At 38.7% G+C, this 576,716-nt stretch overlaps 3 protein-coding genes across 7 annotated transcripts; all 3 read right to left on the bottom strand.

The window, feature by feature from the left end:
* Positions 1 to 8,012: 8,012 nt before the first annotated feature.
* On the bottom strand, positions 8,013 to 19,698 carry CTXN3 (cortexin 3). Of its 4 annotated transcripts, none has more exons than XM_060177526.1 (4): positions 19,155 to 19,688; positions 15,310 to 15,465; positions 9,765 to 9,890; positions 8,013 to 8,698 (listed from the first exon to the last, which is right to left on the bottom strand). In XM_060177526.1, exon 4 carries the CDS (start codon positions 8,597 to 8,599, stop codon positions 8,354 to 8,356), a length of 246 nt encoding a protein of 81 aa, XP_060033509.1. In that variant the 5' UTR covers positions 8,600 to 8,698; positions 9,765 to 9,890; positions 15,310 to 15,465; positions 19,155 to 19,688; the 3' UTR covers positions 8,013 to 8,353. The 4 variants fall into 4 exon arrangements, 3 of the variants coding, with proteins under 3 accessions (XP_060033509.1, XP_016045735.1, XP_016045738.1); XR_009545860.1 differs by having other exon boundaries at positions 8,607 to 8,698; positions 15,310 to 15,402; positions 19,155 to 19,698; XM_016190249.2 differs by lacking the exon at positions 15,310 to 15,465.
* A 130,144-nt stretch (positions 19,699 to 149,842) lies between these two features.
* Positions 149,843 to 485,003, bottom strand: PRRC1 (proline rich coiled-coil 1). 2 transcript variants are annotated; one of them, XM_060177528.1, is made up of 10 exons: positions 484,993 to 485,003; positions 182,576 to 182,650; positions 181,162 to 181,284; positions 180,128 to 180,505; positions 178,098 to 178,258; positions 174,250 to 174,352; positions 172,800 to 172,963; positions 164,594 to 164,697; positions 160,605 to 160,707; positions 149,843 to 153,093 (listed from the first exon to the last, which is right to left on the bottom strand). In XM_060177528.1, exons 3-10 carry the CDS (start codon positions 181,265 to 181,267, stop codon positions 152,884 to 152,886), a joined length of 1,329 nt encoding a protein of 442 aa, XP_060033511.1. In that variant the 5' UTR covers positions 181,268 to 181,284; positions 182,576 to 182,650; positions 484,993 to 485,003; the 3' UTR covers positions 149,843 to 152,883. The 2 variants fall into 2 exon arrangements, with proteins under 2 accessions (XP_060033511.1, XP_007527891.2); XM_007527829.3 differs by lacking the exon at positions 484,993 to 485,003 and adding an exon at positions 186,975 to 187,039 and having other exon boundaries at positions 182,576 to 182,647.
* MEGF10 (multiple EGF like domains 10) lies at positions 243,292 to 441,288 on the bottom strand. Its single transcript, XM_007527819.3, has 25 exons — positions 440,430 to 441,288; positions 395,633 to 395,767; positions 388,891 to 388,992; positions 387,017 to 387,117; positions 361,018 to 361,110; positions 326,653 to 326,899; positions 324,471 to 324,591; positions 318,956 to 319,092; positions 310,154 to 310,366; positions 304,759 to 304,933; positions 303,007 to 303,127; positions 302,311 to 302,474; positions 290,697 to 290,799; positions 273,288 to 273,434; positions 272,217 to 272,351; positions 271,564 to 271,692; positions 269,785 to 269,913; positions 264,739 to 264,867; positions 261,105 to 261,233; positions 257,352 to 257,588; positions 255,033 to 255,160; positions 253,341 to 253,464; positions 247,142 to 247,186; positions 246,112 to 246,318; positions 243,292 to 244,832 (listed from the first exon to the last, which is right to left on the bottom strand). Exons 2-25 carry the CDS (start codon positions 395,746 to 395,748, stop codon positions 244,645 to 244,647), a joined length of 3,420 nt encoding a protein of 1,139 aa, XP_007527881.1. The 5' UTR covers positions 395,749 to 395,767; positions 440,430 to 441,288; the 3' UTR covers positions 243,292 to 244,644.
* Positions 485,004 to 576,716: the final 91,713 nt, after the last annotated feature.

Here is a 576,716-nt window from a genome sequence, read left to right as displayed (position 1 = left end):
ATTTTTTGTTCCCTTTTTTTCTACTAATTCTTAACCCAAATTTAGTTATAGTCACCTCCTTGGTGTTACTGCTAGGACCCCTTATTGACTGGCCTACTAAAGGCAGAAAATCCTACCATTTCCAGAAGATGTGGTCAGAGCTCAAGCCACTAGCAGCTTCTCAGTCCGCCATCTTCCAGGAACCTCCCTCCCAGTATCTCTTCTTTAAAGAACCATCTATTCATATCGTCTGCCCACTTTTTTTATTACACCTTTCTTTTCCTTTTCATTGAGCTGTATGAGTTCTTTATAGATGTTTGATATTAACCGTGAGTCTGAAGTACCGTGTGCAATTATCTTTTCCTATTTGCTGGGCTTCCTGTTTGTCTTTATGGGATTTTCTTTTGATGTGTGGAAGGTTTTTAATTTGACATAATCCTACTTGTTCATTTTTTGTTTTGTTTCACTAGCCCATGGGGCAGAGTCTTCAAATACATCTTTAATGTTAAGGTCCTGAAATGCTTCACTATGTATTCTTCTATGTATTTTATAGTTTCAGGTCTAACATCCAGATCTTTGATACATTTTGAGTTAATTTTAGTGCATAGTGTTAGTTAGTGGCCTAGTTTCATTTTTCTGCATGTGGGTGTCCAATTCATCCAATACCATTTGTTAAAGATACTATCTTTGGGCAGTTTTGGCCCTTTTACTGTATATAATGTGCTTATTCATGTGTGGGTTTAGTTCTGGGCTCTCTATTTTGTTCCATTTGTCCATATATCCATGTTTGTTCCAAACTCCACAATGTTTTAACCACTACTGCTTTGTAATATAAACTGAAAAGAAAAAAAAAAGATAATGGCTTTACCTGGAAAGATATAGAATGAATCCAGATCTTTTAACCATGTCCTTTTGTTCAATGTTCACCAGGACTTTTTTTTTTTTCTTTTTAAAATTTTCACCAATGAGTATGCAATAACCTGCTATGGCCATTCCTGGCATGATTTGGTTTGATCCCAGACTGCATATACATAGAAGTATTCCCCTACTTTTTATTTTTGCTTTAATGACAACAGACAGAAAACAAATACTTATCAGTAGTATTTTCTTTGTGGCAGCCATGCAGAGGCAGTGGCACAGATACCATAAGAGATGTCCCACCAGGCTCTTTTTCAAGGAAAAACACTTGATGTCTAAGATTTCTCACCCCATCAAATGGATCAGTATATGTATAGTATAAAAGCTTAAGTGTTTCAGTAAAAGACTGTGATTCTTGAGCATGTGAAACTTCTTACTTTATAAATCTTTCTTTTTTTCCCTTTCTTTTTAAATTTATTTTTTATTTAAGAAAGGATAAATTAACAAAACCATAGGGTAGGAGGGGTACAATTTCACACAATTCCTACCACCCAATCTCCATATCCCATTCCCTCCCCAATAGCTTTTCCGTTCTCTATCCCTCTGGGAGCATGGACCCAGGGTCATTGTGGGTTGCAGAAGGTAGAAGGTCTGGCTTCTGTAATTGCTTTCCTGCTGAACATGGACTTTGATTGGTCGGTCCATACTCCCAGTCTGCCTCTTTCTTTCCCTAGTAGGGTGAGTCTCTGGGGACACGAAGCTCCAGGATACATTAGTGGGGTCTTCAGTCCAGGGAAGCCTGGCCAGCATCCCAATGGCATCTGGAACCTGGTGGCTGAAAAGAGAGTTAACATACAAAGCCAAACAAATTGTTGAGCAATCATGGACCCAAAGGTTGGAATCATGGAGAGGAAGTGTTGGGGGGGGTGCTCACTGCAAACTCTAGTGTACTTCTGCTTTCAGGTATATATTTTGCACTTGTTTATGGATACGTGTGAACATATGCTCTCTCTCACAGAACCTGGTGTATATCTAGGTTTTGGGACTTTGTTAGAAAGTGATCCACCTGGGATGGAATTAGAGAATACTATGAAAGGAAAGGTCTCACCCAAGTAATGAAGCTGAAGGGCTGTCATTCCACACCTGAAGTCTCTGGACACAGTCTGAGCTGAAGCATGTTGAGGTGGCAATCGTTGCGTTACTTTATAAGTCTTTCAAACCAGTAAGCATTAGTATTCAGTTAACCATAGTTGGTATCATTTCTACAAAACCTTTTACCATCTCTGCTGTGATTACATATCCAAGAACTATAAATTTTAACCTAAATATCTGATAATTGTGAATAGTTTTCAGACTTAGGCTGTACACAGTCCTACTATTGTATTTTATAAGATACTCGATAATGTTCCATTTCTACTTATAGTTTAAAAACTTTATTTTTTAAAACAACTTTATTTTAAATCTTTTAAATATTCTTTCCTAATTATCCATCAAACATGTTGCCCTTTTTTATTTATAAAAAGGAGACATTGACAAAACCATAGGTTAAGAGGGGTACAACTCCACACAATTCCCACCACCAGCTCTCCCATATTTCCCTTATTATAGTGTCAGATAATTGAATAGCTACAAAAAGACTGTGCAATTAATCCTCTAAGAAGGAATTAAAAAATATGTATTTTTCCTGCATACATAAGCATCTGAACTAACGTCTGCCTCCTAAAAATGTTGCTTATTTTGTCTTAGCTTTAACCCTTAAACTAAAGAATGATCTGACTTGGAATGTTCATTAGTTTAACAGTAGGAGTCAACTTAAATCTCCTTACACTCCGTGTTAAATTTACTTTAGTCATGTTTTGGATTTTTTTTTTTTTAAGTTCTATTGGAGAGAGTAATGTTGATCTTGAACTTAGGGTGTTCTGGGGGCATGAGCCATCAGATTGTGCTTTAGAACTTGGACTGAGAATGTTTGCCACATTTTATTTTCCCTGAATCAAAGTCAGCTCTATCCTATAGTGACCTTGAGAAAGTAATTTTTCTTTCATTCTGGGATGCAGATATACATGATAAAGAGCAGCTGCATTTGTTATAAATATCGTGTAATGTAGGCAAAATGCTGCATTGTAATTCCTGTAGCCAGAAGCCTGGTGAGAGGGTTTGTGTGACCTTTAGAGATGTGCTGTTCACCCCAAGGAGCCCTGAGTAACTAAAACAGAGAGTTAGCACTTCTCATGGGAGGGATCAATTTACTCTGACTAGCCCAAAGCTCTTTATCACTTGTTATGGTACTGTTGCTCTAGATAAGGGGGGTGGGGGGTGAAGGAAGGGGAGATCCAGTGAGGGGAGACTGAATAAGGCACAGTAATATGAGAAGGAGAAATAAAAATAGAGTGGGGAATAAAGGGAAGAAAGGAAGAGCAGGCTTTGGGAAGCTGTGTGGCACTTACTGGCAATCCTGTACTCAAAGGTCTGGTAGAGGATAGAACTCTATTTCAGTCTGTCACCATTGTAAGAGATCACAGTGTTACCCTGAGGAAAGGTGCAGACAACCACTCTTCGTGTCCTTTTCTTTCTCATAAATCTACAGTGACTCCCACATTTTACTGGCATTTAGGACTGACATACTGGTATTTAAGTCCACTGTTATCCTTCCCATGTGAATCCCCACTGCCCAGATGAGTCCATGCCTCCTTTTCTTACCTTATGGGTCTCTCTTTTTCCTTTAGTATTTATCTAAAATACTTCCATATTTTTAAGTCAATATCTAATTTACTTCATAATAGTAAATACATTTTTATAAATCTGTGTAGCAAGCACTTGAACATGTACATATTTTATACCTGAGTTGTCTCGTGGAATACTTTCTTGATTATTCTAGCCCACATCTAGAAAGAAATTTGTATGAGTAAGATACAAAAAAAAATTATGCAAGTCATTGGACTACAGGATGACCACAGATTAGCATCAGTGATTTATTTTAGATCTAGAAGATTTATGAGAGGATCAATACATTTATAGTGTATAGAACCTACTAGGTAGTTCATACTTTTTAATCTGATTCATTCCTAAAGTACGTGTAATTATAAATGTATAACTAAAGAAGAAATTTTAGTAGCTGGAAGGAGCTAAGAATAGAATCAGTGCTCTCATACATTGTAAGTGGGAATGTAAAGTGATGCAACTACTTAGGGAAGGAGCCTCAGTCTTTCAAAAAAAGTTAAATGAAACAGTAACATATAATTCAGCATTTTTTAAATTGACTAGGTAGAGGCAGAGAGAAATCAAGAGGGAAGAGTGAAATACAGAGGGAGAGAGAAAGAGAGAGAACCCATCAAATTCATTCTATGAAATATACCCATGATGATTAGCTGTTACACCTAAGTGATAAGTGAAAATGCTTTCATTTCTTTTTTAATATTTATTTATTTATTCCCTTTTGTTGCCCTTGTTATTTATTTATTTATTTTTAAAAAGGGAACACTGACAAAACCATAGGATAAGAGGGGTACAACTTCATACAATTCCCACCACCAGAACTCCATATCCTATCCCTCCCCTGAGAGCTTTACTGCTTTTTATCCCTCTGGGAGTATGGACCCAGGGTCATTATGGGGTGCAGAAGGTGGAAGGTCTGACTTCTGTAATTGCTTTCCCGCTGAACATGGGCATTGACAGGTCGATCCACACTTGCCTCTCTCTTTCCCTAATGGGGTGGGATTCTGGGGAATCAGAGCTCCAGGACACATTGGTGTGGTCATCTGTCCCGGGATATCTGGTTGGCATCATGCTAACATCTGGAACCTAGTGGATGAAAAGGGAATTAACATATAAAGCCAAATAAGTTGTTGCCAGATCATGAACCTAAAGGCTGAAATAGTTCAGATGAAGAGTTCGGGGGTCTCCATTCTGTAGATAGCCAGTAGGCATATTTTAGTTATATTCCAAAGGGTATGTGGCTATACTGGTTTTTGCTTGCTTGTTTGTTTTTCCCTTGAGCCTGAAGTCTGATATGCAGGTGGATCCTACTTATTGTCCAGGGAGATGATGTCATGGCTGGAAAAAGGTTCAGAAAGCTGGATTAGGAAAGAGAGTAGCTCCCAAATATGGGAAAGGTGTATAAATATTGTTGACTGTAACCCCATCTATCTGATCTGATCTGAGCAATTTCTTTTTTTTTTTTTTCTTGAAAAGCTAAGCTAGTGCCTGGCTTGAATAGGTAAAATGTAAGCATATATTGAATGAAGTTAACAAATAGTGAATTGATTAAAATAAGAAAAAAAAAAAAACTGCCTTCTCCATGCCTAAGAAATTGCTTCTGAGAACAGGATTAACACTTGAGCCATGTCTGTAGTTTACAAAATGGCCAGGGACTGGTACTAGTACACCTGGTAGAACATGTTACCTTGCACAAGGATCCCGGTTCAAGCACCCAGTCCCCACCTGAGGAGGTAAAGTTTCATGAGCAGTAAAGCAGTGCTGCAGGTATTTCTCTCTTTCTCTCTCCCCTTTCTCTCTCTCTCTCTTCCTCCCCTCTAAATTTCTCAATTTATCTCTCTATCTAATGAATAAATACCAATCAATAAAAAATGTTAATGCAAAAAACCACATATTCATACAAAAACTTGTGTGTAAATGTTCATAAAGCATTCTTCATGATAGCCAATAAGCACAATGTAATCTAAACAGAAAAGGAATACAATAGGAATGAAGTGTTGATCATGCTATCTGTGTATGATGAATCTATTGAAAACAAGCTAAATGAAAGACATTAGATACAAAAGGTCACATAGTCTGTGATTCATTTATATGAAATATCCATAACTGAAAAATCTTTAGGGACCAAAGTAAACTAGATATTGTAAGGAAAGGGAGACTGAGTGCTATTAGGTCTAGAATCTTGGAATTAGAGAATAGTAATGATCACACAGTTCTGTGTACGATCTGCTACCGTTCAGTTATACCATTCTACTTATTTTTAGTTGTTCCACATACCTTTCTTCTTCTTCTTCTTCTTATTATTATTATTATTTCATTTATAAAAAGGAAACATTGACTAAACCATAGGATAAGAGGGGTACAACTCCATACAATTCCCACACCCAGAACTCCGTATCTCATCCGCTCCCCTGATAGCTTTTCTATTCTTTAACCCTCTGGGAGTATGGACCCAAGGCCATTGTAGGATGCAGAAGGTGGAAGGTCTGGCTTCTGTAATTGCTTCCCCACTGAACATGGCCATTGTCAATCCATACTTCCAGCCTATCTTTCCCTAGTGGGGTGGGGCACTGGGGAAGCGAGCTCCAGGACACATTGGTGGGGTTGTCTGTCCAGGGAAGTCTGGTTGGCATCATGCTAGCATCTGGAACCTGGTGGCTGAAAAGAGAATTAACATACAAAGCAAAACAAATTGTTGATTAATCATGAACCTAAAGGCTGGAATAGTGCAGATGAAGAGTTGGGTTTTTATCTTTTAAAGTACAGGAAAAGATCAAGGCAGGCTATGGAGGGAATGATTTGGGTAGGAGGTCCTTAAATAATAATTTTAATATAAGACACAAAAAAATGTTTTTTACCTAAGGAGTACTTTTTAAAGGCATAGTTGGATTGTTAAATTATTTAAATAAAAAAATTATAACTGAGAAAAAAGTAGAAGAGAATAGCTATAAATATAGCCTAAGGAATTTAGAGACAATTTTTATTTATGACATGAATTGAAATAAGATGTTTTCATAAATGACTTTTCATTAACTCTAAGTAGTGCTTAAAACAGATTGTATGGGTCACCTGCATTTTAGATGTCAGGCTCAGGCAAAAACTAATAGAGTCATAGGCCCCTAGGAATATACCTAAAATAGTCTTACTAACTTTTCAAAAATGGAGACTCCAAATCTTCATCTGCAATATTCCAGCCTTTAGATTCATGAGTAGTCAATAAATTGTTTGACTTTATAGCTTAACTCTTTTGCAGCCACCAGGTTCCAGATGCTACCATGGTGCTGACCAGACTTCCCTGAGCAAATGACCCACCATTGTGCCCTGGAACTCCACCTCCCCAGAGCTCTACCCCAGTAGGAAAAGAGAGAGACAAGCTGGGAGTATGTATTGACCCGTCAACACCCATGTTCAGTGGGGAAGTAATTATAGAATCCAGACCTTCCACCTCCTACACCCTATAATGACCCTGGGTCCATGCTCCCAGAAGGCTAAAGAATAGGGAAGCTATAAGGAAAGGGTAGGGGATAGTAAGTTCTGGTGGTGGGAATTGTGTCGAATTGTGTCCCTCATATCCTATGGTCTTGTCAGTGTTTACATTTTATAAATGAAAATTAAAAAAAAAAGAAAATGAAAAAATTTCACAGGATTATCATGTGACATAGAATGGAGTAAAATATAAAGTTTTTAACAGCCATAATAAATAGAATAGCAAAGGAATAACCTAATGACTTTTAAAACTCATCAGAAGAAGAAAATCTATGAATTAAAAAAATAGATTATACGTGTACAGGACAGTTATGGGTGCTTTCCTTAAACTGGAAAGAGTTTAATTAGATAGATTTCCATAGTCTTTGCTTATATTCTCTCAACATTGGTAACCCTGACCCTAGGTATAATGCTCTGCCCCTGATACATTTAGCTCAGTGAAATAAGAGAGCAGAGAAGAGACATTTTTGGTTTTTGAAAAGTTTTATTCGGTTGCTATATTCAGTCATACACGCATTCCTCTGAAGGTCATAAAAGTCTTCTCCTCTAAATAATTAACATTTATTTCAGAAACAAACAGACTTGAAGCTGCACTTGCAACCTATTATTTCAATCATTTTTGCAAATAAAGTAAATTCTGCGTATGCAGAGTTATTTCTATACATGTTATTAGTATGACTAGGTAGAATGTATATGGACTGGTAAATATTTTTACTAAACGTCCTTTAGTTTTATTTGAAAATTAAAATTATTCTATCCTCACTCACACTTTCCAAGGATAGACCACTCCTTTGTAAGTCCTTCTTTTGCTTCCTAGTATGTTTTACTGTAGGAGAAATCAAGGTCTTCCTTTGTGTCCACTCAGTGTGATCTTCCTAATTCTTTTCCCAGGCCTGAGATACAGTGAAAATAAAATAAACAGAGACACAATTAATGTGAGAAAACCTCTTCACGGCCCTGTTACCAGACTCATATCAGGTCCAGTCTGACCTTTTATTCTCAGCTCACATAGTCCTTTGTACGGCAAAGTTTATGTTGATATCAGTGCTTTTGGTTCTACTATCACATGCAATGAACAGTATTTATTCACTGAGTAAACATAAAATGTATTCCTTCATTTTAAGTAATATACCACGTACACATACAATTTCAATATCCTTAAATGTCTTTAACACAATGGCATGCTACTGAAAATAGATTGTGATGCTAGGGTAAGATAGTGTTAAAACTTAATTTGTTAAGATTATTGTGTAAGAGAATTTCATGCTCAGACAGAAAGCACTTCTCCTCAGGAGAGAAGCCTAGGCCCTCCATACTAAGCAAGGGCATGGTCAAACTGCCCTTTCTCTAGGCCTTCAAGTCCATCTGCCCAGGTTGAGGTTGGCATGCTCCTATATGGGTCCAGAAGAATCCGGAAGCACCTGACAATGAGGATGCCCAAGAAAATAAACAACAGAATCACAAAAACAAATGTTATTTTCTGCTCCATAGACATGCTAGAGTCTGATGATGTATTCCCAAGGGGCACTAAGAGTGATGGGACAGGTTGCCCCCCATCCATGATCCAGAGAAGCTGGAGCACAAGATCTGCCAGTTTCCTGTTCTTCCATCATTGGCCTGCTGCAATCATGATGGCCGTGCCTTGGAAAGGCTGAGTTACCTGTCAAGAAAGAAAAGGGAAAGAGGGAAATAACCACTAAGTAGCAACCTTTTCTTTTTTAAAAAAAATTTATTTAGCATAACTTAATTAATCTTTTTAATTGATTTAGTAATGATCAACAAGAACATAGGATAAGAGGGGTACAATTCCAGACTATTCCCACAACCAGAGTTCCATATCCCATATCCCCTCCTTGCTATTCTTTATCCCTCTGGGAGCATGGACCCAGGCTCATTATGGGGTGCAGAAGGTGGAAGGTCTGGCTTCTGTAATTGCTTCCCTGCTGAACATGGGCATTGGCAGGTCAGTCCATACTCCCAGCCTGTTTCTACCTTTCCCTAGTTGGGGAGGGCTCTGGAGAGGTAAGGTTCCAGGGTACATTGGTGAGGTCATCTCTCTAGGTAAGTCAAGTTGGCATCATGGAAGCATCTGCAACTTGGTAGCTGAAAAAGCATTAATAATTAAAGCAGAACAAACTGCTTAACTGTTTAACAGTCAGGAATCTAAAGGTAAGACATTTTGGAAAAAGTTAGTAGGTCAACTTTAGGAATATTCTATGGGGCCGATGACCTTACTAATTTTTGCCTGAGTCTGACAGCTAACATAAAGGTGGACTAAAGGTATTGTCTGGGAAGATGCTGTCAGAGTTGGAAATAGGACTAGAAAGCTGCATCTGCTCAGAAAGTAGCTCCCAAATATTGGAAAAACATATAACTGTTGTTAACTATAAACCCCATCAATTTGATCTGGGGCCCATATTCAGCACAGAAGCCTGTGTAGCCTCTGTATCCCTGCCAGTCTGAGCTTGCATTCTGCAGTCATAGCTAGGAATATTTTAGGCTGACAACCTTTCATTTTCTAGTTCACAGTCATGTTTTTAAGAAAGGAGAGGTCTCTGTACTTTTTCAACATCGATACTTAATTTTGTATAGTTATGGTAAAAAATATTTCACTTTTTCATGGAATTGACAAATTGTTCTGAAGAGCAGCTACTTGGAACCAGAAAGGATGAGCAGAGAATGCCACCAGAATACAGAAGATGAAAAATATTCAAGAGAGTATTGACCTCAGGGTCTGTTGCCAACTTGACATCCAAAGCCAGCCTTTCTTGCCAAGTCTTTTCCAGCTTCCTTCCAATAAGATAGCTCAGATTCTTACAATAGTGTCATGAATGAACAATTATATGCCAGGGCTGTAGGTAAACACAACATATATAATGGTTATTTTACTACAAACTGCATGAAAATAGAGAGCCCTTTGGTCCCAGTGCAAGAAAACGGACTGGAAAAGGTGTTTAATGTAGAAACTCTTGGGAATCATTCAGCTCTGTGTTTTAGTGCCTAGCTTCCACTTTACTCCTCAATGAGTATGGAATTTTGAGAGGTCACTAAGCTCTAAAACTGATGGGAAAATGCCTGGCCATCTCACAGTACACTAACAATAGCAGATGTTTGTGGAAGTCATTTGAACAATATATTCGGTGGCAGGGGGGAGCAGTTTCTTTTCACATAAAATATGGATAAGGGAACAAGGATGCTTCTTTTGGCTTTCTCTTACTGGACCAAGGAAGAATGGAGGTGTCTCAGACTCCCAACACAGCTAGCTACTGCTGCTTATTCTTTTATCTTCAGAAAACAAAGATCAGATTCAATATTTGACCTGCCTTGAGACCTGTGCTATGGGAAAAAATAAATTGATTGGCTGTATAAAAATAATTCTTATTTAAGACCATTTGATGGAGATGGTGAAATGGAGAAAGATGAAATATAATTATTTCCATATACTGGTCGAAAATTAAGGTGTTTATTTCCTTTTTTTTTTTCCTTTTTACTTGATAGAACAGAAAGAAATTGAGTGGGGAAAGGGAGAGAGAGGGAGTAACCAGCAGTCCTGCTTTACCAGTGGGGGTTTGAACCCAGGTTATTGCATATGGTAGCATGTGTGCACTCAACCAGCTGTGCCTGACCCCCTAAACTAAATTTTATAAAGGAAAATATCTACATAAAGCATTAACAGATAAAAAATCATACGGCATACTGATTTATGAGTCAGTAAGAAATATTATATGGCAGAGTGTTTGGTTATCCAAATTAACATGAGTTCAAGAGAAAACATGCTTAGTGAAAAAAGCAATTAAGTAAAAATAGAAATTATGACACTGTTTCTCCAGTTAACTTATTGTCATTGCCTTGAAGTATGGCATTAACAGCCTTAGTAATAGTTTCCATAAATGACAACACTTTGAAGTTTAAAAAGTAGTTTATAAAGAGAATTATTTCCAGACTCTGGGAGTAAAGAGTCACCAGTTTGGAGAGGGGGGTGTATTTTGGTAGCCCCGTGACTCTGGAAATTTTTGAGGACTTGAATAGTTGCAACAGATTAATTTATGATTCATGTTTATTTTGAATTAATACAGGGAATAAGTTTATACTTTTTAGAAATAATAACCTTGAGGATATTAGTCAATTGGGCTTCCTTTTGTGTATGTGTATGTGCTTGTTAGTTTTAATTTTTTCTTGGTTATTTAATAATAATTAACAAGATTGTAAGATAACAAGGGTGCAATTCCATACAGTTCCCACAACCAGAGTTCTGTGTCCTATCCCCTCCACTCTTGCTTGTTTTCAAATAGCCTTAGTCTTGGGCATTGATTCTCCTCAATATATAACTGGGGGTGATTGGGGAGGGAAAGTGTAGCCAGAACTTCCAAGACTACTTTCTAATTGGGCTCCTATGTACCCACCCCCAAATATTCAAAATGGACTCAAACACTTAAAATTTCCCAATGGTTGGGTCAAAAGAAAGCAATGGTTGACATTCAGGTATAGATGACCAAGGCATCTTGCTATGCTTTCTTGTGTTTTCATGATCTGCTAAGGAATCTCTCACTTTAAAACCTTCCCTACACACTGGTTTGCTAAAATCCAACACCACATCTGTTTTCCCCAGCTGAATTTAAGCTACAGTCTTAGTATCTTCAGAAATTTCTTTATGAAAATATGACATAATCCAAAAAGAAAATATAAGAAAATTAAAATCATTAACTGTGCAGATTGACAACATGAAGATCTCTGAATTTGTAAAATTCAATGAGAACCACAAAGAGCTACATATAGAACTTTTTAAACCTGTGGTAATGGCCCCCTACACTGACTGACTAGAATAGAAATATATTGTTTATTCCTTCCCTTCCTGCTGCTAGTCCACACTTGACTGTTATCTTGACACCCAGGAATAGTCTTCCTCGGCCTTCTCCATCATATAAGGCAAAACATAAAATCATTTTCTCTTAGGTCAACACTTCATGTTTCCTAAACTTCTCCTATAATTTGGGTTTTATAACCAAAACATCATTTATTCCAAGAAACTCCGGCAATTAATCTGGCCATCCAAATTTTGGTTATCAATCACATGGTCCTGCTCAATCTTCCAGTCTGGGACCTGGCTTCTCAGAGAGAAATCAAGTATTACAGTGATTTAAAGATCAATTTTAAAGTAAGACACAGGGCCAGACAGTGGTACACCCAGTTAAGTTCACATAGTAGGAAGTGTAAGGACCCATGCAAGGATCTGGGTTTGAGCCCTTGGCTCCCCACCTGCAGGAGGGTTGCTTCATAAGCGGTGAAGCACATCTGCAGGTGTTTATCTTTCTCTTCCCCCTCTCTGTCTTCCCCTCCCATTTCAATTTCTCTCTGTCCTATCCAATAAAAGAAAAAAATGGGAAAAAATGGCCATCAGGAGCAGTGAATTCGTAGTGCAGGCAGTGAGCCCCAGCAATAACCTTGGAGTTGAAAATAAAATAAACTAATACTCTGAAAAATGTGGTGGTCCTGGAGGCAACCCAGGTATCCAACAACAGATGAATGGCTAAGTAAGTTGTGTTATATATACACAATGGAATACTACTCAGCTATTAAAAATGGCGATTTCTTCACCCCATCTTGGATGGAGCTTGAAGAAATCATGTTAAGTGAGATAAGTCAGAAACAGAAGGATGGGGGCCAGGTGGTAGTACAGCAGGGTAAGCACACATGGCACAGAGTGCAAGGACCCGCATAAGAATCCAGTTCGAACTTAGCTCCTCACTTGTGTGTGTGGGGGGGGTGTTTCACAAGCGGTAAAGCATATCTGTAGGTCTCGCTTATCTTTCTCTCCCACTTTCTGTCTTCCCCTCCTCTCTTGATTTAACTCTATCTTATACAACAACAGCAATAACAACAACAGTAATAATGATAAACAACAAGGGCAACAAAAAGAAAAAAATAGCCTCCAGGAGTAGTGAATTCGTAGTACAGGCACCAAACCCCAGTGATAATCCTGGAGACAAAATAAATAAATATCATTTAAAAAATAGAAGAAAGAAAGAAACAGATGGATGAATGTGGGATGATCTCACTCATAGGCAGAAGTTGAAAAAAAGATAAGAAGGGAAAACACAAAGCAGAACTTGGACTGGAGTTGGTGTATTGCCCCAAAGTAAAGACTCTAGGATGTGGAGAGGGTTCAGGTTCTGGAACATGATGGCAGAGGGGGACCTCCCGGGGGTTGTATTGTTATGTGGACAACTGGGAAATGTTATGCATGTACAAACTATTGTATTTTACTGTCTACTGTAAATCACTAATCCCCCAATAAAGATTTTTTTTTTTTAATGTGGTGGTTCAGAGAGAGAATGGGAAAGAACAAATGGGATAGATAGAGGAATCTCTTTGGTGTCACAATACTGGAATTTTGCTGGTGGTGGGTGTAATCTTATATACATATAGCTGCAAAACTATAAACCCACTCAGTTGTTTTCAGCTTCTCTCTCTCTCTTTTATTAGTGATTTGATAATTGATAGATAAGACTGTGAGATGAGAGAGATACAATTCACACAACTCCCACTATCAGCATGCCATATCCCCTCCCCTCCAGTGGAAGCTTCCTCATTCTTCATCCTTCTGGGAGTATGGACCAAAGGTCTCTCTGTGGAGCAGAAGGTTGGAAGTCTGGCTTCTGTAATTGCTTCTCCACTAGTCATGGGTGTTTAAGGGTCAATCCATACCCCCAGCCTGTTTCTATATTTTCCTGCAATTCACTCAAATTTTATACTACTATGAACTTGGGTTTAAATCAATAAATTAGAAATACATCTACATAAACATAGTCAGTTTTGAATTGTAATTATACCACTCTAAGCTGATAAAAGATAAGATGCAAGGATATGGTTAACCTTCTTTGCAGCCTGATTACTTGTTTTGAGAAGCTTATCAAAATAAAAATACATATTCTTTACCCCCTTCACCACTAACCCTTTACAAATATACCAAATCGGGGGCCAGGCAGTAGCACTGCGGGTTAAGTGCACATGATGTGAAGCGCAAGGGCCAGCTTAAGGATCTAGGTTCGAGCCCCCGGTTCCCCACCTGCAGAGGCATACCTTCACAAGCAGTGAAGCAGGTCATCAGGTGTCTATCTTTCTCTCCCCCCTCTGTCTTCCCCTCCTCACTCCATTTCTCTCTGTCCTGTCCAACAACAATAATAATAACAACAACTATATAACAACAAGGGCAACTAAAGGGAAAAAATGGCATCCAGGAGCAGTGGATTAGCAATGTAGGTACCAAGTCCCAGTGATAACCCTGGAGGCAAAAAATAAAAACAAAAATAAAAATAAAATAAAATTGATGAGAAAATAGAAATAATAATAATAACAGATAAAATAATAGATACCTCTTATAAAGTTATCTCCTCTTTCAGTATACTGTGCTGCCCAAGTCTCTATTAAAGTATTGCTCTGTGTGAAATCAGCAATATAGTTCATGTTAAATTGCAACATTTCAACAAGAAAAGTAGTACATTAAGACACTGGTACAAATTTGTCCTTGTAAATTTTTTCCACTTGAAGAGGTGGAAACTTGAAAGATAGGAAGAAAACTGATGGAAGGTCTTACTGGAAATTAAAAGATATTAGGACCTTTGGGAGGGAGTGGGCAAGCATATGGTACAATGATCAGATATCCCAGCCAGATAGTCCTGGGGAGAGTTAGGGATGCTGAATAGAGATGAGAAAAATCAGGAGATGGTTAAAAATAGATATGGGAATGCAGAAATTCAGAAATAAATTTTGCCAAGAGTTGACAGAAATTCGTGGAGGAGCCTGCTTAATTTTAAGCTTACAATCAACTAATCAATAATGTACAAATTTGGAAAGTTCAACAGCATGTTTAAGTTAAAAGAAGCACCAGAGTTAATGAGATGCAGAAAAATAAATACACTTGACTACCACAGTACTAAAATACTCAAAGACATGAATTCTTTTTTCCTTTTGGGGAATTAGTGGTTTACAGTAAATACAGTAGTTTGTACATGTATAACATTTCCACATAACAATACAACCCCCACTAGGTCCTTCTCTGCCATCAAGACATGAAAACAATTTTAAAGTCTGTTGGAATAGAATGCCCCCTTTTGGTAAATGAAATTATTTTTTCAGAATAATGAAATATTTTATTTAGATGAGTAGTAAAATTTGGGTAAAATCTTTCAAAAATGGTTTTACAGATTCATCATCAATATTAACAATGAAAAAATGCAGTTACTTTAAATATTAAAAAGCATAGTTACTCACTGCAGTATTTTCATACTGACTGGATTCTCCCATCAGCAGCTCATCTTCACCAGGTCTGTCTGTAAGTGCTCAGGTAACAAGGTCTAAGGAAACCTTCATTAAAGGATATTGTTTTCTGAAAATCAGTTCTTTTTCTCGAGTCTAGGTCTGGAGACTCTGTGACAGTCAAAGTGTGAATACCCTTGAATTACTTGTGAAGCCCCATGGGAGCTGCTCATCTTAACCACAGTCATCTCACTATTAGCCACTTGTTTTTGTCTCAGTGATTTTCAAAGAGGCCCTCTCCATTTCTCCCTACACTTCTTACTGTAGCTAGACACGTGGTTCCAACCTCCTCTCTCCTTTGTATTCTAGTGTCCAAAGCCCTAGTCCATATACAAACCCCGTTACGGGTCTTACAACCTCCCTATTCTGGGTCACCAACCAGAAGATACTCCAGCAACGGGTTTTTTCTAAAATTCTGATTTAAGTTCACAGCAAGTTTAAATTCTTTTTTTTTAAAGCATCAGTTCTTATTTTGTTTTGTGCAAAGTGACCAGTACCTCAGGGACTGAGTCTGAGACATCTGAGGAGAGCCCCTCACTTTATCTGCTCTGAGGCACTGTTCTTTGAACATCTACAACTCCCCACCTCTAAATTTTTAGTTGTAATCCTCTCTGCCTGAGGCCCTCCTCCTCACCCTATTTCCACCTGTAGACTTTGTTCTTTCCCTCAGGGTCCACCTCAAGTCTACCTCCCCAATGAGGTCTAGAGCAATCTTTTCACGAAAGGAATGGGAGGTTTGCCTCCTATTCATTCATTCTCTGGGAACACTTCCCTGGAATTCTGCAGCGGACTTGGATTCTCTGAGTCCTATTACAAGACAAGTCTCAGTGGGGTTTTTCTTCTCCTTATAAAACAAGCTCCTCAAGGAAATCCTTGCTGCTTTAGGATCATTGCCACTTGAACAGAGGTTGAATTAAATATCAGGCTGCTTACAGTTCAGGGAACTAAATTCAAAGAGCCAGCTGATACAGAGATGGGAAAGAAAAACATGCATCGAGCCAGACTGGAATGTCAGACCATTGTGTTTGAAATAGACCTTGTTTCAAAGAATCACAGAAAGTCCAAGTCACAATGACACTTTAGTAGTCACAGATCTTGTGATTTGAAAACCTGTTATTTAGTGCTTTTAAATTTGTCTGGGTCTCAAAGCTGAAGGTGAAGTTCAAAACATAAAAATCAGTTAGGGTTAAGCAGTTGGTCTTCAGTTTAAGGTGTCAAGCCTTTCTTACAGTATCTGCTTTTTTTGGTTGGGAAGAATAGCAATTCAAAATATCCTGAATCTAAATGTCTTACAGGAAATTACAAATGCATATCTGTACTCTTCTTCACTGGGATCTTTCAGACATTTTACTTAATTAGCTTCCCTTCATATGCTTTCACAAAAAATGAACCTATTTTATCTGAAGGAAATGTAAAGAAATGGCACATTTCTCTTTTTTTTTTTTCTTTATTTTAAAATCTCAGTAACAGAAGTAGTTTAAGTACATCAGGCACTTTGTTTTATGGAACCCCACACAGACATCTGATTCCACTATTTCACTTTCATGGTCATTATTCCAGGATCCTGCCTCCTGGAATGGGCTGTGCTGGTAATAGTTGCAGTAAATTAGTAGCCCTGCCTGGAACATGGTCAGCATTCAATAAAAGGTGATCATTGAATGTTTTCTCTTTATACCAGTTTTGTGAAAAATAATTTTTTTTCTAATCCTTTTATGCAGACAAGCACACAGAAGAATAAAGATTACCGCTAAAGAGCTCCTAACTTAAAATCCAGATAAGAAAAAAGAAGCATCCCCCCCCAAAGATTGCTAGCCAGAAAGTATCTCCCTGGCATGCTGGAATAAAAAGAAAGTTGTCATGCATGTTGCAGTTAAGCAATGTTATCTGTATTTTAAGTGTTCCTGAACCACACAATTACAATATACATTTTTTTAAACTTCTAGGTCAGACACCTAATTATGTGACTTGACATATTCTCAGAAGTAGATGTGAAACACAGTTTGTCCATTGTGAAAGAACACTGACAGCCTTGTCCAGTTTATAGACACAGTGTCCTGCAAAGCTATCCTGTGTACCTTATTTATCTGACAGAATAGTGGATCAGTCTGTAGGTGGTAGTAGGAGGGAATCAACAAGGTTGGCAGAACTGAATTTGTAGTGACAGGACCAAATAAACTTACTCAATGTGCCAAATTATTCTGGAACAGTTCTGAAACTGACTTTTGAAATATAAACATGGCATTAATAATCAATGCAATACTTGTCTGAACTGAAGTTAAGTAGAATCACACTCTACTTTTTGAGCTAAAGGAAGCCTCCGCCGCATTGCTGCTTGCAGAGATCTCCTTCTAAGCTACTCTCAACTCAGATATGAAAACATCCTACTTAATCCTGTTACAGATCTCCCCAAGTTATAAGCACACTGCATAAACTTGACCTGCCTAGTTATCAAATTACTACATTGACAAAAGTCATTTGCCTATGAATCCTGTGTTAAGTGTTGTGTATGAGCCCAGTCGACAGTTGTATTCCAGGACAAACATACAAAATGTTTCCTATAAATTGCAAGAATTCATCTCTCTTTTGGTGACCACCCAAGAACTTCAGCAAGAGTTTCAGGTTCTTTCTAGGTATTTCATACATTTCAATGCCTACCCTTGTTTTGGTGGTAAACTTCCCCAAACATGGCAACTTCCATATTCTTTTCCAAACACAGCTCACCTGTTATGATACAACAGCCCTAATGCCTCATAAGTCAAAGGACAGCTAAATGTAAATATTATTTTATGCAATAAAAACAGAGTAAAATAACCAACAAAAATGATTTTAAAGATATATGAAAGTGGTTGCCTACAAATAGATGTGAACAGACAGTTCAAAACTGTTGCAAGACCCCACTGCTGCCCAGGGAGGGGGCGGTGAGGGGTGGCATTTTGTTCATGTGGCCATCACTGCAAAGGCAGCCTGCGGATACACCTGCTTAGCCTGGGAGTGGACCCTGTCATTCCTGTTCACCATGCTTCCCCGTTCTGTTAGCAATCCTTTCCCTTCTGCCTTGATTCCTGACCACAGCTTTACTTCTTCCCTATCTTCTTCTTTCTCCTAACATCTACTTGAAGACTTTTGAGAGACTGCAGGGAGAAACTGCAGCCTCACTGAGAACATGACAGAAACACATGTGCATGCCCAGTCACTACCAGAGAGTATCAAAAGGCATCACTGGCAAACTGAACTTTCAACTTCAAGCAAGCAAGAAAAGGAAAAGGAAAAAAAAACTTGTAAATTCCACCCATTTTTCTGTCTTTCCTTGTCTATTTTATAGTGGCAAAGCCTGCTGGCTGATACCTGAAAAGACCAGGGCTGTTTTGCTCATCACTTGGGGACTCCAGGGATGGTTAGCAGTGCTGTCATCATGAGTTGTTGAACTGTAATCCTTTATAAACAAATTAAAACAACCCTGTTACATTTGGAAAGTTGAATATTTTAAATGAACAGGGAAAGTGTAGTAATGAGCAAACCATTTTCAAGAATAATTTACTGCAGCTTAGCAAAGAAAAAAGCCCGTTTGAGTCCTCCTTTATCTAATATCAGTAGAATTATAAACCTTAAGTGGGCACCATTACCATTTTATGCTCTGATATTTATTTTACCTAGCAATTGCTTAATTAGAGTTTATCTGACAGCAAGATTTAAATTCAGAACTTGGATTTAAAAGACATCTATCCGATTATTGCCCATGCATACATTGCAAAGTTAAAGAGAAAGCATTTAATTAGTCCATCATAATGTTCATTAAGTACCTGGATCTGGCTGAACAAACACTTGATCCATTTCCTGGTTGAACGGTTACAGGTAGTTACAAGCCTCTTTAGTTTCCATTCTTCTCCACCAAGCTGTGTTAAAGCAGTAGACAGAGGTAGCTGCAGGCAGCTGGTGGCACACCCCAGTTCTGAAGCTTGTTGTTTCAGGCTTAGAAACTTCCCATTAAAACCCCTGAGTTAAAGGAGCATCGTCTTCTTGTGTGAGGCATCATTAGCCAATACGGCTGCTTCTGTAAGGCGAGCCATGATTTCAGTTCTGCCTCAGCAACTCTTCAGAGGATTCTGCTTCAGTGAGTAGAGGCAGTATCCTAGCAGTGTGTCTGAAATCATCTTCAAGAAAGCATTAACATTCAAAAGGAGTACTACGGGAAAAAAATCACAGGGCATTCCCATACCGTTTCAAAATCAATGCCATAAATCTACCAGTGCTCTGCTCTTCTTTATTGATTGTTGACACTGCTCCTCTGTTAAGGGTGTCAGTCAGCACCTTGAAACACCTGATGTTCATGTTGATTATGGCTTCTGACCTTCAGGCCAACTTAATTAATGGGAAGACTTCTGGGGAATGGCACCAACAACTTAACATTTGGGAGATGGAAGAAAGATGCTTTTTCCTAAGGAAAATGAAATTGACCTTTCAGGAAAGCAGTTACTATGGGAGACAAAGAGCTAAGACAATTTTAAAAAGAACAGAATCATATTGTAACAACCTGTTTGCACATTTCATGGACTGTAGGATGTTGGCTTCACAGTCTATTTTAGCCCATCTGACCCTGTGTGGCCCTGGCAGGCATGAAACTGTACTTAAAATTATTTTTCTTGGATAAAATGCCTAAAAAATTTTGGAAAAAATATTTTAGGATAAAATTCATTTTTTTTTAAAAAAAGTGTTCCTCTGGAAAGAATTCAGTTAAATCCCTAAGATGGAACATCCTTTTTTTTTTTTTTTTGGCAACTCACTAATTTCTTTGTTGAAAAGGAAGCACAGTGAGCAACAACACCCACCCACCAAATGATGGGGTCCATGATATTTAAAGCAAAGTCTGACTGTGCCTGTCAGCTATGTTATCTTTTCAGCCTTTGTGAGATACCAGCCATTACCAAGTAGCTATAGGAGACAGAACAAAGCTCATTTTATAAAGAAAGCCCTGGCAACAGGAAATAATCCTGGCTAGACCTCAGAACTAAGAATTTCCAAATTTTAAATGTTAGAGCTAACGTGTTAGAGTTAAAACCTAACCCCAAGAGGACATAAACATTCTTTTTCCATATGTTTTCCTAATTTTCCTTTCCAATAAGATTTATTTTATTTACACACACACACACACACACACACACACACACACACACACACACACACACGCTAACAGACAAGTATGATTTAATACTAAATATGCTTTTACTCGTTGACACTAGTAGACAGGACTCCCTGTATCAGTAATGAAATGGAGTGTGGCTCTGGAAACATTCTGATCCCACTACACTTATATACTTATCATTCCTTGTGGTACTCTAGTTAGAAAGGAACCAGGCTTAATGCTGGATTGCCCTATAAAAGCACCTCCTTGGATACTGTTTTAGCTTGTAGACTCATAGATGTGGAAGGGAATTTGAGAGCACTGTGGCTATCTGCTAGCTGCTCTGGCAGGCTCAAACCATCCTGGATTAATGAGCGCCTACCCTATTTTTAAAACTCTCCAGAGAAGTAGATCCTACAATCCCGTCTAACATCTTATGTTTAAACTACCTTATCCACAGTATTTTAGTCTACATATGACCATGTCTCTTCATTTGTTCTAACTGCAAAAAAGTCAGTGACCTCCCCCAACATAGTTTTGTTAGAATCCTTTTCCCCCAAGAAAGTTGAACTAGGTACACTTAAGAGCATTAGGTATACAGGTGCTGCAAAGATCCTGAAGCCACACTCAATTATTTCTTTTGTAAGATAATTATAATTGGAATTATTGGAATCAGTCCTTCTTTCTTTTTTTAATTTTTTTAATTATTTTTTTTATTTTATTTAAGAAAGGATTAATTAATAAAACCATAAGGTAGGAGGGGTATAACTCCACACAATTCCCACCACCCAATCTCCATAACCCACCCCCTCCCCTGATAGCTTTCCCATTCTCTATGGTTATATTATGCAAAGTATCATAAATTCTGAAATAATGAATAAGAATTTATGAAAAGCTGAGTTCTTAAAAATTTTATAGCAGGTCTTACTTAAATTTTAAATATTGTACTTATTTATTTATGAGACCAGAATACAATTCAATTTCTGTATATACACAATTGAAAATCAAATCTGCGACCTCATACATACAAGTCAAGGTCCTGTTTATTTAGCTTTCAATAATCTTTATAGATCTTTCCTGGATCCTCTCCTAAATTTCTCTATTCTGTTTAAATTTCTCCACACTTAAATAGGGAGCCTATAATCCTACACAGCGATGCATAAGTATTCTAGTACCATTGAATCATGATTAAATTGGATGATTTCATAGGTTATATATACTGTGCTTCTTTTTATGGATTCTGATCCTGGGGTTTCTCTTGGGTTAACTCATCATACAACATCTTGAAATCTACTTTGTTAAGAAATATTTTATCTTAACTTTCCATACATTTCAATTTCATGTCTTAACTTTGTTTTTTTTTTTTTGTTTATTTATTTATTTATTTATTTTCCCTTTTGTTGCGCTTTTTGTTGTTGTAGTTACTATTGTTGTTGTTATTGATGTCATTGTTGGTGGATAGGACAGAGAGAAATGGAGAGAGGAGGGGAAGACAGAGAGGGGAAGAGAAAGACAGATACCTGCAGACCTGCTCCAGCGCCTGTGAAGTGACCCCCACCCCTGCAGGTGGGAAGCCAGGGCCTCGAACTGGGATCCTTATGCCGGTCCTTGTGCTTTGCGCCAGCTGCGCTTAACCGCTGTGTTACCGCCTGACTCCCAACTCTAGTTTTTTTTAAGTTTACATTTTTTCCCAAAATATTCAGGGCTTCACTTTTCTATAAACAAATAAACAATGAATATGAATAAGACTTCATAAGCCATAACATTTTATGTCAATCAAGGGTCTGTTGTTATTGACATCATTGTGCTTCTTACTGACTCTATCTAAATCTAAAAATAAATAAAATTGGGTTGATTACTGATTTAATCTTCAAAATATGAATATAGTATTCTTCACCTTTTCATCACTGTTTTCTTTGTAAAGATATTGTCTCCTTTGCACGTGGTTTTTCTTTCATGTATTCAAGAAACACTTGTGACGTTCATTCGTTAGATATCAGATGTGTTCTGTGTTAGGTGCTGCAAAGAATAAAATCACGTGGGTACTAAATCCCTTCTTAAATTTGTTCAGATGGTGCCTTATGCAACTTAAGGAGGTTCCTTGGCAAGAACCTCAAGAATCTCAGCTTCTAGCAACGGTTCTTCAACTTCTTGACATATCAGCCCACCTCTGCTATTTTCCACTCCCTTACTTTACTCCACTGCTTCTACAGTAAGCTAATGAATTGTGCCCTCACTTCTCTAAAAGACCGTCGATGCCTTCTAATCACCTCAAGTGAAAAATAAAAGCTTATTTTCACATTTATCTTTTTTGCTCTTACATTCTCTTCAATGGAAGTTAAAAAATAATAATATGAAGAGTAAGGTGTAGCAACAGCAACTATTAGCTCTGGGAACCCCTCCCTCTCAGTGCCCTGTAGGTACCTTCTTCCTTGATGATTTTCCTTTTGTTTCCTATAGCAATTACATACAACCCATGCATCTATACGAAATTGAGTTGGAAAAAAGGGAAGTCCAGAATATAAGTTAATGATAACCCTTTTAACTGTAAAAATTAAATGAAAGTTGGTTTATTTTTTTGTATTCCCAGCTTGAAACAAATCAATATGTTATGTGATATGATTTTTTAAATTGCCACCAGCATTATTGCTGGGGATACACCATTTCCAGTAGCCATTCTTTCTTTTCTCTCTTTTTCTTCCTTTCTTTTTTTTTTTTTTTTAATATAGGACAGATCTAGACAGAGAAAAAGAGATGCCTGCAAATCTGCTTCATCACTCATGAAGCATCCTCCCTGCAGGTAGCAAGCATGCAGAGGGTCAAACCTGGGTCCTCACACATGGTACTATGTACACTCAACGCGGTGTACCACCTAGTGTAATGTGTTGTTTTTTTTTTAAGTCAGGATTAATTAGTCGTGTTTTCAATAGGTCTCTGATTTTCCATGTCTAACTTTAAGTTTACATATCCACTCAGCTATTTTCATAGATCAATGAATATTCAAAGAGCAAGAGAGCAGTGGGCAAGGTTCTATATATTCACACAAAAGCTATAAATTAGGATCTACATTCAAACATTATTGAAAACTACCTGACTAAAGTTCAACTACAAATTTTCAACCTCCTGGTTATAATCTTTCCGTAAGTAAATTTTGTACATGTAGTATTTCTGCTATATTAAATGCTCAATTAGTAGCTGACTAATCTGGTACAATTAAGTATTTTGAGTGAAAATGGTGAGCAAACAGAGCTATAGAAATGTATTTGAAAGAAAGAAAACACCCAAAGAATTTGATGCTTGAAGGACTACATTTTTACCCTAAAAAAATTATAAGTTTGCTAATTCTTTTCTTTATAAGTCAAAAGTAATAGGGTGTACAGGAAAAGACTGTAACATGCTCACAAAAAAAGTTGATGTCCTTCTATAGAAAGAACTAGCTTCAGTGGCCAGGTGCACACACATTTTTTTTTCGTTTTTTCAATTTCTTTATTGGGGAATTAATGTTTTACATTTGACAGTAAATACAATAGTTTGTACATGCATAACATTTCTCAGTTTTCAACACAACAATACAACTTCCACTAGATCCTCTGTCATCCTTTTTGGACCTGTACTCTCCCCCTCCACCCCAAAGTCTTTTACTTTGGTGCAATACACCAATTCCAGTTCAAGTTCTACCTGTGTTTTCTCTTCTGATCTTGTTTTTCAACTTCTGCCTGAGAGTGAGATCATTCCATATTCATACTTCTGTTTCTGACTTCTTTCACTTAACATGATTTCTTCAAGCTGTATCCAAGATCGTCTGAAAACGGTGAAGTCACCATTTCTTACAGCTGAGTAGTATTCCATTGTGTATATATACCACAACTTGCTCAGCCACTCATCTGTTGTTGGACACCTGGGTTACTTCCAGGTTTTGGCTATTACAAACTGAAGCACACACATTATAATGCACAAGAACCTGGGTTCAAGCTCCAGGTCCCCACCTGCAGAGGGAAAACTACACAAGTGATGAAGCCGGGCTGCAGGTGTCTCTCTGACTCCCTTCCTATCTCTCACATCCCCCTAAATTTCTTTCTGTCCTATCAAATAAAATAAATTCTAGAAAGTTTTAAAAAATTTAAAAGTCAAGAAAAAAGAACTAGCTTCATAGCATAGCCTACAATAGTTCTACTTTAAAATAATTCTTGTAAAATTTTGATCATTGATTCTAATTATAGTGTGAAAGTATAAACATATCATTGTGGATTACTAGTGTTAAAAGGAAATTTATACTGAGGAGTTAACTGCTTGGTGAGAAAATTAATTTTTTCAAATGACTTTGTACAATAATAATTTTCTTAATGACTTTGAAATATATAACCCCTTCAAAATATAAAAGTACCAACTGAAGTTTTAGATGAACTATCCTCTCAATTTTATGCTGTCATTTGGCACTATTCTTTCTGTGCAACAACTGCATTTTGAAAGGGAAACAAAATATATTGCATGGGCAGTTTGAGGATTGAATAGCTTAGTACCTTAAGTTGATTTAGAGTGTGAAATCGACAGAACCTGAGAATTATTGACATGTTAGCATTGCTTTTATACCTGACAAAATTCTGAAACAAAAAAATGTTTCCTAAGAAAAATCAATTTGAAAAACTTTCTTCCTCAAGAAAAAAAATCATATAGAGGAGTTAAAATTTACTTGTCAAATATAATATGAAACCAGTCTCAATTTCTGATATAGAAATATTTGGAAATGAAGAGAAAGAAAGAATCTCTGGAAATGGTTATAAGTGAAAAGTGTGGCCACTAAAATTCAAATAATTTGACATAATATTGCATCTCATAGAGGATGCAATCAATTTCTCCTTAAAAATATGCAGAGGGTGTACAGCTGCTGGTAGGTGGTAAAAATATATATATTGCCTGGTGTACAGAAAAACTTTGGTCAGAAATGAGAAGTAGAGTGGGGGAACCTGGAGACAGATGAATGTCTGGAGTCAGCCTTCCAAGGTTGAAAGGGTAACTTGTGAATGGAGAACCTTATGGTAACTAATGGAAGCTGTGGCAATGAAGACTGAGCCAACTTATCACATAAAGACTGGTACAGATTAGGGAATATTAGTATTGTTAAAATAGTTTAGAGTGATGCCAGCCTACTAATAAGAAAGTTATGAAAGCAGGTAGCTGAAAAGAATAAGGGTTAAAATTTCATTCTCCAAGTGTTAGGTCTAAGAGATGAGAACAATGTACAAATTTGCTACTTTTCATTATAAGCCCTTCTATGTAATTTAGCTGTGTTGTGTATATATTAAACAATGTGTAGTTTCACTTCACAAATATTATTGATGTAGTATGAGCAAGCCATAAACAAACAAACAAACAAAACCTTGTCTGAACCCTTGGCAATGAGTTCTGAATAGCATCCTAGGTGTGAGTAATAGATGAGTGGAAAATTCGTTGATACTAGAGCTCCCAAACATTCTCAACATCTGTACCCCCTTTCCCTCCCCCAGCACTATGATTTCTTCTGCATAGATGTAAAATGAGTCATTTGCTGTTCTCCTCAAACATCTTCTGTGCACTTAAAATGTGATTTCTTGTAAGAATATACTGCATAATAAAAGCTAAACAATTGCCCTGCTTTGCTTGCATCATGAAGACATCTATTTTTTACACTGTTGTCTATTTACTTCAATAGCCAACTTCTATTTACTTATTTATTTTTTTTCATTTATTTATGTATGTATTCCATTAGATTTCAGAGATGTTTAGAGAAAGTTATAAATAAATTTTATGTCATTAGAGGTAGTAGAATATCATATTTCCACATATTAAATGGAATATTACCTTTGCTTATCTAAAACCATAAGCTGGATAGACTTGTCTGCAAAATCTGAAGAGTAAAATCTTTTTAGAATGGTTGTCTGACTGATACACTAGGTGCCATATTGAATCTTAAAAAATAAAATAAAATAAAAATTATTTTGTAAATTTGTTCTGCAGTGTACTAACAAATATAGTGGCGTATATTTTAGTATTTCAGTATATATTAATGCAAGCACAAAGATTAAAGTGCTGCATAATAAATATATAGAGAATAACTAAATTTCAGGAGACATTATCAAGGAGTTTGTGAAAAAGGCAGCTTCTCATTTGAAATGCTCAAGAACTACATCTGTAAAATAAGCCGAGACAGACCAGATAGTAATAAATATTCCATTTTCTTGCATCCTCATAACAGTGCCCTTCAGCATTGCACTCAGGCAGGGTCCTTAATTTTGTTCTCAACATTTTTCTTAATTCAAAAGTAAATGTTAGGTCAACTGAGAAAAATGAACATTTAGTATTGCCAATAGTCCTGTAATTGGTGTTGTATATCATGAATATGGGTAGGAGCTTGGGTCAAAACACCAATATGATATTCAGTGAACTATGGATTACTGAAGTATAAGCCAAGAAGTTGTGTTTTCAAGTGGGAAAGGGATGAAAAAGAAATCTAGCAATCAGACCCTGCACATTCCTATGCTTCTAGACTAAGTCAAGATGGCAGAAAGGTCATTCATCATTCACAGCCATCCTTTCCCTGGCCTTGCCTTTGAGAATTACTCTCAGTGATATGAGCCATGCTCTCTCTGACTCCCAGGGCTCTTCCCTTCTTTTGCTGTAGGGTTGGATATCATGCCTTGTCTGTCTACCTGATTACAGTTCTTTATATCTTTTCCCCCCTCAAAGCCTCTCTCATGTTCAGCCCCATCACCCCAACACAAAATCCTTTCCCATTCTCTTCCTTCTGATTATCTAAAATAATATATTATCTGTTTCCTTCAAGTTGTGTTCACTCAAAGACTATCAGGCCCATGAAACTAAATTTGACAAATAGGAACAATGGGACAGTTTTTGCAACTCCAGTCAACAATTGTTTTGTTGCTTGCTAATATCTATCACCACAAAAGTAATAGTAGAACAATGGCAATGATGGTAAGTAGAGTAACACCAGAAGAACAAAAATCAGCAAACTTCTACCTTGGCTCTCCTGAGATTTTGAATTCTCATGATGGCAATAACTGAGCCTTTTTATATATTATGTAGCCAGTGAAAGTAGCATGTGTATAATGTGTGTGTGTGTTTATTCCAACTTTTTTTATTAGATTGTAAGAGACTTGAGTGTAAAGGCAGTTGGACCTCTTATTAATTTCTCACCTAATTAATTGATACTATCAGAAATAATAAATTTACCCACAGACATCATTCTCTGTGACAAATTCTCTTATGTAAACACTGTAGTCCTTTTTTTTTAGTTGTTTTCTCTTGAAACACCATTGTGGCACTTTGCCAGTCATATTAAAATAAATCTAACCAAGCATAACCATTAATTACATGCTTCCAACTAGTAATTTTCATTTGTACCAGTCAAGATAGGCTAGATAATTCTTTGATTTAAAAAACACTTTTTTTTCAGTGGGAGAAAATAGCAAAACTATATATCTCCATGCATTAGCATTTAGGGTCATCTGGGGACTCTGCTCCAATGTTACCATTATCCTCACGATAAGATCTGACGAAAGACCCACAAAGAGTGGGGTCTGAGATAGAAGCAATGGAAATAGAAAACATAGCAAAGCATGTGCTGGTTCTTAAGGCCTTACTATGTGACTTAATTTTTTTTTTTTTTGGACAAAGGAAAATTCATGACTACAGCTAAATTTAACAGGCTTGGAAGTTTACTCCTTCCCAAGGAAGACATATGAAATACTAGCATAGTAATATGCTTGCTATACCACTGTATCAAACTCAAGTTTTACCCTTTTCTGAGTGTCTCCCTATACATCATACCCTCACAGTAACCATTCTTTGGCAAACACTGTGCTCCATCTCCACATCACTGAGTTTCATCCTAAACTCTCAATGTCTCCAATTCACTCCTTGGTACATTTTTTCAGCTGCTCTTTAAAAAAAAAAAAATTATTTATTTATTTATTTATTCCCTTTTGTTGCCCTTATTGTTTTATTTTTGTAGTTATTGTTGCTGATGTTGTGGATATTGGATAGGACAGAGACAAATGGAGAGAGGAGGGGAAGACAGAGAGGGGGAAAGAAAGATAAACACCTGCAGACCTGCTTCACTGCCTATGAAGTGACACCCCCCCCCGCAGGTGGGGAGCAGGGGGCTCAAACTGGGATCCTTATGCCAGTTGCACTTTGGGCCGTGTGCACTTAACCCACTGCACTACCGCCGGACTCCCTTCACCTGCTCTTAACCAGAGAAGGTGGTACCTTGGGCCTCCCCTTAGCTTCTCATTTCAGTTTGCATTTTGATGTTTGAGAACACTCAGTTTCTTTAGCTCTTAATCTGTTGGGTCATCTTTTGGATACTGTTTTATTTCTTTTTTATTGGGTTGTAAGAAAAGCCATGATGCATTTTTTGCATAGAAAAAAAGGGAAAAAAATATAGCAGGACTATTCCAACAATCCAATTTCTCAGCACAATAAGATGGACTATTTATCATGTTTTTTGTGATCCTAGAACACTTTGAACATCTTATAATGGGAAAATCACAACCTGATATTTCCAAATATATTCCCACATCCTTGTTCCAACTTTGATTCCACTAGGTATCAAACCTAAGGATCATGCCATTCTAGAAGATAGAATATTATAATTCTTAGCCCTGGATATGATTTTGGGGATATAATATGATTTTATTTAGGAACAAGAGATCATATTCCTTGTAACATGTCTTACTTTGCCAGCCTCTCTCCTGGATGCATGTAGAATCAGAATTTTAAAAGAATAGCAAAGTATGTATTAAACTAGATATGTTCATTCAAACCACCAGAGACTTCACAAGGCACAGATTTTATTTAATATTGTTTCTTCTTCATTGTACTCTGAGAATGTTTCTTCTTCATTGTACCCTGAGTGTAGAGATGAGTATCATGACAGCAATAAAAAAACTGAAACAAAATATTTTCATACCTAAAGTCAGAGTTCGTGGTAGGGCTAACCCACTCACTCTCCTGTATAGATTTAAAATTTTTGGCCAGTGGCACAAACAGTTGAGCGCATGTTACCATGTGTAAGGACTCAGGTTCCATCCCCTTCTTTCCACCTGCAAGGGGAACTCTTCACCAGTGGTGATGAGCAATGAAGCAGGTATCTCTCTTTCTCTTCCTCTCCCCTCTCAATTTCTCTGTCCTGTCAAATAAAATAGAATAAAATAAAACTGGATATCTAATGCCAGTACTGAGTCCCAACAATACCCCTGGTGGCAATAAAATAAATAGATAAATAAATATGTAAATAGTCTTTGGTGTTGAAATGTGTCTTAATGTAGTAACTGTATGGCAAAACTACTCACCTGGCTGAAAATGAATTCCTTCTACCTTTTGTTTCCAGTTTCTATCACTGGGAATTAATACAGTTAAATTTTCTCTTGAGTTAAAAGATTGTTTTAGCTTGGGTCCACCTGCATGTTAGCTTTCAGACTCAGGCAAAAACTATTAAAGTCATGGGCCCATTGGAATATACCTAAGATAGACCTACTAGCTTTTTCCAAAATGGAGACCCCATATCTTCATCTGAAATATTCTTGCCTTTAGGTTCATGATTAGTCAGCACCTTGTTCTGCTTTATACTCTTTTTCAGCCACCAGGTTCTAGGTGCTACCATGATGCCAGCCATGCTTCCCTGGGAAGATGACCCCACCAATATGTCCTGGAACCCTGCCCAACTAGGAAAAGAGAGAGACAGGCTGGGAGTATGGATCAACCTGCCAATGCCCTGTTCAGCAGGGAAGCAATTACAGAAGCCAGACCTTCCACCTTCTACACCCCATAATGATCTTGAGTCCATGCTTCCAAAAGGATAAAGAATAGGAAAGCTTTCAAGGGAGAGGATGGAATATGCAGTTGTAGTGGTAGGAATTATGTGGAATTGTTCCCCTCTTATCCTATCTGGTTTTGTTAATATTTCCATTTTATAAATATAAAAGAAAAGAAAGGTTGCTTTACAGGTGGTTCCAACCTGAGTGTTTCTATTCTCCTAGTTTGCTTAGGAGAACAGATTATCTAGTTTGTAAATCCATAGAGATTATTACAATGTGATTTAAATATGAAATTTTCATAATAATTTGTCATGTCTATGTGTCATACTGAAAAATTGTTTCTCGAAAATATACTCTAATTAGCTTAGAATGGAAAAAAGTTTCATGATTTATCTCAGGAATATTTCACTGTAGATAGTATCAATAAATTAGGCCATGATGTGATGCTACTTTAAGGATATTGAATTCCTTTGTTTCAGAGAGAATTTATTTTAATCTCAACTATATAATAAACATGAAAACCAGCTATGTTTTGGAACGACTCTTCACAGCTTCGGACATGATATTCATTTAGAGCTGTGTAACCACACAGCTCCTACTAAAAACATAAAAAATTGAAAGTTACCTACAGACTGAGACCTTTAGGTCTTGACTTGTGGCAGCAAGGACCCTAGACATCTGAATTTTTACAGGGGCAGTGAGACAAAACTAAACTATCCTAAGCAAGCCAACTGTTGGGCTGCCAGGCTAGTGTTGCAGGAGAGAGAGAGACGAGGAATTTGTGGCAGAGTGGTAATACAATTCTTTGTTGGTGCAGGGCCACAGGGTTAGGCCATGTGGCGCCAAACCACAATGGCCGACTCCCGTTGTGTGCACGCCAGCCCTTCTCCAGGTCAGGACATGGGATAGAAAAGAGAAGAGAGCAAGGAAGAGAGAAAGAGAGAGAAACCAGAAACAGAAGTGGCTTTACAGTGGCAAGTCCGGAATGGAGATGGCTAGGAAAGGGGGTGGAGAGAGGAAAAAGGCATGCTGGAAAGGTGGAAGCATTAGCAACTATTGCAATGGTTTTAACTGGTGGAATTAATTAACACCCTGCAGGCAGGACAGGTCTCGAGGTAGAAAGAAGACAGATCAGGCAAAACAATGACTATGTAAATAGGCCATAGTGTCAACAATAGAGCAGGGGGGCTGGCTACCCAACATTGGGCTTCCATTTCTGCTGCCTCTAAATTAAAAAGGAATGTAATTAAACCTAAAATTGTGAGTCTTTTTCAGATATACACACAAAAAAATCACCACTATCTTCCTATGCTGGATAAACATACCTCTGCTTACCAGAACATGTGCCATCTCTGTCAGTATAATTGGAGGAAGTACACACTCTTTAAGAGTTTTTCATGGTAAAATGGTTCCACCAGCACTTCAGGAGGGAAATTAGAAGGAAATTTTCATCTAGAAGATGAGAATTTTGTGAGCTATTTTAGAGAAAAAAATGTTTGCAATATTGCCTTGCTTTCAAAAACAGGCACTACTGCATTAATATTTGCCTTAAGTCTTCCACTGCAAAGTCCAAAGTTAGTTACTGACATCTGAAAGGCAAGGCCTCTGAAGCATGCTGAGATGTATTCTATTCCTCTTGCAGGAACTTCACCCAGGTCTAATACATGTGCTGGGCACTCTTTGGCAGTTGAAGATAAAACCAGGTCTGCTGTAGAAAGAACACAATAATAACTTCCATACATTATCTTACCTTTTAAATGGAAAATATAGTCATTTTCAACCATGATATAATTTCAAAATTATTTCTACTGCTAGTAGTTATTATTTGTGTTGGCTTCCCATGTGCACTACCCCATCTCTCAATGACCTCCAGAAATTACTCCTGTACTAAAGCCCATTCCTCGATCAGCTAGACCTTGTTCTCAACACAGTGAGTGAAATCACAGTATAAATAATTCATAGTTAAATGTTTGCTTAAAATTAAACTAATATGTTATATATATTTAAGAATGAAATTTAACAAAAAGCATAAAGCAATTAAATTATTCTGTCATTGTTCTTTGAACTTCTCTGTGCCTGCCTTCTTAAATATGGGAATAATATAGTATTACTATACGATAGCAAAATTATAAGCATTAAGTAAGTTACACTTATTTAAAAAAGCTTTTAATAGTTTCTGGCGCATAGGAGTATATGCTGTTACATACATATTATATAACCATAAATATTATTTTTATCTTTTTTTCCTGATTGTACCAATGATAATAGCTCATCTTTCCATAACAAAGCACATTATACTTTTTTTATTTTGGTACAAATCTCACACACATTCAAATGCAAGTATAATTTTAAAATCTGTGCTCAAGTTAAAAATCTGTGTTCAAATTGAATTTAAAACTCTAAAGGAATATTAAGCTTTATTCTATATGCTTAGTATATATGGTATAGAATTTTCATATTTGAAACCAACTTTACATGTATTGATTTACTTAACACTTAAAATTAGGTATTCTATCCTGATTTTATAGCCAAGGCACAGACTGGTTGCTGGATTTACCCAATTTTATACAGGTAGAAAACGATAAGTAAGAAATTCAAGCAGAGGCAAGTGTATTCATTCTGTAAACCACTTGATTAACTTCTGTGCTGTTTGTGGTTATACAAGGAAATTTTATTTCAATTCCTAAGATAACAGATACAATTATACAATTATGAACAGATCAGTATTAAACTATCATTTCTAATGAAGCAGAATTGCCCAAGCTTGTTCCTTTTTTATTTCATTCCAGGTTTTCTACAAGGGGCAAAAATTTTGGCCAATGAGTAAACTATTCAACTGTTAATGTCCTATCTTCTGAGTTATACATCTACATGGAGAGACTTATGTACACCCTGAAATACAATAAACCTTAGTGATTATAGCAGACTTTCTACAATTATATGGATTTACGAGACACTTTCCCATCTAATTGTAAGCATAAAAGAATTCAGTTTGAATAAGGGATTTTTCCACTTCAGATTTTAGACTGATTTCCCCTCTTGGTACATCTTATTCCATTTATTTGATTGGTCAAGTTAGCACTGAATTAACTGAATCAGTCTGCTTGAGAAGACTTTGTCTTCACCCTTCTAAGTCATCTCTCTCTATCTTACTTTTTTATAAAGGTTATCACTTAGTTTTTGCTATAAGTTTGGGGTATCTCAGGTGAAGCATAGATAAGAGCTGAAGTTATCAGATACAGGGCTACAAGATCTCCCAAGATACCCTGGATTCTGCAACTTAAGTTACAACAAGGGTTCAGGGTAACAGTGCTGCTAAGATAATGTATGTCAACCATTTCCAACAGAGACTGTTCCATCTAGATATGTATGGCTTGTAATAGAAGGAGCCCAAGATTTCCACTTAATAGCATAAATTTCTATTCTTCCACTATCCAGATTCTATAAACTTGGATAATATACCATTTTTTAGCCTAATTTTTCTCAGATGTGAATGACAGTAGGTATGATAATTCCTATGAGTTAATTACTCCATATGAGTATATTACTTATTTTTATTTAGTTTCAGGTAACACTTTTTTTCTAAAAGTGTACTTATTCATGAGAGAAATAGACATGGGGTGAGAGAGGGAACAAGAAAAAAAAAGAGAAGCAGAACATCACTCTGGCATATGTGGTACCAGGTATCAAACTCAAGAGCTTATGTTTAGAAGTCTAGTGCTGGGCGGAGGGTAGATAGCATAATGATTATGCAAACAGACTCTCATGCCTGAGGCTCCAAAGTCCCAGGTTCAATCCCCCACACCACCATAAGCCAACGCTGAACAGTGCTCTGGTTAAAAAAAAAAAAAAAAAGTCTAGTGCTTGACTCAATGCTTATCAAGTGTACTATTCCCCAAGCCACTCCGGGAAACATAATAACCGAGTGTGCTTTTTGATTCATCACTGGGGCACACCACTCTAGGACAATTATTTTTCAGATAGAGAAAGAGGAAAAGACATTATAGTACCAGAAACTCCTCCAATGAAGTAGGAGCCAGGTTCAAACCTGGCTCACATATGTGACAAAGCAGATGCCCTCTCAGGAGAGCTATCTAGCTGACTCAAGGATGCTTTGTTCTATTTTTGTTATCTCAACTTTAGTATCACTTTATTGAAAGAATCTTGATTTATAAGATTGTTGTTGTCACAAGGGTACATTTTCACATTTTCCCAAGATAAATGTCAGTATGTCTCATCTTCCACCAAATTATTACCCTGTTACATTCTAGGGACCTAGATCTCATTCACAGCTGAAATCAAATAAATGAAAGTAAGAGAAGTTGGGGATCTAAGTCCCTGTAGTGGGACACATGTCCATTCTAAGGGATTTTATGAGGAGATAAAGAATTCTGATCATTATTTTTGAAAGCTAGTTCTGTCTTCCCTTTCTTCTCCATTTTTTTCCTCTAGATATTAACCAGTAGTCCTGATACACAGAAACTTCACAGAGGAGTGGAGCATTGAAAAATGCCCATCAAAAAGCATGCACCTGGGTAAGTGATGATCAGTTTGGTCCAATTGGCACAACATACAATGGTATTAACCTCAACATTAAGTCATGGTTGAAAACATAATATCTGAGAAGGAAGAGATGCCTATATTAGAGGGAGTTTTTATTTGTTTTTCTGAGCCTGACATCTGATATGCAGGTGGACCCAAGTTATTGTCTGAAGAGATGATGTCATTGGCTGGAAAAAGGACCAGAAAGCTGGATCAGGGAAGAGAGTAACTCCCTAACATGGGAAAGGGGTATAAATATTGTTGACTGTAAACCCCATTGATTTGATCTGATCTGGGGCCCATATTCAGCTTAGGAGTCTATGTGACCTCTGCATCCCTGTAGATCTGATCTCATATTCTGTGGTCATGAGTAAGAACATTCTAAGCTGCCCCAATTTCAGAACCCATCTTCCTCAGGTGGAAGATAGAGTATGTTGTCCATCCTTCCTTCGGAGGATGGAACATTCTCTACTGTTGTTGATCCATGTTGAGGGCAAGGTCCTATGGGGGCCCACAGAGAGGTCTATTATGTTGTTCCAAATAAAATACTAATATAGTCATGGGCCCTTTGGAATATAACTAAAATAGACCTACTAACTATTTACAGAACAGAGACTCCCCAATCTTCATCTGCACTATTCCAGCCTTTAGGTTCATGATTAGTTGTCAATTTGTTTGGCTTTATATGTTAACTCTTCTTTCAGCCACCTAGTTCCAGATGCTACCAGATGCCAACCAGACTTCCTTGGGCAGACGACCCCACCAATTTCCCCCACTAGGGAATGAGAGAGACAGGTTGGGAATATGGATTGACCTGACAACACCCATGTTCAGTGGGGAAGCAATTACAGAAGCCAGACCTTCAACCTTCTGCACCCCATAATGTCCCTTGGTCCATGCTCCCTGAGGGATAAAGAACAGGAAAATTATCAGGGGAGGGGATGGGATACAGAGTTCTAGTGATGGGAATTGTGTGGAGTTATACCCCTCTTATCCTATGTTTTTTGTCAGTGTTTCCTTTTTATAAGTAAAAATTACATATAAAAAAGAAAGCATTTCATATTAAAAGAAAAAACAAAAAAAAATAAAGAAGAGATGCAAAGAGTGAAGATTTATTTATTTATTTTCTTTAATTTTTTATTGGGGATTAATGGTTTACCATTGACAGTAAAATACAATAGTTTGTACATACATAAAATTTCCACATACAACCCCCACTATGTCCTCCTCTACCATCATGTTCCAGGAAATGAACCTTCCTCCCAACTCCAGAATTTAAAAAAAAATTTTTTTATTGTGGGAAAAATGCTTTACAGTCAAAAGTAAATACAATAATTTATACATGCATAACATTTCCCAGTTTTCCATATAACAATACAACCCCCTACTGGGTCCTCTGTAACCATGTTCCAGGAACTGAACCCTTCCCACTACCCCCCAGAGTCTTTTTTTTTTTTTTTGGAAATTTAAGTCAGCATTATGGAAGAGTCTTGAGAACTCCACTTTAAATTCCTTTTTACCATCATTCTCTCATATAGAAAACGCTACCCTATTAAAAAAAAAAACAAAAAACTACCAGATAGTTCCCCTCATATGTGGGATATAAATAATTAAAACACATGAACTTGCAAAAAAAAAAAAAGTAGCTAAACCACAAGCTTTTTCTAAGACTGTGAGAATAGTGATGCTTATTAGTGGGGGAAGAATGGGGACACAAAACTTTGTGACTATAACATTGAATTATACCCCTGAAATTTTAAAATCTTGTATCCCACTATTAAACCACTAATATAAAACAAGAAAACAAAAATTGCCTCTAAAGACTTCTTTACCCACCTACTAGGAATCTTCTCTAATTTTATTATTTTATTTTTTATTATGTTGCCACCAGGGTTATTGTGTGGGCTTAACAAATTCACCACTCATTACAGCCCTTTCTTTCTTTCTTTCTTTCTTTCTTTCTTTCTTTCTTTCTTTCTTTCTTTCTGTCTGTCTGTCTGTCTGTCTATCTATCTATCTTTCTTTCTTTCTTTCTTTCTTTCTTTCTTTTGAAGACAGAAAGAAAATGAACTTGAGAGAGAAAGAGGAGATGGGGACAGAGAAGGTGGGAAGAGGGAGTACTGTTTCATAGCTATGAAACTCCCCAACCTGTGGTGGGAGACAAGGAGCTTGAATTCAGATCTTTACACATGGTAAAATGTGAGCTATGTAGTCTGAAATTTTATGATCAATGCATTTGTATTTGTTGAGATTTAGATTTTACAACTTATAGAGCATTTTACAGTTTTCCTCTCCTATGAATTTCTTTTTCTTTAAACCTCACTCACAGTTGGATGAATCATTTCCTTTTGACTTGCCATACTTGTATGATCACATTAGCTTGCATTAGTTGTAATGGTTGAATACTGTTAATAAAAAAAGACTCCACAAATAAGAGATGTCTTCAAAATATTAAGAACTAATAATTGATTCTAGTTAATATTTTTGGTTCTGTAGACTTAAGATCAATGAACTATTTTAATTAATTATTTTGTAACCTGAAAACAACATTAAATAATATGTAAAGAGGACTGGGAGAAAGCACAGCAGAAGTGCACCAGATTTGCATGCCAAAGGTCTTAGAGGTCCCAGGTTCAACCTCCACCACCACCATATATTAGAGCTGAGCAGTGTTCTTTGTATCTATCTATCTATCTATCTATCTATCTATCTATCTATCTACCTACCTACCTATCTATCTGTCTATCATCTATCTTCTATTGCTTATCTTTCTACTGCATGTACACACATCTTTATTATTTTTAAAATTTTTAAATATTTATTTATTTATTCCCTTTTGCTGCCCTTATTGTTTTATTGTTGTAGTTATTGTTGTTGTTGTTGTTGTTGATGTTGTCATTGTTGGGTAGAACAGAGAGAAATGGAGAAAGGAGGGGAATACAGAGAGGGGGAGAGAAAGATAGACACCTGCAGACCTGCTTCACTGCTTGTGAAGTGATTCCCCTGCAGGTGGGGAGCCAGGGCCTCCAACCGGATCCTTAAGCTGGGCCCTTGTGCTTTGTGCCATGTGTGCTGAACCCGCTGTGCTATCACCTGACTCCTTTAAAAAATAATGCACAAATGCCCATGTCTGCTCATATCAAAGTATAATATAACTTTGTTATACTTTATGTTTTTATTATGCTACACAAACTATTTTTTCTTTTTATTTGTCCTTCAATCATTTAAAAGTAAACCCACCTACAGCGTATGGGACATAAAAAACAGATGTTAGGATAAATATGACTCATGAACCTCTACTCCCGTTTTAATTTATTCATCAGCACATTGAGAGGAAAAATCATATTTAAGAAAAATAAGTGATATTTATATATTGTTAACATCATCACTGAATATAAATATTAAGGCCCACAGAAAATACAAACTAGTACAAGGAAGGAGTAAGGAGAGAAGAATAAGAAAATTAATAACTGGAGTGTCACATTTTAAGAGTTGCTGAATAAAACTGTACTAAACTAACGTTTCTTGACAGGTTATTTGAAAGCATTGTTTTAATTTTTATATTTTTAGAATTCGGGTCGCAGTTGAACATGGATTGCTCAGCATTGCTCCTAGAGGCTGCAAGATTTTTCCATAATTAGCATGAGCACCAAAAAGATGGGATATGAGCCATGATTGCTAATGCAAGCAAAAACTTCATCCCATTCTCATGCTAAATAGTAATAAAGAAAACAAATACAAATAGAAGGAAAGAGATCTCAAGCTTGTTTATGTCTTTTTTATATTAGTTTTATTTTTATTTTCAGAATAATTCACACATCTATATCTTTCTGAACTTAGGAAAAAACTCTTGAGATGAAAAATTTTCAGAAGTACATGCTACTTCTGTATATCAATTGGGCATCTTTAACAACAGTCAACTCTGTGGATAAATTGGTGATATGAATTTTTCTGGTGCCCAGAGAAATAATGGGCTCACTGCCAATTCAAAAAGTTTCCCACTTATGTGTCCATCCTGACCATCTTGGGTAGACACATTATTTCCAAATAAATAGCATGATTCTTAAGAGAGTTAATACAAGGGATAAATCATTTCCAGATCTGCATACTTAAAAAAATATACAGGACTACAGTTAGAAATTGTTTCCTGCAAGACAGAGACTACTTTTCTAAGGACCACTAAATTTGGTCAATACTCAAGAGATAGAAACACTAAAAAAACTTCCATTCTGTATAGTAAGGAATATCTTAGAACTACCAGGTACCCTAACTAACAGTGCTTCACATTAACCATAAAAATGCTTAAGTTACTTCAGATGGAAGACACCCAAAATACCTCCCACATACACCAGGTCTTCTGCCCTAATATTTATAACCTTCCCGACACCAAATAAGGTTCTTAAACCTAATGTGTGTCTTGGGAGGCAATTCATCTGCTAGGCTTGTTTTCCTAAAACTTTACTGATGAGCATGCCAGTTCATAATCCCAATAGCTGAAGAAAGATCTGTGAAAATTTGATGAATTTATAAAACTTGTGTAAAGTACCTCTCTCCTCTGCTTCAGTGATTAACAAAGACTTAGGAAATTACTCTGAAGGAAAGTGACAAATATTACTCATAGGAATATTTCTTTGGGGACCAGGAGGTGGTGTACCTAGTTAAGCACACGCATTGCAGTGTGCAGAGACCTAGGTTCAAGCCCCTGGTCCCCACCTGCAGAGGGAAAGCTTCACAAGTGGTGAAGCAAGGATGCAGGTGTCTGTCTGTCTCTCTGCCTCTCTGCCACCCCTTCCATTCCCAATTTCTCTCTCTATCTATCCAATAATAAATAAATAAAATGTTTTTTAAAAAGGAATATTTCTTTGATTTTGAGTCACTCCTATACAATTGAAGTAAAAAAAAATTAATATAGCATTTTTGGTGTCATTCAGTAGCAACCAATTCTGTGTTTGCAGTTTTTTTTGTCTGGTACCATATAAGCTATACCATCTCACAAATGAAGCTCTTCTTTTTACCCTCCCTAAGTGAAGCACTGCTGTCTCCACTCTTAAACTATTCGTCCAGTGGTAGACTTGCCTACTACCTCTGAAAAATTGTGGGACAGTTTCCTCAAATCTGCCTGATCAAAATATTGATCTCCATGATTCGTAGCTTTCTAGAGTAGATATGTCACTCACTTTAATAATATTATGTGAATACCTATTTATTCAGTGTAATGTTTAATGCTTAAGATCTCTACACAAATTTTAGATCTTAAATTAAAATATAGATAGTAGAGGTATTGGGTTTAGTTTATATTGTATCCCAAAACATTTGTCCTATCATTTTCAGTGTACATGTCTAATCAAGAAAAGCTTTCTACATTTTCCTGCCAAACCCATAGCTAATTTATCTTTTTTATTACAATTTGCTGCCAACCAGTTGCCAGAAAATAGTTGTGATAAGTATATTATTAGTAGATATTCGTGACTTAGCATATCACATTCTCTTGAATATTATACTTTAATCAGAACTACATCAGAGAGAATTACAAGGTTAAAAAGACTTTCTATCAGAGTTGGAATTACAAACCAAAGAAGGAGACTTTTTTATAGCCTCAGGATTATCGCAGTGTTCTTATAAATAAGGAGACAGACACCTGACCCTGTCACCAAAGAGAACTTAAATGCCCCAGAGAAGCACTTACTACACAATCTGGTAGAAATGATGATACTTTCAAATTACAAATGAAACTATGTAAAGCAAATAATATACTACAATTTTAAGATTATACAGAGCATAGTAATTATAAATAATAAGAAACCTCTAATTATATGAAATTTACTTAAATAATATTAAACAATAATATAATATGTCAACATCATATTGACCATTTGCTTAAATATACATTTATAAACCTGATGAGTCAATTTGTAAATTTCAACCAATTACAATATCAAAACTTAATTAATTTTTGTCTGGTTTAGCTGACTAGATCATAAATCATAGTTGGAATGAGGAATTTATAAAAGTCTTCATACTTCAAGTACTTCTGATTTCAACAAGGCTTGGTTAATATTTTTCTGAACATGGACTGTAATAAAGACATAAGCAACAAAATGTTATTGCCATGAGGTTTATTTCTGGGGCTAGGTGCCTGCATAACATATTTATTACAGGTGGCCACCTTCCCCCTCACCTTTTTATTCCTTCTCTTTATTTGATATGCTAGAGAGAAATTGAGGAGGGAGGAGAAGCTAGAGAGGGGGAGAGAGACTGAGAGTCACCTGCAGACCTGCAGACTGGTCAAGTGTAGCTTCCCACGGGGGAGCAGAGCGTGAACATGCGGCACTTGCACGTGGTAATGTGCAAGCTTAACTAGGTGCACCACCCCCATGCCGGCAATGTATATATTTTGCAGGTAAGGACAAACTAGTTATTGATTACTGTATCAGGAAAAAGTATCTAGAAAATTTAGAAATCAGTGTTCAATATATATATATTTAGGGATTAAAAGTGCAACGTTCAAGTTAAATGAAACCGATTGTCTTTTACAAGTGTAAATATTTGCAAGTATTACCTAAAGTGGAATCACTGTTACTAAATTTCTGTGAGTATTCAGTTTTTTCTTTTTTTGGTTGTAGTTATTATTGTTGTTGTTACTGATATCATTGTTAGATAGGACAGAAAGAAATGGAGAGAGGAAGAGATGACAGAGAGGGGAAGAGAAAGACACCTGCAGACATGCTTCACCGCTTGTGAAGCGACGCCCCTGCAGGTAGGGAGCGGGGCTCAGGGCTCCAACCCTAATCCTTATGCTGGTCCTTGAGTCTGGCGCCATGTGTTCTTAACCTGCTGAGCGCCTGACTCCCGAGTATTCAGTTTTCTTAATTTGTGTATTTTATGAGAGGGGGACAGAGAGAAATTATCATTCTGCTCTGACAAATGTGGGGTCCTACCCAGGTCCCCCCCACACAGGTAAGGGCTGCACTCTGCCTGCTGAGCAACCTTCCAGCAGAACACAGCATTTAGTGCAGGCAGAATGTATTACCTTAAACAAACAAATCATTAGTAATCACTTAATGGATCCCAAGTCATAGATGTACTTTATTTTTCCTAGGTGCAAAGACCAGTAAGAATTCATTTTTTTTAACATGGCATAAACATATGTATACCTAAGCTTTCTGAAAGAATTTAGGAGTGTCTTTAGTAACAACTGGCATCATTGCTATAAATACATTTCATATATATCCAAATTAAGGAATGATCCCTCACATTTTTAAATTGTTGCCATTGATGTTTCTGATTAGAGAAGCTATTTCTACAGAAATTCATTATTTGTTGCTTACAATGTCTCATTTATTCTAATAGATTTAATTAGAAAGCAATTATTTTGATAGTAACTATAGCTTTTGATAAAGCACTTTGTGTATTAAAACTAGTAGGACATACAAGTCTCTTTGATTAAAAAGGCAAAACTATTTGCAGAGTAAAGAAGAAAATTTGAGCTCCTGCATTGCAAAGTAATGATGGAGTTTGCTAGGAAGCACTACTTTGTACTTTCTTAATCCTTAAAATCCTTGTATCCATTCAGGCTTGTTTACTGTCAATTGATGCATACAAGGGTCATATGGTTTGGAAATATCCAAAAGAGAAAACAACTGGAACTTCAACATAGAGTCTTGTGTTTCAGGATTCCTCCCACAACACAGTAGCCAGTGGATTTGGTGATGGGGCCAGAGATAAGAAATTATTGTTTATAGTATCCAGACCCCTGCAGGGTCATGGGCACATGGGTAACAACTGAATAGGAACATCCTTTAACTAAGATTTATTCTCGGTCCTAGAATATAAGAACACACCCCCAATAATATATCAACTAATTCCTAGAGAAGCCTTGCCACCTAGTTTCTGTTATCAGTCTAAATGTACTAACAAGGTTGGAGAGATCAGGTACAACATTAAAATGCCAAAATTCACTTAGTAATTACAAATGAACTCGAAGTTTTGATGCTGGTTATTAGAAAAAATAATGATAACCTTTTGGGCGGTAGCATAGTGGGTTAAGCGCACATGGCACGAAGCTCAGGGACCAGAGCAAGGATCCAGGTTTGAGCCCTTGGCTCCCCACCTGCAGAGGATCATTTCACAAGTGGTGAAGCAGGTCTGCAAGCAGGTGTCTATCTTTCTCTCCCCCTCTCTGTCTTCCCCTCCTCTCTCGGTTTCTGTCCTATCCAACAACAACAACAATGATAAACAACAAGGGAAAAAAAAGGGAAAAAAAATAGCCTCCAGGAGCAGTGGATTCGTAGTACAGGCACTGAGCCCCAGCAATAACCCTGGAGGCCTAAATAAATAAATAAATAAATAAATCCTTTTATAGTAATGTTATTTTCCCTTCCAGGAAGGAATAAATGACATTTTGGGAAAAGAAAAGAATATGCTTATTTATTTCTGAAGAATTTAGGTTCTAAGAGAGAAGATAGGGGGCAGTTTGATCTTTGAAAGTACTATCAAGGCAAAATAGTATTTCTAGTGTCCCCTTTTCTGTTGTGTGAAGGCTGGCAAGAAAACCTCATATTCTGAGGTACTGGATTGTGGGACAGAATGTTTCACTTCTTTTTTACTTACCATTTTATTGAGGAAATCTTGATGCTGGGCAGGCTGCACTTAGTTTAGAAGATAAGGCTTCATTTTGACAGAGAATTTTTCACTGCTGCTGGCTGACTACATCCTTGCAATGTGTTGATGTTATCTGTGCTTTCATTGCCTTCTTAGCCCCCTTTTCTGCATTGGTGTTCACACTCAAATACAGAAAGCTACAAAACACTCAACTTTAAGGCTCTACAGAGCCCCAGAAGACTAAAGGTCTGAGGAGAAACGGTATGTAAGGGACAAGGGAAGGGGGAAGGGAGGAAATGTGACATTCATAACAGCTTCTATCAGAAATACTCCTGGGTTGAGTGGGTGAATTTTCTAAGTGTGAATGAGAAATTGGGAATCCTGTAACACTTCCTTTATGGTTTTCACAGCTCTGCAATGAGAAGTGCAATGATTATTCATGGGAATCTCACAACAGTTTTCTTATAGATTGTGTTCCAAGAATTTATTTCACTTTAACATCTTGAATAATGGTGGGAATGTTAGAATAGATAGCACTGATTGCTTTGTGCACATGCATGTTATAGACACACACATGCACACACAGACATGTAATATGTAATAGATATAGAAATGTATATACACCAAACATTTATTTGTACAATTATCAAAGTTCCCTTGTTTTAAAATGATGGGGGAAGTGTTCATCTCTCTCAGAAATTCCTTTCCTTCAGTTATGACCCTAGAACTGTCAACTAAAAGATCAAAAGCAGTTGAAATCTCAACTACTTTACATACTTTTGGGACTTTAAAATTAAGCTTAAATATTTTTTCAAATATATGCCATTTCATAAAATCATTTTATAATCCAATCCAAAGTGTCTCTCCTAAGATTACCAATCATACATTAAGTAGGCATTCTTTAGTCCTGCAGTGTGCTCTCTCTTTCTCTCTCTCTCTGTCTCTCTCTCTCAATTAATGCAATACAATCATGCCTTTCTACATCACAAGTCAAAATACTTCTCTCAATCCCACCACAGAACTCAGCCCAGAGAAAGAACGAAAAGAAAGAATAGGGTGCAAACTCTTGATCTGACTTAGTATTTCCTAAAGAATGAAAATAGTTCTGCAAGAAAGACAGATTGCTAAAAGTAACAAGAAGGAAACTTTTCACTGTTAGGCAGAATGAAAACCAGAAGTCATTCTTTTCTGAGTTCCAAATTTAAAAATAAAGATGCAATTATTTTGAGCACCTCAGGTTTAGTTACATAACCAACTACTTGATTTTTATTTCATTTACAATTTAAGATTCAAAGTTAACCTTCAGAAACTCTGGGTACCAAGCGGTACTCAAATGCCACATAAAATAATTTTTCTGCGTTAGTGCAAAATAGATTACATAAAAATTCTTACACCTTCTGGCCAGGCAGTGGCACACTTGGTTGACTGCATGTGTTATAATGCTCAAGGACCCAGGCTCAAGCCTCTGGTCTCCATCTGCAGAGGGAAAGTTTCATGAGTGGTGAAGCAGGGCTGCAGGTGTCTCTCTGTCTCTCTCCCTCTCAATTATCTCTCTTATCCATTTTTCTCCATTTATGGCTGTCTCTATCCAATAAGTAAATACATATAATAAAATATAAAAATAAAATTTAAAAAATCATCCTTACACCTTTAAAACAAAATTTCAATATCTATTTTAATTCACATATCTGTAAAAACTACTGTCAGATCGCATCGCAGTGTCCTTACAGTTTATCTTCAAGTAAACTAAAGGATTATAAGATATGTCTTCTAGACTAACCAGAGAACATATAGAACCATTCATGAAAAAATGCTGTTTTCTTGAGGATAGACTACAAAAGATACGAGTTAGGAAATACGTCTTTTAAATCTGATGCTAGGATTTGGGACTTACAACAAACAGACATTACTTTGTAATATGAGAAAATGGAAGTTCTCTACTTAAACAGTCTACTTAGATAAAATGCAATGGAAATATTTCCAATGTTTTCCAGTTGTGTGAAAATAGAATTTCTGTACAACAAAGCAAGAAATAATTTGTAACTTATTTAGTAGCTATTATAGACAGAAGTAAAGAAATTCTTTGGGGGCAAGTTAGTACCACACCTGGTTAAGTACACACATTAAGTGCACAAGAACTCAGGTTCAAGCCCATGTTCCTTACCTATAGAGGGAAAACTTCACACATGTCTCTGTCTCTTTCCCTCTCTATCTCCCCCTCCCTTCTCAATTTCTCTGTCTCTATCCAATAATAAATAATAAATATAAAAAATAAAGTTGGGGGCTGGGTGGTGGCATACCTGGTTAAGCACACATGTTACAGTGCGCAAGGGCCCCAGTTTGAACCCCTGTCCCCACCTGCAGAGGGAAAGCTTCACAAGTGATAAAGCAAGGCTACAGGTGTTTCTCTCCCTATTTCTCCATTCCTCTCAGTTTCTGGCTGTCTCTAGCCAATCAAAATAAAGATAATAAATTAAAAATAAATAAGTTGATGTTTAAAATCCCTTTTAATAGTTCTCACTAATTATCAATATTTTATCTTTTAGATTCTAATACAAAAATTACAGAGGAAAATCATTATCAGTTTAATAGATTATTTTTGACAGCAATCTGCAAATTATCTGAGGGAGGGCATGGATCAAAATCAACTGAGAAGAGAATATATGCACACCAGTATGGAGCCATGTTCTGCTTATTGATTCATTACTGATGAGGTCATGGCATGTCCCATGTCCTTCTGATGTGTTAAACAGAAGGAAAAAAAAGAACAACAGATCAGCTATGAAATTCTCTGAGACGTTCTCCAATATTTGTATTGTTCTAAAAACATAAACAACTGAGCACAGTTAATCCTAGTTGCATTAATTTAACCAAAACTCTACACTATCTGCATATATTTCTTCTATAAAATCACTAAAATTCCAGATCTTGTAATTTACAGATGTGGGGACATTCTTTTTCATGTGAGAAATGACTCTCAGCCACACAGACTTCAAGAACTGAACTAAGAGTCACAAACTATTCAAGAACCTCAGTTGCTGCAGTATTAAACAAAGGTCCTATATTCCTTAGTATGACTCACCACAAAGATTTGGTGATTTTTTTTTTATTCTTTACTCTCTCCCCTTCTTATTTATTTGTATAGTTATATGTATTTGTTAAGAAAGAGAGAAAAATTGAGGTGGAAGGGGAGATGGGGAAGGAGAGAGGGAGACAACTATAGCACTGCTTCATCACTCATGAAGCTCCCCTCCTGCAAATGGGAACTGGAAGCTGGAACCTGATTCCTTGCAAAAGGTCCTGTGTGTGTCCAACCAAGTGCATCACTGTTTGGCCCCTTAAAATAATTTCTAAATTATTTTCATTTGTCTTGTATTTTTGCTTCATTAAATTATCTTTAAGTAATAATTTTGTTTATATTGTAAAGGAATTCACTGCTTTTCTAGCTTACAGAATGCATCTGATTTTTAGTATTATATATAGAACTCTTTTTATCTGGAAGCCGAGAATCTTTCCTGTGCCTGGGTGTGCAATTTCACAGTCACGTGTCCTATATAGACTTATTTTCACTCACTACATAGACATCCTATGAGTCCTTTTAATTTGGAAATTTATGGCCTTTAGTCCTGAAGAAATTTCTTCAATTGTTCTCTTGATGATTTTCTCCCTTCAATTTTCTCTGTCCTTGCTCTTTTTGAACTCCTATTACTGTATATTAGATTCTAGGCTGTTTTATCAATTTATATCTCCTCACTATTTGTTCCCTTTTTTCCACTTAGCAATTTTCCAACTTTTTGTTCAACTTTCTCTGTTATTTCATTCTGTTATTTCATCTCTTACTTCATTTTCTGTCATAGTTTTAAATCTCCAAAATTTTTATTGTTGCTTCCTGAATGTCTTCTTCATTCTCTTTCTCTCTCTCTCTCTCTCTCTCTCCCTCTCCCTCTCTCTCTCTCTCTCCCTCTCCCTCTCCCTCTCCCTCTCCCTCTCCCTCTCCTCTTTCCTAGATATGACAGAGAATAATTGAGAAGGAGGAGGAGATAGAGAGGAAAAGAGAGACACCTTCAGATCTACTTCATCACTCTTAAAAGTGTCCCCCTTGCAGGTAGGGGGCAGGGGCTTGAACCCAGTTCCTTGCTTGTGGTAACATGTGCACTGACCTGGTTCATCACCACTGGGCCACTAAATGCCTTCTTTTCTAGCATCTTGCTCTCAGTTCAAGATACAATAACATTTCTTAAGTGCCCTGGACTATTCAATATATATGACTATGTAAAAGCTTGGTAGATATTAGGGAAGCTCTCCCATCCTTGGATGGAGGTCTGGAAAGACACCTCACTTGTTAGCCTCTCTCCTTATAGAGCTGAGCCAAGAGGGAAAAGTCTCCCAGACTCAGTTTCTCCTTGTTAGTCTCTCAAGCTCACAGAAAGCCTACAAGCCTCTCACACTTAGTTTTCCCTGCTAGCACCAGGCCAAATGGCTGCCTGCTTTAGGGTTCACTCAAAGTTCACACATCCACTTCACCTTTTGATCACAAAGGAGAACACATTCTATCATACACCCCACAACAGCAGACAGTGAAAAACCCTGACTTCTATTTCCTTGTGCCCTTTGATATCTGTGATTTACATCAATCTTTGTTTTTCCTTTTCTCTACCTCACCTTACTGGTTTAACCCCTTAATGCTTCTCTCAAATGCCTTTGGATAATTAAACTGCCTGCATTATGGAGACTAATCGTTTTGAGCTTTATGTATCGCATCAATTCTTGTCATACCAGCCCCCTACCAGAGGGGCAAGCTTACTTTAAAGAAACCTATAATTTCTGATATATTTGAAAAATGTTCTTTGTTTAACTCTATATATAAACCTGTACCCATCTCCAAATAAATGAGTGTTTGTACCAGAATACTCCCCAAGTCCTCCTTTCTGAATCACGTGGTCCCTAAGAGCCAGTGAGGGTTTCGCCTCCCCTATTTATACCTTCTATCAAGGAAGTCTTCACTGGTTGGAAGATGTGAACGTAATAGGAGGATTACTGACTTTGAGTTTCATTAGTATGTGAACGAGGTAGATCTACATATCAGAAAACTATGAAGTCTGTGGTAGTAGGTCTTTTATATTATGATGCTCACATTCCCTTTCCCTAAAAGAGAAACTTCCTGTTTCTTGTCCCAGTATTGGCATCTTAGCACCAGGATACAGATGTGTGAATTTACAAACCCTTTGGTTTTCATGATGATGAGTTTATTTTCCAGGTAGAGTCTCATAGACTTGCACTGCCTACTGCCTAGTGTCTTTATTGGGGAATCCATTTGAAATTTGTTTCCTTTAAGTATTTTTAAAAATTTTTATTTATAAAAAGGAAACACTGACAAAAACACAGAATAAGAGGGGTACAACTCCACACAATTTCCACCACCATATCCCATACCCTCCCCTAATAGTTTTACTATTTTTTATCCCTCTGAGAGTATGTACCCAGGGACATTATGGGGTACAGAAGGTGGAAGGTCTAACCTCTTTAATTGCTTCCCTGCTGAACATGACCAATGGCAAGTCAATCTATACTCTCAGCCTGCCTCTCTCTTTCCCTAGTGGGTCAGGGTTCCAGGACACATGATGGGGTCATCTGCCCAGGGAGGTCTGGCTGGCATCATGGTAGTGTCTGGAACCTGGTGGCTGAAAAAAGATTTAGGATATAACGCCAAACTGTTGACTAATCATGAACATAAAAGCTGAAATCTTGCAGATGAAGATTTGGAGTCTCTGTTTTGAAGATAGCTAGTAGGCCTGTTTTAGTTATATTCCAAAGGGCCCATTCCTATATTAGTTTTTTTCCTGAGCCTGACCTCTGAAATGCAGGAGGATCCAAGATATTGTCTGAGGACATGATTTCATGGCTGGATCAGGAAGAGAGTAGCTCCCAAATATGGGAAAGATTTATAAATATTTTTACTGTAAACCCCGTCAATTTGATCTGATTTGGGGCCCACATTCAGCTTAGGACCCTATGTAACTTATGCAGCCCTGTGGGTCTGAGCTCACATTCTGTAGTCATGAATAGGAACATCCCAAGCTGCTCCAATTTCATGACCCATCTTCCTCAGGTGGTAGATAGAGTATGTTATTCAGACTTCCTTCAGAGGATGGACCATTCCCTACCATTGTTGATCCACGTTGAGGCCAATGCCCTATGGGAGTCCACAAAGGGGTCCATTGTGTTGTTCCTGATGAAGATGACCAGTGACAATGGAGAGAGGGATCTATTCAAGGTCTAGGCCCTTCATGTCTGTGTGGGAATCCCAGGACTCCCTGACTAAGGCCTCAGCTGATGGGGTGGCCTGATAGTAACTAAAGAGTCATAATTAAAATGCCAGCCTCTTGCCCTTATTCAGCTTTTGTAGTCCTTACTTTGTCTGACAAGGTTAGCTTTGGAGTGGGTGAGGGAAGTGTAATAGAAAGTAGTTGAGGGGGGTCGGGCGGTGGCGCAGTGGGTTAAGCGCATGTGGTGCAAAGTGCAAGGACCAGTGGAAGGATCCTGGTTCGAGACCCCAGCTCCCCACCTGCAGGGGAGTCGCTTCACAAGTGGTGAAGCAGGTCTGCAGGTGTCTATCTTTCTCTCCCCCTCTCTGTATTCCCCTCCTCTCTCCATTTCTCTCTGTCCTATCCAACAACGAACAACATCAACAATGGCAATAATAATAACCACAGTGAGGCTACAACAACAAGGGCAACAAAAGGGGGGGAAAATGGCCTCCAGGAGCGGTGGATTCATGGTGCAGGCACCGAGCCCAGCAATAACCCTGGAGGAAAAAAAAAAAAAAAAGAAAGTAGTTGAGGAGAGTATCTAGGTCTAAGTAAAAACTATTTCATTAGGAACTTTATGGTGTCTTTTAAGGTCTTTCTACTTGCTTGCTTCATTTATTGACTCACTGTAGACTATTGTGCACTTTTTCTTTCAGGTATATATTTGCCCTAATAAAAATGCATATGCCTTATTCCTGGGACATGGTCTATATCTAGGTTTTGTGACATTAAGTAGCAATTAGAATGAGTCTACTTACATTTCATTAGCCATATCTATAGTCATTGACTCATTTTTTGGGGGGGAAGAATGCTTAATATGACTTCTATATGCAGATGGAGAGACTATTTCTCTAATGGCAGAGGGTCTTCCAGTCAATAGGGAACCTTGATAATTAATTTATTTATCAGTATATAGCCTTTTTTAAAAAATTCAAATGGAAAAGACATAGAGCCAGCAACATAAAATTGATCTGTGAGCTAGGCGGTGGCACACCCAGGAGGGCACATATATTACCATGCACAAGGACCAGAAAAGTGCCTAGTCCCCACCTGCATGGGGGAAGCTTCATGAGCATTGAAATAGTGCTACAGGTGCCTCTCTTTCTCTCTATCTCAGCCTTCCCTCTCAGTTTCATTTTGTCTCTCTCCCAAGAGAAAGGAAATAAAAATGGACACCCAGAGCATTGTATTTTTGATGCAGGCACAAAATCCCATCAATAAACCTTGGCATCAACAAAATAAATAAATAAACATGAAACTAAACCAGTGACTATAATCATCAAGCACAAAAGACTCACGGTAAAATTTTAATGTACTAAAAGTTATTCAACTTCTTTTTAGTACTTTTGTTCCTTCATAATGTATACACTAATTTTTTCACATAATTTCCTATATAGCAGCCCTCCCCTGGCCTACATATATTTTTATTTGTTATAATTTATCCTTCCTATTTGGCATTTTATAGTAGTGCTTTTCAATTTTCTTTTTTATGTTACTTTTCACACTTTTCTTTTTTTTTTCATTTTTTTAATATTTATTTTATTTATTTATTCCCTTTTGTTGGCCTTGTTGTTTTATTGTTGTAGTTATTGTTGTTGTTGGATAAGACAGAGAGAAATGGAGAGAGGGAGGGGAAGACAGAGAGGAGGAGAGAAAGATAGACACCTGCAGACCTGCTTCACCGCCTGTGAAGCCACTCCCCTGCAGGTGGGGAGCCGGGGTTCGAACCGGGATCCTTATGCCGGTCCTTGTGCTTTGCGCCACCTGCGCTTAACCCGCTGCGCTACAGCCCGACTCCCCACACTTTTCATTCTATGAAAGTTTTTCTCCCTTTTAAATAGTGCACTTATGATCAGTCATGGCTATCAACAGTGGAAATCTAAAATCACTAAAAAGAAAACCAGTAAACTGATCTTCTGAGTAAATTGTGTGTGCGTGTGTGTGAGAGAGACAGAGACAGAGAGATACAGAGAGAGCTGGATATCAGAGGATGACTAGACTCAGAAAATAAAGCAGGAGAGATAAGAAAAGTCACCTTCACATAGTTTATGATTGCAAGATTATTTTCATGCAAGCCAACGAAGCTAAGAATTTTTAAAATAACATTAAACATGAAAGAAAAAACATGCAAAAATGTGTCTCTGATTTCAGTTTCCTCAAGCTGCAGCTTTGTCCAACACTGACATTGTTCAGGATGATTAACATTCCACAACGCCCAAGTTCACAGTATCAGTGGGCTGTGTGTGAACTTGTCTAGATGAATAGCGAATCACTCTGATCCTTTTAATATCATTAACAGAAACTAACATGTAAGTAGAACAGACGTACTTTTAATACTGAAAGCTGCTTAGTAATAGCTGACATTTATTGAGCACTTGCTGCAAGTCATGCAGTGTACAGAGGACATGCATTATCATATCCCATCCCCCTAAACCTCTGTGAGGTAATTGTGTCTATTCTACATATTGTATATCTGGGAAAGTGAATCTGAGATTCATAAATTAAGTACCCAAGGCTACAGAACTAGGAAATGTACAATGTAGTTTTCACGATGATAGGGCCCCTGCTTTTGACTACAACTGATTTGTTGTCACCAGTATTAGATAGAATATATTTTAAGTAATTAGTCCACTAAAAAATCATAGAACTAATAGTTATATGAATTTCTGTGTGCTATTTTATCTTTTAAAAGATTATAAAAGATAAAAACAAAGAAGTTATCCAAGGCTGTGAATTCTGTAGCATTCTTTGTTCCACAAAACTGAGTAATAATTAGACTTAATACCTTAAATAAGAATGTGTTAGTTGTACATTGTTGCTGGGCAAAACAACAAAAGACATTCCTGTGGTTATTGTACTCTGTAACATTTCTGATACTAGATATATGAGTTACTCACACCAAGTAATACTGACACCAATTGCTTAGACTCAGTCCCCACAGAGTATGTATGTTTCTTGTTAAGAAACCATTTTTTATTGTCTCTTGCATAGCAACTTATTCTCAAACTTAGTGATTTAAAATCATAATCATTTCATCTCACAGTGTTTGTGAGATGTAGTGAGATGTACAGAAGTAGTGTCCTGGGGTATTTCTGGGTCTGGGCCTCCAGTCAGCTACAATCAAGGGTCAATCATACGTACAGTCACATGTACCTTATTTGAGACTTGAAATCTGCTTCAAGATTTACATTATTGACCTTGCAGGTGCCAGTTGCTGGCAGGAGAACTCAGTTCCTCTCTACTTGGGTACTGCACAAAGCTGCCTAAGCATCCTTGAGACATCCTTTTCCCAGAAGTGATCCAGGAGACTAAGCTGAAAGTTATGGTGACTTCCATGATCTACCTTCAGGTGCCACATGCTGTCACTTCTATCATATTCTCTTGGTTAGATAGGGTAATTATGGTTCATAGTTGGTGGAATATACACAGAGTATATCTGGAGGCAAGAAACATTGAGGACCATCTTGGGGCTACTTACCATAAAACAAAAAAAGTCTGGTTTGATGAACCCTTGATACCTCACTGTATTTAGAAGGTGAAGCTCCTAAGAATTTGGCAATGATAATCAGTGGTAGAAAAGCTCTTCTGGGAAATGAAGTTTACTATTTCTAAGGCTATTGCTTCTCTGAGTGTGATGTGCTTTAATACAAATACCACTGAAGTGATAGCACTATTACTGCAGCAAACGGAGAGGTTGGGGAGAGAGCAGAGAGAGTAGAAAGATGATGCAGCCAGGAAAACACCGATAAAGTTCTTAATATTTAACTGACAATTTTACTGGATTGGATAATGTCATTTTTCCAATATCATCCTACTAAGGTTTTTACAAATCTTTTTAAAATTTTATTTTTTACTTGATAGGTTGGAGAGATGTTTAGAGGGAAGGGGAGATAAGGAAAAAGATAGACACCTGCAATACTGCCTCACTGCTCATGAAGATTTCTCCTCTGCAGGTTCAGATCAGAAATTTAAAACCTGGGTCCTTCCGACCAGTCAACGCCCATGTTCAGCGGGGAAGCAATTACAGAAGCCAGACCTTCTACCTTCTGCAACCCTCAACGACCCTGGGTCCATGCTCCCAGAGGGCTAGAGAATGGAAAAGCTATCATGGGAGGGGGTGGGTTATGGAGATTGGGTGGTGGGAATTGTGTGGAGTTGTACCCCTCCTACCTTATGTTTTTGTTCATTAATCCTTTCTTAAATAAAAAATTAAAAAAAACAAAAACCTGGGTCCTTGTGCATGATAATCTACCTAATCTTGTTATCAAGGCTAGCTAGATGCCTCAGTAGTGACAGCACAAGACCTGTTTGCATGCACAGAGCTATGATTTTATCCCCAGTACCTCATATGTCTAGTGATTCTCTGATCTCTGTCACTAAGTAAACAAGTAAATAAATATTTCTTTTTAAAAATCTTCTCATTGGGGGCAGTAAAATTGCTCACTTTGATAGCATGCTGCTTTGCCACTTGCAGGACCCAGATTCAAGTTCAGCCACCACTGCACTGAAGGAAGATTTTCTGCTATAGCCTCTTTCTCTCTTTCTGACTTCCTGTCTTTAATAATGATAACATACTAGGGAATGTTCTTTGGGATGTATGGAAAAAAATGTATCATGTTTCAAAGTGAACATAAACTGAAACAAGACAGCTTACCCAGATCCCTCCACTTTTGGAAAACATAATTCTGTCAGCCTCACTCTAAAAACGGAGAGAAGTGCTATTCTCTGTAGAAACTAACATAATTTATTTGTAATGGATTATATAATTATTGTTTTCACTATGTAATCAGATTTTAATGAATCATTAAAAAAGATATCAGATATAGGATACTTAAAAGGGTTGATTTTGAAGGTCATGCAATCTCTCTCATTAGAACTTTTCTTGCAATTAGTTTAATTTTTTTTAATAAAGAAGTGTTTATCGCAACATCTTTCACTCCCACTTTCACTTCTCTCTATTGATTAGTGATTTCAATTGTGTTGTTCTATACTCTCAGAGGAACAGGAGCAGGTCACCTTGAGATTTATGTTGACTTTATATCCCTCTGCTTCTCTCACAAGGAAAAATGAATAGAGAAATATCAAAATCAGTGTGCAGGAAACTATAATAATTGTAATTATTTCTCTTCCAAGGATGACATATGCATGATAAAATTCCCATATATAGATATTGACTCATAATGAGAATTTTTCTTCTGTTCTTGTCCAAGTTTTTATGTCCAATGTTTCCATAACATCCAGAAACTATTTTCAAGTTTTTCTGAAGTTTTTATCCTTCAAGTAAGAAGGTTATCTCTGCGTGATCATACATTCACTTGCTCTCAGTTGTTTTCCTTGTGTTCATAAACTCTGGGTGAAGTCTGGAACCTCCATTGCAGAAGCCTTGACAGTACCTTTGAGATTTTTCAGGTGTGGTTACTACCAAGTGATGACAGATCCCTGGAAATTTTTTCAAATTAATTTTGTGTTGTTTAATTATTCATACATTTCAGGTTTTATCCATCAGCATAAATGTGCAAATCTGCAACATAATATGTTATTGTGGGAATTAAGGAAATCGTCTCTGGAAAATAAATTTGAAAAAAAACAAGACCTCTGATATATATACTGTGTGTGTGTGTGTGTGTGTGTGTGTGTGTGTGTGTGTGTGTGTGTGTGTACTCAAGGTTAATATATAGCAAAGTGCACCTCAACCCCAATTTCTGAATTTTTCATTGGATAAAAACAGAGAAATTGAGAGGTAAAAGGGAGTTAGAGAGAGAAAGGGACAAAGTGACACCTGTAGAAATGCTTGGAGCTGGTTTCAACCCATGTCCTTGCACACTGTAAAATGTGGACTTAACCAGCTGCACTACAACTAGGCATCTTTTCTGTATTTTCATCTAACACCCTTTTCCAAAGGTAAAGAGAAACTTTTGCCGTAGAAAATAATTCAAAGGGTTTTGCAACTAGCTATAAGATTTCAAAATCATGAGTGAGATTTTTCAGTCAATATTTCATACAAAGCTTACCACTTCTTAGAAGTTATTAAAGTGAAATTCTTCTCTGTGACAAGCTTACAGTTATCCAAGCTTTTGAATAAAAAACTGGAGCTGGTATCATGGCAATTGTTTAATTTTATTTTATTATTTTTTTATTTATAAAAAGGAAACATTAACAAAACCATAGGATAAGTGGGGTACAACTCCACACAATTCCTACCACCAGAACTCTGTATCCCATTCCCTCCCTTGATAGCTTTCCTATTCTTTAACCCTCTGGGAGTATGGAACCAAAGTCATAGTGGGTTGCAGAAGGTGGAAGGTCTGGCTTCTGTAATTGCTTCCCCACTGAGCATGGACATTGACAGGTTGATCCATACTCCCAGCCTGCCTCTCTTTTTCCCTTTGGGGAAGGGTTCTGGGGAATTGGAGCTCCAGGACAGACTGGTCGGGTTGTCTGTCCAGGGAAGTCTAGTTGGCATCATGCTAGCATCTGGAACCTGGTGGCTAAAAAGAGAGTTAACATACAAAGCCAAACAAATTGTTGACTAATCATGAACCTAAAGGCTGGAATAGTGCAGATGAAGAGTTGGGGGGGGGGACTCTGTTTTGTAGATAGCTAGTAGGCATATTTTAGTTATATTCCAAAGGGCCTGTGGGTATACTAATTTTTTTTTATTTGTTTGTTTGTTTGATTTTCCCCCTGAGCCTGAAATTTGATATGCAGGTGGACCCAAGTTATTATCTGGGGAGATGATGTCATGGATGGAAAAAGGACCAGAAAGCTGGATCAGGAAATAGAGTAGCTCCCAAATATGGAAAAGGCATATAAATATTGTTGACTGTAAACCCCATCGATTTGATCTGATCTGATCTGTAAACCCCATCGATTTCGATCTGATCTGATTTTGATCTGATCTGATCTGTAAACCCCATCGATTTGATCTGAATATGGGGCCCATATTCAGCTTATCCTTGCATCCTTGTAGATCTGAGCTCACATTCTGTGGTTATGAGTAGAAATGTTCCAAGCTGCCCCATTATCAGGACCCATCTTCCTCAGGTGAAGCAAAAGGCAATTATATTTTATTTATTAACTTAAAAATGAAACCTGTTAACTTCATAGAATTTTAAATGTATTAATTATACTTTAATTGATTGCCTCCACTACAAAAATTTAGCCTAAGAAATGAGATTGCCAGACAAAAGCAACACGATGAGTTTAACATTTCAGATAAACACTTGAAGTATACATCTTAATATACTTACATTCATGGAAACTAGATCACCCCATAAGATTGCACTGACTGATCCTGGCCCTGGTCTATTCCTTGAGTGATCTATACCTCTTACTTTTACTTAGAAATCACAGTATTTGGGAATTAAAGTATCATTTTCATACTTAACAACTATGAAATAAATTTTCAGATTGGTAGAAAATTGTTACCACTTCACCACATACTTAAATTCTCAACTGGGACAGCAATTAAATAGCACCTTGATAGTCACTGTGTTTTGTTTTGTTTTGTTTTGTTTGCTTTGTTTTGTTTTTCACGTCAAGGGTTATCACTGAGTCTCAGTGCCTGCACTATGAATGCACTGCTCCTGGAAGCCATTTTTCCCGTTTTTGTTGTTGGATAGGACAGAGAGAAATCGAGAGAGGAGGGGAAGACAGACATCTACAGACCTGCTTCACCGCTTGTGAAGCAACCCCCCTACAGGTGGGGAGCCTGAGCTCAAACCAGTATACACTGGTCCTTGTGCTTTGCACTGTGTGTGCTTAAACATGTGTTCAAGACCCTGGTCCCTACCTGCAGAGGGCAAGCTTCATGGTGAGTGAAGGGGTCTCTCTGGATCTCTCCATCTCTCTCCCCCTTCCCATTTAAATTTCTTTCTGTCTTTATCCAATAGTAAATTTTTTTTAAAAAAAAAAGATAGTTCAAATACTACACAGTAAAAAGTATTCAGAACTGGTGGTCTTGGCATAAAAAATAAATATGTAAGAATAGAAGCATAGTTTGAGTGGAGAAATCTGATAGTCTTATGGGTTATCCCCTGTATGTGACAATAACTTGGATGAACCTGCATATCAGAATTCAGGCTCAGGGAAAAGAGAAAAAAAAAAAAACTAGTATGGCCACAGGCCCTTTGGAATATAACTAAAATATGCCTACTAGCTATCTACAAAACAGACACCCCCCCAACTCTTCATCTGCACTATTCCAGCCTTTAGGTTCATGATTAGTCAACAATTTGTTTGGCTTTATATGTTAACTCTCTTTTTAGCCACCAGATTCCAGATGCTAGCATGATGCCAACTAGACTTCCCTGGACAGACAACCTGACCAGTGTGTCCTGGAGCTCCAATTCCCCAGAGCCCTTTCCCAGAGGGAAAGAGAGAGGCAGGCTAGGAATAAGAAATGACCTGTCAATGCCCATGCTCAGTGGGGAAGCCATTACAGAAGCCAGACCTTCCACCTTCTGCACCCACAATGACATTGGGTCCATAATCTCAGAGGGTTAAAGAATAGGAAAGCTATCAAGGGAGGGGATGGGATATGGAGTTCTGATGGTGGGAATTATGTGGATTTGTACCCCTCTTATCCTATGGTTTTGTCAGTGTTTCCTTTTTACATAAAAAAGTAATAGGATCATAAAAGAAATAAAAATGACAAGAAAAAAAAAAGAAAATGTGAGGCTTCCTAATTAATCATCTGAAATGTCTACAAATGTAGGCACAGTTGGCATAGTTAAATAAATTAACTGTGGACTGTACGGAAGCAGAAACACTATGAGAATGAGCCCAAACGTTTACATTATGGTTGTGCTTATCTAGACTATCCTAAGAATAGGGTACTTGCTTCTAGGGACAGGATTTTCTAACTAAAATACATTGTTGAAAGGACTACAAGTCCTAGTTATGCTAAGTTTAATCACACTCTGTTTTGATTTCCAATTGCCTCCCAACTATGGACTTTCAATACAGGGAAAGAGGCATTCAAATTATTGGGTACAATATTACAAAAACACTATAACAGTCATGAACATTTTCACAGTTAGTAATGTTACTTGTACACAAACAAAAAGTTTTTATATATTCAAAGGGAAATTCAAAATCATACTGGGAGAATTTTAGATTACTTTCCTTAAAACAATCTAAGATCCATTCCAGGAGGTTCACTTCCTAACAAAATCCCAAAGCCTAGATATAGACCAGGTTCCATAAGATAGAGCATATGTTCACATATATCCATAAAATTAGGGCAAAATATATACCTGAGCAAAAATACACAATAGTCTGTAGTGAATCAGTATAAAGTTCATAATGAAATAGTGTCCACTTAGACTTAGATACCCTCCTCACCTACTTCCTATTACAGTTCTTTCACTCATTCCCAAGCTAACCTCATCAAAGCAAGGACTGCAAAAGCTGAATAAGGGCAAGAGACTGGCATACTTTAATGATGGCTCTCTAGTCACTATCAGGCCACCCCATCAGCTGGGTCCTTTTCGGGGAGTCCTGAGATTCCCAAACAGACATGATGGACCTAGACCTCAAATAAATCCCTCTCTCCATTGTTTCCAGTCATTCCTAGAGGGAACCACACAATAGACCCCTTTGTGGGCACCCATAGGACCTTGCCCTCAACTTGAATCAACAATGGTAGAGAATGTTCCATCTTCCGAAGGGAAGCTGGACAACATACTCTATGCTACACCTGAGGAAGATGGGTTCTGATATTGGGGCAGCTTGGAAAGTTCCTACTTATGACCACAGAATGTGAGCTAGCTCAGATCTATAGGGTTGTAGAGGTCACATAGGCTCCTAAGCTGAATATGGGCCCCAGATCACATCAAATCAATGGGGTTTATAGTCAACAATATTTATACACCTTTCCCACATTGGGAGTTACTCTATTCCCTGATCCAGCCTTCTGGTCCTTCTGCCAGCCGTGACATCACTTCCCCAAACAATAATTAGGATCCATCTGCATATCAGATTTCAGGCTCATGGAAAAAAAAAACCTAGCATAGCCACAGGCTCTTTGGAATATAACTAAAATATGCCACTAGCTATCTACAAAAGGGAACCCCCACCAACAACAACCCTTCATCTGCACTATTCCAGCCTTTAGGCTCATGATTAGTCAACAATTTGTTTGGCTTTGTATGTTAACTCTCTTTTTAGCCACCAGGTTCCAGATGCTAGCATGATGCCAACCAGACTTCCCTGGACAGACAAACCCACCAATGTGTCCTGGAGCTCCACTTCCCCAGAGCCCCCACCCTACTAGGGAAAGAGAGAGGCAGTCTGGGAGTATGGATTGACCTGTCAATGCTCATGCTCAGCTGGGAAGCAATTACAGAAGCCAGATCTTCTATCTTCTGCATCCCACAGTGACCTTGGGTCCATACTCCCAGAGGGATAAAGAATAGGAAAGCTATCAAGGGAGGGGATGGGATATGGAGTTCTGGTGGTGGGAATTGTGTGGAGTTGTACCCCTCTTACCCTATGGTTTTGTCAATGTTTCCTTTCTATAAATAAATTTTTTTTTAAAGAAAAAGGTTTCTCATTTTAAAAAAAGATATGAAGTTAAAAGGAAAAGACAGTATACGTATGTATAATCAAAGGTAAGGAGAATGCACATATTTTGAAAAACCTATGAACACTCTTTACAAAAGTACATATAAATTAGGCTAAAATAATCCTCCATTATCAATTTTTTTATTGACATTGTACAGACTGGTCTTGTTCCTAGATGCAGTAAGTACATAGGATGGTAAAATATGAAAGCCATGAAACTGAAATTAAAAATAAAGTTTCTCAATGACTCAAGTTAAAGAACTAAGATAAAAACTGAAAAGAAGAAGATATTGCCCTCAAACTAAATTGTGATATTCCAGAAATTAAAGAAATAAAGTAGACACATGGGCCAGGTGGTGGCCCACCTGGTTGAGAGCACATGTTACAATGTGTAAGGACCCAAGTTCGAGCCCCCAGTCCCTCCTGCAGGGTGAAAGCTTCATGAGTGGTGAAACAGGTTTGCATGAGTCTCTCTGCCTTTCCCCTTCCCTTTCAATTTATGGCTGTTTCTATTGAATAAACATATAAAGATAATTAAGATAAATCAAAAGTAAAGTAGACCCAAGGAGTAGAGCAGAGTCCAGACTAAACTACAGGTAATTTTTAGAACTGGAGATTTGTGAGGTTAAGTAGTGACAAGTCCCCAGTTCCTACCTGCAGTGTGGTAAGCCTAACAAGTGCTGCATATCTCTATCTCTCTCTCCCCAGGACCTTCACTCTCCTTTCCTATCTCCATACCAGTCTTTATCAGTAAAATTGACCCCTGGAACAGGGGTGGTGTATGCACCCCCCAAGGCCCAGTGATAACCTTAGATTAAGAAAAATGTATGTGTTAAATATTGGGATTTTAAATCCATGGAGAAGAATATATAATACCAAATGTCTACATTTGGAAAATACTCCAGAGGTGGAGAAATGTTAAGTGAAGATGACCAGAGAGCTCTGAACTCCAATTCCATTAGGACCTGGAGAGAGAAGAGGAAAAAAGAAGGACATTCGGGGGCTGGGTGGTCAGGCTATAGCACAGTGGGTTAAGTGCACATGGGACGAAACTCGAGGACCAGCATAAGGACCCCTGTTCGAGCCCCCGGCTCCCCACCTGCAGGGGGATTGCTTCACAAGCAGTGAAGCAGGTCTGCAGGTATTTTTCTCTCCCCATCTCTGTCTTCCCCTCCTTTCTCCATTTCTTTCTGTCCTATCTGGCATCAACAACATCAATAACAACAGTAATAATAACCACAACAATGATGAAAACAAGGGCAACAAAAAAGGAAAATAATAAAATATTTAAAAAAGAAAAAGGAACATTCAGAAGTGGCAGTGATTGTAGGTTTGACTTAGTGGGGAGGAAAGGGCAGGACCATGGATAAAATGGGCAAATATATATATAAAGATAGTTATAGAAATAATAGTTGACTGACATCTATGACCTAAGGAAAGCTAGTACAACTTCCAAAGGAGGGAATGGGAACTGGTGGTGGGAACGGTGTGGAATTATACTCCTGTTGTCTCATATTTTGTAAATCAATATGAAATCACTAATAAAAAATAGCTTAAATCCTCAGTTTCACTAAACAGCTTCCTTTAAACAGCTTCTTTCAAACTTCACTTAAATAGCTTAAAACACGCACTTCCTTTTGCCATTTCACCTTCTTCTTCTTCTTCTAGCATTTGCCCTTCTTCTGTAGCCAGTCAACAGCGTCAGGAGCTGCTTGTTGCTGGCTTTGAAAGTGACTGGGATCCATGTGGATTCAGTTGGCTAGGAAGGATCGTCAGTTTCCCCAATGAATGGGTACTCACGGGATGCACCACGAGAAGGTCGATCCAATGCATCCCGCCATTTCACCTAATGTAAAGCAATAAGCCAAGATCATCAGTACCTATCTTAAATACAAGATAGCCATTGGAGGACTAGTTGTAGAGCCAGGTGCAGCTCTATTTAATCTGTGTTTAATATTTCTTGTTTGCTTGGGTATGTTTTCCAAATGTGCCAATAATAATACTCTCTAAAAGAGAGCTAGTCTACTCAGGTAAGATAAAACACCTGGAAACCCACAGCCCCAATGGACTTTTCCTCAAAATAAGGTAACAAGACAGGAAGTAGAGAGAGGCCCACAAGAGATAGGGACAGTTGCTACATAAAAAGCCAGTTACTACATAAAGCTTTTCATTTGAAACATGGGCCACATCAGTAGTGATGAATCCACAACAGTGAGGGTGATGTTTCCTATGAGCTGCTTTTAAATAATCAGTATCTGCCAGGATTCTAGGAGATCTAGACAAGCCCAGGCCACTTCTGTTTTTTAGAAAAAAGAAGTGCCTAGACAGGATGCAGTTTGTATCAACATTTATTATTCCAGGCTGCCTGTGTACCACTGTGATTTCCTAAATAACCAGGAAGTGATGTTTATGAACAAAGTCTAGGCCCAGTGTGAGGAGAGATCCAATTATTCGTTCAAGGATGAGGGCCTAAACAATTATAGTTATAGGTTTTCCCTAATTAGCTCAAGTTAATTTACATTTTCTTATTTGTAGAGAAAAATTATCTTTAATTAACTGATAGCATACTGGTGAAATCAACATTTACAATAAAAAATTGTATACAAAAAGTATAAGTAAAAAGTAATTTTTGTATACAAATTTATACGAAAAGTATAAATTTTTTTGGTTTCATTTTGAAGTGTCTATTATCCACAGTTGATGATAATTTCTAAGTTCTCTTTATCCAAATACTAATTCTGTCTGACTTAGCCTCTACAAAAACTTGCACTTAAAAAAGTTCTGTTCAAAGCTCTTAACTAAAATCCAAGTTGCTTCAATTTTTACTTCAGTTTATAACCTTCAAGCAATTTTACTTTACTGAACAGAAATGCTGGATAACATATTCTTATTCTAAAAAAAAGTACTTATCACAGATGTCAGTGACAATGTTACTAGGAAGTGACTATAAATTCTTGGAAGGCATACCCAAAGTAATTTGTCTCATAAACTCTAGATGAGTTTCAGTTAGTAATTTATGAAGATGTTTCCCTGCACCAGGACATTGCAGACTAGTGAATAATAACCAAGTAGCAAAAATATTAAATATGGATTATAAAATAGTACAGAACTTACTTCTAGGAATGTTTCAAAGGAAGGTGACTCAGTAAACTTATGGAATCATCCCAATAATGCCCATATAATTTTATTTTTCTCATTTTTAGTTCACTTAAAATATGCAAATACTTAGTGATTTCATAGTAATTATTATTTATGGCTTGAATTTTGATTTACATAAGTAGCTAAATACTAAATCCTAAAGAAGAAATTTTCTTGGCTTCCTTTCAAAGTAAAATATATTGATACAACTTAGAATTTTTCCTACCTGGCCGATGGTTGTGATTTATGTTAATCCACAATTATTGGTGGTCAAATAATTTCTATTCTGAGATAAATATTGGTTCAAATGTTAGATTATATTCACATTCCTGTCCTCTGTTACAAGCAAGATTCAGACTTGCTGCCCAAATTATCATAAGCTTTTTCTGGACCTCAAGTTTCCTAAAAAGGACAAGGCCTTTTCCCTGGGAACAAATCTGACTGTGGATTTATATTAGATATCAGTCATGTTTGTATTTTTTTATATAGAAATCCTCCAAATAAAAGAGAGATACTGACTCCCAACATCAAAGTAATCATCATGTTAACTGCTTTATGAAATGATATAGTCTTGGGAGATAGGTCATACAGTAAAGCATGCACTTGACTACATGAGGTCCCAGGTTTGAGTCCCCAGCCACCATGAGAGTACCTACATAACTGGTGTCTTTTTTTTTTCTTGAAAGGGTTGTGGGTGGTTAAGACACGGATATTAGGTTACAGAGGAAAGATACTCTGAATAGACAGAGAGGAGATGACCATCTACAAGTAAATGAGAAAAATCTCAAGTGAAACCAACTCTATCAGCATCTTGACCTTGGAATTCTAGTCTGCAAAACCGAAAGAAATTGATTTCCACTGTTTATGTTTCCCAGTGTTATTATGGAAAAATGAACTTGGAAGTATACGAGGCTTTATAATGGCAACCCTAGTAGAATAATTCACAGTTCAATACTACATTTTACTTGAACAATGGTTTAGCTCTCAAAATATTAGTAGTTTTTAATCCTGAAAATGGACGTAGTAATATCTTTTTTAAAATTATATATTATATTATATTTATTTGTTGGATAGAGATAGTCAGAAACTGAGAGGGTAGGGGAGATAAAGAGGGAGAGAGACATAGAGACACCTGGAACACTGCTTCACCACTTGCGAAGGCTCCCCCCTGCAGATGGGGACCAGGAGGTCAAACCTGGGTCCTTGCACAATGTAACATTAGTGCTCAACTAGGTGCTGCATTACACCAGCCCCAGAGATAGTAATTTCATCAGAAAATCTCCAAGGATTACATGGTTGCAAATTCTTTTTCTGAGGACCAGGGAGCACAGCAAAAGCAAAAAAAAGATTTGCATACCTGAAGACACAGAGGTCCCTGGTTCAATCTCCAGTACCACCCTCTACCAAAACTGAGCTATACTCATACCTCTGTGTCTCTCTTGAAAATAGATATATTTTAAAATAAATTCTCTGTATGGCCAATATCCCTTATATTCAAAGCACTTTTAAAGTGTTGTATCCTTAGGATTGAGAAGAAAATTCTATAGAAAAGACACATGAACAGATGATTTGCGAAAGCAATCTAAAAATGTCTCTTAAACTTATGGAAAACATATATCACTTCATAATACATAGTGTGCAAATTAAATTACACTGAGATGTTTCTAACTCCTCAGACTGACAAACATTCCAAAGCTCAACAATACAATCTCCTGGTGAATCTGTCAGGAAACAGGAACCCATATACATATATATATATATATATATATATATATATATATATATATATAGTCATGCATCACTTAACGTGCCCCCGCACATCAGGGAAACTTTCTGTGAAATTCATTGTTAGCCAATTTCATCATGGTGAGAATGTCATAGAGTATGATTACACAAATCTAGGTGTTATAACTTACTGCACAGCTAAGCTATATGCTGCAGCGTCTTCGAACCACCTTCAGGTATGCAGTAACTGCTGTAGATCCAAGCATCATTGAGCAGCACATGATTGGATGACCTCACTGAGAATGAAAATGTCAATAATGCCACCCTGTAAAGAGGGAAATTTGGCATGAACTGACAAAGGTATATATACTGACTCACAGTTGGTTGATTCAGCAATCTCATTTCCAGGAATTTATCCTAAAGATACATACTAATAAAATAAAAAATAAATTTGCACACAACTTACTCATTTGGGGTATTACTTTTAAATGCACAACACTGAAAGTTTCCTAAATGTTCAAGAAAAGGAGTTGCTTTTTTTTTTTTTTAGATAAACTACTGTACTGCACATAGTAAAGTAGTATACATGAGCAAAAAGTAAGAAAACTTCTATAGACTAGGGGGCCAGTGATGGTGCACCTGGCTGAGCACACACATTACAATGCTCCAGGACCTAGGTGAAAATCACTGGTGTGCCCCTGCAAGGGGAAAACTTCACAAATGGGGAAGCAATGCTGTAGGTGTCTCTCTCCCTCTTTATCACCCCCTTCTTCTTCGATTTCTCTCTATTTCAACCCTAAATAAACAAATGACTAATCTAAAAAAAATGTTTATAGACAGATGCAAACTAATTCCAGACCATATTAAGCATAAGTAACAGGCTGGGAAGACAGTATAATGCTTATGCAAATGATTTTCATCCCTGAAACTCTGAAGTTCCAGATTCAATCCCCAGCACCATCATAAGCCAGAACTGAGCAGTGCTAAACAGGGCTATGGTGAAAGGAAATTAGGGAATGAGGGGAAATAAAGGAAGGTAAAGGGGCCAGGTGGTGGCACACCTAGTTAAGCCCTCACATTACAGTGAGGCAAGGCTGCGGTGATAGCCTGAGGGTGCTTCTTCCTGAGCACGTGCTCTCTGGGTTGGAGAGAACTCAACTGGAGCCAGCCTAGGCTGCTGCATGGGAGAGGGATCAGGAACTCGGGTCGGGCTAGCGTTGCAGGAGAGAGACTCTGGGACTCACGGAGCAGGAAGGCAATCAAAAATGTGTTTAATCAGAAAAGAAGATTCTTTTATACATGCCAAGAAGGAAGTGGTAGGGTGTGACTAGGAGAGGGGGCGGAGTGGAAAAAGAGTGCAAACCACTGGGGATTAAACCAATGCAGGTCTCAAACAAAACAATGACTATGTAAATAGACCACAGCATTAAGCAGTGGAGCAGGGGGAGCTGGCATACTGCCAAACACAAGGCCCCTTTCAAGCCCCTCATCCCCACCTACAGGAGGAAAGCTTCACGAGTGGTGAAGCAGGGCTGCAAGTGTCTGTCTCACTCCCTCTCTATCTCCCCCTCCTCTCTCAATTTCTCTCTCTGTCTCTATCCAATAATAAAAAACAAATAATTTTAAATCTATTTAAAAAAATAAAAGTAAAGGGGGCCAGACGATGGCACACATCCTTAAGCACTCATATTACAGTGTGCAAGGACATGGGTTCGAGCCCCTGGTCCCCACCTGCAGGAGAAAAGCTTCACAAGTGGTGAAGCAGGGCTGCAGGTATCTCTCTGTCTCTCTTCCTCTCTGTCTCCCCCTCTCACCTCCATTTCTCTCTGTCTCTATCCAATAATAAATAAATATCTTTGAAAAAAATTTTAAAAAGAACAAAAAAGAGTAAAAAATATCCTACAATTCTAAATATTTAGATAGTTCAATTTGCATAATTAAAATACTGTTATCATTACAAGAGAAATAAAACAAAAGAAGACACATAAGAAAAACAAACCTAGAAAATAATGAAGCTGGTGGCTACAAATTAGTGGTGGTAGAAGGAAGAGACTATGGGGTAATCTTTCCCTGGGTATATCATTTCATATGATTTTGAATTTTGAAAAAAAAATAAAGCAATAAGGACAGAAAAGTAAAATTGACACCAAAATATAACAAATTACTTGTGTTTCAAATGACTATAACCACACAGAAAGAAAAGGAGGAAAAAGGTGGTTAAAACTGAATTTCAGGGACAGGAGAGAGATGGCATAGTGGTTCTGCTAAACTAATTTTATGCTTGAGGCTCTTAGGGTCTCTGGTTAAATCCTCAGCACCACCAGAAGCCAGAGCTGAACAGTTCATATCTCTCTCTCTCTCTCTCTCTCTCTCTCTCTCTCACCGGTATCTCTCTCATTGAATTTTATATTAATAGAATGTTTTATATTATGTGTTCCATGGAATACACCACCACCTCCCCACCTTATCTCTTTGGTCTCTCTTATGTGGCTTTTTTTTTCTTCTTGTGACTAAACCTGCTTATTAACAGGTCTCTTTTTCTTATCTCTTTACTCACTCGTGACTCAGCTCCAGACACAGACACAGCTTCCCTGCTGTTCCTCTTGGACATGGTAAACAACTCCCACTGAAAGCCTTTACATAAGCTTACAGGCCTCTTGACCATCACTGTCTTGAGGATTCTGACAAAGGTCAGCATAATTGAGATATCTCATCTACCCACCACTCTTTTTCTCATTACTTTGATATATTTTTGTTTACCCAAACACATATTAGAAAATACATGTATGCCTATATAAAGTATGTGTATGCATGCACATGGCATATAGGAAAGACTTCATTTTATTTTTTAATAATTTGTTCATTTTGTTTTAAAGAGAGAGGGAGAGAGATGGTGAGAGAGAGACCTCAGAGCACTGCTCAGCTCTGGCGTATGGTGGTGTTGGGGACTGAATTTAGGACCTCAAAGCCTGAAGCATATGAGAGACTTGTGTATTCATTATGCTGTCTCCTAAGCCCTCTACTGATTTTAAAAAGTAACAATATCTTTTAGCATACAGAGCAAATACTCAACAAAAATCAGAATTCCCCTTTTTGCATGAAAATCCTAGAACCTAAAAATCAGTCAAGAAATTTAAAAAGAAAAAAAAAAGATTTAAAAAGAGTACAAAGTGAGGAACTTTGTCGTTTTTTAAAGAACTAATCAACTCCATTTCAAGGGCTTTTGACTATAGCTCTTCTATTTAAAATGGTAATCTCAGGTCTCATTTTATATTTTCTCCTAGCCAAAAAAGTGAAGGTCACCCATTTAGTAAACTCTTGTTCAGTTCATGCAAAATGCATGTAGAAGCAGCAGCTATAGCAATATAAAAGTAAGATGAATTGAAGTTATTTAAATTCAGAAAAAAATGTGATGGAGGAGTAAGGTAAGAAAAATGTGTTTCTCTAGCAGGAACACTTTACGAATGGATAAGGAATACCCAGGAGTGATCTACCACCAACTGCCAATATGACCTCACTTCTCCCCAAAAGTGGCTAGGCTAGGCAACTGACAGATAAAAAAGAATCAGAATATCCCAAGGGCACTTCCAAAATAGAGACACAAAGGAGTCTGACAAAAAAAAAACAAACTTGCAACTAATGCATGTATCAGTGGCATCAAAGTGATTACCAATGGGGAAATAGGAATTCAATTGGCTGATTATGTTTACTGTGTAGATTAGATGTGTCTTAAACTTTATTTATCAAACAGAGAAGTATCTTAATCTTTCCTGGGCTTCAACTTCTAAAAGTGACTACTTAGGTCTCTTCAAGATGACCATTCTGCTCTTTTGCAAATGTAAACTCCATTGATCCAAACTTATCTTTCTCAGGAAAAGCTTCTCCTCTTAATCCAATGAAGAGTCTTTTAGGACATGATATTTGAAATAGTCTTGATATTATCCTAAAGTAAAAATACTCAATCCCTGTCATTTATTTATTTATTTATTTATTTATTTATTTATTGCTTCCAGGTTTATTGCTGGGGCTGGATACCTGCACTACCAATTCACTGCTCCTGGAGGCCATTTTTTCACCTTTTGTTGCCATTGTTGTTTTTTTATTGTTGTAGTTATTGTTGTTGTTATTCATGTCGTTGTTAGATAAAACAGAGAGAAATGGAGGGAGGAGGGGAAGATAGAGAGGGAAAGAAAAAGATAGACACCTGCAGACCTGCTTCACTGTTTATGAAGCAACCCCCCCTTGCAGATGTGCTGGGTGGGTAAGGCAGAGGGTTAAGAGCACATGGCCCTAAGCAAAAGGCCCAGTATAAGGATCCCTGTCATTTCTTTTTAAGGTGGGGAGGAAAAAAAGTCACATGTGGCAAAGAAAAAAGTGATAATGCTTGATTGCATTTAATACTTGCATTTAACTTATTTGACACCCTTGATGTAATTCCTCATGTGCTGGGATGTAATCATGGTTGTATATAAGCAATATCATAAACTCCATGGTGTTTGCATCAGCAGTGGAGGACTAACCTACCTTGCAGCTTTTCTGAAAGCATTTTATTTTTCTTCATAGTCTGACTTGCTCAGTGTCATTGTTCCAAATGTTGATATAAATCTAACAAAAATAAGTTTAACAACTTTGACTATAATCCTCATGACTCAAGGGTTTAACTTTTAATCTTTTTATAATAGAATATGTTCAGGCAATTAATTTTAATTGCCCCAGTTCAGATTTTGTCGGGCCTTAAAGCCAGCCCCCCTGCTCTGCTCCATTGCTGACACTATGGTCTATTTACATAATCATTGTTTTGCCTGAAAGATCCCCACCACGTTATCTCCTCAGGGTATTGCTAATTCAGTTAAAACCATCTCAACAGTTGCTAAGGATGCTTCCATCTTCCCAGCATGCCTTTTGCCTCTCTCCACCCCCTTTCCTAGCCATTTACGTTTCTGACTTGCCACTTCCGGTTTTTACCCTATGAAGCCCACTGCTGTTCCGGTTTCACTCTCTTTCTTTTCCATGTCCCGACCTGGAGAAGGGCTGGCATGCATAACGGTAGGGGCCATTTTGCTAGCTCCACATGGCCTAAACCCACTGTGCTCACACCCAACTCTGGAGAGTCTGTAAAGAATTGTATTACCACGCCGCCATGAGTTCCTCATCTCTCTTCGGCGAAGCTAGCCAGCAAGCTTTTCTACTTTGAACTCAAAATAAAATTGGTTTTTCAATCACTTAAAAACAGTGTTTTCCATACTGTTTTTATTTCATTGGTTTAATGTATCATCCCAAGCAGTTTCTTAGTGAAACAGAGTAAAATAGAAGATACCAGCAGCAGAAATGAAAATTATTCATGAAACTTTTATTTCAAAAATATGGAAATGTGTATATATAGCATTATTTATACCTACTAGACTTCACTATGAAATCTACATCTAATTGTGGACCCTAATAAAAAATGCAGAGACTATAGATTTATTATTTGCACTTCCATTAGTTGTTAGATGATACCCTTTATAACAAAAAAAATCTAATTCTAAGATTAACTGATAACATTACCTATGAACAAGTTTATAGAAAAGCATTTAACATATTAATATTAATTAATTAAGCATTAACTTTACTATAAATAAACTATTTCTGACATCTTAAAAAAACCCGAGGTTAAGGGGCCAGGAGGTGGCACATCTGGTTAAGCACACACATAACAGTGCACAAAGACCCAGGTTCAAGCCCCTGGTCCCTACCTACAGGGGGAAAGCTTCATGAGTGGTGAAGCAGGGTTTCAGGTGTCCCTACCTACAGGGGGAAAGCTTCATGAGTGGTGAAGCAGGGTTGCAGGTGTCTGTCTCTTTCCCTCTCTGTCTCCCTTTCCCCCTCTCAATTTCTCTCTGTCTCTGTCCAATAATAAATAAATAAATTGTTTAAAAATTTTTTTTATTAAAAAAACCCTAGGTTATTTTATTTTTAATCAAAGGATTAAAAAATCTTATTTACCTTAAATAAGATTTTAAACCAGAATTTATGCTGGCTCCATTTTGCTAGCATTTTGATGATAAATTTGAAATTCTTTTATAATAAGATGGAACCTGATGTTTTTTCTGTTTTTTCAGGTCTTCATAGTGACAAAACCTATAATCACCCTAAAGAAAGGGAATAAGTAAATAAGTATTAAAAAAAGAAAGGCATATTTGGCATCTTAACTAGTTATGTCAAAGATGGGTACTTGATGGATGTTGCTTTGACCTTTCCCCTTGTCTGAAACTTTCTGCAGTTGACTGTGTTTTCATTCCACTGTTATCAGATCAGAGTGAGAGCAGTTCAGGCAGCTTGTTTATGATTCCAGCTTAGAGGCTTCTCCAGGACCTAATGAAAAATCCTAAGAAGCTACATGTGTAGATTTACCCTGGAATTTCTGAGAGCAGTGGCAGCTGATTTTTTTCTTGACAACTACCAGTCTTCTGAAACAACTTCCTGTATTGGAGATGGTTACTGGATAGCTTAACTCTGAGTTATTCCATGGAATTAGAATAATATTTTCCAGATATAGATTTTTAAAGACTAGAGGATCCAGGAGGCATGGCCATGGAGTAACAGTAACCAAATCAGACTCTTCTCCAAAACTACAATTATCTACAACCATGGAGCTTAATAAAATTCACCAACTGCAGTTGAGACATTTGCAGAAACCACAGCCTGAGATGGGTGCTCAAAAACATGGGTGGGACGAGAAAGGAAGTAGGACTGAAGTCACATACAAAGAACTCAGAACTCCGGCAGTACATGGGGCCATTTTCCCTCTACATGCAGCAGTAGTCAAGGCGACACACAGTGCTGGCAGTGAGAGAAGGGAATTTATGACCTTTTAATCAAGACCTCAGAGAATTAGCCTATTGAATTATAGGCAAAGACACACCAGAAAGGCATTTGTGACCAAAAAAAGTCTAATCTGTAGCCAAAACAAAAAGGTAATTTGCAGCAGCTGACAACAGCTAACCGGTAAAGTTAGTCCTGCTTCTAAGAACACAACTGCAGCCCAGCAGCAAACCCCTGAGGCTTGGGTTGAAATCATAAGATAAGCCATATACACACACCACATAAAACTACTCAAGGAAACAACAACAAAACTAACCCCAACCCCCACCTCTCTGCCATGCAAGTCATGGGCCCCTAGGAACATAACTAAAATAGACTTTCTCACTCCTTCCACCCTAAAATTCCTTTTCTCATCTGCTGTATTCCTACTTTTTGGTTCCTGTTTATTGAACACTTTGTCCTGCTTTGTATCTTACCACCTTTCATCCACCATGTTTCTGATGCTACTGTGACTTCATCCTGCCTTCCCATGTCAGACAGCCTTACCAGTGTGTCCCAGAACCTCACCTCTCCACAGGGCTCTGAACTCCAACTCCATCATGACCTGGAGAGAGGAGCCAAAAAAAAAAACAAAGGAAAGAAAGACATTCAGAAGTGGTAACAGGTATAGGTGTCTGAGAAAGGAATAGAAGGCAAGACCATGGGGGGGGGGCAAATATATATATTTATAGAATTAATAATCAATCCCTATCTGTGACCTTGGGAGAACTATTAGTTTCCAGTGAAGGGAAGGGGGACACAGAACTTTGGTGGTAGGGACAGTTATCTTATGAATTTCTAAATCAACATTAAGTCACTAATAAAATTAAAAAATAAGTAAAAGGTTTATTAGAAAGATAGATGGAAGAGAAAGTGGCAGTTGGTGTTCCTTTAGTTATGAACCTCCCTTTGCTTCTTTGTGAGATGGGTTCATATGGGATTAGGATCAGTGTAATTTTCTTTGAATTTCTCTTCCAGCCCCTGCCTCCACTGTATCCCCAACATTAGCACAGACAAGTTATATAGGATATAAAAAAAAGTGTATTAGAGGCTGAGGACACTTTGTTCTTCTGGCTGTGCAGTACATATGTAGTCCCCTTGATCTTGTGCTGGAGAAATCCTGAAAACAGAATTTTTATCTTCACTAATTGTTTTTCACCTGGATGTTCCTGTGGCTTCTGGCAGACTTTTTAGTGAGGGGAAGGGGCAGATAAAGTTGGTGAGAGTCCTTAAAGGACCATTCCAATGGCTTTGGCTATTGGCTCTTACAAATATGTTTTCTTCCATATATTCAATAGCACCACCCACCTCTGGCCCCCACTTTCATCTAGCTGATTTGCCTTCGGATCTTTACCTTTGCTGGTCTGGATTATGAGAACTCTCATTGACCACTGTTTTATTTTGACTTCTGCTCCCAGTCTATAAAAATTGCTTGCTATTTTGTGGTAGCAGTTTTGGAACTCACTTATTCCTCTTATTTTATTATTTTATTACATGCCCAGTAGAAAGTGAATGGAAAGTATGGTACCTGGTAAGAACTGAACGGTTGACAAAAGTACTTATATCTTGATTTAAGACTTTTGGAAAAGGCATTTGGTATGAAAATTAATCTAGTCTATCAATAAGAATATTTGAAACTCATTTACTAGTTTCTAAATGCCTTGACAAGTCAGTTTCAAAAATGGTACCTACCATAAATGGAAAATGTTGCTTTTTCTGGGAAGAAGTCCAAAGGGGAGAAATAAAAAATTAAAGCACTCCTACAATTTATTTCACAGCATCTAGATATTCCTGCTCAACCTCTCTTTTAAACAGTGGTATAAGTTATAAGTTAAAAGCTAGATTCCTAAACTCAAGCTCCATAAATAAACCTTCACTAGAGACCCTTGTGAGACAAGATGGTGTAAATATTAGAATTATGACCATAGTTTCAGTTTAAAATTGTTTATACCTCTCCTCAGATATGGAAATAAAGCCTGCTAACTCAAATTAACTCTAGGTGTTCTAGTGTCTGAAGGAAAGAAAGCCCAGCTAAGAAAGTGTTATGGGTAGTAGAACATTTGTTTATTATGATATGCAGAACAATGGCCTCAAATTGTCCACATCCTAATCTCTAGAACCTGTCAATATGTAACTATGTAACATCAGATAGCAAAGTAGACTTTGGGGGCCATGTGGTGGCACTTCTGCTTGAGTGCCCATGTTACAATGCTCAAGGACCCAGGTTGGAGACCCCAGTCCCCACCTCAGGAGGGAAGCTTTGCAGGTGGTGAAGCAATGCTGCAGATGTCTCTCTTTATCTCTTCCTTTCTATCTCCCCCATCCTCTCGATTTTTGGCTGTCTCTATCCAATAAATAAAGATAATGAAAAATTAAAAGAAAATACTTGCAAAGTAGACTTTGTAGAAATAATTAAGGACCTTATAATGGGGAGATAATCCTGTCTGTTTAGGTCTATATAATCACAAATGTTCTTATGAGGGGGAATACAGAAGAGAGACAAGATCAGAGGATGAAGATCTAAGTATCACAGGAGGTGTCAGAAGAGAGAGACGTTACCTTGCTGACTCTGAAGATGGAGGAAAGGGGGGCTATTGGCCAAGAAATACAGACACCACATAGAACTGAAAAAGGCAAGGAAAAGGATTTTCCTCCTGATAGAGTCTCTAGAAGAAAGCAACTTGGTCAGTGTTTAGCCCAGTGGGATTGACTTCTGAGCTCTGGATGGAATCACTCTAATTGCATTGCAGTCCAGATTGGTCATATTTTAGCACATAATGGAATGTAGTTACTGTAAATCAAAACCTGATAAAAATATATTCTCCATCATTAAAATTTCAAAAATGAGTTCATACTGTCTAAAGGAATTTTTTCCCCTTAAACTATCTTCCCTAATTTTAAAATGTACCACTAGATAATTTCTTCTAAATCTCTTACCCACTTAGATAAGAGATGCTTTAAACTAGGGAGGGTATTACATGGTTTTGATCATCTATTAAAATTGGACTTTTATGACACAAAAAACATCGTATCTCTGGAGAAAGGAAATGCCGATTTCTCTAGGGTTTAGTATTATTGCAACAGTCTCCATGAAGCAGCTTATTCAGGTTCACTAAAAGTGAACAAAATATAATGAGAAATCCTGAAAAGTCAAATTTGCATAAGCTTTGAAATATGAAAGTCCAAATTATAGAATCAAGAGATTTCAGGGAAACCTAGGAGGTTATTATTTCATCTTCTCCTGACTATAAGTTTCTCTTTTGCAAGTGCGAATTGGTCCCAGTGTGAAATACAGCCTGAGGTGCCAACCAAGAGTTCACACAAGAAAGTATTCACCCTAAAAACTTGTAAATGAAAAAGAGCTATGCAGCAAGCTGGCAGTGAAATGAGAAACAACCTCTCAGAAAGGTCAAGAGATAATGTGGAGTGAACAATCTCCAGGCAACTGTCACTTTCTGAAATAGAAAAAATGACAAGAGTGACAAATCTCAGAGAACTTGAGAACAAAGGACATAGGTTGAAAAACAGAACAGCACCACCTCCTTTCTGCCTTTGAGAAACAAGTCAAGGTCATTTCTCTGGAATCTCTGAGACTTCCTTCCCCAAGGAAAATACAAAATTTTCTTACCCCAGATCATTGCTAACCAGGGTTCCCTTCAGTATCACTAATAAAAATGCATAGAAGTGTTAGGCCACCCTAGCCTACTCTGATCTCAAGAGTAATCATGACTACCCTTAAAATGCCTTAGAGATGGGAGTCAGAAGGTAGCTCAGCAGGTTAAGTGCATGTGCCACGAGGCTCAAGGACCAGTGTAAGGATGCCGGTTCCAGCCCCCTGCTCCCCACCTGTAGGGGAGTCACTTCACAAGCAGTGAAGCAGGTTTATAGGTGTCTAGCTTTCTCTCCCCCTCTCTGTCTTACCCTCCTCTTTCCATTTCTCTCTGTCCTAGCCAACAATGAGGACATCAATAACTACAACATTACAATAATAATAATAATAATAATAACAAGAATCCCGGTTCCAGCCCCCAGCTCCCCACCTACAGGGGGGTCGCTTCACAAGCAATGAAGCAAGTCTGCGGGTGTTTTTCTCTCTCCCTGTTTTCCTTTCCACTCTCGATTTCTCTGAACTATTCATTAGCAACAATAATAATAACAACAACCATGATAAACAACAAGGGCAACAAAAGGGAAAAATGGCCTCCAGGAGCAGTGGATTCAAACGCAAACACCCAGCCCCAGCAATAACCCTGGAGATAAAAAAAAAAAGTCTCTTTGTTATAGTGGCAATGAAATTTTGGTGGGTTGTATTGTGGTGAATATATATGTATGTATGTATATATATATATATATAATATATATATATATATGAAAATGTACTGCTAAAATCTGATAATATTATAAGCCAGTGTCAAATTGATAAAAATTTAAATAATAATCAAACTTATATATTTATACACACAGATAGAGCCTAGTAAACTACTTCCCAGTTGGTGGCAACTTGCCATATTCTTATAAAAATATTTAACTCTTCCCAGATTTGAGAACAACTGAGACCTTTGCTTCTGTGACACAGCCCAGGAGTCCACAACCTCTTGGGTTCAACCTCTACTTTGGCAGCAATGAATAATGTGAGACATAGAGTTTAATTAAAATTTTGAGCACCTACATAAAGAGAAGTCAATTAAAAATATTAGCACATTTTAACCCCATATAACCAAAATATCACTTCAAACATATAACCAATATAATAATTATTGTGATAGTAAATACTCAAAATTTTATGTATATTTCACACTTGACACTACATCACAATTAAGCTAGTGACATTTCGAGCATCTTACAGACTCACGTCACAAATGCCTAGAGTCACAAATGATAAAGTATTAAGTGGGACTGTTTGAGTCCTTTAAATGCACGCACCAGGCTTACTTATTATCTGTTGTGGAATTCTCAATGTGTTGAAATGTAATTCTTGTTGTTTTTGTGCAGTACAACAAACTCCAGTGTGACTGTATCACAGTGCAGAGCTAAACCACCTCAGCATCTATTTTAGGAAAAATAAATGCATTTTATTCACAGTCTGGCTATCTGTGACTCATGGAGCTAATGGCTTCAGTATTGGACAGCCCAGCAGTACGAGGTGAAGAATCTCTTAAAATTTGGAGGAGACAGGGAAAAGCTCGAGTGTAGTTTAGATGAGCTCTCCAATGGCCATGAGCAGTGACTGCAGAGCAAAGGTATTGCCAGAAGCTTAACTGGAGGCTGTTTCATCATGGTGAAAGTGAGGACAGTTTGCTAGATGGTGAGGCAGGAAAGCTGTATAGTTAGAACAGAGGGAGAATGGTGGCATAGCTAGGTGATCCATTGCCCAGCCCCCAGAAATATCTACTTTAAAAATTATTTGGGGGTGGCTAGGTGATGGTGTGCCTGGTTGAGCACTCAAATTACAATGTAAAAGGATCTAGATTCAAGTTCCCAGTCCCCAGCTGCAAGAGGGAAAGCTTCTTAAATGATTAAACTGTGCTGCAGGTATCTATCTATCTACCTATCTATCTATTTATCTGCAGGTCTCTATCGATCTATCTATCTCCCTCCTCCTTCCCAACCCTTCTCTGTCTCTATCCTAACTTAAATATATATATATATGTATATATATATATATATATATATATATATATATATATATAATAAGTATCACCTAAGTTCTTCAAATTTCTACCCCTGATAGAATTTCAAAAGCTTTCAAGGTGACATTCCTGAAAGAGTCTAGACACTGTTGATTGCTTTACTTGGATTGAGTTGTTTACAATGTTTTTTTCAAGGTGATTAAATAGAGTAAAGGAAACACTTTAGGATGATTCCCAGTTAGTGTGAGCATTCTAGCTATTCTGAGAAAGTCTATAATAATATTTGTGGAAACAAGAGATGAAACCCTGAAGATGAGACTAGATAAGGACAGCATGAAGTAAGCATCAGGGGATAATTTTGTTTTGAACGTCTTGACCTTAAGTTTTCTGTGTAGCATCCAAATACATATACTCAGCAAGCTGTCAGATTTACAGATCTGAACCTCAGGAGAAATGTTGGGTCTGGAGAACTTGGTATATAAACACTAAGTTTATTTGACCTGAAAGAGTCATGAAGATGGAGGGAGAGAAGTTAATAAAAAGATGACTTCCAGAGGCAGGGCTATGGAGCAGCAACAGCTGTGTTCTCCTCTCCTCTCCTCTCCTCTCCTCTCCTCTCCTCTCCTCTCCTCTCCTGTCCCGGGTGAACTAGTATTACCAAAGGAGACCACCTGTGACCACAACAAGACAGGACTAGAATAAGTTCAGGAACCCACCAAATCATGGGTGAGTGCAAACACGTATGGCTCATGAACAGAAAGGAACCTAGGGAGAGATTAAGTAACTGGTAACAGTCCAGAAACTTACCAGTTAAGGCACCACCTCCAGTCTCTTTCACCAACAAAAAGATGGCTGAAGGGAGGAGAGGACTCCCCTGAGACTCACCAAATGCAACTGTGAGTCTCCATTGCCACTGCCCTCAGAATCTGGAGCAGTGGTGGGGAGGCCCTGTGCTGAAACCAGGGGACATCAAACTAACAAGGAAACTCAGGAGAAGACTTATACCTCGGTGGCCTAGCAGTGGGGCTGTAGGGGGTATCTTTGCATAATCTCTGCCACATCCTGCTTTATCTCTTTGTTAGGAGTCAGTGATTAAGCAAAGATGCCTACTTATAGTTTAAAAGACCTCAGGCTCCCATAGCCTACAGGGAAGAAAAAGCACAAAAGAGGATTTTAAGCCACTGAGCTCCAGCTCAGGGATTAAAATAATATTAAAACAACTGTCAACTTCCACAACTGTGAACCCTTTAATTACCTTACTTAGACTTAAGTCAGTCTAGGCAAGAGTGATCAGTAATTTGAAAAGTACTGAGACAGGGACCTCATAACATAATATATAAAATGCTTAAACCAATAAGAAGAAATATTGGAGAAATGAACCAGAACAAGATTTCAGCTAAAAGCCTCCCAAAGGTTGAAGCACAAAATAATGAGGTCAACATCCAAACACTAGTTAAGGAAATAATCAGAAGAGTTTGAAAGAATTGTCATCAGAAATGCAGAAACAACAAATGAGACTCTGGAAGAAAACACTAATTATCTCAAGGGTATTCAAGAACTAAAAGCTGAAATAGCTGAGCTAAGAATACAATTAGCTGAACAAGCTAAATCAGTATCAGAACAGGGAAACAAAATGGATAAATTCCAGAAAAGAGTAGAGGAGAGAGAGATTAGAATCAATGAGGCTGAAGACAGAATTAGCAAGATCGAGGGCAAACTAGAAACAACTAAAAAAGAAGTAAGAGATCTCAAAAAGAGATTAAGAGATACTGAAAACAACAACAGAGACCTATGGGATGACTTACTTCAAAAGAAATAATATAAATATTATTGGCTTACAAGAGGAAGAAAGAGAGGGAAGGGAAGAAAGCATTCTGCAGGACATAATAGCTGAGAACTTCTCTAGTCTAGACATCATAAAAGACATAAAGGTTCAAGAATCCCAGAAGGCCCCAAACAGAATTAACCCAGACTTAAAGATATCAAGACACATCATATTTAGAATGGAAAGGAATCCCATAAGATTAACAACAGATCTCTCCACACAAACACTACAGGCCAGAAGAGAATGACAAGATATTTATCTAGTGCTCAATGAGAAAGGCTTTCAACCTAGACTACTGTATCCTGCTAGACTGTCATTCAGACTAGATGAGGCATGAAAACCTTCTCAGACAAGCAACAATTGAAAGAATCATCTACCACCAAGCCTGCCCTGAAAGAAGTTCTGAAAGCTCTCCTATAAACAGGCAGACCACCATAAATATTCTCTATATCAGAGCACTCTAAAAATCTACAAGAATGGAGTTAAAATAAATTCAATCTTTGATGTCAATAAATGCTAGTGGCTTTAATTCACCTATTAAAAGGCACAGAGTAGGAACATGGATCAGAAAACACAATCCAACAATATGCTGTATACAGGAAACCCACCTAATTCAGCAAGACAAACACAGACTCAAAGTGAAAGGATGGAAAACTATCATACAATCCAATGGCCCACAAAAAAGGGTAGGAATAGCTATTCTCATATCTGAGATGATACACTTTAAAATAAATAAAATTTATAAAGATAGGGATGGGCACTACTTAATGCTCAGGGCATCAGTCAATCAAGAGAACTTAAAAATTATTAACATCTTTGCACCCAATGGGAAGCCATATAAATACATCAAACATCTACTGAAAGAGCTATAGCAATATATTAACAGCAACACAGTCATAGTAGGGGACTTGCACACCCCACTGTCTCAACTTGAAGATCATACAGGCAGAAAATCAATAACGACATGAGGGAGCTAAATTAGGAGATAGATAAACTAGAACTATTGGACGTTTTCAGAGTCATGCATCCCAAGAAACTGGAATACACAGTCTACTCAAGTCTACATAGGTCATTCTCAAGGATAGATCATATGTTAGACCACAAAGACAGCATCAACAACTTCAAGAGCATTGAAATCATCCCAAGCATCTTCTCAGACCACAGTGGAATTAAACTAACACTTAACAATCAACAAAAGATTAGTAATAGTCCCAAAATTTGGAAGCTAAACAATACACTATTTAACAACTACTGGATCCAAGAGGAAATGAAGGAAGAAATCAAAAAGTTTTGAGAGTTCAATGATAATGAAGACACAAGCTATCAAAATATTTGGGACACAGCTAAGGCAGTACTGAAAGGGAAGTTCATAGCCATACAAGCACACATTAGGAAACAAGAAAAATCACAAATAAACAGTCTGATTTCACATCTTAAAGACCTAGAAGAAAAAGGACAAAGGAACCCTAAAGCAACCAGAAGGACAAAAATAACAAAAGTTAAGGAAGAAATAAATAACAATGAAAATAAGAAAAACATACAAAAGATCAATGAAAGTAAATGTTGGCTCTTTAAAAGAGTAAACAAAATCAACAAACCTTTACCCAGACTCATAAAAAAAAGGGAGAAGACCCAAATAAATTAGATCATAAATGGAAGAGGAGATATCACAACAGAGACCGCAGAAATTCAGCGTATCATACAAGACTTCTATGAACAACTATATGCCACCAAGCTATGATTTCCTAGATACCTACAAATTTCCAAAATTAAATAAACAGGAAATAGATAATATGAACAGGCCCATCATAGCTAGTGAAATTGAAACAGTTATCAAAAACATTCCCAAGAATAAAAGTCCTGGACCAGATGGTTTTACAAATGAATTCTATAAAACCTTCAAAGAAGAACTAATACCTCTACTTTTAAAAGTCTTCCAGAAGATTGAAGACACTGGAATATTCCCTTCCAGCTTCTATGAAGCCAGCACCACTTTGATACCAAAAGCAGACAGGGACACAACCAAAAAAGAAAACTATAGACCAATATCTCTGATGGACATAGATGCTAAAATATTGAACAAAATCCTAGCCAACCGTATACAGCAGTATATTAAAAAGATTGTTCATCGTGACCAAGTGGGGTTTATCCCAGGGATGCAAGGTTGGTTTATATATGATCCACATGATCAACATGATCCATATGATCAACATGATCCACCACATCTATAAAAGTGAGACCAAAAACCACATGGTCATCAGTAGATGTAGAGAAAGCCTTTGATAAAATCCAATATCCCTTTATGATCAAAACACTACAAAAAATGGGAATAGATGGAAAATTCCTGAAGATAGTGGAGTCTATATATAGCAAACCTACAGCCAACATCATACTCAATTGTGAATAATTGGAAGCATTTCCCCTCAGATCAGGTACTAGATAGGGCTTATCACTATCATCATTACTATTCAACATAGTGTTGGAAATTCTTGCCATAGCAATCAGGCAGAAACAAGGAATTAAATGCATACAGATTAGAGGAGAAGAAGTCAAACTCTCCCTATTTGAAGATAACATGATAGTATACAAAGAAAAACCTAAGGAATTCAGCAAGAAGCTTTTGGAAATCACCAGGAAATACAGTAAGGTGTCAGGCTACAAAATTCACATTCAAAAGTCAGTGGCATTCCTCAATGCAAACACTAAGTTAGAACAAGTTGAAATCCAGAAATCAATTCCTTTTACTATAGCAACAAAAACAATAAAATATCTAGGAATAAACCTAACCAAAGAAGTGAAAGACTTGTATACTGAAAATTATGAGACACTGCTCAAGGAAATTGAAAAACACAAAGAAGTGGAAAGATATTCCATGTTCATGGGTTAGAAAAATTATCATAAAAATGAATATACTACCCAGAGCCATCTACAAATTTAATGCTATCCCCATCAAGGATCCCAACCACATTCTTTAGGAGAATAGAACAAATACTACAAATGTTTTTTCTGTAACCAGCAAAGGCCTAGAATTGCAAAAACAATCTTGAGAAGAAAGAACAGGACTAGAGGCATCACACTCCCAGATCTCAAATTGTATTATAGGGCCATTGTCTTTAGAACTGCTTGGTTGTATACATCTATGTTCATAGCAGCACAATTCATAATAGCTAAAACCTGGAAGGAACCCTGGTGCCCAACAGCAGATGAGTGGCTGAGAAAGCTGTGGTACATATACACAATGGAATACTATGCAGCTATTAATAACAATGAATCCACCTTATCTGACCCATCTTGGACAGAGCTAGAAGGAATTATGTTAAGTCAGCTAAGTCAGAAAGATAAAGATGAGTATGGGATATCCCCACTCATCAACAGAAGTTAAGAAAGAAGAACAGAAAGGGAAACTAAAAGCAGGATCTGATTAAATTGAGAGAAGGGCACCAATGTAAAAACCCTGTGGTGAAGGGAGGGTGGCCATTGGGCTTCCAGGTGTGGCTGGGGTGGGGTTGGGGGTGGGGATGAGACACAATCTTTTGGTGGTGGGAATGGTGTTTATGTACATTCCTATTAAAGTGTAAACATATAAACCACTATTTAATTAATATGAGAGAGAAAAAATGATCATATGTCTAGAACTTCTTAAAACACAGACTGAGTCTTTTTAATACATAGGCTGTCTTTGATATGTTGACTCTCTCAAAAGCCTAGACCATGGAGAACAGAAGCAACTGGTAGCACAGCTATATACAAGATGCTGGGTATTATACCCCAAACCCTAACAAAGGGACCCTGGACCTATACTCCCAGAGAGATAGAGAATGGGAGGCTATCAGGGGAGTGGATGGGATATGGAGACCGGGTTGTGGGAATTTTGCTATTCTATGGATTTGTTAATGTCTCCTTTCTTAAATAAAGAAAAAGAAAGAAAGAAGAACATTCAAGGAGATTTTTTATTTTGTTAAATGTGGCAATATTATTCAAATGATGTTGAATTAAAGTAATAAATGCAAATTCTGGGCAAAGAAATTGAGAAATAAAGATGGATATATAATAATAATAATAATAATAATAATAATAATAATAATAATAATAATGAACTGCTTGGTACTGGAACGTGAACAGACATACCTGACCAGTGTGATAGAATTGAGAGCCCAGTAGTAAGCCCCCACACATATGGACCTCTAATCTTTGGCAAAGGTGCCCAGACTATTAAATGGGAAAAGCAGAGTCTCTTCAACAAATGGTGTTGGAAAAAATGGGTTGAAAGGAAGGTAGGTAAGCAATGAGAATAATTTTTGTTTGTTTTCAAAGGATGGCAAAAATTATGATTAAAGAGCCTCAAATTTTTTGTTTCCTGTTTAGGCTTTAATTTTTTTTTAATTTTTTATTTATAAAAAGGAAACATTGACAAAAGCCATAGCATAAGAGGGGTACAACTCCACACATTTCCCACCACCAGAACTCCCTATCCCATCCCCTCCCCTGATAAATGTCCTATTCTTCTAACCAGTTACTCTAGCTCAGAGATAGATTGAAAAGCTTCTTCTTGGAGCGTAAAATATGTAATATGTGTCCAATAATCAAATTTCTCTACTTTTAGTACCTCCAAATATTGGACATAGCATAGAATCTATAGATGTCCATCACTTAACTATATTTGAATAACTGTTTCTTTGGAGTTTTAATCAGTTCTTTTGATAATTACTTTAAAAAATAATCACACAAAAAAAAACATTCAAATACAATGTCATTCTCCGACTGCAGATTTCCTTCAAGTTGTGAAAATACTGATTGTACTGACTGCCAAACTCTGCTAAAAAGTGTTCTGCATCATAAAAGTATTTGGAGCCTCACTTATTATAATATAAAGTGTATGCTATACATTCGTTAGGAACACATTGTAAACTGAATAGCCCTTCCAATCGAGGTCAATAGATATTATAATAAAACATTTTGAAAGTTCTTTAGAAAACATGATTTGATGGATTCCTAATCTAAATCTGAAACAAACCAGTCTTTTTGTTCTCTCAAAATGAATGTTGACCCTGTTTCTGCCTCCACGCTATCTCATAATCCCAGTCACATAGAAGACAAAGTCCTGGGAGGAAAATATAAGGATGTGTAAGTATCTAAATCCTCTGTCACCACAGACTGAGACATTCTGACTGCATCTCTTTCACTGTTATCTCCACCCACAAGTCATCAAATAGAAGTGTTCTGTGGTTTTTTTGTTTGTTTTATTTTGTTTTGTTTTTCTAGTAAGTCTCAAATAAACTTTAGAAATACAAACCTATGGATCAAGTGGTCTGGAAGTTTATCCTACTTTGACCTAACACAATTTATCAGACATCAAAATTTATACCTCTTTGACAAAGTTGCCCAGAATATTAAATGGGGAAAGCTGAGTCTCCTCAACAAATGTTGTTGGAAAAAAATGAGTTGAAACATGCAGAAGAATGAAACCGAACCACTATATTTCACCAAACACAAAAGTAAATTCCAAGTGGATCAAGGACTTCCATGCTAGACTAGAAACTATCAGATACCTAAAGGAAAATATTGGCAGAACTCTTTTCCGCATACATTTTAAAGACATCTTCAATGAAACAAATCCAATTACAAAGAAGACTAAGGCAAGCATAAACATATGGGACTACATCAAACGAAAAAGCTTCTGCACAGCAAAAGAAACCACTACCCAAACCAAGAGACCCCTCACAGAATGGGAGAAGATCTTTACATGCCATACATCAGACAAGACACTAATAACCAAAATATATAAAGAACTTGCCAAACTCAACAACAAGAAAACAAATGACCCCATCCAAAAATGGGGAGACAATGGGAGGACATGGACAGAATATTCACCACAAAAGGCTGAGAAATACATGAAAAAATGCTCCAAGTCTTATAACTTGTGCACCAAAGACTGGTGAGATTTGAGGATGCCCAGCTCCATTTTTTTTTTATTTCTGGTAGGAGATATTTTCTTTTCCTGCTCATTATTTTATCTCTCAGTTCATCCACCAGTTGTCTTCCAGAAGTGACTCATTATTTTACAAGGTCTCTGTAAAGAAAGACTACATTCCAAAAAATCATTGCTAGAGGCTTGTAAAGTGGGGACAGTCCACAGATTTAAACCACAGGACACTCATTTCTTTTTAAAACCAGGTCCTATCTTCTACTTCAGGCATTTCATAATTAATGTATGAAGACAAGCTTCCAGCTTGTTTTCTCCTGGTCTCTCCTATGTTTACAGGCTTTTCTATAACTTTACATAAGCACAAGCTCCTGTTAGGTTCAGTAATCCAAGAAACTCACCAAGAGAGACCAGAGTGATGTAAAAACAAAGAGCCTTTATTTCTAGCCTGGGCATGGGGCTAGGACCGAGACCTCACAGCTATTCTAGGTGCTCGACCACAAACCCCAGCACAGGAGGAGATATATAGGGTATGGATTACATAGCATAAATGACAAGCTTAGCCTTGTGGTTATCTTCTTTACACATCTGGGGGAAATGTGGGGAAATGTTCAACAGTCTCCATCTCTCTGGAGATGCCTTGGAAATGCTTAATGGCCTCTATCTCTCCGGAGATGCCTTTCTTAATGCTCAGCTTATCTTTGTTCCTCTGACTCAGGGCCATGGGTTCAATTTCTAGTAATGGTCCTGTATTCCAGGACCTGTTCTTCTGAAACTGGGGCCTATCTCATTTCTGCAGTTTTTGGAGCCTGTCATGGAGTCACCGCAGTCTGCACCCTTCACTCCTAGAGAGAGCTACACATTTCTCACATGATTCAAAGTTCTCCAGAGGCCATTGAATCTGCAGAGGATAGTCAATCGTTGAATAGGGAAATATACTTATTGATTTTCCAATAATCTACACAATTGTTCAGACCTACTTTACTAGCTTGGGGTAAAAAAGGTATCATTCTTCCCAATAGCCTAATAAATTACTCTAATCCTCCATGCTTCCTAAGAGAGTATTCCTTTCATCCGAAATCTCCCTACCCAAAAGAAATCCCACCCTCAGAGATGTTTATTTGATCAAATGAGTCAATTTTGATGACCCCAGTTCAGAGACAGAAAAACTGCATACCCTCCCTTTTCAGATTCTCATTTCATTTGGGCTCCTATAATGAAAATACCAGAGACTGCATGGATTAAGTAACAAATAGTTCTTTGACACCATTCTTGAATCTGGGAAATCAAAGATCATCCCCCAGAGGGATAAAGAATAGGAAATCTATCAAGGGAGGGGATGGGATATGGAGATCTGCTGGTGGGAATTGTGTGGAGTTGTTTCCTCTTATCCTATGGTGTTGTCAATGTTTCCTTTTTAGAGAGAGAGAGAGAAAGAAACAGGATGGGGGTACGGATCAACCTATCAATGCCCATGTCCAGTGGAGAAGCAATTACAGAAGCCAGACCTTCCACTTTCTGCACCCCAGAAAGATCTTTGGTCTATACTTTCAGTGGGATAAAGAACAGGGAATCTTCCAAAGGAAGGGATGGGATGTGAATCCCTGGTGGTGGGAATTGTATGGGATTTTACTCCTCTTATCCCACAATATTGTTGATCATTATTAAATCACTAGTAAAATAAAAATAAACTGGGAACACAAAGACAAAAAATATTCTCATGTTTGGTTTCTGAAAGTTAAAAAAAAGAAAGAGAGAAAGAGAGAAAGAAAAAAGAAAGAAAGAAAGAAAGAAAGAGAGAAAGAAAGAAATCAAAGATCAAGATATTCTTACATGGTGGAAGGATCTGTTGAGCTTTAGGGAGTGGTCACTTTTATAAAAACACTAATCCACTCATGTAGGCCCCACCTTCACAATCTAACTACCTTCTACCGAAAGTTTGACCTCAAAATGTCATCTCTTGGAGGTTACAGTTTCTGAATACAAATTTTGAAGGGATACAAACACCCAGCTTCCAGTAGTCAATCAAGTAGGTATTGCTCTTCAGATGTGATGGTTATTGTAACCATTCCAACGCAGCCCTTGTAACCAAGCAAGACCACAGCACACCTTCCTTTGCTGACCCAACAGGACTTTCTCCCACTTCTGGTGTCTTGTTCAGCTACTATTGCTCCCAACCTTTGTTGGAGACACACCAACTCATTTACCATCCTATGACCATTCTTAATGCTCACATAGTTATATCAAAGTGTGCCATCATCCTACACACATTCTACCCAGAGTTGCATCCACCTTTCCAAATGCCACTTAACTACCATTGTAAGACACTCTCCTTGAAAAATGAGGCCCAACACAGATCTCTACTAGTGACACTGGAATAGGCCAAAATCCACAAATTAGTGCTGCTTCTGACATAGGCCAGACTGCAAGGGAAATTCAGCAACCTCACTTACTTTCCCTATTTTTCAGCTGCAGGGCCTACTGATTTTCTGGCCTAACATGACTCTCTGTGTTTCAAATGTTTCATCTCATAGACAACCATCAACAATCAAAATATATATTTACTATTGCAATACATATAGGTTGATTTCCCTTAACTCATCATCCAGAGATAGCAGGAATCTTAAATTAATACTACATGGGATTTTTCTGACTCAGCTCCACTAAGCCTGAGGGAACGCTAGCACTTTTCCATTTGATACGTCTGAGAATTCACAGGGGTGAATTCTGTATATGTTCCATAAGTCATCTCTCTCTGTATGTACAATTTTTCTTCTATTTCCATAAGTGTCACTGCTATTGACTGTGCATACCTCTTGCTATAACTGTCCCCAAGACATTTCTTTCTACTGTAATCCATCATGAGATATGTCTTGACATTGTCCACTAGAGGCATGTCACTCTGGGCTAACAGTGTTCTCATAACTCACACATGACAATATCACCAGTGGTTCACATCATGATAGGCAAATGTTATACATGCTAGGGAGACACATTATGTCCCATTAACACCTACTTAGCGGCTTGGCTTTCAGTCACCTTCCCTAAAAGAGTTCTGTAGCTTTGCCCCTCTCTCCTGGGCACAGCTCAACTCTTCTGGAGGCAGTCATAGACCCTTCCTTGCTCCCTGTGAACTAACCTGGTGCAATAGGGTTATAGAGAGAAACAGCCTGGCAGGACCTCTAGACATGTTTGCACAAGCCTGAACACTGTGGCGAACATAGTTCAGCCTCCCACTGCAGCTTCTGCTGCCAGCATGAGGTCACATTTACTTTATGGATTAGAGATGAGTGATAGTTGTGGGCTTAGAACTCCAGCAGGCAAGTCCAAGATCAAGGACTGTGGAGGTTCCTACAGGAGGACCAGACATGCCCAAAGGCTCATTATAATGAGATAGGAGGTCACCAGCATTCTTCCTGAAGAAGAGGGGAAAAATTCAGGGACTGCAGTTCTATTATAGAATTTTCATTTCTCCCCTGCTTTGTCACCAAGTATTCCTTTATTTATGCTAATTTAAGACCTACATTCCTTCCCCCCAAGTGTTAACAACATTGTGGCATGAAGAGAAAGAGAGAGAGAAACTAAGAGAGACAGTCTCCTCTGTAGGCCCAGGGGTTTAGAGAACTTTTAAGTTTCTTGGAGGAAAAATATTTCAACTTTACAAAACCTATGAAACAGAAAGTGTCAGCTCTATTTCTAAGGAGTGAACTAATTACAGTTAAGTCCCCACAAACACTGCTGAATGCCAGCCCCAGATTAAAGGATGTGGACATGCATTATGCTTTGACCTCTTGTCTCTGGTTGAGTACCTGGCAGATTTGTGGAAAGCAGTGTGTGTGCTGATCCAACAGAAATGGGTATTAACTCACAAGGAAGGAAGAAAAAAGTTCAAGGGCAATCTCAAACATTTAATGTTTGGGAAATTTTCATTTGTAACTCTCTTCTTTGCCAGATCTCTCTCTCTCTCTCTCTCTCTCTTAATTTATTTTTTATTTAAGAAAGGATAAATTAAAAAACCATAGGGTAGGAGGGGTACAACTCCACACAATTCCCAGCACTCAATCTCGATATCCCATCCCCACCCTTGATAGTGTTCCCATTCTCTATCCTTCTGGGAGCATGGACCCAGGGTCATTGTGGGTTACAGAAGGTGGAAGGTCTGGCTTCTGTAATTGCTTCCCCGCTGAACATGGAAGCATGTTGAGGTGGCAATCGTTGCTTTGATTAGGTTGCGATCGGCAGATGCAATATTATTTTATATGGATTGGGAGAAGCATGTGGCAAAGTGGGCCCTATCCTAAGGTTCCAGGATGATAACATTAACTATCTGTTGGGAACATGTGTAAGCCTGATAGAGCTTAGGGAGAACCACCCCCATCTTTGGATGGAGGTCTGAGAAGATAACCTCTTGGTAAGTCTCTCTCAACCGAGGTGAGCATAAGGGGGGAAACTCAGACTTTGTTCTTTCCTTCTTGACTCTCAGGGCCACAGATACCACAGTACTTCACTCCATTAACTGCAGGCCACATGGCCGCAGATTCACTCATTCAAAGTCACCTTCTGATCACAGAAGAACACACCTTATCACACACCTCAGACCCCAGACAAGAGAAATTCCAAACTATATGGCCTTTTGATATTCATCTTCTTTCTGTCTCACCCTACGGGTTTAACCCCTATGCTTCTCTCAGATACCTTTGGATAATTAAGTTGTTTGTGTCATGGAAAATAACTGTTTTGTATCTCATCAATTCCTGTCATACCAGCCCCCTACCTTGGGGGCATGCTGACTGTTAAGAAACCTGTAATTTCTGTCATATTTCAACAATAATTACCTCCATTGCTTTTCTATTTAACTCTTGTCAATTTTGCTAATAAACGGACTCTAGGATTCTGGGACTCAAGGACTCAGATTCTAGATTCACGCTAAGAGTCCCCTGGTGTCTTTTACTTCGTGTCACCCCTGTCGTGAGCGAGAAAGAACCAGTCCGTTACCTTTCCCCTGGAGGACACCCTGCCGGAGAAGGAGAGAGACACCCCGAAAACTATCCATTGTCTTTTTGAACCCTAAGACAGCAGGAACCTCACATCTCCACTATAGAGCCTATATTTTCCCCAGTCCTGGAGTCCCTCTCTCTCTCTCTCTCTCTCTCTCTCTCTCTGTCATCCCCACACATTTACTATTTGAACTGTATCAGTGCTATTTTTCCCTGGAGGTGTGTCTGGAGTAAATGACAACAGGATTTCTTCTCTGCTTTATCTCCCAAATTCCTCTGTTGAAAGGTATTCTCCGGTCTAGGCAGTAAGCATTCATTTCTACCTTTTAAAAGTATTTGTTTACTAGGCTACTTCCCATATTGGTAAACAGAGCAAAGATAGAAAAGTAAAAGTTGGGTTTTCATAGTGGAGTTTTAAGAATTAAAATTAAAACACAATTCAGTGAGCTAGGAAGGAAGTAACAAACCTGATTAAAGGAGATTTTAATCCCCCTAAAGTATCATGTGGGTGGCAGGCAGGGCAGGATATAAAACAAGAGAGGGCCACTTAGAGAGAGCAGCAATATTTGTTCCATCTCTGACTAGAAAGCCAAGATTGCAAGTCAGGATGGACCAGTCCCTCTACCATGGAATCTCCAATGAATCTGAGCCAGAGTTTTCATCACTATCCCAGGGAAGCTACCCACTAGGGAGCGTGGTAGCTGTGTCACACTCTTTAGACTGGGGAGAGATGGTTTCAAATGGTTTTTGTTTTTGTTTTGCCACCATGGTTGTGACTGAAACTCCAAGCCTGCATGATTCTTGCATGATTCTTGCTTGTTCTGTTCCTAAAGAACTCATTTTTTCCTCTCTAGAAAGATAGACAGGGAAAAAGAGATACCATAGCACTGATGTTTTCACTAATGAAAACTTACAGATGTTTCATGGAGTACCCAGGGGTTCAAACCAAGGTCTTCAGACATAGTAAAGTATGTACTCTATAGAGCAATCTATCTTTCACGCCCTCAGTGTTCTGCCTAAGGAGACCTGGAGCTGTCCACACATCTTTTTTTTTTTTTAATTTATAAAAAGGAAACACTGTCAAAAACCATGCAATAAGAGGGGTACAACTCCACATAATTCCCACCACCAGAACTCCATATCCCATCCCCTCCCCTGATACCTTTCCTACTATTTATCCCTCTGGGAGTATGGACCCAGGGTCATTATCGGGTGCAGAAGGTGGAAGGTCTGGCTTCTGTAATTGCTTCCCCACTGAATATGAGCATTGGAAGGTTGATCCATACTCCCAGCCTGTCTCTCTCTTCCCTAGTGGGTGGGGCTCTGGGGAAACAGGGCTCCAGGACTCATTGGTGGGGTCGTCTGTCCAGGAAAGTCTGGTTGGCATCATGTTAGCATCTGGAACCTGGTGGCTAAAAAAAGAGTTGGCATATAGAGCCAAACAAATTGTTAACTAATCATGAACCTAAATGCTGGAATATTGCAGATGAAATATTGGGTGTCTCCATTTTATAGATAGTTAATAGGCCTATTTTAGTTATATTCCAAAGGACCTGTGGCTATACTAGTTGTTTTTTTTTCCCTGAGCCTGAAATCTGATATGCAAGAGGATCCAAGTTATTGTCTGGGGAGATGATGTAATGGCTGGAAAAAAGGACCAGAAAGCTGGATCAGGAGAGAGTAGCTCCCAAATATGGGAAATGTTTATAAATATTTTTTACTATAAACCCCATCAAATTGATTTGTTCTGGGGCCAATATTCAACTACATCTTAATGTATTTGTGGAGAGTTACTGATATTCTAGTTGAATATGTCTGAAATCAGATGCTTTGTAATAATAAAACAGATACCATAATACTACTGCTTAGTAAGGCTTTCAAGATGCCAGACACTGAGCTAAACTCTTTCAGACATTGTTTCAGAAAGCATGCAAGTTAAGCAAATACTATCACTATCTGATAGAATCCAACATTTTCCCTGAAAACCAAAAGTCACACAATTTCAGTGTGTGCTCCATTCACGGAACTAATTCCTTAAAAATAATTTGTGGTGGTCCAGGAGGTGGCACAGTGGATAAGGCATTGGACTCTCAAGCTTGAGGTTCTGACTTCAATCAATGGCAGCACATGTACCAGAGGAATATCTGGTCCTTTCTCTCCTTCTATCTTTCTCATAAATAAATAAAATATTTTAAAGAAGTCTTTGGCATGTTTGAATACTATCAAATATGTTCCTTCATTTGGTATTAGGTTCTTAGGCTTTCTGCTACCCACATTTGAGCCCCCCCACTTTAAAAATATTTTATGTATTTATTTATTTTATAGTGACAGAGAGAAATCAAGAAGGAAAGGGGGGAAGAGAGGAAGTGGGGAAGAGAGACACTTGCAGCACTGCCTCACAGTTCATGAAGCTTTACTTCTGCAAGTGGGACTAGGGGCTTGAAACCAGGTCACTGTACATTGTAACATGTACACTCTAATATGGATGTCATTGCTAAGTTGTAGAATTTATTTCTTAATTGATGTAGAAACTGACTTCACTTTCTGTTTCTCTATTCAGCTTCTTCCCCTGTTCTCTCCTGACCCTGGTATGAAATCTTAGGGATGTCTCTTCTAATAATACTTATATATGTTTTGTCATCAGACACAAACATGATTAAGTCCAAACCAGTTGAAAATGACTGAGCTCTGTCTATTCTAGTAGGGCCGCAAAACTCTAAGGTCATTTAAAGTTCAGCTTTTCCTCTCTCTCCATCACTGCATTCAGATTTGTTCCATCATTGAATTCTTCCATGAAAAAGAGGAAGAGAAACTTTCCTCTTGTCATTGCCTGTCAACTCAAACCAGAGTGTTTTTGAGTCTCTGTGACTAAACCTCGCAGGGAGGGTCCAGAAAGAAAAGGTTCAGGAACAAATTGATATCAGTGCTCTTTGAGCACATGGGAAGTCTGAGATTGACTTTTATTCTAGTGGATCCCATTGGAAACTTCCTCAGAGAACCTGATTAGAAACTATTCACAATTCCCCCAAAAAGATGAAATTTCCTTTCACTTGAGATGTCCTTGGCTTGTGTGTTCATCCAGTGGGCATTAAAAGGAAGGAAGATAGTGTTCAAGCACAAATGGAAACATTTAAAGTTAAACCCTCAAACTGGGGAAATAGCTGGGTCCCCAGGCCAAGCATGCACCAACATGGTACTCCTCTTCTTTCTCTCATATGAGGCACTGTCTCACCTCATGTAAAACAAATTAAATCTTTAAAAAAATGTTAAGCCCCCCTTCCAAACTGTCCGCAAGGATGTTCTGATCCATATAAAACATTCATCTTAAGCACAAGGACCGGCATAAGGATCCCGGTTTGAACCCCGGCTCCCCACCTATAGGGGAGTCGCTTCACAGGCGGTGAAGCAGGTCTGCAGGTGTCTGTCTTTCTCTCCTCCTCTCTGTCTTCCCCTCCCTCTCTCCATTTCTCTCTGTCCTATCCAACAATGACAACAACAATAATAACTACAACAATAAAACAACAAGGGCAACAAAAGGGAATAAATAAATAAAATAAATATTTTTTTAAAAATTCAAAAAAAAAATTATCTTAAAACATTCATCTTTAGGGGTTAAGCTCACACAGTAGAAAGCACAAGGACGCACACTCAAGGATCCAAGTTCAAACCTCCACTCCCCACCTGCAGGGTGGACACTTTATGAGAGGTGAAGCAGGTCCATAGGTGTTTATCCTTCTCTCTCCCTCCCTCCCTTCCTCTCTTTTTAATTTTTTTTTTAAAAATTGTATTATCTTTATTTATTAGATAGAGACAGCCAGAATTCAAGAGGGAAGGGGGTGATAAAGAGAGAGAGAGAGAGCTTCAGCACTGCTTCACCACTCGCAAAGCTTTCCTCTTACAGGTGGGGACTAAGGGCTTAAACACAGGCCCTTGCACATTGTAATAGATGCACTCAACCATGTGTGCCCCTCTCTCTCCCTCTCTATTTCCCTTTCTCTCAATTTTTCTCTGTCCTATCCAATAAAGTAGAGGTGAAAATGGTTTCCGGGAATGGTGTGTTTTAGTGCCCAGCACTGAGCCCCATCAATAATCCTGGAGGCAAATAAATAAACAAAACATTCATCTATGCTTTATTATCTTATTTTCTTCATTCTCCCCCTAAAAAAAGAGCTCTGACTTTGCTATATCAACTCCAGGTTCACCTAAAGACAGAAGAAAACCTAGGAATGTGTGACAGACACAAGGTCAAACTCTGATCCAGGTTTTAGCTATTATGAATTATGCTGCTATAAAAATAGCTGTACACATATCTTTTTGGTTGGGCATTATGGAATCCTTGGTGTATATCCCCAGGAGAGGAATTACTGGGTCATATGGAAGGTCTATGTCTACCCTTGTGAGAGTTCTCCAGACAGCTCTCCACAGAGGCTGGACCAATTTACATTCCCACCAGCAGTGCAAAAGGGTTCCTCTGTCCCCACAGCCTCTCTAGCATTTGTTGCTGCTGTCTTTTTTGATGTATGCCATTCTCACAGGACTGAGGTGATACCTAAATGTTGTCTTTATTTACATTTTTCTCTGATAATCAGCAACCTGGAACAATTTTTCATATGTTTATTAGCCTTTTGGATCTCCTCTGAAGTGAATGTTTTATTCATATACTCTGCCCATTTTTGGATGGGGTCATTTGCTTTTTTGGTGCTAAGTTTGCTGAGCTCTTTGTATATTTTGGTTATTCGTCTCTTGTCTGATATATGGAATGTGAAGTTCTTCTCCCATTCTGTGAGGGGTCTCTTTGTTTGTTTAATAGTTTCTTTGGCTGTGCAGAAGCTTTTCAATTTGATGTAGTCCCGTTGGTATGTTTCTGCTTTAGTCTTCCTAGCAGTTGGTTTTGTTTCATCAAATATGTCGTTGAGGTTTAGGTGGGAAAGTGTTCCACCAATGTTTTCCTCTAAATACTTGATAGTTTCTGGTCTACCATGCAGGTCCTTGATCCATTTGGAGTTGATTTTTGTTTCTGGTGAGATAAGGTGGTTCAGGTTAATTCTTCTGCATATTTCAACCCATTTTTCCCAGCACCATTTATTGAAGAGAGCCTCTTTCCTCCATTTAATACTTTGGGCCCCCTTATCAAAGATTAGATGCCCATAGGTGTGGGGGTTTAGTTCTGGGCTTTCAATTCTGTTCTACTAGTCTTTGTGCCTATTTTTGTTCCAGTACTAGGCTGTTCGATGATAATAGCTTTATAATATAGTTTGAGATCTGGGAGTGTGATGCATCCATTTCTGTTTCTTTTCCTCAAGATTGTTTTGGCAATTCTTGGTGTTCTCTTGTTCCAGATAAATGACTTCAATCTTGTGGAAAAGAATTAGAAGTACAGATATTAACTGTTTCCTGAAAGTTTCGTAGAATTTGTTTATGAAGCCATCCGGTCTAGGACTTTTGTTGTTGGGGAAATTCTTAATAACTGTTTTGATTTCTTTGTCTGTGATTGGTGCATTTAGGTTTTGTAGTGATTCTTGCTTAAGTTTTGGAAGGGAATATGTTTCTAGAAATTCTTCCATTTCTTACAGATTCTTTAGCTTGGTAGCATATTGTTCTTCATAGAAGTTTCATATGATTTTCTGGATTTCTGTGGTGTCAGTTGTGATATCTCCTCTATTATTTACAATTATATTAATTTGAGTATTCTACCCTTTTTTTATTGAGTCTGGCTAGTGGTTTGTCAATCATGTTTAATTTTTCAAAGAACCAGCATCTGACTTCATTGATCTTTTGTATGTTTCTCTTATTTTAGATGTTGTTTATTTCTGCTCTGATTTTAGTGATTTCTGTCCTTCTGTTTGCTTTAGGGTTCCTTTGTTCCTCTTTCTCTAAGTCCTTAAGATGTGCAGTAAGGTCATTTATTTGAGATTTTTCTTGTTCTTTAATATGTGATTGTATGGCTATGAGTTCCCTCTCAATACTGCTTTAGCTATGTCCCAAATATTTTGATAACTTGTGTCTTCATTTTCATTTGTTTCCAGGAACATTTGAATTTCTTGCTTGAGTTGCCTGGCTTGCATGAGGGTGTTTCTTCCCAGGTACGTGCACTCTGGGTTGGAGAGAACTCAAATGGAGCCAACCTGGGCTGCTGATTACTCAGCGACATGGGAAGGAGACCAGGAACTCATGGCAGAGCAGGATCGCATTGTGTCTTTATTGATCAGAGACAACACTTTTATCTATTAGAACCGGAAGTGGCAAGTCAGTAGAGGGAATGGCTAGGAAAGGGGGTGGAGAAAAGAAAAGAGCGAGCTAAGGTAGAAACTCCCTTAGCAACTGTTGCAAAAATTTTACCAGGTAGGATTAATTAATACCCTACAGGTAGGGCAGGTCTTGAGGTAGAGAAGATAGATCAAAGGTGGGGATCTTTCAGGCAAAACAATGATTATGTAAATAGGCCATAGTATCAGCAATGGAGCATGGGGTGGGAGGCAGCTTAAGGCCCAACATTGAGTGTCTCTCTGACCCAGTGCTTCTTAAGCAGTATGTTGTTTAGTTTCCAAATTCTGTATCTTAGTAATTTTCTGTTTGTTGTTAAATGTTAGCTTTACTCCACTGTGGTCTGAGAAGATACTTGGGGTGATTTCAATGCTCTTGAATTTGTTGATGCTATCTTTGTGGCCTGACATGTGGTCTCTCCTTGAGTATGTGTTGTGTGGATTTGAAAAGAATGTGTATTCCAGTTTTTTGGCGTGAAGACCTCTGAAAATGTCGAGGAGATCTAGTCTGTCCATGTCTTCATTTAAGTCTCTTGTTTCTTTGTTGATTCTATGCTTTGTTTATTTGTCTAAGTATGAGAGTGAGGTGTTAAAGTGTCCCACTGTTACTGTATTACTATTGATATATTTTTGTAGTTCTTTCAGTAGGTGTTTGATGTATTTAGATGATCCCTCATTGGATGCATATATCTTAATAATTATTAAGTCTTTTTGGTTGATTAATCCTCTAGTCATTATATAATGGCCTTGTCTATCTTTTATTACTTTATTTAATTTAAAATCTATTGTGTCAGAGATGAGAATGGCTGTTTTTCCTTTTTCTTTTTTTTTTTTTTTTGTGGTCCATTAGCCCGTATCATAGTTTTCCATCCTTTTACTTTAAGTATGTGCTTGTCTTGTTGAGTCAGGTGAGATTCCTGCAAGAAGCATATTGTTGGGTTATGTTTTCTGATCCATCCTCCCACTCTGTGCCTTCAATGGGTGAGTTTAAGCCATTGAAATTTATTGATATTATGGATTTAATGTATTACAGTGCCATTATTCAACAATTTTTTTATTTGCTCTGATATATGGCAAATATTATGGTGAAGTTATTGTTTATAAGAGGGTTTTTAGAACCTCTTTCAGGGCAGGCTTGGTGATGGTTGCCTCCTTTAACTTTTGTCTGTATGAGAAGGTTTTGATCCCTCCATCTAGTTTGAATGAAAGTCTAGTAGGATATATTATCCTTGGTTGAAACCCTTTTTTGTTCAGAGCTCGATAGATATCTTGCCCTTCTCTTCTGGCTTTTAGAGTTTGAGTAGAGAAGTCTGCTGATAGTCTTATGGGTTTTCCCACCAACCTCAGAAATTACAGTACTAACAGAAGCAAAGATTAATGCAGTTCATCCAATATCAGTTTGTTAAACAATGCTTCCAGTCTAAGAAAAGGTAGTGACCAAATCCTAATGAAAAATAAAGATAAAGGAATAAAGGGAAAGCAGGAATAGACAATTATGCAAATCTACTGTCCACTGTAAATTCTAGGGGTAGCAAGAAAAGAAAGGGAAGTAGAGAAGAGACACATACACAAAGAGTCCACTCTGAGTCAGATTTATTCCCCAAAATAATTCAAATGAGTATAAGTGAATTCAGAAAGCAGAAGAATGAAGAAAGAAGAAAAGAAGACAAGAATGATAAAAAAGAAAAAGAAAAAAAAGAGCACTGAAAGGAAAGGTTTTTTCTTTTTCTTTTTTTTAATTTTTTTTTTAATATTTATTTTATTTATTGATTCCCTTTTGTTGGTCTTGTTGTTTTATTGTTGTAGTTATTATTGTTGTTGTCGTTGTTGGATAGGACAGAGAGAAATGGAGAGAGGGAGGGCAAGACAGAGAGGAGGAGAGAAAGATAGACACCTGCAGACCTGCTTCACCGCCTGTGAAGCGACTCCCCTGCAGGTGGGGAGCCGGGGTTCGAACAGGGATCCTTATGCTGGTCCTTGTGCTTTGCACCACCTGCGCTTAACCCTCTGCGCTACAGCCCGACTCCCCAGGTTTTTTCTTTTTTAATTAGTTAGGAGGAGGGAGAAGGGGAGAGTGGATAGAGAAGGTGGAGTGAAACAAGTTCCTCTCACAATGGATAGGACACCCAGACACCTAGCAATGGAAAAAACAATAACAGTTAATTTTGGTCAACCTGATGGAGGGGGGGGAAGGGACATGCATATATATAATAGTAACAATAAAATAAAACAGAGTAAAAAAAAAAAAACCCTAACAGTCAGTCTGAAGATTGGACAGCTCCTGATTGGCTCAGGCTGCCTGAGCAAAGACAGGCAATTGTAAAAAAAAAAACACAAAAACAAACTAACAAAAAAAAACCCTCCAGGTAGTCTTTCCCAGGCAGGGGTGAGGCTCTTATTGGTCAGATATTTTGTCACACAAATAGAGCTAGAGCCACTTAGAAAGGAAAAAAAAAAAAAAAAGAGGGAAGGAAATCAAAAAGGGAAAGGATTGGAATCACATCCCTGGTGAGTGAGGAATCTTGGTAAAGAAAAAATCTCAGTGGGGAGCCTGCTAGTAGCAGCTCTCCAGCCCCTGGGGTCTGGTTATGGAGTGGGGTGGAGGGCTGTGCTTCAGAAATAATCAAAAGATTTCCTTTCTTTTTTTCTCTGTTTTCTAACCCAAGTTGAGCTATAGTCACCTCCTTGGTGTCTCACTTAGGACCCCTTATTCACTGTCCTGCTGACAGCCCAGTATCCTACCCTATGCAGCAGTTGTTGTGGGAGCTCATGCCAGCAACTGCTTCCAAGTCATCATCTTGGCTCTGCCCCCTCTCAGTTCCATTTTTTTTTTTTTTTTGAGAGTTAGAGAGAGACTCACAGTGCTGAAACTTTCTCCATTGTAGTGGAAACCAATCTCTAACTTGGTTTATATTCATTACAAAGCAGATACACTGTTTAGGTGAGCTATCTTGCTAGTGCTTAGACATAGTATTTTTAACAAAACACGTTTTCCTACTATTGTCAACACTAAATATTCATTAATCCATCTCATATTATAGTGACTCAAATGATCAGAGGCTAAAGAATAATGAGAAAGTTGTAGCTTGATTTTTTCCACCCTCAATCCCAATATATTTAACTACATTTTATCTTAAAAAGAAAAAAAAATGTTTGCCTGTCATTATTTAATCATAAAAATTCCATTGGCTCTCCTCTTTTATTCTAATAATCAATTTACTTAACCAGTCTTTAAGTCAATAGTGTGACTATAACACCTTGCCTTTTTTTGACAATGTAAGCATAATAAACACAAATCAATGTAAAAATAAGAGAGTAAGCCAGAAACCAGGAGATGGATCAACAGGTAAAGTACTTATTTCATCATGTGTGAAGTCCTTGTTTCTATCCTTGGCATCACAGGAGAGCACCAAGAACAGCACTAAGGGAAGTCCAAGAATGGTGGAGTAATACATATTATCTACAGCATATCTTCCTCTCTTTCTCAACAAGTGTACAAAATAAAAATTGGGTCAGTACCTTACATATGCAAGGTCATGCATTCATCCAATGGCATCATATAAAAAGTATATACAGCTAGGGTTAGGCAATGGTGCACCCAGGAGAGCACAAAAATTACCATGTACAAGACATTAGCTGGGTTCAAGCCAGCCCCTGGTCCTCATCTGCATAAGGGGTAGCTTGACAAACAGTGGAGAAGTGCTGCAGCTGTTTCTCCTACACTTTCCTTTTCTAATTATTTTTTTAACCCTCTCTATTTCTGTCTCTATCAAAAAAACAAAGAAGGAGAAGAAAAGAAAAAAGTGGCTACCAGGAATGGTAGAATCACTATGTAGACACCAAGTCAACGCCCTGGACATGTTGGCTAGGAATTCTTTTTAGAAGAAAACAGTATTTTGATCAGAATCCCCTAAAGTTGAATTAGCTGTCTCCCTTGCTTCTTCATGGTTATCTCAGAGCTGTTGTCAATGTTCTGGATGTGGCCTTTGTGACTCAGAAGTAGTTCATTAAACTGATACTTCCTGTTGGGCAGGGAATAGATGCTGCTTAAATTTCTTTTTAAAAGTTCCTAAAACATAATGTTTAGTTACAGAATAGCACTTGGGGCTGGGTGGTGGTGCACCTGTTTGAGTGCCCATGTTATAATTCATAAGGACCCAGGTTCAATTCTCCAGTCCCCAAATGTAGGAGGAAAGCTTCATGAGTAGTGACTACAGGACTACAGGTCTCACACTCTGTCTCCTCATTTCCTCTCAATTTATGACTGTCTCTATTCAATAAATAAATAAATATAATAATTAAAAAATTAAAATAATTTTATGTTTGGTTTGTTTTTAGTGGTTTGCCTTTATTTTTATTTGCTTCTTAGTGTCCATAGTAGTGGATGGGTGCTTCACCACTCTAGGTCAACATATTCAAGTGGAAAGAAAGAGACAGAGAAGAGAGATACCACAACACTGAAGCTTCCTCCAGTGCTGGAGGGCTGAGACCTGGGCCATATGTGTTGTAAAGCAGAAGCCCTCCGCTTGAGCTATCACACTGGCCACTTACAGGAGTTTTCTTGAGAGGTGGTTTGCACTTTGCACACTGAAATTTGCACCAACTTGACAGAGCTAGCACTTGTAACCTCAGAATCTATATGATCTTTTCAGTAACCCTCTCTATCTAATACATCCCCCTATGGTACTGTCAAAGGATTTACCACTGTTTTAAATATTCTTGTTCTTTTCTTATTTGCACATTGATTTACTGCTTGTTCAGACTTTCCCTCCCAACTGTAAACTCCAAGAAGGCAGGGACTTAGAGCTTGTTTATAACTGTGTTCCTAGGATCTAGAATAGCATCTGGCATACATTAGACACCCAATGCTAGAAGGTTCATCTACTGCCCAGAGGAACCATGAGCAGGACATTCCACTACCCTTGACCTCAATCTTTATCCTCAGAATCAGCAACTGCCCGACACAATTTTTAAATCTCTTTCTGACTGTAATGTGAATATTCTTATATAATATACTATTTTCATGAATTTGGATCACTGGTGAAAACAGAAAAGGGCCATGTACTTATAAATAAAATCACATTCTTAACTTTTACTTGTATCTCCTCAATCTAATCTTACTGGTACCTGATAATAATTTTAATGTATAATTAATACTGCCTCATTAAGTGATTCTTGTTCCTTAAACATTTTATCATGAACAGAAATGCTTTTTTGTAGTTTTTCATTTACTAGCCTGGCATTCTTCTGTCCTAAACAGAGCCCTGAAGGAAGAAAGCTGAAGAAAAACTCCACAGTAGAGAAGATGCCACACATGTAGATAGGAGTAGATAATTGTGGGAGGGACACTGAGAAGTGTAAATGAGAATAGTTGCTAAACCCCAAAGAACAACAGAAGAAAAAGTCCAACTATGCCTGGAAATCCAAGAAACGGTCATAGGCATTATCAGAAGTGAAACTCACACCTCAGTGTTGGTATGCTTCTAATTCTGCTTCTAAAAACCCCTTCTGTTTCATTTGGTTTAATCCCCCCTGCTTAACACTGTATTCTATTTACATAACCATTGTTAATTAAGCATCACCCTCCTTCCAGGGCATTGGTGGTTCTGTGGTAGAATTCTCGCCTGCTCTGACCCCTCTCCTTGTCACACACCCTGATTTTCACCAGTCACTTTTCTCTCCACCCTCTCTACATCACGTCCTGTTTACACCCTACTTGGCAAGTATATATAAGGACAGCATTGTGAGTTTTACTTTACTTTAGTTTAGCTTGGCGTAGATTGTGCTGCGTTCTGCATGAATAAAGAGATACTGTGTACCACCCAGCCATGAGTCCCAGGTTGTCTGTCTCCGCTTGTGAAGCTAGTCCGACACCTCAGGACCTTCTGTCGTCACTAACACAGGGATCTAGACCACACCCCTGGTAGAGGTTGACTTCGGTTTGGTGACAGTTCAATATGTGAGAATGAAGCAAATCATCACCTCATCCCTCAGTTGCCAATCGAAGTTTCTGAAATGTTTTGATTACAATTTGGTCTTGCTCATCTTTCAGGAAGCCTTGATTTTCATTTTGTAGACCAGTATTTCTAAACAATTGCTTATAAAAAATACCAACAAGGGAGACAACTAATTTGAAATCAGTTTTCTTTGGGTATACAACAACTTAAGAGTCCACTAACTAACTGTAATCAGCTTTACACTTTCCAAAAATCATCTTTGCTGAAGTTAATCTGTAGATAATCCAGAATAGATATTCCAGTCTAATAAAATATGGATCACTCCACCTGTTTTTGTGTCAGGTACAATAGGACGAGAGTGTAGCTATTTGCCATCTTTTACCTTCCTTAGCTTTCTAAGGAAAACTCTATCTGAACTGCTATTATTTTAGCTCAGTTTCATGGAGAGGGTAATGGATAAAGTGAAGAGAAATACCTAGAGACATGACTTTTACTTACTTTTTAAATTTCTACCAGTGTTACTGTACCTGCATGATGAATACCCTGCTCCCAGTGGCCATTTTTTTCATTTTTGTTGTTGTTTCTTTTGTATTTGATAGCACAGATAGAAACTAAGAGTAGAGGGAAAGATAGAGAGGGAGAGAGAAAGAGAGACATCTGCATAACGGCTTTACCACTTGTGAAACTTCCCTCCTGCAGGTGGGAACCAGAGGCTCAAACCCTAGGTCTTATGTGCTCCACTGGATGTACCACCACAGGCTTCAGAAACACTATTATTATTGATTTGATATTGATTTATAAAATTACAAGTTAATATTGCTTTATAAAACTACAAGATAGTAGGGGTACAACTCCACACCATTCCTATGACCAGAGTTCTATATCCCCATCTCCTCCATTGTAAGCTACAACAGTTCTTCTAAGGTTACAGATAAGGATTAACTATTATTTCTACAACTGTCTATATTTGTATATATTTGCCCATTTTGTCCCCATGGTCCCATCTTCTTTTCCTTTCCAAGTCACACATACACCTATTACTACATCCAAATGTTCCCTTTTCCTCTTCTCTCTTTGGGTCCTAATAGAGTTGGAGTTCAGAGCCCTCTGGTCATCTTCCCCTATCATTTCTCCCCCACTGAGAGTATGGGCCGAAATTCTTTATGAGGTGCAGAAGGTGGGAGTTCTGGCTTCTGTAATTGCTTCTCTGCTGAACTTAGATGTTGGAAGGTCGATCCATACTCCCAGCTTGAGAAACACTGTTATTTACATGAAAAAACATTAACTATGTCAGCAGCAAAACTTCCACAGCAAGAAAGAGAGGAAGAAGCAAACCTGAGACTTAAGAACCAAGAAGAGAACATCAGCTGGTCACAGAGATTTTGGAGAGGCAACTACTGAGCAAAGGAGGGTTCAGAGGGTATAATATATGCAGTTTTCAGTGAAGTCTAGTTCTGTTTTAGATGATGTAAGCCCCTGTCTAAAGATTTCACTAAGGAATTACATTATGGCTCAAGACTGTGGAGAACTCAAGTGTTTCTCTTGAATATGTTATTGACTGGTATTGGATCTAAGAGCACAGGTTGATGGGCACAGTTTGAGTGGCATGAGAAAGGGTCACATAATGAAATAATGGCATATGAGGTTTTCCCCTTCAGAATGAAAAGTTACTATGGACAACACCAACACTGTAGATAGTGGATCAGTTTCTCTCTTTCTCTCTCTCTCTCTCCCCCTACTTTCTCTAGAATAAAAATTGTATCAGTGAAGCAATTCAATAGTATGTCACATATAATATCCTAGATTCATTTCCCAGCATCACATTAAAAATTATACATTCAAATTATACACCAAAATTATTTAGAAGTTTTTCTTTGGAATATACATATATATTCAATAAAGACATTCAGTGATAAAAAAATTCAGTAAATACTGAATTAAGTATACCACTTTCTCTAGCATTTTTCAGTCTCACCATGTTTATACTAAGAATTCCCTGAGTAGGCTATGCAAATTGTTATTTTTCTTTTTAGATTTTTTTTTTTAATCAGAGGACTACTCAGCTATGGCTTACGGTGGTGCAGGGCATTGACCGAGATACTGTTATTTTTCAAAGTTGCTGAGGTGTGTGTTCCAAGGAACTCATTCTCCTCAGCACTGTGAGGTTCTGGCATTCCTCTCACATATTAGGACCTTGCTTAACTTTCAGCAAGGGGTGGTTCAAGGAATTGTTTATCTTCTGTTCTTGACTTCCTCTGCATTTTGCTTCCTGATTCTTTGTAGGCCCTCTTCCTTCCTTCCTTTCTCTCTCAAAATCTCTCTTTCAAAATCTCTCTCTCTTCCTCTCTCTCTCTTCTTCTCTCTCTCTTCCTCTCTCTCTCTTCCTCTCTCTGTCTCTCTGTGTGTGTGTCTCTCTGTCTCTCTCTCACACACACACACATACTTTTCTTCCTGAGCCATATTGCAAACCTTCTGTCATTCTTGGCATCTTCATGGTTTGCTCAGCTTGATTTTAAGCTCAGAGAGGCAGCCTTGTATACTAACTCTATGGGCTCATAAAAGCCATAGCCTGGCTTTCAGTGACAGTAGTACTGTGTACCCACCATGTAATTGGAGACAGATCTTAAACTCGTGGTACTTTATTTATGCAACTATAGAATGCATTTCATAATATTCTTTTTTAAAAAGAGCAACATGCACAAAGTGTTTATGTAGAATCTGGCCTCCTGTATGTGCTCTTGGTATACACTTACAGTACAAATCTCACTTAAGTGGTTTTGCTAGCAGTATTATAGTTACTATTAGCTATTGTCAGGATGTATGTAAATTCTAAAACAGCAGGAAGTCTAGAACATGGATTTTGGAAGCTGCTTACTGTACTTTCCTGAGAAAAATCTTCCTTCTGTGCTACAGTAAGAAAAGATAAAAGAAATGCAGCAAGAATGAATTTACTCCAGTTGGTGAGAACAGCTTCAAGACTGCATGTAACTGAGAAGAGTTATTATTCTCTCTTACTCTACTTCAAGGGTCAACAATGTTTTTGTTGTTGTGTGCTTGGTTTGTTTGTTTTCTATCAGGAGTCAGATAGTCAATATTTTAAATTTTGCATGATGTAAAGTTTCTGCTATAATGACTCCTCCTTTATAATGTGAAGGCAACCGTAATCAATATGTAGTGAATGAATGTAAATTTTTCATTTATAAAATCAGGAAGCTATCTGGATTCTACTCACATGATTTGCTTTTTGACTTCTGCACTACTGTGAACAACCTTGAATTTCCCAACAAATTTCCCAAAGTGATATTTGAATAGCACTACCAGGCTGGGTCTGTCTATCAAATACAAGAAAGGAAGTCAGACTTGTCGGGCTGAGCTTCAGTGACGGGAGACACTGGGTTGTATGCAGTATCTCTTTATTCATGTAGCACAATCTAAGCCAAGCTAAGCTAAACCTAAACTAAACTGAAAACTCACAAACCTGTCCTTATATATACAGTCAAGTAGAGTGTAAACAGGATGTGATGTAGAGAGGGTGGAAAGAAAAGTGACTGGTGAAAGTCAGGGTGTGACAAGGAGAGGGGGCGGAGCAGGTGAGAATTCTACCACTGAACCACCAATGCCCTGGAGGGAGGGTGGTGCTTAGTTAGTGATTTATGTAAATAGACCGCAGCTTTGAGTGGGATCAAACCAATGCCATGCAGGCATGCCGGTACTTAGTTAAGCAGGATTAGAAACAGAAGCCGGGGGAGCTGGCATACTACCCAACACAGGCTCTCTGGAAATTAATAGAGGTAAGATAAGCCAGTCTATGGGAAAAACTAACTTTACAGAGTTGCAAGAACTTCAGAGAACAATAAATATCACAGTTCTGGTTATATTGTGAACTTTGGATTAACTTTGCCTGCCCTACCTCAGGACTTTTTATAGTTACATCAGCTAGTAAAACCCCAATACTGTTTAAGCCAAGTAGATTCAGGGTTTCTTGTCACATTGCAAATAAAAGTCTGCAGATCCAACATAATTATAGTTATATTAAATACATCAATGAAGACTTTATGGTAGATATTCTTGGTGTTCAATTTAGATTTTATGTCTAGTAAAAAACTTTTGCTGACTTATTCAAAAAACAAAATTTAACAACCAAAGTTCATTCAAACACAAACTCAGAGTCACTCATCTAAATTTTTCTAGGACACTTTCATCATTTCTAAAGTGCTTGGGGACATTATCTTTCGACTATCTATTATTCCTGGTTTATTTCTAAAGCGCTCTTGTATTTTAGTTATATTGCTTCTGGCGCTTCTGTTGCTTTACATAATAAAAAAGGGGAAATTCACCCATCAATTTCTCATCCCTCAAAAGTCTGACTCTAGTTGAGAAGGACTCTAAGTGAAAAAACAAGAGAGGCTTTTTCACTGCCTTCCTAAATCAAACTTGTCCTCCCAACTCTCACTGCTTCTCAGTCAGTCCTGAACATGAAGCTCCAGGATGTTTTCTTATTTGTTTAGTGCAGAGGAGTCAGTGCAAAACACTCAGAAAAACTACCTAGAGGTGTCGTCTAAGGTCGCCTGGAGATTCTGCATATTGAACACAAGTAAAGGGGGAACGGCAGAGGGTGGCACACCTGGTTAAGTGCACACATTACAGAGAACTAGGATCCAGGCTCAAGCTTCTGGTTCCCACCAGCAGAAGGAAATGTTCATGAATGGTGAAGCAATGCTACAAGTGTCTCATTGACTCCCCGCCTCTGTATCCCCCCCCCACTCCGGCCTCAATGTGTCTGTCTTTATCCAATAATAGATAAATTAAAATATTCTAAAAATAAATAAATAAATACAGTAGAAGTCATAAAACATATACAAATAGGTAATGGCCTTGCTGATAGTGATCGCGCCCAGGTAGGGAGCACCCCAAGGTAAGTTCCCTGAGTGTATGACACGAGTGTTTGCTACACATCAGACACTGCTACTGTTGACTTGCATACATTTTGTGCTCACCAACCCTAGAAACATTCAGAACTGGTTATCAATTTCTTTCATATTACTAGTGGGTTTTCTATACTAGTCTTAACAAATCACCATAAACTGTGTAGACTAGAAACAACACAACTTTTGTATCTTACAGTTCTGTAAGTAGTAGTCTAGAATGGATGTCTCTGGACTAAAATGGAAATATCAGGGGCTGGGTGATGTTATGATATGTGAAGACCCAGGTTCAAGTGCCTCACCCCTAGCCCCTACCCTCAGCTGCAAGGGAGAAGCCTCACAAGCAGTGTGGCAGTGCTACAGGTGTCTCTCCCTCCTTCTCTGCCTCTCATCATCTATCAAAATGAAAAATGACCACTGGGGACAGTGAAGTTGTCCAAGCACTGAGCCCTAGAAATAACTTTGGTAGTGATAAATAAATAAATAAATCTGAAATGTCATCCTTTTCAGCTTCTAGCATGCAAATAGTAATTGGTCCACAACCCCTTTCTTCTACAACCAGAGAGCTACTGAGTCATTCTTACATTTAATTATTTAGATTTATTTTCTGTCACCTTATTCCCCTTTTAAATGCCCTTGTGATAAAAACTGCAGCAAAGGTGGGCGCGAGGAACAACATCATTGCAAGACTGGCTAGCTCCTCATGGGGCGCGAGCGCTTCCACACTACGATCATCATCTCTGGCATTATGCTATTCCACTGCAGAATACTGTGCCCCAGTATGGTTCCGTAGCCCCCATGTCCATTTGGTCGATTCCAAATTGTATTCCTCCATGAGGATAATTTCTGGAACCATCCATTCCACCCTGGTTCCATGGTTGCCAGTTCTTAGCAACATCGCCCCGCCAGATATTTGTCGGGATGCGGCATCATCTAAGTTCATTTCCCACGTCTACGCTGGACCGGACCTGCCAATATACGCGGATATCTTCGCCCACCCTGTCCAATACTTGACGTCTCGTCATCCAATCTGGTCTCCTACGCCTACACTGAACTTCTCTGTTCCAGACTCTTGGAAACAGAGTTGGCAGTCAGCTGAGGTAAAGAACAAACACCTCATGGGCTGGGGAGACAGCATAATGGTTATGCAAAAACCTTTCAAGCCTGAGGCTCTGAGGTCCCAGGTTCAATCCTCAGTACCACCATAAGCCAGAACTGAGCAGTGTTATGGTCTCTTCCTCTCTCATGGTATCTTTCCCTCTGTATCTACTCTTTCTCATTAAAATAAATAAAAAACTATTAAAAAAAAAGAAGAAGAAGAAGAACAAACACCTCATCACAGACCCCATGCAAGCGTCAACCTGGCTTTGACCTAGCACGTTATGATTGGGCCCTCCTCAATTGCTATCGAACAGGCCATGGCCGGTGCGCCGCTATGTTCCATCGCTGGGGAGCCAGAGACGACCCAAACTGCCCCTGCGGCTACAGACAGACTATGACCCACATAGTCAACGACTGCCACCTCTCCAGATTCAAAGGAGGTCTCGAAACTTGACATCAGGCTTAACCTGACGCTGTTAACTGGCTACGGAAGAAGGGCAAATGCTAGAAGAAGAAGAAGGGGCCATCTGAATAAAGATCTCCAGTAGATAAGTAATCATGAAGCTGTCTTAGGAAGGGAAGTTATGCAGCTCACACCGGTGAGGTAAGGAGGGAAAGAGAGAGGACATCAAGGGCAGAGACAAATGTGGGCAACAGCAGACTGTGGGATATTGAAAACGATATTGGATTTTATTTAGCACAAAGTTGAAGTGGACGTTTTTCAGTATAGTTAGAGGCATTTTATTTGGAAATAGTTTTAGATTTATAGAATTGGTATAAAACCCAATAAAGTCCCCATATACTTTTCACCCAACTTCCCCTCATGTTAATGCTGTACAAAACTGTGTCACATTTATCAAAACCAAGTAATTATCAGACTAATAGATAAACTACTGGGCTGCTTAAAAAAATGTCTCATTGCAGTTCTTTTCTTTTTAAAATTTATTTATAAAATAAAAAATTCACAAGAGCATAGGATAAGAAGGGTACACTTCCACACAATTCCCACCACCACAGTTCCACATCCCATCCCTCCACTGGAAGCTTTCCTGTTCTTTATCCTCCTGAGATCAAGGATCCAGGATCATTATGGAGTGCAGAAGGTGAAAGGTATGGCTTCTGTAATTGCTTCTCCACTGAACATGGGAGTTGGCAGGTTGACACTCTCAGCCTGTCTCTCTTTTTCCCTAGTGGGGTAGGGGACCAGAGAAGTAGAGTTCCAGGACATATTGGTGGGGTTGTCTACCAAGGGCAGTCAGGTTGGCATCATGGTAGCATCTGCAACTCAGTGTCTGAAAAAGCACTAAGATATAAAGCAGAACAAATAGTTTAATAATCAGGAACTTAAAGGCAAGAATAGCAGATGAGATATGGGGTCTCCATTTTGGAAGAAGTTAGTAAGTCAATTTTAAGTATATTCCAAGGGGCCCATGACTTCACTAGTTTTTGCCTGAGTCTGATAGCTAACATGTAGGTGGACCAAAGATACTGTCTGGGGAGATGCTATCTGTGTTGGAAATAGGCTAGAAAGCTGAATCAGGGCAAAGAGTAGCCCCAATATGGGAAAAATATATAAATATTGTTGACTGTAAACCTTATCAATTTGATCTGGGTCCCATATTCTGTGCAGAAGCCTGTGTAACCTCTGCATCCCTGTAGGTCTGAGCTCAAATTCTGTGGTCATAGCTAAGAACAATGTTGGCTGCACCCACTGCTGGACCCATCTTCCTCGAGTGGTAGAGGATTTTGGTCCAAGCTCCCTTCAGAGAATGGGGCTGACCATACCATTGTTAATCACATTGAGGGCAATATCCTGTAGGGTCACACAAAAGGGTCCATTGTGTTGTTCCTAATGTAGACGACCAGTGACAGTGGAAAGAGGGATCTATTAGAGGTCTAGACCCATTATGTCTGTGTGGGAATCCCAGGACTCCCCAACTAGGACTGTGGGAGATGAGGTGGCTTAGTAGTAATCAAAAGAGCCATCATTAAAGTATGTTGGTCTCTTGCCCTTATCCAGTTTTTGTAGTTCTTATTTTGTCTGACAAGGTTAGCCTTGGAGTGAATGGGGGGAGTGAAATAGGAAGTAGGTGAAGAGAATATCTAGGTCTAAGTAGAAAGTACTTGATTAGGTACTTCATGTTGTCTTTAAGTTCTTTGTACTTGCTTTCTGTACTTATTGGGCCACTGAAAAGTATTGTGTACTTTTGCCTTAAGATATATATTTTCCCCTAACTTAGAAATACATGTGCACATGTGCTTTGTCTCTTGGGCCCTGGTCCATATCTAGGTGCTTTGGCTTGGTTAGGAAGTGCACCACCCAAAATGGAGTTAAGGAGTGCAATGACCTAGGAACAGTCTCACCAGAGTACTGGAGCTGAAGGATTGACATTGTAGGCTTGTCATCTATGGACACAGTGTCTGAAGTGAAACATGTCAGTGTAGTACTGGCTGCACTGACTAAGCTGAGAGCAGTAGATGCAGTATCAGTTGGTATGTGTCAAGAGAAGACTGATAAAAATGGAGCCCCACCATTGAGGTTCTAGGACTGGGAGAAATACAGGTTTTTATAGAGAATGGGGAGGGTTCCTGTTATCTTAGGGTTTAAGAAAGCAATAGATATGTATTATTATAACAAAGTTATTTGGAAATTGGGTTGACTTTGAGAATCCCATTGTGAGAATTTTCTGTATCATGATGTCTTCTTCACCATGATTTATGTCATTTAATGCTACTTACATATAGCTGTAGCTAATATAGTGGCACAGCCAGTTGCTTCTGATCTCCCTGGTCCAAGGTGATTTAATATTTCAAAGAAAAAGTCATTATTAGAAATGTATTAACAATTTAAGTCCAATGTTAAAATTCATTCAAGTTACCAATTTGAAACCTTAAGTGTTTAGGTTAAAGGAATATTATATACTCAGAACTGGGACTTATGCATCAAAAAGTTGGAGACATTCAATCTCTTTTCCCCTCTAATATTGACTAGTCATTTATAAAACAATAGGTTACTATAGGAGTGTATATTCACACCCACCACCGAAAGTCTGTGTCCCTGCTCCCATCCCCCTATAGTGAAACTGAAAATCTACCCTTACCCTCCACCCAGAGACTTTTTACTTTAGCACCATACTCCAAATTCTTCTTTAAGCTTCTCTTTCTGTCCTTCTTTCTCAGCTTCTGTTTATGAGTGGGATCATCCGATACTCATCTTTGTCTTTCTAACTTTTTAAAATTATTTATTTATTTATTTATTTATTTATTGGTTAGTGACAAAGAGAAATTGAGGGGAGGGAAGATAGAAATGGAGAGAGACAGAGAGCCACCTGCAGCCCTGCTTCACCACTTGTGAAGTTTTCCCCCTGCAGGTGAGGACCAGGGACTTGAACCCGGGTCCTTATGCACTGTAGTGTGTGCACTTAACCAGGTGCTCCACCACCTGGCCCCCTTGTCTTTCTAAGTTATCTCACTTAACATAATTCATTCTAGCTCCATTCAAGATGGGTTCGTTATTTTTAATAGCTGAGTAGTATTCCATGATGTATTTATACTTCAATTTTCTCAATCTCCAGGGATACAGGAGCTGAGGAAGAGGGTATTTGGCTACAAAGGGAAAAAAAAATCCATTGGTTTTTCTACTAATGCCCTTTTCCCTCAGGATTCAATCTAGAACACTATGTTAGACTAAGTTTTCAGATCTCCTCTGTTCTTGGCTTATGATCTTGATATATTCAAAAAATACAGATAAGATATTTGTAAAAAGTTATTTTTTAACTTGGGCTTATCGGATGGTTTTCTATGGCTTGAGGGAAGAATACCAGTAGGTGAGTTATTATTATAACATACTACTCATGTAAACTTTGATTATCTAATATTCTTTTTTTCACTTTTATCTTTTAAAATATTTTCACCATTATCTTTACTTATTTATTGGATACAGACGATTAGAAATCAAGAGGAACGGAGAGAGAGATAGATGGGCACTGGGTACTTGAACCCTGGTCCTTGTGAATTGTAACACATGTGCTCAAGCAGGTGAACCACTGCCTGGCCCCTACAGCTTAATTCAATTCTTTCTCCTCCTGTTAAGTATGGACTAGAGTTAAGTATTTATAAATGACTAGAGTACAGAAAAGTTGAAGCAGTGGTTTTACAATTGAGAAGCCGATAAAGGAGATGGGAAGATCATAAAATAAACATGGTAAATAGTAAAGAGAAGAGGGGACCAGGTAGTGGCACACTTCGTTGAGCACACATGTTACAATGTGCAAGGACGTGGGTTCAAACCCCAGGTCCCTACCTGTGGTGGGAAAGTTTTGCAAGTGGTGAGGTAGTGCTGCAGATGATTTTCTTTCTTCCTTACTAACTACCCCTTCCCTTTCAATTTCTCTCTGTCTCTATCCAATAAATAAATAAAACCTAAAAAGAAAAGAATTAAGTTCCACTCCTGGAGTGATTGTGTACAAAATAATTTGTGGATATGATAAAAAAAAAAGTACATCCTGGGATGTGACATGGTAGACTTTCAAGCATGAGGCCCTGTGTTTGATCACTGGTATCCTGTGTGCCAAAGTGATACTATGTTCTTAACTAAATATCTCTCTCTCTCTGTCTCTCTCTCTCTCTCTCTCTTTCTCTCTTTCCCTCTCTCCTCCCTGCCTCCCTCTCTTTGTATTTATATTTCTCCTATATAAATATTTCTGAAAAGCCACTACACTGAATGAAAGCTTTTGGATAAGATGCTTTGAAGACATGAATATATCCTGCTCCCCAAAGATTTATTATTATTATTATCTTTATTGGATAGAGACAGTCAGAAACCAAGTGGGAAGGAGGAAAGGGAGGGGGAGAGAGACAGAGAGACACCTGCAGTACTACTTCATCACTTGTGAAGATTTCCCCCTACAGGTGGGGACTAGGGGCTCAAACCCAGGTCTTTGTGCTCAACCTGGTACGTTGCAGCCTGGCCCCTCCTGCTCCCAAAGTTTTACACACTGATAATCATATCATCAAAGAACTTGAATGCAGTAAGTTGTGTTGTAATGGTGAGTTACTATTCCTTCATTTCTCTTACATTTAGAACTTGAAATTTTTCTGTAAACAAAATTTTCCTCTCCTTTTCTATTTATATGTGTATATTTTTTATTTTATTTATTTATGTATGTATGTATTTATATATATTAGAGACAGAGAGGAATTGAGAAGGGAAGTGGAGATGATGAAAGACAGAGAGAGAGATACACCTCTACTTCACCACTTGTGAAGATTTCCTCCTGCAAGTGGGGACCAGGGGCTTGAACCCAGGTCCTTGTGCACTATAATGTGTGCACTTAACCAGGTGTGCCACCTCCTGGCCACTTTATATATGTATTTGTATGCTATAGACTCATGGATGCTTATTTTTTCTTTAGAATGTAATCCAATATGATTTTATTTTCTCTATTTGTTCCGGAGCTGGACAAAGAGAGCTCTGGAAAATTTACTCCTGTGTCCATTTCTTATTCCCTGTTTCTTACTTTGTGTTCAGCAGATTCTCTAGCATTCCATAATGTCCCAGTCCCCTCTTACATTCTCCATCTCTCTTCCTACATTCTTCCTATAATCAGTCATTTCTCTAAGGAGTGCTGATTCCTTCTACTAGAGTCTGAGTATCAAGAAACCAAGATCTAGTACAGCTGACTCATTGGAGATATTTTGCAAGGAGAGAGATAAGTTCTAAATACATTTTCAAAGGATCACTCTTATTCCTGAGTTGAAAATAACTGTATGGGGGCAATTATTGCAATAAACCAGACACCTTGGCTATAATCCAGAAATACTGTATTAAGTAAGACAGTTATTATTCTTAAGTAAGACAATTATAACAAAAGCTCTCAGGTATGTCTCACAAATCACCATTATTCTTCATTCAGATTTTTCTTGAGCTCTGCTGCCTCCCAGACACTTGCTGTCTGCAGATTGTGTAGCTACAAAGAAGGGGGTCCTTTCTGCCAGCAGTAGTCACAGTCTACTTCAGGTAAGGTGCCTTCAGATAAGCAGGGAATAAACATGTGCAACGAGTGCTATTAGTACAAAAGAGGGGAGAACACTGTACTGGAGTCAAGGGAAGCAAAACACCAGGTTAAGAGTGCAGTTCTAGAGTCAGATTCACAGTGTTGGAATCAGGTTCTATCATGAAGCAGCTGATAATTCCGAATATTTGGGTCTTAGTTCCTTTCCCTGGAGGAAGTGGTAGCACCCACTTGTGGGACAGACTGTGCTACATCCACCAGATTCATTTTCATCCTACATCTCCTTGTTCCCCCACAACTAGGAGAGACCATATATCAGTCAGCGGCCTGTAGGATATGGGAGCAGAATGAGAAGCCACCCAGAGGCCTGGCCCTAAAACAGTCTCCAGATCCTCCTTGTAGCATCTCCCTTCTACACTAAAGGCCCCAGGATAACTGAAGCTCACCAGGAAAGGAGTCTGGAAGTTCCAGACTCCATAGACGCTAGCCCCAGCGTCAAGCAGCGGTGCACTGGGTTAAGCGCACATAGTGCGTATTGCAAGAGCCCGTGTAAGGATCCTGCTTCTAGTTCCTCCCTCCCCCTCCACGCTCCCCACTTTCAGGGGCATTGCTCCACAAACAGAATGAAGTAGATCTACAGGTGCTTATCTTTCTCCTTCCTTCTCTGTCTTCATCTCCCTTCTCAAGTCTCTCTATCCTATCCCCCCAAAAAATGGCCGCAGCAGCAATGGATAGGTTCATAGCGCAGACACCAAGCCCCAGAGATAACCCTGGAGGCAAAAAAAAGTAAAAATAAAATAATAATGAAAATATAAAAATAAATGCTAGCTTGCACCCCATCCCCAAGAGGTCTACCCAGTCAGCCTCACAGCAATTCTGGCCATTGTCATGCTTGTTGCAATCTCAGAGAATGCTGGGACACTTGTGTGAGATTATAAGTATATGAGAAACTCTCAATAACAAATGACCATTATGGTTTCTTGATGAACAGAGAGACACACTGTAGAGTGGGGACTTCAGGAGATTTGATAGGGAGATAAAAATGAAAGGAGTTAAGAGTTTTAAACTTGGGATTCTGAGGATGGAGAGGTTGGAAGGAGTAAATAATAACATGCCAGGGTTCTGACAAGGACCCTACTTCTCAATCTGACCAAGCCGGCTGACCCGCTCTGTTGTGCACCAGAGGAGAGGGTTGAAGAGGTCAAATCAAGGGCAAGGGCAGCAGGGGTAAAAGTTGGGGGTCTTTCCCTGCAGATCATGGCGAGAGATGAAGCCAAGGATCACTCCAAGACTATTTCCTTATGAATAGTGCATTTACTATATGGCAAGCAAGGGTTTTTATAGTTTGGGGTAGGGGGAAGAACAGGGTAGCTATGGCCTAGCCTTATATGGTCAGGAATGTTAAGGGATACCTTATGTGGTCAAGACAGCAGGGGATAGAGGAATGGTGAGTGTCTTCCCATTAACACTTGGGTAAGTGATCAAGCTAGTTTGGAGAATGAGGAAGTGAAACTACCAGCTAGCACAGAGGGGATGTGGACCCCTGCATGAAGGAGACCTATAGGGGGTCTGGGACCCATTCAGCAGGTCCCCTCTTGCTCAACCCATAGAGGCAAAACCCCCCTGGGGAGACTGACAGAAGGCCTTTACCTCCCAGGCATCCAGGGGTCCCCCCCCTCCATGGCCTATGCTACACTGGACCTTGGCTTATGCAAGACCCCACAATAACAGACAATAATAAATCTTGGAATAAAGGAAAAGTTTACAAAGTGTGGGAGCAAAAGAGGAAGACAGATATGGGGAAATGGGAGCAAGAGCTCTCCAAATCATGGGCAGAGCAGTCCTCCTGGGCATGTCCTTAACTCCCTAAATCTAAGCAGCCTGCACTGCTGACAGCTGCTCAGAGCCCCGCTGATACTTCTCCCTTAGCAGTTCCAGATCCAGATGGAGAAACCAGAAGCCTTGTCATTTGTTTTAATCTGCTGGCAAGATTCTTCCTGGACTCTTGTTTTACTATTTGAAGTGTGTTTCTTTTATTACCTTCCGGTCCCAGGAATAGTCTTAATGGAGTGTAGGATACAGAAGGGAGCAGAAAGTTCCACAAAGGAGAGGACAAGCTAATAAAGGACAGAGGCAGTCTTTGTCTCACTAGGTTGTAAGGGAACAATGAACAAAAGTGTAGAGCAGAGCTGGAAAAAATTGCAAAGGATGTTTTTTCCTTAATGCCCACAGAGAACCACATTCATATTATCTGAACTTAGGGACTCAGCATGTGACCACATTACAGTTTTTTTCACTGTGCAAAGGTAGCCCACTGGGGGCCGGATGTTGGTGCACTGGATTGAGTGTACGTGCTGCAATGCACAAAGACCTGGGTTCAAGCCCCTGGTCCCCTCCTGCGGGGGGGGTGGGGGGAAGCTTTGCAAATGGTGAAGCAGTATTGCAGGTGTCTTTCTATCTCATAAGTAGAAGTCTCCTTTTCTATCACCCCATTCCTTCTCCATTTCTGGCTATTACTATCCAATAAATAAATATAATGATTTTTACAGTTAATCCACTGATCTGGAAATTGAAGCAACTGTGAGCTTTTTAGCACTATCCACAAACTGGGTGTGTGACCTCCTAGTAGAGAAAAATTCTGGTTCTTGAAAAACTCGCCTTACTTATTTTCTTGCTAAACTTACTAAAGTTTACCTCACCAAAAAGGAATTTTTCTAGAGCCTCTGTAAAAATTCTGGTGAGCTTTGGGGATAGTTAAATTATGACTTCTACTTATGAGATGAAAATTAAACACATACATAATTTCAAGATTTATACCCAGCCAACTGACTGGGCCAAATCAACCTTATTTATTATAGAAATCTTATCTGACAGAAAATGATCATATGTAAGGGAAAACATAGTAGCTGGTATTTATTGGCAGAGACCATCCAGCTCTGAAAAGCAGGAAATAACTGAAAGAAGGAAAGCCATATCCAGAGAAATAAAATGTGGATGCATGTGAAATTTATGCAGTCTTAGCCATGGAACAACCATGTTCACACCCCCCACATTCTTCAGTCTGGACCTTTCTCGATCACATCCTTGTCTTGACATGTTTTCAGATTTCCTGTCTAGAAGTGAACTTTAGGAAGCACTTCATCCTGCTCTGAGACCAACTTTCCTCGGGGTTTCAAACTACAAAGGAAGCCTCTCCAAGAGCCTTACGTGTGCCTATAAATGAAAGCACATTATTTTAGCGTCCCCTTTTCCTGGAAAGGAAACCAAGTCTACTTATGTATATCTGTAAATCAAAACCGACTTGTCTATGGCATTCTTGCAGACATGCCAAAACAAAACCCAGGCCAACTTGGTTTGGAAGAGAGTTGAACACACAAAGAGATCTATTCATTCCTTTGGACTTCAAGAAAATCATATGGTCAAACCAAGGTCAACAAATTGGTCATAGCCCAATCTCAAAGATTGGTTTTTAAAGGTACAGTTCAGCACTGCTGCTACTCCCCCCATCCGGGCAGCCTTGAACAAAGACAAGAAAGAAACATCTAAGGAAAGATCAAATCTGATTGGTGATCATCTTTCTGGAGATACATAGTCTATGTTAGTACAAAAATTTGCTTTAAAATCAGATTTTTTTCACTGGAGTTTCACCACTCCAGAGCATCTTTTTCAGACAGAAAGACAGATTGCAGCACCTAAGCTTCTCCCATTATGGTGGGAGTCAGGCTCCAACCTGGGTGTTGCACATGGCAAAATAGATGTCCCCCTAGAAGAGCTATCTTGCTAATTCGAAAATCATATTAAAAATATGTTCTATACAGTGAGATTCCATTCAGAACTTGTTGCAAAAAAAAGTGTCTGAAGTGTTCACAAGTATCAATATTTAAACACACAAACTTCTTCCATGTATTAGTTGATATAGTCTTTGGGTTTTTTTTTTTCCTTTCTTTAGCTTGCCTTCTCCCCTCCTTTCTTTTCTCTCCTTTTTATATATCTTTATTAATCAAAGAAATGGGAAAAAAATAAAGATACTATTGATTGAGCACCTACTTTGATGACAGTTTCCCAGTATTATTCTATCTCCATAAGAATGTCTTCCCTGGGCTCTATCTGAAAAAAATCCAAGCTTCCAGTGAATTAGTCTTTAACAGAGATTTATTTTTTAAATGGCAACATCAATTTGTTACACGTGTTGTTTGAAGATTATCAGACTCCTCTGTATGTTTATATGTCTAACCACATCTTAAAAAAAAATAACCCAGGAGTCAGGCGGTAGTGCAGTGGGTTAAGCACAGGCAGTGCAAAGCTTAAGGACTGAAATAAGGATTCCAGTTTGAGCCCCCAGCTCCCCACCTGCAGGGGAGTCACTTTGCAAGCAGTGAAGCAGGTCTGCAGATGTCTGTCTTTCTCTCCCTCTCTCTGTCTTCCCCTCCTCTCTCCATTTCTCTCTGTCCTATCCAACAACAATGATATCAACAACAAGAATAATAACTACAACAATAAAACAACAAGGGGCAACTAAAGGGAATAGATAAATAAATATTTAAAAAATATAATCCAACTATGTGAATTGCAGAGCATGCATTTTCTGGCTGTGACATAAAAAAACAAAACAAACAAACAAACGAGAAAAACCATACAAACGTGTGCACATAAATGCCTGTTTTTCCTCCTACCCTTTTCTCAGAACTTGATTAGCCTCCAGGAATAAAATGCTGATTAAATAATTCTGAGAGACAGAATTTAGCCTTTTCAATACCATTCTCTGGCCTTTCCCAACTCATTCTTCTGCTACCCAGTACTCTGACTCACTATTGCACTCAAAGTCCACAAATGTCTGTGCTCCATCTCAACTGAAGCAGGAGTGGAGGAAGGGAACCTGGTCCAAGGAGGGGAGGAAGAAGTCCATAATTGCTCTGTATTTTCCTAAAAGAATTCCTTCAGGTTAAACATTTATGGAATAAGACAAATTACCAGAAAAAGCAGGTTAAGTTTATTTAAATAATTGATAAAGCAGGTTAAATTTATTTAAATAATTAAGTGGAGTCATGTTATATGATTCCATGTCATATATATATATATATATATATATATATATATATATATATATATATATATGCCCATTTACTTCTTAAATTCCCCCTTCTCTTTTCAGCCAGCCTGTGGCCTTCCAGAAGATGAGATCTGATGACCCTTCACAGACTTGCTGCTGTGGAGGGGAGGGGGAGCCCTGCATTCTTATGCAGAGATCTTTTGGGGTTTTTTTTTCGTTTTCTCCATGTTTTCCCATTTCAGTCAATTCCTTCCTCTATTGCTTCATCACACTTCCTTTCAAAAAAGAAGTAAGATTATCCTGAAGGATGGGTTGGGACCTGGTGAAGCAGATAAGGTGCTGGATTCTCAAGCATGAGGTACTGAGTTCAATCCCCAGCATTGCACATGGTGTAGTGATGCTCTGGTTCTCTTTCCCACTCTTTCATAGATGGATGGATAGATAGATAGATAGATAGATAGATAGATAGATAGATAGATAGACAAATAAATAAATGCACAATTTAAATAGTGTGCATAGACTACCCTGCATAAAATAATGGAACCCCTGCTTTGGCCATCCCAGCAAGGTTGCAGAGACTTTAGAATAGGAATAATCAATGTGGGGAAAAACAGAATAAAAAACTTTGCAAGGCAGCATTAAAGTAATGTTACAGAGCTCATCTATATATGCATAAAAAACAGAACTTGCAATCCCTGGTCTGACTGACTGAACATGGTATCTTTCACCTCTTGTATACCACCATAGACAAGATTTATCTCCAGAAAATATTTATTTCCTGTTTTCAGAGAGATAATTAGAAAAAGGAAATCCTTGGATCACCTGTCTCTTAATTTCTTCCAATTCAAAATTATGAGTATGTCACCAGGAATTTGCTGGGATGCCTGGTCTTTGACCCCACCAGAGAAATTATTTCTCTATTATTCATTCCTTGAAAATAGGACTTTTCTTGCCCTCTCTTCCTCGTCTATTAATTCGTTTTCTATTAGCCCGTGCAGCAGATTCTTCAGGTGTTTACAGCTCCCTGGACAATTCTGACAAGCAAGACCCTTCTGACAAACAAGAAAAAAAAATTTCTGAACATTGTTCCCCAGTCCCCAATCCACCAAGGCAGGGGTGAGATCCCTGTGTGCTCTGATAGCTCACTTCAGGGGTACGGCCTGAACTTGTCTTCAGAGTGTAGGTAGGGTAGGTATGCTGATCTCTTCACAGAACCTCCTCTACATTCCAAAGGAAACTCCTGAGAAAGTCATTCATTGTCACTGCCACTGCCACTACTGTGGATGCTGCTATTTTATACACCAAGGTGACACATAGCCAAATCAACTTTATTATTATTTTTTTACATTTTTTATTTATAAAATGGAAATATTGACAAGACTATAGAATAAGAGGGTACATTTCCACAAATTCCCACCCTCAGAACTCCATATCCCATCCCCTCCCCTGATAGCTTCCCTGTTCTTTATCCCTCTGGAAATATGGGTCCAGCATCATTGTGGGTTTCAGAAGGTGGAAGGTCTGGCTTCTGTAACTGCTTCTCCACTGAACATGGGCATTGACAGGTTGATCCATACTCCCAGCCTATCTCTCTCTTTCCCTAGTGGGGCAAGAATCTGTGGAGGTGGGGCTCCAGGACACATGATGGAGTTTGTCTGCCCAAGGAAGTCTAGTTGGCATCATGGTAGCATCTGGAACCTGGTAGTTGAAAAAGAGTTAAGATATAATGCAGAACAAGTTGTTGACTAATCATGAACCTAAAGGCAAGAATATTGCAAATGAAGATTTGGCGTCTCCATTTTGGAAAAAGCCAGTAGGTCTGTTATAGGTATATTCTAGAAGATCCATGACTTTACTAGTTCTTGCCTGTGCCTGACATGTAATATGCAAGTTATTGCCTGAGGGAATGGTGTCATGATTGGAAAAAGGACCAGAAAACTGGATCAGGGAAGAGAGTTGCTCCCAAATATGGGGAAAGTATATAAATATTGTTAACTGTAAACCCCACCAGCTTATATTATTTATTTTTTAAAGATTTATTTTATTTGCTTCATATGAGATATAGAAAGTTTCATGAGAGAGAAAAGAGACACAGAGAGATAGAAAGAGAGAGAGAGAGGTCACAGCACCACTCTGGTACATGTGGCACCAGAGATAGAACCAGAAACATGAATGTTTGAATGCAGCTCCACCAGCTTAACCATATTCCTGAGCACTGGCCAAATAAATGCCAAAGAAAGCTTAGGGCTGAGAGGTGGCTCAACTGTGGATGTAGCACCTGCTTTACATGCTGGAGACCATGGCACTAGGTGTGAACAACAAAGACAAAACAGTGGAACTTTTCGGATGGTGGAGTGGGGTGTGTGTGTGTGTGTGTTTCTTTTAAATGGAAACAAAGAGGCAGCAAGGCAGAGGGGGAAAGAGGAGGCAGTAAAGGCTTGAGGAATGGTGGCTTTTAGCTTGTGTTCACTCATAAAAATAAATAGAATGGTATACAGCTGTAGGAATGATGAAATCATCTCATTTGCTATAATTGAATGGAGATGAAAAGAAATGTTAGGTAAAATAAGACAGAAGGAGAAAGATAAATACCAGATGATCACACCCATAGGTGGAGCTTAAAAAAAACAAAGAAGGGAGTTGGGCGGTGGTGCAGCGGGTTAAGCGCACGTGGCACAAATCGCAAGGACCTGCATAAGGATCCCAGTTCGAGCCCCCGGCTCCCCACCTGCAGGGGAATCGCTTCACAAGCAGTGAAGCAGGTCTGCAGGTGTCTGTCTTTCTCTCCTCCTCTCTGTCTTCCCCTCCTCTCTCCATTTCTCCCTGTCCTATCCAACAACAATGACATTAATAATCACAACAATGCTAAACAACAAGGGCAACAAAAGGGAAAATAAATAAATAAATATTTATGGGAGTCGGGCTGTAGCAAAGCGGGTTAAGCGCAGGTGGCGCAAAGCACAAGGACCGCCATAAGGATCCCGGTTCGAACCCCGACTCCCCACCTGCAGGGGAGTAGCTTCACAGGTGGTGAAGCAGGTCTGCAGGTGTCTATCTTTCTCTCCTCCTCTCTGTCTTCCCCTCCTCTCTCCATTTCTCTCTGTCCTATCCAACAATGACAACAACAATAATAACTACAACAATAAAACAACAAGGGCAACAAAAGGGAATAAGTAAATTAAATAAATATTTTTTAAAAAAACAAAGAAAGTGAAAATTAACTAGATTTGGTCTATTCCAGCAAATTCAAGGATTATAGAGGAGGGAATGAGAGGGAGCTGATGGTACCCTATAGTGGAGGAAGAGGACAAGTTGTTGGAGTGTTCAGTGTGCTGACTCCTCTCATGGAGAGATGAGACTTTGTAAACTTTGGGGAGATGTGATATTGTATACTTGTGACAACAACAGTTTTATACATCAATATTTCCCTAATGAAGTGATCTTGGTTTTTTTTTTTGTTCTTTAATTGTGTGGCTAAACCCACTTACAGAGAGGAAGCTTCAGGAATGGTGAAGCAATTCCGCAGGCATCTCTTCTCTCTCTCTCTCTCTCTCTCTCTCTCTCTCTCAGGAATGGTGAAGCAATTCTGCAGGCATCTCTCCTCTCTCTCTCTCTCTCTCTCTCTCTCTCTCAAAAAATGGCCACTGAGAGCAGTTGAGTAGTTATGCAGGCACCAAGCACAAACAATAATGCTGTTGGGAAAAAAACATTTGGGTGCCTGGGGAAATTGGAAATAACACAGCTGGTGTACTTGCACATTTTAGGGCCCTTATTCAATCCTTAGTGCCATATGTACCACAGCAGTCTGGTTTCTTTCTGTTTTACATGAAAACTACCTCATATGAAGTGAATAAAATGAATATTTTAAAAACTGGGGGCCAGGAAAGCAACTCAGTGGCAGGGTGCCTGCTTGAGGCCCAATGTCTTCATTACTATATAAAAACTACCCCCTCTCACTTTTAAATTTAAATTTAAATCTACCAGACTGACTTCTAAGAGGTGTTTGGAAAAATTCATTTTCTACTGGGTGATGCCACATGCTTGAATTCAACAGGTGTTCCTTCCCGACCTTCTAATGACAATGATAACTTAATCCTGCCGAACTATTTACTCCCTTAATCCTAAGGAAAATAAGAGGAAGGGACTATTTTATCCTCATCTGTTAAGAGGCAAGTTAAAGCACGGAGAGGTTACTGTCGCCCATACATGTCTGGTTGAAAATCCTTCTTAATCTAAGCTGACTTCCATTGGTTTTCTGGAAGGTGGGAGAAGGGGCTGCAGGTGTGTGTCTTACAGGTGGAGACCATGGATGCGGTAACAGTTTCTGTTTACATAGAACCTGTTCTTGGGCTGCTGCAGTGCTCACTCACTTCTCCCATGAGGAGGCTGAGGCATCAAAGCTTCCTGCAAATCAAAGTGGCTGTCCTTGATGAAGTTTCTTTACTCTAGGATCCTTGCAGTCTTTCATATGGTAAGGTGATGATTGTAAGAAAAATTCCTAGGACATTTAACTAGTGTGTGTGTGTGTGTGTGTGTGTGTGTGTGTGTGTGTGTGTGTATGTGTAGGGGTGTCCTATGTGCAGCCAGACACCTGAGAGCAACAGATTTTGGTAATTATAGTTTTTGAAATATGTATTTATTTATATGAGAGAAACAGACCAGAGTACTGGCTGGCTCTGGCCATATAATTATGCTGGGGATTGAGCCTGGTAGCTCTGAGGTATCAGCCTTGAAAGCCTGGTGTGCTTCCTCTGCACAATCTCTCCCAGGCCCTGCTATTTGACTTTAACATAATTTTTCTAGGGTATGTGTATGAATTCAATAACTTCTTTTTTCCAGAATGAAGCAAATACTCTGGGGACTCTAGCAGTGCCTGAAGGATCACAACAAGGCTGAATGAGGACAGTGGAGGTTGGGGTGTACTTGGGTACGTGACTTTGGCTCTGGCATCTACAGAATGCATGTGGTAGTTTCCCTGATGGGTTTGAGGCTCAGAGAGGAGGATGGGGTTTGGCTTGGGAGTGGGTGGGTGAGTGTTTGTATGACCTATGAGGACTGATGTTTATTATTTTGTTACCTAATAACAGTGAGCAGCATGACTGTAGGCAAGGTTTTCAAATCAATGGAGTCCTTTCTGTATAAAACAGGAGTAGATGTGCCTTGTTATAAGATTATTAGTGTGATAAATAATCTGGACTGGTGCCTGGTACTCAGTGACTTCTCCAAATGTGATGTTAACATGCTGTCCTCCACACTGGGAACAACCCCCTCCACTCACTGGCCTGGACGTCAGAGAAAATGACCTGGGCTTTTAGGGCATGAAAACCTCACACTTCTGAATCCTTCATTTGCCTCCTGTTTGGGCTAATTCTGTTTTTCTAGGTTCACTTGATGGATGTGAACCATCAAGCCGTTCACAGTTGGGTGAGGAGCTTGTGGTTTCATTTCCATTTTCAGAGTAAACTGTACAAAGCACACCCTGATCGAAGAACATGGCTGACGCCACTCAGAAATGCGTTCAGTCCCACACCCTGAGTGGTGACCTCTCCCCAGGTGCCAATTAAAACTGACCTGAAATTGAGTGTGTCTGTAGGAGGTAGAGTAGAGTCCCTGTGATTCTATTCTGTGCAGAGTACCTGTCAAAACTCAGCAGAATCAAAAAGTTTCATGGTGATTGCTCTTTTTTTTTCTTCCTTTCTTTTTTTTTTCAGTGTGCTAGGCTGAGTTAGGGGAAACATCACAGATAAGAAACAATGAAGCCAGTTTTACTTGTTTAAACTCAGGTCAGGTCTTGGCACAGGGGTTAGCCCCCTGAGGCAAATCCAGTGGAAATTTGAGTGCTGACTTTGTGCAAAGTTGCAGAAACTGAACACCAAGCAGTTTATCTTTCTAGATTCACAGTAGAATAACTTAAGTTTTAGGTTAGAGCACTTAATTTTTATTTCAGTTTGGTTTTCCAGAGAAGACATTCAGCTCAAACAAGTCATTTTCATTTGTTGCAGGATCTAAAATAAAACAATATGCAAATGTCACATAATGTCTCATATATTATCTTCCACATCTCTTAAGAACCAGATAAATAGGGGCTGGGTGGTGGCACACCTGGTTGAGTGCACACATTACAGTGAACAAGGACCCGGGTTCAAGCCCCCAGTCCCCACCTGCAAGGGGACAGCTTCACGAGTGGTGAAGCAGTGTTGCAGGGGTCTCTCTGTCTCTCTCCCTCTCTATCACCTCTTTCCCTCTCAATTTCTGACTGTCTTTAGCCAATAAATAAAGATAATAAAAAATGTTTTTAAAAAAAAGAACCAGATAAATAGCAAAAATAATGTCTTCATGTAATAATGTAAAAAGCAGGATCTTCTTCCTTGGTCCATGCTCCCAAAGAGATAAAGAATAGGAAAGAGGTTTTTTAAATTTTTTTCATATATTAACTTTATTTTACCTCTTGTTGCCATTGTTTTTATTGTTGTTGTAGTTATTATTGATGATGTTGTTAGATATCACAGAGAAATGGAGAGAGGAGGGGAAGACAAAGAGGGGGAGAGAAACATAGACACCTGTAGACCTGCTGCACTACCATCTGACTCTCCAAGAATAGGAGAGCTTTCAAGAAAGGAGATGGGATACAGAATTCTGGTGATGGAAATTGTGTAGAATTTTACTTTTCTTATCCTATAGATACATTTTCATTTTATAAATAAATTTTTTCAAAAGCAATCAGAAAAAAAACAGAATCCTATCTTAGTAGGCTTCTAAATTAGAATAAATTTCTGAGAACAATGTAAAGTCAAAGTTATCATAATCCTTTCATGAGAATCAGAAATAGAGCTAATAAGGATGAAGTAGCCAGAAAGTTACTTTAACTGCCTGTCCATGTGAAATTTTGATGTATTTGAATGCTCAAGTTTGATGCCACTGTATTTTATATGCACCTGTCGCCCTCTAGTGATGGGAGCAATCTCCAGCTACTTGTCTGGTTTCCAAAGCTGAGTATGAATAGACAAGGGCCCCAGGTTAGATACATGGAATGTACAGTTTATATACTTTATAGACTTTTAAAATATACTTTCCCCATACTTGACAGCTACTCTCTGCCCTGATATAGATTTCTAGTCCTACTCCCAACTCTGACACCGTCGCCCCAGTGAATATGTTTAGCCCACTGCATGTTAGCTGTTGGGCTCAGTGAAAAACTAGTAAAGTCATGGGCCCCTTGGAATATACCTTAAATAGACTTCCTAGCTTCTTCCATCATGAAGACCCCAAATCTCACTGCTATATTTTTACCTTTAGGTTCCTGATTATTAAACAATTTCTTCTTCTTTATATCTTAATGCTTTTTAGCCACCAAGTTGCAGATGCTACCATGATGCCAACCTGACTTTCCTAGGCAGACAACCTCACCAATGTGTCCTGGAACCCTACCTCCCCAGACCCTGCCCCACTAGGGAAAGATAGAAATAGGCTGAGGGTATGGATCAACCTGCCAAAGCCCATGTCCAGCAGAGAAGCAATTACAGAAGTCAGACCTTCCACTTCTGCTCCCCATAATGATCTTTAGTCCATACTCCAAAGGAATAAAGAATAGGGAAGCTTCCAGGGAGGGGATGGGATACAAAAATCTGGTGGTGGGAATTGTACCTCTCTTATCCCACAATCTTGTCAATAATTATTAAATCACTAATAAAAATAAATTATAAAGTTAATAGGCATTTTTCCCTAACTTACCATACCCTAGATTTACAATGAAGGAAAAGAGAGTAGAGCAGCTAGAAGGCAGATAGGTGCCCTGGAGTGTCCTTTGGTAATTGGTAAACTTAAGTGTATATCTACCATTGGGTTTGCAAGCTAGGATTCAGAAATGGCTTTGAGGTTTAATTATTTAATTAATTATTTAATTAATTAATTAATTAATTTAATTAATTTAATTAATATGAGAGGGGAAAAATTGATCATATGTCTAGAACTTCTTAAAACACAGACTGAGTCTTTCTAATACATAGGCTGTCTTTGATATGTTGACTCTCTCAAAAGCCTAGACCAGGGAGAACAGAAGCAACTGGTAGCACAGCTATATACAAGATGCTGGGTATTATACAGCAAACCCTAACAAAGGGACTTTTCAAAGTTAACCCAATCACCAAATAATGTGATGATAACAATAACTATCCATTGTCTTCTTGAACCCTAAGACAACAGGAACCTCACATTTCCACTATAGAGCCTATATTTCCCCCAGTCCTGGAACCTTAGGGTGGGGCCCACTTTCCTGCATGCTTCTCTCAATCCAAATCAAATAATATTGCATCTGCAGATCGCAACCCAATCAACGCAATGAGTGCTAACCCAACATGCTTCACTTCAGACTGTGTCCAGAGACTTCAGGTGTGGAATGACAACCCTTCAGCTTCATCAATCGGGTGAGACCTTTCCTTTCATAGTATTCTCTAATTCCATTCCAGGTGGTCCACTCCCCAATAAAGTCCCCAAACCTAGATATAGTCCAGGTCCCCTGAGATAGAGCATATGTTCACAGGTGCCCATAAGCTAGGGAAAAATATATATCTGAAAGCTGAAGTACACAAGAGCCTGCAGGGAAACACTTCAACCTTCTGCACTATTCCAGTCTTTAGGTCCATGATTGTTCAACAATTTGTTTGGATTTGTATGTTAACTCTCTTTTCAGCCACCAGGTTTCAGATGCCAGCACAATGCCAACCAGACTTCCCTGGACAGACAACACCACCAATGTTTACTGGAGCTCCACTTCCCCAAAGACCCACCCTACTAGGGAAAGAGAGAGGCAGGCTGGGAGTATGGATCGACCAGTCAATGTCCATGTTCAGTGGGGAAGCAATTACAGAAGCCAGACCGTCCACCTTCTGCAACCCTCAGCGACCCTGGGTCCATACTCCCAGAGAGATAGTGAATGGGAAAGCTATCAGGGGAGAGGATGGGATATGGATATTGGGTGGTGGGAATTGTGTGGAACTGTACCCCTCTTATCCTATGGTTTTGTTAATGTCTCCTTTCTTAAATAAAATAATAATAATAATAATTCTTTTTTTGCCTGGCCAACTCATATAATTCAGATATGCTCCAAAAACCACACAAGTCTCTCAGCTCTGAGACTATAGAATAATGAACATAGCTTATACATTCCAGGTCCCAAAGATACGACCCATCTAAGTACCTCACTTCAAATATCTGCTTTCCAAAGCCTCTCTCCCCATCAAGACAGCTCCTTGTCTTAGAGGACCACTTTGGCTGGTGGCACCCCCTCCCCTCTCCAGGACAAAGACCACACTTTACTCTGAGCTGTCATCATCATTGAGCTATGGGATATCTTCTGTTCATCAACCCTACATACCACTGCCTTAAGCCAAATGAAAATGTGTTTATTTATTATTGGATAGAGACAGAGAAATTAAGAGGGGAGGAGCAGACACAGAGAGGGAAAAAGGCAGAGAGACATCTGCAGCCCTACTTTACCATTCATGAAGCTTTATCCCTGCATGTGGAGACCAGGAGCTAGACCCTAGGCCCTTGTGCACTGTCATGTGATCAATTAACCAGGTGCATCACCTCTTTGCCCCTCCCATTAATTTCTTTCTTTCTTTTTCTTTTCTTCTTTCTTTCTTTCTTTCTTTCTTTTTTTTTTTTTTTTGTTGCCTCCAGTGTTATCACTGAGGCTGTACTATGAATCCACTTCTGTGGCCATTTATTTTATTTTATTTTATTTTATTTTATTTGGATGAGACAGAGAAAAATTGAGATGGGAGGGGAAGATAGAGGGGGGAGAAAAAGACACCTGACACCTGCAAACCTGCTTCACCACTTGCAGTCACCTGCACATGGGGAGCTGGGATCTTAAACCAAGATCCTTATGGGTCGTTTTATACTATGTGCTTAACCCAGTGCACCACTACCTGGTCCATTCCTCCCATGAGTTTCTTATAGTCCAAGATGGATTCCTCCCTCCCCCCACCATCATACATCAGTTCATCTTTGTATATTGCTAAACCCCCACTACAATATATATATATATATGGTGATTTCTTTGTGGGGAAGTATATTAGCACGAGGTGGCCCTGTCCTCTCTTTCCTCCAGATACAGAACATGTTTCCCTGAACTGAGCTAGTGATTACATATGTTGAGACCTCTCTGTGGAATGTGGCATGCCCTTGGCCATCCTTCATGACTGTAAGTGCCCTCTTTAGGCACTGTCCCCAGCATCCTGATGACTCCCAGCTCGTCTCACATCTGTTTGGCAAAGGTATTTACCACAGTTGACACACTTGTCTCTGCTGTGACTCCCTCTAGAGCAAAATTAGACGTATTCTGGTGCTGCTCTTCCCTGATCCAGCTCTCTGGTCCTTTTTCCAGCCATGACATCATCTCCCCAGACAATAATTAGGATCCACCTGCATATCAGATTTCAGGCTCAGGCAAAAAAGAAAAAAAAAAAAAACCTAGTATAGCTACAGGCCCTTTGAAATATAACTAAAATATGCCTACTAGCTGTCTACAAAATGGAGGACCCCCAACACTTCATCTGCACTATTCCAGCCTTTAGGTCCACGACTGTTCAACAATTTGTTTGGCTTTGTATGATAACTCTCTTTTCAGCCACCAGGTTCCAGATGCTAGCAGGACACGACCAGACTTCCCTGGACAGACAACACCATCAAAATGTACCTTGGAGCTCCTCCTCCCCAGATCCCTTCCCCACTAGGGAAAGAGAGAGAAAGGCTGGGAGTATGGATCAACCTGTCAATCAATGCCCATGTTCAGCAGGAAAGCAGTTACAGAAGCCAGACTTTCAACCTTCTGCATCCCACAATATTTCCTTTTTATAAATAAATTTTTTTTTTAAATTAGACTTATTATTCCATGTGCTTTGCAGTTACCTAGCACATAGCAGCAGACCAACAAGAGAACACACAGTCCACACAAGTTTGAAGGCCAGCTTCATTATATCTACCAGTCAACGTTCATTTTGGACACACATTATGGAAAGAATTTGAAATTCAGCATCTGGTAGAACTGGGTTTGAGTCTTCCTGTCATCTCATAACAGGTCAAGTAATTAACTGTTTCAAGCTTCAGCCTTTTCATTGTAGAATGGAGATAGTTAATATATTCCTTTCCAAAGGAAGATGAATATAAAGAACCCAGGAGTATCTGGAACTAGTTGCTAAATCTATCTAAGGTTTAATCCACTTTATTATACATCTGTGTGTATTGACTCTTCTTGTAGCAAGAGTGGAACCCAAGAAAAAATCTAGTTTATTCTCTCTGGTTTCATTTTTTCCAGGTTTATTTCCTGTACTCAACACTCACACTTAGCATAGACTCACTTTTTTTTTTAACAACACACCTATTGAAGGGGCAATTATTACTTCATAGAAATATTTGTCAGCCATTCCTTAATATCATACTAAGAAACCAGGGGGAAAGTATGTGTTTGCTAGCAGAGAATTTCATCATTTATTCATCCTCTCATCTACTATATTATCCAATGGGTCTAAGTTAGCTGAAAAACTACTAAAATTGCATAAGCCGACCTCTATTCCATTATCTTGTCTCAGACTCATGTTTACAACATCCATTTCATGTATCGAAAGTGGTGTGTTCTGAAAAAGACAGATGGACCCTGGCTCCCCCTAATTTACTGTCCTCCTCTTCAAACCAGATTCATAAAACATTTCCCGAGTTGCTGGCTGTCTCCCCGTCTTGAAGCGGAAACAAGGCACAGGGGGCCCAGGAAGGCAGTATGAGTTGCCAAGTCCCTGCTGACAAGAATACTTGCCGACACCCTTTAAAAGTATTTAACATGGGCAAAGAAGCAGGGGAAAAAGAGCCAGCCTGCCAGCAAACCATTACGCAAATCTAAAAATGGGGTATTAAGTTTTGCTCCGAGTGTTCTTTCCATGACAACCCTGTTAATTGATGCTTCAGCTTCTGAGTTATTTCAGTTTTTTTTTTTTTCTTTATGTTACAGAAAGGACTTAAGAATCTGTGTTTTTTTTTTAATTTTTGTTTTCCTCTATCTATTGCTTTCATGTTCAAGTCATGATAGAGTAAGACTAGAGGAATATATATATGCTTTATCACTGTGTATTTTTTATTTTGATAGGATGGAGAAACGGGGAAGGAGAGGTAGAGATGGAGGGAGAAAGAGAGACACTTACAGCCGTGCATCACAGCGTAAGAAGCTTCACCCCTTCTCCCCGTGCAGGTGGGGGTTAGGGGCTTAAACTCTGCTCCATGAGCCCAGTAACATGTGTGCTCAACCTGATGTGCCACTACCTGGGCCCAAGGCTAAAGGAGTGTTAAGGCCAACGGTTGGCATGATATGAGATGACTCCTGCTTATACCAACTCTGTAAATGCAGAAGGAGAATCTTCGCACAATTTGTGGAAAAGTGTAGATGAAATGCCCCTGTAAGAGACAAACAGAAGAGAGTAATGGGTATGTATGTCAACTGGATTTTGTTTTGTTCTGTTTATTGTTTGTTTTACCAGAGCACAGCTCAGCTCTGGCTTATGGCGGTTTGGAGAATTGAACCTGAGACCTTGGGTCCTCAGGCATGAGAATCTGTTTACATAAACATTATGCTATCTCCCCCAGCCCTGAACTATTATTATTATTATCATTATTATTATTATTATGCCTCCAGGGTTATCTCTGGGGCTTGGTGCTGGCACTATGAATCCACTGCTCCTGGCAGCCATTTTTTCCATTTTATTGGTTAGGACAGAGAGAAATTGAGAGGGGAGGAATAGACAGAGAGAGAAAGGGAGACCTGCAGGCTTGCTTTACTGCTTGTGAAGCATCCTCCCACCCCACCCCCCAGTAGCTGGGAAGACAGGGGCTGAAACCCAGATCCTTGCACAGGTCCTTGTGCTTAATACTATGTGCACTTAACTGGGTGCACCAATTCCCTGGACCATTGAATTTTTCTTCTTCTTTTTTTTTTTAACTGAAATCTCAGAATCTCAGTTCTTTAAGCATCCAGGCCAACTGAGTAAGAGCCAGGTCTGAGTCACTTGGTAGAAACCCACACTTGGTGGCCACATCATATGTAGCCATCATAAGCTATCCTCATGTCCAACTCTCTATGGAATTGTACAATCGAAAACATTCCATTAGGTCCCAGTGAAGTGCTCAAAGGCTGGATCCCAACACTATACCTTGTCTTATTTTGGTCAGGCTTTTAATAATTGGGAAAATTTTATACAAAAACGCAGGAATCTGGGTTCTCTAATCTCACCACACCAAGGCCCTCCAGTAGTAATCGGCCGAAATAGAGAGTGTTCCTAAGACTCATTATGCCTTCTCAGCCTTCCATGTTCTAACTCTCTATGGCCTTCCAGATCCCTGCAGGCATTTGACCTTGACTATAGTGTCAAGGCCTCTTCATATAAAGTGGTGGTTTCTGTATTCATTTGCTAGAGCTATCATTACAAAGTACCACTGAATGAGTCACTTAAGTACCAGGAATTTATTGTATCACTTTTTTGAGGGTAGAAATGTCAGCTTCAAGCAGCTGGCAGGACTGATTTCTTCTCCGACCTTATCCTTGACTTGCAAACAGCCCATCTTCTCCCGTTGTCTTCTCCACTAAGGACACCTGTCACTCCCATATCTAAAACACTGGGGGAGGGGGCTGGGTGGTGGCACACCTGGTGAGCACACAGGTTACAGTGTGCAAGGGCCCAGGTTTGAGTCCCTGGTTTCCCTCTTGCAGGGGGAAATCATCACAAGTGGTGAAGCAGGGCTGTAGGTGTCTCTCTGTCTCTCTCCCACTCTTATCACACCCTTCCCTCTCAATTTTTCTAGCTGTCTCTATCCAACAAATAAAGATTTTTTTAAAAAAGTGCCCTGTGAACATCTCTTCAAAAAAAAAAAAAAAGCAAGACCATGGTGGTTATCACTGAGTGTGGGGACACTGAACATTGTGTGTGGTATGGAACTATAACCTTATTATCATTTAATTTTGTAAATCCCTATTAAATAACTAACAAAAATGTAAAAATAATAAAAAGACGTCTGTCATTGCAGTGACAGTGGCACCTCATGTGTCCTAATGGCCTCCTTTCACTTCACCTTTTTTGAAGAGCTTCTTTCCAAACACAGTCATATTCTGAGGCACAGACATCAAGACTTCAATGTATGAGTCTGAGGTAAGTTGGACCCAATTCTATCTATAACAGTTTATAAAAATTATGACTTAGATAAATAGCAAGTTCAGGTGATTGCAGTTTATTCTGCTCCTGCTGAGCACTATTAGCAAATAGCTAAAATAAATCGGTATATTGTGTATTTAGTCTAGAAGAATTCTTTCATGGAAATAAGTAACAGCATCTAAATGCAAACTCAAAGGAGGACAGGAAGCTATTATCTCCTTATCTCTATCATTATTTTCTAGTTTTCCCTTTTCTCAATAATTCTTTGTTATATATAACCCTCTTTATTAAGCTACCTTCACCATTTTTATTAATATATAATCATTTCTTGTACATACTATTTATATTACAAAGTGATCAGCATAACATCTAGTTAGTTAATATCCATTACAATACATAGTTAAATTTTTGTTGTGATGAAGAATTTTAAACCCACTCTTTTAATGTTTAAATATTCATCGTAGTATTATTAGCCTGAGTCACTGTGCTCAGATTATCTTTATTTGCATTTCTCTGATAGTCACTGACTTTGAGCATTTTTTCATATATCTGTTAGCACTTTGGATATCTTCTTTGGTGAGCATTCTGTCTGTAATACCCTTTCCCATTTTTGGACATGTTCTTTTTTTGTTGTTGTTGTTGCTAAGTTTGGTGAGATCCTGCTTTAAATTCTTTTTCAAATTTGAATATTTTGTATTAATTATGACATGTTAATAAAATAATTAACTTGAAGTTTTATGGGGGGATTAATGGTTTCTAGTAGATAAAGTTGTTGGTATATGTGTAAAAGCCCTGTTTTATATTTTAATTTTACTTTATTTTATTTATTTATTTTTTTTAGAGCACTGCTCAGATCTGGTTTATGGTGGTACCAGGAACTGAACCTAGAATTTTGGAACCTCTTTGCATAACCATTATGCTATCTATCCCTGCCTTAAAGTTCTCAGTTTTATGCAAAACACCCTCATCCCCAACCTATGTCCTCTACCATTATGCAACAAGACCATAAGCCCCTACCCCCCCAAGCCTTTTATTTTGGTTCAATATACCAAACCCAGTCCAGGTTGTATTTTGTGTGTCTCCTTTCTGTTCTTATTTATCAACTACTGGTCATAGGTGAGATCACTCCATATTCATCTTTTTCTTTCTGGATTATCTCTTAGTATGATTTCTTCAAGCTTCATGCAAGCTGAGGTGAAGAAGGTGAATTTATCATCTTAATATCTGACTACTCTTGTTTGGTGGCAAATAGTTGTTCATCGAAGCCTCACACGGTGCTTATATAGATATACATATAGATAGTCCACTAGTGGCAAAACCGTTGTTAAGTAACAAATGATTGAGTAACAATACCACAACTTCTTTATCCATCCATTTACTAATGACACTCATGTTGTTGCCATGTCTAGTGTATTTACACCTGGTATAAATAATGCTTCTATGAGAATAAGGATGCAGGTATGTTTTTTAGTTACTGTTTTTGCTTCCTTCAGATAAAATCATAAATGAAATTATTGACACATATGGTAGTTCTATTTTTCATTTTTCTTTTGTGGCATGAGGAATTGGGTCTAGAAGGTCTCAAAATGGACATGATACATTGAGTGTTCTCCCAGTTCCAAATTGTATTCTGTATTTTTCTTTTTTATATATATTTATTTTCCCTTTTGTTGCCCTTGTTGTTTTTATATTCTATATTTTTCAAAGAAAAAAATATCAAGGCACTTCTCCACCATTCATGGTGCTATTTGTGGTGCTCCCAGGAGGTTCTGGGGATCACATTCAGGGACTCACACAGGACGAGTCATACACTTTTACCTGCCTTCTGTTTCTAATTCTTAAAGAAACTCTGTACTGTTTTCCATTGTGCAGCACCAGTTTTCACTACCACAGTCCCCTGTACTCTACAACCCACCAACACTTCTTGTCTTTTTAGTCCTTCTACAGTAGTTTGAGGTGATGTCTCATGGTTTTGCTTTGTATGTCCCTGAAGATTAGTGATGTCAAACACCTTTCCATGTACCTGTTGGTTGACTGTATGTCATCTTTAGAAAAATGACATTCAGACCTTCTGCCCAATTTTCCAGGCTCTATAAGGACATTTCACTGTGCATTTTTATTTCCTGGGAGACTTTTTTTTTTTATATAATCAAGAACAAAAGAGAAAGAGAAGGAGAAAGAGAAAGAAGAAAAGACACCAAAGTACTACTCTACTCAGCAAGCTTCCCCTGGGCATTTTGCTCCCACATGGGTGGGTAGGTGGGTGGTAATTTGAGTCTTCCACATGGCAAAATGCATGCTCTACTGAATTAGCTGTGTCTCAGCCCCCCACCCCAGCCCATTTTTCAATTGAACCATTTGGCTGTTTTGCATTAAATTATTTCTGTATTTTAGATATTATCTCCTTATCAGATACATGATTTATAAACATTTTCCCCATTTAGTAGCTTTCTTTTTCACATGTAGATGAATTATTTTTATAGTGTACATGTTTGGGGCTGGATATAGTCCCCATTTGCTTATTATTACTTCCTTTTTTTTTTAAATCTTGCTTTTGCTGTCAAATCTAAAAAAATTACGAAGACTAATGTCAAAGAGATTGCTACTCACATTTTCTTTTAGTTGTGTTATGGTTTCAGAGCTAACATTTAAATCTTTAATTCACTTCAAGCTGTCTTTTGAGTCTAGTATGTGATAGTTGGAGAGTTTCATGTGATTATCCAATTTTCCCATTATCGTTTACTGATAAGTAATTGAGTGATGTGACAGCCCCTCACACATACAATTCTCTGTTATATACTTTTCACTACTTTGTTATAACTGATAATATGCCTGGGTGTAACTCTGGGCTCTTTTTTCTGCTTCATTGGTCTAATTTTTAAGATAAAGATAAAGAGGCAGAAATAATGAATGAGCCCATGGCACCAAAGCTTCCTTCCGTGATGGGGTGGGCAGGCTTGAGCCTGGGTTGCACACATGGCAAAGCAGCAAACACACTATCCACATAAGATATTCCATCAGCCCATACCATTGGTCTTATTTATTTATTTTGTTGGTCTGCTTCTAAATTCTGCTTTTAAGACCCCTTCTGTTTCATTGGGTTAGTCCCCCCTGCTTAACACTGTATTCTATTTACATAACCACTGTTAACTAAGCACCACCCTACCTCCAGGGCATTGGTTTAGTCCTCATTGTTTTGCATGCTTTTTCCTTCTCCCCACCCCCTATCCTACTTACATCCTCTTCCGACCTGACAGTTCCACCTCAGGATATATAAAGACAGGATTGTGATTAGAGATAGCTTAGATTGCACTGCGTTCTACATGAATAAAACTGAACTGCGTATCACTCAGCCATGAATCCCTGGTCGTCTTTCTCTCCCGCCCGCCAAGCTAGACCGGCAAATGGCGCCTGAACAGGGACTGGCATTTATTTATTTATTTATTTATTTATTTATTTATTTATTTATTTAATGCAATGTCATAGTGTTTAGCTTATGGTAACTATGTAAAGTAATTTGAAATTAGGAAGTATGATGAGTTAGGCTTTGCAGACCACAGCACCAAATTTTCCTCCAACATAGTTGGTGCCAGGCTTGAATCTGAATCTTTGGTTTTCTGAAGATTCACTTTGATTTTCCTGGATCTCTTATGACTCCACATAAATTTTAAGATTTTTTTTTCCTTTTCCTGTGAAAAGCACTATGGGAAATTGATGTGAATTACTCTAAATCTACACATTGCTTTGGGTAGGGGACTTCTTTGACAGTATTGCTCTCACTCACTAGCATAGATTATTTTCTCATTTATTTATGTCTTTAATTTTTTTCCCACTGATGTAGTATAGCTTTCACTGTACTTATACGTTACCTTCTTGGTTAAATTTATCCCCATTCATTTATTCATTTTCATCCTGTTATAAGTGGGATTGTTTTTATTACTTTCTGGTAACTCATTATAAAATGTAGACATGCAACATTCTTTTAGATATTAAATGTGTGTCCTGCACCTAATTTGATAAGTTTTTGTGGAATCTTTATAGTTTTCTGTGCACAAAATTATGTCATTTGCAAATAGTGTAAATTTTATTTCTTCCTGTCCAATGTGAATGGCTTTTTTTTCTTCATTGCCTAATAGTTACAGTTAGAACACCCCAAAACTATGTTGAATGACAGTGGTGAGACTGGGCATCCTTGTTCTCTTCTGAATCTTAGAGTAAAGGTTGTTTTTTTTTTTTAATTTTTATTTATAAAAAGGGAACACTGAAAAAACCATAGGATAAGAGGGGTACAACTCCACATAATTCCCACCACCAGCACTCCATATCCCATCCCTCCCCTGAGGGCTTTCCTGCTCTTTATCCCTCTGGGAATATGGACCCAGGGTCATTATGGGGTGCAGAAGGTGGAAGGACTGGCATCTGTAATTGCTTCCCCACTGAATATGGGTGTTGACAGTCAATCCATACTCCCAGTCTGTCTCTCTCTTTCCCTAGTTGGGTAGAACTCTGGGGAAGTGGGGCTCCAGAACACACTGGTGGGTTTGTCTGACCAGGGAAGTCCGGTTGGCATCATGTTAGGATCTGGAACCTGGTGATTGAAAAAAGAGTTAACATATAGAGCCAAACAAATTGTTGACTAATTATGAACCTAAAGGCTGCAATATTGCAGATGAAGATTTGGGGGGTCTTCATTTTATAGATAGTTAGTAGTCCTATTTAAGTTATGTTCCAAAGAGCCCTTGACTATACTAGTCTTTTTTTTTTTTTCCTGAACCTGACATCTGATATGCAGGTGGATCCAAGTTACTGTCTGGGGAGATGATGTCATGGCTGAAAAAAGGACCAGAAAACTGGATTAGGGAAGAGAGTAGCTCCCAAATATAGAAAAGGTGTATAAAGATTGTTGACTGTAAACCCCATCAATTTGATCTGATCTGGGGCCTATGTGACCTCTGCATCCCTGTAGATCTGAGATCACATTCTGTGGTCATGAGTAGGAATGTTCCAACCTACCCCAATTTCAGGACCCATCTTCCTCAGGTGGAACATAGAGTATGTTGTCCAGTCTCCCTTCGGAGAGTTTGAGTTTGAGAAGAATAAATATTCTTCTGTGGACGTTTGGTGGGATACGCCAGTAAAACCATGTGGTCCTGGGGTTTTGTTTTGCAAAAGTTATTGATAATTGTTTCAGTTTTCTTCAAATTGACTCATTAAATTTTCTTTTCCTGATTTAGTCTTTGAATGATGTGTATTTCTAAGATCTTGTATATTTCTGGTTCTTCAATTTTTTTCTATTAAGTTCATAATGTTTTATGATTCTATAAATTTCATAGTGTTAAAAAATTCAGTGTTGTGTGGGGGTAGATAGCATAATGGTTATGCAAAGAGACTCTCATGTCTGAGATCCCAACTCATAGGTTTAATCCTCCACACCACCATAAACCAGTGTTGAGAAGTACTCTGGTAAAAAAAAAAAAAAAAAAAAAAAAAAAAAAAAAACACAGTATTGTAAAGGGGAAAGATCTAGATGTCTTCTCTGATTCTTCATGATGTTCCAAAAAGAATTGAGAAAGGGAGGAGTGTCGACTTTCTGGCAGGGTGATCTCCAGGAGAAAGGTAACGGACCAGTTCTTTCTCGCTTGCACAAGGGACGACACGAAGTAAAGACACCGGGGATACCTGCAGCGTGCTCAGATCTCAGATCTCAGGTCTCAGGTCTCAGGTCTCGTTTATTAGCAGGTAGGCAAAGGTTTAAATAGAAAACCAAACAAAGAACATATTTCAAACATGCCAGAAATTACAGGTTTCTTAAAGGTTAGCTTGCCCCTATGGTAGGGGGCTGGTATGACAAGAATTGATGCAGATACATAAAGGTCAAGATAATTAGTCTCCTGATGCAGGCATTTAATTACCCAAAGGCATTTGAGGGGATGAGAGGGGTTGAACCAGTTAAGGCAAGATAGAAGATAAGCAAATTAAGGACATCAAAGGGCACTGCTAGGAGTGTGTGATAAGGTGTGTTCTCCTCTGTGAACTTTGAGTAAGTGAATCTTAAAGTAGGTGGCCATGTGGCCTGCAGTAATGAAGAGAAGTATTGAGGTCTCTGTGGGCTTGAGAGACTAAGAAGGCAAGCTTAGTCTGAGAGACTTTTTCCCTCTTGGCTCACCTCTATGATGAGAGAGACTTACAAGCAGGGTGTCTATCCAGACCTCCATCCAAGGATGGGAGAGCTCCCCTATGCTCTACCAAGCTATCACATAGTCCCACAGAGGAAGCATGACCAGACATTGCATACTTTAGGAAAATGAAAACATGTCTACAAACACATGCAGATCACTCAGACAAAACGGCAACTAGTTGACAAAGCTATGGGCTCTTTTATCCTGATCAGTCCACTTGGAATGAAGTTATTGGCCTGTTAAAATGATCTGACTTTCCTATTGAACCTGTCGTCCAGGTGAAACTTTTTAAGGCCCATGCCTTCTTCCTTTCTAAGCCATACCTGTTGGTATCCCATAGTAATCACTACCACTTCAGTTGCTTTCCAATTCTATTCTTTCTCTGTGGGGAAACAAACAGCATGTTTTCCCCATCACATGCACTCCAGTTCTCTTCCATGTCTGTGGGAGAAACATGAGTGAAACTTTGAACTACTTTTCACTGGGCTATATATTTTTATTTTGTTGAGTTATACTAGTCCTTTATAGATATTTGCTATCAGTGGCTTGTTAGACATGTGATATGTAAATATCTCCTTCCATTTACTGGATTGCCTGGATATCCTTCTGTAGTTTGATTTCGATGTGTAGAAGTTCTTTAGTTTGATGTAGCCTTATTTATTCTTATTTTCATTTGTCATTCCCAAGGGGTTGAGTCTCTAAATACATTTTTTATAATGAAGATCCTGCAGTTTCACTAATGTTTTCTTCTATAAAATGTAGTTTCTGGTTTAATATCTAGATCTTTAGTCCTTTTTGATTTGATTTTGATGTACAATATTAAGTGGTGGTCTGGTTTCAGTTTTCTACATGTGGCTATCCAATTTTTCCAGCTCATTTATTAAAGAAACCATCTTTATCCTACTGAATAATTTTGGCCCTTTTGTCATGTATATGTGTGTGAGCTTATTTCTGGGCTGTGGATTCTACTTCATTGATCCAAGTGTCCATTTTTATTCCAGCACAACACTATTTTACTATTGTTTTATAGTATAGATGAAGTTGGGAAGCATTATACTTCATTTTTTCCCCCTTTTCTCCTCAGAAGTGCTTTGGCTATTCGTGCCTTTTTGTGATCTACAGAAGTTTTTGGATAAGTTGTTCAATTTCCTTGAGGAATAGCACTAGGATCTTGATAGAGATTACATTGAAACTGTAGATTTCTTTTGATAGAATGACCATTTTAATAATATTTGTTCTTACAATCTAGGAATAAGGAATGTTTTGCCATTTCTATGTGTCATTTTCTATTTCTTTTAAAAATGTTCTATAGTTTCCCCAGTAAAGGAACTTCAGGAGGTTCACATCCCAAGGCATTTTATCTTTTACGGGGCTTGATTGAAAATGAGATTGAAGCTTTTTATTTATTTATTTTTCTTCCCCTTTCCTCTGACTTGTTGTTTGTATCCAGAAATGGCACAGATCTGTTTTGATCTTGTAACCTGCTCCTTTACTGCTTTTACTAGGATTTTTGGTGGAGACTTTGAGGTGCTCTAGATACAGGATCATGTCATCAGTAGGCAATTATAGTTTGTCATCTTCCTTTCCAGTATTTATACCTTTGGTATCTCTTTGTCTTATCGCAATGGCAAGGACCTGGAGGACCATGTTGAATAACAGTGGTGACAGTGTGTATCCTTCTCTGGTTTCTGAGTTTAGGAGGAAAATTTCAGCTTTTCCCCAGTGAGAATGATGTCAGCTGTGGGATTGTCATATATAGCCTTTATTACATTGAGAAATTGTCCTTCTATTCCTAATTTCTGGACAGTCATTATGATAAATGGATATTAGACAGTGTCAAATGCCTTTTCAGCACCACTTGATATGACCATGGGATATTTAGCTTTCTTTTTGTTTATAATGGTGGATTACATTGATGCTTTGTGAATGCTGAACCATCCTTTTTCTCCAGGGATGAATGCCACTTGGTTTTGGTGAATAATTCTCTTATTTGTTGTTAGATTTGATTTTGCCAAGATTTTGTTCAGGGTCTTTGCAAAAATGTTCCTCAAAGGCATAAGCCTATAATTTTCCTTCTTGGTAGAGTACTTTTATGTTTGGAGATTAAGGTGATGCTACTCTCATAGAACATGTTTGAGAATGATCTGCCCTTTTCAGTTTTCTGGAACTTTGTCATAAAGCCATTTAGACCTTGACTTTCATTCTCAGGAAGATTTTTGAGTACTGATCAACTTCTGAATAGTGATTGGCCTGTTCAAGTTATCTACTTCCTCTTGGATTAAGCTTGTTCAGTAGTATGATTTTAGGATTGCATGTATTTTATTTAGTTTCTCTAATTTATTTGCATAGAGATCTTCCATTATATTCACTTATAATTCTTTGTATCTCCCTGTCTTCAGTTTTAATTTTATGTCTCTCCTGTTTTTTATCGTAGTTGTTTTTTACCATAGTCCCCCTTCCCCATCACACCTCCCCGCCCCGTCTCTCTCTCTCTCTCTCTCTGTCTAGCTAGTAGCTTATCTATTTTATCTATCCTCTCAGAAGAATCAGTTCTTGGTTTCATTAATCTTTAGAATTTTCTATTTCATTAATTTCTGCTCTGATTTTGACTATTTCTTCTCTCCTGTTCTATTTTGGGTCTCTTTGTTGCTCTTTTTCTACTTGAATCAATTATGATGTTATATAACTTGCTGAGATCTTCACTGTTTGTTAATGTGGGCTTTTATTGCTGTAAGTGTCCCTCTTAGGACGACTTCTGCTGTATTACACAGTCTGGTAGTTGGTATCTTCATTTTCATTGTTCTTTAGGCAATTTTTAAGTCCTCTTTTGATTTCTTCAGTGGTTCACATGCTATTCAGAAGCATATTTTTATCTCTGTATATTGGGTATGTTTATTTTAGTCTTTTTATATATAGTGATGGGAGGGAAAATTCTATAACACACCATGGGTTAGTTTAGTGCCTGTGATGTCAACTTAGGGTCTTGCTACCATGTTTACAACCTCTGAAAAGTAACAGCGTAAGACAATTGATTCTCTTGAGTGCTCAAAAAATAAGCAGGATTTATTTATTTATTTATTCATTTATTTTTACAAGAGCACTGGTCAGCTCTGGCTTATGGTGTTGCAGGGAAATGAACCTGGGACCTTGGAGTCTCAGGCATGAGAATCTCTTTGCATAACCATTATGCTATCTACTTCCCAGGATTTATATTTCTAAGTGGCTGCTGGGGCCAGAGCATCCCACAAGGCTTTAATTTTCAGCCAGTTTTTCCTTAAATGCTGGTAAGTTCTTGTGGGCAGTTTAATGTCCTGATGCCCCTGAGTTCAAAGGATCAGCACCCAGAAATCCCCTGTATTCCTGTCACTGACAATGTGCTCAGCTGAGTAGCTATCAAGGTGATGACAGCTGACACTGTTTACAAAAAAAGTGGGGGTCTTTTTTAGACTTTCTACCTTCTGTACCCATAGAATTTTGGTTCATACTACCAGAGGGGTAAATATTAAGGGAAGATGACAAGAGGGTTCTACAATCCAATTCCATCAGAACCCTGAGAGAGAAGGGGGGACACTCAGAAGTAGTAGGTGTGGGGAGTCGGGCAGCAGTGCAGCAGGTAAAGTGCAGGTGGTGCAAAGTGCAAGGACCCGCATAAGGATCCCAGTTGAGCCCCGGCTCCCCACATGCAGAGGAGTGGCTTCACAGGCAGTGAAGCAGGTCTGCAGGTGTCTTTCTCTCACCTTCTCTGTCTTCCCTTCCCCTCTCCATTCCTCTCTGTCATAACGACAGCAATAGTAACAACAATAACTACAACAATAATAAAAAGGGCAAAAAAAGGAAATATATATACACACACACACACACACACACACACACATATATATATATATATACATATACATATATTAGAATCACTAATGAAAAGTTTTTTAAAGGCTTAATGTTGGTATGCTTCTAGTTCTGTTTCTGGGATCCCTTCTGTTACATTGCTTGACATTGTGGTCTATTTACATGGTCATTCTGTTACATTGGTTTGGTCTCACTCCCCCTGCCTCCGGGAGATTTTGGTTTAGTCTTTGTCTTTTCGCGTTTCTTTCTTCTCCCCTCCCCCTATCCTACATACTTCCTTGGTTCCAGACGCTGCAGCTGGAGGAGAGAGATGGAGGAGCCCATTGTGTGGTGATTAGGTTGTTCGACTGCACTCATGAATAAAGATTAAACTGCGTTCTCAGCTCAGCCATGAGTTTCTGGTCCTCTCTGTCTCCCGCCTGTGAAGCCAGCCTGGCGAAAACAACAGCTTAAGTCCTCTGAATCTCTCCCTCATGCCCTTTCCATCCACTGACCACACACTGTACCTACCTGTGTCTAAAGAAATCCCAGTTGTAACATAGCAGACACTTTTCTGGGCCTCTAAGGACCTTGCCCTAAATGTGGGTCAACATTGAAAGGGACTGCCCCATTCTCTGAAGGGTGGTTGGATCAACATACTCTGCCACTCTTGGGAGACAAGTCCTACAATGAGTGCAGCCTAGAATGTCAACTATGACCACAGAATGCAAGCTCAGATGTACTGGTTGCAAAGGTTAGTTACACTGGCTCCTGCACAGAATATGGGCCCCCAGATCAAATTGATGGGCTTTACAGTTAAAGATACTTTTCCCATATTTGGGAGCTACTCTATGCCTTGATCCAGCTTTTTAGTCCTGTTTCCAACTCTGACACCATCTCCCCAGTCAGTACTCCTAACCCACCTGCATGTTAGCTGTCAGGCTTAGGCAACAATTAGTAAAGTCATAGGCCCCTTGGAATATACCTAAAATGGACCTACTAGCTCCTTCCAACATGAAGACCCTCAAAGCTCATGTGTTATATTCTTACCTTTAGGTTCCTGATTATTAAACAAATTGTTCAGCTTTATATCTTAATGCTTTTTCAGCCACCAAGTTGCAGATGCTACAATGATGCCAATCTGACTTCCCTGGGTTGTTCAACAATGAACCCCACCTCCCCAGAGTTCTCCCTCACTAAAGAAAGATAGAAACAGGCTGAAGGTATGGGTCAACCTGTCAACAACCATGTCCAGTGGAGAAGCAATTACAGAAGCCAGATCTTCCGCCTTCTGTACCTCATAATGATCTTGGGTCCATACTCCCAGAGGGATAAAGAACAAGAAAGCTGGTGGTCAGGTGGTAGCACAGCGGGTTAAGTGCACGTGGTATGAAGCACAAGAACCAGCATAAGGATCTTGGTTTGAGACCCCAGCTCCCCACTTGCAGAAGGGTTGCTTCACAAGAGATGAAGCAATTTTGATTTCTCTCTGTCCTATCCAACAGCAGCAGCAGCAATAATAACAACAATAAGGGCAATAAAAATGGGAAGTGATGGCCTTCAGGAGCAGTGGATTCATGGTACAGGCACCACACCGGAGACAAAAAAAAAAGGGAAACTTTAATGGAAGGGTTGGAATACAGAACTCTGGTGGTGGTAACTGTGTGGAATTGTACCCCTCTTATCCTATGACTTGTTATTATTAAATCAGTAACAACAAAAGAAATCCCAGCTGTAATTCTGCAAGGTGTCAGGTAATTATTCACTGCTGTAACCTGAAGAACTCCCCCAAATTAAGTCTTTCTTATTAACCTTTTTTTTTTTTATTATATTTTCCCTTTTGTTGCTCTTGTTTTTATCGTTGCTGTTGTTATTGATGTCATTGTTGTTGGATAAGACAGAGAGAAATGGAGAGAGGAGGGGAAGAAAGAGAGGGGGAGAGAAAGACACACCTGCAGACCTGCTTCACCACTTGTGAAGCGACTCCCCTGCAGGTGGGGAGCCCGGGGCTCCACAACTTGTCTTTCTATACCACAGTGCAGGGGTTCCCTAGTGCTTTGTCAACACACCCTCCACCCTGAGTCTTGGATGAGTGGTGGCAAACTGCTTCAGCTTTGGCCCAGACATTGCTTTATTTCTCCATCATATGAGACTTACAGACTGTAATATTCTTGTTGGCATTTTTTCCCTATTTTGAATATGCCATTCCACTCTCTCAGGACCTATAGTTTCTGCTAAGAAGTATGATGAAAACTTAATGGGAATACATTGGTAATCTACCTGTTTTCTTGTGCCCTGGCCTCTTTTAATGCTCTTGCTGTCTTAAACTTTTGAACACTATGTATCTTGATGTAGTTCTCTTTGCATTTAGATAATCAGATGTTGTTAGCTTCATGCCCAAGAACATTCAGTTCTGTCTCGTGTTATTTTCTGCTTAATTTTGAATAATGACACTCTTCTCTCTCTGTACTCTCATTACTATCATTGTTTTTCTTAGAGGGACTGGATATTTCTCCTAGGGTTTCTTCATTTATTCCCATATCTGTCACTTTAGTCACATTTCGGTTTCTATCTCCAAGTAGACTGTTTTGTTATTCTAAGTTCATTGTTTCTAGTGTTTTATAGCACTCTCAAATTTGAGATTAAAAAAGTTTTAGTATGCAATTTTCATTATTGGCATTTTGTCTTAGAGATTCAATCACTACATACATGTATACAAATCAGTTTTCTTATGATTTTGTGCAATGCATATCTCTACATAATAAACTGGGTTATCATTAGCATAATGTGATTACATAATATTCATCTTTTAAAAAAATAATCTGGTGAATTTACTAAATACAACCATTAGAACCAATTTCAGAACTTTCATCATCCCCCAAAGAAATTTCATACCCATTAGCAGTTACTCCTTGATTTTCTGAGTTACTGATAGCTACTTGAATTTTCTGATACTCTTAGGCCCATGAAATAACTCACTTGGATAGTTTAATGCTTTGCAGTGTGTGACCCACGTTTGAGCCTGGAGCCCATTGCACTGAAGGAACTTTGGTGCTGTGGTCTCTTTCACCGTCTCAATCTCAAAAAACCAACCAAGCAAAAAAGATAAACTCTTTTTTAGTTTTATTTTGCAACTGGTATTATCACTGGAGCTTGGTGCCAGCATGACTCCACTGCTCCCGTTTCTTTTAGATTGAGGGCGCAAGACAGAAGCAGAGAAAAAAATATCACAGTACCACTTCACTATTTCAGAAACTTTGTCACTGAAAGGTGCTCCCATAATGTGACTGGGGGTGTGGAGGGGGTGGGGAAGAGGGGCTCAAACCCTGGTTTGTACCTGGTAACGTGTGCTCTCCCAGTTCCTCTTTTTGAGTTTGAATTCTGTGGTGGTGTTGTTCTTTTTGTGATGACATAGTACCTTGAGGTCTCACGTGAACTTGAGTAATATTTTTAGCTTATTCACTGAGAATCCCGATTGGCAATTTAGAACTGAGCTGCTTACCTTTTACTTACCCAGTAAATCATTTTAATGACTTTAGTGTCCATTTTGGGGGCTGTAGGTATGTAAACCCAGACAAGACAAGTTGTTCTATCAGTGTGGTGGTGGTGGTGGGGACATGTAAAGGAGACGAAGGGGTCAACTACTATGGACATGCCAGTGGGGGTGTGGTTGGTATGTGTGGTACCACTGTCAGCCCCCTCTCTGGGGTTCCAGATCTAAGACCTAGCAGCATATTGGTTATTGGTTCACTTCTCTGCCACAGTACAGGCCTTAGGTGTGAGTTGGTATAGTCTAGTGCACTTTTCTCAGATGTACTTTCTTGATTGTTACTGGGCTGCACGGCTTCCAGCAGATCAGGATTCAGGACAGCTGAAAAAAATAAGTATGTATATATATATTTTTTCCCTTTTCCTTTATTTCTTTATTGGGAGTTTTAAGACCTGAAGCAGGCTGTACTGTATTCAAAGTTCCCAGGTCAAGTTGCACCACTGACTTGGTCCTGTACAGGAGGAAGTCACTGGGATAATACTGCTCGGGCTCTGCAGCTAGGAACTTGATCTGCCTTTTCTCCATCAATGTCCACTTCCCAGTGGTTAGGCTCTGCAGATTCTCCCACAATGCCCGTAAAGTGAACTTCCTGTTGGCTACCAAGAAATAACTCGACAGTGTGGAAGATGGATGTTCATCATTGTGCCGCGCCCCCCACCCCGACCCCAGCATCAAGGCTTTCTATTTCACTGCTTCTGGACCACTCCTTTTCATTTTTATTTCAGATGGAGAAGGAAAGCTTGACATCCTTCTAAAGTACTTTTGTATATACAGGGTAAAGATTTATATTATAGCAATGAATCAACATGTGGACACACATCACGTTATTTTTAAAATAGTCTAAAATGGACATTGCCAGAACCTTGCTGGAAGATTAATAACATTTCTAGAAAAACAAACAACAAACACCTTTTCAGGAGTAGACCTGCTAGGTAAGACTCCTCAAATTTGGGGGCAAAGCATTCATTTGACACAAATACATTTTCATATCAACAGCAAAGTCCTGAAAACTTCACGCTAAAATACACTATATGGATTAAAAGTTTTCCTTAAATATATTATAAAATTTAAAGAATCCTAGCGCAAGTCTTCATGCCATTATTTAAAGTTGCTTGAATTTGATATATATTTCAGGGCAGAAAGAGGAGAAACACCACAGCACTGCTGCTTTTAATGTCTGTGGAGCTTCCCCTGGATATGGTGAATTAGTGAATGATGAGCGAGCTGTCTCCTGGCCTCTGTTAATGTCTTAAGTTCTAAACATTTTGAGTTCACCTTAAGGACAATTTTTCAAAGATTTCTTTCATCTGTAATATTTTTTACCTTGATATTTGCTTATTGATTTTTCACCTTGATTTTCTGACAAAAGGTTTTGTTATTCTAAGATCTACTTATTTATTTATTTGTTTTATGAGGGAGAGACAAGGTCAGAGCACAACTCAGTTTCAGCATATTTAGTGCTTGAATCAAACCTAACGTCTCAAAAATGCAAATTTTGTGCTCTACTGAGCTATCTACCTGACCTGGCAAAACTTTTTTCCTCCTAGAATTGATTCTGGAACAAAGTATAAATTTGATGGCTGGTGGTGGGAGAGAATAATAATGTTTTGTAATCTATTAGAAACATTCTTCTCTACAGGCAAACAAGCCCTCAAATCAGTATTCTGTGGTCTTTTGGCAAGTGTCCCCTCTTACAGCAAATGAAACTCAAAGGCTTAGAATAGCATAATGTTTATGCAAAAAGACTCTCATGTCTGAGGCTCCAGACTTTCAGGCTCAATCCCCTGCAACACCATAAGCCAGAGCTGAGCAATGCTTTGGCAAAAAGAAAAAAAAAAAGAATAACAAATATATCAATGAATAAAATGAGTAGAGTAGGGGCCGGTGGTGGTGCACCAGGTTGAACGCACATGATACAATGCACAAGGATTCAGGTTCAAGCCCCTGGTCCCCACCTGCAGGGGGAAAGCTTTGCAAGTGGTGAAGCAGTGTTGCAGGTGTCTCTCTCCCTCTCTCTCTCATCCCCTCCTCTCTTGTATTCTGGCTGTCTCTATCAAACAAATAAAGATAATTAAAAAAATGAGTACAGTAAAAACAACAAACCACTTGTGGAAGTCAAAGGTAAATTCAGCACTACAAAGACTGATAGCTTCACAAACACAGGCTTTAATATCCCACGTACTAACTCTACATCTGATGTGTGTTCTAAGTATTCTGAGTTCTTGGACTCTGACGTTAAAATTAAACTCCACTTTAAATGTGGTGTTTGAGACTATTGTTCCATGAGACCCTGTTGACAGCCAGTACAGAGCTGAGACAGAAAAGGAAAACTTGTCCTTTTATTATTGTATTAGTTTGAGTTGCTACTTTAAAAAGCCACTATAAACTTTTAGAAAATAAGTTGAGGTATTATTTATTTATGACATATTTACATACTTACAAAATTGGTTTTATTCAATACATCACCCTGCAGGGTATTTTTAAAATGAGCATTACACTGTAAGAGCAAAAAGCAAAGTTTCTGAATTCATACATAACCCAACATCATTTAGTATGCAGATCGCCAATTTGGCTTCATAGGGCACAAATTCTGAAGTAGAACATTTCTCCAGCTAAGCAAGTAAATTTAACTTAAAGAATTTAGTTGACCCTGAGTATATTACAAATTTGCACATTTTCCAATAGATGTGTATAAGAAAATTTGATCAGTACCTTACCTATTATTTATACTTTCACACCACTATTTTGTCTACATTCATCTCAGTGTTCTACCTCACTAATCCTTGGGAAAAAGAGGAACAAAGAATGGGAAATAATAATAAGAGACACAGAAGAGCCAGCATTGCCTAAGGCTTTCCAAACCCAAACCTAGCCATCCAGGGTGCAGCTCCAGGCCCAGGGTTCGTTGATAACCTTAACAGGAAAAGCTTAGACTAAATATCTTGAGTAAGCTGCTCTCGACACAGGTTGATGTTATTCTCCCTGTTCGTATACATTTTTGATTTAAAATGAAAAAAATAATTGTACAATCTTGTAAAAAAACCCCAATATGTGGATTTCAAAGGGGGGGTGGGGTGGGAGGGGAATCACAAACAGTCAAAACAACCATGTTAATTTTTTTTTTTTTAAAGCAATGCTAAAAGACAAGTTTACCTGAGATGCTTGAAGGAGAAAAATAGCACATAGGCCCTGTGTGGCTCACCTTAAAATAATGCTAGTGTGGAAGTTATAAGGAAATGAGCAGCAAGAGAAAAGAGCAAGGGGCAGCCAGAGGGTGGGTAACGGGGATGACAGCCCTGAACTGAGCCAAAATAAAAACACAAAAGATTGCCTGGCTAGAGCTGCCCGAGTTACTTTTCTTACCCCTTCTGTAACAGGAAAATCCAAGGATGAAAAAAATAAACAAAAGGTTGGAAAAGCTGAACATGTGGAGTCAGTCACGCTCTGATGCTTCTCAAAGATAAGTGGCCTAAAAAAAGAATCAGAGGACTAAACTAGATCATGTATTTATCTTTTCCATCTGTCCTTCCCTGATCCTCACCCACTCTATGTTCCGAAGAGCTGAAAGCCTACCAAACAGCCAGGTGCAGGCGAAGGGTCTGACTGCAACTAAGCCAGAGAAGAACTCTGCATTTGTTATTTTATAGATTCTGATTAATGAGCTGTCAGTGTTTGTGATTCTGTAAAAACACCTTCTGGGAACATCAGATATTTGAGACTGGGCAATAATAACATTAAAACTCAGATATTTTAAGGATAATAGAAAATGTCCCTACTATAGAAAGGAGCAGAATATTTGAATAGGAACACCCCTTTTCTCAGGCTCCTAATTTGTGCTGAATCATCAGGCTAGTGGCACAGCAGAATATTGTTAGGAAAAGCCAGCCTTTTAGATTAAGGACAGAAGCAAATGGTAGAGGGGCTTTTCTTTCTTTTCAAGAATGGAGAAAGGACAGATGTAGTGCTCCACAAGTGCCAATAAAGGAAAAAACAAAAACATTTTGTTTTTATAAAGTGACAGCAACCGTCATCTTTTTTCTCTCTTATTACTTTTAATGACACAGAAGTCAGAGTTCACTGATCAAGCATCACACATTGCCTGAAAAGTAACACAGACCACAGTTGTGAAGTTAGCTTACTCCTTTCCTCTTTGGATAAAAAAAGAAGAAAAAAAAGCACTTGAAATAATATTGCTAAAAAGAAAATTTGCATGTAGTGACTAAGCAGAATAAGAGTCAACATCTTTTATAAAGCTGCCAGAGGACTGTGCTGATGGTTTTACATATAAAGAATTATATAGAAGAGTAAATAAAAATTAAATAACATTTTATATAAGAAACTATTTAAAAAAGTTATTTGAACTTGCATATATAATAGTTCAATAGTATAATACAAACTATTTAATTTTTATTTATACAAATCAAAAAAGTGGCAAAATATATTATTTGGGGAGGAAAAAGAAGCTTTCACTAAATATAAACAGAATGGACTAAGTAAACTGATTTGAATACAAAATAACACCTTTGAAAATTTCATAAAAAGTAAAGGTATAATAGTAAAAAGTTGGAAAAGTAATGTTCATGGCAAACTAAATAGATTTAATGAAAACAAAAAAGCATAAAATCTCATATACAACAAATAATTCTTTTCCCAAAAGTTCTCTATTACAACTGTGAGAATATAAGCGGAAACAGAAGCATGATTATTGTTAAGTTTCTTGGAAATACAGAAGTGTATTATACAAAAATAACACAAGTGTTTCTGTTTTAAAACATCTGAATCATTTTCCACTTAGTCACACACCTGGCCATGAAAAAAATAAAATATCCGAATGTTCATAGTATAAATTTATGAGATGCCAAAGCTAACTTATGAGAAAAAGAGTAGAATTTTTCAGACTGTATGAAAGTAATGACCAAAAAGGAAAATGATTCAATTCCATTACTTGGCTCATGTGAAAATATGCACAGACACAAGGTTTCTTAAGGTCAGTAATTGAGCACACACTCGAGTAAGACCTGAGATCAAGTGCATACACACAAACCTTCAAAGGTTGGCAGGGAAGAAATTAACCATGAATTATAAGAGAGAAAAAAATGCTTTTAAAGATTATTCAGTAAACATATTTAACTGTCTTAACAAAACAAGTACACAGGCCATGAAGTGTGTACCTTATAAATTTGGAATATTGTCCTACAAAAATAGTTATATATTTTCCTTTTTTGAGAACTACGGTATGTGAAATTGTACTAGCATAAAAAAGGTTTCTTTTCATCTACCATGCTTTTCTAGGAAAAAACAAAACAAAACTTCAGCATAGAAGGGAGCTATCAAAACTGCTGGATTCATTAACATTATCCAATGCATGAAAATATGTATGCTGGTTTCTTTACCACCAAGCTCAGGAGGAAGAAGTCTTGGTGTTGGAGGCCCTTCTCTCACATGGTCCTGGGCGGCAAGCGCTGCTTATACATGCCTGCTATTGCTTTGGCTGCGCTGTAGATCATCTGCCGACGGGACATGCCAGTAAAAGCCATGTGCCAGTCAGTCCGGCTGACATTTACAAGACTCTTTTCCAGGACTTCACCCACTGTCACCAAAAGGCCAGACCACCTCAGACTGTAGTCCTGGGGAGTTAGATTTTGAGCCTATAGGAAAATGAAATGAGTAATTTTATTTAAGATTTATTTTAAAATATCATCGGAACTAGCTATGTTCTAAGTGACATTTCAACGTATCAAGTTACTTTTACTAGATTATGACAAACCTTGATAAACAGAGTTATGCTGCCATCTGTCTGGAGTTAAAAAGTTATGTGAAGTTCCAGATATGATATACATCTATTTGTTTTCAGTGTTCACATTAAGTTCATTTTGTTGTTCAAATACAATCTAAGCCTTAAAAATAATTAAACAAAGCTCAGTGTTAGAGGGCTTAGGTACTAGTTCTATATTCGCTGTCACTTGAGTTAAGATCAGTACTAAAAGAAAAATATTTTAGTCTTTAATCATAACATTCCTACCAGAGTGAAACTGCACATTAAAGTTTCTGCTCATTCAGAAAAAAAAAAAAAAAAAAACTATTAAAGTTGTAAAGAGTTGTCCCTAGAAACTTAATTCCCATATGAACAAGTTATATATCAAAAAAAGAAATCCAGGACTGTATCACCCATTGCTACACCACTCACAATTGACCTAATCTATCTATGCTTCCACTCAATCACTTATTCAGCCACACAGGTGTGAGACAAAGTAAACTCACTTCTTAATGCCCAGGAATGAAGTGGGCTTTCTGTTTCAGAATGAAGGTGTACCTTCCAGATACAGAAGGATCTACAAGTGACCCCTAAATATGCTATCATTATAAATTACTTAAGATGCTTTTTCTGAAAAAACTAGTTTTCATGCCCCATTTAAGACCACTAAATTGGAACTCCAGTGTTGGTTTCAAGAGCGAGTATATTCACAAAATTGCAGCAAATTTACATGGAACAGCCCAGCAGGTGAAAGCCTTCTCTCGGAATCTTCCAGTGTATACCGCACTACCGTGATTTTCACTTTTTCAAAGTGAACAGCAGGTAAGTCACCAAGATTCTCAGACACTCTAATAGAACTGTTGCTCCCATGTGTGACATGCACAGGAAGCATTTGAGGACCTCATGGAAGTGACAACTTAGCTCTGGAGTAGGATCCAAAGTCTGAATTTGTAGCAAGTTTCCAAGTGATGGTCGCACAGCTCAGTCTAGGATGGTAGTTTTGACGAATAGGCTGTACAGTGCAACACAAATCCAGGGTAGCTGGATTCTAAGTGTACGCAAGATGATAGATCACTTATATTTAAATCTGGCAAGTATGAATTATGTGAAAATTTATTCTTCATTTTCACTAGTATACATTAGTAAAACAGCATATGACCAAATAATATAAATAAGAGATTTTTAATTTCCTTAAATCAGAAAATTAAACGAGAGAAACATCCCAAGAGAGATTATAAGAAACAGGAAGAACTTTTTAAAACATTATTTATTTATTTATTCCCTTCTGTTGCCCTTGTTTTATTGTTGTAGTTATTGTTGTTGTTGGATAGAAGAGAGAGAAATGGAGAGAGGGGAGAAGACAGAGAGAGGGAGAGAAAGACAGACACCTACAGACCTGTTTCACCGCTTGTGAAGCGACTCCCCTGCAGGTGGGGAGCCGGGGGCTTGAACCAGGGCCTTTATGCCTGTCCTTGCACTTTGCGCCACCTGTGCTACTGGCCAACTCCCGAAGAAAAATTTTTGATGCTTTGTTCTTTGAGTATTTTGTTTCCTTTCAATATAAATGCTCAAAAATAAAAACATCTTGTGAAATAGTCTAACATATACCACTAACAATCTTTAGGAAAATGCTAGATAGTAAATAATTTAGACTCTGTAAACACTGCATTTCAATTTACAAAAATTAGTAGCCAACCATATTTGGCTACAGACTAATTGTTCTGCTGCCCACTGGTTAATCTGGTTAATATTAAAGTGTAGCTTTATAGCTGAAACATAGATATACTTGAAAATATTAGTGCCCCTATAATCTTAAATAGTTAAGAATTATCAGCTGGTTATATCTAGCAACTGTCAATACTATGAGATTCTTTACTCTGCAAGTATTGGATTACAAAAACTCACTTATGTATTGTTTGAAACTTTGTCATTTCTGGGACAAATTCTTAGCCAAGATATAATGTATACTGTGATCTACAATAAGAAGTGTGGATAATTTGGTTTTCATTCCCCCTCCCTAGCCCCCTGACACACACATACACAAACACACGGTTTTCATAAATTGTGGATAATTTGGTCTTCACTCCCCCTCAGCCTCCCTCACACACACACACACACACACACACACACACACACACACACACACACACACACGGTTTCCTTAAATTGTAAGAGACAGAAAAGTCTTATGATAATGGAGTGATTTCAAGAAAGGAAGCCGGCTTTTAGGATATGATCTGAAGATTGGAACTTGGAGCCCTCTCTCTCCTCCAGCCTTCACGGAAGGGCAAGGGACTGAAGGCTGCGCCAGTATAATGAAGCTGTCATAAAGAACAGGCCTAGTGAACTTCCATGGTAAACTGGCAGGTATTTGTGCAGAGGGTATACACTGTGGCGTAGAGGTTCCCTCTACACTGTCTGAGCCAGGTCTTCCAGCTGGCATTTCTTGTTACTATTATTACATACTTATTTGCTACTATTATTTATTATAAGATTTATTTTATTTATTAAGTGTGACAGTCAGAGCTGAACCTTGTGTACAGTAACATGGAGCTTCCCTATATACTTTATTACTATTATTGATTGACTGACTGATTGATTGCCTCCAAGGTTATCACTGGAGCTCAGTGCTGGCGCTAAGAATACACTGCTCCTGTTGGCCTTTTTTTTTTTTCCCCTACTTTATTGGATAGAACAGAGAGAGAAGGAAGAGATAGGGAGGGAGAGAGAAAGATATATACCTGTAGACCTGCTTTACCATGTATGAAACGTACCCTTTGCAGTTGGGATCCTTGTGCTTTGTACTATGTGTATTGGAATGGGTGTGCCACCACCTGGTCCGCATTAGTCTTATTTATAAGATTCACTGTATTTATTACATGTGCCAGTAAGAGCTGTATTTGAGCTAGAGAAGTCAGGGCATCACTATTGTACATGTAGCCCTGGCGATTAAGTTGGGGGCCTCAGGCATACAAATCCAGTTATTTTTCTGGCTGACTGATACACTTGGTGGCCATAAGTAAATGGATTTCCTGAGGGAGGGGGTTGGCTGGTCAGATGTATAGTCCCTGGACTTAAGCATTGCATCTACAGTAGGAACATGGGGCTGTCTTATTGCACCAAGTCCTTAACCTGTGGACTTTGATCCTGTCTCAGAGTAGAAAGTATCGGAATTGAACTGTGTGCCATCTAGTTGGCATCCTAGAACTGTTTGCTGTGTGGAATGACAACCCTTCAGCTTCATTGCTCGGGTGAGACCTTTCCTTTTATAGTACACTCTAATTTCATCTCGGGTGGTTCACTTTCTAACAAAGTCCCATAGCCTAGACGTACACCAGTTTCTGTGAGAGAGAGCGTATGCGCACACGTGTCCATAAACTACTGCAGAATATATACCTGAAAGCAGGATTACACTGGAGTTTGCAGTGAGTACCTCCCCAACACTTCCTCTCCACTATTCCAATCTTGGGATCCATGTTTGCTCAACAAATTGTTTGGCTTTGTATGTTAACTCTCTTTTCAATCACCAGGTTCCAGATGCCACCAGGATGCTGGCTAGGCTTCCCTGGATTGAAGACCCCACCAATGTGTCCTGGAGCTCAGCTTCCCCAGAGACACACCTTACTAGGGAAAGAGAGAGGCAGACTGGGAGTATGGACCGACCAGTCAACGCCCATGTTCAGCGGGGAAGCAATTACAGAAGCCAGACCCTCTACCTTCTGCAACCCTCAACGACCCTGGGTCCATGCTCCCAGAGGGCTAGAGAATGGGAAGGCTATCATGGGAGAGGGTGGGTTATGGGGATTGGGTGGTGGGAATTGTGTGGAGTTGTACCCCTCCTACCTTATGCTTTTGTTCACTAATCCTTTCTTAAATTAAAAATTTAAATAAAAAAAAAAAATAAAATAAAAAAAAAAAAAAAAAAAAAAAAAAAAAAAAGAAAACTCCCTCCTACACACTGCAGTTGGGGCCTAAACCAAAATAGTTACCATCCAAGTGGCAGAGAGAGAGTCTGGGATGTAAAGGGACAGGATGAGGTACCACTGAGTGGCCACCTGGCTGCCAGTGGACTAGAGCAACAGCTGGACTGCCCTCAGGCACTAGAGGATTATGGCTGGAATTTGTAAATGAACAGCATTCCTGGAGAACTGGTGCAATGAATGCAAAAGCAAGTGTGAACTTGGGACTGGCTGGTAGTGGACCTAGTAGAGCACATATGTCACTATACATGAGGCCCTGGGTTCAAGCCCACCCCCATCATCTGCAGGGGGGAAGCTTCCTGAGTGGTACAGCAATGTTCCAGGTGTGGACACAGAACAGAAGCCTTCCATTCCAGGTTTGGAAGGTGATTATATCAAGTAGAAATGACTGAGGTGGCTGCTTAAATCACTGAACTGAGTGAATATGGAGACACTGCAGCAATACAAAGATGGGCTGAATCTAGATATACTGCAAATAAGAACTATAGCTTGTTAATAAGAGAAGACTGTGAGTGGCTCTGTGGCAGAGTTTCTGGTGGGAAAGGCTATGAACAAGCTAGTAGGTAAAAGTGATGCTAACGGCATTGCAGGGAGAAAGCAACTGGGTCCTGTCTGGGTTACTCATAACCAGTGGCAGATGCAAATGCTCAGAGGGCTTGACAAGAGAATTAGGTGATATTGCACCAAATCAGGGGCTGAGATCACTTCTTGAGACAGGGATATTCTTCATAATTAATGGAAATCAGAGGCAGAGAAAGATCCTTTTCAGCATACAAAATTGAGAGGATTAGAATGGGCAACTGAAACATTATTCGGAGGGTGGGGGGAATGCCTCATATGCCTTCACAAATTTATATCCACACTCAACACAACTGGAACTAAAGGAATGTCCCCACTGGAGAAAGCAGGTCAGAGAGGATGCTGGATATGACTCTTAATTCTTGCCAAGGGAAGAGGACACTGGTATACAGGTGCTAATGTAAGTGCCAGAACAAGGATAATTCTATGCAAGAAATGGTGATGTTTGTAACTGCTGTTAGAATTCCTAAGGACTTGTGGGGTAGGATATACTTTCACCCTATCTGGAAAAATGGGCTCGAGGCAGATGAAGCTGTATTTCCTGGTGGTAAAGACTGGCCGCTAGTCCCGAGTCTCTTTAGTCTTTCTGAAGTAGAGTGGGTCGAAAAGGAGGCACTAGCTAGACCAGAATCACTGCCTATAACCTAGTGTCCTTTCCAAAAGTAGAAAAGATTAAGTAAAGTTTGAAACACAATCCACGGAGAATTAGAGAACATGAGGGGACAAAAGAGAACCGGAGAGGAGACTGAAAGAGCTCATGTACTCAATCATACGTGGTGCAGTGGATTTAACTCGGGACCTATACATCTAAGTACTGCACTCTACCGGCTGTGTCACCTCCATGGCTGCTATTCAAGGTATTCTTGAATCAACTGTAACATTCTTGGTCCAGAGATATAGCTCACCAGGTAGGGTGTGTAGCTTGACATGCACATGACCCAGAGCTCCAAACACTATATGGGAAATAAGTCATAGGAGGGGGTTCTGGTATCGTTTCTTGTCTTTCTAGTTGAATGAAAAAGTAGCTTACACACACACACACACGGTTGTCGGGAAAGTCAGGATATTTTTCTATCCAGAAATGAGTCATGCCTTCTCCAACAACCCAGTGTTTGCATGCATACACACACATACTCTTACTTTACTGGTACAACAGACTGCACAGTTATGTGCTTATGACACTTTAATCACCATATTAGAGTAAGTTTAATGGTGATATCTATAACTTTTTATAAAAAGTAATAGTAGACACAAATTTCAAAAATTCCAAGAATACATTTTTTACCCGCCCCCTAAACTCTAAGAGAGTCACAGGTTGTACTCAAGAGTTTCTATGAACACACAGACCTATTTTATATATAAGCACAGATATTAATCTATTGGGAGAAAGCCCCCAATGGTTTATCAGATTCTCACATGAGAACTAGACTAAGAAAAAACAAACAAGGAGAACCAGAAAGAACTAAAGAGAATAAGCCAGGGAGGTCAGGAGAGAATTAGAAAGAATGGAAGTGGGGCTCAGGTCCTTCTGGGGACTCTATGAAAACATAAGCCAAAATTCCATGTCTTAGGAGAAAGCCCAATGGTACTACCATGTCCATATATGCCTAATGTCCTAAATAATGTTGCAGGCTCCATCGTCACCTTGGGTTCAAACCTGGGTCTCTATACATGGTAACCAATATGTGTACTGCACAAGGTCAATCACGTCCCAACTTTGAAGTAACATTTAGCAAGGAACAAAGCATACAAAAGTGAAGAAAATTTTATGAAGTGGAGAACAGAATATACTACTCAGAAGTGTGGCAATTCCACTATATATGTTTATATATGTTTATATCAGAAAACTATATGGATGGTCAGATATTAATTACACTTTTCAGATTTTTCTATTTGTTACTACTGATGAACAAACTTATAAGAAAGATTGTTCAACAAATTGTTTGGCTTCGTATGTTAACTCTCTTTTCAATCACCAGGTTCCAGATGCCACCAGGATGCTGGCCAGGCTTCCCTGGATTGAAGACCCCACCAATGTGTCCTGGAGCTCCGCTTCCCCAGAGACACACCTTACTAGGGAAAGAGAGAGGCAGACTGGGAGTATGGACCGACCAGTCAACGCCCATGTTCAGCGGGGAAGCAATTACAGAAGCCAGACCTTCTACCTTCTGCAACCCTCAACGACCCTGGGTCCATGCTCCCAGAGGGCTAGAGAATGGGAAAGCTACCATGGGAAGGGGTGGGTTATGGAGATTGGGTGGTGGGAATTGTGTGGAGTTGTACCCCTCCTACCTTATGGTTTTGTTCATTAATCCTTTCTTAAATAAAAAATTAAAAAATAAAAAAAAAAAAAGAAAAACCAATTCAAAGAAAGGAAATTTTGGTGATGGGGAATAACATGCTAAAATTTGAAATAAGGGGGAAAATGAATGAAAAGTTTAAAAAATGGCCCTTTTGCTGGTTTTTTCTTAAAGGGATTTGTAGATAAAAAAGGAAATTTTCCCTTTTTTAAAGGGAAATAAAAATAAAAGAAAAGGAAAGTGGTCCAGGAGGTGGAGCAGTGGATACGACATTGGACTCTCAAGAATGAGGTCCTGAGTTCAATCCCTGGCAGCACATGTACCAGAGTGATGTCTGGTCCTCTCCTCCTATCCCTCTTATTAATAAATAAAATATTTAAAAAAAGAAAGTCTTGTGTAAGTAACCATGCAATGTATTACCTTTGTCAAGTCAGAAAAGAAGGGAAAAGGTAGCAAAATCAAGAATGACTTATTTCTAGCAATAAATCTAACACAAATTTTAACTTTGAAAATAATTATCTGGGAACAAAATGAGAAAAACTAACCTGCTGTACAAATTCCAAAGGCACTGGTGTAGCTTGTGTGAACGCTTCTAGATGAATACCATGGGCAGGATCTTCAATTATCAGACAACCTATGTCAAACCATCTGTAATCAAACACAGGACTGTCAAATTCATATGCAATATGTATAAAAGCTATAACACATAAGGTTCAGTCCTTTAAATAAAACATCAGATTTCAGATAAAACATAAGATTTCAGATAACATATTTTTGAATTTTCAAGAGAACAAGTCATAGTAACAATATATAAAATTATGACTGGTTTATAACAAAAGGAGAAAAAAAATCAAGGAAAATAATAAATGAAAAGTTTCTTTTCTTGCTAAGATGGGAGAGAAGTATGAAAATGGTACTCAACTATGCAAGAGGTAAATTCATTCATTTAAATATGCAAACAGTTTATCATGAGTAATTTTAAAATGTCACTATATAGAGAATTTTCCATTACCATTTCTCTTTATGATAGTGGCATCTTCCCAAGTTATTAGTAAATTAAAATGTCATCTTGTAGGAAAACCCTCTTTCATTCCTAATAACCCCCCCCAAACATTTTCTGAGCTATACACAATGATTCAATCTTTGAAAACAGCTTCATGAAAAACCTTCTTGCCCTTTAAAGACACTTATAAATGTTGATACACCAGCATTTTAGCTAGCTAGAATTAAAAACTATAAAATATAAAATCATATATTGAAACAGGGTAAGAAAAGTGTTCAAATATCCACTTTCATTTAATAACCAATGAATACAAAATGAGTAAGATTTTGATTTAAATATTGTACAGAAAACAAGTAACTACTGACAGTCTGTATTATCTCTAACAGATCCTAAAACTTCCAAGAATATTCAATGTGTTACATACTAATCAACATTTTATTTTCCATGATTTGTGTCTAAAGCAGATGACAGAGAAAAACTGTAGTGACTAAGATATTAGGCACAGAATTTCTGAAAAGGAGAGTCAAGGAAGGTAAAGTAAAGCCTCTGCTATGGTGCCAGTAAGGAAAGAACCTCCAAGTGCCATGTGCTCTCTAAAATATGGTCATGTACAGCTTAACAAACATAAGCCTCAGATAAGATGTCCTTAACCAATCTCTTTTATTTCTTTCACTACAATTTTTGGCTGGGGGAGCTTGCAGGTCTTTTATCCTTTTTCCACACCACATCTTTTTCTCCATCCCCGGGACAAGAGTAGAAATCTTTACTGTTCACATTCAAAAACAGTCCTGAGGGTTTTTCTCCTGCTCTAGCTGGTTCCTTACTAGAAACAAGCATCAACAAACATCCGAATACCATTTACTATCCCTCATCTACCCTAAATTCTAGAAGAAGAAGAAGAAAAAAAAAGTATTTCGCAAGGCAAGGTACCACATCAAGGCACAATGGGACAATCTACAAAAGGCCAATGTTCTCAATGAAAAACAGGATGAATGACAACACACCTTTCTTTTTTTTTTTTAATATTTTATTTTATTTATTTATTCCCTTTTTGTTGCCCTTGTTTTTTTATTGTTGTAGTTATTATTGTTGTTGTCGTTGTTGGATAGGACAGAGAGAAATGGAGAGAGGAGGGGAAGACAGAGAGGAGGAGAGAAAGATAGACACCTGCAGATCTGCTTCACCGCCTGTGAAGCGACTCCCCTGCAGGTGGGGAGTCGGGGTTCGAACCGGGATCCTTATGCCAGTCCTTGTGCTTTGCACCACCTGCGCTTAACCCGCTGCACTACAGCCCGACTCCCGACAACACACCTTTCAATGGAGAGCAAAAGACCTTCAGTTGATGCAAGTATTCCAGAGACAACATACTCTTGCCTCTGGATATTTAGTACACTTAAAGCCAAAGAAAATACTTTATTTCTACAGTAACAATTTATGACAGCTAGTTTTTTTGCTTGTTTTTTGTGTTTTTAACAAAAATGGCATGGGTTAGAGAAATAATTCATTTGCCATGTACCCAGCCCTCACCACATTGAAGGAAGCTTCTGTAATATGGTCTCTTTCTCTCTGCCTTTACCTGAAAATAAATAAATAAAGGAAAATCATATACTGACAACCTTAATGTACACAATTGCCAACCTGACTTCTATATCCAGGGAAAAAATAAAGCCCTGAAATTTGTAGTTAAAACCCTCCATCACAATGTTGTACTAAAGTCCTTTAGGCAGATCTGACAGAAAAAAAAAAAATGCAGGAGAATTCCTAGGGAAATTAACATATATGCAGAATTTAGATATCTGACCACAATAAACCTAAAAGAGGAGGTATTTCAAAGGTAGCCACTAAGAGAGTAGTAAAATTGTAACAGGAGGGATGACAAAATTATTTTCAGATGGTTCCTCAGTATTTATTTACACAGCTGTTCAAATTTCAGTCCTGTATTCAATACTCTACACACTCTGTCCCTAAATTCTGTCAGCATAATGTCCTACCTGTTCTTTTACTTATCTCTATGTTACCTATCTGAAATCTAGTTGTATTCCTAATCACTCAGAAATCTCCCCTATTAAAAAAAGTCACCATGACACCATCCTAACTTCCCTGGGCAGACAACCTCCCCCAATGTTAACCTGGAACTCCACCTACCCAGAGCCTTGCCCCACTAGGGAAAGACAGGAACAAGCTGGGGTTATGTATCAACCTGACCACAACCATGCTCAGTGGAGAAGCAGTTACAGAAGCCAGACCTTCCACCTTCTGCTCCCCATAAAGAATTTTGGTCCACACTCCTCAAGTGATATAGAGTAGGGAATCTTCCAATGAAGGAGATGGGATACGGAACTTTGGTGGGTGGAATTATATAGAATTGTACCCCTCTTATCCTACAATCTTGTTAATCATTATTAAATCACCATGAAAAAAAAAAAAAAAAAAACTATTAGCAGTATGTGCTCCAGACTAAACTGAGATGATGTTTAGTAGTGACTGCCACTGAGTTCTCTTGCCCAAGTCATGCATAGTGGCTGATTATAACTAAATTTAAACATCACTGTATCATCTTACCTTTACTACTACTAAATGATCTATTCACAATCGTGAAATGCATGCATTACTATCTGGATTTTAAATGGTGGGCAAGGTGGTGATGCTTGGTGGCTGAGTGCCCATGTTACCAGGCACACAGACTCAGGTTCCAGCACTTACTGCCCACTTCCCCTCCGGGTGGGGGGCGAGGCTTCGTAAGTGGTAAAGCTGGTCTGGTCTGTAGGTGTTTAGCTTCTGCTTCCCCCTTCCTTCGCCCTCTCAATTTCTCTCTGTCTAAAGGGAAGGGGAGGGGAGGGGAGGGGAGGGGAGGGGAGGGGAGGGGAGGGGAGGGGAGGGGAGGGGAAGGGGGAAGGGAAGGGAAAGGGGAAGGGGAAGGGGAAGGGAGGAGAAGGGGAGGAGAAGGGGAGGAGAAGGGGGGAAGGGAAGAGGAAGGGGAAGGGGAAGGGGAAGGGGAAGGGGAAGGGGAAGGGGAAGAGGAGAGGAGAGGAGAGGAGAGGAGAGGAGAGGAGAGGAGAGGAGAGGAGAGGAGAGGAGAGGAGAGGAGAGGAGAAGAGAGTAAGAGCTTCTGCTTCCCCCTCCCTATCCCTCTCAATTTCTGTCAGAAAAGAAAGAGAAGAGGAAAAGAAAAGAGATAGAGAAAGAAAGAAAGAAAGAAAGAAAGAAAGAAAGAAAGAAAGAAAGAAAGAAAGGAAGAAAGGAAGAAAGAGAGGGAGGGAGGGAGGGAGGGAGGGAGGAAGACTGGCTGCTGGGAATGGTAATGGTGCATTTGTAGTGTGGGCATGGAGCCCCAGTGATAACCCTGGTAGCAATAAAGAAACTAATAACTTAAAAAGGAAGCTAGAACTGTGAGCTAGTTTAGTTACACAGCTAGGTCACAATGCACACTTCTCTCTGGTACTAACTCAAAGCACTCTTTTTGCTAGGTATTAACTGTGAATCCCTAAGATCTATAAAGTCTGCTCCTATAAGAAAGAATACACCTCTTACTTGTCAGGTAACAATTCTGCAATGAAGTTTTCTACTGACACAGCAGTCTGTTTTTCATGGATCACTCCAGTTCGACGTAAGCTATCTATTCGTTCCTGGGCGCCCTGAAAAAGTGTAGATTAGAAATCAGTTAAAAATTTTCAGTACTAAGTATCCTGATTTGTGATTACATAAGCAATTCACAGATACACATATATTTGTTGTAAAGTATAATGAATAAAAATAAAGTTCAGTCGTGTTCCCTTCACTACTGACAGTTTGGAATGTGAATCCAAATTCTTCCTACATGTACCATTATTTTGGTTGATACTGTGAAATTCAATATTTCATATGTCCTGATTGATTATCACTAACGTAATGAATACTGTGATTTATAATGTTAATTTAGCAAAAAAAAAAAAAAGCCAACTTACTAAATGGAAGTCTTCCACTAGTCTTAGTAGTACACAGTATCACCAAAAAATATACACTGAATGAGGCACCTATTAAATCTAAAAGAAAATTTAATAGAAAGATGAACTTCATTTTTTAAATATTATTTCTTTATTGGGGATTAATGGTTTACAATCAACATAGTCTGTACATGCGTAACTTTTCCACATAACTATACAACCCCCCTAGGTCCTCCTCTGTCATCATGCTCCAGGACCTGAACCCCCACTCTAACCCCCAGAGTCTTTTACTTTGGTGCAATACACCAAATGAACTTAATTTTTTATACTGAATCTTATATATTTGCCTAATTCATTTATCCCAAGTGGATTAGTTAAGGTTGAATTTCGATTAAAGTTTAAATAGTCTTTCGGTAAAAACTATTAGGGGATTAAATGAGAGCCTCACCCAACCAGGGGAAGAGAGAGGCTAGGAGTATGGATCGACCTGTCAACACCCATGTTCAGTGGGGAAGCAATTACAGAAACCAGACTTTCCACCTTCTGCAACCCATAATGATACTGCGTCCATACTCCCAGAGAGGTAAAGAATAGGAAAACTATCAGGGGAATGGATGGGATACGGAGTTCTGGTGGTAAGAATTGTGTAGAGTTGCACCATTCTTATCCTATGGTTTTTGTCAGTATTTCCTTTTTATAAATAAAAATTATTTTAAAAAAAATAAATGGGATGTTTAGGAATTCATCCATAACTCTGTGTCATTTCAGCTGTGCACAACACAATATTCCTATGCTGTAGGCTGTCCAGGAGTAGAGACTTAAAATGGTTTTTCATTTTCTTCACTGTCCTATAACAAAGGGCTTTATACTTCCTAGAGCTAATGCTAATAAGCACCTGTAAGAGATTATTTAGGCAAGTTGACAAGTTTAATTCTTTATTTAATGGAATCCAGAAGAGAATATGACAGGATTATATTAGTCTCTGTTATACTCTATCCAAAATACTACTTAAATATTAAGAGTCATCTGCTGGAGTCCTAAACATAGACACTTTCATATGTGGGCTAGAGAGAGAGGGGGAGAGAGGGAAGGAGGGAATGGGAGAGAGAGAGAGAGAGAGTGTGTGTGTTTAAGGTGGGGGGCTTGGACATGCAAGATTTCACTGCTCTCAGACAACCTTTTCATTCAGAGACAGGGCCACTTCCCACAGTGCCATGGCATCTCCTGTGTGCTACTGGGGCTCATAAAGCCCTGGTGAGCTATCTCTCCAGCAGTCTCAATGTTTTAATAATGGAATTTTATTATTTTTTCAACATTGGTAGAGAGAGCAAGAATAGGTAATTTAGCAATTAATGATATCAGAGTACAATAAAGGCAGGCTCCTAGAATTTACACCAAGAGCTTATTCTCTAGGCCTAGGGAATGCATGGCTTGCATGAATGAGGGGCTGTTTTTGACCACTGGTAACATGTGAGAGCACAACAAATAAAAAGAGGTTCCATGGCTGGTATTTTTCAACTCTTTCACCTGGCCAGGGAGGTGGCTCAGTAGTAATGTGTAAGCAAACAGGTCCGAGATTGATAGCCAGCACTGAAATAAAGAAGACCAGCTTGCACAGAACAACTTGCTTCGGATAAAGAGACTTTCATGTTTTTTCATCAATGCTTATGATTTTCACTAAGTCTTTATTTGCTGAACACAGCTATAAGGTCAGATAGATCGCTCACTGCGTAAAGCTTGTCCCTTGCCATGTGTGCAGCTGAAATTCGAACCACTGTACCATGAAGTAGTTAGTGTCAGGACACTGGGGCGAGTTCTGGTGTTGTCTCTCTCCCTCTATCTGAATGAAAAAAGTTAGCCCAGAAACAGAGAAATCACACATAAGCAAGGCTCCACCTCTGCAGAAAGATAAATGGATGGATGGCAGATAGAAATGTCTTATCTACCTATTAATATATAAGTTGCAAACAATGACCATAAATGAGTTGCTTTTTCAGTAAAACTGAATCCTTGGCAATTAAGTTTCTGAAGCTCTATAACTTTACTTAGGGCCAAATGAGTTCCTTAAAAGTTTTGGCATGTTTACAGGTAATGTTAAGTTTAGTTAAAACAGTTATTCACTTCTAATAAAATCTGAGAAAAATTCTGGGTTGAATAGTTAGCACTTAGGATTCTATATTGTCTTTTACTGTCATTAGTTTCTTTACTGTTTCTAAAAAGAAAAAGGACAATTCATGAATTTACAAATCACTTTCCTCTATAATTGTCAATTTCAGTGAATTTTTCATTTTAAGCTTGTGTCAAAGATTATGGAAAAGGAATCTGTGACTAACTTTGAAAGACAAAAAAATAGCCTAATTAAAAAAAAAAAAAAAAGCCTGATTGCACATCTTAAAGACCTAGAAGAAGAACAAAGGACCCCTAAAGCAACCAGAAGGACAGAAATCACTAAAGTCAGGGCAGAATTAAATAACTTTGAAAATAAGAAAACCATACAAAAGATCAACAAAAGTAAATGTTGGGGGAGTCGGGCTGTAGCGCAGCGGGTTAAGCGCAGGTGGCGCAAAGCACAAGGACCGGCATAAGGATCCCGGTTCGAACCCTGGCTCCCCACCTGCAGGGGAGTCGCTTCACAGGCGGTGAAGCAGATCTGCAGGTGTCTATCTTTCTCTCCTCCTCTCTGTCTTCCCCTCCTCTCTCCATTTCTCTCTGTCCTATCCAACAATGACTACAACAATAATAACTACAACAATAAAACAACAAGGGCAACAAAAGGGAATAAATAAATTAAATAAATATTTAAAAAAAAAAGTAAATGTTGGTTCTTCAAAAGAGTAAACAAAATCGACAAGCCTTTAGATAGACAAAAAAAAAGAGAAGACCCAAATAAATCAGATAGTAAATGAAAGAGGAGATATCACAACAGACACCACAGATATTCAACATATCATGCAAGTCTTCTATGAACAACTTTATGCCACCAAGCTAAGAGAACCTGGAAGAAATGGACAATTGCCTAGATACCTACAAACTTCCAAAATTAAATAAAGAGGAACCAGATAATATGAACAGGCCCATCTAATGAAATTGAAGCAGTAACCAAAAACCTTCCCAAGAATAAAAGTCCTGGACCAGTGAAGAAGTTGAAATCCAGAAATCAATTCCTTTTAGTATAGCATCAAAAACAATAAAATATCTAGGAATAAACGTAACCAAAGAAGTGAAAGACTTAAATACTGAAAATTATGAGACACTGCTCAAGGAAATTAAAAAACACAAAGAAGTGGAAAGATATTCCATGTTCATGGGTTGGAAGAATTAAAATCCTCAAAATGAATATACTAGAGCCATATACAAATTTAATGCTATCCCCATCAAGATCCCAACCACATTCTTTAGGAGAATAGAACAAATGCTACAAATATTTATCTGGAACAAGAAAAGACCTAGAATTGCCAAAAGAATCTTGAGAAGAACGAACAGAACTGGAGGCATCACACTCCCAGATCTCAAATTGTATTATAGGGCCATTGTCATCAAAACTGCTTGGTACTGGAACATGAATAGATACACTGACCAGTGAAATAGAATTGAGAGCCCAGAAGTAAGCCCCTACACCTATGGACATCTAATCTTTGGCAAAGGGGCCCAGACTATTAAACGGGGAAAGCAGAGGCTCTTCAACAAATGGTGTTGGAAAAAATGGGTTGAAACATGCAGAAGAATGAAACTGAACCACTATATTTCACCAAATACAAAAGTAAATTCCAAGTGGATCAAGGACTTGGATGTTAGACCACAAACTATCAGATACTTAGAGGAAAATATTGGCAGAACTATTTTCTGCATACATTTTAAAGATATCTTCAATGAACTGAACCCAGTTACAAAGAAGACTAAGGCAAGCATAAACCTATGTGACTACATCAAATTAAAAAGCTTCTTCACAGCAAAAGAAACCACTACCCAAACCAAGAGACCCCTCACAGAATGGGAGATCTTTATATGCCATACATCAGACAAAAGGCTAATAACCAAAATATATAAAGAGCTTGCCAAACTCAACAACAAGAAAACAAATAACCCCATCCAAAAATGGGGAGAGGACATGGACAGAATAGTCACCACAGAAGAGATCCAAAAGGCTGAGAAACACATCAAAAAATGCTCCAAGTCTTTGACTGCCAGAGAAATTCAAATAAAGACAACAATGAAATACCACTTCACTCCAGTGAGAATGTCATACATCAGAAAAGGTAACATCAGCAAATGCTGGAGAGGTTGTGGGGTCAAAGGAACCCTCTTGCACTGCTGGTAGGAATGTCAATTGGTCCAACCTCTGTGAAGAACAGTCTGGAGAACTCTCAGAAGGCTAGACATGGACCTACCCTATGATCCTGCAATTCCTCTCCTAGGGATATATCCTAAGGAACACAACACACCCATCCAAAAAGATCTGTGCACACATATGTTCTTAGCAGCACAATTTGTAATAGCCAAAACCTGGAAGCAGCCAAGGTGTCTAACAACAGATGAGTGGCTAAGCAAGTTGAGGTATATATACACAACAGAATACTATTCAGCTATAAAAAATGGTGACTTAACCGTCTTCAGCTGATCCTGGATGGACCTTGAAAAATTCATGTTAAGTGAAATAAGTCAGAAACAGAAGGTTGAATATGGGATGATCTCACTCTCAGGCAGAAGTTGAAAAACAAGATCAGAAGAGAAAACACAAGTAGAACCTGAACTGGAATTTGGTGTATTGCAACAAAGTAAAAGACTCTGGGGTAGGGTTGGGGGGCAGGGAGAATCCAGGTCCAAGAAGGATGACAGAGGACCCAGTGGGGGTTGTATTGTTATATGGAAAACTGAGAAATGTTATGCACGTACAAACTACTGTATTTATTGTCTAATGTAAAACATTAATTCCCCTATAAAAAAATTTAAAAAAAGAAAGCAAAACTGCTCTGACAGCCCTGAATTCAGAAATGTAACTTTCTCTCCTTCCCCCCCCCCCCACGTGGTGTATAAAGGGATCCAGTGCGGTTCTCTGTGCATGTGTATGTGGTGTGTGTGCATGCACTGAAAGACCTTCATATTCTACTAAAATGAGCTATACACAGCTGAAAAAAGCACCTCAAATCTAGCAGTACTGATCAATTAAGAGATAATCTTGTATCGACGTGGATTTGTGTAGTGACTAATTATAATCAATATTAACAGGGTTTACCTAGGAATGTATGCTATACCGACTGCCTCACTTTAATGCTTCACATATATTAAACTCACTACTCTTTAATATAAATACTATCAATCTTCATTAATCATGAGTTTTTACCTGGAATTTTGTATACTGGCTCAAATGTATTTGTAACCTCAAAATCAGATACACAGAGCCATAAGCAAACTCAAGTCGCCTGATCTCCATGCTCCTAGCTGATCCTGAAGGCGGCAACGGTCTGCCTTTTCTCTACTCTCATATTTAAGCGTCTTTTTGCAATCTATTTATTTCTGCTTTTCTCACATTTTGTTGGAGATTTTCCCATTATAAATGGTCCTTGAGTATGGTTCTAAAGTGTTATCCAATCTTCCTAAATATAAAAAGATTGTGATGTGCCTTGTAAACTGAGCTTTAATTGCATTACTACTTACATATAGGGGGTTAAAACAAAGTAAACCACCAGCTTTTAAAAAATAAAAAGTGGGAGTCGGGCTGTAGCACAGTGGGTTAAGCGCAGGTGGCGCAAAGCACAAGGACCAGCATAAGGATCCCGGTTCGAGCCCCGGCTCCCCACCTACAGGGGAGTCGCTTCCCAGGCGGTGAAGCAGGTCTGCAGGTGTCTATCTTTCTCTCCTCCTCTCTGTCTTCCCCTCCTCTCTCCATTTCTCTCTGTCCTATCCAACAATGACAACAACAATAATAACTACAACAATAAAAAAATAAAAAAAAAACAAGGGCAACAAAGGGAATAAATAAATAAATAAAATATAAAAAAATTTAAAAAAAAAGAAAACGTAATAAAAAAAATAATAATAAAAAAATAAAAAGTAAGTTTTGGGGTATCTATATCTTTTGACATGAGTCCATTTGCTATGTATCCAGTTTTTCCTACATACATGGTGGTTCAAGGACTTGTGCTTAACCCGCTGGGCTACCACCCAACTCCTGGCTTTTTCTTTTAGCAAGTGATAAGATGTAGACATTTTCTAATGGGAGAAAATGAGACTCAGGAGAGAAGGCAAAGGTAACAGACATTCTGCTTTGATCACAAGCATGTATTCAGCAGTTGAATTTTAGGAAAGAGTATAGATGGAAGATGAGGAAATAGTAGTTAAGTTCTTTAAAACTATCTGGGTCTGTTCAGACCTTACAACATCTCTGTGCATCACTTAGAAGTACTTCGATAGTTTGAATATAACTGTTTGATTCTAAAGGTACTATATCAATAAGTGGAGGGCTAGTGTTCTATTAGAGAAAAAATAAATCTGTATTATCCTAAGACTGAGAGGGTGTTAGTTCAAAATTCAATGCAAAGTCTACATTAAAAAAAAAAAAAGTACTTCTCCTCAGAAGTACTCAGGCTGGTTGAGTGCACAAGGACCCAGGTTCAAGGCCCCTGTCCTCACCTACAGAGGGAAGGCGTTGGTAGTGGCAAAGCAGTGTTGTAGGTGTCTGTCTCTCTCCCTTTCTAGCATACCCTTCCCTCTCAATTTCTGGCTGTCTCTATCCAATAAATAAATAAAAATAATTTTAAAAAATTTAACTGTACTTTTGAATAATACACTTTGAGGAAATAAATTACTTTTTAATGTGGATATGCGAAATAGAGGTCTTGCACATGAGCAACTTGAGAGTTGCTGGTAACTTTTTCATTCAGATAGAGGAAAAAAGAAACAAACAATCCAGCCTGGAAGATTCCCCCATGCCACAGAATTTCTCATGTGGTCTGGGGCTTGAGCCTGGGCTATGTGCATGGCAATACATGCCTTATCCAGAGAAATACCTTACACACCCTAAAAACTGAACATTTACCCTCACATTTGGAATTCTGGAAAGTGTTTTCTTTTGCTAAGTGGGTTATTGCTAATAATAAGACTAATAGTTCTCTATATGCTTTTGGGACCTTGATAAACTGGATACACACACACACACACACACACACACACACACACACACCATGTGTACTATGCCCACGCCACGTGTACTATGCCTATAAGCTGCCAGGTAATCAGATATTTAAAACAAGGGAGTTAAAAGGACAGGGGGGGTAAGAATGAAAGAAAAGTTAGCTAAAGAAAAGCTTCCTAGATGAGTACCAAGTTCTCTCACCAAGCATTAGGGAAAAGTGCAACCTGTGTGGCTACTCTAGAAACTGTTCACTGGAATCTCATTATCAATTAGTCTAGAGGCTTTCAGATATAAAAGAGTACCCTAAACTATGAAGACTTGTAGTGTGAAAATTATTAATAGTAATAGTAATAAAAATCTCTAAGGATTAACAGGCTATCATGTCAGTAAGTAAATTAAATGTCAACACTAGGGTAAGAAGACTTCTTTTAAGACTTAAGACTTCTTTTAAGGCTCTGGAGATTACTCTGTGCACTCTGCATGGTACTTTATCTCCAGTTAGTCAGTCTACCTTGGGTTTCTTTAAAGAAACTAGTCTTTGAATTAAAATTCTACTAACATCTAAATGCTATAATTAATGAAAAGCCAAGTTGATCAACATTCAGTATATAAAAACCTCTGAGCCCCATACAGACCACAGACTGTCAATAAAACCGTCTGAAGACAGTCATGTATTACTCACTTTTAATCCAGCCGCATAGCCCACTGGTTGTGGGGCAATGTTGGACTGCCCAGCTTCCCCTATAACAACAGCTAAGCCGAAGACTTCCTGGAAGGCATCTCGGACGGCAGCAACTTTTACTTCTTTATTTGAGGTCACTACAATATCCAGTTCACCTCCAGATTCTATAAAGACCAGAGGAAAATTTTAATTAAAAATTATACAGTTCTCATAACCATACACTATCATTTTCTTATATAGTCATTACTAACTTTCTCAAATGATGCCAGATGTATGTAGATCAGTAACTATTTCATGTGGCTGAGGGAATGGAAGTTGATAGGTCTTGTCCCAGATAATACAGCTACTTAGCAGGGACTCAAACCTAGGTCTGTAAAACTCTTTAAGTCCTTTGAGCTACTCTATCTAATGCAACAAAAATTTCACCCTCTAAAGTACAGCATCTGACTCCAAACAGTATTTAGTTCCAAGCTATCAACTTACCCTGAGCTTTACAAAATTGAACTGAATATACCATAAAATAGTAACAAAAGTAAAATTTGGACTGCGTATGTTGTATTACACCAAAGTAAAGGAGTCTGGGAAAAGAACAGAAAGGAAGAGATGGAGGGGCACTGGCGTACTGGTGCAAGATGGTGGGAAGAAGACTTAGTCTGGGGTGACAGTATTTTGCAACCACCTAACAAGAAATGAGAAGCTACACCCACATGTCAACAACTGTACTGTAAACCAATAATCCACCAGTAAAGTGATAAACAAAAATAAACAAGGGAAAGCGCAGAGTAACACCTAGACTACCTGCAGTCTATAGGAGCAGAGCCGAGACTGTCCAGGGGGAGGTAGGTTAGTTAAGAGGGAATTGGAGACCCAGGGCATGATGGTGGAGAAAGACTTCGGCTGGTGGCGGGAGTGTGATGCAGAAATCTAGCACGTGAGATAAGAAACTACTTATTTAACAATAACTATCTTGTAAATCACTGTCTTCTCCAATAAAGGGAGTTGAAAAAAATTTTTTCCTGACCAAATCAGCCGTCAGTGATCAATTAAGGATTAACTTCCTCCAGAAATATTATTCCTTATGTAAGCAAAAACACAATGAACACAAAAACAAATTGGAAAAAAAAAATGCCAAAACCAAATAGTAGCAAACCATCACTTCAAATGTCAATGGTGAATAAAAGTAAAACTGGTATAAAACCAAAAACCATATTTACATTATGAATCAGTAAGTAAGTATACTAATGATTCATATATCGTTTCTATTCCTCCAAAGCTCATTCTCTGGAGTCTTCAAATTCTAGTTAACAGTGAGTACAAAACCCATGATACAAACGTGAAGACAATCAATATAAAATTTCCACTAATCACAAGACTCGTGTGGTTACAATCAGTGGCTGCCACTGGCACTTATAAAATATAAGGCCAACACGGTTCTGCCTCAAGTACATACTGATGTAGGGGACCATGCCAGGATCCAGCGTTGTGATCATACTTTCTACTGAATGTTTGGTTTTATCAAGCACAGATTTCACCATAGGATTCCCAGCTACACCCTGTAAAAAACAAATTTAAGCTATAAATATACCCATTCTAAGTAGTGGATATCATGATTACCTGATTTAAATTTCCAGTGTAAAACAGATTAAAACATTATGTACATATATCATATATATATATATATATATATATATATATATATATATATATATATATATATTTAATTAAAGGAAAGTAAGGTTGTAGCAATGTCAAAATACTCAATTTCCACTCTTATTTCACTGCAGACCCCACTATGAGTAGGATGAATGCATTTATATGCATGTAATCTTTTAATTAATTAATCTGGACCAGAGTACTACCCATCTCTGGCTTATGGTGGTGTCAGGGATTGAACCTGGAACCTCCAAGTCTGAAGCATGAAAGTTTGTTGCATAAACCACGATACTACCTCCCAAGCCCCATATGTCTGTGTGTGCATGTGTGTACACACACACATATGCATAAGTAATTCTTTTCTATAAAAGACAACACTTGTTAAAGGTAACCCAAAAGACCATTTCTATAGGTCAACCTTTCCCCCTTCATAAAAACAATAAAACATTTGAGGCTTTTACTTCTTCTTCATTCTCCAGAACATTTATCTATATAAAAAAGTGTGTCATTTTATTCTTTGTTTTCTAAATTATCTTTATTTATTTGATAGAGACAGCCAGAAATCGAGGGGGAAGGGGATATGGAGAGGGAGACAAATAAACACCTACAGCCCTGCTTCACCACTACAGGTGGGGACAGGGCTTGAACTTAGGTTCTTACACACTGTAACATGCACATTGAACCAGGTGCACCACCACCCAGCCCCCGTCTTTGTTTTCCTATTTCCTGCATCTTATATTATGTCATTCCCATATTTCTCCTTTTAAGACCAACCTACTCCTCTGGATTCTTAGAACTACCTGCTTAAGCAAGATGATACAGGCTAAACTAATTACTTCTTGTGTAATATCTCCCCATGGTAATAAACAAACAAACACACCAATGCTGAGAGCAGTCCCACCTAAGGTAGCACTTGGCTTATAGGCCATAATTTAACCTTTTCCCACCTAACAGTAAAGCTAGGCAATTCAGAAAAATGATGAGCTAATAACACTGACATTTAGACTGTCCATCAACCTTATGATGAATACTGAAAGAGCTATTTACAAGATCTGCAGAGCTGAAGTGGGTTCAACCTATTGTAAATGGGAAGTGACACATGCTCTTAGTATGGAAAAGAAGTGATCATTTTTACATAATGAAAACCTTAAAAGGTACAGAGGTATAAAAAGAAGTTTAGAAAAATGACATCCCTGAAACATGAAGCTCAATTGTTATGAAACAGTTAACTACCTACCAATTTAAAAATATGTAATCTGTACAATTAAACCATAGTTAAACCCTTAGAGAATATTGGAGGGGGGGGTTGAGATGAAGGGGGTGTAGACTAATTCCAAAAACTGATGAAAAAAAATGAACAGAAAAGCCCAGTAAAAAAATTTTTGAGAGATCAGCAAACTTATCAACCACTTAAATAAATGTTGATGTGACTTTATGTCTTTACTACCCATCCTCACCTCGGCACAGAACAGGTTCTAAGGAACATAAATCTAATGAAAAATGACAATAACTATGTGAGTGTTACGCTATTTCGAGGACAGGCAGAACAGTGGAAAAAGGAACAGAACCCAGAAAGTGATAAAAACATGCAATTTAGTAGCTAAGACATATGTGCCATACTTAATGATACAGATGATATTGGAATGGTAAATCACTGGGAGAAAATTCAATTTAAGGAGGTTGGGCAGTGATGCACTGGGCTAAGCGCACATAGTACAAAGCGCAAGGATCTGCGTGCAAGACTCCCCACCTGCAGAGGGGTCGCTTCACAAGCAGTGAAGCAGGTTTGCAGGCGTCTGTCTCTCTCCCCCTCTCTATGTTCCCCATCACTCTGAATCTCTGTCCTGTACAATAAAACTGAAAGGAAAGAAAAAAACTTCCAGGAGTAGTGGATTCATAGTGCTGGCACACAGCCCCAGCAATAACCCTATGGACAAAAAAAAATTTAATGTTCACCTCACATAACACTACAAAGTATAGCAACATTAAATTGCTAAGTGTAAAAAAATGAAAAAATTAAAAGAACTATAAGAAATAAACCTAGTGTAGTAAAGGTTATTTTAACATTGAAAAAAAATGGGGGTGATGGATAAATAAAAGTCATTTATAAAAATGGATAAATAGGGCCAGTGACAAAGTGCACTTGGATAGTGCCCTGCTTTGCTATGTGTGGGACACAGGTCTTGTCCTGGCCTTCATGCATTGACTGAAGCTTCAATACTGCAGTGTCTTTCTCTGTGTCTATTAAAAATATATTATAAGCTCATGGGCAGAAAGAGGATAAATCAGAATGTAAAAGACAGATGAAAAAACTTCAACATATGATTACACATGTGCAATAATATATGCTCATCACTTGTGGAAGGACCCTGGTTCAAGCCCTGGTCCCCACCTGCAGGGGGAGGCTCCAAGAGCAATGAAGCTAGAGCTGCAGGTGTCTCTCTCCCTCTCTAATCCTTGCCCCCCATTTCTCTCTGTCCTAACAAAGAAAAAAAAAACAGCCACTGGGAGCAGTGGATTCTTCACACAGGCACTAAATCTTAGTGATAACCATGGTGGCAATAAAAATAAATAAATAAATAAAATATACTCAATCAAGTAAAAATTCTTAGGAATTTATTAGAGAAAAATCAACCTAATCAAAACTAGGTAAAGGATATGAATAGTAACTTCAAAAAAGAAAAACATGAGTGACAAAAAAAGCAACATGGAAAATATTCAAATTCAGTAACAAAGACATGCAAATTAAAAGGTGGTATTCTTTTCCTAATCAAATTAGAAAAACTTCACGTTTAAAATTAATCATTGGGAGTCGGATGGTAGTGCAGCAGGTTAAGTGCATGTTTCGCAAAGCACAAGGACCGGTGTAAGGATCCAGGTTCGAGCCCCCAGCTCCCCACCTGCAGGGGGTTCGCTTTACAGGTGGGGAAGCAGGTCTGCAGGTGTCTATCTTTCTGTCCCCCTCTCTGTCTTCCCCTCCTCTCTCCATTTCTCTCTGTCCTATCCAATAACGACGACATCAACAACAACAATAACTACAACAACAATTAAAGAAAATTAACAAGGGCAACAAAAAGGAAAATAATAAAATAAAATTAATCATCAGAGAAGGCAAAGAAAATGTGCTGTGACTGTATATTTTCCCTTCTTGAAAGCAGTATGAGTGATTCTTTAAATGGTCACTCTGACATTTATCAGGAATGAAGATTGAGGAAACAAAGATGAACATAAATATTTGCATAAAAGAGTGCTCATCATCCTGAGTGGTAAAAATCATAAGAAGTGCCAAAGCTTATCAGTAAAATGACATATGAGAAAGAAATGCAAAGGCAATAGGGCAAAGTAGCCATAAAGAAAAAAAATTTCCAAAGAAAGTCCTATGTCTGAGAAAATGCTCCTAGTACACACTAGGTAAAGATAAATAAACTAGTATACAGCACTACTCCTATTTGAATATTAGTAACAGAGGAACATTATACATATACATATGTGTATGCAAATGTGTGAGAGGAGCACACACACAAAAATATTGGTAATAAGCATAAAAAATTCTCCCACAGCATTTTTAAAACCTTCTGTAATGAACATCTATTTATGTTACACTTAAAAATTTCAGCATTATGTTAAAACTGGATAGCTCTTTACCTTAATGAAACCCCAGAGTCCACCAGCAGATGCTTCATCGTGAACTCTAACAATTCTAGGATCTTCCTGTTCCTCTGGAAATGTGATGGCTGATGGAGTTCCAGTGCCCTGGGTCAAAGATGTCAAGCTGGCTTGCTGAGTTACAGGAGTTGGCAAGACACCTAGTTAGTGGCAAAAAGAAAAGAAACAGCTAAAGTTAATATAGGTAACTTACTTCATAAACTACTTCCAAAAAAAAAAAGATACATGAAATAAGTAGTTCAAAATGGCTTTAATAGTTTATCTAAAGCAATCAACAGAAAAAAGTGGGCCAGTGAATCACAGTCCAATACTGAGCAGTATCATACATGTGTGAGGTTCATTCACTGACACCACATTTAATGATATATATTTCAGCAGTGAGTGTGTGTGTGTGTGATGAATGTGACCTGATATGTAAACAAAGGTCTTAGCCGATATAATCAAATTCCTCTAAGAGCGTTTTGTATTCCAATGGGTCCTAAAGGCAATGAAAGGTATGCTTTTTTCTTTTTAGAACAATGAGAGGGAGGTTTCAGATAGGGACATAGAGGAGTCACACAGGGAAGATGGTACAAAGAGAGAGGCAAACACTGGACTGATGAGACCTGAAGCCACAGCCCCCTGAAGCTAGGGCAGGCAAGGTGGAACTCTCCCCCGGGCCTTTGGCAGGAGGCTGGACCTGTTGACTCTTCTCATTTCTGGCTTCATGAACTGAGATTATATTTAAAAAAAAAAAAAATGCAGGGAGTCGGGCGGTAGTGCAGCGGGGTAAGTACACCTGGCACGAAGCGCAAGGACTGGTGTAAGGATCCGGTTCGAGCCCCCCAGCTCCCCACCTGAAGGGGAGTCGCTTCACAAGTGGTGAAACACGTCTGCAGGTGTCTGTCTTTCTCTCCCCTTCTCTCTCCATTTCTCTGTCCTATCCAACGACGACAACATCAACAATAATAACTACAACAACAATAAAACAAGGGCAACAAAAAGGAAATACTAAAAAAAAAAAAAAAAAAGAATTAAAAAAACTACATCTAAAATATTCATGTACATAAAAGATTAACTATGTACTCAAGCACATCATTTTTTGAAAACAAAAATTAAATATATTTTATAAAAATAAATGTCTTCTTTCTTTAATAGGCTTTTATAACATAGGTCCTGAAATTGACCAAAATGCATATATCAAAATGTACCCTAGGTAGCAACTGGCGGGGACAACTACATCTAAACATGGACTGGACACAGTATATTGCACCAAACCAAAGGACTCTAGGGAGGGGGAGGAAGGAAGAAAACTTCCAGAGACCAGCATATAATGAAATTGTATGCATGTGTCAATGACTGCACTGTGAAGAATTAACTCAAAAAAAAAAAAAATGAAGTACTGACACTGCTACAACACGAGTAAACCTTGAAAATATTATAGAAAGTAAAAGAAGTCCAGAGGGAGTCGGGCGGTAGTGCAGTAGATTAAGCGCACGTGGCAGAAAGCGCCAAGGACCAGTGCAAGAATCCCAGTTCCAGCCTCCAGCTCCCCACCTGCAGGGGAGTCGCTTCACAGGTGGTGAAGCAGGTCTGCAGGTGTCTGTCTTTCTCTCCCACTCTCTGTCTTCCCCTCCTCTCTCCATTTCTCTCTGTCCTATCCAACAACAAGGACAATAAAAATAACTACAACAATAAAACAACAAGGGCAACAAAAGGGAATAAATAAATATTTAAAAAAGAAGTCCAGAATAGGCAAATCATAGAAACAGAAGACATATTCATGTTTGTGTATGGCTCTGAAGATTTGGGAAGAACTGCCAACAGATAAGGGATTTCTCTAGGGGGTGACTAAAATACTCTACAATTGAGTGGAGATGGCTGTAGTCCTCTGTAGATGTAATAGCAACTATTGTCTTGTGCACTTTAAGTGGATGAACTGTATGGTATATAAATCCTACCAAAATAAATCTGTTATTAAAACAAAATATCAGCTCTACACATGTAGTAACACTGTGAGAGAGAATTACCTGTAACTGGAGGAGCTGAAAATGATGGCATCAGTGGTGTCTGGGGAGCTCTTCCTGCATGTCCCCTTGTAATGTCATAAGCTGAACCAACAGAAAATCCTGAAGTAGGAGGAGCCGGAGGGGGTGCAGATAAAAGTGTACTTGGGGCAGAGCTGGGAGGAGCAAACTGGGATACAGGTGGACTGCTAAAGGCAGCAGCCGCAGCCATTGGAGGAGGGAGGGGAGGTGATGCTGAGGTAGCAAGCGGGGGGACGGAAGGAACTGGTGCTGAAGGTACCACAGGAGGAAGAGGCGGCTGAGGCTGTGGAGTGGAGTATGAGTGAGGTGGCAGGGACTGCATGGAGGAGGCATTTGGAGAAGAAAAAGAACTGGTTGCAGCTAGAAAAAAAAAAAAAAAACCCAGAAAGTTGAAAATATTTTAATTTAGTTTTCAAACTCTCATACCTTCTTGCAAAAGTTTAAATGGTAACAGACAATATCCCAAGAATAATTTTTAAATATATACTTTAAAACAGGCAACACACACACACAAATTGTAACACAGGGTTAAATGCAAATGACTTTCAAGCAAAGAGCAGTCGCTAAAAAAATTAAATTATAGCACTGTTCATAAGAAGAGGTGTGTGTTTATATTCATTTACTTAGACCTTTTTAAGTGAAATTCTTTAACTCTGCTGACTTGAATTTAAAATGTACATACTGCAGGCTTCAAAACTTTGTTAATCACCACAAAGTCAAAAAGAAGACAAAAACTAAACCAAGATCTTAAGGATTTTTTTTTTCGCACAAAAGATGATTAAAAGTCCATACAAATAAAAATAGCAAGTGTTTACTTAAAGCAAAACATATTTTTCTGTCCTTAGGCTTAAATGGAAAATATATATATATATATTTTTTTTTTCCATCATCCTGGCAAATGAGACAGAAGTTTAAGTATATACATTCTTGTCTGACTGAACACGTGAGAAAATAAAATAGTATTTTCACTCTCCTCAAAACACACCACATTTAAGACAACTTTAACCTGTACATACCTAGAGGAACTGGGGTGGAAGACATTGGAACAGCTGCCGGAGGGCCAACTGGATTTGGTGGAGGAGTTCCAGGAGGTGTTGTCTCTATTCCACTCTCTTCCATCATTTTTCTTCAAAAATTTACTGTAAAAATATTAAAATGTAAGAATTACTACTAAGTAATGAAAAGGATTTTTTAAATAATACATCATCATATATATAGTATATTTCAAATAGTAAATTACTAATTTCTATCACAAGAATGCAAGTTATGTCTATGTCTACATTTCAGTCACAATTACATTTAAAATAAGCTATTTAAAGTATGTTTGAAATACTTTCCACAAATCACTGTATGTGGACCAGTCTTTTAAACAAACAAACAAATGTGTTCAATACCCAACAGTCTATTTATATTGTAAGACATGCCTAGTAATGGTTAAATAATAAAGCCTCAAATTTTAGAAAAGTTTCAAATGTAGCAAAAATGACACTCAATAGCAGAACTATAACATATAATGCATTATAAATATGGGAAATCTTTAAAAATTACACATTTTCAAACATGTCTCAGGTATAAAATCAAGATATCTAAATATATCAAAGTTGTTTATATTTCCACTTGCTTCATACATATCTAGTTAATTCAATTGCTTTCCAAGTAATGTTCCAATGCCCGAGGAAAGACAATGTAAAGCAGAAACAGAGAAGCTACTTAAAATTAATTACAAGAAGTAATCTGAACAATACCAATGTACAGGAAGTTATAGTCTGAGGGGCGGGTGGTGGCACACCTGGTTGAGCACACATTACAAATGCGCAAGGATCCAGGCTCAGGTCCCTGGTCCCCACCTGCAGGGGGAAAGCTTCACTAGTGGTGAAGCAGGGCTGCAGGTGTCTGTCTCCCTCTCTATCTGCCCCTTCCCTCTCAATTTGTGGCTGTCTCTATCCAATGAATAAAGATAAAAAAATTTTTTTTTTAAGTTATAGCCTGAATTATATATTTTAACAATGTCTTTTCTTGGGGGATGGGGAGATCATAAATGAAGTGTCAGGCATGGGTGATTTCACCACTCTGGGCTAACTTTTCCAAACAGATAAGATATATGGAGGAGGGTGAGTTAGGAGAGAGATATTAAAGCTTCCTCTGGCACTGCACTGTTTCCCAGGTGGCACACCTCAGACTTGGAACATGGGCCAAGACAAGCTCCCTGATTTTTTTGTTTTTGACAGGAATATGATTCTGACCTAGAAGTCAGTAAAGGAAGCACATATATAAACTGAGACCTAAAGGATAAGCAGAGTTAAAACAATCAAGGGAAAGAAGATAAGATTAAAATCCAGAAAGAAGAAGCTTGCTGTTGGCACATCCAGTTAAGTGCACCTTTGTTACCTTGGGTCAGGGCCTGGGTTCAAGCCCCTACTCTCTACCTACCGTGGAGAAGCAGTGGTGCAGGTGTCTCTCCCTCTTTATCTTCCTCTTTCCTCTTGATTTCTCCGTCTCCAACTGCTCAACAAAGTCCCATTGTTAAGTCATGTATGGCTGCAGTTCTTTTATATTGTTTAACAGTTGTCTCGTTTTTAGAAGTATCACTTTGCTTATCTAATTAGAGGACACTTAGGCTGGGTTCAGCTTTAGGCAATTTATATTTGGTATTCTGAAAAGATTTCTTTCACCATAATATGCAGAACAGGTTCTAGGGCAGTGAGAATGGATGCAGAGAGACCATTAAAAAAGATAAAGGGGACAGAGCAGTGGCATTACCCAGCTGGGTGCATGCATTACCATGTATTACCATGTGTAAGGCCCAGGTACCAGACCCTGCTCCACACAAGCAGGGGGCTCAGGCTTACAGGTGTCATCTTTCTCTCTCCCTCTCTAGCTCCCTCCCTATCTCAATTTCTCAGTGTCTTATCAAAAAAAAAAGGGGGGGAGTGGGAATGGCCACCAGGAATGGTGGACTTGTAGTGCCAGCAATAAGCCTCAGTGATAACCCTGTTGGCAATAAAGAAAAGAAACGAAAAAAAAATTTTTTTTTTGTTTTGAAAGGATAGAGAAGTAATTCAAACAGTAGTTCTAGAGTGGCAACACTAGAATAATGATTCTCAGATGGAGAAGAGGGTAATTCTATCCCTTAATGGTTATGCAGCAATGTCTAGAGATGATTCTGGCTGTCTGGTTACTCTTGACAACTAGTAGGTCAATCTAAAGATATTGCTGAAAATCCTACAGTGTGCAGGGCAGTCCCCTTGAAAACTATCAACAGCCCCATGGATGAAAGATTTTTGACCTATATTAAATGATGATATAAAGTGCAAGGACCCATGTAAGGATCCATGTTTGAGCCTCCACTCCCACCTGCAGGAGGAAAAAAGTTTCACAAGCAGTGTGTGAAGCAGGTCTGCAGATGTCTTTCTCTTGCCCTGTTTATCTCTCCCTCCCCTTTCAATTTCTCTCTGTCCTATTCAATAAAATGAAAAAAATGGGGCTGGGTTGAACGAACATGTTGCAATGCACAAGGACCTGAGCCCTCAGTCGCCCTCTGCAGGGGGAAAGCTTTGCATTCGAGTGGTGAAGCAGGGTTGTCAGTGTCGTTCTGTCTCTTTCCCTCTCTGTCACCCCCTTCCTCTCGACTTCTGACTATCCCTATCCAATAAATAAAGATAAAAAAATTACAAAAAAAATTTTTTAATGGAAAAAAAATGGCCACCAAGAGCAGTGGATTTGTACTGTAGGCATCAAACCCTGGCGATAACCCTGGAGGAAAAAAAAGAAAAGATGATGATAGAGAAGACATACTCAAGATATGTTTGAGGAGGCAAACATCTGTCATTTAGTACTGACACACCAAAGTATATAATCCGAAGCAAAATGATTTTATAAGAATGTTTCACTAAGCCACACATTTTTAAAAAAATATTATTTATTCCCTTTTGTTGCCCTTGTTGTTTTACTGTTGTTGTTATTATTGTAGTCTTTTTTTTTTTTTTGGATAGGACAGAGAGAAGTGGAAAGAGGAGAGGAAGACAGAGAGGGAGAGAGAAAGATAGACACCGGCAGGTGGCCTGCTTTACCGCTTGTGAAGAGATCCCCCTGCAGGTGGGGAGCCAGGAGCTCGAACCAGGATCCTTAAGCAGGCCTTTGTGCTTTGTGCCACCTGTTGTGCTACTGCCCGACTCCCTAAACTACACTTTTTTTCACTGTTTAATTTTCATTTTTCTTTTTCTTTATTTTTAATATATTTAATTCTTTTTTTAAAACACTATTTATTATTGGATAGAGATAGAGAGAAATTGAGAAGGGGAGACAGAGATGGAGAGAGACAGAGAGACACCTGCAGCCCTGCTTCACACCTCTTGAAGCTTTCCCCCTGCAGATGGGGACCAGGGGCTTGAACCCAGGTCCTTGCACACTGTAGTGTGTGCGCTTAACCAGGTGCACCACTGCCTGGCCCCTAAATTTTCATTTTTCTATTGATCACTCATCTTTCTACTACAGATGTCACCAAATCCATACAATGGCTAGTGGAAGTTAAATTTAAAAGCAATATGGATCCTTAACATTAATAAATGCATAGTAAGCGCTACTCAAAACCCTGAATAACCGTTACTGTTTGAGAATTGGCCTAATGGCAAAAGTTGTCCACAATATTGGGAGGCAACTGGTTCTAGGACTCCCATGGATATCAAAATCAGTCCTTTACATCCAATGGCATAGTTTTTGCATATATCCTACCACATATTCTCTTGTACACTTTCTATAAAGTCCAAGCTATTTTAATAAAATGCAAAATGTAAAGAGTTGTCATCCTGTATCAGTTAAGGAATAACATATGAAAATGACATCTGTACATGTTTAATACAGTCATGGTATTCCTAACTATATAGCTGCGCAGAAGAGATCTTTTTCCTAGGCCTGTGATAAATGATAATTCCAGGAATAAAGTAAGCATGTATCGTAGTTATCACAGAAATGCACATGCATTCATGAGACCACATATATAATCATTAGTTTGATAAAAGAGAATACATCAAAGGTGTCTGGGGCATTAGCATCAATATTCTTAAACCTAGCACTAATTCACTATCTAACTACAAGATTCACTCAGAGAAGTACAAGATGGGTGGGGTGCAGATCTTTTCCTACTGACATGCCCCCACCCCATATACGTCACTCTTAATCAATTTCTGCATCCATTGTACAAATGCATCAGCTTCTTTCCTGAGCTCAACTGTGTTCTCAGGAGGAACTTTATTCTTTCCCAAAGTCAAATAGTATTATTTTATTTCCCATCCAGGACTGGCTGAATCCTCCTACGTGAGCACAGTGTCTTCAAGCAAGAAGAGCTAGTGTAGGAACTAACGGTGGCTCCATGCACAACAACAGCCCAGGCTTGAGTTCTCTGCCACTACATATAAGCACCAAGAAGAGAGAGCTTCACAAGTAGTGAAACAATGCTGTGGTGTTTATGTATATAAAAAAAAAAAAATAGCCAACTGGAAAGTACAGCAAAGTACAGGCAGGCAGGCTACTATAATATAAACTTAACATTTATGTGTCAAGGGCCATAAAGATTTTAGTGCTTAGGTGAGCCATATACACATAAATGGGAAACTATATTCCTAAAATCTTGTAAGTCGATGTTGTCATTGAAAACTTTTTTTTTTCAGGGAAAAGATAGATTTTGATGCTCAAGCCTCAGCACAAGAAGTAATGCTAATCATCATATTAAGGAAAAAGTGACAGAACTAATTTGTAAAGTGATTCTTCAAGCCTTTCTGTAATCTGCTTGAGTCTTGCTTCTTTCTTTCTTCATATCTTTCTTTCTTTCTTTTTATTAGGGTAACAGTTATAGTTGTTGACACATGGGTAAAATTTCTCATCTCACCATGGTAGATCCCTGCAAAAACACCTCTGATACCCAATTTAGGTCCTTTTTCTATAGATGGATACTTTTAAGGATGCAAGAAAAAGAAGAAAAAAATTGAAATTGTGAGACTGACAGAAGTCAATGCACTAAAAAGCACATGTTACTGACGATGTCTTCCTGAAGCAAAAGGCAGTCTCTACTACCAGTTAGTAAAAACTAGACCCGAACCAGAGTTTTCTCTGCCTTCTTATCTCTGACCCAGAAGTGCCATGGAGTTAAAACAGTGGCGCAGCAGGAACTCTGGAAAGTCAACATGTCATGTTCATAGAAACGTCCCTAGCCTCAAACTATCCCATATGCCAAAACTCTTAGATATGAATTCGGCCAATCCCATATGAATTAATTATCCAGCCAATGAGTCAGAAGCAGATCCCAAGGAAAGAACAAAATAGCAAAAGCGCAAAAGCCTTCCCCCGCCGAAGCTGCAAATCACCACCTCGAGGTACCGGTGGGGAAGTCTTACGAGCAGAATAGACTTCTCACAGCGAATCTCTCTGTTTGCTGACCACAAAAAGTCTGCAAGGCTGGAGTTGGGGAAACCTGCTCCCTGAGACGAGTGTGTGCTCCCTCCTCCAAGGCTCTGCCACGTCTCCAGACCCGGCTGGGCCGGGCTAAGGTCAGCGACGCCCGCCGCAGGTCTCACTGGGCAGCGCGCTGGAAGGAGGGGCCAGGCGGCCAGGGGAGGCGGCCTGCGCCTCTGCACCGGGGCCAGGTGCGGGGATGAGGCCCCGAGCCGCAGCCGGAGCCTGGGCCTCACCTGCGACCCATGGCGGGCGCTGCAGCGCGACCCTCCATCCCGGGGCCGCCCGGCCCACCCACCTTCCCCGGGGCTGTGCCCCCCGCCCCAGAGCCCAGAATGCCGCCCGCAGACACCTGCCTCCTCGCTGACAGGCTGACACTCACCTGGGGGCTCTGGGAGTGCTCGCCGGGCAGTTGATTAAAGTGGAGGGGGAACCAGGAGCTGGCGGGAGGACGACCGCCCCAGGAATAGGAAGATACAGGTAAGAGCTGCCTTCCGCGGGTCCCCGCCTCCAAGATGGCCACCCGACGCGCATGCTCCCGCGGCTGCCACGTAGGCGCGCGCGGCTCCGCCCCCCCATTGTTGCCCCGCCCCCATTGTTGCCCCGCCCACCACAAAGCCTCGTCCCGCCCTCCTCTCTGGGAACCCTATCTTTTGTTTTCTTGTTATTAATTTATTTATAAAATTAAAAAATATCGACAAGACCATAGGGTAAGAGGGGTACAATTCCACACAATTTCCACCATCCCCCCCCTTTGAAAGCTTTCTGATTCTTCATCCCTCTGGGAGTATGGACCCAGGGTCTTTATGGGGTGCAGAAGGTGGGAGGTCTGGTTTCTGTAGTTTCTCAGGGACCTTAGCAGGTCAATCCATACTCCCAGCCTGTCATTCTCTTTCCCTAGTGAGGCAGGGTTCTGAAGAGGTGGGGGTCCAGAGTACATTGGTGAGGTCCTTTGTCCTGGGAAGCCAGGTTGGCATCAAGGTAGCATTTCCAACCTGGTGTCTGAAAAAGCATTAAGATATAAAAAAGAGCAAATTGTTTAATAGTCAGGAATCTAAAGGCAAGAATATAGCAGATGAGTTTTAGGCTCTCCATTTTGGAAAAAGCTAGTAGGTCTATTTTAGGCATATTCTAAGGGGCTTTTTTTTTCCCTTTTTCTTTCTTTTTTTTTTTTTTTAAATTGCCGCCAGGGTTGTTTCTGGGGCTTGGTGCCAGCACTACGAATCCACAGCTCCTGGTGAACAGTTTTTTCCCCCATTTCTCTTCCACTTTATTTTTTTTTATTTAATTGGATAAGAGAGAAATTGAGAAGGGGGGGAGATAGAAAGATATCTATCTCGAAAGACAGACACCTGCAGACCTGCTTCACTACTCATGAATCATACCCCCCACCCACCCCCTGCCAGTGGGGAGTGGTGGTTTGAACCCTGGTCCTTGTGCACTTAACTGAGTGCTCCACTGCCCAGCAACCAGAATCCCGTCTTCACAACCCAGGCTTAGCTCCACCTGCCTTCTCCAGAACATTCTTGAGCAGGGCTGCCTTCCTCTCCACTATGCAATCTCTGTACATGAGAGAGAACAGCATACTTGTTGTCAAGTGTGTCTGTGCTTTAACAGTCTGCTCAGGTGCCTACAAGAATGGAGATGAGGGGAGTCGGGCTGTAGCGCAGCGGGTTAAGCGCAGGTGGCGCAAAGCACAAGGACCGGCATAAGGATCCCGGTTTGAACCCCGGCTCCCCACCTGCAGGGGAGTCGCTTCACAGGCGGTGAAGCAGGTCTGCAGGTGTCTATCTTTCTCTCCCCCTCTCTGTCTTCCCCTCCTCTCTCCGTTTCTCTCTGTCCTATCCAACAACGACGACAACAACAATTATAACTACAACAATAAAACAACAAGGGCAACAAAAGGGAATAAATAAATAAAATAAAATATTTTAAAAAAATAAAAATAAAAGAATGGAGATGAGACAGACTACATTTGTCAAATGCAGTTTTCACCTCTCTGCAAGACTTCTCCAGAAACAGACTTAGCCAATGGAGAGGTAATATAGGCTCCTAAGCTGAATACGGGCCCCAGGTCAGATCAAATCGATGGGGTTTACAGTTAACAATATTCATACACCATTTGGGAGCTACTCTGTTCCCTGATCCAGCTTTCTTTACCTTTATCCAGCCATGACATCATCTCCCCAGACAATAACTTAGGTCCACTTGCATATCAGATGTCAGATGTCAGGCTCAGAAGAAGAAGAAAAAAAAAAAAACTAGTATTATCATGGGTCCTTTGGAATATAACTAAAATGGGCCTACTAACTATCTACAAAATGGAGAACCCCCCTCCCCAAATATTCATCTGCAGTATTCCAGACTTTAGGTTAATGATAAGTCAACAATTTGTTGGGTTATATATGTTAACTCTTCTTTCAGCCACCAGGTTCCAGATGCTAACATGATGCCAACCAGACTTCCCTGGACAGACGACCCCACCAATGTGTCCTGGAGCCCCACTTCCCCAGTGCCCTGCTCCACTAGGGGGAGAGAGAGACTGGGAGTATGGATCGACCTGCCAGCACCCATCTTCAGCAGGGAAGCAATTACAGAAGCCAGACCTTCCACATTCTGCACCCCATAATGACCCAGGAACCATACTCCCAGAGGGATAAAGAATAGCAAAGCTACAGGGGAAGGGATGGGATACAAAGTTCTGGTGGTGGGAATTGTGTGGAGTTGTACCCTTCTTATCCTTTGTTTTTTGCCAGTGTTTCCTTTTTATAAATAAACACTAAAAAAAAATATTTCCCTAGCGGTATGGGTGAGGAAAGGTAGCAATTATGTATGGATGCCCTGCTCTCCCAGGTGTATGCATTACACATTTTTTCTATTTTTTCCCCTCCAGAGTTATCACTGGCGCTTGGTGCCAGCACTACAAATCTACTGCTCCTGGAGACTATTTTTTCCATTTTGTTGCCCTTTTATGCTTGTTGTTATTGTTGTTATAGCTGTTGTTGTATAGGACAGAGAGAAATGGAGAGAGCAGGGGAAAACAGGGGGAGAGAAAGATAGACACCTGTAGACCTGCTTCACTATTTGCGAAGCAACCCCCCTGCAGGTAGGGAGCTGGGGGCTCCAACCAGGATCCTTATGCCAGTCCTTGTGTTTTGGACAATGTGTGTTTAACCTGCTGTGCTACAACCTAGTCCCTATTTTTTTCTAATTTTAAAAACAAAGGTAAAGACCAACTTTCTCAACCTGATAAACTGCACTTAAATCAGTCCTTGAGAAACAAACAAACCAGAACAAGTAGCCAAATTAACTCTGAGACTGTGTAAGAACTCTGGTCATTATCCTTGAGGGAATGGGACACAGAACTTTGGTGATAGAACCAGGCTTTTTATATAGCCTTGTAAACCACTGATATTGTAAAAAGAAAAGTTAATATCATTTGGCTAAACCCTATCTTCAGCTCTCATTTTGCAAATACCTTGGGTGGTTCCCTTTGGTGGTGCTGCTTATTCTATTAACTAAGAATGTGTGTAGGTGGCTGTTTGGTTTACTGCAGAAAGAGGTGTTTAGGGTGGTACTGATACCATCTCCATCTTCTTTGATCAACATCCTTCATAGCTATCAGGTCTGCTGGTTTCTTCATTCATTCAACAAATAATTATTAGTGGCTGCAACATGCTGAGTGTTGACTGTAGATATGCAGCAATGAACAAGACAAACAAGATCCTACCAAGTAGGGAGGTTTCATTCTCACAGAAGAGAGAATCTGTGAAGAGGGATATAAGCAAAACAAGTGCCACATGTGATGAATACTTTGAGGGGAATCATTATTAGTGTTCTGTCAGAGACAGTGATTGGGGTAACCTTACTTCATACTGCTCAAAAAAATACAGACAAGTAAAACTGCTTCACATGTTAAGGTTTGTGGTGTTTTTTGTTTGTTTCTTTGTTGTTGTTTTGTCTAGTTCTATCCAGATTTAATATGTCTATTCTTAAATAGAGCAAGACTTCAAATAAGATCATGTCTTTCAAAGTCCTTGAATTATAACATTGAGAAGAAAAAGAAAATCCTTCAGATACTGAACTAAATGGGATTACTAGGGGACTTGCACTTACTATGCATTTTTTTTAGTTTCTTTATTAGGGGGATTAATGTTTTACATTTGACAATAAATAAAATAGTTCGTACATGCATAATAATTTTCAGTTTTCCACATAAAAATACACCCCCCACTAGGTCCTCTGCCATCATTTTTGGACCTGTATTCTCTCCCCCACCCACCCCAAAGTCTTGTACTTTGGTGCAATACACCAACTCCAGTTCAGCTTTTTTTTTTTTTAAGTATTTATTTATTTTCTTTTGTTGCCCTTGTTTCTTATTGTAGTTATTATTGTTGTTGCTATTAATGTCATCATTGTTGGAGAGGACAGAGAGAAATGGAAAGAGGAGGAGAAGACAGAGAGGGGGAGAGAAAGATAGACACCTGCAGGCCTGCTTCACCACCTGTGAAGCGACACCCCTGCAGGTGGGGAGCTGGGGCCTCGAACTGGGATCCCTAACACTGGTCCTTGCACTTTGCGCCACCTGCACTTAACCTGCTGTGCCACCACCCGACTCCCCCAGTTCAGCTTCTATTTGTATTTTCTCATCTGATCTTGTATTTCAACTTCTACCTGAGAGTGAGATCATCCCATATTCATCCTTCTATTCCTGACTTATTTCACTTAACATGATTACTGCAAGCTACATCCAAATTGGGCTTTAAACAGCGAATAGTATTCCTCTGTGCATATATACCACAACTTGCTCAGCCACTCATTTGTTGTTGGACACCTGGGTTGCTTCCAGGTTTTGGCTATTACATATTGTGCTGCTAAGAACATAGGTATACACAAATCTTTTTGGATGGGTGTGTTGGGGTCTTTAGGATATATCCTCATGAGAGGAATTGCAGGATCATGGGTAGGTCTATTTCTAGCCTTCTGCAAGTTCTCCAGACTATTCTCCACAGAGGTTGGACCAATTGACATTCCCACCAGCAGTGCAAGAGGGTTCCTTTGACCCCACAACCTCTCCAGCATTTGTTACTGCTACCTTTTCTGATGTATGACATTCTCACAGGAGTGAAGTGGTATCTCATTGTTGTCTTTATTTGAATTTCTCTGACAATCAAAGACGGAGCATTTTTTGATGTGTTTCTTAGCCTTTTGGATCTCTTCTGTGGTGACTATTCTGTCCATGTCCTCTCCCCATTTTTGGATGGGGTTATTTGTTTTCTTGTTGTTGAGTTTGGCAAGCTCTTTATATATTTTGGTTATTAGCCTTTTGTCTGATATATGGCATATAAAGATCTTCTCCCATTCTGTGAGGGGTCTCTTTGTTTTGGTATTGGTGTCTTTTACTATACAGAAGATTTTTAATTTGATGTAGTCCCATAGGTTTATACTTGCCTTAGTCTTCTTTGTAACTGGGTTCAGTTCATTGAAGATATCTTTAAAATGTATGCAGAAAATAGTTCTGCCAATATTTTCCTCTAAGTATCTTATAGTTTCTGGTCTAACATCCAAGTCCTTGATCCATTTGGAATTTACTTTTGTGTTTGGATAAATATAGTGGTTCAGTTTTATTCTTCTGCATGTTTCAACTCATTTTTTTCCAACACCATTTGTTGAAGAGACTCTGCTTTCCCAATTTAATAGTCTGGGCACCTTTGCCAAATATTAGATGTCCATAAGTGTGGGTGCTTATGTCTGGGCTCTAAATTCTATTACACTGGTCAGGTATGTCTATTCATGTTCCAGTACCAAGCAGTTTTGCCGACAATGGTCCTATAATCCAATTTGAGATCTGGTAGTATAATGCCTCCAGTTCTGTTCTTTTTTTCTCAATATTGTTTGGCAATTCTAGGTCTTTTCTGGTTCCAGATAAACATTTGTAGCATTTTTTCTATTCTCCTAAAAAATGTGGTTGGGATCTTGATGGGGATAGCATTAAATTTGTAGATAGCTCTGGGTAGTATATTCATTTTGATGATGTTAATTCTTCCAACCAATGAACATGGAATTTCTTTCCACTTCTTTGTGTCTTTTTCTATTTCCTTGAGTTGTGTCTCATAATTTTCAGTATACAAGTCTTTCACTTCTTTGGTTAGATTTACTCCTAGATATTTTATTGTTTTTGTTGCTATAGTAAAAGGAATTGATTCCTGGATTTCAACTTCTACTAACTTACTGCTTGCATAGAGGAATGCCTTTGACTTTTTAATGTTAATTTTGTAGACTGACACCTTACTGTATTGCCTGATGATCTCCAAAAGTTTCTTGCTGGATTCTTTAGGTTTTTCTATGTGTACTATCATGTCATCTGCAAATAGGGAGAGTTTGACTTCTTCTCTTCCAATCTGTATCCATTTAATTCCTTTTCCTGTCTGATTGCTATGGCAAGGACTTCCAACACTATGTTGAATAGTAATGGTGATAGTGGGCATCCCTGTCTAGTACCTGATCTGAGGGAAATACTTCCAGTTTTTCACCATTGAGTATAATGTTGGCTGTAGGTTTGCTATATATAGACTCCAGTATCTTCGGGAATTTTCCATCTATTCCCATTTTTTGCAGTGTCTTAATCATAAAGGGATGTTGCATTTTGTAAAAGGCTTTCTTTGCATCTATTGATATGACCATGTGGTTTTGGTCTTGCTTTATTGATGTGGTGCATTATGTTGATTGATTTATGTATATTAAACCAACCTTGCATGCCTGGGATAAACCCCACTTGGTCATGATGAACAATCTTTTTAATATACTGCTGTATAGTTTTGGCTAGATTTTTGTTCAATATTTTAGCATCTATGTTCATCAGAGATATTGGTCTGTAGTTTTCTTTTTTGGTTGTGTCCCTGTCTGCTTTTGGTATCAGAGTGATGTTGGCTTCATAGAAGCTGGCAGGGAGTATTCCAGTGGCTTCAATCTTCTGGAAGACATTTAAAAATAGAGGTGTTAACTCTCCCATGAAGGTTTGTAGAATTCATTTATAAAACAATCTGGTCCAGGACTTTTATTCTTGGGAAGGTTTTTGAGAAGTGTTTCAATTTTATTAGCTGTGATGGGCCTGTTCATATTATATATTTGTTATATATATGTATATATATACATATATATATTTGTTATATATATGGGCCTGTTCATATTATATATATTAGTTCTTCTTTATTTAATTTTGTAAGTTGGTAGGTATCTAGGAAATTGTCCATTTCTTCCAGGTTCTCTAACTTGGTGGCATAAAGTTGTGCATAGAAGCCTTGCATGATATGTTGAATTTCTGTGGTGTCTGTTGTGATATCTCCTCTTTCATATACAATCCGATTTATTTGGGTCATCTCCCTTATTTGTTTTTTGAGTCTGGCTAAAGGTTTGTCGATTTTGTTCACTCTTTTGAGGAACCAACATTTTTTTCATTGATATTTTGTATAGTTTTCTTATTTTCAATGTTATTTATTTCTGCCCTGACCTTAGTTATTTCTGTCCTTCTGGTTGCTTTAGGGTTCCTTTATTTTTCTTCTTCTAGGTCTTTAAGGTGTGCAATAAGGTTGCTTATTTGTGCTTTTTCTTGTTTCCTAAGGTGTGCTTATTTGGCTATGAACTTCCCTCTCAGTACTGCCTTAGCTGTGTCCCAAATATTTTGATAGCTTGTGTCTTCATTTTCATTGAACTCTGGAAACATTTTGATTTCTTCCTTTATTTCCTCTTTAACCCATTAGTTGTTAAGTAGTGTACTGTTGAGCTTCCACATTTTAAGTCTGTTACCAATCTTTTGTTGATTGTTAAGTGTTAGTTTAATTCCACTGTGGTCTGAGAAGATACTTGGGATGATCTCAGTGCTATTGAATTTTCTGATGCTAACTTTGTGGCCTAACATATGGTCTGTCCTTGAAAATTACCTATGTAGATTTGAGTAGAATGTGTATACAGTTTCTTAGGGTGAATGACACTGAAAATGTCCAATACTTCTAGTTTATCTACCTCTTCACTTAACTCCCTTGTTTCTTTATTGATTTTCTGCCTGTATGATCTTTCAAGTTGAGAGAGTGGGGTGTTGAAGTCCCCTACTATGACTGTGTTGCTGTAAATATATTTTTGTAGCTCTTTCAGTAGATGTTTGATGTATTTAGATACTTCTGATTGGGTGTGTAGATGTTAATAATTGCTAAGTCCTCTTGATTGACTGATCCACTGAGCATTAAGTAATGTCCATCCCTATCTTTTTAAATTTTATTTATTTTAAAGTCTATCATGTCTGACTGATAGACTATAAGAATAGCAGTTCCTGCCCTTTTTTTGTGGGCCATTGGCTTGTATGATAGTTTTCCATCCTTTCACTTTGAGTCTTTGTTTGTCTTGTTGAGTTAGGTGGGTTTCCTATAGACAGCATATTGTTGGATTGTGTTTTCTGATCCATCTTCCTACTCTGAGCCTTTTAGTAGGTGAATTTAGGGCCTTGACATTCATTTATATCATAGATTAAAGATATTTTAATGCCATTCTTGTGGATTTTTAGAGTGTTCTGATAGATGACATATTTATGGTGGTCTGTTTATAGGAGGCCTTTCAAAACTTCTTTCAGGCCAGGCTTGGTGATAGTTGATTCTTTGAACTGTTGCTTATCTGAGGTCTTTATGGCTAAATCTAGTCTGAATGACAGTCTAGCAGGATACAGTAGTTTTGGTTGAAAGCCTTTCTCTTTGAGTACTTGATAGATGTCTTGCCATTCTCTTCTGGCCTGTAGTGATTATGTGGAGAATTCTGCTCCTAATCTTATGGGTTTTCCTCTGTAGGTGACTCTTTGTTTTCCTCTTGAAGGCTTCAGGATCCTTTCTTTATCCTTATTCATTTCTATTCTAAATATGATGTGTCTTGGTGTCTTTAAGTCTGGGTTAATTCTGTTTGGGGCCCTCTGGGCTTCTTGAATCTTTATGTCTTTGATGTTGTCTAGACTAGAGAAGTTCTCAGCTATTGTGTCCTGAAGAATGCTTTCTTCTCCTCCCTCTCTTTCTTCCTCTGGTAAGCCAATAATGCATATATTATTTCTTTTGAAGTAATCCCATAGATCTCTGTTGTTGTTTTCATTCTCTCTTAATCTCTTTTTGAGATCTCTTACTTCTTTTTCAGTTGTTTCTAGTTCATCCTCGATCTTGCTAATTCTGTCCTCAGCCTCATTTATTCTATTCTCTCTCCCCTGTACTGTTTTCTGGAGTTCATCTATTTTGTTATCCTGTTCTAATACTGTTTTAGCTTGTTCAGTTAGTTGTGTTCTTAGCTCAGCTATTTCAGTTTTCAGATCTCTAATAACCTTGAGATAATTAGGGTTTTTTTTCCAGAGTCACATTTGTTGTTTATGCATTTCTGATGACAATTCTTCCATACTCTTTACTCACTCCTGTGACTATTTCCTTAACTAGTGTTTGGATGTTGACCTCATTATTTTGTGCTTTAACCTTTGGGGGACTTTTAGCTGGGTTCTTGTCCTGGTTCATTTCTCCAGTGTTTTTTCTTGTTGATTTAATCATCTATATAGTATGATATAAGGCCCCTCCCTTAGTACTTTTCAAATTACTGGTCACTGTTGCCTGAATTGACTTGTGTCTAACTAAGGTACTTGAAGAGTTCACGGTTGTAGAAATGAACAGTTGTTTCAATATTATTTCAATCCCTGAGTTGGAGCACAGAGGCTGTTAAAAGCCTCTTTTGTTCTTTTTCTTCCCTGTAGGATATGGGAGCCTGAGGGCTTTTAAACTATAAGTAGGCTTCTTAGCTGAATCGCTCACTGATGACCAAGAGATAATGAAGTGCAGGGGAGAGATATCACAGTGGATTTTGCAAAGAGAGTCTCACATCCTAAGGATCCAAAGATCCAGGCTCAGTTCAGCTTCTCTGCCAAGCCAGGCATAAATGCTGGGCCCTGTGAGTTTCTAAACAATCCCATTTATAGCATGTAGGTTCTGAGGCATTATTCACCATGTTCTCATTAGGAGAACAATGTGGAAAGGCTCCCACTATATAGCCCCATTGCTAGGCCACTGATGTAGCTCTTCTCCTGAGTTTCCTGGTCAGTTCTCTGTTCCCAAATGTCAGCACAGTGTCTTCCCACTGCTGCTCAAGCTCCTGAGGGCAGTAGCAGTGCAGACTCACAGTTTCATTTGGTGATTCTTAAGGGAGTCCTTTCCTTCCTTCAGCAGTCTTTTTGTTGGTAAAGAAGACTGAAGCTGGTGCCTCAACAGGTTAAACTGCTGGATTCTAACTAGCCACTCAATCTCTCCTTAGTCTCCTCCCTGTCCAAGAGCCACATGTGTTTGCACTCACTCATGGTTTGGTGGGTTCCTGAAGTCATTCTAGTCCTGCCTTGTTGTGGTCCCAAGTGGTCTCCTTTGGCATTCCTACTTGACTGGGGAAAAGAGAGGAGAGAAACACAGATGCTGCTGCTCCATATCTGCTGCTCCTCCAGAAACTATGCATATTTTGCTTACAGTTTTAGTTTTCATAAGCTATTGACAACACTAAGTGAAGATTTTTTATATTCTTGAAACAGTCTGAAAGTATGCAACATCTATATGACAATTGGCTCATTTATTTCCTATTTCTAGGTGGAGAAAAGGACAACTGAGCCTGAAGTTTAGCAGCATAAGTGGGACTAGACTAAGCTGAATGTGGTATAAGAAATGTCAAGGTCTGCAGGTCAGGTGGTAAGGCAGCAACTTAAGTGCACATAGTGCAAAGTGCAAGGATCGGCATAAGGATCCTGGTTTGAGCCCTGGTTCCCCACCTGCAAGGGAGTCACTTCATAGGCAGTGAAACAGGTCTGCAGGTGTCTATCTTTCTCTCTCCTCTCTGTCTTCCCCTCCTCTCTAAATTTGCCTCTGTCCTATCCATCAACAACAATAACTACAACAACAATAAAAAACAACAATAGCAACAAAAGGGAAAATAAATATATATTAAAATTATTAAAATAGAGAGAAATGTCAATGTCTATGAAAAGAAGTCTCTGATTCATATATATGCACTCAGCAGATGAATCAAGGATACTTAACCTAAATATAGAGATCAATGACCCAGACTCAATGCCACCCATCTCAAAAGGATATGAACTTTCCTTGGCCATTAGAAAGAGGGAGGTTGCCCCAAACCTTGTAATAGGCCATGCATGTACTAGATAAAACACTTAGTGTTCACCTAGAATTCAGGTCTAGGAGGCAAGATGGCTATAATTTAGGAGTCTAAGAGGCAGTGTAGTATATGTTAGGAAAGACTGTAGTATATACCACACAACCTGGATATGAATCCCAACACAGACATCTGCTAGGTCAACAGCTAATTTTGGCCTTGTTACTTTAACTCGTGGTATCTTGATTTCTTCACCTATAGAACAAGACCTTATATTAATACCCAACTCATACTAATTTTTTTACTTAAGGATTAAATGCTTTATTGTATGTAAATTGCAAGTAACAGTGCTTTACTCATAATATTCTCCATATAAGTGCTAGATCTCATTCTTTCACTTTAAAAATACCTAGATATTCATCTTACAATGTCTGTTTTAAACCAAAATGGCTTTTGAGTATGGTCACATGTGATTTGAAGAGATAAAACTATTCTCCTAAAAAGTATACAGTCCTATAAACCAACATTCTGTAAAACACACACACTTTTATTTACATAAATGTCATTTAATTTTTCATAATCAAATAAAGGTTTTATTTGGTTGTTTTTATTCATCTAAACAAAATTTATTGTAGCCCATGGAAGATACCTGCACTGCAGCATTTCTTAGGAAGTCCCCCCCCGCCACAGGAGGGAACCATGGGCTTGAACTTGGATCCTTGCACATGGTAACCAGAAAACTTAATCAGGTACACCACTGCCTGGCCCCAATGAACCTATCTTCCTTAAAAAAATATAGCATCTGTAAAGACATTCTATGACTCCTTATTGTCTGTACGGTAAGACCTGAAAACTTCAACAACTTAGCAGTCTATATAGGACATTTCTCCTTTCCCTTCTTCTTTCCTTAAATTCCCAGGCACCTCAGCAACGGTCTGGTCCCTCACAGACTAAAACCATGTTCCTTCCTTCCTCTCACTCTCTCTGCCAGAACTGCTTTTCTCTCTTTCCACATTCTGCTCGTAAGTGTTCCTCAGTTGTTAAACAGGAGCTCAAAGATTTTTTCTATTATAGAACTTTTTTCATAGTTCTTCTCCTCCTTCTCCTCCTCCTTCTTCCTCTTCTTGTTTCTTCTTCTTTTTTGCTGTCATCATCTTTTTCTTTTTTTTTTTGGTAGCCTAGCTTTCATTATGATATGTAGACGTTTTCAGACAGACAGAGGTAAAGATATCACAACACCAAAGCTTCCTCCAGTGCAGTGGGGATTATCACTGGAGCTCAGTGTCTAGATGACAACTCCACTACTACTAGTAACTTTTTTCTCCTTTTTCTTTTTTCCTGATATGTAGAGAGAGATAGAGAAAGAGGGAGAGAGTAAGAGAGAAACTTGCAACATTGCTCCACTGTTCATGAAGCTTCCCTCTGCAGGTGGGGACTTGAAAATAGGTCCCAGAATAGGCACATGTACACTCTACCCAGCCCCTTATAAAGTATCTGTATCTATGATTTTTTTTCTTTGATGGAGTTGAGCTACACCTTGCATACTTTCACTGCTCTGGGTTTTTCATTCAGATAGAGGAATGGGGGAAACACACAGTACTGGTGCTTCCCCTGACTCATAACACTCTATTGTAGTGATGTGGCATCCAAGTCCTGAGATCTGCTAAGGCCCCTTCTCTACATCTGATTTTACTAACATCTAGGAGGCAGAACAAATATGTTTCCTTTCAAAATACTGAAGTTTTATTTTACTTATTGGATAGAGACAACCAGAAATCAAGAGGGAAAGAGGTAACAGAAAGGGAGAGAGGGGATTCCAGAAGATGGCAGACTGAGAAGCTACTAGTGGCTTGAGCTCCAACAATATCTACTGGAATCAGTAGGATTTTTTGCAGGACTGTCAGTAAGGGGTCCTAGCGGTAACACCAAGGAGGTGACTATAACTCAATTTGAGTTAGAAAATAGAGCAAAAAGAAAGGAAAATAATATTTTTAAACTATTATTCCTGAAGCACACCCCTGGCCCCCTCCCCCCCATAACTAGTCCCTGAGGGCCAGAGATCTGCTCCTGCTGAGCTTCTTTCTGTACCAAGATCCCTGTCCCACTAGGGGGTGTCATTCCAATTCCAATTCTATTCCTTTCTGAAACCCTTGGCCTTTTTTCTTTCTAACTGGCCAATTTCACCTACAAATATTCCACCAAGCAGAGCCTTACTCAGACAGGGAAAGACCGACAAAGGTTTTTTTTTTTTTTTTGCTTTATTTTCTCAACAATCAGCTGCCTCTGCTCAGGAGGCTTGAGGCAATCTAGAACAATCCAAGCTGAAGACAGGACAGGTTTTTTACTCTGTTCTATTTTATTATCAATACTAGATAAATGCATATCCCTTTCCCCCTCTCCTTCAGGTTGACCAGAATTAATTCTTAGTGTATTTTCCATTGCTAGGGGACTGGGTGTCTAATCCACTGCTAAAGTAACTTGTTTCATTCTTCCTACCTCCCCTACCCACTCTCCTCCTCCCCCCTGCCTAGCTAATTAAATAATAATAAATAAACTCTTTCCTTTCACTGCTCTTCTATTACTGTTCTTTTTCTTATCTTTTTTCTTTTCTCTCTCTTTTTTTTCTTCTTTTTCTCATTCTTGTCATCATTTTTTCCTTTCTCCTTTGGCTTTCTGAATTCACTGATACACGTTTGGGAATTATTTTGGGGAAGAAATCAGACTCAGAGTGGACTCTCTCTGCATGTATCTCTGCTTTACTTCCCTTTCTCCTCTAGCTACCCATAGAATATACAGTGGATAGTAGATTTGCATAACTGTCTATTCTTGCTATTCTTGTATATTCTTGCTATTCTTGTCTATTCCTGAGGTGTTTTTGTTTGTTTGTTTTACTTTCTTAACAATCAGCTGCCTCTGCTCAGGAGGCCTGAGGCAATCTGGAACAGGATTTTTACCCTGCTCTATTTTATTATTAATATTATATAAAGGTGTATCTCTTTCCCCCCCTCCTTTAGGTTGACCAGAATTAACTCTTAGGATATCTACCATTGCTAGGGGACTAGCTATCTTATCCATTGTGAGAGGAACTTGTTTCACTACTCCTACTTCCTCTACCCAATCTCCCCTTCTCCCTCCTCCTAGCTAATTAAAAAAATAAAATAAAATAAAAAACAAATTAATCAATTAAAAAACGTTCCTTTCACTGCTCTTTTATTACAGCTCTTTTTATTATCTTTTTTCTTTTATCTCTCTTGTTTCTCTCTTTTTTATCTTGTCTTCATTTCTTTTTTTTCTTCTTTGGTTTTCTGAATTCACTGATATTAATTTGTGAATTATTTTGGGGAAGAAATCTGACTCAGAGTGGGATCTCTATGTGTGTATCTCTGCTCTACTTCCATTTCTCCTCTTGCTACACCTAGAATATACAGTGGATAGTATATTTGCAAAACTGCCTGTTCTTGCTATCCCTTTTTTCCTTTCTCTTTATTCTTCACTTGGACTTGGTTGCTATTTTTTCACGGACTGGAGACATTGTTTGGCTAACTGGTAGTGATTAAACTGGCTTAATCCTTGCTTCAGTTGCTATTGTAATTTCTGAGGTTCGTGACTGCATTTGTCATAAAGGTATTTAGTACAGTGTTGCTTGTACTCAAAACACAACAACCGAGGAACAACAGAACATAGAAATAAGAAACACATAAATAAAAAAAATGGGTAGATCAAGAGCAAATAAAACTGCTACTCCAGTGAATGAAGACAAGATCCCAGAAGAAACTACAAATCAGCCAGAAGTAACCATAGATAAGAAAAGTATGCAAGCAATAATAAACTTATTAATCACAGATATGAAAACAACATTGGAGGAAAGGAATGGCGGTATTAGGGAAACAACAGTTGAGACCCCCAAGTACACAGTTGAGTATCCCAAATACTGATTATCTTGAGGCAATTAGAGAATTGAAATCTGAAATAGCTGAACTGAGGAAAGACGCCGAGGGAAGGGAAATCAGACTAACAGAAGCAGAAAACAGAATTAGTCAGACAGAGAAAACTAAGAAAGAGGTGAAAGAGCTCAAAAATAGATTGAGAGACACTGAAAACAATAGCAGAGACATACAGGATGATCTCAAAAGAAGTAACATTCGTATAATTGGCCTGCCAGAGGAAGAAAGAGAGGAAGGGGAAGCAAACATTCTAGAGGAAATTATAGAAGAAAACTTCACAGACCTGAACATCAGAAAGGACATTAAGATTCAAGAGGCCCAGAGAGTTCCAAACAGAATCAACCCAGACCTGAAGACACCAAGACACATCATAGTCACAATGAGAAGAAGTAAGGATAAATAAACGATCCTAAAGGCTGCAAGAGAAAAACAAAAAGTCACTTACAGGGGAAAACCCATAAGACTATCAGCAGACTTCTCCACTAAAACTCTAAAAGCCAGAAGAGAAGGGCAAGATATCTATCGAGCCCTGAATGAAAAAGGGTTTCAACCAAGGATAATATATCCTGCTAGACTTTCATTCAAACTAGATGGAGGGATCAAAATCTTCTTAGACAAACAACAGTTAAAGGAGGCAACCATCACCAAATGAATTCTACAAAATTTTCAGGAAACAGTTAGTACCCATACATCTTATGCTTTTCCATAAGACTGAAGAAACAGGAATACTCCCTTCCACCTTCTATGAAGCCAACATCACCCTGATACCAAAAGCAGATAGGACACACCAAAAAAGGAAAACTACAGACCAATATCTCTGATGAACATAGATGCCAAAATATTAAACAAGATCTTGGCCAAATGGATACAGCAGCATATCAAAAAAATTGTTCATCACGACCAAGTGGGATTTATCCCAGGAATGCAAGATTGGTTCAACATACGTAAGTCAATCAATGTCATTCACCACATCAATAAAAGCAAAGCCAAAAGCCAGACGATTATCTCAATAGATGCAGAGAAAGCCTTTGCCAAAATCCAACACCCATTCATGCTCAAATCCCTACAAAAAAATGGGAATAGATGGGAAATTCCTCAAGATAGTGGAATCCATATATAGCAAAGCTACAGCCAACATCATACTCAATGGATAGAAGCTGAAAGCACTCCCCCTCAGATCGGGGACTAGACAGGGATGTCCACTGTCACCATTACTCTTCAACATAGTATTGAAGTTCTTGCCATAGCAATCAGGCATGAGAAAGAAATCAAAGGAATACATATTGGAAGGGAAGAAGTCAAGCTCTCACTATTTGCAGATGATATGATAGTATACATAGAAAAACCTAAAGAATCCATCAGAAAACTACTGGAAGTTATTAGGCAATATAGGAAGCTGTCAGGCTACAAAATCAATGTACAAAAATCAGTGGCATTTATGTATGAAAACACTAAATCTGAAGAAGAGGACATCCAGAAATCACTCCTATTTACTGTTTCAGCAAAATCAATAAAATACCTAGGAATACAGTTGACCAAAGAAATGAAAGACTTGTATACTGAAAACTGTGAATCGCTACTCAAGGAAATAGAAACTGACACCAAGAAATGGAAAGAAATCCCATGCTCATGGATTGGAATAATAAATGTCATCAAAATGAATATTCTCCCCAGAGTCATATACAAATTTAATGCAATACCCATCAGAGTTTGACCAAGCTTCTTTAAGAGAATAGAACAAACACTACAATCATTCATCTGGAACCTGAAAACACCTAGAATTGCCAAAACCATCTTGAGGAAAAGAAACAGAAATGGAGGCATCACACTCCCAGATCTCAAACTATATTATAAAGCCATCATCATCAAAACAGCATGGTACTGGAATAACAATAGGCACACAGACCACTGGAACAAAATTGAAAGCCCAGAAATAAATCCCCACATCTATGGACATCTAATCTTTGATAAGGGGGCCCAGATTATTAAATGGAAGAAGGAGGCTTTCTTCAATAAATGGTGCTGGGAAAACTGGGTTGAAACTTGCAGAAGAATGAAATTGAACCACTTTATCTCACCAGAAACAAAAATCAACTCCAAATGGATCAAAGACCTAGATGTTAGACCAGTAACAATCAAATACTTAGAGGAAAACATTGGTAAAACATTTTCCCACCTAAATCTCAAGGACATTTTGATGAAACAAACCCAATTGCAAGGAAGACTAAAGCAGAAACAAACAAATTGGACTATATTAAATTGAAAAGCTTCTGCACAGCCAAAGAAACTATCACACAAACAAAGAGACCCCTCAGAGAATGGGAGAAGATCTTCACATGCCATACATCAGACAAGAGACTAATCACCAAAATATATAAAGAGCTCAACAAACTTTGTTGGATAGTATGCCAGCTCCCTCTGGCTTCTGCTTAACCAAGCACCGGTATGCCTATATAGGGATTGGTTTGATCCCATTCAAAGCAGTCTATTTACATAAATCACTTTTAAATTTACATAAAGCACCACACTCCCTCCAGGGCATTAGTGGTTTAGTGGTAGAATTCTCACCTGCTCCGCCCCCTCTCCTTGTCACACCCTGATCTTCCACCAGTCACTTTTCGCTCCACCCTCTCTATGTAACATCCTGTTTCCACCCTACTTGGAGAGTATAAAAATAGCTGCTCTTCTGATTTAAGACACTTGGAAATTGCTTTCCGGCTCCAAGAGTTCCAGAGTGTATCTCCTGCAAAGTTAGTGCGGCACAAGTTCCTGATCCCTCTCCCACGCAGCAGCCTAGATCAGCTCCAGTTGAGTTCTCTCCAACCCAGAGAGCACTAGCTTGGGAAGAAGCACCCTCAGGCTATCCCGGCAAAACTTAGCACCAAAAAAGCAAATGACCCCATCCAAAAATGGGCAGAGTATATGAACAAAATATTCACTTCAAAGGAGATCGAAAAGGCTAACTAACATGAAAAACTGCTCCAGGTCACTGAATGCCAGAGAAATGCAAATTAAGACAACATTGACATACCACCTCACTCCTGTGAGAATGGCATACATCAAAAAGGACAGCAGCAACAAGTGCTGGAGAGGCTGTGGGGACAGAGGAACCCTTCTACACTGCTGGTGGGAATGTAAATGGGTCCAGCCTCTGTGGAGAGCAGTCTGGAGAACTCTCACAAGGCTAGATATGGACCTTCCATATGATCCAGTAATTCTTCTCCTGTGGTTATACCCCAAGGACTCCATAACACCCAACCAAAAAGAGGTGTGTACTCCTATGTTCATAGCAGCACAAATCATAATAGCTAAAACCTGGAAGCAATCCAGGTGCCCAACAACAGATGAGTGGCTGAGAAAGCTGTGGTATATATACACAATGGAATACCATACAGCTATCAAGAACAATGAACTCACCTTCTCTGACCCATCTTGGACAGAGCTAGAAGGAATTATGTTAAGGAAGCTAAGTCAGAAAGATAAAGATAAGTATGAGATGATCCCACTCACCAACAGATATTGAGAAAGAAGATCTAAAAGGGAAACTAAAAGCAGGATCTGACTAAATTGAAAGTAGGGCACCAAAGTAAAAACCCTGTGGTGAGGGGTAGACATGTGGCTTCCTGGGCTGGTGGTGGGTGGTGGTGGGTGGGTGGGAGGGATGGGTCACAGTCTTTTGGTGGTGGGAATGGTGTTTATGTACACTCCTAGTAAAGTGTAGTCATATAAATCAATAGTTAATTAATATGAGAAGGGGAAAATTAATTGTATGTCTCAAAGTTTTTAAAACACAGACTGAGTCTTTTTAATATATAGGCTGTGTATTTGATATGCAGACTCTCTCAAAAGCCTAGACCAAGTAGATCAGAAGCAACCGGTGGCACAGCTATATACAAGATACTGGGTACTATACAGCAAACCCTAACAAAAGGACTTTTCAAAGTTAACTCAATTACCAAATGATGTGATGATAACAACAACTATCGATTGTCTTTTTGAACCCTAAGACAGCAGGAACCTCACATCTCCACTATAGAGCCTCTATTTCCCTCAGTACTGGAACCTTAGGATAGGGCCAACTTTCCCACATGCCTCTCCCAATCCATATCAAATAATATTGCATCTACCAATCGCAACCTAATCAACGCAATGAGTGCCATCTCAACATGCTTCAGCTCAGATTGTGTCCAGAGACTTCAGGTGTGGAATGACAACCCTTCAGCTTCATTATTCAGGTGAGACCTTTCCTTTCATAGTATTCTCTAATTCCATCTCAGGTGGTTCACTTTCTAACAAAGTCCCAAAACCTAGATATAGACTAGGTTCTGTGAGAGAGAGCATATGTTCACACGTATCCATAAACTAGTGCAAAATATATACCTGAAAGCAGAAGTACACTAGAGTTTGCAGTGAGTACCCCCCCCAACACTTTATCTCTACTATTCCATCCTTTGGGTCCATGATTCTTCAACAACTTGTTTGCCTTTGTATGTTAACTCTCTTTTCAGCCACCAGGTTCCAGATGCCATCAGGATGCCAGCCAGGCTTCCCTGGACTGAAGACCCCACCAATGTGTCCTGGAGCTCTGCTTCCCCAAGAGACCCACCCTACTAGGGAAAGATAGAGGCAGACTGGGAGTATGGACCGACCAGTCAATGTCCATGTTCAGCGGGGAAGCAATTACAGAAGCCAGACCTTCCACCTTCTGCAACCCACAAGGACCCTGGGTCCATGCTCCCAGAGGGATAGAGAATGGGAAAGCTATCAGGGGAGGGGATGGGATATGGAGATTGGGTGGTGGGAATTGTCTGGAGTTGTACCCCTCCTATCCTATGGTTTTATTAATTTATCCTGTCTTAAATAAAAAATAAATTTAAAAAAAGAAAGAAAGGGAGAGAGACAGAGAGATTCACAAAGCTTCCTCCCTACCGGTGGGAACCATGGTCTCAAATCCTGGTTCTTATGTACTGTAACATGTATGCTCAACCCGCTTCACTACCACCGGCCGCTTGAAGTTTTATTTTAAACAAGAAACAATGGAACTAAATTTGGTTCACTACTAAAACTCAGTTAACACACTACAAAGGATTCCAAAATTTGTGAAGAATTCTGTATTTTTCCCCAAAGACTATGTTCAACCCTCCCAATCCTAATAACTTCTGAAATACTTATACCTGTAGCAATGTTTCTCAAACCTTTAATCACACAACACTGGAGTGCTTCCCCTGTAGGCTTTATATCACAGCTTAGTAAAGCAAACACAAAACAACTAGGCTTCCAAGCATCTTCATTTTCAAACAGTGTTAAAAGCTCAGAGATTTTAGTCCCCCCTTTTTTTTGCAATTCAGAATTTGTCTAATACTTAGAAGTACAATGTGGGGCCCTGGGATATAGCATAACAATGCAAAATGACTTTCATGCCTGACACTCTGGGGCTCCAGGTTCAATTCTCAGTATCACCATAAGCCAGAGATGAAACAGAACTCTGAAAACACACATACATGCATACACACACAGAGACACACACGTACACACACACACACACACACACACACACACACACTCAACCTTGGGGCAGACAGCCTAGGATATAAATGGGTCCAATTCACAGAAGTCACATACCAGGGCAGCTGCATGTGGCAGCCACTGGTGTCCTCCACTTTCAGGATATCAGAGTAAGGTGAGAAACTCACTAGACTAGGATTCCAGAATTGCCACTAATTAACAATGTAACATTAGAGCTAATGTCTCCCGATTTTAATTTTTTCCCCTAATAAGTGAAAGATAGTTAAATGATTTTTGTAGTGAATGGAAATTCTGCTTGGCTTTTTAACATGACCAAACAGAAAGAAAGGAGATAAAAAGCATTCATAGTTAATCAAAGTGGATTTAAAAGATCTTAGGTCAAATGTTAAAATAAAATTTTAGAGATGGCATTGGTGAGGTTGATGGAGATGATATACATTGAGATTAAATAGTTTTCCCTGGGGACATAAAATAAAATTTATTGTTGATTTAATAGATGTTTAAAGAAGAGGAATATGATAATATCAAAAGGTATGCACAAAGAAAACTGATAAATTCAACTCTTTTTTCATGATAGCTCGTGGTATACTAGACATAGAAGGTATCTTTAACTTGATAAGACATCCACAAAATGAAATGTATATCATACTTAACGAGAAACACTTTATTTAAATTCATTAACAGTACAAAATATATTAATGTTTTAACGTAGAAAGAAGCAAAACAAAAATGATGCTTATTTTCACTAGCAATTTCTGTTATGGGGTGAACTATCAGGTTAAACACAAACATTACCATACATAAGGGCCCAAGTTCAAGCCCTTGGTTCCCACCTTATGGGAGAAGATTCCTGAGTGGTACAATAGTGCTGCAGGTGGCTCTACTTTTACTTTTATTTTATTTTTTTATATTTTATTTATTTATTCTCTTTTGTTGCCCTTGTTGTTTTATTGTTGTGTAGTTATTGTTATTGTCTTTGTTGGATAAGACAGAGAGAAATGGGGAGAGGAGGGAAAGACAGAGAGGGGAGAGAAAGATAGACACCTGCAGACCTATTTCACCGCCTGTGAAGTTACTCCCCTGCAGGTGGGAGCCCCGGGGCTCTAACCAGGATCCTTATGCCGGTCCTTATGCTTTGCCCCACTGTGCTTAACCCTCTTCGCTACTGCCCAACTCCTGCTACACTTTTCTTTCCTTTTCTCTCTTTTTAAATTTTCTTTTCTTTAGTTTTTCTCTTTTATTCCCCTTGTTGCTTTATTGTTGTTTTAGTTATTATTGTTGTTGTTATTGATGCCATCATTATTGGATAGGACAGAGAGAAATGGGCAGAGGAGGGGTGTTTGGGTCTCTCTGGCAGGGTGATCTCCAGGGGAAAGGTAACGGAGGGGTTCTTTCTCGCTCACGACAGGGGCGACACAAAGTAAAAGACACTGGGGAGCTCTCCGGCGTGTTCAGAACTCAGAACTCCGAACTCGTTTATTAGCAAGGTGGACATGAGTTAAATAGAAAAGCAAATGAAGGGAATTATTACTGAAATATGTCAGAAATTACAGGTTTCTTAACGGTCGACATGCCTCTAAGGTAGGGGGCTGGTATGACAGGAATTGATGAGATACAAGACAGTTATTCTTCTTGACGCAAGCAACTTAATTATCCAAAGGTATCTGAGAGAAGCATAGGGGTTAAACCCGTAGGGTGAGACAGAGAAAAGATGGATATCAAAAGGCCACATAGTTTGGAATTTCTCGTCTGGGGTCTGAGGTGTGTGATGAAGTGTGTGATAAGGTGTGTTCTTCTGTGGTCAGAAGGTGACATTGAATGAGTGAATCTGCAGCCATGTGGCCTGCAGTTAATGGAGGGAAGTATTGGGGTTTCTGTGGGCCTGAGAGTCAAGAAGGAAAGAACTAAGTCTGAGTTTCCCCTCTTATGCTCACCTCGGTTGAAAGAGACTTACCAAGAGGTTATCTCATCAGACCTCCATCCAAGGATGGGGGCAGTTCTCCCTAAGCTCTATCAGGCTTACACATAGTCCCAACAGAGGGGAAGACAGAAAGGGGGAGAGAAAGATACCTGCAGACCTGCTTCACTGCCTGTGAAGCGACTTCCCTGTCTTCAAACTTCGTGCCACGTGTGCTTAACCCACTGCTACACTCCTAAAGCTTTTCCCCTGCAAGTGGGGGACCCAGGCTCGAACCCATGTCCTTGTTCATTGTAATATGTGCTCTCAACTAGGTGTGCCACCACCTGGCACCTCTCCCTGTCTACCTCTCACTCCTCTCCTAATTTCTTTCTGTCCTACCAAATAAAAATAAAATGATCCTGTTGTAATAGTCCAGTACTTAGCCCTTGCATCACTCTTCCTAAGTTTCTAGTAATTCCTAGTCTGTAGCTTTAAATGTTTTTCTTTCTACAAATCCATCCACAACTCTCTTAAACTCTATACCTGCCCAATAGTTTCACTTTGCTGCTAATCAACAGGCTAATTAAAACTTTTGTTTCGGGAGTCGGGCGGTAGTGCAGCAGGTTAAGCAAAGCACAAGGACCAGCAAAGCACAGTGTAAGGAGCCCCGGGTTCCCCACCTGCAGGGGTATCATTTCACAGGCAGAGAAGCAGTTCTGCAGGTGTCTTTCTCTCCCCCTCTCTGTCTTCCCCTCCTCTCTCCATTTCTCTCTGTCCTATCCAATAACAATATCAATAACAACGACAATAATAACCACAAGGGCAACAAATAAATAAATAATTAAAAAAGAAAAAAAACTTTTGTTTCACAAAAAGAAGAATCCTACTCCACTTATTCATATCCTTCTCAATAAAGAACAACTGTTTCTCTGATTACTACTGCAAAAAAATATATTCCTTGTAGCAAGACCAATATTAATAGTGGTAAGTCGTGTTGATAAAATCTCCCTTTGATATGACAAACATGGCACTTTTCCTATGGTCTTCCTCCTCCAAATGCATAATCTTCATGTATTAAGAGAACAGAGCTATATTCTACAACATATCTGACCAGTATTTCTCTAAACAGTCAAGAGTAAGGGAAGTCTGGGAAACTGTCACAAAAGCTTATGAGAAGCTTAAGAAGACAATGATGGTTCAGTGTAATGCAGTGTGGAAAGATACAAAGACCACCCAAATGAAAAAAAAAACTATTCATAGAGAAACAAAGAGTCAGCCTCCATCACTTGCAGTTGGCAAAGACTCAAAAGGCAGAAAGAGGAGTGAGGAAGCTTTAGAACAGAGAGAAGGGAAGGACTCAGAATGCCTTGCTGGAGGCTATAAGCACAAGGACCTTGAAGCCAGGCTAGCTTAAAGGGGATTTTTCTGTGGAATTGGTCAGGAGTGTATGTTGGTTCCAAATAGAAAGAGTCGGGGTGGGGAAATTAGATAAATTTTCATTTATTAATCTAGTCTTAGCTCTGTGTGTGTGTGTGTGTGTGTGTGTGTGTGTGTGTGTGTGTGTGTGTGTGTGTGTGTGTGTGTGTGTGTATGACTGACTGCTTTTATAGTGGTTGTTACAGGTTGTTAGAGATGTATTTCTGTATATGGTCTGATCATAACCCATGTTTATACTCTGTCTCTATGTGGTATCCTGGATAAATGAGATCCTGGAATTGAAAATGAACATAGGATAAAAACTAAGGATACTCGAATAAAGGGATGGATGTCAAGTAATAATGATAACAAAACTAATACTGCTATTGATAATAATAGTATGATACTAATATAACAATATGGATTTATTAATTGTAACAAGTATAGCATATTAATGTCAGATGTTAATAATATAGGGAAGTAGCAAGCTAGGTGGTAGTGCATCTAGTAGAGTGTACACTTGACCATGTACAAGGACCCAGGTTCAAGACCTTGGTCTCCACTTATAAGACAGAAGCTTCACGAAGAGCAGTGGAGCAGTGCTGCAGATGTCACCATCTCTCCCTGTCTCTGCCTTTCTCTCCCTCCTCTTTCTTTCACTTGGAGGGCTTTACTAGCTTCTTCTGCTTCTCTAGCTTTCCCCCCCTAGAGTGATCCTATGGTCTAGAGGCCCATGGGACCATACCCTGGAATATTTCTACTCCCACTTGTGTCCTCCAAGCAAGCCTCCTCGTGCTTCCACAGGGGCACTCAGCCCATCAGGCCATGGGCTTCTGCATTGAGTCCCTGGTCGTCTCTCTCCCACCTGCAAAGCTAGCCCAGAAATTTAATGCTATTTACAAATAACCATATCTTACATACTGATAAGACTAGTTGTTTCTGGTCTCCTTGGTCTAATATTATAGATAATTTACTAGTTCAGAAAAAAAAGTCATTATTAGAAATGCATTAGCAATTTAATCTCAGTGTTAGTATTCTATCAGGTTACTAATTTGAAACCTTAAGTGCTTAGAAGTACTTTATAAATTTTGTGTTTGTATTAATTTAATCTTAGTTTAAAAGCACCCTTTCTCATTTTTGTAAATCTCCACTAGGGGTAGAGATAATGTCTTTCGTTAGCAGTGTAGGTCAAAGGATAAACGAATCCCATAGCAGCATCTGGGAAGCCATCAACTCTTCACCTGTATGAATTCTCCAATTAAGAAGCAGTATCTGAATGCTTGTGAACACTTCAGACATGTTCACAGGAGGTTTATGACCTAGTGGAAGTGTATTGTTTCTGGGAATTTTCTCTTTAGGCCATTAGAGGGTGCTCAAAGCTAACTTTTTTTTTCCCTTAAGCTTTTTCAACATTTGGATTTCTTGGTGCACACTTCATCCTTTAGGACGTGAGTTCCTTTTTTCCAAGATCAACTGAAATGCAGGAATTTGTCTTCATATATCAACCTGGTTAAAGAAGGTAGATTGATTTTAAGGCATTTCTTACTATAGTAGAATATACATACTGATTGAGAATTCACTTGCTCTCACCTTAATCATACAAAGGTTAAGAAATTTGAGTCTCAAAAAGTAAAGCAAAATATTATTGTTATTAGAAAAAAGACACAGAGGGAGTCGGGCGGTAGCGCAGTGGGTTAGCTCACATGGCACAAAGCACAAGGACCAGCCAGTGTAAGGATCCCGGTTCTAGCCCCCGGCTCCCTACCTGCAGGGAAGTCACTTCACAGGCTGTGCAGCAGGTCTGCAGGTGTCTATTTTTCTCTCTCCCTCTCTGTCTTCCCCTCCTCTCTCCATTTCTTTCTGTCCTGTCCAACAATGACGACAGTAATAACCACAACCATGATAAAACAGCAAGGGCAACAAAAGAGAATAAATAAATTTTAAAAATATTTAAAAAAGAAAAGAAAAAAGACACAAAGGGAGTACTTAACATAATACAAGCATTTAAGTTGTATCATACTAGCATTTGGCAGATATTAAAACTCTTGCCTTTAGAGGTAAATTTGCCATAGAATTTATACCTAAATTTTCCTTAAATTGGATTTTAAAGTATACATTTTGGTAGATAAGGCTTTCTTTGCAATTTAATTTGAATTATCTTCTAATTTCATTACTGTTCATTTAGATTTGTTTTAATTTCTTTCACTCTGTGAAGATCTTGTTTATTTTACTTGCTGATTTCTAATTTTATTGAGTTGAGACATAAACATGTCATCTGTAGCATGTCAGTTCTTTGATGTGATGAGATTTGCATTCTTGTTTGTTGTTGTTGCTTGGTGCCAGGGATCAAACACAAGGTTTCATACATGCAAGTCTGTCCTTTCTTTCTTTATTTTTCCTTTCTTTCTTTCTTTCTTTCTTTCTTTCTTTCTTTCTTTCTTCCTTCCTTCCTTCCTTCCTTTCTTCCCCTCCTTTCTTTCTTTCTTTCCTTAAATATTTCTTTTCTTCTAAGGGTTTAAGTGTGTGGTATATGTATGTGTACATGAAACATGTTTAGCTGTGACTTTTTGTTTTCTCTGTGTTTCAGTAGAAATCATATTTACCTGGCTCATTACTATTGCCAGTTATTACTTATTCGACTCTTTGAGATATCCCTGAAGCATTGTATTTCAACACTTCATTTTTATTTTTTTCCAGTGGTTTTATTAATTGATTTTATTACTGATTTAATCATGATCGACAGGACCAAAGGATAATAGGGGTATGATTCCACACAATTTCCACCATCAGAGTTCCTTTACTTCACCCTCTTTTTTCAGCCTGGCTCTTCACCTCTGCTATTGTTGATGTCCAGAATCCACAACTGTCGTGCTGTGACTCGGAGGACAGAGAGAGGAGATCCGGAGCAGAGAGGGAACACAATTCTTTATTCGCGCAGACACCTCAGAGTTGGGTGAGAGCACAGTGGTTCGGGGAGTGACGAGCTGGGACAGGACTGGCTGGGAAAGGTACTCCAAGAATATCATATTAACTCTCACAGGAACTGGCAATAGCCTGAGGGGACAACATGGCCAATGTGACTGCATCTGCACAATTCCCCAGCACACAACTCTATACCTTCTCTAAGTGAATTGCTTCAGAAAATAAATTCCCCCCTTTTTTTTTTTTCTGTGATGAAAGAAAACTATAAAGATAGAAACTAAAGTGACCTTTGTAAAGATAAAATTAGTGAGGCAGTGTGAACATTTGGAGTCTCCAGAAGTTTTGAATGTGGGTTCATAATCAAGGTTCCATCTTTAAAAATGTCTGCATGAGTGACTGCAGTGTTAAAGGAGCACCAATTGTATTAAGCTGAGAGCAAAAAGGAAAGCCTGCCATTTTCATGTCACCTACTATATACTGTATATGTGTGATGGGTCTAGACTGTGCTTTAGTGGACTCAGGAAGAACTAGTCAAACTGGAGCTACTGATTCATCACACACGTGGAGTTGTTAGAAACATCACACCTAGGGCTGGGTGGTGGAGCACCTGGTTGAGAGCACATGTTACAGTGTGTAAGGACCCAGATTCAAGCCCCCAGCTCCACCTGCAAGGGGGAAAGCTTTGAAAGCAGTAAAAAATAAAAGGTCTGTAGGTCTCTCTCTCTCTCACACAAACACATACACACACACACACACACACACACACACACACACACACACACATCTCCCTCTACCTTCTCAGTTTCTGGCTGTCTCTATCCAACAGATAAAGATAATAAGAATAGGGAGTAGGGCAGTGGCCCAGTGGTGCAAAGCTCAAGGACAGGTTTAAGAATCCCAGTTCAAGCCCTGGCTCCCCACCTGCAGGGGAGTCACTTGTGAGCTTCACAAACAGTGAAGCAGGTATGTAGATGTCTGTATTTCTCTCCCCTTCTCTGTCTTCCCTCCTCTTTCCATTTCTCTCTGTCCTATCCAACAACAATGACATCAATAACCACAACAATGTTAAAACACCAAAGTCAACAAAAAGGAAAAATAAGTAAATAAATAAATATTAAAAAAAAACTTTAAAAAAGGTAATAAAAATAAATAAATAAAAAGAAAAATCACACATTTAGTGGAAAATTGTACATAATTTAGAATTACTGGGAGCCTAGTGGCTTTAAATGTGAAGCCAGAAAGGACTGATAAAACTTGGGGAAGGTGGGGAAAATAATTTCTGTATAGCAGTTGATGGTTTTAAGGGGAATTTAAGTTTATACTACCAATTTTATGGATACCGTATTGTACTTTAAGTTTCCTGGGGTTTTCAGGCAAAGAGAAAACCAACATGATCTATCTATGGACAAAATACAAGGAATTAATTATTCAGCAGTTGGAAATGAAAGATACCTTCACTTTACAGTTGAAAATAGTACAATGGGGGGAGTTGGGTGGTAGCACAGCAGGTTAAGTACACTTGGCACAAAGCTCAAGGACTGGCATAAGGATCATGGTTTGAGCCCCCATCTCCCCACCTGCAGGGGAGTCACCTTCACAGACGGTGAAGCAGGTTTGCAGGTATCTGTCTTTCTCTCCCCCTCTCTGTCTTCCCCTCTTCTCTCCATTTCTTTCTGTCCTAACAACAATGACATCATCAACAACAACAACAGTAATAACTACAACAAGGGCAACAAAAGGGAATAAATAAAATAAATATTAAAAATAGAAAATAGTACAATGAAAAAACTTCTATTTAAACCTTCAAAGAAAATGTATGTTTCCAGGCAAGAATGATTCTGGGGGAGTACTTTTTAAAAATAATTTTCTTGGGAGTTGGGTGGTAGCGCAGCAGGTTATGCGCATGTGGTGCGAAGCTCAAAGACTGGCCTAAGGATCCCAGTTTGAACTCCCGGCTCCCCACCTGCAGGGATGTCGTTTCACAGGCGATGAAGCAGGTCTGCAGGTCTGCCTTTCTCTCCCCGTCTCTGTCTTTCCCTTCTCTCTCTATATCTCTCTGTCCTGTCCAACAATGACAATATCAATAACAACAACTACTACAACAACAACAATAAAAAGTGCAACAAAAGGGAAAATAAATATTTTTAAAAAATTAAAAAAAATAATTTTCTTATCTTTATTCATTTATTGGATAGAAAAAGCCAGCAATTGAGAGGGAACTGGGTGATAGGGAGAGACACCTGCAACACTGCTTCACCACTTGCAAAGTTTTCTTCCTACAGGTGGGAACTGGGGTGGGGGCTCGATGGGGAAGTACTGCATTGAATGCTTCAGCTAAAGAAAAAATATATATACATGTGAAACGGCAAAGATTCCTCAGTTAAAAAAAAAAGTCAGTGTCACTGCTTTATCTGACTACCCAAAGAGCAATCACAAAATATTTCATTTAAGAGATACTTGCGGGGCTGGACATTGTCTTCCACAGTAAAGCAAGTGCTTCCTCACACCTGAGACTCCAGGACTGAACCACAGCACTACATGGGATCACCATGAACTGTGCAATGGTGCTGTTGTCTCTCTATCTTTCTGTCTCTTTCCAAAATAAAGGAATGAGAAAATCAGCCTGGAGAAAGCCACTTAGTGGTGATATCACACACGCAGGGGGCCCTGGTTTTACATGAGAGGATACATACCATCTTTCCTTCTCTAAATACTAGAGTCTTGTGTCAACTTTAAAAGAAAAAAATTCCACTTCCATGCTTTCAAAGCAGTAGATGAGGTGGCAAGCTGTGAAAGAGCTCTATTGGATTTATAGTAATTACGTAAATAGTGTGCCACTATTATTCAATTATTTCAAGCGTCACTGGTAAAGGAAGGAAAACACAGTGGGTTTATTCTTGCCCACCAGAAGAGATCAAAACCTCTATGGTAGTAGCTGAGATAACATGGCTGTGCCCATTGAGGTGAAGGACGATCATGTAAGATCTTATTGTTAGCTGGGATAACAGCAAAAGGCTTAAAATGAAGATTTCACACTTCTGTGAGGTTAGACCTTCCAACCAGCATAGAGGCTACCTGGTATTATATAACTTGTGAATATTTTTAGTAAGCATATAGATCAAGAAATTCCTGACAAAAGTAATCTGAACAAAGTTATTGGATCACCAAAGACAGCCACAATACAATTTTTTTCAAGGAGGAAATAAAAACAAAAGTTTAAAAGTACAACTTCCTGTTGTTTATCAGACTGGTGGATATCCAGCTAATCTTTTATCTTTTAACCAAAGTTTAGTCCATTGAGTTGAGACACTTGCTCTAGGTAAGGACCCCTGTGACACAGAAGAACAAGTAACTTCCTTTCTCTTCTTTTTCTTGCCTGGACCCAAGTTATTGATACTTATGGTAATATTACCATATGACCATTGCAAATCTCCAGTTTCTTAAGCATGTTTATTCATCTAATGCCTCTTTATGAATTTAAAAAGGTGTTGAGATGACAGAGACAGAATATGCCATAATACTTTTTCCTTGCTGATGAGCTCATCAATAGAGCATGTCACCATGTTCCTCCAAATCCAGGTGGCATCGGAGAAACTCCCAGAAAAAAAACTTGCTGATGGTGCTATGCCAAAATGTGTTTAGTCAGTACCATATGAAAGCAGATGCTGAGACTCACATGTGCATTCCTAATTCATAATCCTTCAAAAGCTAAGGAATGTACACTGGAGCGGGGCTGGTCAGTGGCACACCCAGGTAAACACACAGACCACGAAGCTCAAGGACCTGGATTCAGGCCTGGCTCCTCACCTGCAGGGGGTCTGCTTCATGAGTGGTGAAACCAGTCTACAGATGTCTACCTTTATCCTTCTATTTCCCATCTGCTCTAACTTTCTCTATCCTATTTAATAAAAATTAGAAAGGAAAAAATGGCAACAGGTAGTTGTGGATTTGTAGTACTAATACCAAGCCCCAGTAAGAACCCTGGTGGCAATAAAAGAAAAAGGGAGAGAAAGAGGGGGGGGGGAGAATTGGGTAGTGCCTCCAAAGCAATTGAAAAGACTTCAAGAAAGGTTACAAGAGCACTTTTTTTTTTTGCCTTCAGGGTTATCACTGGGGCTTGGTGCCAGCACTACCAATCCACTGCTCCCGGGGGCTATTTTTCCTATTTTGTTGCCCTTGCTGTGGTTGTTATTGTTATTGTTGTTGTTGGATAGGACAGAGAGAAATGGAGAGAGGAGAGGAAGACAGAGAGGAGGAGAGAAAGATAGACACCTGCAGACCTGCTTCACCACTTGCGAAGCGACTCCCTTGCAAGCGGGGAGTCAGGCTCAAAGAGGCATCTTTAACACTGGTCTGGTCCATGTGCTTTGTACTATGTGCACTTAATCTGCTGTGCTACCAGTAGCCCAGTCTCTACAAGAGCACTTTTCATCCAAAAATAAACAAACCAACAAACAAAACAAACTAAACAACAACTCTATGGAAGTATCTTATTATACTTCAAAGTCCCTCTGCAGTGACAAGCATGTGATCACTGGTGGACCTAGGACTTCAGCATTAGCAGGCATCCCGATCTCACACTCTCTTTTCATCCTTCCTTCTTTGAAAAAAGTTTTACTTGAAGTAGACAAATTATTTGACGGGAAGCCTTAAAAACTAATGAAAATAATGAGCTTGGGAATAATTCACACGGCGGGGGGGGGGGGGGCAGGTTCAAACACCCGCTCCACACAGGAATACCATACACTGGGAGAAGAACTGGTGTTGTGGTATCTCTCCCTTTCTTTCTATGTCTGCTTTGCATATGATGGATGATAAAAAACTGACCCAAGAATGGTGGAATTATAGATGTCAGAGAACTCAGTGCTGAAAACACACACACACACACACACACACACACACACACACACACACACACACACAGAGAGAGAGAGAGAGACTTAAAGAGAAATCAGATTCCAATAAGAAAATGTCTTGAATTGTACTTGTCACTTGAACTGGCTGAAAGCTGGAAAAAAAATAACATTAATTGATGGCTGAAAGCTGGAAAGTTAACATTAATTGATGCCATTTAATTTTTTTCTTAAGAGTAAGTTAACCTCTTACATTTATCAAGCTAATTCATGTAAAAAAAGTATATTGACTCTGATGTGATTTATCTTTTGCTCAAATCCCTCATTCGAAGACCCATACTTTAACTTACTTATGATACTGGTAGTCACATAAGCTGGCACAGTAAATCAATGTATTGGTAGATGCCGAGTAACTGCCATGAATCTATTTCTATACTGTTCATGAATGCATATTTGGAACTACATATCTATAGAACTTAATTCATGCAGAAATTAAGTGGTTGCATAGTATTTACTAGATTAAAAACCTGCACAAACTTATGATTAAATAGCAGAGATTTATTTCACATGTGCTATTTAAAGTAGCTATTTAATTGCTTCATTGTAGTTTATTTTAGTCTCAAATGTTATCAAGATCTAGTATATACATTTTTAAATATCTGCCCTGTTAACAAGAATAGTAAAATATTTCTTCAAGTTAAGGACAGAGAAATTTTAAGATATTGTGTATTTTGCACACTCTCAATACTGGTGCTATTTCAGAGACAATATTATTAATTATAATTTTAGCCACCAGTAAATCATGATTTAACTTGGTAGTACATAGAACTATTTTTTGAAGCATAAGACCCTGAAGAAATTGTGGCAAACATTACTTCTAACTTTTCTGAAACAATACTAAAGTTGACATCAGTTTTTCTAGTCTGCTAAACAAAATTTTCTAACCTGTAAAATGCATACACATGGCCAACTCTTTGTTGGTCTCAAGCAACTAAATGTAAAATGTTAATAAAAATAAAAAAATTCATTTCCAGTTGACCTTTAAAAGCATAAATCTATCCTGTAGGGGAATTTTGTTTCACTGTGTCTGATGAAAGTCATTATGAAAATGATTTTTCATTTTATGAAGACAACATTCCATATGGAAGTAACAGCACTTAATCTGGAAAGGGAAAGCTAACCAGCATCACTTAGTGCAGAGAATTCAAATAGTATATAATACAGGAATATGAAAATCAGTATTAGTAAGGATCAAGTTATTGTATCAAGTAATATAGTAATTCAATGTCAGTGTAAGTGTATTTTTAAAGAGAGGGGTTAAAATATGAGTACATGGGCAATAATTGTATTACAAACCAAAATTTAACATGATGGTAAATATATATCTTCATAAAATATTGGCTAGGCCAGATTCTTTGTACTGCTGTTTTTATATCCATTTTTCCCTTTTTTCTTCTATTTTATTAGTCATTTAATAATGATTAACAAGATTGTGGGATAAGCGGGGTACAATTACATACAATTCCCACCATCAGAGTTCCATATCCCATCCCCTCTATTGGAAGGTTCCCTATTTTTATCCCTCTGAAAGTATGAACCAAAGATCTTTATGGGGTGCAGAAGGTGGAAGGTCTGGCTACTACAACGAATGAAGACAAGAGCCTAGAAGAAACTACAAATCACCCAGAAGTAACCATAGATAAGAAAAGCATGCAAGCAATAATAAACTTATTAATCACAGAAATGAAAACAAATTTGGAGGAAAAGGCTAGCAGTATTAGGGAAACAAGAGATGAGACCCTCAAGGAAAATACTAACTACCTGAGGCAATTAGAGAACAGAAAGCTGAAAAAGCTGAACTAAAGAAAGAAGCTGAGGGAAGGGAAAACAGAATGAAGCAAGGATTGAAGCAGTTTAACTAATACCAGTTAGCCCAATGATGTCTCCAGTCCAAGAAAAAATAGCAACCAAATCCAAATGAAAAAGAGAGAGAAAGGAAAAAAGGGATAGCAGGAGTAGACAATTATGCAAATCTACTGTCCACTGTAAATTCTAGGGGTAGGAAGAGGAGAAAGGGAAATAGAGCAGAGACACACACAAAGAAAGTCCACTCTAAGTCAGATTTCTTCCCCAAAATAATTCACAAATGAGTAGTAGTCATATAAACCACTATTTAATTAAAATGAGAGGGGAAAAATTGATCATATGTCTCAAACTTTTTAAAACACAGAGTCTTTTTAATACATAGGCCGAGTCTTTGATATGTTGACTCTCTCAAAAGTCTATACCAGGTAGAACAGACGCAACCAGTGGCACAGCTATATACAAGATGCTGGGTATTATACAGCAAACCCTAACAAAGGGACGTTTCAAAGTTAACCCAATTACCAAATAATGTGATGATAACAATAACTATCCATTGTCTTTTTGAACCCTAAGACAACAGGAACCTCACATTTCCACTATAGAGCCTATATTTACCCCAGTCCTGGAACCTTAGGGTGGGGCCCACTTTCCTGCATGCTTCTCTCATTTCATATCAAATAATATTGCATCTGCTGATAGCAACCTAATCAACGCAACAAGTGCCACCCCAGCATGCTTCACTTCAGAGACTTTTGAGTTATTTCCAGGTTTTGACTATTATGAATTGTGCTTCTGTGAACATAGGTATACACATATCTATGTTGATGGGTGTGTTTGAATCATTAGGATATATCCCTAGGAGAGCAACTACTGGGTGATAAGGAAGGTCTATTTCTATCCTTGTGAGGGTTCTCCAGACTGCTCTTCATAGTGGTTGGACTAGTTTACATTCCCACCAGCGGTGCAGGAGTGTTCCTTTGTCCCCACCACCTTTCCAGAATTTATTGTTGCTGCCACTTCTAATGTATGACATTCTCACAGGGGTGAAGTGGTATCTCATTGTTGTCTTTATTTGTATTTCTCTGGCAATCAATAACTTGGAGCAATTTTTCATATGTCTGTTGGCCTTCTGTATATCTTTTGCATTAAATATTCTGTTCATATCCTCTCCCCACTTTTGAATTGGATCATTTGCTTTTTTTGCTGCTAAGTTTGGTTAGCTCTTTATAATTTTGGTTATTAGTCTCTTGTCTGATGTTTGGTATGTAAAGATCTTCTCCCATTCTGTGAGAAGTTTCTTTGCTTGGGTGATGGCTTCTGCTTTTCAATTTGTTGTAATTCCATTGACTTATTTTTGTTTGATCCATACTCCTCTGCCTGTTTCTATCTTTTCCCTAGTTGGGTAGGGCTCTGGAGAGGTGATGTCCTGGGACATGTTGATGAGTTTGTCTACCCAGGGAAGTCAGGATGAAATCATAGTAGCATCTGCAATTGGGTGGCTGAAAGGGAGTAAGATATAAAACAAGATAAAACAATAAAATTAAACAATAAACAGGAACCAAAAAGTAAGACTATAGCAGATGAGAATAGAGATCTTAAGGTGTAGAGAAGTTAGGAAGTATATTAAGTAATTTTCTGGGACCCATGACTTCTGTACCCCACAAAGAATTTTGGTCCATATTCTCAGAAGGATAAAGAATAGGAAGCTTTCAATGGAGAGGATAAAACGTGGAATTTTGATAGTGGGAATTGCATGGAATTGTACCCCTCTTACAATCTTGTTTTTTTGTTTTTTTGTTTGTTTTGTTTTTACCAGAGCACTGTTTAGCTCTGATTTGTGGTGGTGCAAAGGATTGAAACTGTGACTTTGGAGCCTTAGGCATGAAAGTCTGTTTGCATAACCATTATGCTATCTACCCTCCACCACAATCACCCTTATGGTAAGTTATTGTGTTTCATTGACTTAAACATTCCTTTTTTTTTTTTTCTGCCAGAAGCATGGATTCTGTACTCTAGTAGAAAGTGAATATAACCCCCCCCCAAATCAATGTGTTTCTAAAGGATCTTGCTGACAATGCTCTCCAGACTATTTATTGTGAGAAAGTTAACTCCTTCAAGCTTTTGAGTAATTCACAGCCTTTGTTGATGTTGAGTTAAAGCGGCCCCTTTTTTTCTAACAATGGATCACATCATTTAAAGCCCCCCTGGAAGTGCACAAAGCAATGAGGCTCCTCAGACTGTGCAAATGTCACCAATGTGTCACATGTCAACAGACCCAGTCACAGAGGACGCGGAGGCCATTCCCCTGGCTAGGAGAATCCACTTAAAATGCTAAGCCATGACCAAACTCCTAGGACATATTTTACTTCACTTTTTTTCATGGTGGTAAACTTGAGCATGACTCTCAGCCCTTTCTAAAAGGAAATTCAAGGAGAGAAAGAGGAAAGTAGTGAGCAATACATGCCTTTCTCCCCAGCCATCTTGAAGGCTATGCTTGGTTGGGGACTGTCTGGTACCTAAGGGAGGAAGATGATGCCCACAAAGAAGATAAAAAGGCTCCAACTTATCATGAAAAGTGGAAAGTATGTGCTGGGATACAAGCAGATTCTGAGGCAAAGCAAAACTAGTCATCCTTACCCTGAGGAAAACAGAAATCAAATACAATGCCATGCCGGCTAAAACTGGTAGCTATCATTACTGTGGCAGTAATATTGAATTGGGCACAGCTTGTGGAAAATACTACAGAGCCTGCACTCTGGCCATCACTGATCCAGGTGATTCTGATATCATTGAAAGTGTGCTATAATGGACTGGTGAAAAGTAAATCATGAAGATTTTTCTGTAATATAAAATGAAAAGAGAATTTAAAAACAAAACAAGAACAGCTGAAATGTTGGATTCCACTTAGAAATTATAGCTTTTAGATTTTTTTGATTTGTTTCCTTTGTCCACAGAATTTTTAAAAAAAATTATTTATTTATTTATTAATGAGAAAGGAGAAAAGAGAGAAAGAACCAGACTTCACTCTGGTACATGTGCTGCCAGGGATTGAACTCAGGACCTTCTGCTTCAGAGTCAGGTGCTTTATCCAGTGTGCCACTGTCCACATAGTTATTTGGCAGTTTTAGGCAGAGCACTCCAAGTTCAAATTGATAAACAAAGCCTATTTTCCAAAAATGTTGGATACACACTGTGTAAGAATGTCTAATCAGTCCTTTTCCTGTTGTTGTTGTTTTTTAACCCTGTGTTTAGATAATCACATAGAGAAATCAAAAGTAAAGAAAAGTTGTTAATGTTTCGGGGGCTCCAGCTGGCCAGGCTAGTGTCGCAGTGGTAGACAGAGACAGACTCAGGGACACACGGCTGGGCTGAGAAGCTGTGTATCTTTATTCATGAATGGGCAAATCACCACACCATGTGCTTCCCTCTCATTCTTCCTCCACCGCTGCTGCTGGGACTCTGCATGTCCTTAGCATACGGGGCGGGGAGAAAACGGGGCGCAATACTAGCAAGGACCAAACCATTTCTCTCAGAGGTAGGGGGAAGGGGGCCAAACCAATATGAAGAATACCAATATATTCCCCCTTTTCTTTTTAACTAAATGACCACAGTATCAGGGGTGTGAGGTGAACAGAAACCTATATCATACAGGCATTTTCAAAAAAGAAACTGGCACAAACATGGAGAAACATGTAAGCGAGTAACAAGAACCAGTGTGCTGCCAAGGGAAGGCCTGAGGGGGCCATTTTTTGCCTCTGGGCAAAACTTTATCAGCTAAAAAAAAAACCATTTCCTGCCTCTGGGGGGTGTACTTGCCTCGATGGGCATTTTCTAGCATGGGAGGAGGGTGAGGCCTAGAGTCCCACGGCATGGCTGCAGTCAGTCTTTGAGAAACCCAGCAGCATAAAGTGAAGCTGCTAGTTTTGTGCAAAGTGTCTGAGGTGTACCAGTGAGTCCAAGTCGTAAGGTGTAATTCCAAAATTTGGAATTCCAAGAATTCCAAAACAAATAAGGAAAATATAAATTCATTGTCGCAATTTGTGGGTTTTATGTAAGATGAAGAACGATGAATAGTTTAAGTGGTCTGGGAGGTGATGCAGTGGACTCTCAAGTGTGAGGTCCTGAGTTCAATCGTCAGCAGCATATGTCGCAGAGTGATGTCTGGTTCTTTCTCACTAATAAAGAAATAAAAAAAGTAAAAAAAAAAAAAAAAAAAAAGAAGCGAGTCCAAAGCAGATGTCCACCGAAGAATTGCCAGGGAGCGAATTGTTGTACGTCTGTCCCGATGGGGAATGTCAGCCATCGAAATTCTGCTTTTCTGTAGAGAACTTGACAGCTGCAATTTACTTACTATGAAACAAACTTGTAGCAGGTTAGAAGTTTATCACAATTGATAACTCTATTACAATTAGAAGTCTTTTTTAGAATGATTTTAAGGTTGTTTAAAGTTTAAACAATAGAATGTGAAAAGGTAGACATAAGAATCAAGGAAAGAAAACCTCAGGCATGAGAATCATTAGCATAGCCATTGTGTAATCTACCATTTCTAATAGAGAAGGTAATCGAGAGTTTTACATATCAACAAGTCTATTTAACCTTTTGTTACACCCATTCAAGATGGAGACACACCCTAGGTGTGCGCAGGTTTTTTTTTTTTTTGACCAACTTAGTTAAAATATATTGATATTTAAACTAATTTTTACCTCAGACTTTAAATGTAAGTTAATTTTATCTTTATGGGAATTACGTTGAAAACCTTTTTTCATTTAACTCTGTCTGGTAAGAATATAACCTTAAAGTTATATTTTTAACCTTAAAGTTAATGTTACCAAACTTTAAACACACACATACACATGGTCTTCAATACACAAGGAGAGAAACTTTTGTTACGAAGACATGTCATTTCAAAGATGAACTCATATCTGTACTGTCTTAGCTGTTCAGGGAGTGCATTGTCCAGCGGTGGCCTCTTGGGCAGCTTCACTTCTAGGAATTGTAGGTTGCGATCTCTGCACGAATCTCTGCATATTCTAGCTTGTCTGCCTTCAGACCCAAGCTGGAAATCTCGGCCAGGGGGCCCAGTTTCGGTAGGGAGCCCGCGGTCTCCGGGTGGTCCGGGATCTGTCCAGACTTCATAGCACGAGGGCGGGCGGGCCAGCCGTGCAGAAGGCGCGGGCCAAGGTGCCCCAGGGTGGCGGCCATGATAGGCCACCGTGGCCCTGCCCCATGGCCCTGCCATGTCTGCTGCCCTGCTCTCAGTGGCTGAGCAGCGTGGGGGGAGCCCACTCCCAATGTCCTGCACCACGAGGCGGAAAGCTGGCTCATGCGGGCTGGTGTTGGGCTCTTGCGGGCTGGCATTGGGCGGAAACCACAGAGTGGTCCAGAGATAAATGTTCCAGAAACAGCGAAACAGTCTCATGAAGAAATGGCAGAGGCCTTTGGAGACCTCTTCACAAGCAGAAAAGAAGGCCATAGTACATAGGTAGGCAAATTGTCTTCACTTATCTGAGAGATGCGCAGGTCAAGTCCACGTTGGTGCCATTTGTTGTTAAAGTTTCGGGGGCTCCAGCTGGCCAGGCTAGTGTCGTGGTGGTAGACAGAGACAGACTCAGGGACACATGGCTGGGCTGAGAAGATGTATATCTTTATTCATGAATGGGCAAATCACCACACCATGTGCTTCCCTCTCATTCTTCCTCCGCTGCTGCTGCTGGGACTCTGCATGTCCTTAGCATACAGGGCGGGGAGAAAACGGGTGCGAAACTAGCAAGGACCAAACCATTTCTCTCAAAGGTAGGGGGAAGGGGGCCAAACCAACACGAACTACATTAAATCTCTTTAATATTTATAATAACTCAGACCTACCTCCTATCATTCTTCACTTTCAAACACCATCTACCCTCCCATCCATTAAGGTCAAATGGAGAGACCCACTCAATAAAATTTGGAAAGGGCCTGACCCACTATTGACCATGGGAAGGGGTTTCACATGTGTTTTCCCTCAAAATTTCTCTAAACCTGTTTGGGTTCCTGCCCGCCATGTCCGACAATACCCGCAGGATGGCGCTGTTATCCCTGAAGAACAAGAAATACTACAAGAGGACCAGATGCAGGATACATCCGAGGACCCGTAATATGACATGGCAGTACCTACAAAATCTGGCTCACAGAGACCTCTCTCCTACCCTTTCCCTGAATGTCTTATGTTATACCTGGCCAGTTGTGTTTTGTGAGTGAGTGTGTTGAATGACAAAAAAATTTTTTTTGCATGACCCATCTGCTCGGAATACTCTAAAAGGTGGTTGGCTTTATATAAAAATGCTGGACGCTTCTTTTTTTTTTTTTTACATGCATAACATTCCCCAGATTCCCATTTAGCAATACAACCCCCACTATTTCATTCATCATTTTTCATGGACCTGTATTCTCCCCACCCACCCACCCACCCCAGAGTAGAAACGCAAAGCAGAAATTGACTGAGTTTGGAGTATGGCACCAAAGTAAGAAAGCAGAAGTATACTAGAGTTTGCAGTGAGTACCTCCCTAATACTTCCTCTCCACTTTTCCAAGCTTTGGGTCCATGATTGCTCAACAATTTGTTTGGCTTTGTATGTTAACTCTCTTTTCAGTCACCAGGTTCCAGGTGTCATCAGGATGCCGGCCAGACTTCCCTGGATTGAAGACACCACCAATGTGTCCTGGAGCTCAGCTTCCCCAGAGACCCATCCTACTAGGGAAAGAGAGAGGCAGACTGGGAGTATGGACCGACCAGTCAACGCCCATGTTCAGCGAGGAAGCAATTACAGAAGCCAGACCTTCTACCTTCTGCAACCCTCAATGACCCTGGGTCCATGGTCCCAGAGGGATAGAGAATGGGAAAGCTATCGGGGGAGGGGGTGGGATATGGAGATTGGGCGGTGGGAATTGTGTGGAGTTGTACCCCTCCTACCCTATGGTTTTGTTAATTAATCCTTTCTTAAATAAAAAAATATATATATGAGAAAAAAAAATGCTGGACGCAGTCAAAGTTTCTGGAGACGTCCAGAAACATTCCAAAATTTTTGTTTTTCTCCCTCTTTTGATTTTTATATATAGTTTTTGGTATATATGTAAGTGTTTAGTCTTAAACTGTGTGACTAATGACAGATATAAATTTGTTTTTAAAATTATATGTTTTTATAACAAAAGTTCTTTTTCCTCCAGTGTGTTATAACTAAATGTTTATGGGTGTGTCTCAAGTTTGGTAACACTCAAAAGTGTAACCCTACAGCTACATTATTACCAGACAAGGTAAAAATTAATTTGCTAAGGTAACTAACCAAGGTAAAACTCTAAATGTTTAACGTGACTATACATTCCCAAAACTAAAATATATAAATTTTATATACAGGACACCCTTGGAGGGCCCCCAAAGGTGCCTTGTATACTATCTTGTGGAAATTAATCCACAACAGATCTGGCATCAACCTGGCACTGTAAATGTTAAAATCATTGTCACGAAAATGCATTAACTCTCTAAGCAATTTGAGTCTGTTTAAAATACATATTTTAGCTAAAATTGGTCTCAAGATCCTGCGGTAGAGACTGCTACAGGAGGTCACATTAGAAGACCTTTAAATAAAATCATAAAGAGATTTAAACCAATTATAATCATCGAGGTATCAACTATAACAAACCTATAACTTGTTACAAGTTCAAATTAACCACGAGAAGCAGATTGTTTGTGTTTCTTTCACAGGAATCCCGGAAAAACCATCTGAACCCCTGCACACCCAGACATCACCCACTAGATGGCACAACTACAGTGGCACACCTCCTGAAACCCTAGATGTCACTTAACGCGATCTGAAGAACCTGATACACAGACTCCAAGGACAGAACTTTCTTAATGCCTGTTTGCCGTTCCTGCTTCTGATTTGCCTGTCACGTGTTGTTGGTTCCAGCTGGCTATCTACAGAAAAGCAGAATTCCAGCGGCTGACCTCCCTCATGCAGCGTCTCATCCTCTGCCAATTCTTCCCCTAGCCATCTACTTTGGACTGAGACTTGTATCAGACTTTCTGGCATACCCTATAGACATTTTACACAATTTTAAAGCAGCTTATTTCCTTTCACGCTGCTGGTTTTTCATAGACTGATCCTGAGCAGTTCATAGACTTTACAGACTGTTGCCTTGAGGACTATACAATGCCAAATAGCCCCTCTGTTTGGTGGGTCATGCCCTCCCGCCTCCCCCTCATTATGTACCCTTGCCCCTCCCCCCCCAAGCAGGGAACGTTCCTTTACACACACCAATCCTTGCCTTCACTTCACACTGGCTTTTACTACTCCTCTACTTGTCCCTTCCTGTTTTGTTATATCATTAGGTTTATGCCCAAAAGGTTTCTGCTCCATGATAGTCTTTTACAGACTTTGAACCATGTTATGCTATTACTAGATAGAAAGATAGAAAAGATGTGGAGATATTGTGAAGAGATGGTTGAGCAGGCTGCTCTTAAACCTATGAGATGAGTCCCTCCAGGTAAGTCTCTCTCTCTAAAGAGGGGTTGAGCACAGGAGGACACATAAATCTCACAAGGTTGGCAGCCATTTAAGCCTTCCCTCCTCCACAGAAAGTCCTACATCTTCCCATCTGAGCATGGCACTCTTTAATAACATTTAAGCCTGCTCCATTCCATTTTTCTTTACTGTGTCCATTTAGATATAAAGGGAAAGGAGGAAATGATGCTGAGGAATCATTCTGATGCAGTCTCTGCCCCCAGGTTTTACCACGCCCCACGAAATCCTAGCAGTGCCCCCTTCAACCAATCCTGGCCCCACACTTCACCCCTGGTTGTCGCCCAATAAAAGTCCCCTCACCCCCCCCCCTCGCTCTCTCTGGGCTCTCGGCTCCCCCTCTCTCTCTGAGCTCCTTCGGCTCTCTCATATCTTTCTCCCTTCTTTCGCCCCTTGGTCAGGTAGTGGGGACGGCCATTGTCGGCTGACTCCATGTGGCCTGAGCCACCCCCCCATCCTATAATAAAGATTTGTGTACCCCTCTTGCTCTGGACTTCCTCTCTCTTCTCCGCGGTGCAGCCACAACAACAACAAAGAAAGCCTTCCTTTAAGTCTCAAATGTCTTTTCTGCCTGATCAAAGACCCACATACTTTGCCACTATAAGCAAACAGGGACCCACTCTAATTACTCTGCTCTAAATTCATCCCAAATTTTTTTTTTTTTTTGTGGTCAGCTAACTCCTCATTAATTGTGAATGCTCCTAGGAACCAGTAGGAGGTTTTGAAAGAAATCTTGCTTAAGGTATTTGACTTTCTAATAAGGGAATCCTGAGGAAAGAGGTACAGAACCTGGCATTTTTCATTAAATGCATTGTCTACAAGTTGGCATCTCTCACTGGTCATTCAATTCTACTTAATCTTCTGCCAATCTCTGAAATTTTTCAATAAGAAAATTAGCATCGTGTGGGACAGAAATCTACTAGTCACTTGTTTTCATCTGTAAATCAATAGTGTTTTACGTGGTTAAGCGCACATAACACTAAGCACAAGGACCCACACAAGACCTGGGGTTCAAGCCCCTGCCTCCCCACCTTCAGGGGGTGCTTCATAAGCCACAAAGCAAGTCTGCAAGTGTCTCTCTCTTTCCCTCCTTACCTCCTTTTCCTCTCTCAATTTCTCTCACTCCTCTCCAATAAAATGGAAACAATGGCCTCCAGGAGCAGTGGAGTCACAGTACAGGTATTGAGCCCCCAGAAGAAACCCTGGAGACAAAAAAATAAAAAATAAATAAAAGTAAAACTTAGCAGGTAAGACACCTCACCTGGAAGAAGGTCTGATCCCCACCACACTGGGAGGTGGAGGGGAGATTCGGTGCTGTGGATTATCTCACTCTCTCCCTATATCTGTCTCTCTGAAATAAAAAATCAGCCAAGGGTAGTGAGGCCCTGGTGCTGATTTAAAGAAAGCAGCAGAGGGAAGCTGGGTGGTAGCTCAGTGGGTTAAGTGCATATGGTGCAAAGCACAAGGGCTGGTGGAAGGATCCTGGTTCGAGCCTCCCAACTCCCCACCTGCAGGGGGATCGTTTTGCAAGTGGTGATGCAGGTCTACAGGTGTCTGTCTTTCCTCCTCTCTGTCTTCCCCTTTTCTCTCAATATCTCTCTGTCCTATCCTACAATAGCTATAACAACTACAACAAGGGCAACAAAATGGGAAAAATGGCAGTGGATTCATAGTGCAGGCACCGAGCCCCAGCAGTAACTATGGAGGCAGTAAAATAAAATAAAATATACAGTAAAAAAAAAAAGGCAGCAGACAAGAGTTAAGGCAGATCACCACCTGTGAAAGCATGTGAAAAACAGAAAAAGACACTATAAGAACTACAGGTTTCTTATAAACACTTGTCAAAAAATACTCAACATATTGCTAGCTAGTTGAATCTAGCAATTTATAAAAATGGTAACACCTGATGATTATGTGGGGTTTTCTTGGGAATACAATGACTGCTTGTATTGAAAATATTATTTATACAGGAGAGATAACTCAGTGATAGGGCAAAGACTTTGTTGCATGAAGTCCCAGATATAATCCCCCAGCTCAACATATGCCAGAGCTCAATGATACTCTGATCTCTCTCTGCCTTCTCTCTCTCTGTTTCCTTGTCTCTCTGACCTTCCCACTCTCCCCTATCTCTTTCCCTTCTGCCCCATCTTTCCCACCCACTTCTCCCTTCCCATCTTTCTTCTCCATCACTTTCTTCCAACTTTCTCTCTCCTGTCTCTCTTCCCTGTCTCTCCACCTCTCTGTCTTTATTTCTTTCATAAAATATATATATAAATGTCAGGAGTTGGGCGGTAGCAGGTGACTCTCACATGGCGCAAAATGCAAGTAGTGGCATAAGGATCCCGGTTTGAGCCCCCAGCTCCCCACCTGCAGGGGAGTCGTTTCACAGGCAGTGAAGCAGGTCTGCAGGTGTCTATCTTTCTCTCCACTTCTCTGTCTTCCCCTCCTCTCTCGAATTCTCACTGTCCTATCCAACAATGAATGACATCAACAACAATAATAATGACCACACAAGACTACAACAACAAGGGCAACAAAAGGGGGAAAAAATGGCCTCCAGGAGCAGTGGATTCATGGTGCAGGCACTGAGCCCGAGCAACAACCCTAGAGGCAATATATATATACTGGCCAATGATAGGAAGTTGGACCACAGCACACGGCTGATGTCAGCCTGGTGACGGAGCATACAACGATCTGCGTAAAGCACAATGGACTGTGAGTGGATGAACTGTGGATGAATCTGAACAGATTTAAGATCATCCAGCCAGAAGTCCAGCCTCTTTGGCTCGGCTTCTCCTGCTCAGATGCATCTCGCCAGAGGGTGCTGGAGGTACCTGCCATAGCTGTCTCTTCTGGGAACTGAATACGTGTAACTCAGCTAGCTGGTAAACTCTAGACTCTCCTCTACAGCCATGAGTAACCTATATTTCTGCTGATAATTGTTTATCTCGTGGGGCTGAACTTCACAAACTTTATGCAGCTAGTGTGTTCTTAACCCCTGCTGATAACTGCTTATTTTGCATTACCTAAAATATATTTCATACCATTGTACCACCCTAATAAAGCTTTGACTGTTTAAATCTGCTCCCAGCCATCCCACAGACATGTCCTTTACGCCCTGTAGCCAAAGTCCCTTTTATTTATTTTTTAATTTTTAAATATTTATTTATTCCCTTTTGTTGCCCTTGTTTTATTGTTGTAGTTATTATTGTTGTTGTTATTGATGTCATTGTTGTTGGATAGAACAGAGAAGTGGAGAGAGGAGGGGAAGATAGAGAGGGGGAAAGAAGCTGCTGCACTACAGCCCAACTCCCTATTTTTAAATTTTTATTATCTTTATTTTGCAAAAAGCCAGTAGGTCTGTTTTAGGTATATTCTAAGGGGCCCATGGCTTTACTAGTTTTTGCCTGAGCCTGACATCTAATATGCAGGTGGACCCAGGTTATTGTCTGGGAAGACAGTGTCATAGTTGGAAGAAGGACCAGAAAGCTGGACCAGGGAAGAGAGTAGCTCCCAAATTTATGGGCAAAATATATAAATATTTTTAACTTTAACCCTCATCAATTTGATCTGGGGCCCACAGATTCAACACAGGTACCTATGTAACCTCTGCATCCCTGTAGGTCTGAGCTCTCATTCTGTGGTCACGGCTAGGAACATTCCAGGCTGCACTAATTTCAGGACCCATTTTTCTCAGGTGGTAGGTAGAGTATGTTGTCCAAACTCCCTTTGGAGAATGGAACATTCCCTACCATTGTTGATCCCAAGCTACTGTATTTTACTGTTGACTATAAACAGTTAATCCTACCAATAAAGAAATAAAAAACAAAACAAAAATTCTTTGTCCAGTCCATGAAATTAGTGTCTCTAAGACTCTTTTAGAAAATCTCTCAATCTTTATTAAATCACTAGTAAATGGAAACATCTACATCCAGTGTAATTGGATTATTTTTCTCATATGAAAACAGACTAGTAGTTTTGCAGATGAATGTTATGTTTTTATATTATTCTAACACAGTAAGACAGCTGCTGAAAAATACAGACTCTAACCCTTGTTTCTAAGAAAAAGGAGAAGAAAGAAAAAGAAAAACACCTACTACTAGAAACTTTCAAATTGATTCTTCTTTATTAAAAACTTGCAATTCTCATAAGACTAAACACCTAAGAAATTCTTTAGATCAAACTATATCATTATTATAATCCATTCCAGATTTGAACTGCACTCAAACTCATGTCAAAATATCGTTGACTTCTCTGGGGTTTTCTCTAGACAGCCACCTATTGGAATGTTTGTTGCTTAGAGAAAACTTACTAGATTTTCTTAGAATAATCTTTTCAAAATGGATTAACTCATGGTGAGTTTCTCCTCTGATTGGGTACAAAACTTTTTACTTATGATGAAATATCATAAAATTTGTGATGCAAATATTAAGGTAAGGGCTTGTGTTCTCCATTTCAAGCTTGGAAGGATTTGTAATCTTAAGTTTATAGCAAGGCAGAATTCTATTTCTTGCTTAACACATTTGGTTTTTGACTGAGCTTTGATCTCTGAGACTCTAGAGTTCTACAAGGGAAACTGCCAAATTATCATGAACTTGAGCTTTCTGTATTTCATATTGGATGCCTCAAAAAAAAAAGTTCTAAGAAAAAAAAAAAGCAAAGGCATGGGACATTGTATCAGTGTGAGCATGATAATGTATAACATTCCTATGTGAGATTTGAGCTGTGGACTAGTTGTGAAAAAAAAAAAAAAAAAAAAAACCTATCCCATCCCATTGATGTGCTGAAAGGACTGTAAAAAAAACTTTAGCTTTCAAAAGTGATAAATGACCATATTCCATTTCATTTAATCCTTGGAAACACTCTTTCAAAAAGTTAGGATAGATCAAATACGATGCCAAATCTGGGCAAAACCTTCCCTGACAGCAAAAGCTGAGTGATAGCAAAGTAATGGAACTTCTGAACAAGGTACCCCACAATAATTCCAAAGAAATAGCAGGTTAATAACAGTGCCTCACTCCTATTTATCCTATTTATTTAACTTAACAGTTTATGCAACTACTAGAATGCCTTGATCAGGGATAAGTTAAATGATTTATTGCTTAAAGTACAGTGATTTATTATCTGTCAGTGTATTGAGAGGGGAGGATTCAGCCACTATTACATACATGTCTAGATGAAAAAAACAGAAGGAAAGAAAGAGGTGAAGATTTGGGCAGTTTGATTCTATACTCTTACAAGTGAATAAGAGCAGTCTTGAATAAAGAAGTTAAAGAATGTCTGATTACATTTTTTAATGACTATATAAATATTTTGAGCCTTATAATTGGGACACACAGTTGCATTTTACATTTTAGAATTAGCTCCAGTAAAATATAGACTTGGGGGTAAGGTTGTGGCTCACCCAGTTGAGCTCACATATTACCATGTGCAAGAACCTGGATTCAAGCCCCTGGTCCCCACTTGCAAGTGCTTCATGGGAATTGAAGCAGGGCTATAGGTATCTCTCTGTCTCCCTTTCTAGCTTCCCTTCCCTCTCAGTTTCTTTCTGTCAGAAAGAAAGAATGATAGGAAGGAAGGAAGGAAGAAAAAAGAAAGAAAGAAAGAAAGAAAGAAAGAAAGAAAGAAAGAAAGAAAGAAAGGAAAGAGGAAAGGTGGGAGTGAAGAAGTGAGGGAGGAACAGAGAAGGGAAGGAAGGAAAGAAAGAAGGGAGAAAGGATGAAAGAAATGAAGGAAGAGAAAGGAAGAGATAAAAATAGTCACCAGGAGTCATAGATTCCACAATACAGGTACTGAGACCCAACAATAATTCTGGTGAAATATAGCAATAATATCACACAGAGATTTTGAGTCATAATGATGTGTCCATGTGATTTTTGTATCCAGATTACAATAGATGCCATTTTTTGGTACAGGATGTCAATAGTGGGGTCAGGGGTGCTGAAGGAGAGAGTAAATGGGAGCACTGTGCTTTCTGTTCATTGTTACTTAGATAAAACTGTCTTCAAAATAAAGCTCTGATAGGACTCCTTCCTCCAACCCACACCCACCCAAAACTGAACAGTACAGGCCTGGCCCAGCCAAAATCTCCCGACCTCCTGAAAAGAGTCAGCTAGAACCAGCAGGCAGATGAACCTGGTCACAGGAGCCCTCCCTACCGAGCTCCCACCCACTTCACAGACCTGATAGGCTTAACATAAACAAAATGAAACTCAGCTGTTAGAAATGATGATGTTATCTCCTATGCCTCATATTGGATGGAGCAAGAAGGAATCAAATTAAGTGAGATAAGCCAGAAAGAGAAGGATGAATACTGGATGATGTTGCTTGAGGCGGTGGCGGGATGCGAAGGAGAGAGAATCCAAGCGCAGAGGGAACACAAATCTTTATTGTTGGGTCAGACGGGTGGTTCAGGCCACGTGGAGCCAGCCAAAAAAATGGCTGTGTCCTCCTACCTCACCACCAGGGGAGGGAGAGTAGGCGGACTTTTTAGGTCAATACCCCGGAGTGGGAGTGGAGTGACGTGTTGGGACATTATTGGTTGAGGAAAGCCTTGAAAGTACCATATTACCCTGTATAGGGTGGTAGGACCTTGGGGAGACATCTGCACAGCAGGATGATGTCACTCAGAGGCAGAACTTAAGAAATAAGAACAGAGAGGGTAAACACAGAGTTAAACTTGAATTGGGTTTTGTTAATATCACACCAAAACAAAGGATGTTGGGGAAGGAGGGATAGCAATGGACTGGAGAGTGGGTGGGTGAGGGGGAGAGTTATTTTGGGGGTCCTAATGCATGGTGGTAGAAAGGACTCAAGTTGGAGGTTAGAATGAGAATATCTTGTAGACACTTATCACAAGGAGTGAGAAATTGTACCCATGTATGAACAACTGTACTGTAAACCAATAACCCCCCCAATAAAATGATAGAAAAGTAAAGGAAGACATTTAGTTCCCATTATCAATAGAAATATATATATTTGAGGACCCCTAGCTTGTGGCACTTTCTGTAAGTGCTTATATGAATGTGGATGAATATATAAATCTTAGGGATTTTTAATTTTTTAAATATTTATTTTCCCTTTTGTTTCCCTTGCTTTATTATTGTTGTAGTAGTTATTACTGTTATTGTTACTTATATCATCATTGTTATATAGGACAGAGAGAAATGGAGAGTGGAGGGGAAGACAGGGGGAGAGAAAGACAGACACCTGCAGACCTGCTTCAGTCTGTGAAGTGACTCCCCTGCAGGTGGGGAGCCGGGGGCTTGAACTGGGATCCTTATGCCAGTCCTTGCCCCTTGCACCACATGCACTTAACCTGCTGCCCTACCGCCTGACTCCCTTAGGTCTTTTTTAAATATAAAATGTAAAGGTCAGCAAAAATGTGTTCTGAGTTCTTTCACCTCCTATATCATATGAGTTAATTCTAGTGTGTTGGGTGGAGATCAACGTCCCCCATTCTTGGACTAACAAAAACCAAACACATTATTCTAGTGAAGGGCTAGAGCAGCCTCATATATCTTATGAGAACGAGCTATTAAATTTTGTGTCAAATACAGTCATTACTGAAATTAAAGTATATAACTTCACAATTCAGTAAGTTATACTTTAATAAGTAATAAATACTCAACATCTAGTAATCTTGATAGTTTTACTATTTTTTACCATAAATGAAGCCTTTGTGGTCTGTGGGACTATGTGTAAGCTTGGTAGAACTTAGGGAACACTCCCCCCATCCCTGGATGGAGGTCTGGGAAAGACACCCCCCCTTGTTAGCCTCTCTCACAGAGATGAGAAAAGGGGAAAAACAGTCTCTCAGACTCAGTTTCCCCTTATCAGACTCTCAAGCCCACAGAGATCTCACTGTTTATCCCTGCTAACTGCAGGCCACATGGCTGCCTGCTTTAAGGTTCATTCAAAGTTCATATAGTCACCCAGAGTTCACATAACCACCTCACTTTTGATCACTAAAGAGAACATACTCCATCAAACACCTCCCTGACATCAGTTAGTGAAGCCTCCCAAACACTATTTCCTTAAATCCTTTGATATGATGATTTACATCAAGTCTTGTTTATCTTCTCTCTATCTCACCCTGCTGGTTTAACCCCTATGCTTCTATCAAATGCCTTTAGATAATTAGCCTCTTTGCATCACGGAGAATAATTGTCTTGACCTTTATGTAACGCATTAATTCTTGTCATACTAGCCCCCTACCATAGGGGCAAGCTGACCTTTAAGAAACCTGTAATTTCTGACATATTTGAAAAATTTTCTTTGTCTGAATCCCTATTTAAACCCAAGCCCACCTTCCAATAAATGAGAGTGTTCTAATTCTCCCCAGTGTCACTTGTATATATCTCTGAGTCCTCAAGCTAGGGAGGGAGAACTGGTAGTTTACCTTCTTGGCTGAGAGTCACTCTGTATGAGCCCCAGCAGTGGTTATTTACATTTATCATGCTTGCACTGTGGAATTATTATACAGTCAGGGGCCATAAAGCATCTTCCTGATACACATGACCCACAGACACATGAAAAAATGGTTCATTTCACTCACCATTAGAAAAATGCAAATTCAGACTCCACTGAGATACTGTCTCACACCCGAGAGAAAAAGTGACAAGGGTTGGAGAGGTTGTGGAGAAAAATGAACTCTGCTTCACTGCTGATGGGAATGTAAACTTGTATATCCCATTTGAAAGTCTGTTGGACAGTCCTCAAATAAAAATGAAATTACCTTATGATTCATTGATACTAATCTTGAGCATTTATCCAAAAGATACTAAAAAACTAATTCAATGGGAGATTTGTACCCTGATGGTCATAGCTGCATTAGTAGCAACAGCAAAAGAGTGGAAGAAGCCTAGATGCCCATCAGCAGGCAACTGTCTAAAGAAGTTATGGGATAAATACTTTGTGGAGTACTACTCTGCAATTAAAAAAAGCATGATATTGTGTCATTTGGGACAAAATAGATGGAACTGGAGGTTATTTTGCTTAGTGAAATAAGGAGATGAATGACAATACCAGATGCTTTCACTCCTATGTGGAAATCTCAAGAACTGATAGACATGAACTTGAAAAAAAAAGGAAGCAAACTGTAAGACTTGTGAAAACTATAGTAATTATCTTTAGGAGATAGGAGGGTGGGGGTATAGAACTCTAACGGTGGTTATGGTGTGAAACTATACATTGTGATCCTACAATCTTTTAACTAATCACAATAAAGAAAATACATTAAAGCATCTCTTCTTAACTCTTCACTCAGTGGTGTCATCCTGGGAGCTTCAAATTGACTATTGTGGGGAATGGGATATAGCTCAGTCAGTAGTAAAACACATGCCTTTCAAAACTCACCCATGTATGTGGCTTTGGGCTCAATCCTTAACATGCTCCTTAAAAACTAAACAAGATTGGCCATGGGAGTATTTACATCACAAAAACAGGAAAGTTCTACAAACCAATGTAGAGTGCTAATTGTTAAGCACTGACCCCACACAGCACTGGGCTGAGACCAGGGGAAGAGGTAGCATGGGTCTGTGTAGAGAATTATAGTGCTCAGAGTGCTACGATAAAGCAGACCACACAGATGGCTCCACAGGGAGGATTCTACAAGGCATTTTTCCTCTCAGGTGCATTGGACTGTACATTCTCTTCTGCCTGATTTAAGTCTGAGCCTGTGAGAAAGAGAGTTTTCAACTCAGACCAAAGGGAGTTTTTGACTTAGAGTTCACTCATTTGACAGAACTAGCCTTTCTTGGACCCCCTACATCACCTTGCCCCTCTTCCACGCTTCAATAATGAAAATAATCCATCCAAGAGAGAGTTAGCTTTTGTCATTATGATGTAATTCAAATAGCAGAGACCTTCTTCCCTAACTTTCTTTGTGTGTCTCCTAGGTCAGCTGGCTCTCCCCAAATATCCTCTGTATAGTCCATTCCCAGCAAGTTACATTTAAACATATTTCCTTCCTCAAACTCCAACATCCATATGCACCATTGTACAACATCTTGATGTCTCACTGTAGTGGAACTTATTCAGGATGCCAAGATCAGCCCAGGTATGGTTAGATGACCATATTCTCTCATGTAGGAATGTGAGGCTCCCAGAAGTCCCACACCTCAGCATTTTAAAGGCATTCTCAATTTTTTTTTTGGAAGGCAACGTGCTACTAGAAGAAAAGGCAATATTATTATTATTGCTTTCCCTAACTTATGAAGTACTCTAGAAATAAAATATGTATGGAATGTGGTCACCTGGGTGTATAGCTTTTATAATATTCATTAAATGCTCTCTTCTGATTTATCTGCTTCATCATTCACCTGATTATTGTGAAGTGGCTCATATTATTAGCTAATTTTTCATAATAGTTATGATAGGTATCAGTTGCCAGCTATCTACTATGTGTCAAGCACTGCAGAATTTTGTATGTATTAAGATACTAAATACTTACAAAACCCAATGAAATAGCAGCTATTATTCCCCAACTACTTCAAAATAGATACTGAGGTCTTAAGAAGTTAAGTCACTTACCAAAGTCACATAACTCCTCACATATCTAACTAATGAGTTCTGGTAGTGGGAATTGTGTGGAGTTGTATACCTCTTATCCTATGGTTTTTGTCAGTGTTTCCTTTTTATAAATAAAAATTATATATATAAAAAAAGAAGTTAAGTCACTTACCAAAGTCACATAGCTCCTCACATCTCTAACTAAATAATGAGTTTGCATTTCTCGGACATAGAAATAGACACTACTTAAATTTTGTATTAAAAAGTTTATTGTGTTAACCTATAAACTCATTTGGTGATATAAATGACAATGTAGGCTAATAGTGATGAAAGTTTATCATCTTTGGAAAATAGAGATATTTTAACACTGATTTTCTACAGTCAAGAAACTCTAGTCTACTTTGATTTTTTTCATTTAAAAATATATAGTGTGATCTATTCATATCAAAATGAAGCCTAGATTAAATATGAGCTAGAGTAAACAGACCCAGTGTTAGGACAATAATAGTAACAGAAAGTTAAAAGAGTGTTTTGCTGCACATCTCAGTAAGTACCCATCCATACCATGTGATTTACATTTGCTTACCTATATACATTTCAAGAGCAAAGGCCATTGAAACCAAAAATATCTCTGAAGTATTTGATTTGAATAATAAGACATGTTACTCAGAGGTGGAAAATTTAATATTTAAAAAACATAAACACATTTTTCGAGATTTCATCTTATTTTAACCATTAAATGGACTTCTAATAGTAACATGAACTTTAAGGGGTACTGTGATATTCCAGTATAACTTTTGCAATATTTATGGTTTAAAAATTCCAATAATCAACAACTACTATGGCCATTCTTTAGAGTGAAGAATACAATATTTTTATGAATTTATTTGCATTGTTCACAAAACATAATTAATGCTAATAGATTTGGTTGAGGCAGATTATAACAGCCCTACTATAAAGTTGCATGACTTTTTCCTGAAATTGGTGCATATTATTTTCCATAGAGATAAAGCTAAACACAATAAACTCTGTTTACATTAGGACTACGACTATGGCATGGGAGAGGAATTTATATCAAGCATCGTCAATAATTGTGAAATATGACTTATGGTATAACCAACAACAAATACTGTTTCTGTACTAACGCAAACATGAGTGATCACATGAGCCAGCTTTAATGTACTTAGATGCAAGTATGGAGAGTTTATAAATTTCCTAGTACTTCAACCTTTGGGAGACAAAAATAACATTATAGGTTGGATGCCATTCCTACCTGGATATCTTTTGTTAAGTATCATCAAACATATCTACCACTTTGATCTCTATAGAATATGTGAAAGATAATGTTTTTAAGCTGTCAACTTAGTGTTAATATGGGTCCAAGGAGCAAGAAATCAGAATCATATTATATAGAGAGTAACATTACCATCTGATTCAATTTGACATATTTGGAAAAATTCTAAAAGGTGATTTCACAGAGAAAATGTTTTCAGGTTCTTTTCCTTTTTCTTTTGACAATACTATGAATATTTCTCTTCTCTACTAAACTCTCTAAGGGCCAGGTGGTGGCATATCTGGTTGAGAATACATGTTACCATGCACACAGATCTGGGGATCTGGGTTCAAACTCCTAAGCCCCACCTGTAAAGGAAAAGTTTCACAAGTGAAATAGTGCTGCTGGTATCTCTCTTTCTCCCTGTCTCCCCTTTGCCTTCTCAGAGCCTCAGGCACAAAAGTCTTTTGCAGAACCGTTACGATGTTTCCCCAGCCCACTCCCTTTGCCTTCTCAAGTTCTGTTTCTATCAATAAAAGTAAAAATAAATAAAATTTAAAAGTCTATCTAGAAAAATTTTACTTCTCGGGTTTTCCTTTTCAAATATCACATATGGTTTTTACAATATTTAGTATGCTATGTGTTTTGATGCTTGAAAAATACTGAATGAACTCTGGATAGGAAGTTATCACTTAAGATACAAATGTCACTTTAAGACTGTGACTATGCTGAGCAACTGAATCCTTAGGAAGAAAACACAGGAAAGACAATGGGAGACCACATCTAATGCCCAAGTTTTCTAGTTAAGCGGTGTTCCCTTTGTTAAGCCGCTTTCCATTTTAATAGTGGAGCTAGAGAAGACACAGGTGCTTTTCTTTAAAGCTGTCTCTAGGTAGTAAAGGGGAAATACCAACTTACCATGGAGCCTGGCAAAAAAGGTCCTTATAAAAGAAGAGGGAGGACCTGGGTGGTGGCATACTGAGTTGAGTGCACACATTACCATCAGGGAAAACCCTGGTTCAAGTCCCCCCTGTCAGTGGGGGTGGGGGATGTGGAAGCTTCGTAAATGGTGAAGAAGGTCTTTTCTCTCCCTTTTTGTCCCCACCCCCTCTAAATTTCTCTCTGTTCTATCAAATACAAAAAAAAAAAAAAAGATGGTAGGGGGGAATACAGCCAGCTGCTGGGAGAAGTAGATTTATTATGGAGACATTGAACTCCAGAAATAACACTGGTAGAAACAAAAAATTTAAAAGGGGGGAAAATAGAGGGGAAGTGTACTTTCCCCCTTTTCCAAAAGGACTCCTGGAAATTGTTCACAGGTGTCTCAATAGATGTCTACACCCTAAAGTCAAGGGTCAGTCGTTAACTGATTAAATAAATAGTTTCTAAATTGTGTCCCATGGGGGCTAGGCAGTGGCGCACCGGGTTAAGGTAGTAGGAAGCACTAGTACCCTGCTCAAGGACCTGGGTTCCAGGTCCTGGCTCCCCTACCCACAGAGGGAAAGCCTCACAAGTGGCGAAGCAGGTCTACAAGTGTCTAGGTTTCTCTCCCTCTATCTTCCCCTCCATTCTCAGTTTCTCTCTGTCCTAGCAAATGAAAAGTACTACCACTAATAAAAAATAAATTACATCCCATACAATTTCACACTCCCTTGAGTTAATTTTGTGGTACTTTTTAAGAAACATTTATTCACAGGAGCATATGTGTCTGTTCTATCCTCTAGGGGGCCAAACTACCATCAAAATTTCAGGCACGTTACAGGAAATCATTGACTACAACCAACTCAATAACTGGCAAGTTTGTCTTAGGCACATTACAGTCTGAATGGGTGCGGAATATCTATGTTAGTAGACTCATTGAGAAGGACATTAATTATGTCTGGTTTCATTCTTCACAAGGTGGAAGAGTGCTATTTTCTTTTGCTGAGTTCTCATTCAGCTTGTTAGCCTTTGAACTTGCTCTGGTAGTTTAAAGAAAGAAAAACTGGCTTTTACATATCATATCAACATTCTCATGCGATAACTACCTCAGGGTAAGTATGTGTGATAAGTATGCACAGGATAAGCACTTATTCCAAGTGCAGGGAGCAGTCCAGGTGTAAGTCTATTGCAGATTGTTTTAAAAATTCTTTAATTTAGGGAGTCGGGTGGTAGCGCAGAGGGTTAAGCACATGTGACACAAAGCGGCAAGGACCGGTTTAAGGATCCCGGTTAGAACCCCAGGCTCCCCACCTGTAGGGCAGTCGCACAGGCAGTGAAGCAAGGCTGCAGGTGTCTGTCCTTCTCTCCCCCCTCTGTCTTCCCCTCCTCTCTCCATTTCTCTCTGTTCTATCCAACAATGACAACATCAATAATAATAACTACAACAATAAAACAAGGGCAACAAAAGGAAATAAATAAATATTAAAAAATACTCTAATTTACTTTCTTTAGTTTAATTTAATTTTTTATTTTTGGATAGAGATCAAGAGAAATTGAGAGGGGAGGAGGAGACAGAGAGGGAGAGAGACAGACACCTGTAGGCCTGCTTCACCACTTGTAAGGCTTTCTTTCCTTCTGCAAGTGGGGACCAGGGGCTTGAACATGGGTCCTTGCACACTGTAATGTGTGCCCTTTACCAAGTGTGCTGCCACCTACTCCCCCTTTACTTTCCAAAGGTTTCCAGTTGGGAAGATCAACCATATAACATAAGTTAGTCCTTATTCATCAGCATTGATGCCCTTACCATCTGTCAAGTTTAATAAAGATTCAAGGAACTCAAAAAGAACTCCATTTTGAAGTACTAAAAACTTCTCTATTTTAATCTTAAGACATTCACCTATGATTATTGTAATTTTAGTAGTGACCAATTTCAATAGTTTTGAATAACATATGTGATCTCCCTCCAAAAAAAAGGGAACAATTGATTTTTATGAAGCAATAAGTGGCAAGAATACAAGCAAGAAATGATGAACATATAATATTTTTTCATTAACAATCCAAACACTACAAAACACAGAATATACAACTTAAAAAAGAAAATACAAATTAATGAAAAATGGGGTACATGTCATATTAGCAATGCAAAAGACCAGCTTAAGCACAATTTATCTATGTCAACCATGAATAAAAGGAAAGTGCCCCATTTCTCAAATTGTGGGCAAAAATATTTCGGTCATTTCTAGGGAGAAATTAATCAAAAAGTTTCCACTCATTCTATATTACAGCATGTATTTCTAACAGCATACAAAATTTAAGTGTCTCCTTACACTTTAAATTTACAACCACTCCAGTCATTACACATTCATTCAAACCAGTCTGTCAAAAATAAAATCATTTCATTTTTTTTTTATTTGTGAAGTAACTGATATGTGGTGAATTTGTATGATGGGAATACATACAATCACCAGAGTAACGTCGTGGACCTGAAGAGGGACACGGATTAAGCAGAGAGAAGAATTATGTCTGCTTGGCACATCTGTATATTGATATCTGCAATACTAATAGTTCTAAAATAATTCTAATTGTACATTTTTTATACTAAAAAAAAGTCTAAAGTTTTCATACCTAAATTTGCTATCCACATATTGGGTTTATTCAAGGTCTGCCCAGTTATTCCACTTAACATAATATTTCAGCCTGGATTCATATTATTCCTACAGTTCTTAATTCAGATGAAACAAAAAAAAATGAAGACTCAAAAATGTGCTTCTATTTTTCTCTATATGGAGCGATTCACACTTCCATAAAGGAAATTTTATGGTAAACTGCATAAACCTAGGTACAGATCTAGAATGCAAATGGAGAAAGAAAATATTTAAGTTCTAATTTTTCAAGCAATAGTACCAATGTCCACTGCAACCTGTGTCTCTGAAGGGTTTCTGCAAGTTCATACTTTTAGCCAGGTCTTACAGTAATCATGCTTCACAGACCCAATTCTAACACAAATAGGAATGAGAATTCGTATCACTATCTCCTTTCAAGCCACCTGTATATAAAGGACCGATGGTCAGCCAGCTTTGAGCTTTCTGGTCCACATCCAATAATTGCCTACCAAGTGGATTAACATTCACATAAGGTGGCAAATTTGAGGATGGAAAAGAACCCAACTGCAGTTCAGGAAAGGGTTTTAGTGATCCTTTGGTGTCATTCATTGCTACTGCTGCTGCTGCTGCTGCTGCCACCATCCTCTTGCTTGGGGGAGGATGAACTGTCTCGGACTGGCAGCAGGTCATAATGACAAGGAATGTGACTGTTCTTTGGGAGGTCATACGGATCCTGGGGAAGATGTCCAGTATTGCTGAATATTCCTTGGACAACACTCACTGTAGGTTCTATTACAACAACCAAAGACACAATTTATTAGTAGTGGAACAAAATAGAATACAATGTTTCCTGCACAACAAAACAAATCATAACAACAACAACAACAACAATAAAACAACCCAGAGACTTTCATGCAAATAAAATATGGAGGTTGAGAGGTTGTTGGAGTCACTGACTCATGTGTGGTGTTTAGAATGAACACCACTGGATTGATTGTGGTGAAAATATCAAGGGGATATATATAAGGTCTTGATTTAAATCATTATCTATAATTATAATACCTTGGACAATTCCATCAGGACCCAGAGAGAGAAGAGGAAAAAGGGAAAGACATTTGGATGTAATAATAGGTGCATGTGTGATTTAGAAAGAGAAGATGGGACCATAGCAAATAAATGGGCAAATACATACCAATATAGACATATAGCTGTAGAAATGATAGACCATATCTGCAACCTTAAGGTTCTGTAGCTTACAGTGGAGGGATTGGGGATTCAGAACTCTGGTGGTGGTGGGACCAGTGTGGAGTTGTATCCCTATTATCTTGTAACTTTGTAAATTATTATTAAATAACTAATAAAAATATACCTTGAAGATAACCTAGTTCAAGATCTTTAGTCAAGAATTTTAAAGTTTAAATCACAAATACTGAGAAAAAGAAAGAAAAATTAAATATACAGTGTTGTGATATAGTCAGTGGTATTGCTCATATGTTTTTACTGTCCCAAAAAGTATTTGTAAGGGACAAAGTAACTCTTATTTTAAGTTGAAGTATTATTAATTTGTATGTTTTAATTTTTATCAGATTCACCTCTGAAAAATTTTATTAATATGTTAGACAATATATACATATTTTACTAGCATATCAGATAATATATCATTCCTGTTAAAAGGTGCTGTATTGATATAATGAAGGCAAACATGAAATGGAACCACTTGTTTGATCCAATGACCCCTTTGTTTTGCTAACTCAGCAACAGGACACATGCACCATTCCACATGTGTGCTAAAATATTCACTATATGTTTACAAAAAACAACAAATCGTTGAGCAGAGAGATATAAAGAAAACTTATTTTAAATTTTCTCTAAATGGAATTTTCTGTGAAAACAAAATCCTTTGGTTCTAATGAATATAATCACTATAAATAACAGGCCACTTAAAAAACCCAGTTTGTTGTGTTCAATAAAGACTAGATGGAGTGCTACTGCATTCTCAAAGACTTCAAACTTATTTCTTAAAATAGTTTCTCTGTGCTCTGTTTGTTGTTGGCTTGGGAAAACTCACCAACTTCATAGACATTCTTGTTGGCTGATGTTGAGTTATTGATTTCCGCATATGGGGAATCTCTCCGTGCAGGTGACTTCATCTCCACATAACCACACTCTGAAGTTTTGGGGATAAGTGCAGGTGGGTCTTTAATTGTGGCATATGGGTTTTCGGAACTGCTTAGGGAACAATTACTTGAATTATACTCAGAATTCTTGCCCAAATCTGTGAAAAGAAAGAGAGCAATTGCTATTTTATGAATCACATTTTTTTCTTAGTGGTGTATTTGCAGATTTCTTTTTCTTTAGCTAGTTTTATATAATCATATATGCCCCAAATAATATACATTTATCAATTGTTTTAGAGAGAAGTTTCTATAAACTCACTCATGTATAGAAAAATTTTGGTTCACCTCTAAGTACAAGTCTAAAAACATCTTGAGTTTGATTTCGTTTTGATTATAACTCTCAAATACAATTAATTTCAGTTTGTTTCACTAGTGGTTTCTGAAATATCAAATATCGGGAACTCAACTATTGCTGCCTTAATGTTCCTGTGTCCTCCTTCACTCCCCCAAGATACACATGAAGTTTCGTTATAATGTTAAGAAAACTGTTGCAATTTTGAGGAGACCTTAATACCTCAGTACTGAGCACATGAAGTTATTACTCAAATTCTTCCTGAGATCAGTCCTGAGTTAATTTGTAATCTTGCAGATCTTTTCTTATTTCCCCCCTGCTATCCTCCCCTTTGAAACATTTTCTTTCCTCATAAACCATATTTCTTCTAGAGGAAATAGGAAGTGCTTTTATATCAAGCTAAAAATCTTTGTTTCCCTTGGGGTTATGCTTTAACAATATACACTATTATTTTCTGGATGTTAGTCAAATATATGTTTGTTGGAGTAAGTTGCCTCACTAACAACTCGACATTTATATCACAGTTCCACTTCCTCCTTATTAAATTATTTTTGTCTTTGATATAAAAAAAACTTTACTAAAAATCAATGATTCTGATAAATGTATTTTTTTTCAGATTTTCACCATACCTTTCAAAGATTTTCCCAGATAGCTTCTGTCAAGTCCAAAAGCTCCTATTACAAAGGAAGACAATATACTCAGAATTAAGCACAAGGACCAGCATAAGGATCCCAATTTGAGCCCCCAGCTCCCTACCTATAGGGAAGTCACTTCACAAGCGGTGAAACAGCTCTGCAGGTGTCTATCTTTCTCTTCCCCTCTCTATCTTCCCCTTCTCTCTCCATTTCTCTCTGTCCTATCCAACAACAATGACATCAATAATTACAACAACAATAAAACAACAAAGGCAACAAAAGGGAATATATAAATAAGTAAATATTTTTAAAAATTAAAAAAAAGAAAATATACTCAGAATTGAAAGTAAGAGAAATTTCTTCTAAAATTTCAAGGTAATGGAGGGAGGTATTTTGGCAGTCACTATCTCCCCATAGCAGGAATTAACAAGAATACTGCTTTCAATACTTTATACTGGGACACTTAAGTTAGTTGTCTCTGTATTGACTATAAATGACATATACAGCATTCTAGTCTATCTACTGCTCATACAGTTAATCAGAGCATGATCATCATCCTTATTTCACAAATGTCTACTGACTTTGGGAAAATTTTATCAATACAGGGTCGAATTCAAGCCACACATGAATCAATATCCATGATTCAAATTGCTTAGTGGAAAGAATACAGGCAGGGCCAGAACTGAGACACAGGATGTATATCTCGTCGTCTATTAGTCACATGACTGTACAAGATGTTCAACCCACTGAGTGTCGATTTGTTCAGTTTTATTAGTGATTTAATATGATTTACGAAATAATAACAGGGAGTACAATTCCACACCACTGAGTGACAATTTTTAACTCTAAATGAGGAAAACAAAACATGCCTCCCAAACATTCCAGGGCTGACTGAACATTAAAGGAAATACAGCACATGAAAAGGCTTTGCAAACTCAAAAGTGTCACATGAAATGAAGGGTTCAAATGAGTCTATTAAGTGTGTCATACTACTTTAAACTTTTACCTACCTATAAGCTTTCTAAAGACTCCTTAGTGATCTTTTACAGGAATATTATGAACTTGGGTTAAAAAAGAGTAATGATTTGTGATGAATATTCAATATATATGAGAATGATAAGGACACAATGTCCTGACACTGCATGCTTGTCTTAGGATGATTTTAAACTCAAGTTCTAATGGCAGTGTTCTAGAAAGACACATTTTTGTGGGTTCAGAAAGGAAACATTCCTAAAGGAAGTAGGTGTATATAGCTAATATTAGTCACTGTAGGACAAGAAGTATGGACACTTTCCTCTTTCAGGCAGTCTTGGGCAACTAGGTCATCATGTCTATCTAAGCTCTCAGCTGGTAGAAAAGGTGTACCCCATAATGACCCTGGGTCCATACTCCCAGAAGGTTAAAGAGTTGGAAAGCTATCAGGGGAGGGGATGGGATATGGAGTTCTGGTGGTAGGAATTGTGTGGAGTGGTACCCCTCTTATCCTATGGTCTTGTCAGTGTTTCAATTTTATAAATAAAAATTTAAAAAGAAAGAAAGATGTCAAAAAGAAAAGAAAAAGAAAAGGCACAGATGCAGGAAGGCATTGAAGGAACAGGCAGGGAGATAACAAAATGAAACATGGACTGGATTGCACCAAAGTGAAGGACTCTGGGGAAGAAGGAAAAGGGAGGAGAGGAAGAAAACTTTGCAGGTCTATTACATAATAAAATTGTATGCATATGTCAATGATTTCACTGTAAAGCATTAATACCCCCATATATATATATATATATATATATATATATATATATATATATATGTTGTGTAGTGAAGAATTAACCTTGTTGAAGAACAATCTAGTATTTGCCTTTGGTTCCTGGATGATCTCTAAGTATCTGGAATATCCTGCCTGATAAGAGTGTTGTTGTTTACCTGGGAACCCAGGGCAACACTGGAGAGCCTAACAAAATGAATTTATGGGAAGGGTTTGGCCAGTTAGTATCAGCTTGAGTTCCAGAACAACCAGAGAGTAAAGGTCACCACATAGGCCATCAACTATGTCTCTGTGGCCAAGTTCCAGCAAAAACTGAGGTGAATTTACTTGACAAGCAATACTGTCCATATCTCATTTTACATTTTTTTCCAGAGAAAGTTTTAACTTTCCATGATTCCACCGGAAAAAGATAATAAAGATAATTAGAATCTGGTCTGCATGCCTCTTCCCTTTTGTACTTTTAATCTGTACCTTTGTTGTAGTTGTTGTGATAAAATGTAACCATAAGTATAAGAGCTTTCAACTAGCTTTCTGAGAACCTGTTAAGCAGATGATTGATCCTGAGGATGGTTGTAGTGATCTCAAGTTTGCAGATGGTGTCAGAACTGAGGTTGGTCTTGGGGACCCCCAGACTTTGGAAAGAGATTCCATAAAGTTGGGTAGGGTCTACGGCCTTTGAAAGCTTATTTATGTTATTCTTTGCCTCATTCTATTGGGCATCTCCAAAATGCCCCATTACCTTGTTAATGACCATGAGAACATGGTCTTAGCTATGCAGTGGCTAGTCTTTTACAAGGGATTAAGGAGAGGACTAGCATAGAGTAAACAGTAAATGAGTGTGCATTCTGGGGGCTATGAAACTAATCACACCAGCAGATTCTGTCTTCACTGGCTTAGAGGACCTAAAAATTCTATTGAACAAGGGCATGAATGAGTGTTCTTTGTAACTCCTATCTATCCCAGTTCCTGGACAGGTCTTTCCAAATGCCTGTCTTAACCTAGTTCACACAATGAACCAGAACAATTTCTCATCCTTATTTCACAAAAGAGCAAATTAATGGTGGTGGGCTAAATGGACATTCTAGTGTCATATAACAGAAACAGGAACCAAATCAATGCAGCCAGTGCCACCTCGACATATATCACTTTGGACAGTGTCCAGAGAGGCCAAGCCTGGGAAGTCAATCCTCCCATTCCATTACTCTGGTGAGACCCTTCCTAGCTCATAGGACTCCTTACTTTTATTTTGGGTGGCATACTTCCTAACAAAACCACATAACCTAGATACAGACCAGGGCTCATGTGATAGGGTGCATGTGCACATATCTCCATAGGTCAGGGGAAATATATACCTTAAAGTAAAAGCGCACACTAGTTTGTAGTGACTCAGTAAGTGCAGCATGTAAGTAGAAAGACCTAAAAAAGACACTGTAAGGTACTTCACCAAATAGTTTCTACTTAGAGCTAGGTAGCTTCCTTTCCTACTTCCTATTTCACTTCCCCCAATCACTCTAAGTCAAACCCTGTCAGATGAAGTAAGAACTACAAAATCTGGATAAGGGCAAGAGTCTGGCACACTCTAATGAAAGCTCTCTTGGTCACTAACAGGTCAACCCATCATCTGGGGCCCTAGTCAGGGAATCTTGGGATTCCCACATAGATATAATGGGCCTCGACTGGTCATCTCCATCAGGAATAACAACATAAACCCTTTTGTGGGCCTCTACAGGACCTTGCCCTCAGTGTAGATTAACAGTAATAGAAACTGCCCCACTTTCTGAAGGGAGGCTGGGTCAACATACTCTGCCATTCGAGGAAGACTGGTCCTGAAATGAGTGTAGCCTAGAATGTTTGTAGCTATGACCATGGACTGTGAGCTCAGACCAACAGGGATGCAGAGGTTACATAGGCTCCTGTGATAAATATCAATAGATATGGGCCCTAGGTGATTTCGATGGGATTTATAGTTAATGGTATTTATATACTTTTCCCATATTTGGGAAAAAATTAAAAAGATAATGATTGACAAGACTGCCCTGATCTCTGCCCTGATCCAGCTTTCTGGTCCTACTCCCAAGTCTGACACCATCTTCCTAGACAATAATTTTAGCCCACCTGCATGTTAATGTCAGTCCCAGGCAAATATTAATAATCACGGGCCTATCAGAATGTACTTAAAATAGACTTTCTAGTTTTTTCTAAAACAAAGACCCCAAGTCTCATCTGCTATATTTTTACCTTTAGGTTCATTATTATTAAACAATTTTTTCTCCTTTATATCTTTTTAAAAATATTTATTTATTTTTCTCTTTTGTTGCCCTTGTTCTTTTATTGTTGTAGTCATTGTTGTATAGGACAGGGAGAAATGGAGAGAGGAGGGGAAGACAGAGGGGGCAAGAGAAAGATAGACACCCAAAGACCTGCTTCACCACCTGTGAAGTGGTTCAGCTGCAAGTGGAGAGCTGGGGGCTTGAACCAGGATCCTTATGCCAGTCCTTGTGCTTTGCACCACATGTGATTAACCTGCTGAGCTACCACCTGAACCCCCCTCTCCTTTGTATCTTAATGCTTTTCAGCCACCAAGTTGCAGATGCTACCATGATGCCAACCTGACTCTCCTACACAGACAATCTCACTAATGATTCCTGGAAGCCCACCTCCCAAGAGTTCTACCCCAGTAGGAAAAGATAGAAACAGGCTGGGGGTATGGATCAACCTGCCAATGCTCAAGTCCAGTGTAGAAACAATTATAGAAGCCAGATCTCCCTCCTTCTGTAACCCATAAAGATCTTTGGTCCATCCTTCCAGAGGGATAAAGAATAGGGAAGCTTCCAATGTAGGGGATAGGATACAGAACTCTGGTGGTGGGGACTGATTATTCCACAATCTTGCCAATCATTATCTCTTTAATTTTTTATTATCTTTATTTATTGGATAGAGACAGCCAGAAATCAAGAGGGAAGGGGGTGACAGAGGGGGAGAGAGACAGAGAGACACCTTCAGCCCTGCTTCAACCACTCGCAAAAGCTTTCCCCCTGCAAGTAAGAACCAGGGGCTTGGTCCTGGGTCCTTGTGCACTGTAACATGTGCGCTCAACCAGGTGCACCATCACCCAGCCCCCTGTCAATCATTATTAAATCACCAATAAAATGAAATTTAAAAATAATAGAAGTAGGAATTGAACTCCTAGCTACTGTCAGGTTCAATGCTCTTTCAAGCACTATCACAACTTTCCCATAATTTAAGCATCTATTCACAAGCAAAAAAGCTCAGTTGGATAATACACTGCTCTGCTGTGTGCATGACCCAGGTTTGATTATGAGCCCTCACCACATTGAGGGAAGTTTTGGTGCTACAGCATATTTCTGTCTCTCTCTCTCTCTCTCTCTCTCCCCCCCCTTCCCTCACTTCCTCCCTCTTCTGTTCTTCTCAGTCTGTCTACCTCTATGTCTCACTCTATTTGGAAAATTCAGTCTAGAGTTTTGAACCCTAAAAGGTGACAAAATAAAAATAAAAAAACAAATCAACCTAGACATTTAATCAACTTTAAAGTGCCTTATATTTTTCTTTGTAAAAGAAGGCTTTTGTGTGTGTGTGCAAAACTTTAAAGGGATATTGAATGGAGAATTACTCTTGAAGGGAACAAGCCAATGAGAGTCAGAATTTCCAATGAAGATTTTACATTTCCAGCAGTCTGTCTCTGGGTACTCAGGATGACAAGATAGTAGACAAGTTTGTATATAACTAACTGTATTTTAAGTTAAGGAGAAATTATATTAGGGAAAATCAGAATAAGAACCTTTTCCTACATTAGTACTGGATGGTGTTTTACTGCATATCAAACAATGTATGCATTTGAACTAAGTTTTTAATGTAATTTAAACTTTTAAAATTCTCTCTGATGGGGATTGGGTGATGGCACACACAATAGAGCATACACTTCACCATGTCAAAGGACCTAGGTTCAAACCACCAGTCTCCACCTATAGTGGAGAAACTTTGTGAACGGTGGAGCAGTGCTGCAGGTGTCTCCCTCTTCCTCTGTGTCCCTCACCCTCCATCAAAAAGAAAGAAAAAGGAATATAAAGGCTATTTGGAACAGTGCAGTCATGTAAGCACTAAATCCCAGTAATAATCATTATATGAAATAAAAATACTTAAGAGCTGTTGTACAAAGGACTCAGGAAGGTGATATATAGTAAAAGCCTACTATATTTGTTATAATTCTATCATTTTAAAATTATTTCATTGTTTATGAGAAAAAAGGAGACCAGAGACCCTACTGTGGTATCTGGTACTGAGGATTGAAGCCAGGGCCTCACATGTTCCAGACCTGTAGCCGACTAGCAGAGCCACTTTCTTGGATGTTACCATTTAGAGTTTAGATGCCTATTTGCAGTAGATTGCTTTGGCACAGACATAAGTGGAAGAACTTGCCAAATTCATTGAGGTAGCCGCCATGTTTCCAGTCTGCTGGCAACGTTCCAGTGCAGTCCACCATGGGACCTCTCTTTCCAGGATTTACATTTTTCAGATTCACAAACAGCTGGTTGTTTTTTGACTGTTAGGAATATAAACAATAGAAGATTTAAAAGGAGGAAACGTGTAGAGTAGCACACATCGCATTCCAAATCTGTGAGTTTATGGAAAGCAGAGAGGACAGGCCTTTAAATTACGTTGATCTGAGAGATGAGGTGTGCAACAGGAAAGCATGTCCCTTGGTCTCCCCACCACTGCCTCCAGTTCTTATTTCACAGGACCATTCTGTGATAGTAGGACTTTATGTGGATTGCCAGGCATGGAGCTTTGAGTTGAAAGAGAATCTTGATTTCTTCATTTGACCACTCTCATCAAACACTGTATATGGCCTTGTACAAGCCACTGGTGATCTTGCCATTTTCTTAATGATAAACAGGAGGATAATCTTATCCTCTTTGCCTTCCTCTCTGGATGTGTATGAGAGAACAAATGGAATGAAGAATATGAATGTCTCCAAAGAGTGTGAAATGCTGCTTAACCATGAGGCACTATAATTAAAACCCAGCTGCATTAATGTAATTGCAACTGAATTAATTTAATTAGTTTGATTTTTTATTTCTACTAGAGAGTAACAGTTAGATGGTAGAGATTGGAAATATAACTTGGGTGCAATTGGAAAGGAGAAATGTTTGAGATGTCAGAGCATTGTGGAGAAGATGCGAGGATAAGGGATCAATAGATGTAAGAGAAGCTGCCCTGCATGTCCAACCTTGCAAAGATAATAATCATTTCTCAATTCACAGGACTGCTGTAAAGTTTAAATGAGTATATGTTTCTAAAATGGCTAGAAATGCTTGGCACAGCTTTTGTTTAATAATTTCTGACCCATGAAACTGCTGTTTTGTGCATAGATGCATATTATTGTGGTGTGTTACAAAAGTACACGTAGTCAGGAGAGGGCACTGGCAAACAGGTGATTGGAGAAGACAAACTTGGCAAAAAATTCAAACCTCAGATTGAATTTGCTGTAAGTTGTCTATGAGAAATTATTTTAAAAACCTTGTGTAATATTAGAAACAATTTTCCAAAAGGGGTACAGTGGAAACGAGGTGGCTATCAGCACAGACAGACCTGTCTGTCATTGTAGTGAGGCTTCCACACCTATGTTTGGACATGATTTAAATTCCATTACTCAGGGGCTTTTAGTCAGTAAACAAGAACTAATACATACCTACATGGATCTTTTTTTTTTCCTCCAGGGTTATCGCTGGGGCTTGGTGCCTGCACTATGAATTCACTGCTCCTGATGGCCACTTTTTTCCCTCCGTTTATTTGGATAGTTCAGAGGGAAATTTAGAGGAAATTTAGTGGCAGGGAGAGAGAAAGACATATGCAGACTTGCTTCACCTCTTGTAAAGCGTCCCTCTGAAGGTGGGGAGTGGAACTTGAACCCAGATCCTTGTACAGATCATTTAGCTTAGTGCTATGTGCATGTAAACAGTAAGCCATTGACCAGCCTCTTAACACAGTGGTGTTTACAAGAAAAAAAATGAACTCAGAATAGCATCTGACACATAAAAACCCCTTACTACATGCTTGTTCAGTTCCCTCCTTCCGCCCAACTCTCGTGACTTGGGCATGTCCTCTCACCTTGGAGATGGTCATCCTGTCCCTGTTGTTGACATGAGGGGAAGTGGCACACTGGGTCAGTGTGTGGTAACTGGGATTGGTGAAGTAGCGGCTGTTAGCATTGCCACCGTTGCTGTGAGGCAGGGTTTCTGCAAGATGAGAGGAAATTGTTAAGATGGCAGACTCCCCTAAATCTGCATGGGGAAAAAATAAAAAAGCCAAATAGAATAAATGTTTGGACTGCTACCATGTCACAAGCTAGGCAAAATCCTGTCCTACCTAGCAGAATCAGCAAATCATCTAGAAGCATCAGAGTCTACTCTCCTACTTGCATCATGGAAATGTGTGGAAATGTTTACAAATAGGTGCTCTTTGATTGGGGCTTAGATATGCTGGGAAGTCAGTGTTTTGAAGCAACTGATGCTGTAACTTCCCTCTTAAAAATAAACACTGTTTGAGGGTGTGTGTGTGTTGTGTGTGTGTGTCTGTATGTATCTGTCTATCTGTCTCTCTGTCTCACTGGAACCTTACATTTGCATGATACTTTCACTCCCAGATCAACTTTTCTTAAAAAATATCTTCTTTTTTAGATAGAGATAGAGATAGAAGTAGAGATAGAGAGAGGTGGAAAGAGACAAAGAGAGAGAGAGACAGAGAGAGAGACCATAGCACTGCTTAACTATTCATAGAACTTGCCCCAGGGTTATAGTGCTCCCATGTGGTGTTTGGGCCTTGTGCATGGCAAGGTGCAAACTCTGACAGGTGAGCTATTGAGAATCTATGATACCCAAACACTTGAGCTCTTGACACAGTATCCTGATATTCTGCACTAGAAATGTGCCAGCAAGTAAGTCATCTACACATTTACACATTCTCCTAGAAAAACTGTATTTCCCCAACTGAAATCTTTCAGTAATTGCACCCAAATTAGTAAATACTTTAAGCTTCCAATTTCCCTAGTTTAACTGATTATTGCTTCTGATGATGGAGCATCTCACTTATTAAACTTACTTTTATGGGAGCTTTTATAACAGAAAGAAAAATTCAAAAGAGTTTTCTTAGAGAACTGCCTCAGACTTTGTCAATACCCAAAATCTGCTTCTTATATTAAGTTGGTAGTTGTTTAGGTAATGAGTAAAATAGTTCCAGAGGCAGGCCAGAAAATACCATGGAACGAAACTGAAGCTAGAGACAGAAGTCTCCATGTACTTGATGACCTTAGTAAAGTTACAACCACTTCCTCATTTCCACACTGTAACCCCAGATATGACAAGAGTTTGGGTGCCTAGTAAAGCATACTCCAGGTTAATAGGTCAGAACCTTAAAGCAACTATATGATGAATATAATTTTTAAACTCCTATAGAAGGCAGAAGTTGTGATTCTACTACTGTTGACATAAAAACACATTCCTTTTTTTTTTTTTTTACTTTCTCTCATTTTATTTATTTATTTACTTATTTATCCATTCATTCATTATTGCAGGGTTATTGCTAGGGTTCAATGCACAAGGAAACCACTGCTCTTATGGAAATTTTTTTCAGTTTTTATTTTTTATTTGATAAGACAGAGGGAAATTCAGAAGAAAGGGATATATATGGAGAGAGAGAGAAAGGGTAAGAGAGAGAGAGATACCTGTAGACCTGCTTCACCACTATTGAAACATCCCTCCTGGAGGTGGAGAGTGGAGGCTTGAACCTGGATCCTTATGCACGGTAAATCATGAGCTGGCATACCAAGTTAAACATATATATTATCATGAGCAAGAACCCAGGTTCAAGTCCCTGCTCCCCACCTGCAGAATGGATGCTTCAGGAGTGGTGAAGTAGGTCTATAGATATCTTTCTCTTCCTTCTCCATCTCTCCTTCCCTCTCAATTTCTCTCTGTCCTATCAAAGAAAAATAGAATAAAAAGGAGAAAATGGTCACTGGGAGCAGTGGATTTGTAGTGAAAACACCAAACTCCTGCAATAACCCTGATGATAATAATAAAAAAAATATATGAGCTGTACCTGATGTGACGCCACCCCCTACCCCCACTCCCACCCCATAAAACACATTTGTAAAAATCTGTCTTTTGCAAATATCAATTTATCTCTGAGGCTAACTGACAGTAACAATGGACAGTATAGGCACAAACCTGGTTTCAGAGAACCAGGTGTAAACCTTACATATCAAGGAGTGAAACACCTGGACCAGCAAAATAGCTCACATGGATAGTGTGCTGCTTTGCCATAAAGAAAACTTCCATGCTGGGGTCTCTTTCACTCTCTATCTCTCTCTATCTCTTTGTCTCTGTCTCTAAATAAAAGATGAAACACACCTAATGACCAAAGTCTTACCTGACATGGCATAGTCTGCATTCATGACCCTTATAGCAGGGGTGTAGGAAACTGCAGGCATACTTGATTCCTTTCCCTTCTGCTTGTGTTTATAAATAATGAACAACGCCAGTAGGAAGAGAACAACTAGGACGAGAATGATGATGCCTGCAATGGCCCCTATCTGGTAGGAATCAGCAGGCAAAGCTGTACTGGTTCTGCTTAAGCTGTTCAGATTTCCAACTATGATCACACCAGCTAGAGAAAAGAGAAAAAGGAGACGTGGGTACGGTTGACAATGTGCTGGAGAAATGTTTGATCTCTACTTACAAAAATATCTCCCACAGTGTTAATGTCTGAATATTTTCACCTCATGAAATGTTAATTTGAAAACTTTTAGAAATAGAGCAGGAAGGAAAAAAAAAAAAACAAGCATCCCTCATCTTCAGAGGTTTTTGGCTTGTCTATATCTAAAGAAAAACTGTTCTAAACCTCAAAAAAAAAAAAAAAAGCAAGATTTCCCTCCTGAAACCCAAAGATTAAGACTCAGACTTGGGAGCTTCACATACATTTCATACTAAACACTTAGATGAGCAATTAATTGTGGGTAGTGATTTACCTAATTTCTACTGTGCTTTATTTATTATCTACTATTAAGCTTAGCAAGGACTGCTTCTTAAATGTCTCAACTGCTGAACTTAATCAGTGTCTACTCCTAGATATTCCAGTGCTAAAGTAAGCTTGCTATAAATCTAGACTAAGATCTGATGCCTTATGCAGACTTTAATGGGTACTTTATCTTGGAAGATATCGATGTATATACTTATTTCCTAGGACAGAAAGGTCTATGTCTATCTGAATAATACTTGATAATATCACCCTAAAAATCTTATTATTATCATTAAAACTAAAAATTTAATTTTATAGAATTTTTCCTTAAACTCATAGGCTGTAGTTTCAACACCTGTAAATGATGAAAGTGCTTCTTGTTCAAATGGATTTATTTATTTTTACCAGAGCACTGCTTAATTCTGGCTTATGGTGGTGCTAGGGACTGAGTCTGTGACATCAGAGCCTCAGACATGAATGCCTATTTGCGTAAACAGTATGCTGTCTCCCAGCCCTCTATGTCTTTATGATTCTAAATGCTTCATAAAACTATCTGTTCCAAAATACACAGGACCATGGCCAGTGCAGTGCAATTACATCGCATATGCAATGATGATATGGTTTGTAGAATATTATATCCTACTCTTATACAATAGTGAAACATAGTCAACTTAAAAGAAGAACATGAAATAGAAGTATATACATTGTCTCCAGTTTAAGATGATTCTAACCACCACAAAGGATGTTCGAAAGCTCTTTGCTCTCTATCAGTTCATGTACTTATTTATTATCTACTGAAAAACACCTCATGCCATAGGAGCAGTCTGTAGGCCATCTCTTTGCACTGTACTGTCTCAAAGCTTCCACCCATCCCTGAACCAGAATTGCTCCTCAGATGTGTGTGTGTGTGTGTGTGTGTGTGAATTGCTTTCAGAGAGCAATGACAAAAATGCTAGTTAAAAAGCATGGTACTGGGAGTCAGGCTGTAGTGCAACAGGTTAAGCACACATAGTGTGGACTGGCGTAAGGATCCCTACCTTCAGGAGGTCGCTTCACAAGCAGTGAAGCAGATTTGCAGGTGTCTGTCTTTCTCTTCCCCTCTATCTTCCCCTCCTTTCTCCATTTCTCTCTGTCCTATCCGGCAACAATGACATCAATAACAGTAGCAATAATAACCACAACAATGATAAAAAACAGGGGCAACAAAAAAAGAAAATAAATAAATAAAAATTTTACAAAGCATGGTACAGGGAATTGGACGGTAGCACAGCAGGTTAAGCACACATGGTGCAAAGCGCAAGGACCTGCATAAGAATCTCAGTTCCAGCCCCTGGCTCCTCACCTGCAAAGGGGTTGCCTCACAAGCGGTGAAGCATGTGTCTGCAGGTGTCTATCTTTCTCTCTCCCTCTCTGTCTCCCCTCCTCTCTAGATTTCTCTCTGTCCTATCCAAAAACAACAACAGCAATGGTAACAGTTATAATAATAACAACAAGGATAATAACAAGGCCTCCAGGAGCAGTGAATTCGTAGTGCAGGCACCAAGCCCCAGCGATAAAAGTGGAGGCAAAAAAAAACATGTCACAAGTTTCTTAAAAACATAAACACTGGTGCCCATAGCACTGCTCAACCCTGGCTTGTGGCAGTGCTGTGGGCTGAACCTGGGTGGGACCTTGGGTACCTCAGGCATGTAAGGTTTTTGCATAACCATTGTGTTATCTCTCCAGATAGTGTTCATGGTTTTCAGCTAGTGTATGTGTCACAGTCTCCTGAAAACATCTCTCATATATAAAGTTTTATCTGGTACAAGTTTCTTAAAAATGTAAATATGTGGCCTGGGAAATGGTATAGTGGATAGGGTATTGCAGTAGGGAGCATGGAAGTCCCTAGTTGGATCCCCAGTATCACAAATGCTAGAGTCATGCTCTGGCCCCTCTCTCTGTCTATCTTTCTCTCTCCATATATATATATATATATTCATCTTTCAAAAAACATAAATACATCCCTGCCATACAACCTATCATTCTATTATTCCTATGAAATCACTCAAAAGAAATGAAAGCATATATTGTAAAGCAAAAGCTTTACAATAGCTTATCTGTGATCACCAGATACTAGAAACAATCTAAGTGCTCAACACCAGGTGAAGGACTGAACAAATTGTGGCATATCCATGTATGGAACACTTCTTAGCAACAGAAAGAACTGACTGTTGATAGCTGCAACATGGTTCAATCTCAAAATAATTATACTGAGTAAATAACACCAGACAAAAACAAGTGTACAGTAGAGGTTCATTTACATATAGTTCTATAAAAATTCAGGGTAATCCCTAGTGACAGAAAGCTTACCAGTGATGGTAGGGGCATGAGGAAGCATGAGGAAACTTGTAGATATGATGGATTTATTGAGTATCTTTATTGTGGTGATGGTTTCATGGATGTATATGTAGGTCACATTTTTATACAATTTGTTTACTTTGTGATGTTGTACAGATTTGTTGATCTACATAGGTAATATATACACTCTTGTATAGCATATGTATATATATTTGAATACTATAATTACAGCACACACACACACATATATATATATATATATATAATTGGTTATATGTACTATTTTAAAAGCAAGTATACCTCCATAAAGCAGAAGAAAACTGTAGATACATTGTAAAACTCATTAACTTTGCGTCAGACAAACCTGGTATCAAAACTCAAAATATATGTAACTTATGCAAACCTTTCTGAGCTTTCATTTCATTTTTTTAAAGTATTTTATTTTTGAGAGAGATGCAGAGAGAGAAAGACACAGAGAGAAACACATGAGCACTGCACAGCTCTGGCTTATTGTGGTAAGGGGAATTGAATCTGGGACTTCAGAGCCTCAGGCGTGAGAGTCTCTTTGCATAACAATTATGCTATCTACCCCCGCCCTGAATTTTCATTTCTTTATCTGTAAAACTGAAAGAGTGAAACATCTATCTGGCAACTAAACAAATAAGCATCCATGATGCAGAGTCATGGATTATATTACATATAAAGTAAGTGAAAATAATTACTGTTGGGTGGTTGGTGAGAGTCACTTAATCTTTGAAAGTTATTACAGGAAGCAGGAAGGTAGTGCAGTGGTGACGCAGAGAAAGTTTTATTCACTATTAGCCCTACCTTGGTCACATCTTGCCCCCTTCCATCCTGGGCTGCAGTAACAGGTTCCGGTGATGTGGTCACAGGTGGAGTTGTTCAGACAATCACATATCTGGCGACAGCCATAGCCATATGTTCCCGCAGGGCACTCTGAGAAGATGAGAATCCAATGTGACTCTTCAGTCATGAGAGTCTGGGACAAGACTCTCTCAACAGGTGGACTAGATGTCTGGGAGGCATGTCTTTCAGGGGATTCCTGTTCAGGCCACCTTGCACCACACAAGGTGTCTTTTATTATTATTTTTTAAAGATTTTATTTATTTATTTATGAAAAAGACAGGAGGAGAGAGAGAAAGAACCAGATATCACTCTGATGTATGTGCGGCCGGGGATTGAACTCGGGAGCTCATGCTTGAGGATCCAGTGCTTTATCCATTACGCCACCTCCCAGAACACTTACCCAAAGTGTCTTAAAGCTGGCTAGCACACCACAACCATGGTGGGACTCACAGGTCAGGCCACCTTGGGTCAGAGACTGATCCTCTCCTTACAGCCTCTGACACTTTTCAGTTACTTTGAAACTAGGGCCTGTAGAAACTGAAGAAGGTTATTGCTAAGGGCAATTTGATCTAACTCAAACTTGTAGAGTGGGTGGAGTCCAGATTAAAAAAAAAAAGTAACAAATGCTTCCTTGAAAATGTACATATTTTACTGTAAATTCAGGGAACCCCCAAAGGCGTATTCTGATTTAGACTAGCTGGAAGTAGAGGAAGGGAGATAAGATTAGTTTTATGAATTGCCAAGCACTTCATTTACCACAGAATAACTCAAAATTTCGTTTTTCAGACTGAAGACAGTAAATGCTATTTTATGTAGTTTTTTTTTTTTCCCACAGTGGCAAGGCATCACACATGTGAGATTTGCCCACCCTTAAGCCAACTTTTTTATTTTGATTGCCACAAGCGATATCACTGGGGCTTGGTGCCAACACTAGCAATCTATCACTCCTGGCAGCCATTTTTCTTTCTTTTTTTTTTTTTTGGTAATTTTTATTAAATAGGCCAGAGAGAAATTGAGAGACTACAGGGAGATAGAGAGTGGGAGAGGGGCCAGGTGGTGGCACATCTGGTTGAGTGCACATATTACAGTGCACAAGTACGTAGATTCAAGCCCCTGGTCCCCACCTTCGGGGAGGAGCTTCACAAGCCCTGAAGCAGGGCTGCAGATGCCTGTCTCTCTCCCTCTCTATTTCCCCTTTCTCTCAATTTTTTCTCCTTTCTCTCTATTTCTATGCAATAAGTAAAGGTAGTAATAATGAAAAGGATTTTTTCAAAAAAGAGCATGGGAGAGAAAGATAGACCTGCTTCAGCACTCCAGCTGTCGTGAAGTGGACCTGTGGTAGGTTGGGAGTGGTAGTACGGTAGTACTCTGTGTGCTATGTGTGCTTAACTGAGCGTGCCACCACCTGGCCCCTTAAGCTAACTTTTTCATTTATTTTAGATGGATAGATAGATGATAGATAGATAGATAGATAGATAGATAGATAGATAGATGATAGATAGATAAATAGGTAGGGCAAAAGAGATAGACACCACAGTACTAGAGCTTTTCCCAATGCCTTGGCACTCCCATATGGTATTGGGGTTCAAACCCATGCCATGCACTTAGCTGGGCATATGCCCTACTGAGTGAGGCATCCTCTGTGATATGGTTCTATTAAGAGTACGACGAAGAATGTTGGCATGTTGAAGCTAAAAATCATTATGACAAAATACTGACTTTTGTAAAGTGAACAGCAGGGGGCAATGTGCTATTACTATCAGAGTTCTGTCAAACAGGGTTTCTGTTTACACATGAGCACTGGGAAAAATCTCCTAAAATAGTGACATTTTAATTTGATGCTCAGAGTAATCATCAGAACACTTTAGAGGCTTTTACTTAATAAACCCATAACCAGCATGGTATTCAAGGGATACTCAGCCTGGAGCTTATTCTGATTTCTATGCATATATAGAAGTTGCACATGTTTAGACATTTTACACCTACACATAATATTTATATAAATATTATATAAATAATTATTATATAATTATAATTATAATTATAATTATAATTATATAATTATAATTATATAAATATATATAATAAAGAAGAGTGGGCAAGCAACTGTGTCTGTTTCATGATGTGACTCGGTGTCTCACGATTAAGTCAACCAGTAATGCAAATTGAAAATGGCGTCATCTCTGTCTAGGCTGATTCCTGAATATCACTTGTTATGCTTATTAGATTAAAAGATATGCAAAAATATTCAGGATTTAGCACACAAGATGACAACCTGACTGTCCATCAGTGTTGTGGGCTGGAGGGAGTGTGACATTTAATCGGCAAAGTACAGTTCTTCTGACCAAGCTTTCCAGGCCACTCTCACACCAACAACCATAAAATCTTTGCTCTTTCTCCCCCTAAAAGCACACCCTCTGGTGAGGAGGAAATGTCCTGCACATTTTCCTACCATTTACAATAAAGGGGAGAGAGTCCCACACCTCAAAGACCTTATTGAATCAGTTTGCATATTGTCTGAAAGTCATAGTAGGAAATGATAAGAAACTAAGTTGAATTCTGCAGAGGAAGACTAATGTTCTTATAACCCTGTGAGCAGATGCACTGTCGCTGGTGGAGTAGAAGTAGAAAAACAAGGATGGGCCATTCAACAGAGCCAGACCATTCCTGGAATGGTATTTTTTTTTTAACCAAAGTTTTAAAACAATGTACTTCCTTCCTTACAGGTTCTTAAGATTAAGATGAGGGGGGTGAGGGGATGGCGCTTGGGTTAAGCACACATAGTACTATGTGCAAGGACCCAGGTTTGAACCCCACTCCCCACATGCAGCAGGGACTCTTCAAGAGTGGTGAAGCAAGTTTGTAGGTGTCTATCTTTCTCTCTCCCTCTCTGTCTCTCTCTCTCTCCTCTCAATTTCTCTCTGTCCTATCCAATAAAGTGGAAAGAAAAAGAAAAGGAAAAAATGGCCAACATGAGCATGGATTCCTAGTGTGGGCACTGAGCCCCAGTGACTGGACACAAAAATACAAAAAAGATTCAGATGAATTGCTCATGGAAGAAGTACAAAAGAATGCTCCAGAGAAAGTTGTCCAAGTGTGGTGACATTTGCATGAACCGGTTCCCTCACTCCCAGCCCCTTATGTCATCACTGCCCAGCCTGGTTCCACAGAACACACTTTCCTCCAGTGGAAGACTACCATGACTTCTGCCTCGAAGATTTGGCCTGGCTTCCTTAAAGCTCTCAGCACCATGCTCCAAAAATAAGAAGCAGATAAATAAAGAGCCAGGATGAACAGATGGAAAACTTGAATTCTTTCTTGGTCCTTGTAGCCTTGCCCCCTCCTTCCCGAGATCTACACAGTTACACAGAAAACTTATGTAGAGGCAGCTTTGCCAGGATAGTACAAGTGACCAGGTCTTCGGGTGGGGAAATTTGTTGTGTTGATCAGTGACCAGTGCTGAGCTCAAACAACTTAAAAAGTTGTGGGTTCATCCTTAATGTTTTTAGGCCTCTAGGGACAACATTGATTTTGGGATGAGGAGTGAGGGGGAAGGAAGAAACGCTGCCTGTAGCCATCAGGTGCTGGTACTCACTCTGTTCACAGTGCTTCCCCATGAACCCGGTGCGGCAAGTGCACTGCCCAGAGATATGGTCGCAGTCGGCTCCATTTTGACACTGGCATATCAACATGCAGTCCTTTCCATAAAACCCTAGAGGACACCCTGCATGAGGAGGAAGGGCAGAAGGAGTCAAAGGGCAGCTGAGGAAACATACAGCTCATGTCTCCAACATGTTTGTGTTAAAGACAATGAAGCATTAGAGAGTGAATAAATGCAATGAGGTTTATCTCATCTTGTCACAAAGGTTTCTTTGAAGTCTCTAGTCAAGCTTCTTGCTAGGAGATCATAATGCATAAGCAGGAGGCAGAAGAGCTCCATTTCTGGCAGTTTAACTGGTACCACACCCCTGGAAGCAAGACTGATGTCTTCTAACAAAGCATCCCTAAACCCCATGGGATTCTGGGTATTGCCTTTTAATGCTTCTCATCAACCACTAGAATCCTGGACTCAAATTTCATGTTTTCAAATGAAATATTAATTATTATTATTTTGTTTTAGCTGAGCACTACTTTTGATGCTTTGTTTTGTTGGTTATAGGGACTGAACTTGGGAAATTGGAGCCCCAGGCACTAATGTCTTTTTGCATAACTTATGTAGTAACCCCACCTCCCCCAAGCCCTAACCCACTAAGGAAAGAGAGAAGCAGGCTGGGGGTATGGATCTACCTGCCAACACCTATATCCAGCAAAGAAGCAATTACAGAAACCAGACCTTCCTCCTTCTGCACCTCATAAAGATCTTTGGTCCATACTCCCAGAGGGATAAAGAGTAGGGAAGCTTCCAATGGAGGGGTTGGGATGGGGAACTCTGGTGGTGGGAATTGTATGAATTGTACCCCTCTTATCCCACAATCTTGTCAATCACTATTAAATCACCAATAATACCTTTTTTAAATTGAAGTTGAAAATTAAGAAAACACAAAGCAAAACTTGGACTGGGTTTGGTGTATTGTGCCAAAGTAAAAGACTCTGGGGGTGGGGTGGGGGAGGGTACAGGTCCTGGAACATGATGTCAGAGGAGGACCCAGAGGGGGCTGAATTGTTATGTGGAAAACAGAAATGTTATAGATGCACAGACCACTGTATTTGATTTTTTGCTACTGCATTGTATTGTTGAAAGTAAACCATTAATTCCCCCTCCATAAAAATAAAAAAAGAGGTGTGGTAAAATGCTGAACTTCCCCAAACCCTGCATTCTATAAGTGTTTTCTAGGAACGTCAGGGGCTTAGGTATGTAGCTAGTGGTAGAGCACACGCCTTGCCTGTAAGAGGCCCTGAGCTTCACAAACACACACACACACACACACACACACACACACACACACACACACACACACACACCTTCTTACTGCTGGATAATTTTCCAGATGCAGACTTGTAGACTTGTGGGTCCTTCTACTAATAATAAGAGCACAAGTCCTACTGCCTTTCTCAGTCAGCAGATCCCCTACAAGAGTGTTTCAAGGCTCTCTGGTATAACAGAAATAGCAGTGATTAATAAGTATTTCCAAGTATCACATGTGCTTCTGATTTCTCCTTTTGCTGATAGTGAGAGTTTAGTAAAAGTTCTTTTTTTCTTTATTTTTTAATGAAGTAGAAGCAGAGGGAAAGGGAAATAACTCAATATTAGAGCTAAGGCCTTGCATGCCTGAGTTCCGGGAGGCCCCAGAAACCCAGGTTCAGTCCCTGGAATCACCATATGTCAGAGAGAAAACATGCTCTGGTCTTACTCTCATAAAAATGAATGCATATATTCATGGGTGATTGTGTGTGTGTGTATGTATGTGTGTGTGTGTGTGTGTAACCAGAATCTCAGGCATACAGGCACACACGATTCACTGCTCTCAGGCTGCTTTTGATTTCATTCAGATAGAAAAGACAGCAAGAGAGAGAGAGAGAGAGAGAGAGAGAGAGAGAGAGAGAGAGAGAGGAAATACAATACCACTGGGCTTCCCCTGACTCCATGGCACCTCCTATATAGCTTGAATTCAGGTTGTGAGCAAGGCAAGGCATACACCCTATATGCTGAGCTATCTGTACTGCCAAATACATATTTAAAAGAAAAAAGAAACAGTCAGTACAGAAATCAGCATATAAACACAAGCATCAGTGCCATGGGTTTTATTGAGCACTTACTCTGTACCATATTGTTTCCATGCATCCTTTTACCGTAAAGATTCAGTAACACAGGATACATGGAAAGAATACAGTAGTAAAGAAACTCAAGGTACTCCTTAGATGGCAAACAAGGCCTAAGTGTCCTATGATACACAGATTTAGCAAAAGACAAGGCCACACACAAATGAAAGGAAATCAAGACTGTATGCTTCTTTTTCACTATATTATGTTAATTCCACTTAAAATGTCCCTCTTTTTTGAAACATGCCCTAATTTTAGAAATATAAATAAAAACTTACTAGCAACTCTCTCTCTCTCTCTCTCTCTCTCTCTCTCTCTCTCTCTCTTTCTTTCTTTCTTTCTTTTCCCTTCCAGGATTATTTCTGGGGCTTGGTGCCTGACTATGAATCCATTGCTCCTGGTAGCCATTTTTATTTTTTTTCCTCCCCCCTCATTTTACTTGGTAAAACAGAGAGAAATTGAGATTACTTCCATGCATCCTGTTACTGAATCTTTACTGAATCTTTACAGTAATAGGATGCATGGAAAGAATATGGTACAGAGTAAGAGGCTAGTGATGGAGGGAGAAAGATAGACACCTGCAGATGGGGAACGGGTGCTCAAACTCAGGTCCCTGTGGGAGCCCTTATGCACTTAAGTGGCTGCACCACCTCCCATGCCCCTTACTAGCATTTTTCTCTAAGGAGTTCAAAATTCTTTAAATACTCAGACATGGGGCTGAGAGATGGCTCACCTGGTAGTGTTTGTGACTTACCAAGCACAAGACTCAGGGTTGGAACCACATCTGAGCATCATAAAAGATAATATGGGCTCTCCCATAGATGGTATAATCATATAACTCTGAATGAAATAAGTCTATTGGTCATTTAAGACATAACGCTGATGAATGCTTACTAGATCACAGTATAATGTGACCATTACGTCTATGTATACACTGGCAAACAACAAGAAAAGTGTGGTTTGCTTTATTGCAGCAGCCTAGAACCAAACCCAAGGTATCTTCTAAGGGTGCCTGAATATAACCTCAGCAGCATATGCTTGGGGTAACCTCAACTTCTTTCCAACAACCTCTTTAAAATCATGGCTCAAGGTTGACATTACCTCCTAAAAAGTTCTCAAAGACTTGTTTATCCCATGCTCGAATCTGCCTAGTTTCAGACCTATCTTTCTTTCTCAGCTTATTTCTTTGATTTATAATCATAAACTACTAGTGATAACCACACTACCTGCTTTCCTGTCTTTTCCCTCGCTATTTAGTTAAATGTAAGAGGACAAAGAATTAACTTTTTCCTGACAGTGCTGACCTAAGGAGTACTTTCTAGAGTATATCCTGTAATGCTAAAAACTTAGTAAAAGTAAAAGATAAAATGGTTATGACATATTGAGGTAAAAAAAATGAAGAAGAAGAAAAAAAAGACTAGAGCAGCATTTCTTAAAGCACAGTCCCCTGCTGACATCTGCACTTGGAAAGCTAGAACCATGAATTCTCAGGCTCTGCTTCACATCTACTGACTCAGACATGCTGAAAGTGGGGGTATCAGTTTGTGTTTAATGAGCTTTCTGGGTGATTCCAAAGCTCACTTAAGTTGGAGTGGTAATGAATTCAGTGTTCTCTAAAAGCACACATTAGTCAGCAGGAAGATTGCTCATCTGCACAATCTTTCTAGCCACCATCCCTTAGTCTATCTCTTTGTACTGTTAGAATAAATGATAAGGAGTTCAGAACTAGTCTTACATCCTTGAGGTCTCACAGATGCTAGGGTCCCCAGGTCCAGTCCCTAACACCAAGCATATACTAGAGATCACCAGTGCTCTGGTCCTCTTTCTCTCTTAAAAACAAATAACTGCATCTTCAAAAGAGGTGGAGGACCTTGAGGGGTCAGGCAGTTGTATACCCAGTAGAGTAGGACTTAGGTTCAATCCTTGGTCCACACCTTTAGGGGACGCATCATTAGTAGTGGTTTAATGCTGCAGTGTCATCCCCCCCACCACTACCTCCTCTTTTTATGTCAAAAGGTAAGAAAGAGGATAAATGGCCACCAGGAGTGTTGGAATTAGTGTGCATGTACAGAGCCCCACCAATAATTATGGTGGAAAAAAAAAGAAAAAATGGGGAGTTTTATCCTTATAAATAGGGCCTGGTTCTCAGAGTATGCATCAACCTGCTAACACCCATGTCCAGTGGAGAAGCAATTACAAATGCCAGACCTTGCACCTTCTCCACCCCATAAAGAATTCTGATACATACTTCCCAGATAGGGAAAGATGACCAGAGGGCTCTGAACTCCAATGCCATCAGAGAATGCCAGAGAGAGAAGGGGGGGGGGGGGAGGAAGGACACTCAGAAGTAGTAGCTGTGACTTAGAAAAGAGGAGAAACTAAGATCATAGAAAAAAACATGTATATATACATATACATATACACATACACATATACATATATATATAATAGTCAATCCATATCAGTGATCTTTGGAGAATTAATGCAGTTTCCAATGGAGGGAATGGGGGCACAGAACTCTGGTGGTATAAAAGGTGTGGAATTATACCTGTTACCTTATCACTTTGTAAACCAATACTAAATCACTAATAAAAAAGAAAATATACAGCCTAGTTAAGAGGAGAGATGAGGAAGAAACTGCACACCATGATGTATAACATTGCTCCACCTCAGTTTCTGGATATGAAAGAGCAACAGAAAACTCAGAACACAGTAGTTCTTTGTCATTCAAAAAACACCTAGAGATGCCTGGGCAGACAAAATCCTTCAATGCCAGGAAACCTTGGTGAGCTTAGCTCATGCATGTTTAGGATAAGGTTGTTTGCTCCCAGGATGTGGCTCCCCTGGGATATCCTCAGAGGGCTGAGGGCTGGTGGCTTACTCTGCGTGCAGTAGAGCCCCGTCCATCCAGGAGTGCATTTACATTCCCCGTCATATGCGCTACAAAAAGCCCCGTTGTGACAGTTGCAGGTATGGATGCAGTTCGGGCCCCAGTGGGCAGGTGGACAAGCTGAAAGCACAACATGCAGGAGAACTCTGTTAGAGTCTGGAGTCAGCACCTGGATCTGAGAATTCCATTCATTTTCCCACATTTCTTATATGTAAGATTGTCGAATACGCACCCAGGCTAAGAAATCATAGGGCTTTAAATGTAACCAAAAAGTCAGATGGCAATGCTGAATCTCTGGGTCACCATAACTACTGGGACATGTTCAAAGACTACAGAGTAGGACAAGTAGAGCAAAAATAATCTCAAGTTTACATACTGAGTGATTTAACAAATGTATATTTAGCATCTATGTGCCAGCACTAGTCTAGGAATGAGGAGAAACAGAAGACAAGCTGAAAGTTTATATTTGAGGAAGGAGGCAGGCAAGCTGAGCAAACAGCCGACTAAAAATATAATGGCATAAATACTATGAAAAATATAAATACAGTTATATGTGTGTATATATATGTACATTTTCCCATAGTGCTATGCAGTGTGTGTGTGTGTGTGTGTGTGTGTGTGTGTGTGTGTGTGTGTGTGTGTGTGTGTATTTCTTTATTTTTTCCAGGGTAAGGAGAAAAAAAAATTTGGAAGCTACTGCTTCTCCTTTAGGGAAATCCTTTCTGGGGAAACCACATTTAAACAAAGAGCAGATAAGCAAACTAATATGATTAAGGGAACCAAAAACATATAAAATTTATGACTGTGATTTCAAAGCTTGTACTTATCTCTCTATTCTGGAGCTTTCAGTGTTAAGCTTTCCAGTTGATATATACATATATATATTAAAATATATATGTTAGGGAGTCGGGCTGTAGCGCAGCGGGTTAAGCGCAGGTGGCACAAAGCACAAGGACCGGCATAGGGATCCCGGTTCGAACCCCGGCTCCCCACCTGCAGGGGAGTTGCTTCACAGGCGGTGAAGCAGGTCTGCAGGTGTCTATCTTTCTCTCCTCCTCTCTGTTTTCCCCTCCTCTCTCCATTTCTCTCTGTCCTATCCAACAATGACAACAACAATAATAACTACAACAATAAAACAACAAGGGCAACAAAAGGGAATAAATAAATAAAATAAATATTAAAAAAATATATATGTTAATTGAAATAAGCAGAAAATAATAAAATTAAATCATTGAGGTCATTATCCATTGAAGAATAATCAGAATCCCATGTGAAATAATGTAAGAATAATGGGATGAAGTGATTTATCCATACTAATGTTTCAAGAGGAAATAACCGAATAAAGACAAAAGTCAATATTATATAATTTTTAAGGTGACCAAAAGACCCTTGTTAATGTGCATCACTTCTATCCAAGAGCAAAGGAAAAATAGTAACTGTCATGTAAGGTCTGGAATGAATTTTCCTGAACATAATAGTTTAATTTCACAAATGAAGAATTATTGAAAAGTGAATAAGAAAAGTGCTATTTACTTAGGTCCTTTTCAAGACATTATCTGGATATAAATATAAAACCCAGTTTATTATATGGATTTGAATAGAGTTTTGAATGAAAAAAGACTGAAAAGTGGTAATTATTTATATAGTATTCCTTGATTGTGTAAATCTTCATCAATTAGATCAATTTACATCAATTGGTATAAATCCAACCAATTTAGAGAATTCATAAACAAATAATATTGGCTGACTATTTTCTCAGACAAAACTCACGTTGAGAGCAGTCACTGCCGATCCAGCCAGGATAACACTGACATGATCTGTCAATGGGATTGCAGGTCCCGTTGTTGGTGCAGGTGCAGATTCCCACACAGTTTTTCCCAAATCTACCACTGGGACACACTGTGAATAAGTTAAAAGTTAGTAACTCACGATTAGATGTCATGTCCCAGAATCATAGCTATGAGAGGACAAGAAACAACTTCAAAATTCATCAACCTAGTTGCCCAAAGTGGCTGTTTTGACTTCACAATACCTGCTCATCTTTAATGATAGCACTTTTTACAAACCCAAGAAGCCAACGCCTCTCAGGAAAGCACCACAGACCAAAAGACACACATCATCCCATTTCTAGAAACCTGACTTCATGACTTTCCACTCTGGGAAGCAAAATCCATCCTCATATTGATTTTTCATGGCGGGGGAGGGGGGGTGCTTCTAGTTAAGATTGTACCATAGCACCATTCAGAGAATCAAGAGATTTTGCTGGAGTATCAAGCCAGCTTTTCCAAAGCTCAAAGTCATATTTACAGAAGCTGCTGAAAGCACAACACATCAGAAGACATCTGTAGCCAGCAGCTAAAAACCTGGCTTCTGTCAAGTCTGTGAATGGACTCTGTGGGCTCTCTAAAACGTGGTGCACCTACCTTCATTGCACAGGGCACCTGTGAAGCCAGGCAAGCAGTCACATAGGCCGGTGATGTGGTGGCAGGGTCCACTGCTGTGTACACATTGTGGGCAGGTCTGGCTGCAGCGATGCCCATAAAAACCAGGGGAGCAGACTGAAAGAAGGGAATGGAAAGCTGCATTACCTTCCTTGAGGTAGGATCTCTCACATTCAGTGTTTTCACTGAACAAATTAATGAAAGAAGGAAATAAAATGCTCAATATTAACAAGTGAATCCTTTATCCTTTAAGAGTCATTATTGGCAGTAAATAGATCTAAAGTCAGATTTAAAAGATTGCTTCCTCATACCATGGTCCATGCTAATTTTTGTGATTGAAAAATGAATAAGTAAAATGTTACATAATTAGGTTCTTCCCAAGACATTATTTGGATTTAAATATAGGATGATTGCATAGAGCTCTTAATGAAAAAGTAATTAAAACTGGAATAATGCATTTTATAATTAGTCATATATTCCCTTCTTGATTACATTTACTAAAAAAAAATAGTAAAGCCTTATAGATAATTTTCTGACTCAAAAGTTCTATTGAGCAATGTCAATACCCTCCATTTTTAACTCTACAGTTCTATTTTCCCCATAGCACTGACTTTAAGACTACTAACAGGATGTATGATTTGCCTCAAGGTTTGGCTGATGTTGACTTCTGATAATTGAGGTAGGCTCAAGCCAAAAGTACTGAATAAAATATTTATGGGTCAATGAATTTCTGGAACACCATTTGCAACATTTAAGGCAGGATCAAGAAACACATCCTTTCGATGATGCCAATGAGGCAATGTAATCGTTACTGAGGAGCAATGGCTGAAGCCCCATCTGTTAGATGAGTCATGAAGGTTAAAAAGAACAAAGCTCTAGGGAAAGTGTTAATGAGGACAAGTCTGCAAAAGACAGGGTGACCCATTATAATTCTACTGTCAACTGCAAAAGAATATCACTAGGAAGTGAGAAGCAGGATAGAAATAGGAATTCTGTTCAAAGATGCTTGAGAACAGAAGATGGAAATTGCCAATGGTGAATGAAGACACTTACTTCGCTGGCAAGTGGTGCCTCGAAACCCTGGTGCACATTCACAGATGCCATCATCAGGGGAGCATGAAGCCCCGTTCTTACAATAACAGGGCAGGGAGCAGTTTGGGCCCCAGCGCCCCTCAGCACACACACTGTCACAGTGGATACCTGAAACAAGACACAGGAGCAAAGCTGAGTGGAAGACAAAGATGAGAGAAAGTTCACAGGATCATGACATTGATGCAGGCAGTAATGGATGGAAGAAATGATAGGAGGTTGGAGTTATTACCTTGTATACAGAAATACATTATCATATTCTATATGATCATATTTGTATCAATGCAACATTAAAATAATGCTAGATTTTAGGTATTTTTTGCTTCCAGATAAACTTTTCTAGTTTTTGTTCTACTGTCTTAAAAAAAATTGTGGGATTGAGAAAAAAGAAAAGCACTGGAGCTATCATACTCCCATATCTCAAACTATATTATAGGGCCATTGTAATCAAAACTGCCTGGCACTGGAACAAAAATAGATACACTGACCAGTGTAAAAGAATTGAGAGTCCATAAATAAGCCTCCATACCTGTGGAGATTTTTTACAATAGGGCCCAAACTATTAAATGGAGAAAGGAGAGTTTCTTCAACAAATGGTGTTGGGAAAATTGGGTTGAGCTGCGCAGAAGAATGAAATTGAACCACTACATTTCACCACACACAAAGTAAGCTCCAAATGCATCAAGGACTTGAATGTTAAACCAGAAACTATCAAATACTTAGAGGAAAATGCTGGCAGAACTCTTTTTCATGTAAGTTTTATAGGCATCTTCAATTTGTATCTTTAAAGATACAAATCCATTAGGAAGACTAAAACAAAAATAAGGAAATGGAACTACATCAAATTGAAAAGCTTCTGGAAAGCAAAAGAAACCACCATTCAGGCAGACACTCCTTACAGAAATCCAAAAGGACAAAAAACATATAAACAAATGGTACAAGATACTGACTGTCAGAGAAATGCAAATACAGACAACAATGAGGTACCACTTCACTACTGTGAGAATGTCATACATCAGAAATGATAGCAACAACAAATGCTGGAAAGGAAGTGAGGGCAGAGGAACCCTCCTGCACTGCTGGGGGTATGTAAATTGGTCCATTATGGAGAGCTCTCAGAAAGCTAGAAGTACACCTAAGCCCTAACCCTGCAATTCCTCTCCTGGGGTTATACCCTAAAGAACCAAACACACCCACCCAAAAAGATCTGTGTATACCTATGACCGTAGCAGCACAATTTGTAGTAACAAATCCTGGAGGCAACCCAGTTGACCAACAACAGGTGAGTAGTTGAGTAAGTTGTGGTCTGTATACACAATGGAATACTACTCAGCTATTAAAAATGGTGAATTTCCCTCTTTCACCTCATCTTAGATAGAACTTGAAGGAAACATATTAAGTGAGAAAAGCCAGAAAGAGAAGGATGAACATAGGATGACCCCACTCACAGACAGAAGGTGAAAACTAAGAAGAGAGGGGAAACACAAAGCAGAACATGGACTAGGTTTGATATATTGCACCAAATAAAAGACTCTGGTGGGGGATGGCTTTCAGGTCCTGGTGTACAATGGTGAAGGAAGAAGCAGGTGAGGGGTTAGAGTAATTTACAGTATCTATCCAGGATAAAAAAATTAAAACAAAATAATGCTAGAGTTATTGACTATGGGTTCATGAAAGAGAAGGAATAAAACACCTTTTTTGTGAAACTGTTTTGAGAGGAGGAAAGAGAAAGCCCCCCAATTTCCCTTCTAATGTTAAAAGGTATTAAAATATTGTATCATTTGCCCTTAGTGATGTCTTCCTTCTCTCCATTCTTTAATTTTTAAAAAATATTTATTTATTCCTTTTTGTTGCCCTTGTTTTATTGTTGTAGTTATTATTGATGTTGTCATTGTTGGATAGGACAGAGAGAAATGGAGAGAGGAGGGAAGACAGAGGGGGGAGAGAAAGATGTGAAGGGACTCCTCTGCAGGTGGGGAGTCGGGGGCTCAAACCGGGATCCTTAATCTGGTTCCTGTGCTTTGCACCACCTGTGCTTAACACACTGCACTACTGCTTGACTCCCCAGTCTTTAATTTTTACAGAGCAATGCACAAAGTATGGAAGAGATAACATAAAACAAAAAGCGATCAGACTGTCTTTACATAAAAAATAATCTTCCCCTATATCAAGTCAATAAACACAAGGTTGATACATTGAATATGTTGATGATAACCCTGTGTCATCCAATTTAAAAAGTGAATCTAACATTAAACAGATATCGGCACAATATGAATATCTATCTACCTGTGCTTAACTCTCACTCTAGAAATAGAAAAAAAAAATAGAATTAGTCACAAATGAGCAAATGCCTAAGGAAGGAAACAAAGAAAAACTAAAATTACACAAATGAAACACCTTAATTTGAGGAAAAATGGATTTGTTTTTGTAAATTTGTATTCAAAATACAACAGGGGCCTCTCTCTTATATGTCAGAATTCTTCACAACTCAGAGAAATGTTCTTTGCATGGAGAAGCAACAAAAAACTGTTATAATTAGCAGTGAACTGGTGGCTGCTGGATTCAGACCAAATGAAAACACAGCAATAACAAGCCTGCATACACTTAAGGATTCCAGAACATTAACACCATCCAGCAACAAGGATGCTGAGAAGGCTGTGTTTTGTGCTACAGTGTTAGCTGCTAAATGGATTGATCAAAGTGACCAGGAACCTTACAACACAGAAGCAATCCAAACCATAACATGAACATAGCTAGTCAGAACAACGTGAACCATAACTTCACTTTTGACTGTCCCTGGTTTTCTCTTTCTGAAAGTCTCTTACATGGGGAAGGTGATTAAATAAGCATGAACATGCACAGTGCTCATTGCATCTAGTATGAGCTGACAATAAACTACTATTTTAACTATAACTGCTATCTGAAGGAACGCAACCAGGCCCACTAGAAGATAATTGGGTTCCAAGAGATTCCCATAGAATACCATACATACTTTTGGTCTTTTGCTTTCTTTTCCACGCGTGCACAAGCAAACAAACAAACCAACAAGAAACTGTGTTGGAATTGCAAACTCTATGGTTCTCAAGTTCAAACGTCATACAACAGTCTTAGTTTTACCTAGTGTTTTCATATACATCTATATAGCTCACCCCATTCACCTATTTCTTTTTGCTACCAGGTTTATTCCTGGGATTGGGCACTTGCGCCTCTTCTTTGTTTTTGCAAAGCAAAAACAGCACCAGTAAGCATGACGTGCTACAGGATGCACTTGGTTCAAATGAACTTCAGTTAAAATGGGGATTCCTAATTCACCGAGATTCTGGAACAACCCAGATATTTCAGTTCGGAATCATCTAGGCAAATCTCAGCTAGCATTATGGAGAAGCAGAAGCTTAAGAATTGTTTGGTTAATTTGGAACCCCCCCCCCTTTAAATTAATCCTGACTTTTGAGAACTTTTGTTGGCATAGGCACCTTGGATATTTAAACATATGTATGTTTATTTATTTATTTATTTATTGTATATAGGGAGAATCTAGAGGGAAGAGGAGCTAGATAGGGAGAGACACTCGCAACATCGCTTCATCATTCATATAACCTCCCTCCTGCAGGTGGGAATGTGGGGCTTGAACCTGGGTCCTTGTGCATTGTAGTGTGTGCATTTAAACCAGGTGTAATACACTTGGCCCCTTAACAATTTGTTCCTACATCATGTTATACAGATCAGACAAAATCACCTTAGGTCAATAAGTATATTCTGCTTTTTTACATTATAGGTTATCATGACTTATATGACTTAGCACATTTTCAATCAGAACAGGTCAAAATGTCAAATCAAAATAAAGTGATTCTTTATTTAATATCTTCTTCCTCTTCCAAATAGGTTTCTCCAACTGGTTAGCATAATCATCAGTCATAGTCAACTATGTCCAGTCAATATTCATATTAGTAACAAAGTCCATGTAAGAAGATTCATTGCAAAGATAAGCTTGTGTCACATGATTTACCCATCATTTCACTTCCAGAAAATGATAGGAATTTTAGAGATCATTTATCTAACCTTCTAGCTCCAATTATATAAGCATATTTCAACAGCACCAAGTCTATGCCTAAATAATTTTTATTTTAGGATTGCAGAAAACCTTTCTTGGAAAGTAAAATACAACAATTCTGTTACCATGTCTCACTAAAAATTCAAGACCTTTGCTTTTTCTGAATCATCATACTTTGAGACACTTTGCAAATATGAACACCTAATCAACGTGACAAATACAAAGTATGTCCCAATCAGGGGACAACTCCAGGGAATATCACTGAAGCTCCCCCACACTCCACCCCTCTTACTGCACCATTTTTCTCCCATTGCTATAACTCCCCTTTAGACCTGCATATCCTTCCTATTATTTCTCTCTTCATCTCATCACTGAGAAAGGATAAGAAGTTTATTATTGCTGACGCACTGCCTTTTCTAGAGAATATTGATATCGATATTTTAAGAGAACATAGACACCTAAGAAACTGTCTCTTGCAGGATTTTAGGCAATGAGACCCAGAGAAGGAACATGCTTCATTAGGTGATACAAGTTGCACAGCCGCTGATGCTATTTCTATAACGGTCAGCTCTGCAGTGAAGCTAAGTTTACTCTAGCTGAATTTTTTTCAGTTGTGCATTTGTGTGTTACTCCTAAATCATTTACACTGGTATCATCCCACCCTTTGTCAATTTTGCTAGACTCTTACAAGGTGGATTTTTGTTTCTTCCTCTATAAGAGAAAGAAAAGAGAATTTAATTGAATGCAAAGTTAAATGAACTTAGGCATATATCTAAAGGACATGAAAACACTAATTCAAAGGGACATGTTCATAGCTGTTTTACTGACAATTGCCAGAGTGGAAGCAACCTAAATGCACAGATGATTGGATGAAGCTATTGGACACCTATTCAATGGACTATTACTCTGCAATTAAAGAAAAGTATGATAGTTTGTTCTTTAGGGAAAAAATAGAACTGGAGACGATTGTGCTTAGTGAAGTAAGGGAGTGAAAGGCAATTACTGAATGATTTCAGTCACTTGTGGAATATAGGAAGTTGAAAGACACAAACTTGCAAAATATAAGAAAGAAAAGAAAAAGTGAGCAAACCGTCTCCAAGACTATGAGAACTATGATGTTTGGATGTGGCAGAATGTCACAGAATTTTGCCTGAATACCATGTAGAGTTGTACTCTTATGATCTTGGAATCTTGTAAACTGTTCTTAAATCACTAATAAAACTGGTTAAGGAGTCAGAATAATTGTTAAGGAAAAGACTTTTTAATTTTTTTTTATTATCTATTTATTTATTGGGTAGAGAATACCAGAAATTGAGAGGGAATGGGGGAAATAGAGAGGAAGAGGGACAGAGAGACACCTGCAGCACTATGTCACCACTTGTGAAGCTTTCCCTCTGCAGGTGGGAACCAGGGGTTTGAACCTGGGTCCTTGTGCACTGTAGTGTGTGTGCTCAACCGGGTGGGCCACCACCTGGCTCCCAGAAAAGACTTTCATGTCTGAGGCTCCAAGGTCCCAAGATCAAGCCTTCGTACCACTGTAAGCCAGAGTTAAGCAGTTCTCTCTCTCTCTCCCTCTCTATCTCCCTCTGTGTGTGTATCATTCTCTCTGTATCTCACATTAAAATAAATAGCTAAATAATGGTTATGCAAACAGACTCTCATGCCTGAGGCTCCAAAGTCCCAGATTCAGTCCCCAGCACCACCATAAGCCAGAGCTGAGCAGTGCTCTCATGTTTCTCTCTCTCCCTCTGTATCTCTCTCAAAAATAAAATAGATAAAATATTTAAAGAAAAAGAAAACAGAGTTCCTTAAAAAAAAAAAGATAAATAGATAACAAGAGATTTAAAAGATCTGCAAACTTCTGGCAACAAGTTCCTTAAGAAAGGTCTCCAACAACAGAGTGATAATGACCCCAGAACAGGTACATCTGACTCTGTCCGGGTATCATAGATAGAAAAGGAAACAGTTTGCAGAGATTTCTGGAAGGGATTCCAGATTTATGGGAGAATGGACAGGGGCTTAAAGGTTCTAACCAGTATGTGTCTATCTTACAGCAAGCACTGCTAACAGCTGAAATTGCAAAAGTTCAGGAGATATGTTTGGATAGAGATTATGCAGAGTAAAACTAAGAAGGCGAACAAGCTTCCTCCTGGTATTACTAGGAATCAAATGGACAATTAACTAGGAAAGAGGTTTAACTAATTTTTGTGGTTTTTTTTTTTTTTTTTTTGGTAGAAGGGCAGAAGATTGTTAAGAATGGTGAGCCTGTCACCAAACTCGGAAAAAAAAAATCCCAAAATGGGGAGAGGATAAAAACAGAATATTCACCAAAGAAGAAATCCAAAAGGGCAAAAAACATATAAAAAAATGGTACAAGATACTGACTGTCAGAGAAATGCACATACAGACAACAATGAGATACCACTTCACTCCTGTGAGAATGTCATACATCAGAAATGATAGCAACAACAAATGCTGGAATGGTAGTGAGGGCAGAGGAACCCTCCTGCACTGCTGGGGGTATGTAAATTGGTCCATTATGGAGAGCTCTCAGAAAGCTAGAAGTACACCTAAGCCCTAACCCTGCAATTCCTCTCCTGGGGTTATACCCTAAAGAACCAAACACACCCACCCAAAAAGATCTGTGTATACCTATGACCATAGCGGCATAATTTGTAATAACAAATCCTGGAAGCAACCCAGTGGTCCAAACAACAGGTGAGTGGTTGAGTAAGTTGTGGTCTGTATACATAATGGAATACTACTCAGCTATTAAAAATGGTGAATTTCCCTCTTTTACCTCATCTCCAATAGAACTTGAAGGAATCATATTAAGTGAGAAAATCCAGAAAGAGAAGGATGAACATGGGATGATCCCACTCACAGAAAACTAAGAAGAGAAGGGCAAACACAAAGAGGAACTTGGACTCGGTTTGATATATTGAACCAATAAAAGACCCTGGTGGGGATAAGGTTCATGTTCTAGAACATGATGGTGGAGGCAGACCTGTGTGGGGGTAGTTAGAGTGTTATGTGAAAAAATGAGAAATGTTACACATGTGCCAACTACTGTGTCTTATTGTTGATTGTAAACCACTAATCCCCCCAATAAATAAAAAAAAAAGTGGCTAGCCTAGAAGAAAGAAAATCAGTCAGGAGGTTCTTTGGGCTACCCAGGAAAAACATGATTGAAAAACATAGCAAGGTTTTGAACTAGATCCATGGTAGCTGAGATGCAAAAGAAAATTAATTCTATAGAAATATAACAAAATATTTCTATAGAATTTCAGGCTCAGAGAAAAAAAACAAAAACTAGTTTGGCTACAGGCCCTTTGGAATATAACTAAAATATGCCTACTAGCTATCTACAAAATGGAGGACCCCCCCCAACACTTCATCTGCACTATTCCAGCCTTTAGGTCCATGACTGATCAACAATTTGTTTGGCTTTGTATGCTAATTCTCTTTTCAGCTACCAGGTTCCAGATGCTAGCATGATGCCGACCAGACTTCCCTGGACAGACAACCCGACCAATGTGTCCTAGAGCTCAGCTTCCCCAGAGCCCCACCCCACTAGGGAAAGAGAGAGGCAGGCTGGGAGAATGGATCGACCAGTCAATGCCCTGTTCAGCAGGGAAGCAATTATAGAAGCCAGACCTTCCACTTTCTGCATCCCACAATGACCTTGGGTCCATACTCCCAGAAGGATAAAGAATAGGAAAGCTATCAGAGGAGGGGAGGTGATACGGAGATCTGGAGGTAGGAATTGTGTAGAATTGTACCTCTCTTATCCTATGGTTTTGTTAATGTCTCCTATTTTAAATAAATAAAAAAAGAAAGAAATATACCAAAAAATGCCAATGAAAGTTCTCCCCTACGAACTCATCAACCTTTCCATGCTCCACTCAAGGTAGTTAGTAAATTCTGGCAACTTCATGAGGAACAAACATAACTAATGTGTTTATTACAGTGCTTAGCACATGGGTGTTAAGTAATTATTTAATGAACAAATTAATAATCATAGTCTTTTTTTTTCCAAAATGATATTCAGGGTCATTTTCTAACTGAACGAGCAACCTTATCATTCTTCACTTCTCTGCAGAAGTGAGGCACCCAGGAAAGTACTCAAATCAGGAAGCACAACATTTATTTTGTAGGTAACCCTTTTCAACTTAAGACATGGAAATATCTACTTTATTTTTGAAAAAATTTATTTATTTAGTTATGTGTTATGAGAAAGTGAATGGGGAGAGAGAGTGAGGGATTAGAGCACCATTCAGTACCTGGTATTGCTGGGAAATTGAGCCGGAGACTCTAGGACTGCAGACATGCAAGTTGGTGCTCTAGCTGGCTGAGCTATCTCTACCACCCTGCCTTGCTTATTATTTAGAAGATTCACTTTCATGATTTTTTGAAATGGTGGCCCAAATTCTAAAACAATGGAGGGCTTATAAATGCCTTGAGGAAAGACTTATGGAGTATTTACCAAAGAACAGATAAAAGGCCTTAATGTGGTCTACTTTTGGAAACAACTTCCTAAAAAGGGTATCTTTAGTTTTTCAGGAGTCTCTGGTTCAGTGGAGGCATTTTCCCCCTGATAAATGTTCTAATGCTGATAAGGAGATCTGTGAGAGACTGTTTTTGCCAGGCCCGAAGACAAAGAGCTCTTTGATAGACTCCACAAGTTGCTAGGCAATGGCTGAATGATGGTGATAAACCTCGACTAAGCAGCTCTAAAGAAATGTTCGTGCATTTAATGCCTGGTGCATTATGCCAATGGCCTCAATGTGAAATCAGCATTCACTGGGCATTTGTGATTGTATGAATGTGGTAAATATAACATGTGGGGTGTCATTAGTTCCCATCTCAGAGATATGACCCCAAACTATCTTGGTTAATTGTTCATACTCTTTATATCAGTACTGTGATATTTGGAGGTACCAGTGGATGAAGGAAATGATTTCAATTCCATATCTTATTTCTGACCAACAAGTTGTTAAACATATAGGAAAGTGAGAGATTTGTTAATAATAACTAGACCTGCTGATTATAGGAGAGAGGAAGTACAATATTTAGTCATAGCATTTTTTCCACCTTTCTAATCTACTGATTAATGAATTGAAGGCTTATTCTCAGTGTAGCAGAGCTATTTACCTCTGTTGATGGTATGTCCTGAAAGAACCATGATTCTGAAGGCCAGAAGCTGGTGCTATTTCATCTTCATGTTTCTAGCACTCAAACACAGTGTCTGCATACAACTTGAATAAACTCAACAAAAGATTATTAAATCAAATCCTTCCTCTTTTGGCTCTAGGAGCTTTAGAGATACTTAAAAAAGAATATTTTTTATACAGATAAATAAATTGAAGAAAAAAACAACAACCTTGATACATTGGGTTGGGGAGATGGATAGCACAGTGGTTATGCAAAAGACTTTTCATGACTGAGGCTCTAAAGTAAACCACCATGAGCCAGAACTGAGCAGTGCCCTAAAAATATAATAATAATAATAATATTGATTCATCAAAAGAATAAGGGATATTTGCATTTTGTAACTGCAAGACAAAAACAAAAGCAAAAACTATGGCCAGCTTTAAATTCACAAGAAATCAAGCAACTGCTAGGAAGCCTGGAAGCTTTGGCTATTTTTTCCTTTTTTTTTTTTTGCACTTTCTTTGGGCGAAACAAGCCTCTTCTTCCACCCTCACTGCAGGGATTCCACATTCTGCTTTTGTGTCACTCCTGTGCCCTAAGATTACATAGTCAGACAAGCATGTGCACAGGCAAATACCCTCTCCACCCCTCCATACACTAAAGGGTCAGATAATATATCATTTGCATTTGTAGCTGATTAGATGCATGAAGATTAATTAAAACTCATTTGCACTTGAATTTGCATTTCTTTGTCACTGGACAAAGAAAAGTAGATTCCTTGCCACCCCTTTATTTCAGTGGAGACATCACTAAGTCCCCTGCTTAAGAGATCACTTGGGGACAGATTATTATCTGAAATAGCAATTTGCCCTTATTCAATTGATCAAGCTCGGTGTGTTTGGCTATCTTTCTGCAGAGGCCTAGGATCATTGCAGGCTTATTTCTGCTTCCTGGGAAAAGCAGAGAGGAAAAAGTCCTCATAAGCTTGCCTACAGGTTTTCAGCTCCCCCCTCCCTTTCTATTTTCCTTCTTCTGTTCTTTACCATTGTACCATGACTGGTGAGTTTCTCCTCTTTTCCATGACTCCTACAGTTGACTTGGCATTCTAATATTTCTTTTTTTAATGTTTTATTTATTCATTCCCTTTTATTGCCCTTGTTTTATTGTTGTAGTTATTATTGTTGTTATTGATGTCATCATTGTTGGATAGGACAGAGACAAATGGAGAGAGGAGGGGAAGACAGAGGGGGAGAGAAAGACAGACACCTGCAGACCTACTTCACCGCCTGTGAAGCGACTCCCCTGCAGGTGGGGAGGCGGGGGCTCAAACCAGGATCCTTACGCCGGTCCTTGCGCTTTGCACCACATGCACTTAACCTGCTGTGCTACCGCCAGGCTCCCCTAATATTTCTTTTATCAGTTATCAATGAACTTTTAAAATTCTGTTATTAGTGTACCCTAGGCCTCCTCTGTTCTTCTTCCCCCCTATGCCATAATAAAGATATCAAAATGTAGCAGAGGCCAGTTCACAACCCTGGCCCCTGGTCAAGCAAATTTTGAAATGACAAGCTAGTCCATGAAATAAGGTTGAATAGGTTGTACACTAACTACATGAAAGCCCCTGGCCACAAGGCTAAGTCAGCAGAAATCTAGCTCACATTACACCTACCAAGGAGAGCACCCTGAGGAATTTCCAAACATGTACAGAAGGTTATATTATAGGCTGACAATAAGTCCAGCCTCCTCCTCCCTAACTCTCTCCCTTCTCATTCAGTAGGTGTGAGGTAGGGACTGGCGATATGAACTTTAAAAGAGTTTCCCAGGTGACAGTGATCTTAGCCAGAGTTCAGAGCTAGGTTGGGGACTATATATGTTCCCAGGCAGCTGGAATGAGGCCTTGATTAGCTATAACATTCAGTGAAGAGGTGTTCTGGCTCACTGAAGACAAAGCAGAAAGGAAGAAGAAGGAGAAGAAGGAAGAGGAGGAGGAGGAGGAGGAGAAGTGGGAGAAAACAGCATATTTCTACCATCTTTTGGGAAACACTTCATAGAGAATATCATTCCACTATTATGGAAACAAACACACACAGTTAATTATGTTTTATAGACATTTAGTATTTCAGAATAATCATTTTGTTAAGTCAGTCTTGTTTTCCCTCTCTCTCTCTCTCTCTCTCTCTCTCTCTGTGTGTGTGTGTGTGTGTGTGTGTGTGTGTGTGTGTGTGTGTGTGTGTGTACTGTAGCAGAGGTGTGGGAAGAAAAGCCTAAGACACAGTCTATATGCTGGATGGTGGTTTCATTTTCCCCTAATTATTTGCTATTATTTGCCTTTTTGATAGTCATTTGGTTAAAAGTGTTAAGAAAAACCATGTAGTAACAGATGATAAAAGTGTATGACTTTTCTTTTGAACAAAAAAAGGGGGGGCACATTTCTTTAAGAAGTAGTATTTGGGATATCAGATGTAAATTTTTTACTAGCTAACCTGTAATGGTTGTACATTTTGAAAACTTGTTTTATGATTTTGTAAAATGGGACTGTCAGTTATAGCACAAATAAATAACAAAGCTCAGCTTCTTAAAGAGAAGAAAGACAAACATAAGAATTAGATTACAAGGAGTGCTAGATAAACCCCGTGCCAAGAAAACAAGACAGTTTCCTTAATATATCCAGTTAAGCCATGCCTTCCCCAATTTAGGTGTGTATATTTCCTGGTAAAGAGAGATAACATTCTCCTGATATTTATCTCTGACTCTAAACTGGGAAGCCTGGTGAGCATCTTTCCATAGTGTCCTCAATGCTTCCTTCACAAGCACTTCACTATTACCTGCATACTATCAGTTTGTTCACTGATATTTGAGCTTTGCTTAAAGCAATCTCATCAATAGGGAGGAGAGGAAATAAATGACTTACTCCCTGGTCTTATAGTATCTATTTGCTCCTGAATCTCATATCTAAATGAAATCTCAAGGCTTTCTTTACATTGAGAAGGAGTCTCATGCGGTACATAAAAACAAACATGACAATGAAATGATGTTCTGTAAAAACACAGTCTACTTTTCTGTCCTTTTAGAAAAAGAACAGTTCACTTCCTGCATGCAATTATAGGATGCTTTTAGACACTCACTTCAGTAACTTTCCTTTCTTCTATACAAGTTTGTTTTCAACAAGTGAATTCTGTGAATACAGGGGATTACTTCTCTTAAAAAAATGTTTCACAGGGAGATTGGGCAGTAGCACAGCGGAGTGAAGCCCATGGACAGCCTAAGGATCCTGGTTTGAGCCCCCGGCTTCCCACCTGCAGGGGCGTCACTTCACAAGTGGTGAAACAGGTCTACATGTGTCTATCTTTCTCTCCCCCCCCCCCCGTCTCCCCTCCTCTCTTGATTTCTCTCTGTCCTATCTAACAACAACATCAATGGCAAAAGTAGTAATAATGACAACAAGGGCAATAAAATGGGGAAAAATGGCCTCCAGGAGCAGTGGATTAAAAAAAAAAAAAGTTTCACAGCATACTTAGATGCTTTCAGACACACAGGCCACACAGAAGACCCAGAGGAATAAAACATTGTAGCTGTGAAGCTCGGATATGCTGAAACAAGTGACCAAGCAATGTGAAGCAACAAAGCATTTCCCCTTTGTAAAGGCAGAGCAGTCACAGATGGACTGAGGAATATGAGACTATGTTGTGTGACAAAGCCACTGCATTCCCACTGGAGCTCCACAGGCCCAAGGCCAGATGGGATCATTTGTCTTACCCCATGACCCAGACTGTGGAATGCAACTAACATATTTTATGGCTGGCTCCAGGCCAAATCATATCGCCTGGTCTGGTACTACGTCATTGAAACAGGTGGATACTTGAAAAGTGACTGGTATGTACAGGAACACCTGACAATGCTTCTGTATCCAGAAGATGTAAATCATTTGATCAAGTATTATCCAAAACAAATGATGTGGCACAGGCTGTCAGGAAAGTTCTGTTAGACATAAAGGTAAAAGTGCTATTTTACCTGACAGTGGCCACTGAGAACTGGTTAATAATTCATGTGAGACCTTCAAGAGCTCCACTGAAGTCAGGAATTTGCTGGTATGATTTAGTTTTAACACTTAGAACTCAAGTAAAAGAGAAACATGGGAAGTTAATATTTTATTGTGAAATCAGTGTTGTCTCAAATACTAGAAATTCAAGGAAGGATGAACTAGAGGACTAGGGAGCCCTTATGTGTGTGGGTAATTTCTAGGAACAGAAAACAAAGTATATCATATTAGCAGAAGCAATGTGATTCTCCAATGATAAGGAAGTAGTTATGAAAGTTATGAGATATACAACACACACACACACACACACACACACACACACACACACACTGAATAGCACTCAGTTGTACAAAAGAAAGAACGTCTCCTTTCCCCTATCTTGGATACTTGAAGGAATCATGTAAAGTGAGATAAGTCAGAGGAGAAAGATGAACCCAGGATGATCTCACATACAGGTAGTATAAGAAAGGGAAAGGGAAATAGAGTGAAGCTTGGAATGGGCTGGGGTGTACTGCAGCAGAGCAAAGGATTCTGGACTAGGGAGGTAGGGTGGTGGGGACACTGGGTACCCAGTATATGATGCTGAAGAGGGGCCTGGGTTGTTGGTGGAAGTGGTGGGCAGATACCTCTCATAGGGAGGTTAGAGACTGGACCCATCTGTCAACAACTGTTCTATAAATCATTATTTCTCCAATAAGTGATAAAAATATAAAGTGAAAAAAATAACTCAAGAGATGAGAGAAAATATTTGCAAATAATACATCTGGTAAGGGACATATCTAGAGCATATACTCAATACTAAAAGTGCCCCAGTTAAAAATGAATTAAGTATATTACATTCATTTAAAAATACAGTAAATTGATAAATCAAAGATGCTCTTAATAAAAGACACTCAACATCATTAATTATGAAAATGCAAATGAAAACCACAGTGAAATAACATTTTATATTCACTTGGGAAAGTATAATCAAAAGGATAGATTGGAAAGGATACAAAAAAAATTGGAACCCACATATATTGATGGTGGGAAAGTAAAAAGTGGTGCAGACACACAGGAAAACAGTGTAGTAATTCTTCCAAAGGTGAAACTTCATGTTACCATATGACCCAACAATTTAAATCCTAAATACATATCAACACATAAATGTCCACACAGAAAATCGTACATCGGTGTTCATGGCAAGATTATTCAAAGTTGAAAAGTGGTGAAAATAGCCCAGATGCCCATTATTTGATGAATGGATAGCTAAAATGTCACCTATCTATGCAATAGATTATTTGGTAGTCAAGAATAATGAAGTCCTTATAAGTATTCTAATATGAATAACCCTTATAGACCATGCAGAGAGAAGGAAGTCAGTAACAAATGACTACATAGTGTATGAATTGATCACCATCATTCTTTTATATAATTCTCATAAATCCTAATCCATGTTGAAAATAAATCTCAGTATAATTTTTCACAACCCCAATACTACTGGAGTATATTTTCTATGTATAACTAGGGAACATTTATTAAAAGAATCGGCTTCTGGGAACTTGGTGGTGGTGCACCTGACTGAGTGCACATGTTACCATGCACAAGAACCTGGGTTCAAGCTCCTGGTCCCCACCTGCATGAGGGAAGTTTCAGGAGTGGTAGAGCAATGCTGTGGGTGTTTCCCTTTCTCTTTCCATCGATATCTCCCCATCCCTTTCAACTTCTCTTTGTCTCGGTCTAATAAATAAACTAGTTTTAAGAAGAGTTGGCTACACAGTGAAAAGCACCAGCAAAAATCCCATCCCTCAGGCTTTGGTGAAGTCACTGACTTTATGCTTTAGTTTCCTTGTTTGTAAAAAGGAGAAAAAAGTATTTCCTGTTCATATATTAATTATGGGCCTGCAATAAGCACTCAGTAAGCATTACTTATTCTCTCTATCTATCTCTCCTATCTCTCTATCTCTCCTCTCTCTCTTTTTGACACCAGGGTTATCACTTGGGCTAGGTGCCTGCATTATGAATCCACTGCTCCCAGTGGCTGTCTTTTCTTTCTCTATTTTATTTTATTTTTATTTCATTTGACAGGACATAGAGAAATTGAGAGGTGAGGGAAGATAGAGATAGAGAGGTGGGGGGAAGATAGAGAGGAAGAAAGAAAGATAGACACCTGCACATCTCTTGGAGGGGAGGGAGGTGTGGGGCCAGGCAGGGGCATAATAATTATACAAAAGACTTTCATGCCTGAGACTTTGAGGTCCCAGGTTTTTTCTCCTGCACCACAGCAGTGCTCTAGTTTTAAAACATTTTTTTAATTCTACTTCTAGAGATTCATCTACCAAGAAACTATACCATCACTAAAAAGAAAATCTAACTTATTACTATTAATTTACCTTATAAAACAAAAGTTAAAAACCTGTTCTAAATGCTAATGAAACATCATCATTATAAAAACACTTCACAAGATTAGAAAAGAAAACACAAGTCGAACCTGAAATGGAATTGGAGTATTACACCAAAGTAAAAGACTCTGGGGTGGGTGGGTGGGTGGCTGGGGAGAATACAGGTCCATGAAAGATGATGAATGACATAGTGGGGGTTGTATTGTTAAATGGGAATCTGGGGAATGTTATGCATGTACAAACTATTGTATTTACTGTTGAATGTAAAACATTAATTCCCCAATAAAGAAATAAATTATTAAAAAATAAAAAATAAATAAATAAAATAAAATAAAAACACTTCAACTTTTCTCCCTCTCCTCTAAAACACATACACAAAATATCTATATAACACAACACACAAACAAATTAGTTCAAGTAAAAATAATTTTTAAAAAAATTTGGTTTACTTATATGCCTTTAATCCAATCCAATACCAAGGCTTCACTCTAAATTGGTCCATCAGCAGTGAAGATGATTGTTTTACCTTATCATCATCAATGAACAATTAATTACCAGGTAGTTCATTCCAGTGTTCAATAACTTTCTATGGTATTTACAATGACAATTTTTCTTAATAAATAATTTAAAATCCATTAGTTCTTTTGTTTTGTCTTTTTTCAGTTAGGATTTTCTTGAAATATTAAAAAGAAAAAGATGGGGGCCAGTTGGTGGCACACCTGGTTGAGCGCACGTTACAGTGCGCAAGGACCCAGGTTTGAGCCCCTGGTCCCCACCTGCAGGGGGACAGCTTCACGAGTGGTGAAGCAGTGTTGCAGGTGTCTCTCTGTCTCTCTCCCTCTCTATCACCCTCTTCCTTCTCAGTTCCTTACTGTCTCTATCAAACAAATAAATATTAAAAAAAAAAAGAAAAAGAAAAAGAAAAAGATGTCAGCTTGCTTGTGCATTCATTGTGTCTCTCGTATCTGTCTACCACTAGAAAAACACTATTCTATTTGTAAAACTACAGTTTTCTTGGTAAAATCCCTGGAGGAAAACATAAATGGAAAAACATCTCTATCATGGTTAGAAAATTGTGTAAATTTTTATGATGGAAATGTTATTATAAGAAGAAGAAAGTTTAAAAAATATTACTGAGTAATGTGTACTTTAAAATTTATATATTAGCCATGTTAATATTTATTTCTTGAGAATCTAGTTCCACTGTTAAAGTTCATTTCAATTTGTTGAGATACCACAAAGATTCAAATATATCTTGCAAAGCTTTGCACTTTTTTCTCTCTTCTGCTCTGACCTCTGACATCTGGACTTGACATGAAGGCTCAACAGAACAAATGAAACAACAAAATCATCCCTAGCGTACGGACTAATTTAGGCCTATTAGTAATATTTCTTCAGTAAAAATCTGTTGGCTTACTGGAAACATGACTGTGTTGACTGTCATTTTTTTCTTCTACAAAGTTGACTTGTGTTTTTCTCTCTTCAAGATTTTTTTTAAAAATATTTTTATATTGCTGCCAAGGTTATCACAAGGACTCTGTGCCAACACTATGAATCCATCACTCCTAGAAGCCATTTTTTCTATTTATTTTCTTCTTTTTTTTGTTTTTGTTTTTGACAGGACAGAAAGAAATTGAGAGGGGATGGAAGCATATCCCCTGCAGGTGGGGGATGTATGTGTATTTCTCTGTAGTAGTAAGGAACAGTACAATGCATAATCTGGCATTTCCCAAGTACTTGGCTCTCACCTGACCATCCAGGTAGGCAGCGACAATGGCCCGTGGTGGGGTGGCACCCGTCAGCATGGCTGCAGTCACAGCGTTCAGCACAGTTGAGCCCATATGTGCCATCCTGCATAGAAGACAGTGGTGAGGGCATGGAAAAATGCCACAGTGAGCAAAAAAGAGGCCACAGTCAGCCATTTCAAATAGTTGCCTTATCTCTCAAACACCTCTCAGATATATGCATTATAACTTCAGGGTACCTGCTTCATCCACCCCACCCCTAATGTAGATCGATATTTTAACCCCTCCCCCAAACTTTAATTTATGGCAGAATAACGGTTAAGACACAGGAATGGATACACCAGCTAAGCCAATATGCCAATATGAGCATATGCAAATGTATGTAAATATATCAATTAATTAAAATAATCAATTTATTTTATCATGGACCAAAACTCATAAGAACATTTTCTTTTGCTCATAAATATTTTCATAAAATCATGTCTATGCTGCTGGTGGGAATGAAACTTATTCCAAACCTTGTAGAAAACAATCTATAGATTTCTCAGAAAGCCAGAAATGGACCTACACTATGGTTCAGCAATTTCTATCCTGGATATTTACCCAAAATTAAAAATAATAACTATCTATTTAAAGAGTTTTATGTACACTTTTGCTCAAAATAGCATGATTCATGATAGCCCAAACTTGGAAGCAGTCCAGATGTCCAATGACAGATGATTGACTAAGAAAAGTTATGGTGTTCCCACAGAATGAGAGATCTTTAAATGCCATACATCAAACAAGAAGCTAATAGCCAAAATATATAAAGAGCTCACCAAACTCAGCAACAAGAAAACAAACGACCCCATCCAAAAATAGGGAAAGTATATAAATAGAATATTATCTATAGAAGAGATCCAAAAGGCCAATAAACATATGACAAAATGGTCCAAGTCATTGATTGTCAGAGAAATGTAAATAAAGACAACAATGAGACAGCACTTCACTCCTGTGAGAATGTTATACAACAGGAAAGGTAGCAACAACAAGTGTTGAAGAGGAAGTGAGGGCAGAGGAACCATCCTGCATTGGTGGTGGGAATGTAAATTGGCCCAACCCCCTGTGCAGAGCAGTCTGGAGAACTCTCAGAAGGATAGAAGTGGACCTACTCCCTAGACCAGCAATTCTTCTCCTGGGGATATATCCTAAGGAACCAAACATACCCATAGAAAAAGATTTGTTTATGCCTATGCTCATAGTGACACTATCTCTAATAGTCAAAACCTGGAAACAACCCAAATGTCCAACAATAGATGAGTGGCTGAGCAAATTGTGGTCTCCATAAACAATGGAATACTAGTCAGCTCTTAAAAATGGCAAATTTGGGGGGTTCCCGGAAGATGGCGGACTGAGAAGCTGCTAGTGGCTTGAGCTCTGATCACATCTTCTGGAAACAGTAGGATTTTCTGCCTTTAGCAGGCCAGTCAATAAGGGGTCCTAGCGGTGACACCAAGGAGGTGACTATAACTTAATCTGGGTTAAGAATTAGAGTAAAGGTGGCACAGACTAGCAGGCGGCTGCTCCAGACTTCCCAGGCGGTGGTGGGCAAGGCGGGTGCGCCGGGCATTGTCCTCGGCCCGGGAAGGCGGTTCCTCCGCCGGTTGCAGAGTGCTGCTGGGCGGCCAGCAGAAGACCAGGAGGGAGCACTGTAGCTCGGGGGCTTTCTCTTGGGAGTCTCCGGGGACCACCGCAACACTGAGGGTGGATCCGAAGACTTCTTGAGTATAGCTCTCATTGGATCAAAAGGACTTGGAGCTAGTTTTCATTTTTGAGAAATCCTTTAAAAAAATCTGGAGAGGGGGGTTCCCCGGAAGATGGTGGACTGAGAAGCTGCTAGTGGCTGAGCTCCGACCACATCTCCTGGAAACGGTAGGATTTTCTGCCTTTAGCAGGCCAGCCAATAAGGGGTCCTAGCGGTGACACCAAGGAGGTGACTATAACTTAATTTGGGTTAAGAATTAGAGTAGGGATAAAAAAGGGGAAAATTTTTTTTTCTTCCTTTTAATTTTCAAGCATACCTCCTTCCCGCCCCCCCCCCCCCATAAGCAGTCCCTGGAGACCAGCTCCTAGCAGGATCCCCCACACCACCAAACAGGGTGCTTTTCTGAATTCACTGATACAATTTGGGAATTTCCTTTCACAGCTCTTTAATTACAGCTCTTTTTCTTATCTTCTCCCTTTTCTCTCTCTTGTCCCTCTCTCTTTTTTTTTTTAATCTTGTCATACACTTCTTACTTCTTCTTTGCCTTTCTGAATTTGTGAATTATTTTGGGGAAGAAATCTGACTCAGAGTGGACTCTCTATGTGTGTATCTCTGCTCTAGTTCCCTTTCCCCTTTTGTTACCCCTAGAATATACAGTGGATAGTAGATTTGCATAACTGTCTATACTTGCTATCCTTTCTTTCTTTTCTCTTTCTTCACTGGGATTTAGTTACTATTTTTTCACGGACTGGAGAAATTGTTTGGCTAACTGGTAATGATTAAACTACTTCAATACTTACTTCAGTTGCTACTGTAATTCCTGAGGTTGGTGAGTGCAATTGTCATAAAGGTATTTAGTACAGTGTTACTTGTACTCAAGACCCAACAACTGAGGAACAACAGAGCATAAAAAAAAGAAACACATAAATCAAAAAAAATGGGTAGATCAAAAACAAATAAAATTGCTACTCCAATGAATGAAGACAAGAGCCCAGAAGAAACTACAAATCAGCCAGAAGTAACCATAGATAAGAAAAGTATGCAAGCAATAATAAACTTATTAATCACAGAAATGAAAACTACATTGGAGGAAAGGAATGGCAGTATTAGGGAAACAACAGTGGAGACCCCCAAGGAAAATACTGATTATCTTGAGGCAATTAGAGAACTGAAAGCTGAAATAGCTGTAATGAAGAAAGAAGCTGAGGCAAGGGAAAGCAGACTAACAGAAGCAGAAAACAGAATTAGTCAGACAGAGAATGAGTTAGAGAAAATGAAAAAAGAGGTGAAAGAGCTTAAAAAGAGATTGAGAGACACTGAAAACAACAACAGAGACATATGGGATGATCTCAAAAGAAGTAACATTCGTATAATTGGCCTGCCAGAGGAAGAAAGAGAGGAAGGGGAAGCAAACATTCTAGAGGAAATAAAAGAAGAAAACTTCCCAGATCTGAATAACAGAAAGGACATCAAGATTCAAGAGGCCCAGAGAGTACCAAACAGAATCAACCCAGACCTGAAGACACCAAGACACATCATAGTCACAATGAGAAGAAGTAAGGATAAAGAAAGGATCCTAAAGTCTGCAAGAGAGAAACAAAAAGTTACATACAAGGGAAAACCCATAAGATTATCTGCAGACTTCTCCACTCAAACTCTAAAAGCCAGAAGGGAGTGGCAAGATATCTGTTGAGCCCTGAATGAAAAAGGGTTTCAACCAAGGATAATATATCCTGCTAGACTTTCATTCAAACTAGATGGAGGGATCAAAACCTTCTTAGATAAACAACAGTTAAAGGAGGCAACCATCACCAAGCCGGCCCTGAAAGAGGTTTTAAAAGACCTCTTATAAACAAGAACATCACCATAATACTTGCAATATATCAGAGCAAACAAATTTTTTTTTGAACAGTGGCACTACAATACATTAAATCCATAATATCAATAAATGTCAATGGCTTAAACTCACCCATCAAAAGGCACAGGGTGGGGGGATGGATCAGAAAACATAACCCAACCATATGCTGCTTGCAAGAATCCTATCTGTCACAACAAGATAAACACAGACTTAAAGTGAAAGGATGGAAAACTATCATAAAGGCTAACGGTCCACAAAAAAGGGCAGGAACAGCCATTCTCATCTCAGACACGATAGATTTTAAATAAAGTAATAAAAGATAGGCAAGGACATTACATAATGATTAGAGGATCAATCAGCCAAGAAGACTTAACAATTATTAACATCTATGCACCCAACGAGGGACCATCTAAATACATTAAGCACCTACTGAAAGAATTTCAAAAATACATCAATAGTAATACAATAATAGTGGGAGACTTCAATACCCCACTCTCACACTTAGATCAACAAAGCAGAGAACCAATAAAGATACAAGAGAATTAAATGAAGAGATGGACAGACTAGACCTCTTGGACATTTTCAGACTCCTCCACCCCAGAAAACTGGAATACACCTTCTTTTCAAATCCACATAACACATACTCAAGGATAGACCACATGTTAGGCCACAAAGACAGCATCAATAAATTCAAGAGCATTGAAATCATCCCAAGTATCTTCTCAGACCACAGTGGAGTAAAACTAACATTTAACAACAAACAGAAAATTATTAAAAGACACAGAATTTGGAAACTAAACAACATGCTCCTTAAGAACCACTGGGTCAGAGACTCACTCAAGCAGGAAATTCAAATGTTCCTGGAAACTAATGAAAATGAAGACACAACCTATCAAAATATTTGGGACACAGCTAAGCAGTACTGAGAGGGAAACTTATAGCCATACAATCACATATTAAACACCAAGAAGAAGCTCAAATGAACGACCTTACTGCACACCTCAAGGACTTAGAGGAAGAGGAACAAAGGAACCCTAAAGCAACCAGAAGGACAGAAATCACTACAGTTAGAGCAGAAATAAACAACATCGAAAATAAAAGAACCATACAAAAGATCAATGAAGCCAAATGTTGGTTCTTTGAAAGATTAAACAGAATTGACAAACCCCTAGCCAGACTCACCAAACAAAAAAGAGAGAAGACTCAAATTAATAGAATTTTAAATGATGGGGGAGATATCACAACTGACATCACAGAAATCCAGAGAATCTTGCAAAACTTCTATAAAGAACTATATGCCACCAAGCTAGAGAATCTGGAATAAATGGAACAATTCCTAGAAACCTATGCACTTCCAAAACTGAACCAAGAGGAACTACAAAATCTAAATGCACCAATCACAGCCAAAGAAATTGAAACCATTATTAAGAATCTCCCCAACAACAAAAGTCCTGGACCAGATGGCTTCACAAACGAATTCTACAAAACTTTCAGGAAACAGTTAATACCCATACTTCTTAAGCTATACCATAAGATTGAAGAAACAGGAATACTCCCTTTCACCTTTTATGAAGCCAACATCACCCTGATACCAAAAGCTGATAGAGACAGAACAAAAAAGGAAAACTACAAACCAATATCTCTGATGAACATAGATGCCAAAATATTAAACAAGATCTTGGCTAACTGGATACAGCAACATATCAAAAAGATTGTTCATCACGACCAAGTGGGATTCATCCCAGGAATACAAGGCTGGTTCAACATCCGTAAGTCAATCAATGTCATTCACCACATCAATAAAAGCAAAGCCAAAACCCAGATGATTATCTCAATAGATGCAGAGAAAGCCTTTGATAAAATCCAACACCCGTTCATGCTCAAAACTCTACAAATGATGGGAATAGATGGGAAATTGCTCAAGATAGTGGAGTCTATATATAGCAAACCTACAGCCAACATCATACTCAATGGACAGAAGCTGAAAGCACTCCCCCTCAGATCGGGGACTAGACAGGGATGTCCACTGTCACCATTACTCTTCAACATAGTATCAGAAGTTCTTGCCATAGCAATCAGGCAAGAGAAAGAAATCAAAGGAATACAGATTGGAAGGGAAGAAGTCAAGCTCTCATTTGCAGATGATATGATAGTATACATAGAAAGACCTAAGAATCCAGCAGAAAATTACTGGAAGTTATTAGGCAATATAGCAAGGTATCAGGCTACAAAATCAATGTACAAAAATCAGTGGCATTTCTTTATGCAAACACTAAATCTGAAGAAGAAGACATCCAGAAATCACTCCCATTTACTGTTTCAGCAAAATCAACCAAATACCTAGGAATAAAGTTGACCAAAGAAGTGAAAGACTTGTATGCTGAAAACTATGAGTCGCTACTCAAGGAAATAGAAACTGATACCAAGAAATGGAAAGATATCCCATGCTCATGGATTGGAAGAATAAATATCATCAAAATGAATATTCTCCCCAGAGCCATATACAAATTTAATGCAATACCCATCAAAGTTCCACCAAGCTTCTTTAAGAGAATAGAACAAACACTACAATAATTTATATGGAACCTGAAAACACCTAGAATTGCCAAAACCATCAGAGGAAAAGAAACAGAAATAGAGGCATCACACTCCCAGACCTTAAACTATATTATAAAGCCATCATCATCAAAACAGCATGGTACTGCAACAAACATAGGCACACAGACCAGTGGAACAGAATTGAAAGACCAGAAATAAATCCCAACACCTATGTGCATCTAATCTTTGATAAGGGGGCCCAAAGGATTAAATGGAAAAAGGAGGCTCTCTTCAATAAATCATTCTGGGAAAAATGGGTTGTAACATGCAGAAGAATGAAATTGAACCACTTTATCTCACCAGAAACAAAAATCAACTCCAAATGGATCAAAGACCTAGATGTCAGACCAGAGACAATCAAATACTTAGAGGAAAACATTGGTAAAACACTGTCCCACCTACACCATAAGGATATCTTTAATGAATCAAACCCAATTGCAAAAAAGACTAAAGCAGTAACAAACCAATGGGACTACATCAAATTGAAAAGCTTCTGCACAGCCAAATAAACTATTAAACAAAGAGACCCCTCACAGAATGGGAGAAGATCTTCACATGCCTTACATCAGACAAGAAACTAATCACTAAAATATATAAAGAGCTCAGCAAACTTAGCACCAAAAAAGCAAATGACCCCATCCAAAAATGGGCAGAGGATATGAATAAAACATTCACTAAAGAGGAGATCCAAAAGACTAACAAACATATGAAAAATTGCTATAGGTCACTGATTGTCAGAGAAATGCAAATTAAGACAACACTAAGATACCACCTCACTCCTGTAAGAATGGCATACATCAAAAAGGACAGCAGCAACAAATGCTGGAGAGGATGTGGGGACAGAGGAACCCTTTTACATTGCTGGTGGGAATGTAAATTGGTACAGCCTCTGTGGAGAGCAGTCTGGAAAACTCTCAGAAGGCTAGACAGGTACCTTCCATATGATCCAGTAATTCCTCTCCTGGGGTTATACCCCAAGGACTCCATAACACCCAACAAAAAGAGGTGTGTACTCCTATGTTCATAGCAGCACAATTCATAATAGCTAAAACCTGGGAAGCAACCCAGGTGCCCAACAACAGATGAGTGGCTGAGAAATCTGTGGTATATATACACAATGGAATACCATACAGCTATCAAGAACAATGAAGCCACCTTCTCTGACCCATCTTGGACAGAGCTAGAAGGAATTATGTTAAGTGAACTAAGTCAGAAAGATAAAGATGAATATGGGATGATCCCACTCATCAACAGAAGTTGAGTAAGAAAATCTGAAAGGGAAACTAAAAGCAGGACCTGATCAAATTGTAAGTAGGGCACCAAAGTAAAAACCCTGTGGTTAGGGGTAGACATGCAGCTTCCTGGGCCAGTGGGGGGTGGGAGTGGGTGGGAGGGATGGGTCACAGTCCTTTGGTGGTGGGAATGGTGTTTATGTACACTCCTAGCAAAATGTTGAGATATAAATCAGTAGTTAATTAATATGAGAGGGGGAAAGTCAGTTGTATGTCTCAAAGTTTCTCAAAACACAAACTGAATCTTTTTAATATATAGGTTGTGTATTTGATATGCGGACTCTCTCAAAAGCCTAGACCAAGTAAATTAGAAGCATCCAATAGCACAGCTATATACAAGATACTGGATACTGTACAGAAAACCATAACAAAAGGACTTTTCAAAGTTAACCTAATTAACAAATAATGTGATGATAACATTAACTATCGATTGTCTTTTTGAACCCTAAGACAGCCAGAACCTCACATCTCCACTATAGAGCCCCTACTTCCCCCAGTCCTGGAACCCTTGGATAGGGCCCACTTTCCCGTATGCATCTTCCAATCCATACCAAATAATATTGCATCCGCCGATCACAACCTAACCAACGCAACGATTGCCACCTCAATATGCTTCACCTCAGACTGTGTCCAGAGACTTCACGTGTGGAATGACAACCCTTCAGCTTCATTACTCGGGTGAGACCTTTCCTTTTATAGTATACTCTAATTTCATCTCAGGTGGTTCACTTTCTAACAAAGTCCCATATCCTAGATATACACCAGTTTCTGTGAGAGAGAGCTTATGTTCACATGTATCCATAAACTACTGCAAAATATATACCTGAAAGCAGAAGTACACTAGAGTTTGTAGTGAGTACCTCCCTAACACTTCCTCTTTACTATTCCAAGCTTGGGATCCATGATTCTTCAACAATTTGTTTGGCTTCGTATGTTAACTCTCTTTTCAATCACCAGGTTCCAGATGCCACCAGGATGCTGGCCAGGCTCCCTGGATTGAAGACCCCACCAATGTGTCCTGGAGCTCAGCTTCCCCAGAGACACACCTTACTAGGGAAAGGGAGAGGCAGACTGGGAGTATGGACCCACCAGTCAACGCCCATGTTCAGCGGGGAAGCAATTACAGAAGCCAGACCTTCTACCTTCTGCAACCCTCACTGACCATGGGTCCATTCTCCCAGAGGGCTAGAGAATGGGAAAGCTATCAGGGGAGGGGGTGGGTTATGGAGATTGGGTAGTGGGAATTGTGTGGAGTTGTACCCCTCCTACCTTATGGTTTTGTTCATTAATCCTTTTCTTAAATAAAAAATTTTTTAAAAAATGGCAAATTCACCTTCTTCACCCCATCTTGGATGGCGCTTGAAGATCTCATGTTAAGGGAGACAAATCAGAAGCAAAAGGATGAATTTGGGATGATCTAATTCATAGAAGTTGAAAAAAAAAGGATCAGAAGGGAAAACACTAAGGAGAACTTGGACTGGAGTTGGTGTATTGCCCCAAAGTAAAGACTCTAGGGTGTGTGTGGGGAGGGTTCAGGTCCTGGGACATGATGGCAGAGGAGGACATAATGGGGGTTGTATTGTTATATGGAAATGTTATGCACAAACTATGTATTTTACTGTCAACTACAAACCATTAATCCTTCAATAAAGACATTAAAAAAAAGAAAGCTATGGTGTTCATATATATATATATATATATATATATATATATATATGAATACTACTCAGCTGCTAAAAATGATGAAGTCATCTTCTTTACCTCATCTTGGATAGAGTTTGAAGGCATCATGTTAAGTGATAGGAACAAAAAAGAGAAAGCTAAACATCAGATTATCTCACTTATTGTTGGAACTTAAGAAACAAGCTTAGAAAAGAAAAGCACAAAGATAAACTTGGAATGGGTATGGTATATTGCAGCAAAGCAAAGGACTGTGGGGAAAGAAAAACTTGGAATGGGTGTGGACTCTGAGAAAAGAAAGGAAGGGAGCTAGAGGAGAAAGTCTTGGGATTTAGGTGCATGAGGATGAAAAAGAACCCATGGTGAGGGTGAGTTTTCTGCAGATATTTTTCACAGGGAAGTGAGAAACTATACCTGTTTGTTAATGACTGCATTGTACGCCATTAACTCCTCAATAAAATGGGTTTTTTTTAAAAAAAGGAAAGCTAACCATGTAAAAAAAAAAGAGTATCTTCTTTTGTTCCTGAAAAATTTAATAAAAAATTAAAAGAAAAATATCTGTTAATTTTCCTAACAAATATCCTCTTTTATATGAGAAGGGCTAAATAATATGAAGTATTCAGATTTAAGATCCTAAGAGAGGATAGAGATCATATTGGAATACTATCCTTTTTAATTGTAGTGTTAGAGCATGAGCCTAGAAACTAGAGCATAGGTAATCCCACCGAGTTGCCTCCCCAGCCCAATATATCTTTGTGAGAAAGACAGCACAGTACCATTCTACTCTCGGTAGAGTTCCTTTGATGCTGTCCATGACACTTGCTTCCATGGGGTGCCAGGGATCTAACTCAGGGTTTCATACATGACAAGGCATATGCTCCAGCCTCTGTGCTGTTTCCCAGATCCCTGTTGTCTTCCCAGATCTTCACATTTCACATTTTCACATGCATATCCGGTTGTCTTTTTTTGTTTGTTTGTTTGTTTGTTTGTTTGTTTGTTTTCACCCTTTGGCCACAAGGCTGTACATGGATGTGATTGTTCAGTTCATGCCCAAGAAATGGGAAGTTCTGCATTTATAAGACTTGCTCTTTCTTGCCAGATCTTGATTAACCGAGTCAGACACCTATAAATCCTACACAACTGATGCATTGAGAAGACACAGAGTGCACAGTTATCAGAGGGAGAAGCTGAGTCTGCCATGAAATAGTGGTGTTCTCTGCAATAGTAGTTGTATAGAACTTATTAAAATTTCAAAAATAATGTGTTTTTTTTCTTCTCTTGTAGATGATGCTGATGTTTGCTAAAGCTGCATAGGATTTAGCTTTGCCACAACAGGAGTCATTAAATCACCAGCTGTTGTTGATTTACTGAGCATCTAACTAAACAGGATAAGACTGTGCCAGGGATTTTGCTTTGCGTACAGACCAGGAGTCAAAGTCTCAGTGAAATTGAGAATGAAGAATCTGTCTCAGAGCTCTGATAATTTGTTCACTTGTGGTGAGTAAGAGGCAGCAAAGCTAACTGAACTTTGTCTTAAGGGGATGGAAAGCATGGTGTAGCTCAGGGTGAGTCTTGCATTGACAAGTGGGCTGTACTTAATCAGAAGGAAGACCTGGGAGAAAAAAAGCCTCCTTAGCAGACCCTTCTTGAAGGGATTTATGGTTTATAAAAAGCCTGGGAAGTCACAGTATCGGATAGTCTCCTGGAGGTACAAAAGGCACAACAAAGAGAAAATACTTAATGACTCAGAAGAAAGGGTCTCCAGTAAGTAGAAAGTATGATGGAAAAGGGGGACGAAAGCTACCAAATGCTTCTGGAAGAAAGAGAAATTAGCACTGTTGGTAGTGGGGAATCCACTTCTCACTTAGCCTCTGTCAGCTTGTGGCAGACACAGTATGGGATTTCTCATGACATTTATCTCCAAAGCAGGTCAGGAGAATAATGTCAGTGTGGGACTAGGGAAGTCTTTTGATATTCTGTGACTTCAGAGCTATTGATCTGAAAAGACAGTTGTTTCTAGACATTCTTTCATCACCTCAATCAGCATTCTGTGAAAACTAGTCACACACCCCTTTTCAATTCCTGCCATTTTTCACACCAATGTCTGGGAGATTTCCATTATAATGGAAACACAATATTTGGAGAGTTGACAGACATACACTGGGTGTTTGACAAATGCTATTGACTGCTGCCACAAAGAGAAAGATATGTAAGGATGGAAAAATTAGAAGGGGCAGTGAGGAGAATAAGAGTAGAGGTGAAAGAAATGTGATTTTTGCAAAAGTGCATGGTCCATTTTCATATTGTCTGTTTTCCAATCTTTTATCCAATTTGAGTTCAAACATCTTAACTCTTCTAATAGTTCATGAGGTTTGGTTCACACACAAGACACTGGTATCTCCTCCCAGTCCTTCCCAGGGAGGACACTGACTGGTTCAGTCATACCTGGCAGGGAAGTTCACATTTCTCTCCATGCCACCCAGGTGCACAGGTGCAGGACCCATCCAGGGTGTTGCATGCTCCCCCATTGAGGCACTGGCACGTCAGGTTGCAGCTAAAACCCCAGGTGCCACTGGGACAGCGGATGGAGCAGTCCACTCCATGCCAACCTGCCATGATAAGAATGCCAGAGCATGTGAGGGAAAAGCATGTCCCTACCTCATGAGCCTTCTTTCCAACCCCTTATGCTACTTTTTTTTTTTTTTTGCCTGCAGGGTTATTGCTAGGGCTCAGTGCCTGCACCACAAATCCATTGCTCCTGGAGGCCATTTCCCCCATTTTTGTTGCCTTTGTTGTTATTGTTGTTATTGCTGTTGCTGTTGTTGGATAGGATAGATAGAAATCGAGAGAGGAGAGGAAGACAGAGAGGGGGAGAGAAAGATAGACACCTGAAGACCTGCTTCACTGATAGTGAAGTGACCCCCCCTACAGGTGGGGAGCCAGGGACTCAAACCAGGATCTTTACACCGGTCCTGGTCCTTGCCATTTGTGCCAAGTGCCCTTAACCCACTGTGCTTCCATCCCACCCCCAGGCCACGTTTTTTGCAGTGACTCCAAGGCAGTCAATTTGGGGGACAAACACATATATATGCTTGCATATTCTTCCCCAAAGTGCAGAATCAAACACTTTCACCTGCTTACCTGCCTTGCAAGTACAAGACCCATCCACAGGAGAGCAGAAAGCATCATTTTTACAGCCACAGAGAGAGGAGCAGTTTATTCCATAGCTTCCCAGGGGGCATGGGATAGAGCAGTCAATTCCCTACACAGGCAAAAAGGAAAACACACTAAATTTTTCAAGCTGAAATAAGGCCAACACAACAATACAGCTTAGAGATGCTAATTGTGCTCTCTCTTTAATGTGAAAATACACCATGTATTTTTTAAGTTGCTATAATGTCACCACTATATAAATTTTAGAGATTTAAGAACAATGCTAGCAATGGTCTATGTTTAGGATACAGAATTAAAGAAAACGCAATAAAGCCTGCTGCCTCATTTGTTCTCCTTCATAGTAAGTACAAAATTTGTCCTTGTACAGGCATGAATATACATATGAATAAAGTATAGCTATTACATTGTTTTCAATAATAAATAAGCATATATATGAGCTATACATTGAATTGCAATGCTTCCTAAACTTTTGTGTGCAATATTATCAATAGGCATAGTAAAGACCACACCTCAGCCAGTTGCATGATTCAGTTTATTATCAGACAATGAAGGGTTAACAGAAGTAGGATACCAAAGGTGAGTGGAGGTCATCTTTAAAAACAACAGCATTTCTTAAGACAAAAGTCATTCAAGAGCTCAACAAAAGAAACGTGACATTGATTAGAGAAAGTTGTAAAGATCCTCTTGGTTCTAAGATTGTCTGACCCACTCTTCTACACTATGCAGTCTGAAATAGTCATCAGCAGTCTTCACAGTGTAAGTCTCCATTTTACAATGGGAAAAAGGAATTCAAGAATCACTTGTTGGAGGTCAGGAGGTAGGGCAGCGGGTTGGGAGGTAGCGCAGCAGGTTAAGGGCACATGGCATGAAGCATGAGGACCAGCACAAGGATCCTGGTTAGAGCCCCAGTTCCCCACCTGCGGGGGAGGGGGAGGTTCCGCTTCATAAGTGGTGAAGCAGTTCTGCAGGTGTCTATCTTTCTTCTCCTCCTCTCTTCATTTCTCTCTGTCCTATTCAACAACAAGGACATCAATAACAACAATAATAATAACCACAACAATGACAAAATAACAAGGGCAAAAAAAAAAAAAAAAAAAAAAAGGCCTCCAGGAGCAGTGAATTCATGGTGCCGGCACCGAGCCCCAGCAATAACCCTGGAGGCAAAAAACAAAAATCTCTTGTTTTTCTTCAAAGATCTCTACCTGTAACTGAAAAAGACTAGTCATAACTCTGCTCTATTGGTTCATAGGCATACTTGGAAGGCATAGATCTCAAAAGGACTGAAAACCCTATGCACTATTAACCTGTACTCATGAACGTAAATATATTATAAATGCTATTAGACACCTTCAAATTGCATTGGATTAAAAAAATAAATGCTGACAATAACATACATCCTACTTGGAAAAGTAATTTTCTTATTGCCTATAACACCCAATGGAATACTTAAGAAATAATTAAAATATACCATATTTCATGATATAGATATTGATTAAATAATTAAATGTTAATGCTTTACTTTTGAGTTTTCCCAGCCAGCCTCATTCTCATTCCAAGGCAATTATTTATCTCTCTGACTACTGTATCCCTCTTTATTCTTTTTCATGTTTATGATATGATTGATTTTTAGCACACTCGTTGTACCTCAGGAAAGGTTATATAAATCATGGTAGCAATCTGCTCTGCATCACACTTCTTCTCCCCTTCCAAGTCACTCACTTTAAATCCTGGGGCACAGGTGCACTTTCCAGTCACACTGTCACAGTCTGCCCCATGTTGGCAGCTGCAGATCTGCTGGCAAGCTTCCCCGTAGAATCCAGGAGAGCAAGTCTCATTACAATAGAGTCCAGACCAGCCTGGTTTGCAGGCACACTCTCCAGACATGGGGTGACAGCTGAGAGACATGGATAAAAGGAGCAAGTTACTCTTGGGTAAATGTGACACCCAAGGCCTGTACAAATGTTGCTTTAGCCACAATCACTGAATGTGTGATAAATCCATGCACAAGAATTTAAAACTCCATTCCCAGGCTTGCTATGATTTAATTAATTGGAAGAGACCTGACTGGTACTACAAAAATGTGGCATGAAATCAGCATCATGTTCTACAAGGATGATCATTACAGTGCTGTATTTTTGTCTGAAACTCGTTTATAACTCTTGCATATCAAAAATCACTAATTTAGTAAGATGTCAACTATCTGAAAGGATCTAAAGAACCCACCTAATGAACAATACTAATTTCAGCCAGGGCAATGTTTTGAAAAACTCCCAAAGCAGAAGGTCAGTGTGTTTCATATCTCAGCTCCTAATACCTGGCAGCAGAGCAGTTGTCTCTACCTGAAACAGCAGCCACACTGTGACATGTCAGGCAGCCAGCTGTCGCTCCACAGCAAATGGGCAGATCAGCTGCTCTGAGACACTTACGTTAGTGAGGTTGACACAACAGGGCAAGCTGTGGCATTCAAAACACTTGTGCTTCTTACCAAACGGGTATGTTAACAAACTAGTTCAGCTCACAACTGGGGAACTGTTTAAAGAGGGTTCATCCTGCTTTGTTGGAGATCAAATTGTCCTAACTTGGGCCTAGAGCAAAATCCATGACCATGCGGACACTCACTAAATGATCTCTAGTCAAAAGACTATTCATAGATGTTCTGCTCTTGGAAAGAATAATCTCTTCAGAGGGATACAGACTGGGGGTATAATTCAAGCTCTCCACTACCTGGGTAACTTTTGTGAAAGCTCAATCTCCCTGGGCCTGGCATTGTAGTCTAACATGTAAGGGCTTCAGCCACATGCTATAATCACATTGCTTTTAAGAGTAAAGGTCTGTGGATTGGACAACTTGTTTTAATTTTCAGAACTGTATTTATTCTAACTCTAAGTTCCTGATGCAACTGAGTGCTCACAAAGGCCTAGACATCTGTTGTAGCATGACTCAGGAAATATGGCATGAAGAAATACTTAAATACAACTCTACATTTAAGATGATAACTTGGGTATAGAACGTTTATGATGATATTGCAAGTGAAGGCACAGACTAGCAGTTAGCCAACATCACACTTAGTCACCCATGTGTGCTATTTCACTTATTCTTCATGTTAGGTATGATCCCATTTTATAAATGAGGAAACAGAGTCTAGTGATTTAGTCAAGAGTCTGACATAGACAGTAACAGCATCTGACTTGAACCCAATTTTATCTGTTTTTACACCAAAGAAAATGGAAGTGTAGGGGGCCAGATGGTGGTGCATCCCGTTAAGCACACTTATTACCAAGCACAAGAACTTGAGGTTGCGTCCCAGGTTCCCACTTGTAGGAGTATGCTTTGTGAGCGGTGAAGCAGGTCTACAGGTATTTATCTTTTTCTCCCTATCTCTATCTCTCCATCCTATCTAATAAAAATTAGAAAGAAAGAAGAGAGGGAGAAAGAGAGAAGAAGAAAGAAAGAAAGAAAGAAAGAAAGAAAGAAAGAAAGAAAGAAAGAAAGAAAGGGGCAGGGAGAGGGAAGGGAAGGGGAGGAGACGTGAGAGGAGGGAAGGGAAGGGAAGGGAAGGGTAGGGAAGGGAAGGGAAGGGGAGGGGAGGGGAGGGGAGGGGAGGGGAGGGGAGGGGAGGAGAGGAGAGGAGAGGAGAGGAGAGGAGAGGAGAGGAGAGGAGAGGAGAGGAGAGGAGAGGAGAGGAGAGGAGAAGAGAGGAAAGGAAAAGGAAAGGAAAGGAAAGGAAAGGAAAGGAAAGGAAAGGAAAGGAAAGGAAAGGAAAGGAAAGGAAAGGAAAGGAAAGGAAAAGGAAAGGAAAGGAAAGGAAAGGAAAGGAAAGGAAAGGAAAGGAAAGGAAAGGAAAGGAAAGGAAAGGAAAGGAAAGGAAAGGAAAGGAAAGGAAAGGAGAGGAAAAGAAAAAATGTCTGCCCAGAGCATTGGACTTGTAGGGCAGGGACTGAGTCCCCACAATAAAAAGAAAAGAAGGAAAGATGAAAGAAAGAAAGAAAGAAAGAAAGAAAGAAAGAAAGAAAGAAAGAAAGAAAGAAAGAGGAAGTTTAGCTGAAGACTACTAGGTAGGCTAGATATTTAAAAAATTGCTAAAATTCAGAATTTAGCACAGATTAAAGGGTTATCAGGATCAATAAAAACCTGTAGTGCATACACTAAAAAGGAGCAAATTAAAATTATTTCAGGGGAGCCCTGCATTTGAGAAAAAGACTATTTCACGTGATAGATTTGTTAAAGTAATTTAAATTACTTTAAATTATCACTAAAAGGAAATCTTAGTAGAAAATATTATTTTATGTTAAAAATAGAAGATAATATTTATGATAGATATAAATGTTGAACAAGATAGACAATTTAGAGACAGGGGATAGAACTAAGCAATAGGCAGGCAGAAATTGATATTCAATGCCCCCCAGTGAGTATTAGTGTGGCACACTGGTTCTCAGATTGATTGACACTGAAATTAGTATTCTGTAATTTGTAATTAGATGTAGGAAGCCAGAACACTTTGGAGGCATTTGATGCATTTTCATGCAGGCAGCTTAATTGGTAATGAGACTTAGGTGTTGATGTTAGAGTAGAGTTTAGAGGCTGAAGAATAACATACCCTACTTGTTTTCTTCCCACAGAACAGATTGCTTTGTGTATAACAACAGGATCTACTCATATAAGAATTTCTATCACTGTATTTACAAATAGAATGAAGTACAAATATCCTAGTAAAAAATTCAACCTAAGAGTTAAGCTATTGCATCCAATACAATATTGATGAAGATAGAGTGAGTCACAGAACTTCCTTTTATATATTTCCTTAGATGTCATTAATGCTCAAACGTAGTTACAGTTTGGTAGCATTTGTGAATACACACATCCCGGTTGTCCACAGCTATCAGATGCCGTTATTAACAAGAACTAATATACATAAGCCATGTAGAGTACTACCAAATCTCAAATACTGTTTTTCTGTTCAAAATCATTTCTATCAGAAAAGAAGCAAAAACTAAGAAGGATGCAAAGAAACTCAAGTTGACCTGCTAGATGCTGGACACTTACAGTTTTGTCACTTCCATCATCCAGCCAAATGCTAGAATTCAATAAGGAATTCCAAGACCAACTAGCTACTGCCAATTGAGTAGAGGAAGACTAGCAGAAAAACCACTATGGTGAATCCAGCCCAAGTGAAAGATCAGCTATTCAATAATAGTTATCTTTATACCACTATTCTGGGTAGTTTTTCTTATTTATCAAAACTTAGCAGGTATAAACACCTGCCCAAAAATGTGAATGCGATAAATGTCAATACATACATACATATAATTTAAAATTTACCAAAAGATTATACAAACTAATAGTTGGCATTGTATCCTTAATTATAATGAAATATTTCAGGAAAATTATACATTATGAGTTATGTAATAGTGAGCTATAGTTACTTGATAAAATGCCAGAATGTACATGATAAACTTTCAATTATTACAAAGATTCTCAATCTATTGATTCAAAACAACCTTGTGTTTTGGGGATGTTATGTGGTGGTTCAAGACAAAAGATGATACATATGACACCCAGTGTGGATTCAACAAGACAGAGCTATACAATCAATATTAAACTGGTTTAAGTAGAAATCTATAAAAATAGTTTTAGACACAATAGACTCACTGATTGTTTTAATTATTCTGATTATTTGATACATATCACTAGGCAGATATCATTATTCATTTTATTGAAGTTACTAACAAATTATTTCATGTGTTTTTGGTAAGGCATACATGCTTAGGTACATGTGGTTTATGTCAAATTATCATAATTTTGGTGTCAATTTGATAACTATTCATTTGCACCTCACCACACTGCCAACAATGTAATCAAAGCAACCAACCCAATATCTCCAAGTCTTCTCATAACAGAACTTTTTGGCTATTAAACAAACAGCACATTGATGAGTATGGCTTTCACAACATGGAGCTTACTTTTTCCTGGGGCCAGTCAAATTCAAGACTTGTCCTGAATCCTGACAGTTCATTAAATATTGGATACTTGAAAAGTAAAATCATGCAGAGATAATTCAATTTGATTCCCTTGTTTATTTAACCTTGCCATTTGAAGAATGGCAATGTGTTCCAATGAAGAAAACTAAAATCTGACAGAGATAGCATATAAAGTTGCTTGACACACATTAAGAATTTATTTTCTTGATGTGTCTGACTAAAATGGATTTTAGTATACCCAGAAATACAGTGCAAGTTCCTAACAATGATTTATAAGAGACCAACCACAGGATTCTATTTACTTTTAGCTTTTGTGCTTTTGAGATTTGATGTAGCTACAAGTTATCTTTCAGAAACTTAAATGATATAACAGCTGTGCTGAATGCAAATAAAAGTAATTCTAGTAACATTTGAGCTGCTATATAATGCACTACACTTTTTTTCTTCTTCTCAAACTCTACTTTTCCACCAGCCTAAAAAAAAGGCCCAGAATTTCTAAGTGATATGTTTCTGGAGGGAGAGGGAGAAAGGGGGTGGAGAGATATTTTCAGAGCTAGACAAGGTACAGTAGGGTGAGTGGGATCATGGTTTCCTGTCCTAAAATTCTCCAAGATATTTTAGAGCTAAAAGGCCCTGGTGAGTTGTGTGTCAGAGTAATCAGTTCTAAAAACATATTTCACATGTGAAAGCCATATGTGGAGCACTTTCACAAAATTTTCCCCAGTACACTTCCGCTCCACACAGATGTGCTGTCACGTAAAACATGTTGCAGAAAGAATCATCTGGTATTTTTACACACTGAACTGGGCTAATCCTATGTCTTTCATTACATCTTTGTTTCTTAGGGAATGTCACAGAATTTCTCTCTTTGGATATAATCTATGAACCTTAGCAAGTTTATATTTTCTCCATGACCATTATTAGAACAGAAATTAATGTTGACCCATGGCCATCTGACAGTCTGAACACCTCTGGCTTGAACCATCACTCACTCGTGTAACTGGTGGTTCCTGCCCAGAGTGACCTAGAGGCAAGGAAAGGTGTCGGGGTGGAAATCTTTTTGCTGGTGGACATGAAGGTAAAAAAAAAAAAAAACTTTAATAATACATATCCTTCCATGGGCAACAGATCCTCACCTATGAGTGTTGTCCAAGTGGCACGGACACTGCTTGTCACATTTGATACCGTAGAGCCCTTCTGGGCACAGACGCACTTCACAGCGCTCACCAGCAAAGCCTGCTTCACAAAGGCAGGTGCCACTCACATGGTAACATTTCCCTCCATTGATACATTGGCAGGTCTGGGCACAGTGGACTCCATATGAGCCAACAGGACACTCGTCTTGGCATCTATCAACAGGGTGCAGGAGGGAAGAAAAATAGTGCCACGTCAAAATAATAAGTTAATTCAGATAGGCTTTGTTACATATAAATTTAAATTACTTTTTTTTTTCTCTACCCATGGTTTCACTAGGGCTTTGTGGCTGTGTGATTCCATAGTTCCCAGAGAACTAATTTATTTTCTTCCAGATAGAAGATGAGAGAGAGAGAGAGAGAGAGTGAGAGAGAGAGAGAGAGAGAGAGAGAGTCCACAGCATTGCCCCACTGCTTGTGAAGCTCCCCCTTTGCATAGTGCTACCATGGGATGCCAGGGGCTCCAATAGGGTACTAAAGCATGGTAAAGTGTAGACTCTACCCGATGAATTATTCTGCAGCTCCAATTTAAACTACATTTTAGATTCCATGTTTATTTATTGTTTGACCCTTCAGAGTTATGAAAGGCATTATGATGAACTACTTTGACTACAAATAGAAGTAACATCACTATGATCTACTCAAAGAAATGAAAAAATAAGGATAAATCTACAAGCTTAAGATAGGAGGTATGTTTTGTATCTAGTGTTTGCCAAAGCAAGACAAGATATATATAGAGAGAAGTATTTTTGCAAATACCAGGAAAGAAAGAAATACAAATCATCTGAATGTTTGTTGCAGTTTATAATTAGGATATTAAAATTTATTGTTTTCCAGCTCTAAAGAGAAAACTCTGTGGTAAATTTGCAACTAAATTTTAGTCCTTTTGACTTCTAGTCTGGTCCCCATCACATTAATGGAAACTATGGTCTCTTTCATTCTTCATTCTCATCCTTATCCTCATTCTCTCTCTCCTTCTCTCTCTCAATAAAAAAAAGAAAAAGAAAAAAAAGAAAACACAAAATTCAACTCCTGCCTTTACAAAAGTGACCTTAGAACTCAATCCCAGAGGAAGGATATATCCTGGGTAATCTGGAACAGCTGGAAAGCTGAGTTGCTAGAGGGAGCAGAAAGCAAAATTATTGTTGCTTCGTGGAAAGCATAAGTCCTTGTTGGGCCAGGAGAGTTTCTGTTTGAACAGACAAGGATTCTTGATAGGGCTGTCCGCATCAGAAGGAATGCTTTTTGCCAAGAGAGAGGGAAGAGTATCTTCTAGCCAAGCACTTGCCACAATTAGGATACACTTTGTGCATCTCAGCAGCCACTTCCCATGTGGCTCTCATGTCATGCCAGACCCAGTCAACAATGTAGGTCAGCACTGCATTTTTCAAATTACTATAATACAGACAGCAAGGGCATGATGATAAATTCAAGTATACTTGAAAACAACAGTAAAGAGGTTGAAAAGCAAACATTTCCCATAAGTCTTTGCTTATTTTAATGAAAGAATACTATTACCAACAATACCAGGGTTGGGCAGGATTCTATTTAAGTGTAAAAGATGAATCTTCAGAGTGCTTTGATAGTTTTTTTTACTAACTCTGGTTCTAGCATTTATTTAGTGTGATAGAGACAAAGGAAAGGGTCTTGTAGAGTTAGTTTCACAGACTCAAACATCTTTAGGTGTGTCAATAGGCAAAGTCTTCAAATCAACTTCTCAATTAGCTACTAGAGTAAATCTGGAGTAACCGAACTAACATTTAGCATGAAATAAGATGTGTGCTTTTCAGTTACATATGAGTACATCCATTTTTAGATTAGAATATTTTTAAAAGGTACTCCATTTTTTAATCTGTAAGAAGTTTTCATAAATCAAGTCACTTAATGTATTCCTTAAAGACATAAACGTTAGAGGAAGGAATCTTAAGGTTGAATAAATTGACCACATCATGGGTATGCTAAAGGTTTGTGAGAACACTTTGCAGACTACCCAAATAAACTTTCAAGTCAGCAGCCCTTCCCCCAATAAAAGTAAAAAGGTAAAATAATTTTGCTTACATGTATTTGAAAACAAACCCACAAGTTGAACTTTGGACAACAATACTTAAATTTAGTACAATGCACAGCTCTAAAAGTAAGTGAGTAGGGCAGAGATCAGAAGCCTGGGAAACTGTCTCCTACCTAATGGCAGGGAACCACAGTTCATATTTCATCATATCTTGGCATCAAATTCCTCTTCTCTAGGAAAACAAAACTTAGGATAACTGGTATTAATCCATGCTTACATTTCTAACCTATAATTTCTAACCTACCTTTCTAAACATACTACTGGTTTGTATTATAAATAGCAAAATAAAAACCATTTGAATTTGACTTACTAAAGTAACCATTCACTAAGCTGCTAACCTTAGTTAATATTCTTGATTTCTCTTTTGCGAATCTTATACTTTTAAGAGAATCCTGTTAGTGACTTTTATCTATAGCGATCTCCCAAACAAAATGATGGAATATTGTTCTAGGACTGGAATTTTTTTTCCATCCTGAAAATAAACACAATCATGAAGTAACTTGTACCTTTCTTAGTGAATGAATTAAAAGCCTTTGTTAAGCAATTTTATCTTCCTTTTGGGTCATAACATTACTCTGCCCCTTTTGTACTCCTGAGTTGAACATGAAAACTTAACTTAGTTACCAGCAACAAGGGGAAATGGTTTTTCTTAGTAAGATTGTGAGAGGCAGACAAAAAAAAAAAAAGAGATAGCAATAAACATTGACCATAGTAGATATGTGGAAATTTGGAGCTTTATTTTTGTTTTTAGAAAATTTATTTATTTAATTTATACTTTTTATTAATTTATTTATAAAATAAAAGTATCAACAAGACCATAGGATAAGAAGGATACAACTTCATGCAATTTCCACCACCAGAGTTCTGCATCCCATTGCCTCCCTTGAAAGCTTTCCTATTCTTTATCTCTCTTGGAACATGGACCCAGGGTCATTATGGGGTGCAGAAGGTGGGAGGTCTGGCCTCTGTAATGGTTTTTCCGCTGATTATGGGCATTGGCAGGTCTATCCATACTCCCAGACTGTCCCTATCTTTCCCTAGTGGGGTGAGGCTCTGTAGAGGTGGGGTTCCAGGACACATTGTACTTTTTTTTATTGCTACTAGGGTTATCAGTGGGGCTTGGCATGAATGAATCTGCAGAATGAATCCACTGCTGCGGGTGGCTTTTGTTTTTTCTTTCTTTTATTTTTAATAGGACAGAAAAAACTTAGGAGAGGTGAGGATAGAGAAGGAGAAAGACAGAGAGAACCTGCAGTTCTTGATTCACTGCTCATGAAGCTTCCTCCCTGAAGGAGGCTTGAACCCTGGTCCTTGCATACAGTGATATGTGTGCTTGTTTAGAAATTTAAATAATACCAGAATAATAATAAATAATAATAATATTAGCAGAAGTACACTAGAGTTTGCAGTGACTACCTCCCTAATACTTCCTCTCCACTTTTCCAAGCTTTGGGTCCATGATTGCTCAACAATTTGTTTGGCTTTGTATGTTAACTCTCTTTTCAGTCACCAGGTTCCAGGTGTCATCAGGATGCCGGCCAGACTTCCCTGGATTGAAGACCCCACCAATGTGTCCTGGAGCTCAGCTTCCCCAGAGACCCATCCTACTAGGGAAAGAGAGAGGCAGACTGGGAGTATGGACCGACCAGTCAACGCCCATGTTCAGCGGGGAAGCAATTACAGAAGCCAGACCTTCCACCTTCTGCAACCCTCAATGACCCTGGGTCCATGCTCCCAGAGGGATAGAGAATGGGAAAGCTATCGGGGGAGGGGTGGGATATGGAGGTTGGGTGGTGGGAATTGTGTGGAGTTGTACCCCTCCTACCCTATGGTTTTGTTAATTAATCCTTTCTTAAATAAAAAAAAAATTTTTTTAATAAATAAATAAATAAATTTATGAATTACTTAAAAAAAAAAGAAATTTAAATAATACCATGGAAATGGGAAGTGTGGATAAGCATTAAGTAGTGGTAAACTAATAAAGCATGCCACCAGCAGTCAAACCAATGATGGCCACAGTCATTTTAGTACTATTATGATTATTACTTTACACTTCACAATGAAGTTATGGAAAATAAAGTGAGTTGCATGGAAGGGATGTCAGCTCCCTGTTTCTCCCTCACTCTTTTGAGCATATCCCTTCCTAGAGTGATTGTAATAATTGGGCCAACCATGATTTAGTGTGAAAGAGTCACATTCCTCATTAAACCTGGGAAGGATGGATCAGCTGCCTGCCTTCCTAACATCTGGAACTGTTGTTCTGGGGAAAATATAAAAAAAACACTGGAAGCAAGCCAACTTTTCCACAGTCGTGGATACAGGAAAGAGTTCTACTGAAAGCCAGTGCTACTTCTACCCTTTTCTGACTTTAACTCCTTTCAACTACATTTGTCTTCATTTTTGGAATAATACAGGATATAACTGTGCCAGAACAACCTTTTAGTTTCACCTTATCAGGGTACATAACTGATCTACAGATGTCTCCATCCAGGTAACACTTAAAGAGAACCAATTATGTGCAGGGGCACATGCTAGGCTATCAAACATCCCAGGGTAAAACTATGACAACCCATTAGCATTCAAACACTTCTTTAACCCCTTTACAAGAGCATCTGTAAACCATCCTCGATTTGCTCTTGCTCGGCTCTGCCACAGTACATTTCCTCACCACAGTGTCTTCCCAATCTTTCCACAGCCCCCAAAGCCTATTATTTGGGCATCCCTTGAGCTGCTCTGTCTATAAGATGCCTTTTGTTATTATTTTTTTTTCTAGGATTGTTCTTTGGTTAAAAAGCCATCCCCACATCCTGGGCATAACTTAGCTACCAGCTGCATGTGGTAATACCTGCTTTTCCTGGCCACAGCCCTCTTGCCTAACCTCCCTGATCAAGTTACACTGACTTTTCAAAACAGGGAAATGTCAAGTGAAGACTATGGGCCCTGCAGTTTGCTTTCTCCATACCTCCTGCCTCAAATTATTCCATAAATTGCAGATTTGTTTTTCCTTTATGGTGACTAATCTCTCTCTCTCTCTTTCTCTCTCTGGTGTGGGGTAACTCTAGAATTTAGAAGGGGTAAGATAATTAAAAGCAGGAATTGACTGACTAGTTCACCACAAAAACACTTAAAAGAACAACTCAAGAAGCCATCCTTTTCTTCTTTGACTTTCTGCTTTCCTTGCCTCAAATTAAAAGTAATTTAATTAATTTTAAATTTTAATCAAATTTTTTAATTAAAACATTTTTTTGCCTCAAATTTAAAGTAAACTTGAAAATTAGATCTATTCCCTGTATTCAGGTAAGATGAGTGTTATTTTCACTTGTCTGGATGCTGCTTTTGAGTTGTGTGTGTCAAGTTAGAGAATTAAATACCTAGAGGGCAAGAAAACAATTACATTTACATTTTTTAGTGACTAAAACATAACAGAAACCTATAAAGAATTCTGTTTTTCTGTCTCTTTTCCTGACTTGCCTTTCTGTAATAAGCTGTTAGAGTCACATAGATCCAGAACTCATTTAACAATTTCAATTATCTAAAACACAACCATAAACCAGGATGTTGGTATTAAAACTTTCTGACTAGTCCAATAATACATGATAAAAAGTATGCATTATGGATGTCAAAATTTGTAGCATCAAAAAATTAAAGTAAAAATATATAATCATGTTAACAAAAATAAAGGGTCTGTTGAAGTAAATCAGATACTACTAACAAATGTTCCTAATACAAATAGAAATTTAAAAATACTACCAACGGATCCAGAAAATAGCTAATTTAGTAGAGTACACACTTTACTGTGTGTGAAGACCTGGGTTTGAGACTCCACCCATCACATGGAGGTACTTGCACACGGGAAGTTTTACAAACAGTGGATCAGTGCTGTCGTGTCTCTCCTCCCTTATTTTCTCTCCCCCACTGTGTTTCTGCCTCTCTATTTAAATTTTAAAAAATGATCTATTTGGAGCAGTAGAATCATGTAGTTGTGGAAACCCAGCAAAAATTCTGGTTGCAAAAGCATTAAAAGTAAGATAAAGAAATACTACATCAACATGGAACTTACTGAAAACAAATAACAAACGTGAAACTATACTGAAGTTTATATAGGTGTTCCCATGTTTTACATCTACTTGTCAACATTAATTAGAGGTTCTAATTTGTTCAATAATTCATGGAAATGAAATGGTTATTATAACATTAAAACAGGATCAATGTATCTTTATTTGTAGATGATATAGTTACGTAACTAAACAACTTTAGTGTGTGTGTTAAAAATAACCATATAGGAGGCAGCTCATCTGGTAGAATGCACAGTTTACTATGTCCAAGGACCCAGGTTCAAGTCCTGGGCCACCACATAAAGCATCTGCATGGGGGAGGTTTCACAAGTGAATGGCAGAACAGTGTTGTGCTTAGGAGTCCCTCCTTTCCTCCTCTTCCTTCTCACTAACTCTTATACTCTGCCAAAAAAATAAAAACAAAAAGATTCTGCACAGAATGGTGGAATAATGCAGTCATGAAGACCCAGTGATAACCCTGGTGGCAATCGTGTGTGTGTGTGTGTATTCTAATGCAAGTTTTCTTTATCTAGAACTATTCAATTAGAAATTTAAATTTTGTTAGGGTTTGCTGTACAGGACTTTTCAAAGTTAACCCAATTACCAAATAATGTGATGATACCATTAACTATCCATTGTCTTTTTGAACCCTAAGACAGCAGGAACCTCACATCTCCACTATAGAGCCTCTACTTCCCCCAGTCCTGGAACCCTTGGATAGGGCCCACTTTCCCGTATGCCTCTCCCAATCCATATCAAATGATATTGCATCTGCTGATCACAACCAAATCAATACAACGATTGCCACCTCAACATGCTTCAGCTCAGACTGTGTCCAGAGACTTCACGTGTGGAATGACAACCCTTCAGCTTCATTACTCGGGTGAGACCTTTCCTTTCATAGTATTCTCTAATTCCATCCCAGGTGGTTCACTTTCTAACAAAGTCCCAAAACCTAGATATAGACCAGGTTCTGTGAGAGAGAGCATATGTTCACACGTATCCATAAACTAGTGCAAAATATATACCTGAAAGCAGAAGTACACTAGAGTAGGCAGTGAGTATCGCCCTAACACTTCATCTCCACTATTCCAAGTTTTGGGTCCATGATTGCTCAACAATTTGTTTGGCTTTGTATGTTAACTCTCTTTTCAGTCACCAGGTTCCAGATGTCATCAGGATGCCGGCCAGGCTTCCCTGGACTGAAGACCCCACCAATGTGTCCTGGAGCTCTGCTTCCCCAGAGACCCACCCTACTAGGGAAAGAGAGAGGCAGACTGGGAGTATGGACAGACCAGTTAACGCCCATGTTCAGCGGGGAAACAATTACAGAAGCCAGACCTTCCACCTTCTACAACCCACAATGACCCTGGGTCCATGCTCCCAGAGGGATAGAGAGTGGGAAAGCTATCAGGGGAGGGGGTGGGACATGGAGATTGGGTGGTGGGAATTGTGTGGAGTTGTACCCCTCCTACCCTATGGTTTTGTTAATTAATCCTTTCTTAAATAAAGGGAAAAAAAATAACTTTGAAACCAAAAAAAAAAAAAAGAAAGAAAAGAAATTTAAATTTACAAAAACTACACAGAATTTTTAATTATATCTTATTAAAGTAGATCAGAATTTTATAAAGGAAAACGATCAAATTGTAGGAATTAGTTCATAGTTCACAGATGTTTCCCAAAAAATGATAGCTAATCATTTGATAGCCATCAAAGTGGCAATCACTAATACTTATACAGCTTATATAAGTCAGCTTTAATAGCAGATAATATAAATTTCAGCAGGGAGTGGTTTAATGCACCAACTATTTAGTTTTTATGTCAGCCTGAGAGGAAAATATAGCTTCTAAGTACACGGGTTCCAACATCTTTGTTTTTTATAATTATGCTATTGTGGCTCTCATGTCTCTTTTCTCTGTTTTTATACACATATACAAATCCCTAGTAAGCTAGATTATCTTGTTTTTCACAATATATCAGTTAAAAGGGCAAATTAAAAGATCAGGGTGAGCAAAGTTCTTTGTAATAGCAATTAATCACCTAATAGGAAAGAGAAAGAGAGAGAGAAGAAAGAGAAAGAAAGACAATAAGAAGTAGAGGATATAATAACCACATATCCTTACCCCTTGCTCTTCATGTAAGACCAGAGAGCCCTATAAATCCTGTTGAACCTTATTTTATTACTACCTCACAATAAAATGACTGATAGTGTTAACAGAATGCTGAATGATAAGAAGATAATTAAATATCTAACCTACTTTTAAGATACTTAAGTGCTCATCTTGTTCAAGAATAAATCTATCTCCAAATTTTGACAGCATAAAAAGCTTTGATGCTTGGAATGACTGTGCTGACCACTTTTTCGAATGACACATTCATCAAATTTCTAAATAGTTCATAATTTATTCTTTAATGTTATTCCTTGCTTTGTACCTTCATCTCACGATCAGTTCATGGTTCAGCTTCTGTGCTCTGAATTAGGATAGAATCTGTCAAACACACTTTAAAGATGTTTCTGGAGTGTTACTGTCACAGACTCAAAGTATCCAAGGTATCCCCTGTACCTCTCAAGTTCCCCTTTTAGATCATTACAATGACCTGAAAATCCAGCTTGTCCCTTACCGTTCCCCTGTGTATCCTGGACTGCAGTGACATTGGCCTGTGGCAGTGTCACAAGTCCCTCCATTATGGCACTGACATTCTTGAGAACAGTTCTTTCCAAAGCGACCCTCAGGGCAGGGCTGACCACACACTGTGCCCTGCATTCAAAGAGATTGGAAAATTAGATGGGCCTCCAGCCAGAGAAGGGCAGAGGGACAGGGAGAAAAGAGAGGTAACAGAAAGAGATGTGTGATCGGGGGACAGACCTACAAGGAAATAAAATAAAAGGGTTTTTACAACACAAACTCTGTTCATTATCTTAAAGATGTTAGACAATTTTAATTAACTTGTTTACAAGGTAAGCTTAAAACTCAGGATGCATTCAAAGAAGACAGTATAGTAATTTTTAAAAATGCAGTTATTAAAAATTGAAACAAGATAAAATTATGTCAAGTTGTAATGGTAACCTTAGGAATTTATAATTTTTCCTTAGTGCTCTCCATTGTATTTCAAACATATAATAATAGGTGAACAAAACTTCTTGAGCATCCATTACATACACAGCAACATTTAGTACAAATCGAACATCTAAATGCTTTACCATATGCTCTAAAAAATACACAGTATCATTTTTTTTGGGTTTTTTCTTATACTGGTGAATGATATTGACATTTTGTGTGTGTGAATTAATATCAACAGTACCTAAGAAATACTTCTATAGGTATGAGCCTAGACATATTATTTCAGAAGAAAAACACTTTTATTTTCAACAGAGCCAGCAAATACTATTAAGCCAAGTTAAATTAAAGGAAAGTTTAATTCCTGTGGAGAGAAGTCAGAGTAGCTTAGACATCTCCTCACCCTAGAGGCTTTCCATCTTGTCAAGCACCATCATTATTTTCACTCTACTCATATGTGGATACGAATAAGACACTGTGCCAATTAGTCAGTGCAATACTCTATTTTCTATTTCACTTGCCTAAATAACTCGGGCTTCTAGCTTCTAATCTATTTATTGGAATTATTGTCAGAACAAAAATAATAGAGATTTTTAAAAAATAATTTTTATTGTGCAAGCTGTTGATTTGTCCTCCTCATCTCTCCAAAAAAGGCAGACTGGACATTCTGAAATTGGAGGCTAGCGAACACCAGATGGTTTTTTAAATGTTTATTCTGGATAGCAGAAGAAAATACATTTCCTCTAACTGCTGGCTGCCCACAAAAGGCAGTTGGTGTGCTAATTAAGCCTCCTTTGGTGGTTTCTAGCTATGAGCAAATAGGGAAAGTTCTTCCACAGACTCTTGGATCCAAAAAGACCTTTGAAAGATGATTAAAATCAACAGTTAACTGAGTTTCATCTATGTGCCAGGCGTAGAGCTATAAAACTCTGATAATCAAAGATAAGGTCACAAAGATAAGGCAAAGTCTTAATTAGCTCACAATGTGGTAAGAGAGACAGATATAAAAATAGTTCTTATAATTCTAGTATTCATTAACTAGGACTAAAGGAATAAGAGGCATGATCTCCCTTTCTCAGAGACTGACTTTTATCTCCTTAGGCTTTGTAATGGTCCTACATAAGCTTCAGAAATACTTTTGAAATATTGTTTATGAATTAAGGTCATGAACAAAGAACTTTACTATTATCTCTATTAGCCAAAATCCACATATACATGGATAACATGAATGTATATTAATCTTTGAAAAACACCTAGAATAATAGCACAAAAACTTTAAAGAAGTATTACTTGGAAGCTCAGTCGGACATAGGGAGAAGGCAAAAAGCATTTAAGAATAAATCTGTGTCAAAGTATGTGTCACAAAGAATTGAAAAAGTAGTGACATGGAGGTTCTACGGAGTTGATGAAGAGGATTATCTGCTCACCTATTGGGATTTATGGTCCAAATTTTTTGTTACCATTTTCCTACATCTTGAGAACAAGAGAGAAGAAGCCAACTTCACTCTCAGGATGAGGCAAGTTATAAACAAGGACTACACAAAATGGGTAGCGTGTCTGAAACTCCTCCCTCAAATAACAGAGTTCTCTCCCTTGCTAGTTCTGCAAAATCATCTCCTTGTCAATGTATAATCAATTACAAGTTAGGACAGTTTGAATATAGAAAAACAATGAAGAAAAGGAATCAAAGATGATTTGGCATTTCTACCATGAACAACCAAGAAAGAAGTGTTGGTTTTTAATTAAAATAAAAATAGAAAAGTAGTAGCCTTAGTAAAGACTTAAGCTATATTGCAGTTTCGTTTTGTTTGCATTCACTCTGATTGGTCTTCTTAAATGAATTCATTACTCGTTCAATGTCTTTTTTGATTGCTTCATCATTAGGAACTCAAGAAAAGACTCTGATTCTTTTTTTTTTAATTTTTATTTATAAAAAGGAAACGCTGACAAAAACCATAGGATAAGAGGGGTACAACTGCACACAGTTCCCACCACCAGAACTCTATATCCCATCCCCTCCTCTGATAGCTTTCCTATTCTTTATCCCTCTGGGAGTATAGACCCAGGGTCATTGTGGGATGCAGAAGGTAGAAGGCCTGGCTTCTGTAATTGCTTCCCCTTTGACCATGGGTGTTGACAGGTTGATCCATACTCCCAGCCTGTCTCTCTCTTTCCCTAGTAGGGCAGGGCTCTGGGGAAGCAGGGCTCTAAGACACATTGGTGAGGTCTTCTGCCCAGGGAAGTCAGGTTGGTATCACAGTAGCATCTGGATTCTTTCTTACTTTAGGAGACTTTCATGGGGCAGGGGACTACAGCTCTCCTTTACTCCATGGCTACAACCAGGGAAAACCAGGCTGATTTCAACCTACTTTTGCCTTCTAAGATGAAAGATAACTATATCACAGAGAGACTTTGGATCTGTAGGAAATCTAGTTTGAGGTGTCTAATAGGGTAGAAAAAAGATATGTCAGGTGAGCTAAGATCAAGATTTGGGAAAAAATCAATTATTGTGGTTAAAGTCATGGGTCTAGAGATATCCAGAGAAGATTTGTTGGGAAAAATAGAAGATACAACTAAAGCCTAGAAAATATTACACTCAAGTAGAGATTGAAAAAAAAAAAAACTTTAGTAAATGAGTTAAAAGAGAAGGTTATCAGTGGGCCAGGGTAGGTACCATAATAGGTATGCAAAGAAACTCGCATGCCTGAGACTCCAAGGTCTCAGCTTCAATCCCCCACACCACCATAAACCAGAGTTGAGCAGTGCTCTGGTTAAATAAGTAAATAAATAAATAAATAAATAAATAAATAAATGTGTTATCAGAGAAGTAAGGCAATTTGATTAAGGAAGGGAAGTGGGTTAGTAGCAATGCCAAAAACTTTGGAGAAATGAAGGGGAATGAAAACTAGAGTCATCACTGGATTTGGCAATTAAGAAATCACTTGTATCCCTATAAAAGCAGCTTCAGTAGAGTTCACAAAAATAGAAAGTAAGTGATCCAGGAGGTGGCGCAATGGATAAAGCACTGAACTCTCAAGCATGAGGTCCCTGACAGCACATGCACTGGTGTGATGTCTGGTTCTTTCTCTCTCTCCTCCTATCATTCTCATTAATAAATAAATAAAACATAAAAAATATAAAGTAATATTGAATACATCCCTCTCTCCATTGTTACCAGTCATCTCCATCAGGAACAACATAATAGACCCTTTTGTGGGCCTCATAGGACCTTGCCCTCAATGTGGATTAGCAATGGTAGAGCATGTTCTATCCTCCAAAGGAAAACTATCTTCCACAGAATGAGAGCTCAGATCTACAGGGATGCAGAGGTCACATAGGCTCCTAAGCTGAATATGGGCCCCAGGTCAAATTGATGGGATCTACAGTGAACAATATTTATACACTTTTCCCATATTTGGGAGCTACTCTCTTCCCTGATCCAGCTTTCTGGTCCTTTTTCCAGTCATGACATCATCTCCACAGAAAATAACTTGGGTCCACCTGCATATCAGATGTCTGTCAGGCTCAGGAAAAAAAAGAAAAATACCTAGTATAGTCATGGGCCCTTTGGAATATAATTAAAATAGGACTACTAACTATCTACAAAATGGAGACCCCCAAATCTTCATTTGCAATATTCCAGCCTTTGGGTTCATGATTAGTCAACAATTTGGCTTTATATGTTAAATCCTTTTTCAGCCACCATGCAGATGCTACCATGATGCCAACCTGACTTCCCTGGGCAGATGACCTCACCAATTTGTCTTGGAGCCCTGCTTCCCCAGAGCCCTTCTCCACCAGGGAAAGAGAGAGGCAGGCTGGGAGTATGGATCGACCTGCCAATGTCCATGTTTAACAGGGAAGCAATTACAGAAGCCAGACCTTCCATCTTTTGCACCCCATAAAGACCCTGGCTCCGTACTCCCAGAGTGATAAAGAATAGAAAGCTATCAGATTAAGCACACATGGCAAGAAGTTTAAGGACCAGGTAAGGATCCTGATTAGAGCCCTGGGCTCCCCACTTGCAGGGGAGTCGCTTCACAGGCGGTGAAGCAGGTCTGTAAGAAGTGCCTATATTTCTCTCCTCCTCTCTGTCTTCCCCTCCTGTCTCCATTTCTCTCTGTTCTATCTAATAACAACAAAATCAACAACAACAATAATAATAACTACAACAACAATAAAAAATAGACAAGGGCAACTAAAAGGAAAATAAATAAATATTATTTTTTTTAAAGAAAGCTATCAGGGGAGCTGAGGGGATACAGAGTTCTGGTGGTGGGAAGTGTGTGGAGTTGTACCCCTCTTATCCTATATTTTTGTTCAGTGTTTCCTTTTTATAAATAAAAATTAAAATAAAAAAGAAAGTAATCATGAAGTAAATTGTTCTTTTAAGTGTTTAAGTGAAGGAAAAAGTTACTTCTCACTCTTCTGTCTTCAAGTAGACATATACCTACTCATAAAAATAATAAACAATATTACTAATTTCAGAGAAATTTAGTAAACCAGTGTGATATTGTACATACCAAATTAACACTATGCCTGTGAGATACTATATAAAAAATATGTTACATAAAAGTTTGGAAGGTTGGCACTTACATATCTTTCTCTTAGATTATTATATTTAAAGATCTAAGAAATTCTTCAATGCTTTGTAAAGCTGGTTTACCTCAATTTGTCTCCCGATTTATAGGACTTGCTAACTTTTCATTTCTTTTGAGAACAGCATCCTCAAAGAATGTTAGTAAGTAAAGGTATATACTTATGAAAATGATAATTTAAATATTTTCAGTATTTAACAGTCCTGGCTGTCACACATGAATATTTCTCATATATATATGGAGATGAAATGCTGGTCACTATTTTTCCACTAGAAACCATAATACATTTCAAGTTCAAGGATTTTTATTTCCTTATATTTTCTCTGGATGGGTGAATTTCAGTTTTGAAATGGTTAGGTGTTGTCAGTTTTGGAATATTTATCCACCATTGTGCTAAAATCTTCTACATTCATTTTCACCTGAGTATTCTGTAACAGACTGATTATTCAGATGACTTAGGGATGGAGCAGGGTTCCTTACCAGCCAGCCAGAAGGACAAGAACATTCTCCAGTGACATGATGGCAGACTCCTCCATTTTGGCAGGGGCATCTCCGCTCACACTGTGGGCCATGCTTGTCGGGGGGACACAGATCCTCACAGCTGCGGGGTTAATGTGTGATAGAGGACACTGTCACACTGTCAATTATGCAACCACACAAACTTCAGGTTCACAGACACAATGGCACTTATACTCCTAAAATAAACAAGCTTTCTCTGTTCACTTTATAAACATCAGAAGCATTAAACATATTGTTTGGAAAGGGTGTTGAAGATCACCTAGTTCTTCCTTTTGTTTGGGAATATTTCCTAAAGAAACTGTTTTTGTTAGAGAAGAATCTGTCTCATAAAAGAACACCAAGGGCAATTCTTGTTGACTAAACTCTTTAGTTGCAGAAACTTTCTATATATTGCTTTCAGCTTCTATTTCCTGTGTTATTTTTTATTAATTATTTATTGGACAGACAGAAATAATCAAGAGAAATGTGCAATCATTTCTGTCTCTTTTGAGGCAAAAGAAACTCACCAAACAGAAGTAGATGTGGTGTGCCTGATTAAACACACATGTTAATGTGGAATGACCTAGGTTCAAGCCCCCCACCCACCACCTGCAGGGAGAAGCTTCATGAGCAGTGAAGCAGTACTGCAGGTTCTTCTCCTTCTCCCTCCCCCATCTCCTTGTCCCTCTTCCTGTTCATATCCCCCTCCCTTTTCTCTTGATTATTTCTGTCTCCATTCTCCAAATCGCTATTCATTTGTTGTCTTGATAAAATCTTATAAAAGCATTGGTTTAAAGAGCTTGAGCTGAATATTCTTTAGAAAATTAAGAATTCCTAAATGAAAACATTTTTTTTCTTTAGCTCTACTTTATAGATGCTAATTATGTTGCCAAGAAGTATTTAACTAGTAAACCATTCTTTTCTCAGTTTTTAGTTCTGTGATTTACATGTGTAATTTTCTCAGTAAGGGAATAAAATTTTTCTATTCATGCTTTGGGGGATAAATTCTGCCCCTTATTCTATTTGCTAACAGAAGCAATCTGAAGAATGTCCTCCCAACAAAGTCAAGTAAGTGGTAGAGGTTAAATTGTTGCTTCAGTTTTTTTCAGGAAAATGAATTAAGCTTAACTGAACATACCCTACACAAATAAGATACATAAACTTTCACATTCACAAAGCAACATCTGCATCTAGCAGCATAAACTAACCTATTTAACTTTTCATAATGAATGATTCTAACATCTTACCCTTCTTTTCTTTTTTTTCCGTTCTTTTCTTCTTTTCTAAGATACTGAGCCCACCAAGCTTTATTTAACTAATTCATTATTATACATAGAAGAATAATTAATAGGGGCTCTTAGTAACCAGAGGTAGAAAGTGAACTAAACATTGGGCATGCAAAATGGAAGTTCAAATTCATCCCAATAACCTCCAAATACAAGTTCCTTTTTTTTTTTTTACTTTTTTTTTTAAAGATTTTATTTATTTATTAATGAGAAACATGGAGGAGAGAGAAAGAGCCAGACATTACTCTTGACCCTCCTTGCCTTTGTCCTGCCAAAGAGAAAGCATGGGAGAGGGGCTAGGTGGCGGCGCACCTTGTTTGGCATACGTGTCGCAATGCACAAGAACCTGGGTTTGAGCCCCTGGTCCCCACCTGCAAGGGGAAAGCTTTGTGAGTAGTGAAACATAGTTGTAGAAGTCTCTCTCTCTCTTTCCCTTCTCTGTTGGTCCCTTCCCTCTCGATTTATGACAGTCTCTAGGTCTCTATCCAATAAATAAATAAATATAATAAAAAAGAAAGAGAAAGAAATCAAATAAAAAAGAAAGAAGGAAGGAAAGAAGTAAAGGAAGGAAGGAAGGAAGGAAGGAAGGAAGGAAGGAAGGAAGGAAGGAAGGAAGGAAGGAAGGAAGGAAGGGAGAAAGAAAGAGAGAGAGAGAGAAAGAGAAAGAATGGAAGCTAACCCTTAGATTCTGACTAGTCTGTTTTTCCTAGTTACCAGTAGGGGCACATATTAATCATCACTGCTGATCTCTGGCTTTGTGTCTGGAGTCCAACTCCATCAGTAACTCTTGAGTAGTCAATGGAAATAGAGGCATAGGAATACTATGGTAGAAGAAATAAGAATGAGGGTGTAAGTAGGCTCAGAAGCATGCTACTTACAAGGCTCCTGTGTATCCTGGTGGGCATTTGCATTCCCCTGTGACATGGTCACAGGTGGCTCCATTCTGGCACTGGCATCTCTGGTGACAGTCATTACCGTAGGTGCCCTGCTCACAGCGCTCCTCACAGCGCCAACCCCGGAAGCCTGCAGCACAGTGACAAGCCCCTGTGATGGGGTTGCACAGAGCCTTGTTTTTGCACTGGCACCGGCTGCTGCAGTGGGGTCCCCAGTGATCACCGTCACAGGCTGAAATGGAAAGAGAAAGAGTGGAGGGCATTAGAATATGGGTGTAGGTATTTGCAAATTTCTCCAAAATCAGCTTTCTTCTCCTCTGGAAGAGCATGGCTTATGGATTCCTCATTGCCATTCCTTAACAGATCATCTGAGTTCTGTACCAGCCCCTGGAAGTGCTTCACAAATATATTCAGAACAAATGAAAATCACTTCCTACCACTCTAGTACATTTTTGCTCATCTTCTCAGCAAAATACTCTATAAAATTTTCATGTCCCTTATAGCTTCTAGGAAACTCAGTCATTAAATATTTTTTTGTGTCAAAAAACCCAGCAATTTTAGGTAGCAGTTTCTCTGACAATGATGTTAGCATCATATCAAAAGTATTTTTCCTCACAGTCATACTGGATAAGAATGATGTCCAAACTGATGCCTTTTATAGTACAGGCTATATGAAATGAGAGTGGTAAGAAGAAGATGACATACTGAGGGAACAGGAATGACTTCTGCTGCTCTTCCTAACACATTTCCACTCCACATGACACAACTTTGTTTTCCCAACATAGCAGTCAGGCAAAAACCAGTTCTTTTGTCTTGGGATTATGCACAAATGCACACACATATACACACAAGCCACCAAGCCTCTCAAACACCCTTAAGTGGGTTGAACACATGGCAAATTGGCATACAGTCCTGGTAAGTTGTTTTGCTAGCCCCAAAGACAACTTTTTAAAAATGCATGTAAATATGAAAATAATTCCTTTTGAACATTACTTATTTTTAATTTCTGGTTTCAGAGTTTACTGCACTTACAACTAGAACTGAACCGTCAGAGACAATAGATGATAGAAACAACTTTCTAGCAGAAATTGATAACTATCCTCATAAAAGACAGAGTTTCAGGCTTTTAAAGAAATATTATCATGTGGATATGGTTAATTTCCTGGCTCTATCTAAGCACTTTGGCATGCTTTGAAGTGACAGCTTTCCTCCTTGGGAAGCATATCCTTAAAACGCCAATGATACAAAGGTCTGACAATGAGAGTACTGAGCATAGACATGGGATATGGGGGGGGGGGGGCCTGGGTCAGGGAGTGGGGACTCCAGATACAGTAGTTTAGACAAATAGGCGGGAAGTGGAGCCTAATCAGATACAGAAGCTAGGCTTGAATGTAGGCATCATTGTCACCTCCTTTCTTTTCTTCACTTGTCATATTTAACTACTTTAACATATCTATTTCCCTATCGATCTATCTATCCATCCATCCATCTATCTCTATCTCTCGTTCTCATTTGAGTACCCCTTCACAACACATCTACTTTTTATTATTATTTATTTTCCCTTTTGTTGTCCTTGTTTTTTTATTGTTGTTATAGTTATTATTTTTTTTGATGTCATTGTTGTTGGATAGGACAGAGAGAAATGGAGAGAGGAGGGGAAGACAGAGAAGGGGAAAGAAAGACATCTGCAGACCTGCTTCACTGCCTGTGAAGTGACTCCGCTGCAGGTGGGGATCCGGGGGCTCAAACCAGGATCCTTACGCCCATCCTTGTGCTTTGTGCCAGATGCATTTAACCCGCTGCACTACCGCCCGAACCCCTAACACATCTATTTTTAGCTGTATCTCAGTGAGTCTCAAAACATATTGGACAAAAGTCAGCTTTCTTCCAGAACTCTACAAATAAAGGCTTAGGTTGAACTGCCTAGATAAGAGGAAAAATGCATTCCTCACGTTTAATGCCAGACTTGGCATCTTATCCTGAATTCAACTGTTCTATTTTGAAGACAATGCAGAGTTTAAACTCAAATCACCTGATGATTTGACATAACACCTCTCTCATCTCAAGGGGCAAGGAAATGTGTTGATTACCCCTAGTAGGAAGCTTTTTTTTTTTTTTTTGGTCATCTCCAGGACTTCATTCACCTTTTGGGTTTGACTTTTTCAGATAGAGACAAAGAGTTAGAGATAGAGCCAGAGAAACCACAATACCAAAGCTTCCTTTAATGCAGAGGGCCAGGCTCAAACCTGGGTTGAACACCTTGCAAATCAGCACAAAATCCTGGTACGCTGTTTTGCTGGCCCCAAAGACTTTTTAAAAATGCATGTGAATATAAAAATAATTATTTTTGAATGTTGCTCATTTTTAACTTTGGTTTCAGGGTTTACTGCGCTTACAGCTAAAACTGGACTATCAGATACAATGTGCCCAAATTTGTTTAGATGTTTTAGTAGACTGTCTAAAGAGATTGAGATTATAAGAAAAGCATGGATATCTTGCTTTAATAAACACTAATAATAACATGGAAATACATGAATTTTAGCCCCCATGTATATTAATAAGAGATACAAACTCTATAGTACAACTGTTGGTGACCAGTGAATCCACTCTCGGACTTACCCGGAACCATCATGGCTCTATTTTCCAATGATCTTAGTGGCCATACGTTACATTTATGGGATAGTTACCAGGTTTCATTCAATTAATACCTCTTAAGTACTTGCCTCATGCCAGTCATGACACTAGGTCTAGAGATTTTTATTAGAAACCATATTCTCAAGACTTTAAAAGCAGAAATAGCAAGTTACTAGGCAATGAAAAAGTCTCCAATAACATTATGGTAAGGATATACATTAGGTGATTTTAAAAAAATGATACCTAACTCGGGTTGGTGAGTTGGGACTTCCAGATAAAATGTAGTTCTCAGTTAAGATGTCTCTAAGTCAGAATTAAAAGCAGAGGACACCATATTTAGGTAAAGGGTAGAGGACCCTAGCAAAGATTGCATGCTTCCCTTGTGTCATATCTTTCCAATAAAACTTATTTCATGGATGTTAAGACATACTGACACCTATTTTTACTTCAACAACGGTGAACAGAAGGTTCTGTACAATAACACCATAGCAGTCACCTGTCTGACAGTGATGGGTAGAAGCACTGATTTCAGGTGAGCTAAACTGTCAGAAAACTATACCATGAATAGGGTAATATTTACACGAAAACTTCTTTTTTGTGAAAACCAGAACTTTCATATACTGCTATGAGGGAGCAAATTACCATGTCCTATTTAGAGATAAATCTGGAGAAGTTTATTAAAAGACTTATGTCTTTTTTTCTGGGGAGGGGTCCTGAAAGAAATAAGCAGATGGGTATGTAAAGGCAATAACAATTTTGAATAGCTGACTCACAAATAATATCTACTAGTGTGTCTATAGACACTGCTCATAACATCTGACATAAACAAACTCTGTGGCCTTATGAAGTAGCTACTACAATCATCTTTACTTTACAGATAAAAGAAACTTGTGGCCAAATGCAAATTTATAAAGTAGGAAGTATTGTGTTTCCCACTATATAGATAAAGAAATCGAGAACCAGGTGAGTTATTCAGTTACACAGGTAGTAGGCATGCAGTACAAACATCCTGTCTACAGTGTCTGCATTGTAAACCACAAAATATAATTTCCTTATAAAAATAGAAAGATGTAGGGAGTCGGGTGGTGGCACAGCAGGTTAAGGGCATTTGGCACAAAGTGCAAAGACTGGCTGAAGGATCCTGGTTTGAGCCCCCGGCTCCCCACCTGCAGGAGAGTCACTTTACAAGCGGTGAAGCAGGTCTGCAGGTGTCTATCTTTCTCTCCCCCTCTCTCTCTTCCCCTCCTCTCTCCTTTTCTCTCTGTCCTAACCAACAACAATGACATCAACAACAGCAATAAAAAAAACAAGGGCAACAAAAGGGAAAACAAATGTTAAAAAAAATTAGAAAAATGTTTGTCCCAGAACTGCTTATTATATAGTAAAACAAAAAAGAAAACAATGTGGTCTTTCTAGTAATAGAAGACTTTTGGGTAAAGAAATTGATATAGCCATGCAATGGAATACTATTCATCAAAGAAAAGTGTTAGTATAGAAGACTGTTTTGATCAACTTGAAAGGTAAGAACAAGGTCATAATTGTCAAAAGTAGAGAAAGGATCAGTTACAAAAATTGCTATCAGTTTTAACTGACTACTTCTGCTTTATTTTCAAAAGGGAGCATTTTAGGATAATTCCTGGTACTTAAACTATAATACTTTTTTTATTTTTGTCTAAAATGACAATTTTCAGTCTTCAAAGTGCTGGCAGCAGGTGCATCACAATGATTTTAATAAAGAATATTGCGGCATACCCATAGCCATGCATGTATTAACAAAAACAAAGCACAAAGTCTTTAGACAAGTGGGAGATATTTTATCAAATTTCATATATATATACATATATATATATATATATATCAACAACAACAATAAAAGAAATAAATAGGAAATGCCAAACTGAAAAGTGCTTCCAAGCAAGGAGAAAAGTCCAATAAAACACTGTTCCCACTCAAAGACAACTTCATTTAAAAAAAAAGCAAAAACAAAGATGAAATTATTTCCCCTTAAGGAAAAGAGTGATGTTTACCATCAAGTTCACCTTATTACAAAATTCATCAATCACTATCTGACTCAAGGAGGTGGTATAACCATTTATCTTTAAGTATACATGCACCCTAGATGGGGAACCTGCAATGAATCCCAGACCTTTATAATACTAATTTATTTTAAATATTTATTTAAGTATTTATTTTAAGTATTTATTTTAAGGATAGTAGATATATGGATAATACAAAAAGTACTTGTTGTAATATGTAACACAGCACAGATAAATGAGCAAGAGACATTTTATTCCATGGTTGGTGTAGTGGGATATCCCACCCCAAGAAAAAGAACACCTTGGAAAAACATACTCCAACTGCATATGAAGCTGGAATAATAAGCTTGTCATCAGCTTTTATTATTTGTTTGTCTTGCATGGATCAATCATGCCACAAAGGACAACTCTGTTCTCACAATGTGAATTTCAAAACAAACTGACAATAACTCCAGCTCTAAAGTAAAAGACAAGAACTGACATTACACCTTTCATCCTTTTCTATAAATTCAACTGGAAAAAAAATTGGGCTTGCAATGAAATCTAGGATAGCCTTACATCTTATTCTTACTATGTGCATTTAACCCTGTGCACCACTGCCCAGCCCCCCACATCTTATTCTTAATTGCTAGTTAAAAGCAGGATTTAGAAGGGGTAGAGAGCACAATAGTTACTAGTTATGTAAAGAGACTCTCATGCCTGAGGCTCCAAAGTCCCAGGTTCAATCCTTGAACCACCATAAACCAGAGTTATGCAGTGCTCTGGTAAACAAACAAATAAACAACAACAACAAAAAAAGCAAGATTTATAATTTCTCAGTTGCAGATGATTAATTTGTCCAATCTTACAAGCTTATACATGGGGTTCAGAAATGTAAAAGGAGAAATTATAGACAAAGACAGGGTTTTTTTAGTTATCTTTCTCTTAAGATAAAGAAATACAAGATTAGCCTCCACACCTAAGGGCAATTAATTAGTTATTATTAAATTATTAAATTTAAATTATTTAGTTAAATTAAATCATTTAGTTAAACTAAATTAGTTAGTAAAAATAGTTAAGTTAAAACAAGAGGACCTAGAAAATTTATTGGAGAAAGGAGTGTCTTTTCAACAAATGATGCTGGGGAAACTGTGTTGAAATGTGCAGAAGAATGAAACAGAACAACCACACATCACATGATCATGCACAAAAGGATGGATCAAAGACTTGGATGTTAGACCAGAAGCCATCAAATACAGAGTAGAAAACACTGGCAGAATACTTCACAATGCTTATTTTGGAAATGTCTTTGAAGACACAAGTCCAACAACAATGAAAACAAAAGCATAAATAAAACCAGTGGGACTTCATCAAACTGAAAAAGCTTCACAAAAAGAAAAAAAAAAAAAAAAAAAGGACCATCACCAAAAAAACAAAGACACCCTACCAAGTGGGAGAAGATATTTACAGACCATATATCAGAAAAAGGACCAATAACCAAAATCTACAAGGAACTCAGAAAACTCAGAAATAATAACAATCAGCCCCTTAGAAAATGGTAAAAGGAAGTCTATGAAATTGTCACCAAAGAATACATCCAGATGATCAATAGGCATATGAAAAAAATGCTTAATTACTGACTATCAGAGAAATTCAAGACAACAATGAGGTACCACTTTACATTTGTGAGAAAATCTATATATCAGAAAGGACAGAAACAAGATGTGGCAAGAATATGGGGGAAAAGTAAACTTTCTACACTGGAAGACAGTCTGGATATTCTATAAGACACTAGATCCAATAATTATCTCCTAGGGATTTATCCAAATAAAACAAAATCAGCTATCCAAAGAGACCTGCCTATGTCTCTATTTATAGCAAGTCCAAACATGGAGGCAAGCCAGATGCCCAACAACAGATGAATGGTTAAGAAAATTTTGATATATATAAATACCAAATCCTCTATTACATCTTGGGCAGGATTTGAAAGAATCAAGTTAAGTGAAACATGTTAAGTAAGAGAAGCCAGAAACTTGAGAAGCAAGGAAAAACAGGAAGAAACCTGGGGTAGGTATGATCTGTCATAGCAGTGCCAAAGACTGGAGATGTGGAGTAGATGGAAAGGTGCTGAAAGGAGATTGGGGATCCAGTGGATTATGGCAGAAGATTTAAGCTGGTGGTTAGGAGTCCTGTGCTGAAGCCTATTTTGAGATGATAAAAAAGTTTATTCATTCACATTTGTCTTACACATCTTATTTCCTCAATAAACAGTATACATAGGATCATAATCAAAATCAAGAAAAATGTGTGTTTTAGGGAGCAGGTTAAGTGCACATGGCGCAAAGCACAAGGACTGATGTAAGGATCCTTGTTCGAGCCCCCCAGCTTCTCACCTGCAGGGCAGTCACTTCATAATTGGAGAAGCAGGTTTGCAAATGTCTATCTTTCTCTCCCCTCTCTATCTTCCCTTCCCCTCTTCATTTCTCTCTGTCTTATCCAACAACAACAACAGCAGCAGCAATGGTGACAATAATAACAAGGGCAACAAAATGCGGAAAATGGCCTCCAGGAGCAGTGGATTCATGGTGCAGGCACTGAGCCCCAGCAATAACCCTGGAGGCAAAGAAAGAAAGAAAGAAAGAAAGAAAGAAAGAAAGGAAGGAAGGAAGGAAGGAAGGAAGGAAGGAAGGAAGGAAGGAAGGAAGGAAAGAAGGAAGAGAGAAAGAAAGGAAAGAAGGAAGGAAGGAAGGAAGGAAGGAAGGAAGGAAGGAAGGAAGGAAGGAAGAAAAATGTGTCTTTTAGTAGGTACCAAACAACCCTACTGATTTGATTTTGTCTCAGTTTATCTAGGCCCACTAAGATCACAGAAGCTGCATTTAAATACATTTTTAGTATAATGTGCTTTTTTACAGCAACTGGTTCTGAATTATGGAGAGTAACACAGTTCTGTGTACTTGTATTACTTTTAAGCAAACTCTAGGTGAACTGAGAAGTTTGGTTTGCTACAATAAGAAAGTAAACTGTCAACTGTATTGGCAAAGTATACAAGAATCTGGGAACCTTGTGGATATATCTCTATCACATAGTCACAGGAGGGTATATGTATTAACTTGGACATCATTTTTTATGGGGAAAGTGATAACAGTTTATAATATATAACTATTGTGACAAGTGTTGCTATTTTGGGTTACTAAGACCTTAAGTGCCATTACATATAAATGTCAAGTATCTATTAGTAAGCCAGCAGTCAATTACACTGACATGAAAATATATTTTTACATGGAGTTTTGCTGAAAATTCCTCCACCAACTTTTAAAATATGAAATTTTATAATTATGAGAGAAATTAAAAGGAATAAGATCATGTATTCTAATATATAAGCAAAGCACAACTTAAGTCACTTTCATGAAAATATCTAAGGCAAATTCCGTAGTTAAGATTGAGTGCCTTTTAAAAGGAGCCAGAATAATTTTCTGCTGTCTCAAAGGACAGAAAAACATGGCTTTTCATGAAATACATACTCTTTCTTCTTAAGCTTTAGTTCCCTCAGGGTCTTTTATCTCCCTGTGATTTCATTCCTTGTGCTTCAGGCTAACAAGGCTATGGTGTGTCATTTCCTTTGTTGATGTAGAAGAAAAGATTCTCATTCAAAACATCAAGTGCTTTAAAAATAAAACAACTTGGTAAAGCTTCTCCATCCATGAAGAAGAACAATAAAAATGTACTTTCCAGATCCTCTGAAAGCACTAAAACCCCATGTCCTTCATATGTCAAAAAGCCTGCTGGAGAGCTGACAGAGTGCCAGCAATCACTGTGCACAGCCATCCTGTGCTGTTTATATTCTCTTTACTCAGCAACTGAGAGAACCTTTATTCTTTTTTTTTAAGTTTGTTAACTGATTTTCCAAAGCATGAGCTGTCATTTTATAACTGTACTGTATACTTATCTCAAATTATGGACCGGAAAAATGGGTGTGAAATGTTTATTCTTTCAAGTGTCTAAATATCAATGTTGATACATCTCTATGGGTTCATATTGATGTCCCTATTCACAGCACAAGGAAAACTCAAGGATATAAACAGTAGGCTGTGATTAAATAGGGGATTTGGAGGGGATTACATTTATTCACTGAAATCAGAAATGTAACAAGTTTGGAAGTAATGACATGATAATCTTGCTTTATAAAGTTTTGCCATATTTTTATTTTTGGATTTTTGATTATTTGTTCTTTCATTTAAATGGATTAAGCATCTCCTAAGGCTCTTGAACACTTAACCACTTGGTCCAGTCTAAGGCATGTTCTGTAGCTAAGATTTCTTTAAATATTGAGAGAGACTGGCCCACAGTAAGATTTATCATAAAAAGTGCTAAGTGTTACATGTATAGAATGCTTAACACAGAGAACCCAGCTCAGTTTTATTGCTCTTTTGGAGAGAAGGGGGTGGAGAAGGCTTCAGAGGAGGTGAATATTGAAGAGTAAGTATTCAGGACCACTGTTATTCTCATACTATCTTCATTCTGACACAATGTCAATGGGTTGATAACTTGCAACATTTGCTCAAAATTTCTAAGTGAGAAAATGAGGAGACAAACTTTCAATGTCAACCAAATGGTCTGATATATTAGATACATTTTCTTAAAAAAAAAAAAAAAAGGTAAATATAGGAGACTACAAAGACCACTCTAACAAAGATTTGTGTTCACAATGTAGACTTAACTGTCATGACACTTATACCCCATTTGCTTCATAATTTAATGCAAAAATACATTACAGATGTTTTAAAGTTTCCTCATGCTCTTTTTTCTAGAGATAATTACTGCCATGTATTCATGTGTATATTTTCTATTCTGTATATGTGTCCAGAAATAATATATATTATAGTATGTGCTTATAAATTTTGCATTATATATATCCTGATTTTATCACTTATTACATCAAAGTTATATATATATATATATATATATATATATATGACAAATTACATTACACTGGCATACTATATAGCAGTTTATAGGTCTTAACCACTATACAAATTACGCTATTTATCAGTTTCCAATATATTTCGCTTTTCCCATTTTTATCACTTTTAATTGTTATCATATTTTCACTGTTGCAAGATGCAAATAACATATTCCCTAGTTTTTATACATATATGTAAGGATCTTTTTAAGTATCTAGATGAATTATAAATCAGTAGAAGTAACATTGCTGCAGTGTATCTATACACAAATTAAAATTTTCAGAGCCAGGTGCTGGTGCACCTGGTTGAGTGCATAGGTTACAATAAGCAAGGACCCAGGTTTGAGCCCCTGGTCCCCACCTGCAGGGGGGAAGCTTTGCAAGTTGTGAAGCAGTTTTTCAGGTGTCTCTCTGTCTCTTTCCTTCTCTATCACACCCTTTCCTCTTGATTTCTGGCTGTCTCTATCCAATAAATAAATAAAGATAATTTTAAAAGATTTTAAAAATTAATTTTTTCTAAGAACCAGGAATTAGCTTACCTGGTAGAAAACACACTTTACCCTATGGTTTTGTTAATTAATCCTTTCTTAAATAAAAAAATTAAAAAAAAAAAAAAAGAAAACACACTTTACCATATGCAGGCCCCTAAATTTGATCCCTGGAACTATTTAGAAACACTATAGAACCATAGGTAGTTCTACATATGGTAGAATAGTGCTGTGGTATCTCCACTCCCCAACTCCCTTTACAAAAGAAAAAGTCAGGTTGGCAATGTTGTGATCACATAAACCTGAAACCCTGACATCACACAGACAAACACTAGATTAGATTAGATACCCTTTTATCTATAAAGAACTGAATTACTCACAAAAATTACTCTTACAATTTACCCTCAAGAAGTAGGTATATGCTTTCTTTCACATCCTTAACAACACTTACTATTGCTAGATTTTAAAATTCTTCCTACTCTAATAGTGAAAAATGATTTCTTATCTCTTTATCATGAGCTTTCCTGATTGTTACAAAGATAAAACTATTCTTTGCTTTTTTAATTGCCACCAGGGTTATCTCTCAGGTTTAGTGTTGGTGTTATGAATCCAGTTTCCAGCGGCCATTTTTTCCTTTTTTTTTTTTTTGTCACTTTATTTGATAGGACAGAGAGAAATTGAGATAGGAGAAGGAGAGATGGAGGGGGAGAGAAAAAGATAGACACCTGTAAACCTGCTTCACTGATCATGAAGTATTCTGCAGGTGGAGAGCATCGGCTTGAACTAGAGTCCTTGCACATGGAAATGTGTCCATAAAACTGGATTTGTCAACACCCAACCCTTAGAATATTCTTTTATATTTATTCTCCCATAATGTTTTCTTGCCTCTGAATTGCTTTATTTATTTTTTGCCTATTGTAAACTTGAGGGACTTTTTCTTATTGATTTGTAGTTGCTATTTACATACTAACCTAGATATTACTAATTTTTTTTTTTTTGCCTCCCGGGTTATCTTTCCCATTTTTGTTGCCCTTGTTGCCCTTATTCTTGTTGTTATTATCATTTCTGGATAGGACAGAGAGAAATCAAGGGAGGAGGGAAAGACAGAGAGGGGGAGAGAAAGATAGACACTTGCAGACCTGCTTCACTGCTTGTGAAGCAACCCCACTGTAGGTGAGGAGCCAGGGGCTCAAACTGAAATACTTACACTGTCCTTGCATTTTGTGCCCTGTACACTTAACCCTCTGTACTACTGCCCCACCCATATGTAAATATATTTTACAAAAATGTAAATGTTTACAAAAATGTAAAAATGTAAATATGTTTTATTTTACAAAAATGTAAATATGTTTACAAAAATGTAAAAATGTAAGTATGTTTTATTTTACAAAAATGTAAATGTTCACAAAAATGTAAAAATGTAAATATGTTTTATTTTACAAAAATTTAAATATGTTTACAAAAATGTAAAAATGTAAGTATGTTTTATTTTACAAAAATCTCTTCTCAGTCTCTAACTTTTATTTTAACCATAATAATATGGTTTCTCTTAATTGTTAAAGTGTGAAGTAGTCTAATTATTCTGAGAACTAATTTACAACATGGATAATTCTGGTCTATAAAATCCTAATTTCATAATATAATTTTTCTCCTTAGAGGAAAAAAATAATACATAAATGAACAATCACTGTTAATATAACATTAAGTGCACGTCAATTCCATTATTTCTTCAATTGCTTATATCTAGAGCTCAGTGCCTATAGGATGAATCCACTGCTCTTGATGGCAATCTTCTCCTCCTCCTCCTCCTCCTTTTTTTTTTTTTTTTTTTTTTTTGTTTGATAGGACAGAAAGAAATTGAAAGTAGATGAGGATAGAGAGGCAGAGAAATGGAGAGACACTTGTAGCATTTGTTTCACTACTTGTGAAGCTTTCCTCCTACAAGTGGGGATCTAGGGCCTGAACCTGGGTCCTTCCTCATGATAATGCTCAACAGGATGCAGTATCTACTGGACCACTACTGGACACCTCTCCCGCCAAAATATTTTTAAAGCATCATAAGTAAAAAGTAAAAGGAGATACAATAGAGAGTAAAGGGATAACTAACGCTTTTTATAGGTGAGCATTGGGGAAAATCTGGCATGATGGTAAAAATTATAGAGAACAAATTGACCTAGAGGAGACAGCCAGGTAATGATTCTAGGAGAAAATATTATGGTAGCGGAAGTTGGCATATCCCAAGAAAGGAAAACAGAGTATGAGTAACATCATTTCCCAAACTAATGAGACAAGGAGTCAGGTAAATGGGGAAGCAGATTATATAGGACTTCACAGATCATGGTGAGGGCTTTGGGACTTATTCCAACTATACTGGAAAATACTGATACATTCTGAGAAGGGAAGTAGAATGCTGTGAAGGACACTTTTAAAAGATTATTCTGCTTTCAATACAAAGAACTGACTCTATCAAGATTGAGTAGATGCACCAGCAAGAGAGCTATTGTGATGAGTGATTCAAAGAGGACGGCAGCTTGGAGTTGAGTGGCAGCAGCAGAGATAGTGAAAAAAAAAAGGTTAGATTTTGTGTTATTGTGAGGCTGAGGCACAATTTTCGGATAAATGGTTGTGGAGGGATATTACACAGAGTGAAAATAAAGAAAGAAATCAATCAGTCAATGAATGATATGGAGACATATCATTCATTAAATGACAGACATCTCAGCCTTGTCTGCACCTTCCCTGCACTAGTACAAGTAATATTACTGTCGTATTCTCACTGCGCCAGAGGCAGTATCAACCAGATACAGATTCATCCATAAAGAACATACATGGTCAGAAATTGGTGGCCGGGGGGGGGGGGGCAGGTGGTGGTGTACCTGGTTAAGTGTACACATTACAGTGTATAAGGATCGATGTTCAAGGCCCTGGTCCCCAACTGCTGAGGGAAAGCTTCTCCAGTGATGAAGCAAGGTTGCAGGTATCTCTCTGTCTCTTTACCACTCTCTATCCCCTACCCCTCTCATTCTCTCTGTCTCTATTTAATAAATAAATGAAATACATATATATATTTAAAGTTGGTGGCAGTGCAAGAAACAGATACACAAAACACCAGACTCTGCCCAGGGACCTCCTGGAAAGCAATTTTGGGTAAATAGTAGTTCCATCCTTGTTCTGTATGAAAATGGATGGTTGTGAAGGAAGCTTTCTGGTGGAAGCTACTTGGTCACAAAAGCAATTGTGAGTGATTAGCACTTCCTGAGTCTTTGTTGTGCTGCCAGGTACAGTTGCAAGCACTTCTTTTTTTAAGTTTCTTTATTGGAGGATTAATGGTTTACAGTTGATAGTAAAATACAATAATTTGTACCTGCATAACATTTCTCAGTTTTGCATATAACAGTTCAACCCCTACTAGGTCCTCCTCTTCCTGTGTTCCAGGACATGAACTCTCCTCCCTTTATCTTTATTTTAAGAAAAGTCAACTGCATGAGGGCTGGGTGGTGGAACACCCAATTAAGCACACATATTACCAAGTGCAAGAACTGGGGTTTGAGCCCCTGATCCCTATCTGCAGGGTGTCTGTCTCATGAGCAGTGAAGCAGGTCTTCAGGGGTCTATCTTTCTCTCCTTTTCTCTATCTCTCTATCCTCTTTAAAATTTTATCTCTGCCATAATCTAAAAAAAAAAAAAAAAAGATCGCTAGGAGTGATAGATTTGTAGTGACAGCACTAAGCCCCAGCACTAAGCCCCAGCAATAACCTTGGTGGCAACAAGGAAGAAAGGAAGGAAGGAAGAAAAGCCAGGCACATTAACAACACAGAAAGGAAAGAAGCTAGGACTACTGTAAATCATTTCCAATATGAGGGTTAGGGTAGGGAGGAAGGGGGAGGGGGCTTCTCTGCCCCAAAGACTAACCAAGAACAGCCCAGATTTTAGACTCCTTTAGACAGGCAAAGTCAGCAGTTTGTTTGTGACCTCTATCATAATATTTGGACAGTCCATCAGTGAAATTGCCTTTGGGGCCATTTCTGATGAACCATTCTGAGCTCAATCGTTCCCACCTATCATCATCTTCCTGCCCCCTGTGCCAATGAACCCAAATGATCCATTCCTATTCTTGCTGCTCCATCAAGCTGATTTCTAAAGTAATTTTGACAGTGTGGTGGGTATGTTAATGACGCGCCATGAGGACTAGGCTCCAAGTGTCTTCTTTCCCCAGACAACATCAATGACAGCATTGTGTCCAGTCAATAGACTTTTACAACAGACCTTGCTGGGGAATAAGTCAGATTTTTCTATTTTAGGATGACTGGCTTGTATTAGCCTTCAAATAGATTCCCTCATTCAGATATCCTGCAGGCAAAGTCTCATTACTTACTCCATTCTGCATAGTATGCCTGCCTTATGTAAAAGGTCATCAGTATGCTTTACATGGTACCTGAAAAAAATGTCTCAACGAATCTTGCCTCCTAGGCACATTTTTATTCCCTCCAACTACACTTATTCAGAAATGCCACTGTTGACTGAATAAAGCCCCACTTTGGATTTTCTAGACCAAAATTAATTTCCATTTTGTCTTTCTTTGGTACTAATGTCAAAAGCAAGGAGCCTCAGGGACAAGCATTAGAAAACTATTTGCTGGCTGCTGGCTGATTTAGGACTTTCCTATGTGTTTTCGATGTGCTCTAAAGCCACAGAAGAAATAAAGTTCTCTATAGACATTTAGAAAATCATAAAGAGGATTATATAGGTTAAGAGAACAGATGTGTTATTACTAGTCAGACAAAGGTTTAAAGAGATCCTGCCACAAAGAATGGTCTTAGGTATTGCATGAATGTATTTATAAGAATAAATCACATATATAACCATGAATTTGAAAGGGATCACAAACTGATTCAATGTTCTTAACATTACAAGTAAGAAAATTACACTTTACAAATGAATCCAACTAAGTTGGTGTCACTTTAAATTCATCATCTCTGATCCTATTGTGTTCTCATTGTCTCTCAGGAAATCTCTTTAGTGCATGTCTCATGCTGCCAGTACCTGCCTCCTGCTCTCTTTGCCTTATTGTAGCCAACCTTTTGTCACTTTCATTAAACTTCCTTTCTAACATCAGAAGGTGCCTTTTCTTTGTGATCAAGATGACTAACTCTGGGGGCTGGGGGGTGGTGCACCTGGCTAAGAGCACATGTTACAGCGCTCAAGGACTTGGGTTCGAGCCCCTGTCCCCACCTGCAGAGGGAAAGCTTCGCGAGTGGTGAAGCAGGGCTGCAGGTGTCTCTCTGTCTCTCTCCTCCCTATCACCCCTTCCTTCTCGATTTCTGGCTGTCTCTATGCAATGAGTAAATAAAGATAATTTAAAAAAAAATTTTTTTTAAAAGATGACTAACTCTGAATAAAGTACAAGCATGATTCCACCATGCACTTTCTAATCTATTTTATTTGTTTTATTTTAGTGATCAAGTGAGATAGAGAGAAGTAGAGGGAGAGAGAGAGAGAGAGAGAAACGAGAACAGAACACTGCTCACTTCTGCCTTATGGCCATATAGGGGAATTTAACATTGAACCTGGGACTTTGGAGCCTCAGGCAAGACTGTCTTTTTGCATAACCATTATTCTATCTCCCCTGCCCACTCCACCATGCATTTTTTAAAGATTAATTAATTTATTTATTTACATGAGAATTAAAGAAGAGAGGATCAGAACCAGAGTATCCACTTTGGCACATGTGATGCCAGGGAATGAACTCTGCATCTCTAGTCACTGTGCCACCTTCTATGCTTTGAGACTCTACCATTGATTTTAGGCAAATAACTTGGGCACTAACATAAACTTAGGTGAGCTATTAAATGTTTCTATACTTGTATTTCCTAATTTATAAAATAGAAACATGTAACTAACATTATTGTGAGCATGGAATGATTGAATTTCTAACAAGTTCTTACCATGATGCTTGACATATACTATTATTGTCATCATCATCATTATTGTGACACAACTTCTGTTCCCCTTTGGGCTGGCAGACGGGTCCTCCTCCCATTTTACCAAGAGAAGAAAAGTTATCAAATTTCACTCCCCATTAACCTTAGGCTCCTCTCAAAACCCTGTCAACATCCCTACCAGTCATTCTTTACTCTTCTTTCTGTTGGGAATGGGAAATATTTCTTGCTACTATCTCTATCCCATTCCGTTCCCAAATCTCTTCTCAGGAATCTTTTCCACTCAAGAGAGTCTCTAGTCTTTTCATCTGTCCTTCACTATCTTCTTGACTTCTACATTTTTTTTTTCATCTTAAAACATAAAAAAAGCAAACACATCAACAGAAAACTTTCGTCTGATCCTATGTCCACATATTGCTACCCCCACCTCTTTTTCTCTCTCTTGTCTTCTTAGGTAAGTTCCTGAAAGGCAAGAGTTTCTGGCTGGGTGGTTAGTGGTTGAACACACACACACACACACACATACACACACACACACACACACACACACACACACACACACACACACACACACACACACACACATGCACAAGGAGCCGGGTTTAAGCTCTTGGTCTGCACCATCAGGGAAGAAGTCTCCTGAGTGGTGAAGTAGTGTTGCAGGTGTCTTTCATTCCCTTCCCCTCTATGTTTCTCCCTAACCACCACCAAATTCTCTCTGTCCTATCAAATAAAAGAAATAAAATGTGTAAACTGACTGCACTGAGTGGTGAATTTGTAGTGCAGGTACCGGGCCCCAGCAATAATCCCAGTGGGAAAAAAAAAAAAAAGAGAAGGGAAAAAAGAAAAAAGAAAGAAAGAAAGAAAGGGAGAAAGAAAGAAAGGGAGAAAGAAAGAAAGGGAAAGGGAAAGGGAGAGGTTTTTTTTTTTTTTTTTTTTTTTTTTTAATGTTACAAACACCACACAGCAATTAGCTTTCTGCTTTCAGCATTCATTTAGTCCTTCTTGCCCAAGTCTACACAGAAGACCTCTTATTATCTTACTTATATCTATTTTTAGCTTTCAAAACCCACTTTTGCTACTGAGGTTGTTCTCTTCCTCAGAATGAAACATTTTATATTTTGCCTACATTTCTCAAAGCTATGAACTTCATTCCTCATCTGTCATTTATCTCCAGCATCGAATATACCAATCCCTACATGAAAATTCACATCATGAACCCATGAATGACTTCCCAGAATTATGCAAGATTCATTTAATTTAATTAAATGGAATAAACATTTACTATGCTCTAACCACATGCCAGGCCCAGTGGAAGCTAAAGAGATTAATAACACATAGTTCCTGCCCTCCAGGAGTTGTTTATTATCCAGTGAGGGAGGAAGAGGTATAGAAGATTGATGGAGGGACAGATAGATTGATGTGGGGGGAGAAAAAGTGAGGGCAGGAAAGAGAGACTGAGGTAAGATATATTGATGCTATCTAAGCTATGGTGTGCATTAGAATGCCAGTAAAAGTAAAATATTTATATGCTTTTAAGAAAATCATTTAATCAAAATTTTTAAAAAGGCAATATGTCTAGTCTAGTCAAATGAATCATGATTTCACTCTAGGGGGAAAAAGTTTGTAGAGTTTTCTGAAACACCTGCTTTTTTGTACAGAGAAGACATTAGACTCAAGAACACTGACTGTATCTATCACAGCTAGACTTCTTTCCTCCACTGACAAGGTAAACTGTCATGTCCAGTCTCCAAGGGAACACTTTCTAAATTTACATTTGAAGGTGTCTGTTAGTTCCTTAATCTTCCACATATGTGAGGGTGAAGGGGTAGAGAGAGAGAGGTCCGTGGATGTTAATGGAATTATGTCATATGGTCACTTAATGTAAATAAGAAAGCTCTTCCTCAGGTTGGACGTACTAGTTTTTGTTATCTAGAGGAATTGGGTTGCTATAAAAGAATAGGAAAAAGGAGAACTTTATCTGGACTCCAAGTGGTCCTGTGGGCACCTACTAGTATTTCTATGCTCAGCAGTGAAAGTTATACGTAATGGATCAATCATCAAATACAGGGAAACAAAGAATTCAGATCTTTCATTTATGAAGATTTGAGTCACTTCACTATTTAAAGAACCCCAAGCAGTTGTAGTTTGGGATAAGGAGAAAGAACTAATGACTGGGGAGTGGGAGAAGGTAGCCATACATACAATTGCAGCTTTGTGTCTACATATCGAAAAGGAGACTGCAACAGCTCTTCATATTGGGTTGTCAGGAAAGTCATGACATATCTTTCTATGCAGAAATATGTCATGATTTCTTTTCAGCAACTGAACGTATACTGTTTGATTAGCACATGTATATGTTTATTACATCAATGGATGGCATTTATTTTATTTTGCCTCACAACCATTTCTAGTGGGCTTTTTTATTTTAAAAAAATGAGCCGATCCTGTTTTTTGTCAGTGTTTCCTTTTTTTTTTTTTTTAATTATTTGGGTGGGGGAAATAGCATAATGGTTATGCAAACACTCTCATGCCTGAGGCTCCAAAGTCACAGGTTCAATCCCCCACACCACCATAAACCAGGGCTGAGCAGTGCTCTGGTGTTTCTCTCTGTGTCTCTCTCTGTCTACATCTCTCTCAAAAATAAAATAAATAAAATATTTTTTAAAAATTTATTTATAAAACGGAAACACTGACAAAAAACATAGGTTAAGAGGGGTACAACTCCACACAATTCCCACCACCAGAACTCCGTATCCCAGCCCCTCCCCTGATAGTTTTCCTATTCTTTATCCCTCTGGCATGGATATAATGGGGTGCAGAAAGTGGAAGGTCTGGCTTCTCTAATTGCTTCCCCGCTGAACATGGGCATTAGAAGGTCTATCCATACTCCCAGCCTGTCTCTCTCTTTCCCGAGTAGGACGGGGCTCTGGGCAGTGTTTCCTTTTTAGAAATAAAAATTTAAATAAATAAATAAATAAATAAATAAATAAATAAAATTTTAAAAAACTTGAGCTAATGATAGGGAGAAACACCACAGTGCCAGAACTTACTTCCTCTAGTCCCAGAGTACTCCCATGTGGTGTCAAGGTTTCAGTGGAGCCTGCACACCTGGCAAGCAACTTCTTGAGTGAGACACACTTTAAACCCTTCTTTACCCTCTGTTTCAATTAAAAAACATATAAAATAATTCAGAACTTCCGATAATAAAATATTCAGTCAAACTATGATTGGATTTGAAGAAAAAATAATATAGCCAACATATATACAATGACTTTTAAGACTTGCATCTTCTCTTTTGATGAAAGTAAGATAGATAGATAGCTGGACCTTAGTCCATGGAAATAGAAAGTTGTTTTGCTGATGTACAAGGATTCATGTACAGAGGAGCACAGAAGAGCCAAGTAACCAAAGGAGTGCCTATACCAGCTATCACTTCATTGCCTCTCAGCTCTAAATTTATCCCTCAATTAATCTCTCATTGTCTTAATCTACACACAAGAGACTGGACCTTTTATTCTCCTTTTGCAAAATAGCCAAAAGCAAAGTAATTTTTCCCCCTGAGGGTACAGGAGAAATACTGCAGGAGGAAAGTTTTTCTTATTCAAGTAGTCCCAGTGCACTAGGTCAACTGACTCTAGCAGTGGATGGAACTTGTCCAGCACACAGTTTGTAACCACACACAGGGAGAGTGGTTTTTCCAGTGTCAGGTGCCTGGAGTATGGACAGTTTCTGCTACAGAACACAGTGGCTACCAATACCTAGCAGTCAGCACTCAATAGTCAGCAGCTACCCCTGGCGTCCCCCAGGGGTTTCCTGATAGCAAAATGCTTCTGGTGAGACACTTCTCCGTAGACAGCTTTCATAAGCATCCTATATGGTCAACTATTTGGAAGTTCCTAAAGGTATACTTCCAGCATGTTCTGCAGCCTCTCTACAATTCAGTGAGCTGTGGCTGTGGGCACTCTAGCAGCATCTGAGCTAGAAAACAAGCAGGATTACTAAGCTTTCAACTTCAGCACTCTGGGTAGTGGATGCTCCAAACATCTACTATTTCTATGCTCTGTCTTTATTTTGATATGTATTTATTTAATGAGAGAGATAGAACTCAAACATTATTTGGGCATTAGTGGTGCTGAGTAAGGAACTTGTACCACTGAGTCATAGTACTGGTCTCATATTCTTATACTCTTGTGAGTGATACCTACTTCTGTGACTCTCATGTTATTGCTGATACAATAAGATGAAAGGGGCACTTTCAACTCTGGTATCCTTTTCAAAACTCACAGCCCCATTCAAATCATGAAAAAAATACCAGGCAAGTACAGACTGGAGACATTCTAAAGGATATTGGCCAGTGTTCCTTAAGACTGTGCAAGTTGTTTTAGAAAGAAAAACAAAAAAGATTCAGATTGCTGGGGAGATGGCTTAATGGTTATGCAAATAACTTTCATGCCTGATGCTCTAAGCTTTCAGTTTCAATCCCTAGAACCACCATAAACCAGAGCTGAGCAGTGGTGCTAAGGGAAAATAAATAAACAAAAAAGACTCAGAAATTGCCACATGGTGGAGGAAGCTGGGGAAATATAGCACTGAAATTAAATACAATATTGTGTCATAGATTAGGCCCTGTATCAGAAAGAGGCCACTAATAGAAAAAAACAACAAAAATTAAATGAAGTCTAGAGTTTATTTAATAATGATCAATAGCATCAGTTGACATTAAGATGTTAACAAAAGGGGAAAACGGAGTGCTAGTTTATTGGAAACTCTTTAGTCTCTTTGCAACTTTCTATAATCTGAATTTGTTCCAAAATAAAAATTTACTCCAACTAATTACAGTTGTTTCTGCTTCCTAACTGGAACTTAACACAAAACCAGTCTAATCATAAAAGCAATCATTTTATGTATCTAACATACACCATCAAACATATGCATAACAATAGCCATAAAAAAGGAGGAACAAAAGCAGAACCTTTGGCAATTCAGCTACTTAGTAGATTATCAAAGCATGCATTTTATTTCAAGAATTATCTGGTAAGAAGGACCCCAGCATGTGTCTTGGAGCCCTGCCTTCCCAAATCCCTGTCCCACTAGGGAAAGAGAGAGACAGGCTGGGAGTATGGATCGACCTGCCAATGCCCATGTTCAGTGGAGAAACCAAACCTTCCACCTTCTGCACCCCATAATGACTCTGGGTCCATACTCCCAAAAGGTTAAAAAATAGGGAAGCTATCAAGGGTGGGGATGGGATATGGAGCTCTAGGAGTGCACAGTGTGTGGAAATGTACACCTCTTACCCTATGGTCTTGTCAAAGTTTCCATTTTATAAATAAATAAATAAATAAATAAATAAATAAAAACTAAAAAAGAAGAACTAAATTATATGCCTCCAATGAGTGATAGGGAAAATAACATTAACCTAGTATTCCTATTCAGAATAGCATTTTCTTATGTGCTTAAAAATGGTGTCCAGACTAGGTTGATCTTTTAAATCAAAGCCTCCAACAACTCTGCTTCATTTCCTTCTCAGCTCTTGCTCCTTTGGACTTTACAGGGACCACAACAAGGCAGGACTAGAATGATTTCAGGAGCCCACCAAACCAGCAGTGAGTGCAAACACATTGTGGCTCATGGACAGGGAGAAGCCTAAGGAGAGATTGAGAGGCTGGTAACAGTCTGGCAGTTTACTGGTTGAGGCACCACCTCCAGTCTGTTTTACCAACAAAAAGACTGATGAAGGGAGGAGAGGACTCCCCTAAGATTCACCAAATGCACTGTGAGTCTCCATTGCTACTGCCCTTAGAGGTTACAGCCGCAGTGGGGAGGCACTGTGCTGACATCTGGGAATAGAGAACTGACCAGGAAATTCAGGAGAAGAGCTAAAAGTCAGTGGCCTACAGTGGGGCTGTATAGTGGTGTGGGGATATGGCAGGTTGAGCAGGGCTGACACCCCAGTCATTACTCTAAGACCAGTAGGAGTTCACCCAAAAATGTCTCCCTGTCCCTCATCCTTCTCCTCAGCTGGTATTGATTGCCAGCATTCTGCACCTAGCTCAGGGGCAGGAGCTGTTTACTGAAAACTGCTACACAGATTATAGTTAAATTTCCATTTAATGCAGACAAAAGGGTGTGAAACTCCTCAATAGCTTAACCATTGAGCTTGCATCAGCCTTTGCCACAGCCCATTCCTGATAAGACCACAAACTTCCCTGTTCCTAGCCTGTTCCCACTTCACCTCTACAATGATTGGTCCGACCATACTTCCTTTTTTCTGCCTGCTTGTTCAAGTATAAAAATACCTTATGTGTAACCCAATAAACACACTCCCCTCTGCCATAGTGTCCACAGTGGTCAATCTGTACACTCACCTCCGCCACAGCCTGTTCTCCTCCTCTCCTATGTCACCTCTCTGGTGGCCAATAGACTGGTAGGCATGTGGTGGTCAAGACTGGCCATCCAGAACTTGCCCTGCATAGTGGGAGTTTCCACATTGTTCTCCTAATGAGAAAATGGTGAAAAATTGCCTCATAAACTACAGACTATAAACAGGACTTGTTTAGAAACTAACAGGGCCCAGCAGCGCTGCCTGGCTTGGCAGAGAAGCTGAATTGAGCCTGGAGCTTTGGACCCTTAGGGTGCGAGACTCTCTTTGCATAACCACTGCGATATCTCTCCCCCACGCTGCTTTATCTCTTGGTCAAGAGTGAGTGATTAAGCTTAGAAGCCTGCCTATAGTATGAAAGCCATCAGGCTCCCATAGACTACAGGGAAGAAAAAGAACAAAAAAGGCTTTTAACAGCCACTGTACTCCAACTCAGGGATTGAAATAATATTAAAACAACTGTTCATTTCTACAACCATGAACTCTTTAAGTACCTTACTTAAACGCAAGTCAATCCAGGCAAGGGTGACCAGTAATTTGACAAGTACTGAGAGAAGGACCTATATACTATATACTACATACTGTATACTATATACTATATAAAATGGTTAAACTAACAAGAAATATTGGAGAAATGAACCAGGACAAGAGTCCAACTAAAAGCCCGCCAAAGGGTGAAGCACAAAATAATGAGGTCAACATCCAAACACGAGTTAAGGAAATAGTCACAGGAGTGAGTAAAGAGTATGAAATAATTGTCATCAGAAATGCAGAAACAACAAATAAGACTCGGGAAGAAAACACTAATTATCTCAAGGTTATTAGAGAGCTGAAAGCTGGTATAGTTGTGCAAAGAACACTGCTAGTTAAACAAGCTAAAAGAGTATCAGAACAGGGTAACAAAATAGATGAACTCCAGAAACAGTAGAGGACAGAGAGAATAGAATAAGTGAGGCTGAAGACAGGATTAGCAAGATCGAGGATAAATTAGAGACAACAAAAAATGTAAGAGATCTCAAAAAGACACTAAGAGATACTGAAAACAACAACAGAGATATATAGAATGACTTCAAAAGAAATAATATACACATTATTGGCTTACTAGAGGAAGAAAGAGAGGCAGGGAAAGAAATCATTCTTCAGGACATAATAGTTGGGAATATTTCTAGTCTAGACAACATCAAAGACATAAAGGTTGAAGAAGCCAAGAGGGTCCCAAACAGAATGAACCCAGACTTAAAGACAGCAAGACACAACATACTTAGAATGGAAGGGAATAAGGATAAAGAAAGGACCCTGAAGGCTGCAAGAGAAAAACAAAGAGTCACCTACAGAGGAAAACCCATAAGATTAGCAGCAGACTTCTCCACACAAACACTACAGACTAGAAGAGAATGGCAAGATGTCTATCGAGTGCTCCATGAGAAAGGCTTTCAACCAAGACTACTGTATCCTGCTAGACTGTCATTCAGAGTATATGGAGACATCAAAACCTTCTCAGACAAGCAACAGTTGAAAGAATCAACTACCACCAAGCCATCACTGAAAGAAGTTTTGGAAGGCCTCCTATAAACAGTCAGACCAACATAAATATATCATCTATCAGAACACTCTAAAAATCTACAAGAGTAGCGTTAAAAAAGAGATATCACAACTGACACCACAGAAATCCAGAAAATCATGCAAAGCTTCTATGAAGAACTATACACCACCAAGCTAGAGAATCTGGAAGAAATGTAACAATTCCTAGAAACATATGCCCTTCCAAAACTGAACCAAGAAGAACTCCAAAACCTAAATGCACCAATCACAGACAAAGAAATTGAAAACGTTATTAAGAACCTCCCCAACAACAAAAGTCCTGGACCAGATGGCTTCACAAATGAATTCTACAAAACTTTCAGGAAACAGTTAGTACCCATACTTCTTAAGCTTTTCAATAAGATTGAAGAAACAGGAATAGTCCCTTCCACCTTCTATGAAGCCAGCATCACCCTGATACCAAAAGCTGATAGGGACACAACAAAAAAGGAAAACTACAGATCAATATCTCTGATTAACATAGATGCCAAAATATTAAACAAGATCTTGGCCAACCAGATAGAGCAGCACATCAAAAAGATTGTTCATCACGACCAAGTGGGATTCATCCCAGGAATGCAAGGCTGGTTCAACATCTGTAAGTCAATCAATGTCATTCACCACATCAATAAAAGCAAAGCCAAAAACCACATGATTATCTCAATAGATACAGAGAAAGCCTTTGACAAAATCCAACACCCATTCATGCTCAAAACTCTACAAAAAAATGGGAATAGATGGCAAATTGCTCAAGATAGTGGAGTCTATATATAGCAAACCTACAGCCAACATCATACTCAATGGACAGAAGCTGAAAGCACTCCCCCTCAGATCGGGGACTAGACAGGGCTGTCCACTGTCACCATTACTCTTAAACACAGTATTGGAAGTTCTTGCCATAGCAATCAGGCAAGAGAAAGAAATCAAAGGAATACAGATTGGAAGGGAAGAAGTCAAGCTCTCACTATTTGCAGATAATATGATAGTATACATAGAAAAAATTAAAGAATACGGCAGAAAACTACTGGAAGTTATTAGGCAATATAGGAAGCTGTCAGGCTACAAAATCAATGTACAAAAATCAGTGGCATTTCTTTATGCAAACACTAAATCTGAAGAAGACATCCATAAATCACTCCCATTTACTGTTTCAGCAAAATCAATCAAATACCTAGGAATACAGTTGACCAAAGAAGTGAAAGACTTGTATACTGAAAACTATGAGTCACTACTCAAGGAAATAGAAACTGATACCAAGAAATGGAAAGATATCCCAAGCTCATAGATTGGAAGAATAAATATCATCAAAATGAATATTCTCCCCAGAGCCATATACAAATTTAATGCAATACCCATCAGAGTTTGACCAAGCTTCTTTAAGAGAATAGAACAAAGACTACAATCATTTATCTGGAACCTGAAAACACCTAGAATTGCCAAAACCATCTTGAGGAAAAGAAACAGAAATGGAGGCATCACACTCCCAGATCTCAAACTATATTATTAAGCCATCATCATCAAAACAACATGGTACTGTAACAAAAATAGGCACACAGACCAGTGGAACAGAATTGAAAGCCCAGAAATAAATCCCCACACCTATGGACATCTAATCTTTGATAAGGAGGCCCAAAGTATTAAATGGAAGAAGGAAGCTCTCTTCAATAAATGGTGCTGGGAAAACTGGGTTGAAATATGCAGAAGAATGAAATTGAACCACTTTATCTCACCAGAAACAAAAATCAACTCCAAATGGATCAAATACCTGGATGTTAGACCAGAAACAATCAAATTCTTAGAGGAAAACATTGGTGAAACACTTTCCCACTTACACCTCAGGGACATCTTTGATGAAATAAACCCAATTGCAAGAAAGACTAAAGCAGAAACAAACCAATGGGACTACATCAAATTGAAAAGCTTCTGCACATCCAAAGAAACTATTAAACAAACAAAGAGACCCCTCACAGAATGGTAGAAGATCTTCACATGCCATACATCAAACAAGAAACTAATCACCAAAATCTATAAAGAGCTCAGCAAACTTAGCACCAAAAAAAGCAAATGACCCCATCCAAAAATGGGCAGAGGATATGAATAAAACATTCACTACAGAGGAGATCCAAAAGGCTAACAAACATATGAAAAACTGCTTTTGGTCACTGATTGTCAGAGAAATGCAAATTAAGACAGCATTAAGATACCACCTCACTTTTGTAAGAATGGCATACATCAAAAAGGACAGCAGCAACAAATGCTGGAGAGGCTGTGGGGACAGAGGAACCCTTTTGCATTGCTGGTGGGAATGTAAATTGGTCCAGCCTCTGTGGAGAGCAGTCTGGAAAACTCTCACAAGGCTAGACATGGACCTTCCATATGATCCAGTAATTCCTCTCCTGGGGTTATACCCCAAGGACTCCATAACACGCAACCAAAAAGAGGTGTGTACTCCTATGTTCATAGCAGCACAATTCATAATAGCTAAAACCTGGAAGCAACCCAGGTGCCCAACAACAGATGAGTGGCTGAGAAAGCTGTGGTATATATACACAATGGAATACTATACAGCTATCAAGAACAATGAACCTACCTTCTCTGACCCTTCTTGGACAGAGCAAAAAGGAATTATGTTAAGTGAGCTAAGTCAGAAAGATAAAGATGAGTATGGGATGATCCCACTCATCAACAGAAGTTGAGAAAGAAGATCTGAAAGGGAAACTAAAAGCAGGACCTGACTAAATTGAAAGTAGGGCACCAAAGTAAAAACCCTGTGGTGAGGGGTAGACATGCAGCTTCCTGGGCCCGTGGGGGTGGGGGTGGGCGGGTGGGATGGGACACAGTTTTTTGGTGGTGGGAATGGTGTTTGTGTAACTGCTAGTAAAATGTAGTCATATAAATCACTAGTTAATTAATATGAGAGGGGGAAAATTAATTGTATGTCTCGAAGTTTTTAGAACACAGACTTAGTCTTCTTAATTTATAGGCTGTGTATTTGATATGCGGACTCTCTCAAAAGCCTAGACCAAGTAGATCAGAAGCAACCAGTGGCACAGCTATATACAAGATACTGGGTACTGTATAGAAAACCCTAACAAGAATCTGGGGAATGTTATGCATTTAAAAAAAAAAAAAGAAGTAGAAACACAAAGTAGAAATTGACTGAGTTTGGAGTATGGCACCAAAGTAAGAAAGCAGAAGTACACTAGAGTTTGCAGTGACTACCTCCCTAATACTTCCTCTCCACTTTTCCAAGCTTTGGGTCCATGATTGCTCAACAATTTGTTTGGCTTTGTATGTTAACTCTCTTTTCAGTCACCAGGTTCCAGGTGTCATCAGGATGCCGGCCAGACTTCCCTGGATTGAAGACCCCACCAATATGTCCTGGAGCTCCGCTTCCCCAGAGCCCCACCCTACTAGGGAAAGAGAGAGACAGACTGGGAGTATGGACCGACCAGTCAACGCCCATGTTCAGCAGGGAAGCAATTACAGAAGCCAGACCTTCTACCTTCTGCAACCCTCAACGACCCTGGGTCCATGCTCCCAGAGGGATAGAGAATGAGAAAGCTATCGGGGGAGGGGGTGGGATATGGAGATTGGGTGGTGGGAATTGTGTGGAGTTGTACTGCTCCTACCCTATGGTTTTGTTAATTAATCCTTTCTTAAATAAAAAAAAAATTTTAAAAAAAAGAAAACCCTAACAAAAGGGCTTTTCAAAGTTAACCCAATTACCAAATAATGTGATAACATTAACTATCCATTGTCTTTTTGAACCCTAAGACAGCAGGAACCTCACATCTCCACTATAGAGCCTCTACTTCCCCCAGTCCTGGAACCTTTTTTTATAGGGCCCACTTTCCCACATGCCTCTCCAAATCCATATAAAATAATATTGCATCTGCTGATCGCAACCTAATCAACGCAACGATTGCCACCTCAACATGCTTCAGCTCAGACTGTGTCCAGAGACTTCATGTGTGTAATGACAACCCTTCAGCTTCATTACTCGGGTGAGACCTTTCCTTTCATAGTATTCTCTAATTCCATCCCAGGTGGTTCACTTTCTAACAAAGTCCCAAAACCTAGATATACACCAGTTTCTGTGAGAGAGAGCATATGTTCACATGTATCCATAAACTAGTGCAAAATATATACCTGAAAGCAGAAGTACACTAGAGTAGGCAGTAAGTACCCCCCTAACACTTCCTCTCCGCTATTCCAAGCTTTGGGTCCATGATTGCTCAACAATTTGTTTGGCTTTTTATGTTAACTCTCTTTTCAGCCACCAGGTTCCAGATGCCATCAGGATGCCAGCCAGGCTTCCCTGGACTGAAGACCCCACCAATGTGTCCCGGATTTCCGTTTCCCCAGAGACCCACCCTACTAGAGAGAGAGGCAGACTGTGAGTATGGACCGACCAGTCAACGCCCATGTTCAGTGAGGAAACAATTACAAAAGCCAGACCTTCCACCTTCTGCAACCCACAACGACCCTGGGTCCATGCTCCCAGAGGGATAGAGAGTGGGAAAGCTAGCAGGAGAGGGGGTGGGATATGGAGATTGGGTAGTATGAATTGTGTGGAGTTGTACCCCTCCTACCCTATGGTTTTGTTAATTTATCCTATCTTAAATAAAAAATAAAATTAAAAAATATGTCTTTAATCTACTATATCAGTAAATGTCAATGGCCTGAGTTCACTTATTAAAAGGCACAGAATAGGAAGATAATCAGAAAACACAACCCAACAATATGCTGTCTACAGGAAATTCACCAACAAGGCAAACACAGACTCAAAGTGAATGGATTTAAAACTATCATACAAGCCAAGCCAATGGCCTACAAAAAAGGGCAGGAACCTAACCAAAGAAGTGAAAGACTTGTATACTGAAAATTAAGAGTCACTACTCAAGGAAACAGAAGAAGCCACAAATAAGTGGGAAGAGATTCCATTTTCATGGGTTGGTAAAATTAACATCATCAAAATGAATATAGTATCCAGAGTCATATACAAAGCTAATGCTATCCCCATCAAGATCCTAACCACATTCTTTAGGAGAATACAGCCAATGCTACAGATGTTTATCTGGAACCAGAACGACCTAGAATTGCCAAAACAGTCTTGAGAAGAAAGAACAGAACAGTAGGCATCACACTCCCAGATCTCAAATTGTATTATAGGGCCATTGCCATCAAAACTGCTTGGTAATGGAACATGAATAGACATATTGACCAGTGGAATAGAATTGATAGTAAGCCCCCACACCTATGGACATCTAAACTTTGACATAGGTGCCCAGATTATTAAACGGGGAAAACAGAGTCTCTTCAACAAATGTTGTTGAAAAAAAATGGGTTGAAACATGCAGAAGAATGAAACTGAACCACTATATTTCACCAAATACAATAGTAAATTCCATGTGGATCAAGGACTTGTATGTTAGACCACAAACTATCAGATACTCAGAGGACAATATTGGCAGACCTCTTTTCTGCATAAATTTTAAAGACATCTTCAATGAAATGAATCCAATTACAAAGAAGACTAAGGCAAGTATAAACCTATGGGACTACATCAAATTAAAAAGCTTCTGCATAGCAAAAGAAACCACTACCCAAACATGCCATACATCAGAGAAGAGTTTAATAACCAAAGTATATAAAAAGCTTGCCAAACTCAACAACAAGAAAACAAATAACCTCATTCAAAAATGGGAAGAGTATATGGACAGAATATTCACCACAGATGAGATCCAAAAGGCCAAGAAACACATCAAAAAAATGCTCCAAGTCTTTGATTATCAGAGAAATGCAAATAAAGCCAACAATGAACTACTACACTCCTGTGAGAATATCATACATCAAAAAAGATTGCAGCAAGAAATGCAGGAGAGGTTGTGGGGTCAAAGGAACTCTTCTGCATTGCTGGTAGGAATGTAAATTGGTCCAACCTCTGGGGAGAGCAGTCTGAAGAACTCTCAGAAGGCTAGAAATGGTCCTACCCTATGACCCTGCAATTCCTTTCCTGGGGATATATCCTAAGGAACCCAGCACACCCACCCAAAAAGATCTGTGTATATCTATGTTATTGCAGCACAATCTGTAATAGCCATAACCTGGAAGCAACCCTGGTGTCCCAGAACAGATGAGTGGCTGAGTAAGTTGTGGTATATATACACAATGGAATACTGTTCAGCTATTAAAAATAGTACTTCATTATTTTCAGCCCATCTTGTCTGGAGCTTGAAGAAATTATGTTAAATAAAATAAGTCAGAAACAGAAGGATGAATAGGGGATGATCTCACACTCAGGCAGAAGTTGAAAAACAAGATCAAAAGAGAAAGCACAAGTAGAACCTGAACTGGAATTGGCATGTTGCACCAAAGTAAAAGACTCTGGGGTGGGTACGAGGGAGAATACAGGTCCAAAAAGGATGACAGAGGATCTAGTGGGGGATGTATTGTTATGTAGAAAACTGAGAAATGTTATGCATGTACAAACTATTGTATTTACTATCTAATGTAAAACATTAATCTCCTAATAAAGAAATTTAAAAAACAGAAAAAATGGTGTCCAAAATGTTTATCCATAACCCTTTTAAATAGTGCAGATATATGTCCATATTTATTTATGCTATTACTCTATAAGTTCAAAACAACACTTGCAAAGCACATCTCAGTGTGGGCTGAATGGCTGTGCAGTGAACTATTATGTAAGAGGTCCCAGGTTCAGTCTCCCACACACCAATATCCAGAGCTGAGCATTACTCTAGACAAAAAAGAAAAGGAAAAAAAAAAACAGAAAAGAGAAGGGAAAGAAAGGGAATAGAAGGAAAGGAAAGAAAAGAAAAGAAGAGAAGAGAAGAGAAGAGAAGAGAAGAGAAGAGAAGAGAAGAGAAGAGAAAAGAAAAAAGAAAAGAAAGAAAAAAAAAAGGAAGAAAGGGGAAAAAATTATTTCAGTGGCATGGGAAGTGATTTATTAAGTAGAGTACACTCCTTCCATGTGTGAAGAGGAACCTGGGACCCATGTTAAGATCTCTAGCACCACATGATGGAGTGTTGGGAATACAAAATACTTTAATGACGATAAAAAGAAGAGAGGCTATGTCATGTATAAGGCTCACATCATCAGCATACAACAGACATATAGCATAGGACATAAACTCTGGAGGTATTGTGGGAATGAGAGATTACTTAGTGGAGGTTTTGGTGGAAATTCGGCTCTTTTGGTTTTCTGTTCCTGTCACTGCTATTTCTCCCGCAACCCACACATTAGCATGGTTTATGCAGCATGGCTGGTTGGTCTTTTCTATCTTATGTTGCTACCATAGTTTTTTAGAACCTAATAAACTTGCTGTATTTATAAACCCACATCAAAAAAAAAAAAGAGCTGTGTTTATCTTTATTTGTTTTATTTTCACAATAATGAAATGGTGCTTTGCTCTCTACATATATCTTTTTTTTTTTTTCCTTGCAAACAGGTCTGCACTAGGGCTTTGTGCCTACACAACTCCACCACTTCTGGCATTCTTTTAAGATTTATTAATGATTTATAAGATTACAGAGTATAGTTCCACATTGTATCCACTAATGGTCTGCCTTCCCCTACCCCCTGCAGCTTTTCATAATAACCACCGAAGTTCTCACAAAGTTTTAGAGATAGTTTGGCTACCTCTATTGTTTGTTCTTTCCAGCTTATGTTTCAATTCTTAAATTCAAATATGAATAAAACCACCTAATAGTTACTTAGAGGGAAATTGTGAGGATGTGGTTGAGCTTGGCAGGGCTTGACCTGAGAGGCACATCTCTCTCTACTAAGAGGTTGAACGATGGACACTATACTCCCCAAGGTTTGCTTCATCTTATCAGACTCCCTGTGTCACAAAGCACCCTGCATTCCTGATACTATGGCCTGCTCCCTTATCTACATATCATTGTTTTGCCTGAAAGGTCTCCTCCCTAATTCCCTGCAGGGTATTATTAATCCTACCAGTTAAACCCCTAGCAACAGTTGGTAAGGAAGTCCCTAACTTTCCCAGGCCCCTTTTACCTTTCTCCACCCTTTTCCTAACCATGTATGGTATTGTCAAGCCACTTCCATTTCCGACTTGGGGGCTTCTGGTTTCTGGGCTCAAGGAGCTCACTGGTGGACTGGGAGGCTGACAGCTGACCATTGAGGTTTTGCGCCATGTGGCTTAACTAGGTGTGCTACTGCCTGACTCTAGGGCATTTGGATGAATAAAGATTTGAATGGCCTCACCACCAAGAGCTTGGTTCCTGGATTATCTCTGTCTCTCTCGTGTTGCTAGCCTGACAGTTACTGACAGATTCTTTGTGTTTTTTTTTTCCATATATGAAGTGAAATGCATAGAAGGAGAGAAAAAGAGGGAGAGGGGGAGGGAGGGAGAGAGAGAAAGAGAAAGAAGAAAGACATCAGAACACTACCGCACTACTCTCAAAACTTCCTCTTTGGTACTTCCATGTGGTGGCTGAGAGCTCAAACCCCGATCCATACATATGATAAAGTGAGCACTCCACTGACTAAGCCACTTCTCAGACCCCATAATTCTTTTGGAAATAATAAAGTAAAATGAAATAAAAATAATTTCAACATCACCTTCTATATAGAAAGAATATGTGTTCTTATCACTCTAGAGGTGTCATTAAAAAATCAGTAAATTTCATAAATAACTGACAGTTTATTTTTCTAGACAGTCTAGAAAGTTTAAATTCCTTATAGGCTTTTGTTTTCTCTACAGAAACACTCTTTCATCTGATCTCTTAACTTGAAATAGTCCACAGCTCCTATGAGACAAAGTATGAATACAACTGAAATTATTCCACTACATTCTTGCTCTGCAGTTAGTAACAAACTTTGATTTTTTCCAATGCAGAATATATCTACTCATCTCTTTCCCCTCTCATTCATATAGTAATGTTATTTTTCTTCAAAGTGCGTAGGGCAACCGATTTTTAAACAGGAAAAGTTAATGAAAGCAACATTGCATTTGAGGTCAGTCAGCTAGAAAAATGGACATGAGCCAAATCCCACATCCCAAACATTTTGTCTCAACAGCATGTGAACAAAATGCCCACTTTTCTCCTGATCTCCAACAGAAGCAAAACAAAGCCTTCCAAGACAGTCATCCATTGGAACAGGAAACCTTGGAATCTCACCAGGCACACACACACACACACACACACACACACACACACACACACACTCCACTCTGTTTAAAATGCAATAAAAGGCTCTTTCACAAGCAGTATCTGTATACAGACAGCCCAAGACTCCCCTTGAAGATGCTGTTTTGAGGACAGCCAAAAGATCACAAGTATACAACAAGAAGTTCTAGTAAGATAAAGAGTCATGTTGCCAGTTTCAAATGTAAGCAGTAAAGGTTCTTAAAAACAGACGATGTAGACAACTTAAATCCTTTCAGAAAATCCTTTAGTAGCAATGAGGACCAATTTGTGCTGTCATGAGAGCCTACTAAATTCTAATTGTTATTTGCTTTCTCTAAATGTAACATTCTATGCATCCCAATTTAGTTGCATTTTAATTCCCTCTGACTTTTTTTTCAAAACAAAAAGAAGTATAAAGAAAGAGGAAGCACATGCAATTACATGACCAATTGCAAGTTACCCAGAAAACTTAAGCTTTAGCTGTGAAATTTAGAAAAGCAATGGTACTACATGCTACTCCATCATTTAATCCTCATTATAGTGGATACAGGATTTTAAATGCAACATGAGTTTTGTCTGAGATATTATCTTTTTAAAGTCCTAACTTAATGAGACAGATATTTTATATTATTTTACCCATGCCAAAATGTTTATGAATTTTCATTTACTAACAATATATTCACCCAAAATTTTTGGACCCAAAATATATTATTTACTTCTGAGTGTTCTGGGAGTGCTGAATTTTATTTCTTAATTCAGACTAACAGGTGGTAGATTTTAATAACCAAAAAAAATTTTAATGTTTCTTATATAAATCAACAAGTACAGTGAAAACAGAAATTAGAATCTGTCCAATAGATAGCTATGCAATTAATTCAACTGCCTTACTAAGATAAGAAATTTAAATTTGGGCCCGTTTTAGAAAATACATTGAAGTACATAGATAGTAACTGCAGCATCACATTTCTGTAGTCACCCTTTTCTCAAGTACCATTTTCTAAACACATTTAACAACAGCTCTCTATAGTACTGATGTAGTAGATTTGGAATCCACACTGTATTCTGCATAGAGATGAAGAAGGAAACCCATGGTTTAGGTTAATCTGTAGACAAGGGGGCCAATCCAGCAAAAACATCCTGAGACAGACAACAGCAGGTGGAAACTTACCACTGGAGCAGTTGGTCCCACCCCAACCAGGCTCACACTGACAGGTGTTTGGAGCAATGCAGCGGCCATGGACACATTTATCAGCACAGTGGGCTGTCAGAGAGGAAAATCAATCAAATTAGGAAAGTTGGCACAAGAAAAAAAAAAAAAAACCAACAACACAGCTGTTTCACATCCCAGTCTCAAGTATCACTTAAAAACAACATGCATGCTAGATAATTTTGTTCAATCCATTCCCCAGTCCTCATATAGCCCAATGTGTAAGCAAACAATTCCTCTTCTTATTTTTATGTCTCCAAATAAATTCTTTCATTTTCCACCATTTAATTCTCTTCATGCTACATTAGAAAAGAAATTTCAAGGAAAATCATCTAATCCATTTAAAATCATAAGCGACTACCAAATACATCTTCTTTGTTTTAAGAGGAATGAGTGTATACTCATACATACACACACCAAGATTCCAGCACCAGAAGTATTCCAGAACCAGAGGTATTCCAATACCTTGACTATAAACAATAGGCAGATTTCTCTGTGGATATGCTATTTACAACTGGGATACAGATAAACTGCAGGCTCCTTTATCCATTGAAAGGATTATTTTTAAAATGTCACCCAGATCAGAAAAATAACAAATATCAATTTCTTTTCCACTCAAGAACATTTAGGTATGATCTCAGTTATCTTACCCATAAAGATAAAAGGCGTATGCTTGTCACCATGACTGAATGGGTAGGTTGATGAATCTCAAAGCAAAGTCCAGGGGGACTCATAGAGAGAACATTAAAAAAAAATGCTGTGCTAAACATCAGTGTCATCTTCAACCCTATTGTCACTTACATTGGTTAGATGGTCTCTAAAATGATAATATGAATAATTTTGAGAACAACCTGAAAATGTTTTGGGAGAGTATATTTTAAAAGTTTATTTAAGGATAGGAGAAAAGGTAACCTATATTTCAGAAACTTAGTTTTATTAAATTGTGTTTTCTTATGAAAATAAAACAGATTCACTATCAAAACATTTACTAATAAATTAAACACCCTATCAAGCTTAGTAATATTAGTAAATTAGTAATTAGTAAATTAGTAATTAGTAATTAGTAAATTAGTAATATTTTTATATATGAAGAACATCTCAGAAATATCATCCTACATGTTTTTCCTTCCAAAATAATACTTTTAAATTTTACTTTTCATTTAATATAATAGAAAAAAATATTTTCATGTTATGTAATTTATACTGTTGTGTAGGTTCAGTGTACATATAGCTCTACATGTTACCTGATAAACACACACAAAATGATGACTTCCAAGGTCTTTCTTAGAAATATTTTGACATAAAGAGATACAATGGGAAGGCATTTTAGATAAAAATAAAGCAAAAACAAGAGGTAGAAAACAAATGGAAAGGAGAAAGTCTATATAGATGCAGCATCTACAAGCAATAACTTTGGAAAGAACTTGAAACAAAGATGCTAGATGTAAGGATTGTATCCTCATGCTTAACGCTCACTCTCCTCTCACACGTTAATGATCTTTCCGCAGGTTCACCTACGGAAACCTTGTTATGACCTTTACTTCCTCTAGTCAAGTTTGACCATCTTCTCAGAGCTCTGCCAGGCGGGCCCATCTGAGGGCCTCACTAAACCATCCAATCAGTAGTAGTGACAGGCGGTGTGTACAAAGGGCAGGGACTTATGACCCGCACTTACTGGGAATTCTTTGTTCATGGGGAATAATTGCAATCCCCAATCCCTATCACAAATGGGGTTCAACGGGTTACCTGCGCCTGCCTTCGTAGGGTAGGCACACGCTGAGCCAGTCAGTGCAGCCCCTGACATCTAAGGGCATCACAGACCTGTTATTGCTCAATCTTGAGTGGCTGAACGCCACTTGTCCCTCTAAGAAGTTGGGAGACGCCGACCACTCGGGGGTCGCATAACTAGTTAGCATGCCAGTTGGAAAACAAGATCAGAAAAGAAAACACAAGTAGAACCTGAAATGGATTTGGCATATCGCACCAAGGTAAAAGACTCTAGGGTGGGTGGGTGGGGAGAATACAGGTCCATGAAGGATGACAGAAGACCTAGTGGGGGTTGTATTGTTAAATGGGAAACTGGGGAATGTTATGAATGTGCAAACTACTGTATTGACTGCTGAATGTAAAACATTAATTCCCCAATAAAGAAATTTTTAAAAAAAGAAAAAAAAAGAAGAAAGACAAAAAAAAAAGGGAGAGAAGAAGAGAAGGAAGGATACCACAACAGCAGAGCTTCCTCAAATTCCATGGGAGTCAGGCTGAAACGTGAGTGGTTGAGCTAAACATGGACTCCTGAGAGTTAGGAACCAGAATCGTACATGCTTATAGTCCACTTTACTGGTTCTTAGTTGCTTTGGCAATTTTAAACGAATATTAGTTGAGTTCCTACATGTAATGTGAAAGGAGATCAGCTACAGAATATCTGAAGGTTTCTAAATACTCATATAAATGTTCTCATGTTTGATTACTGATAAAGACCTTCAAGAATCCAGCCAGTTGTAACAGAAGAAAAAAAATACCAAGACGGTGTTTTTAAAAGCTAGATTTTTATTGAAAACTTTGTGGTGATAATCTAGAGCACATGTGGATGAATCAGAAAACAAATTTTCCTGAAACTGGTAATTAGAAGGGGAAATCTACTTCCCCAATGATTTTTTTTCTTAGTTACAGCTAAATCCAATGGGATCACAGTGAAGCCTGAAGTCAAATAAATAATTATCTAAATAATTGGGAAATACTGTTGGAATGGATTCTAGAAAGAAAGAGCACAAAATTCAACTACTCTGGTGCAGAATCTCCACACAATATTGGATTTGCCACACAGTGCCATCACTGCCCCATGCCCTCATCTTGCCAGCTGTGGACTCTCCACATCTAATAACTGTCTTGACAATGGACCCACAAAAACAGCAGGAAAAGAGGGAGACAATGGGAAGAGTGCAATACTTAGTACCTGGGGTAAAAAAAGTTTGTTTTTTTTCTGCTAAGGGATATTTGTATTTTTATAACATCATTCATGACCTTTACAAAATTATCAACTTAAAAAATAGCATTTACCCCCGGCTCCCCACCTGTAAGGGAGTTGCTTAACAAGTAGTGAAGCAGGTCTGCAGGCGTCTATGTTTCTCTCCCCCTCTCTGTCTACCCCTCCTTGCTCCATTTCCCTCTGTCCTATCCAACAACGATGACAATAACTACAACAATAAAACAACAAGGGCAACAAAAGATAATAAATAAATAAATATTTATAAAAATAGCATTTAATATTGATTTGAAAAACAAACTTCCTAGATTTATTGAATTTCAAGTCTTGTCTGTGGTTGCCTTGGCAACCACAAGTGATTTTGTAGGCCGGATATCTCCCTACCCCTGGCTTAAGAATACTTTATGCTTCACTTCAGACTGTGTCCAGAGACTTCACGTGTGGAATGACAACCCTTCAGCTTCATTACTCGGGTGAGACCTTTCCTTTCATAGTATACTCTAATTCCATCTCAGGTGGTTCACTTTCTAACAAAGTCCCAAAACCTAGATATACACCAGTTTCTGTGAGAGAGAGCATATGTTCACATGTATCCATAAACTACTGCAAAATATATACCTGAAAGCAGAAGTACACTAGAGTTTGCAGTGAGTATCCCCCTAACACTTCCTCTCCACTATTCCAAGCTTTGGGTCCATAATTGCTCAACAATTTGTTTGGCTTTGTACGTTGACTCTCTTTTCAGTCACCAAGTTCCAGATGTCATCAGGATGCCGGCCAGGCTTCCCTGGACTGAAGACCCCACCAATGTGTCCTGGAGCTCTGCTTCCCCAGAGACCCACCCTACTAGGGAAACAGAGAGGCAGACTGGGAGTATGGACAGACCAGTCAGGAAACACTCACGAAAGACATGTCTCTGATATCTGATTACTGTAAAAAATGGCGACTAATCCCTAGCACTGCAAAAACGGTATCATCTGTTTTCCATCTACACCATGCCTCAGCCTCGCGTGAGCTTAATGTGCAGCTTGGCGATACGAGAATCCGACATGAAGCCCAGCCAGTCTATCTTGGTGTTACTCTCGATCACACTCTGTCATTTCACAAACATCTCACAAAAACTGCAGCAAAGGTGGGCGCGAGGAATCACATCATTGCAAGACTGGCCAGCTCCTCATGGGGCGTGAGCGCTTCCACACTACGATCATCATCTCTGGCATTATGCTATTCCACTGCAGAATACTGTGCCCCAGTATGGTTCCGTAGCCCCATGTCCACTTGGTCGATTCCAAATTATATTCCTCCATGAGAATAATTTCTGGAAATATCTGTTCCACCCCGGTTCCATGGCTGCCAGTTCTTAGCAACATCACCCCACCAGATATTCGTCAGGATGCGCCATCATCTAAGTTCATTTCCCACGTCTACGCTCGACCGGACCTGCCAATATACGCGGATATCTTCGCCCACCCTGTTCAACGCTTGACGTCTCGTCACCCAATCTGGTCCCCTACATCTACACTGAACTTCTCTGTTCCAGTCTCTTGGAAACAGAGCTGGCAGTCAGCTGAGGTAAAGAACAAACACCTCATCACAGACCCCTGCAAGCGTCAACCTGGCTTTGACCTAGCACGTTATGATTGGGCCCTCCTCAATCGCTATCGAACAGGCCATGGCCGGTGCGCTGCTATGTTCCATCGCTGGGGAGCCAGAGACGACCCGAACTGCCCCTGCGGCTCCAGACAGACTATGACCCACATAGTCAACGACTGCCACCTCTCCAGATTCAAAGGAGGTCTCGAAACTTTACATCAGGCTCTACCTGATGCTGTTGACTGGCTATGGAAGAAGGGCAAACGCTAGAAGAAGAAGAAGTGGGGAAGCAATTACAGAAGCCAGACCTTCCACCTTCTGCAACCCACAATGACCCTGGGTCCATGCTCCCAGAGGGATAGAGAATGGGAAAGCTATCAGGGGATGGGGTCGGATATGGAGATTGGGTGGCGGGAATTGTGTGGAATTGTACCCCTCCTACCCTATGGTTTTGTTAATTAATCCTTTCTTAAATAAAAAAGAAAAAGAAAAAAGAAAGTAGAAATAAAAAAATTTAAAAAATTACCACTGCCCCCTTTTAATAAGGAATGGCACACTCCACCACCACTCAGAAGGGATCAAGAAGTAATTCACCCTCTAATTGTTCTAAATGTTTATGCACAGGACCCATGAGGAGATAAGGCTGACTGTTTAACTGATCATTATAGAGTGATTAAGCTTGACATTTCCAAAGAATTAGGTGCAAAACCTACTAGACTCTGGTAGGGTCAAAAGACCAGGCACCTCTATGAATTTCAGTAACACAACATGCATCTGGTTAGTGGAATGAGGCATATTAGAAAATATTCCCAAATTAAAAAAAAAAAGATTTTATGCTAATGGACTATTAAACATTTAATGCTCTGTTAAAAAAAAAGAAAGAATACTTTATGCTGGCTAATGTTCCAACTCACCAAGACCCTGAAACACTAACTATTGCATATGTGATAACACAGACCCTTCCTCTAGAAGAATCACACAGCTAGACCCTATCGTAGCCTTATGTTTCCTCTTTTAACTTCAGATACCATCTTCTCTGGGTGTAGTGTTTCCATGGCTAGCAAAATCCATGTGACGGGGCAATTAAAATTTGGAAAGCACTAACAAAGACAAACTATGCAAAATGTGGGTTATTTTTTTCATATTTCTTTTAAAGAAAATTATGGGATGGGGAGATAGCTTGGGGAGGTAGGTCCTTATAGCATAGGACTCATATACCTGAGACTCCCAGAGGCTCCCAGTTCACTCCCTAGCATTACCAGGTGCCAGAGCAATACTCAGTTCTCAGTACTCAGTACTGTACTCAGTACTCTGGTATCTCTCTCTCTCTCTCTCTCTCTCTCTCACTCTCCCTCTCTAGTTCTCTCTTTCTCTCAAATAAATCTTTAAAAATAGTTAAAAATAGGGAGTCAGGCTGTAGCACAGCGGGTTAAGCGCAGGTGGCGCAAAGCACAAAGACCGGCATAAGGATCCCGGTTCGAGCCCAGGCTCCCCACCTGCAGGGGAGTCGCTTCACAGGCGGTGAAGCAGGTCTGCAGGTGTCTATCTTTCTCTCCTCCTCTCTGTCTTCCCCTCCTCTCTCCATTTCTCTCTGTCCTATCCAACAATGACAACAACAATAATAACTACAACAATAAAACAACAAGGACAACAAAAGGGAATAAATAAATAAAATAAATATTTAAAAAAATAGTTAAAAATAAAACTATAAATATCAGTACTTTTTAAAGGACCAAACACCAACTAAATCTCTGGACCCACACAAGTACACTCCTAAAAACACACAGTTCCATCAGTTTCTCCCTCAAGAATTAGAAGACAAGGGGCAGTGATGAGAAGAACACAACACATCTTTGAAGTGAAAGCTGTGGACAGCCTGTCTGCCTGATGGACAGGTGAGGACTGACTTGATGACCCTGAAATCTTTTCTAATTAGGCTCTTGTTTCAGCCTTAGTTCCTAAATCCATTTAAATCCCATTAACAGTGCCATAGACCTCATTCCATTCCTTGCAAATACTTGGCTTTCATACTGAGAGTCACTCAAAACACTCAATAGTTTTCTCTTATGCCATATATATTTTCTTTTGGATTTACACCCAGAATATGGCAAAGAGAGAGAGAATGGAAGAAAGAAAAAAAAATGAGAGAAAACAGACTAAAGACAGGTCCTACTAATACCTTAAAGAATATAACATAATCACTTAAATTAATTTGAAAAAAATGTTTCAAGGATGATTATCTCCTGAGAATAGCTATACAGTAGAATCAGTTATTTTGTCTTCCCTCAAAAGTTCCTTTACCTCTGCTTTCATGGAAAAAAAAAGATAATGACACAAATCTCATTTTTGTTTTTATGCTGAGCTACTATAGAGTTTAAAATGTTTATAAAGTTTTTTTTCAAGTTTTATTATCTTTATGTATTATTGGATAGAGACAGCCAGAAATCAAGAAGGGGCATGGATAGAGAGGGAGAGAGAGGGAGAGAGAGAGAGAGGGAGAGAGAGGGAGAGAGAGAGAGAGGGAGAGAGAGGGAGAGAGAGAGAGAGGGAGAGAGAGGGAGAGAGAGAGAGAGGGAGAGAGAGAGAGAGACAGAGAGAGGGAGAGGGAGAGGAAGAGAGAGAGAGAGAGAGAGAGAGAGAGAGAGAGAGACCTGCAACACTAATTCACCACTCACAAAGCTTTTCCCCTGCAGGTAGGGACCAGAGGCTTAAACCCTGGATTCTTGCACATTGTAACATGTGTGCTCAACCAAGTGTGCCACTACCTGGCACCTGTTTATACAGTTAAAAGTGCCTTTACTAAATATCATTCCTACATTGTTTTCAGCAAGGCAACTGAGATTAGGAAGGTGGAATTATCTCATCAGTATTTGGAGTTAGCATTAAAAGACAGAATTAAGCCCTGTGCACATCTGCCAGTGAACCAAAACCTGTGGTGGGCTTTAACTGGGGCTTTTAGCTTGAAGGGAAAGGATGATAGAAATTGTGTTGGGTCTGAGTCAAAGGTTAGAAAATTAAAATGAACAAGATAGAAAAAGGAAAACATTAACTTCTATCATAAAGCTCACCCATTCCATATTTTTGTTTAAAGCCAACTACATGCTAAATCTTCACAGAATCTCATGTGGTTATCATATTTTTATACATTATGATCAGTCTTCCCTACTATGGTTGTTTACAGAAGAAAAAAGAAGTATCTTTCCCTTCAGTTTAGCATTTACTGATATGTCAGACAAATTGCCAGGCACCACTATAAATTACAAAGATGGTAGAGTAGAAGTCCTGATTCTTAAGAGCAGGTCATTTATAGGCCTTTCAAACTCAATAAAAACAGAGCAGAAGGCAGGGTTACTAAGAGGTACAAGTCAAATACTGTGAGAGATATCCAGTGATTATGTTTATATGTAATGCCCTTATAAGAAAATCCAGAAAAACAGAAAGTATATTAGTGGCTGTCCAGAGCTGAGATGAATAAAGAATGTGAGGGAGCAGCAAGTGGGAAGAGGGATTATCTTTTCCTTGAGAAGGTAAAAATGTTCCAATATAGTGTGATGGTTGTAGAACTCTGTAAATTATCTACTACAAATGGTTGAATTGTATGTATGTATGTATGTATGTATGTATGTATGTATATTGTATCTCAGTAAAGTGAAAATACTGTGTAATCTATAGGAAGAAAATACTTGGTTCCAATAAGAGTAAATCAAAAAGGGTCTCACCAAGGAAAGACTGAGCTGAGGCACACCCTAGTAACAAATTTTCAGGAAAGAGTGGCCAATAATAGCTGCCTTATATTCCTTTCTTCTACCCCATCTAAAGTTATGTGATGCAATGCCTAGGCTCAGGATTTCACAGCAGTTACCAGTAGTCTGTATATATTAACTGCATAGATGGATAGTAAGACACCGACTCAAATAGAATACTGGAAACCCAGATATATGCACATAGGAAAACAAACAAACAAAACAAACAAACAAAAAAAACTGGGGGCCAGGTGGTGATGCACCTGGTTAAGCACTCATGTTACCTGCAGGGGGAAAGCTTTTCAAGTGGAGAAGTGGGACTGCAGGTATCTCTCTGTCTCTCTCCCTCTCTATCTCTCCTTCCTCTCTCAATTTCTCTTGTCTCTATCTAATAAATAAATAAATAAAATAAAAATTAAAAACTCTGATTCCTAAGAGTTTTATAACTCTAAAGTTAATGAACAATAGCAAGTTCTCTAATATCTTTGACAGGTATTGTTATTCATTTATATATCTGATCCCTACCCTTTTCTACATCCTCCTTAATAGCAAATAATGAGATGATAATATGGATGAATCCTAAAATGAGTATGCTGAGTGAAAGAGGACAGACATACAAAAAGAGCATACTGCATGACTCCATTTATAGAAAGGCTAGAACATACAAGCTAATCTAGGGTGATAGAAAGCAGACCAGTAGTTTCTTGGTCTTACCTAGTTACTGGATGAGAGAAATACAAAGAGATGTAATGGAGAATTTGTATGATAAATAGGTTCATTACCATGACTGAGATGATGGTTTCACGGTTGGATGCATATGTTGATATATATCAAATTGTGCACTCACATTTGTGCAGGGTTATTTTTATGACAATTTTACCTCAATAAAGCTGATAGGAAGAAAGAAAGAAAGAAAGAAAGAAAGAAAGAAAGGGAAAAAAAGAAAGAGAAAAGAAAACTAGAATGAGGAGAAATTCCAGGATGGGGAAGAGAAACATCTCTCTATACACAAAAGGGCAGATTTAAAAAATATATATATGCTAACCCAAAACACTGTACATGCTTTGTAATTTCAGTTACACTCTGTGATCATTGGTGGATGGGCTCTTCAAAAGCTTGTATTGACTTAGGATACTCCCAAGGCATATTTACTTTGGGAAATGCTAATACTAAAAACTCACAATGTAATGTTCTACTAAATTTTTCTTCTATAAAGTATTATAAATGGTGTACACAGAAGGGAATAAGTTTGTTGAAATAGACTACTGTAATGGATCTCACACAAGGGATTCAAATGACATCTGTGGATCACATAATCCTATTCATTTGAAAATAGAGAGGCTTTTTTTTTTCTTCTTAATTCCACACATACATTGGCATTATCTATTTTGGCCACAACTCTTACATTGTATCTCTTTAAGATAAATCAGACTTAAGACAGTAAGCAATATAATCCTAATGGGCCATAGTTTAAAAATTTAATAAGTACTAGAATAAACTTTACTTTTCCTGAACACATTTACCTAGCAACTCAGCCTACAACTATTAGGACATTGCCAATGAAATCTAACTCAATGTAAGAAGAATTTTAAAATCTTCAGTATACGGTTTAGAAAAAGAAACCATAAGGAAGGTGCCTTCATTTGGAGTAAATTATCTCTCTCTTACTCCTGTCATCCTTATGTCTGTGAGGAAAACATGATGATTCTACAGGAAGTATCATGCCAGGCTCTTCTGTTTTTAGAACAACATTCCTTTTGGTCCGACCACTCTTTACAGAGTCATGGAATTCTTTCACAAATATTCTTTGCCACAATAATTTTCCACCACACAGCGTTTCACTCTGTCTGCCTGATTTCATCTTGCTGATACTCATTTCCAGATGCTTTACTTCTGGTAACGGTTGGTCCTAGTGAAAATTAAAAGAACAGTGGCAATGAGAGTTAAGGTTACCACTTTTCTCACGCTGCATCCTCACCTCATTTCCCTCTTTGGTGGTGGCTCCTAGACATTTCTTTTGGACTCTGATACCATTGCGTATGTCACTATCAGGCCACCCCATCAGCTGGGGCCCTAGTCAGGATGGCTTGAGGTTCCCAAACAGGCATGATGGGCCTAGACCTTGATTAAAACCCTCTCTCCATTCTTACCATTTATCTCTATCAGGAACAACAAATAGACCCCTTTGTGCGCCCCCCATAGGACCTTGCCCTCAGCTTGCATCAACAACAATAGGGAATGTTTCATCCTCTGAAGGGAGGCTGGACAACATACTCTATGCTACACTTGAGGAAGATGGGTCCTGATATTGGGGCAGCTTGGAATGTCCCTAGTCATGGCCACAGAATGTGAGCTCAGATCTACAGGGATGCAGAGGTCACATAATCTCTTAAAATCAATATGGGCCCCAGATCACATCAAATCAATGGGGTTTAAAGTCAATAATATCTAAACACTTTCCCTATATTTGGGAACTATTCTCTTCCCTGATTCAGCTTTCTGCCCTATTTCCAGCCATGACATCATCTCCCCCAGAAAAAACTTGGATCCACCTGCATATCAGATTTCAGGCTCAGGGAAAAAAAAAAAAAAAAAAACTAGTTTAGCCAACAGGCCCTTTGGAATATAACTAAAATAAAATGTCTACTAGCTAGCTACAAAATGGAGACCCCCCCAACTCTTCATCTGCACTATTCCAGCCTTTAGGTTCATGATTAGTCGACAACTTGTTTGGCTTTATATGTTAAATCTTTTTTCAACAGGTTCCAGATGCTAGCATGATGCTGACCAGACTTCCCTGGACAGACAACCCCACCAATGTGTCCTGGTGCTCTGATTCCCCAGAGCCCCACCCCACTAGGGAAAGAGAGAGGCAGACTGGGAGTATGTATCGACCTGTTAATGCCCATGTTCAGCAGAGAAGCAATTACAGAAGCCAGAACTTCAACCTTCTGCATCCCACAATGACCTTGGGTCCATACTCCCAGAGGGTTGGACAACATATTCTATGTGGATTAAAAATGTTGTCTTTCTCCCTCTTTCTTCCCCCTCTCTCAATTTCTCTCTATCCAATAAAATGGTAAAAATGTCTATCGGAGCAGTGGATTCATAGTACAGGCACTGATCCCCAGCAGTAACACTGGAGGCAAAAAAAAAAAAAAATCAAACAAAAACCCACTATTTAAGGAATGCCCTCAGGCAAATAAAAACATAGGTAATTCTCTCAAGAAATTATAAAAGTAGTACTTAAGGCTGAAATGAAAAATAGCTAATTATAAACATGAAAATATATAAAAATATCAACAGTCAAACTTAAATACTTAAATAATGTAATACAATGGTTTGTTAGTCACTTAGCTGTAGTGTAAATATATAAAATAACTATGGAGATATGGGAATGTCCCTGTGGACATTCAGTGGAGGAAGATGACAGTTTGGTGGAGGGCCAGATGTGGTAGCACCCATCTTTGGGACATATGAAACTGGACTATTGTGACAACAAAAATCCTATAAAACAACATTCCTCAATAAAGTGATACTGAAGTTGAAAAAAAAAACAAACTATAAGATGCTGATGAACGAACAAATAAATGGAAAGATATATTATGTTCATTAATATTGTTATAAAATTCCTATACTTCCTAAAGCAATCTACAGACTCAATGCAATAATTGTTAAGATTAACTATCAAAAAGACATTTTTTCATAGAAACAAAGAATCCTTAAGTATGTATGAAACTACACAATACCCCAAGCATGTAATCATGAGAAAATTAATAAAATTGACTCCATAACACCCAACCAAAAAGAGGTGTGTACTCCTATGTTCATAGCAGCACAATTCATAATAGCTAAAACCTGGAAGCAACCCAGGTGCCCAACAACAGATGAGTGGCTGAGAAAGCTGTGGTATATATACACAATGGAATACTATGCAGCTATCAAGAACAATGAACCTACCTTCTCTGACCCATCTTGGACAGAGCTAGAAGGAATTATGTTAAGTGAGCTAAGTCAGAAAGATAAAGATGAGTATGGGATGATCCCACTCATCAACAGAAGTTGAGAAAGAAGATCTGAAAGGGAAACTATAAGCAGGACCTGACCAAATTGTAAGTAGGGCACCAAAGTAAAAACCCTGTGGTGAGGGGTAGACATGCAGCTTCCTGGGCCCATGGGGGGTGGGGGTGGGGGGGTGGGATGGGTCACAGTCTTTTGGTGGTGGGAATGGTGTTTATGTACACTCCTAGAAAAATGTAGTCATATAAATCACTAGTTAATTAATATGAGAGGGGGAAAATTAATTGTATGTCTCGAAGTTTTTAGAACACAGACTGAGTCTTCTTAATTTATAGGCTGTGTATTTGATATGCAGACTTTCTCAAAAGCCTAGACCAAGTAGATCAGAAGCAACCGGTGGCACAGCTATATACAAGATACTGGGTACTATATAGAAAACCCTAACAAAAGGACTTTTCTTTTTTTTAATATTTATTTTATTTATTTATTCACTTTTGTTGCCCTTGTTTTATTGTTGCAGTTATTACTGTTGTTGTCGTTGTTGGATAGGACAGAGAGAAATGGAGAGAGAAGGGGAAGACAGAGAGGAGGAGAGAAAGATAGACACCTACAGACCTGCTTCACCGCCTGTGAAGCGACTCCCCTGCAGGTGGGGAGACGGGGTTCGAACCGGGATCCTTATGCCGGTCCTTGTGCTTTGCACCACCTGTACTTAACCCGCTGCGCTACAGCCCGACTCCCTCAAAAGGACTTTTCAAAGTTAACCCAATTACCAAATAATGTGATGATAACATTAACTATTGGTTGTCCTTTTGAACCCTAAGACAGCAGGAACCTCACATCTCCACTATAGAGCCTATATTTCCCCCAGTCCTGAAACCTTTTTTTATAGGGCCCACTTTCCCGCATGCCTCTCCCAATCCATATAAAATAATATTGCATCTGCTGATCACAACCTAACCAACACAACAATTGCCACCTCAACATGCTTCAGCTCAGACTGTGTCCAGAGACTTCATGTATGGAATGACAACCCTTCAGCTTCATTACTTGGGTGAGACCTTTCCTTTCATAGTATACTCTAATTCCATCTCAGGTGGTTCACTTTCTAACAAAGTCCCAAAACCTAGATATACACCAGTTTCTGTGAGAGAGAGCATATGTTCACATGTATCCATAAACTACTGCAAAATATATACCTGAAAGCAGAAGTACACTAGAGTTTGCAGTGAGTACCCCCCTAACACTTCCTCTCCACTATTCCAAGCTTTGGGTCCATGATTGCTCAACAATTTGTTTGGCTTTGTATGTTAACTCTCTTTTCAGTCACCAGGTTCCAGATGTCATCAGGATGCCAGCCAGGCTTCCCTGGATTGAAGACCCCACCAATGTGTCCTGGAGCTCTGCTTCCTCAGAGTCCTACCCTACTAGGGAAAGAGAGAGGCAGACTGGGAGTATAGACCAACCAGTCAATGCCCATGTTCAGCGGGGAAGCAATTACAGAAGCCAGACCTTCCATCTTCTACAACCCACAATGACCCTGGGTCCATGCTCCCAGAGGGATAGAGAGTGGGAAAGCTATCAGGGGATGGGGTGGCATATGGAAATTGGGTGGTGGGAATTGTGTGGAGTTGTACCCCTCCTACCCTATGGTTTTGTTAATTAATCCTTTCTTAAATAAAAAAAAAAATGAGGGCATCACGCTTCCTGATTTCAAACTCTACTGTCTAGTTGTCATAGTAAAAAAAAAAAAAAAAGTATATATTTGACATAAAAACAGATAAATGGACCAATGAATTAGAATGGTGAGCCTAGGAAAATTTTTCATGTATACGGACAGCCACTATTTGATGAGTGAGTTAAGAATATTCAATGAGGGTAAGAATAGTCTCTCAATAAAAGGTCTTGAAAAAAAACTAGATAATCACATGGAGAAAAATGAAATTGATTTCTATCTTACACAACTCACAAAATGTAAAACAAAGTAGATTAAAGATTTAAACACCATGCTTAAAAACATAAAATACTAAAACAAAGCATAGGAAGAAAATCTTGATATTGGTCTTCTTGGCGATAAGCATATCATCAAAGCACATGCAACAAAAGCCTATAAGTAGGACTACATCAAACTAAAGTGTTTCTTTGCACCAAAAGAAACAATCAGCAAAATGATTTAAAAAAAAGTTACAGAATGATGAAAAATGTTTGCAAGTCATAAATCAGATAAAAAACTAGTATCTGGGAGTTGGGCGGTAGTGCAGCAGGTTAAACACAGGTGGTGCAAAGCACAAGGACTGGTGTAAGGCTCATCCAGGTTCAAGCCCCGGGTTCCCCACCTGCAGGGGAGTCACTTCACAAGCAGTGAAGCAGGTCTTCAGGTGTCTATCTTTCTCTCCCCTTCTCTTTCTCCCCTCCTCTCTCCATTTCTCTCTGTCCTATCCAACAATGATGACATCAAGAACAACAAGAGAAATACAAGTTAAGACCACAATGAGGTATCACTTTATACCTCTTAGCATAGCTATTATAAAAAAGACAAGAAATGGCAATAGCTGGCAGAGATGTGGAGAGAAGAACCCTTGTGTAGTATTTGTGGGAAAGTAAATTGGTGCAGTCATTACATTCTGGAAAACAATTTGAAGTTTCCTCAAAAAGTTATAAATATAATTAGTACATATGATTGAGCACCTCCTCTCTCTCTCTCTCTCTCTCTCTCTCTCTCTCTCTCTCTATATATATATATATATATATATATATATATACACACATACATATATATGAAAGAAATGAAATCAGAATCTTGAAGAGATATCTGTACTCTCATGCTCATTGAAGCGTTATTTCCAATACGCAAAACTGAAAACTCATAAAACAATGTCTTTTGACAAATGTTTGGATAAATAAAATGTATGCTTTGTGTGTATACCCAGGTATGATAGAATATTACTCAGGTGTGAGCAAGAAGGAAAATCTGCTATTCAGGACAACATGGACAGCCCAAAGGGCAGTATCCTAAGTGAAAGACAAACACTTTATGATACACTTTTTCAGAGGAATCTAAAATTATAGATCTCATAGAAACAGAGGTGGCAGTTAACAGGGACTCGAGAGTAGAAGGAATGGGAAAATGCTGCTCAAAAGATCTAGACTTTTAGTGATGGAAAACAAACAACTTGGAGGGGCCCAAAATACGACCAGGTGAAAATAGTTATTGATATTTTCTTATATCTTGACATTTGCTAAATGAGTAGATATACAATGTTTTTAACACAAAAATAATGACAATTATGTAAGGTGTTCACTAACTTTACTGTCATCATCACTGTGTACGACATAAATGTATCAAATCATGTGATACATCTTAAACTAACCTAGCACTATCTGCTAATTATATCTCAGTAAAACTGGAAAAGGACCCCAAGAAGGTAAAATATCAATAAGGGATCTAATGAAAGTATAAATAAATATTCATGGTTTTCAACTAAAGGTTATATAAAAGCAAACAAATTCCTTAAAAACATTATTTCCCAACTACACTCTGAGGAAAATTAATTCCAACAAGTTCTTGAAAAAGCAAAAGAAGCTGCAGCAAATATGGACTTGTAAGGTCAAGTTAAGTTTAAGACACGACGTGTCTCTCTCTCTCTCCCTCCATATATATATATATATATAATTTTTATTTATAAAAAGGAAACAGTGACAAAAACCATAGGGTAAGGGGGGGTACAACTCCCACCACCAGAATTCTGCATCCAATCCCCTCCCCTGATAACTTTGCTATTCTTTATCCCCCTGGGAGTATGGACCCAGGGACATTATGGGATGCAGAAGATGGAAGGTCTGGCTTCTGTAATTGGTTCCCCACTGAACATGGGTGTTGACAGGTTGATCTATACTCCCAGCCTGTTTCTTTTTTTCCCTGGTGGGGCGGGACTCTGGGGAAGTGGGGCGCCAGGACACTGGTGGGGTCATCTGCCCAGGGAAGTCTGGTTGGCATCACAGTAGGATATAGAACCCAACTCCAAGCATTCTCAGAGTCTTTGCAGGCTAATGAAAATCTTTGAGAAAGAGGATCTAGCACATGGCATTTCTCTAGCATACTGAGTAATGCACCAGCAAATTCTAAATAGGGAAGTACTGAGCAGCTCACACTAAAGTCATGCAATTACAGATTTCCTGGGTATCTAGAAACTTATTTTCCTGGATAAACACAATTACTTCATTTGAGGTGGCATATATTCTTCTCTGTCTCTGAGTTGCATGCTTAGTCTAATAAGTCGATTAGTTGATTTTAAACTTAAACAACAGTTTGGCTGCCATATATTTAGTCTTCCCATAAAAGCCTCTGACGCTTCAGGTGTTCAGCTGCCAGGGAGACCCATCTTCAGACCACAATATTCTCTGAGGCCTAAGGAACAAGTCCACTATAGAAAATGATGGGTGTCTTAAAATTCTAGTGGATTTATTTCAGTTTTCTTATCAGAAAAAAAATAATAAGTATATCTGGAACTTGGAATATTACTGCAATTTAAAAAAAAAGATGAGGGGCATGCAATATTGCTTCTATGAGTGAATCTGTCTCCCTCTCACCCTAACTTCTTTGTGTGTGGCCAAGAAGAATACAGTAGGTTTACTATCTGTAAAAGTGTTGACAGTCATTATCCCAAGCTTAAAACAAAACAAAACAAAACAAAAAAAGTAAGTCTGTCACCAGCTGATCATGTCAATGTTTTGTGATTGGTCACTTTGATCCAAATGTGTTTTCCCCATTACTTTTAAATGACTTTCCTCAAAAAAAAAAAAGTGAACCAGAGTACAATAAAAATCACTTCTCAGTTCTGCATTTTTACATTAACTACTATCTATCCCTGCAAGGAGAATGCATAAATTATCAGACCCATAAAAATTCCACCTGTCCAGCAAAGACTGAAATCACAGGAGCTCATTTTCTCAAGATGAGGTGAGGATTTTTCTGTTTCTCTTAGGTCCTGTCTCCGTATGATTGTAAAGTGAGACCTTCTTAAGCAAAAGTAAAGCAAATGACTTCCATCTTCTTAGATTGAGGTCATCTTGAATTTAAAGTGGTTTTTTTTTCCTTCTTATTTCTTTATACTGTTAATAGTCTCTTTTTATAAAATGTTAAGGAGTAAGTCAACATTGGCAATTAGTGCAGTAGCAAAGGTTTCCTGCATCACTTATCAAATTTCCTATTTTCCTATTACCAGAAATCAATGACTAAAACTGAAGAAAAAAAAAATCCAAAGTTTAGGTCCCAATAAATGGGTGAAAGAACTGGAATTTTTACTGGTCTTGTATGTAGACAAAAGGTCTTTCCCAGTATTTACTAGTAGGCTCCTCTGAATTAAGTCGGGTGCCATAGCAACCAAATAAGGGTCCCTATGGAAACATGCAAGAAATCCACTGCCACTGACAGAAAGGGCATCATGGGTAGGTATTCTTAGAAACATACCATCTGATTGCTGTCAGCTCAGGGCCTTTCGTTAGCCTAACAGGATTGTCTCACTTTTATCTGTGATCAAGAAGATCTGCCTAAAAGGGTCTACATGTTAAGGCTGTTTTGGAAATATGTGACTAGATCACAGCTTTATTATTAAACAAACTAGAAAGAGTGAAATAAAATCAGAACAGAAAGCACTGGCTACCTGAGAGCTCAGTGTGCTCCTCTCCACAATAAGCTCTTACCAACTTCCCCAGAGAAACCTCACTGGTTCAGAAACAGTCATCTACCAAAATGTGAATCTTCACAGCCCAAGACAAGACGTCCTGCCTAGCACTCCAGCTCTTTTACCCTGAAAAATCACAGCCCTCAACATTTCAACAGCAAACAGACAAAATACCATAAAGCAAGAATAAAGAATTAAACGTGTCTATCATCACCAGGTAGGGATGATCAGTATCTTCATGGAACTTTTCCACAGAGTCTTACCTGTCTGTCCAATCAGCATCCTCCTATCAGATCACCCGAGTACAAACACTGAGGAAAACAAAGCCATTAACATTTTTCCCCACATCTCTTAAGCAGAATGACTAGTAAGTCATTTTGAGTTAGTTTGGCTAATATTTCTGCCCACAAAGAGGAAGAAGAAGATCTTATTTATTGGGAACAAGAACAGGAACCTAAGACAGTCCAATTAAATGGAGAAACAGGAGATTACAGGAGTTTATGGTCATATGTATGGTTCAGGAGCTTTAAAAGAAGTCCAAAACACCATAGGAAGTCAGACAGCCTCAACTGGTTTAAAAGCACAGGGCACAGTCGTAGTACATCAATGAAAAAAATGAGTTACATTAACAGTCAATTCCATCAGGAATGTCATTACAAGCCTTTTTGTAGACTTCATCAGGACCTTACCCTCAGTATGAACTAGTAAACATAGGGGCTGCCCCACTCTCCGAAGAAGGCTGGGTCAACCTACTATGCCACTCAAGGAACACTGGTTCTGAAGTGAGTGAAGCCTAGAATGTTTTCAGCTGTGACTATGAACTGTGATCTCAGTTTGACAGTTAGTTAGAGGTTGTATGGGTGCCAGTGCTAAATTTGAATAGAGTGAACCCTGGATTAGATCCATTGTGGTAAACAGTTAATTACCTATATATTTCCTTCAAGTTTAGGAGCAACTCTCTGCCCTAATCCTGCTTCTTAGTTCTACTTTCCATCCTGACATTATCTTCCCAGACAATGTTTCTAATCCACCCCCATGTTAGGTATCAAGCTCAAGCAAAGATTACTAAGGCATAGGCTCCTAGATACAATTCAAAAATGGACTTTTATAGATTCCTTCCACTCTAAGGTCCCTATTTTCATCTGCTTTATTAATTCTTTATGATTCTTGTTTATTAAACTATTTTTCCTGTTTTCTATCTTACAGCATTTCAGCCACCATGTTGCAGATACCACTATGTTTCCATTTTATCTTTCTTGGCAAATGACCTCAACAATGCTTGCTGGAACTTCACCTCTCCAGAGACTTACCCTCCTAGGGAAAAATAGATAACAGTCTGGATAATGAATAAGTCTACCAGTGCCCATGTTCAGTGGAGAAACAATTGCAAACCTCAGAACTCCTACTTTCTGCACCCCCAAAATAATTTTGGTCCATATTCCTAGAGGGGTAAGAAATAGGGAAGTTTCCAATGGAGAGGATGAGATAGAGAACTCTGTTCATGGGAACTGTATGGAATTGTACCCCCATTATCTTATAATATTGTAAATCAATATTAGATCACTAACAAAAAAAATTAAGAAGGGAGAGGGTTCAGGTCCTGGTACATGATGGCAGAGGAGGACCTAAAGGGGGTTAGATTGTTATGTGGAAAACTGAGAAATGTTACACATACACAAACTACTATATTTTACTGTCAACTGTAAATCATTAACCCCCCCCAGCAAGGAAAAAAAAATTAAGAAAGAAAGAAAGAAAGAAAAGAAAGGATGGGCTGCTCAGGTCATTGAATTACCTTGACAGAATCACTAATGAGTCACTGTGTTCTCCCTCAGCTTAGACAAGTTCTCAAAATCCTTGTAAGCACAAGGTCTCAGGTAGGTGCTTCCAGGAAATTATAATCACTCTCTACCCTAAATTTTTGTTCATCCCAGCCTATTACAACATAATATTCGAGTACATACCAAAAACAATAAACGAGAGGAAATGTATGGGTCATGAGATAAAAAACATAGTATGGTCCCCTAAAGAGCCAGCAGTGTGATTTATTTGTCTCCTGGGAGGAAACATTCTGGTGAGCCACAAATGTTTTTTAACCTCTTAACCCAAAATCTGAGTTTAATATCCATTGCTTACTGAAGCATGACATTCAAACAAGACTCAAGTTTATCTGCAGGAATTATTTTATATAAACGCCAAACATGCTTCTGACGCCTTATTTGCCTGTGAGTAGTTTCCAATTTTATCTAGAATTGGCCAACTTCAAAATCAGCTGTGGATATTCATTCACTACTATGGTAATCAATTATCACACTTCTGTATGCTAAGGACAGGAAATAATATATAGTTGGTTCATTGTGTGGGAGTCAAAGTTTCCTATTTGCAGCTCCAAAGTTCTCTTAACAATTGCCAAAGACAAGCAAGCTACATCCATGAGAACTGATATCTTCTATCATTAGAGCTGATCTACAAGTTCAGGAGTAAGTGATTCAGTCCACATTTTCCTAGTGTCTCTTGAAAGCCATACTGCCTTCATTCCCTGCCCTCCCCTATATAGATAGACTTTGGAGTTAGCATTTAACCTATGTCATCTAGGAAAAGATAGATAACATAGTTAAGTCTACCACAAAGGAAACATTCCTCAGAACGGTCCTTTTCTTTGCAGCAACATCCAGAAGACTAGGCATCTAGGGCAAGTAAAGGGGAACTGTCTGAAGAAGGGACTCCTGTGCCATCCTTTTATCCATTCATGACTCTGCAGTAAGTGACTATTCTTATAAGGACCTATTTTTCTTTTCCCTGGCCAAGGTGAAGTCAAGGACATTGGACCAAAAACACATGACTGCCATTGACTCTGGATCAAGCTTTTATTCTCACAGAAGCAGAGTTGCCAGAAGTGGTAGTAAGTTCTTTCACATTGGTTTCAGTGATTAATTTTTTTGGATTAGACACCAAAAATTATAGGCAAGAAAAATAACCAAGAAGGACTGCTCAAACTTAAAAAGCTTCTGCACAGCAATAGAAACCATTAAGAAAATCAAAAGAGAATCTATCAAATGGGGAAATATTTGCATATTATATAGGTGATGAGAGGTTAATATCCAACATAAGTTAAAGAAGATGCTTAGAAATCAACAGCTCCACCAAAGAAAACTCCTAGAAATAATGAATAAAGTTAGTAAAGTAGCAGACTACAAAATCAGTACACATAAATCTGTGGCATTTCTGTATACAAACAAGGAGTCAGAGCAAAGGAAAACAAAATATTCAGTCCCATTTACAATTGAACCAAAAAAGAAAAAAAATGGCTTGAGTGAATCTCATAAAGGAGGTGAAGGACTTAACAATGAAAACTATAGGACATTGCTAAGAGAAATAGAGAAGGACACACAGAAGTGGAAGAACATCCCTTGTTCCTGTGTTGTAAGAATAAAGATTACTAAAATGGTCACTTTACCAAAAGCAATAGAGATATCTTCATATCCTAATAGTACCTTTTTATGAGAAAAAAAACTCAATCTATTTTTTACTCCAACCAAATTCTTTATATATATATATATATATTTGATAGGACTAAGAGTTGTAGGAGAAGAAAAAATAGAGGAGAGAGAAAAAGAGACACCTGCAGCACTACTTCACCACTAGTGGAGTTTCCCCCCATGTAGAAGGGGACCAGGGACTTGAACCTGGGTCCTTTCACATTGTAATATATATACACCACCTGTGTATAACCCAAGCTTCCCCAAACAAATTCTTAGTGGGGACACTGTTCCCCACACTCTCCATTTGGTATTTCTTGTCTGATTATATAGATGTATATACATATGCATATGAACTCAAATCATTTTTTCTCAAAATATACCCTGAGGGTCATCAGATTCTGTACAACCTAACAAATATGGCAGAAAAGCATGTTCTACATTAAAAGGAAACAAGGCCAGAGAAGGATGAGAGAATTTGACTGGGTTCTCCAGAAGGAGTTACTTCAGCTATCTAAAATAAAAATTAAAAATTTACAATGTAAGTATTGGCACAAAACCATTTTGTTTTGCCTAAGTAAAAATAACTATAATAAACTAATCTAAAATTATAGCCAGTTTCTATAGTATTTCAATTTCTTTTGGAAACTAAAGAGTTAAAAATAGCAACACTTTTTTTTTTTGTGCTTGGAAACATAAACTGGTGGAAAGAGATTATGAAAGCAGAACTAAGAATTAGTGTTCTCTCTTCCTTCTCTATCCAAAAGGGTACCTCATTAGTGCCAGCTGTTCAGATTATAGAAGATTTTCTCCAGGCATCCCCCAAAACCAGGGAGTTAGGGATGTGTGGTTTTCCTATGGAGCTAACCTATGAAATAGACAGCAGAGTGGAAAGATGCAAAATACTCTGAAAGAGACCAAATAGCTCCCCAGCCTGAGAGACTAAGCAATAAACTTATCAGATATATTAGCATATCTGAAAGAAAAAAAAATGTTTCCATCTCTGGTATGGTTGGGAAGCCAAGAAAGATTAGAAAAAAAAAAATATTTTAGAGTTAATTGCTAGAGGTATTCACCAAAGCAGTTCAAGGGGAAACCCTGAACCTATATAATATTTTTTTTCAAAGTTACTTTTACCACTGTGATTTTCAGGTATGATAGTACTAATAAAATTGCCCAGTTTTCTAAGGTGGGATGCTCTATTGAATACATGATGAAGATGCTGGACTAGTGAAAGCTGGGTAAGAAAAAAAGCTCTCTTAGCTGACCTGGCTTATCTCCACATTCCTCATGCCACATTCCTTGTAAAATCTACCTTCCCATAGGCCAACTCTGCAAGGAGAGAAGTTATGGTCAGAAGACTGTACAAGTTCTATATCTAATTCATTTGGGGGGATTAGTGAGAATGAGTCCTCAGAGATCATATTATTTTCTTTTATTTTCATTTTTATTGGGATCAGGGGTTATTAGTTTACAATGCAGTCATTGCCCCATAAGCACAATTCTTTATCTTCCTGTGAATTCTCTGCAGAACACTCCCACCCAGCACCTAGTGCTCTCTACATTATCATGTACCAGGACTCCACGGGTTCTTTAAAGAGCCTCCCTCTCCCTCTTTTCCCAGACTTCTTTTCTTTGGTGCAATACATTTTGTCCAAGATAAGTTTAACTTTAAGTTCCCCTTCCTTGTTCCTATCTATTAAGCCCTGGCTATAAATGAGATAATTTGATATTTGTTCTCTTTTTTTTTGGTTTATCTCACTTAACATGATGTCTTCAAGTTCCATGCAAAATGAAGCAAAGAAGATGCCTTCATAATTTTAAACAGCTGATATATATATAAATGTCACGATTTTCTTAGCAACTCGTATGTCGTTGGACATCTGGGTTGCTTCCAGGTTTTGGCTATTACAATTTGTGTTGATATAAATATGGGTGTACATAGATCACTTCTTTTTTTTTTTGCTTTCTCATTCTTGCTCAATCTCTCTTCCTGCCCTTCTCTCTTTCTTCTTTTTGTTTTTGTTTGTTTGTTTGTTCTTACCAGAGCACCGCTCAGATCTGGCTAATGGTGGTGTCGGGGACTGAACCTGGGACCTTTAGAACCTCAGGCATAAGAATCTGTTTGCATAACCATTACACTATCTATCTCTTCCACCCCCTCTCTATCTTTCTGTCCCCTTCTTTCTATTTTTCAAATGGAGTCTTATCTCTGATCCCTGGCTTCACGTATGTGTTCTCTGTCTCCTGTGCTAACAAGTAAATATAAGTATTTATTTATTTATTTTAATAATTTATTTCTTTATTGGGGAATTAATGTTTTACATTCAACAGTAAATACAATAGTTTGTACATGCATAACATTCCCCAGATTCCCATTTAACAATACAACCCCCACTATGTCATTCATCATCTTTCATGGACCTGTATTCTCCCCACCCAACCACCCACCCCAGAGTCTTTTACTTTGGTGTAATACTCCAAACAAGTTCCAACACAAGTTGAACCTGAAATGGAATTGGAGTATTACACCATAGATCACTTCTAACTGACGTTTTTGTTTCCTTTGGGTAAGTCCCCAAGAAAGAAATTGCCAGGATATAGAGTAGATCCATTTCTAGTGTTCTGAGAAATCTCCTATTTTCCACAAGAGTTGGACCAACTTACACTCCCACCTGTAGTGCAGAAGGGCCCGCCCATGGAATCCTCTCCAACATTTGTTGTTACTGTCCTTTCTAATGTATCACATTCTTACAGGTATAAAGTGGTATTAGAACTATTTTCTAAGTGTGTTGAAAATTGTGGTCAAACCTTGCTAAGGGCAGAAAGATAAATTAGTCCTGAGGTTTCTGGGAAGAGACCTCCCTACTCTCCACAATGTACTGTGTACTTTCCTTTAAAATTTTCTCAGTAACTTGAACCATGGAGATCAGTTCATGATAATTCCTTAATATCTTTGATTATAAGCATTTAGTTTTTCTTATCCAGCATCATTAATCGAAGACATGCAAATTAAGAATAATCAACAAAAGGGAAATTGGTATAGGGTAAAATGAAAAAAAGATTCTCATATACTGTTGGTGTGTCAGCAATATCTTAGAAATAAGAGTTTAAGGGGCTGAGTGCTATACACATGTTATAGTGTGCTAGGTCCCAGGTTCAAGTCCTTGATCCCCATCACCTGAAGGGGGAAAGCTTTGCAAGTGGTGAAGCAGGGCTGCAGTTATCTGTCTCTCCCTCTCTATATCTCCCCTTCCTCTCAATTTCTGTCTGTCTCTATCCAATAAATAAATAAAGATAATAAGAAAAATTTAACAACAACAAAAAAAGAAATCAGGGTCCATTTTTGACCTTCAAATTCTATTTCTAGGAGTTGACCCATATCCATTCACTAAGAATATTAACAAAGATATAACCATAATGTTGTTTTAGAAAGTAGTTCACAATAGACAAGGTTTGAAATCACATCAATACAACAAAGAGTTGAGATTGACATTTGCTTACAAAATATCTCTAGTGAAATAACATATTGACATCTACAATATGTTAGAGAAATATTTATTGACCAGTGTATTTTTTTCTTTTCTTGTTTAATTGCATGTTCCATTTTTTCAATAAACATTTATTGCCATATACAGCCCTATTTCTGAATGAGGAATTTCAGATTCTTAAGTACAAGTGTGTCCAATCACTCCTAGTACTTCCAAGTGAGAGTCTCTCTATGCTACTCAACAGCACTATTTCAGGTCGGATAACAAAGTTGGCCTTCTGGGTATGCAAGTTCTATAAAAACAGTTGCATAAAATCATTTTATTGCTCTCTTTTAAGTGTCCTATACACAGTACCATGAAATTCTAATTGCAAAATGAATCCCACATGATTTTATAGCATTTTCTGAAGTGTACAAAAAATTATCAAACTTCCCTCAGAACATTTCTCAGAAATAATTGGTGAGTGAGATGAGGAGGAAAAAGGAGAAAGAAAACGACAGTGAAAAATGGTCTACTTCATAGCCATTTCTTATTATTAAAGTGCCTTTACTTTTTCATAAGCCTCACAGCCTATGCACCAGAAAAGAGTATGCTGACCTTTGATCAGCTTCTGAGGAAAGTTAAGACTGTCTTTTCTGTGACCTAATGATGACTTCCTAACCAATTTCCAAAGAGACATTAATTGAAGAACTGCCATTAATGTTGTTACAGCTAGCCATGAATTATCTTTCTATAACATCTCCTTTCTCCTCAAGTGACAGTTATTTGGAGGTTTTCAATGGGATAAAGGGAGAGAGTTAATGCTCCCCGTATAACAGAGGCCAAGAAAGTAGCAGGCAAAACTGAAAGGGAATGATCCATGCTATCCCATCTCCTATTATCCCTCTCTCAATTGCAATTAACATATGCAAACCAGCACCAGGAAAAATAATTTAATCTTAGAGAGATGGAAAGTCTTACTTACGGACACACATTTCCCTGCTTTCATAAAATCCAGGACAACACTGGGATTTGCGCCTATACATAGTTTTTTCACCATGTCGATAGGCTGTCCGATAACTAATTCTATATAGAGAGAAAAATCACATTATTACTTATCTCTATCTATAATTTAAATAGAGATAAAACATTGAATACAAAAGAGCCATTACATACAGTAAAGGTATGAAAAACAAAATACTCAAACATAATCAAGAAAAACATGGAATATATGTCTTTACCATTACTAGGTCAGCTCTTGACAATTGACTAAGAATATAGTAAGATCACCCACTTAAAAGCAATTATACTTTATTTCATAGAATCAGAATTTTAATAACTTTACTACTTTATCTTGACATATCTTGAAAAGCATTAATTTAATTAACTTGATTAATTTCATCTAGTCTCAAATAATTCAGAGGATTCCTATAAAATATATGCCAATGTAGTTTCACCCCATTATAAAACAGAAGGCTAAAAGAAAAAATATATTTACACTTAATTAAAGCTTTGTTTATTCACTAATTCATCCATGTTCCCTGAGCACTCAATATATTCTAAACACTAATCCAAAGACTGAAAAAAAAATTGCTCACAGTGAGTTAAAATATAAAAAGCCCTTGCCCTTAGGGGTCAGGATATATGCAGCACTATTGTATAAGACTAGCGTGTCAGGGAGTCCATTGGTAGCCCAGCAGGCTAAGTGCGTGTGGGGCAAAGTGCAAGGACTGGCATAAGGAACTTGTTTAGAGCCCCTGGACTCCCCATCTGCAGGGGAGTCCCTTCACAGGCAGTGAAGCAGGTCTGCAAGGTGTCTATCTTTCTCTCCCCCTCTCTGTCCTCCCCTCCTCTCTCCATTTCTCTCTGTCCTATCCAACAACAATGACATCAATAACAATAATAATGACTGCAAGACTAAAACAACAAGGGCAACAAAAAGGGAATAAATAAATAAATACATTAAAAAGACTGGCATGTCAGAACCCCCAGAATTCCCAGATTCAATCACCAAGGACCACACATGCCAGAATTGTGCTGTGCTCTGCTCTGGTTCTCTCTCATGAACATAATTTTTTTTAAATCCCATGTCCTCAAGGGATAATTTCTAACTAGCAGAATTTATGTAAAAATACATTATATAACAACTTTGTGTGTGTGTGTGTATGTGTGTGTGTATGTGTGTGTGTAAGTATGTATAAATGACTGGTAATAATTAAATGCCATGACAGAAAATAAAGTCTGAGTAAGGAGATAGAGTATGACAGGCAAGAAACTTTAGTTTAAGTATAATTGTCAAGGGAAGCTTGTTTGGGAAAAATTACTCTGAACACAATCACTCATTGTAGTACAACCCATGCTTCATACTAATGTATGTATGAATGAAATGATGTCAAGGTTCTTCTCCATATTAACATTAATATTTACTATGTGGTTTTTGTTTTCTCTTTATATAAAAATGTGTGGTTTATTTTACGTTAAGTCAAATGTAGGTCAGCAAGAGTTCAGTTAGATGTTCAAGTATAAATCTGGCTGGGATATAAGTCTTTTTTAAAATCTCTGTTGATGTCCATATTTAAAAGTTGTTTCTCCCCTCACTTCCGCACAACATAAAACCTTGATGAAGTCTTGCGACCAAATGATGGCAATTAGTATCCATTTCCTCTATAAGTTCCTTAAGGGGACAGACAACCTTTTTTCCTTTTCTTTTTCTACTGTGGTTTGTAACAAGTCCAGAATAATATCAAGAACTCAGTAACTACTTACTAGATGAGTGGAGATGACTTCCCAAGTATTTCATATTCCCATATCAAATAACATCCCCATTTTAATTGATAAATAAATCTGAGTTTCCATTACCTGTGCCGTGTACATTTAAACCAGTTGAGAATGTCTGTGCAGCTCGTGTAGTAAATCTGATCAAAGGGATGTGGGTATGACTCTTGCACAGTCACTGAGTAGCTGAGAAGAGGAAGAATGATAAATCATTATTTCCATTTCCACATTAATGATATGATACATAAAAAAACAGTTATAAGTGAAATTGTCTCTATTTGCAACCCTACTCTATACTATTTTATAGCATCTATTTATTTGAACTAAAACCCCAAAAGGAAAAATGTTAATCATATATTTAAAAGAGTTCATGCTATAAGGTTTTGTAAAAGCTCTCTTTAACTATTCACCATAAACCCTGACATTTCTAAATTTAAGAATGTATTACCATTTAGTTTCCTCCATTTAGTTTAAACCTCTTACCATAAAGATCCAAGGATAACCAATGTCTTGCATACGTTTTTAACCTAAGTCTGCAAACAGATCAAAGGAGTACTTTAGCATTTTTACAGAGTCCATTTTGATACTGATTTTAGAACATCAGAAAGAGCACATTTTTTTTAGTTGAAAATGGGAATGATTTCCTTTAGTGTATCTGTCCTACTTTTTGGATAGTAGAAGAATATATCCAATCTCAAAACAAAAAATTCAAAGTATCTAAATTTTAATCATATGACAGAAAAAATCAGTCTGGAGTAAACATATCAACCTCCCAATACATTTTCACTAGGGGCATCTTGTGAAAGTAAAAGCATAAGCTCCAAAGGATCTAAAAGCATGGTGAAAAACTGGTGAGGGGAGTCGGGCGTTAGCACAGTGCGTTAAGCTCACATGTCGCAAAGCGCAAGGACCAGCATAAGGATCTCAGTTTGAGCCCCCAGCCCCCCACCTGCAAGGGAGTCACTTCACAGGCAGTGAAGCAGGTCTGCAGGTGTCTATTTTTCTCTCCCCCTCTGTCTTCCCCTCTCCTCTCTATTTCTCTGTCCTATCCAACAACGACATCAATGACAACAATAATAACTACAACAGTAAAAAATAAAAAAGAAAGAAAAACTGGTGAGATAAAACATTCATTCAATGTTTAATTCCATGTAACTTTAGTTTAAAGCAGCATACTACTTCCTCCGGGATTTAGACTTCCTGCCTACAGAAAAATCTGGAGACAATACTTTCCCAAATGATATATTCTATTTTCCTTAACAATCTCTTCAAGATTTCCAATACAATCTTTAAATGGTGTTTACAAACAAAATGGTTCATGATTACTGACTCATTTCCTAAAATCAGTAGTCCAAGTTCATTAGTAGAAACTATCAATTGGAGAAGGTATAGAAGAAATGAGGCTGAAATTTCACCTTGAAGAACTCAGGTCAGGATGGAACAGAATTTTCTGTTTTGAAAAGCTAGAGGGTATTGGTCTCAAAAATTATAAATTTTTCCAACTGGTCTCAGTCACTATGTAGTTAGATTGCAACAGGATATCCATGAGATAATGATATTCACACTGATACGTACTGGGTTGTGAGAAAAGTCATGGCATATTTCAGCATAGAAAAATACGTTATGACTTTCCCAACAACACAATATTTTATTGTAGCATTATTTGATTTCTAAGTGTATTTAGCGATCCTTTCTAAATATTAGGTAAAGGCATTGGGTGCCATTGAAAAGATGAGTGGGGCTTGGGTGGTAGCTCATCAAGTAAAGCGCAAATTTCACCATGCTTAAGAGCTGGGGTTTCAGCCCTCACCACCACATGGTAGCACTATGCACAATAGGTACTAAGATCTTTCTCCATCTCTCTCTTCCTCTCTGTCTCTCTCTGTGTTAAATTTAAAAGTAATCCACTAGAAGTGATCGAATAGTGTGTACAAAAAGCCCTAGATGGGCCAAAAAGAAAGAAAGAAAGAAAGAAAGAAAGAAAGAAAGAAAGAAAGAAAGAAAGAAAGAAAGAAAGAAAGGAAGGAAGGAAGGAAGGAAGGAAGGAAGGAAGGATCACTAAAGACACCAGGGTTAAAATTCTAATGTGACTCTGAAAAACTGGATGACCTATACCAGATAAATTCACTTTCTGGGTTTTGATCATTGCATCTTAAAACCCAGGGGTCAGAAATGGTTTTGGAGATCTCTTCCTCAATATTATGAATAATTTTTTACATTTTGATATTTAGATATAACTGACATAACATATTAGCTCCAGGTATACAACATGATTAAAACATACATATATATACTGTGAAAATATCACACAATAATTCATACATAAATAATTTTTAATGTTTAGAGGCTCAAACCTAATTAATATATGACTGAATATAAATTATTACTTACAATAGTCAGAAACTGAGGCTTCCATTGAACTTTGATTAAGGAAGGCTTTAAACTTTTTCAGCCCAAATTTCTTTATTTTTCATTCCTATGTAATATTTTCCTCACATTTTAATAGCATTATGATCACACTACAGGTTTATAATCTTTTCAATAAAATTTCTTTTTCTCTTCTCTTTTACATATTTCTTTTTCTTTTCTATATAAGTCATTCCTCCCATTTTTAACAGTTATATAAACACATAGGGAAAGTAAATTGAAAGAGAATTTAATAACTCCTACATATCCATGAATTTCATTTTGCTGTATGTTTGTACAGTCTCTAGTCTCTTTAGTTTTAGATTAGGTTTTTTGCTTTTACATTATTATAATCATTCTATACACATACTTTTGAAACCTACTTGTTGTTTTTCAGAATCAGGGCCTCAATAATTTCACTTCTCTGGGCTGCTTTTTCATTCGGACAAGAGAAACAAAAAGAGGAAGAGGCACCACTCCAGAGCTAGAGCACCTCCCAGGTGTGCTAGGACTCAACCCAGGCCCAGTCATAAGGGAAGGCATTTGCCCTATCTCATCAGTTATCTCTTTGGTCTTAAATGTTCTTCTTTTAACTTAAGGATATATAAAAAGCATTTTCCATGTTAGCAAACAGCCTTATGATTATGACTACAATTACTCCAGAATTAACTATACCTAATTTGCTCTGTAGCTATATTATGTTAGATATTGTTAGACCTGGGGCCGGATGGTGGCACACCTGCTTGAATGCACATGCTACAATGCTCAAGGAGCTGGGTGCAGGCCCCCAGTCCCCACCTGCAAGGGGAAAGCTTTGCAAGTGGTGAAGCAGGGCTACAGGTGTCTCTCTGTCTCTCTCCCTCCCCTTCTCAATTTCTGTCTCTATTCAATAAATAAATAAACAGATTTAAAAAAAAAAAAAAAGCTAGACTCTGACTTCTCAAGGATCCATTTCCTAGAAGTTATGTGCTTGTGTGATGAAGGGGATTGTTTTCAAGAATGGACCAGTCAGTCTCCTCTAGTATTTATCACTACTCCTTTGGCCAGTTACAGGATTGTTACATAACTTTAATTAGTAACTCTGCCAATAGTCCATCCTTCTACATATATTAGCAGCTACTCTTAACCACCTAGGATGGGGAAGGAAACTTGCTGATTGTCTAGACCAATACTATTTTGATCACAATGAACAGCACTGAGTTCCCAATTGCTAGTGGTCAGTTCAGAGTCAGCACTAACAGCATGGCCACTAAACACCATCCTTCTCTGCCCTTTTCATTTGTCACATGAACACTCGAAGCTTTTAAAGCAGACAGTATCCCAAACTGGCTATCAAAGGAATTTGATCCCAAGTCTACTGTTTTCAGAACTGCAAAGAAAATATCTTACATATTTGTTGAGTCTTCTCAAACACACTGAAAAATATCATCACTGTGGTTTTAACTTGTTAAGTATTATCCAGGGAGAAACTTCAGAAAGACTTAATTTAAGGTCATAGAAGGTTGTTAGGGGGGAGTCATCAAAACTTGGATACATTCCAAAGTGGTTAATTACATTTTATCTGCCTAGATGATCTTGTTACTTTCATCAGCTATGGTAATAAATATCATTTCTTATCTCTGTTCGCTTACCAACTACTGCTTCAATTATTACCACTCTGTTATCCACTCTCCTCAAGAGGTATGTATGAAGAAACCCCATTAGATGGAAAAACTCAAACTCACAGGACAAAGAAACAAAGGAAACAAATGACTGATGAAATCATACATTTTCCTTTTTTAAAAAATATTTATTTATTCCCTTTTGTTGTCCTGGTTGAAATTTTATTGTTGTAGTTATTATTGTTGTTGTTACTGATGTCATTGTTGGACAAGACAGAGAGAAATGGAGAGAGGAGGGGAAGACAGAGAGAGGGAGAGAAAGACACCTGCAGACCTGCTTCACCACCTGTCAAGCGACTCCCCTGTAGGTATGGAGCCAGGGGCTCATACCAGGATCCTTACAGGGTCCCTGTGCTTGAGGCCTCATGCGCTTAACCTGCTGTGCTACCGCCTGACTTCCAAAATTATACATTTTCTAAGAGGATATGGTACAAAGTCCCTTTTATAACAGACACCCCTTACACATTTTGAATGATTCAATTTTCTTCAATTTCACTATATGTCTAATTTCTAGTAGTCCCAACTGCCGCATTAAAGTACAGCATATACATATTTGAAAATGAATCATTCAGTAGGTCTAGGGTGGGGCCAGAGGGTCTGTAGTTGTCACAAATTACTATGTGATTTACAGGAAGCTGCAATGTTCTCAGTGATCAGCAAATCAAACTTCATGTGATTCTATGGCTCAGAATAATTGGATGCTGGTAGACTAACAAAAGGAGAACCTCCAATGAGTTCTATTCAATTCTGAATAGTACTTGAAACTAGTTCTCTCTTGAAAATAGTCCTCCCCCTGTTTCAACTGAAGTACAGCTAAGTTTGTTTGTTTTTTTAATACAGAGCAATCTGCCACCTGCACGTTTATTTGATTGTATCTCACACATTTCTATATTTTAATCTTCTACGAATATTATCTAGTCTCATAACAGGAATTAATCAATGAGTACATAGTTGTCATCAGTTCCTTTAACACTTTATAGAAAAATACATGGCAAGAAAGACTTCTCCATTGTTTCTCTGTTTTTTAATGTAATTTTTTTATGGTGTTATGTCAGTCTCCTTCCAGAACCTGATTTTCTTTTTAAATATTTATGTATAATTTAAATGTATATTTATTTTAAATATTTTATTTATTTTCAATAAGGTAAAGAGAATTTCACATTAGAAAAAAAGAGAGAACAGTCAGAGCATCACTCCATGTCCATGGTAGTAGGGATTATTCCAGGAGCCTCAGGCATGCAAGTCTGTGTTTTAACAGTTGAGTTACTTTTCTGGCCACCATTTTCTGTTTTTCATACTCAATTTCACTCTTAATACTGAGTATTCTAAAGGATACCCTAATAACGTGTGTGATAGTAGGTTTATATTTGGTTTAAAGATTAAGGTACCCTTTCTGTCTTCCTCCACTCACACTCTCCCACTATTGGTCAATTTAGTCATTTCATTTCATATCATTATTTATTGAGCATGTGAAAAGTAGTGCTTTATTTTATTTTAAAGATTCATTTAATGGGGAGGGGGAGGTTCGGCAGTAGCACAGCAGGTTAAGCGCACATGGTGCAAAACGCAGGACCGGCTGGCTTAAAGATCCTGGTTCGAGCCCCTGGGTCCCCACCTGCAGGGGAGTTGCTTCACAAGTGGTGAAGAGGGTCTGTAGGTGTCTATCTTTCTCTCTCCTTCTCTGTCTTCCCCTCCTTTCTCTCTGTCCTATCCAACAACACCAATGGCAACAGTAACTAAAACAACAATGGCAACAAAAGGGGAAAAAATAGCCCCCAGGAGCAGTGGATTCGTAGTGCAGGCACTGAGCCCCAGCAATAACCCTGGAGGCAAAAAAAAAATCATTTATTTATTAATGAAAATGAGAACCAGAGCATCACTATGGTAGGTGCAGTACCAGAGACAGATTTCACATGTACAGGTCTTGAATCCAGCCACTGAGCCATTTCCATGGTCACAAAGCATTATTTTAGACACTGGGAATTATAAAAATGAGCATATTAATGCAATAAGTTTGCATTAAAGTTAGGGCAATTAATGCAATAAGTTTGCAATAAAGTTTGGGAAAGTTTGGGCAATAAATGATCTTTTACTTTGTTCTTCCTCTGTATATCCTGTTACAAATTGTCCACATCTGGAGACCACATCATCTGCTACTACGGAATCTAGCCAATCTTACCTTTCTCTAGTACTTTACTGACTCAAGTCTTGTTGGTCACAGACCTAGCTAACTTCATTCCTTGAATCCCTTTCAAGAATAGCCATCTGCTTGTTACTCAGTTTTTTTTTTAGATTTTTCAGAACTCAGTAGACACTACTTCCACATAGTCTTATTAGCCCAGAAATCACATGTTCCTCTTCAGGCCCACAATAGCATAGTTTGGTGTGGATTTTTTTCCCACCAATATTTTAATACATTATCCCATAGCATTCTTTTCCACTGCTCATTCACTGGTTCCCATGCAGATTTTCTTGTAAATTGATTTAGAACAATGAGACGATCTTAAAGAGATCACTATGATTCCATTATTAATAATTCCACTGCTTCTTACAATTGCCCTTGTGTTAGAATCACTATATCAAGTTTATTTCACATCATATACATAAGGTCAAAGAGAATAATACTCTCCAATTTAGTGCAATTTATAAATAGTATTTAGTGATTTCACACTATGTCCACAAATTCTAATGTTAAAAAATAACTGATGATGATAGTTTATTAAGGAAATTATTTTTCAGATAGCTGTCAGAATTATTACCTTTCCCAGTGACTACACACATTCGGGTCTTCAAGATTCAAGGGTGATGTGGTCCTAATCCAGTGGAATAACAATAAACATGTAAAGCCGAGGCGTGAGTTCAAAGAAATACTCATTTTTTTCCTGAAGAACAACCTATGAAAGGAGGAAAAAAAATCATATTATGCATTAAAATGAGACAGCCAGAATTCTTTTCAGTACCGCAACCATTTTAAAAGTAACAGTTATTCCTAGGACTGAAACATGCATAACAAACCACGTATTTAAATAGACGGGTCACCAGATTTCATTGTCCAGGAAAGAGAGGTATTGCTTATGTTGTACAGGATGGTCACCATTTTTTAAGTTATTAAAATGTGCAAATCATCATTAAATGACACTACAACAAAAGCCCTTCTCATCCATGCCAGCTGACATTAAAGGACTCTGCCCGAACAACTTAGAGCAACACAGGCTTCCAGATTCTCTCACCAGGCATATTTCCCTTCTGGAAGAAGAGAGCTCACAGAGGAATCTGGCTTCATTTGTCTGAGAGGAGAAATGATGGAACAGAAGCTCCATTGACTGAAGAGAGGCACCTCAGGTTCAAACTGAAATCCATTCAATAATTCATTCAGTGTCCAGTGAATGCCTACTCTATCCTGGGCTGTGAGCAATAACTGAACATGAAATATAGAACTAGTTCCTTTTCCTGTTCATTAAAATGTTTTTAATTTAGTAATTGTGACATACATTCCTTATAGTCAGTGCTTTAGTTTCCTGATCCGTTGAAAAGAAACAGACTCAACTCTGTCAGGGAAACAGTTAATACAGTAAGGCACAGATTTGACCATATGCAAGGGTCCAGGTTTAAGCTCCCAGAATCATATGGAAGCACTATGCCTGGCAGCAAGGGGAAGCTCCATGAACAGTGGAACATCTCTCCCTCTGTCCCCACTCCAAGCCCCACTTTTATTTATTTATTTATTGCTCTTTTCTGTGTCTTTGTGGCTGAAAATGAAAGATAAAAATATAACCTCTGCCAGGGGACTTCCAGCCAAGATGGCAGTGAAATAGCAACCTTTGTTTGCTTCCGCCACCATCACTCCAACACAACAACAACAACAACAACAAAACTACAATATACATGGAAAAACCAGCATAGAAACAAACTTGGAGGTCAGCCGAATAAAAGTGAAAAAAAAAAAGCCCAAAATCCAGGTGGAGAGAATTTTCATACAAATAATAGATGAAAGGATTCCTCATCACTAACCCAGACCTATAAGAAATACAGAAGACAGACACCACGTTGTAAATGCTACTGTGATTCCATACTGAACTCCCTGTGCAGACAACTTCACAAGTGTCCCAGAACATCACCTCTCCAGATCCCTATCCCACTAGGGAAAAATATATAGATTGACCTGCCAATGTTCATGTCTAGTGGAGAAGCAGTTATAGAAGCCATAATTCCCACCTTCTGCTCCCTAAAAAGAAACCTGGTCCATATTCATGGGGGCGGGGGGAGAGAAATGTTAGGGAAAGGTGACTGAAGGGTTCTGACACCCAATTCCATCAGGACCCAGAGAGAGAAAAGGAAAAAAAAAAAAAAGGAAAGGCATTTGGAAATAGTAATAGGTAGAGATGTGACTTAGAAAAGAAGGCAGGACCAATAGGCTAAATAAATAAATAAATATAATAGGTAGATTATTTAGATAGACAGACAGGTATACAGATGGATAAAAAATTGTAGAAATAATAGTCAACCCATATCTATGATCTTGGGGGTACCACTGCAGTTTCTAGTGGAGGGAATAGGAACACAGAACTCAAGGTGGTAGGAATGGTGTGGAGTTGTTCCCCTATTATCTTATAATTTTGTAAGCCAAAATTAAATCACTGATAAAAATAAATATAAAAGAGGTCTATATAAAGTGAAAATACAGAACAACTTACTTTGGGAGAACTTTAGTGCTTACCATTGGAGGGGGGTAGGGGCATAGAACTGGTGGGATTGGTATAGAATTATACCACTATTATCTTATCATCTTTGAAATCATTACTAAACCACTAATAAAGTACATATAAATATACACTGAAAAATATATGGAGAGAATGAATTAACCTATATGGAAAAACCAAAGACAGAAAAATAAGCAAAACTAATAAAGACTATGAATGAGGACAGCAGGTCAACAAGGGAATTCTTGACTTGTATATCTAATAAACTTGTCTATCTAATAAGCATAGAGAATTTTCCCTCTGTATCAGAACAGGACAACTTTCTACATGTTTGTAGAAAAAAAGTCCCAGAATGCCAAAAATAATAATAAATATTAAAGTGCACAAAATCAAAACTATTCAAAAGACAAGAACATAAAGGATAGGCTTTTGCAAAACTGCCCAGAGTATGCCTTTTCCAATTCACTTTACCTTGGCACATAGAGTTAAGGTTAATTGAGGCCTGACAGGCTTCAAGAGAAACTATTCCATTATCTGAAAGAATGATGATTACCAGACTTAAGATCATCTCCAGAAATAAATTCTATCAGAAACACCTCTCCTAAGGCAGGGCACACATCTAGACATCTGGCTTTGTCATATAGGTCACTTCTCTGACATCATAACCTCTGTCTCATCCACTAGCTCAAGAATATAATCCCTCAGTCTGTCTCATTCACTCTAGAATTTATTGCCACATAAATTCTTCATCTGCATGTACTTAAATGTGTTCTTTTATCTCCTACTAATCTGTCAGATGTTAATTTGTCAGTTCATCCAGACACAAGAATCCGTAGGGCATGGGAAATATTCCCTCTGCATCTCTGCATGTATTAAGTGCCTTTAACTCCACAAAGATTAGAAAGGAAGAGAAAAGGGAAGAAAAGAAGAGAAGAGAGGAGAGGAGAGGAGAGGAGAGGAGAGGAGAGGAGAGGAGAGGAGAGGAGAGGAGAGGAGAGGAGAGAGAGAAGAGAAGAGAAGAGAAGAGAAGAGAAGAGAAGAGAAGAGAAGAGAAGAGAAGAGAAGAGAAGAGAAGAGAAGAGAAGAGAAAGGAAAATGTTTGACTTGGAAAAAATAACAAATACCATGAATTTGTAGGCTAACTAAAATAATATAATGTAACCTGAAATGATTTCTGGTCTGTAATGGTGTTACAAAGGGGAAGGGAGCATAAGTCAACAGGCAGGAGACAAAGCTATAAAAAGTTAGTCTACAAGTCAAGAAATAGTCACCAAAGGATGTGATGGGCAAGTGGGTAAGGGGCCAAGTGCCAAAAGTGAGGCAGAAACTGGCTGCTTATTATCCTTAATAAGAATTTTTTTGAGTAAGAAGAGATTTCATTTGTTTTGGGAGTCACTTAGAATTATTTAATACAACTTTTCCCCATCTTATCTTAATCAATTACTTGGTGTGGAGACAGAGGTTCTCTGCCATGGTATTGTTGCTACCTAGAGTAAAGACAGGAACCTACTTTATAGAAACTTTTTAATTTTATTTAATTAGTTAATTAATTAATTTATTTATTGCCTCCAAGATTATAACTAGGACTTGGTGCCTGCACTACAAATCCACTGCTCCAGGAAGATTTTTTTAAATATTTATTTATTTATTATTCATTTATTAGCTAGAGACAGACAGAAATTGAGAGGGGAGGGAGGAGAGAGAGAGGGAGAGAGACAGAAAGACACCTGCAGCATTGCTTCACCATTCGTGAAGCTTTCTCCCTGCAGGTGGAGACCAAGCTGCTTGAACCTTCATCCTTGTGCACTGTAACATGAGCGCTTAACCAGGTGTGCCACCTCCTGGTCCCCTGGAAGCTATTTTTTTTCCTTTTTATTGCCTTTGTTGTTTATCATTTTTGTTATTACTGTTGTTGTTGGATAGGACAGAGCGAAATTGAGAGAGAAGGGGAAGACGGGGTGGGGGGGGAGACACCTGCAGATCTGCTTCACTGCTTGTGAAGCTATCTCCTTGCAGCTGGGGAGCCAGGAGCTCGAACCGGGATCCTTACTCTGGTCCTTGTGCTTTGTGCCATGTGCGTTTAACCGGCTGTGCTACTGCTCTGGCCCCATGGAAACTCTTAATTAAGGTGGATTGCAACTAGGATTCCTGTTTTGTCTATGTCCTGGGGAGGTCAAAATCTAGAGGATGAGGTTTTCTGGACTAAGTCAAAACTTTTTGGAATGTTTTTTTTTTTTTAACTCTCTGACAAAGCCATCTTTGTGAATTTATGCCACGTGTATAAGCCCCTAGGAAAAATTATGAACTCTTTTTAAAAAGGAGTTTCAATCATCACGTTAATAGAACAATTTCAACATAGACAAGTAGTCAAAATATAGCATACAAATTAATTCAAAATATTGATGTTTCTCATAGGAAGTCATAAAATCAGAAGCTTAATATTATTTAACTAAAGAAGCAATTCCACTTAACAGGAATAAATAAAAAGAAATGAAGATGATGACAATAAGCAAAAACAGCTAACATTTCCTGACTGATTACTGTGTATCAGGCAGTGTTAAGCCTTTTATGGAAGTGATTTAATTCTCACAGTAATAAACTTGAATCTGTTAACCCCATTTCACAGTTGGACATGCAACAGTGCTATCAGAGTTTTCCTCATCTGCCAAAAAGATAAAATCTTTAATGCATTTTGTTGTAACAAACAAAGAATTAGATGTCTTTGTCTCATTGTTTTATCTATGTCAGAATAAGTATTTCATTACATTTACCCCTTATTGAGAGTTTGAATCCTGAGGCACCATCTCAAACTCAAACCATTTATTTCTCAGTTGAAAACGTTCAGTCTGTGAGGTAAAAATTGCCACATGGAATGAGTCAAAGGGTCAGAAAAAGAAAAAGAAGAGCTTATGTGTTGTTTTATGTAAAAAAATTTAACACTTATCTTTGAATACTCTGTTTTTTTTACTTAATTCATCACCTTAGAAAGACTTTAACATTTACAAAGCTGCAGGAAGAAAAAAAAATTTTTTTTTGGTTGTCTGTCTCACTGTTTTTGAAATTTGGTATGCAGAAAAATCAAAATGTATCACAAAGTTGTTGATGATATTACATAAAATTATGTATACTCCCTTTTAGTCTCTTATTTCCAAAGTATTTCCCTAACTAAAGTAATAAAATTAAAATATTTTATTTATTTTAATGAAAGAGACACGAAGAAATATACAAAGACAGAGACCAGAGCACTGCTCAATTTTGGTGGGGTTGGGGATTGAGCCAGGGACTGCAAAACCTCAGGCATGAAATCCTTTTGCATAACAATTATGCTTTCTCACAGCCCAAATTAACTGAGTCCTAGAATAATCTGCATTACAGTATGAAATGTCCAAAGCAACAGAGTGTAAATATGAATGTTTTCCTCCAAGGAGGAAATTCAAATATATTTTTCTATCCCATTTCTCCCATAAAGTTGTCATCTTATTTTACACTCTAATCTTCCACTTTAGAGCATGACTGAAAACAAAAATACGATTTTTAAAAAATAACATTATTTCAATTGAAAAAAGGGCCAGCACAGTGGTGATTTGCTTCATTTGAATATATCCAAATCTCTAAATTCTGTGTTAAGCTAATCCCCACTCCCCTCATCCATCCAGTCTTCCTCTTCAAATAACTTTCCTTAAGATTCCATTTAACAAAATTTTAAATGTAAAAAAATAAATAAAAATGATTTGCATGAACCCCCTAGTGCCAAACTTGATTGCATTCCGTATCATTCACTTAATTATGATGGAAAAATCAAAACAGAAAATCAGTACAACTGATTAGCATTGCTAAAGTGCTCCTATTAGCAAGAAGTGACACAGCAGGCAGAGTTAACTCTTGCCTCATGCACAGCCTATAGTTCCACTAGGGGAGCAGAGTTTGCTTTCTCTGCTACAAGAAAAAGAACAAAAAAAAAAAAGTCAAGCTAAATAAAAATCCTTACAATGGATAAGTCTGAATTCTGATGATATTCAGCAGTTTCTTTTCCAGTGTGTTAGGGTAAAATAAATAATGGGGCGTTGACATGTTAATTTATTTGTGCAACAACAGAGAAATAAATTATTCCAGACAATTGTTTCTGGTCTTATAAAATCTATTCCATTTCTACAGTCATTAAGTGCACACTTGGAGATAACATAGGAAGTTTCACCCAGTTTATGTTCCTCAAGCTCATTTCCTACCCCTAAAATTCTCCCCTGGTTCTTCAAATGAAAGTTAATTTTTTGATTAAGAATAGCCACATTTCTGAATCCCTAATGGGAATGTAAGATTGGGGCAGTCAAATGGAAAATATGAAGAACTTGAAAATAATAGTAATAATAATAATAATAATAATAAATAAAGTGGGGAGTTGACAACGTGTAGAGTATAGGACTTGCAAATGTGAGCTTGCAGTTTTAATCCTGGTATGACATGGTGTCCATGGCATTATTCAGTCATATACTGCAAGCCTTGCCATTTGTGACATTAAGATTTTGAGGACACTATAACAAATGAGGTAAGACAGAGAAAGACATACCACATGATTTCAACTTATATATGGATTATTAAAAAGGGGAAAGGCTTATTGTGACCTGAAGAGAAACCAGAGTATAGGAATATTAAAACAATAGCAACAATGGATCAGTGAACCAGTGAGCTTCAGATTTTGTCTAGTGTACCTAATTTGAAGTGCCCAATGAATAGAAAATCTATATTAAAGCTCCATGCAAATGGAGTTTTGACTTACCTTATACAATCATTATAAAAGCTATTGCCCAGAACATGTGGGAAAAAATCTACAAACAATACTCACTAAAGATCCAAATGCAAGCAACTGCAAAGAACTATTGCGATTTAAAAAGTCATGCCCTCAATAGTTTAAAATCTACTAGAGAGGGAAACTACGAACTATGATTATTTACCAAGTGAGTCATTATAGATATAAACTGTGAGAGTTTAAAGAGGGGGTAAAAAAACAAAATCAGTGTGAACAGTCAAACTCATACAAAAGTTTAAGCTTTTAAAAAAGGAGGTGGGGGTGGGGATAGAGGGTCTGGATAGTGGGGCACCTGAAATAGTACATATATTCATATATCACCATGAACAAGGAGCCTGGCTCAAGCCCCTGGGCCCCATCTGCAGGGGGAAGTTTCACAAACAGTGAAACAGAGCTGCAGGTAGACACTTTCTCTCTCTCTCTCTCTCTCTCTCTCTCCCTTCCCCCTTTCAATTTCTGTCTTTATAAAGAATACAAATAAATAAGTAAATAAACAAATAAATGACCCTACCAGGAGCAGTGAATTCATTGTGCAAGCCCCAAGCAATAACCTTAATAACCAACAAAACAAACAAAAAACCCCCTGAAACTCCTGTGTCTATCACATGCTTGATGTATGACTCAAAGAATCTTATTGATTAAGATTAAATACTTTAAATATTTTACATGAAATCTGGTAAGGAAAATAGAACCAGATTTGACATGTACAGTTGATGATGACTCCATCGAATGATGTTCTCGGTACACTGAAGGAAGCTTTTGGATCAATATGTCATAAGTGTAGCCAAATCAAAGGTGTTAGTCAGACCTTAAGGGTGAAGATCAGAAGGAAGGGGAAGATTATGAGAAGGAATGCATGCAAGATAGGTTGACCTACTTTGATTTATGGGCTCTTGGCAATTACATATTTGGTTCTCTGTTTCTTTAATACCACTAGGGCTTCACTGCTTGAGGTCAGATTTTTTTTAGCTAGAAAGAGACAGGCTAGAGTGTTATATGGAAAACCATAGAAATGAGATAAACTGAGTAATGTAATACATATACCAACCACTATATTTACTGTTGATTTTAAGCCATTAATCCCTTCAGTAAAGAAAAAAAGAGACAGAGAAAATAGAGGGGAGAAAGACACCACCGAACTAAAGCTTCTTGCAGTGTGGTGGGGACAGGGTTCAAATCTGGTTTGTATGCATGGCAAAGCAGACTTACTGTCCAAGTGAAATATTTTGCTGGCCCTTAGGGCATCAATTCAAACTCAAATGATTTTTTACCCAGTCTCAGTCCAAGGTGAACTACATCTGCAATTTTTTATGTAATACTTGATGATTCGAGGTGGTTTTGAGATTAAAACAGAGAAGACATGCAAAATCCAGGTAGAGTAAGAGACTGAAGGCAAAAGAAGTGGGAGAAGGTTTGTACACTCCTACATATGATATAGCTGCTGCCTAAGGGCAGTAGACTAAGGAGTGAATGGGAAGTATGTGAGAAACTAATGGGAAAAAAAAGAATTTTCAAGACAGGAATAAACAATAGAAAATAGGGTTTACACTAAGAAGAGTTGTTTGGAGTTTAAACCATTCTGAATTCTATCTTCCTTAGTCTATCGCTTAATGAAAAAAAAAACCCAGCTTTTTTTATTAGGAAAAAAAAATTTTAAGGTTTTCCTTATCCCAGAATTTAATAAGTAAAAATGTTTTTGTTTTCTTCAGCATCTCATGAATTGACAGTCTTCAGTGTTACCAGTCTTCTCAACCAGAAGAGCTCAGTTTTCTTTGTCTGTTTATCACATTTTTAAAAAATATTTATTTATTTCCTTTTGTTGCCCTTGTTGTTTTATTGTTGTAGTTATTATTGTAGTTGTGATTGATGTCATCATTGTTGGGTAGGACAGAGAGAAATGGAGAGAGGAGGGGAAGACAGAGAGGGAGGGAGAGAGATAGACACCTGCAGACCTACTTCACCACTTGTGAAGGAACTGCTCTGCAGGTGGGGAGCCAGGGGCTCGAACCGGGATCCTTCCCCGGTCCTTGTGCTTTGTGCCACCTGCGCTTAACCCACTGCGCTACTACCCAACTCCCTATTACATTTTTTTAATAAAATTAATTTTCTCCTCTTTTATCGACAGTTAAGTTTTACACAGTCTGGGGTCCATGGAACTTACAAGCTAAGAAATAGTAGAACAATGATTAGTAGAATGCCATTGTTGAAGGTTTATGAAATCAAATATCTTTTATGGATAAAATTGTTGAAAATCCATCTTAAGATCACTTGATCATAATAACCACAGAACTAATTTGTGGGTGTTCTATCACAACCCCAAATTCAAGTGTTTGAGCTTCCAGTTGAGTCAACTTTTTACCAGGTCAATCAGTCTTGTTCTTTAAAATAATACTTGATTTCTTCACTGGATAAAATCATGCTTCTTGAATTGAAAATTCATTAAAAGTTACATTTTCTGGATCAGAGAGATAGCTCACTGGGTAGAGTGCATGCCTTGCCATGCACTTTGTGCAGGTTCTGTTCTCAGCATAATATGAGTTCCATGACAGCACTGAGGCTAACACCAGTGCTATAATCTATCTGTCTGTCTCTCTCTTCTTTTCTTTTTCTATTTCTAGCTGAATGAAAAAAGTAAGTTTAGTAGCAGTGAAATCATGTATACATGAGGCTCTGCCTCTGAGTTAAAAAAAAAAAAGCAGATTCATCAAGTGACTAAGCCACTTACTGGCCAATAGTGGAGATTTGAATTAGAAAGTATATGAGGCCTTTCCATATTTATATCCTACAAGATGTTTTAAATAATCAGTGACTTGGGAACTCAACTACATTTTCTCCACATGGTTACTCAGTTCTGAACCACCAAACCAGACCAGGATACAGAGTGACCGCAGACATCTCTTATGACAATACTGCCTCAAAAGTTTGAACACTTTCAATCCTTGTGTGGGTTTTAATCCTACATTGTCAAAAACTTTGAAGGTCTGAACAAAATGTGAGGAAGTTGTAGAGTAGTAGAAGCTGAAAGAAGAACTTAAGTATTCAGAGTTGCATTTGGCCAGGACATTCAGGAGAAATTGCTTGGGTAGTCCTCCCACCCACTTCCATTTGCTTGTGTCCATGTCATATATGAGTAAATACAAGAAGCCATAACCCAAATCCCAAGTTTATGACTCTTAAAATAGGCCTTTGTTTTAGTAGATAAATTGCACATGCTGAATTGGCAGCACTACTTCCTGTGGTATCTAGACAGATCTTTTATTCAAGAAATGACCTTGCATGACCCAGAACAGTAATTTGGTAACAACTTCATAATGATAGGAAAATTAACAGCCATTCTTCATACTACTTTTTTCATTCATATTATCCATAATTGTCTCTTCTGACTTCCCACAAATCTATTAACTCATCCTTTTCTGCCATTTTTAAGGAAATTTGGGATCTGGAAGGCATTGGTACAAGAAGGTAGAACAACTGAAGTAAATTCCAATCTGTATCAGTGTCAAAAATTTGGTATTCTCTCTCTCTCTCTCTCTCTCTCCTTCTCTTTCCCTCCCTCCCTCCCTCTCTCCTTTACATTTCTTTTGAGAAACACCAGTCAAGGTATGACAGATAGCTCACCTGGGAAAATGTCTACTTTGTCATGCACAAGACCCAGGTTCTAGCCCAGCCCCAATTGCTCTGGGGAAATTTTCTGCTGGTCTGCCTATCTATCTATCTATCTATCTATCTATCTATCTATCTATGATATCTATCTATCTATCTATCTATCTATCTATCTATCTATCTATCTATCTCTATCATCTATCTATCTGAAAAAGCCAGCCTAGTGTGGTGAAATGTGAAGACAACAATTAAAAAAATGTGAAAAAAGAGAAAAGCATCAGTAAAGAAAACAGTTTTAGTAGCAAGCAAACATATATAAAGGTCGTATTTGCTCTTTGCCATTCTAATACAAAATTTGTAAATTTTTATGTGATCATTGTCTTTCATAAATAAGTTGGTATGATAACCCAGAGCTAAGCAGTGCTCTGGTTTAAAAAAAAATGTTGGTATAATACTCTAATACTACAGATAATGATGCAGTGGTCCAGAAAAATTAGTGTATATCCTATGATTACAAAATTATTCCATAAATAGCATCTCCTTAGGCTACTGTTGGCCAAAATTCAAGATCCTGTCAGTTTGTCTTACACAATATTATAAAATGTTACACACAAAGGCAGTAAAGGTGCATGTACAATTTTCCTATAATTGACTCCAGTCTTAACAGAATTAACTTATGCAGATTATAAGCCATAGGCTATTTATACAAGTTTAACGCTAAAATATTGATGAAAACAGTTGATATTTTAAGTAGTAAGGAAAATTGTGAATGTCTCTTTAAATTCAAAAAATAATAGCTTGTAAGAACGAATTATTTCAGTTCTGTCTGTGTATCAGAAAAATAGGTTAGACATGGGTCTTGTTAAAGGTACTTGTTGTTACTTTTTTTTTTTTTTTTGCTGTTACGTGATTCGTGATTCCTTTAAGCTCCACCCAAGATGAGGTGAAGAATCATTCTTAACAGCTGGGAGTTAAACACACACACACATCAACTTTCTTCACCTGTCATATGTTATTGGGCATCTGGGTTGCTTCCAAGTTTGGGCTATTACAGATTTCATTGTTGTGGAACATAAGAGGACAAAGATCTCCTTGAGCAGGTATCTTTTATTCTTTTCAGAGAGATTGCCAGCAGATAAATTACAGGGTCATAGAGTAGGTTCATTTCTAGTGTTTTGAGAAATCTTCAGACTGTTTTCCACAGGGTGACTCCCTCCTCCCCCCACCCCAACACACACATTGCCAACGCTTTGTTTATATGCTTTTATCCTCTCCAATGTGTGACATTCTAAAAGGTAAAAAGTGGTGTCATATTGTTGTTTTTATTGGTATTTCTTTGACAATCAGTGACTTTGGGCACTTTCTCATATGTCTGTTGGTCCTTTGGTCTCTTCTTTGGAGAATATTCTGTCCTTATCTTCTCCTTTGCTGAATTTAGTGAGTTCTTTATATATTTTATTTGTTAGCCCTTTATCTGACATATAGTGTAAAAATATCTTCTCCCACTATGTAGGGTATCTTTTTGGTGATGATACCCTTTGCTGTGTAGTTTTTTTAGTTTGATCTAGTCCTATTGGTCTATTTTTGTTTTTGTTTTCTTCACTATTGGACTCAAAACTTTTAAAAATTATTTTTATTTATAAAAAGGAAATACTGACAAAACCATAGGATAAGAAGAGTACAACTCCACACAATTCCTACCACCAGAACTCTGTATCCCATCCCCTCCCCTGATACATTTTCTATTCTTTATCCCTCTGGGAGTATGGACCCAGGGTCATTGTGGGTTGCAGAAGGTGGAAGGTCTGGCTTCTGTAATTGCTTCCCCGCTGAACATGGGCATTGGCAGTTCTATCCATACTCCCAGTCTGTCTCTTGTACCTTAGTGAGGTGGGGTTCTGGGGAAGCGGGGTTCCAGAACACATGGGTGGGGTCATCAGCCCAGGGAAGTCCAGTTGGCATCATGTTAGCATCTGGAACCTGGTGACTGAAAAAAGAGTTAACATATAAAGCCAAAAAAAATTTGTTGAATAATCATGAACCTAAATGCTGGAAAAGTTCATATGAAGAGTTGGTGGGGGGGGGGGGTCTCCATTTTGTAGATAGCTAGTAGGCATATTTTAGTTATATTCCAAAGAGCCCCATGACTATACTAGTCTTTTTTTTTTCCTGAGCCTGACATCTGATATGCAGCTAGATCTGAGTTATTATCTGGGAAGAAGATGTCATGGCTAGAAAAAGGATCAGAAAGCTGGATCAGGGAAAAGTAGCTCCTAAATATGGGAAAGATGTATAAATATTGTTTACTATACACCCCACTGATTTGATCTGATCCAGGGCCCATAGTGAGTTTAGGAGCCTATGTGACCTCTGCATCCCTATAAATCTGAGTTCACATTCTGTGGTCATGAGTAGGAACATTCCATGCTGCCCCAATATCGACCCATCTTCCTCAGCTGGAACATAGAGTATATTGTCTAGCCTCCCTTCGGAGGATGGAACATTTTCTACCTTTGTTGATCCACGTTGAGGGCAAAGTCCTATAGGGGGCCCACAAAGGGATCTATTCTGTTCTTGATAGAGATGACCAGTAACAATAGATAGAGGGATCTATTTGAGATCTAGGCCCATTATGTCTGTTTGGGCATCTCAGGACTTCTAGGACTTCTAGGACTCAGGGCAACTAGGACCCCAGCTGATGAGGTGGCCTGATAGTGACTAAAGAGTCATTGTTAGAGTATGCCCATCTCTTGCCCTTATTCAGCTTTTGATAAGGTTAGCTTTGGAGTGGGTGAGGGAAGTATAATAGGAAGTAGGTGAGGAGGGCATCTAAGTCTAAGTAGACACTTAGAATCAAATCTTAAAAGACATTTCCAAACAAAAAATACATATAGTCAACTCATAGGTATGAGCTTGGGAGAACTATGGTGGTTACTGCTGGAGGAAAATGGGGGTACAGAATTTGGTGGTGGGAGTGGTATGAAATTATAACGCTATTATAATCTTGTAAATCACTAATAACAATATATATTTAAAATACATTTCCAAACAGAGAACATGATATATCCTGTCAATATTTCCTTCTATGTATTTGATGATTTCTAGTCTAATGTCTATGTCTTTGATCCATTTGGAATTGACTTTTGTGCATTGTTAAATGTGATAATTCTATTTGTCTGTATGTTTCAACCCAATTTCCCCCAGACCATTTGTTAAAGAGACTCTTCTTCCCACCTAATGTTTTGGAACTTACTGTCAAAAATAGCTATCCATAGGTATAGAGACTTATTTTGAGGATCTCAATTCTCTCTCAGTGGTCTCTGTCTATTTTTCTTTCAGTACCAAGCAGTTTTTTATTACAGTAGCCCTGTAGTATCATTTGAGGTCTATAAATGTGATGTCTCCATTCTTATTCTTTTTTTTCCCCTAAAGATTACTTTGGTTATCCTAGGTATTTTCTGGTTCTAGATTACTTTTTGTACTTTTTGTTCTATTCTCCTTAAGAAAGTTAATAGAACCTTAATAGCTATCTTGTTGGATTTGTATATGACTTTGAGGTGGCCGTTTTGATTACAATAATTCTTCCAATCCAAGATCACAGTATATCTTTGATTTCTTTGTTTCATTTTTCTGTTTCCTTAAAAAGTACCTCATAATTTTCAGTGTACAAATCTTTTGACACCTTTGTTAAGTTTATACATAGATACTTGACTATGTTGCAATAGTAAATGGGATTGATTTCAGGATTTCTTCTTCTAGCTCAGTGTTTGCATAGAGGAATGCCACCAATTTCTGTGTATTACTTTTGTAGCCTGCCATCTTTCTATATTGTTTAACAATTTATAGGAATTTTCTACTAGATTCTTTTGGATTTCTATGTATACACTTATATCATTTGGAAAGAGTGATAGTTTTACTTATTCTTTTTCAATCTGTGTCCCTGTGATTCTTTTCTCTTGCCTAGTTGCAAGAGCTAAGACTTCCAAGACTATCAAATAGTAATGATGATAGCGGACACCCATTTTATATCTGATCAAAGAGGAAAAGCTTTCAGCTTGTTGCCACTGAGTATGATGTTTGGCTGTAAGTATGTTGTATATAGACTCAACTAGTTTGAGGGATTTTCCATCTATCCCCATATTTTTTATTTGTTTTGGTTATAAAAGTATATTGAGGGGAGTCGGGCTGTAGCGCAGCGGGTTAAGCGCAGGTGGCGCAAAGCACAAGGACCGGCATAAGGATCCCGGTTCGAACCCCGGCTCCCCGCCTGCAGGGGAGTCGTTTCACAGGCGGTGAAGCAGGTCTGCAGGTGTCTGTCTTTCTCTCCCCCTCTGTCTTCCCCTCCTCTCTCCATTTCTCTCTGTCCTATCCAACAACGACAACAACAATAATAACTACAACAATAAAACAACAAGGGCAACAAAAGGGAATAAATAAATTAAATAAATATTTTTTAAAAAAGTATATTGAATTTTATCAGATTTTCTCTGCACTGACTGAAATAATCATATGAGAATTGATTTTTGTTATGGATCACATTTACTGAATTATATATATTAAACCCATCTTGAATCACTGGAATAAATCCTACTTGGTCATGATGTACAATCTTTTTCAATGTACTACAGATTTTGTTTGATTTCATAGCATCTATGTTCATCAAGGATATTGGATTGTAATCTTCTTTTTGTTGTTGTGTTTCTGTCCACTTCTGGTATCAGAATGATGTTCATCTCATAGAAGGTGGTAAGAAGGGAACATCTATTGATAGATTAAAGAAGAAAAAGGCATGGGTCTAGTGTGATTTCTCCAGCAAGACTAGACAAATAAAATTTGCTTAAAAATGTACATTTTAAGTCACTGATATTTCAGGACTTAGTAACTTGCATTTCCAGGAGGCAGTTGTGTATATCATGTCTCTCTCTCTCTCTCTTTTTTTTAAAGTCCTGGGGAAGAACCTCGAATTTATTAGTGTGAAATTCAGTATCATCTTTCAACTTTTATGGGCATTTTAGTTTTCCCTCTCTCAGTCCCAATTATGTTTGATCTGCTCATTGAAATGGGGAAGGGATTAATTCAAACTTCCTCTGACAAAAATTTTGTAAGTGGTCTCATTGCTTTATATACAATAAGCTTTGTGTAGGACAATTTTACAGGAATCTTAAAAATATATCATTGGACAATTTTATTTGCTTTCCAAAATACTTTTTAATTCATTTTCAACCAGTTATGCTAGAAATGCCTACTTAGCATGATCCCATCATTTTAAACTGTTTATCATTTCTATATTGTGGTAAAAATTTCTATCAGGAATGAAGAAATGGCCAGTTTAGGGGTGAGTTATTTCTAAATCATTAAAGTTTTAAATTTTATTTTAACAGTGGAATATAAAAGCAAAGAGTTGAGAAATATCTTCCTCTATCATCAATTTAGCTTATTCATCACTCTTATTATTATAATAAATAGTTAAGCAGTTTGACCTCTTATTGAAATGTAGCTTTCCTAATATAAAGTTTTAAAATCAGTGAAGGTAGATAGCATAAAGGTTATGCAAAGAGACTCTCATACGTGAGGCTCCAGAGTCCCAGGTTCAATTCCCTGTAACACTATCAGCTCTGAGAAAAAAATTTAAAAGTTTTAAAATCAGTCCCTAGAAAAAACTATTGTGTTTTGTGATGTTTTCCAGTTTAAAACAATCAACTTTTGCATTTACTAATCAATTTCTAGTATGTCTTCATATTACCACCAATTCTTCTAAAACTCAAATCAGAACACAGCATTACTTTAAAAATAATTATGTTTGTTTTTGTGGTAAATCCAAGCTAGCATTCATTCACACAATATTTTATCTATTCTTGCCCCTTATCTCTCTCTTCTCTCCTCTCTCTCTCTCTCTCTCTCTCTCTCTATATATATATATATATATATATATATATATTTGAATGAACTCCAAATTCACATGTATTTGTACCTTATATAAATCAGACAAGAAAATGAAAAACACTCAAGGACATAACTTAGGACCAAGCATAATGTTAAGAATAAAAATAAACTACACTGCCAATATTAAAATAACTACAGGATTCGTAGAGAATGACACCTTTTGCTTTTAAGCAAGTTCTGATACCTAGGAGCAATTTTAGCCAAAAGAACCAAAAGTATTCTAAGTCATGATTTCTGAACTCTCCAAGACTATAGGCTTTGAAATTATGACATTTTCCTTAATCTCTTCTCTTCTTACATACTTGTCTTTTAAAAGGTCATTTACATTTTGCCTTTATTAAAAACTGTCTTGAAAAAAAAATTTTTTAAAAAACTGTCTTGAATCATTTTGAAATTTTCAGCATTTCTAGAGGAAATAACTTGTTGTGAATGCTAGAAAATACAGGTAGCATTTATAATTAAGTTACCACATATAACTAAACATATTAGTTTCCTTATTATGAAGAAGCTATTCCTATAAACTACATTACTGCCATTTGTTCAAGGTTTTAAACTTTCTAATCATATAAATTTAAAAGTAAAAATAAAAGATAATGAACTTAAACTATATCTTGGAGGAACTTCCTGAGTGGATTATATTTTCCCTACTCTGCTAGTTTGACAGGGTCTATGATTTATTTCAATGATTCCCTTGAGTCAACATATAAGCCTTCATAGTTGTTTGAAATTCATATTATTACATACGCTTTCTGTCATTATTTTTTTCCATTGCAGCAAATTGTGCTTTTGCTTCATATCTAGTTAATGATGTATTGGAAACATAAGTAAAAAGATTCTTTAGTCTTTTCACTAACAACTTCAGAGCACTCTGGTAGAGTTAGCTCCAGCAATCCAGGAAGATTTCAAGAAAAAGTTTTGAGCCCTATTCTCTTACAGTTAAGAACACATACCTTTTCTACTTGTCCTAAATCTTTAAATACTTGGGTTCATTTATTTATTTTTTTTAATGCTGAGCTAGGCTCACATTATCATTAAAAAAGAAAGAAGAAAAAAAAAAAACCTTTACTGAAGACATTTGCCTTAGAAACTGCCACAATCAAAGACAGACCTTTTCAGATGTAATTAAAAATTTTTCTAAGATAATTTATCTTATTAAAATATGGTAATTTACTATGGGTTCAGGTTATCTGAAACCTTTCGAAGACTGAAAGCTAAAGTTAATTTCTTGCTATAAGCAATATAATTTTAACTGAAAACAATCAAGGAACATTTTATATCCATACTAACAGATTAAAGTTAGAATTGTTTATTTATATCCAAGGCACTTAAAAGAAGCTGGTTATATACCAGGAATATGCATATGCCTTGGCATAAACACAGCCTAGAAAGAACTATCCTCACCAAAATTGATCCTTTCCCTGGCAACAGCTTTAGATGATAGGAAGAAAGCCCTTACAGAAATGTCATTTTTGACGACATCCATATGCTCAATTCAAAAATCAGTGTGATTGGGGGTTTAATGAAGCACTTTGTTATTCTCTGCAATAAAAATGAAAAAATAGAGACAGCGTTCTTCAGGCTTAATTACCACATCTGTTATTAGGCACTTTACTGTGATTGACTGGAGTGTATGTTGGACACGTTGCCAAAAAAGTCTCCCCATGAAAGCAGCTTCCAACTTTCTGCTGAATGGCATGGGTCTCCATTACAACCAGGATTTCCATGGCAAACAAGCAAAACTTGTCTTACATAAGTCTCTGTGGCAGCTGAAGGCACTTTTTCCTGGTGCTGGAGAATCTGGAGGCAGGGTCTGAACTACCTGTTCTGATTTCTGCTTCTTTCCCTCCCTTGGGTTCCACCACATTCCCTTCAGCCAGTGCTAAAGAAACTCAGTGTGGGAGGATAGAACAATGGGAAACTAGGAGAGACTGAGCTGTGATTCTGTTGTCAGGCCTACTTGTGGATGTTGGAGTTGGGAGTTATGATGAGATATTGCAGATGAAAAGTATTCTCTTGCGCCTGGGGCAGTTAGGACATTCTAAAGTGCAGTTAACATACAGTACCATAAAGCCAGATTCCCAGCATACTTAGTCCCCTGAACACTTTGGTCACTGTGATAAAAAAAAGATTGTTATGTATATAGATCAGTTACCAAACTGGACTTATGAATTTAAGGTTTCATTCTGTAACATACATATTAGAAAAAATATATATTGTCATTATTTCTAGTCCCCAATAAAGCTATCCATCTGTTCCTTTATGTTTGTTTATGTAGGCATGTAGGGAACCTACTAATCAAATTGCAGTTCATTTGAAAGGGTTTGCCTTTATAATGCATACCATGACTCAACTTTTGAAAACTGCAAAAATGCAGACATCACAGCTCTCTGTATCACAAAGTTACTAAGCAAGCAGTAGCATAGGAACAATTACTGGCACACAAAACCCACTTTCCAGACCAGACACCCAAGCATGAAAGTTGCAGCAAAAACAATCTTGTATCTGAACACATGTCAGGTATGAAAACACAAATACTTACTGACTCCTGGTTGCTTAAATAAACATTAGTCCTATGACTTGGAAGTCGTGGCATATGGTTGTGACATAAGGAATGAGAAAAAGCTGAAATACATTCTCTAGGGACAGTCATGCATCAAGAACCATGGAACTATCTTAGCTTGTTAGAGCCCCCACTTAGGGTCAATCCCCAGTACCATCTTTTGCCAGTGCTGAGCAGTGTTCTGGATTCTCTCTCTCTCTCCCTCTCTCTCCCTCTCTCTCTCTCTCTCTCTGTCTCTCTCTCTCTCCTCTCTCTCTCTCTCATAATAAATAAACAAATAAATAAATCAATAAAGAAGACAAAAGGTATTCTATCTTACTTGCTTTTCAAGAATGAGAGTATATACATTTATGATGCACTAGCCAGTTGCTATTTTATCTTTGTCAGTCAAGGCTATGTTGCTCCAGGCTGACAGACAGAGCCAGACACAGAGAGATGGGAGGGGAGGGGCAATGCAAAACTGAGGCTTCCTCCAATATAGTAGGAGCTGGGCTCCAACCTGGGTCCTACACATAGCAAGCACATTATAAAGTAGGCAAATTATCCAGCAGGGCCCCACAGTTGCTGTTTTATAGCAAGCAATGTGTATGGTGTTTCAGATGTGTGTCTGTTACTGTGATTTGTATACAGAATGTAATCCAGAAATAATGAATAAATTATGAGAAGTAGGCACACAGGAAAAGGATTTTCCTAAACTATCTTCAGATATAGAAGACCTCTCTGTGCCCACAGAATGGAGGCTGAGCATGAGTTTCCTAGAGGTTCATCCTGAAGGCCTGCACACCTTTCAACAAACTTTCCAGCATGAGAATAAAAAAGGTGTTTTAAGCAATAGATCTCAATCTTCTCAGACAAATAGCAGTCCAGTTTGGTGTCATATACTTCCTACAAGTTAAGGTTGCTAAAGAGTCCTCTCAGATTCCTCACATTTATGAAATCTGTTTTTTTTTTATTTTTTCTCTTCACAGTCTCTACAATACAAATGATTGAGGAGCGTTGCAAACTAAGTTTTTTCCTCACTCTCTTTTCTTTATCCACAATGAACCTCTGTGATCCCTTGAGAAGAAGGAGGGTAGAACAAGACAAAAAGAGAAATTAGTCAATTCTGAATTTATAAAAGAGGTCACTCTGCCAACAAGTAAAAAAAGAGTCATTTCAGTGTAAAATTCCTTCAAAGAACAAAGTTCCACAAGTATTTTTGTGATGTTACAGGAAAAGGAGCTGCACGTTAAAATGTCTAAAGAAGTAATTTGGCGATTATTTCCTGGCTAGATCATCAAATGCACAGCCAATGAAAGGAAAAACAGATGTTAAACTTCATAAAAACTACAAGCTTTTGTGCCTCAAAGATCACTTTAACAGGGTTAAAGATCACTTTCAACAGAGTGAAAAGGCAACCCACACAACGGGAAGAATATATAAATCATATCGTAGAAGGTATTCACAGTATTAGAAAAAACTCCTACACTCAACAACAATGAATAATATAATTGCTAATCATTGTCCTTGTGAGAAAAGAATTCAAATACATTTTTAAAGAAGTTATGTTAATGTTCCATATTCATCCCCTAAAATAAAGATGTTCAGTTTTATTAATCACTAGATAAATGCAATTCAAAACAATAAAGAAGGAGCTAGCAGGTGGCTCACCCAGTAGAGTGTACATGGTGCAAGTGTGAGGACCCAGGTTCAAGTTCTAGGTCACGATATGGGAGATCCTGAAGGGGAGAAACTTCACAAGCAGTGGAACAGTGCTGTAATTTCCTTCTCTCTCTCTCTCTCTCTCTCTCTCTCTCTCTCTCTCTCTTATTCTCCTTGCATATTATTCTCTATTTAAAATTTTTAAAAAGGCCAACAGAAGCAGTGGAGTCATGCAAAAACTCAGTCCCTGTTATAACCCTGATACCAGAAAAGAAGGTTAAAGAGATATCTCACTGGATAAGGAACATTCCTTGTCATGACAAGACCCAGGTTCTGATTGTCTTTCTCTCTCTCTCTGAGTAAATAGTAAATCTGCATGTACAGAAAGTCTGGATTACACATACACACACACCTCAGGTGTGACTCACACCCATGACCACGCATGAGGACCCAAATTCAAGTCCTGAGACACCACATAGGAGTATCTACAGGGGTAAGCTTCAGAAGTGGCAGAGCAGTACTGCAGATGTCTCTATTCTCCATCCCTCCATTTCTCCCTCTATATTTCTCTCTGTCTCTCACTCTCCATCAAAAAAATATATAAGATGGCCTTTGAAAGTCTGGAAGTGGTGGTGGAGTCATGCAGACACTGAGTTCTAGTAACAGTTCTGATGGCAAAAACAAACAACAAATAAAACTCACAAACCCCAATGACATATCTCTACACACCCATCAGTATGGTTATCACCAACACAAGAACCAGAAAATAGCAAGCACTAGGACAATGAAGAACTGGAACTGTGTGCACTGTTGGTAGAAATGTAAAATCTGCAGTCATTATACAAAATAGTAAGGCATTTTCTCATAGGTTTAACTATGAACTCATTGTATGATACGGCAACTGGGTTATATATTCAAAAATATATAACTGGGTTATATATTCAAAAATAATTGAAAGAAAGAACTGAAAAGATTTGTTATCCAACTCATAGTGACATTATGCACAACACTTAAAAAAGCAGCAGCAACACAAATGCCTATAAATGGACAATAAACTTTGTTGCATGTAATGTACTATTATGCTTTTTTATATTTATTTATTTTCCCTTTTTTTACCCTTATTGTTTTTCATTGTTGTTGTGGTTATTATTGTTATTATTGATGTCATCATTATTAGATAGGACAGAGAGAAATGGAGAGAGGAGGGGAAGACAGAGAGAGGGAGAGAAAGATAGACACCTGCAGACCTGCTTCACTGCCTGTGAAATGACTCCCCTGCAGGTGGGGGCTTGAACTGGGATCCATATGCCAGTCCTTGTGCTTTGCACCACGTGCACTTAACCCACTGCGCTACCACTCGACTCCCAATGTACTATTATTCTATCTTTAAAAAACAAACAAACAATGGCTGAACCTTGAAGATGCTATGCTAAGTAAAATAACTCAGACACAAAAGGACAAATTCTGTATAACTTCAGCAATATGAGATATATAGAATAATCAAATTCATAGAGTCAGAAAGATAGAGGAGTAACTACCAAGGGCTGCAGCAAAGGGGAATGGGAAGTTTTTGTATAGGGCTTCAGTTTGGAAAGATGAAAAAGTACTGAAGATGGATGGTTGGTGGTGGTAGTTACATAGAAATGTGAATATATTTAGTATCACAAAGCCATACACCTGAAAATTGTTAAATCATAATGTTTCTGTTATATCTATTTTAGCATATATAATATATATGTATATATAGAGAGGGGGGGGGAGAGAAAGAGAGGAGTAGACCAAGATCTACGGAGTAGCAGTTGTCTGCACAAGAAGAGACACTGTCTCAAGACCTGTCTACATGGTAAAAACAAGCATCTGCATGGTATTTCATGGGTCACTCACTTGTAATCCAATTGCTTGAACTTGATAATGGAAGTAGGGGGATGTCAGCAGAGATTGTAACAACCTTGAGATCAACACTGCCTTCTCTGCAGGATACCTGGCCAGTATTACTTCCCTGCTCTCAGAGAGCTTTAAAACAGATGAGAATTTCTCCAGAACCCAGACATAGAAATCAAAACACAGCAATTCAACTGTCTCTCAATTTGAAGCCATTAGAAACCTAAGGCCATCTAACATTTGGAATCTATCATGCAACCCTGGAATTCTTGTTCTGCGCTACTATCTATCTGGAGTCAAAACTTTGATGTGAATGTTTAATTTGGAAAGAATGGGCTTGTAGATCTGGTCTTGTGTGTACTTTCTACTTTCTCAGAGTAGTTCTGAGGAATTCAGCATTTTAGAGGAACTTGTCTTTCTTGATTTCCATTCGAAATTCTTCAGTTTGGATTTTCTAAGTCATAACAGAGTAGCTTTGATTTTAAGTCCCATTCTCCTTCTACTCCCCTCCATCCCATAATTGCTGGTACAGTTAAGTTTATATGAAACAATACTTTTTTGAAGACAGAATTCAGAATTCAATCCCTTCTGGCAGGTACTCCCACAGGCCAGTTGTTATTTATAATACCTATATGGAGTAAAGAGATTAAAGGATCAAGGCGTGCTGTACTTCCCAACAAAGCAGGCCACAGCTGTACAGTCACTTGGAGCAACTGCTTGGTGAGGAGACAGCAAGACTTCTGTTGTCCTGCAGGGTCTGCTCAGGTCACCCACTGCATGTGGCAGGGATTAGGGAGTCCTATTCTCTGTTACCCAGTGGGGTAAGACTGGGGTTTGCACAATACAGTCTTGGACCCAGTCTCTGTGCCAATCACCAGACATGCTCTCTTCAAAGTCTCTTGGAAATAAAAGTAAATATCAGACTTCACAGACATGTTAGAATTAACTAAAATTCTAGTTAATTTTTATTGTGTAGGAACCAGGAAGCTAGTACAGAGGTTTATGCAACAGACTTTCAAGGCTGAGACTCCCGGGTTCAGTCCAATCTCTAGCATGACTAAACACCATATCTATGTAGTACTCTGATCAAAATAAATGAGTAAGTCAATATTTTTTTAAAGTGGGTATACATTTAAAAGAGAATGATTCGTTTTTACATATTAATTCAAAGATCTGTCACAATGGAGTACAAAAAATACATACAAATATGTACCTCATGGATGAAGGACTGGATTTCGTCTGCTGTTAGCTATATTTTGAGACTTACCTAAAGTTATGCTTTAAGAGGAAAATGGTCCACATATCCCTAAGGCTATCCCCTAATTGTGTACCAACATGGGAGAAAAACCCCAGGAAACAGTTGTCCCAAAACTCATGCTTGTCTTCTTCAAGACACAGAAGAAAGAACTACCAACTCTTTAACTCACACAGGTATGCGACTTCATTTGCTATCTAGTTCTGGGGTCAGGCCACATAGTCAGTTTGGGTCGAACTGCTCAGGCCACATAGTCAATTTGGGTCGAACTGCCAGGGCTCCACTCCAGCTGCTACCGGCAGTGAATTCTCTCCTGCCCCACACTTGCTCATCCTGTCCGTTATACCTGTACAATTCAGGTTAGACCCTCCCAGTTTATTGATTCAATTCAAGGGGGTTAAAAGTTTTATTTTATTTATTTTCATCTCTTCAGCTCATAAGTAAGGAAGCTGGCATAAAAGAGTTTTCTTTGGTGTCTAAAATTTCTTCTAGATATATTCCACAAAATGTTGGTTGTTAGTTTTTGTTTGTTTTGATAGTGGCAGAGAGGCAAAGAAAGAGAAAATGAGACCATAGCACCAAAGTTTCCTTCAGTGTGCTAGGGATCAGATTTAAACCTGGATTGCACACATGGCAGAGCAATACACTAATCATATGAGTTATTTCACTGACAATATACTCCACAAAATATACTTCCTGATGAGGTAGCAACCTATTTCATCCTACTTACCAGAAAGGGATGCAGGCACAGAGAGCAAAGATCATCTATGGCATGCATGATGAAGTAACACAGAGAAATTAAATTCAAATGCTATTCATCCAAAGGAAACTGGACAAGCTAAGATTGGGGGGTGGGGAAGTGGGTATTAACCACATTCATACCTGCCATAAAAGGTATCTACCTATTAGGACAAGATGTTTAAAAAGTCTTGGTTCAGAATGTGAAAGATTTCTGCAGAAGCCAAGATCAGACTGCAGTTTCTTAGGGAGAAGAAATTGCTTCTTTCCTGAATTATGAATGCAGAGTTTGTATGCTGTTTAATTCAAGTAACTCACTATCCAAAATAGTACAGCATATTAAAAAGTAGATAGAACTGAGATGCCACAAACCAAGGTTCTATAATAGATCCACTGAACTAAGAACATAAGTGGTATTAGACAAATCTTTGGATAGAAATTAAGTAGATAAACATAAATAAAACTTGGTGAGCATTTATTACATGCCAAAATATGCAAATATTTACTGAATAAATAATGAATTGTGTTTAATTTAGTGAAATTACTTCCATTCTCCTATGTCTTTCCTGTTTTTTTTAAATATTTATTTATTTATTCCCTTTTGTTGTCCTTGTTGTTTTACTGTTGGAGTTATTGTCGTCATTGTTGGATAGGACAGAGAGAATGGAGAGAGAAGAGGAAGATAGAGAGAGAGGGGAGGGGAAGATAGAGAGAGAGGGGAGAGAAAGATAGATACCTGCTTCACCACTTGTAAAGCGACCCCCTGCAGGTGGGGAGGCAGGGCTCCAAATGGGATCCTTATGGTGGTCCTTGTGCTTCGCACCACCTGCGCTTGACCTGCTGTGTTGTCACCCAACTCCCATCTTTCTGTTTTTTAATGATTTGAAAAAAACTCGTGTTGAGTGAGAAACAAGAGCACTGCTCTATGATTCATAATGTTCTATTTGTTTTTGTGGTTTAGCACCACACACAAAAAAATATGTGATATAATAGAAATGTCAGTGCTCTGGTGTTGACCCTAGTACAACTTATAATCAAATCAACAGATTTTATTCCTTAAACATACAGCCTGTGAAACAGGTGAATGTCTTTCTTGCTGTTATGCATTGCTAGGGGTCAAGCTGAGGGCTTCCCTCATTTTAAGCGTAAACTCTACTGTTGAACTATCCCTGGCATCAATTTTTGCTTTTTGTTTTTTCTTCCCATTTCCAACTCCCATCACCAGTCATAATCCTTTAGTAGTCCTTTGCTATCCATTGCCTCTAGATATGAGCAGTTTTCCAACATCAAGATTCTCTAATATGTCTCCTATGCCATTATATAGAAAGTTCATTCTGCACCAATGACTATTCCTGCCCTCAATCTCCCTCACACTGTGTATGCACTACTGTTAATTATGGTTATTTCTCCATGGGGCCCTTTCTTTTTTTTACCTTTTATTACATAAATCTTACTTATCTTTCAAAGTCTCATTTTCTTTTAGATACAGCTAGGTACATGTGTAAAATTTCTCAGTTTTCTGAAAAAAAAAACCTCTCACCCCCAGCCTAGGTCTTCATCCACCATCATATACCAGGATCTGAAAGCCACACTCCCGCCCACACCCCCAGCCCCCAGTCCTTTACTTTGGTACAATACACCAAACCTACTTCAAGTTCTACTTTGTGTCTCCCCTTTCTGTTCTTATTTCTCAACTTCTGTCCATGAGTGAGTTCACCCCATATTCATCCTTCTCTTTCTGGCTTTTATTATTTAACATGATTTCTTCAAGCTTCATCCAAGATGAGGTAAAAAAGATGAATTCACCATCCTTAACAGATGAATTCACCATTCTTAACAAAATTCCATTGTGTATATAGACCAAAACTTACTCAGCCACTCATCTGTTGTTAGACACCTGAGTTGCTTCCAGGTTTTGGCTATTACAAATTGTACTGCTATGACCATAGGTATACATAGATCTTTTGGGATAAGTGTATTTGATTCCTTAGGATATATCCTCAGGAGAGGAATTGCTGGGTCATAGGGTAGGTCCATTTCTAGCTTTATGAGAATTCTCCAGACTACTCTCCACAGGGGGTTGGGCCAATTTACATTGCCACCAGCAGTGCAGGAGTGTTCCTTTACCTTGCAACCTTGCCAGCATTTGTTGTTACTATCCTTTCTGATGTATGGTATTCTCACAGGAGTGAAGTGTTATCTTGTCAGGCAGCCCCCCTGCTCTGCTCCATCACTGATGTTGTGGTCTACTTACATAATCATTGTTTTGCCTGAGACCCGCCCTACCTGCAGGGTATTGGTTAATCCCACTGGCTAGAACCCTCACAACAACTGCTATGGAAGCTCTCTACCTTTGAGCTGTTTTCTCCACCCCCTTTCCTAACCAACCCCGTTCCTGACTTGCCACTTCCATTTTTATCCTATAAAGCCCACTGCTGTTCCTGGTTTCACTCTTTTTTGCTTCCACGTCCCGACCTGGAGAAGGGCTGGCATGCATAGTGGGAGGCGGCGATTTTGCTAGCTCCACATGGCCTAAACCCACTGTGCTCACACCCAACTCTGGGGTGTCTGCATCAATAAAGAATTGTATTACCATGCCGCCACAAGTTCCTCATCTCTCTCTCCATCGAAGCTAGCCTGGCAGTATCTCATTGTTTTTATTTACATTTCTCTGAGAATCAATGACTTTGAACATTTTTTCATGTTTGTTGGCCTTTTGGATCTCTTTTTCGATGAATATTCTGTTCATATCCTCTCTCTAGTAGTGGATGGGGTAGGCTTTTGTTTTTGTTGTTTATCTGTTTTTTTGTTTTGTCTTGCTGAGTTTAGTGAACTCTTTATATATTCTGGTTATTAGCCTTTTATCTGATGTACATGTAAAGATCTTTTTCCACTCTGTAAGGAGTCTCAGTGTTTAGGTGGTGGTTTCTTTTGCTGTGCAAATGCTTTTCAATTTGATATAGACCTATTGGTTTATTTTCATTTTAATCTTCCTGGTAATTGGACTTGAGTCAATAAAGATGCCTCTAGAACTTAGAAGAAATTTCTGCCAATATTTTCCTCTAAGTATTTGATAGTTTCTGGTCTAACACCCATGTCCTTGATCCATTTGGAGTCTCAATTCTTTTAAGAATACTTCTCTGATTGTTAATCCTGTGACTGAGTGTTCTTCCAAGATGGGTTTAATTGGAGTTTATCACCTGCTTCTTCATTATTTTCCATATACATATTAAAAGTTCCAAGATCAGATGATAGTTCATCAGCTAGAGCACATACCTCTTTATGAGTATGACCAGCATCAAATCCTAACACTATATGAGAGTTTTATGGCACTGGAGGAAGTCCCAGTGCTGTGAAATATGTCTGTTTATCCATATGTCTGTCTGTCTGAATGAGAAAGTCAGCCCAGAATTAAAGAAATCCCATAAGTAAGACCCTTGTATCAGAAAAATAAAAAAGTTCTTCAGTTCTTTGTTGAAGTCTACCAACCCCACATTGTAACAGCAAACAGAGTATTTTGTAAGTACAGTGGCTCATCCTGATGATGAAAGATGTTCTCTACATAAAAAAAAATAACCAGAGTCATCAAGATAACTCACCTTGGAGACTGCCTGCTTGCCTCCATGCCACCCCTGCTCAACCTTGCCCCTTATACTGGAGGAAGTTTCAGTGCTGTGCTGTCTTTCCCTTTTCCCTCTTTCTCTGTCTAAAAAAGTTGGCTTATAATAGTGAAGTCTCAGAAAGAGAAAACAGGAAGGAAGAAATATATATCTGCTCATGTATCAAAAGTATCATTTTTTGTGTTTCTTTTTCTTCTTCCCACTGGCACTAACACTTGGACTGAGTGCCTGAATGGCCCACTGCTCCTGGTAGAGAGTGAGAGAGAGAGAGAAGGAGAGAGAGGTGGGGAAAGAGAGAGAAGTGAGACAGAGTGGAAAGATACCTCCAGCATTGCTTCGTTGCTCATGAAGCTACTCTCTCCCCCTTACAAGTAGGGACCAGATGCTTGAACCCAGGCCTATGCACATGATAACTTGTGCACTTGATTGAGTATACCACCACTAGGCCCAATGATATTTCTTATAATATTATTCTATGTGCACTATAGCTCTGAAATTAACAGTTAAAATAGGTGAAAGGTAAGAGCCAAGGATTCAACACTTCACATCATTTTGTCCAAGTTAAAAAACTAGAGAAAACTCTGACACCATTTCCCTAGATAATACCTTTGGCCTGCCTGCATTTTAGGTATTGGGCTCAGGTAATAATTAGAAAAGTCATGGCCCCTTGGAATATACCTAAAATAGACTTCCCAGCTGTTTTCCAAAATGGATACCCAAAAGCTCATCTGCTATATTATTACCTTTAGATTCCTAATTATTAAACAATTTATTCTACTTTATATCTTAGTGCATTTGCAGACACCAAGTTGAAGATGCTACCATTACTTCCCTGGGCAAACAACCTTATCAATGTGTCCTGAAACTTCACCTCTTCAGAGCCGTGTCCCACTAAGGAAAGATAGAAACCGGCTGGGAGTATGGATCTACCTGCCTCGGCCATGTCCAGTGGAGAAGCAATTACAGAAGCCAGATCTTCTATCTCTGTACCACATAATGATCCTGGGTCCATACTCCCAGAAGGATAAAGAATAGGAAACCTTCCAACGGAGGGGATAAGATGTGGAACTCTGGTAGTGGGAACTGTGTGGAATTGTACCCCTTTTATCCAGTGGACTTGTTGATCATAATTAAATAAAAAAATAAATAAATAAACTGGATAAAGAAAATCATGTCAATATTAGACATTAGGAAAGATGTCATCATAGGATTCAGAAAAGAATCTATGGCATGTCTTTCTCTGATGAGTTTCTGACTAAGGTAGATAGTAGGAGAATCAGAAGATTTGCTAATTGACCTACTTGGAGGGTTGTTTTGTTTCAGATTCTAATAAATAGAACTTTATAAGCACTGCTGATCTCTTAACTAGATTTACTACCTAGAAAAATAAAACAATTAGCTCTGATGTAGCTGGTGGATTGCTTTCTGATCCACAGGTCTTCCAGCTAGGAAGTAAAGGTGAATTAATGGATATTTACAGTTGCAGGCATTCCCAGTCCCACCAAGATACAAATTAAATGACAGTGAAGGGTCCCAGAATTTACAACTTTCCATCATCCCTACAAATTTAACTACATATTAAACATGATACTTTCATTTTTTATTTTTTATCAAAATATAAACTCTATACCCCCAAAGGGATACAAATAGAAATTAAATAGTCCACACATTTTCATAAACTCAACATGCCCAGATAGCCAGAACTGAGAGAAATAAAACAATATTAGCATCCCTGTATCTTTCCTTCACTTGGGCTTTAATTATGACACAAAATTAAGTCCTATCAAGCATTCTATGCTTGAAAAGGCATTTAGTGTTAAGCGTGTTACTTGGCACACGAACAACAATAAAAGAGAGCATACCTTTTTCTCATTTTTCTTTTCTAAACAAGAACAGCATCCCCACAGAACTTCAAGTACAGCATCATACTCATAGCCTCACAGCATGAGGATAGAGCCTCTCTAAATAACAATGGAGCCAAAATGAACAGGCTTAATGGCATCAGAGTGAAAATTAATTAACTAATCAGGGGAGTTTGATATAATCCTTTTGCCACCTGCAAACAGTCTCATCGCCCTCCTTCTCCACTTCAAAGGCATCTATGTCATTGGCAAACCAAATGACCACTTAGCAAGGTATAAACAAATTGCAAGTAAAGGGAGGACTAGAAACATAATGAAGAAATTAAGCCACTTTTGCCTCTGCAATTCACTTACTTCTCCTTCTTTAATGGATTTGCAATGATAGTCTATAATCAAGGTGCAATGAAAGACTTAATTACAAGGAACTCAAAGTGACCTCAGGTAGATCATATATTGCCCTCTCCTGGGTACAAACCTCCTTAAGTCTAATGTTCCCAGTCAGGAAACCTCTTATCTGAGAGACAAAAGTACTCCTACTAGACTATGAGCACGAGCTGAGTGAACACTATAAATAGGCTCTCCACAACGTGCTACATCCAGAAAAGGCTTTCCTCACTCTATCTCTCCCAAGGCTGTATTCTCTGCCTAATTTAGGGAAGGGGGAAAAAAGCAACCTACAGGAAATAAGGACTAAGCTTCCTTTTGAAAGAAACCCAGAGGCAAGGACTGAATGAATGACATACTTTCTCATAAAGGGAGTAATCAGGCTAAAAGAACAATCCTGTGTGAAAAGTCTGTGGCCTCTGCTGAGAATATAGCCTTGAATTTGACTCTTCTGACACAGAGAATGTAGTCAATTGTTGAACTCCAGATGAGATCTTTATAGGAAGTTTGTAACTCTCTCCCTTCAGAGCCAGAATTCAATTTAAAAGTCTGGGGTGAAGAGTGGTATCCAAATGACATCCCAGGAGTCTCCCAACTTCACAGCAATCCAAAAAGGTCAATAAGTTTCTAATAGATTTAATTTTATTTGAAACTGAAAAAAGAATTACTGGTTTCAAAACTGCTAACTGAATCTAGATTTGGAGGAAATTATCAATGCATCATACACATGGCAACCAAATCCTAGAGCAGAAAAACATTCTCTGAAGTCATAAGCCTTGATTTAAGTCAGCCTCTCAGACAAGATAGCTGTTTGAAGAAGTCTGGGAAAAAGAAACTGAGAAATATAGCAAAGAGAGATCTTCTATATTTTTAAATTAACAATAATAATAATAAAACTTTGCAATAAGATAAATCAGTGAGACAAGAGTGGGAAACAATTCTTCCTTGGTCAAAGATAAATTTGGAATTCTAATAGAGTTGTATTCCCCTAACACTACTGATCAAGCTCCAAAAACAGTAGATTAATGATGCTTCCACAGAATTATTATTTTCCTTCCCAAATCCTACCTCTGACACATTGCTGCAAGTAGTTTTAACAGTGAAAGGCCTTGACCTCCTTTCTTTGTCTCTTGGATCCAAGTATGTCTATTTCCTTGGGGCTACCAAGCTCAGTTGGATGGCTGGCCAGAGCAGAATGGAGCATCAGCCAACCCTGAACAATGGGCTTCTTTCTCTGGCTGTCACATGAACAGTGTTATGTTACAGCCATTGTCCCTCTCACAGAGAGGGAGAGACAAGGCTTTTAAAAGACTAACTATTTTCTCTGACCCCCTAACCAAATTGTTTCAGTATTAAAAAGGAAAAGTTGTGCCTTTTGAATGGAGCAGTTTTAGGATTCCATGTATCCTAACAAGGGTTATAAGACATTCATGGACTACCTGTATCATAATATACGGTGAAACCTACACATTCTTCAGTCATCCAGTTGGTTGACAGTGACTAGAGCACCAAAGTTGCATGGCTAAGGTCACAAGTCTGATCTCTGGTGATCTCTGGTAATGAGTGTTATGACAGAGTAATGCTTTGATTCTCTTTCTCTCTCTCTCTCTCTCTCTCTCTCTCTTGCATATACACACACAGAGAGAGATAGAGACTTATTAATACATAAATAACCAAATACATATTTTAATTACATTTCGTTGAGCTGGCAAGATAACTCATTTGGATAGTGTTCATGTTTTGTCATAGGCATGACCCAGGTTTAAGTCTGTCCACACCAAACTGAATGAAGCTTATTTGGCACAGTGGCATCTTTCTGTTATCTCTGTCTCTACCTTTCAACTCTCAGAATGCTAGAAATGGACCTACCCTATGATCCTGCAATTCCTCTCCTGGGGATATATCCTAAGGAACCCAACACAACCATCCAAAAAGATATGTGTACACATATGTTCTTAACATCACAATTTGTAATAGCCAAAACCTGGAAGCAACCTAGGTGTCCAACAACAGGTGAGTGGCTGTGGTATATATACACAGTGGAATACTACTCAGTTATAAAAAATGGTGACTTCAGTGTTTTCAGCTGATCTTGGATGGACCTTGAAAAATTTATGCTAAGTGAAATAAGTCAGAAACAGAAGGATGAATATGGGATAATCTTACTCTCAGGCAAAAGTTGAAAAACATTATCAGAAGAGAAAACACAAGTAGAACCTGATCTGGAATTGGCATGTTGCCCCAAAGTAAAAGACTCTGGGGTGGGTGGAGGAGGAGAATACAGGTCCAAAAAGGATGACAGAGGACCTAGTGGGGGTTGTATTGTTATGTGGAAAACTGAGAAATGTTATGTATGTACAAGTTATTGTATTTACCATCGAATGTAAAATATTAATTCCACAATAAAGAAATTAAAATAAATAAATAAAAGAAAATAAAAGAAATAAACATAGGAAAGACATGAATTTAGATCCAGATGATGCTGGAAAAAAAATAGCCCTGTTCCCTACCCTAAGAAGTGGCATAAACAACACTTTTCTCATCTCACACCTTCTCAAGCATAGGAACTTAATTTTGACTTCAATCTCAGTAGGATATCCCAAACCACATCTGGTTTCAATAATAAATTGTAGCAGTGTATTATGAATGACTCATTTAGTGCACATGGTGTGATGGGGACAAGCAAACTCTAGTCATATGGCACTATGCACGGTTACTATAAAGTGATTCTCAAACATTAGCTCACGATTCTTGTGAACTAGTTTAGCCATTACTTCTTGAAGATGCCTCAAAATTCCTGCAACACTATATGTTGTGAGCTTACTGCCCTATTTAAAGTTTCCCACCCAAACTAATCCCTTCCCTCTCCTCCAAAGTCACATGCTACCAGGAAAGCTCTGATGAATACCCAGAGCCCTCTCTCTGGAATGAGTTTTCAGAGCTGCTCATTTGGCCCTTCAAAAAAATGACAGTAATTCTTTTAAAGGTGTTTTGAAAGATCCCTCATGGAAATGATCACCTGTGGTGAGGTTTTAGAACTAACCAAATCTGTGCAGCTAATTCAGGTCAGCCAGGATATTAATGACAAAGCATTAGTCATTCGTTAGAATGAAGCCTCCTTATTCCTGAAAAAAAGATAGTCTTAACAGATGCTAACATCCTGCACATGTGCCTATCATGATGAAGCTTTTTATACTGAAAAACTATTTTCTTTGTCTTACAAAGGGGGTGTAAAATATATTGCCCTCAGGGTAGGAAACTGAGGTGCTTAAAATGCTATACATAGTTTCTTTATCTAGGAATATAAATCACTGGATATGAAATGAGAGGAAATTACTAGCATTGGACATGGATAACAACAGGCTGTATTATCACATTCACACTTTGCAGACTGGCTAATGGCAGAGTACACACCATCAGATAGCACTCACACAGCAACCTGCAGTTTTACAGATGAAGTTGTGTAAAGTTACAAAACATTGCTTGTATCTTATTTTTCCCTCGTGTGAAAAATGCTTTCACTGCAGTCTATAAATTAATTCTCTGCAATAACTTTTCTTTTTTTACCCCCTGAGGGCTCTACACCTGCATGATGCCACTGTTCCTGGTAGACTTTTTTAAAAAAATATTTTAGATATAGACACAGAGTGACAGAGACACAGGTGGAGAATGTGGTAGAGAGGGAGAGAGAGAGACAGAGAGGGAGGAGCACAATAGCACCCATCCACCATTCATGAAGCTTTTCCTGGTGCAGGTGTTTCCATGTGGGCTCTCACAGACATAAAGTAGATGATCCACTGGGTGAGCTAGCTCTTGACCCTGCAACTACTTATATTGTTCTTTCTTTTTCCAGAACACTGCCCAGCTCTGGCTTATGGTAGTGCTAGGTATTGAACCTGGAACCTCAAGAGCTTTGAGCATGAAGACTCTTCATGCCAATAATGCTATCTACATAGCCCTTTCAGTGAATTGTTTTAAAAGAACTAGAATGTTTACAGTGCCAAACAATTCTAACTTGTGAAGAAAGACAAGAGCTGAATACAAAATATTGAAAATTTTAAACAGGAATAATGATTGAATGAATGAATGAATGAATGAAAAGACTAGTGGAACTAGTTAAAAGACTAAAAAAAGGGAGTTGGGCAGTAGCGCAGTTGGTTAAGCACACGTGGCGCAAAGCACACTGATCAGCGTAAGGATCCCGGTTCGAGACCTGACTCCCCACTTGCAGGGGGGATCGCTTCACAAGCAGGTCTGCAGGTGTCTATCTTTCACTCCACCTCTCTGTCTTCCCATCCTCTCGCCATTTTTCTCTGTCCTATCCAACAATGATGACATCAATAACTACAACAATAAAACAACAACGGCAACAAAAGGGAAAATAAATAAATATTTTTTAAAAAATACTAAAAAAAATCAGAGCCCAAAGGAATCTTAATCAAGATATGTATACTTAATTTGAAAGTGACATTGAATAAAGAATAAAAATCAACATAAGAACTAAATTCTTGGCAGTGTTCATTCTTAAAATTAAGCTAATTTTTAAAACAAAAACTGGCACACTTCCCGGAGGAATTGAGGGGACAAGTAGCACTTAATAAGGCATTGTTTAAAATTCCAAGCAGTAGTAGTATTTGTACTTTATGTATTAATGCTGCTACTTTCTTGCCCTGTGTAACTGGTATTCTCATAAGTCGGCCTACTAAAGGAACATTTTCTGCTGTTATGATAGTGTTGTCCCTAAGCTAAAACTTCAGTTCTTGCAGCATCTTTGCCATCAACCTGCCATTTCATTTGCTTGTTCAATTGTTACTGAATATTTCTATTACAAAAAAAGAGTGAAGAAATGGAAAAATGAAAAACCCAATGGTAAATACAAGATTTTTTTTTTAGTTTTATTTACTTATTAATGAAAGACAGATACAGAGAGAGGGGCACCGGACGGTAGTGCACCAGGTTAAACGCACAAATTATGAAACACACAAGGACCTGAGTAAGGATCCCAGTTGGGAGTCACAACTCCCCATCTGCAGGCAGGTCAGTCGTCTCACAGTGAAGCGAGTCTGCAGGTATCTGTCTTTCTCTGTCTTCTCCTACTCTCTCAATTTCTCTCTGTCCTATGCAAAAAGAGAGAGAGAGAGATACAGAAAGAAAGGTACAGACCAGAGCATTGCTTAGCTTTGGCTTATGATGGTGCTGAAGTTAAGACCAGTGAATAATCACTATGCTTGCCACCTTTCAGGCTGGGGGTATGGATCAAACTGTCAATTGCATATCCAGCGGAGAAGCAATTACAGAAACCACAACTCCCAACTTCGGCACCCCAAAAACAATTTTGGTCCATACTCCCAGTGGGGGAGAAATGATATGGGGAAGATGACCAGAGGTTCTCTGAACTCCAACTCCATCAAGACCCGAAGAGAGAAGAGGAAAAGAGGGACATTTGGATATAGTAATAGGGTTATGTGTGGCTTGGAGGGGAATAGAAAATGGGACCATGAGGAAAAAAAAAGTGGAGGGGGAGTAAAAGTAAAAATATACAAATATATACAGATAAGTTGTAGAAATAATAGTTTTTCAAAATATTTATTTTATTTATTTATTCCCTTTTGTTGCCCTTGTTGTTTTATTGTTGTAGTTATTATTATTGTCCTTGTTGTTGGATAGGACAGAGAGAAATGGAGAGAGGAGGGGAAGACAGAGAGGAGGAGAGAAAGATAGACACCTGCAGACCTGCTTCACCGCCTGTGAAGCGACTCCCTTGCAGGTGGGGAGCCGGGGTTCGAACCGGGATCCTTATGCTGGTCCTTGGTCCTTGTGCTTTGCGCCACCTACACTTAACCCGCTGCGCTACAGCCCGACTCCCAGAAATAATAGTTAACCCCTACCTGCAACCTTAAGAGAAGTGTTGTAGCTTACAATGGATGGATTGGGGATTCAGAACTCTGGTGGAAGAAATGGTGTGGAGTTGTACCCCTGTTACCTTGTAATATTATAAATCAATATTAAATCATTAATGATTTCTTAGATAAGACAGAAAGAAATGGAGAGGGAGTCGGGCTGTAGCGCAGTGGGTTAAGCGCAGGTGGCGCAAAGCACAAGGACCGGCATAAGGATCCCGGTTCGAACCCCAGCTCCCCACCTGCAGGGGAGTCGCTTCACAAGCGGTGAAGCAGGTCTGCAGGTGTCTATCTTTCTCTCCTCCTCTCTGTCTTCCCCTCCTCTATCCATTTCTCTCTGTCCTATCCAACAACGACAACAACAACAATAACTACAACAATCAAAAAAAAGGGCAACAAAAGGGAATAAATAAATAAATTAAAATTAAAAATTAAAAAATAAAATAAAATAAGAAAGAAATGGAGAGAGGAGGGGAAGACAGAAGAGAGGGAGGGAAAGATAGAAACCTGAAGATCTGCTTCACCACCTGTGAAGCGACTTCCCTGTAGGTGGGGAACTGGGGGCTCCAACCAGGATCCTTATGCCGGTCCTTTCGCTTTGCGTTGCATGCACTTAAGCCTCTGTGCTACCGCCCAGCTCCCAATAAAACTTTTTTTTAAAAAAAGGAGCGTATCTTTCAAGTCATACCAAATGATATTACATCTGCCAATCCCAACCTAATCACTGCAATGAGTGCCATCCCAGCATGCTTCACTTCAGACTGTGTCCAGAGACGTCAGGCATGGAATGTCAACCCTTCACCATCATCATTTGGGTGAAACCTTTCCTTTCATAGGATTCTCTAATTCCATTCCAGGAGGTCCACTTCCTAACAAAGTCCCAAAGCCTAGATATAAACAAGGTCCTATAAGATAGAGCATATGTTCACATGTATCCGTAAATTAGGGCAAAATATATACCTGAAAGCAAAAATACACAATAATCTGCAGTGAATCAGTATAAAGTTCATAATGAAATAGTGTCCACTTAGACTTAGATACCCTCCTCACCTACTTCCTATTACAGTTCTCTCACTCACTCCAAAGTTAATCTTATCAAAGCAAGGACTGCAAAAGCTGAATAAGGGCAAGAAACTGGCATACTTTAACGATGACTCTTTAGTCACTATCAGGCCATTCCATCTGCCGGGGCCCTAGTCGGGGAGTCCTGAGATTCCCAAACAGACTGGATGGGCCTAGAACTCTAATAAGTCCCTCTCTCCATTGTTACTGGTCTTTTCTATCAGGAACAACAAAATAGACTCCTTTGTGGACTCCTATAGGACCTTTCTCTCAACTTGAATCAACAGCGTTAGAGAATGTCCCATCCTCCGACAGGAGGATGGACAACATAATTTATGCTACACATGAGGAAGATGGGTCAATACTGGGGCAGCATGGAATGTTCCTACTCATGACCACAGAATGTGAACTCAGATCTAGAGGGATGCAGAGGTCACACAGGCTCCTAAGCTGATTATGGGCCCCAGATGACATCAAATTGATGGGGTTTACAGTCAATAATATTTCAATATTTATACCCCTTTCCCATATTAGGGAGCTACTCTCTTCCCTGATCCAGCTTTCTGGTCCTTTTCCAGCCATGACATCATCTCCCCAGACAATAACTTGGATCCACTTGCATATCAGATTTCAGGCTCAGGGGCAAAAAGAAAAAGAAAAAGAAAAAGAAAAACAACTACAACAACGACAACAAAAGAACTAGTATAGCCACAGGCCTTTGGAATTTAACTAAAATATGCCTACTAGCTATCTACAAAATGGAGGACTCCCCCACACACACTCTTCATCTGCACTATTCCAGCCCTTAGGTCCATGATTGGTCAACAATTTCCTTGGCTTTGTATGTTAACTTTCTTGTCAACCACCAGGTTCCAGAAGCTAGCATAATGCTGACCAGACTTCCCTGGACAGACAGCCCAACCAATGTGTCCTGGAGCTCTGCTTCCCCAGAACTCTTCCCCACTAGGGAAAGAGAAAGACAGGCTGGGAGTATGGATCAACCTGTCATTGCCCATGTTCAACGGGGAAGCAATTATAGAAGCCAGACCTTCAGCCTTCTGCATCCCACAATGACTTTGGGTCCATACTCCCAGAGAGTTAAAGAATAGGAAAGCTATCAGGGGAGGGGATGGGATACAGAGTTCTGGTGGTGGGAATTATGCAAAGTTGTACCCCTCTTATCCTATGTTTTTGTCAATGTTTCCTTTTTATAAATAAAAAATTTTAAAAAGGAGCATATACTGAATTCTGTGTCAAAATAGAAATAGATAACTAGAAAGTTCATAGTGTTTGTGTACTAAAGGTCAACATTCCTTCTATCATTAAGTTTTTGCACAATCTTTAGACCTATTTGTAGGAATTCAGCCTATATTAACATAGCAGAAGTAGTCATCATGAGCCATGTTTCTGATCAAAGATGTCTCATAAGCTAAAAAGACCAAGGAAAATATTGGTTATTTGTACTAACACTGTGACATCCTTCCTAGTTTCCTGACACTACATGTGCAACCAAAACTATCTCAAAGGTATGATGATAAATTCAGCATCATAATGCTGCCAGAGTGCTGAACATGTAATACTAATTTGGTGTTTCATAAATCTTCTTGAAGACTCTACACATTTCTTTTACAAATGCACGTTATTTATTTTGCAATCTGTGTCTACCCAAATTGTGAGTTTTTGACTGAGCTCTCCATGATCCATAGGCTATATTATACTTAGCAACTATCACAAAAATGTGTTGGGTTAAGAAAATATTAACTAGGATTCATCCTTTCCCCACATTACTGCACTGATTAAATAATTATTATGTGCCAACATTTTGGATAAAGGCTTAAAGAAAAATGAATTACCTAATCCACTAGAGAACTATTCAGATAGCAAACAGCTGATAAAATGTGATAGCTGCTATATTAAAGTTAACCAGTACTAGGCATCATATAGCATTATCACTACACTAAGTTTATTTGAGAGAACTAGGAAAAGCTTCTGAATGGAGGACTACAAAACTCTATCCTGAAAGATAAATGCTAGTAAGTAATCTGTAAGACTGAAGAAAGGAGCAAAGACATTTTCCATAGAGGAAGTAGCACACACAAGTCAGAGAGGAACAAAAATAGGAGTTGTTGCTTTCAAAAAACAGGAACTATAATAAAATGATGGAATGGGGGAACAAGAGAGCATATATATCAGAAAAACTAATCTTTGTGCTATAAGTCAGTCAGAGTTTCTCCAAAAAAAATCTGAAGTCATCTCTAACAGAGTTATTTGGGGATCTGTTGAAATGCAGATTTATAGCACTGGACTGAAACCCTGGAATTTTTATTCATTTTTCCCTTTTATGTTAACATTTTATTTAAACTAGTACAAGCACCATACTTAACAGAAGACTGTGCAAAATAAATAAACAATATAAAGTAGCAGAGACTGAAACCACAGCTTAAAATATTGTGCCAGTTGTAGGTTTTCATTTTTAATGAAGAGCTATGTGACACTGATACCATGTGGGCAGTCACCTTAGACTACTAGGGAATAACAATCATATTTGTATTCTAGAACTATGTCATTGGACAAAGTAGATGATCTTGTAAGATGGTAGATATCTGGTTAAATGCTCATGTAACTTGGGTTTGCATTAGAATCATCTGGAGAACTTGTAAAACTGCACTTCATGTAACTCAAGAGTTAGTTCATCTGAATCAACGGAGAGGTCACTATGAATCATACTGAGTTGTAACTGTATAAATTCATCACTTAATAAAGGTCAAAAATCGTAAATTTTTAAAAGTCCCTCATGCTTCTGATGCCCATGAAAGCCTGAGCATAATTGACAAAATTCATGTAGAGCTGAGTGCTTTCCCTTTTATTATCTGTGTCATTATTCATTTTGATTAGCACACAGTGATGGAAGAGACATAATTTATATACCTAAAACAAATATTAAAAGTATAAAGAAGGTTAAAAAATGACCACCACAGAGGTAAGACAGTGAATTTAAGGAGGTTAGAGCCAGAAGGAACATGACGTTTTCTAGATCTTTCCTCATTTCCCATCACAAGGTTACACATAGTGAATGAGACTGATGATGGGTGATGTAACCTGTTAGAGGGTATACTGATTATTTTGTTCAAGTACTCAACAATACGTGCTCTTCAGTGTAATTGCTGTCGAAATGATTATAACTAAAAGGAATTTGGGATGAAATTTATAGAGTGCTAGTGTTACATGAAGCCTAAAGATACTTAAAATGGTGGAGGAAAAGACATAACAAGCAAATATTTGGACATACCCACTTCTTAAAGGAAGCCAACAAACTTAATGCAGACATTAGGAAAGTAAGTAAAATGCAGTGAATGCTTAATAATTTTTTACTGAAGGAACTAGGGAAATGACTCGGTCTGTCAGAGCACCAATTTATCTTCCAAGTTTGATCCCAAGCCACCACCTGAAGCCAGAGCTGAACAATACTCTGGTTCTCATCCTCCGTCCCTCCTTTTATCCTTCTTATCTTCATCTCTCTCATAATAAATAAATATTCAAAAAATAAATATTTAAGGGCTGAAGAGATAGCATAATTATGCAAAAAGACTTTCATTCCTGAAGGTCTTGAGGTCTCAGGTTCAATCCCCAGCAACATCATAAACCAGAACTGCGGTGCTTTAGTCTTTCTCTGTATCTCTCTTTCAATAAAAAATAAATGAAATGTTCAAAAAGGAAGTCTTTTAAAAATAAATATTTACTGAGTAAGCGACTAATTTCTAAAAGAATGTGTTACATAGAAATATTTGGGGGCCAGGCAGTGGCACAGGTGGTTAAGCGCACACACTACAGTGAGCAAGGACCCAGGTTCAAGCCCCTGATTCCCACCTCCAGAGGGAATGTTTCACAAATGGTGAAACAGAGCAGTAGGTGTCTCTCTGTCTCCCTCCTTCTCTATATCCCCCTCATCTCTCAATTTCTCTCTGTCTCTATCTAATAATAAATAAAATTTTAAAAATATAAAATATAAACTTACTTTAGCTAAAAAAATGTATTAGTGAAAGGATTTTCTAAGGCAATATTAGGTTGTAAACAGAGCATAAAGTCCTCACATGCTAGACTATCTTAAGTACTCTTTAGTACTTAATGACTCCTGCTTGATGGATCCCTGCTCTGCTGCACACTTTTCTTTCTTATGAAAGGACTCCAGCAGAAAAAAAAAACAAACAGGAAAGTCCTATCCTAAGGTTCCAGGATTGGGGGAAATATAGGCTCTATAGTGGAGATGTGAGGTTCCTGCTGTCTTAGGGTTCAAAAAGACAATGAATAGTTAATGTTATCATCACATTATTTGGTAATTGGGTTAACTTTGAAAAGCCCTTTTGTTAGGGTTTGCTGTACAGTACCCAGTATCTTGTATCTAGCTGTGCCATTGGTTGCTTCTGATCTACTTGGTCTCTAGGCTTTTGAGAGAGTCCACATATCAAATACACAGCCTATATATTAAAAAGACTCAGTCTGTGTTTTAAAAATTTCGAGACATAGAATTAATTTTCCCGCTCTCATATTAATTAACTAGTGATTTATATGAGTACACTTTACTAGGAGTGTACATAAACACCATTCCCACCACCAAAAGATTGTGTCCCATCCCACCCACCCACCCCCACCCCCCACTGGCCCAGGAAGCTGCATGTCTACCCCTCACCACAGGGTTTTTACTTTGATGCCCTACTTTCAATTTAGTCAGATCCTGCTTTTAGTTTCCCTTTCAGATCTTCTTTCTCAACTTCTGTTGATGAGTGGGATCATCCCATACTCATCTTTATCTTTCTGACTTAGGTCACTTAACATAATTCCTTCTAGCTCTGTCCAACTTTCCTGCATGCCTCTCCCAATTCATATCAAATAATATTGCATCTGCGGATTGCAATCTAATCAATGCAATGATTTCCACCTCAACATGCTTCAGCTCAGACTGTGTCCAGAGACTTCACGCGTGGAATGACAACCCTTCAGCTTCATTACTCAGGTGAGACCTTTCCTTTCATAGTATACTCTAATTCCATCTCAGGTGGTTCACTTTCTAACAAAGTCCCAAAACCTAGATATAGACCAGGTTCTGTGAGAGAGAGCATATGTTCACACATATCCATAAACTACTGCAAAATATATACCTGAAAGCAGAAGTACACTAGAGTTTGCAGTGAGTACCCCCCCCCCAACACTTCCTCTCCACTACTCCAACCTTTGGGTCCATGATTGCTCAACAATTTGTTTGGCTTTGTATGTTAACTCTCTTTTCAGCCACCAGGTTCCAGATGCCATCAGGATGCCAGCCAGGCTTCCCTGGACTGAAGACCCCACCAATGTGTCCTGGAGCTTCGCTTCCTCAGAGACCCACCTTACTAGGGAAAGAGAGAGGCAGACTGGGAGTATGGACCGACCAGTCAATGTCCATGTTCAGGGGGGAAGCAATTACAGAAGCCAGACCTTCCACCTTCTGTAACCCACAAAGACCCTGGGTCCATGCTCCCAGAGGGATAGAGAATGGGAAAGCTATCAGGGAAGGGGATGGGATATGGAGATTGGGTGGTGGGAACTGTGTGGAGTTGTACCCCTCCTACCCTATGGTTTTGTTAATTTTTCCTTTCTTAAATAAAAAATAAATTTAAAAAAAAGTTAATCAGTATAACTGATTTGGCTGAATTAATAAATGGAAAAGAAATTTCAAAACCAAAAAATAAAAAAAGAAAAGAAAAACAAAAAAACAATATGAAGATCTTATCTGAGGTACTTTCAATAATATATCACATTCTAGGTGGTTATGCAGCCTTCAGAGTACATGCAAGGAGGAGTAAAACCTACAAGTAGCTATTAAGAGCATTATGATAGTAATACAACAATTGTTAAGAATGTCAGTTTAATGTGGTCCGGGAGGTGGCACAGTGATAAAGCTTTGGATTCTCAAGCATGAGGTCCTGAGTTCAATCCCCGGCAGCACATATGCCAGAGTGATGTCTGGTTCTTTCTCTCTCAACCTATCTTTCTCATAAATAAATAAATAAAATCTTAAATAAAAAAAAAGAATGGCAGCTTAATAACAATAGTAGCTCTTATGTACTTACATGCTTACTCTCTGTCAGGCTAATTCTCACTCCATGTGTATTTAACTTATTTAATCCTTTTAACTGCTCTCTGACATAAGCACAGTTGTTTTCACTTGGACTTCATAAATGAGGATGGAGAGCTTAAGTAATTTGCCTAAAGCAAACAACTGGAAGGAAGCAGAGTTGAGAGTTGAGCCCAGGGCACCTGAAGGACCCAGAGCTCACCTTCCATTGAACTCTTTGACCTCACATCAGCAAAATAAATAGAACTTTACAAGCAGGCCTCTTGAAACAATGGCATTTGTACTGCACCAAAGAAAAAGACTCATGGAGGGGGGGGTCAAGTCCTGGAACATGATGACAGAGGAGGACCTAGAGGAGATTGGATTGTTACGTAGGAAACTGAGGAATATTAGACATGTACAAACTATTGTATTTTACTGTTGACTGTAAACCATTAACCCCCTAATAAAGTAAATTAAAAAAATAAATAAAAATAGTATATCTGGATAAAAAGATCATGTCCAGTCCTCATCAGTAGAAAGTCTATAAATTGCTATAAATGAGAAAAAGGCATCAACTAGAAAGGAATGCCATTCTCCTCTGCATCCGTATGACTACTGATACCTAAAAACTTTGGGACCAATAGAATCTTCAACTTTAACTTTTCCCCTAAATAATTTGAGTCCCGTGAGCATAGTTTCTAAAGAAGCGTCAAAGATACTACTATATATCATTTGCTTGGCATTATTCTTACATCCAGAGAGAAAAATAAAAGACAAAGGACTTCTCTAAACCAGGCATAAGTCCTAGATTATAAAGGAATTTAAAAGAAAAGACCAACCAAGACAAATCTCTCTGGGGTAACTATAAAGAACAGTTCTTCAAAAGCATCCAAGCATTTTCACAAGGAAGAGATGTCTCTGCTTTCAATCACCCAGTTAGTGACTATAACACCCCTGTAGGAAACAGGAAACTCAGGAAAGAGTGAACATCCTTCCCAGACTGTGGAGAGAGTGAATTGTCTGCAAAACGGAATACTAGTTACTGGAGAAAGCAAACTCCAGGAAATAAGTTGAGATTTCAAGGGGAGACGTGAAGCTGACCTGGAAGGCAAAGGCCCTCACTGCTGAAACTGCTTTTCATTCTCAGTCTGTTTTTCCCCAGTCTCCTCACATCCAGCTCTGACATCCCATCAGCATAGGACCCATAGAAATAAAATAACGCAAGAACAGATACAAAACAATATAGAATGGGGGCATCTCCCCATGAAAATTACTCCAAGAAATTTCTAAACAACCCCAAGCAACAAGACATAGTGCAAACAAACAGTAACATCAAAACAAAACAAATAACTACAACAAAAGTGTGTGTGTGTGTGTGTGTGTGTGTGTGTGTGTGTGTGTTGTGAACGATAGCTAAGGAAAATGTGCTCCCACCCTTAAGAAGCCACTCAGAGTTCCGTCGAGGTCCAGTCGACTGGACTGTCAGAACTAAGTTTGCCCAACTCTTACCGAGGTCCCGAGGCCGTGAGATTCTCAGCGCTGTTCTTTCCCCCCCAGCGTCAGCCAAGAAGCAAAATCTTGTTTCAAACAACACTGTGAGCCTCCAAGCAGCGACCCAAAGGAGAGGAACACTTGGGAGGGAGTCTTAGTTCAGGCTGAAAGGCGGAGGGCACAGGGCAAAGCAGGCGGGTCTCCACGCCTCCCCTGACCCTCAGCTTTGCGCGCGGAGAAAAGTACTTGCTTGCAAACTTGAACAAAATTTTCCCCGTCTGGCCCGAGATGCTGGAGGAGGAGGCGGGGGTGGGTAGGGGGAGTAACCCTAGCCAGGCCAGGATTCCCGCAGTTGCCGCGGCTGCAGCTGCTGCCTCCTGGCAGCAGCCTCTGGGGGATTGGGGGTGTCTCTGGGCGCAGCTTGAAGTCCCTGGTGCAGCCAGTTGGGTGCTCCCGCCCAGAGTCCCGCGCCCCTGCCCCGCACGACTCCCAGCGCCCCGGGAGTGAAGTTGGCAAACAGTGATGGGGTTACTGAAAGAGATGAACTCCAGGTGGGGGGAATGGCAAAATGAGGGCCCGTCTGCATCCACGATCTGTGAGCGCCCCCAGTGCCCAAGTCCCTGAGAAGCTGTTCGTGACCTCCTGGGAAGATTTGGGGGAGCTACCAGCTGAGCGCTGACAGAGAGGGCCCACGACAGTGGCACACAGGGCTGGACCAACTAGCCGTTCCAGACAGTGCAAAGCAACAGCAAAGTGGTTGGGAAGATGGGGCGGGGAGCTGGCGTGGAGGTCCTTGGTGTGAGGGATCTGTCTCAAAGACACTGGCAGAGAGAACTCCCTGGAGTCACCAGACCTCCACCCCTCACCCCCCTCCAAGGCCGTTGGAGGGACCGCTGCTCTCAGGAGATTTCTTGGGTAAGTGCTCCCTCTGCCGACTCACTAAGGAAGTCCGGGCAGTCTCAAAGAGGTTATTTGGTGAAAAGGTTTTTTCTGTCTTTGTGGATTGGGCCGGCTTTAATTTAGGAGTTGAATTAAATTCAGTTCAGTCTCTGACCACCCACCCTCTCCTTCCCATTAAGGAATTTATAGAGGACCCAAATAGACATAAATCTCCAATAACTGGAAAGTATTTTCTTATATTCTGGTGAATTCTATCTTTTCCAGGTATCCACCCAACCTGGAGGAAGGAAGGAAGGAAGGAAGGAAGGAAGGAAGGAAGGAAGGAAGGAAGGAAGGAAGGAAGGAAGGAAGGAAGGAAGGAAGGAAGGAAGGAAGGAAGGAAGGAAGGAGGGAGGGAGGGAGGAAGGAAGGAAGGAAGGAAGGAAGGAGGGGAGGAAGGAAGAAAAGGCTTACACTCCATGCCCACGTCAAAAAACAAAAAACTCTCATACCAGGTTTCTCTTCCTTACATTAATGTGAACAATTTCTTTTAAGAAAATCCACAAATGCTTAGGAGTCTCTAGTCAATAACATTACCTGACAAAAACAGGGGAAGGAAAGAAAGGAGATGGAGAGGGGTTAGGGTCCTGATGCATAAATGTGGGGAAGGATCTAAATTGGGAATCAGAATGTTTTGCAGACACTTTTCACAGGGAGATGAGAAATTGTACCCGTGTGTTAACAACTGTATTGTAGACCATTAGTCCCTTCTTAAAATGATTTGGGAAAACAATACCTGTTAGACTAGTATGAATGGGAAATAAGTCAGCTTGATGAACCGTTTTTTGCCTCTTTAGGAGTAGGAAAGCTCAGTGAAGTTCCCCACAGACTCTGTCTTCCAAGAATTCAAACTTTGGTCAGGGTAGTACAAGACAAAAAAAAAATCTAGAACTGATTGATCCCTATTCTATGACAGTCTCTAGGTTTCTAGACATTAGTAAGAAAAAAAAAAAGAAAGAAAAAAAAGAAAGATAAAAAATATATGAGAGATTCAGGCAGTAGCACAGAGGATTAAGCACATGTAGTGCAAAGTACAAGGACCAGCAGTAAGGATCCCGGTTCGAGCCCCCTGCTCCCCACCTGCAGGGGAGTCACTTCACAGGCTGTGAAGCAGGTCTGCAGGTGTCTACCTTTCTCTCCCCCTCTCTGTCTTCTCCTCCTCTCTCCATTTCTGTCTATCCAACAACAACAATAATTACTACAACAATAAAACAACAAGGGCAACAAAAGGGAATAAATAAATAAACACTTAAAAAAGAAAAGGAAAAATTTAGTTAAAAAAATATATGGACACATGTTGGTCTGCTTCTAATTCTGCTTCTAAGACCCCTTCTGTTTTGATCATCACATTAGGTTCACTTGCACTGCTTAAGGAACACTGTAATCTATTTACATAATCACTGCTTTACCTGAGACCCACCCTGCCTACAGGGCATTGGTTTAATCCTCACTGGTTAGATGCAAGCTTGATACTTCTGAGTGCCCACGCTTTTTCCTTCTCCCCACCCCCTATCCTACGTACTTCCTCTTCCAACCTGACACTTCTGCCTCAGGAGATATAAAGGACAGGATTTTCTTTTTTTTTCTTTTTTTATTATTTTTTTAAATGTATTTCTTTATTGGGGAATTAATGTTTTACATTCAACAGTAAATACAATAATTTGTACATGCATAACATTCCCTAGTTTCCCATTTAACAATACAACCCCCACTATGTCATCTATCATCCTTCATGGACCTGTATTCTCCCCACCCACCCACCCCAGAGTCTTTTACTTTGGTGCAATATGCCAATTACATTTCAGGTTCTACTTGTGTTTTCTACTTGTGTTTACTACTCAGCTGTAAAAAATGGTGACTTCACCGCTTTCAGCCGATCTTGGATGGACCTTGAAAAATTCATGTTAAGTGAATTAAGTCAGAAACAGAAGGATGAATATGGGATGATCTCACTCTCAGGCAGAAGTTGAAAAACAATATCAGAAACAAAAACACAAGTAAGACAGGATTTTCTAATGAATGAAGATTAGACTGATTGCACTGCATTCCCGCTAATCAATAAAGACTGAACTGCGTTCCCAGCTCAGCCATGAGTACCTGGTTGTCTGTCTCCTGCCCACAAAGCTAGCCTGGCAGACACAGGGAGCCAAGGATTCATTGTGCAGAATCAGAATGCCAGAAATAACCATGGTGGCAAATATATACAAATAAATAACAATTCAAAAAATAATAAAGCATGTTTGCTCCACTTTGATTTTTTTTTTAATCAGCTTCATGGAAGAGATTTGTATTCATCAACTGAGCTACTTTCTGTAACTATAGATTTGTCTTTTCTAGAATAGAATTGTATAGTATGTATTTCTTTCTATCTAGTTTCCCTCACTCAGCAATTTTTGATATTTGAATCTGTCTTTTATAGGTGAGTATTATCCCATAATATGTACATTTGGACTGTTTCTAATTTACTCTAATCAGGAATAAAGCTGCTGAGAATATTCTTTTACATGTCTTTATATGGATATATGCTATTAATATCTTGTTTCATATGAAAGAGATTACTGGCTAGTATAGTATTGTTTAACTATACAAATAGTGTTTAACCACTAAGCAGAACTTGGACTGGAGTTGGTGTATTGCACCAAAGTAAAAGACTTGAGTTTGTGGGGAGGGTTCAGGTCCTGGAACATGATGACAGAGGAGGACCTAATGGGAGCTGAATTGTTATGTAAAAACTGGGAAATGTTACGCATGTCCAAACTATTGTATTTTCACAGCTGACTGTAACCATTAATCCCTAAATAAAAAAATTTTTTTTAAATATTTAACTTTATATTTCCACCTATGGTGTAGTAAAGTTGTCCCTTATCTTCAACAACAGTTCATAATGCCTGTCTTTCTTTTTAATGTTGATTTACAATTCTCTTTGCATAACCACTGTGCTAACTCTCCCCCACCCTGTTTTATCTCTTGGTCAGGAATGAATGATTAAGCTAAAAATCTACTTATAGAAAAGCAGAATTGGCCAGAAAGGTAAGTGGGACTTTGGTATAAAGACACTAACCCCTGCATAGTTGGCTTGAATTGTGTGTAGCTATTTTTTAGAACACTCCCACTCTACCAATAGCTAGCATACCAGTAATTGGATGTGGGCTGCTCACAGGGAGAGAGTACAACCAAAGAAAGAGGGAGTTCTTTTCTATTAAGGATAATTCTGGGTGAGAACTTTAGTTAGGAGCTACCTACAGTTAATGACCCTTGCATCTGGGGAAATAAGTGCTTTGGTCATAAAGTGCACTATGACATCCATTATATTTTCTCAGTGCTGCTCTGATTCTCTCCTACTGCTGTCCTCTTGCTCACTCCCCTCTAGATACATTGGTCTCCCATCTTTTCCCCAAACATATGAGGTGTGTTTCCCTCTTAGGAACCTTGATATTTCTTCTATCTGGGTATGTGGTTTGTTCTCTCATCTCCTTAATTTCTTTTTTTTAAAAAATATTTGTTTATTTATTTATTCCTTTTTGTTGCCCTTGTTTTATTGTTGTAGTTACTACTGTTGTAGTTGTTGGATAGGACAGAGAGAAATGGAGACAGGAGGGGAAGACAGAGAGGGGGAGAGAAAGATAGACATCTGTAAACCTGCTTCACCACGTATGAAGCGACCCCCTGCAGATGGGGAGCTGGGGGCTCGAACCGGGATCCTTATGACAGTCCTTGCACTTTGCTCTGGTCCTTGTGCTTTGCACCATGTGAGCTTAACCCACTGCGTTACCACCTGACTCCCATCTCCTTAATTTCTAACTGTGCCTTCTCATTGAAGCTTTCTATCAATATTACAACTTATTCCAGATCTCTCAAAAACATTATTTACCTTTAATATATCATATATTTTAATAACGTGCTTACCTTCTAATACACTATATAATTCACTTCTTATGTTTATTGGTTGATATCTGTCTTTTTCTGACTGACTATGAACTTTTTAAAAAGCAGAACCTATGTCTATTTGGCTATATCTTAAGTAGTGATAAAGAATAATTTCTCAATAACAATGACTATATTTAACAGTAGTCTTATAACTTAGTATAGACTTTTCATTTTTTAACATCGGTTTAAGATCAATCTTAAATTAGCATGGATTTCTCTAAGTCACTTAATACACTTGTCCAAACCACACATAGTTGCATGAATATGGCTCCCAGTAGATTGGTTTATCTCTCAGATTTTAGTAATTATCTCAGTCTTGGTATGAAAGTAAAGAAAGTGAGAAGATAATACTGATAAAGAATTAATCAAGCCTTTAACTTTTCTGAAACCCAGGTAATTGTTATCAGTCTGCTTTGTTATTTACCTAGCATTCTTATCTGGAATATTAATATTATATTCTGGTATTCACACTCTGCTATGACAATAATGCATTCACACAATAATAATAGACAAGAGCTCTGAAAAATCTTCTATATACTTATTGTACATTAATTCACTCTAAAGTCTTCACATTCAGGAATATTATTCATCTTAAAACAACAAAATATTATTTTACTGTAATGTAGTGCTTTATAGCCATTTTTATAATACATTAAGGGGAGGGCTATATTTGTATTACACACTAGGATAATCAAGAGAATTGGAGTTTTTATGAAAGTCTCTCTGCTTATTCAGCCCTGCTTAGTTACCTCTAGAACAGGTTGACATACCATTTGAGAAGTTCTGCTGGACTAGATAATGTTATAAAAAGTTAATGCCTTATTACCTTAGCAAAGTATCCCTAAATCTCACCTTTCCAAAGCTCTACCCCAATGAGAAAGATAGAAACAGGTTGGGGATATGGATTGACCTGCCAACACCCATGTCCCGCAAAGAAGCATTTATAGATGCCAAAACTCCTACCTTTTAAACCCCATAAAGCATTTTGGTCCATACTCCCAGAGGGGCAAATATTGGGGTAAGATGACCATAGGACTCTGAATTCTAATTCCATCAGGACCCAGAGAGAAAAGAGGGGAAAAGGAAGGACATTTGGAAGTAGTAACAGGTGTGTGTGTGGCTTAGAAAAGAAGACATAGCAAGACTACATAAAAATGAGCAAATATGTATAATTATACATAGATAGTTATAGAAATAATAGTCAACCCATATCTGTTACCTTGGAAGAACTACTGCAGTTTTCAATGAAGGGAATGGGAACACAGACCTCTAGTGGTAGGAACGGTACAGAATTATACCCCTGTTAACTCAAAATTTTGTAAGTCAATATTAAATCACTAATAAAATTTTTAAAAAGAAAGTTAATGCCTGTCAACTGGTCAGTGAAATAAATTGTCTATGACAAATATGGTTTACAGATTCAACAGTGAAGCAGTGCTACAGGTTGCCCTCTCTCTGTGTCTTTCTTTCTTCTCCCTTTCTATCTCTCCCTTCCCTCTCAATTTATCTCTGTCTTTATCCAATAAATATTATTTTAACCTGAGGAGACTGTTTTATCTCTTCCTTACATTGATAAGGTTGGAAGGCTGAGAAGTTCGCTTCTCTGACTTTCTAGACAACAGAGTTTGGAATGCATGTTTAGGCTCTGTCTTACAGATAAACTCATGTGTTAAGCTCAATAAGATAAGCTCAATATTCCTGAGCTGGGTCATAATTTGATCAAAGATAAAACCAACAAAAATCAAATGAGAGGGAATTCTGAATGGTGCTGGGGACTGAGCTCAGTGCCCCATTTTATATATCTTGTGCTCTATTCACTGAGTTACTTTCTTGGTAGTATCTTTGAAGGCTGGAGAGATAGTCCAGCAGTTAGCCCATAGGACTTGAATGAAAGAAGTCCTGGGTTCAACTCCTGGCATCACCAATAGTTAGTCTATTCATGTGATAACTCTAAAGGTAGGAGAGAGGTGGAAATCATTTTCCTTCACTCTCTAGAAACAGGGGGATGTGTAGTCTAACTTTTCAAATGTTAATACTTTGGAGTAGCTGCTATTTTACCTATCTTAAAAGCTACAAAGTACCAAGAGATGAAAATCAGTTTCCCACATTTTCTTGACTCTGGCAAACATAGGCTTTCTAATTTTTTGTGTGTGTGTGACGGTAAACCTACAAGCTAATGATAGTCTCCTGTCTGGCCTCATTCAGCCCCTCTAATGATTCTATGAGTACCGGAGTCCTTGTAGCAAACTCTCTGCCTTAGAGACCTACAGTGTTTTCTGTTTTCTTTTCTTGACAAGTCTGAAACATTTTTCTTACAAACACAGTCTCCTTTTTAATGACAGACATCTAGTAAACATACAAAATTTTAATTACATTTTGTAATAGTTACATTAATACACAGTCAACTTTTTTCCATGCATTGAACAGACATTAATAGAATATCGTATTATTTTAATACTAGTATAGGACTTGTCTGTCCATGCATCAACAAAATAACAAACTATGAGTTTTAAATTTCTTATACAGTTATCAACAAGGATTATGGTTTCTGCCCCCGCTGTTTTTTATTTGTTTGTTTGTTTGTTTTGTTTTGTTTTCTGTTTTTGTTTTTTCCCAAACTAAATTAAATTCAGTGTTGTCAGAGAAGTAATTGAGCAAATAGGACACAGGGTTTGGAAACTCAAGTTATATCTTCTCACAGTATATGCCCAAGCAAAACAGTGCTTTAGTCTATCTCCCTCATTAAATAAATAAATCTCTAAAAATAGTACCAAGATTATAATTTTCTGTTTCAGTACTACCTAGAACATATGATCAGAAAATAAAAGGCATTAAAAAATCCCTAAATTAAAACCAGGAGATTATTTTTTCTAGAAAAAAGTGATGAGCAGTGGCCGGGAGGTGGTGAGCCAGGTTAAGTGCACATAGTAGGAAGCACAAGGACCCATGCAAGGATCTCTGTTCAAATCCCCGGTTCCCTGCCTGCAGGGGAGTCACTTCACAAGTGGTAAAGCAGGTCTGCAGGTGTCTATCTTTCTTTTCTCTTTTAATTTTTTATTGGGACATTAATGGTTTACAGCTGACAATAAAATATAATAGTTTGTTTGTACATGCATAACATTTCCCAGTTTCCCACATAACAATACAACCCCCAAGGTGTCTAGCTTTCTCTCCCCCTCTTTATCTTCTCCAGCCCCCTCAATTTCTCTCTGTCTTATCCAATAAAATGGAAAAAAGGCTGCCAAGAGCAATGGATTCCTAGTGTAGGCACTGAGCCCCAGCGATAACCCTGGAGGCAAAAAAAAAAAAAAAAAGCAATAAGCAGATTTAGAGAAGCAAATACAGATATTTACAATCTCTACCAAAAATTGAAAGCAATCTTTATGTTGTATATTAAACCCAAATTTCAGATATACAAAATTACATTAAAATAAATGAGCCATTATGAGACCAGAAAATAATCTTGATGGATATCTTTTCAAATTTTATTTAACAAAACATTTTCCTTTATTTGTTTTATTTAATTTTTCCACCAGGATTATCTCTGGAGCTCAGTGTCTGTACTATGAATCCACCATTCCCAGCGGCCACTGAGAGGAGAGAGGAGACAGAAAGGGAAAATGAAAAGTAGACACCTGCAGACTTGCTTCACTGCTCATGTAGCGTTCCCACAGCAGGTGGGGAGTGGGGGATCAAACCATATGCATGGTATGTGCACTTAACCAGGTGTGCCACTGTCCTGCCCTCTAACAAAACATTTTCTAAAAGCAAAACCCATGAAAGGAGAAAGCTTTTTAAGCCATGCATTTCACAAGTTTTAAAGCCAATGGAAATTAGAAACAATAATATCTACTGCCTATATTTAACAATAGTTTACATTGTACTATAACTGTTTCATGTTTCCCTATGTCTCTTACTGTATAATAACAAAGTAAATGAAAACATCAATATATTTAACTTCTAAATGCATCAACCTCAATCTTCAAAATGTTATGTACTTTAACAGAATAGTTGTACCACATTTGTAGTCTGGGAGGTGGTGCAGTAGATGAAGCAATGGATTCTCAAGCATGAGGTCCTGAGTTCAATCCCTGGCAGCACATGTACCGGAGTGATGTCTGGTTCTTTCTCTCTCCTCCTATCTTTCTCATTAACAAATAAATTGTTTAAAAAATAGTTGTACCACATTCAACAGAATTAACATTATCTACTGTTCAGTCTACTATCACATTGCCTCACTGAATAAAAATAAATTAACTTTTTCTGTTTAGACCTGGATCAAACATTACATTTGGTAATCTCTGAAGTCATTTAATGTCTAAAACAATACTCACTACCCTTACTTTTTTTTTTTTACCCACGACACTGACTTTTCTAAGATCTAGACAAGTTCTTTTGTAGAAAAAACATGTAGTTTCCTTACTATGGGCAAGGACCAGAGTTCAAACCCCAAATGCCACCTGCATTGGAGAGGCTTCACTAGGGGTAGAACAGTGTTGCAAGTATTTCTTTTTCTTTCCCTATTAGTCTTCCCCTTACCTCTCATTTTTCTTTCTGTCACTATCAGCAAGAAGAAAGGAAGAAAGAAATAATTGCCAAGAAAATAGTTTTGTCATGCAGCCACTGAGCTTCAGTAATAACCTGTGTGGGCGGGGGCTTTTTCATGGTGCTATTTAACATAATGAAAGGCTATTAGAATTGGCCTGGCAGTGGCTTGCCTAGTATAGTATAAACATTATATTGCATAAGGATCCAGGTGCAAGACCCTATCCCATGTGCAGAGGGATGGGAAAGAGGTAAAGGGCTGGGGGGGAAGCTTTACAAATGGTAGGACAGTGATAAAGGTGTCTCCCTCAGTCTCTTCTCTATCTATCTATCTATCTATCTATCTATCTATCTATCTATCTAGTCACCCTCTATCAGCAAAATAAAATATGACTGCCAGGAGCACTGCAGTCTTCATGTAGGCACAGAGCCCAGCATTAATCCCAGTAGAGAGAGAAGAGAAGAGAAGAGAAGAGAAGAGAAGAGAAGAGAAGAGAAGAGAAGAGAAGAGAAGAGAAGAGAAGAGGAAAAGGAGAATAAAGAGGAGACGGAGAAGGAGGAGAAGAGAGTAAAAAGGAGAAGGATGAAAAGAAAAGTAAAAGAAATAAGGAACTGAGACAGAATTTCAGAGTACTCCAATAGAAACTTCTTCAATGATGGAGATAACATGTCTATGTCATTCATCAAAGTAACAATTATTTAAATAGTAGCAATCAGTCACATAACTATTTAGCACTCAGAATGTAGCTACCATAACTAAAGAACTGGACTTTAATTTAATTTCCTCTTAATTAAGTTTTTAATTTAAATAGTTGTGTGTGTGGCTAATGAATCATTTTATAACATAAGTGAATATAAAGTACCAATATTCTGACTGTACAAAGCACATAATTGATAAATGTTGACTTTTATCTTTCAAACATATTTTAAATGCATGCTATGAAATAAGCAAGTATATAAAGATTCACATAAAGTTGTATCTGTGACCATATAGTGTGCTTAAGACAGTTTCAACAGCAGAGAAGTAAAAGTGGCCTATTTATTTCAAGAACCTTCATGACCAGAACCAGTTGTTATACTTATTTGATTATATCCATAATCCACAGAGGAAAAAAATCATCTCAGAAATAGTGTAGTTGTTCTTCAGCCTATATCTTCATCTTCAACATGTATGTATAAGATTTAGGGGTTAGAATATATGTTTTCTGAAGTAACTAGCTGTTGCAGTTCCTTTTTTTCTTTTCTTTTCTTTCCTCAAATTGCCTATAGTGTGTGGTTAAGATTGCTTAGACCAAATCAGGAAAATGAGATTCAATACCAGGAAATTTATTTTAACATAAAAATATCTTTTTTTCATGAAATGGAAATGGCAATGATGTTAACTAAAATTCCTAAGAGCCTTCCTAAGAGTGAGACCAATAAAGAGAAAGGTAGAACTGAAAGATTTAGAAAGAATTCCACTTTCTTTTTATATCCAATTACGCCTACAATAGGTAGTGGTAACTGAGAAGAATCAAGTCTATATTACTTAATAACTCAATTAATTTTTTCTTTTCTCTAAGCTATTTTTAGAAAACATTGGTTTATACCATTACATATGTTTCAGGAAATGTTTTTTTTCTCACACCTCTAGAAATTAAGTTGTCACACCATGCCAAATACCATCAAAACACCATCAAAATAGTGAAACCCCTTTGTCACACAGTACAGTGGACCCCTTCGACCTTTTGTGACCCTATGATAACCTCAGTTCTGCAGTTCAAATTCAGGGCTTTGCTTTGAAATTTTTTTTTCTGTTCCTTTGGTTTGCTCCTTTATAACTCAAATATAAGTTAAATGACCTAGTATTTACATTTATGTGATTGATTTCACTTAGCATAACACCCTGCAACTCCATACATGTTGAAAACATCAAGGATTCACTATTTTTCCCTATAGCTGAATAGTCTTCCACAGTGCATATATCCCACCCCTTCCTTATCCATTTATCTATTGTTGATACATGGGCTGTCCCTGTATCTTGGCAATTGTAAATGACTCTACAATCAATTTAGAGTTATATATATGTATATATATATTTTTTTAAAAAAAACATTTTTGGTATTATCTTTATTTATTTATTGGATAGAGGCAGCCAGAAATCAAGAGGGAAGGGAATTATAGAGAGGGAGAGATAGATACCTGTAGCACTGCTTTACCACTCATGAATATTCCTCCTACAGGTGGGGGCTAAGGGCTTGAACATGGGTCCTTGAGCACTATAACATGTGCACTCAACTAGGTGTGCCACTACCGGGCCCCAAGTTATGTATCTGTTTACATTCATGTTTGTATATGCTTCATATAGATATCTAGGAGTGGACTATCTGAACAGTATGCTAGTTCTGTTGTTTTTAGCATCTTGAGAAATCTCCACACTAGTCCAATAAGGCTGAACCATTTTATATAGCTACCAACAAAGCACAAGTGTTACTTTTTTTCTTCAAATCCTTACCAACACTTGTTTCTGGTCACTACCACATAAGTCATTCTCACAAGTGTGAAATGTTATCTTAGTGTAGATTTTATTGGTATAACTCTAACAATAAGTCAGATTAACAATATCACCATTACTATTCAACATAATGTTAGAGGTTCTTGCCATAGTTATCTGGCAGGAGCAAGGAATTAATGGAATACACATTGGAAGAGAAGAAGTCAAACTCTCACTATTTGCAGATGATATGATATTATACATAGAAAAACCTAAAGAATCCAAGAGAAAGCTTTGGAAATTATCAGGCAATATAGTAAGGTGTCAGACTATAAAACTAACATACAAAAGTCAGTTGCATTCCTCTATTAAACATTATGGCAGCAGGAGAAGAAATCCAGAAATGAATTCCTTTTATTTTAGCAGCAAAAACAATAAAATATCTAGTAATAAAGCTAACCAAAGAAGTGGAAGACTTATATACTGAAAAATTACATTTCATTATTCAAGGAAATGGGACATGAAGAAGTAGAAAGATATTCCATTTTTAAGGGTTGGAAGAATTAACATCATTAAAATGAATATACTACCTAGAGCCATATAAAAATTTAGTGCAATCTCCATCAAGATCCCAACCACATGTTTTAGGATAATAGAACAAAAGCTACAAATGTTTATCTGGAACCAGAAAAGAACTAGAATTGCCAAAACAATCTTGAGGAAAAAGAACAGAATAGTAGGCATCACACTCCTAGATCTCAATTTGTATCACTGGGCCACTGTTATCAAAACTGCTTGGTACGGGAATATAAATAGACACACTGAACAGTGGAGTAGAACTGAGAGCCCAGAAATAAGTTCCTACACCTGTGGACATTTAATCTTTGACAACGTGGTTTAGCTTCATTCTTCTGCATGTTTCAACCCAATTTTTTCCAACACCATTTGTTGAAGAGACTTGCCTTTCCCCATAATAATCTGGGCACCTTTGTCAAAGATTAAATGGACCAAGGACTTGGATGTTAGACCAGGAACTATCAAATACTTAGAGGAATATATTGTGGAAACTCTTTTCCACATAAATTTTAAAGACATCTAAAATGAAACAAATCCAATTACAAAGAAAACTAAGTAAAAAATAAAGCAATGGGACTACATAAAATTAAAAAGCTTCTGTACAGCAAAAGAAACCATCACCCAAACAAAGAGAATTCCCACATAATGGAAGATCTTTACATGTTGTACATCAGACAAGAGGCTAATAATCAAAATATATAGGGAGTCGGACTGTATAGCACAGTGGGTTAAGCGCAGGTGGTGCAAAGGGCAAGGACCAGCGTAAGGATCCCATTTCCAGCCCCTGGCTCCCCACCTGCAGGTGAGTCGCTTCACAAGTGGTGAAGCAGGTCTGCAGGTGTCTATCTTTCTCTACCCCTTTCTGTCTACCCCTCCTCTCTCCATTTCTCTCTGTCTTATCCAACAACAACACCATCAATAACAAGAACAGTAATAACTACAACAATAATAAAACAAGAGCAACAAAAGGGAATAAATAAGTAAATATTAAAAAAGATAAATATATAAAGAGCTCGCCGAACTCAGCAAAAGGAAAACAAATGACCCATCCAAAAATGGAGAGAGGATATAAACAGAATATTCACCAAAGAAGAAATCCAAAAGGCCAACAAACATATGAAAAAATGCTCCAAGTCACTGATTATCAGAGAAATGCATACAAAGACAACAATGAGATACCACTTCACTCCTGTGAAAATGTCATATAACAGAAAAGACAGCAGCAACAAATGCTGGATAAGTTGTGGGGACAAAGGAACCCTTCTGCACTGCTAGTGGGAATGTAAATTAGTCCAACCCCCAGTGGTGAGCAGTCTGGAGCACTCTCAGAAGGCTAGAAGTGAACATACCCAATGGCCCTGCAATTCCTCTCCTGGGGCTATATCCTAAGGAACCAAACACATCCAACCCCCCAAAAATGTGTATAGCTGTGCTCATAGCAATACAATTTGTAATAACTAAAACCTGGAAGCAACCCAGGTGTCCAACAACAGATGAGTGGCTGAGTAATTTGTGATAGATAGATATATATATAATTTGTATATATATATATATATATCCCATTATATATATATATATATATATATATATATATATATATATATATATATATATATACAATGGGATACTACTCAGCTATTAAAACTGGTGGTTTCACTGTTTTTAGCCCATCTTGAATGGAACTTGAATAAATCATGTTAAGTGAGGTAAATGAGAAACAAAAGGATGGATATGGATGATCTCACTCACAGCCAGAAGTTGAAAACAATGTCAGAATGGAAAGTACTAAGCAAAACTTGGATTGGAATTGGTGTATTGCACCAAAGTAAAAGACTCTAGGGTTAGGAGAAGGGTTCAGTTCCTGGAACATGATGGCAGAGGAGGACCTAGTGGAGGTTGTATTGTTATGTGGAAATGTTATACATATACAAACTATTGTATTTTACTGTTGACTCTAAACCATTAATTCCCCAAGAAAGAAAAAAGAAAAAATGTAAATCCTGTATGTTCAGACATAATCTCTTATTTGTTTATCTTTGAATCAGTTGTATCTAATATAGTGTCCAGCACCTGGTGGGCACTTAATAAATATCTGATGATTAGATTGCAAAACATCATACAGGAAAATGGACACTGTAGTTTATAATACAAATACATGTTAACAACATTGAATTTTATTGTTCACAAACAAGTTATATTACAAGATTTCCAAAACTGCCTATGAAATAACCAAATTGCATTCCTCTGGAAAAATTATCATGGTAGTTTAGGCCTGTACTAACCAAAAATAAAAAATACAAATCTTCAAAAAAAATTAACATTTTTCATGCATCTTGGCCATTTGTATATTTTATTTTTTTTTATTTTTTTTTATTTTTTTTTCATTTGTATATTTTCTTTGGAGAAGCATCATCCAGATTTTCTGCTTATTTTTGAAGGGGTTACTTGTTTGTTGTTATTGTTGAGTTTTATGAATTTTTATCAGAAATCAATCTCTTGTTGGGTATAGGATATACAAATATTTTCTCTCATTCAGAAGAATATCTTTTCATAGGCTGGGGGTATGGCTCGAACTGCCAATGCCCATGTCCAGTGGAGAAGCAATTACAGAAACCAGAACTTCTACCTTCTGCACTCCAAAAGGAATTTTGGTCCATATGCCCAGTGAGGGTGAAATAATAGGGGAAGATGATGAGAGGGCTCTAAACTCTAATTCCATCAGGACCCAGAGAGAGAAGAGGAAAAAAGGAGGGACATGTGGATGTAGTAATAAGTTTATGTATGACTTGGAAAAGAAGACTGGATAATGGAAAACAAATTGTCAAATATATACAAATATAGACTGATAGTTATAGAAATAATAGTGAACCCATATTTGCAACCTTAAGAGAACTGCTGTAGCTTCCAACAGAGGGAACAGCGATACAGAACTCTGGTGGAGGAATGGTGCAGAGTTATACCCCTGTTATCTTGCGATTTTGTAAATCAATCACTAATAAGATTTTTTAAAAGTAATGTCTTTTAATTTTATTGATAGTTTCTTTCAAAATGCAAAAGCTTTATTAGTTTGATATCATCCCAATTCCTATTCTCTATATTGAATTGTGCCTCTGTCTTTTGTCATTGAAAGAGTATTTAAAAGTGACCATTGGGGGTCGGGCATTAGCGCAGTGAGTTAAGCGAACATAGCGCCAAGCGCAATGGACTGGTGTAAGGATCCCGGTTCCAGCCCTCCGCTCCCCACCTGCAGGGGGAGTCGCTTCACAGGCAGTGAAGCAGGTCAGCAGATGTCTGTCTTTCTCTCTACCGTTCTGTCTTACCCTCTTCTCTCCATTTCTCTCGGCCCTGTCCAACAATGACATCAATAACTACAACAGTAGAACAAGGGCAACAAAAGGGAAAATAAATATAAAAAAGTGAAAAAAAGTGACCATAAAAAAGCATACAATTTGGGATCAAACCAGGTTCTAGTATACTTCTGACCCATTTTCCATATCTAGAAAGAAAAAACAGCTTCTTCTCATATGTCATAAGAACTAAGTGATATAGTATATCCTTCATGTGAGAGACACTCTAAACAACTTAATTTTTTCACTGAGCTCTCACATGCTGTTTTTCTTTTCTACTGCTCATTAAGAAGCTCCATATTGTGGAGATTAGAATGTGGACATTAGAAACTGTTACTTCTTAGAGACTGTTACACTGAAACCAACTGTTACTTGTTAGAGACTTTTACATTGAAACCAACAGTTCCTTGTTACAGCTGTTAAAGCAGTTAAACGGAAACCAACCACTTTTGTTCTGTGTACTATAAAAAGCCAAGAGCAACAAAGTTGTGGGGTCGTGGTCAGCAGACTCTCCCCTTGTGTGGAAGGGTGTCGGCTGCCCAAGCTTAATCTTGCTAATAAAGGCTCTTGCTATTGCATGTGATGCTGGTCTTCCTGTGTAAGATTGGGACTCGAACTTCTGGGCACAACAATATATCACAATATTTTATGTCATCTTTACCTAAATAAACAATGGAAAGGGGCATTTTTTCCTGTTGGAATGTTTCCCATTAAATTTCATATGAGAGTCAGCTCAGGGAATAATGTTTATCTTTGAGTCACCCAGATCCAAAATTATGGATGTGAATTTCTGGTGCTTTTCTTCCATTCTATTCCTGTTTTCAGTTGCTTCCATTAGTTTAATGAGGGTTTAATCTTGTGCAGAGTCTGATACACTAGAGTCTCTCTTGTCTTATAAGATATCACTATTGACAATAAAGATTTTTTATCTTTTATGATAATATTGAAGTTGCTAGATAATCAGAATATAATTAGTAATTTACAGGATTACCTGGTCTAAAAATTGACACAGTTGAAAACAGTTAAGCATGTTTATGCCCATCAAAATCAGGTTATACAATTCAAATACATTTTCAGGAAAACACCCCTGGAATAGAGGATTAGAAATGCATTTAAGCTAAATTTAGAATTCAGGAAAAGCAGTCCTACATCTTACTTTCTATTATTTTTTTCATTTAAGCTTAAAATATTAAAGTCTCCAAATGTTTAAACAGTTCAGTCTATACCTATTAATATGCTACAGTTTGTTATAAAATATAAGTGTAAAATTATTGTTAAGTTATCCCTAATATCTTCATTATCATAACTCAAACCTTCTGCCAAAGGCATCAGTGTGCTGGTGACCTGTTAATTTTAGCCCTTTATCTATAATTACCTGCCTCTCTCTAGAGAATCTTTCTCCCATCTCCAAAGTCATGTCCCTGTCTCTGAGCACTGCATGATGTTCATAAAACTCCATTTCCAATTAGTCAGTCAAAATACCACTTTCTACTGTTTAATAATTGAGCTAAAACAATCTATTTGAGGTTCTGTTTATTCTTTTAAAGTCTCATCACAGAATGCTGTGAATTGTTTCAAATCTGAGAGAAGCAATCCCACAAGGTTCAAAGTATGCAACACCTAATACCATATGTATTTCATAGTCACTGGAATTTTGTTGTTTGTCTGACTTAGCACAACTCTTGTTACTTCCATCAAATGCTGTAAGAATTCATCCATCCCATACCCACTTTGTTTCTATTTCTATTCCATCAGCAGAATGACCATATGAGACAAAATAAAACTTCTGAATCCCCCCCCCCCTAGATCACTACTGGAAAATCAGTGCTGCAGTCATATCTCTCTCTCCCTTTCTCTCTCTCTTTCTCTCTCTCATATCCCACATCTCGGCTTCTCTCTGTCTCTATCCATATCAATATGTATGTATATAAAAGTTTAAAAATTACAGAATATTAAGTAATGCAAAATGTTGTTCAACTTTTACCACAGTTCTCTGTCTCTCTGTCTCTCTCTGTCTCTCTCTCTCTCTCTTGCTCTCTCTCTCTCTCTTGCTCTCTCTCTCTCTCTCTTGCTCTCTCTCTCTCTCTCTTGCTCTCTCTCTCTCTCCTAGGCAGTCTCATCTGATGACCCAATCTAGGAGAGAAAAAAAGAGCTACCAAAGAAAAGACACAAGGAACATGGCTGAGCTATTCCTTAGACTCAATTTTAAAATTGAAGTGAGGAGAGAAAAGAATGAAAAAGTGATAAATAAAATACACTGAGTTGAGGGTGATTAAATGTTTCTAGATATGCTTCATATCTTTGAATAAATGCATATTTATAGTCTGATTTTTGTCTATACACTAAAAAGGCAGCAAACAATCACAGAAGACTAATCACAGGATGAGGTAACTGAAAACTACATTCCCCAACCTCCATTGATAAGTGGTATTTATTTGCAAAAGAATGAAGTTGAATCTTTTTTCACACTATTTATAAAATTTAACTAAAGATAGATCTAAGACTCAGATAGAACCTAAGCTATAAAATACTTTGAATAAAACAGAAATAGGGGTGCAGCTGGTTAAGTGCACGTGGCGGAAAGCATAGGGACCAGAATCAGGATCCTGGTTCAAGCCCCTGGCTCCCCACAAACAGTGAAGCAGGTCTGCAGGTGTATATCTTTCTCTCCCCCTCTCTGTCCCCTCCACTCTCTATTTCTCTCTGTCCTATCCAACAACAACAATAGCAATAACAACAATAGTAACAACAACTATAATAAACAACAAGGGCAACAAAAGGGAAAACAAATTTAAAAAATTAAAAAATAAAACAGAAATAGATATTCATGATCTCAGAATTTGCAAAAGATTCTAGATATGACACAAAATGCAGATGAAACAAAATAAAACCAGTTAAATTTGATTTCATCAACAATTTTCTTGTTGTTTTGGGACTTTATGGCTCTGGGCAGACATTGTCAAACAGAAAAGAGAGAATGAGAAAGAGAACTTTCTCATTTTTACGAAAACTTCCCTGCAGTGCAGTGGAGGCTAGAATGAAATCTGCATTGAATGAATGAGAAATCAAGCATCCCCCTAAGTGAGCAACTTTTCCAGCCCTTTCATCAAAATTTTAAGTTTCTATGCACCAAAAGGCACTATCAAAAATGAAAAAAGAGATCCCACAATATGGGAGAAAATATATGCAAATCACAGGTCAGATAAGGTAGATACATCTATAATATATTAAGTGCAATTGCAACTTAAAAACAAAAGGATATATCAATGAAAATAGGCAAAGGAAAGCCAGGTGGTGGCTCACAGGTACAGCATATTTGCTAACAGCATGAGGGCCTACTTCAAGTCCCTGGCCCCCACCTACTGAAGGAAGCTTCCCATATGGTGGAATAGTGCTACAAATACCTCTCCTTCTCTATCACTATCTCTTTCTACCTCTCTGACTCTCCATTTCTCCCTGTCTCTTATACTTTATCAGAAAAAAAAGTTATTTCCATAAATGGTGGAGTCACTAGGGCACCAAAGTTAAAACCCTGGGGTGATGGAGAGGGAGAGTGTGGATGTTCAGCTTCCTGGGGCAGTGTATGTGTGTATGGGGGTGGGGTGGCTATGGGACACAGACTTTTGGTGGTGGGAGTGGTGTTTATGTACACTCCCATTAATTTGTAGTCATATAAATCACTATTTAATTAATATGAGAATGGAAAATTGATTGTATGTCTCAAATTTTTTAAAGCACAGACTGAGTCTTTTTAATACATAGGCTGAGTTTTTTTACATGCTGACTCTCTTAAAAGCCTAGACCAGGAAGAACAGAAGCAACTGGTGGCACAGCTATATACAAATAATGTCAAAGGACGTACATTATGGTGATATTGTGTATGATACAGCAAATCGTAACAAAGGGATTTTTAAAAATTAAACCAATTGCCAAATAATGTGATTATAGCAATAACTATCTACTGTCTTCTTAACCCTAAGATAGCAGGAACCTCCCACTTCCTCTATAGAGCCTATATTTCCCCCAGTCCTGGAACCTCTAGTGTGGGGCTCACCTTCCTGCATGCTTCTCTCAATTCATATCAAATGATATTGCATCCATCTATCCCAACCTAATCAACGAAAGGAATACCACCTCAGCATGCTTCACTTCAGACTGTGTCCAGAGATGTCAGGCATGGAATGTCAACCTTTCAGCCTCATTACTCAGGTGAGACTTTTCCTTTCATAGTATTCTCTAATTCTATTCCAGGAGGTTCCCTTCTTAACAAAATCGCAAAACCAAGATATAGGCCAGGTCCCGTGAGATAGAGCATATGTTTACATGTATACATAAATTAGGGCAAAATATATGTCTGAAAGCAAAAGTACACAATAGTCTGCAGTGAGTCAGTATAAAGTTCCTAATAAAATAGTATCTAACTAGACTAGGATACCTTCCTCACCTACTTCCTATTAGAGTTCCCTCACTCACTCCAAAGCTAACCTTAGCAAAGCAGGGACTGCAAAAGCTGAATAGTGGCAAGACACTGGCATACTTTAATGATGACTTTTTAGTCACCAACAGGCCACCCCATCAGCTGGGGCCCTGATCGGGGAGTCTGAGATTCCCAAACAGATATGATGGGCCTAGACCTCAAATAAATCCCTCTCTCCTTTGTTGCTGGTCATCTCTATCAGGAACAACAAAACAGACCCTTTTGTGGGCCCCCCATAGGACCTTGCCCTCAACTTGGATCACAAAGGTAGAGAATGTTCCATCCTCTGAAGGGAGGATGGACAAAATACTCTATGCTACACCTGAGGAAGATGGGTCCTGATATTGGGGCAGCTTGGAATGTTCCTACTCATGACCACAGAATGTGAGCTCAGATCTACATGGATGCAGAGGTCACATAGGCTCCTAAGCTCAGTATGGGTCCCAGACAAAACCAAATCAATGGGGTTTATAGTCAACAATATTTGTACCCCTTTCCATATCAGAGAGCTTCTCTCTTGCCTGATCCAGCTTTCTGGTCCTTTTTCCAGTCATGAAATCATCTCCCTAGACAATAACTTGGATCCACCTGCATATCAGATTTCAGGCTCAGGGAGAAAAAAAAAAACTAGTATAGCCACAGGCCCTTTGGAATATAACTAAAATATGCCTACTAGCTGTCTACAAAATGGAGACACCACCACCCCACTCTTCATCTGCCCCCCACCCCCTCTTGATCTGCACTATACTAGCCTTTAGGTTCATGATTAGTCAAAAATTTGTTTGGCTTTTATGTTAACTCTCTTTTCAGCCACCAGGTTCCAGGTTCTAGCATGATGCTAACCAGATTTCCCTGGACAGATAACCCCACCAATGTGTCCTGGAGCTCTGCTTCCCCAGAGCATCACCCTACTAGGGAAAGAGAGAGTCAGGCTGGGAGTATGGATCAATCTGTCAATGCCCATGTTCAGAGGGGAAGCAATTACAGAAGCCAGACCTTCCACTTTCTGCATCCCACAATGACCTTGGGTTCATACTCCCAGATGGTTAAAGAATAGGAAAGCTATCAGGGGAGGGGATGGAATACAGAGATCTGGTGGTGGGAATTGTGTAGAGTTGTACCCCTCTTATCCTATGGTTTTGTCAACGCTTCCTTTTTATAAATAAAATAAATAAATAAAAGTAAATAAAAAGTTCCATCAAGTCAAAAGGAAAAAATGGTGGAACCATTTTTTGGTGGACTCTGGGCTCTATTATCATGTGTCGGGCTGTGCCCGACATGTCGTATGTTTCATATTGGTTTGGTCTCCTTCCCCCCACCTCTGGAAGAATTGGTTTGGCCCTTGCTAGTTTCGCACCTCACTTTCTCCCCGCCCCCTATGCTACGTACTGCCAGAGTTCTGCCAGCAGCTGCCAGAGAAGAAGGATGCAGGACAGATCTGTGTGGTGATTAGTTTAAGGGTCTCTCTCTGCTGCCAGAGCAGAAAGACAGGAGAACACATGTTTGCCCGTTCGTGAATAAAGCCTCTCTGCTCAGCCGTGTGTCTCTGGTCGTCTCTGTCTACCACCGTGAAGCTAGCCCACCCTGCTGGAGCCACGAACCTTAACGATAAATGGTGCCCATGTGGACCTGACCTGCGCATCTCTCAGATATGTGACAATTTGGCTACCTATGCACTATGGCCTTCTCTTCTGCTTGTGAAGAGATCTCCAAAGGCCTCTGACCTTTCTTCATGAGACTGTTTCGCTGTTTCTGGAATATTTATCTCTGGACCACTCTGTGGTTTCTGCCCAACGCCAGCCCACATGAGCCGGCTTTCCACCTCGTGGCGCGGGGCATTGGGCGTGGGCTCCTCCCATGCTGCTCGGCCACCGAGAGCAAGGCACCAGACATGGCAGGCAAAGCTGCAGCCTCTCATGGCCACGCACCTTGGCCCACACCTTCTGCACGGCTGGCTGGCCCGCCCTCCTCCTATGAAGTATGGGCAGATCCCGGACCACCTGAAGACCGCAGGCTCCCTGCAGAAACTGGGCCCCCTGGCCGATATCCTCAACTCGGCTCTGAAGTCAGAAGAGCTAGAATACGCAGAGATTCGTCCAGAGATCACAACCTACAATTCCTAGAAGTGGAGCTAGACAGGAGGCCACCTCCAGATGGTGACCCCCCCCAACAACTAAGACAGTATAGATCTAAATTCGTGTTTAAAATGACATGTCTTCATAACAAAGGTTTCTCTCCTTGTGTATTAAAGACCATGTTTACCTGTGTGTTTAAAGTTTGGTAAACATTAACTTTAAGGTTAAAAATATAACTTTAAGGCTATAATCTTACCAGGAAAAGTTAAATGAAAAAGGTTTTCAACATAATTCTCATAAAGATAAAATTAACTTACATTTAAAGTCTGAGGTAAAAATTAGTTAAAAATCAATATATTTTAACTAAGTTGGTCTAAAAAAACCTGTGCACACCTAGGGTGTGTCTCCATCTTGAATGGGTGTAACAAAAGGTTAAACAGGCTTTTTTATATGTAAAACTCTCAAATTCCTTCTCAATTAAAAACGTTAGATTGTGCTATGGTTATGCTAATGATTGTAATAGAGTTATCAATTGTGATAAACTTCTAACCTGCTACAAGTTTTGTTTCATAGTAAGTAAATTGCAGCTGTCAAGTTCTCTACAGAAAAGCGGAATTCCAGCAGCTGACCTTCCTCATACAATGTTCCACCCCCTGGCATTCTTCCGTGGACATCTGCTTTGGACTGGCATTTCTATCAGACTCACTGGTACACCTCTTGGACACTTTGCACAAAACTAACAGCTTCCCTTTATGCTGCTGGGTTTCTCAAAGACTGACTGGAGCCAGCTGCCTTGGGACTCTAGGCCATATCCCCGCCCCCATGCTAGGTAATGCCCACAGAGAAAAAAAAATGCCCATAGAGGCAAGTAATGCCCCCCAGAGGCAAAAAAAAAAAGGTTCCCCTCAGGCCTTCCCTTGGCAGCACACTGGTTCTTGTCTTACATGTTCCTTCATGTTTGTGCCAGTTTCTTTTTTGAAAATGCCTGTACGATATAGGTTTCTGTTCACCCCACACCCCTGATACTGTGGTCATTTAGTTAAAAAGAAAAGGGGAATTGTTGTATGTTTCATATTGGTTTGGTCTCCTTCGCCCCACCTCTGGAAGAATTGGTTTGGCCCTTGCTAGTTTCGCACCTCACTTTCTCCCCGCCCCCTATGCCACATAGTGCCAGAGTTCTGCCAGCAGCTGCCAGAGAAGAAGGATGCAGGACAGATCTGTGTAGTGATTAGTTTAAGGGTCTCTCTCTGCTGCCAGAGCAGAAAGACAGGAGAGCACATGTTTGCCCGCTCGTGAATAAAGCCTCTCTGCCCTCTGGTTGTCTCTGTCTACCACCATGAAGCTAGCCCGCCCTGCTGGAGCCACAAACCTTAACAACAGTCATGCAGGGGAAAAAAGGAAAAATAAACAGCCACATATTTAAAAAAAAAAAAAGATATACAAATGTCTAATAATAACAAGCACTAGAAAAAATATTCATCATTAACCATTAGGGAAATAAAATCTCAAAAACCACAATAGGAACTCACAAGGGAAATATAATAAAAAAGGTAATAACAAGTGTTTGTGGAATGTAAAGAAACTGATACATTCACACACTGCTGGTGATAACACTGTGGTGCAATTACTTTAGAAATCAGTTCTCTAGAATTAGAAAAAAATATATATATATACACACACACAAAAGCACATACATGAATGTTCATAGGGACATTATTTATTGACAATAGCCCCTAAAATGTAATAATCTTACAATGCCCACTAAATGAATGGATACATAGAGTGTGGGATATTTATACAATGAAATGTTTGTCAGCAATAAAAACATAGTAATGATACATACTGCAATATTAATGGCCCTTTAAAATATACTAAGTGAAAGAATTCAATTACAATAGAATATATATTATAAGATTCTATCATATGAAACAGTCAGAATAGTCTAATATGTAGAGACACAAAAGAAATTTAATGTTTATTTAGGACTTCAGAATGGGGTTACAATAGAGGGACTGAGAAGTCTAAGGAAAAAGAATCTCTTCTGGGGTAACAAGAATGCTATAAAAATTAACTGTATTGGTGAGTGTCCAATTGTGAGAATTGTGAGTATGCTAAAAAAAAAAGTGAGTAAACTGTAAATAGTAATAGTAGTTTAAATTGCTGAGATGAATGGTATACAAATTATGACTCAACAAATCTGTTTTTAAAAATAAAAGTTAAAGGGAAAAAGGAAGAAAAAGAAAGGTCTGACTTTGGCCAAGGCATCAACGTTGTCCATGTGGGAATCATGCTGGCTGTACAGTGACACAAGAGCACAAATTCAGAGAAATTCAGACAAGTGAGGTCTCTTACAGGGATGAATGAGGAATCTTACAGGCTAAGAACAGTTTTCCTGAATTTCCAAAACACTGGCTAACATCACCCTAACCTGTTTTTTTTCCCTCTCTCTTTCAATTTCTCAACAATTTTGTAGTCTGAGTCCCTGTACTAAATTTCACTCTGCTTGAATTTCCTAGAGCATTTTGTTTTGTAACTATATCCTGATCAGTGTTATTGCTCAGAGACCATTCATCGTTCGTGTTCGTTGCTAACAAATTACATATTTAATTCAGGTACTCACCCTTCTCCACATAACCAAGTGCCTCAGGAGATAGTAGTTTCACCCTCATCTTCATGTTACAACCTGCTTTTTGGTCTAGGATAATCCTATTCCTTCTGTGAAGAAAAAAAAAAGTTCAGCATTAGATGTGCAACCCAGTTATGACAATGAGTGATTTAAAAAGGGTTGCCAGAGTGACCTCTTCATTCTGAAAAAAAAAAAGAGAGAGAGAGAAACCAATTACTTATATAAAGTGAAAGCCCTAATTTCTACTGGCAGCTATCATATAACCAAGACAGAAACTTACTTTGCAGATGGCAGACAAAAGTCAGAAAGAATCCATGTATTTACTGTATTTTTAAACTGTTGGGTCAATTCACCTTGAAGCTCAACTTACTTTTTGTCTTCTTCTACAAACTAATAACTTACCTTAAGGCAGTTCAAGTTAAGTTTCTTATTAGTCCCAGCTGGTGACATCTTAACTTTACCCTGCACTACTTCGATAGGGTAACCTCTCTAAAGAGAGAGGACTTGAGGTAACTCCCTGGTCTCCCTCTGTCCCAGAGTGGCATGAGATATCACCAAAAAGTTACTTTGAAAATCTGAAACTCTAATGGGAAGAAGGCTGGTGAACCTAGAGTGCCCTACCAACATGATAAAAAGGATAGGAGTATGAATTACATAAAAACAGAAACAATATTTCCATCTTTATATTTCATGACTATAGGAATGTTCTCCCTGGTTTAAGCTTTTAGGAAAACCAACATTTCAAAGACTCAGCCTATGGTCTGTGAATTAAAAATTTTGAGACATTCAATCAATTTTTCCCCTCTCATATTAATTTGATAGTGATTTATATGACTACAAGTTAATAGGAATGTACATCAACACCATTCCCACCACCAAAACACTGTGTCCCATTCCATCCACCACAACCCCCCTCAATCCCCACCAGGTGAAGCCAAATATCCAAATATCACTCTCAACCCAGGGTTTTTACTTTGGTGCCCTACCCCAAATTCAATCAAAACCCGCTTTGAGTTTACTTTTCTTTTTTTCTATTTTTTTTGTAAATTTTTTATTATCTTTATTTATTTATTGGATAGAGATAGCCAGAAATTGAGAGGGAAGGGGGAAATAGTGAGAGGGAGTGACAGAGAGACACCTGCAACTCTGCTTCACCACTTGCAAAACTTTCCCCCTGCAGGTGGGGACCAGGGGCACAAAACTGGGTCCTTGTGCATGTAACCTGTGCACTCAACCAGGTGTGCCACCACCCAGCACCCCTGATTTTACCTTTCTGTTCTTATTTCACAACTTATGTTCATCCCATACTTGTCTTTGTCTTTCTGACTTAGCTCACTTAACAGAATTCCTTCTAGCTCCATCCAAGATGGGTTCATTGTTCTTCATAGCTGCATAGTATTCCATTGTGTGTATATACCACAGCTGTCTCAGCCATTCATCTACTTTCGGCACCTAGGTTGCCTCTAGGTTTTAGCTATTAGGAATTGTGCTGTTATGAGCACAGGTGTGCACATATCTTTTAGGCTGGGGATTATGGAGTCCATGGGATATATCCCTAGGAAAGGAATTACTGGGTCATATGGAAGGTCCATGTCTAGCCTTGTGAGAGTTCTCCAGACCACTCTCCACAGAGGCTGGACCAATTTACATTCCCACCAAGAGAGCAAAAGAGTTTCTTTGTCCCCACAGTCTCTCCAGCATTTCTTGCTGCTGTCCTGTTTGATGTATGCCATTCTCACAGGGGTGAGTTGGTATCTCAATGTTGTCTTTATTTGCATTTCTCTGACAATCAGTGACCTGGAACAATTTTTTGTGTTTGTTAGCCTTTTGGATCACCTCTGTAGTAAATGCTTGGTTTTTTTTAAAAAAATTATTTATTTAAGAAAGGAGACATTAACAAAATCATAGGATGGGGGGTACATCTCCACACAATTGCCACCACCCAATCTCCATATCCCATCCCATCCCCTGATAGCTTTCCCATTCTCTATCCCTCTGGGAGCATGGACCCAGGGTAGTTGTGGGTTGCAGAAAGTGGAAGGTCTGGCTTCTGTAATTGCTTCCCTACTGAAGATGGATATTGACTGGTCGATTCATACTCCCAGTCTGCCGCTCTCTTTCCCTAGAAGTGTGAGTCTCTGGGGAAGCTGAGCTCCAGGACATATTGGTGGGGTCTTCAATCCAGGGAAGCCTGGCCGGCATCCTGATGGTGTCTGGAAACTGGTGGCTGAAAAGAGAGTTAACATACAAAGCCAAACAAATTGTTGAAGAATCATGGACCTAAAGGTTGGAATAGTGGAGATGAAGTGTTGGGGGGTACTCATTGCAAACTCTAGTGTACTACTGCTTTCAGGTATATATTTGCCCTAGTTTATGGATACGTGTGAACATATGCTCTATCTCCTGGAACCTGGTCTATATCTAGGTTTTGGGACTTTGCTAGGAAGTGAACCACCTGGGATGGAATTAGAGAATAGAATGAAAGGAAAGGTCTCACCCGAGTGATGAAGCTGAAGGGTTGTTGTTCCACACCTGAAGTCTCTGGACACAGTCTGAAGTGAAGTGAAGCATGCTGGGGTGGCACTCGTTGCGTTGATTAGGTTGCGATCAGCGGATGCAATATTATTTGATAAGAATTGGGAGAAGCATACAGGAAAAAATAAAGGAAATTTTTTTTTTATTATTCTCAAAGCTCACCCCCCCCCCCCATAACCAGACCCTGGGTGCCAGAAAGCTGCTCCTAGCAGGCTTCCCTGCTGAGCTTCTTTCTTTACCAAGATTCCTAGCTCAACAGGGGTTCCATTCCAAGTCTATTCCTTTCTGAAACCCTCAGCTCTCTTTCTTTCTAAATGGTCAATTGGATCTACAAAAGGGAAAGACTGCCCTGAGGGGTGGTTTTTTTTTTTTTTTTTTTGGTTTTGGGGGTTTTTTGTTGTTTATTTGTTTTACTTTCTTAACAATCAGATGCCTCTGCTTAGGCAGCTTGAGGCAATCTGGGACAGGGTTTTTACCCTAATCTATTTTATTATTATTATATAAAGGTATATCTCTTTCCCTCCCTCCTTTAATTGACCAGAATTAACTCTTAGTGTACTTTCCATTGCTAGGGGACTAACCATCTGATCCATTGCAAGAGGAACTTGTTTCACTACTCCTACCTCCTCTACCCACTCTCCCCTTCTCCCTCCTCCTAGCTAATTAAAAGATAAAATTAGGGAGTCAGGCTGTAGTGCAGCCGGTTAAGCGCAGGTGGCGCAAAGCACAATGACCGGCATAAGGATCCCGGTTCGAACCCCGGCTCCCCACCTGCAAGGGAGTCGCTTCACAGGCGGTGAAGCAGGTCTGCAGGTGTCTATCTTTCTCTCCTCCTCTCTGTCTTCCCCTCCTCTCTCCATTTCTCTCTGTCCTATCCAACAATGACAACAACAATAATAACTACAACAATAAAACAACAAGGGCAACAAAAGGGAATAAATAAATAAAATAAATATTTTTTAAAAAGATAAAATTAAAAATAATTAATTAAAAAACTTTCCTTTCACTGCTCCTTTATTACAGTTCTTTTTCTTATCTTTTTTCTCTCTCTCTTGTTTTTCTTCCTTTTTCTTTTCTTTTTTTCTTGTCTTCCTTTCTTCCTCCTTCGTTGGCTTTCTGAATTCACTGATACCCATTTGTGAATTATTCTGGGGAAGAAATCTGAATCAGAGTGGGCTCTCTATGTGTGTATCTCTGCTCTACTTCCCTTTCTCCTCTTGCTACCCCTAGAATATACAGTGGGTAGTAGATTTGCATAATTGTCTATTCTTTCTATCCATTTTTTCCTTTCTCTTTCTTCTTCACTTGGACTTGGTTGCTATTTTTTCATGGACTGGAGGCATTGTTTGGCTAACTGGTAGTGGTCAAACTGCTTCAATCCTTGCTTCAGTTACTATTCTGATTTCTGAGGTTGGTGATTGCATTTGTCATATATTGCTGGGATAGCCTGAGGGTACTTCTTCCCGAGCTAGTGCTCTCTGGGTTGGAGAGAACTCAACTGGAGCTGATCTAGGCTGCTGTGTTGGAGAGGGATCAGGAACTCGTGCTGCACCAACTTCCGCAGGAGATACACTCTGGAACTCTCAGAGCCGGAAAGCAATTTCCAAGTGTCTTTAATCAGAAGAGCAGCTGTTTTTATACTCTCCAAGTAGGGTGGAAACAGGATGTGATATAGAGAGGGTGGAGAGAAAAGTGACTGGTGAAAATCAGAGTGTGACAAAGAAGGGATCAGTGTGTGACAAGGAGGGGGTGGAGCAGGAGAGAATCCTATCATAGAACCACGAATGCCCTGGAGTGCTTTATGTAAAAGTGATTTATGTAAATAGACCAAAGCTTTGGATCAGTAAAATCCCTATATAGGCATATGGTTAAGCAGAAGCCAGGGGGAGGTGGCAACTACCCAACATCTCCCCCTTTCTTTTTAACTTTTTGCCATAGTATCAGGAGTGCGGGGCACTTTGTGAGGCAGGGAGACTGATAAGAGGCACACCTTTTTTTGGGGTTCTACTGTCCCTCCTTGCTCAACCTCTCCGTGAAGAGAGAGACTAACAGGATTGACACACCCCTCAGGCTCAAGCCCTTCCAAGCTCAACCATATCCTCACAATTCCCCAACATCTTCCTCTTACTTAATGGCCATATATAACTGGGTCAATGTCTGTAAAAGGCTTCATCTCTGTCAGGGGAATAGCAGTGTAGGGGTGAATGGAAACCTGTTGGGAAGAAAGCAGAATGATAGTGTGTAAGTGTCTTCAAAAAGAACTAGCACAAGACAGGGAGGGATAAGTAAGAGAAGCAAGAGACAGAGTGAGCCTGATGGGTGGAGGAGTGGGGGCCTGATAAGCTGAGGGGCTAGAGGGGTGATCTGGCATTGCAAAATCCCGAGTCAGCTGGCGGTAAGTTCTATGAACTGCTACAGTCATTCTTCAAGAAGTCCAGCAGTATAAAAGGAGTGTCCAGCAAGTTCTATAGAAGCATCAGTCCAATGTCAAAGGCCAGGAAATAAATGCCACACGTCTATCTTGATGGAGGAGGACGGCCACTGGAACTTTTCTTCTCTGTAGAGAGTGACCTGGAACCGCCAAAACATGCTGGGCAAAACAGAAGCAGGAAGAGCAGACACCGATGGTTGAGAGAAAGGCAGTAGGAAAGTCTTGTCCTTCGGAGTCTGTGAATCAGGTTCTCTAGATCGTGTCAGGTCACATCATGGGTTTCGGGGGATGGCTGTAATTGTGGGTGATGTCAGAGGTCAGGGGTCCAAGATGGATTTCTGGGGATTCTATATGAGCAGATGCTTCTTTATGCAAAGGCTTGTCATAGCTGTAGTCAATTACTTATGAAAAAACTTTGTAACAAATTAGAAGTTTACTACAATTGATAACTCAATGATTATAATTGGTTTAGGTATCTTTATAATTTCGTGTAAAGGTCATCTTACGTGACCTCATGTAGCAGTCTTTATATAGCAAAGTTTTCATACCAAATTTAAGTCACACATATTGATTCTTAACTATTTTTACATTGGGTTTTTAAGCAAACTCAGGTTACTAAAGTTAACACATTTTAGTGACAATTTTTTTTTTTTGGTACATTTACAATATCAGATTGATGCCAAATTTGTTGTGGATTAATTTCCACAAGATAGCTTACAGGACATTTTTGGGGGCCCTCCAAAAATGTCCTGTGTAGAGAATCTGTATTTTAACTTAGGAGATGATGAATTGTCACATTGAATATTTAGAGTTTTACCTTAAACACTCAGTTACTTAAATGAATTGATTTTACCTCTTCTTGTAAAAATGTAACTTCGAAGTTACAATTTAACTATTAAGTTAGTGTTTACCAAACTTGAAACACGCATATTAAACATATAGTTTATAACACACAGGAGGAGAAAAACTTGTAAATAAGATATATCATTTCAAATGTGAATTTAGAACTACTGTCATAGTTGAACCATCTTTACTCACACAGTTTAAGACTAAACATTTCATATTGATATCAAGACTTAAAAAAGAAATCAAAAGGGGGAATGAACAATTTTTGGACTGTTTCTGGACGTCTCCAGAAACCATGGCTGCGTCCAGCCGTTTGATATAAAGTCAGTTAACTTTCAGAGTACTCTGAGCACAATGGGTCATACAAAAATTTTGGTCACTCAACTCACTCAATTTTTTTTTCTTTTTTTTTTTTTCACTCACTCACAAAACACAACTGGCCAGTCATAGCATAAGACATTCATTCGGGGGGGGGGAAGTTCTGTGAATCAGATTTTTTTTTTTTGCCATGCTGTATTATGGATCCTGGGGTGCATCCTGTAGCCAGTCCTCTTGCAGCCAGTCTTCTTGCAGTGTTTCTTGTTCTTCAGGGATATCAGCGCCATCATGTGGGTATTGCCGAACATGGCGGGCAGGAACCCAAACAGGCTTGGAGTAATTTTGTGGAAAAATACATGCGAAACCCCTCCCCATAGTCAACAGGGGGTCAGGTCCTTTCCAAATTTTATCAAGTGGGTCTTTCCATTTGACTTTAATAGCTGGGAGGGTGGGTGGTGTTTGCCAATGAAGAATTATAGGAGGTTGGTCAGAGTTTTTGTAAATATTAAAGAGATTTAATGTAGTTAAGGCTTTTGCCAGCTGGATATTAGGGGGGTACATTTCCCCTTTTTCTTTATTTAATTGAGCCTTAAGAGTTTGATGGGCCCTCTCAACAATGCCTTGTCCCTGTGGATTATACGGAATGCCTGTAGTATGAGTAATGTTCCAGAGGGAACAAAAATCTTTAAATTGTTTGCTGGTAAAAGCAGGTCCATTATCCGTTTTAAGTTGAAGAGGTAAGCCCATTACAACAAAACAGGAGAGCATATGGCTTATAAGCTTTTTTGAGTTTTCTCCAGTTTGAGCTGTAGCCCACATAAACTTAGAGAAGGTATCAATTGAGACGAACACATATTTTTGTTTGCCAAAGTTAGGTATGTGGGTAACATCAATTTGCCAAAGAGCGTTGGCTTTTAAACCTCGAGGATTAACCCCTAGAGTCTGAATAGCAGGTGTTTTGATTAGACCTGCACAGGAGGAACATGTAGCAAGAATACGTTTTAACTGTGGCAGAGGAATATCAGGAAATCGAGCTCGAAGACCTTTAAGATTAACATGGGTTAGGGAATGAAAGTCATCAGGATTAGAGACAGAGGCTAGGAGAATTCCTGTGGAGGCAAGGCGGTCAGCTGCAGCATTCCCTTCGGACAGGGGACCAGGAAGAGGGCTGTGGGAACGTAGGTGCTGAACATACAGTGGATGGGTTCGAGAACAGAGCATAGAGGCAATTTGAATTAAAAGAGGAGGAAGTGGGTTGTCATCAATTCTTACATAAGATCGAGCAAGCCATGGAAGTAAGTTAACAGTATACACACTGTCAGAAAAAAGGTTGAAGGATTCTGGTACAGCTTTTAATGCAAGGAAAACAGCATAAAGTTCTTTGTACTGAGGGGAATTATCAGGAAGTTCAGTAAAGAGAGGTTTGGGGTATTGCTGGTCTGGATAATATATAAGGGCAGCAGCTCCCTTTTTTCCACCATCAGTGAACACTGTAGGAGCAGAGGGGATGGGATCTCGAGAGAAAAGTTTAGGTACTAGTAGAGGCAACAGAGGTAAAGAAGCTATCAAATTATTAGAGGGAAAATGATTATCTAATTGTCCTGGAAAACCCATTAAACTTATGGCAAAACGAGAATGGTGGCATATGAGCCATTCTGTATCAGTGAGAGAAAAGGGAAGAATGATTGAATCTGGTTCCCTTCCTAAGACCTGAACCGATCTGTTTCTTCCTTGGCGAACCATAAATGCTAAGGCATCAATCTCGGTAAGGAGTCTTGGAGCTCCGCCTACTGGCGTATGAAGCCATTTGAGAACGCCATGTTTCTGCCACAATGCCCCCACTACCGTGGGGGTGGAGTTAAAGATTAGAAGATTTACTGGAGAGGAGGGGGAGAATCGAATGAGGTGCATGTCCTGGAGAGCCTGGTTAACTTTTTACAGAGCCAAGGATGCTTCGGGGGTTAACATACGCTTTGAGGAGGGCTGTTTGTTTCCTTTTAACAGATCGAACAGTGGTTGCAGGCAGCTTGTAGGCAGATAAAGATACTGCCTAAGCCAATTCAAATTTCCAAGAAAACTTTGTAAAGAAGCAAGAGTGAGATTAGAAGGAAAAGTAACACAAGGTTTTAAAGGACGAATCTGCGTTAGGGAAATCTCTGAGCCTAAGAAAGATATTGGAGGGATTAGCTGTATCTTCTCAGGAGCTACATTAAGTCCACTTCTCTTTAAGGCAGGGATTAGAAAATCACGTAGGGCGGAGAGATCTGTATCTAATTCTCCCCATATTAACACGTCACCCATATAATGAAAAACCTTAAGGCCCTTATGAATATATGGGAAAAGGGCAGATTTAACAACCTCTTGACAAATAGTAGGACTATTAGCCATGCCCTGGGGCAGTACCACCCATTCAAATCTATCGGCAGGGCTGGCATTATTAATAGAAGGAACAGAGAAAGCAAAACATTTACAATCTTGTGGGTGTAAGGGAATAGAGAAAAAACAATCCTGTATATCAATAGCTATGATTGGAATTCCTGTGGGAATTGCGGAAGCAAGAGGCAAACCCCTTTGGGGGGAGCCCCAAACCTGCATGGTTTTATTAACTGCACGAAGATCTTGGAGGAGGCGCCATTTTCCTGAGCGCTTTTTAATTACAAAGACTGGAGTATTCCATGGGCTCCGAGAATGACGAATGTGTCCCAAAGATAACTGCTCTTGGACGAGTTTTTTTTTAATTTCTAGCTTCTCCCTAGGCAAAGGCCACTGTTCCACCCAGACAGGCTCATTAGAAAGCCAATCTAAGCGGGGAGTTCTGTTACGAACAGTGGCAGTTAGTATTGGGGGTGCTGGTTGGGTCTAGCAGTCTCACAGGAGTGAGTGTGGTGTCCTGCAGAGGTGTCTGAGGATATCACTACATCTAAAGATTCCAGCAAGTCTCTTCCCAATAAATTGGTGCTTATATCAGCTATTAAAGGCTGAAAGCGTCCGGTAGTCCCTTCTGGATCTTCCCACACAAGGGAATCTCGTGTGCGGAATGCCTGAGTCAATCCTCCAACACCATGTAAGCGTGGTCCTGGGAGGAGTTCCCAACTCTGGGGAACCTCTGCTTGTCTTAATATTGTCTTATCTGCTCCCGTGTCAATCAAACATTTAAAAGGAATATTACCAATCTTTACTGTCATAGTTGGGTGACCCCTTTCTAAAACAGGGGTGGTCCATAAAATCTCAGGCTCTGAATTCGAGCTGTTCTCTTGCTCCAGCCGGTTATTTCTATGCTGGAAGTTCCCACATACCGCGGGTTCCTCCTTCTGCTCACCCTCTGTTATTGTTACTTGGCGTGGTGGGTATAGCGACGGATTGGGTCCCAAGCTGGGCTTCTGTTTGTGGAAGAAGGGCACAGCACCAAGCGGGCGACCTGCTTCCTTCCCTCTTGGGGGTGGGGCTAAGGGAAGCCCCATACCTAGTTTAAATCCCTGTTTACATTTGGCAGAGGCATGCCGTTCCTATGGAACCTTGACCAACAATCTCTCCTCCAGTGAAATCCTTTCTGGCATCTGGGACAAGGCATTCGTGGTCTCTGATTCCCTGTCTGGAGGCGGGGTTGCCCTGATTGGAGGTGAGGTCGCCCTGACTGGAGGTGGGGTCGCCCTGACTGGAGGCGGGGTCGCGGTCTATTTTCTGGACATTGGTTACGCCAATGCCCTTGGCGACCGCACTGAAAGCAAGCTCCTTTTTGCTTATGTAAGGTAGCTGCATAGGCCTGTAACATAGGTCCTTGAAAAGAGCTTGATCTGAGATCCTGTGTAGCTAGAATCCAAGTATCTGGGTGTTCGTTTTTAAGAGTGATACAGGCCTGTCGAAAATGCGGAAGCATTCCATCCCAGACTATGGATCGCAGAAGGAGAAAACGAGCGTCAGGATTATAAATCTTCCTTTCCAAACTCGACTGGACCCTGGCAATGAATTTAGCGAGGGATTCATCAGGTTCTTGTTGCAGGGAGAGAATGGGGGCTGAGGCTGCTCCCATGGGTGGTGTTAATCGCTCCCATGCTTTTAATGCACACAGGCATACTTGATCAAAATACCCCGCTGGAAACTTGGCTTCCGCCTGTTGAATCCCTGTTTCTAATTGGCCTGTTCCAAACAATGCATCAAAATTACCCTCTGGCTGATTTTGAATATTTTTCCGCGATTGTTGTAAACATTCGTCGTGAAAGAATGCCTCCCATTGCAGGAAGAGGGGGCCTGGGAGCGTAGCACGAGTCACATCTCTCCAATCTTGAGGGGTATTAAGGTTCTGAAGCAGGCCTTGTAAAATGGACCTGGTCCATGGGGCATGAACACCGTCATCTTTGATAGCCTGGCGTAGTTCCTTCAGGTCTGTGGCGGAATATGGATACCAGACCTGAGGTTTTTTGTCTATTGGGGGCAACATTGACCAGAAATGTGTGGACTTGCTCTGATAAGTGTGTAGCGGTAGGAGGAGTCATCGAAGTGGAAGCTTCTGGACAAGTGGCCGAAGAAGTGGTTTTGGAGGCTACAGGAGAATTCGGACATGTGTCTATCAAAACAGGGGTGGGTGAAGAAGCAGCCGTGGAGGCAGCAGGAGGTTCCGGACACGTTTCTGCCAAAATGGGGGTGGCCGAAGAAGTGGCTGTGGAGTCCAAAGGAGAATTCGGACACATGTCTGCCAAAATAGGGGCCTCAGGGCAAGATGCCAAAATAGGGGCCTCAGGGCAAGATGCAGAGGAATTAGGGTGGGTCAAGATCACGACAGGCCTTTGCTTCTTCTTGTTTTTAAGGTGCTGGTTAAGTTCTATGATTACTTCCTTTATCTCTTGGACCTCAGCCTCTAGGTCCTTAAGCCTTTTGATAGGTTGCCCTATATATCCCTTAAAAGCTGCTATGATGATCAACAGGATATAAGGTGAAGCCCCGAGAAAAATGTCCCAGATATATAAAAATTGTATACTGGAAAAAGAATGCAGGATTTGGAAAAGATTTTCCATGGTGGAGAGATCTCAGGAAAACAATAAGAAAGAAAAAAAAATCACAGTGCCTTAACACAATATTGCAGATACCCAAAAGGTGTGTACTTATCTAAGATGTCTTCTTGAAAATCTGCTGCTTACGTGTCCCTGTTCTGGGCGCCAGATGCCGGGATAGCCTGAGGGTACTTCTTCCCGAGCTAGTGCTCTCTGGGTTGGAGAGAACTCAACTGGAGCTGATCTAGGCTGCTGTGTTGGAGAGGGATCAGGAACTCGTGCTGCACCAACTTCCGCAGGAGATACACTCTGGAACTCTCGGAGCAGGAAAGCAATTTCCAAGTGTCTTTAATCAGAAGAGCAGCTGTTTTTATACTCTCCAAGTAGGGTGGAAACAGGATGTGATATAGAGAGGGTGGAGAGAAAAGTGACTGGTGAAAATCAGAGTGTGACAAAGAAGGGATCAGTGTGTGACAAGGAGGGGGTGGAGCAGGAGAGAATCCTATCATAGAACCACCAATGCCCTGGAGTGCTTTATGTAAAAGTGATTTATGTAACTAGACCAAAGCTTTGGATCAGTAAAATCCCTATATAGGCATATGGTTAAGCAGAAGCCAGGGGGAGGTGGCAACTACCCAACAATAAATGTTTGGTTCTTATCCTCTGTCCATTTCTGGATGGGGTCATTTGCTTTTTTGTTGCTAAGTTCGCTGAGTTCTTTGTATATTTTTTTTATTAGTCTCTTGTCTGATATATGGCATCTGAAGAACTTCTCCCATTCTGTGAGGGGTCTCTTTATATGATAGTTTCTTTGGCTGTGCAGAAGCTGTTCAATTTAATGTAGTCCCAGTGATTTGTTTCTGCTTTAGTCTTCCTTGCAATTGGGTTTGTTTCATCAAAGATGTCCTTGAGGTCTAGGTGGGAAAGTGTTCCAACAATGTTTTCCTCTACGTATTTGATAGTTTCTGGTCTAACATCCAGATACTTTATCCATTTGGAGTTGATTTTTGCTTCTGGTGACATAAAGTGGTTCAGTTTCATTCTTCTGCATGTTTCAACCCAGTTTTCCCAGCACCATTTATTGAAGACAGACTCCTTCCTTTAATACTTTGGGCCCCCTTATCAAATATTAGATGTCCATAGGTTCTGGGCTTTCAATTCTGTTCCACTGGTCTGTGTGCCTATTTTTGTTCCAGTACCAGGCTCTTTTGATGATGATGGCCTTATAGTATAGTTTGAGATCTGGGAGTGTGATACCTCCATTTCTGTTTCTTTTCCTCAAAATGGTTTTGGCAATTCTAGGTGTTTTCTGGTTCCAGACAAATAATTGTAGTTTTTGTTCTAGTCTCTTAAAGAAGCTTGGTGGAACTTATACGGGTATTGCATTAAATTTGTATATAGCTCTGGGGAGAATATTCATTTTAATTATATTAATTCTTCCAATCCATGAGCATGGGATGTCTTTCCATTTCTTGGGTCAAATTCTATTTCCTTGAATAGTAACTCATAGTTTTCAGTATAAAAGTCTTTCACTTCTTTGGTCAGCTTTATTCCTAGGTATTTTATTGATTTCGCTGCATCAGTGAATGGGAGTGATGGCTGGATATCCTCTTCTTTGGTTTAAATGTTTGCATAAAGAAATCCCACTGATTTTTGTACACTGATTTTGTAGCATGACACCTTGCTATATTGCCTAATAACTTCCAGTAGTATTCTGATGTATTCTTTAGGTTTTTCTATGTATACTAACATATCATCTGTAAATTGTGAGAGCTTGACTTCTTCCCTTCCATTCTGTAATCCTTTGATTTCTTTCTCTTGCCTTATTGCTATGGCAAGAACTTCCAATATTATGTTGAAGAGTAATGGTGATAATGGACAGCCCTGTCTAGTCACCAACTTGAGGGGACATGCTTTCAACTTCTGTCCATTGAGTATGATGTTGGCTGTAGGTTTGCTGTATATGGACTCAAATATCTTCAGGAATTTCCCATCTAACATATTTTTTTGTAGTGTTCTGAGCATGAATGGGTGTTGGATTTTGTCAAAGGCTTTCTCTACATCTATTGAGATAATCATGAAGTCTTTGGTTTTGATTTTATTGATGTAATGAATGACATTGATTGACTTACATATGTTGAACCAGCCTTGCATTCCTGGGATAAATCCCACTTGGTCGTGATGAACAATCTTTTTGATATACTGCTGTATCTGGTTGGCCAGAATCTTGTTCAATATTTTGGAATCTATGTTCATCAGAGATATTGGTCTGCAGTTTTCCTTTTTTATTGTGTCCCTATCTGCTTTTGGTATTAGGGTGATGTTGGGTTTATAGAAGGTGGACGGGAGTGTTCCTGTTTCTTTGATCTTGTGGAAGAGCTTTAGAAGTATAGGTATTAACAGTTTCCTGAAGGTTCTGTAGAATTCATTTGTAAAGCCATCTGATCCTGTACTTTTGTTCTTGGGAAGATTCATAATAACTCTTCTGGTTTCTTTTCTGTGATTGGTGGATTTAGGTTTTGTAGTTTTCCTTTGTCCACTTTTGGAAGGGTATATGTTTTGAGGAATCCTTCCATTTCTTCCAGATTCTCTAGCTTTGTGGTGTATTGTTCTTCATAAAAATCTTGCATAATTTTCTGGATTTCTGTGGTGTCTGTTGTGATATTCCCTTCATCATATACAATTCAATTTATTTGAGTCTTTTTTTTTTTTAGTGAGTTTGGCTAGGTGTTTGTCAGTCTTGTTTAATTTTTCAAAGAACCAACATTTGGCTTACTTGATCTTTTGTATGTTTCTCTTCCGTAGCCCCCATGTCCTCTTGGTCGATTCCAAATTATATTCCTCCATGAGGATAATTTCTGGAACCATCCGTTCCATCCCGGTTCCATGGCTGCCAGTTCTTAGCAACATCGCCCCGCCAGATATTCGTCAGGATGCGGCATCATCTAAGTTCATTTCCCACGTCTATGCTCGACCGGACCTGCCAATATACGTGGATATCTTCGCCCACCCTGTCCAACGCTTGACGTCTCGTCACCCAATCTGGTCCCCTATGCCTACACTGAACTTCTCTGTTCCAGTCTCTTGGAAACAGAGTTAGCAGTCAGCTGAGGTAAAGAACAAACACCTCATCACAGACCCCTGCAAGCGTCAACCCGGCTTTGACCTAGCACGTTATGATTGGGCCCTCCTCAATCGCTATCGAACAGGCCATGGCCGGTGCGCCACTATGTTCCATCACTGGGGAGCCAAAGATGACCCAAATTGCCCCTGCGGCTCCAGACAGACTATGACCCACATAGTCAATGACTGCCACCTCTCCAGATTCAAAGGAGGTCTCGAAACTTTACATCAGGCTCAACCTGACGCTGTTGACTGGCTGTGGAAGAAGGGCAAATGCTAGAAGGAGAAAATGGTTCTCTTATTTTCAGTGGTGTTTATTTCTGCTCTGATTTTAGTGATTTCTGTCCTTCTGGTTGCTTTAGGGTTCCTTTGTTCTCTTCTTCTAAGTCCTTGAGGCATGCACTAATGTAGGTGAGTTATTTGAGCTTTTTCTTGTTCTCTAATGTGTGAGGGTATGGCTATGAGTTTCCCTCTCAGTTCTGCTTTATCTGTGTCCCAAATATTTTGTTAGCTTGTGTCTTCATTTTCATTTGTTTCCAGGAACATTTGAATTTCATGCTTGAGTGCTTCTTTGACCCAGCTGTTATTAAGCAGCATGTGCCTGAGTTTCCAAATTTTGTGACTTTTAGTAATTTTCTGTTTGCTGTTGAATGTTATCTTTACTCCACTGTGGTCTGAGATGATGCTTGGGATGATTTGAATGCTCTTGAATTTGTTGATACTGTCTTTGTGGCCTAACACGTGGTCTATCCTTGAGGATGTGCTGTGTGTATTAGAAAAGAATGTGTATTCCAGTTTTGGAGGCGAAGGACTCTGAAAATGTCAGGGAGGTCTAGTCTGTCCATCTCTTTGTTTAATTCTCTAATTTCTTTGTTGAGTCTCTGCTTCTTTGATCAGTCTAAGTGTGAGAGTGGGGTGTTAAAGTCTCCTAGTATTACTGTATTACTATTGATGTATTTTTGTAGTTCTTTCAGTAGATGTTTGATGTATTTAGATGGTCCCTCATTGGGTGCATAGATGTTAATAATTGTTAGGTCTTCTTGGTTGATTGATCCTCTGATCATTATGTAACTTAAAGTCTATTGTGTCAGAGATGAGAATGGCTGTTTCTGCCTTTTTTGTGGTCCATTAGCCTATATGATAGTTTTCCATCCTTTCACTTTAAGTCTGTGGATTTTTTTTTGTTGTTGTTGTTGGGTCAGGAGGGATTCTGCACTCAGCATATGGTTAGGTTGTGTTTTCAGGATCCATCCCCCCACTCCTGGCCTTTTAATGGGTCAGTTTAAGCCACTGACATTTATTGATGCTGTATATTTAAGGTATTGCAGTGCCATCATTCAACAATTTTTTATTTGCTATGAAATATGGCAAGTATTTTGATGATTTTCTTGTTTATAAGAGGTCTTATAGAACCTCTCTCAGGGCAGGCTTGGTGATAGTTTTATCCTTTAACAGTTGCTTTTCTGAGAAGAGTTTGATCCTTCTGTCTAGTTTGAATGAAAGTCTAGCAGGATATATTATCCTTGGTTGAAACCCATTTTCATTGAGGGCTCAATAGATACCTTTCCATTTTTTTCTGGCTTTTAGAGTTTGAGTGGAGATGTTTGCTGATAGTATTATGGGTTTTTCCTGTGTATGTGACTTTTTGTTTTTCTCTTGCAGCCTTTAGGATCCTTTCTTTATCCTTAATTCTCTTCATTGTAACTATGAAGTATCTTCAGGTCTGGGTTGATTCTGTTTGGGACTCTCTGGGCCTCTTGAGTCATAATGTCCTTTCTGTGTTTTAGGTCTGATAAGTTTTCTTCTATTATTTCCTCTAGGATGTTTATTTCCCCTTCCTCTCTTTCTTCCTCTGGTAGGCCGATTATACAAATGTTACTTCTTTTAAGATCATCCCATATGTCTCTTGCTGTTTTCAGTGTCTCTCAATCTCTTTTTGAGCTCTTTTACCTCTTTTTTAGTTTTGTCAAGCTCATCCTCTGTCTGGCTAATTCTGTTTTCTGCTTCTCTTAATCTACTTTCCCTTCCCTCAGCTTCTTCCTTCAGTTTAGTTATTGTATTAGCTTGTTCTGTTAGTTGTCCTTTTCGCTCGGCTATTTCAGCTTTCAGTTCTCTAATTACTTTGAGGTAGCTAGTGTTTTCCTTGAGGGTCTCATCTGTTGTTTCCCTAATTCTGATAGCCCTTTCCTCCATAGTTGTCTTCATTTCTGTGATTATTAGGTTTATTATTGCTTGCATACTTTTCTTATCTATGGTTACTTCTGACTGATTTGGAGTTTCTTCTGGGCTCCTGTACTGATTCATTGTGGCAACAGTTTTATTTGCTCTTGATTTAATCGTTTTTTATTGATGTGGTTTGCATTTTTATGTTCTGTCATTCTTCAGTTGTTTTGTTTTGAGTACGAGCCATGCTATATTAAAGACTTCACAAATGCAGTCACAAACCTCAGAAATTACAATAGCAACTGAATCAAGTATTGATGCAGTTCAACCAATACCAGTTAGCCAAACAACCCTTCCAGTCCAAGAAAAAAATACCAAACAAAACCAAAAGAAAGAGAAAGTAAGAAAGGGAAAGCAAGTGTAGAGAGTTACGCAAGCCTATAGTCCACTATAAGTTCCAGAGATTGCAAGAGGAGAAAGAATATAAAGTAGAAAACAGAGAGAGAGAGAGTTCTCCAAGTCATATTTTCCACAAAGTAATTTACAAACAAGTGTCAGTGAATTCAGAAGGCAAAAGAAGTTAGAAAAGGAGAATAGGGGGAAGAAAAAAGTTAGGGGAGAAGCAATGAAAGCAAAGATTTGTTTTTTGTTTTTGTTTTTTAATTAGCTGGGAAGAGAGAAAAAAGAGAGTGGATGGAAGCAGGAGACAGAAACAATTTCCTCTCACAATGGGTAGGACACAGGTCACCTAATAATGTAAAAGGCAACAGCAGTTAATTTTGGTCATCCTGTGTGCTGTCTACTGTGAGAGGAACTTGTTTCTCTCTCCCTAATCCCTCCAATCTTCCAATCTCCTTTTTCTCCTCCTAGCTAATTAAAAAAAAAAAAAAAACTCTTTCCTTTCACTTCTCTTTTATTTTTCTTTCTTTTTTTGCTTTCTAAATTCACTGACACTAGTTTGTGAATCATTCTGTGGATGAAATCTGATTCAGAGATGCCTCTCTCTCTCTCTCTCTCTCTCTCTCTCTGTGTGTGTGTGTCTTTCTACTTTCCTTTATCCTCTTGCTATCTCTAGAATTTATAGTGAACAGTAGATTTGCATAAACTCTTCTCCAAAAGGCAACTGTTAAAGGAGAAAACCATCACCAAGCCTGTCCTGAGAGAGGTTCTAGAATACCTCTTATAAACAGGAACATCACCATAATACTTACTTCTATGTTAAAGATATTGACAAAACAAATAGTAATTTTAAAATAACATTGAAAAAGTAAAAGACACTTTAGTACTTGTGCTAGTATTTATAGATTTTTAAAATAATTTTTATTTAAGCAATACAGAATTACAATATTATGGAATATTGTAGTGTACATCTTTACAAGTAAATATCCTTATGTACTACATTAAGTTCACCACTAGAAGTTCACTTCTGGGACCTGGTAGTGGCTCACCTGGTAGAAAGCACACATTAACATCCATGGTGGTCTGGGTTTGAACCTCTGAAAATGCCTTCAGGGGAAGAAGTTTCATAAATGGCAGAGTAGTGTTTCAGTACTTCTTCTTCTCCTCTTTCTTCTTGTTCTCTCCCTTTCTCTCTCTCTCCCTCGCTATCTCTTTCAGTCATTCACCATATATAAAAAAATAAACAAAAATGGCCACCAGAAGTGGTATATTCATATAATCACTGAGTTCCAGGGTAAACCTTAGTGTCAAATAAAACAAAATAAAGTAAAATAAAGATAAAGGAAAGTCTATCCTTCTCCAAACAACTGACCAATTTAACTTGCCTGATGTGAATGTTCACAGAGTGGAGGGGAGAGAAAGTTGAGCAGTGGGTCAAAAGACTAAATCAGCTCCCTACCCACAAAATTTCCCTTTATTCCATGGAAAATCTGCTTTACTAGATGCTTACTTAATCTGAACTTTTTTTTTTAACAGAACATTGCTCAATCCTGGATTATGATGGTGCTAGAGATTGAACTTGACTGTTATGATGATTTTTTTATTAGTAATTTAATAATGATCAACAAGATTATAGGATAAGAGGTGTACAATTCCATACAATTCCTACCAACAGAGTTATCCCCTCCCCTCCATTGGAAGCTTTCCTATTCTTTATTCCTCTGAGAGTATGCACCAAAGATCTTTAGGGGTTACAGAAGGTGAAAGGTCTGGCTTCTGTTATTGCTTTTCTGCTGAAAATGTATATTGGCAGGTTGATACAAAGAGCCCCCAGCCTATTTCTTTTTTTAAAAAAAATTTATTTATAAAAAATAAATGCTGACAAAAACCATAGGATAAGAAGGGTACAACTCCACATAGTTCCCATTATTAATTTTCTGAAGTGATAAAAATTATATTTTGTCACAGTCTAGAAAAAAAATGGAAACTTCTATGACAAAGATACCATCATCATAACCATATATTTGATATCAACTTTTTTTTATTTCAGAAAGAGACAATTCTGTGAAACTTGAGAAACAAAGAAAGATATGGAAAACACAGGTTTAACTTACCTGGGTGTGGTATATTGTATCTAAGCAAAGGATTCTGGGGGGGGGGGAGGGACGGAAGTGGGCAGAGAGGACATTGGGAATGAGTTGCATGATGGTAGAAGAAGCATCTAATTTGGGAGTAGGAGTGATGTGTAGACACCTGTCATGAGGAGATGACAAATTGTACACATCTGTCAATAACTGTACTATTAGCTGTTATTCCCCCTACCAGAGTAAAATGATTTGGAATAAGAAAGAATGCAATACTAAAAGTATAATTATACCACTTGTGCATTATCATCATCAGAAATTTTCACCTATGTCCACTGAAGTTGAAAACTTTTGGCTGGAATAGTACAGGTAGGAATGAAGGAAGGAGACAGTAATGAGTCACTATTCATCTTTTGATTGTTAATCCTGGGGAAAAAAACCAGTCCTTTATAAGGATGGATCACAAGATAAATTAATATTTTCATTTGTTCAAATGAAAGGGACCAAATGTGAATTGTTAGGACTGAGGAGGTAATTTAATAGTTATGCAATAAGACTTTCATACTTCAGGCTCAATTATAAAATCATAAAAGTGGGTGGGGTTTACAGTTAATGGCATTTATATACTTTCTCCATATTTGAGAGCTACTCTCTGCCCTGATCTAACTTTCTAGTCAATAGGGAAGCTATCAAGGGAAGAATGTGATATGGAGCTCTGGGGGTGGGCATTGTGTGGAAATGTACCCCTATTATCCTATAGTCTTGTTAATATTTCCATTTTATAAATTAAAAATTTTTTAAAAGAAGAAAGAGTAAAGGCTGGAATAGGAAGAAGGAGGAGAAGAAGGAGAAAGAGAAGAAGGAGGAGGAGGAGAAGGAGAAAAGAAGAAAGAAGGAGGAGGAGCCTCTCACATAAATAACGTGTTAACTGAATAGAGTAAGAAAGAGACTAATAGGGAGTGGGGTGGTAGTGCAGTGGGTTAAGCACACATGGTGCACAGCAACACATCAAAAAGATTGTTCATCATGACCAAGTGGGATTCATCCCAGGAATGCAAGGCTGGTTCAACATCCGTAAATCAATCAATGTCATTCATCACATCAATAAAAGCAAAGCCAAAAACCACATGATTATCTCAATAGATGCAGAGAAAGCCTTTGACAAAATCCAACACCCATTCATGCTCAAAACTCTACAGAAAATGGGAATAGATGGGAAATTCCTCAAGATAGTGGAGTCTATATATAGCAAACCTACAGCCAACATCATACTCAATGGAGAGAAGCTGAAAGCATTCCCCCTCAGATCGGGGACTAGACAGGGCTGTCCACTGTCACCGTTACTCTTCAACATAGTATTGGAAGTTCTTGCCATAGCAATCAGGCAAGAGAAAGAAATCAAAGGGATACAGATTGGAAGGGAAGAAGTCAAGCTCTCACTATTTGCAGATGATATGATAGTATACATAGAAAGACCTAAAGAATCCAGTAGAAAATTACTGGAAGTTGTTAGGCAATATAGCAAGGTATCAGGCTACAAAATCAATGTACAAAAATCAGTGGCATTTCTTTATGCAAACACTAAATCTGAAGAAGAAGACATCCAGAAATCACTCCCATTTACTGTTTCAGCAAAATCAATCAAATACCTAGGAATAAAGTTGACCAAAGAAGTGAAAGACTTGTATACTGAAAACTATGAGTCGCTACTCAAGGAGATAGAAACTGATACCAAGAAATGGAAAGATATCCCATGCTCATGGATTGGAAGAATAAATATCATCAAAATGAATATTCTCCCCAGAGCCATATACAAATTTAATGCAATACCCATCAAAGTTCCACCAGGCTTCTTTAAGAGAATAGAACAAACGCTACAATCATTTATCTGGAACCTGAAAACACCTAGAATTGCCAAAACCATCTTAAGGAAAAGAAACAGAAATGGAGGCATCACACTCCCAGACCTTAAACTATATTATAAAGCCATCATCATCAAAACAGCATGGTACTGGAACAAAAATAGGCATACAGACCAGTGGAACAGAATTGAAAGCCCAGAAGTAAATCCCAACACCTATGGGCATCTAATCTTTGATAAGGGGGCCCAAAGGATTAAATGGAAAAAGGAGGCTCTCTTCAATAAATGGTGCTGGAAAAACTGGGTTGAAACATGCAGAAGAATGAAATTGAACCACTTTATCTCACCAGAAACAAAAATCAACTCCAAATGGATCAAAGACCTAGATTTCAGACCAGAAACAATCAAATACTTAGAGGAAAACATTGGTAAAACACTTTCCCACATATACCTCAAGGACATCTTTGATGAATCAAACCCAATTGCAAGGAAGACCAAAGCAGAAACAAACCAATGGGACTACATCAAATTGAAAAGCTTCTGCACATCCAAAGAAACTATTAAACAAACAGAGAGACCCCTCACAGAATGGGAGAAGATCTTCACATGCCAGACATCAGACAAGAAACTAATCACCAAAATATATAAAGAGCTCAGCAAACTTAGCCGCAAAAAAGCAAATGACCCCATTCAAAAATGGGCAGAGGAAATGAACAAAACATTCACTACAGAGGAGATCCAAAAGGCTAACAAACATATGAAAAACTGCTCTAGGTCACTGATTATCAGAGAAATGCAAATCAAGACAACACTAAGATACCACCTCACTCCTGTAAGAATGGCATACATCAAAAAGGACAGCAGCAACAAATGCTGGAGAGGATGTGGGGACAGAGGAACCCTTTTACATTGCTGGTGGGAATGTAAATTGGTACAGCCTCTGTGGAGAGCAGTCTGGAAAACTCTCAGAAGGCTAGACATGGACCTTCCATACGACCCAATAATTCCTCTCCTGGGGTTATACCCCAAGGACTCCATAACACCCAACCAAAAAGAGGTGTGTACTCCTATGTTCATAGCAGCACAATTCATAATAGCTAAAACCTGGAAGCAACCCAGGTGCCCAACAACAGATGAGTGGCTGAGAAAGCTGTGGTATATATACACAATGGAATACTATGCAGCTATCAAGAACAATGAACCCACCTTCTCTGACCCATCTTGGACAGAGCTAGAAGGAATTATGTTAAGTGAACTAAGTCAGAAAGATAAAGATGAGTATGGGATGATCCCACTCATCAACAGAAGCTGACTAAGAAGATCTGAAAGGGAAACTAAAAGCAGGACCTGATCAAATTGTAAGTAGGGCACCAAAGTAAAAACCCAGTGGTGAGGGGTAGGCATGTAGCTTCCTGGGCCAGTGGGGGGTGGGAGTGGGTGGGAGGGATGGGTCACAGTCCTTTGGTGGTGGGAATGGTGTTTATGTACACTCCTAGCAAAATGTAGACATATAAATCAGTAGCTAATTAATATGAGAGGGGGAAATCAATTGTATGTCTCAAAGTTTCTCAAAAGACAAACTGAATCTTTTTAATATATAGGCTATGTATTTGATATGCGGACTCTCTCAAAAGCCTAGACCAAGTAGATTAGAAGCTTCCAATAGCACAGCTATATACAAGATACTGGGTACTGTCCAGCAAACCATAACAAAGGGACTTTTCAAAGTTAACCCAATTAACAAATAATGTGATGATAATATTAACTATTGAGTGTCTTTTTGAACCCTAAGACAGCAGGAACCTCACATCTTCACTATAGAGCCCCTACTTCCCCCAGTCCTGGAACCCTTGGATAGGGCCCACTTTCCCGTATGCATCTCCCAATCCAAACCAAATAACATTGCATCTGCCGATCACAACCTAACCAAAGCAACGATTGCTACCTCAACATGCTTCACCTCAGAATGTATCCAGAGACTTCACGTGTGGAATGACAACCCTTCAGCTTCATTACTCGGGTGAGACCTTTCCTTTAATAGTACACTCTAATTTCATCTCAGGTAGTTCACTTTCTAACAAAGTCCCATAACCTAGATATACACCAGTTTCTGTGAGAGAGAGCTTATGTGCACACGTATCCATAAACTACTGCAAAATATATACCTGAAAGCAGGACTACACTAGAGTTTGCAGTGAGTACCTCCCTAACACTTCCTCTCCACTATTCCAAGCTTGGGATCCATGATTGCTCAACAAATTGTTTGGCTTCATATGTTAACTCTGTTTTCAATCACCAGGTTCCAGATGCCACCAGGATGCTGGCTAGGCTTCCCTGGATTGAAGACCCCACCAATGTGTCCTGGAGCTCAGCTTCCCCAGAGTCACACCCTACTAGGGAAAGAGAGAGGCAGACTGGGGGTATGGACCGACCAGTCAACGCCCATGTTCAGCGGGGAAGCAATTACAGAAGCCAGACCTTCTACCTTCTGCATCCCTCAACGACCCTGGGTCCATGCTCCCAGAGGGATAGAGAATGGGAAAGCTATCAGGGGAGGGGGTGGGTTATGGGGATTGGGTGTTGGGAATTGTGTGGAGTTGTACCCCTCCTACCTTATGCTTTTGTTCACTAATCCTTTCTTAAATAAAAAATTAAAAAAAAAAAAAAAAGCACACATGGTGCAAAGTGCAAGAGCAACAAAAGGGAATAAATAAATATTTTTTAAAAGAGAATTACAGTTGTATTAGGGTCCTATTGTATTAGGGTCCAACTGTAACTGAGGCACAGCCAGAGAATTTCTTTTCATTCAATCATTAAGTGGAAACATGCATGAGAATTTAAAAAATAAAAGTGGAAAACTTTTGTGTCAGTGGCAAAAAAAAAGAGAAAAATCGGATATATATTTAAATTCTTCCCTTATAGAGAAGTAGAAATATGATTTTTATTATAACATTGTAATAAAAAAATCTTTGGAAGGAATAAATCTTCAGGTTATTTCTCCCATACCAAAGACATCTTAGTACTCTTTCCTCAAACCTCCTATTACAGTACTAAATGCACTGTAGTTGGGCGTCCAACTGCCTCAAAAGGATAGGGAAATTCCACTGCTGAATACAACTATAAGAAGAAAAAACACTGGGAACATCTATATTTTAGCCTTTCAATATGTCCTTTCTTATTCTGGAAGCAGAGGATGTCTTTACTCTGTCAGCTACAAAAATATTATCTCTCTTCAGGATGAAACAAGTGTGGAATATATATTATGCCACCACATTACATGCATACCTAAGCAGAAAACAAAGAAAATAGCCATTTAATATATAACTCAATTTTGCCTCCAAGGACAGATAAAACATTTTATTGTAATACCCAAGTGGTAAAGTACATAAATATACATGAGAAATGTGATAGGCTAAGTCAGACTCTTTTGGCTAAGTGCTGGTGGCTAAAAATGCATCATCTGACCCCTATCCTAAGTTTCCTTTCCCATAGACATGAAATAGGCTGTGTTTTTTCAGGAGGGTCAGAGAATTTGGGGCAAGAGAGACAAAAACCTATCACATTTTTCAACAGATCATTAATTTTTAAATGTCTGTGGAAAAACAACTATTGGACAATATCCTTCCATTTCATTTCAAGCATTACACTTTATATAGTTTATTTAATAAACAACCAAGAGAGTAAACAATATATTAACAGTAACTAAATCAGTAAGTTAATAACTTCAGATAATTCTAGAGGCTTGGTAGTGTTTACCCTTTTTGAAATCAATGACTTTTCACTTGGCATCTTAAATCCATTTTAATGAGCATTCTGCTGGCAGCAGTTTTATTTAGAATCCAAGCTTATGCAAACAAAAGTAATAGAGGCTTTTACCTAGACAACTATTTACAGTTAACTTTTGCAGACCACATGACTGGTATGAACATATAAATCCTTGAAATCACATTATATGTATTCCTTAAATATTTTAAATGTGTTTATCCAGAAAAGAGATTAAACAAGAAAAGTGCTTCTCATTGTGAGAAATCTTGTTTTTTTTTTTTCCCCCACTTATTTGCAACACATCTGAAACAGCTCTTCTAATACTAGCTCAGTCTTTGGGAACCTATACAAAACAATATAGTTTTAATTGTCCACAGGCCATAAAACATGAGGGATAGCCTATAAAAAAATGATACTTTTTATTTTACAAAAGCTGCATGTTTCAGTCAATTATCAATTTGAAATATTTTCCAACACATATTAGCCATTTTATTTGTACTTCACATTTACTTATCCTGATCTAACTCTGGTATCTTTAGCATTGTTTTCCATCCCTGTAAGAAATCTTATGGGGTCATGTAGTCCATGTGTATAAGCCAATTAGAAACATCTTCTAAAACAAAGGATCAAATATACTATTAAGGAATTCAATACCAATCTTTGTGCCACCGAAATCAAAGTAGCTCTTAAAGTCTCCAGAAGATGTTTGCTAAAGAAAGGATAGCCTTTGGGTTCATCATTCTCTGTAAAAAGCTGTCCTGTCTTGCGCTGATGTTGCTTTGGGAGAAATTTCAATGCTATCACACCTTTAATGCACCAAAACCATGCTTCATTCTCTTCACGCTTTACAAATCATTCACCAGTACATGATTTTGCCTTCCATTACAATTCCATTTTTTCAGAAAAACAAGAACTAGTTCTTCCGTTGTGCAGAAGTGACATTATCTAGCGATGCCTTCCTATTTTGCCTCTCTCACAGGGGCCTTAAAATAAAATCTTTGCTTAAGAAAAATAAATAAATAAAAGTAGGGCGTCCAAACACTGATGCACCTGGTTGAGTGCACACCTTACATAAGGACCTGGGTTCAAGATCCTGCTTCCCACCTAAAGGTGGATGCTTCAGGAGCAGGGAAACAGGTCTACAGTGTTTATTTGTCTCCCTCTGTCTCCCCATCCCCTCTTCTCTCTCTTATCATTTTTTTTTTTAAGAAAAAGTGGCCACCAGGAGTGGTAGATTCTTTGTGCAGGCATTGAGCCCAGCAATAAGCCTGGTGACAATAAAAGAAAAATAAAGGAAGGGAAGGGAAGAGAAAGAAAGGAAGGGAGGGAGAAAAGAAAAGGGGGGGGGGGAAGGACGAAACAAAAAAAGTGCAGGTCATATAAATACAGCCAAGCAAACCCAAGGTCCCAATTTGGGCCAAGGTAGGCCTCTTGTTCCATTTATAAATATTCAAAGGTCACTCTTACTATGTGGTTTCATGGACATTCCTTTGCCAACACATAAGAAGAGTTTATCTGAGGATGAAGTTAATACTGAGGAAAACAAGAAAAGAGATTATTTAGGCCCTAGGAACACTATCTGAGTTCAAGAATTCAGCATCCACTTTTGTCTCCCTAGTTATGAGTCTATAAATTTTTCTTTTCATTTAAGTCATTTTGAGTTTGGTTTTATGTCACTTGCAACTGAAAAAGCTTGACTAATATGCTAATAATTACAAAATTTTATTGGGTTATATAAATATCATTGCCTTGGGAACTAGAAACAACAAACCCCAGAAATTTCCAGCCGTTAAAACTACAGCCTGATGAGTGATTTAATTAAACAAGGACATATAGATCACTCTCCAAGCAACATACACAAAAATTAGAAAAGACAAATATGAAGGGGAAGGAAAGAAAACTTTAGCATTTTGAAACAATGTGTTAGGGAAAAAGACATCTGCCCAATGTCTAGGACTGGAAGATAAATGATTCCATTTTGTGTTGTTATTAAATTGTATTACTCTTCATTAAAGTTAAATGCATTTAGAGGGATTAAGCTTACCACAAACTTGGCAGGGTAATATAAGCGATGATTCTTTGTTTATTTGATGACATCCTCCTGTGAGTTGATTCACAATTTTAATTTTGGAAAACAATATTTCCTTGATGGGGACTGACAGAATGATGTGAATCATTTTGCATGAACTCATATCGATTGTGAAAGGAGACAGAAGCCAAGTGACTTAACCAATGTTTCAATGAGCATTATGACAATAATATATCTATATTGTCAGAGGGATCACATCAACCTAAAAACTGAAATTAAGCTTCAGCAGACAGTCTCCTATTCTTTTAAGGATAAGTACAATGAAATTCTACAAAGATAAAAATTCTAAATATTTTTAGTAAAAGGCCAGTTTTTAAAATAGGCATAAAAGTTACAAATAAACATCAAGCATTTAATCTTGAGCACAATGGTAATCAAGACAAATATATGAGAGAATTAGAAATCCAGTGAGAGAGCAAAGCATTAAACTAATCACAAAGAATTATAGTGCCAACTGGGATAAATGCTCCCAGAGAAATATATCTCCAAAGAAACCCATATTGGGGGCCTACTTTGAACCAGAGGAGGATTTCATGAACAAGTGATATTTGAATCACTATTTGAAAAATGAGTAAGTACTAAGTAGACAAAGAGGAAAAAGAGTATTTAGTGAGAGAAATGAACATCTGCATAGGTGTAAAAAATGATGTTATAACAAGCACAAACCTATGTCACTATACAGGGGTAGTAACTTTCTTTTTTATCATTTTATTTGTGGGGGGTGGAGTTAATAGTTTACAGTACATTTGTTGACACATGAATCAAATTTCTCATCTCACCGTGATAGGTGTCTAAAACAGTCTCACCTCCAACTTAAGACCTTTTCCAACATCATGCACTAGAAACCCAGAGCCTCTTCCTCCCTTTCTGCCCCTTCTCTGCCTTCCTTTCCCAGAGTCCTTTGCTTTCAAACATAAAAGAATAAGGAGAATAATATAATCATGTTCAACTCTGGGCTAATTTTGTTTAATCTATAGTCCTCATTTTCCTACTTCCATATATATTTGTGGACATAGCTAAACTTTCAGAAAGTAGTGATAGTGATCACTTATCATTCATCTAGATTCATTGAATGCTGACATTTTGCTAATTTCCCATACATATCTGTAGTTTGTATGTGTGCTTGTGAATGAATGTGTGTATGTGTGTGTATGTGTGTGTGTGTGTGTGTGTGTGTGTATGTGTGTGTGTGTGTGTATTAGTTGTGCTTATATATGTGCATGTGTTTTATTCTTTGTTTTCTAGGAGCAAAGATGTTCTCCTACGCATCCATTTATACAACTGATACACCAAGGAAATTGAGTACCATCTAAAACATACAACATATTCAAAACTTCCTGTGTGTTCCAATAGTGTTCTTTAAGGCTCCCCCCACCCCTGGCCTGGAATCCAAGAATCCAACAAGGATTATGCATGCATTTCAATGTCCTGCCTCTTTAGTCTTCATCAATCTTAATGTGTTCCTGGGCCTTGTTGTTTTTTGTGACACTGATGTCTTTGGAGAGTCAAGGCCAACTACTTTGCAGAATGTTTTTTTAATGTGTGTTTGTTTGCCTGATGGTTTCCTCATGATTAGACTAGGTGAAATAGTTTGGCAAGGATATCAAATAGGTGATGTGTCCTTCTCAATGTCTCACATCAAAATCCATATGATATCAGTTGTACAGTTATTAACGGTAATTCTTTCACTTTCTCAATAGGTTTGAATTCATATCCTGTAGACATAATTCATTACTGAGGAAACCAGAAAAAGACTGCAAATATAATTTCCATTTTTTCATGTGTCGTCTTAATGCCAAGACAACATTAGCACAGGTCATTTATATAGACAAAGCTTAATTGACTTTATTCATGAAAGGTGGTTATAGATCATAAATTGACACCAAACAGGGGATGAATAAACTGCAGTGATTAGAAGAAATTGGCACCCTTTGGGAATTTAGGATAGTGAGAAATATAGAGAAGTTCATGTTCTCAGGAGTCAGACTGTCAGAGATGTCTTCTCGATCCTACCGCTCACAACCTGTGTGGCTTTGGGCAAGTCATTTACCCTTCCTGGATTAGCATCCACATCTGTGATATAGATAATGATAGAATTTACCCTAAGATTGCCATGACCATTGATTTGCCACCCATGCAATATCAGTCACAAAACAAACTCTCAACATAGCTGTTTTTTTCCAGCAAAGAACCACTAAACTTCATGCTCTGACTAAATGAAGTATTGGGGTATTTTTTTATTTGTTTGTTTGTTTGTTTTATAGAAAACAATGTCTCAGGCTGGGGTAGATAGCATAATGGTTAGGCAAAGAGACTCTCATGCCTGAGGTTCCTAAATCCCAGGTTCAATCCCCCTCACCACAATAAGTCAGAGCTGTGCGGTGCTCTTGTGTTTCTCTCTGTGTCTTCCTCTCTCTGCATTTCTCTCAAAAATAAAATAAATAAAATACATTTTTAGAAAGAGACTAAGTTGTTGATAGCTAAAAAAAAAAAGTAAACAATGTTTCAAATTAGACCCTGCTAAAAACGTAACATGGCAATTAACATGTTTGCATAAAGTCTCTAATATCACCATCTTCTAATGAAAAGTGTTTAGAGCAAAAACATTTGATTTTTAATCAGTGGGATTTACAGCCAACAATATTTATACACCTTTCCCATATTTGGAAGCTGCTTTCTTCCCTGATCCAGCTTTCTGGTCTTTTTCTAGCCATGACATCATCTCCCCAGACAATAACTTGGGTCCACCTGCATATCAGATGTCAGGCTCAGAAAAAAAAAAAAACTAGTATAGTTATGGACCCTTTGGAATATAATTAAAATAGAACTACTAACTATATACAAAACAGAGATCCCATAAATCTTCATCTGCAATATTCCAGCCTTTAGGTTTATGATTAGTCAACAATTTGTTTGGCTCTATATGTTCACTCTTCTTTCAGCCACCAGGTTCCAGATACTACTAGGATGCCCATCAGACTTCGCTGGGCAGACGACTCCACCAATGTGTCCTGGAGCTCCACTTCCCCAGAGCCCTACCCCACCAGGGAAAGAGAGAGACAGGGTGGGAGTATAGATTGACCTGTCAATGCCCATGTTCAACAGGGAAGCAATCACAGAAGTCAGACCTTCCACCTTCTGCATCCCATAATGTCCCTTGGTTCATGCTCCCAGAGGGATAAAGAATAGTAAAGTTATCAGGAGAGGGTATGGGATACAGAGTTCTGGTGGTGGGAATTGTGTGGAGTTGTACCACTCTTATCTTATGTTTTTTGTCAGTGTTTCCTTTTTTATAAATAAAAATTGTAAAAAAGCATTTGATTTTAGCAATCAGATGATAAAGTGTTAGCATTTCTCAAATAATATACCCAATGTAATTTCCCATTGAGGATCTTAGCTACTCATCTTCACTAGTGATAGACATTTGATCTGAGTCTGGTATGAAAATGTCGACATGCCCACAGAAAGATACAAATCACAAGCAGGAAAAGGTCTGCTCAGAAATCTAGACAAAATGGTCTAGTCTAATCTTTAGGATCACCTATTCATACTCCAAACATATATATATTATATATATATGGAGAGAGAGAGGAGAGAGTCTACACCCTTTGCTTCTTCAAAACTGACTCAGCTCTCAAGCAGAACAGAAGTCAGTGAAATAATCGAGTGAACACCCATCACAATAGTTATGATATTCCCGAAAGTGCTCTAGGATGGGACTGCTGAGACTATAAAAAAGTAAAGTGGAACAAACTGCCAAGGAATGTGGGTTGTATTCTCTAGGCCAGGAGCTAATAAGCTATAGATGTCGCCCAAACAAGTATACAGCCTAGTTTTCTGAACAAAGTTTTATTAGAAACATCCATGCTCTGCTTCACTTCAGACTGTGTCCAGAGACTTCAGGTGTGGAATGACAACCCTTCACTTCATCACTCGGGTAAGACCTTTCCTTTCATAGTATTCTCTGATTCCATTCCAGGTGGTTCATTTCCTAACAAAGTCCCAAAACCTAGATATAGACCAGGTCCTCTGAGACAGAGCATATGTTCACACGTATCCATAAACTAGGTCAAAATATATACCTGAAAGCAGAAGTACACAATAGTCTGCAGTGAGAACCCCCAGCACTTCATTTGCACTATTCCAGCCTTCAGGTCCATAATGGTTCAACAATTTGTTTGGCTTTGTATGTTAACTCTCTTTTCAGCCACCAGGTTCCAGATGCCAGCAGGATGCCAACCAGACTTCCCTGGACTGACCCCACCAATGTGTCCTGGAGCTCCACTTCCCCAGAGCCCCACTCTACTAGGGAAGGAGAGAGGCAGACTGGGAGTATGGATTGATCTGTCAGCCCCCATGCTCAGCAGGGAAGCAATTACAGAAGCCAGACCTTCCAACTTCTACATCCTACAATGACCTTGGGTCCATACCCCCAGGGATAGAGAATGGGAAAGCTATCAGGGGAGGGGATGGGATATAGAGATCTGGTTGTGGGAACTGTGTGGAGTTGTACCCCTCCTATCCTACAGTTTAGTTAATGTCTCCCTTTTAAAATAAATAAATAAATAAATAAATAGAAATAGGGTCACTAATGTTTCCTTTTTATAAATAAAATCTTTTTATATTTATTCATTTTCAAAAAAAAGAAAAGAAACATCCATGCTCATCTGTTTCTACAACTATCATCAATGACTATTTTTATGCACAACATCAAAGTTGAGTAATTTTGATACAAACTATACAGTCCCTAAAGATTAAAATATTTATTACTCAAAATAGTTTTGCTAACCCTGTTCTTGCTCTTTTTAAAATAAAAATCCTCACAGGCCTGAATTGCACGTAAGTACTTTACAAAATAACACTTACACTTAGGCATTACTAGGTTATTGTTATTTAGAGTTGTATGACACTAAAGTCAGATGTAAACATATTACGCTTACAGTTCTTGTGAAGCTAGACTATTTTGCATATTAAATTTAAACTAACAAAAGTGATAGCATTCAAATTAATTCAAGTGACATATATTATCTTTCTAGAAACAGATATCCATTCCCAACACTGAACGGTCCAATGGACTGTGAAAGTTTTTGTTTTGTTTTTATCTCATTTTTATTTGTGATTAATAGTAGGTTACAAGATTGTAAGATTACAAGGTATAATTCCACACTGCACCCCACCCCTCACCAAAGTTCTATATTGCCATGCTCCCACCTCCCAAAGATAACTACCATAATTCTCATTAGGTCTTGGAAACAGTTTACTTCTGTTTTTGTTTTGTTTTGTGTTGTTGTTTGCAAGTTCAGTTCTCTAGATCCCATATATGAGTGAAGCCATAGGCAAACGCTAGAAGAAGAAGAAGTGAAGCCATATGTTAACTGTCTTTCATCTCTTTTGCTACTTCCTACTTCCTCCTTGATTGATTTTATGAGCAAGGGAGACCAAAGGACCACCCCACTTGAAATGTTCCTGCTCATGACCACAGAATGTGAGCTCAGATCTATAGGGATGCAGAGGTCACATAGGCTCCAAAGCTCAATATGGGCCCCAGATTAGATCAAATCGATGGGGTTTACAGTCAATAATATTTATACCCCTTTCCCATATTAGAGAGCTACTCTCTTCCCTGATGCAGCTTTGTGGTCCTTTATCCAGCCATGACATCATCTCCTCAGACAATAACTTGGATCCACTTGCATATCAGATTTCAGGCTCAGGGAAAAAAAAAAACTAGTATAGCCACAGGCCCTTTGGAACATAACTAAGATATGCCTACTAGCTATCTACAAAATGGAGGACCCCCCCCCCCCCAACTCTTCATCTGTACTATTCCAGCCTTTAGGTTCATGATTGGTCAATAATTTGTTTGGCTTTGTATGTTAACTCTTTTGTCAACCACCAGGTTCCAAATGAGAGCATGATGCCAATCAGACTTCCCTGGACATACAATCCCACCAATGTGTCCTGGAGCTCTGCTTCCCCAGAGCCCTACCCCACTAGGGAAAGAGAGAGGCAGGCTGGGAGTATGGATCTATCTGTCAACGCCTAAGTTAAGCAGGGAATTAATTACAGAAGCCAGACCTTCCAGCTTCTGAATCCCACGATGACCTTGGGTCCATACTCCCAGAGGGTCAAAGAATAGGAAAGCTATCAGGGGAGGGGATAGGATACAGAGTTCTGGGGGTGGGAATTGTGTGGAGTTGTACCCCTCTTATCCTGTGGTTCTTCAATGTTTCCTTTTTTATAAATAAAAAAATCTTTTTTATCTATTCAAAGAACAGAAAGAAGGTCAGTATGGTAAGAGACAGGGAGCAAGGCTGAAAAAGATCCTGTGTTTACATTAGTAAAAAACACAAGAATGAACGCTAGTGGGATTTGTAGTGTGTGCACTTAACCAGATGTGCCACTGCCTGGCCGTGGGCTTTGTACCTATGTTGAGGATCTTAGATTTTACTGTCACTGTTTATTTTTTGTTTCTTCCTGAACTATGAATTCACTGCTCCTGGAGGCTATTTTTCCCCTTCTGGTGCTCTTATTGTTTATCATTATTGTTAATAATTGTTGTCATTGCTGTATTATTGTTGGATAGGACAGAAAGAAATGAAGAGAGGAGGGGAAGACAGACAGGGAAGAGAGAAAGATAGACACTTGCAGACCTGCTTCACTGCTTGTGAAATGATTCCCCTGTAGGTGGGGAGCCAGGGGCTGGAACCAGGATCCTTATGCTGGTCCTTGTGATTTGCACCATGGGCGCTTAACCTGCTGCGCTACCACCGACACCCTATTATTATTTTTTTAATGCTTACTTCTTTTATGAGAGAATGAGCAAGAAAGAGACCAAAACACAGTGCTCTAGGTTATGTGACGGTGAGGTCATACTTGTGGTCTATTGTATACAAGTCCTGTGCTCTACCTAAACCATCTCCCCAGCACAGAGATTAGATTTATTCTAAGTGTACAGAGATTGCTATGGTTAATGGATAGAGCATGGAATTAGAAATATGGAGTAGTAAACTAAGAGAAAACACTAAGTAGAACCTGGACTGGAGTTGGTGTATTGCACCAAAGTAAAAGACTCTGGAGTGGGTGGGGGGATAGGGAGAATACAGGAACAGGATGACAGAGCACCTAGTGGGGGTTGCATTGTTATGTGGAAAACTGAGAAACCTTATGCATGTACAAAATATTGCATTTACTGTTGACTGTAAAACATTAATCCCCAATAAAGGAATAAACTAATTAAAATAAAAGAAATATGAACTAGGCAGCTATTGCATAAATTGAGTTGAGAGAAGGAGAACGATTTGTACTTTGGAGCCAAAATTTAGATAATTTAAATATAGATCCTATGTATGAGGTGAGAATGACCGAGATGACACCCCAGATTTTTTACTTAAAGACTTAGAAGGGAGGTGGCTCATCCTGTCTAGTACATGTTTGCCATGCATGAGAACCCAGGTACATGTCCCAGCACCAGATAGGAGCACTAGACCACCAGGGGGCGCTCCATGGATGAAGGTGGGGCAATGCTATGATGCCTTTTCCTGTCTCTTCTTTACAAAAAATAATTTAAACGAAATGAAAAAGTCAGCCACCTAGAAATGATGCATGCATGTATGAAACCACTAAAGCTTAGCTTTAACTTAGTTACAGTTTTTCCTGTCTTCTAGCCTCATGAATGTACTTGAGAAAGGCAGAAAACAAACAGCAAGAAGTGGGTCTCAGAGGTAAGTGAGGCAGAATGCAGCTGGCAGATGTTAGAAATATCATGTCATAAAACCCTACTAATAGACCATTTTTGCTTCTGACAATATTACATGACATTTGGGGAGTGAGATGGGCATACAAGAAGGGACATCATGAACTTAAATTTGCTTCCTATGCAAGCTTTAGCTAACAAATAATAATAACCATCATAAAAATTCACTGATCTACCTCATTTTATTTATTCTTCCCTTTTTATCTAATCATTTGTCAGTGTTTATCCTTTAGGGGAATAAAAATAACAAAATTCCCTAAATGTCAGGTAAAAAAAAAAAAGAAAGAAAAACTAGTATAGTTGTGGGCTCTTTGGAATATAACTAATATAGGAATACTAACTATATACAAAACAGAGACCCCACAAATCTTCATTGTAATATTCCAGCCTTTAGGTCCATGATTAGTCAACAACTTGTTTGGCTTTATATAATAACTCTCTTTTAGCCACCAGGTTCCAAATGCTAGCATGATGCCAACCAGACTTCCCTGGACAGACAACCCCACCAATGTATCCTGGAGCTCAGATTCCCCAGAACCCTGCCCCACTAGGGAAAGAGAGAGGCAGGCTGGAAGTATAGATCGACCTGTCAATACCCATGCTCAGCAGGGAAGCAATTACAGAAGCCAGACTTTCCACTTTCTGCATCCCACAATGACCTTGGGTTCATACTCCCAGAGGGTTAAGGAATAGGAAAGCTATCAATGGAGGGAATGTGATAAGGAGTTCTGTTGGTGGGAATTGTGTGGAATTGCACCCCTCTTATCCTATGGTTTTGTCAGTGTTTTCTTTTTATAAATAAAATTTTGTAAAAAAGAAGAAAAAAAAAGAATAGGCAAGCTATCAAGGGAGGGGATGGGATACAGAATTCTGGGGGTGGGAATTATGTGGAGTTGTACCCCTCTTATTCTATAGTTTTTGTCAGTGTTTCCTTTTTATAAATAAAAAAATTTTATAAAGGAGTATAAAAAAGGATGTGTTTTGATATATATATATATATATATATATATATATATATATATATATATGTGTGCTTCTGGCCACCTAGATTATTCCTGTAGCTTCTGATATGGTAGCTAGAGGGCAATATAATTCTTTCTCTCTACCCACCCCTGGTTTGGGGATTTCCTTCACCCTCTCTGCTAAGGGCAGAGGGGAGAAGACACATGGAAGAAAATAGCACACACAGCATAGAAACAGAGGAGGGAATGGCTTGAGAAGAAATAAGTGAGGGAGATCTTCTGGCTTCCTCCTCACTCACACAGCTTTCACACCCATTTCTCACACCTCACCTTTGCTTAGGCTGTTCAACAGCATCTCCCCTCCACCCAATTCTTCTAATTCTTCCAACGTGAACTCATCTCAGCCTCACCCATGTAGCTCACACAAATTCACTCAGCACCTCCCTGTATATGCTAATAGGCCTCTTTCTTCCTCCAGTTCGGTGCTTCTTCTCCTGAGGCTCTGTGACTGGGAGAGATAACTATACTCTTAGGAGTTCTTGGTGTGTGACAGTAAGGCAGATTCCAGAGAGGCTATCTAATGGAGAACAGCCCAGCCCCAAAGGAAGGGAGGGTGTAGCTGGAGAGTGACCTGAGTGACTGTGGGCAGAAACTGACAGAGCTGAATGCATACATGTTCAAAGTGCCACTACGGGTCCCAGAAGAATCAGGAGCAGCTGGTTTTTTGTGGGCAGGACTAGGCATGGGCCTAAAGCAGGGGTGAGGGAAGCCACAACAACATTGCCTTACATCTGCCAAGAGTTTTATGTGCTTCAAAACTCAGGCACAAATAACCTGGTATGTCTATTACTTCACAATACGGAGAATATATGAACTATGCATCACTTTTAGAGGCAAAATAATAATAATGATGAGTCCATGTGAAGGTTAAGGAGGCTGTTCTAATCAGGCAGATGTTTGTGACAGAGCTGGGCTAGACTCTACTGTGAGAGTTACAGTCTTACCCAAGTATCATTGTCATTTATAAAATCAGGTACTGGGGAAACAACAAGGGCAGCAAAAGGGAATAAAGAAATAAATATTTTTTAAAAAATCAGATACCAGGAGCAAACTTATGTAGAGCTCAGAAAGATAAGTGAAAGACAAGACAGCTCACCATTTCAAACTCATTAGGCCCTTTAGCGGTCCTTTAGTATGTTTATGTGCTCCACAGAAGGACCAGGAATGGGATCACAGCTAAGACCTAAAAGAAAGACAAGCGTTAGGTCCATGACTGTTCAACAACTTGTTTGGCTTTGTATGTTAACCCTCTTTTCAGCCACCAGGTTCCAGATGCTAACAGGATGCCAACCAGATTTCCCTGGACAGACAGCCCCACCAATGTGCCTTGGAGCTCTGCTTCCCCAGAGCCCTTCCACACTAGGGAAGGAGAGAGACAAGCTGAGAGTATGGATCGACCTGTTAACGCCCATGTTCAGCGGGGAAGCAATTATAGAAGCCAGACCTTCAACCTTCTGCATCCCACAATGACCTTGGGTCCATACTCCCAGAGGGTTAAAGAATAGGAAAGCTATCAAGGGAGGGGATGGGATATGGAGGTCTGATGGTGGGAATTGTGTGAAGTTATACCCCTCTTACCTATAGTTTAGTCAATGTTTCCTTTTTATAAATAAATTAAAAAAAAAAAAAAAGACAAGTGTTCCGGTAAGAGGGCTTCATCTCCCCTTCTACAAGACTCTGTGAGTACCAACCCCTCAGTAGTGTTCTGAAAGCCAGGATGACCTTACTCTCTTCCCCTCCCACCTCATGGAATGGGAGTTACTAGTGCCAAAAAACTACAGCTGCAAGAGTTCAAATGAGAAGACCACAGCTCATTCACTAAAAATTGTCTACCTGCTGGAAGCTTCTTTACTTGCAACTCAAAACCAGGCCTTTTTTTTTTTGCCCCAGTGTTAACACTGGGGCTCAATGTCTGCACTACAAATACATTGCTCCTAGAGGCTAGTTTTTTTCCCTTTTTGTTGCCCTTGTTGTTATTGTTATTGTTGTTGCTGTTGGAATGGACACAGAGAAATCAGGAGAGGAAGGGAAGACAAAGAGGCGGAGAGAAAGGGAGACACCTGTAGACTTGCTTCTCTGCTCACAAAGAGACTGCCCTGCAGTTGGGGAGCTGGAGTAGAACCGGGGGCTGGAACCAGGATCCTTATGCTGGTCCTTGCGCTTTTTGCCATACACGCTTAACCCACTGCACTACTGTCAGGCCCCTTGTAGCAGTCATTTTAAGGACAGCCCCTTACTTTTTTAGTTTATTTCCTCCATCATAGAGTTTTAAGACAGAGAAAGAAAAGATAAATAAATAAGTATGTATATACATATATGTGTCAATCTATGATTTGTAATAAGCAATGGGGGATTTAGTTTGGTTTTTAAATTGATTATCCTTTATTTTTTTCTAAAGTATTTATTTCAAAAAAATTACTAGTAATAAAGGTATATTCTACATTTCTCCATTCACTCTAGTAGATTTTAATACAATGTTTAGTCTTCTTTTGAATTCCTCTCTGACCTAGATCAAGCTATTTTATTTCAGGTTCCACATTGGTAAAAATTAAATTGTAGCTTCCATCCACATCATAAATATGTGGCTTGATGAGGCAATATACTATAAGACCATAATTAGAATGACTACAATGAACTATAATTTCTCTAAGATGTCTATACCCAAGAATCTCTTGTGCACTTCCTGAAACCACCTCAGAGAATCAATTCATTTCTCCTTTAACCGAGACTATATTTTAATTTACACACAATAAAAGAACTTGAATGCAAACTCAGTGTACATGCTTGTGATGGTGTGAATTATGAAGCCTATTCACAGATAGAAATCAAACTTCTTTTTCATAGTGAAACATTTCATTTAAGAAAATATAGAAGTTATTTGACATTCTTGCTGACCTCTTGAATATAGCATAGATTATTTTTTCCTATTTTTCATTAGTGATTGAACAATGGTTTACAAGTTTATAAGATTACAGGGACGTAGTTCCACATGACACACACCACCAAAGCTCTGTGAGAATTGAACCCTCAATAATGCATACAATGGCATATCAAGCAACCTATTTACCTATTTACTTCTACTCCCTCATAAAGCCTCATAAAGGGCATTTACAGGAAAGAAAGAAAGAAAGAAAGAAAGAAAGAAAGAAAGAAAGGGAAGGAAGGAAGGAAGGAAGGAAGGAAGGAAGGAAGGAAGGAAGTCACAATGCCATTGTGACTACTAGGAGGTTCATCAGAGAGGAGTATATTTTGACAAGTTTCTTGGTAACAAGGAAAAGGGGAAATATTACTGGGTAAATCAGTGAAGAAAGTTGAGGCTCAGAACACATATAGGAGAAGCTAACGTAGAATAGAAGCCGCTCTATCTGGAAGAATCCAGATAAGAAGTCTTAAGTGTGTAGAAGACAAGACACCAAAACAGAAGTAGAATGCAAAACAGTATAATTAGAAGACTATATATTTGTGAAAAATCTGGTTCAGATAAACCTTCCTACTACATTCCTGTTCCCTTGCCTAAAAGCAATTAGAGACTGAAAATTGAATTGCATAACTTCTGCCTCCCTATTTCCACACCCACATGCCCTAAAAGACAGCTTCCCTTCAGTATTTCCTATTACAGTCAAATGCTTGAATCTGATGGTTACTAAAAAGACTTATCAGAAAGTGAGACCTACACAACAGAAAGGACTCTTTCTCCAGAGACAGATTCATGGCACTGGAACATTATGACTTTACTGCTCCTGAAATGACATTTTCATTTTCTTTATTATAGGTAAATAGATAGATACATAGATGATAGATCGATAGATAGATAGACAGACAGATAGATACATAGATGATAGATAGATAGATAGATAGATAGATAGATAGATAGGCAAGACTGAAGCTTCCACAGCACAAGGTAAGGTATGCACCTAACTGGGTAAGTTATTCCTCCTGCCATTTTATAGTATTGATCACTTAATTATATCCTTAACTAAGGTGAGAAATTTGAGAAGGGACCCAGAGGAACTTTCTGGTTGATGAAGTTATTTATAGCTTGATTACTGAAGTAGTAACATAACTATCTACACCCGTCAAAATTCATCAGGTTAGCCACTGGAGCAGTGGCTAACTGGAGCAGTGGCACAGTGGTAGAGTGCGGAACTTGGAAGCATAAGGGTCAGAGCTGGGTGCTGTACATGTCCGAGTGAGGCTCTGACTTGATTATTATCTTGCATAAATAAATAAATGTCTAAAAAGTTATCAAGCTAAATAAACATCTTTAAAGGTTGAATTCTGCTGTACATAAACAATAAACCTGAACTTACAAAAGAAAACAAGGTCAAAGGTGACAATAACTGATTTAATCTGCAGCAGTCTTGGAGAATCTGTTTGTCTATTAACACAGAAGAGTGGCAAACAGAAAGGCTTGCTCCATCTTAACAAAGGAATTAGCCAGTTGACCTGGAAACAAAAGAGAAAGCCCTACTCTGCAAATTGAGTATACATAAAGTACCAGACATTCAAAGGGACCTTGTTTTATTTAATTCACAACACAGTGAATATGACTGTATTGGAAAATGAACTTTATCTCTCTAGGACATGAGCTTAAGTGCTCAAAAACTGAAATAAAAGTTATATAAAACTAAATGGAAAAAGACTCTTCTCTTTAAAAAGGAGGGACAATCAGAAAACAGGAAAGGGTTTCTAGAAATTCAGGATGTAGATATGAAGTCAAGGTGGTTCGGTAGGTAGAATGCATGCTTTCCAGGCCACAGACTCAATGTTCAGTCCCTGTTGCTACACAGGGACAGAGAGGTGCTCTGGCCTCACTTTCTCTGTCTGTCCCTTACTAAATAAATACATTTTTAAAATATAGATTTATAGCTGCTATAAATATTTTTTATTAAATGCAATAGCAAAGAACCAATACAGGACTTTGCACATGCTCAATACCGCTGCTGAGTTGGCCCAATTTTTATTCCTTTCTTTTGTTTTATATTTTATTTTGAAAGAAGAGGAAAAGGTTTGTAGGTGACACACATATTATAATACAAAAGGACCAGGGTTAAAATCCCCAGTTCCCACCTGCAGAGGGAAACTTTGTAAATGGTGAAGCAGTGCTGCAGGTGTCTCCCTTTCTCTCTCCCTATCTTTCCCTTTCCTCTCAGTTTTCTCTCTATCTCTATAAAGTAAATAAATAATTAATATATGTATTAATATTTATTTATTCCCTTTTGTTGTCCTTGTTGTTTTTATAGTTATAGTGATTATTGATGTCATTGTTGTTGGATGGGACAGAAAGAAATGGAGAGAGGAGGGGAAGACTGTCGTTTTCGATGGGTTATGTTGTTTTCACCAGGCTGGCTTCACGGGCGGGTAACAGACGACCAGGGACTCATGGTTGAGCTGTAGGCAGTATCTCTTTATTCATGCAGGACGCAGCACAATCTAAGATGAGCTAAGTTAAACTCAAATTACAGTACTATAAAACTCACAATGCTGTCTTTATATATATTTGCCAAGTAAGGTGGAAACAGGATGTGACATAGAGAGGGTGGAGAGAAAAGTGACTGGTGAAAATCAGAGTGTGACAAAGAGGGGGCAGATTAGGTGAGAATCCTATCACTGAACCACAAATGCCCTGGAGGGAGGGGTGGAACTTGTTAACAGTGGTTATGTAAATAGAATGAAGTGGTTATGTAAATAGAATAGTGTTAAGCAGGGGGGATTTAAACCAAATGAAACAGAAGGGGTCTCATGCATACCAACAGAAGACAGAGAGGGGGAGAGAACGATAAGACACCTGCAGACCTGCTTCACCACTTGTGTAGCGACTCCCCTGCAGGTGGGGAGCCGAGGGCGCGAACGCGGATCCTTATGTTGGTCCTTGCGTTTTGCACCAGGTGCGTTTAACCTGCTGCTCTACCGCCCGACTCCCTTAATACATATTTTTTAAAGTAAAAAAAAGAAAGAAAGAGAAAGAGAAAGAAAGAAAGAAAGAAAGAAAGAAAGAAAGAAAGAAAGAAAGAAAGAGAGAAAGAAAAACAGGAGAAAAGAAGGAGTAGATGGAGAGACTCTACAGTACCACTACACTCTCCATGAAGCCACCCCAGTGCTACATGGTATTTATTCAGACTCAAACCCAGGGCCTCATGCATGGTAGGGCATGTGCCCTACAGGGTGAGTTAGCTCCAACTAATGTGATAGAAGGAATAAAAAATAAAAACCAAGGAAAAGCAGTTAAAATATTGGGCAAGAGGAAATAAAAATAATAAAAGTGTAAATCACAGAGGATCCATGTAAGTCCCATGCCCACCAAGTAGAAGTACCAGAAGAAAAGAAATGGAGAAAAATATCTAATGGAAAAAAACTAAAGAAATAGTTACGTACGAATGGAGAAGCAAAATGTAATTTATATATACAATAAAATATCATTTGGATATAAAATTGAATGTGAAGTACTTCTGTGAAGTGTCCAGAGTAGACAAAGCCATAGACACAGCAAGTAGCTTAGTGGGGTTGAGGAAGAGGGGGATGGGGAATGGCTGATAAAGGGTATGGGGTCTGTCTGGGGGGGGGTGTAAATGCTCTGAAAACACGTATCATTATAATTTGTAGGTAAACATAACTTTACGAGTGCACAAAGAAGTAAGTAGGTCCTTAAAAGTATGGATCAACCTGCCAAGACCCATGTCCAGTGGAGAAGCAATTACAGAAGCCAGACCTTCTACTTTCTATACTCCGTAATGATCCTGGGTCCATATTCCCAGAGGGAAAAAGAATAGGAAAGCTTCCAATGGAGTGGATGAGATACAGAACTCTAGTGGTGGGAACTGTGTGGAATTGTAACCCTTCTATCCTATGGTCTTGTCGATCATTATTATTTTTTTTATTTCTTTACTGGGGGATTAATGGTTTACAGTTGACAATAAAATACAATAGTTTGTACATGCATAACATTTCCACATAACAATACAACCCTCTCTAGGTCCTCCTTTGCCATCATGTTCCAGGACCTGAACCCTGCCCCAATCTCACCTCAGAGTCTTTTACTTTGGTGCAATACACTGATCATTATTAAATAAAAAAAAAAAATCAGTCAATCAATAAAGAGGCACGAAGCAGGGCAAGGTGACTAAAAAGAGTTTCAAGAAAAAGCTACAAAAAAGTCTAGAGAAAGCAGCTACAAACCTCTCATCAACAGTACTGTGAGGTAACAATGAAACAATACCTTTTCATAATTTTGCTGGAAAATACTGTTCACCAAATTAGAATAGGAAGTCAAACAGCCATGTGAATGCTATCTTCTAAGGAAGCACTTTCCATTCACTAAATAATATGACTAAAAGCTGATACCCTTCTACATTCTATGTGCATAGCAACACTATTTAAAGCAGCCAAAACATAGAAACAAAGTAAGTATCTATGAATAGATAAAAGAGTAAACAAGTGGTGAGGCACAAAAATAAGGACATCCTGCCATTAGTAACAACATATGATGGTATTATGCTAAGTAAAATAAAACAAAACAAAGAAAGATAAACACTATAACTTCACTTATATGTGGAATTCAAAATAAACCCATAGGGGGAAAAAAAAAACATTACTAGTTACCAGATGTGGAGATAGGGAATGGCAGAACTAAAGGAAGGTAATCAAAAGCTACAAACTCCTGTAAAAATAAGTAAGTATGGAAGTCAGGCTGTAGCACAGCGGGTTAAGCACAGGTGCACAAAACACAAGGACTGGTGTAAGGATCCCAGTTCGTGCCCCTGGCTCTCCACCTACAGGGGAGTCACTTCACAGGTGGGAAGCAGGTCTGCAGGTGTCTTTCTCTCCCCCTCTCTGTCTTCCCCTCCTCTCTCCATTTCTCTCTGTTCTAGCCAACAATGATGACATCAATAACAACAAAAATAAAACAGCAAGGGCAACAAAAGGGAGTAAATAAATGAATAATTTAAAAAATAAGTAAGTACTAGGGATACAATGTACAATGTAGTGACTCAGTTAACAATTCTGTACGGTATATTCAAAAAATGTTATAGGAGTAAGTATTAAGTTTTTCTTATCACAAGGAAAAATACTTTTATTTTTTATCTCTCTGAGATGATGAACATTAGCTGAACTTCTTGATGTAATCTTTTTACAATATGTATTTAAGTGATTATACTATTCACCTAAAACTTATATAGTAATGTAAGTCAATATAACACAAAATAGCTAAAATTTAACAAAGAACACTTGCATTTCCATTCTCAATAAGAAAATGATGAGTAACTTAGCAATAAAAATATATAGGAGGTAGATGGCATAATGGTTATGCAAATGCTCTCATATTTGAGGCTCCAAAGTCTCTAGGTCAACCCCCTTTACCACCAATATAAATCAGAGCCAAGCAGAGCTGGTAAAAAAAATGTGTGTGTGTGTGTGTGTGTGTGTGTGTGTGCGCACACATGTGTGTTGGCTCAAGAAATCAGCATACAATTACGAACAACTAAAATATGGCATAATTTTGAAGAATTTAACTGTGAAAAAAAGTTTCTGGCTAAACTATACCCTCCCCCACACACACACTTTTTTTTTTAATTAAGAATTAAACCACCTGGTTCTGTACTTACTGAAAGTTAAATAATTAAAATTATGAGCAATAATATGTATTTATTTAACCGAAGTGCAATTGATATAAGAAATTTAACATAGATACAGGAAGGGTATAGATACTGACAAAGGTAAATTTCTCATGTTTCAAAATGGGGAAGCAACACAATCAAAATAATAAATTCAGAAAAAAATAATAAGCAAATTACTTTAAGCTATAATTGGTACCATCAAACACTAAAAACAGAAGGAATTAAAAGTAATTTCCACTGAGGAGGGTACTGGCAGTTGAGGCTAGCAGATGTCCATTTGTCACTTAATGCCATATATTGTTCAATAGTTTGCTTTACTGCATACAAGCATAGCTTTTATGAATGAGACATAGAAAAATTCTGAATCCTACAAAGTTAATTCACTGTAATTGCTGAAATACTTCCAGCATGAACAAACAGAAAAATCTGACTAACAGTGACTTCAGTCATATTTGCTATTTGTTTGAAAATAGGTTCTGGGGCTGGGGAAATTATACAGAGCGGAAAAGAGAGAGAGTGAGCCAGGCGGTGGCACACCTCATTAAGCACTCACATTACAGTGAATAAGGACCCAGGTTCAAGCCCCTGGTCCTCACTTGCAGGGCACAAACTTCACTAGTGGTGAAGCAGAGCTGCAGGTGTCTGTCTCTTCCCCTTTCTATCTCCCTACCTCTCTGAATTTTTCTCTGTCTCTATCCAATAGTAAATAAATATATTAAAATTTTTAAAAAATCAGAGAAATTTTCAACTCTGGTTTATGGTGGTACAGGAGTCTGAACTTGGGACTTTCGAGCCCCAGACCAGAAAGTCTTTTTGCATAACTACTATTCTGTCTCCTCCATCCTAAAGTGTAAAAAAAAAACTCTGTTGGCATAGAAGACTGCTTTTGTCATCTTCAATTTCTTCCCAATAGACAAAATTGCTTGTTCACTGACATTGTGCCCTCATAAATTCTGTTATGATTAGGGGACACAGTGATCCCACGAGGAGCAACCCTTGCCCACCTGGAAAACCTGTGGCAACACCATGGCATTCTCATATGGTGCTGGAACTCAGTCCTGGGCTGCACATGGCAAGGCAGGCTCCCTACTTAATGAGCTTTATACCTAGACTCAAATAGTTGATAACTTAGGCACTTTACCAGTTGCACCATTGCCCAGTCCCAACACTCTAGTAGTTGAACCTTAACAATGGCTCTGATGCTGTGGTATCCCTCTCTCCCTCTGTTTATCTCTTTCTAACTCTGTTTAACTTTCTATGTCTGCCTCTCTAAGTGAAAAAAGCAGCCTGCGACCAGTGAAATCAAATCTGTGCCAGGCTTAGGTTCATCAAAATAAAAGTTGGCAGATAAAAACCTTTTTTGGGTTATCAGAAAAGTCATTTTTTAAATTTTTCTTTATTTATTTTTAAAAGTGATTTATTTTTCTATGCAAAAATGTACCATGACTTTTCTGGCAATCTAATAGCTCACCTGAATAGTGAGCCTGTTTGACTAACCTGGGCTCAAACAATCAAATGGTGAAAGGAGAGCCTCTTCAACAAACAGTGTTGGGAAAATTGAGTTAAAACATTCAAGTGGATGAAATTTAGTCATCACACACTACCATGCATAAAAGTTGACTCAAAGTGGATCAAGGATATGAACATGAGGCCAGAAACTATCAAAGACAGGGAATAATACTGGCAGAACACTTCATGATCTATGCATCAAAAAAAATCTTTCAAGGATTCAAGTCTAATAGCAAAGAAAACAATAGCAAAAATAAACCAATGGGACTACATGAAACTGAAGAGCTTCTGCATAGCAACGAGTATCACCACCCAAACATAAAGACACCCTACAGCTTGGGAAAAGACCTTCACAAAACACACCTCAAAAAGCTACCAAAATACATAAAGATCTCAGTAAACTTAGCACCAAAAAAATAAGCAACCCCATTAGAAAATGGGGCAAGGGCAAGGACAGAAATTTTACTGAGGAAGAGATCCAGAAGGCCAGCAGATATATGAGAAGGTGCTTAAAGTCACTTACCACCAGAAAAATGCAAATACAAACAATGAGATACCACTTTACACCTGTGAGAAAGGACAGTAACAAATGTTAGAGATGTGGAAGGAAAAGGAACATTTCTTCACTGTTGGCAGAGGTGTAAAGTGGTCCAACCATTGTAGAAAGTAGTTTGGAGATTTTTCAGCACACTAAAAATGGATCTACCCTGTGACTCAGGAATTCTGGAGATACACCCAACAGAAACAAAAGCACCTATCAGAAGAGATCTGTGTATACCTATGTTCATAGCAGCACAATTTGTTATTGCAAGAACTGGGGAGTAACCCAGATGTCAGATAAGTGAATAATAATAGTAAAAAAAACTGTTTCCTTTGACATTATTTGTATATAGCTATCTCTTATAGAGTAATGGCACCAGTTGCTTCTGTTCTCTCCACTATAAGCATTTAAGAGAGGCAGCATTTCAAAGACTCATCCTTTGGTTTTTGCATTAAAAAGTTTGAAACATTCAATTAATTTTTCCCCTCTCATATTAGTTAAATAGTGATTTATATGACTACAAGTTAATCTCAAAGAACATACATTATGGTGATGTTGTGTATGATGCAGCAAATCCTAACAAAGGGGTTTTCAAAGTTAACCCAATTGCCAAATATTTGATTACACCAAAACTGTTGTTTCTTAAACCTTAAGACAGCAGGAACCTCATGCTTCCTCCATAGAACCTATATTTCCCCCAGTCCTGGAACCTCTAGGGTGGGGCTCACTTTCCCACATGCCTCTCTCAAGTCATACCAAATGATATTGCATTTGCTGATCCCAATGTAATTTCTTCTTCTAGCGTTTGTCCTTCTTCTGTAGCCAGTCAACAGCGTCAGGTTGAGCCTGATGTAAAGTTTCAAGACCTCCTTTGAATCTGGAGAGGTGGCAGTCGTTGACTATGTGGGTCATTGTCTGTAGCCGCAGGGGCAGTTCGGGTCGTCTCTGGCTCCCCAGCGATGGAACATAGCGGCGCACCAGCCATGGCCTGTTCAATAGCGATTGAGGAGGGCCCAATCATAACGTGCTAGGTCAAAGCCGGGTTGATGCTTGCAGGGGTCTGTGATGAGGTGTTTGTTCTTTACCTCAATTGACTGCCAGCTCTGTTTCCCAATGTAATCAACACATTGAGTACCACCTCAGAAATCTTCACTTGAGACTGTGTCCAGAGACATCAGGCATGGAATGTCAACCCTTCAGCCTCATTACTCGGGTGAGACCTTTCATTTCATAGGATTTTCTAATTACATTTCATGTGGTTCACTTCCTAACAAAGTCCCAAAACCTAGATATAGACCAAGTCCCATGAGATAGGGCATATGTTCACATGTATCCATAAATTAGGGCAAAATATATACCTGAAAGAAAAAGTGCACAATAGTCTGCAGTGAGTCAGTATATGCAGCAAGCAAGTAGAAAGACCTAAAAAGAAACTATAAAGTTCATAATGAAATAGTGTCTACTTAGACTTAGATAATCTCCTCACCTACTTCCTACTATATTTCCCTCACTCACTCCAAAGCTAACCTTATCAAATCAAGGACTGAAAATGCTAAATAAGGGCAAGAGACTATCATATTTTAATGACTCCTTAGTCACTATCAGGCCATCCCATCAGCTGGGGCCATAGTCAGAGAGTCCTGAGATTCCCAGACATGACAGGCCTAGATCTTGAATAGATCCCTCTCTCCATTGGTACTGGTTGTCTCTATCAGGAACAACACAACAGACCCCTTTGTGGGCCCCCATAGGACCTTGCCCTCAACATAGATCAACAATAGTAGAGAATGTTCCATCCTCTAACGGGAGGATGGACAACATACTCTATGCTACACCTGAGGAAGATGGGTCCTGATATTGGGGCAGCTTGGAATGTTCCTACTCATGACTATAGAATGTGAGCTCAGATCTACAGGGATGAAGAGGTCACATAGGCTCCTAAGCTCAATATGGGCCCCAGATAACATAAAATCGATAGAGTTTACAGTCAACAATATTTATACCCCTTTCCCATATTAGGGAGCTACTCTCTTCCCTGATCCAGCTTTATGGTCCTTTTTCCAGCCATGACATCACCTTCCCAGACAATAACAGAGATCCACCTGCATATCATATGCCAGGCTCAGGAAAAAAAAAAACTAGTATAGTCATGGGCTCTTTGGAATATAACTAAAATAGGATTACTAACTATCTACAAAATGGAGAGCCCCCCCCCCCCAAATCTTCATCTGCACTATTTCTGCCTTTAGGTCCGTGATTGGTCAACAATTTATTTGGCTCTATATGTTAATTCTTTTTTCAGCCACCAGGTTCCAGATGCTAGCACGATGCCAACCAGACTTCCCTGGACAGACAACCCCACCAATGTGTCCTGGAGCTCAGATTCCCCAGAGTCCTGCCCCATTAGAGAAAGAGAAAGACAGGCTGGAAGTAGGGATCAACCTGTCAATGCTCATGTGCAGCGGGGAAGCAATTACAGAAGCCAGACCTTCCACCTTCTGCATCTCACAATGACCTTGGGTCCATACTTCCAGAGGGATAAAGAATAGGAAAGCTATCAAAGGAGAGGATGGGATACAAGAGTTCTTGCGGTGAAAACTGTGTGGAGCAATACCCCTCTTATCCTATGGGGTTTTTTTTTCAGTGTTTCCTTTCTACAAATACGTTTTTAAAAATAATAAATAAATGACCTATAAAAAACTGTGGCATATATACAGGATATAATACTATTCAGCTATTAACAATGATGAAGTCATTTTCCAAAACAGAGACCCCGAATCTTCACCTGCAGTATTCCTGCTTTAGGTTCACGACTAAAAAAAATTTGCTCTGCTTTATATCTTAACTCTTTTTCAGCCATCAAGTTCCAGATGCTACCATGATGTCAACCTGACTTGCCTGGGCAGATGACCCCATCAATATGACCTGGAGCCTCCTCTCCCCAGACCTCTGCTTCACTATGGAAGAGAGAGACAGGCTTTTAGTATGGATCGACCTGTCAATGCCCATGTTCAGTGGGGAAGCAATTACAGAAGCCAGACCTTCCACCTTCTGCATCCCATAATGATGCTGGGTCCATACTCCCAGGGGGATAATGAATGGGAGGGCTATCAAAGAAGGGGGTTGTCACTCTGGTGGTGGGAAATGTAACCCTCTCATCCTATGGACTTGTCAATATTTCCATTTCATAAATAAAAACTTTGAAATAATGAAGTTATCCACTTTGTATCATCTTAGATGGAACTTGAAGATATTATGTTAAGCGAGATAAACCAAAAGGAGAAGTACAAAATTATCTCACTTCCTAATGGGACTTAACAAATAGAGACATGAAGAGACAAAACAAAGTGAAGGTTGAACAAGAAGAAGAAGGAGAAGGAGAAGGAGAAGGAGAAGGAGAAGGAGAAGGAGAAGGAGAAGGAGAAGGAGAAGAAGAAGAAGAAGAAGAAGAAGAAGAAGAAGAAGAAGAAGAAGATGATGATGATGAAGAAGAAGAAGAAGAAGAAGAAGAAGAAGAAGAAGAAGAAGAAGAAGAAGAAGAAGAAGAAGAAGAAGGGGAGGAGGAGGAGGAGGAGGAGGAGGAGGAGGAGGAAGAGGAGGAGGAAGGAGAACCTCTGGGGAAGGTGGGGAAGGGAGGTGTGGGAGAGAACTTAGGAGGCCTAAGTTGGTGCATAATGAAACTGTCCTCATTTGTCAGCGAATACTCTGTGAAAGATTAACCCTCTCAATAAGAAATAATGGCACTGATGGCATCTCTGGTGTTGTGGTATCTCTCTCTCCCTACCTCTCTATCTGAGTGAAGAACAGATTATAACAGAGTCTACCAGAGTGACTACCAATGAACTGATCATGCACCATTCGTCATAAGAAGATGACTGTCAGCATACTTGAAAACAAACACAAATCTTGGATTCTCTTATTACAAAAAGTATATACAACCTTGAGTCCTTCATCCTATGTTGGTTTTATGTATATTAATCCTCAGTAAAACCATTAGTCATACATTGGCATCTGCAAATTAACACCAGCTTCTAGGGAGAAACTCTTAAGAAAAAAAAAATCACATCACTGCATTTTTCAAAGGTTCAACATCAAAAATTTATCAAGTGTAAAAATCCAGCCTGTTTGATACTGTTAAGATGATTAATTTTGCAAATAGCTGCTAGAAACAAGGAGTATATGACAACCTAAAGAATTAGAAGAAGAGGAAAATACTTTCAGAATTAAGAAACATTAGTCCCATCATTTTCATTTTCCCTCTCCTGTATCATTTTAGTGTCTCTGGCACATTGTTAAGGCAAAGAATTTCCTGAGCATTGCATATATCAGATAGTTATTACCTTGCTTTTCAGCAACTCTATCATGGCTGATTTACTAATATATCCTATAGACTGTGAAATCTATAGCTAAAGCCCAGAGTACCTCATAATTCCCACCTATTTTAAGTAAAGGACTTAATGCATAGATAGGATCTGACATATGAGTGTTGCTCACCAGTTCACTGTCAGAGCAGGTCTGAATAATTAGCACCAGCAGTTCTTCTTCCCAGATATTAATATCTTATATCATAAATGTCAAGCATAGCACAAAGATGCAACTGGAAAAACTCTGAACGGAAGAATACATAAATCAAAAAGGTTTCACTCTGTTTTCCTTCCATTTTTACTATCAGAAAATAAACCCTTAGTGGTTAGATTTAAAGTCTTGACCTCCTCTTATTTATTACACATTGCTATGTCTTCCCTGAAGCTGTACCTTGGGGGAGGGATGTTTAGCTGTGGAAGGATAATGATGTGTTCAGTGGGTAGGAAAGTTCAGTGGAAAAACAAAACCTCACAACAGCACTGTTTGCCCTTTACCCACAAGAACATCATGCTATATGCACTTGAGACTTGAAGTCTGGACAGCTGTAGAGTGCAGGCTCATGCAAGGGAGGTGTTTCCATCTAAAATACCCCAGTCCCTGCTATATTCAGTGAAGAAAACAGTCTGTTCTATAGTTAAAGAACAAGTTTGAGGATGAGTGTTATAACAAATTTTAATGAAATTTTGAATAACAACATACCCTAAATAAAACACGTTTCAAGTCACTTTTATAGTCACTAAGGCCACATTCAACTCCACCTCCAATAACAAGTATGATGTTAACAACTTAAGTCATAGGATCTCTACTTTCATGACAAGGTAGTTACTCCTTTTATAAAAGAAAAGGAAAAGGAGAAAGGGAGGGAAAGCATCTATTTGTAGAGAAGTTGGGCTCTTAGAGACTTCTGTTATATTTATTTTGAGGTGAGTCTTCCTAGACTTCTGTTAGTTCATTCTGCTTCCAGCCTCTTGGGATCCACTGTGAAATTCCATCTCCTTTTCCTTCTAGAAAGAAAATTCTAAAAGAATGTCTTGTTTTGTGTATTTTGAAAAATATATAATTTCAAATTTCCTATATTTTAAAGTGACTAGCTCCTGGCTTTTCACCTAGTCTTCATGAGACAAATTTTCAGTTTTTCTAATGAGTAAAAGAAAGTGTAGTTATCCCTCGTAAAATGAGTTCTCCCAGTGAGTAAAATATACACAGCAACAAAGACAATAATGACAGTTATTATCTCTTGAGTACTTATTATTTCTGTGCCAGGTACTATTATTATCATCTTTATATTTATCAGCTTATTTAATTCGTACAAAACAGTGTGTAATAACTGGTTTTGTGATTTACAATTGAGAAGCTAAAATAGAAACACATATGTCACTACCCGCAGACCTTATCAGGAAGAATGAAGACTGACCAGAGCCAGAGCTCTTAGTCCCTGTGCCATGTTGTACTTCAGAGCCAGGATTGCCACTTTCCTTATTCTAGGTTCCCTACTTTTATGAATATAATCAGAAAATAAAATTCATTCTTTTTACTAGTTGACTAAGTTTACTCCCAAATCTTCTCTTTTATGTTCTAGATTTATATCCAGCTACTTCCTAGATGTCAACACTTGGACAAATGACCATTTTAAACTCAACATATCCCAAGAAAATATTACCCAAACACACTCCTCTCCTGCTGTTCCCCTGAGTAAAGAAACAATTTTGCTGCCCATTTAGTCATCATTCTGTCCCTAGACAGAAGTCTGAGTGTTACCCTTAAATTCTCTCTTACCCCTACACCCACACCATCATCAGTTCCCGGTTCTCTTCAATATGTATTTTCTGTTCTGCCCATTTCTTTCCATCTGCAGTGTTACAGTGGATGCCCCATTATCTCCCTCTGTAATGATGACTTCAGTCACCAGGCACCTCCTTGGGCCCCCTGACCTGTCTCTTCCCTTCTCTATGTGGAAGCTGGTGGAGACTTTCCAAAATAAAAATACAACTAGGTCCCTTTCTTATTCGAGACCATATGATAAGTTCCCATTCTACAAAAATAATATCCAAGCTCTGTAAGTGACTTAAAAAATCCCTCACAACCTACCCCAGTTTTCCCTCTCCAATTCCATCTTGCATTATTTCTCCCACCCTTTATGGCACAGTCTTAATGAACCTCCTCCCTTCTTGACAATGTTTTATGTTTTTTTGCCTCCAGGCCATTACACATGCTGTTCCATTTTACAAGAGCATTCTTTCTCTGCCCACTGCCTAGTAAAGCAACTCATTCATCGTGCAGATTTAAGCTTTTAAAAGTTCCTTTTTTTTTTCCTTTAATGAGAAAAAGAGATTATAGCACGTTCCTAGCATATGTGGCTCTGGGAATTAAATCCAGGACCTCATGCATACAAGTCCTTGACTCTCAGCTAAGCCATTTTCTCAGCTACTAGACTTTGGCTTTACTGTCACTTTCTCAAAAGGGACTTCCCTGAATGTTAAAGTTATGTGTTCTCTAGGATATTGTCTTTACTGTTTAAGTGTTGTTGTCCTTTATTTTTATTTCTTACTGAAGTGTTTCAATAAGGAAAAAAATTGTATTGATCTTATTAACTAAATGCCCAACACTAACCAAGTGAGGAATATAAAAAGGATCTTGAACAATCTGTGTTGAAGTAATAAATAAAGCTAAAAGCCTACTCAAAAATGGTATGATAAGCATTTCTTCTTCAACATATATGTGTGATTGGTAGGATATCATGTCTGTTAGCTGCTAATCTTGATAGTGTCAAGTTAGCTTGTCATTTCAGATTGCTGTGATGTATTTAGTTTTTTTTTAAGTTTTATTAGTAACTTAAGAGATTATAAAATAATATTAATATAACCCTACACCACTCCCATTACAAAGTTCTTTACCCCAGCCCCCCAAAGATAACCATCAGAGTTAGAATTCTCCCAAGGTCTAGAGACAGGCTGGCTACCTTTTTTTTTTTTTGGTACATTTATGTATTTCAATGCTGATATTTATTTAGATCCTGATAATCCTTCTCCACCCACCCCACCTCTCTCTCTTTGCCTCCGTCTCTTTGGGGTTTGGTACCAGCACTATGAATCCACTGTTCCTGGAGACCATTTTTTCTTTTTCATTTTATTCAGTAGGACAGAGAGAAATTGAGAGGGAAGAGTGAGATAGAGAAGGGAAGAGAGAAAGACAGACACCTGAAGACCTGTTTCACTGCGTGTGAAGTATCCCGGCTGCAGGTGGGGAGTGGGGGCTTGAACATAGATCCTTGAATATAGTAAGTACTGTGTACGCTTAACCTGGCCTCCTGATCCTGGTAATATCTAACCTGTTCTCTAGAAGATTAGCTACTACTGCCAATTACTACCTAAAAACTTGATTACCTGACAACTGTATCATCATTGGACAAAGATAGAGCCCAGGGACACATGTCAGACATTCACATACCCATTTGGCATGTTCATTCAGTTGAATTCAAATACATATTTTTCTCATCTTCAAAAATACCAAGGATAAATTGAGGCTCTTGCATTTATGAGTACATATATATTTTTTTCTTATTTTCTTCTCTTTTCCTCTCTTTCTTTCTTTCTTAACCAGAGCACTGCACAGCTCTGGCTTGTGATGGACCTGAGGATTGAAACTGGGCCCTCAGGATTTCAGGCATGGAAGTTTTTTCCTTAGTCATTGTACCATCTCTCCAGCCCCACATAATACTGAATTGCAGAATGCTCTAATCCCAAAAGTCTCAATTTATTGGGGGGAGGGTTTATCACACTGACATAATATTAGAGTGTTGCTAGAGTATGCTCAAGTTTTTTGTGACATTCCCAGAAGCACAACTAAAACTCTACCATCTTCTCTCCCATCAAAGAAATTGTACTGGAGTACTAGCTTGTGAATGAGAATGGATTTGTAATGACAGATACAGCAGGAGTCCTGCCTCTACTAGAGATTGCAGTTCTCTGGCTGTCAGCTAACCACTAGAGTAGTTATACCCACTTCCACGACACTTATACAATCCATGCTTGGACAGTCAGTCTTTTCCTCTGAAGAGAATGTGATACTCCAAAGTCCATCCATATGGCTCTAACAAGGTATTCTCTTCATACGACACTTTATTTTTTTCTGACCCAGTTTTCTACTAGTCTTCAAATATACAGGGTGAAAAGAGCTACGTGATTAAGCTGGCTACATTAAAATCAGTAGACACTAAAAAGTGCAGGGACATTTTCTCTGGAAAACTATACATAACAGACACAACTTTACTAGGAAACATTGCATCACCATACTGCCTCAGTTAGCAGCTTTTAAAATCTTAAACTTGCAAGAGATGATGAAGACCAACCTGGAATATGTTCAGAAATGAAGCAGAGATCTGTGAGGCAGTTGAATTAGGTAGAGCCTAATGGTTACAAGGGGAAACAAAATAAGTGCAGCAGGAAAAAAAAATGAGCTTGATCCACTACAAGGAGACCATCTGAATTTTTAGTATTGGATAAGGTCTCCAGAAGCAAGGTTCTCAAAGAAAACCGGAAATTTAACTCTAAGAGAATGGGTACATCTTGCTAGGAACCTATCATTTTAGCATCCCACTTACAATATAGCAAGATTTGTAGAATAAGAGTCTATACACTGGCAATCAGATCAGTATGGAACTATAGTTGAAAAGAGCAGGGGGAAAAATGGGAACAGAGATGCCAAATGCCCAGGCAGTTAGAGGAGGAGAATGTGTCATTGGATGGTTAGGCCATTTGATCAAAACAACTCAGAAAAAAAAAAATAATTAAAGAGGACTTTGGTCCACAAGTTCATGAGACAGAAGTATATGAGGACTACCTTAATGGGACAGATATACCCAGCTACCTTCCCAGGTCTATTCCCTTCACCCTTACTTTGTTGTAAAGGAACTCTGGATTTTTTTTTAATTGGATATATTGTCAATTAACAAAATGATTATTTCCCAGCTTTTCCTAAGTCAGCTTATGACTTAATTAGTTTTAACCAACAGGGGTAGGAGGTGATACACCCGGTTAAGCACACATTGTACTATGCAGAAGAATCTGTGTAAGGATCCAGGTTCGAGCCCCTGCTCCCCACCTGCAGCGGAGACATTACACAAGTGGTGAAGCAGGTCTTCTGGTGTCTGTCCTTCTCTCCCCCTCTCTATCCCCACTCCCAATTTCTCTGTCTTATTGAATAAAAATGAAAAAATGGCCACCGGGAGCAGTGGATTTACAGTGCTAGCATTGAGCCCCAATCATAACCCTGCAGGTAATATATATACTTTTTACTCAATGAACTGAGTAAAGAAGCATTATGTGCTAATTTCAGGAAATCTTGTAAGGAGGGATACATTTTTTCTCTTGCCTTTCTGCCTCCTGCTGTGTGGAATGGGGTAATGGCTAGACCCAAGAGGACATTTTGGATGATGAGGTAGTCTTGAAGATGGAAGTTATTAGGTTAGAAAATGTAACACTGGCTGCCAAACCAGTCTTGGATTGTCTCTTCTTCAGATGTTTTTCATACGAAAAAGATGTAAATTACCTTGTTGTTTAAGATAGTATTTTGCAAGACTGTTACTAATAGCCAAACCTCCAAATTAGTCTTGCTTCCTATTTTAAATATTTATTTGTTTATTTACTTATGAGAGAACCAAAGCATTACTCAGGCACATATAATAATGCTGGGGATGGAAGTCAGGACCTCAAGTTGAAAATGCAGTGCTGCATCCATTGTACCACTTTGCAGGCTGCTAATTCTCACTTTTTAATGTCCCAGAATTCTCAGATAAAAAGTAGTTCTTTAGTCTCCAAGAGCAACTCCAACTGTTCCAAGTGACCTCCTAGTAGCAGGAGCCTGTTCTCAGACTTTTATAGTTTTCCCAAGTCTGTCCAGAACAAGGCCTTAAGAAGGCTATCACACCCACATTACTAGGAAAGTTAAAAGCTATTCATTTAACTCTTGTGTTTGAGGAGAGAGCAGAATTGTGTTGTAGCCCATAACTATCCGTGTGAACAAAGAAGTATAGAAACTTGTGAACGTGAGGTAGGGGCCGTGACTCAGGCAGAACCTGAGACTTGTGAGTCTCAACCACAAAAGTTTTTTTGTTTGTTTGTTTGTTTGTTTGTTTGTTTTTTGTCATTGTGCAATCTCCTCCCACCAACTTTCTTTAAGGTGAACTGAAAGGGGTCTTCTGAGAAGGGAGTAAGTTATACCTTGGAGGTTGGGCCTTGGGCATCACTCAGGGCTCTGAACTTCATCAATGTCTGCTGAGATACTTGTTGCTCATTAACACCCACAGCCACAGCCACTTGAGGATAAGGAGCAGGAATTATCCTGAGATGCTATATACTGTATGGGGTATTTCCTCTTTGCAAAGAGAACCCAGAGAAACTAAATTTCAGCTAACATCTGTGAGGGAAATCTGCTATGGGATTGCTGTGGATATAAGACAATACTCTCTTCCAGTTATCCGGCTCTTTTAAAAATATTTTATTTTAAAGAAAGATATGGAGGAAAGGAGGGAGGGAGTGAGGGAGGGAGAGATGGAACAGAGCACTGCTCAATTCTGGCTTATGGTGGTGCTAGGGATGGAACCTGGGACCTCAGAGTCTCAAGCATGAAAGTCTTTTTTTTTGCTGTCTCCTCAGTCCACACTCACCAGTTCTCTGTTGCTCAGTAATGATAGCAGCAACACTGTCAACCTATCTGAGAGCCAGAAGGTCTGGTGGACATTCATATCACCTAGCTTAATAATATAACCCCCAAAATGCTCAACTCCTGAGGGTGGACACTGTCACATATTGGCTCAACTGTCTTAGTGAGGCAAAAAGCCTGTCCCTGCTCATCAAAATTTTACTTATTTTTACCAACACATTAAGCCTTGTCTTTATGACTTTATCGAGAACTTTCTAAAACATCTTTATATTTACAATTTCATTCCTTTTGGGATATCAAATTTCATATTTTATTATCCATAATTTAAAGAAGCTGATAGCTCCACTGAGTATTTTCAACATTTTCTGAATAACATAAAGGTTTTAGCCAGGTCAACTCCCAGGTCACCACATCTACCAGTAAAAGGTTTATCCCTGAAGTTCAACTACAGTTAGTACCCAAATGATACTTACAAAGCAGACCAAGCCTAGTTTTTCAGATTCTGAAGAGCACTCATTCCTTTCTGCCATTTCAGAAACTCTATAAAATCATTGTCTGGACTCCTAGACTCAGTTATGGTGAAGTTGGAAATTATTCTCTAAAGAATCTGTCAAGGGATAGGAAGTTAGCATAAAAGTTATGCAAATGACTTCCATGACTGAAGTTCTGAAGTCCCAGGTTCAATCCCTGGTGCCATCATTAAGCCAGAACTGAGCAGTGCTCTGGTATCTCCCTCTCTCTCTCTCTCTCTCTCTCTCTCTCCTATATCTCTTTCACTAAAATAAATAAAAAACTTTTTTAAAAAGAATATTTTGGGATCATTTGGTGCCACCTTCAAAAATACAATATAATTTCTCATGGCCTTCCTTTTTACCCAAATATCCTTGTAAGCACTTGTAGGACGAGATCTCTTTTTACAAATAAAACAAGTTTATAAGCCACATGTGAGTAAATCCAGTTGTCAGGTTCAGAAGCAAAGTCTCCCAGATGTAAACATCTCTTTGCTGATTTATCTTACGCTATGGCTTTTCTATAAGCTTGAGAAATGTTAACACTTCTTCAGAGGATGTCTGAGTTCAACAGGTAAGTTTCTGAATGGGGGTGGGGAGAGAGGACAGATTGCATGGGATCCTCTTTAAGAAATATTTAGATTCTGGGATTCGGGCGATTGTGCAGCAGGTTAAGCGCAGGTGGGTCAAAGCACAAGGGCATAAGGATCCTGGTTCGAGCCCCCGGCTCCCCACCTGCAGGGGAGTCACTTCACAGGCGGTGAAGCAGGTCTGCAGGTGTCTGTCTTTCTCTCCCCATCTCTGTCTTCCCCTCCTTTCTCCATCTCTCTGTCCTATCCAACAACAATGACATCAATAACAACAATAATGAAACAACAAGGGCAACAAAAAGGGAATAAATATAAAAAAGAAAAAAGAAAGAAATTTTTAGATTCTAAGGTTATCTCAACTTTCTGTATTTGACCTTTGTCCCCTTATTTTATACTGTTTATAACTAGGAAGTTATGAGGGGGTATTTGAGGGAAAATTATATTTGGATTTTAGATATATAATTAAAATATATTCCTAGGATCTGTAATTCTTTCCTAACTGCAAACAAGTTTTTCTTTAGCTCTTAGAAATTCTCATCCAATATACATTATGATCAAAAGCAAAGGGTTGCTTGACTGTTTTAGGATGAGTCAATATTTTTTTTCTTTTTTTTTGTATTGTATTTATTTATTGGATAGAGACAATCATAAATTGAGATGGAAGGAGAGATGGAGAGGAAGAGAGACAGAGAAACACCTGCAACCTTGCTTCACCACTTGCGAAACTTTCCCCCTGCAGGTGGGGACCGGGGGCTGGAACCTGGGTCCTTCTGCACTGTAACATGTGCACTCAACCAGATGTGCCACTACCTGGCCCCAGATGAGTCAATATTTCTAAGCTAGAAAAATTTATTCTGAAGCATAAAGAATTTACCCACTGAATCTAGCAAAAAATGATACTATTCCCAATCATTGAGTATTCTTTCTTACTTCTGGTTATTGGGTCCTTGTCATACGCTGGCAGCCTCATCCTGTGAGCCATATAGCCTTTTGATGGATTCACTTCTCCTAGCTAGTGAGTTTTCTATTAGCATTTATGGTATATAAGGTCATTCGTAATATCCAAAAGCTGCACTTGTCATTTAATAAATGGGTTCATGAGTTTAGGAAAGGAATTTATAGCACACATGACCACTAGAGCTGGTCATCTTCTGGAATTATGAGGCAATACTTGGTGTAAGGCGTTATTCTCAGTGCAAATAGGACTCCACCTCCAACTCTCAACATTAAAGTCCAGATAGGCAAACATCTGAGGAGTCACTGATATCATTTGTTTAATGAGTTCAAAGAGCTAATAGGACATAGTTTGGAGTCCTTAGCATGTTGCTTTCCTATGGAAAAATAGTTCCAAACCCCACCTGCAGGGGAAGCTTCCCAAGCAGTGAAGCAGGGCTGCAGTTGTTTCTGTCTATCTCCCTGCCTTACTCTCCCCTCTCAATTTCTCTCTGTCTCTACTCAATAATAAACAAATAAAAAGATTTTGAAAAGTAAAAAAAAAAAAATAGTTCCAAGCTTTATCAATAGATTATTTTTCACCAAAATAGGTGAAGATCTTCTGTAATACATCGTAAATTTGTGATTAAATATTTTTTCTAAGTTATATTTTCAAAGTATATATCTGGCATCACTGTAAGCCTATAAAGTTTACTCTCTATAGGTATCTGGAAAATATCTGGTATAATATGTACTGCTAATTCTAATGAAGTTGTTAAAGCAAGTAATGGATGGGAACTAGGAGACAGCTCACCCAGTTAAGCACACATGTCGCAACTGGCAAAGAGCAAGGACAGGCATTAAGTATCCTGGTTCAAGCCCCAGGCTCCCCACATGTGGAGGGCTCACTTTACAAGTGGTGAAGCAGGTCTGTAGGTATTGCATTTCCCAATAACTTATGATGTGAAATATTTTATTTATTTATTTATTTATTTATATTTTTCCTACAGGGTTATTACTGGGGTTCGGTGCCTGCACTACAAATCCATTGCTCCTGGAAGCCAGTTTCTTCATTTTGTTGTTATTATTATTGTTGTTGTTGTTGGATAGCACAGAGAGAAATTGAGAGAGGAAGGGAAGACAGAGGGGGGGAGAGAAAGATAAATACCTACAGACCTGCTTCACCACTTATAAAGTGGTGTCTCTCAGTCTCTCTCCTTCTCTATCTCCATCTTCCCTCTGGATTTCTCACTAGCCAATAAATAAAATGTTTCTTAAGAGTATATTATGGATTCCTAGATTCAGGAGTCATGAAAGTCCACCTGTCCAAAAAATAAATTTAAACCCAAATATACCAATGCACATAAGAGTTCAAATGGCAAAAATCAAAGATAAAGAGATTATTTTTTAAGGCTGTCAGAAAGAAGCAAATAGTGACTTTTAAAGTAAACCCTGTAAGACTATAAACTGATTTCTTAATAGAAAGTTAGAGATAACTGGCAGAATATATTCAGAATTCTGAATGAAAAGGCCTACATCCAGGAACATTTTATTCTGCTAAGCTATTAATCAGTTTTGAAGGAACCATGAAGTGCTTTTCAGATAAGCAATAGCTGAAGAAATCTATCTCTATTAAGTCAGTCATATAGGAGATACTGATAGGACTCACATTAAGTGAAAGACAAAAAAATGGCCTCACCTACAGAAGGAAAACAAATGAAAACAAGCACAACCTGATGAAGACTATCCATGGACATAACAGCAGAACTGAAATCAACAAAGAATTGGGGGCATCAAGGGAATTGTAGGGAGGGAGATAGCCCAATGGACTTTGTTGAAGGGATATTGGTGTCTGAGGGGAAGGAGATGGTGGTGGCGTAATATATCTTAAAGAGGTGAATATTGTACCTCAAAACACAGTCTGGTCAAGCAAGAGTAACTTAAAAAATAAAATTTAGGGAGTCGGAAGGTAGCGCAGTGGGTTAAGCGCACGTGGCGCAAAATGCAAGGACCAGCATAAGGATCGCAGTTCGAGCCCCCCCACCCCACCTGCAGGGGAGTCGCTTCACAGGCGGTGAAGCAGGTCTGCAGGTGTCTATCTTTCTCTCCCCCTCTCTGTCTTCCCCTCCTCTCTCCATTTCTCTCTGTCCTATCCAACAATGACAACATCAATAACAACAATAATAATAACTACAACAACAATAAAGAAGACAAGGGCAACAAAAGGGAAAATAAATCAATAAAATTTAAAAATAAATAAATAAAATTAAATTAAAAAACATTAAAAAGGAATACATTATGTATTAAGACCAAGAGGAAACTATGAATTTTGGATGATTATTATGTGCCAGTCAGTATAGGTTCTTCACTTGTAGGAACTACACTCAGCGGAGGCAGATAATGGGAGAGACTATGCATGCATGGAGGCAGAAGGCATATATGAAATCTCTGTATGTTCCTGTCAGTTTTGCTATGAATTTACACTGCTTGATAAAAAAAAACAGTCAAAACAAAACAATACTAAAAAAAAAAGAAGAAGAAAACAAAAAGCAACCAATGGGTGGCTTGGGTAGTTTGGTCTGAAGAAACAGAACAGGAAAGGACACAGAGAGACTGTCTGAAAATTCTAGGCCCTCTAGTGTGCCTCTTCATCCACTGGCCAGCACCCATTTGGTAATATCCTGCTGGTTTTAAGTTTTTTCTTTGTCTTTTTATGAGCAGAGCCTACACGCTACAGCCCACAAGATGAGTGATTAGGGAGGTGTCAAGTGGAAAGACACTGCCAAGCCTTGCAAATGAGTTGTAGTTAATGCCGGCGCCAGGTACCTTCCAGATGCTTTCAAATTTATGAAGGACACTCCTTGAATAATGAGCTTTTAACCTTGCAGCTGGTCATTTATTTTTCTGATTAGACTTGCCACTGTCTCAACTTCCAGGTGGTTCATCACTGCAGGCTATGATGGCTTCTTGTTTACTAATCTCCTGTCCCTGTCCTGTGTTGCCAGCTTATTATTGCGATCCTGAATCCAAGTGTCAAACATTAGCAAATAATCACTTTTGATCCTCCTGTCTTTGTTGTATTAGTCAAAAAAAAAAAAAAAACCTCATAGAATAGTGAAAATTCTAACGTGAAGGAATATTGAAAAATCTAGCATTAGGGAAACATCCCCTCCCCCCCCCCCGTGTGTGTGTGTGTGTGTGTGTGTGTGTGTGTGTGTTTCAAGAGAAAAGATGAAATCATGGAATTCATTCCAAAACACAGGAAAAAAAAATCCATCAAACAAATGTTCTTTCTTTCTTTCTTTTTTTTTTTTCTCTGTGTTTATTTGTTTTGCCAGAACTCTGGATTATGGTAGCACTGGGGATTTAACCTGGGACCTGGTTGTCTCTCCAGCCCCTATACAACAACAAAGAAAAAAAAAAAAAGAAAAGAAAAAAGCTCTTTTCAAAGTAAAACAAGGAATGGTGAAATCCCAGGTTAAAAAAAAAAAAAAAAAAAAAAAAACCTCAGAAATGGTTTATGTTAACAGAGACTGAAGAGCCTTATAATCCTTCTTTATAGCATATCACTCATTGCATTTATAATATAACTAATTTCTGTCCCTGCACAGCCTACTCTCCACGTGAACCTTAATAAAATCAGGGAATTTAGCAAAATCCCCACTGGTGTGCACTCTCAGAATCAGGCAAAAAATTCCCTTTATTATTGTAGAAGCTGAATAATTGTTTCATTCTCTCAATTGAGAGAAAGCCCCGATTGCTAAGCCTACAGTGGTACATAATATTGGTAAATCAGCTTAATGATGTGTGAATAAAACTGTATGAAGAAAAAAATGATTTTTTTTTCCTTGGATTCAAAGTGGAGAGAGAGAAAAACTATTCCGGGTGCTTCAGGGAAACTGAAAAATCTATACCACAGAGTTCTATGATTTTTTTTTTCTTCAAAGTCTTAAAGCAACATGAGAAAACTGAAGTATCTTGAACAAAAGACAAGCTCACGAATAACCCACTGGGAGTGAGAGCTCAGCTTGGTTTTGTAGTTACACATTATATCCAGAAGTTAAAAATTTTAAAATCACCAAAGAGCTAACCTTGGCTTGAATAGTGGAGGGAGATTCTTCTTTTTCCATAACAACATGAAAATCCAGTGTTCACTGCAGCTGTCATAACAACTGTTTTTACGTAAAATTTATATTATCCTTCAACTATTGTTATCCAAAACATGGTGTCTCCTAAAGGTAGAATTATGGGAAGGTAGAATTATGTGCCATGACAGAATTCTCAATTAAGTCTAGAGGTTTTCAAAAATGCCCAATTTACTTTACTAATTTACCATGTTCACAGACTATCCCCGACTTGGGTTGGATAATAGATGAGGAATAGAGTAGAGATGTCATAACCACGAAGAAGGTAATTCAAGCTATTGTAAGTAAATAGAGGGGAAAAAAACACAAGCTGGGTTTTTAAAAATTAAAAAAGGTTTTTTTTCCCCTCAGGGAAATCTATTAATATATCTTGAAACTGCTTAGTTCTGAAAATTCTCTTCATATAAGCTATTACACAAAACTTTAAAAATAATTTTATTCATTGTAATTCTTGGTATGGAAAATGCTCAAATACTAAAGAGTGTGCAATAAGTCATAAAGCCTCTTCCCCACCCCAGGTTTCCTTCAATGATAACCCTGATACTAGGATTTTATGAATTTGCAAAGATATATTTATATTTCCCCCTTTATTCAAATATTTAGAATAGTACACAGGCTATTCTGCACCTGGCTCTTTTCATTGGCCATACCCTAGAGAATAGTCCATATTAGTATCATGTCAAAGACCTACTTTATTCTTCTTCGTGAGTGCAAAGCTCCACTTATGTTAGTTACTATTTAAATTGCTTTGAGCATTTTGCCCCTCTAAATAGTTCTTGTTCTAAAGACGTGTTCTTTTATCTTCACTGCTATAGTCTTCTAAAGGACCTTTTGTTTTCTATAGGAAAGTTTCAAACTTTTACCCAGCGGATCTACCTCCACAGCAAGATTGACTTTATCACACCTATGCTTTAACTCATCAGTACCTTTTTTCCTTCTCTCACAGAATATATCCAAATTCTTCATCACATCAAAATCTTCCATGGAGTCCTGTCTGTCATTTTAGCCTCACCCTCTCACTCTCCACCTGCTAAACATCATGCTCGTGCTAAATGAGAGTCCTTAAGATATTTCTGACTTGTCCGTTCTTTCCTGCCCTTAGCATCAATTATCTTTAACCTTTTAAGAGACTTGTTGCATTCCAGAGTAATATTAATGTTACATGTAGTTCTGAACTTGGACCCTCCAGGGAAGCTATATTAACTGCTTGTTCCTTTTACTGTCTCATCCCAGGTGAAACTCACCCCAGAAACTAGCATCAGCACAATGCAGGCTATTTTTGTTTGCATCCGATGGGGGTTGGGTTGTTGCTAATATTTACCCTCTGACACTTTGCCTGAATCTTCTACTTCTTCTTCTAGCATTTGCCCTTCTTCCGTAGCCAGTTAACAGCATCAGGTTGAGCCTGATGTAAAGTTTCGAGACCTCCTTTGAATCTGGAGAGGTGGCAGTCGTTGACTATGTGGGTCATAGTCTGTCTGGAGCCGCAGGGGCAGTTCGGGTCGTCTCTGGCTCCCCAGCGATGGAACATAGCGGCGCACTGGCCATGACCTGTTCTATACCGATTGAGGAGGGCCCAATCATAACGTGCTAGGTCAAAGCCGGGTTGACGCTTGCAGGGGTCTGTGATGAGGTGTTTGTTCTTTACCTCAGCTGACTGCCAACTCTGTTTCCAAGAGTCTGGAACAGAGAAGTTCAGTGTAGGTGTAGGGGACCAGATTGGGTGACGAGACGTCAAGCGTTGGACAGGGTGGGCGAAGATATCCGCCTATATTGGCAGTCCGGTCGAGTGTAGACGTGGGAAATGAACTTAGATGATGCTGCATCCCGACGAATATCTGGCGGGGCGATGTTGCTAAGAACTGGCAGCCATGGGACCGGGGTGGAAAGGATGGTTCCAGAAATTATCCTCATGGAGGAATATAATTTGGAATCGACCAAGTGGACATGGGGGCTACGGAACCATACTGGGGCACAGTATTCTGCAGTGGAATAGCATAATGCCAAAGATGATGATGGTAGTGTGGAAGCGCTCGCGCCCCATGAGGAGCTGGCCAGTCTTGCAATGATGTTATTCCTCGCGCCCACCTTTGCTGCAGTTTTTATGAGATGTTCGTGAAATGACAGAGAGCGATCGAGAGTAACGCCAAGATAGACTGGCTGGGCTTCATGCCGGATTCTCGTATCGTCAAGTTGCACATTAAGCGAGGCCGAGGCATGGTGTAGATGGAAAACAGATGATACCGTTTTTGCAGTGCTAGGGATTAGTCGCCATTTTTTACAGTAATCAGATATCAGAGACATGTCTTTCGTGAGTGTTTCCTCGAGGATGTCGAACTTTGATGCCTGAGTTGCACAGCAGTTGTCATCGGCGTAGATGAACTTCCTTGAAGAAGTTTCTGAATCTCAGGTCCTGCTTCAATATCATCTATGTAACATATGAGATACCATAGCCCAGGGGGCTTGAATCAGGGTCCTTGTGCACTGTAGTGCAAGCACTTAACATGGTGTGCCACCACATGGCCCTTCAAATAAAGTAAATTTAAGAAAATATTTATGGGGCTGGGCCCAGCAGGTTAAGTGCACATGTACAAAGCACAAGGACCAGCGTTAAGAATCCTGGATATGGGTTGCTTCACAAGCAGTGAAGCATGTCTGCAAGTGTTTATCTTTCTCTCCCTCTCTCTGTCTTCCCCTCCTCTCTCAATTTCTCTTTGTCTTATCCAACAACAATAGCAATAATGACAACAACAATAACATCAAGGCCAACAAAAGGGGAAAAAATCTCCTCCAGGAACAGTGGATTCATACTGCAAGCTCCAGACCCCAGCGATAACCCTGGAGGCAAAAAAAAAAAAAAAAAAAAGGAAAGAAAGAAAGAAAAGAAAAGATTTAGCCCTTTGACACACTTTCAATCTGACAATATCTGGAATTTACAGTCTTATCAGTCCATCATTCTCTTTCCTCCAATCGTCCTCTCCGATAATAATTTACACAAGTTAAACATCATGTTTCCTAAATTCTAAAGTAGCATGATTCTGTCCAGCAGGCAAAGTGCATTGTATTCAAAGGTGTAGTTGATTGACACTGATACGTTATGCCTAGCATAAACAGGAAGATCTTTATTTGGTGTCATTTAAAATGAAGAGTGAATCTGATTCCTCCCTTCTCTGTACAGATTCTTAGGAGAAGAAGAGGTAAGTCTCTCTTTACAGTGCAGTTACTGTTTAGGACAAATGGACAGATTATGTCATGATGAGAATGATGAATGAACTCTATTTTAAAATGTCCCCCCATGGGACTGTTAGATTTATTTTCTTGCAATAAGCATTGTCTATAGAAAAGCAATATTAAAATACAAACATCTCTCTTGGCAGGAGCAGCAACCCATTAATATAAATAAAAAGCTCTAGTCACTCATATTTGACAAATAGTATTCTGCTTAATAATATCTTAAGGTATATATTTAAGAAAACATAAGACATAAGCCCTTTAAGAAATAGACTGTAGTAGAAAAGAATACTATTCAGATACTACTATGTGAAAAAAGCCTATTATAAATGAGTGTTATAACACAATCTCATTTTTATAAAAGAAAAATATGCAAATTCCAGTGCCTCCTTCTCCCCCCAAAACTAAAAGAGCAGACTGTGCAATGTTCATAGTGCTGACATTTGAGATGAAGGCTATATGAGGATCTTAATCTTCTTTTCCTTAAGATTAATAAACATACATTTATAGAATAAAATATCATAAAAGTAATAATTATATGTATATATTCATGCAATTGTCTGTGTCTATCTTTTGGAAAGTTATATTTTTCCATTTCTAGGTGTTTCTAGATTTAATTAAAGTACACTATTGGGGGAGTCGGGCAGTAGTGAAGTGCTTAAGCGCAAGGACCAGCATAAGAATCCCGGTTCAGCCCCCAGCTCCCCACTTGCAGGGGAGTCACTTCACAGGAGGTGAAGCAGATCTGCAGATGTCTATCTTTCTCTCCCCCTCTCGGTCTTCCCCTCCTCTCGTCATTTCTCTCTGTCCTATCCAACAACAACATCAATAATAACTACAACAATAAAACAACAGGGCAACAAAAGGGAATAAATAAATAAATAAATATTTTTAAAAATACACTCTTGGTGGAGACATGCTGAAGGGTACGTGAGGTGAATTCCAGCAAGGAAGGCAAACGACCAGTTCTCCCTCGATAGTTCAAAAGACGACACGAAACAGACAAGAGACACCAGGGAGAACTGGAACACTCTTGTTTAATGGCAGATGGACATGGGTTTAAATAGAGATTCAGACAAAGAATATTTTTCAAATATGTCAGAAATTACAGGTTTCTTAAAGGACAGCTTGCCCCTATGGTAGGGGGCTGTTATGACAGGAATTGATGAGATACATAAAGGTCAAGACAATTAGTCTCCATGAAGCAAGCAACTTAATTATCCAAAGGTATTTGAAAGAAACATAGGGGTTAAACCAGCAGGGTGAGATAGAGAGAAGATAAACAGAGCATGGTAGTTATCAAAGCTATAAGGAAATAAAGTTTGGAGTTTCACTGACTGATGTCAGAGAGGTGTTTGATGGAGTATGCTTTCTCTAGTGATCAAAAGTGAGGTGACTGTGTGAACTCTGGGTGACTATGTGAACTTTGAATGAACCTTAAGGCAGGCAGCCATGTGGCCTGCAGTTAATGGGGAGAGGCAGTGAGGTCTCTGTGGGCTTGAGAGTCTGAAAGGGAAGAACTAAGTCTGAAAGACTGTTTTTTCCCTTTGCTCATCTCGGTGAGAGAGACTAACAAGGGGGTGACTTTCCCAGACCTCCATCCAAAGATGGGGGGAGTTTTCCCTAAGATCTATCAAGCTTACACATAGCCCCACAGAGACAAGCATTTAATGTGAAGGAAATGAATAAATGGAATTTGAAAGAGAGGATGTATTGTACAGATACTTTCTCTCCTGATAGCTAAACCATGTGGCCTAAGGGGAAAATTTTTTGATCCTAGCCAAAAGATATTCAGGGCAAGCAGAGTGAGCAGAAAAGATCCTAAAGATGCTTGGAGTTCAGGCATACCTTGCATCCTTCCTAAAGAGAAAATTTGCCTGCGTAATAACTGACATCTGAGCAGAAACTTCTTGAGTCGTAGGAGTGACTATATAGGTTTACGGACAACAGGAATACTGGGATCTAAATCCAAGGGAAAAAATGGGCAAAATAAAATAATTAGATTAGCTGGCAATCATTTAAAGTTACTTGCTTGTGTGATGAACTTGCTACATTAGACTTGCATTCAATTGTATATAAACTTTACTTGTGTACTTAATCAAGTGTTTTCTACTTGGACCTGCATACCCTCCTCACCTACTTTCTGTTTTATTTCCTTCAATCACTTTAAGTCACATAAAGTAAGGACTACAAAGGTTGGATAAGGGCAAGAGGCCAACACACTTTAATGATGTGGCCCTCTGGGTCACTACAAGACCACCCCATCATCTAGGGCCCTAGTCAGAGAATCCTGGGATTCCTATACAGATATTATAGGCCTAGACCTCTAAGAGGTCCCTCTCTCCACCATCACTGATTGTATCCATTAGGAAAAACATCATAAACTCTCTTTAGGGCCTCTACAGGACCTTGCCCTCAAAATACAACAACAATTACAGAAACAGTCCCACTCTCCAAAGGGAGGCTGAGTCAACATATTCTTCTAGTAGAGGAAGACTGGTTCTGAAATGAATGCAGCCTAGAATGTCCCTAGCTATGACCATGGAATGTGAGTTCATATCTTCAGGGATGGAGAGGTTACACAGGCTTCTGTGCTAAGTATGGATAGACATGGGCCCTGGGTCAGATGAATGAGGTTTACAGTGAATGGTATTTATATACTTTTTCCATATTTGAGAGCTACTCTCTGCCCTGATCTAGATTTCTAGTCCTACTCCCAACTCTCACACAATCTTCCCAGACAATACTTTATTTTTTTAAATTTTTTATGTATAAAAAGGAAACATTGACAAAACCATAGGATAAAAGGGATACAACTTCACACCAGAACTGCGTATCCCATCCCCTCCCCTGATAGCTTTCCTGTTCTTTAACCCTCTGGGCACAGACAATACTTTCAACCCACCTGCATGTTAGCTGTTGGGCTCAAGAAAAAAATAGTAAAGTCATGGGACCCCTGGAATATACCTAAAGTAGACTTCGTAGCTTCTTCCAACATGAAGACCCCAAATCTCACCTGCTATATTCTTACCTTTAGGTTCCTGATTATTAAACAATTTGTTCTGCTTTATATCTTAATGCTTTACAGTCACTAAGTTCAGATGCTACCATGATGCCAATCTGACTTCCCTGAGCAGATGACCTCACCAGTAAGTCCTAGAGCCGCACCTTCCCAGATCCCTACCCCATTAGGGGAGAAATGAGAACAGGCTGTGGGTATGGATTACCTGTCAATGCCCATATCCAGCAGAGAAGCAGAATTTTCACCTTCTACACTCTATAAGATCTTTGGTCCATACTCCCAGAGGGATAAAGAATAAGGAAGCTTCCAATGGAGGGGATGGGATACACAACTCTGTTGATGGGAATTACATGGAATTGTACTACTCTTATCCCACAATCCTGTTGATCATTATTAAATGACTAATAAAAAAAACTTTACTTGTATTAAGAAGTCAGTATTTACTTTTTAAAATAAAGTATGAGGTTTGAAGAGAGGAACCACATTTAGTTGACTATAAACCAATCTTGATGGCCAAGGCATTCAGTCTCTCTTTCCTCTCCTGACCACCACCCATGACTTTCTCCTCCATAAGCCATCTGAGCTTTCCCTGTAAGGCCATACTGGTTTTTATTTTATTTATTTTTTGCATTCACTTTTAGTTGATGATATACTATCAAATCAAGGTGCAGGCTTTTTAGGTCTTTCAGTTCTAAAGTTTGAGTGAAGTAATACATCAATTAATAAAAGGAAAAACTCTTTTTACATTACACAGTAGATTTTAATTTATAAAATGCTTTTATATTTTCTCATTTCATCTCCAAGTCAGTTCAATTTAAATAGCTATTTCAAGTGCCCATCTCCAGTTTTCCTCTGCTCAATAGTCACACTTTCCATTTCTGATTATAGATTTCAATTTTCTTTTGATGAGGCATACCCTCTCCATTTGCATGTGATTCAGCTGGTGTCATACAACCCTGAATCCAGCTGTGGACTTGTGATTAGAGCATAAGCAAACAATGTGTTCTCTATCTCCCTGACCAAAGCAATTGGTTTAGAGACAAGCATGTGACTGCAATAAGTACTGTAGACTATTTTCTGGGATTTTCCCGAGATTGCTAAACCAAGAGGCTCTATGCAAAAAGCTCCTGAAAAATCCTTGGGAGAGGCAGCCTGGAATGGTGCCAATAGTGAGGAAAGCAGACACAGAGATAAAATGTCCTGTTGATGATGTTTAGTGCCTGAATCAGTAACACTAGAAGTTAGAAATATCCTTACTAAGCCTTATGGTTATGTGAACCAGTAAACATCCTTCTTTCCTTTGACCAGTTGGAATCAAGTTTGTGTCACTCACGATCAAGAGTCCTAGAAAAATATAGCCTACTTCTCAACAACCACAGGACAATCAGAACTGGTCAATCTGAATCTACCTTTTCTAAGACACCACTGGTCCCTTAAAGATAGACATTTGAATTGCCTCTTAGTGATTAAAAGAAATTTAGCATTCTAGAAAGATATGACTTGTGAGTCATCATCATTCATAAATTATGAATCATCACAAACACACCAGTATCTATTAGCAGATGCATTCTTTGAAGCCATAAGTAATAAGAAGGAAGCTCCTAAGTGGATCAAATTCCACTTAGAAAACTTAGGGAAAACATAGAGGTTTAAAAATAATCACTGCTGGGGGTCGGGCGGTGGCGCAGTGGGTTAAGCGCATGTGGCGCAAAGCGCAGGGACCATTGTAAGGATCTCGGTTCGAGCCCCCGGCTCCCCACCTGCAGGGGAGTCGCTTCACAGGCGGTGAAGCAGGTCTGCAGGTGTCTATCTTTCTCTCCCCTTCTCTGTCTTCCCCTCCTCTATCCATTTCTCTCTGTCCTATCCAACAACGAATTGCGTCAACAAGGGCAATAATAATAACCACAACAAAGCTACAAGGGCAACAAAAGGGGGGGAAAATGGCCTCCAGGAGCGGTGGATTCATGGTGCAGGCACCGAGCCCAGCAATAACCCTGGAGGAGGAAAAATAATAATAATAATAATCACTGCTGAAGCCAACCTGACTTCCTTGGGCAGAGGACCCCACCATGTATCTTGGAGCCCTGCCTCCCCAAATCCCCAACCCGCTAGGGAAAGAGAGAGATAGGCTGGAAGTATGGATCGACTTGCCAATGCCCAGGTTCAGGGGAAAAGCAATTACAGAAGTCAGAGCTTCCACCTTCTGTACTCCATAATGATCCTGAGTCCATATTCCCAGAGGGATAAAGAATAGAGTAGCTATCAAGGGAGGGGATTGGATATGGAGCTCTGGGGGTGTGCATTGTATGGAAATGTACCCCCTCTTATCCTATAATCTTGTCAATATTTCCATTTTATAAATTTTAAAAAATGAAAAAAAAAGAGTAATGACTGTTTCCAATTACCACTTGAGACCTTTGCCTAATTTCTTATTCTTATGAGCCTAATTTTTTCATAATAAGTACGAGTGAGAACACCCTCCTTGCAGGGTGTTTGTAAATAGTTATGATAATATAATAGAATCCTAGCACATTTCTGGGCACAAAATAGATTTTCAATAGAGAGTCATGTATTCATTTCTGGAAATGTCTTTAATAATATGAAAGAGGTGAATATTTCTAGTGGGAGAGCCTAGCAGGGTGTTCTGATCAACTAAAGAAAGCATTTATCTACTAAAGAAATTGAGAATGGGATGGTGGTCTTCAGGTCATAGAAATAAAGTAATAGACATTAAAAATGAATTCTTGGAAGTTGAAATTTTGGTGATGAATGAGGTATGCTGACAGCTATGTTGGGAAGATGTGATAATGACAGTCTTAAAAATGTTTTGTTTATTTTTTGGACAGAAATACAGTGAACTTGAGAGGGAAGGGGAGATAGGGAGGGAAAGAAAAAGACACCTGTAGTGCTGCTTCACTGATCATGAAGCTTTCCCCCTTTCCCTCCTGCAGGTGGACACTGGGGACCCTGAACCTACATCCTTGTGCATTGTAGCACATGCACTCAACTGGGTGCACCGTCACACAGCCCCAGTAATGTGATTTGGTTGAAAAATAAATAAATAAAAATAAAGATGAGTGTGCTAAAATCCACCATTTTCCCAGAGACCAATATTGACAAGGAATTCTTTGGAACTCAAGAGCAGTCTGCATAACCAAACATCCTAGTTTGACCAGCACAGAGGTATTTCCTGCAACTCAGTGCTAAAACTAGGAAAGGCCTGAGCAACCCTGTATGAGTTGGTTACCTTCCCTGCCAGCCACATTGCCACAATCCTGAGGAGTACTCCACAACAAGTATCCATAAAGGCATTTAAATTCAGCTTCCTCATTTAAGAAGAACAATGGTTCCTGCAGTGGTGCTCCAATTTAAGAACCAGTATCCAAAGTGCTGGAAAAGAATTTTAGAGAAAATGAAAACTAGCAGCAACCAGCTCCTCTATCTGATTTAATCCTTAAATGAATAGCAAAAAAAAAAAAAGAATAATAATAAAAGATCATTTTTACAGCCTCATTTTTCAATTACCAAGTGCTAAATTAAAACAGAATGCAAACACTAAAATTTAACACACTGCTAAAAATGAACATGTCTAAAATATTAATAGCAACTCTAAATGATTTATCATGCCCTTTGGGCATATTTTATGATTTATTGATGTCATTTTAGCTGCTCCATGGGTGATAAAGTCACCACACTGTGTATGTTTGTGCTCTGGTGAGTTTCTAGGCTAGTTTTTCAGAAAACTACATACTCAGGTCTTTGCTACATACATGTTAGTCTTCAGGTAAACTATAAAAGTAAGTACATTTATTTCTACATAAAGCAGAGTCAAGGGGCTAAAAGAACTTTAAAATAAATTATTTCTTGTAATATATTTTAAATTCTACATTTATTTTAAACTAAACTATTGCTTGTGCAAGGTCCTGCCAGAGCTATTAAATGGATGTGAATTTTATCACCTTCTTTACTAATTTATAATTGCAGTATCTGTTGACAAGAAATTCTACTTCGAATCTAAGTATTACATTTTCATCAGGCAAAGTCCATTTTCTGAAGAATAGCTCACAGTTTCATTAGTAGTTAATACCCTTCTTTGACCCAAAAAGACATTTTCAAACCTTTCTTCTCAACTCACAGATATAATTGCCCAGCTCTCCATTTTATAACTTACTTCTGTGTTTTATTTTTTATTTATTTCCTTTTATTGCCCTTGTTGGTTTATTGTTGTAGTTATTATTATTATTGTTATTGATGTTGTTGGATAGAACAGAGAAATGGAAAGAGGAGGGGAAGACAGAGAGGGGGAGAGAAAGATAGACACCTGCAGACCTGCTTCACTGCCTGTGAAGTGACCCCCCTGTAGGTGGGGAGCCTGGGGCTCGAACCAGGATCCTTACACCCCGATTTTTGTGCTTCACACCACATGTGCTTAACCTGCTGCGACTCCCACTTCTGTGTTTTCTAAGACCTTTATCTATGGTGCCCAATCTTTGCTGTAAGAAAAGTTGGATTCCGGGGGTCGGGCGGTGGCGCAGTGGGTTAAGCGCACGTGGCGCAAAGTGCAGGGACCGGCGTAAGGATCCCGGTTCGAGCCCCCGGCTCCCCACCTGCAGGGGAGTCGCTTCACAGGCGGTGAAGCAGGTCTGCAGGTGTCTATCTTTCTCTCCCCTCTCTCTCTGTCTTCCCCTCCTCTCTCCATTTCTCTCTGTCCTACCCAACAACAAAGCAACGTCAACAATGGCAATAATAACTGCAAAGAGGCTGCAACAACTAGGGCAACAAAAAAGGGGAAAAATGGCCTCCAGGAGCGGTGGATTCATGGTGCAGGCACCGAGCCCAGCAATAACCCTGGAGGGGAAAAAAAAAAAAAAAGTTGGATTCCATTTTTTCAATTTTTCAATTTTATTTATTTAATTGGATAGGACAGAGAAATTGAGAGGGAGGGTATATAGAGAAGGAGGAAGAGACACCTGCAGCCCTGCTTCACCACTTGTGAAGCTTTCCTCTGTAAGTGGGGACCAGGGGCTTGAACCCGAGTCCTTGAGCACTGTAGTGTGTGTGTGCTTAACCAAGTGCACCATCACCCCCAAATTACTGGATTTGTTTCTTCTTTTTTTTTATTGCTCCTGTGGCAATTTTTTCAAGTGTTTGGAGAGAAATTGAGAGGGAAAGGGAAGATGGAGTGGGAGAGAAAAAGACACCTGCAGACCTGCTACCCCGCTTGTGAAGTGAACCCCCTGCAAGTGGGGAGCTGGGGGCTCAAACAAGGATTGGGTCCTTACATTTCTCTTAACCCCATGTGCCACTCCCTGACCCCCCTCAAAATGAATTCCTTAAACAGACTGAGCTATAGGTGATTATGCATAGTGAAGTGGATGAAATGAAATAAGTAAAGAAGCTAAAAAATTTCACACAATTGTGGAATATAAATAATAAAGCAAAGCATACAAACTTGCAAGAAAAATAAGCAAATTGTCTTCTCAGACTTTGTGAGGTGATGGGAATTGTGTGGAGCTGTATCCCTCTTATTCTATGTTTTTTGTCAGTGTTTCCTTTTTATAAATAATTTTTAAAAAAGAATACAGTTGGATTGTACACAGGGAGTTTTTAGACCACAATGCCAACCTGACAACGTCTCTGCCAGTTCCATGGGAGCTCTGAGTAAAGAGTACCTATGGCGCATTGGGCATTTGTGAAACAGGTAGACCTGGGGGTCAAAGGTAAAATAAATCAGGAAAATCTAACAACTGAAATGTCAAATAAGTCCACCTGGGAATTGTACAATAAGGCCTTTCTTCAAAGAGGGCCTAAGTCATGAGCTCTGACACACAGGCCAAGACAGAAAAAAATACACAAATATCAGGGATCAAATTAAGAATATGGAGAAAGAAAGCTAAGCTTGTTTAAATGGACTCAACCCAAATATAGTCGATTAAATATGATGGGCATGAATCTATTGACTCAAAAGTAACCCAAGCATTAGGTTTAACACCAGTTGGAATTTAATTATTTCTTTCATGGGTAAAAGAAGCCAAAAATGTGAGTGAGTCATTTTAACTGCAAGAATCAGAAGTGATGTATAATTAAAAATATATACATTGCGGGGGTCGGGCGGTGGCGCAGTGGGTTAAGCGCACATGGCGAAAAGCGCAGGGACTGGCGTAAGGATCCCGGTTCGAGCCCCCGACTCTGGGGAGTCGCTTCACAGGCGGTGAAGCAGGTCTGCAGGTGTCTATCTTTCTCTCCCCTCTCTCTCTGTCTTCCCCTCCTCTCTCCATTTCTCTCTGTCCTATCCAACAACAAAGCAACGTCAACAATGGCAATAATAACCGCAACGAGGCTGCAACAACTAGGGCAACAAAAAGGGGGAAAAATGGCCTCCAGGAGCGGTGGATTCATGGTGCAGGCACCGAGCCCAGCAATAACCCTGGGGGGGAATATATATATATATATATATATATTGCTATTGGAATGGTGGCTTAGCAGGTGGAGCATTTATGAGGCCCTGGGTTTATTTCCTAGCACTACATATGTGGAGTGGTAGGTACTCTTCTTCTCTCTCTCTCTCTTTCTCCCTCTCTTTCTTTCTCTTTCATAAACAAATAAGCCTTTGAAAAATGAGACTATATACAGCATTCCACAAGGGTCTCTGCTTTAAGAAGAAATATAGTTTCAAAAGTTTGGGGGGAAAATGGCATTTACTCTATGTCCTGTTGCTTAGTAGGGGCCAGTGGCATAGACACCATCATGACAAACACATGAATGAAGTTAAGTGTGGTGGTTAAGGTGACAGCTCTGGAATAAGATACCCTGATGTTACTCCTCCAAGTTCCATAACCTTGAGAGAATCATTTATCTTCACAGTTCTAGTTTATTTTTTTAATTTTACATTATTTTATTCAATGTTTAAAGAATAAAATTATAAATATTTTGAGGGGCTAATGGTTTATAGTAGTTATTGACACATAAGTAAAACCCCTCTTCTCCCCATGATAGGTGTCTCAGTGTCATGAAGATACTTGCTCCCCCAAACTTCTTCCATCATACACCAGGATCCCAATGCCCCTCAACCCCACCCCTTTCCTTCCTTCCCCAGAGCCCTTTGCATTGATATAATATAGGATTCCCAATCCTAGTTTAACCTTATGCTTTCCCTTACCATCCGTTTCTTAAGTTCCACCTCTGAGTGAGATAGCTCAGTATTGCTTTTTCTCTTTCCAGCTTCTCACTCAACATGATACTTTCAAATTCTGTCCAAGATATTGCAAAGGAGATGACTTTCATTTTAACAGCTGCATAGTATTTCATTGTGTATATGTACCAGAACTTTCCTAGGCACTCATGTGTCATTTGGCATCTAACTTGCTTCCACGTTTGGGCTACTACAGCAATTTAAGTTTACTATATGTTAAATATGGGAAAATATTAGTGCCAATCAGATATAGTTGTTATTTTGATTAAACCTATGCTATTCAAAATGTGACTCTCAGGCCAGTAATGCTACTGTCACTTGGAAACCTATTTTAAAGTGCATTCTTAGCACAAGCTCCATCTCAAACCTAAGAAATCAGAATCTACATATTCACAAGACTTCTCAGTGATTTGTGTGCACATTAGAGTGTAAAAAAAAATAGGTTTATGATATAATACCTTTCACACTTAGTCTATGGAGTTAAACATGTAGTAAGCCATACAGTATGTACTGCTTACTATTGTTTTATTATAAATATTATTTTCATCCTGAATTATTTGAGGATGGAGACATCAATTTAAGAATCTAATCTACAAAACAAGGATCATACTAATATTCAACTACCTGAAGATTACACAATCTTGTAAATTCCTTTTAAACTCTAGAGGACTCTTATGATCATAGAATGGTAATGACTAATATTGTGTCATCTTTCACTATGTGTCATTGCTATTCTCAGAGCTTTACATGTTCCATCTTAATCATCTAACCATGCTATGTGATGGGAACTATTTCACTGCCTATTTAACACATGGAGAAATGTGAAACATGGAGCATTCAATATTTGTTTAACAAAAGACAAAAGGAGAGAGTCTTTGGAAGTCTGGCATGTCAATTCATACTTTTTTAAAATTCTTTATTATCTTTATTTATTTGCAGGCCAAGCCCCTCTCCTGGCAAGCCATGCCCTTCACCTGCCAGGCCCTGCAGGCCAAGCCCCTCACTGCCAAGCCAGGCAACCTCCACCTGCCAGGCCGTGAGTCCCTTCGCCATTAGGCCCCACCTCTTTGTTGTCAGGCCCCGCCCCTTGGCCTACCAAGCCTTCCCTCGGCCTCACGCTGGCCCTTGCTACTCTTACTTATCGCTCCCTGTCTTATTCCAGTTCTTTCAAAAACATCAACACGATATCATTCAGGTTTCTGCCCAAAAGGTTTCTGTTCACCCCTTCACTGCTACTCCTCTAACAGAGATGGAGTCTTTTACAGACATTGACCCATTTAAATATGGCCATTAGATATAAGAAAGGGGGAAACTGTGAGGATGTGGTTGAGCTTGGCAGGGTTTGACCTGAGGAGTGTGTCTATCCTATTAGTCTCTCTCTCTCTTTACCGAGAGGTTGAGCAAAGAGGGACAGGAGTAACCCCAAAGGTTTGCTTTGTCTTATCAGACTTCCTACCTCACAAATACCCTGTATTCCTGATACTATGGCCATTAGATAAAAAGAAAGGGGGAGATGTTGGGAAATTGTGCAGATGTGGTTGAGCTTGGCAGGGCTCACAAAGCACGCTGCATTCCTGATACTATGGCCTATCTACATAATCACTGTTTTGCCTGAAAGATCCCCACCCATTCCATTCCTTTGATCTATCTTCTTTCTACTCTCAAGACCCTCCCTGCCTGCAGGGTATCATTAATCTTACCAATCTTACCAGTTAAAACCCTTCAAAAAGTTGCTAAGTAATATTTTACCTTCCCAGCCACCTTTTGCCTTTCTCTGCCCCTTTCCTAGCCATTGCATTTCCGACTTGCCACTTCCAGGTCTACACTTTAAAAGCCTTGGCTCTCTGATCAATAAAGATATTGCATTGTCTAGCCACTAGTCTGTTCCTGAGACATATCCCTCGCATCTCTGAGTGAGTAGCAGCCTAGGCTGGCTCCGGTTGAGTTCTCTCCAACCCAAAGAGTAAGCACCCAGGAAGAGACACCCCCAAGCTAGCCCGGCATAGAGACAGTCAGAAATTGAGAGGGAAGGGAGTGATAGAGAAGGAGAGAGACAAAGAGACACCTGCAGTCCTACTTCACCGCTCACAAAGCTTTCCCCCCTGCAGGTGGGGGCTGGGGGTTTGAACCTGGGTCCTTGCACATTCTAACATGTGTACTCAACCCGGTGTGCCACCATCCAGCCCCTCAATTCATACCTTTAATCTTATTGTTATGTTTCTCAAGCCAAACCATTGAAGGAAACATTAAATAAAAATATACTTCTACGCTGCTGGTGGGAATATAAATTGGTCCAAGCCTTGTGGAAAATAGTTTGGAAATTTCTCAAAATAGTAGAAATGGAACTATCTGATGGTCAAGCAATTTCTCTCCTGGGGATTTATCCAAAAGAAACAAAAAGATCTATCAAAAGAGATATATGCACATCTATTTTCATAGTGGCACAATTCATAGTAGCCCCAAACTTGAAAGCAACTGAAATGTCCAACAATAGATGAGTGGTTAATAAAGTTGATACATATATACGTAATGAAATACCACTCAGAGGTTAAAAAAGGATTAAATGATCTCCTTTGCTTCATCTTGGATGGAATTTGAAGGCATCATGTTAAATGAAATAATCCAAAAAGAGGACCAATGCTGAATGAACTCTTTTGTAGGTGAAACTTAGGAAACAAAAACAGAAAGGGAAAAATATATAAATTGAAACTACTAGGTGGGCTGTACTATACCAAAGACTCTGAGAAAGGAAGGGAAGGGAAGGGAAGGGAAGGGAAGGGAAGGGAAGGGAAGGGAAGGGAAGGGAAGGGAAGGGAAGGTGGGGGAGGGGAGATGAGGAGAGGAAAGGGAAGGGAAGGGAAGGAAAAAGAAGGGGAAATGTGGAGAAGTCCTTGAGGTCCAGGTGTACGATGATGGAAAAGGACCTAAGTTGAAGTGAGAGACCAATCACAAGGAGATGAGAAATTGTGCTCATGTATCAAGAACAGAACAAGAAAATGACATCCTCCATAAAATAACAGGAAAAAAAAGTAAAAATGCACTGGCTCCATGACAACTATTCTGTTTGTCAAGCCAAGCCATAAGAGAAACTATAAGCAAACTAACTCTAAGACAAGCAGTGCAATCAGATGTCGCATTTGACATATCATGGCTACAATAGGCAACATTTAGGCTGTGGTCCTCAAATCTGGCTGAACATAATTTTTTTTATTTAAGAAAGGATTAATTAACAAAACCATAGGGTAGGAGGGGTACAACTCCACACAATTCCCACCACCCAATCTCCATATCCCACCCCCTCCCCCGATAGCTTTCCCATTCTCTATCCCTCTGGGAGCATGGACCCAGGGTCATTGAGGGTTGCAGAAGGTAGAAGGTCTGGCTTCTGTAACTGCTCCCCCGCTGAACATGGGTGAACATAATTTTTTAAAGAACAAAAGTTGTTAAAAAGACAAACTTCACCCCTATTGATTCTTCTTTGGTAGTTTAAAAGTGACACACACTCAATTTTTTTTCTTTCTTAAAAAAAAAAAAAGACAGGGAGTTTGGCAGTAACTCAGCAGGTTAAGCGTATGTGGTGCAAAGCTCAAGGAACTGCATAAGGAACCTGGTTCAAGACCCTGGCTCCCCACCTGCAGGGGGGGTCACTTCACAGGTGGTGAAGCAGGTCTGCAGGTGCTTATCTTTCTCTCTCCCCCTCTGTCTCCCCCTCCTCTCTCCATTTCTCTGTCCTATCCAACAACAATGACATCAATAACAACTACAATAATAAAAAAGTCAACAAGGGCAACAAAAAGTAACAAATAAATAAATATTTTTTAAAAGATGAATATGATACAAAGTCAAAACTCATAATAGGTGGAATATGAGTTGATAAACCACTCCTATTTTCAGAATATGGTAAATTAATACTCTTTCTAAATTTCCTAAAAATGGAAAAGGGGGAAAGTAGGAGCAAAAGGTGCAGGGTGGGGGTGGGGGAGAGAAAGAAGGAAAGAGGTTGATTGATTGTAGAGTTCCTAAATCCCACAGCATAGTATCTGTATCTAAGTGATTAATTTGCATGCCCTACGGCCAGGAAGTATACATTTTTTTGATCCATTGTTGCTTAGGAGATGTTTAAAGGCACTGAATAGGAGCTATCTGCATACCTCTCAATGAAGGATTCTATTTTTACCTTACCTTTACCAGGAAGACACTTTTTCATCCAAAAGAGGCAAATGGAATACTGTTCACCTCCTTTTATTTCAACAGAGAGAAGGTCACACTACAGTTAGAATATGAAAGAACAGTGCTCAAGTTGCACCCAGGTATACAAGCAGACCAGTATATCAACATTTTCACATTCCACTAATAGCATGCCATTAAACACAAATGATAAACCCTGTACTGAAAGCAAACTTTAGACCTCATCTATAGAAACCAGCAAGATAACTCCCCTGGGCAGTGCACTTTCTTTGTCATGTATATGACCCAGGTTCAAGACCAGACTCTAATGTACTGGAGGAAGCTTCAGTGCTGTGGTATCCCAGTCTCTGTCTCTGTCTTTGCATCTGAAAAAGTGTGAGCATGCAATGGTGAAGCCCTAGTGATGAACAGCAATAACAAAACAAAAACAAACAAACAAAAAAACCAAAGAATAATAATGGCTTGCCCCCGCACAGAATTCTGGGACAATGAAGAGCATAAAAAGGAGAATCCAAGAGAATAGATACCCTAACAGAAAGTATTCTCTGACTTAGAAAATTAGATTAAGATTTACATTCGGATGACTTGTAGTTTGATATTTATAGTACTGTTGGCATTAATAATCAGGGTTTTGTTTTGCTTTGTTTTGTTTTTCTTTGATTTCTTTTGTTTATCACTAGGACTTCACTTCTCCAGGCCAATTTTTTTTTTCAGATAGAAAGATAAGAACAGAGATAGAAAGACAAAGTGAAAGATACCACAGCAGAGAAGCTTCCTTCATTGCAGTGGGTGTCAGGCTTGAACCTAGGACGGGCCAAGGTGAGCTGTCTGCTGGCACAATAACCAGTTCTAATTTCAGGGTTTGGTTTCAATATTCTGGGGGGAAAATATATTGTCTTTATAAAGCTCTCAGTTAAAAACACTCAGAAAATTATCACAGATACCTGTAATACATAGATACAAGTTGAATAATATGTCAAAGTTGACACCTGCTAGAAAAATAAAAAGCAGAAATGATGAGGAAATATAGCCTCAAGGTTGATTTTTGCTCTCACTGTAATACAGTCATCCTTTGGAGTATATGGACAGATAGAAAGCTAACAAACAGTTGAAAAAGAAAAAAAACACTCTGTAAATAGGATGTTTTGAATGGAAAAAGATGACATATTGTAGTAGAATAAAACACTCATGGTAAGAACTCTAGGTTTGAATGGAATGAAATCAATAGCTGAAAATTAGGTAGCATTTAGGTTAAAGACAGGCTGTCTTTCATAAATAAAGCTTTAATTATCATTTATTCTGAAATAAAACTTTACAAATTTGCTTTTATTGTTACTTAACATACCAAATTCTTCAGTAATGTACAACTACAAGGAACTAACCACAGGAGTGAATAACTCATCTTGAATAAAAGCCAGAAATAAAAAAGAGAGAGCAAGAGCAGTTACCTGTTGGGTTTTTTTCCAAGTAATTGTTAATGTTATATTACATTTTGATGAACTGATCTCAAAAAATAACAGAGCCTAAAAATTCTTGTTTCTGTTATTACCTTTCTTTTCTAAGTTCCATACCTGGTTCTCTCTTGAGCTGATACATCCTGATTATTTTGTTTACTTTGGAGATTTTGCTTTTTTCTAGCAAAAAATAAATAAATAAAAGAAAGAAAGAAAGAAAAATGCTTGACTAGCACCTCTCATATTTGAATTCCTTCAAGTTATAAACACTTGCTATCAGATTGAAATATTCTCTCTTATCTTATTGGAATCCATTCATTCATTTCCAAGCTATACCTTCCACTTAATATATGGAGCTGTTTTTAGTACCCTTTCTCCCCTAAACTACAAAGGACAAATGTGTTTTTTATTAGCCACAGTTCCTACTATCACCGAAGGAATCAGAACAGCTGACACAATGTCTGTGCAAATATGACGATGGTAGAATCGAGTGTGACTGAAAGATTTGGCAGGTACAATTCACCTTGGAATAAGATAGGGAACTGATTTTCAGGGCCTTAGAGACAGCTGTGAAGGAGCAGGAAGGGCATTTAGTAATAGTCACAGATGTGGAGCCTAGTCTGGACTATTTGACTCTCTTCATTTCCAGAAAAGCTTCAGCAGCCACAGTACCGCCCTGTTTCCTGCTGAGCCTAATGTTGTTTGTTAAAGCTCTGTTTCTCACCACAGTGTGAGAATATAACAATGCACCAAGCATTTCAATTGGTTTGTGGTTTTTATTTTATGGGGGGGAGGTGTTTTGTTTGTCTCTGACTACTGTTCAGAGAAACAAAGATCAGAGCTCCTTATGCTCATCTTCTTAGTTACTAGGCATTTCTTCTTAATCTTTGAAAAAAATCCAATTTTCATGCATGAAGTATACCAATTGAATTCAAATTTGTCTTTGTGATAAATTATCTTTGTGTAAAGAATGGGTTTAGTACAACAGACAAACTGGAGTGGAGCTTTGGACACAAAAATCACATCGGGTCTAATTTTTCCTAGTTCACACACTTTCTCAATCACTCATGTTCAACTACAAAAAATGAACAAAAACAGTGACAAAAACGAAATTGCAGGTTTCTTAGTCCATACAGACTTCTGTAACAAAAATAAAACAGAATGGGGGAGTTAAATAGCAAACATTTATTTCTCACAGTTCTGGAGGCTGGAAAAGTCAAGATCAAAATACCTTCTTATATAGACTTGGTGTTCTGGTGAGGGACTACTTCTTTGTTCAAAGACAGTCATCTTTTTGCTGTATCCTCACATGGAAGATATGAAAAGATCTCTCTAGGGTCTCTTTTATTAGGGCACTAATCTCAGTCACAAGAATGCCAACAGCGAGACCCATGACATCCCAAAGGACCCTCTTCCTAATATATTGTAGGGTGAGGAGTGAATCTTAACATATTATTCTGAAGAATGTTGTCCATAACAAGTAGATAGAGTGGCTACTGTCAACAGAAACTGAAATAATATCGGTAAAATTGAAGATACATAGACAGAATGTTTTATCTCACAAGTTTTGTCTTGACTAACAGCCAACCTCATCCCACAAGTGTCTGGGTTCCTGGCGGGGGGAGGGGGAACGAGGCAGGAGTGAGCTCCCTAAAGTGATCTTCCAGCATAGCGTGGCAGCGGACAATACACAAACCTATTTAGGGTCCTGTTGCAGGGAACAGAACATCTTTATTGATGCAGTTACAAGTTTATAAAGGGGTAGCTGTGCAGAGGAAGTAGCCAGCTGGCCAATGAGGTCAATATCTCATAAGGGAAAAAAAAGAGCTAGGCAATGAGAGGGTATGGATGGTGGTGCAGGAACAGGAAAATAGAAATATAAAGAAAGCGAAGCCCACCAGAAAGGGGGGAGGGGTGGGTGATGTGGCAAGACTGATAGGAAGGCTGGAATTCCCCCACATACTCTTGCCACATCTAGCTGGGCCGCAAGGCTGGCATGCCAAGGGGAGACTAACAGACGAACTTGGGGAGTGGAGGTGGTCAGCCATCCATGCTCAAGCACACATCATACCCACACACAAGGGTCCTTGGCATCTATTTAAAGGAAAATCAGTTAGTCTTGGATACCCTCACTACTTCCATGCATTTAGGACATCTCGGATGTTTACAACCTGAGGATGGAGTCCCACTACTTTGTTCCTTTGGAGAAAAAAAAAAATGTATTCTCTTAAAATTCAATAAATCTATGTCAGTTTGAAAACTAAGTTGTTTTAGAAAGAGCAATTACACCAGAGACAAATGAAGCTGTAACTGACACCCTTGAGTGACTTTCTCTGCCAGCCTGCTGCTGTTTTTGCTGGTGCCTAAACAGAGTTCAAAGTAAGCAGTTGATCTGAGTGTAATGTGACTCCCCTGGTTCACCCCTGCCAAGACCACAGTGGTTTGGTTTCCATGGAGTAGAATCCTACTCCCTTACAGCTGAGCTTGGCCTTCTAGCTCCATGTTTCCATCTACAGCTCTTTAGATTTTACTCTCTGATCTTTTCCTCATATCAAAAACCTCATCCTGGATGCTGGTCTCAGGGATCTCATGGACCCAAAACCACTCATGTAGTCTCCCTCCTGCAGGTGGGGAATGGGGACTTGAACATGGATCTTCACACATGGCAATATGTGCACTTTACCATCCAGCCTGTAGCCATATTTTAGAGTTAAATAATTTGATATGTTGTCATATGCAAAGTACCACTATGCATATATTTTATAACATAGGGTGTTGAGATTAGATAACATTTTGAGAAAAAAAAACTTGAGAGATTAGTAAGCTGCATATATACTTATAAAAAAAAGAGTAGCTTATGACTTCTCAGCAATAGTCATAAACAATGGATAAATGTTTTCTGAATTTTTTTAAAGAAAATAGTTTCCAAATTAGAATTTTATTTCCCATGAAAATCTGTTTCAATTAGAATAAAGCCACCTGTAGGCATACTAGCTAGCAGTGAAATACAGAAGAAGTTGTTCTAGCCAGTTGCAACATGATCTAAATGTCTGAGTGACACCACTCCCCCCATTCATATGATGGAATCCCAAATGCTCATACTATGGGTGGGGGTAATCTTTGTGCAGTGAGCACATTATAAGGAAGGAACCCACTTGAGTAATTTTTTACTGCTTAAGCTCTGGCTTAAGGTGGTGCAGAGGAATAAACCTGGGACCTCAGAGCCTCAGGCATGAGTATGTTTGCATAATCATTATGCTATCTCTCTCACCCAAAAGGAATTCACTTGAAAAAGATTAATATCCTTATGAAAGAAGGCCCAGAGAGCTCTTTCTGCCATGTGAGAGCACAGTGAAAAGTTATCAGTCTGCAGCCCAGAAGAGGATCCTTCCAAGAGACAGTCATGCTATTCCCCTGATCTTGGATTTCCAGCCTTCAGAACTGTAAGAAATATATATATATATATATATATATAGATATAGATATAGATATAGATATAGATATATAATGCTTGTAAGCCACTGGTCTGTGGTTTTTATAACAGCTTAGTTTGCTGCTATAGCAGTTCAATCAGACTAAGATATAAACTAAAGTTAGAAGGACTAGTTATGAGGCGATGAGAACTCACAGATCAAGGGGCTAGGAAAACGACAATCTAACATTACAGTACAGGTGTTTTCTGGGGGTGGGGGGTCTTACTTCTGAATTAAATCACCAAGAAAGTAGGCTGCTGTCAAGGGTGCCAGTTGCAACCTGTGGTCCTGCCATTGTCAAGAAGCTACTAAATTAGGTGTTGCCTCACACATGGGATTCCAGAACTCTATGTTACCTCATTCTGATCTGGACTGCCAAATAGAAGTCTTAGGCTTTTGGCTTTTGTCCAAGTAATTCAGCTTCAGATCCAGATTTCAGCTCTGGAACAGGAATAGTTCACTGGCAGAATAAAAACCACCTATCTGCAACCTAACAACTTTGTTAGAGATACACATCTAGGTGGTCTGGGAGGTGGTGCTGTGGATAAGGTGCTAGACTCTCATGCATGAAGCCCTGAGTTTGATCCCTAGCAGCAGCAGCATAGGTACCAGAGTGATATCTGATATCTGGTTCTCTTTCTCTCTCTCTCTCTCTCTCTCTCTCTCCTCCTATCCTTCTCATGTATAACTAAATAAAATGGTTAAAAAAAAAAAAGATACTCAGTCAATTTCTGCTTTGTGTTTCTACTTCTTTTTTTTTTTTACATGCATAACATTCCCCAGATTCCCATTTAACAATACAACCCCCACTATTTAATTCATCATTTTTCATGAACCTGTATTTTCCCCACCCACCCACCCACCCCAGAGTCTTTTACTTTGGTGTAATACTCCAATTCCATTTCAGGTTCGACTTGTGTTTTCTTTTCTAATCTTGTTTTTCAACTTCGGCCTGAGAGTGAGATCATCCCGTATTCATCCTTCTGTTTCTGACTTATTTCACTCAACATGATTTTTTCAAGGTCCATCCAAGATCGGCTGAAAACGGTGAAGTCACCATTTTTTACAGCTGAGTAGTATTCCATTGTGTATATATACCACAACTTGCTCAGCCACTCATCTGTTGTTGGACACCTGGGTTGCTTCCAGGTTTTGGCTATTACAAATTGTGCTGCCAAGAACATATGTGTACACAGATCTTTTTGGATGGATGTGTTGGGTTCCTTAGGATATATCCCCAGGAGGGGAATTGCAGGGTCATAGGGTAGGTCCATTTCTAGCCTTCTGAGAGTTCTCCAGACTGTTCTCCACAGAGGTTGGACCAATTGACATTCCCACCAGCAGTGCAGGAGGGTTCCTTTGACCCCACACCCTCTCCAGCATTTGCTGCTGTTACCTTTTCTGATGTATGACATTCTCACAGGAGTGAAGTGATATCTCATTGTTGTCTTGATTTGCATTTCTCTGACAATCAGAAACTGATTGACTGAGTTTGGAGTATGGCACCAAAGTAAGAAAGCAGAAGTACACTAGAGTTTGCAGTGAGTACCTCCCTAATACTTCCTCTCCACTTTTCCAAGCTTTGGGTCCAGGATTGCTCAACAATTTGTTTGGCTTTGTACGTTAACTCTCTTTTCAGTCACCAGGTTCCAGATGCCATCAGGATGCCGGCCAGACTTCCCTGGATTGAAGACCCCACCAATGTGTCCTGGAGCTCAGCTTCCCCAGAGACACACCCTACTAGGGAAAGAGAGAGGCAGACTGGGAGTATGGACCGACCAGTCAACGCCCATGTTCAGCGGGGAAGCAATTACAGAAGCCAGACCTTCCACCTTCTGCAACCCTCAATGATCCTGGGTCCATGCTCCCAGAGGGATAGAGAATAGGAAAGCTATCAGGGGAGAGGGTGGGATATGGAGATTGGGCGGTGGGAATTGTGTGGAGTTGTACCCCTCCTACCCTATGGTTTTGTTAATTAATCCTTTCTTAAATAAAAAAATTAAAAAAAAAAAAAGAACCTGAACTGGAATTTGGCGTGTTACACCAAAATAAAAGACTCTGAGATGGGTGGGTGGGGAGAATACAGACCCAAGAAGGATGGCAGAGGACCTAGTGGGGGTTGTAGTGTTACATGGAAAACTGGGAAATGTTATGCATGTACAAACTATTGTATTTACTGTCGAATGTAAAACATTAATTCCCCAATAAAGAAATTAAAAAAAAAAGATACACATTTAGTAATGTGAGAAACTTAATGTGACAGTAAGGAGACAGCTCGACTGACAAAATGATCACCATACACACCACTTAGACATTTATGGCTTATAACCTATTCCTTAGGAAGATACTAGATGAGAAACCATTTCCTCACCAAACAAGGGGAGGAAGCAAAGCTTCAAAATTAGGAAACAGGATCCTCAACACAAGAAGGAAAGCAAATGAAGTTCCTTATTCCTACATGAATAGGAAGCTAGAGTTTGCACAGAAGAGATGGGGACAGGGTAAGGTGAAGAATCAGACAGATTACCTGATGCTTTTAACTCTAGCTATATACCACTTTAAGTGCCTTAAAATCTTGTCAACTCTATTGGAAGTATACAGAAAAATATGATAGGCCTGAAAAGCATTCTATAAGTGGAGAGAAAGGCTAGTATTGATTCTAAGAAATTAAAATGTTGGAGGCCATGTGTGGTGCACTGAGTAAGCACACATGTTATATATAATGCACAAGGACCCAAGTTAGAGCCCCCGGTCCCCACCTGCAGGGTGAAAGCTTCAAGAGTGGTGAAGCAGGGCTGCAGGTTGCATCTCTGTCTCTCTTCCTCTCACTATCCCCCTACCCTCTCAATTTCTGGCTGTCTCTATCCAATAAATAAATAAAAATAAATAAATATAATGAATGAATGAATGAATGAAAAATTTTTTAAAAAGAAAAAGTTATATAAGTAAGGAAATATAATCTTACTTTTTAAAAATAGAGACAGAAAGTGAAAGAGACCACAGCACAGGAGCTTTTTCCTTCAGTGCAGGGGGGTGAGGCTCAAATGGCTCATGCACATGACAACACAGTACACTGGCCCAGGAAGCAAAAGCTTAGCATGCTCCATATCTCAGCTGACAAGCGCATTTGTATGGGTGCGGTAGTGTGCATATGAATATTAACAGTAGAAGAAATGGTCACCCTATATTAGGAGCCTGAAGTAAGAAAACAGAGAGGACATGTGGGAAGGAAAAATGCAGTCGTTTAAGCACAAATCCCTTTGACTTTAGAAAGTCAAGGGTTATAGCTAAGCCTGAACAATCAAGAAACTGGCAAGTTACATAGAACATGGATACAAACATCGGAAGAAACAGTTGTTTGTTTTTTTTCTAGGTATCGCAAACTGTTGCCTTGAGGGAGTACAATTTTGGAATAGTAAGGAATAAATACTGCTGTCTCACAGCATTATTTCAATTGCAAAGATATATATACAGATTCATAGATACACACTAATTAAAATAAAATAGCAGATGTTGGGGGAAGGGGAACACCTCTTTGTATACATGTATAGCCTCTCTTTCCCTAATGCTCACACATCTGTGGTCTCGGATTCTCCCCTTCCTATAATACACCTGCTCACTCTATAAAATGACAAACTGCATTGGGCACTGGCTCCTTCCTCCCTCCCAAAAAAAAAAAAAAATCAACCCTTGAGAAACTATAGAAGCCAGAGGGTAACTTGGATTTGAGAAACTAACAACAACAACAACAAAAGTAAAATAAAACACAATGAGAAGTCTCTGAGGAAATTGAAGGCTCGGGAATAATTTTATAAATAGGGAGAGATGGAAGAAGAAACCAGCTTAGGGCAGGGAAAAGAAAGCAGTCAGAAGTAGCTATGAGAAGAGCCATCAAAGGAAATGTTTCTGTTCTGTTCTCACTTCTTCTCTACCTAGACAACCAGTCATAAACTGGCAGCAGTCAACAAGGTTACAGAGACCAGGAGGTCATGTGTCCTGCAGTAGTAAGACAGAATGGGAGGCTGCATGTATAAATAGGACCAACACTTGTGGAAAACAGTCTGGAGATTTCTCAGAACACTAGAAATGAATCTAACCTATGGCCAAGCAATTTATCTTCTAGGGATTTGACCAAAAGTAATTAAACACATCTATCAAAAGAAATATATGAACAACTAAGCTTACAGTAACACAATTTGTAACCATGAAAATTTGTAAGCAACTCATATATTTAATGGCAGAAAAATGATTAAAATAAAATTGTAATATATACACACACAATGGAATACTATGCAGCTGTTAAAAATGATGAAGCCATCTCCTTTGCCTCACCTTTGATGGAACTTGAAGACATTATGTTAAGCTACATAATTCAAAAATAGAAGAACAAATACTGAATGATCTCACCTGTAGGTGGAAATTTTAAAATTTGGACAGAGACGGAAAACACAGAGAAACTTGGACTAGGTGTGATGTGTATTGCACCAAAGCAAAGGACTCTGGGGAAGGAGGTGAAATGAAGAAGTGAAGAGAAGCTTGGGATCCTGTTGCGTGATGATGTAGAAGGATCTAAGATGTGGGTGAGACAGTTCTGCAAAGAACTTTCATGGAGAGATGAAAGACTGTACCCATGTGTCAATAACTGCACTATAAACCATTAAGCCCTCAAGAAATAAAAAGGACATTATCTCGTCTTTTCATATATATATATGTATTTATAATTTGAGATAATATATATCAGATATATATGTATATATACATATATGTATATATATCATTTGAGACAATATAAAATTCAAGGGTCTGGGACCAGGTGGTGGCACACCTGGTTAAGAACACACATCACAGGGAGTCGGGCTGTAGCGCAGCGGGTTAAGCGCAGGTGGCGCAAAGCACAAGGACTGGCTGGCATAAGGATCCCAGTTCGAACCCCGGCTCCCCACCTGCAGGGGAGTCGCTTCACAGGTGGTGAAGCAGGTCTGCAGGTGTCTATCTTTCTCTTCCCCTCTCTGTCTTCCCCTCCTCTCTCCATTTCTCTCTGTCCTATCGACAACAACAATAATAATAACTACAACAATAAAACAAGGGCAACAAAAGGGAATAAATAAATAAAATAAAATATTTTTAAAAAAAAAGAACACACATCACAGTGTGCAAGGGCATGGGTTCAAACCCTTGGTCCCCATCCAACAAAGGGAAGCTTCACAAGTGGTGAAGCAGAGCTGCAGGTGTCTCTCTGTCTCTCTCCATCTCTACCTCACCCTTTCCTCTCAATTTCCATGTCTCTATCCAATAATAAATACATAAATGAAAATTTCAAGGGACAAATTTATTTTCCCTTAATGTTTAAAAAACATTTTTCCATCTGTCATCTCACACCCATTATTCTTCAAACTAATTCTTTTCTAGTTGATTTTTTTCATTATTCCTTCTCCTTGGAATCACTGTTTTATTCTTTTTAAAAAATTTTTTAATAAAAGCAAAATTGTCTTTTTAAAAATGTGGCCAAACTGTTTCTAAGACTTTGAGAAGTATGGTTAGTCATTTTGGGGTGCCAGGGAGTGGGGTGAGGGATGGGATCAAAGAACTTTGGTGGACAGTACTGTGGTGTAATCTTATAATCTTGTAAACCATTACTAAATCACTAATTAAAATGAAGATAAAAATAAAAGTAATACTGCATCAAAGATTACATAAATTTCACTAAATTGTATTTTGATGTTCCTAAGTTTATTTTTCGTCCTTATCTCCATTTAATTTTTTTTTCTGTTCAATCAGAGAAGTCAAACCACCGGCATATGTTCATGCATGAGTGCATGTGTGAGAAACAATGTTTGTTCACATGTGCTATAATACATATACATACATATACTTAATTATTTGCCTAGTTAGAAGGAATACATTGATAATAGATATATAGATAATAGATTAACAGGAATAGGCAAACATGAGTAAAGATCTTAAGGGTGACCACACTTCAACAAAAATAAAATGTCATTTTCTTTCTTTCTTTCTTTCTTTCTTTCTTTCTTTCTTTTCCCTTTTGTTGCCCTTGTTGTTTAACATTGTTGTGGTTATTGATGTCATTGTTGTGGATAGGACAGAGAGAAATGGAGAGAGGAGGGGAAGACAGAGAGGGGGAGAGACAGACACCTGCAGACTTGCTTCACCGCTTGTGAAGCAACTCCCCTGCAGGTGGGGAGCCCGTGGCTTGAACCCTAATCCTTATGCCTTGCGCTTTGCACCACATGCACTTAACCCGCTGGCCACCACCACCGCCCGACTCCCAAAACATCATTTTTTCAATCTAGCATGAAAAGTGAAAGTGTAGTAAGTTGAAAATATGAGATATGGTGGATGCCATATTTTCTAATATAATAGTCATAATAGTAAATATAGAGTTAACTCACAAATAAAAGCACTCTCTGATGATATTAAGAAATAAAAGCAAAATCCAGGAATACACTTTCAATGAGAAGTACTCCTAAAATTCAGATATAAAAATTTTGAAAATGGGAGCCAGATGGTGGCACACCTGGTTAAGTGCACACATTACAGTGCACAAGGACCCGGGTTCAAGCTCCTGGTCCCCACTTACAGGGGAAGAGCTTTATGAGCAGTGAAGCAGGTCTGCAGATGGCTCTCCGTCTCTCTCCCTCTCTATCTCCCCCACTTCCTCTTGATCTCTGGCTATCTCTATCCAATAAATAAAGATAATAAAAAATGAAAATGAATTAAAAAACCCATGAAAGAAAGCTAAGGTGGAGATTATAATAATTTATTCATAACAGCTAGAAAGACAAAGAACAAAAAGTGCCAAGAGGTGTTGCACATCGCTGAGCACCCACATTACAGTGCTCAAGGACCCAGGTTCAAGTGTCTGGTTACCACCTGCAAGGGGAAAGCTTCTCAAGCAGTGAAGCAAAGATGCAGATGTCTCTCTCCCTGTTGCCCCTTCCCTCTCAGTTCCTCTGTCTCTATTCAAAATAAATAAATAAAAATATAAAAACATTTGCAAACAGACTCTCATGCTTGAGGATCCCCCACACAACCATAAGCCAGAGCTGATCAGTGCTCTAATAAAAAAAATAAGATAAAATAAAGTAGAATGAAATAAATTATACATAAATATAAAAACCATAAATAAAAAAGAATTGACAATCAACTGTGTAAATAAGCCTATTATTTATAAAAGAAAGAAAGAAAGAAAGAAAGAAAGAAAGAAAGAAAGAAAGAAAGAAAGAAAGAAAGAAAGAAAGAAAAAAGAACAGGGGCCCTAGTCAGGAAGTCCTGCGATTCCCACACAGACATGATGGGCCTAGACCTCTAATAGATCCCTCTATCCATTATCAGTGATCATCTCCATCAGGAACAACATAATGGACCCCTTTTGGGGCCCCCATAGGACCTTGCACTTAATGTGGATCAACAACAGTAGAGAATGGTCCATCCTCCAAAGGGAGGATGGATAACATACTCTACCACGTGAGGATGATGGGTCCTGAAATTGGGGCAACTTGGAACGTTCCTACTCATGACCACAGAATGCGAGCTCAGACCTACAGGGATGCAGAGGTTACATAGGCTCCTAAGTTGAATATGGGCCACAGATCAGATCTAATCGATGGAGTTTATAGTCAACAATATTTACACTCCTTTCCCATATTTGGGAGCATTTTAGAGCTACTCTCTCCCTGATCCGGCTTTCTAGCCATTTCTCCAGCATCATCTACACAGACAATAACTTGGATCCACCTGCATATCAGATGTCAGGATCAGAAAAAAAAAAACTAGTATATCATGGGCCCTTTATAATATAACTAAAATAGGCTTACTAACTGTCTACAAAACAGAGACCCCCAAATCTTCATCTGCAGTATTTCAGCCTTTAGGTTCATGAATAATCAACAATTTGTTTGGCTTTATAAGTTAGCTCTTTTTTTCAGCCACCAGGTTCCAGATGCTACCATGATGCCAACCAGAATTCCCTGGGCTGATGACCCCACCAATATGTCCTGAATCCCTGCTTTCCCAGAGCACTGCTCCACTAGTGAAAGAGAGAGACAGACTGGGAGTATGGATCAACCTGCCAAGACCCAAGTTCAGCAGGGAAGCAATTACAGAAACCAGACCTTTCACCTTCTGCATCCCATAATGACCCTGAGTCCATACTCCCAGAGGAGAGGGGGTAGGATATAGAGTTCTGGTGGTGGGAATTATATGGAGTTGTACCCCTTTTATCTTATGGTTTTGTCAGTGTTTCCTTTTTGTAAATAAAAGTTAAAAAAGAAGAAAATATGGTACTTGAAGAGATTATGCTAAGTAAGTCAGGAGAAAACCAAATACCATATGACTTTGATGGTATGTGGAAATATAAAGAAAAAAATTGACCAATAAAGCAAACTCTTAAATTCTGACATCAGAACTGAAGTTACTAAAAGGGAGAGCTGCGGGTGTGGTCAAATTCTAGTTAACATCCATATTCCTAAGATAGAAACTTCTGTCCTATGAAAGATCCTATAAGCTGAGGAAAGAAAATAACTCTACTTTAAATAGCATTATTGTTGAGAAAGAACCTATAGGTTAAATATATATATTAGGGCTGAAAAGAGAAAGGACTTCTAGTTTACCATGTTAAAAAAAAAAAAAGAAGAAGAACTGTAGTTTAAATATCTATTGCCTGTCCTTCACTGGAAGCAGAAGAGAGATTACAGTCCCAAATCTTCCTTCAATGCAGTGGAAGCCAAACTTGAACCATGCAAAGCATGGGTTGTGCTCATGCAAAGCAGTACAGTATTCAAGTGAACTATTTCACCAGCGTTTAGCAATTCTCATTTGATACATATTACCATCAGATGCCTGGGATGTCAGGAGACTGTTGCAGTGGTTTTGGAAGGAGTCAGATATATCAAGTGGAAAAACTGATTCCAAAATATCAAGCAGGTATTAATTGACCTTATAGTCATTCAGTCACTCTGAAAGCAATGATACCAATCCCAGTCATTGTTATCATTTACTTTAAGTTATTAAGTCCTTGTCATATATTGAAACTCTCCTGTGGTCCAGGCTTTTGATAGATTAATTTGTCCTGACTAGTAAGTTTCTACTAGCAGTTTGTAACATGTAAAAATATCTCACACGTGGTCTGGGAAATGGCACAATGGATAAAGCACTGGATTCTCAAGCATGAGGTCCTGAGTTCAATCCCCAGAAGCACATGTACCAAAGGGATATCTGGTTCTTTCTCTCTCTCCCCCTATCTTTCTCATTAATAAAAATATCTCACACAACAATTCCAATTGTCATTTGATAACACAGACTCATGTTCATGAGTTTGAGGAAGCCACATAACCCACGTGCAGAATAAATATGAAGCATGCAGGACCATTAAGTTGACCACCATCTGAAATTGCTGAGCGATACTTGGTACAAAGTGTTGTACTAGGCATTTGGGGAATTGTACCTTCTACTTTGAACATTAAAACCTAGAAAGGTAAATAACAGACTCTTTTTTTTTCTTCTTATTTTATTGGGGGATTAATGATTTACAATACAGTTGTTGATGCACAGATAGAATTTCTCAGTTCCCTGATAGATATCTACAAAACATTCTCACCCCTAACCGAGGTCCTTTCCCAGCATCATGCACCACAACCCCAGCACCCTTTCTACTCTGTCCCTTCCACTCTTTCCCCAGAGTCCTTTGCTTTGGTGCAACACACAACACCCAGTCCAAATTTCCCTTTTTGGAGGATTCATTGGTAATGTCATTGTTTGACTCAACAAAACACAGTACAAATTCCTTAGCACACCAACCACCTACAGTAAGAATATTTTCATATTTCATCAGTAAGAAATTTTTCTCTACTATATGAGAATATGTCCTATAATATATTGCCAATTTGTGATTTTATCAGTAAGACATTTTTCTCTAATAGAAGTGAATGTATCACCAGTATATTACCAATCTATTATTTGGTCCCTTTTGTAAGAAATATTTTGATGGCATACATCTGACTTCACAAGGGGTTAGGTGGTGGCACACCTGGTTGAGGATCCATGTTGTATATGACTTCTCTGTACACCTATTAATTTAACTCTGTAGACATCAGAGAATATTGGGTATTGTACATCGTTCCATGTCCAGTAAAGTACCACAGAATAAATTGTAGCTAATTCACAGAAGTACTCATGAAACATTTTTCATTTTGAATATTAGGAAGTCCCTTCTTTTAGTTCCTTTTCAAAAGTTAAAAAAAAATAACAATAAACCTTCAAAGATAAGAAAGCAAGCAATACAATTAAAAATATGTGCCAAGGACAGATAACTCACAAAGGAAAATATATCAGTAGCAAATAAGCATATGAAAAGAAGCCCTACATAATAAGTTACAAAGGAAATTAAAGCTGAAACAACAGTGAACACTCAGAATACTGACAACACCAAATGCTGGTAAGGAAAAGAAAACTTTCATTCATTGCTAGCAGGATATTACTAGAACTTAAAAAGAATAAGGAAGAGGAGGACAGAACTGAAAAAGAGTAAGGAAGAAGAGGAGATGTAGAAGCAGGAGCAACAGCAGTTAGCCAGTAAAAAAGCTGTGAAGTGACATGGTATATTTTGTTTTTTGGCGTTTTGTTTATTTGCTTATTTGTTTCTTCTACCAGAACTATCACTAAGGCTTCATGCCTTGGCAGGTTTCTTGCCTTTTATTTTTCTTTTTTAATTTTTGACAGAAGGTGAGAAAGAGAGTAAGAGAGAAAAAGACAGCACAGAATTACTCCACCACTCATGAAATTTCTCCTGTGCTGGTGTTCCCATGTAATAGCCAGGGACTCACCTTGGATCTTGGCATATGGTAAACTGTGCATGATATTGGGAGAGCTTTTGGTTGGTATCTAAGAAATCTTAAATGTTAAAATGTTAAGTAAGAGAAACCAAGCTGAAAAAGTTACACACTATATAATCCCAACTATATTATAATTTGGAAAATAAAGTTATAGGAATAGTAAAGTGATATCAGACATTATGGGAAGATAGGAGTGAAACATTGAGCAAGAAGTCTTTAAGGATTTTAAAATTAATGAAGCATGTCACTAAACTTTTATCAAAACTTGTAGAATGTAAAACACTTTGGGGTTCACAAGGGTGAATTTAAGTGTAAGCTGTGGATTTTCAGTGAGTGTCATGTATGGATGTTGGTTCATCGGTTATACACATGTACCACTCTGTCATAGAATGTTGAAAGTGAAGGAAGCTGGTGGGGTAGAAGGTGTGTATGTCTACTTTTCCTCAATTTTTTCTGTGAACCTAAAACTGTTCTAAAATTTTTCTGAAAGGAGCAAAGAAAAGGATATATCATAGGGCTTGGTGGTGGTGCACCTGGTTGAACACACATGTTACAATGCTCAAGGACCTGGGTTCAAGCCCCTGATCCCCACCTGCCTCCTGCAGCTTTCCCTCTGAAAGTTTTGCAAGTGGTGACAGCAATATTACAGGTGTCTGTCTCTCTCCAGCTCTATCAACCCCCTTCCCTCTTGATTTCTGGTTGTCTTTATCTAATAAATAAATAAGTAAGTAAATAAATAAAATAAAATACCAAAAATTAAAAATATATAAAGAAAAATGAGATATTACTTTCCTCTGTAACATGAAATGATTCTTTAAGAATAAGTAAGTGTCCCCTATCAGTTCTCCCCCACTGGGAGTATGAACTAAAATAGTTTTTGGGGTGCTGAAGGTGAGAGTTCTGGCTTCTGTAATTGCTTCTCCACTGGACATGGGCATTGGCAAGTTGATCCATCCTCCCTAGCTTGTCTGTAACTCTCCTTAGTAGGGCAGAGCTCTGAAGTGGTGAGATTCCAAGACTGGTGAGGTATTCTGCCCAGGAAAGTCAGGATGGAATCATGATAGTTGGTGGAAAGGTAGAAATGTCATGTACTGTTTGTGGGTGTGTAGACAGGTATAACACCATCTTACACATTGATAATGTCATTTGTTCGGTTTAGGTATGCATATATCAATAATCCATTTCGAAGTACTTCTAAAAGGACTGTTTCACTAAATCTCTAAGGAGACTTACAAAAGAATAAAAATGTCAGCGTCTTTTGTGGGGACAGAACTGGAGGCTATCTGGGTATTCAATACATTGGGTGCCGGTGGGGGAAGATGAATTGGTGAAGGGTGGTAATAGCAGTAATGAGGGACCCACATATCTGATACACACATGGCAAAATGTATAATCTCATAAAGACACTGAAAAAAATACAAAATGAGGTCTGAAGCACATACCACTAAAAATATTCAAAATTTCAAATATATGTAAGTCAGAGAATACAGAAAAGTGAAAAAAAAAAGACCCACATTAAATGTACTGAAATAACTTCCCATGTATGCAGAGAGAACTATGAATAAGGAATATATATATATATATATATATATATATATATATATATATATATAAAAGTTTTAAAAGACTGAATTAAATAGAAGTGTTGTGTAGGTCAATTATAATAATATATCATAAATAGATTATGGTTAATTTAACCTCTGTATCCAAGAGCCCACTAGAGCTAGAGATTACAGATGATACATGGGTGTTAAAGTAAATAAATACAGGGTGGAGGAGACAGCATAATGGTTATGCAAAGATACTCTCATGCTTGAGGCTCCAAAATTTCAGGTTCAATCCTCTACATCACCTGAAGCCAAAGCTAAGCAGTTCTTTTGTTAAAAAAAAAATAAAACTTAAAAAGTAAGTATTTACTTATATGTATATAAGGTAAATAGGTAAATAAAGTAAATAGGTAGGAAAACAGTTGATAGGTAGATAAATAGATGATAGATAGATGATAGATAGATAGATAGATAGATCCATTATCTCTCCCCTTATGCCCATTAAAATAACTGACACCACTACCAGAGTTGCATTCTCAACCCACCTGGCTTTGGTCTTATATGTAAATTTTAAGCTCTTTATACACAAATGGTTATGAAGAGGGAGGTAGGTCAGCAAGATAACTCAGTTGAGAGGTTGCTTGTTTCGCCATAAGGGTGATCCAGGTTCAAGCCCAGTGCCCATGGTAATAGAGTAAGCTTTGGTGCTGTGGTGCCTTGCTCTCTTTTTTCTATCAGGACAGAGCAGTGAAGTCCCAGTGACAACAACAACAAAATGGAAGTAAATACCATCCAGCTAGTCTTTTATCCTCACATCAATAAGCACTCTCCAATTTTCCATATCTTATAACTTTTGATGTCTTCCTAGCTCACTAAAACCTGATGTAAGATATACAAATGAAAGAGAAGAAGAAAGGGAATATCCGAGAGAGAAAGAACAGAATGTACATCACCAAAATATAACTCTGGAGAGGAAAACAGGGTCATATCAGGTCTCACGTAATTGTAGGGGAGGTTGAGAAGTTTCAATCTGGGCTTGAAGAATGTTAAGCAAAGCAAAGTGAGGGGGCAGGAAATGAAGCACTCGTTAAAAGGATGTTTCAGTGGCCCATGCTATAGCATTTGTGAAGTTAACAGATCACAGCTTTCTGAGTGAACTAAACGTCCAACTGTAAAGTCAGAGAACTTAATAAAAATTGTTTCCATGCCTGCTGTGATTTTTAAATCCTGAAAATTATATACTCAAAGAAGGAGGCAGGGATACCTAAGCAAAGAAATTTATAAAACTGTGATCAATGCAGAACTCACATTTAACAGACAGAAGGCATTAAAGGCTAAACATGATGCTGTTTGCCAAAATAATTCTCTGTGATCAAGTACATTTTACAGTGAATGATAATGCGTTCTTTAGGTGAGTGAGATCTGCTGTCTTCAAAGGTTTTAGTATGTGAAACTTTATGGAAAAACTTAGTTGAGTTTAATATTGAATAGTCTAAATAAGGACAGAAATATTTTAACCTCACTAGAGTCACTTCTACATATTTCACTCTAAATAAGATTGGGGTTGATAAGGGAAATATAGGGCATTGCCATAACAGTTGTCAGGCTTAGTCTTAGTTCCACTTAGCCCTTATATAACCTCAATCAGACTAAAAGCAGAGGGATATAAAGGTTAGAGATGGGTGTTACCCACTGCCTCCAACAATAATATAACGTGGCATGAAGTCACTAGTTCTCAACCGTGGCTCTATGTTAGAATTAACTTAAGCCTTTTACAAATTACTTATGCCTAGGCCTGATTCCTTAGAGTTTCTGGTTTAACCGATCTAGAGTGAGAAGGCTTTGCAGCTTCCTAGGTGACTTTACTGTGCAGCCAGGGTTAAGAACCACCACACTCAGTAATTATCATAGCATTTTCCCAAGGTGCCACCCAGAGACACCAGAAATTGGGAATGACCTCCAACTGGCTGGCAGTCTAGATTCTTGTGTATTTAAATTGTTTTGAGGTCTGGCAAAAGTAATAGAATCATAATGCTCAAAATAAACCAAACCTATCATTATTGTCCCATCTAAAAAGCACCAGTGTTTTCATAAATCCTATTTAGTAGTTTTATAGAATTGATTTTCTTTAATGGAGAAGATGTAAGGGATAAGGAAAGATGGCTGGAAATTTAGAAATTCCACCAACTGCAATCTCATCAAAGAGTTTGAGAAACTCTAGCTTTAAGAATGAGTTAAAATACTTATATACTTGTCCAATATTTGGGACCTACTCTCTTCCCTGATCCAACTTTCTATTTCCAACTCTGAGACCATCTCCCCTGACAATACCTTTAGCCCACCTGCATGTTAGCTGTCAGACTCAGGCAAAAATTAGTAGTCATGGGCACCTTGCAATATACCTAAAATAAACCTACTAGCTTTTCCCAAAATGGAGACCCCAGATCTCATCTGCTACATTCTTGCCTTTAGAGGGAGTCGGGCGGTGGCACAGTGGGTTAAGTGCATGTGGCACAAAGCACAAGGATGGGCCTAAGGATCCTGGTTCCAGCCCCTGGCTCCCCACCTGCAGGGGAGTCACTTCACAGATGGTGAAGCAGGTCTATAGGTATCTTTCTCTCCCCTTCTCTGTCTTCCCCATCTCTCTTCATTTCTCTCTGTCCTATCCAACAACAATGACATCAATAACCATAACAAGGGTAGCAAAAGGGAAAATAAATATTTTAAAAAGATTTTAAAAAATAATAAAATTATATATATATATATATATTCTTGCCTTTAGGATCCTGAATACTAAAAAAAAAATGTTCTGCTTTATATCTTAATGCTTTTTTAGCCACCAAGTTGCAGATGCCACCATGACATCAACCTGACTTCCCTGAACAGATGCCCTCACCAATGAGTGCTGGAACCCCACCTCTCTAGAGCCCTACCTCACTAGGGAAAGATAGAAACAGGCTGGAAGTATGGATCAACCTGACAACATCCATCTCCAGTGGAGAAACAATTACAGAAGCCAGACCTTCCACCTTTTGCACCCCATAAAGATCTTTATTCTTGGAAGCCAGGTGGTGGTGCAGAGGGTTAAACACACATGGTGCCAAGTGCAAGGGCCAGCATAAGGATCCTGGCTCAATCCCCCACTTCCCCACCTGCAGGGGGTTTGCTTCACAGGTAGTGAAGCAGGTCTGCTGGTGTCTATCTTTCTTTCTCCCTCTCTGTCTTCCCGTCCTCTCTCGAATTCTCTCTGTCTTATCCACCAACAGTGACAGCAATAACAACAATAACACCAACAACAATGATGATAAACAACAAGGGCAACAAAAGGAGAAAAAAAAATTAAAAAGAAAATCTTAAAAAATAATAATAAATAAATAAGATCTTTAGTCTACAGAGATACAGAACTCGGGTGGTGAGAATTGTGTAAAATTTATCCCTCTCATCCTAGTCTTCTTGATCATTATTAAATCAATTTTTAAAATGTTATTTCTTTTCTTTTTTAAAATTTATTTATTTATTTAAGAAAGGAGACATTAACAAAATCATAGGATGGGGGGGTGTTGGTATGCTTTTAAAAACCTCTTCTGTTTCATTTGGTTAAATCCCCCCTGCTTAACACTGCATTCTATTTACATAACCACTATTAACAAGCACCACACTCCCTCCAGGGCATTAGTGGTTTAGTGGTAGAATTCTTGCCTGCTCCACCCCCTCTCCTTGTCACACCCTGATCCTCTCATTGTCACACCCTGATATTCACCAGTCACTTTTCTCTCCACCCTCTCTACATCACATCCTGTTTACACCCTACTTGGCAAGTATATATAAAGACAGCATTGTTGGTTAGTTTAGTTTAGCTTAGCTTGGTATAGATTGTGCTGCGTCCTGCATGAATAAAGAGATACTGCCTACAACCCAGCCATGAGTCCCAGGTGGTCTGTCTCCCGTCAGTGAAGCTCAGCCAGACAGGGGGATACAACTTTACATAATTCCCACCACCCAATCTCCATATGCCATCCCCACCCCAATAGCTTTCCCATTCTCTGTCCCTCTGGGAGCATGGACCCAGGGTCATTGTGGGTTGCAGAAGGTGGGAGGTCTGGCTTCTGTAATTGCTTCCCCGTTGAACATGGGCATTGACTGGTCGATCCATGCTCCCAGTCTGCCTCTCTCTTTCCCTAGTAGGGTGTGTCTCTGGGGAAGCAGAGCTCCTGGACGCATTGGTGGGGTCTTCAGTCCAGGGAAGCCTGGCCAGCATCCTGATGGCATCTGGAACCCGGTGGCTGAGAAGAGAGTCAACATACAAAGCCAAACAAATTGTTGAAGAATCATGGACCCAAAGGTTGGAATAGTGGAGATGAAGTGTTGGGGGGTACTCACTGCAAACTCTAGTGTACTACTGCTTTCAGGTATATATTTGCCCTAGTTTAGGATAAGTGTGAACATATGCTCTATCTCCTGGAACCTGGTCTATAGGTAGGGCACCAAAGTAAAACCCTGTGGTGAGCAGGAGGGTGGACATGTGGCTTCCTGGGCTGGCAGGGGTGTGCAACGACAACCCTTCAACTTCATCACTTGGGTGAGACCTTTCCTGACATAGTATTCTCTAATTCCATCCCAGGTAGTTCACTTCCTATTAAATCAATTTTTAAAAAATGAGTTAAGGCCTCTGCAAGGAAATAGTAGTTGTGCAAGGCAGGGTATTTCAAATTATGTCATAATTCAGTTTTTTATTTTCTAACATGGGGTTGTGAGATTTTTTTTTTTTTTGTCTCCAGGGTCATTGGTGGGGCTTGGTGCCTGCATGAATACATTGCTCCTAGAGGCTTTCCCTTTAGTTGCCCTGTTGTTTATTGTTGTCGTTATTATTGTTGCTGTTGTTATTGCTGTCATCATTTTTTGATAGGGCAGAGAGAAATCAAGAGAGGAGGGGGATAGAAAAATAGACACCTGCAGACCTGTTTCACTGCTTGTGAAGCGACCGTGATGCAGGTTGGGATCCAGGGGCTGGAACCAGGATCCTTGAGCTGGTCCCTGGCTTTGCACCATGTGCATTTAACCCGCTGCACTACCATCCAACCCCAGTTGTGAGATTTTATAAAGGACTGTGAATCACAGATAATTAGTTTATCAACTAATCTATCAAAGTGTCTATATTTTAAGTCCTATATTTACAAATGACTGTTCATGATATCGTAATTATCACAAGTATATATCAGGAATCATCTTCTTGTTTCTGAAGTTGGACAACTCTTAGATTTTCTTCATCAGCCTGCTGAACTTTCTTCTTCTCAGGACACAGATACCATAGGAAACTGATAACCCTAACTTTTAACTGTTATTTGAACTTTCAGCTGAATTTGCTACAACTTAAATGTCTTTTCCTTCAAGAACTAACTCCTATTTCTGGGTTTAGATACTAAACAAGCTACACCCATCCTCATGTGCACACTGCAATTGTATTTTTCTCATGTGAACTTTTAGATTTTAATAGCAGATATGGTTTCCTTACTAACAATGTTGATGGGGCAGGAAGAATAAACAGCCCTCACCTTGTCATAGTTACCCAATATCTCACATTATCTGTGCATGACTCCAAAGGATGTAAATAGTAGTCAATTCTATTCTTACCATTGTTATAAGTAGAAGTTTTCTGTCCCTCCCAAATGCAGATGTTGACACTTATCCTGGACCTGATAAAGCTTAACCAGTAGAGTGTACACTTTACCATGTGCAAGGACCCTGGTTCAAGATGTAGCACCACACAGGAACAACACAGACAGACAGCACCAAGGGAGGTTCCACATGTGGTGCTGTGGTGTCTTTGCTCCTTTCTATCTGAAGTAAAGGGAATGCAAGAGTCAGTCCAGGACAGTGGAAACACACGTACCACAGAATGAGAGCTCAGATCTACAGGGATATAGAGGTCACATAGGCTCCTAAGCTGATTATGGGCCCCAGATCAAATTGATGGGGTTTACAGTCAACAATATTTATACCCCTTTTCCATATTTGGGAGCTACTCTCTTCCTTGATCCAGCTTTCTGGTCTTTTTTCCAACCATGACATCACCTCCCCAGACAATAACTTGGACCCACCAGCATATCAGATTTCAGGCTCAGAGGAAAAAAAGAAAAAGAAAAAAAAAACAAACTAGTATAGCCACAGGCCCTTTAGAATATAACTAAAATATACCTACTAGCTATCTACAAAATGAAGAACCCCCCCCCCAACTCTTCATCTGCACTATTCCAGCCTTTAGGTTCATGATTGGTAAACAATTTGTTTGGCTTTGTATGTTAACTCTCTTTTCAACCACCAGGTTCCAGATGCTAGCATGATGCCAAGCAAATTTCCCTCGACAGACAACTCCACCAATGTGTCCTGGAGCTCTGCTTCCCCAGAGCCCTTCCCCACTAGGGAAAGAGAAAGGCATGCTGGGAGTATGGATGGATCTGTCAATGCCCAAGTTCAGCGGGGAAGCAATTACAGAAGCCAGACCTTCAACCTTCTGCATCCCACAATGACCTTGAGTCCATATTCCCAGAGGGTTAAAGAATAGGAAAGCTATCAAGGGAGGGGATGGGATACAGAGTTGTGGTGGTGGGAATTGTGTGAAGTTGTACCCTTCTTATCCTATGATTTAATCAATGTTTCCTTTTATAAATAAAAAATTTAAAAAATGACCAAAAAAACATGCATGAAATCTAGGTACTCAGGAAAAAAAAGGTAAAGGAGGAGAGAAAAGAAAGGAAGAGAAAAGAAAAGAAGAAACTTAATCTCCAATGTTTTTGCAGCAGACCTTTTGGAGATGATTAGGTCATGAAGATAGAGTCCTCAAGAATAGGTAAGACTAGTGTCAGTGTAAAAGGGACCCTAGAGAGTACACTTGGCCTTTCTGCCAAGTGAAGCATGTATTTATTTTGTTTTGTTTACCAGAGCACTTCTCAGCTCTGGCTTATGGTGATGCTGGGGATTGAACATGGGACTTTGGACCCTCAAGCGTGAGAGTCTCTTTGCATAATGATTATGCTATCTACCCCCTGCCCCCGCCCAAAGACTTTCATTTATGAACCAGGAAATGAATTTTTGCCAGACACAGACTCTGCCAGCTCTTTGTTCTGGGACATCCTAGCCTGTGGAACCATGATAAATGAATTTCTGATGGTCACAAGTCACCCAGTCTCTGGTTTTCTGTCGTAGCAACCCAAACTAGCTACACACAACCACTCTGCAGCCTTTTCCATTTCTTTCAAGAATATATTTCATATTGATATGCTTAACCTCCACAAGCTTCCTCTGGGATCATTCATGACTACTGTACCTCCCTTAGGAGAGATATCAATATTTTCTGGAACATTGACACTATAATTGCTTAAGATGATCTTTATTCTCACAGTTGATGTGGCAAAGAGCTTGTGGTTTTTAGATATTAATGACAGTAAAGTCCATTTTATGAAATCCTTCTTTTTAATAGTGATTGATAGCCTAGAAAATATAAGCATATACTTTTCTTACGACTGATACAGCAAATAACTTAGAACCACAGAAATACATTAGCTCATAATTCTGGAGGGTATAAGTCTGAAATCAAGGTGTCAGAAAGGCCCCTAAAGCCTCTAATGGAATCCTTCCTTGTGTCTCCCTAGCTTCTGGTTGTTTGCCAAAAAGCTCTGGTATTCCTTGGCTTAAAGCTGCATAACTTCAATCTCTGCCTTCAGTGTCACATGTTGTTCTGTGTGTCACTGTCTTCACATGATCTCTTTCTTGTAAGTAAACTACTCATATGCTCACACAACTACTGTATAACTTTATCTTAGCAAAGACCCTATGTCCAAATAAGTTTGCATTATGAGGCACTAAAGATTTGGACTTAACATATCTTTTCAGGCATACAATTCAGCTCTTAACAATACCCAATCAGATAATTTAGGGGCTTTCACTGTATTAAATCTAAATGTTTAAATAAATTGATTCATTAACCTCTGCATGCTTTGATGAAGTTATTCTATTTCTGGTAGTACAAAAGGCCCACAGATGATGTGAATCCTCATATAAAAAAAGATAAATCCTTGATTAAAAGGACATGTTCTATAATCAATTTTCTTTTCAATTAAAGACAAAGAAAAACAGAAGGAAAGTTCTCTTCTTGTTATTTATTTATTTATTTATTTTTACCAATTTTTACTTGGAAGTTTATCTTAAAACCTTAAGTCACACTGGAGAGAAGTGTGTTTTTAAGAACAGAAAAAGTGATCATCTTTACTAGTGTGAAATATGAGAATCAAAAAAAAACTTAGAGGGAGAAGTCTTTCTAATTTTTGAAAGCTATATTTTGTTTACTGGATTAATGACAACTTGAATCAAAAAGATTTTAGTGATATAAAATGCTATTCATGCTTTTAATGATAAAATATTCATCTTTTTCTATGCTATTGAGTTAAAGTCTATCCTTTAAACTACTGGGCAAAAGAGAGCAGCACTATCAAGCATCTAATGTCATGAAATCAGACAGAAAGTTAGAATATCTTTCTCTTTTTATATAAATTTACACTATAAATACTTTGAGTCAATGATAAAGCTAACTCAAAGCAGAATCTGACTGAGTTTGAAGTATTGCACCAATGTAAAAATCTCTAGGTGGAGGGTGAGGGTAGACGTTCAGCTTCACTGTGTTTGAGAGTGGGAAGGGACACATACCTTTGGTGGCAGAATGGTGTTAATATACACTCCGATTAACATATAGTCTCACAAATCATTATTTAATAAATGTGAGAAGGGAAAAACATATTGAATTTCTCAAACTTTTTGATGCACAGACCCCAGTTATGAGTATATGTTCCTTCAATCTAAGCACTTAAGACTTCAAATTGGTAATCAGATTGAATTTTAACAGTGGGCTCAAATTGCTACCACATTTCAAAAAATAACTTTTTCTTTGAAATATTAAATCACCTATAATCTTAGACCAGGGAGAACAGAAGCAACTGGTGGCAACACTTTATAAGATACAGCTATACATAAATAGCATTAAAGGATATAAATTATGGTGAGGTCTTGTATGATACAGTGCATCCTAACAATGGGATTTTCTAAGTCAATCCAATTTCCAAATAATTTGGTTATAACAAAAAAATTATGTATTGCCTTCTTAGGACAGCAAGAACCTTCCTCACTTTCTATAAAGCCCATTATTTCTCCCAGTCCTGGAAGCTCTGGGGTGGGGCTTGTTTTTCTGCATGCTGCTTTCAATTCATACCAATTGATACTGCACCTGCTGATCTCAACCTAATCAATGCAATGAGTACCATCTAGGCATATTTCACTTCAGGCTGTGTCCGGAGACATCAGGTGTGGAATGTCAGCCCTCCAGCTTCATTACTCTGTTGAGACCTTTCCTAGCTCATAGGACTCCTTAATTCCATTTTGGGTGGTGTACTTGCTAACAAAACTTCAAAACCTAGATATAGAACAGGATCTATGAGATAGGGCATATGTACATATGTATCCATAAGTTAGGGGAAAATATATACCTTAAAGCAAAAGTGCACAATAGTTTGCAGTGAGTCAATAAATGCAGCAAGCAAGTAAAGAGACCTAAAAAAGACACCATAAAGTACCTACTCAAATAGTTTCTACTTAGGCGTAGATACCCTCCTCACCTACTGCCTATTTCACTTCCCTCAGTCACTCTAAGGCTAGCCTTGTCAGTCAAAGTAAGGACTACAAAAGCTGGATACTGGCAAGAGATCGGCATACTTTAATGTCAGCTCTTTGGTCACTACCAGGCCACCCCATCACCTGGGGTACTAGTCAGGGAGTCCTGGGATTCGCACATAGATATGAGGGGCCTAGACCATTAATAGACCCCTAATAGGTCTGGTTATCTCCATCAGGAACAACTAATGGGCCCCTCTGTGGGCCCCTATAGAACCTTGCCCTCAGTGTTGATCAATAATGGTAAGGATAGCCCCTTTCTCCAAAGGGCGGTTGGGCAACATATTCTACCACTTGAGGAAGATGGGTTCTGAAATTAGTGCAGCCTAGAATGTTCCTAGCTGTGACCACAGAATTTGAGGTCAGACCTACAAGGGTGCAGAGGTTATACAGGCTCCTGCAATGAATATGGGTCCAAGATCAAATTGATGGAGTTTACAGTTAACAATATTTATGTACTTTTCCCATATTTGGGATCTCCTCTCTTCCCTGATCCAACTTTCTAGTCCTTTTTTCAACTCTAACACCCACCATCTCCCCAGACAATACTTTTAGCCCACCTGCATGTTAGCTATCAAGCTCAGGCAAAAACCAGTAAAGTCATAGGCCCTTTGGAATATTCCTAAAGTAGACCTAATCACTTTTTCCAAAACGGAGACCCCAAATCTTCATCTGTACTATTCCAGCCTATAGGTTCACAATTATTTAATAATTTGTTCTGTCTTGTATCTAAATGCTTTTTCAGCCACCAAGCTGCAGATGCTACCATGATGCCAACCTGACCTCCCTGGGTAAACAGACTCACCAATGAGTCCTGGAGCTTTGCTTCCTCAGAGTCCTGCCCCACTAGGGTTAGAGAGAGAGAGACAGGGAGTTTGGATAGACCTGCCAATGCCCATGTTCAGAGGGTAAGCAATTACAGAAACCAAACCTTCCACATTCTGCATCCCATAAAGATGCTTGGTCCTTGCTCCCACAGGGATAAAGAATAGGAAAGCTTTCAAGGGAGGAGAGGGGATATGGAGCTCTGGTGGTGGGAATTGTGTGGAATTATACCTTTCCTATCCTATGGTCTTGTCAATATTTCTATTTTATAAATAAATTTTTAAAAATATTTCCTTTCTATAAATAATTTTTAAAAAGAAAACTCCAAATAGTATTTTATGTTTTCCACTACTGACATAACTGAGTAAAATCACAACTCAGACAAGATGAGAAGATAAGCACTATAGCAGTCCCCTCTAATCCTCAGGGGATATGTTCAAAGATCTCCAGTCAATGCCTGAAACCACATTTATATAAATCCTATATATACTACGTTCTTTCCTATAAATATATGCCTGAGGTCAACTTTAATTTATAAATTAAGTACAATAGATTAACAACATAATATACTGTCAATGTAATAAGCAAACATGGCCTCTCTCTTTCAGGATCTTATAGTATATAATAAATTCAGTTCTCTGTGAACCTTGGGTCATGGAAATCACAGCAATCAAAACTTGAAATAAGAATATTCTCATTCATACTATTCACCAAAGTCATAGTAGAATGTGGTCTTATTTATGTTTTTTTGGTGATAAGTTGCAAGTGACTTAAATTTAACTCAAACAACTAGAATTTTAAAAAAGAAAGGGTTATGGCTAGTTGAACTTTACAAGACAGTCAGACATGCATATGTGGAGCCCTAAGTTCAATTCCTGGTACTGCACAGGACAGAGCAGCATTCTGGTTTGTTTTAAATAAAAAGTAAATAAATAAATCTTTCATAAATTTCTTTATTGGGGGATTGATGGTTTACGGTTGACAGCAAGACACAATAGTTTGTACATACATAAAATTTTCCCAGTTTTCTACATAACAGTTCAACCCCCCCACTAGGTCCTCCTCAACCATCATGTTCCAGGACCTGAACCCTCCCCCCGCCCCAGTGTCTTTTCCTTTGGTACAATACACCAAAGGAAATTATATTTTGCACAATTATTTAAGCAGTCCAAGTTCTGCTTAAATAAATCTTTTAAAGTATAATATAGATTCTTTATATTACACACACACACACACACACAAATGCTTCATTAATGGCCCCAGAATTCTATTCTGATGCCTTCTTTTCCTCTGTTTTCCTTTGTGTTGACTTGAGTCTTTGTCTCCCCACATAGAGACTCTTGGCAGACTTCCATTTTCCAAATTCAAGTTCAACAGAAAGGAAATACCATCTCCATAGTTCCAAAAGGGATCTCTGCATCTGGAATGTGTCTATCTTGAACTAAGGCCAAAGAGATAAAAAACCTTTTAGGAATGCCTGGGCAGGTTCAGTGACCACTTTGGAAGTGAGGACTGGTAAGAGAGACAGGAAACAGATTGGTGGTTGTCAGTGATCACAGGGAAGGGGGTATAGGGAATCTACATTTAACAGGCACAGTGCTTTCTTTGGGGTGATGAAAGATTTGGGACCCTGAAATAGGTGATTGTTGCTTAGTAACTCTACTGGACTGCACATTAGGTGGTTAATTTGTGATATGAGTCTCACTTGAGTTTTTAAGTACTCATTGTGCAAGACTTAGCTGGTTAGAAACGTTAATCTTTCATCCCATCTCTCTTCATGATTGCCTGCTTAAAGTGCAGGAAGACATTTTCGTCTGGAGAGTATTCACTCAATTTGCAATCTCAAGAAAGTAGACTTTATACCATCAATTCTCAGCTAAAATTAGTGGTCCAGAAGCTTTATGGCCATAAAATTTTAGGTAGTTTCTGTTGGTATGCTTCTAAATTCTGCTTCTAAGACCCCTTCTGTTTCATTGGTTTAATCCCCCCTGCTTAACACTGCATTCTATTTACATAATCAGTGTTAACTAAGCACCGCCCTGCCTCCAGGGCATTGGTTTAATCCTCACTGTTTTGCACGCTTTTTCCTTCTCCCCACCCCCTATCCTATGTCTATCCTCTTCGGACCTGACAGTTCTGCCTCAGGATATATAATGACAAGATTGTGATTAGAGATAGCTTAGATTGCGCTGCATTCCACATGAATAAAGACTGAATTGCGTACCACTCAGCCATGAGTCCCTGGTCGTCTCTCTCCCCCACCCACGAAGCTAGCCCGGCAAGTTTCAAAGAAGCTGTGATCCCTTGATGAATGATCTCTGATTATTCAATTGCTCTCTTCTCTCAGCAAATAGAAATTTGGTGGGTTTCCCCTCTCCCCCCCCCCCCATGACTCCTGTTTAGAACTTGTGTGTGGAAGTGGTGATGGGGAGGGAATTCAATCCTGGGCCTCATGCACACTAAGCACACACAAACACTGAGGTATATTGCCAGCCCAGGAGACTGTCTATTCCTTTATTTTCTGCTTTCTACTAAGGATGTTCTGTTGTTAGAGCATAGTGGTCTGATTGGCAC

This window comes from Erinaceus europaeus, chromosome 2 (genome assembly GCF_950295315.1).
Source record: "Erinaceus europaeus chromosome 2, mEriEur2.1, whole genome shotgun sequence".
NCBI lineage: Eukaryota > Metazoa > Chordata > Mammalia > Eulipotyphla > Erinaceidae > Erinaceus > Erinaceus europaeus.
The sequence above is the reverse complement of the archived record's forward strand: the minus strand, read 5'-3'. Positions and strand labels throughout refer to the sequence as shown.

Bases quoted from the DNA above. Each gene is read 5' to 3' on its own strand.
- CTXN3 (XM_060177526.1), bottom strand. From the start codon at position 8,599: ATGGATGGGGGGCAACCTGTCCCATCACTCTTAGTGCCCCTTGGGAAT.
- PRRC1 (XM_060177528.1), bottom strand. From the start codon at position 181,267: ATGATGGAAGAGAGTGGAATAGAGACAACACCTCCTGGAACTCCTCCA. The intron at 180,506-181,161 runs GTATGTACAGGT...TTTTTTTTCTAG, and splicing joins TTCCACCCCAGTTCCTCTAG to CTGCAACCAGTTCTTTTTCT. The intron at 178,259-180,127 runs GTAATTCTCTCT...GCCACTAACTAG, and splicing joins TTCAGCTCCTCCAGTTACAG to GTGTCTTGCCAACTCCTGTA.
- MEGF10 (XM_007527819.3), bottom strand. From the start codon at position 395,748: ATGAGTATTTCTTTGAACTCACGCCTCGGCTTTACATGTTTATTGTTA. The intron at 303,128-304,758 runs GTGAGTGACTTG...TTGCCTGTGTAG, and splicing joins CCTGTGCCCCAGGATTTAAA to GGAATTGACTGCTCTATCCC. The intron at 261,234-264,738 runs GTGAGTACCAGC...TCATCTTCTCAG, and splicing joins GGGGAAGCACTGTGAACAGA to AGTGCCCTGCGGGAACATAT.